The 487,587-nt window shown below is 44.3% G+C and overlaps 1 protein-coding gene and 1 non-coding gene across 7 annotated transcripts; one reads left to right on the top strand and one right to left on the bottom strand.

Moving 5' to 3' along the window:
• The first annotated feature begins 26,827 nt into the window (after window positions 1-26,827).
• LARGE1 (LARGE xylosyl- and glucuronyltransferase 1) lies at window positions 26,828-485,130 on the top strand. Of its 6 annotated transcripts, XM_055574698.1 has the most exons (18): window positions 26,828-27,111; window positions 29,644-29,866; window positions 30,411-30,583; window positions 31,405-31,592; window positions 154,808-155,109; window positions 169,778-169,860; window positions 188,832-188,955; window positions 232,897-233,068; window positions 351,033-351,137; window positions 393,463-393,575; window positions 394,971-395,054; window positions 395,406-395,531; window positions 425,703-425,858; window positions 444,144-444,307; window positions 454,498-454,776; window positions 477,453-477,599; window positions 482,949-483,144; window positions 484,091-485,130. In XM_055574698.1, exons 4-18 carry the CDS (start codon window positions 31,487-31,489, stop codon window positions 484,286-484,288), a joined length of 2,355 nt encoding a protein of 784 aa, XP_055430673.1. In that variant the 5' UTR covers window positions 26,828-27,111; window positions 29,644-29,866; window positions 30,411-30,583; window positions 31,405-31,486; the 3' UTR covers window positions 484,289-485,130. The 6 variants fall into 6 exon arrangements, with proteins under 6 accessions (XP_055430673.1, XP_055430676.1, XP_055430680.1 ...); XM_055574701.1 differs by lacking the exon at window positions 29,644-29,866; XM_055574708.1 differs by lacking the exon at window positions 394,971-395,054 and having other exon boundaries at window positions 26,830-27,111.
• Window positions 139,534-139,606, bottom strand: TRNAG-CCC (transfer RNA glycine (anticodon CCC)). Its single transcript has one exon. It is a non-coding gene; the product is annotated as a tRNA-Gly (tRNA).
• Window positions 485,131-487,587: the final 2,457 nt, after the last annotated feature.

Here is a 487,587-nt window from a genome sequence, read left to right on the forward strand (position 1 = left end):
CATGAACACACACACACATATTTGTATACCTCCATTTACATATGTCCATTAATCTGTCAGAATCAAATTGGTAACATCTATGTAAACAGAAATATAAGTAAGTAGCAGTGATTGTTATCGCTAAGAGTTCACCAAATATATACTGTACGCCAGGCATTCTGCTCGTTGCTTTACTTAAATTATTCCATGCTGAGCTTTCAGTAGTCTTACAGGTTGCTACTATTGTGTCATCCCACTTTTTAGATGAAGATACGTGAGGCTGAGAGATTCAGTCATGTCTGCTGGGTGACACAGTTGATAAAAATAGAACCAGAATCTCTTTAGGGATCAGTTCTCTTCAAACAGGACCCGCAGCAATGATGACCACTCACTGAGTCCTAGTCCATGCTTAGAGATGAGTAAGACCACTCATGGAGTCCTATTCTGTGCTAGGGACTAGGAAGACCACTCGCTGAGTCCTAGTCCATGCTAGAGATGAGGAAGCCACTCCTAACATCATCATATGTCCACCACCTTCTGGTATTTGGTTTCTGTGAATGGAGCTCCTTTTCACTCTGGAGATGGTCTCACTTTGGGTGATTGAGTCTGTCTGCTGCACAGATGAGGACACTTGAGTTTAGAGAACTTGTGCGAGTTGCCCATGGCTACATAGCAGTGAAAGGGCAAGTTGGCTTTGAAATATCTGCCCAAAGAGCCAAGAGGATCAGCTGTCATAGCCACTGGTTCCTGTGAGATCCGCTGCCTCCATGCTTCTCCTGAGAGCAGTATTGGCTGGAAAAGTTAGGTCTGTGGACAGATGCCCCATGCTCTAGCCCGAGTCTCCAAGGCCCCCTGGAACTACTGGTGCCTGAAATGCCACGGCTTCGGTCCCCTTCCCCTCTTTCACCCTCCTTTCCCTCCCTCCTTCCTTCCTTTCCACCAGATACCATCTTTTGTGGTCCACTATCTGGTAAAAAACACAGTGTCCTTCAGCATTTGCAAATTATCCACAAATTATATGCACAGATGCATGGGGTCCTGCCACCTACTTCACGGACTTGAATGCAGGTCTTGGGAAGATTGTGGATTTGGGAGTTTAGGAGAGTGAGCATCTCGTCAAGCATAGACCTATTATCTTCGTGCCTTTGGCCTTACAGTATCCACACCCAGGTTATTCTTTATTTTCCTTGCAATTGGAGGAGAGAGAGCCCCTACAGAAAACTTGGAAATTAAACACATTCTTTTGCAAAAAAAAAAAAAAAAAGAACAAACCCAAAATGCAGAAGAAAACAAAAGAAAAGCTACCTCTATCTGTTCTGTTTTTGTTAGTTTTTCTTTATTTTCAGATCTGTTTGCATGAAAGCAAGAAATTCCTTCACCTTTTTTTATGATTATAACAGAGAGGCAAGAAAAAGACAGATTTTTGAGGAAAAGAGGGGGCTGGCCTTATTTAAATAAGCAGAAGCCTGCCTGGAGGAGGAAGGAAGGCAAACCTCCCAGGTGGGTTAGGAGAGGAGCTAGGGAACATTCTCTGTAGGAGGAAGTTTCCCTGAGTTCTTGAGGGGTGGCAGGGGGCACTCGGAAATTGACAGCTGCTGTCCATATCTTTGTAGCTCAGATGGTAGAGAATCTGCCTGCAACATAGGAGATCCAGGTTTGATCCCTGGGTTGGGAAGATCCCCTGGAGAAGGAAACGGCAACCTACTCCAGTATTACCTGAAGAATCCCATGGACAGAGGATCCTGGCGGACTGCAGTCCATGGGGTCGCAAAGAGTCGGACACAACTGAGTGACTAACACTACTACTACTACATTTATATTCTGGAAGGAAAGTCTTGCTCCTGAGAGAAGGGGAATTCTTCTCTCCTTGCTCACAACCAGTGCTGGGTTTCAGGTTTGCAGGTGGGGACTGGGCAGTGGAGGCTTTCATTTCCTACAGTGAAATTGTAATAAAATGAAACCAAAGTCCTAATTCAAAAAAAGATGGGAGAGCTGTTGGGAGCAGCTGTTCCCTGGTTGGGAGGGTCCTTTCTGCTCAGTTGTGGGGATGCCAGGCAGGAGCTGAGATCTCTGGTGTTCTTCCTCCTCTAAAATTGGAGAAGGCCAGTGTCCCCTACCAGACACAGGGCAGTTGGCTGTTTACTTTCTTCCCCAGCTGTTGCAGTTTTGGAAATTGGCAGTCCTGGAGCAATCCAGAATGGTGAGAGAGTGAAATTTCAAACTTCTGGGACATGTTTCCAACTCTTTTTCAGATCACTAATGTGAGTGATGATGTCCCATGCAAAACCTGTCTTGGAGATGCCTTGGCAGTGCAGTGGGCATCTCCGAAATCAGGAAGGCATGGTTGTGTGATGGCCCAGCTAGTCACGGACCTCCCTTCTCTGAATGCACATGGGGGTCTTTGTTGTTTTTGTGAAAAATCATTCGTGGATGTTGAATAAAATAGTACTAGATGGTCAGTAATATGGTTCCTTCTGCCTCTCACCCTGTGTGGCCCCTGCCCTCCTTTTCTTTTCTTTTTTTTTTCAGGGGTGGTGTTTGGGGAAAACTCTTGGGCCCCTCAGAAAGGGAAGTCTGTGTTCCCCTGGGAGTCAGTCACGTTGGGTAGCAAAGGGAGTGAGGGAGACTGGTGTGAACAGTGGGGCAGGGGCTCTTCCTAAGGAGGGACAGTCTGGAAGCCTGTATTTTTGGTGTGAGTACTTTTTATAATTTTTATTGGAGGATAGTTGATTTGCAGTATTGTGCTATTTGTACACAGTACAGTTGATTCAGTTATACATAAACTCATACCCACTGTTTTTTCGATTCTGTTCCCATGTAAGTCATCACAGACTGAGCAGAGTTCCCTGTGCTTTACAGTAGGTCCTTATTTTTGTTGTTGTTCAGTTGCTCCAGAGAAGGCAATGGCAACCCACTCCAGTACTCTTGCCTGGAAAATCCCATGGATGGAGGAGCCTGGTAGGCTGCAGTCCATGGGGTCACTAAGAGTCAGACATGACTGAGTAACTTCACTTTCACTTTTCATTTTCATGCATTGGAGAAGGAAATGGCAACCCACTCCAGTGTTCTTGCCTGGAGAATCCCAGGGATGGGGGAGCCTGGTGGGCTGCCATCTATGGGGTCCCAGAGAGTCGGACACGACTGACGCGACTTAGCAGCAGTTGCTCAGTTGTGTCTGACTCTGCAGCCCCATGGACTGCAGCATACTAAACTTCTCTGCCCTCCCCTATCTCCCAGAGTTTGCTCAGACTCGTGTCCATTGAGTTGATGGATATCATCCAGCCATCTCGTCCTCTGTTGCCCCCTTCTCTTTCTGCCCTCATTCTTTCCCAGCATCAGGGTCTTTTGCAATGAGTTGGCTCTTCACATCAGTTTTATATATATATATATATACACACACACACACATACATGCATACATACACACTACTGTATGTGTTGATCCCAGTCTACCAATTTATCTTCCCCCACGTATCTCCTGGTAATTGTAAGTTTATTTTCTACATCTGTTACTCTGTTTCTTGGTGTGTGTGTGCTCTGCTTTTCATTTTCGAAGACGGGATGATGAGTCTAGTTTGTAATGCCACCCTTAGGGTGTAAAAGATGCTTCTCATTCCTTGCCGGTCCCCTACATCCTGCCCTCTTTGTGAGGATCCCTAATGTCAGGTTTTCCTGGTCATGTTCTTCTCCTCCTGATCTGTTTCATCCCATCAAGTCTGCAGTCCGAGTGTGTCCTGTCGCACAGAGTGGCAGTAACACTCGCCTTGAACTTGGTGTGTCTGAGCATGGACATTGGCCCTGTGCTGGTGGCAGGCGCCTCGATGTCCACTCAGTCTCTCTGACATTCTGTTCCTCAGATAGAAGAGGGGACAGATGATAAGAGTGTCCTTTACGCCTTAGGGCTGTTGTGGAGGATTGAGTGAGATGATATGATCCAGGGGCTCTCCATGCTCGGAGTAGGCGCCTAACAAATAAGATGTATGAAGGCTTCCTTTTCCCTTAGACAGAATAAGAGTTACAGTATTTTACTAGAAAGACGGCAGTAGTCGTTATTAGTGATGGTAGAGCTATAGTAGCGGTACTAGTGCTAGTATTAATATTTGGTTGGCCAAAGAGTTTGTTTGGGTTTGTCCATAACTTGAAGCACTGTGCCATACACCTGAACTAACACAACATTGCAAATCAACTCCACTCTCATCACAACTATTAAAAAAGCACACACACCAAAAGCACAAGCTTCTACAAACTGTCCCTCTATAGGAAACACAGACATTTTCCATAACACGGTATGGAAAAACCCAAACAAACTTTTTGGCCAACCCAATGGTAGCAGTAAACCTTTGGCTTAGCTTCCATAGGGAAGTCCATGAGGATTTCTATATAATGATCCACTGTATTATTATACTGAATATAACATGCTGCTGATAGTATTATTCACATATTAATACATAATAATGTAACATAATATTAATCATCAATAATATTATTAACAATGCAACTGAGCAGTAATATTCCTACAGAAATTTATCCATGAAATGCCCCAAAGCCTAATGATAAGGCATTATTAGTAATTAAGTATTCCATACACTTGAATTTCCAGATGAAGGAGCAGTTTGCCTTTTTTTGGCAGCGAAATTTTCCAAAACAAACCCCAAAATGCATAATGCTTTCCTGGAAGATGTTCTAAACTTGTATTTTTTTCCCTTCTCAAAAAGGCAAGTCTGAATCTTTTAAAACTCTTCCTTCTTGTGACTCATTTCGCCTTTGTACTGTACTGTAATCCAGGGGAATTACCCAGGTGTGAAGAACCATTTGCCCCAACAGTCAATGGCCCCAAACTAGCCTGCTTTTGTAGTTCTTGTGACCACTTTTTATTGTTCGTCTTTCTTTAGCGCTGCTGTCAGGCCATCCTCACCATGTCTCAATTACTTGGTAAAAATTTGAAAGTGGCTACAGCTTTTTCGGTATGGAGCTCATAGACATTTTAATTTGAATGATTTATCTCATCACTCATGGGCTTTTCTCATTTACTTCTAGGAAAGTGGATTCTTTCTTCATTTCAAGCCTCGTCTTTATAAGTAATATAAGTTATGAAGCAGAGCTCTTTATGTTCTTTTAAGAAAATTTTGTTTATGGTGCATGGAAAGAAAAGTTACCGCAGCTGTTTTTGGTCGAATTTTTACCTGAAGTTCACTTTGAAAGGACGTGTGCCTGTGGGCATTTAAAGCAAAAAAGAAAAAAAAAAAAAAAATAAGGATTGAAACTCCAGAAGTCATCTAAATAAATATTCTGGATATTTATTATGGAAAAAAATTCAAGTCAGCTTTTGGAAACACCTGTCAATTCTTATATCTTGCTGAATTTAGGAAGGTGGCATGTGAGACTTGTAGATCCTCTGGGTGTGGAGTTTTTCAGGATAAACCTAAACTTGGATCAACTTCCATGGACGGACAGTTGGCCTTTCATCATATCTTTGAAGGCAAAAGAATAGATGGAGATTACTGGGTGGTATGAATTCCAAGTATTTCTTTGGAGTTACAAATAACTAAAGGAAAAGAACTATTTTAATTTAATAAATAACAAATATTTATTGGCTTTTGAAGCAGTTTGGTATAGAGTTCCAAAGTTGAAAACGTTTGGGTCTTAGAGTAAGAAGAGTCTTAGAGTAAGAAGATGTGGTTGAAATTCCAGCTGTGTCCTTGCATGATTCAGCTGCATTCCTGAGTTTCAGGTTCCCTCCACAAATAGTTATTGAGTGGCTAGTTCATTCCAGGTACTATACCAAGTGCACAGACACAGCTGAGAACTAGCTGGACACTCTGTCCCTGGCCCCATGGAGTTTATAGTGGGGCAGGGCTTCATCCCAGGGGGCTCAGAAGTATAGAATCTGCCTGCAGTGCAGGAGGACACAGGCGATATGGGTTCGATCCCTGGGTGGGGAAGATCCCCTGGAGGAGGGCATAGCAACCCATTCCAGTATTCTTGCTGGGGTAATCCCATGGACAGAGGAACCTGGTGGGCTACTGTCCGTGAGGTCACAAGGAGTTGGTCAGACACAACTGAAGCAACTAAGCACAAGCAGGCACAGGGGCTTGTCAACTCTGTCATTACCATTTTCCTGTGCAGCGTTTGGTCACATCTTCTAAGACCTTATTATTTATATGAATGCTTTTATGGTAATAAGAATAAATCTCTCCATAAGCAGCAGATAACCAAAGGAACCATCCTGTGTTCAAGTCTGGCCAGGTGCCATTGTCAGCCAGAAGCTGCGCGGTAAGAATTCCCAATTCCCCTTGTCAAGTGTTGGAGGCTGTAAGGATATACTAGTGCCATATTGAGGGTTGAAAAGGGAGGAAGAAACCTTCTCACTGAGTCCTTTTAAACTGAAATAGGAAGATTTTTAAAATGGAGTTGAGTGAGTGATTTTCTCACTCAGATGGAGATGAGCTCTGCCTGATGGGGAAGGCTTCATGGAGGAGGAGATGGTTGGGTGGGGTCTGGAAAGACAATTAGGAGTTGACCTGGCAGATAACTGGGAATAAGCATATTTCAAAAGAATGGTCATCAAAATTGATTTTATTGGTTTTGAAATATATTTTATTTGTTGTGGTTGTTCAGTTGATAAGTTGTGCCCAACTGTCTGCAACCCCATGAACTGTAGCACGCCAAGCTTCCTTTTCCTTCACTATCTCCCAGAGTTTGCTCAAACTCATGTCCATTGAGTCTGTGACGCCATCCAACCAGCTCTTCTTCTTTTGCCCCCTTATATTTGGTATAAAATATAGAAGTCTGAAATTGTGGAAATTAAAAGACATTTCTCCTGTAATGAAGAATGTTGAGACTTTACCATGAAGACTTATTTTTAATAAGATCATAGGGGGAAATGTCCTGGTCAGTCCCCACCTGCTTTTACTTCCTGCTAAGGATGAAAACATCACCTCTTGGATTAAAGTCACTAGCCTGCCTCCTGGTCCTCAGGCCGTGAAACTTTACTCTCCAGCAATTTTTCAGAAGTTTGGATTAACCTGTAAGTCAGGGTGTTTCAAAGATCTTCAGAAATTTTCTGTTGTTCCTGTTTAAAATTGGGTGAAAAATAATATGAACAATTTTACTTGTATTTATTTTACTTAGAAAGAAGCCCTGAGGGAACTTATACTCTAGAGGGGAAGAAAGTAAAGAAATAAAATAACCTTGCAAATAAGTGTATTTTGTAAAGATGGTACATGCTTAGAAGGAGTGGTATTCCCTGAGCAAGTGAGAACTGAGACTTGTGTGGGATGTTAAGGGGGTAAAGGAGAAAAGGATCTGGAAGGTAAAGATGCTCAGAGACCCTCTGGAGAGAGTGGGCAGAGAACTGTCTGGGGAGTAGGGAGAGAACTGTGCCTCTGACCTCCCTCCATGGTGGCTTTATATAAGGTCAGGATGTTTCATACCATTTCCCAACTAATGGGAAAAAAAGAATCCGTCTTCTCCTACGCAACCTCTGCCAGCTCTGGAGAGTCTGAAATGGAATTCCAAGGGATGTAACTGTGACACGTGCTCTGCAGCATGCCAGCCTTCCCTGTCTTCCACTATCTCTGAGAATTTGCTCAAGTTCATGTCACTTGAGTCAATGATACCATACAACCATCTCATCCTCTGTCACCCCCTTCTCCTTTTGCCTTCAGTCTTTCCCATCATTAGGGTCTTTTCCAGTGAGTCAGCTCTTCACATCAGGTGGCCAAAGTATTGGAGCTTCAGCTTCAGCATCAGTCCTTCCAATGAATATTCAGGGTTAATTTCCTTTAGGATTGACTGGTTTGATCCCCTTGCTGTCCAAGGGACTCTCAAGAGTCTTCTCCTGCACCACAATTCCAAAGCGTCAATTCTTCAGCACTCAGCACTAGAAAAACCATGGCTTTGACTATATGAACCTTTGAATGTAACTAATTCCTCAAAGGAGGAGTGCCACTAGGGTATGGAATAGCAACATTGAATCTTACCTTGCCAGCTCATGATGGCACAATTGGGAAACAGATATTGGGGATGCTTTATTATTCTGATTCAGTCAGTTCAGTTCACTCAGTCATGTCCAACTCTTTGTGACCTCATGGACTGTAGACACCAGGCCTCCCTGTCCATCACCAACTCCCAGAGTTTACTCAAACTCATGTCCATTGAGTTGGTGATGCCATCCAACCATCTCATCCTCTGTCATCCCCTTCTCCTCCCACCTTCGATCTTTCCCAGCATCAGGGTCTTTTCAAATGAGTCAGTTCTTCACATCAGATGGCCAAAGTATTGGAGTTTCAGCTTATTCTGATTAATACACTTGTATAAGAACCTTGGTGTTCCTTTGCATTACAACATGCATGTCATATTAAAACATCAGTTTCCTCTATCAAGGGCCTTATTAGAATTTGGAAAGCCATCTTTCCATCTTCCCAGCATCTAAGCAGTGTGCCCTACTTACTTATGCCCTAGACTATAAGTTTCTTAAGGAATTCCTCATTTTCTCATGATTCCGAGTTTTATAATTTGAAACCATGTTTTTGCTACTTACAGGATTAAAAAAAAAAAGGCAGGCAGAGTTGGCTTCCAGGCGATTTAGAGCTGCCTATGGCTTGAGTGCCAAAGAATTGATGCTTTTGAATTGTGGTGTTGGAGAAGACTCTTGAGAGTCCCTTGGACAGCAAGGAGATCCACCTGGTCCATCCTAAAGGAAATCAGTCCTGAATATTCATTGGAAGGACTGATGCTGAAGCTGAAACTCCAATACTTTGGCCACCTGGTGTGCATAACTGATTCATTTGAAAAGACCCTGATGCTGGGAAAGACTGAAAGAAAGAGGAGATGGGGGTGACTGCCAGGAGCCAGTGTGAGGAACTCCGCCCATGGCAAAGGTCATGAGGAAGGAGGCTCAGCATATGCAAAGGCGGGATCCAGCCTCAGGAGTCCCCCTGGAAATTCTCGAGCATCTACCCCCAAAACCAGAATCTGCCTACTTTACTGATTTGTGCTCTCACCTACACCTCTGACTTTACGGGGGGCTGTCCCCCGCCACCATCTCTCTCTCTGAAAAAGAGTTCACTTACAGCTCCAGTTAATAAAGTTCCTGGGCGTGACAAGAGTGTTTCAACTCACAAACTCCTTTGGAAGTCCTCTAGCCTGCCTGAATAGGTTCTTCCGGCCACATGTGATTGTTCAGAGCCTCCCAACCATGAGAGGCATGAGATGTTCTAAACTGTCTAAATACAGATTCCTTTGAGCAGTTAAAAGATTAATTAGAAATTGTATTGGTGAAGGGTTTTTCACTTGTTGGTCCAATGTTTGCTGCTAAGTTTCCATATCCCTTACCTACTGTGTCCCTGGCAGTGTATTGATTAATATAATTGGTGTATAGGAATGTAAGTAGTAGCTTTAATGTTTGTAACCTTGGACCCTTGAGTTAATTCCTTTTCTTGTTATAGCCCACCACACCTTTGCCCTATAGGTATGAAACTTTATCTAATGCTTTTGGAGGGTGGTGCCTGACTAACCACCTTTAGAGAAAAATAAGTTTTCTGAAGAAAGGGTCTTAAAATGTTGACAGGCCTCCGGGCCAGAAGATGATGTAAATCACCTAAACTTTTGCATATGATAAGTTTGAAGGAAGAAAGCCTGGCTTACTGCTGACTCTACCCCTTCCCCCATTATCCTCTATGCATAACTTAAGGTATAAAAACTACTTTGGAAAATAAAGTGCAGGCCTTGTTCACCGAAACTTGGTCTCCCCATGTCGTTCTTTCTCTCACCTTCTGGCTGAATTCCCATCTGGAGCATGGAGGCTCGTCAAGCCTACTAATTTTGCCTAGGCTTCTAAGATCTGACCAGGGAGGCCTTAGTGTCGCCTATCTTTGGGGAGAACTGGAGGACGCCTGCGGCCTTCATGGGTGATGCAAATTCCTTGTCTGGAATTTTATTGGCTTTCCACATAAACCAAGTTATTCAGCCTCTTTTCTCTGCCGAATTTTCCTACTGAGCTATCCTTATTCTATTACTCTTTATGTCTCTAATTAATATTTAATTAAAGCTATTGTATCCAGTTCACCGATGCCATCCCTGCTTCGAATTCCCTGGATCCACTGGGGCTGGACCCCAGCAGGTGACAGAGGATGAGATGGTTGCATGGCATCACCAACTCAATGGACATGAATTTGAGTAGATTCCAGGTGTTGGTGATGGACAGGGAGGCCTGGTGTGCTGCAGTCCATAGGGTCAAAAAGAGTCAGACACAACTGAGTGACTGAACTGAACTGAACTGACTATGGCTTCCAACTCGGGGCATTTTAAACATTCTCTGTCTTTCTCCTTTCTTGTGTTTCTTCATCATCCTGCCCTGGTTGTGGAGACTTAATATCTCATGCCTGTAAATATCTACTCTTTGTTTGCACGAAAATAGTGCACAAAATGGATTAAATAGCATTTCCTTTGGAGAAGGAAATGGCAACCCACTCAAGTATTCTTGCCTGGAGAATCCCAGAAACAGAGGAGCCTGGTGGGCTGCTGTCCATAGGGTCTCACAGAGTCGGACACGACTGAAGCGACTTAGTGTGTGCGTGCATGCATTGGAGAAGGAAATGGCAACCCACTCCAGTATTCTTGCCTGGAGAATCCCAGGGACAGAGGACCCTGGTGGGCTGTCTATGGGGTTGCACAGAGTCAGACACGACTGAAGCGACCTAGCAGCAGCATTTCCTTTCTCTCCTGACAGCTTGGACTTTTTTTTTTTAAGTGTCTTTGACAAGAGTCAGCGCCAAATGGCACCCCACTCCAGTACTCTTGCCTGGAAAATCCCATGGACGGAGGAGCCTGGTAGGCTGCAGTCCATGGGGTCGCTAAGAGTCAGACACGACTGAGCGACTTCATTTTCACTTTTCACTTTCATGCATTGGAGAAGGAAATGACAACCCACTCCAGTGTTCTTGCCTGGAGAATCCCAGAGACGGGGGAGCCTGGTGGGCTGCTGTCTATGGGTCACACAGGGTCGGACACAACTGAAGTGACTTAGCAGCAGGGCCAAATTACTAAATCATCAGGGTGACCCTTTCTGTTCATCAGCTGGTAATGAGCTTAGGAAATTGGGATCTCATCTGGCAGACAGAATCATTTTGTTTGACAAACAGCTTAAAAGTATTTGTAAACAAGAACAAATTGGGATATGTCATTTCCACCCCCGCCCCCGCCACCGCCCAACAAACTGGGCCTATGATCAGGATTGCCTGGGTTTTAGAGGTTTCTTTTGTCTTTAAACTTTACAGAGAAACAAAGCACTGAATTTCTTCATATTTTAGTTACTACCATTGTGTTGTCAGCCTGGTGAATCCCGAATACAGCAGCCCTTCCAGAATTAATGAGTAGGGTGCATTAGACAGTGGTCCCCACACTTTCTGGCCCCAGAGGCTGGTTTTTTGGAAGATAATTTTTCTAGGAGGGGTGGGGGAAATGGTTTCAGGATGATTCAAGCACATTACATTTATTGTGCACTGTATTTCTGTTGTTATGTTAGCTCCACGTCAGAACATCAGGCATTAGATCCCAGAGGCTGGAGACCCCTGCAATTAGAAAGGATGCTAGAAGCTGTGCGAGTGGGATGTGGTTTGACCAGTTATGTGTTGATTTGATGATGATGATAAAACTGAAACAGCAGCTCAAGAAAACTAAAATTCAGAATCTAGACTTAATTCTGGTCTTATGCTCTCTAGATAACTTTGGACACGTCATTCCCTTGTCTGAGTCCCCGTTTCCTTATTCACATAATTTGTATTGGATTCAAGAAATGCTCCCTCTGCAACTTTTCTTTTAGATTTAAACGTGTTGATTTTTAAATCTGTACCTATATATATTGATTTGCCTTAAATATGCTTGTTAAAGTTTCTTTCTGCTTTTTCTTATCCACAAAGCTGAAATTACCTTCTTTATTTCAGTTTCAGTGTTCTAATAAATACAAAATAAGTAAATATACTATGTATTCCCATTTGTGTATGGGTGTACATTAAACAGTGGCTTTTTTTTCTTTCAGGCCCCTCTCCTCTGAGAACTAATGAGACAAGTCATGTAAATTACTTAGCACAGGGTTTGGCACATGGTAAGAACTAGATAAAAATTCTTTGCTAGGTAAATAATGGGTCACCCTGGGTAGACCAGTTGACCTTTACCCATGTGCGCTTGTTAAATTAATTGTCCCAGATGATCCCAATTGGAAGCTTCTTTGGTCTCAGGATGGGGCCTCTGCTATCTGCTCTCTTTCCCTCTCTTTGCCTTCACTGGTTTGTGGAATGTGTCAGTGTGAAATTATAGATTTGAAAAAAAAAAAAAAACAAATGTCATGAGAGGAGCAATTTACCTTATCCCTCTCTCTTCAAGTGGCATGGGAAATGAAAAACGTCCAAATGAAGACAAATTTATTGGATACCAAAACCACCAGGCTATTGATTCTTAAAGCCAGACAGCAAGGTTATGAATTGGGTGATAAAAATGGAAAGCACTTAGCTTGACTTCTAAGATGGGAACCGCGTTGTGTTATCACAGCTCTTGGGTGCTCCTGACAGCCCCACAACTAATGAACTCGCACTTCTTAACTAGACTGTTTACTTTATGTGCTGCATCTGTCTAATGTGCTGTGGGAGTGAGATATATCGGAACAATTTGATTTTTTTATAGAAGGCTGGATGCCTGCGATTTAATCTGATTTAATTTGAAAGTGGCAGAAATGTTAGCTGAAAGTTCTTACCTACAGCTAGAAAAGGAAAAGATTGTTAGAAAACCATGAATAGTTCTGCTGTCCTGCAGAGAAGGGATTTAAATCTCCCCATGGATTTTGGAACTGATAAGCAGATGTTGTGTTTTGGGTGTCAGAGATCAGTTATGGAACCTGTAATTATTGTAATTGGATGCTGAGGCCTCAAGAAAGTGAGGGTCCAGTTGGGTCATGAAGTCAGTTGCTAGAACTCAGTGTTCTAGAACTTGCCTTCATGCTGTTCCTTTGACACCATTTAAAGTATTGACCACCTGATGCGAAGGGCCAACTCACTGGAACAGACCCTAATGCTGAGAAAGATTGAGGGCCAGAGGAGAAGGGGGTGACAGGAAGTGAGATGATTAGATAGCATCAGTGATTCAAAGAACGTGAACTCCAGGAGATAGTGGAGGACAGGGAAGCCTGTCGTGCTGCAGTCCATGGGGCTGCAAAGAGTCAGATATGACTTAGTGACTGAGAAACAACAGAGTGTTGAGACCCGTGGTAGTTTTCAGGCCATCTCGTCCATCCTCCACTTGTCTTGAGTCAGCCCCACTCCTCTTTGACCTGTGGCCCCTGGGGACTGGGTATCCCTGACCCTATAGAACCAAACTACCTCTTCCTCATGTTGCTTTCTTTTCTTGACCTTTGTGTGATGGTGAAGGTAACTGTTATGGAATAAATCGTGTCCCCGCAAAATTTATATGCAGGAGTCTCAGCCCCCAGGACCTCCATATATGTTAAGATGTCATTGATGTATTTGTCAGTAGCTGGAATGAGATCATACTCGATGAGTGTGGGCCCCCATCCATGTAAAGGCCAGAGCTGTGCTACCCTAGCTGAGGAACCACCAGAAGCTCAGAGAGAGATCTGGAATGGGTCTTCCCCTAAGTGTCTTCAGAGAGAGCATACCCTACTCACACCAAGAGCTTGGATTTCTAGGCAAGTAATGTGAGCAGTGGGGAGCAGTAGATGAAACTTCACTCGCTTGCCTGGCACTCACCTCTTACTGTGCAGCCCAATTCTTAGCAGGCCGTGTGGACTGGTTCTGATTAGAATTTCAATATATTAAACCTCAGGGGATACATTCAGTTCATTGTACCCACATGTGGAGTATGTCCCCAAATCAAGGACATGGCTCTTGGCTTGGTCCCCAGCCATCAGGTTAGCCTCTGGGTTGCACTTTCTTCGGCACAAACCCTGTCCTGACACTACTTGCAGAGTTGATGGCTTCCTCAAGCACAGATACTTAGGAACCTCTCCAGGAGACATGGAATGAAGTTGATGTCTTCTTCACTTGCAAGTCAAGGCCATCTCAATCTTACTCCCTCTGCCCATCAGCCTTGTCATGTGATGGCTCTGTGTTCTGCTCACCCAAAGGAGTGATTGGCTGCCGTCCCCTACCCCAGGCATGCCCTTTCACTTTTCCTAGTGGTTCCCTCATCTTCTAGGATGACTGCTGTCTTCTCACCAGCCTTTTGACATTGTGGCATCCTCTTTGGCTCCAGTCAAATGTTTTCTCCTGAGAATCCTGCCTCCCCTGGCCCTGTGTGTGTTCATGTTCATGGCAACTGTGTCTGTCTGTATGCTGCATTCTCACAGGGGATCGTCAAGGCGGGGATGGGGTGGGGGGCGGCTGTCAGAGTCACTTCTGTATCCCTAGCCCCAAGCCCCAGGCCCAGAGTAGAGCATGGGCCCAGTAAACATGGCCTGTGTGCAATGGATGAATGGCAGAGAGTAGAGGAAAAGTAAAGAAATCACTGCCTTCATTTTCATTTGCCACAAGAGTTATTTGCATAAAATCTCCATCGGTCTCTGCACACGGAGGAAAAAATAGACTCGGCAAGTTAGACACATAATCCTCCAACAGTCGGGAAGACTAGAGTGCATTTTGCAGTATCGGCCCTTGTTAAATGCTTGTGAGTGTTTGCTTAAGCAGAATGAAAATGTGAGGCAGGCCTGCCTAAGTCATCCCTTTCCAGAATGGAAATCAAAGGAACGAAGACCAAAACACTCCGATGGGTGGCTTCGCGGGTAGCCTCGTGGATGTGATTAAGAGCTGATTTAACATTCAGAAGAAAAACATGAAAATCAGCCTTCATGGAGCTAGAGTCTGACCCCAGGAAAAGTGTATATCCTCAGGAAAGATCAATTTGCATTCAAGATCTCTTTGGCAATGCATTGTTCAAGGAGGTTAATATTGTAAGTGGAAATTTTTGATTGCTTCACAATTCTTTTCCCCCTTTCTGCTTCTCCACCTGTGTCACCCCAGAGAGAGCTCTGTGTTAGAAGTGATATTCACAATGCCTGCCTGTGGATGTCTCTATTAAACTTGAGTTCCTGTCCTTAAAAAGCAGAATTCAGGTTGGATGTTGTAATAGAAGGGGAGAGAATTAGGAAAAGTACCTGGAATGGAGATCAATGTATTTTGCTTTCCCAGGCCACAGGAGGTGACTGGAGGAGAAGATGACCACTGTGAATTTGTAGTTCTTCCTGGCAACTGCTCCCTGGAAACATGCACTGAGCCCTTTAATATGGGATGGACAGGTCCCCCCTAAAGAGGTGGTGCCTTCGACCTGGGTTTCCCAAAGGCAACAAAGGGTTTCAGCCCTTTGTTATTTTGGGCTTTATATCTGTTTGGGGGCTGTCCTGTGCTTTGTAAGATGCTTACTAGCATCCCTGACCTCTACCCACTAAATGGTACTAAAACAGGAGGGAAGGGGGCAGGACACACCCTTTAAAAGAATCGCATAGCCATAGGACATGACAAAGACTGGTTAGAATCAATGGGTCCAAGATGGTGGAAGATTTCACTTCCAGTAGACCTTGAGCCTCATTATATGCTCATGTTATACATTAGCAGCATCTAAATGACAAACTCACCAGTGCCAAGATAGTTCTGGGACTAGCCATAAAATGTAAAAATGTGGGTGGCCCAATTCCAGGAAATCCCTGTCCTTCCCCCAAATAATTGGAATAATCCTCCCACTCAGTAGCCTATGAAATTACCCAGCCGGTAAAAACTAACCAAGCCATATTTCAAGGCTCTCTCTATCCTTCTGAGATGGCCCACACTCTGTCTATGGAGTATGTTTCTCTCTAACAGATCCACTTCTTACCTATCACTTCATCTCCAAATTCAAATTCTTTCCTAATGAAAAAAGAACCTCAAATTCACTGGGAAGATTGGTACCCCATTCTCTCCTATCTTGATCAAAAGTGTCCCTTCAGTTCAGTTCAGTTCAGTTGCTCAGTCGTGTCCGACTCTTTGTGACCCCATGAATTGCAGCACGCCAGGCCTCCTTGTCTATCACCAACTCCCGGAGTTCACTCAAACTCACGTCCATTGAGTCAGTGATGCCATCCAGCCATCTCATCCTCTGTCGTCCCCTTCTCCTCCTGCCCCCAATCCCTCCCAGCATCAGGGTCTTTTTCCAATGAGTCAACTCTTTGCATGAGGTGGCCAAAGTACTGGAGTTTCAGCTTTAGCATCATTCCTTCCAAAGAACACCCAGGGCTTATCTCCTTCAGAATGGACTGGTTGGATCTCCTTGCAGTCCAAGGGACTCTCAAGAGTCTTCTCCATCACCACAGTTCAAAAGCATCAATTCTTCAGCACTCAGCTTTCTTCACAGTCCAACTCTCAGATCCATACATGACTACTGGAAAAACCATAGCCTTGACTAGATGGACCTTTGTTGGCAAAGAAAGTAGGGAAAACCACTAGACCATTCAGGTATGATGTAAATCAAATCCCTTATGATTATACAGTGGAAGTGAGAAATAGATTTAAGGGACTAGATCTGATAGATAGAGTGCCTGATGAACTATGGAAGGAGGTTTGTGACATTGTACAGGAGACAGGGATCAAGACCATCCCCATGGAAAAGAAATGCAAAAAGCAAAATGGCTGTCTGGGGAGGCCTTACAAATAGCTGTGAAAAGAAGAGAAGTGAAAAGCAAAGGAGAAAAGGAAAGATATAAATATCTGAATGCAGAGTTCCAAAGAATAGCAAGAAGAGATAAGAAAGCCTTCCTCAGCGATCAATGCAAAGAAATAGAGGAAAACAACAGAATGGGAAAGACTAGAGATCTCTTCAAGAAAATTAGAGATACCAAGGGAACATTTCATGCAAAGATGGGCTTGATTAAAGACAGAAATGGTATGGACCTAACAGAAGCAGAAGATATTAAGAAGAGATGGCAAGAATACACTGAAGAACTGTACAAAAAAAGATCTTCACAACCAAGATAATCACCATGGTGTGATCACTCACCTAGAGCCAGACATCCTGGAATGTGAAGTCAAGTGGGCCTTAGAAAGCATCACTACGAACAAAGTGTCCCTTAGACATTGCTAAATGTCCCTATGTATAGAGCAAAATCACCCCCAGTAGGGAACTACTTGTTTTAGAGGCTTACCATGTTGATAAGCAGGAGGTAGTCTAATAGGAACAGGAGGCAGCTGGTGGAAAGGCAGGGAAGTATGAAGGACATGGTGCCCCTCATTTACCTGGTGGGACTGTCCTGGAAGGTGTGATTATGGTGGACCTGGAGTGACTTAGTTGGCAGGAGTCAGACCTAAGAGGCCTTTAAAGTCATCCTGAGGAAGACACATTGAATCTGAAGTCAAAAGTCTTGGGGCAAACCCAGTGCCCCTCTTCCCAGCTGTGTGACCTGCGTTACTGGACCTTCTGAGCCCTGATGCCCTTATCTGTAATGGGGACTCTCACAGATTGATTGTGAAGCCTGAGTGAACCAAGGCTGTGGGGGAGTGTCAGTGGGGTACCTGGCATCCTAGTTGTGCAATGAACATTGTCTTCTTTCCCAAGCACTCCCACCTCAGTTAAATCCAGTTCTCTCTAATTCTGCCACCACCATTCAGACTACTGTTAATCGAACTGTATTACTACAGATTCACCTGGGCTGTCTGCCTCAAGTCCATTCTTAAGCCCACAGCCAAACTTACTTTCCTAAACAGGATGGTGTGAAGGCCTGGAAGATATTTAAACTTTGTACTGTCTAATATCATGACTCTCTAGCACCTGAAGTGTGGATAGTTCAGATGGAGATAGGCTGTTAATATAAGGAGCCCTTGAGGGACAGAGTGAAAAAGTTGGCTTAAAGCTCAACATTCAGAAAACAAAGATCATGGCATCTGGTCCCATCACTTCATGGGAAACAGATGGGGAAACAGTGGAAGCAGTGTCAAACTTTATTTTTTGAGGCTCCAAAATCACTGCAGATGGTGATTGCAGCAATGAAATTAAAAGATGCTTATTCCTTGGAAGGAAAGTTATGACCAACCTAGATAGCATATTCAAAAGCAGAGACATTACTTTGCCAACAAAGGTCCGTCTAGTCAAGGCTATGGTTTTTCCAGTAGTCATGTATGGATGTGAGAGTTGGACTGTGAAGAAAGCTGAACACCGAAGAAGTGATGCTTTTGAACTGTGGTGTTGGAGAAGACTCTTGAGAGTCCCTTGGACTGCAAGGAGATCCAACCAGTCCATCCCAAAGGAGATCAGTCCTGGGTGTTCTTTGGAAGGAACGATGCTAAAGCTGAAACTCCAGTACTTTGGCCACCTCTTGCGAAGAGTTGACTCATTGGAAAAGACCCTGATGCTGGGAGGGATTGGGGGCAGGAGGAGAAGGGGATGACAGAGGATGAGATGGCTGGATGGCATCACTGACTCGATGGACGTGAGTCTGAGTGAACTCTGGGAGTTGGTGATGGACAGGGAGGCCTGGCATGCTGTGATTCATGGGGTCACAAAGAGTCAGACACGACTGAGCAACTGAACTGAACTGAATGGAGAATAGAAGAGCAATCCACTCCAGTATTCATGCCCAGAAAATCCCGTGGACAGAGAAGCCTGGTGGACTACAGTCCATGGGGTTGCAAAGAGTTGGACACGACTGAGCAACTAACACTTCACTTCACTTAGACATGCTAAATTGAACAAAATATATTATTAAAACTAACTTCCCTTTTTAAAAATATTTATTTAATGTGGACCATTTTTAAGGTGTTTATTGAATTTGTTAAAATATTGCTTCCATTTTATGTTTTAGTTTTTTGGCCCCTTTGGGTTCCCAGGTAGCACTAGTGGTAAAGGATTTTCCTGCCAATGCAGGAGATGTAAGAGATGTGGGTTCGATCCCTGGGTTGGGAATATCCCCTGTAGGAGGACATGCAACCTGCTCCAGTATTCTTGGTTTAAAAATCCCATGGACAGAGGAGTATGGTGGGCTACAGTCCATGAGTTTTCAAAAAGTTGGGCACAATTGAGCCTCTGAGTCCAAACAAATGTGGGGTCTTAACTCCCCAAGCAGGACTTGAACCCACACCTCCTGTGCCAGAAGGCAACGTGTTAACAACTGACCTACCAGGGAAGTCCCTTAACTTATCTTATTTACTTCTGCCTTTCAAAAAGTAGCTATGGAAAATAGGATGAGTTTTATAAGAGCTGCTATTGTCTTGTCCGAGGAAGCATATTGGTTCCTCATAGGAGAATCATTTCCAGGTACTAAGTACTGAAATAGAATTTGTTTCATGAGGTAGTCCCTTTTTAAAGTACAGAAGTAGTCCCTTTATAAACAGCAGTGATGTATTGAATAATGTGGCTATTTAGCACAGTTTATTTTCTTCCCTCCTAGTGGATGTTAGGATGGGCTTCTCAGGTGATGCTAGTGATAAAGAACTCACCTGCCAACACAGGAGATGTAAGAGATGCTGATTCGATCCCTAGGTCGGGAAGATCCCCTGGAGGAGGGCTTAACAACCCACTCCAGTATTTTTGCCTGGAGAATCCCATGGACAGAGGAGCCTGGTGGGCTACAGTCCATGGGGTCACAGAGAGTCAGACATGACTGAAGCGACTTGGCACACACACACGTTAGGATGTTCTTTCCCTTGTATGGTACTCCCTCTTCTGATATGTGCCACCTTGAGGCAGAGCATGGCACAGTCTTGTTTATTCATCCTCTCTCCTTTGTATGGATTGAGTGTTTGTGTCCCCCTAAAACCTGTAGGTGGTGCAGTGGTAAAGAATCTGCCTGCCAATGCAGGAGATGCAAGAGATGAGGTTTTGACCCCTGGGTCAGGAAGATTCCCTGGAGAAGGAAATGGCAACCCACTCCAGTATTCTTGCTGGGAAATCCCATAAACAGAGGAGCCTGGCATGCTACAGTGCATGGAATTGCAGAGTCTGATGCGACTGAGTGACTGAGCACGTGCACGCACACGTGCACACACACACACACACACACACACATACAATCTGTGTGTTGAATCCTAATGCCTCAGTGTGATGGCTTTGGGAGGTGATTAGTCATGAGGGTAGAACTCCCATGAATGGGGTCAGTGTTCTTATAAAAGAGATCCCAGAGAACTCCCTCACCTTTTCCATTTGAGGGCACAAGGAGAAAGTGGCTACCTACAAACCAGGATGCACCAGACACCATCCTCACCAGACACTGAACCTACTCGTACCTTAATCTTGGGCTTCTTAGTCCCCAGAACTGTGAGAAATAAATGCTTGCTGTGTAAGTCACCCAGTGTATGATATTTTTGCTGTAGCAGCCCAGATGAACTCAGACACCCTTCTGCACACTTTGTGGATGTCACAGCAAGGAGGCAGTACTCTCTGCACTATCTTTAGAATTTGATCAAGCAGCTAAAAGTCAACTAATTCATTTTAATATTATTACTACTATTAATACATAGCATCTTATGTTGTTGTGTAAATGTATTTGGAATTCACTTGCTCTCCTTTGATCCTTGCATCAACCCTTAATACTTGATATTGCCATGGGTTTTCAGACAAAGAGATGGATGGTCTCAAGGTATTGAATGACTTTCTGAGATCCTGCAGCCAATGGGAAGAACCCAGGTCCTGACTCCCATTCCTCTGTAAATGCCATGAGGTCTGTATGAAATCATGCTGTGCCTGGGGGTTGTATTTTAACATAATTAGAAGCAAAATGGTCAAAACTCTCAGGCTGTAGGTAGCATGTCCTAACTGCAGAGTTTTGGAAAGATGGGTGGTTAAATACTGAGGTCATCACCCTAGGAAGGGCTCCACCCTTGATCTGGGCCATCGCAGTGGTTCCAAGGGCAGAAGAACCTATTTTCCCACAGCAGGAGAATTGACTCCACAGCAGGATCAAGACAGAGTAAGCTGGCGGGGATGGACCCTTTGAGACCTTAAATCACAGTGAACTCCACGTTGTCAGCGTTTGTTTCAAAGCATATTGCATGTGGCTGTTACTCTTGCAGTTCACATGACCAATCTTTACACAGTGCCTCCCAGGCCAAATGTCATTTTCTAAATGAAAAAAGAGATCAAGAGTGCCAGTTTGGTAGGCCAAAGGGTCACCTACAGGAGACTGAGGCTTTGGGGCCTGATACACAGAAAGGAGATGGAGGAGGAAAATGACTGCTGATAACCTTCAGGAGGGGGATGCTCTAGGCCCAGTGCCTCTTGTGTGTTCTTCCTCCGGGGGCAGAGAAAGAAGAGAAAGTTGCCAAAGTGAAGTTTGCAAGCAGCCACAGACATCACAAAGGATTTCTGAAGGGCACACCATGGCCGCAAGGACCTAATTGAGATACTGTGAGAATTTTGTTTCTCATATTACAGATGGCATATGGTCAGACCACTGACTGGCAGGCTTTTGTTTAAAAGGGATTTGGGAACAATACTAGAGTGACAGCAAGGTGCGTGCTCACCGAGGCTCTCCTAGCACCTTTGACCATTCATTCAAGGAATACCTCCTGGAATTTACCGTTCAGAAAAGAAGACATCTGGGGAGAAAAGGAATGTATAAATTAATTATCTCAAAGGATAGGATAGTTAAGGAGTCTGGGATGGACATGTACATACTACTATTTTTTTTAATGGATAACCAGTAGGAACCTATTGTATAGCACCTGGAACTCTGGATATAGCCTGGATGGGAGGGAAGTTTGGGGGAGAATGTATACATGGTATGTATGGATGAGTCCCTTTGCTGTTCACCTGAAACTATCACAACATTGTTAATTGGCTATCAGTCAGTTCAGTCGCTCAGTCTTGTCCAACTCTTCACTACCCCATGGGCTTCAGCATGCCAGGCTTCCCTGTCCATCACCAACTCCCGGAGCTTGCTTAAATGTATGTCCATCGAGTCAGTGATGCCATCCAACTATCTCATCCTCTGTCGTCCCCTTCTCCTCCTGCCTTCAATTTTTCCCAGCATCACAGTCTTTTCCATTGAGTGAGTTCTTTGCATCAGGTGGCCAAAGTATTGGAGCTTCAGCTTCAGCATCAGTCCTTCCAATTAATATTCAGAACTGATTTCCTTTAGGATTGACTGGCTTGATCTCCTTGCAGTCCAAGGGACTCTCAAGAGTCTTCTCCAATGCCACAGTTCAAAAGCATCAATTCTTTGGCGCTCAGCTTTCTTTATGGTCCAGCTCTCACATCCATACATGACTACTGGAAAAACCATAGCTTTGACTAGACAGACCTTTGTTGGCAAAGTAATGTCTCTTCTTTTTAATGTGCTGTCTAGGTTGGTCATAGCTTTTCTTCCAAGGAGAAGCGTGACTGCTGCTGCTGCTGCTAAGTCGCTTCAGTCGTGTCTGACTCTGTGCGACCCCATAGATGGCAGCCCATCAGGCTCCGCCATCCCTGGGATTCTCCAGGCAAGAACACTGGAGTGGATTGCCATTTCCTTCTCCAATGCATGAAAGTGAAAGGTGAAAGTGAAGTTGCTCAGTCGTGTCCGACTCTAGCGACCCCATGGACTGCAGCCTACCAGGCTCCTCCATCCATGGGATTTTCTAGGCAAGAGTACTGGAGAGAAGCGTGACTAGGACTTGCCAAATGACGACAAGGACAGAGAGAACCATGGGGTTCACCAAGGAACATTGATCTTCCTTCAAGGGAGGGGCAATAAGATTCTGTAGTGACAGCTGGAAACCAGGAGGGTGGAGACTGTGCACTAAAAATTAGTCACAACCTGAAATTAGAGAGTTATTTTATTTGGTGGGAATGTTAAGGACTTCAGGACCGGGAGACAGTATCTCAGTAGCTCTGAGAAAACTGCTCCAAGGAGGCAGGACAGGGAGTCAAGCTACATACTAGTTTCCATAAAGGGGGCAGGCAGTCTGAACATCAAAGATTTTTGTTAAGTAGTGAGGAAAACCAGATTCAAGCCACGGAATTTAGTGTTCTATGTATGGGAAAATGCAAGCCGCTGGGCTCACTGAATTCATTCCTTTCATATGCACCTGAGCTGTCTGGGGCCAAATCCTGTTTCCTGTCTCTGTAAGGGGTGACAGGTGTGGTGGATGGCTGCTTCTTGCTTCTCACCCCCACCCACCCCCACCTCCTCAGCAACCTCCATGGGGAAAGGGGTGGGGGCATCTGCTGGATTTCAGGCATTGTGTTCTCTTTTGGGAGCCCTCATTCACATTAGGAGACCAGAAATTGCTGATAGTTGTGACCTTTTTTTTTCTTCTTTTTTTGCCCACCTATATGGCAGGAAATATTTCATTTCACAAGACCAAATTCCTAGCCCTTAGGTATGTGGACTCAGAATGCCACCTGCCATATCAGTAAACTTAGAATGTTGGGGCCATCAAACCCTCAGCTACCTCAGCTACTGCAGCCGCCCCCAGCTGTGCACTCTGGGCAGGAATCTGTGCACTCTGCCCACAGATGGGCAGGAACAAGATCCTGGCCTCAGATAGCTAAGATGCTTATCAAAGGAATGATTTCAGTGAGCCCAAACCCTTGTATCTTCCCATACATAGAAAAGCACTATATTCATTAACTTGAGATGTCTGGTTTTCTTTAATTAACAGCAATCTTTTGATGTTCCAATTACCTGGTTTTTTTGTTGTTGTTGCTGTTGCAAAACTTCTATACATCCTGGCTCCTCCCTTACCTCTTCAAGAGCAGTCCCTCAGAGCCATCTGAGAGACTGCCTCCAGGGCCTGAAATATTCAGAAAGTCCACCAAATAAAACATAATTCTTAACTTTTAGGTTGTGCTTTTGTTTTTTCTCCCTAGTTGATGTGTATTTGCCTTGAAAGAGTAGGGGAAAGGCTTTTCTTCTGGGAAAGCAGTGGTCTAGGGGACAGCTGTTGCCTTCACTCAAGAGCTGAAGGTAGAATGAAGCAAGGGGAAGTTGAGGATAAAGCTGAATTTGTTGCTCACATAATAGGAGTTCTGCAGGATTCCATGTTGGATTGGGGAGGAAGGAGTGGGTTGGAGGTTGTGTGACAAGAGTCGTTTGTATGATAATGAACATCCAGGGAGGCTGCTGGCTGTGCCTGAGATATTCACGCCTTGACCCACTCAATACATATTTATTGATCACCTTTTTATATGCCAGATACAGTGCTGGCAACAAAGAAAACAGGAGTGACCAAGTGGACAAGGCGCTTGCCCCTTTGAGGTATCTGCTCTGACTGGGGAAAGACAGATTGGTCATCACTGGTGTGTCCTGTAGCAAAGAACTGATTTTCTGTTTTTCCAGAAAATACTAGAATTTGAGTTCCAGGGTTTCCAGTAACTAATTCAGCACCCTTAGCCTCTCTTAGTCTTCCCCTTCTGTGAGATGGCTGAAGTGATGCCTCTGTGGGTGATGTCGGCACTGTTCAGTCATTATTCAAATGTGTAAGAAGAGTTTTGATGGAAGGTCAGGATGGGTCCTGGTGGCATTAGTGGTAAAGAATCTACCTGCCAATGCCGGCAACTCAAGAGATGCAGGTTCGATCCCTGGGTCAGGTAGATGCCCTGGAGAAGGAAATGGCAACCCGCTCCAATTTTCTTGCCTGGAAAATACCATGGGCAGTGGAGCCTGGTGGGCTACAGTCCATAAGATCACAAGGAGTTGGACACAATTAAAGTGACTTCACACACACACACACAGGATGGGTCATCAGAGCTACCGTTAGTCCTTAAGATGCTTCTGTTTAGTTAGACACTTTTCCTTCTAGAAATCTGCTTCCAACTGCCAGAGAACTGTTGTAGTAAATATGCAGTCAAAGTCCAGGAAGTGAATGGTGCTCTCTTCTGCACTGGCTTGTCCCTGTAGAGTAAGGTTGGGGGTAAGAGAGAGATATGTACATGCTCAGTTGCATCAGACTCTTTGCAACTCCATGGACTATAACCTGCTAGGGTCCTCTGTCCATGAGATTTTTCTAGGCAACAATACTGGAGTGGGTTGCTATTTTGCCTTCTCTAGGTTAGGCGAGGTGGTGATGCTGAAAACCTGGCCTCTGTGCACTGGTGCTGAATCGAATCTCAGAGACAGAGTTTGGTGTCCCATGGAAAAGAATAGCTTTATTGCTTTAGCCAGCCAAAGGATGACACACAGCGGGCTCATGCATATCAAAACAGTGTGTCCCAAGCCAGAGGGATTTGGTGAGGAGTTCTACAGCAGTGGTTCAAAGGCAGAGTTGCTAATAAGGAGCAGAGTGTGTACAGGGCCTGCACTCCTTTAATCTGGCCTCACGTGGTCTCCTGATGAGTGTCTCTGGTTCACAGATGAAGAATGCCAATACCTACCATTGGCGCAGTGGTAAAGAATCCACCTGCCCATGCAAGAAATGTGGGTTTGATCTCTGGGTCGGGAAGATCCCCTGGAGAAGGAAAGGCCAATCCACTTCAGTATTCTTACCTGGACAATTCTATGGACAGAGGACCCTGGTGTGCTGCAGACCATGGGGTCACAAAGAGCTGGCACTATTGAGCATACGTGTATGATGACCTTTTTTGGGGAGTTTTGGTTCTGTAAAGAACTCAAAGATATAGTTATGTGTATCTCTTGAGGTGGAACCAGGACCCTGCCCCAAGGCTGCAGTCTTATTTCTTGACTGCTTCTTTCTTGTCTCCCTTCTGTGATTAGCAGTTGTTCAGATTTGCTCTTTGAAACTCAGGGAAGCTCATGGAGACTGGAATCTATTCCCTACAAGCAAGAAATGGGAGAAACGGAAAGGCTTCTGTGCCCAGGAGCCCCACAGAGTCCTGCTTGGTTTCAGTGGGAGGCCAGCTTTGGGTATTAACTAGTTATTTACTAAGTGCTTGAGTACAGGCATCTTAAACAGTAAGGTGGGCTTGAATCACCTGGGATCTTGTTAAAATGCAGATTCTGACTTAGTAGGGCTGGGATAGGGCCTGAGATTCTGCATTTCTACTGTTACTGCTGGTTCAGGAACCACACTTTGAGTTGAGATGGCTAAGTATAAACTTCTGTCTTAGTTACTGGTAGAAGACTGAGATTCTTTGCCCTTGGGGTTTTGATCTGATGCAGAGAGATTAATGCACAAGAAGTGACTAGAAAACAATTATGTGATCAGGAAATGTGCTTTTGACACCTATTGGGATTTAGGAAAAAAGGGAAGGAATGCCATCAAGCCTGGACTTGCTGGAGAGGTTCCAGAGAACAGCAATGACTTGAAATTCCTCCTGAGGTTCAGCAGAGGAGGAAGGACATTGCAGGTTCTGGGGCTGTGTATGAGAGGATGGCTTGGGTATAGACATGAGATGAGAGTGTCATACCAGCAATAGTATGAATAATGGTAATAGCCAAGCTAACATCAGTCGGCTGTCTGTGTGGGGGGTGGGGGGCGGTGTATGTGTGCTCAGTCACATCCAACTCTTTGCAAATCCATGGATTGTAGCCCTCTGTCTGTGGTATTTCCCAGGCAAGAATACTGGAATGGGTTGCCATTTCCTATTCCAGGGGGTCTTTCCGACCCAGAGATTGAACCTGCATCTCCTGCATTGGCAGATATATTCTATACCACTGAGCCACCTGGCTTCCTCTCTGCTATAGGACCTGTATTATAAGCTCACTGAAAGACAATTCTCTGCCTACTTACTATGGGGTGACAATGCTTGACTCTCAGGATTTGGTCAATCTTTTAGTGAGGCAAATTAGTGGCTCTTATCTGCTACATGTCTGTAGGATCAGTTTTTGGATCCTAAGTGATTCCTTTGGATTTTGACCATTGAATTCCTTAGATTTTTTTTTTTTTTTGAAGGTTACTTAGATTTTTATTCCCTCTTTATGTGCAGTGTTTCTGGAAAATCTGCACATCTTGAACACCCGTGAAGAATTATTTCTAACATCCTGATGCTAATTAAAGGACAGCCTCTGGTGCCGATGGGAGATGGCTGAACACAGCAGTGTTTGGAATGTAAGCCTCTGACTGGTCTTTTGAGTGGTAACCAGCCAACCATGGAGGGTATAGTCCCAATTGGCGTCCTACAGATGTTAACTGACTGCCCCTAGCATACAAAGAAAGAGTAACACATATATACTACACTGTCTGCACAGAGGTATTTTGAATCACAAGCAATACAACAAGAAGTCATGGTGAGTTAAGTTTTTGAATATTTTTAAATGATAAAAGCAATGCATGCTCCTTATATACTATTTAGGAAAAATATGTATTTGTATTTGTTGAAATTACCCATATGCTATACCCAGAAATAACTTTCGACACTACCTTTTTCATATGTATAGCTATGATAGTATTTATACATTTATAAACAGTTTATCACATTGGATGAAGGATACTTGCAATCACATTTAATGTTCAACTTTGAATCCTACTTTTGTGGTGTAAAGATCATGATCATTTTTCTGGCACATAGAGTGTATTTTGTAGATTTGAATTTAATTGGTTAAGATAGATGGGAGAAGACAAATGGAGTAGATACTTAGGAGGAGTGTTGGCCAAGGGATTGGATGTTGGATTTGAGAGAGGGGTATTTAAAGATGACTCTTAGACACCTGGGTTAATAAGTGAGGCCTTCTCCCTTCCCCCAGGCAAGAACAGTTTAGAGACTGGTTTTATAGTTAATACATGAACATTTGCATATGCTTGGGATGTAATTTGCAGCCCACCTCTGTTTTTTCCTTCTTTTCTTCTTCTTGTGTTGATTCCAGTATTAAATTCCTGGAGGAACCTCTGATATAAATTGAGATTTTTCTTTAAAATGTGTTTTTAGTGCACAGAGGTGTCATTTAAAAGTCAAATTCATGAAGGAATATTTTTTACCTGCTGGGTTTAATTTCAGATGCCAGTGTTATCATAAAATGCAAACCACCCTAGACTTGGTTTTAAAACTTTGTACAAATTGTGCCAGTTGAAATTAACTTCTGCAGATGGAGAGAGGAGAGGACGAAAATAAGTGTTATAAAGAGTCTTAAAAAATGTTATTTAAATATTAATGCCACTTGAGTTCCGCTCCATATATGTTCCATCTTTTCCCTAAGTATCAACTTTTCTATGGCTTTCCAATTATATTTTTGTCTATATAACCTTTTTGTGTGTGTGTGCAGTGGGAGCAAACAATGGTGATATGTTTGACCCTGGGAAAGAAAATAATCATAAGATTCAAGATGAAGGGTTTAGGTTTGATCAGAAAGAAAATGCCCCCCCGGCAGAGTTGATAGAATGAAGTATTTAAGGAGAGCAAAGCTTGAGGTGTCTCTGCCCCAGATGTGTGTAACCTTTGGCGAGTTAATTCATCTTTCTGGATTTTAGTATTCTCATCCATAAAATGGGGAGGAAAAATAGTATTAATACGTACCTCAGGTTATTTTGAGAGTTAAACAGGTAAAAAACATAGGAAAGTGTTTGACAGATAATAAGTGCTATTTACTGTTGGTTTTCTTTACCGTTAAGTGAACTGTAAAAAAAAGAAAAAAGTGATTTGAATATAATGGTATCACCTGAAGGGGACTTTCCTGGTGGCTCAGTGGTAAAGAATCCGCCTGCCGATGCAGGAGACGTGGGTTCGATCCCTGGGTCAGGAAGATCCCCTCGAGAAGGAAATGGCAACCCACTCCAGTATTCTTGCCAGAGAAATCCCATGGACAGAGGAGCCTGGCAGGCTGCAGTCCAGGGGGTCGCAAAAGAGTCGGACATGACTGAGCAACTAAACAAGACACCCACCTGAAGGAGAATTGAGTAGGCAGGTCTTTCAGGTTTAAAACACCCCTGTGGCGGATTCATTTCAATATATGGCAGAACCAATACAAAATTGTAAAATTTAAAAAAAAAAAAAAAAACACCCCTGTGGAATGTCAGGCAAGACCTACTGATTGAGATCTATTTTTTTTTAAACTAAGCTCTTTGGGGGTGGGGGAGAGTGGCCAGTGGAGGGATAATAATATAAGTAAGGCTGCTCTTTGGCATTTTGGAAGGGGGTTAGGGTCACCTCTGCCAGGTGCTTGATCACTTTGCTAGTCACTTATTCTAGAGCACTCTCATTTAAGACTCATAACCACCCTCCCCGACAGAAGACGTCACTTATCTTATAGACGAAAAAAATGAAGTGTCCCCAGAGAAGAGGGGCTTCCCCTCTTCCCCCGTGGCTCTAATGGTGAAGAATCCGCCTGCTAATTCAGGAGACATTAGAGACACAGGTTTGATCCCTGGGTCGGGAAGATCCCCTGGAGGAGGGCATGGCAACCCACTCCAGTATTCTTGCCTGGAGAATCAATCCCATGGCCAGAGGAGCCTGATGGCTAAAGTTCATAGGGTCAGAAAGAGTCGAACATGACTGAAGTGACTTAGCACACAATGCACAGAGAAGTGGGACTTGCTAAGGTCACAGCTCTTCAGGTGTGGCATCCAGATTTGCATCCAGATCTTTCTAACTGCACAGCCTCTGCCAACACTCCCTCTCCCTGAGAGATCCTCAGCATATCTGCCATCCTCCTTCTTAGTGACTAGCAGTCTGTATATAGGGTTTGTTTCCTGTGCTTCAGAATGTAAAACTTCCCTAAGAGGGACTTCTCAAGTCAACATTCTCCTTGTTTAAAGAGATTTTGCTTTTTCAGGCTTTACTTCCTCATCCACACCCTCTAGCCCTGTGGTCTTTGATCTGTTTCTAGAAAGAGCCATTCAGGAAATCCCATCAGAGTGGTTGCAGAAGAAAGCTTGTCCTTAATAGCTGAGATTGACTCCATCAGCCGTTCATTGCCAACAACTTGCCTAACACAGACTCCTGAAGCTTGAGAGGGTCGCCTTTGGTTAGGATCCAATTTTATTTGTTCAACAGACAATCAGCAAGCCCTGCAGGTGACAGGCAGTAGGCTAAGTCTTAGTGAATATGAGGTGAGTCAGAGGGGGCACATGCCTTCTGAAAGCACCAAGGGTGGTGGGGAAAGAGACACTTCAACCGGACCTTTGTCCCGTAGGGTTTAAGGGATACATCCAAGGGAACATTCAAATCAGCTCTTCCGTGGCCATCCCTTCTTTAGGAATCTGCAGGCTTTTGTACCTGTCCGCCCTGTGTCCATGTGGACTTTTCACTTTCAGCCAGTATGTGATGTCCGTGTTAGGACCTGGGAGGAGATGAGACTGTATGACCTGCTGGTTTTTACATTTTTTTTTAATAAATCATGTCCCTTCCTGGTCAAGTACTTGGGTGAAAGATCCTGGGCCCTCTAGTCTATCTGAATTGACCTTCTGCCTCTTCTTTGGTCCTCTCTCTACCGGCCTTCTGCGTGGTCTACAATTGTCCCTCTGCAGGCTGGTTGTAGGTTGTCTGTCTTCTCCTCTCCAGTCTGTTCCTGTTTGAATTGTTTCATGCTTTTCTGGACATCTTCCCTGTGAAAGGGGTAAAACTGTAAAGACAGCCTCTGTGCAATGTTTTTAGGTTTTCCACAGTGATTGAGGTGCAGCCTCCCGACCATGATCTTGGGGCCTCTCCAGTCTCCTTTCCCTTGAGGGTGTTGTTCATCAGCCTGATGGGCCTTCTGCATCTCTCTCTGCTGGAACATGGGGACTGTTCTGCCTTCTTGACCAAACATGGATGGATCAGCTTCACTGGTTTGTGAAAGAATGGCATTGAAACATGTATAATATCATATAAGAAACAAATCGCCAGTCCAGGTTTGATGCAGGATACAGGATGCTTGGGGCTGGTGCACTAGGATGACCCAGAGGGATGGTATGGGGAGGGAGGTGGGAGGGGGGGCTCAGGATTGGGAACATGTGTACACCTGTGGCGGATTCATGTTGATGTATGGCAAAACCAATACAATATTGTAAAGTAATTAGCCTCTAATTAAAATAAATAAATTTAAATTTAAAAAAAAATCCCAGTCATCACATTCTTGGGGTTCCTGATGTTGGTCTTTCTTGTTAGACTGTGCTTTTAGAGCCAGCCCTTGTTTTGGTCAATTTTGAAAACGCAGCCCTTGTTTAGTGCTTGGTACTTACAAGATGTTTACTAGGTACTCTTTTTAATAAGTGTTAGTCCAGGCTTCAAAACTCACCTGTGTACTTGTCTGTGTATATATGCATGAGAGAGAGAGAGAGAGAGAGACAAAGTGGGGGGGGTGTCTGTTACAGTTCATTTCATCCTGCATTTGTTTATTTTGTAAAGAACTCTTTTTGAGGTTTGACAGAAAACAAAAAAATTCTGTAAAGCAATTATCCTTCAATTAAAAATAAATTAATTAAAAACAACAAGAAAAAAAAAGAACTCTTGCAGTTTGGGTAGACTGCAAGACTACAGCATCATCTCTTGGGATGAAGTTGTAGATAAGCTGAACCACTCTCAGGATCTGCAGGATGTTTCTCTTCTGCAATTTGCATCCATCGACAATGCTAAGAACTCAGCCCTTCCTCTTTGTTCTTCCTTCCAGAAAGTATTATGAGGGAGGCTGAGGACGCCACGCTCGGGGCAGAGACACGGCGCTGGGATTAGGGACTGCCACTTCTGAGAGGATGCTGGGGGTCTGCAGAGGGAGACGGAAATTCCTGGCTGCTTCATTAACTCTGCTCTGCATCCCAGCCATCACCTGGCTTTACCTGTTTGCCGGGAGCTTTGAAGGTAAGAAGGAAGCTTTTCCACAGGGAGAGGGGTGGAGGGAAGAAGGAACACTGGCTGCCCTGGAGTCCTCGGAACAAGCTCCAAGTCTTCTAATCCCAACTTCTCATTCTGTAGAACAATGGAATATTGATGCCCCATCACAGGGAAAGATTTGTCTAGGTTTGGGTCTTCCCAGGTGGTGCTAGTGGAAAAGAACACATCTGCCAATGCAGGAGACATAAGAGACATGGCTTCGTTTTCCTGGGTTAGGAAGATCCCCTGGAGGAGGGCATGGCAACCCACTCTAGTATCCATGCCTGGAAAATCCCATGGACAGAGGAGCCTGGTGGGCTACAGTCCATAGGGTTGCAAAGAGTCAGACACGACTAAAGCTGCTTAGCATGCACATACACGGGAAACTGGAGGGAGTCAGTGATGGGAGGACAAAAAGGTAAATACAAAGATAAAAATAAGGTGCCTCTGGATGCAGCAGTACAGTGGAGGTTACACAAATGTCAGATACCAGCCTTGTAGGCTGATCGCTGTGTTGATAATGGGAAAAAGGTTGGGTCCTGCAGGGATTACTTCAGTTTATGGAGTCAAATGTTTCATGCATTCTTCCATCTATTCATTCACTTATCTGTTCAGCCAGCATTTGCAACATCTGTGCTAAACTAGGTGCTGGGAATCTGGTGATAACAGATTTGAACCTTCAGAGTGTCATGGAGGAGATAGGTTAACACGTGATTGCTATACATTGCTGTACCTAGTAACTCCTTAAGATGAGGCAAGCTCACAGGGCTGGGAGATAGGGTGGTCAGAGCTATCAGGTGGGCTGATTGTAGAAGATGAGTGGTGATGCTGATGGGCTGAGTACAGGGGTTCAGCAAAGGAGACGCCCTTCCTGAGCAAACAACAAACACTCCTCCCTGCCACTTTCCTGAAATCCATAGAAGAGATGCACGCACCATCCTTCTAGCCAGGAGTTTCTAATGTAGTGCGACGCTCTGCGTATCAGAGATGCTTTTCTAAGCTTCAGGGAGGGAAGAAATGGCAGTATTGAAGAGCCTACTTTCTTTATATTTACCCCCAAACTTGACTTAAAATACACACACACACACACACACACACACACACACACACACACACACACCTCCAGTGAAAATCTGTCTCCAGAAAGTCACTACAGTGTTTTTAAACATTTCCTTTATGCATAATTGTATTGACCGCTCAAGGCTACCTTTTAATTAGGAGTTGACTTCACTTTCTGAGATTTGCCCTGAATTTGCTTGGCTGAATATCAATGAGCTGAAACTCTTCCCTTCAGGTCAGGGAAGGGCCCAATACCACACCCCTGTCCCTTTCCTGTCCCCAGACCTCCTTGGAGTGGCAGATAGAGCTTTCACCTAAGCATCTAGATAGAGTGGATTATGCCATGGCTGTGGGTGATAGATTATGCCATGGCCGTGGATAGTTAAGTTTTGGTAAAGAGATCAGAGGGAGGATGGTGAGTTGGTATTGGCAGTAGAAAAAAGAAGAAGGAAGCATTCTCCAGGGATGATGGCAGAAACCCTGTGAAAGAAAGCCAAGAGCGTTAGTGCCGGTACAGGTTTAACACATTGAAACGTGGACTTTGACAGGATGACTAGATGGTATAAGAGCATAGCACTGGTGTAGCAGCAATAATGATAATGACAACAACATACACTGTAATATTCTGAGCATTTCTACATACCTGGCGTTGTTGTGAGGATTTAACGCATGTTAACTCCTCCTTCACAATAATCCTGTGTGGTGGGTTCCAATGAGGAGGTCTAGGAAGATCAGCTGTGGTGATATGCCCAGGGACCCAAAGCCAGTCAAGATGGGGCCTGGGCTGATTGGACTTAAGAGCAGGAGGTTTTAACTGCAGTTCCATGTTGTGGACTGGGCTTCAGTGAGGGGAGACTTTAGGTGGGAAAACAGGAACCTGCAAGGTGTCACATGACCTTTCTAGATGTGTGAGGGAAGCTGTACAATTTTGATTTCTGCTCATTGGTAGAAACCCAACTCCAGATGATTTTGGCAAAGAGGGAATTTGATGACTACTGAAACTAATAAGTTCAAAGGAAAAATTCGGCTTCAGGTAGGGTTGGATCCAGGGGCTCCAATGATATTTTTGTAGCTCTGTCTCCCTACTTTGTTTTGCTCTACTTTTCTCTGCTGTAGTTCTTTTCAGGATAGCTTTTCCTCTCCGGTGAAAACTTTGGCCAACAATTTATTCTCACCAGTCCCTTGTAGAAAGAGGGGGATTCCTCCCCCATAATTCTCCAGCATCACCTCTGGTTAGATTACCGCTGGTCCCTCTTGGTCTGGAGAGCAATTACTGTGGTTGGGGGAGGCGGATGAGGGCATCTCGGAGCTCTGTGGCTATTTCCAGACCAGAGTTCCTTGAAGCATGTGAAGTGAGACTGGGGAAAGGTGGTCCCTAAAGGTACATGGTGCAGTTCCTCAAAGAGGGGAAACTAGAAGTTGATCTGGGTTGTGGAGAACTCAGATCTAGCTGTGCTTAGTGATGGGTTGATATCAACTTGAAGGTCTCTTTCCAGCATCATGCTCTCTAGTCCAGCTCTGGCTGATGGAGTGACTGTGCCCATGGACTTTTATTAGACTGGCAGATAGATTGCATTAAATAGGGGTTGGATGATCCAGATACAAAAAAGATCTTCATGACCCAGATAATCACAATGGTGTGATCACTCACCTAGAGCCAGACCTCCTGGAATGTGAAGTCAAGTGGGCCTTAGAAAGCATTACTACAAACAAAGCTAGTGGAAATGTTGGACTTCCAGTTGAACTATTTCAAATCCTAAAAGATGATGCTGTGAAAGTCTTGCATTCAATATGCCAACAAATTTGGAAAACTCAGCAGTGGCCACAGGACTGGAAAAGGGCAGTTTTCATTCCAATCCCAAAGAAAGGCAATGCCAAAGAATGCTCAAACTATCACACAATTGCACTCATCTCACACGCTAGTAAAGTAATGCTCAAAATTCTCCAAGCCAGGCTTCAACAATACATGAACCATGAACTTCCAGATGTTCAAGCTGGTTTTAGAAAAGGCAGAGGAACCAGAGATCAAATTGCCAGCATCTGCTGGATCATCAAAAAAGCAAGAGAGTTCACTTCATGGCAAATAGATGGGGAAACAATGGAAACAGTGTCAGACTTTATTTGAGGGGGCCCCAAAATCACTGCAGATGGTGACTGCAGCCATGAAATTAAAAGATGCTTACTCCTTGGAAGGAAAGTTATGACCAACCTAGACAGCATATTAAAAAGCAGAGACATTACTTTGCCAGCAAAGGTCCGTCTAGTCAAGGCTATGATTTTTCCAGTCATCATGTATGGACGTGAGATTTGGACCATAAAGAAAGCTGAGCACTGAAGAATTGATGCTTTTGAACTGTGGTGTTGGAGAAGACTCTTGAGAGTCCCTTGGACTGCAAGGAGATCCAACCAATCCATCCTGAAGGAAATCAGGCCTGAATATTCATTGGAAGGACTGATGCTGAAGCTGAAACTCCAATACTTTGGCCACCTGATGCGAAGAGCTGACTCATTTGAAAAGACCCTGATGCTGGGAAATATTGAAGGCAGGAGAAAAAGGGGAAAACACAGGATGAGATGGTTGGATGGCATCACCAACTCAATGGACATGAGTTTGAGTAGGCTCTGGGAGTTGGTGATGGACAGGGAGGCCTGGCATGCTGCAGTCCATGGGGTTACAAAGAGTTGGACATGACTGAGCAACTGAACTGACTGATCCAGATACATTAACAGAAGCAAGACCTAGGTTTGATCCCTGAGTCGGGAATATCCCCTGGAGAAGGGAATGGCAATCCACTCCAGTACTCTTGCCTAGAGAATTCAATGGACAGAGGAGCCTGGCGGGTTATAGTTCATGGTGTCGCAAAGAGTCGGACATGATTGAACGACTGACACTTTCGCTTTCTAGCTAGGAGACTGAAGGTGACACATTTCTTTTACCAGGTATCAGTTAGTCCATAGCCGGGCCACTGCATTTATTTCTGGATGCTACACTTGGAGAGCAATCTAGATAAGTCAGCACATTTAGAAGACTCTAGGTGAATGACAGTGCCATTTTAAACTTTATTTTGTAGGAAATAGTGGAAAGAATGGGGCTGTTTACCCTGGAGAAACAGAGGCTCCAGGTGTACATGACCAGCTTCAGCAAACAATCAAATGGCCACCATCTGAAATAGAGATTGGGCTTACTCTGACAGCCCCTGAATCTATGGAGGGATGTGGCAGGGAGCCAGATATCAAGATCATCAAAATAAGGGTCATTCTGTCCAGTGCTGGGATGAGAGGGAGGGAGCCCTGGGAGGGAGGGATGAGAGGTGTGCAGACAGAAGGGTGATCATCAGGGCAGTTGCACAGAGGGAACTACCTGCCTGGCCCTAACCCAGAGATCCTGAGACTCTAGAAAAGCCTGAATGTTTATTCAGAAACAAAAATTTCCTCCTTGGAGTTCCTGCCAGTTGCTGCAGGCATCAGTAACTTCCAAAAGGGCCTGCAGAGACATTCTTTTCTCTGTAGTTAAACATAACAACTTTGCAATCCATTTATTGACACCCTTGAGTTTTCTGTCTCGAGGCAAGTGGAACCATAAATAAGGGACAGAGTTGCTGCCTGAATTTGGAGTTTATGTGGGTTTATTTATTTCTCAACCCTGTCTAATTTCGATGGATGATCTCCTGAGAGCAGAGCCTAGAACTCTTCCTGAGATGTGGATGCTTTTAGATAGAATATGATTTTGGAGTCAGATCACACACAACATCATGATATATTGAGAGAGCAAGGGAGGGAGTCAGGGTCTCAGACTATAAAGTCAACTCAGAGTAGCTGGTAATTTGGGGCATAATCATGCTACTGTTCTCCTTCTGCTTGAAATGATGTTATAAAAGTGAAGCTCCCCTATTGGGGCACAACATTTTACATGTCTATGATTCTAAGCATCAGATGTGAGTGAATGAGTTGGAAATGACCAGAATCTTCTCCAGTTAATGGGAAATAGGACAGGAGGAGGAAAAAGTCTTACTGTGATTTGCTCTGGAGTGTGGTGGCGCTAGTGGTACAGAACCTGCCTGCCAATGGAAGAGATCTAGAGACATGGTTTGATTCCTGAGTTGGGATGATCCCCTGGAGGAGGGCAAGGCAACCCACTCCAGTATTCTTGCCTGGAGAATCCCGTGGACAGAGGAGCCCGGCAAACGACTGTGCATAGGGTGGCAAAGAGTCAGACACAACCAAAGCAACTTAGCACACACACACATGTGGATCCAGGATCAGTGCCTAAAAGTTATGGGGAAGCAGGCATTTTCTTAATGTAAGAAAGAATACCTCTTCTAACTCCTTTGCCAGGTGTTAGAATTCACCATTTGGGAAAGCATTGAAATCTTCCTTCCTGGAGCTATTTGTCAAAAGCCAGGTGACCATTGGTTAAGAATGCCCATCAGGGGATGTTTCTGCTGATGCTTCAATCCCCAAATTCCTAAACACTACTGACTCCATGTCTTCCCACACCTTGTGTTCCTCTACCATCTCGGTTAACATCCCCAGCTACCCATGCTGCAGGCTCTAAGCTTTGGAGCCTTTGTTCTCTTCCTTTGTCGTTCCCTTGGTTGCCGTATCCTGTCACATCTGATCTTGGCCTCGTGCAGCTGTGTCTTTTGTTTCCCCCGCTTTCACCACCTCTGATGCACTGGCTCTGCTGTCCATGTTCATCCTTTGGGGTCAGGTCTGATGCAGCAGCTGGCTCTCCTACCCATCTCCTCCACCCTCAGTCACAGCACCTCTCTGCTCCTTGTCTGCCCTGCAGCCCCATGTCCTCACACCCTCCTTGCGTTCTTGTCCAGCCAAGCTATACTTCCCTCCATACTCTGTGTCCTCTGGGTTTTGGATATGCTGTTCCTTCCCCTCCCGTCTTTGCTTGGCCAACTTAGAATCTCCTGTCTCAGCATAAACATGAGAGCTCCTCACCCTTAACTAGGGTGCTCAACCTTAACTCTGGCTTCCTCTGCTCCAGCCCCCACCCCTATCTCCTTGTCCTTTTCCCTCCCTCATACTCAGGACACTTTGTTTTTCTTGTGTTTGGAATTGCTGTCTTCTCTACTGACTGTATTTCTCTATCGACTGTATTTTGTCATCTGATGACATTTTTGATTTATTTTAGTCATCTAATGTGAACAGACTACTCATTGGAAAAGTCCCTGATGCTGGGAAAGATTGAAGGCAGAAGGAGAAGAGGGCGTCAGAGAAGGAGATAGTTGATGGCAGCACCGATGCAATGAACATGAACTTGGCCAGACTCCGGGAGATGGTGTGGGACTGGGAGGTCTGGCGTGCTGCGGCCCATGAGGTCGCAAAGAGTCAGACACAACTGGGCAACTGAACAGCAACGACTAACTGTAAGCATCAGGAGGCAAGTGGTTTACCCTGTTCATTCTTCCGTCTCCAGCACCTACTGTGTGCCAGGAGAACTGTTTGCTGAATGTATGAATGAGCGAAGGAACGTGCAGTCTTCAGGCTTTGAGTGTTGCCAGCTCTCTTCATTGCCTCCTTATTAACAGCAGACTCCTTGTCATGGCGCTGGGGTCTTTCACAGGCTTTCTCTCTCAGTCTATAATTTCTGTCTTCACTCAGGTGAGGACGCCTCATCGAACATCCTGAGAAAACCCGTCTTCATTTTCACTCTTTGTTCTTTCTGCCCAGGATACAGTTCTCTTTTCCATAACCCTTCCTCCCAGCCTGCTCCTTTAGTGCCCATATTCAGCATCACTTTCTCCTAATGTCTGATCCTGTCTTAATACTTCTGTGACAAAACTCATCAAGGGATATTTTGCTTGCTTGGTGTCTTTCTAGGCACTTGTGTATAAGATTCTTGAGACAACAGACTGTTTACTGATCATCACATCCCCAAAGCCTGGGCATCACTCTGCTCGGTTCTTTGTAAATGTTGCCTGAAAACGATTCTGCTACTAAGGGCAGCAGGAGCCCATGTGGCTTCCCAGTTGGTGCTAGTGGTGAAGAACCTGCCTCCAGTGCGGGAAACATAATGAGGCATGGGTTTGATCCCTGGGTTGGGAAGATCCCCTCAAGAAGGAAATGGCAACCCACTCCAGTTTTCTTGCCTGGAGAAATTCCCTGGACAGATGAGCCTGGGAGGCTATAGTCCATAGGGTCATAAAGAGTCGGACATGACTGTATCAACTTAGCACGTACGCACGCACATAGGAGCCTGTGAAGACAAGGGCTTCTCCTGGTGCTCTGAGCATCTCTGATTTTGAGACCTCAGGATATGGCACTGGACACCTCACCTGCCTTCTGGTAGGGATGTTAATTCTGGAACTTGACTGGTTCTGCTTAAACAGATCTCTCTTTGAATTTAGATCCTGCCTATTATTTTCTGCCAGAATCGCCTTTTCTCATGGGCATGGGAGTGGTTCTTTCTTCTCTGACCATCAAGGAGATGGCGTTCAGCTGCTATTGAGTTATCAGCAGGTGGAGAAGGGTGCTTTTCAGCCACTCAGAAAATGGTTCACACATGGTGCCCTCCGAGCATTTATTACCAGCTCCGCACAGGCACTTCCTGTGGTCACAGGAGGCGGGCCAGTGAGGGTTGCGGGTGTTCTTTAAAAGCAGATGCTTTCAGCGATGTAGCATCTAGAACATTTAAAAGCAGTACCATGAACGGGCACAGGATATTAATTCCTGGCTGATTTCAGCTGGCACCCACGTTTGTCATTCCTGAAGCCTCCCCTCACTGTTCATGCGCTCTTTATCAACACAAGCTCCTCTTGAAATGAATGGTTTGCAAGTCGTTACTGTAAATTTCAACAGGAGAAAATGAGGTCCTGGCATGTGGCCGTTTTGAAGAGTTGCAGTGAGAACCAAGGAGTTGTAAGTTAAAGCGTTTTCCTTGTTTGTTCGTTATGGGGGACCATGGGGCACGTGAACAGTGGGGTAGGGGAGGTGGGGGCTTGTCCAAACATAACCGCTTGCCCAGCCCCACATTCCCTTGCCCCATCCTTCAGCCTGGACCTGATGCAGGAGGTTTGTGAATTTCAGACAAGGTGCTAGTGGGTAATTTGCTGAAGGTTTCATTAGCCCCCAAGGCTGGGCTGTGTGGCAGCTTTGATGGCAGCCAAACCATTTTGCCTTCCTGCCGATGGCCCCAATGTATCACTTAATAAGGATATTATGAGGTATAAGAACATAGGATGCTGAATGTGAAATGAAATGGGAAGTGTGATATAAGAGTTTTATTGATTTTTTAAAAATCAGAAATGAAGGGCTTTTCTAGCCAGGGCTTAATAGCATTAGTGCTGAGCTTAAGCAAAAGTCTGCAAAGGATGAGAATGTGCAAGTGAGAGGCTGCGAGTGGTGCCCTGGGCACAGGGCACAGTGGGGCTGTATGTGTCAGTGGTTCTCACCTTAGGCCAAAAAGCATCTCTTCAGGGTCTTGGTATCTGAAAGTGCAGCCCAAGTCTATCGAGGTCCACGATTTTATCTGGTTGTGAGATGGTTGCTAAGGCGACCTCTACTTTCCTTACACCCAGCTTTTAACCTTAAAACACTATCAGTGGTCCTGCTGGGGTGGAGACAATGACCCTGACGTGTCAGTTGGCTGCATCTCCTAGAAGAGCTCATAGCAAGAGCCTTGGGTGAGGCGTCAGGAAACCTGGTTTCCACGAGCCCCAGCAGCCCCCCGTATTGGTTTTTTGTGGTTACTGTAGTGTTACCACAAATGTAGTGGCTTCAAACACAGATTTGCTGTCTTAAGTTTCAGAGGTCAGAAATCCAAAATGAGTTTCGTTGGGCTGAAGCCAAGATGTTGCCAGGGCTGGCTCTTTCTGGAGGCCCCCGGAGAGAAACCGTTTCCTGGCCTCATTCGTCTTCCAGAGGCTGCCATTTTCTTTGGCTTGTGGTGTCTTCCTCCGTCTCCAAGGCCAGAGGGGTAGCATCTTCAGATTATTCTTTCTGACTGTGACCTCTGCTTCTGTGGTCACATCTCTTTCTCCAATTGTGACCCCCCTGCCTCCCTCTTAGAAGGACTGTTGTGATTATGTTGAGCCCATCTGGATAATCCAGGAAAATTGTCCCATCTTAGAATCCTTAATCTAATCACATCCACCAAGTCCTTGTTGCCATGTACAATAGCATAGTCACAGGTTGTGGGGATTAGGATGTGCACATAACTGGGGAACCATTATGTGGTCCTCCATACCCGTCCTGTGCAGTCCTCTACTCCTGCATCCCCTCCATCATCATCTTCTTTAGAGACAAAGCAAAGGGGGGGTGTACCATCTGCTTTCTCATAAAGACATCTTATCCTGCTCCAGGAGTTTTGACTTCAGTCATTTGGATACATGAATGTCTAGCAGGACTTAGCACTCATGAAAAAGGGCATTGTATTTAGACGTGTTTGCCTGTTCTATTTTGACCCTAATACTTTGTCTGTAATAGGTGCTTCATCAGTAACCAGTGATAGGTTAAGGTTTTCTGAAATGAAAGGCCCAGAACTTCTGCTCTTTGAGGATTCTTGTCTGAGAATGATTTATTTTTTAGTTTCAGATACCAGTTGAACAAAAGGAGGGGGGTTTCATCAACCTGTTGATGGTTGAGCACATCAGTTTTGAGTAAATGACAGCCACCTGTGTAACTATTTGGGCTGCTCTTCGTATCATCACCTAAACCTATCACCTACCTAAATCAGCCATCTACCAAAGAGAGATGTGTCTAGACCAGCACAAAAGATGAGTAGGAAGAGGTTTACATGGGTTTGTGTAAATGCTTGTCCACAGTAAAAATAAACACATCAATAGTGGCATATTTATATTGTGAAATATAGCAGAACAATTAAAATCTACTCACGGTGTTGAGCAAAAGAAGCCAGACACAAAAGAAGAAATGCTGTGTGATTTCAATTATATGGACAAACAGTCAACTTAGGGGTAGAGATGAGACTGGGGCAGGACTAAAAGACTGTGTGCTGGCAATAATTGAATTTACTTTTTAACCTCTGATTATACGATAATACAGGTGTGTTCACTTTGACAGTTCATCCAATTTTTCATTGATTTATTTTCCTGTGTGTTTTTTAATAAAAAAAACCTATGCAGGCTTTGTTAAATAAGTACCTGTACCTGAATTTGAAGAGATGGTGTAGAGCTTGCATTCTTTTCAGATGAGAGGGATTTTATTAACTTTTGCGATTTACGAATCTATATCACTGTTTAATTTTGAAATTCAAACGCTTTTCAAGCATGGGACTTTTCTTTGGGGATAGATGTTTAACATTTCTGTGCAACCACATTTCCATTTTTCCTTCATGCTATACCTCATCATTTGGACACATGTTCTCCCTGTGAGAGTCTGATCACAGCTCTAACTTCAAGTTCTGAAATTTGCTCATAAAACCCTAATTCTGTAAGTGTTTTTATCCATTTGCAACATGACCAGTATTCCTACCCAAATTCTGGCAATAACATAGCTCCAATTAATATTAAAATGGTATTATTTCATATCAAGGACACCAAACCACGTTGGATAAATGGTCCTATCTGCTTTAGTCAACAAAAATGCATCTTTATAAAGCCCTGGTGCCTGGAAAAGAAGACTTTTATTGTGTTACAGGGGATAGAAAACATGAAAAGGCTATGTACTATTTAAACTATAACTATAATGGAAGCAATAGCAATAGTTTCTGTTTGTGTGTTAGTTGCTCAGTCGTGTTAACTCTGTGTGACCCCCATGGACTGTAGCCCGCCAAGCTCTTCTATCCATGGAATTCTCCATGTAGGAACACTGTTTCTGTTTATCACTTGTTAAAACAAATTGGCTGCCTCTGGCCTGCAGGTATATTGGGTTTGGCTTGCTGAGAGCTTTTACCATTTTTGAATTTGTTACTAATAGTTAAATTTGGAGATGGCACTTAAAAATCATGATTTCTGGCTTAAGTAATAAAGTGGAAAGATCTTAGCAAATTGGACCCACATTGCACAGCGTCCGCTGACTGGAGCTTAGTGCTGCTCCTTTGCACAGTGCACGATGCTTCAGTTTGCCATGGTCCCCGCCCTCCCTGGTTGTCCCTGTGTCGTTCTATGCACAGAGCCAAACGGAGAAGAAAAAGCCCCTGGTCTTTGCTAATGTCACTAACTGACCCCCATCTGGCTCATATTAACTTTGGACTTTGGGCTTACTGTCTGCCATGTGCTGTGTTGGGTATTTTACATACATAATCTCATTTATTTCTCCAAACACTTTCCCATTTTATAGATGAGGAAACAGGCTTTGGGATGTTTAGTTCTTTGGCCAAGTTCACCTAGCCAGCAGGTAATGGAGGCAGCATTGGAACCAGGCCGTGCCTGTAAAGGCCCTGCACACTGCTCTCCCAGTAACTTGTAGATACAGAAATAACTGGTAGATGACATTTTAAAGTCAACATGCCCAAGTTCTAGACAAGGACAAGACAAACCCTGTGACGAGGGAACAGGGCCATCTTAGACTAGAAGGCAGACCATGTTCTGTGGCTGGCAAGATTATTATAAGCCAATAATAAACAGAAAATTCAATCAGACCTTCAGTGCAATTTGCATTTTGTCTCTGCCATAGGCTCATACAATTAAGAGCACAAAAGGACAGTAGGAATCATCTAATCAGGCTTACAACCCAAACAGATCAAGCCTTTGAAAACTGCCCAAGGACTTGAGAGCAAGGGCTGATGGTGGAGGGGAGGTGTCCATAAATGACAGGTGACACTTAAATCAGTGATGACAAATTGCTTAATATCACTGCTGGTCAGTTTCTCCTCCATGAGAAGGGGAATGTACTATGTAGCTCATACAGGTGTTAACAGGGTAAAGTTGAGTACATACTATTGAATGGCAGTGAGTATTTTCTCCCCTTCTCAAATTTTCTTAGAATGTTGGAAAGTCATTGTGCGTGCATGCTCAGGTGCTCAGTCTTGTCCAACTCTTTGCAGCCTCATGGACTGTAGCCCTCCAGGCTCCCCTGTCTGTGCGATTTCCCAGGCAAGAATACAAGAGTGGGTTGCCATTTCCTTCTCCAGGGTATCTTCCTGACCCAGGGATAAACCTGTGTCTCCTGCATTGGCAGGCGGATTCTTTACCACTGAACCACCTGGGAAGCCCCAAGGTCATTCTGGGAAAGATGCAGAAGATCACCCACCTGATATGAATAAGGCTCATTGAGGCACCTGAGGTCTAGAGCATGTGATCTAATGAACTAAACTCACAGCCTCGGTAGGTGGTATAATTGGAACCACCACTCAGGTGTGTTGCATTTGGCCTGCTGACTGCTTTTATATCATTTTGGAATTTGTTATTAGCAGTTAAAAAATTTGAAAATGACTCATAAAAAATCATGATTTCTGGCTTTCCTTAATAAAATGAAAAGACTTGATCTCACTGCTTGATATCCATGTCTTCATTAACATTTTTAGTGAAGGCAAGAGTGAATGTCCATTTATTTATGTCCTATCCATCTATATTTCCAGGCATTTTGCAGTTAGAAAGCAGCAGGTTAGGTGGGAGGGGACAGGGAGACTCTTGAGACATAGTATATGTGTGTGCTCAGTTGCTTCAGTTGTGTCTGACTCTTTTCGACCCTATGGACTGTAGCCTGCCAGGCTCAGCCATGGTCATAAACACACCAGCATCTCACTGTGGACCCAGCAGCCATGTTTGGAGAAAATTATTTCACACACATTTAAAGAGTCACAAAGAGGAAAGGACCATCCTCTGATGCAAAGTGAAATCACTTTTCTATCTGAAGATTTTTCTGAGGGGGCTGTAGCTGAATCATCACACTTTGAATTCCAAACCTCCCCTTAAATGCTGTGTGTCATTAATAGAGTGACTTAATCCCTCTGAACTCAAATGGTTTCCTCCAAAGTGGGAAGTACTGCTTCCTTTTGAATAGGGGTTTTCTATCCTGATCTTCCCTGTAGCTCAGATGGCAAAGAATTCCTTTTCTTTCTAGAGTGGGATGTTCAGACAGTGGGTATTTGTCATTTTTGCCCCAGCAGAGGGCACCGCATGCCCCGTCTCCTGTCCATCATGAATTCTCCTGTTGATACAGAGCCAGTGCTGGGGTTGAAGCTTGCACTGATGCCTCAGAAGGAAGTTGCTGCATTGAACCAATAGTAGCTATTTGGGGTAGGGATCAGGGTGGTGGTGAACCAGAGCTCTCCCATATACATTTAAATAACCCTCCCATTACCCCATCAGGGAATGGGGATCTTCCATTTCTGAGATGAGGTGATTGAACTTCAGAACCCTTAGGTGACTCCTCCAAGGTGGTTCATTCCTTCAGCTAACACCATCAGACACTATATTAGGATGTTAGGTACAGAGCTGTGAATTACACAAGCATGCCCCCTTTTCTCGTGCAGCTCACTATCTAGGGCAGAAAGAGAGATGATTCATAAATTCATAGTCTGCTGAGTGGTGGTCTGCACCACAGAAAGCAGGGGAGCTTTGGTGAAGAAGGTGTTTTTGATAAGATGGTCTGGACAGGGGCTCTCTAGTGATGTTTAAGCAGAGTCAAGCATAAATTGAGGGCTTCCCAGGAGGTGCTAGTGGTAAAGAACCCGCCTACCAGTGCAGGAGATGTAAGAAATGCAGGTTTGTTCCCTGGGTCGGGAACCCTGGAGGAGGGCATGGCAACCCACTCCAGTATTCTTTCCTAAAAGAATCTCATGGACAGAGGAACCTGGGGGACTGCAGTTCTATAGGAGTCAAACATGACTCAATCGACTTAGCACTCATGCATGCAGGCAGAGAAAAAGAGGCACAGCATTTCAGGCAGAAGGGGATAGCTGGATGTGTAGAGGGCTTGGTGCCTTTGCAGAAAAGCAGGGAGCAACCAGGGTTGCTGGAGGGAAGGGAGAGGATGGGGCAGGGTGGACAAAGCCAGGAAAGGTGGGAGGACCCACTTCACAGGCTTTGTGACCGGGTCTTAGGACCTGTGTTCTGACTTCTCTTTCTTCATCCTGTCTCCTCCTTGGGAAGCTTATTCCTTACGATCTGGACTTGCCTTTGGCTGCTCGCCTCGAAGGAACCTGAGAGTGTTTCCTCCTCTAGCCTGGAAGGAGGTCACCTGGCTCTCTGGTTCCAGAATTGCCAGATAAGAATCACCTGGACAGGACTTTCCTGATGGTGCAGTGGCTAAGAATCTGCCTGCCAGTGCAGGGGACACAGGCTCAAACCCTGGTCCAGGAAGATCCCACATGCCATGGGGAAACTAAGCCCGTGTGCCACAACTACTGAGCCCATGCTGCACGAGAGAAGCCACCGCGATGAGAAGCCCAAGCACCACAACTGGAGAGTTGTCCCGGCTCGCTGCAACCATTTATAGAGAAAGCCCATGCAGCAGCCAAGACCCGGCGTAGCCAAAAAGAAAGAAATTTAAAGAATCACCTAGGCATCTGTCAAACATGCAGTCAACTCAGCCCACCCTGGGGCAGTACTTAGGAAAAACACAGCGTCAGGGCCCTGTGCTAGGTCTGCTAAACCAGTCTGCAGGGGAGGTGCCCCGGTATCTGCATTTTTAGCAAGGACCCCAGGTGATCCTTACCTTCTGGCCCATTTGGGAAGTTTAACCTGGATCAGCTGAAACCCCTGGGTGGGTGATCTTTCTCCTCTCCTCAGGCCCCGGCCTCCAGGGCTTGGGCTTAAGAAGGTGGAATCAGGCTGGAGATGACAGCGCTGATGGAGGGCCTGCTGTTGTCTCACAAAGCAGCTTTGTCGCCTTCGACATTTAAGTCTTAGTCCTCACACCAGGCTCCTGAGGACGATATTATTATCCTCAGCCAATCTATCATTTGTGTCTCTGTTAATCCCTTGTGTTGAATTGCACCTCACTTACATAACTTACCTCCTAGGTCGTATAGACCTAATAGTGTGCATTACTTAGGAAAGTGCTTGGCGCGTAATGAACTCTGGATAAATTGTCATTAGTACTTCCTCTGATTTCTACACCTTCAGATGGCGAGGCCTCGCCTTTCTGTAGTCATCTCTGAATCCTTAGTCTTTGGCACAATACCTGGAATAAAGTAGATGCTTAATAGGCGTTGAAGTGCCAGAGATGAGGATAATATTAACTGCTCTTTATGGAGCATTTAATCTTTGACTTGTATTAACTCGTGTGTCCTTCAGAAGTGCCCTACATAAGGTAGATACTGCTAGTCCCATTTTGCAGATGAGGAAAATGAGGCACAGGAAAGTTCAATAATCAGCTCAAGTTTCCAGAGCTAGTAAGTGATAAGATTTAACCCGAGCATACCTAGAACAATCAAATTCATAGAGTCAGAAAGTACACTGGTACATGCCAGGGTCCCCAGGGATGGGGTGAGGAGAGGAACGGGGAGTTAGTGTTTAATGCGGACAGTTTCAGTTTAGAAGGTGAAAAATCCAATGATGTTCAGAGTTGCAAACAATGTGAATGTACTTAGTGCCGCTGAACTGTACGGTAAAATATGGTTGAAAAAGTATGTTTTATATTATGTGACTTTTACCACAATAGAAAAAAAAAAGCATTAAAAAAGAAAAATATTTAACCCCACAGCCGTGTTCACTGAGATCTCTCCAAGGTTTTGTTTACCTCTTAAATTGAGATAACTTGGAGTTTCAGTTTTAGCATCAGTCCTTCCAAAGAACACTCAGGACTGATCTCCTTTAGGATGGATTGCTTTGGCCACCTCATGCAAAGAGTTGACTCATTGGAAAAAACTCTGATGCTGGGAGGGATTGGGAGCAGGAGGAGAAGGGGACGACCGAGGATGAGATGGCTGGATGGCATCACCGACTTGATGAACGTGAGTGTGAGTGAACTCCGGGAGTTGGTGATGGACAAGGGGGGCCTGGCGTGCTGCGATTCATGGGGTCACAAAGAGTCGGACACAACTGAGTGACTGAACTGAACTGAACTACCACATAATGTGAGCCCTATGACCAAATTACCTTTCAGAACTTTAATAATTTCATCCTCTCACAAAGTACCCATCTCACTACACTCTTACTGACATTATTATTATTAATTATTGGTGAATCATTGTTTTAACTTGCTTTTCTTTGATAAAAAGTTGAGATTGAATATTAAAAAAATAACAAATAAATTGACATAACTTTTAAAAAAAAACAGGGTGTTTTTTTTTTTTTTTGGCTGCACTGGCCTTCACTGTTGTGCCTGGGCTTTCTCTGGTTGTGGCAAGCAGGGGCCACTGTCCAGTTGCGGTGCGTGGGCTCCTCATTGTGGAGGTTTCTCGTTGCAGAGCACAGGCTCCAGGTGCATGGGCTTCAGGAGTTGCAGCCTGCAGGCTCCATACTTGCAGCACTTGGTCTCTAGTAGCTGTGGCTCACAGGCTTAGTTGCCCCTTAGCACGTGGAATCTTCTAGGACCAGGGATCAAACCCGTGTCTCCTGAAATGGCAGGCAGATTCTTATCCACTGGTCCACCAGTGAAGTCCTTAAATTGACATTATTGATCTTCCTCTTTGCTAAGTAAAATTCTTTCCTCTTGCTGTGCTCTCCATGGAGATTGGGAAAAGTTGGTCATTTCCAAGTATAACCTTCACATATACTTGAAAAAGGTACTAGATTCAAACTTCTGCAAGCTCAGTGAGCTCAGTTGTGTTCACCTTTCTGACTTCTCAAAGCATGCCTTTTCCTTGCTTGCCTCTGACCGGGTGGCTGGTTAGACGCAGTCCTCGGGGACAAGTGAGGGTCAGCCGGTCCTGAGCAGTAAGGTAACTGGGCCCTCGCCTTCCCTTCCTAGGAGCTGTACCTGTGGTTTGTGGTCCCCAAGATGCTTGCCTGGCTTGCTCCAGAGAGACTTGGAGACAATCAGGGTTCCAGGACTCCTGGAGTCAGCAGTCCAGAAATGAACACAGACACCTTCATGCCTGGAGAGGGAGGGCACCCCCAGGGCTGGTTCCAGGGTGGCTGTGAGGGATACAGGTCGGCAGAGAGAGGAGCATCTCACGCACGACTTCCTCTCATGTTTTAGGTAAACACTGAGTGAGTGGCAAGAAGGGGCTGGTCAGTAAGCATCTCTGGGAGCGAGTATTCATGAAATTTTTCTGTTTCTCTCTCACCAGTCTCTCTTCATAGAGAGTCCTGCTCTGATGCCTGTCTGAGCAGAAAAGAGTCTGCTTTTCCCTTTGATCCACTTCTCTGCCCCCAATAATCTCTGCCTTGCTTTCCAGATCCTTCAGGGACATGTAGTAATCAGAAAGAGACCTTGGACTTGTGTATTTTCTCCATTTCCTCACTAGTTCCATTCCCAGGTGACGTTGCTGGTCTCTTCTTGGCTGTGAGGCAGTTCTTCCCCTCTTGTCCTTACTGTTCAGTTCAGTTGCTCAGTTGTGTCCAACTGTTTGTGACCCCATGGACTGCAGCACACTAGGCTTCCCTGTCCATCACCAACTCCTGGAGCTTGCTCAAACTCATGTCTATCAAGTCGGTGATGCCATCCAACTATCTCATCCTCTGTTGTCCCCTTCTCCTCCTGCCTTCAATCTTTCCCAGCATCAGGGTCTTTTTAAGTGAGTCAGTTCTTCGCATCAGGTGGCCAAAGTATTGGAACTTTAGCATCAGTCCATCCAATGAATATTCAGGACTGATTTCCTTTGGGATTGACTGGTTTGATCTCCTTGCTGTCCAAGGGATTCTCAAGAGTCTTCTCCAACACCACAGTTCAAAAGCATCAATTCTTCACCACTCAGCTTTCTTTATAGTCCAACTCTCACGTCCATACATAACTACTGGAAAAACCATAGCTTTGACTGGATGGACCTTTGTTGGCAAAGTAACATCTCTGCTTTTTAATATGGTGTCTAGGTTGGTCATAGCTTTTCTTCCAAGGAGTGAGCATCTTTTAATTTCATGGCTGCAGTCACCATCTGCAGTGATTTTGGAGGATCTTAACATTGGCCAGCGTCTGCTCTGAGCACTGTTCTCAGCCCCTGTCTCCATCATCCCCTTCTTGTAGATCACGTGCAGGAACCTCCCCTGGTCACAGAGCCAGTTCATGCAGACCCAGCTTGTCAGACTCGGAGCCCTGCTCTTAACTGCTGATGCTCAGCCTCCTGCTTCCCTCCCCGCCACCTTGTCCCCGTTCCTTTCTGTTCTGATCAGTAGCCTGCATGGAGTTCTTCTGTCTTCTGAGCACCATACCAGTCATTAGGTACCAGAAGTTAGAGATTTAGACACAGGAGTGAAACAGCCTGGGTGAAAGGGAAATTCAAAGGTGTCCCAAGTGTTCTGAGCTTCTCCAGTGCCTGTCAAAGAGGAGCATTACCTCCCAGGAGTGAGGATAGCAGGTCAGAATTGGGAAGGACTTGGCTTTGCAGCCAGAAAGCTTTGGGTTTCTGTGCCACACATGTAACAGCTGTGTGACCCCAGGTGCGTCTCTTCCCTTTTCTAAACCTCCGTTTTCTCACATACAGATGGAAACCACCCTATCTCCCATCCAGATTTATGTGAAGGTCTCATCATTGATTTAGGCAGGCAGCTGATGTATATTGGACTCTCCGTAAATTCCTACTCCTTTTTTTTTATTGCATTTATTTTTGATGAGGTCATTTATCGATGAACTTCAGATCTGTAATTGCAAATAAAATATAGCATAAGAAAAATCTCTTGGCACATGGTTGTTGGCCAATAAATATTAAGCAGAGGGTTCATCTGCATGCAGTCGGACTGGTTTCATGGCCACATAATGGAAAAAGCAAAATGAGAGCAGAGTGGGTAAGTGGACGGCTCTGGGTCACTCGGCTTGTAAGTGTCAGGGCTTTCTCATTAGTTCTGCAGCAGCTCTGGGTCAAGCGAGGATAGCATTGTCTTCCTCTTAGAGAAAATGTGGATCTGGGAAAGCTGAATACATCTCATCCAAGCTTTCAAGTCATTACTGCCTAGAATGGACTTCATCACCAAACGGCGATGTGGCACGACAAGGACTCGGTTTCCTCATCTGTAGGATGGGAGTGATACTGTCCACCCTGACCTCCTCTAAGAGTGGTTCTGGAGATGAGATGGACTATATCATGAAGGAAACTATGACATACAAAGGTGAGCTGGCCTGACACAGGGCAGAATTTTTTTCTTCTTTTATTTTTTATTTAAACGTTTTATTTTGTACAAGATTATAGCCAATTGACAGTGTTGTGATAGTTTCAGGTGGACAGCTGAGTGACCCAGCCATACGTATACATGGATCCATTCTCCCCCAAACTCCCCTCCCATCCAGGCTGCCCCATGACATTGAGCAGAGTTCCCAGGACAGGTGGAATTTCATTGCCAGATTGTAATTTCCCAGGGCTCCCCTATTGCGTCCATTTTCATTTTCTAGAAATGGGGAAAGCATTTGGAAATAAACTGTTTTTGGTCCACACGAGGAGCTAGGATAGAAGTTGAAAGATAAATGCCTCCTCCCTCTGAATATAGCTGAGGTCTGCGGGATAGATGGTGGAGGTATTTAGCGCCACAGGAGAATTTCTGAAATTACTACACGCCTCATTGCATCATTCGGAGAGTAGCTTCGGAACCTAAGCTCACACCTTCACTTTCCCAGCTCCAGCCCACCTTTCAAGGGCCAACTTCAAGCCACACTGCCCTCCCAGTGCTCTTCTGCAGGCCTTATTCTTCCCAACCCCCAATGATCACTCTTTCCTGTGCTATCCATCCACCTCCAGGCACTGAGAAGCAGGGTCTTCAGTCTTGTGTTGATTTCATAAGCTTCATGTACTTATTCACTCAAGAAAAATTCACTGAGGACCTGCTCAATGTAACTCAGGCACACTTGAGTACTTTGGAAATACTCCAGTTCCCATGGAGCTTATAAGTTAACTTATAGACAAGAAAACGACACCTGCATGCACCATTTTGGATGTTGTGATGAGGAAGGACTTGGACGAAGTAACATTTGCACTGATACCTGAAGTATGATTGCGAGCCACCTGTGTGGGGACAACACCCCAGCAAAGGGAGCAACCATAGTTTCTCAGAGGCTAGATGGGACTGGATGTTTATGGGAAAACCTGCTGGAGGTATCCACGTCTGTTGGATGAGCAGAAGGATACAGGGTCAGAGATGAGGTTGGGGACTTCGGCAGACACCTCGTGGACAGGCCACTGAGAGGAGTTCGGACACTTTTAAAGTCCACAGGTTGTCTGCCTGAGTCTAGGCTGAAGGCAAGGCTATGTGTATTAGTTTTCTGTGGCTGCTGTAACGTATGGTCACAACCAGACTCTCTTTCTGTTGAAACAACAGATTTATTCTTAGAGCTTGGAGATCAGTCGTCTCAAGTCAGTCTCACTGGGGTTACATCACTATGTCTGCGGCATTGATTTCCTCGAGGGCCTCTGTTTCCTTTCCTGCCTTTTCCAGTTTATAGAGGTGATCTGCATCCCTTGGCTCTTTGTCCCTTCCTCCACTTTCAGAGCCAGCAGTCACATCATCCCAACCTGTTTGCATCATGCCATCTCTCTGACTTGGACCCTCCTGCCTTCTCCTTATAAGGACTTTTATGATTACGTTATACCCACCTGGATAATTAGGGTAATCTTTGCATCTCAGGCTGTGCTTTAATTTAATCACACCTGCAAAATCCTGTAAGTCAACCTAGTCATAGCTTCAGAGCTTAGGACGTGGACAACCCTAGTGGTTATATCCAGCCAAACAAGCCTGGTGTGTGTTTCCAAACAGTTTTGTGTCTGTGGAGAATGACTGAGGGGCATAAGAATTTAGGCCAGGCCTCCAGCCAGCTGACTGCTGTACTCATCCAGGTGAGCGGTGAGGTGACCTGAACTCGGATGGTGGCAGTGGACATGAGGAGACAGGGTTTGGAGGCCAAGCCTCTGCATCCTGGGGGGGATGTTTGGGCTGTGAAGGTGAGAAATGGAATGAATCAAAGATGACTCCAGGTTTTGATGGGAGCAAGTGCGTTTCGGGTGGAGAGGCCTGGCAGGAAAACAGGGGTGGGACAGGTGATCATTTGCTGGTTTGGGACAGAAAGCAGAATAAATATCTGACAGTCAGCACCCCTACCCTGCTCCCACCTGGATGTTGGGACTCTTGAACTGGTGATGCCCAGCATGGAGGTGAGCTAGGACTCCAGGGTCAACCATCTTTCCTAGAAAAAAAAAAAAAGGTAAGATGGAAAAAAAATAAAAGATTTGGATGCCTTTTTTAATTTCAAAATGATGTATATACTGTACTACAGTTTTTATCATAAAAGTGTGGTTGAAGTAGCACTGGAGTGCCAGCCGTGACTTTGTCAGGTCATGCGATAGAGGTGTGTTAGGGTGGGTAGTGCATGGGATAGCACATAGGGTGGACAGTCTGATTCTGCCACTCGCTAGCTGCATGGTAGGAACCACCTTTGACCTTTCTGACCCTCCCACTCCTCATCACTGTTTGGGAAGTGGTTGTGATATTTAAATGAAATAATACGTGAGCCTTGCATGCGTGGTGCTAGGTGTATAGGGGTTGTTCTGCAAGTGTTCGCCTCCTTTAAGGGAGCAGTGATGGGAAAGAATGTAATTATCATCTGTAATAATAATAACCACTAATTTAGTGAACACTTACTATAACACACTTGCTGGATGCAGGTGTGTAATTTACGTAGATTCACTCATTCAATCCTTACAACCATTTTGAAGTCGTCCTATTTATATCCCCACTTGCAGGTAAGGACCCCGAAGCCCAGAGAGGTTACATTATTCTGTCCAAGGTCACTCAGCTTGGGTTCAGACTGGGGAGGCTGCCATCTGGCCCCCAGGGACCATTCTTGTAAATTGCTGAACTGTACAATCTCTACATGTAGGGAGGAACTGTGGTCACCCCCATCTTACAGGGGAGGAGACCGAGCCACTGAGACATTAAACACAGAAACTCAGCGGGTCGGTGGCAGTTGGCACATTTCTCACTGGTGGATGGATGTTCAGAGCTGAAGCCGATTCTGCTGGGACTCTGAGTCCAGGAGTTCTAGATCCTGAGCAGAAGTTCTGTCTGGAGGTTCTGCATGGATCCAGGCTCAGATGCTCTTGGCTCTCTCCTTCCAGCCCTGGGTCTTGGGAAGGCTGGATTTTTTTGCAAGGTTTTCCCAGTGCTGCTGCCCTTTTCTCCTTTCAGGGGCACTTGACTCAGCTGCCTCACTCAGCATCCTGGTGCCCTGTAGCCCCTCCCACTGGGTCTCCCCCGCCCCTGCCTGTGGCTTGGTGAGAAATTACAGTCTTGAGTGCTGGGGGCGTGTTGGTGCTTCAGCCATAATCCTGCCTCTCTGAGGACTCACAGCCCAGCTGGGTCAGGTGTAATTGCTGGCTCAGCATTTCTGCACTTGGCTCGGGCATACTTGGACATTTAGGAAAGTCTCCATTCCCCTAGAAATGCTTATAGCCAACCTTGGGTGAATCACATTTGATCTTCAGCTTCTGACTTTTCTGTGGATACATACATTCCTATCAGCCTGGAAATGCCTTGAAGGTTCAGACTAGCTCTGCTGCTGCTGCTGCTGCTAAGTTGCTTCAGTCATGTCCCACTCTGTGTGACCCTATAGACGGCAGCCCACCAGGCTCCCCCGTCCCTGGGATTCTCCAGGCAAGAACACTGGAGTGGGTTGCCATTTCCTTCTCCAATGCATGAAAATGAAAAGTGAAAGTGAAGTCACTCAGTCGTGCCCAACTCTTAGCGACCCCATGGACTGCAGCCCACCAGGCTCCTCAGTCCGTGGGATTTTCCAGGCAAGAGAACTGGAGTGGGGTTCCATTGCCTTCTCCGCAGACTGGCTCTGGGGCTCTTCAAATCCCTGTGGATTTGACAACTGTATGTTGTCCACAGTGGAACTGATTCAGTTGTGGAGGAGGTCCTGTATCAACCACTTTTTAAATTTCTTTTTAAACTTACTTGAGAGAGCCATGTCATTGCATGATGTATAAACTTTGGTTTTGTTTGTGTTTTTGGTATTGGTGAGCTACAGTGTTGTCAGGACTAATCTACAGGCAGACCTCATTCTATTGCACTTAGCTTTAACTGTGCTTTGCAGAGTACATTTTTTAAAAAAACAAATTGCAGGTTTGTGACAACCCTACGTCAAATCTATTGGCACTGTTTTCTCACAGCAGTTTCTCACTTTGTCTCTCACATTTTGGTACTTCTTGCAATATTTTGAACTTTTTCATTATTCTTCTTAGGTTGACCTGCGATCAGTGATCTCTTGTTTTAAATTGAAGTATAGTTGACTTATAATGTTAATTTGTGCAGTTCAGCAAAGTGATTCAGTTATATATATATATACACACACATTCTTTTTTATATTCTTTCCCATTATGGTTTATCACAGCATACTATGAATATGCTTCCTTGTGCTATACAGTAGGACCTTGTTGTTTATCCAGACTCTGTGTTTGCATCTGCTAATCCAAAACTCCTGCTCTGTCCCTCCCCAACTGCCTTGGCAACCACGTTTTCTGTCTGTGAGTCTGTTTCTATCTTGTAGATAAGTTTATTTGTGTCATATTTTAGATTTCATGTGTAAGTGATATCATTTATGTCTTTCTCTGACTTATTTCACTTAATATTATAATCTCTAGTTGCATCCATTTTGCTACGAATGGCATTATTTTGTTCTTCTTTATGGCTGAGTAGTATTCCTGTGTATGTGTGAGTGTGTGAGTGTGTGTACCGCATCATCTTTATTCCTCTGTTGATGGGCATTTAGGTTTCCATGTCTTGGCTATTGTGAATAGTGCTGCTATGAACAAAGGGTGCGTGTGTCTTTTATAATTATAGTTTTGTCTGGATATTTGCCCAGGAATGGGATTTCTGTGTGATCATTGATCTTTGATGTTATTACTGTAATTGTTTTGGGACACCATTAACCACACCCATTGAAGATGGAGAAATTAATCAGTTGTTGATAGGACAACAATGGATTCAGAATATTAAATAAATTTATTTGATAAAGCTAAGATTTTGAGAGGACTGACTTTAAAAGAGGCCCTACCATGGGTGAAATGTTATAAAACAGCATTGCATGCTACAGAGAAATCCTCCATGAGAGGAAGAGTCAATCAGTGTGGCAAACTTCACTGTGGCCCTATTTTAAGAAATTGCCAAAGTCATCCCAACCTTCACCCCAGCCTGATCAGTCACTCAACAGCCATCCACATTGAGGCAAGACCCTCAATCAGCAAAAAGATTACAACTCCATGAAGGCTCAGATAGTGGTTAGTATTTTTTAAGCATTATTTTTAAATCAATGAAGCATTATTTTAAATCAATGTTTTTAAATTATAGTATGTACATGATTTTCTTAGATGTAATGTTATTGTACACCTAAGTATACATAAACATAACATTCGTAAACACTGGCGAGCCAAAAAATTCATATGACTCACTTTATTGTGATATTTGCTTTGTTGTGTCTGGAACCCCACCTCCGGTATCTCCAGGCTATGCCTGTGATGAAAAGCTGGGGCAGAGAAGCCTCCATACTTCTCAGGCTGCCCCATTTATTCTGTGTCACGTGTACTTTGTGTTCCCACGAGCTGATGATTCTATACCTAACACAGATGCTATGTTCGTCAGGCACATTTTGGTGATGGCTTGTCCTTTTGAGTGAATCCCAGACTAGTCCCCCTTCACATTTGAAGTTTCATGCACTTAATGCAATGATTCCAATTCACTCTGAAATAAGAGGTTAATTTCTTCTGCAGGTGATCTGCCCTTCAGGGATTCTTCCCTTCTGAGCCCACATGTCCCAAGTCCTTAAGACCAGTTGTCCGCTGGGGTGGGATTTGGGGAACTGGGAATCCTGAGCTTATTTGAGATGAAAATTCACCCAGCATTTGAGTGCGGATTAGTAAAGAGTGTGGAGGAGATTGAAGGCAGAAGGAGAAGAGGGTGACAGAGGATGAGATGGTTGGATAACATCACTGATGCAATGGACATGAACTTGGGCAAACTCTGGGAGAGGGTGAGGGACAGGGAGGCCAAGCATGCTACAGGCCATGGGGTCGCAAAGAGTCAGACTTGATTGAGCAACTGAAGAACAAGTAGAGGAGATACTCCTTTTTGCTGTTGTTTGTTTGTTTTTTAATGACCACCTTTTGAGGAGTATCTTAATACTTTTGAACAGGTAAGAGCTGCGTTACCCCTGATTATTTGTACATTTCATCGTGATCCTGAGGTTTCCTCACCTGCATCCTTCTCAGTTTTGACGCCTCTATTTTCTACTCCTCTGTTCTGTTATTTAGATGGTGGGACAAATATTAGTATTAAAGCCAGTGTGTGGTTGGTACTGGACTACAGTCTGAGAAAGACACAAAGAACTTTGAGACATAGTCCTTGACCTTAAAAAGAAATTGTTCTCTTGGTGGTCTTGGGCGATAATGACCTTTCTCTGTGTGCTTATTCCTCAAAGATAGTGGATCCTTGGAGGAAAGCAGGAGATGAGGTGATAGAGATATTGTTTAGTGGATAAGGAAAGTTACAGGATGATAGGAAGCAAACATTCAAGTCTAAGAGTAGCAATCTCTTTTGGAGGATGGCTCCCAATTGCAATCCACAGGAATTACTGTAATAGAAGTATGTATATCTATCTCTGGGAGTCCAGAAGGAAGGACTCATAACTCTCTGGGGATGGATGTCCAGGAAAGCTTCATGAAGAAGGTGCCTCTTGAGCTTTGTTTTGGAACATGGCTTGGAGTCATCCATGGAGAGTGGAGCTGGAAGGCCGTACCCGAGCTAATAACCTTGTCTGGGGCCTTAAGATTGCAAGGGGGTGACAGTCTCTGCTGAGACCATCCAGTCTTTGAGATCAGCATGTTTAACCAAATTGATCCAGTCGTCTTAGTAGGAAAAGCGCCAAGTACACCTAATACTGTATGGTCTCGTGTGCTGACTCAGCCAGCAGGTTTCTGTTATAACTTTTGAACCTTGAGGAAATCCTGTCTTTGTGCATTCAGGGTGTCCCTTTCTGCTTTTGTATAGTATTAGCAAAGCATTCTCATCCCTTCCCCCACTTCCCTCCATGCCCCCATCCTTGGCCCTCAGTGATTCCGTATTAATAGAAGCGATTAAGCCCGCCTCATCTCATCAGGGAGGAGATATTAATCTTCATCAGGCCCAGGAAGGGGCTGCCTTTTTTCCCCCCTGCTCTTGCCTCCTCTCCCTGGGCTCCCTCCATGAGCTCAGAGACTGCTCCAGTGTCTGTGGGGAGCTCTCTAATCTGCTTCTGCAGATGCCTTTCAGGGGGTCACTTCCCTGCCCACCTCCCTTAGCATCCCTGTATCCAAGCATCACACACTGTAATTGAAGACCACTGTTGGAGGATGGAGGAAAGGGAAAAAATGTTCCCTCAAATGGAAACTCCCAGCTTCATTGTCCGCTGCTGCTAGGGAAATTAGAGCAGGGCAGTACCACAGCTGGAAGCTGTAGGCTCTTTTTGGTTTATGAAATCCTATTCAGCCCTTGGAGAAGTATGCTGGCACCTGGGTGCCTTTTTTTTATGCTCTGTTTCTGTGATTAGCAGTAAGCCGAGGACACTGGATGCCAGGGGGCAGGGCAGGAGGAAGGGAGGCTTGAGGATCACTCAGAGAATTAGGATGGAAAGGATTTTTTCCCCAAAGCTCAGTTTCCCAGCACTTCTGATCTGAACTTACTGCCGATAACAACTTCTCATGCCTTGAGGTTCTATTATGTGCTGGCACAAGGAAATTACATACATTGTCTTGTGGAATCCTCACAGACTTGCCAGATGTGTATTGTTGTTCCATTTTTCAGATGAAGAAACTGAGACTGGGAGTTTCAGAACCTCTGTTGGGGTGGCATGGGGAGCAGCGTGTATGCTAAGTCCCTTTATTCATGTCCGACTGTATGCGACCCTATGGACTGCAGCCCGCCAGTCTCCTCTATCCATGGGATTCTCCAGGCAAGAATACTGGAGTGGGTTGCCATGCCCTCCTCCAGGGGATCTTCCCGACCCAGGGATTGAACTTGTGTCTCTTACCTCTAACCTGAATTGGCAGGCCGGTTCCTTACCACTAGTGCTATGTGGTTGGCTTCCCTGGTGGCTCAGATGGGGAGCAGAGAGGGAACCACATTCTCTCCTTGGTTTCTTGACTCCTCCTTGGGAGAAAGCTCCTTTGCATCCTGATTCTCTGAGTGATCTTCAAGTCTTCCTTCCTCCTGCCCTTCCTTCTGGCATCTAGCATCCCTCAGCTCATCACTAATGTTGTGCCCACTGGACCTAGGAATGTGGTTACAATTTATTGTCCAAGCTGGAGTGCTTTAAAGGATGCTATAATTAGGCTGGGACAGCAGGCATAAATGGGGATGGTGCCTAGTCACTCAGTTGTGTCTGACCCTTTGGACTGTAGCCCACCAGGCTCCTCTGTTCATGGGATTTTTCAGGCAAGAATACTGCAGTAGGTTGCCATCCCCTCCTCCAGGGGATCTTCCAGACCCAGGGATCGAACCTGCGTCTCCTGTGTCTCCTGCTTCACAGGCGGATTCTCTACCCACTGAGCCATCGGGGAAGTCCATTAAATGGGGATTGGCTCAGGGTAAACTAAGACGCTTCTGCTATACCTGGGGGCAAGGGGATGCTTTCATGCTCCTTTCGGAAGCAGAGATGGCATAATGCACATTTCCCTCCCCTGTCTTCTGCAGTCCCCTCCTCTCACCGGGAGTCATCCGAGGTCCCTGAGAGCCCCACTGGCCTGCCACATGCCTGATGCCAGAGGGCATGATGAGTTTGATTCCACAACATCTCAAATAACCACTGCGCCTTCTGCTCAGCATGCAGCCTCCATGCCCAGATCACCTTGGAGGATCTGTTTAACTCCCTCTACCTGGAGGGACTGGCCTTCTCTGCAGCCTTTGAGCACACCTGGGTTGAGGAGATGATTCTTTTTCCCAGAATGGGCTCTATTTGCATTCCACCAGCAATCTTCTTACTCAGAGGGATTCCAGGGACATTAAATTAACAGAAAATGACATTAGCGCTAAGAACCAAACTCGATTATCTGAAATACAAGTATTTATTGTAAGGACTCAAACAACCTCATCTCTGCCTCTCCACGCCTCGATCTCATCCTCTCACAGTATTTCATTAACACCATTTTCCTTTTCGTTGGCAGTGTTTTGGGGGAGCGAGGCAGGTTGTCTCAAAGGCAGAGTCTGCTGCAGTGATACCAGCACAAGGGGAGTTTGTCTGTGGCTTTTCCCCATGTAACTCGCTGGCTCTCCAGGCAGTGGTCCCTGAGTATGAATTCTGATAAAAGCCACACCCTTCCCCTTTGCTTGCCTCATCTCCTTCCTCTGCTCACTTTTGCTCTAACTTGACAGATATTTGTGTGCCTTTATTTGTGCCCCTTCTGTTTTCTTCCCGGAGAAAAATTCCCATACCAGAGCGCAACCCCAAGTCCCCTTGTACATGGGGCTGTGTCCCCATCCACGTTGTGCTCCTGGTCCTTACTCGCACTTCTATTAGAGTGCCTAGTGTAGGATTGGCACTTCATATGCGCTGTAAACAGAAGACTGAGCCCTACGTCATAAAGTTAGAGTTATGAATGCATGTAGAGCACAAAGTACAGAACCAGGCATATAGTAATATTACAAATACAGTTGTTGTTGTTCAACGTTGCTGCTGCTGCTGCTGCTAAGTCGCGTCAGTCGTGTCCGACTCTGCGCGACCCCAGAGAAGGCAGCCCACCAGGTTCCCCCGTCCCTGGGATTCTCCAGGCAAGAACACTGGAGTGGGTTGCCATTTCCTTCTCCAATGCATGAAAGTAAGAAGTGAAAATGAAGTCACTCAGTCCTGTCCAACTCTTAGCAACCCCATGTAGCCTACCAGGCTCCTCCATCCATGGGATTTTCCAGGCAAGAGTACTGGAGTGGGGTGCCATTGCCTCTCCGATTATTCAACGTTGGGAAGGTGATAAAGTGCCAGGTCTTGGTGTAGGTCCCCCTCACTGAAGTGACAGCTCCTCCAGGGCAGGAGCTGTATCGTCTTGCTCAGTTTTGTATCCCCAGGGCTGAATACAGGTGTTGCTAAGTGTTCAATAAATTTAATTCTTATTGCAAGGTAACAGTCCACTTGGGAAAAATCCTTTTGATAAAGATCCTTTAGCCCCCTACATACCTGGGGGTCAGTGTGTGGCAGAGAGCAGGACACAGGGTCTGAGATTAATTAGGGTTCTGTGATAAGCAGATGACAGACATGGCATGTCTTGCAGGCACACAGGGTCATTTCAGGTCACTGCAGGGCTGAAGTAGTGTTTACATGGGGTGCCATGTGTTTACATGGGGTGCCACCACCTCTGTGGAGAGGGAGAGAGGACCCTTCTGACCCATACACTGTTGGAGATGTGGGTGCCTTGCAGGAGGTTTGTTCTTTAGTGTCCAGATGCTCCTCCTTTCTAGACGCTTTGCCATAAGGTGGCTTGGTGTTGGGAGAGTTAAATTTCATGTGGATTACCATCCCCTCAAAGGGTAAAAATGAGTGTCAACTCAAAATAGATCATAGACCTCATAGACATAATGAAAGCTGCAAGGAAGGAAGGAAACACAGGAGTAAATCTTTGGGACCTTGAATTAGGCAGTTGTACTTAAATATGACACCAAAGGCATGAGCCAAAAAAAAAAAAAAAATTGGACTTCATCAGAATTTAAATCTATGGTGTGAATACCATTAAGAAAGTGAAAAGACAGCCAAAAACATAGAAGAAAATATTTGCAATCATATATCTGATAAGGGACTCATATCCAGAATAGATGAAGAACGTTTGTAGTTCAACAAAGACAAATAACCCACTTTAAATAGGGCAAGGGACTTGAACAGACATTTCTCCAAAGAAGATTTACAAATAGCCAATAGGCACTTGATAAAGATGCTCAGCATCATTAGTCATTGGGGAATGCAAATCAGACCCACAGTTGGGTACCACTTCACACCCACTAGGGTGGTGATTATCAAAAAGATAGAAAAGAGCAAGTGTTGGATAGGATGTGGAAAAATTGGAACCCTTGGACCTTGCTGGAGGGAACGTGAAATGGCCCAGGCACTTTGGAAAACAGCTGGGCAGTTCCTCAAGGTTATACATAGTCTACAACCCAGCAATTCTACTCCTACGTAAATGCCTAAGAGGACTAAAAACAGATACTCAAACTTATACACAAATGTTCATAGCAACTTATTCATAATATTAGAAAAGAAACTACCCAAATGTCTATATATTGATTCTTAAAAATGTGATATAGCCATACAGCAGAATGTTATTCAGAACCCACTCCAGTATTCTTGCCTAGAGAATCCCTTAGAGGAGCCTGACGGGCTATGGTCCACAGGGTCACAAAGAGTCAGATACAACTGAAGCGACTTAGCACGCAGCCCGCAAAAAGGAATGACGTATTGATACCTGCTACAGTATGGCTGAACCTTGAAAATATAAGTGAAAGAAGCCAGCCACAAAAGGATGTACTTTTGATTCCATTCATATGAAATGTCAAAATAAGCCATTGCATAGAGACAGCAAGGGTTTCCCAGAGTCAGGGGAGGATAAAACGGGGTATGACAAGAAGTGGGTAGAGGGTTTGTTTTTTGGGTCATGAAGTCATTCTGGAATTGGATGGTGGTGATGGTTGCATAACTCTAGGGATATACTAAAAACCACTGAATTATGTACTTTAAAGGGGTAAATTTTATGATTTGTGAATTATAATGTCTCAATAAAGGTGTTATTTTAAAAAAGAAAACCAATAGATAAAAAGGGAGCTGTTTTGGGTAAGGCAGGACCAGGAGGCCTGGGTTGTCTCAGCTGTTCATTGTCTTGACCTCACCTTTCAAGGTGTTCCCCGAGATGCCATCACCTTTGCAAGGGGCAGAATCTGGAGGGCCTCTGTGTCCTCTGGCTTGGGTATCATCTGGTTCTAGGAAACTAACGTGAGGGATGTCAGGGCAGCAAGAGGAGGTGTGGAGATGGTTCCCTTTCTCTTTTAAAAAATATTTATCTTTATTCGGCTGCTTTGGGTCTTAGTCGCAGCACTAAGGATCTTGTTTGCATCATGCGGGATCTCTCATTGAGGTGCCCACCCTCTGCCATTGTGGTGTGCAGGCGCTAGAGCACTCAGGCTTTGGCAGCTGCTGTGTGTGGACTTAGTTGCTCCATGGCATGTGGGATCTTAATTTCCCGACCAAGGATCCAACCCACGTGCACTGCATTGCAAGGCAGATTCTTAACCCCTGGGCCACCAGGGAAGTCTTAAGACGTTTCCCTTTCCGTTTGGTTCTGACTCCCTGGCTGTGAAAGGGGTGTGCCCGCCAACCTCCCAGTCTAAATAGAAATAGGAGGTCACTGCGATGACTTGGCACTTGAAGTACAGGTCAGTTCTGTGCCAGAGGGGAAGCAAGGTTGTTAGGAAAGAGAAACTTGAACCCCAACTTCCCTCCCCCATTGTAATGTGAAGGTTGAATGAGACTTCCCTGCCAGTTCTTGGGACAAAGGCAGACAAAGGGACAAAGTAAAAAGTATGTTGCAAATGGCCACGAATATGTTGCAGAGCACTGTAGTGTTGTCGCAGTTCCGTGCTTCAAGCCCTTCCATGGTTTCTTGATTCTATTAGGATGCGAGCCATTGTCAAGGCCTTGAGTGACCTTATCTGATCTTCCATGCCCTGACCTGTGTCACCAGCCTGCTTGCTGGACAGTCCTACTCTCTCCTGGTCCTCCATTCCCTTGACCGTGCCTGTGATCTTCTGTCCTGTCGGTGAGCTTGTGTTTGTCTTTTAAAATCCAGCTTTTCACCATGTTATGGGTTGACTACTCTCCCTACCCTGCCACCTGCCACAAACAATATTGAAGTTACAATTCCCAGTGCCTGTAGATGTGACGTTACTTGGAAATAGAGCCTTTGTGGTGGGTCAGGTTAAGATGAAGTCATTAGGTGAGGTCTAATCCAACATGACCGGCATCCTTACAAGGGGAAATGTGGATGCAGACATGTACAAAGCAAGGACTCGAGGAAACCTAGACACAAGCCAAGGAGTGCCTGAGGCCACCAGCAGCCAGTAGAGAGGCCTGGGACCATTCTCCCTCAGGGCAGTCAAAGGAACCAACCCTGCTGGCATCTTAATCTTGGACTTCCAGCCTGCAGAAATGAGAGGGAAGGCATTTCTGTTGTCTGTGCCATCCTGTTTGTGGCACTTTCTTATAGCGGCCCCAGGAAATGGATGTGTACCATCTTCATGAATAGTTTTCTCCAACAAACCATTCGCTACTTCTAGCTCTTTATCATTTGGCTATTATACTTAACACATTACATTATATTTAATTCTGTGTGTGCCTCTGAATAGACTGTGATGGTAGGGATGACCTGTTTGAATTCCTAAGGCTTAATGGTATATATGTCATACAGGAAGGACGGATGGATGGATCAAAAAGTCAGCTAATCTTTCTTGATTCCAAAAGAGAAGAGCTAAGTTCTTTGTATCAAAGCTAAAAATGCAAATTAACATTTGAAAGATAGATGTGTCCCCTCTATTTGAGTCTCTCTTTGGCAAGCAGTCTTCGGGCATGCATATCCCAACATAAATAACTTTGGATGTGTTAAAGAGGTCACCAGTGTTTAAGTTCATTAAATTAATGTTGTCATTTGAGTTGCTGAGTGTGTTGCAGGTTGTAAACTATTCACTGCATTTCTGTGATTCTGCTGTAGAGTTACCTTCAGGAATATGGGGTGTATTAAAAATAGAGTTGCTTCATACTATAGAGTCCTAGACCAGGAATTAAACAATGCAGGTCTACTACTTAATGCTGTGTAGATTTTATTTGTTCATCCACTCAGGTGTTCAACCAAAATTTAAATGCAAACATTCTGCCAGGATCTCTAAATATCAGGGGTACAGAGATAAAAGCAGTAAGCTGTTCCCCTTTAGGGGCTTGTAGTCTGGATGGTGTGTGAGAGATGAATGAAGTGAAATTATTGTTGTTGTTCAGTCACTAAGTCATGTCAGACTCTTTGTGATCCCATGAATTGCAGCATGCCAGGCTTCTCTGTCCATCACTATCTCCCCGAGTTTGTTCAAACTCATGTCCATTGAATCAGTGATGCCATCCAACCATCTCATCCTCTGTCACTCCCTTCTCCACTTGCCCTCAATTTTTCCCAGCATCAGGATCTTTTCCAATGAGTCAGCTCTTCACATCAGGTGGCCAAGGTATTGGAGCTTCAGCTTCAGCATCAATCCTTCCAATGAATATTCAGGGTTGATTTCGTTAAAAGTGATATGATGGTGGTGAGGGTAGGGGAGCTGTGGGCATCGAACAGGATAGTCAGTCTCTAAAGGTAGTTGTCAGGAAAGGCTTGGTCACAGGTGATTTTCCTGGCCACAGGTAACAGGGAGGGTGGTGTTCTGGACTCAGAAAAGCATATGCAAAGGCACTGTGGCCAGTCCAAGGCCCCACAGGCAGATCCCTGAGAAAGGCCTGCAGGGACAGCCAGCAGTGGCTGCAGCGTGAGAGTAAGGAAAGTGGCCTCTGATTGTGAATCCTTTGGAAGTGACTGCAGTTGCTTGGGTACAGAGGTTCCAGGGTACTTTTCAGAAATTCAGTCACATTATTGTTTTTCTCATATGCAAATGATTTGCATACTTTTTACTTACCCACCACTCACCTGTCCATCCACTGGCAGAATGCGTATACTTGTGCACACACCTTGTGTCTGCAGGAACTGAACATTTCTGGCTCATTCCCAGGACCACTGCAGGCCTTGGGACAGCCTGGTCCCTCCTCTCACTAACCCTGGGCTGCTGACGTGCCTATCATTTCCCTGAATTCCACTCCTTTATTACTGTCTCCTCACATTATCTGATTGGAGTATGCCATCTTCCTGCCAGGAATTTGACAAGCTATTCCCTTTCCTGAAATACAGGTTCCCCCCCACCCTCAGATACCCAGCTTTTGCTGAAAGACCACCTGCTCCATAATTTCCTTCTGATCACTCAGTCTATTTATTGGATTGGCCGAAAGTTAATTAGGATAAAACCCTAATGAGCTTTTGGGCCAAAGCAAATAAAAATGCAAACCTGTCTCCCATGACTTATCTCTAGTTTCTACTTGATTTTTCTCTTTAGTATTTGTCACTTTTTGTGTGCTTTTTTGCTCAGTCATGTCCATCTCTTTGCGACCCCATGGACTGTAGCCTGCCAGGCTCCTCTGGTCCATGGGATTCTCCAGACAAGAATACTGGAGTGGGTTGCCATGCTCTCCTCTAGGGGATCTTCCCAGCTCAGGGATCGAACCCAGGTCTTCCACATTGCAGGTGGATTCCTTACTAACTGAACTACCAGGGAAGCTCTCACTCTTTAGTATGTTGCAGAAGGTGTATGTATGTGGTTTTTTGTTTTGTTTTGTTTTGTTTTAACTTGGATCTTCCCAGGACACATACACACAAATAAAACCTTCATGGGATGCTCAACATCACTCATTATCAGAGAAATGCAAATCAAAACCACAATGAGGTACCATTTCATGCCAATCAGAATGGCTGCTATCCAAAATTCTATAAGCAATAAATTCTGGAGAGGGTGTGGAGAAAAGGGAACCCTCTTACACTGTTGGTGGGAATGCAAACTAGTACAGCCACTATAGAGAACAGTGTGGAGATTCCTTAAAAAACTGGAAATAGAACTGCCATATGACCCAGCAATCCCACTGCTGGGTATATACACCAAGGAAACCAGAATTGAAAGAGACACGTGTACCCCAATGTTCATCGCAGCACTATTTATAATAGCCAGGATATGGAAGCAACCTAGATGTCCATCAGCAGATGAATGGATAAGAAAGCTGTGGTACATGTACACAATGAAATATTACTCAGCCATTAAAAAGAATACATTTGGATCAGTTCCAATGAGGTGGATGATACTGGAGCCTATTATACAGAGTGAAGTAACCCAGAAAGAAAAACACCAATACAGTATACTAACCCATATATATGGAATTTAGAAAGACGGTAACGATAACCCTGTATGCGAGACAGCAAAAGAGACACAGATGTATAGAACAGTCTTTTGGATTCTGTGGGAGAGGACGAGGGTGGGATGATTTGGGAGAATGGCATTGAAACATGTATATTATCAAATGTGAAACGAATCGCCAGTCCAGGTTCGATGCAGGATACAGGAAGCTTGGGGCTGGTGCACTGGGATGACCCAGAGGGATGGGATGGGGAGGGAGGTGGGAGGGGAATTCACGATGGGGAACACATGTGCACCCGTGGTGGATTCATGTTGGTGTATGGCAAAACCAATACAACATTGTAAAGTAATTAGCCTCCAATTAAATAAATTAAAAAAAAAAAAAACCCTTCATGGGACTAAGGATTTTTCTCTTTGTGGAATGGTGTTGTACCCCAACACTGAGAACTGTGCCTGGCGTGTTATAGGTCTCTGTAATTACATGCCAAAGGGATGCGAGGGGTAGGCAGTGTGTGTGTGTGCGTGCACGCGTGCATGCAGGTCCTCACACAGCTGTCTCTTCTGCTTCTCCTGACAGCCTTCTGCAGGAAGCTGAGAAATTGACATCTGATGTGTAGGAGGAGCCAGGGCCGGGGTTGTGTCCATCCTGCATTCTGACTATTGGCCTTCGTCATTGTTCTCAACATTGTCTGTTGCTTGAGAGTAAGCTCTGAAGGCATGTCTAAACAAGGGCAGTGCCACATTGGGGGTGATGGTGGCATTTTTTGCTGATTTTTAGTTGGAGTAAATGAAACGCCTCTTAAGATGCTGCTCTGGGGGAGACAGAAGTCAGTGGATGTGGGAGGCCTGGAGGGTTCCAGTCTGATTCATTGTGTTCTTAGCACATTGCTCTTTCATGCGTCCAAATAAGGATATCTTTGGTTCCTTATCTCTTAATACAATGCATTGAGGCTTGTATATGTCCCCCAAAAGCTGGCTTTTAGTGCTTTCCCCATTATATTGTTTATTGCCCCTGCCCTGGTCACATGAGAAGGACTTTCTTCAACTCATCTGCCTTTCCTGCCCTGACTGCCCCTTTCAATGGGAGGGTTGGTTGTAGTCACTGCCTTTGCTGGGACTCAGTGTGTGATTATCTCCTTTCCAACACCCTACCCCATCACGTATCTCCTCTTGCCAAATCTGCACTTGGAGTTCTTTATATATTGTGTTTAATCACCCATGATAAAATCAACCATGGCCACTTAATGAAAGCAAAGGGTTTGGAGCACTTCCGGGTGGGTGAACACTTGGAGGTGCTGGGAGGGTGGTGCGTCCGAATGGCATGGGTATGCTGTGCCCCTCTCTCCTATTTCCTCATTTGACTGTTTGTGAGCTGTATTCATTATAATAAACTAGTGGTTGTAGGTAAAGTGCTTTTCTGAGTCTTATGAGTCAGTTCAGCAAATCATAGAACCCAAAGAGGGGATCTTGGGAACTTCCAGACTTTAGAGCTGGTTGGTTCAGGAGGCCCTAACTTGTGGCTGGTGTCCAAAATGGGACACATTCTTGGGAGCTGAGCCTTTCACTTGTGATGTTTGCATTGACTCCAGGTAATGTCAGAATTGAATTGGATTCGAGGGCACTCAGATGTGCGAGGGGAAAAAAAACCCCACATATATTTGATGTCAGAAATGTTGAGTTCAGCCTGTTTGTTGCTTTTCACTGTTGTCATTGTGTAGTTCAGCATGGTGTTCACTGCACGCTCTTCGGGCAAGTTAATGGCCCAGTGGCTCAGCTTTCTCAAAGAGTATTAGGGGGATTAAATAATTTCTCAGCCTCAGCACTTAGACATTTGGGACCTGAAAATTCTTTGTATTTGAATGAAGTTTGGCAGTTTACCCAGCTTCTACCTGCCAGATGCCAGTGGCTCCCTGCTCCTGACACATGCATGTCCAGTTGTGATATCAAAAATGTCTCCAGTCATTGCCAAATGTCCCGGGGTGGGAGGCAGGGGTCCAGTACCCTCAGCTGAGAAGTACTGGCATAGAATAAGACTTCATTAAGTGTTGTTAAAAACATCGCCATTCTGATGATGATGATGATGGTGATAGAGATGTAATTCTTTAATTTATCTCCCAAGTATTTATATAGTGCTTACTGAGTACATTGCATGGCATGAGTTCAGAGAGATAAATTGATGTTATTTAGTTTGCTAAGTCATGTCTGACTCTTTGCAGCCCTATAGACTGCAGCATGCCAGGCTTCCCTGTCCTTCACTATCTCCCAGAATTTGCTCAGATTTATGTCCCTTGAGTCGATGATGCCATCAAACTATCTCATCCTCCGTTGCCCTCTTTTCCTATCCTCTGACTTTCCCCAAATCAGGGTCTTTTCCAAGGAGTTGGCTCTTCCCATCAGGTGGCCAAAGTATTGAAGCTTCAGCTTCAGCATCAGCCCTTCCAATGAATATTCAGGGTTGATTTCCCTTTAGGATTGACTGGTTTGATCTTGTAGTCCAAGGGACTCTCAAGAGTTCTCCAGCACCACAGTTCAAAAGTGTCAGTTCTTTGGCACTCAACCTTCTTTATGGTCCAGCTCTCACATCCATACATGACTATATGAACCTTTGTTGCCAAAGTGATGTCTCTGCTTTTTAATACACTGTCTAGGCTTGTCATAGCTTTTCTTCCCAGGAGCAACCATCTTTTAATTTCATGGCTGCAGTCACTAACTCCAGTGACTTTGGAGCCCAAGAAAATAAAATCTGTCACTGTTTTCTTTTTTCCCCATCTATTTGCCAGGAAGTGATGGGACCAGATGCCATGATCTTGGTTTTTTGAATGTTGAGTTTTAAGCCAGCTTTTTCACTGTCCACTTTCATGGAGACAAATAAATAATGTCAGCCTGTGGTTCTTGCCCTCAAGCAGGTTATGATGGGGTAGGAGAATCTTCCAATGTTGCCTGAAGTGTTTTGGCCTGACTTGATTACAGCAGAATGTTGATGATGAGGCAAGCTTACTGGCTATCAGGCTTCTTCCTGGTGGACGGATCCCCTCTTTTGATTTCCAGTGAACATGGCAATGCGGAGAGGAAACGCCCTTGTGGGTTGATCCCCTGGTTCCTGATGAAACCTGGCCTAGGAAGGGCTAACCCTGACCCAGAGCAGTGGCTCTTTGAAAGGGCAGCCATTGTCCATTGGGGCTGCTCTTTGATGCTTTCAGAATTCCTGCCAGGATCTGGTGGGGAGAGCACTGCCACCTCCTCAGTTTGTACCCCATAAAGCAGCAGAAGGGTCCTTTCCACCCACAGCACATTGCACAGCACCTCTGCTCCACAGTCTCCATCAAACCTGACCACTGGCCTTCTGGAATCTTCTGGAACTGCTTCACCCTGCTCCTCCCCCACCCTGACTCACTTCCACCAACTCCTCTCCTGTCCCTGCTCCTCCTTCTGCCTGTTCAGTTCGCCTGTTCCCACCACAGTTGCTCTCCTGGCTGCCTGTCTGGGAATGTTCTCCCCACCAAGATCCATCAGAGCTCATTCCTTAACTCCCGCTTCCCTTAGGGCCCTTTATGAAATAGCAAGCCTCCTCCTCCCCCTGCCTGTATCTCCTTGCCTTGTGTTCTTTACAGCTCCAATCACCACCTAACACAGCCACTGTGTCCTGCCATCGTTGAGGCTGTTGTGTGTCTGTGTTCTTCCTCTAGAAGGTGAATGTCCTGAGGACTGGCCATTTGTCCATCTTATTAGCCAGTGGATAATAAATGAATGAACAGATGAATAGACAGACAGATGGACGGGTTCTCGCTTGAGAAAGGAGATGTTAAGGTGATTCTATGTTAAGAAAGACAAATATCAGATGATATCTCTTGTCTGTGGAATCTAAAAAGATGATACAAGCGAACTTACAAAGCAAATAGACTCACAGACATTGTAAACAGCCTTAGGGTTACCAGAGGGGATAGTGGGGTTGGGGGATAAATTAGGAGTTTGGAATTAACAGATACACACTACTATATATAAAATAAACAGCAGGGACCTACTGTATGGCCCAGAAAACTATGCTCAATATCTTGTGATAATCTATAATAGAAAAAAATCTGAAAAATAATATATATATATACACGCGTGTATGTGTATATGTGTGTGACTGAATCATTTTGCTGTACACTTGAAACTAACACAACATTGTAAATTATACTTCACTTTAAAGAAAGACAGACTCTGTGTTAATACAAAGTTGTCAAGATTGTGCAGAACCTTTGTTCACCCTTTCCTGGGAGGGATGGGCTTCTCCTACCATGACTTGGGTGCTGGCAAAGTCAGTACCTATTTAAAACTCTCACTAAGGTCAAGTCCAGGGCTTCCCTTATAGCTCAGTTGGTAAAGAATCTGGCTACAGTGCAGGAGACCCTGGTTGGATTCCTGGGTCGGGGAGATCCACTGGAGAAGGGATAGGCTATCCTCTCCAGTATTCTTGGGCTTCCCCTGTGGCTCAGCTGGTTAAGAGTCAGCCTGCAATGTGGGAGACCTGGGTTCGATCCCTGGGTTGGGAAAATTCCCCTGGAGAAGGAAAAAACTACCCACTCTAGTATTCTGGCCTGGAGAATTCCATGGACTGTATAGTACAAGGGGTCATGAAGAGTCGGACATGACTGAGTGAGTTTGACTTTCACAAGGTCAAGTCCATGTTATGACAATCCTTCCCTCTCTATCTCGAGATAATTTTCTCCTGGTTAATGAGCCCACCTGGGCATACAGATGAGGGCATGAAGGGCAACCCTTGTAGAACTCTGTGTCTGACAGCCCCAGGGTCTCACCTCTGACCCACAGTATCATCAGTCTTGTCTTCATATTTTGGGTTCTTCGTCCCTGGACTTTTGCTGTGCTCTCTGCTTTGCTCATCCCTAACATGCAAGATGGAGAAGGCAATGGCACCCCACTCCAGTACTCTTGCCTGGAAAATCCCATGGACTGAGGAGCCTGGTGGGCTGCAGTCCATGGGGTCGCTAAGAGTCGGACATGACTGAGTGACTTGACTTTCACTTTTCACTTTCATGCATTGGAGAAGGAAATGGCAACCCACTCCAGTGTTCTTGCCTGGAGAATCCCAGAGACGGGGAAGCCTGGTGGGCTGCCGTCTATGGGGTCGCACAGAGTCGGACATGACTGAAGCGACTTAGCAGCAGCAGCAACATGCAAGAAGGATATTGCCATCCTTTTCATCTAATGCATGTGGAATTGTCAGGAGGAAATAAAAACATGCATTTTGTCGTTGTCACTCCTCCAACTGGTTGTCTTGCCCTCAGCATCCTGTGCAAATTTGCCCATCACCCTGGTGGGCTCCATCACCCGCACACCTCTGCTTCCCCAGCCTGTTTCCTTGTGCATGTCCCCTTCGCCGCCCTCTGTTGCTCTCGCTCACTATCCCTCCTGTTCCCCTCTGCCCCTACCCTGACCCTTGTCCACGCTTTTCTCTCCAGTAAGCCTCCTTTGACTCTTCTTCTCTTGGTATGTACAGCCTTCTTCACCTGATATATCAGAGTCACTCCATTTCTAAAGCAAGAAACTGTCTTGTTTGAATAAGCCTTTGTGACCTTTTATCTGACTTTGCCTTCTGCCTCCTTTTATTTTTTTATTTAAAATTTTTATTTTTTTGGCTACATCATGTGGTTAGTTCCCCAACCAGGAATCGAACCTGTGCCCCCTGCAGTGGAAGCGCAGTCTGAACTACTGGAATCACTTAAAAAAAGGGGGGGGGGGAATGGAGTTGGGGTTGTGCACAAGGCTTTTCTGTTCCCAGGTAGCAACAAGGAAAATAAGTGCTCAGACCAAGTCAGTGGTTGTTTGTGCAGAGGCAGTATGAATTCTAGGGCTTCTGTGAGAAGAGACGTTTGTTCTTAAGCCACTTGTAGTTTTACTACTGTGCCTTAGCCTGCGTTGACCAATCAATGTAGCAGGGGCACCGCTCATGTTTATTCTCTCTCTGCCCTAGTCTCATCTGTTGAGTTTTCACAGTGCCCTTCAACTGGGAGTCTAGATTTGACTTAAAAGATACCCCTTCAAGGCACTTCATGAAAATGCTTGAGTGCATTTCTTCTTTGTGCTCATGCCTTTGTAGCCTTTCTTACTGTTCGTCTCAATTCACCCGGACCTTTAAGTGAGGAACTTCTAAGTTTATGATCAACCTCCCGTAATTGTCGAGTATTGTATTGGGTTGGCCAAAAGGTTTGTTTGGGTGTGTGTAAGATGGTACAGGAAACCTGACCAACTTTTTGGCTAACTCAGTGCTTAGAAGCGACTCACCTATTCAGATTCTCGTGTAGTCTTCATAACAAAGCTGAGAAGACAGGTATTTCTGTCCACATTCTCTGAATGAGACAACTGAAATTCAGAAGGGATACACATTTTGTTGTTGTTCAGTGGCTTGCCCAAGGTCACAAACCTGGAGAACCAAGATTTCAATCTAGAGCCAGTGGCTCCAAGTTCAGCACTCTGTCTTACACCTGATTCCAAACTCAGTTTGACTTAAAAATCTGAATCATGCAAGTGGTTGCAAATAATAAACCCCAGTTATGTTGTTTAGTTGACACTGCACCACTGAATCCTACTTCCTTCTGCCTCTGGCTTTGGTTTTGTTTTCCATAATTTTTTTTTTCTTTTGCCCACACTGTGTGTCATGTGAAATCTTGATTCCCTGACCAGGGGCCAAACTCATGCCCCCTGAGTATTAACCACCAGACCTCCAGGAAAGTTTCTCCATCAAAATCTTCAAAATCTGACTTGCCTTTACTGCTTTGAACTTGTGGCTTCCTTCCAAGCCCTCAGGAATACCATAGGCACTAGGAACCCAGGAATTGCCCTCCCAGAGCTGAGCCAGGGCTCTGCATGGGTATGGCAGTCCTGGAGGAGCAAGCTCTGCTTCCGCCGGCCCTCTGGCTTCAGTCACTTCAGTTTTTATTAGCACCCATCTTCTACTGTGCAGCCAGACTTAACCTCCCACCACCCCGCCCCACAGTGGCATAAGACAGTGTAAATTTCTCGATCTGTTCAGAGTAGCCCCTGCCCACCTTGCGTCTCTGGCCATTTCCTTCTGTGACATCTTCCATGTCAACCTTGTATAACCATAGACTGTCCTCTCCAGCCCTGGGCCTCACATGTGCACTAGTATACCAATTCTCAGAAAAGAGGGATTTTTAAAAGGCTCTGACAGGTGGCATTTGCCCATTTCTGTAGTGTAAATTCTCCCACCAGTCAGGAGCCAGCTCTAGCACCCAGCTGGAGCCAGGCTGCCTGGAATGCCCTTCTCTCTCCTTGTTGATTCTTAGACATTGCTTCTTTCAGGGTGACTTTCTCAACCAACGCCCACCTGTCCCCTGCCTGGCAGAAGCTTTGTGTTTCTACATGCCCCCTTGCTAACACCGGTTATAAATAGCACTCACCAGACTGGCTCATAATTGTGTGTGCTTGGCCATCTCCCTTCTGTTTTCCACACTCTGTGGGTGGGTACCAGCTGTGTGTTGATTCATTTTTCTAACCCAATGCTACATACAAGGTCATAGACATACAAAGATGCTCAACCAAATGTTTGTTCGATGGAGGTGCGTTTTGACTTTAAAAGGACAGTAACCTTTGTACTTAGTTCAGGAAGAGGATTTCGTGTGGATGCAAGTTCTAATCTTCCATATTTTAGTTGCAAGACATACTGATCTGCTCGAAGAGGGGGATGGCTGTCTTATTTATGACACTTGGGTATGAGCCCAAACCCCCAGGAGTGGGAAGTACAGCTCAGTTTTTACCTGAAAATTTTGGAATCGAGGCTCTTTCTTCTAGGATGTGGGAGGGACTGTCTAGTTCTGTCTCTGTCTCTCCATCTTTTCCCTCTGATTCTCTTGTTCTCTTTCTCAGTCCTCCACCCCATGTGCTCTCCTTGGTTTCTTTGTCCACCAGCTGTGTTCTTTTCCCCTTCACCTGTCCAGCTCCCTCTGTTCTTTCATCTTTTGCGTGACCCAGGGTGGTCTTCCAGCCCCAGCTGTAAATGCCTGTCAGCTGAGACACTTACCATCCGTGAGAACTTGTTTTTGTGCCTTCTGTAAAATTTCCATGATAATAAATATGTTTGGCTCAGCACTGCTGGTTGAACCACCCTCCCCGCTGCCCAGTCACCATCTCGGCTCGGGCATCCCTGGCTGGTGTGATCAGCAGAGGGGAGAGTGGGGTTGGGGTGGGACACACAAACATGACAGACCTGCCCAGGCCTCTCAGAAGTAAAGATGTTTCCCTCTAAATGTGCAATCCCAGTCTGTCTGAAGCTAAAAATGATGGTAACTTGGAGTTGGTAGGGTGACCACTTCATTTCTCAGTAGAATAATCATGGATCAGAAAGGAGAGAACTCAGCCTATTGACCATGTGGCCAGGCAGCTCTTGTATTGACTTACGTTGCGTCCATCCAATAGGAACCTAAGTCTATTAAAATAATCATGGTTGCAGCCTCTGTGATTGCCTTGGGGAGTCCCAGGAACACATTAATTAATTATCCTCAGTGTGAGCAGATTTCCTCTTGAGAGCCTCTTGTCTGTTTTCTTAGCCTCGTTCTGTGCCTTCCAATTTTTCCACCTTGCTCCCTTCATAAATTATCCACTGTCTTCAATTTACCCCCAGCATCTGGTTTGGCTCTGCACAGCATGGTCTTGGTGAGCCAGCTGTGGTTCTGATGGACTACACTTAGCCTAGAATCCTTGAAGCAGAAAGGTGGGGATTTGTTATGGTCTGCCTCTTGATCAATACCTCAGGGTATTGACATCCTTGGACATTTGCTCTGTAGACACAGTCAATGTGCTAATAAGGGACTGTGAACTGATAAAGAATAGTAGCCCATTGGCTTGATTGAAAGAGAGGTAAAGACAGTACCTCAAGTTGTCAGCCGTGCAACAGAAATAGTTGTCTACACTGCAATATTGTGATGGAGCTTTTATTTTATTTTTTAATTTTATTTGTGGCTTTTATTTCAAAGTATTACAGGAACCTAGAGGCTAGAAAGAGAGAAGCTTTAGAGCTGAGATGGAAGGAATAAAAGCAGAGTGATGACAAATAGAAGGATGTCTCAGAGATGGAAAGTAATGGTGAAACGAGTGGGAAGGCCCAGCCCAGGAGGGCTGAAACAAGGACAGACAGCCTGACCCTTTGGGACAAAGCAACTTCAGAAGAGTATATTTGAAATGAAATTTTAGGATGTGGTCGGCTAAGTGGTTTCATGTATGGTTGTGGTAACCTTTATCCTTCATGCATGAAGTTTCCTTTGCCATTTGTTGCACCAGGGAGAGAAATAAGTGCCAGTTGGTTTCTTAAGCACAATCATTAGTGCTCGGGATTGTTTACAGAGGAAGAATCTGTTGGGTCAGCAGCCTTCTCAGATAACCTGTGGCTGGGAGCTCTCCTGCCCCACTGTGGGTATGGGAATGTCCTGGAGTGGATTTATTAGTGTTCTGGAATGGATCTACAGGGTTGTGATCTGACCTTAAGGAAGTATACTGAGTAGGTGAGGAGAGAGTCCAGGGATTATCAATCAGTTCAGTTCAGTTCAGTCACTCAGTCGTGTCTGACTCTTTGCGACCCCATGAATCGCAGCATGCCAGGCCTCCCTGTCCATCACCAACTCCCGGAGTTCACTCAAACTCATATCCATCAAGTCAGTGATGCCATCCATCCATCTCATCCTCTGTCATACCCTTCTCCTCTTGCCCCCAATCCCTCCCAGCATCAGAGTCTTTTCCAATGAGTCAACTCTTCGCATGAGGTGGCCAAAGGACTGGAGTTTCAGCTTTAGCATCATTCCTTCCAAAGAACACCCACGGCTGATCTCCTTCAGAATGGACTGGTTGGATCTCCTTGCAGTCCAAGGGACTCTCAAGAGTCTTCTCCAACACCACAGTTCAAAAGCATCAATTCTTCGGCGCTCAGCTTTCTTCACAGTCCAACTCTCGCATTCATACATGACCACTGGAAAAACCATAGCCTTGACTAGACGGACCTTTGTGGGCAAAGTAATGTCTCTGCTTTTCAATATGCTGCCTAGGTTGGTCATAACGTTTCTTCCAAGGAGTAAGCATCTTTTAATTTCATGGCTGCAGTCACCATCTGCAGTGATTTTGGAGCCCAAAAAAATAAAGTCTGACACTGTTTCCCCATCTATTTCCCATGAAGTGATGGGACCAGTTGCCATGATCTTTGTTTTCTGAATGTTGAGCTTTAAGCCAACTTTTTCACTCTCCTCTTTCACCTTCATCAAGAGGTTTTTGAGTTCCTCTTCACTTTCTGCCATAAGGGTGGTGTCATCAGCATATCTGAGGTTATTGATATTTCTCCCGGCAATCTTGATTCCAGCTTGTGCTTCTTCCAGCCCAGCGTTGCTCATGATGTACTCTGCATATAAGTTAAATAAGCAGGGTGACAATATACAGCCTTGATGTACTCCTTTTCCTCTTTGGAATCAGTCTGTTGTTCCATGTCCAGTTCTAACTGGTGCTTCCTGACCTGCATACAGGTTTCTCAAGAGGCAGGTCAGGTAGTCTGGTATTCCCATCTCTTTCAGAATTTTCCACAGTTTATTGTGATCCACACAGTCAAAGGCTTTGGCATAGTCAATAAAGAAGAAGTAGATGTTTTTCTGGAACTCTCTTGCTTTTTCCATGATCCAGCGGATGTTGGCAATTTGGTCTCTGGTTCCTCTGCCTTTTCTAAAACCAGCTGGAACATCAGGAAGTTCATGGTTCACATATTGCTGAAGCTTGGCTTGGAGAATTTTGAGCATTAGTTTACTAGCATGTGAGATGAGTGCAATTGTGCGGTAGTTTGAGCATTCTTTGGCATTGCTTTTCCTTGGGATTGGAATGAAAACTGACCTTTTCCAGTCCTGTGGCCACTGCTGAGTTTTCCAAATTTTCTGGCAAGTTGAGTGCAGCACTCTCACACCACCATCTTTCAGGATTTGGAATAGCTCAACTGGAATTCCATCACCTCCACTAGCTTTGTTCGTAGTGATGCTTTCTAAGGCCCACTTGACTTCACATTCCAGAAGGTCTGGCTCTAGGTCAGTGATCACACCATCGTGATTATCTGGATCATGAAGATCTTTTTTGTACAGTTCTTCTGTGTTTTCTTGCCACCTCTTCTTAATATCTTCTGCTTCTGTTAGGTTCATACCATTTCTGTCCTTTATCAAGCCCATCTTTGCATGAAATGTTCCCTTGGTATCTCTAATTTTGTACTAGAAGGAAAAAAATCTGGACTCTATGGCAGCCCCTGGGGGCAGATTTACAAAGTACTCTTTTAGAGAGGCTTTTGATGTAAACATTAGTGATTGACTCAGAGTCCATTAGAGGCACTTGTTGGGCTGTCTCCCCACAGCCCTAGAGCATTGCTCTGTTGGATGTTACAACTGAATAAAAAGACAGGATGATACACATTGTGTATCCCTGGTGGCTCAGATGATAAAGAATCCACCTACAATGCAGGAGACCTGGGTTCGATCCCAGGGTTGGGAAGATCCCCTGGAGGAGGGCATGGCAACCCACTCCAGTATTCTTGCCTGGAGAATCTCCATGGACGGAGGAGCCTGGCGGGCTGTATAGTCCATGGGGTCACAGAGAGTCAGACACGACTACACCACTGAGGGACTAGACACAGCACAGCACTCTGTGTGTAATGGGCGGGCAGGTAGGAGGACGAGTCATGAAAGGGAAGGAAAGAAGAGATCCAGCAATATGACTCTTCAGCAGAAACAATTTTTGGTCCACTTGGAGAGGTAGAAGATAACATACATAGCAAAGAGGAGTATCTTTTGTGTATCAATTGGGAATCATTTTGGTACTAGTAGCAGAAAACCCAACTAACAGTGTCTTAAGTAAGGGTATATTTGTCTCTTTCTTTAATTGGAGTGTAATTGCTTTACAGCATTGTTGGTTTCTGCTGTACAACTGAAGTGAATCAGCTATCTGTATACATAAATCCCTCCCTCTTATATCTCCCTCCCACTCCACTCCCGTCCCACGCTTCTAGGTCATCACGGAGCACCGAGCTGAGTTCCCTGTGCTGCACTGCAGGTTCCCACTAGCTACTTCTTTTACAAATGGCAGTGCATTTATGTCAAACGTAATCTCCCAGTTCATCACACTCTCCTCTTTAAAAAATGAAGGAAAAAATGTACATTATCCAGAAGAAGTGTATTTGTCTTGCTGTATAAGATCATGAGAGAGGTGGTTGTTGCCATCAGTGGCATGGCTCAATGATCTTGTTGCTCTGGGTGGGCTTTTCCGCTGACCTGTGGTCTCCTCATATTTTTGCAAGCTGGTAGCAGGAAATAGTCTCAGAAAATACTGAAAATTATCCCCGCCCTAACAAAGACTTTTTAAACATTTACCTTACACTCCTACCTATTTGTCTTGTAGCAAGTAACAAATCAGTTCAGCTCAGTCGCTCAGTCATGTTCAACTCTTCAACCTCAACAATCACAGCACACCAGGTCTCCCTGTCCATCACCAACTCCTGGAATTCACTCAAACTCACGTCCATCGAGTCAGTGATGCCATCCAGCCATCTCATCCTCTGTCATCCCCTTCTCCTCCTGCCCCCAATCCCTCCCAGCATCAGGGTATTTTCCAATGAGTCAACTCTTCGCATGAGGTGGCCAAAGTACTGGAGTTTCAGCTTTAGCATCATTCCTTCCAAAGAAATCCCAGGGCTGATCTCCTTCAGAATGGACTGGTTGGATCTCCTGGCAGTCCAAGGGACTCTCAAGAGTCTTCTCCAACACCACAGTTCAAAAGCATCAATTCTTCAGCGCTCAGCTTTCTTCATAGTCCAACTCACATCCATACATGACCACTGGAAAAACCATAGCCTTGACTAGACAGACTTTGTTGGCAAAGGAATGTCATTTCATGGCTGCAGTCACCATCTGCAGTGATTTTGGAGCCCCCCAAAATAAAGTCTGACACAGTTTCCACTGTTTCCCCATCTATCTCCCAATGAAGTGATGGGACCAGATGCCATGATCTTAGTTTTCTGAATGTTGAGCTTTAAGCCAACTTTTTCACTCTCCTCTTTCACTTTCATCAAGAGGCTCTTTAGTTCTTCTTTGCTTTCTGCCATAAGGGTGGTGTCATCTGCATATCTGAGGTTATTGATATTTCTCCCGGCAATCTTGATTCCAGCTTGTGCTTCACATAGTAGAGGTTTAATATTTATCTTTTGAATGAGTGCACAGGTATAGTAGCCGTCTCAGTTAAAATACAAGGGTCTTTATTTTTTTTTTAATTGGGGTATAATTGCTTTACAATGTTGTGTGTTAGTTCCTGCTGTACAACAATGTGAATTAGCTCTGTGTATACATCTGTCCCTCCTTCTTGAGATTCCCTTCTCTGCCCCCAGTCACACCCTTCTGTGTTATCACAGAGCACAAGCTGCTGCTGCTGTTCAGTCACCAAGCTGTATCTGACTCTCTGCGACCCCGTAGCCCAGGCTCCTCTGCCCATGGGATTTCCCAGGCAAGAACACTGGAGTGGGTTGACATTTTTTTCTCCAGGGAATCTTGCCGACCCAGGAATCAAACCTGTGTCTCCTGCATTGGCAGGTGGATTCTTTACCACGGAGCCACCCGGGAAGCCCACAGAGCACAAGAATCTTTATTAAATCTGAATTTCAGATAAATGTTTAACAATTTTTACTATAAGTACATCCCAGATGTTTCATGGGACATGCTTATATTTTTTTTTAAATCTTATATAGTTCATCTGAAATTCAAATCTAACTGGATATCCTGTTTTTTTTTCTTCTCAGTCTGGCAACCTAAGGGCATAGGAGTGACTTTATGGAAATAGATTTGAAGATTTACCTCTATTTTGCAAAGTGAGGGCTACCTGTCTGAATCATTCTTCAGCATATGGGATGAGGTAGAAATTTGGTCACAGATTGTGCAAAGGGTTGGAACAATTTATCTAGAGGGAAACATGAAATTGGAATTAGTAGTTAGTGATGGAGAATTAACTCAACATTAAATAAATTGTGGATGGTTTGTAACTCCTTAGAGAGGTTTTTTTTTTGTTTTTTTTTTTTTTTTTTAGTGTTGGTTTCAGAACAGTGAAAAGAAAGTTTCCTGCCAGCTGGGACCCATAGGATGTCAGTACGGGGTCCCTTGCTCAGTGACATTTGTCTGTGATCTCAGGAGAGGTCTGAGCTGTGTCTGAAATCAGAACAACTTTAGTCAGGTGTGTCTGATGCCATTGGCGTCGCAGATGGGGGCTCTGATTTGCGATTCTTGGCCACGTGTCACCGGATGGGGGAATTTGGCTGAGGGAATTTCTGAACCTACAACTTGTTTGAAATGCAAATTCTTGGACTCCACTCCAGACCTACTGCAACAGGTGCCTTGGTAGTGTGGGGCCCTGCATTCTTATATTTTAGCCAGACCTCAAGGTGACTGTGATGTCCACTGAAGTTTGGGAGCTACACTCTAGTTGGTAGAGGAGCCATGGAAGAGTGGTAGCTTTGCATTCCACCAAAGGGCCACTTGCAGTGTGGGGTCAGAACACAGCTGGCTTGGAGAGACCACTTGTGGACTAGGTAATCGCCTAGCTGTTACTGTGATATTGATATATATGCTTTAAGTGATTTCCCTGATATTGATTACCCTTTATGTGATTATTGATATACCCCTTAAGTGAACATTCACTTAAACAGATGGCAAAGGATCTGTGGCACTTCTGAAGGAGGAGTGGGGAGGGCTCTGTGGTTGGTGGAATGGCTCGTGTTGATGGAAAGATGTGGGTGATAGGTAGGTACCCTGGGTTCTAGTCCTCACCAGGCCAGGAACTTGCTGCCCAGTTCTTGCTTTTTCCTGGACTCCAGTTTCTGACTGTGTAAAATGAGGATCTCAGAGGAACAGCCCATTTCCAATTCTTTCTAGCCCAAAGTGAAAGTGTTAAACACTCAGTCGTGTCTGACTCTTTGAGACCCCATGGACTGTATACTGCCAGGCTTCTCTGTCCATGGCACTCTCCAGGCAATAATAGTAGAGTGGGTTGCCATTTCCTCCTCCAAGGGATCTTCCTGACCCAGGGATCAAATCCAGGTCTCCTTCACTGTAGGCAGATTCTTTACTGTCTGAGCCACCAGGGAAGCTCCAAGCTTATGGGAAACACGAAGAGAGTGGAAGGCAAGGGTTCCCCCCAGTTGAGCATGACTTTCAGGTCCCCCTGCTTCCGTCCAGGCTCCTTCTCTCTGTGCTGTGGACGTCATTTCTCCCACCACTGCTTGTATGCAAGCACTTCTGGCAGTGTGTCTCCTGAGGATGTAAGTTGGGGACAGCTTGTACTTGAATTCCAGAGGATGGCCTGGAGTGAGCCAGGGGGATCTTGGAGGACTTCAGAGCTAAGTTGACCTTACTAAACTGGGCAACAGACAAGAGGATGTTGGATGAATAAATTAATCTATCGAGCCTCACTTTTTCCATCTGAGTAATGGGCTAAGGAGCCCAGACTCAGCAGGGCACGGTGATGAGATGAGTGAGGCATTGAGAGGTTAATTCCCTCCCTCCATCCCCTTCCACCCTCCCTCCCCTTCTCCCCTCTGCTTGTTCTGATAGGATCATCTCAGGATATCTCCCTGGGATCACCTCTGCATATTCAGAGCCCAATGTTCAGGACACGTGAGATGGCCACCTTGAATCCTTCCAGAACCTGAGGTGGCTCACATAGGAATTCAGGGTGCCCCATTGGCAGCGTGAGGTTTAAATGGGTCAGAGAGCTGTGCTCGGTTGGCTGGTCTTAGAGGGGCCGGCGATGGGTACATGTGAGGCAGTATGGGTGGCAAGATTTTACCTGGACACTGCAGATTTTTTTTTTTTTTAATTCCTTTTGTTTTTCTTGTGATTGGTTTGTTACTCAGGTACATTTGTATTACAATGCTCAATTGAGCACTTACATGATCAAAGCAGTGCTTACTGTCTATATCTCCAATGTGGTGTCTTTAAAAAAAAAAAATTAATTGGAGGATAATTGCTTTACAGTATTGTATTGGTTTCTGCCATACGTCAGCATGAATCAGCCATAGGTATACATATATGCCCTCCCACTTGAACCTCTCTGCCACCTCACCCCCCACCCCGCCCGACCCCAGGTTGTTGCAGAGCGTGGGGTTGAGCTCCCTGCTTCATACAGCAGGTTCACACTGGCTATCTGTTTTACATATGGCAATGTATATGTTTCCATGCTGCTCTCTCAGTTCGTCCCACCCTCCTTCCCCCACTGTGTCCACAGTCTGTTCTTTATGTCTGCGTCTTCAGTGTGGTGTCTTTCATCTCAATTTTGACTTTGCCCATCTGATCCTATGAAGCAGGTGTAATTCCTTCCCCTGGTTTACAGGTGAGGCCACAGGCTTAATGAGGGAAGTGCTGTGCTCAAGAGTGCACAAAGAAGTCAAGATTTAAAGTGGTTTATCTGACCCCAGAGCAGACAATTGAATCTTTCCAGGCAAAGATCAACTTTTTCATTCCTCTGGAGTTACGTGGTCAAGGGGCAGAGTAGAAAGTCCACGTCTGGCCTGTCAGTCAGCACAGTGACATCATGACACCACTGTAGTGACCACTATCCTTCCAGCTGTCTTAGCCGACTTAGCAGAAAGGCAGGAAGCAGTCCCCAGTTGCCTGGACCAGTCTGCTAGATGGCCTGGTTTATCCTTACTGACTGGTGGGGGCTGATTTTTAACCCAGACTATTGAAGAAGACTAAATACAGGGATTCATCGTTTATAACTTAAGAAATCTATACCTGGGGTTGGGGGAGCCTAAAATGAAACCACCAACTAGATAATTAAGAAACTGTCAGATTAAGTAGAGTGTCAAAACCTGGTTTTCTGTGTCCAGCCATGTGTGTGCCAGCTGTTGTGTTTAAAAATAAACCACCAGTAACTACAATAAGGAGTGAACCCCGAACTGTAATTGATGTGCTTCCGAAAGCCAGAGATGATGCCCTGAATTTATATCCTTGAGGAGTAGCCAAGGTGGGAGGTTCTTAGCAAAAGGCTGTCTGGGGATACATTTTAATGTGGTTCCAGAAGGAAGTAGAGATAACCCTCTCTTTTTTCTTTATCCAATTCAGGGGAGGCGGGGGAGCTGGAATTTTTTTTAAAACCAACTCCATCCATTTCTTTAATGATCATCTGAACAGCAGAACCTCCTGGGACTCTCATGCATAATTGTTCTCTAAATTGTATCCATTTTCCTTGGTCTGTAGATATATATATATATCGCCTTCCTCCTCTTTAAATAAAACTGATTAACTATAAGAGATTGAAGCTCCAAGATTCACTGATCCCTTAAGTATATGTGATTTTGCTCTCAAGATGGAGAGGTTCATAAAGGGGAGATTTTTGAGGACAAACACAAAACAAAGCCATGGAGATAGGCAGCTTAGGTGGCTGTAAATTAGTAGCTGTCCTTGTCACCATTGCCAAATATTTATAACACACCTCTGTGAGGACTGCCACACATGGCAAATTCCTGAAGGCGCTAGAGTCTGTGCCATGGGAATATAATTTAAACTTGATTCTGGTTGAGGCTGTTGAAGGAAGTTGGGGGCCAAGGTCACTGGTCCTTCTTCCCCCTGTTGTTGCCTCTACTTCCTTTTAAAAAATAAAACTAGTATATTACTAGGTTTTGTTGCTGCCCTCATTAGGATGCATGATACCCACATGTGTATGCACACACATGCAACACACACACTCATTGTCTCTCCCTTCATCCTTCATCCCTGTCTCCATCCCTCCTCCCCTTTCTCCATCTCTTCATTCGCCTCTCCATTCTCCTCTCCCTTCATCCTTCCAGCTCTCAGTCCTCTTTCTCAGTTGCTATGACTCTAACTCCTCTTCACTTCCTCCAGTTCTCTAACTGTTCCCTTCTGTGTCTTAACTACCCTGAAGCCATTGAGATTTCCTGATGTTTTTCCATCAGTGATGGAATGGAGTGTGTGGCTTACCTAGTTGTCCAGTGGTTGGGCTTTCATTCTGCTGTGTCTCATAGCCAGTGAGTCCCTGGCCTTAGTGAACACTCCCCTTGAAGACCTCAGGTCCCATGAACCAACTGATCCTGCCTGCCTCGAGACAGCTTAGATGCTCAGGAAAGGACCATTTCTCCAACTGAAACTGACATCCTTCCTGGTACAAGGCCTGGCATCCAAGTTCCTGGCTTTCCTCCCAAGTAGTTCCAATTACCAAGGTGGCATCCACCATCTTGTTCTTCACCCCACAGGGCGATTACATTGGGTAGCAGGAGTGATTGAAGCTCTCTAGAGGCAAACTCGGAGAAGGCAATGGCACCCTACTCCAGTACTCTGGCCTCGAAAATCCCATGGACAGAGGAGCCTGGAAGGCTGCAGTCCATGGGGTCGCTGAGGGTCGGACATGACTGAGCGACTTCACTTTCACTTTTCACTTTCATGCATTGGAGAAGGAAATGGCAACCCACTCCAGTGTTCTTGCCTGGAGAATCCCAGGGACGGGGGAGCCTGGTGGGCTGCGGTCTATGGGGTCGCACAGAGTCGGACACGACTGAAGCGACTTAGCAGCAGCAGCAGCAACAGAGGCAAACTATATGGTTTGAGTCTTGGCATTAGCTTCTAATGGTTGGGTGATTGTGACAGGTTACTCTACTTCCCTGGGTCTCAATTTCCTCATCTATAAAATGGCACAGCACTAAATATGCAGCTAGCAGGAACTCTAACCTTCATTTTGTGAAATCTGGAATCAGCAACTTTTATTTAAACCCCACATTTCTCCTCGCTTTCCCCACCTCTGTGCTCTTTTCTGTCTGGGCTCGGGTATTTCTGCTCATATTGTTTGGCTGGAGGCAACGCATATTTTTTTCTGAATGGCACGTGCCATATGGATCAGTCTACTGTGGGCAACTTACCTTCCTTCTCTACAGTGAGATCATCAACCCTTTTCCTGGTTTCCAGAGCACTCCTCAGACTTCTATTCCATGTAGTATTTTAGGACACATTTAAATGCACGTGTGAAGAATTTGAATTGAGGCTGAGTATAGCCGAGTCTTACGTCACAATTAGAAGGCTTGACAGGGCTCAGTGCAGTCTGCTTTTGGAGTCGCAGTTTCCTCCTCTCTTGCAAAAGCTATGTTCTTCCGTCCCTCCTCCTCTCTGTCCTTCGTTTCTCCGTCCTCTGTCTCTCTGTCCCTTGGCCCCAGCGGTTGACAAATTTGCTGGCCCTGAGGCCACACTTTGTCCTTCTGCCTTAGCACAGACCCTTTTCTCTCTCCTGCCTTGGTTCCACTATTCACCGTGTGAAACTGCCACATCTCTGAGGAATAAAGCTGGAGTCGGGTGTTTCTCGGGCTTCCCTGGCAGTTCGGACAATAAAGAATCTGCCTGCAATGCAGGAGACCTGGGTTTGATCCCTAGGTCAGAAAGATCCCTTGGAGAAGGGAATGGCTACCTACTCCAGTATTCTTGCCTGAAAAATCGCATGGACAGAGGGGCCTGGTGGGCTACAGTCCATGGGGTTGCAAAGAGTCGGACAGGACTGAGTGACTAACACTGACTTTTTTGCTTCAGGTGTTTCTCATCCCCTTGCTGCTGCTGCTGCTAAGTCGCTTCAGTCGTGTCTGACTCTGTGCGACCCCATAGACGGAAGCCCCCAGGCTCCCCCGTCCCTGGGATTTTCCAGGCAAGAACACTGGAGTGGGTTGCCATTTCCTTCTCCAATGCATGAAAGTGAAAAGTGAAAGTGAAGTCGCTCGTCGTGTCCGACTCCCAGCGACCCCATGGACTGCAGCCTACCAGGCTCCTCCATCCATGGGATTTTCCAGGCAAAAGTACTGGAGTGGGGTGCCATTGCCTTCTCCTCTCATCCCCTTACTGCTCTTGTAATACCTGGCACACTCATGCCTGCTCCGTGCCTAGCATGGTGCCTCATACACAGTGTGGGTGCAATAAGTGATGAATGAATGACTCCCTAAAATAAGGGTTTGGAACAGTTTGCTCTTAGAGCTCTTTTTCCAGTCTGTGATTTGTTGCTTTGGAAATCTCTAAAATTTATAACTGGTCTTTTGAGAAAAACGTCATATAACACTTATATTCCACTTTAGTGCCCTATCATTGAAGGAATATCTTCCTGTTGAAACGTGTCCCTGGTTTTCAGGAACTTTGCTCTTTCTTTCTCTAATGCATGGGTCCTCCTCACTGCCCTCGAATCATCCTGTCTGCCATTGAGGGTCACCTCTTTGATTCATTCGACTCCAATCAAAGCAGTGCAGTTGGAATGCTGTCAATACCTCAGAAACCTCCTACATAATTTTGTTCCTCTGCTCAGGATAATGGAATGGCTTTCTGATGCCCATTATGTCCAGTCTAAATGCCTCAGTTGAAAGGATCACTTATGGCCCCCCAGGAACCTCCTACACCCTGTGGTTGTCAGCTCCATCTTCCTTCTCCAGACCACCCCACCTCCTTTTTGTCCCTTTTCCCATGGCATGTGTTATAGCTTCTGGGCCTTTAATTTAAGCCGCTGTTCTTTCTGACTTGTTTACCAGCCTGGTCAATCTATGCCCACAGTCATCCATCAGACCCAGACCTAGCTATTTCCTGTGGTCAAGGCCAAAGTTTCCAGTTTGAGTTTCCCATTTAATTCTTTGATCTACTGATTCACGGTCTCTTCTCTTCAAAAAGACTCTAAAATCCTAGCTATCCACTGGTCACTGAGTATTCTTCAAAAAATAAACATGTGTTAATATAATTTGCATTATATCATTCTGCATTCTTGTATTTTTTATTTCCTTTAATTACTTGTAAATGCCTTGAGTTATATCGTCTTTTGCTTCTTTGGTAAATGCTTTCTTTGGAAACTGCTCATGGTAACTCTTTGCTTATAGAATTACTCAAACACATTCCTTGAATGACAATGGCATTTTCCATAAAGGAGCATAGATCACAGGGACAGTGGAGTCAGATAATGACTGTGAAATTTTCCTTCTTTCTTTCTACTCAGTAAGGGTCTGGCAAGAGAAGAAAGAACATCAAGTTAGTGTTGGGATTAATTCTAAGGGAAAAGTTTCATTGGTCCCTGGACTCTCCATGCTGTACCTGGGTAAGGGCTGTTATCCTCAAGGGCACTTCCATTTCCATTGGTGATGCTGCCCTGACGTGCTGACTGGGTGGAGGAAGATACACAGTAGGAAGAAAAGGCACTGGTTTGGGTCTGATACAGTCCTCACCTATGAAGCAGCAATCAAGTGTCACGTCCTGTATCAGATCGTGGAATTTAAAACTGGTTGCCTTGACTACTCCTTCCATTCCTACGTACATTCATCCATTCAGCAAATATTTATCAGCTGTTTACTACATGTAAGGTTTTCTGCTGGGCACCATCACGAGGCTCTTAGGAAGCATGAAATCCAATTTAGAGAACAAGCATCAATCAAATGGGGACTTTCTGAGGGTTGTCATGATTCTACAGTTGAATGGCCTGCAATGAAGGTTTTTTTTTTTTTTTAAACATTTTTGCTGTGCTATGGAGAGTGTGTAGCTCTGCACATCATGGTGTCTAGACAACCCTGAATAGAGGAGAATGAGTCAGGATGATGGGCAGTTACTGGCTCAACAAAGAGCAGTTTTCATCTGAGTAGTCTTGGCATGTTCTGTGCAATTAACTACTGGGGATAAAATTAGCTAGACCCTGGATGCAAGTCCCAGTGGCACGCTTTTAAGATTCGTGGCTCTCTGGTAAGCTGCTTCACCTTCTTGAGCACTGGTTGGAGGCAGCTCTTCTGTTTGTTTGTTTGTTTGCTTTTTTTTAAATTTTATTTTATTTTTAAACTTTACATAATTGTATTAGTTTGCTTTTAATAGTTTATTTATTTTTGGCTGCACTGGGTCTTCGTTGCTGTGCATGGGCTTTCTCCAGTTGCTGTGTACAGGCTTCTCATCGTGGTGGCTTCTCTTGTTGCAGAGTCTGAGCTCTAGAGTGCAGGCTCAGTAGTTGTGGTGCATGGGCTTAGTTGCCCCCTGGCATGTGGGATCCTAGTTCCCAGCCCAGGGATAGAACTTGTGTCCCCTGCATTGGCAGGCAGATTCTTAACCACTGTACTACCAGGGAAGTCCATGGAGGCAACTCTTTTGGAGCAAAAGGATTGTGTTGTGTTTTTAGGGAATAGGAAAGATGGGTTTGAATCTTAGGTGGGCGTGGTGTGTCTTTTGAGAAGTCAATTGCCTCCTGTGTGCCTCATGTCCCTCAGTGGTGTATAGATGGTAATGACTTTGATGGGTTTACTTGTCCCCCTTAGCGTTCTTACGTTCAAATCCTAACCCTCAGTATCTCAGAACGTGACTGTGTTTGCAATTGGGACCTTGAAAGAGGTAATTAAGATCAAATGAGGTCATGTCTAGATGACTGTTGTCCAGTATTGACAGTGTGGCTGTCCTAATCCAGTGTGACTGTTGTCTTTATAAGAAGAGGAGAGTGGGACACAGAGAAGGACCGTGTGAAGGAACAGTGAGAACACGGCCATCTGCAGGCCAAGGAGAGAGGCCACGGAGGAAACCAACATTACCGACACCTTGATCTAGGACTTCCATACTCCCAGAACTATGAGAAAGTGAATTTCTGCCATTTAAGCCACCTGACCTGCCTCTTGAGAAATTTGTATGCAGGTCAGGAAGCAACAGTTAGAACTGGACATGGAACAACAGACTGATTCCAAATAGGAAAAGGAGTACGTCAAGGCTGTATACTGTCACCCTGCTTATTTAACTTATATGCAGAGTACATCATGAGGAACGCTGGTCTGTAAGAAGCACAAGCTGGAATCAAGATTGCCGGGAGAAATATCAATAACCTCAGATATGCAGATGACACCACCCTTATGGCAGAAAGTGAAGAGGAACTAAAAAGCCTCTTGATGAAGGTGAAAGAGGAGAGTGAAAAAGTTGGCTTAAAGCTCAACATTCAGAAAACGAAGATCATGGCATGTGGTCCCATCACTTCATTGGGAAATAGATGGGGAAACAGTGTCAGACTTTATTTTTGGGGGCTTCAAAATCACTGCAGATGGTGACTGCAGCCATGAAATTAAAAGATGCTTACTCCTTGGAAGAAAAGTTATGACCAACCTAGATAGCATATTCAAAAGCAGAGACATTACTTTGCCAACAAAGGTCTGTCTTGTCAAGGCTATGGTTTTTCCAGTGGTCATGTATGGATGTGAGAGTTGGACTGTGAAGAAGGCTGAGCACCGAAGAATTGATGCTTTTGAACTGTGGTGTTGGAGAAGACTCTTGAGAGTCCCTTGGACTGCAAGGAGATCCAACCAGTCCATTGTGAAGGAGATCAGCCCTGGGATTTCTTTGGAAGGAATGATGCTAAAGCTGAAACTCCAGTCCTTTGGCCACCTCATGCAAAGAGTTGACTCATTGGAAAAGACTCTGATGCTGGGAGGGATTGGAGGTAGCAGGAGAAGGGGACAACAGAGGATGAGATGGCTGGATGGCATCAGTCACTCGATGAACGTGAGTCTGAGTGAACTCCGGGAGTTGGTGATGGACAGGGAGGCCTGGAATGCTGCAATTCATGGGGTCGCAAAGAGTCGGACACGACTTAGCGACTGAACTAAACTGAAGCCACTTTTTGGCCTTGGTTATGGCAGCCCTACTACTGTGAGAGTCACCTGAAGAGATACAGTGACTCAGAAGGCATGCCATCGGATGTCTAGGCGAAGGTGCATGGCACATGGCAGGCATCCTGGCAAAGCCATGTGAAACAGGGTCAGGCTGGCCTCTCTGTGGACACGTTCACTACTGCTGCCACCTTCTGTGGCGCCCCTTCTGGTGGACAGACGCAGGGCCTGGCAGTACCAGCCTTTAACTAGATTCCTGTATTATTGGCAGCTCCTCTGCGTGTCAACAGCTTCCCTTCAATCTGGGGAGGCTGGTCGCATGGCAGTGCCAGGCTCCGTTGAAGGCATGTTTTCTCCTCCAGGCCATGTGGCTGATGAGTTGAGCTCTCCATCCTGGGAAATGGTCAAAGACCTTTTTCCTAAGGGTCCTGTCAGGTGTCATTTGGGCCACATCATTCTCAGCCCCTCAGACTTTGTCGGCCTGGTGGAGTGTTTCTACCTCTGAAAGACCTTGGCTCAGTCTGGCTGACACGTGTGCACAATGTCCTTCTGATGGGTCTCTGCTTGGCGATGCTGCAGACATTTTCAGAGCCAAGGACACATTGGTTCTCTCGTTTTTATCTCTCTGGCTTGCTCACATGTGCTTGCTGCTGTTGATTTTTATGGGGGTACTTGCCCAAGGCCTGCACAGTACTACTAAAATCACACCAGTGCCTTCAGCCTCTTGGGTGTGTGGGTAGCCAGTGGGAGGCAGCTCCATCTGGAAACTAAAAAGAGAAACAAAATCCTCTTCTTTTACTTCCCCCGGACTTTTCTGTGTTTTTACAGGTAGACAGGGCCAAGTAGGGAATTTACAAATTGACATCTTTTTTCCCCCAAGCAGCTTGATTTTTTTTTTCAAGTTCCTTTGATTCCAAAGAACTGGGAGCAGGGAGTCAGTTTGGCTGGGAAGCCAGAGCAATCGGAGAGAGATTGGGTTTGGGGATGCTGATGTATATATGCCCGGAGTCTTGTGTGCTCAGAAAATCTCGGTTGAACACTGTGCATATGGCTGTAAACCCCAGCAAGAGTAACCCACTAACCATTTCCAGCTGTTAACACCTGGAGACTTCCGAAGTTATGATGAAAAGAGCATCTCTGGCAAGCCAAACTTGACTTTATGAATTTTGTTATGTTGGCGTGAATACTTTTCCTTCTCACCTGGGCATTCTGTGTACTTTACTGATAGACACACAAGAAAAGCATTATGGTGCTGGAGACAGACAGCAGGGCTTTAGCCGTTGCGGGAGGATGGCAAGGATAAAGGCACATTCTGCTCATACTGGGGCAGTAGGCAGGGAAGTAGAGTGACGTTTCCCCCTTCTCCCTCCTATTTCTTCACTAGTCATAGCATTATTCATCTGGCATTGGCGTCCCTTGTGCTGATTCTGGATCTCTTGGAGATGATCAAATTCTTATTTGATGGAGGTAATGATTTATTTCTTAGACTGTTTTCAGTCTGCAGTATTACTACACTGTGAATTGGTGTAAGATCATGAAGATGCTGTGATGGTAGCTGCCTTAGGGCAGAAAGGGTCCAATGCATGGGTTTTTGCCTGTGCATTTTGAGGACGAGAACTTCTAAGATGATAGGTTACTTGTGCAAATGATCTAGGACCCAGGTATCTTGTCTTGATTTGCTGAATCCTTTCTTTAAGAATTTAAGTCATTCTTTACTAAGAATCAGCCCCAGTTCCTCCAGAGGGAAGTTCAGAATTACATCATGTTGTTTAATAACTGTGCTAGTGTCCACGAAGCCAAGACTGACTTGCTCCAGGTCACACTTTGGGTTGTGGGCAGGGCTGGAACTTGAACTTGTGACTTCTTTCCTAGCCTGATGCTGTTTCCCTTACACAAACCTGTTAGCTGCTTTCTACTCCTGCCTCTGCATTGCAGAGGGCGCCCCTGAGAGGGAGCCTTCCTGTATTCTTCCAGGCTCTGGTGACAAGGTCCCTCTTAGCCCTTGGAGGCTCGTGTCAGGATATGTACCAATCCTTGTGGCTTTCCTTTGCTATAATGGGAAGCAGCTCTCGGAAGAGAGAGAACGTGTTTATATGCAGCCAGCCGGATGGTGTTGAAATAAACGCTGCATGGATGAAACCACACACAGCGAGTGCATCGTGGGGAAGAGGAACCAAAATGGAATGCTGATTTTTCTCACTGTCTTCTTTAGAAACCCTCTTCCTCGCCACCCACCAGAGATGATGTTGGCTGTTGGGGCAGTCTAGCATTGCAACAAAATGATTAGGTTTGGGAGACAGCCTTGTGTTCAAATTCGTTTATCAATGGATGTGGTTTCCATTTATAATCTGTGGGTGCTCTTGAGGGAAGTTGCTTTTCTGAGCTTTACTCTTTCATCTATAAACCGGTCCTGTTAGAGACTCGCTCATAGGTGCTGAGAGTTAAAATAATCGATGAATGTAAAGGGCTTTGCACAATGCCTCACACATGTTAGCATTCAGAGCCGGTTGGTGCCAGCCTTATCAGAGGCAACATCATTGTTATGACTGCCTCATTGACTTGGATGGATGTGGGAGCGTACATAATAAAGTACCCATTCTAGAACCTGGACTACGGTTATCATTAATAAATGAAAGCTGTTGTCGTCATCGTGTGGAAAAGCTCAGAGATCCGAATCATTCAGCAGATACAACACAACTAGAGGATTCTGGGACTTAGATTCTTCTCCCAGTCCTGTCTCAAAAGAACTGTATTGCTCTGGGCCAATCATTTTATTACCTCACTTTCCACATCAACTGAATGGGGCTAACTGAGCTTTGTGGTTGCCAGGTGGCTCAGTGGTAAAGAATCTACCTGCCAAACAGGAGACTAGCATTCGATCCCTGGATTGGGAAGATCCCCTGGAGGCGGGCATGGCAACCCTCTCCAGTATTCTTGCCTGGAGAGTCCTATGGACAGAGGAGCCTGGTGGGCTATAGTCCACGGGGTCACTAAAGAACACGACTTAGTGACTACACAACAATTACTGACCTTTGTGGGCCACTGAAAAGAAGACAGAAGAGAGGTGCTTAATTTTGTGACAAAGCCAGGTCTCCATCGACGGCTGTCCAGTCTGGATTGCTGGTCACATCTGCATCGTTCTTTCTAGAGAGTAAACTGCTGGTTCATCCCAAGAACTATAAATTGTCCTTACCCTTTAACTCAGTGATTCTCTTTTTAGAGTGTAGTCTCCACATATGGATTCTTAAAGTTGGAGCTGGGTAGCATAGAGCCTGTCAGAGGGCTTTTGTAGCAGTGCTCTTTGCATGCGTGCATGCTAAGTCCCTTCAGTCATGTCCAACTCTTTGCGACCCTATGACTATAGCCTGCCAGACTCCTCTGTCCATGGGATTCTCCAGGCCAGAGTACTGGAGTGGATTGCCATATCCTCCTCCAGGGGATCTTCCCAACCCAGGGATCCAACCCACATCTCTTATGTCTCCTGCATTGGTAGGTGAGTTTTGTTTACAGCAGGTCAAATAGGAGACTCCACGTGTGCTCAAAGGTGTCAGGCATCTTGGGTGTTTTAATACCACAGAGCCCTCTGGGGCTGTGGGGAACATCAGAGCCTGGGAAGCATACGTGGCCTTCATGTTGTGGGGTATCCGTTTGGGAAGGAGCCAAGCGCTGCTCTGAAGGCAGTGACTTACTATTTTAATTGAGGTCCAAGAGGGCTAGTGATGTTTGAAATTTGTTCTTCAGTTAGTTGAACGCCGCTCCCCTGGGTCCCCTGCTTTGGCCATAGCCAGGGCAGTGCCTTGGAACTGGGCCTGTGCCATGGCCTCAGGGGTTGGGTGGTCATGCCAGAACAAAGCCAACTTGTTCAGATCCAGGGCTGCTTTGATGCCACCTTGGCAATGCCTTTGGAAGCAAGTGACATTCGGCCAAGGGCGTGGCTGGAAGAGGAGGGTGTTGGGGGAGGATGTGATGCACAGAGAGGGTCTCGGGGGCAAGGAGCCTGGTGGTGGCTGCACTTCTGTGTGTCAGGCCGTTCTGTGTGCAGACCCTGGGCAGAGGTTGGGGGGCACAGGATGGAGGGATAGTCTCCTGTGCCTGGTTTCTCTGGTGGGCTTTATGCTCGGGGAATGGAGCTCAGTCACACGAGACTCGCAGAGCCCCTGGCACCTGGTGTGTGCCCAGAAGGGTGACAATCGCCCATCCTCGGAATCCACCAAGGTGGTGTTCACATGCTTGTGGGCCTGAGTCAGCACTCAGCATGTAGGTTCCTTCCCCCTTCCTAGAGGTGGAGAAGGGGGCTGTTGATTGTTTGTGTGGCCTTTTTATTTTTTAATTTTTTAAATTTATTAACTCATTTATCTTTGGCTGCACTGAGTCTTTGTTGCTTTGCACGGACTTTCTCTTGTTGCGGCAAGTGGCCGCTACTCTTCATTGTGGTACATGGCTTCTCATTCTCGAGTTCTTCTCTTGTTGCAGAGCATGGGCTCTAGGGTGCTTGGGCTCAGTAGTTGTGATGCACGGGCTTAGTTGCTCTGCAGCATGTGAGACCTTCTGAGACCAGGGGTTAAATCTGTGTCCCCTGCATTGGTAGGCAGATTCTTAACCACTGGACCACCAGGAAAGTCCTTATGGCCTTTTAAGACATACAGTAATCATCTGGCCGGAATTTGGGGGGAAACTCCCAATTCTGGTGCAGTCCAGCTGCCTGCTCATGCACGCTCATCCTTGACTGCAGCTCTACAAATATAGCCATGCATGCGTCTTCAGAAACATTTGAATGGAATCAGGGGATTGGAAATAGTTACACCCACCAGTTGGTTATTCCTTCTTTTCCTAAATTCATTACAGCCCATGAGAAAAATGCAAGTCAATAAAGTGGGGAATTAGACATGTGGTAATTCCTAAGATGTAAGGTCTCCAAGTTTGAGGATTCAGAGCTTTAGCAATCTTATTCTGTCATCCCCCTACTTAATATCTGTTAGCAGCAGCTTCACGTGGAAGATAATTCAGCCTGTAACACAAAGCCTTTCATGCTTTGGCCCGTGGCTTGTGTCCCCAGCTGGTTTCATCTTTCTGACATATTTCTTTAACATTAGTGAAGATGCACCTTAAACGATGTATGTATGTTAATTTCTTGCTGCTCTAACAAATGACCACACACTTAACAACTTAAAATAATACAAATTTATTCTTTTATACTTCTAGAGATTTGAAGTCCAGCATCAGTCTTTCCTGGATAATGTCAAGGTGTCCATAGGGCTGGTTTCTTACGGAAGCTCTGGGGGGAGAATCCATTGCCTCGCTCTTTCTTAGCTTCATGTGATGGCCTGCATTTCTTGGCTTGTGGCCCCATCCTTCATCTGTGAAGTACATTTCTTCAATCCCTGCTTCCATTAGTACAGTGACTTTTTCTCTGATGCTGACTCTTTCTGCCTCTCAGTACAAGGATTTTGTGACTATATCAGATCCAGCCAGATACTCCGGGATAATTGCTTGTCACAATCTTAATCATACCTACAAAGTCTCTTTTGCCATGTAATTGACATCTACAAATTCCAGGCATTAGCACTTGGGCATCTTTGGGGACTGACTCAGCCTACCATAATGTGTCCCCAGTCTTTGTGCCTCATCTTTTTGCTGCCTCAAATGCATTTTCCTGCCTTCTTTGCCAGGCCAACTCCTGTTCACCCTTCAGAACCCAGCCTCAGGGTCGGTCTTGTAAGAAGACTTTCTTGAACATCTTTCCTCTCCTGTCTCACTGGTCGGGTAGTGTGCCTCTCCTTGCTTACCTAACATCTTGCGCCTGTACTCTTAGTATCATTATCTCATACCATACTATAGTTGTCAGTTTGTCTGTCTCAGTCACCCTTGCAGACAGGGACTGCACTGTAATCGCTTTCTCAGTCCTACCATGTAGACTCAGAGCTGCACTTCTTAGGCACTGGTTGATGCGTGTTCAGGGGACCAGGGTTAGGTGTACGACTCCCATCTTGAAGACATTCCCAAGGAGAAGCCTCTTGTCTTGATTTCTATTCCTTGTTGGCCTGGAATTGCATTTCCTCCCAGGACCTGAAGTCCTTTGGGCTTCAGTACGTCCAAGTCCCATGTTTTCCTGTCCCTTCTGCCGTTTGATTCCCTCTTTGTTGGGCTGCGGGAGAGCAGCCTAAGTTAGAGCAGAGAGACAATTTCTATTAACATTTATATTGCTTTGCTTTTCTATTTCTTGGCGAGGCTCTGAGGACTGGATGGCTGCAGAAAATGTTCTTTCATCTAAATAATGTCCCTGTAGGGGGTGGATTTGGGCTTTTTTCTCAGCTGTGGAGAAGAGCTGGTGTGATAGACTTATGAGCCCAGGAAAAATTGAGGCACAGACGTCAATGCAGAAATTGCAAGTTCAATTCAGTCAATGTTTATTGAGAACCCACTGTGTGTCTGCTTCCATGCTAGGGCTTGGTGTCCAGGATTAATGTCTAGCATTTATTAAGTGGTTATTATGGTAAAGAATCTGCCTGCAGTGCAGGAGATCCAGGTTCGATTCCTGGGTCAGGAAGATCCTTTGGAAAAGGGAATGGCAACCCACTCCAGTATTCTTGCCTGGAGAATTCTGTGGACGGAGGAGCCTGGTGGGCTACAGTCCACAGGGTCGCAAAGGGGCAGACATGACTGAGCAACTGACACTGGCTAGGTATCAAACATTGTTCCAAATGCTTTAATTCTCTCACCTCTTTGGATTCGTAGAACTACCCCGTGATACAGAGTCCCACTGTTGTCCGAGTCTTACAGGTAAAGAAACTGAGGCAGAGAGAAAATGCCTCAAATGTTTTAAGTTACATTCCAATAGGTGGCATGGGCTCCAGAGCCCACTGCTGTACCACCTTGCTGACGTGGAAGACTTGGTCTCTCTCCCCAAAACCCTCATGGAGGCGGCATCTGAACTGAGAGCACATTGAAAGGTGAATGAGGGGATCCACAGATTTTCAGAGGCTTCAGAGGGATCCCAGGCAGATGGAATTAGGGGGAAAAAAAGAAGGGCATGTAATTATTTTGTCCATGAAAGAGTGAGTAGCAATTCAGGGTGGTCTAGGTGGCATTTAGGGTTGTGGCAAAGATTGAGAAAGAGTGAGAGACCCAGGGGAGGGGAGAGGGTGTAGCCAGAGCCTGCATCTCCCAGTCTGTGGTCGGAGGTGAGCAACTGTAGGTGAAGATGATGGTGACAGTGACGTCTCTCAAGCTGTGATGGACATAGACGCATTTCCTGGGATTTTGTCAAAATGCAGGCTCTGAGTCATAAGCCTAGGGTAAGCCTGAGAGTCTGTTTTTCCGGCGAACTCCCAGGTGATGCTGTTGAAGTTGCTCCCTGGGGCATACTTTGAGCAGTGTAGTGGGGAATGCTACAGGGTTTGTGGGATGCCCTTATTTTGTTGTCAGCCTAAAGGGTTGGGTGGGTCTATGAGAATGTTCTCAAGAAGAACAACTGTGGATGGAGGGGAAGATGGGAAGTGGGAGCTGAGGTACTCAGCAAGAAGAACCTGGAGTTTTGCAGACCAGAAAGAGGCCGATGGAAAGAGAGCGACAGTGACAAAGAGAAAGACCAGTGACAATTTGGCTCCATAGCATATGACAGCAGGCCCCCTGTAACCGTGGTCTCACCAGAGGGAAGCTGGTTTCTCTCTCCCATCCAACAAGTCAGGGTGTTGGCAGTGTCGGGTGGCATGGTAGTGCCATAGTGTCATCAGATCCCAGCATGCTGTCTTGCAGTTTGGCCATCCTCAGCTCTGAGCCGAGGCATCTCAGTGTCCAGTGTGGCTCACGGGCATCAGTGTCCTTGCGGACCAGCAGCCAAGAAGAAGCAGGGAGAAGGCGAGGATGGGCACACATCTCAGCAGGCAAACTGCCTCCGAGTGGTCTTCCTGACCACTTGGTCTTCTGAGTTGCATGCCCTCACATGGTGCCTGGCATAGGATGCATTCTCAGAATGTTCTAATTAAATGTCAATGAGTAGTTGAACTTGAGTGATCAAGCTGCTGGTATATGGTGCTTGGTGATTTTCCTGAAATAGGGCCTGTTAATCTCTAAAGTGCATCAAAATCAACTGGAAAGCTGTTTATAATAACTCCCCTCCGGACAATTTCTGATTTAGGAGGACTTTGGAGGGCCTGGGGCTTCCCGGGTGGTGCTAGTGGTGAGGAAACCACCTGCCAATGCAGGAGACACAAGAGACGTGGGTTCGATCCCTGGGTTGGGAAGATCCCCTGGAGGAGAGCATGGCAACCCAGTCCAGTATTCTTGCCTGGAGAAACCCCATGGACAGAGGAGCCTGGTGGACTATGGTCCATGGGGTCATAGAGTCATACACGACTGAAGCAACTTAGCACGTGTGCATGGGAGGACCTAAGGGTGTGCATCTCTAAAAAATTGCCAGACGACACTGATCTTGCTAGCCCTAGGACAATCTTTCAACAGATCATTATCCTTGAGAAACACTCAGATTTGCTCCTTCCCCCCGAGGAAATAAATCAGGCCTGAAAATAGACACAGGGATTAAATACAAGAAAATTAAGTCAATGGATAAACCAGGAGAGACATACTTGGGGTCAAGAGTGCGTTAGAATTTCGTTGCCAATTTTTTTCTCAAACAAATTTCCTATATCGCCTAATCTTAGATATACTGCCAATTGTAACATGCACCATCATTTTATCTTAAGCCAAGAAATTTTAAAAGGCTTTTAATTAAGCTGTGACACAATGCTTTCTCATCTGTTTGAATCTTTTATATTTATTGAAAGAGCCCTTTTAGACCTAATCAGATGGGTTTTTATCATATTTTACTGCTCTGCCTACGTATGAAGGAAAATATGGGCAAACATGTTGGTTCACGTATTCTTACAGCTTCCTCACGTTGAGCCTCACTCTTTGGAATTCCTCCTCTTCTTAGTGTCATTGCCATCTGTGTTTTCTGCATCATACTGTCCTCCGCATTATTGTGAGTATCATGTTTCTTATAAGAATCCCACAAAAAAGGCCCTTATCCCCACTTTGTAGTCGAGCAAGCCTACTCTTGGCTCCTCTTTCGGGAATGTTGCAAACACATCTGACCCTCCATCTGCCCCTTCCCACAAGCATTTGGTGCACAGAGCTACAAGAGAGAACCCCCTTCGCCATCAACTGCCAGATGTTCCTGGGGCCCCTGACACCTGTTGTCCACCTATTTCTGAATGTGCAAGCTGTGTGGCTATGTTACCACTGCTGTGTGGTCTCCAGTTATTGCTGTTGGCTGCTTGATTTCAAAGGTGTTTTCAAATGTTAAAACCAGTTTGTTCTAGAATCAGTAAATTTTCAAAACTATCCGCCACATGTGTTTCACTGTTATGGCTTTTCATATAGCCCATTTCAGTATTTATGATGGTTGTTAAAAGTCAGCATTGTGACCTCAGGTTTAGAGGTGAGACCCTTGGGTCCCCTTTAAACATGCAGACAGGCAGCTTGAGTTCATTCCTCAGATTCATTGAGCTCCTACTATGTGCCAGTCATCATTCTAAGCACTGGGAATACTGACATAGAAAATAGCTACATCTGGCCATCTGTTACTGTGCACTCCACATCTCTGGATTCAACCAACCTTGGATCAAAGATATACTGGGAATAAAATTCCAGAAAATGCTAAAAATCTAGAACTTGGATTTTCCATAGGCCAGTAACTAATTAGCAATTCCATTGTATTAGATATAATAAGTGATATATTCTAAGGTATATAATCTAGAAGTGATTTTAAGTATAGAGAAGGATGTGTATAGGTTATATGCAAACACTACACCATTTTATATATGGGACTTGAGCATTTTGATATTCCTGGTATGGTGTGGGGGGAGTCCTGGAACCAATCCCCCATATATACCAAAGGAAGACTGGTCATAAGACTGAATCACATATGTGCTATAAGAAGAACAGTAAGTCAGGATATGCCAGGTATTCATTTTCTCATTTATGTTATGCTCAGTTGTGTCCAACTCTTTGTGACCCTTTGTACTGTAGCCCACCAGTCTCCTCTGTCCATGGGATTTCCCAGGCAAGAATACTGGAGTGGGTTGCCATTTACTCCTCCAGGGGATCTTCCTGACCCAAAGATGGAAGCCATATCTCCTATCACCTGCATTGCAGGCAGATTCTCTATCTGCTGAGCCATTGGGGAAGTCATGCCAGTTATTAGGGAAGGCTTTTTGAGTAAACACCAGAGTGAAATGCCGTACATGCCATACAGATCACAAGGATGCAGGCGCCAACTAGAGGAAATCGCAGGTGCAAAGGTCCCATGGCAGGAATCTGCTTGTCTTATTGGAGGAACAGCAAGTCAACACAATTTTTATCTACACTTCTGACATCACATACATGGGGGTTACTTCCCACACCAGTTTTCCAACTCCCTGCACTCCGGCTGTGTTCTGGCACTACTGATGCAGGGCCTCATTCCACAAGACTGTTCCCACTTCAGTACGTGTCTCAGGTTGGCACCTGTCCTTCTGACCAACTGGGTATAAATTCAGGGGGTTTCTACACCTCCCTCCCCTGGAACTCAGGAAAGAGCTCTACTTACTATCCTAGTTTACTGTTCAAGGATACAACTTAGGAACATGGTATGGTGGGGCAGGGGGTGCATACTCTTACATGCTCTCTAGGCATCCTTCTCTTAGGACCTCCTCTGTCAACCCAGAAGCTGTGTTGAACCCTGTCCTTTAGGGGAGTTATAGACAACTGAGCGACTGAACAATACAATACAATAATAGAGGTTCATTGTACAGCAATGATTGATTAAATCATTGGCCCCTGGTGCTTAACTCAGCCTCTAGCCCCTCAATGCTTCCTGACATTGGGGCCCTGATAGGGCTGAAAGTTGCAACTCTCTAATCTTAACGTACTCTTTTTTTTTCTTTTTTAAGAAACTTAAAGGTTATTTATTTGTTTAATTTGCACTCAAATGCAACCATACATTCACATTATTAGATTTTTAATGAATATTAATTTTTTTAAATTTTATTTTATTTTTAAACTTTACAATATTGTATTGGTTTTTCCAAATATCAAAATGGATCCGCCACAGGTATACATGTGTTCCCCATCCTGAACCCTCCTCCCTCCCCATACCATCCCTCTGGGTCGTCCCAGTGCACCAGCCCCAAGCATCCAGTATCATGCATCGAACCTGGACTGGCGACTTGTTTCTTACATGATAGTATACATGTTTCAATGCCTTTCTCCCAAATCTTCCCACCCTCTCCCTCTCCCACAGAGTCCATAAGACTGTTCTATACATCAGCGTCTCTTTTGCTGTCTCGTATACAGGGTTATCGTTACCATCTTTCTAAATTCCATATATATGTGTTAATATACTGTATTGGTGTTTTTCTTTCTGGCTTACTTCATTCTGTATAATAGGCTCCAATTTCATCCATCTCATTAGAACCGATTCAAATGAATTCTTTTTAATGGCTGAGTAATATTCCATTGTGTATATGTACCACAGCTTTCTTATCCATTCATCTGCTGATGGACATCTAGGTTGCTTCCATGTCCTGGCTATTATAAACAGTGCTGCGATGAACATTGGGGTACACGTGTGTCTTTCCCTTCTGGTTTCCTCAGTGTGTATGCCCAGCAGTGGGATTGCTGGATCATAAGGCAGTTCTATTTCCAGTTTTTTAAGGAATCGCCACACTGTTCTCTATAGTGGCTGTACTAGTTTGCATTCCCACCAACAGTGTAAGAGGGTTCCTTTTTCTCCACACCCCTTGGTGACTACACCCAATCTTCAAGCTACCTAGGGGTACCCAGCCACCAGTCAACTCATTAGCATATGTAAGACCCTCATCATCCCAGAACTCCAAAGGTTTAAGATGCAGTGTGTCAGGAACTGGGCACAGAGACCAAGTATGTTTATCACACCAAGGAAGCCAAAGGGGCTGGAGCAGTAGAAGCTCAGAAAAAAAAAAAAAAAAGGCTTGATCAGTAACCCAAGTTGGGACATAGCTGGACTGCAATTTTCAGATCTTTGAGTTCCAAGTTCAGGGTTTGTCCACATGCAGGTGAGTATGGGAAACCACTTTAGATTACATCCTTCTCTGTTTACTAGAGTGAGTTTAATCTTCAAAGAAACAAATGTCTTGATTAATTCAGATCCAGTAAGGCACAGCAGAAAAATGTCCCCGTGGCTGTCACCATTGTGCTATCTGGAAGTACCCACAATGTCTGGGTCCAACCCAGGTTAATGATGACGGCGGGTGTGGGAAAGTGGGCAAAGGAAATGGCATAGTAATACAAACATTTTATTCCCAGCGCATGTTCTCAAAATAGAGTATGGGACTTTCAACTCTTTCTCCTTTGAAGAACGTTGTCAAGAGAGAGACTCCAGCAGCGCATAGTAGAAGAAAGAACAGAGATCAGGTTTTGATCCCTGCTCTGCCAGTAATTAGTCATGGGACTCTGTCTATCAGAGTTCAGTTACAGACTAGAGAATGCATGAGTTTAAGCAGAAAAGGATTTACTGCCGTTATTAGGTGCCTTGCAGAATTCTAGGAGAGGCTGGAGGCACTGACTCTCAGCTGAGCTGCGAGCAGCAATTCTGGGAACCACCCAGAACCAGACCACTGGGGAAACTGTGGTTAAACCCTGGACCGCTCTTCCCATAAGGAGCACCTTGTTTGCAGACATCTGTGAGGGCAGTTCAGGCAGTGTGTTTTGGCTCTCGTGAAGCTCAGGACTGGACTTGGGGATCTAACTACAGATGGCTCTGAAAAAACCAAACAGGTTTCCTTGCCAGGAAAGACTCAAGGCAACGGAAGAGCTGCCCTACCTCCTGTTGTTCATTTTTGCATCTAATCTCACACAGGTGTGTCTGCTTTTGGAAACTAAGTTTCACAGTAGGTGTCCAAGATATAAAGGCATTTTGAAAATGTCTGATGTGGCTTTTGATGTATGTCGGGGAAATATTAAAACAGTTCAATTGTAAATGGGAGAGAATAAAGGGATGCAAAGAGAGGTAAGGTTTCTGCACTTTGCTCAAACTGGTAAAATGTCTGCCCCAGTAGGTGTTACTAAGTTTTGTGGGTATAATGCAATATTCAGAGCAACGACTTGAAAAGCCATATGAAGAGATACATTGAGAAACACCATAAGCAAATCAATGGAATTCTAGTCAAAGAAAAAGCTTGAGGACCCCACAAAAAGGCAGGAAAAACTGTGATGAGATGCTTCCACAAACCCACCGGAATGGCTAAAATTAAAAAGATTGACATCAAATATTGGTAAGGATGTGGCACAACTGTAACTCTCGTACTTTATTGGTAGGAGTATAAAATGGATCATCTATTTTGAAAACTGGCAGTTTCTTATAAAACTAAACAGACACCTGCCTTCTGACTCTTCAGTTTGAATTGTAATCATTGCCAGAACTGCAAACAGACCAGGTGCTCATCAATAAGAGAGTGATAGTGATTTGTTAATACAATGGTGTATCATTCATTGAGCAGTACAAAGAAACAGCCAATAAATGCAACAACATGGTTATATCGCATAAATGTTACACTCTGAAAAAGGCATACCCAAAAGATTATATACTTTGAATCCTAATGAATGAAGTTCTGGGATGGGAAAAACCAATTTATAATGGTAATAAACTTAAAAATGGTTGCATATGGGGAGTGTAGGCAGAGACTAAGTGGGAAGTGGGTTGAGTGAATTACATCATTACCCCAATATGGTCTGTATCTTAAAAGTGACTTGGGTTATATAGGTATAGACATTTGTCGAAACTCACCCAGTTGTTGGCCTGTGCATTTCGTTGTATGTAATTTTATCAAACCCTAGTCAATGCAATACATGCTAAAGTGGCTAGAGAGTAATACTGAGCTGATGACTAACATACTGTTTTGAAATGCATTTTAAAAATAGGTTGATGGATGGTGAGAAGAATGGATAGGTATGATATAGCAAGTATGATAAGATGTTAATAATGGTAGAATATACATGTGGGGATTTTCATATCCACTGTAAAATTCTTTTATCTTTACTGTATGTTTGAAAACTTTCATAAAATGTTAGGAGAAAAAAATCTGAAAAAAAAAAATCACAGAATGACTGGTTCTTTCCTGTCCTGCCTCAGGTAGCAGTTGGTTAAGGTCACTCCAGTTCTCTGACACTACTTTATTGGACGAAGTGATTTTTGCTGAACTGGCAAGCTGTTGTTCAGTCTCTCAGTCATGTCCAACTCTTTGTGACCCCATGGACGGCAGCACGCCAGGCTTCCCTGTCCTTCATCATCTCCCAGAGCTTGTTCAAACTCATGTCCATTAAGTTGGCAATGTCATCTGACCATCTTGTCCTCTGTCATCTCCTTCTCCTCCTGCCTTCAATCTTTCCCAACATCAGAGTCCTTTCTAATGATTCGGCTGTTTGCATCAGGTGGCCAAAGTATTGGAGTTTCAGCTTCAGCATCAGTCCTTCCAATGAATATTCAGAATTAATTTCTTTTAGGATCAACTGGTTTGATCTCCTTGTAGTCCAAGGGACTCTCAAGAGTCTTCTCCAATACCACAGTTCAAAAGCATCAATTCTACTGTGCTTAACTTTCTTTATAATCCAACTCTCACATCCCTACATGACTACTGGAAAAACCATAGCTTTGACTAGACAGACCTTTGTCGGCAAAGTAATGTCTCTGCTTTTGAATATGCTATCTAGGTTCGTCATAGCTTTTCTTCCAAGAAGCAAGCATCTTTTAATTTCATGGCTGCAGTCACCATCTGCAGGGATTTTGGAGCCCAAGAAAATAAAGTCTGTCACTGTTTCCATTGTTTCCCCATCTATTTGCCATAAAGTGATGGGACCAGACTCTATAATCTTAGTTTTTTGAGTGTTTAGTTTCAAACAAGATTGTTCACTCTCTTCTTTCACCTTCATCAAGAGGCTCTTTAGTTCTTCTTCACTTTCTGCCATAAGGGTGGTGTCTTTATGGGACAAAGTGATTTTTACTGAACTGGATGGAGACCACCGGAGGGGAAGAAAAAACTCTCAAAAATGTAGGTAACTAAAATAGTTGAAATTGAAGATCAAGCGTGGATAGAAAATCCATCCACAGATGATGGCCAGTAAGAAGCTAACTACTTCTCTTACTCTTGAATGATAATCCCAAACTCTGATTTCTCCCCCCCCCCACCCCTGATCCCAGTCTCTGCACCCTAGAGTCAGGGCCAGCCATGCAAAGACTACAACCAGCTATTTCAGAGATGAGGTTAATAGCTCAGATGGTAAAGAATCTGCCTGCAAGGCCGGGCCCCTGCATTGTAAGCCCAGAGACTGAACCTGAGTTGGAAAGGTCTCCTGGAGAAAGGAATGGCTATCAACTCCAGTATTCTTGGCTGGAGAACCCCATGGATAGAGGAGCCTGGTGGGCTACCCTCTATGTGGTCACAAAGAGTTGGACATGACTGAGTGACTAACTTTATAGTTGGAAGAGACCAAAGGACTACCTAATCCTATTTCTGTTTTACTGGGTCTTAGTTACAGCTCACAATATCTTCTATCTTTGTTTTGGCATGCCAAATCTTAGTTGTAGCATATGGGATCTAGTTCCCTTACCAGGGATCCAGCCCAGGCCCCCTGCTTTGGGAGCGTGGAGTCTTAGCCACTGGACCACCAGGGAAGTCCCCCTATTTCTTTGTGTGTGTGTGTGTGTGTGTGTGTGTGTGTGTGAATTTACCTAAATCAATTCAGTCATGCAAAAATCTTGAATGATTTTGTTTGGTAACACCAGTGGCCAAAAGGTTTGAGGTGAAAGAGGGTTAGCATCCCACTACACCCTCACTATATTCATTAGTCAAGAGTCCTCAGATGATTCTAGCAACCTCTCTGCCTTAGATCATTTCAGATGCTCTAGCCAGCGCCTCACAGACAGGATAACAAGAGGCAGGCATGGCGTTATTATAGGGTCCATAACTCTCACATTATTATTAATAGCTCGTGTTAGGCAAACAGAAAGAAGTCTTTCCAAATAGAGTCTGAAAACAAGACTGCTTAGCGATCACCCCTGGGATGACCTCACTAAGACTGCTCACTCTAGTCTCTCTAGATGTTCAGTCTGCTTATGAAAAGGAGAGAACCTCTAAAATATTTTATCCAGTTCACATTTCTTGAAAACCTTGTCTCACCAATGAGCCCTCTTTTCCAACAGTCCAAATGCCATTTAACAAGCTGCTCTGTCACCAAGAAAACTTCATTCCAAATTCACTAGATACAGATATTGATAACATACAACCTATAGCATGCTTCTGGGTTGAGGTTTTCCAAGTAGAGTACCTCTTATTTAATTGTCATAAAATGAAACATAGGGACTTCCCTGGCAGTCCAATGGTTAAAACTCCATGCTTCCACTACAGGGGGCATGAGTTACATCCCTGGTTGGGGAACTAAGCTCCTACATGCCTCTTGGGGTTGCAAAACCAAAACATATATATATATACACATACATAACATAAAATTTACCAGTTCAGTCATTAAGTGTGCACCTCCCTGGCATTAAGTACATTCACAGTGTTCTGTAACCATCGCCAGGTTTCATATCCAAAACTTTCATCACGGCAGTTTCTCATTCCCCTCCCCCGGCCCCTGGTAACCTCAGTTCTATTTTGGTTCCATCAGTTTGCCTAGTCCTAAGTTCCTCACATATGTGAAATCATGCATTATTTGTCCTTTCAAGTCTGGCTTATTTTACTTGGAAGAGTATCATTAAGGTTCCTCCACATTGTAGCACATATCAGAATTTCCTTTCTTTTCAAGGCTGAGTGATACTCCCTTGTATGTATGTACTGCATTTAGTTTATCCATTCATCTTTGGATAAATATTTGGATTCTTCTATCTTTTGTGGACTGCAGGTAATATTATTGCTCCCCTTCTTTTTTTTTTTTTTTTTAGTACTTTGTAGAAAGTACGTATCTTTTTGTGTGTGTGGAAAAATTTTTTATGAATGTTTTTCTCACCCTTTAATTTGGGTGATTAAACTTCAGGGAATTTTATTAAAAAACTGACATGAGAAATGAGCCTGGTGGCTAGATATGAAAATATGTGTCTACACTTCCTTTTTTTTTAATTAATTTTTATTGCATTAAATAGTTGCTTTACAATGGAAAGTACATATCTCAGTGTATCTGGGGGATGATATTTATATAGAGATAATTTTTATTTGCAAAATCAATATATTTTAAATAAAATAATACAATAAATAAGTCCTAGACCAGATACAGTTGGTAGAAAATTGGAATTGTCTACAGACACTCTGGAGCATCCCTGGTGGCTCTGTGGTAAAGAATCTGCCTGCCAACGCAGGAGATGTGAATTTGATCCCTGGGTTGGAAAGATCCCCTGGAGAAGGAAATGGCAACACTCTCCAGTATTCTTGCCTGGAAATTCCCTGGTCAGAGGAGCCTGGTGGGCTAGAGTCCATGGGGTCACCAAGAGTCAGACCACAACTGAGCACGCACGCATGCATATCCTAATAGACACTCTGAGACACCTCCAAGCCTGAACAAGCCAGGGATGTGCATGCTGCCGGCACTGAAAATGGCCAGGCGGCCTCACGCGCAACTGCAGGTTGACAGCAGCATGGAGACTGTTCTGATCAGGAAGCAGTGTTGTAAACATTTTACATCCTCACAGGAGAATTTGTCACTTCTGCACAGGTGTCTGATGTTTACGATGTCTTTATTTCATTTTAGGAAATTGGGAGGGGAGAGTTGGCGTCACATCGAATGCATTGTTAAGTTTCAATTACAATCTAAATTTATAATTTTAATTAGAACTTTTCCCATTGAAAATTATGGGAAATTGGTTCCCTGTTAGCTTTGTGACTCAGGACATTTTATTTAAAGGAATGAATTACTGGAATAAGGGAGATGCTTGTCTTTAAACATGTGTGACAGAAACTTAAGACACAGAAGAAGGGATGTGGGTGCAGAGGAAGGAAGAAGCCTGCTCCCTCAGAATTCTTGGTGCTACCTAGAGATGAACAGGGTGGGTCCCTCCTAGACCCTCTCTCTCCCTGGTTCCTTAAAGGCCTCCCATTGTGTCCATATCAGAACCATCAAGAGGCTGGCCCAGAGAGTTGGGCCAGGCTCACTGTTGAGAGGAGTCATGGCCTTTGCCCATGCTTGTTAGGAGTGGGCCAGGACACACTGGGAAGCTTAGGAGAGGTGACTGGGGGGCTTGCTCAGTTTTTGTGTCTGAGTGTGTATGGGCGATGGGTGGATGTGAGCCGAGAGGCATGGATTTTGCTTGCTGACTTGCCCACTCATGGCCTATGAAGGTCCATGATCCAGTCTTGGACTCGCAGGCTTTCTTACTGTACAATCAATATTTGTGGGTGAGAAATGAGTCCACTGGTACCTCCATGTCCAATACTCAGCCACTTGGATTCTCTCTGATCAATGTCGTGTGTGTGGCTTGCAGTGTTACAGCGACAACAAATCTATTTTTAATTCCCCCTTCCTCCCATCTTTTAGAAAGGTATGAAACCATTCTTCCTGACCAGCAACCTCATCTCCTCCCCTCCTCCCTGAAAATGTCAATTGAATTCAGATTTTGCAGTCAGGGCTGACTCCACATCTGCTTACAGCACGTGGCTGGACTTTGGAAAGCCTTTGCATGGAGTCCTTGTGGAGTTTCAGTATTTATTTTCTCTTGGTAACGTCCACAGCAAATTTACTCTGCTCTCGAGCCAAAGAGTGATGCGTGCAACTGCCAGGCTGCACAGTCGAGCTGGGTGCTCCCCAGGTGAGGGCTGTGGGGCCTGATGCTTAATCAGCTCTAATGCAACTTCTGGAACTAGGAAGGGATCCTCATGCTTTGAAGAGGTTCCGAGGCAGGGTCTGTGGGAGCCCCTGTTCTGTGCAGCAGCAGTGGCTTTGTGGTGCTGGATGAGTCCAGGAGAGTGTTGGATGCTCTATGGGAGGACCAGCCCAGTGTGACCCCTTCCCAGGGCTGGCCACATTGGCTACAGGGACCCAGTTGGCCGGATGGGGATGGTCCCTCAACTTGGTTACTTTTGTCAAGGTCGGGCTCTTTCTGCCCACTCTACCCCTTTGTTCTCTTCCCTCTTCTCTGGTTTCTTTGCCTTCTCAATGTCTTCCATTTCACCAAAAGAGAAAATGATGCTTCTACCTCTGTTTTTGGTTTTTTCTCTTTTACATGCTCTCCTTCCCTCCTTCCCCTCCCCTGTGGTCTGTAGTCTAAGGAGCTTGAAGTGTGTTTGAGTTCTATCTCCTGCTGCTTATTGGGTGTATTAACTGGGGTACCAGCATCTTCATGGGTTAACTGGGGATGTGGGTATCTCCATCTAGGGTTGTTGGGAGGATGAAGTGATCAGAGCAGTCGTGTAAACTTGGGTAGCTCTGATGATTATATGACACTTACTGGTTCTACATGTGTGCATTCAATCCTCAGGACCACCCATGGGCAAAACTGTTATCCTCAATGTAGATGAGGAAACAGAGCTGGAGAGGTCCGCCAACTTGCTGAGAGTCATAGAGCTATTACAGGATGAAGGCTGTGTTTGGTCCCAGCCTGCCTGGCTTCACCCCTCACACCATGACAGGATTACCCTGGAAGCATCTAGTGCTTGGGGCAGTGACATTTATTGAACATCTATGGGCAAAAGTTCTTTAAGATGCATTGTGAAAGATGTACATTATATGCGTTTAAAATATTTATTCTTATTTTCTCTCCATTTTAATTATCCTTTTTTTTTTTCTCTCTCTCTCTCTTTATGTTTCTGCTTATCCCTTCTCTTGGGGACTTGGTCCAGCCCTCCATCCTCTTTCCTTTGTCTCTTCTACTTTTTGGACTCCCCCAAATATGTTTCTCCTTCCCTTTTTGTTTGTTTTTCCCCAAAGATTTCCCCTTCCTTTTTGTCTCCCTAAATCTCTCCTCCTAGCCCTCTGCTCCATGCCTGTTTTTTTTTTTTTTTTTTTTTCTCCTTTCTTTCCCCCATCTCTGTCTCATCTCAGTGGTTTTTTCCTGTCTTGATATTTGCCAAACCAAATCCTGAAATTCCAGCAGGGTTTGAAGTCAGCCTCCAGATGCACAGCATGACATGAGCCCCAGGATCTGTGGGGCCTCCCACGGCATGATGGACAGGAGCAGAGGATGGAGCATGGCTGCTTGAGCGTCATCTGGGTTCACTCTGTATTTGCTCCCATTAGAGGAAATGGACCACATGCTGACGGCGGTTACTGCCGCATGACTGTGGCTGAGGATTTCATCTCCCCAAGTCAGAAAAGTTCCAGAATGAATTTTTGCATTCCTCATAACTTAACCAGGCACATGTGCATGCACTCACATATATAAAGGAGATATGTTGTCAGCCCATACAGTAATACACGGTTCTAAGTAGGAACACAGTAGGAAGAGAGATGGTTACTATGGGATCTGTAATTTTTAATTTACTGACTTGGAGGCTCTAAACCAGGGCCTGGTGCTTAATGTAGTGTTCTTACATTTGGATAGGAAAGGCATAAAATCTTGCAAAACTCAGACCAGTGTTGTGGGGGAAATCACTGGAGGGGGTTCAGGCTGTGGAGTGAGTGGTGGTTGAAGAATTTGGAAGATGAAATGGGGCCAAGTACTGTGCCTATATCAATCAGAGGGAAGAAGCAGACAGATCCCAGAGAGCCCAGCTCATCAGCTTGGGCACTTAATGACCAGCCACGGCCACTTCTGTCAACTTTTAGATGAGACCCAGGTCCAGAGAAAAGGGGTGATGTGCCTGGAGAAGGAGGAGGGTACCCAGAGGATATGTTCAAAACAATGCAAAATACGAGGAATTTGGACTCCAAACACCTGAGCTTAAAGAGATGCTGACCACTTAGGTTCTACTTGCTGTGTGCTGGGTGCTATTCTCAGCAGTGAAGACTCACACACTTAACTTTTGTTGCGTCTCTGAGAGGCAAGTACTACTCTTCTTGTAGTTGCTTTATAGATGGACGTTATGGTAGAGAGGGTGTTAGGCCTCGGTTTCATCTTACGCATCCCAGCTATCAAGTTCTTACGTTGAACATGTTATGTTTCACTGCATTTAAATCCTGACTTGGTTACTTCCTCTCTTTGTGGTCTTGCGTATGTTACCTAACCTTGCTGAGCCTGGGTGACAGAGGATGAGATGGTTGGATGGCATCACTAACTCAATGGATGTGAGTTTGAGCAAACTCCAGGAGATGGTGAAGGACAGGAAAGCCTGGCATGCTGCAGTCCAGGGATCACAGAGTCAGACACAACTTGGCTACTGAACAACAACAACAATAAAATGAGAATAGTCATAACTACCACGTGTGGTTGTGTGGAATCTCGGGGGAAAGCGAACATATGGAAGTTCTCTGCAGCCATGGTGTTTTATTGTTTACCATGCATAGGTAGAGAAGCTGATTGAGGGCCCTATTTTTTTTTTTTGTAAAAATTGGGGTATAGTTAATTTATAATGTTGTGTTTCAAGTGTAGGGCAAAGTGATTCAGTTTTACATACATATGTATATATTTTCTTCAAATTCTTCTCTTTTGTTGATTATTACAAGATACTGAATATAGTTCCCTGTGCTGTATTGTAGGTATTTGTTGATTATCTTTTTCATATATAGTAGTGTGTATCTGTTAATCGCAAACTCATTTACCCCTCCCCACGCCTTTCCACTTTGGTAACCCTAAGTTTTTCTATGTGAGAGCCCCTCTTTTTGAGGAAGAATAGGCCAAGGATTGGCATTGAGGTATCTTTGCTATTTAGGTAGACATCACGGTTGGCATCAGCCCTCCCTGACAAACAGGTCCCCTTGCTGCCTCCCAGCCCCCTCCTGCCCTGCCACACTTTCCCAGCATGAACTGTACCTGAGTTCATGTCCACTCCTGAACGGCCACCTGCCCATCCCCCACCTGCCAGGTGTTTCCGGCTCGCACAGCTTCTGTGGGGCTCTCATGAGTGGAGTGGAATGCAATGCCTTCTCCAACATTCCTTCACTCCACGATTATTTATTTTGTACCCACTATGCACCACCCATGTTCCTCAGCTCTGGAAGTACATTCATAACTAAGAGAGGCTTTGTCCTCATAAAACTTGCTTCCCAGTAAGGGCAATGATAAGAAATTCTGTCCACTAGCAATGAATATTGGAGAAGGCAATGGCACCCCACTCCAGTACTCTTGCCTGGAAAATTGCATGGACGGAGGAGCCTGGTAGGCTGCAATCCATGGGGTCGCAAAGAGTTAGACACGACTGAGCGACTTCACTTTCACTTTTCACTTTCCTGCACTGGAGAAGGAAATGGCAACCCACTCCAGTGTTCTTGCCTGGAGAATCCCAGGGACAGCAGAGCCTGGTGGGCTGCTGTCTATGGGGTCGCACAGAGTCGAACACGACTGAAGCGACTTAGCGGCAGCAGCAGCAAGGAATATTATAAAATAATAAGATAAAGAGCTAGACCCTGAGGGAGAATGTCTTTGAAGAGGCCGTCTTAGATTATAGTAAATTCCCTGCATAGGAACATTCAAGTTATGGTTTCAAAGATGCAAACATGCATCTGGTTCCTGCAAGGAACCTGTGCCATCAATGCTGGGTGTGATGAAATTGCAGCTTTCCTTCCATCTCCTATTGCTGAGGATCCTTCAGGTCTGCCATCTCCCACGTCCTCTCCCTCCTCCAGTCAGTAACTCTTCTTGACTGTTCACTTGATGCCAGCCCCTGTATGCCGGCTGTTGTCCTGTACTGCTGTACTTTTCATGTTACTGTGTGGTGGTGCTTCAGTCGCTATGTCGTGTCCGACTCTTTGCAACCCCATGGATTGCAGCACGCCACACTTCCCTCTCCTTCACTGTCTCCTGGAGTTGGCTGAAACTCATGTCCATTCGGAGAAGGCAATGGCACCCCACTCCAGTACTCTTGCCTGGAAAAATCCCATGGACGGAGGAGCCTGTTAGGCTGCAGTCCATGGGGTCGCTAAGAGTCGACTGAGCGACTTCACTTTCACTTTTCACTTTCATGCATTGGAGAAGGAAATGGCAATCCACTCCAGTGTTCTTGCCTGGAGAACCCCAGGGACAGGGGAGCCTGGTGGGCTGCCGTCTCTGGGGTTGCACAGAGTCGGACACGACTGAAGTGACTTAGCATAGCATAGCATAACATGTCCATTGAGTGGGTGATGCCATCCAACCATCTCATTTTCTGTCACCCCCTTATCCTCCTGCCCTCAATCTTTCCCAGCATCAGAGTCTTTTCCAATGAGCTGGCTCTTTGCATCAGATATTGGAGTATACATCAGGTATACTCTTTGCCAAAGTATTGGAGCTTCAACATCAGTTCTTTCAAGGAATATTCAGAGTTGATTTCCTTTAGGATTGACTGGTTTGATCTCCTTGCTGTTCAAGGGACTCTCAAGAGTCTTCTCCAGCCCCACAGTTCAAAAGTGTCAGTTCTTTGGTGTTCAGCCTTCTTTCTGGTCCAACTCTCACATGCCTACATGACTACTAGAGAAACCATAGCTTTGACTATGTGGAACTTTGTTGGCAAAATGATGTCTCCGATTTTTTATTACACTGTCTAGGATTGTCATAGCTTTTCTTCCAAGGAGCAAGCATCTTAATTCCATGGCTGCATGGTACTGTACTATAAGATTTAAAATGTTTTCATAGCAGATCCTCAAAAAAATTTGTTGTTGAGTGAATAGTGTGTGTTTGAATACAAAATTGTTATGCATATACAAATTTATTTTATGAGTAAATATCAACAAAAATTATTGAAAACAAAAAAATAAGTTTATAAATAGAAAATTTTTATTTTTGTGTTTATTCTTTGTGTGAAAAGTATTATAAACCCTATTATAGTGCAGTATTTTACAGCTGATTGTATTAGTTGGGTATCTAGGCTAATTTTGTTGGACTGACTTATGAACAAATCAGACTTACCAACGCACTCTTGGAGCAGAGCTCGTTCATGTGTAGAATACTTAACTGTTAAGGGCTGAATGGAGCCAGGGCTAGAACCAAGCAAAGATCTGAGAGAAGAACATCATAGATGGAGGGAATGACAAGTGTAGCCATCCTGAGGCTGCAAGATAGATGTGCTCAGGGAACAATGAGAGCAGGAGGTGAGAGCAGAGGGTGAGGCTGATGCCAGTGGTGTGAGGCTTGCAGATGCTAGTCCAGAGATTGGTTTTGATTCCAAGTGCAGCAGAAAGCCATTGATAAAAGTTGCCAGATAAAATACAGGACAGCCAGTTAAATTTGAATTGCAGATAAACCATGGTTAATTGTATAGTTTGGACATAACTGGGCATTCTGTATTTTTATTTGCTGAATGCTGGCAACCCTGCATTGATGGGCTCAGAGCAGGGGCCTGCTGTTTGGAGAGAGTGTCGGCTGGGAGCAATTTTGCAGTCAGGGGACCCAGAAGGAGGCATTGTCTTCCACAAGCTGGGGCTGGTCCAAGCCATGGTGGTCCCATGTGGAGGGGCTAAGAAGTATTTGGGTTGGACATGCTTTCGAACTTTGGTGCTGAGAAGACTCTTGAGAGTTCCTTGGACAGCAAGGAGATCAAACAAGTCCATCCTAAAGGAAATCAATCCTGAATATTCATTAGAAGGACTGATGCTGAAGCTGAAGCTCCAATACTTTGGCCACCTGACTTGAAGTGCCAGCTCATTGGAAAAGACCTTGATGCTGGGAAAGATTGAGGACAAGAGGAGAAGGGGATGACAGAGGATGAGATGGTTGGATGGCATCACTGACTCAATAGGTTTGAGCCAGCTCTAGGAGATGGTGAAGGAAAGGGAAGCCTGGCATGCTACAGTCATGGGGTTGCAGAGTTGGACACAACTGAGGAACTGAACAATAAGAACAAATATTGTGATACCTGTGGGACTTGGTGATGGATTGGATATGCCAGGGAAAGAGGGAGTCAGGCGGTCTTAAGCTGGTTCCTAAGCTCTGGTTCACAAAAGAAAGCATTGTTTCTCAGCCTGGTAAGCTGTAGGCTAGGTTGCCTGCTGTATCCCTGAGCTCTGATGGGTTAAAGGTTCAGATGTCCAAAAAGGAGGGCAATTTGCCATGTTTTGCTGCATCTGTTTGTATACTTGGTAAATTTATATGCAACCATATAGATGAATCGATAGATACTGTCATAGAAGAATATATCATCTTGTGAGCACTTAGGCTGTGCCAGACCCTCTGCTAATTGCTCTCCATGTCTGCCTCCTCTTGTCTGAGTCTTGCACAACCAGCTGGGATCATCCACATTTTACATCCGAGAAAGTCGAGGTGCCATGAGAACGTGACATGCATGTTCTTTGCTTTACTTATGTCAGGATTATTTCTCTGTTCTCTACAGGGTTGTGGGCATGTGAATACCAGTCCCACACTCAGCCCTCAGCAAGGACATTGCTTAGATGAGGGACATCTTCCAAAGATGTCCTCATCCTCAGGACCAGACTTAGAACCTAGTTCTGAGTCCCCAAATTTATATCGCTGTGTCCTCTGTCTTTAGTAGGAATAAAAACCACTGAGGGGGGTTGTTAAAAAAAAAAAACAGATTCCTGAAATCCTTGCCTGGGATTCTGATTTGATCAGAACAGGGTTATGGCCCAAGAACATGCATTTGGATAAACCTTACAGTTGATTCTGATGCCATTGTTTCTATAGCATGCCAAACATAGAAAACCTCTGCTCCCCGAGATGTCCCAGTAGGTATGCTTCGATTCCATAGTCTGGCTATTAGGAGTGCAATTTTGAATGCAGTTTAATAGCACATGTTCCTCATATTCATATTTTCAGGAATTTCCACACGTCTTCATAGATGCTTCCAGGAGGATCTGTTTTCAGCATTTCAGGCAGAGTCACTCTGGGTTTCTTTTGTGTATCAATGCCCTTGTGTTTTCTCAGCACTTACCTAGTACCAAGGGTTTCCCAGCCTTCATCATGCTGCTTTTGTCCTTCTTCCATCTCCAGGACCTGTGACAGCTGTCCCCACACCCCTTCCTGAGCCAGATGCTGTCTCCTCCCCTCCCTGGGTGCAGAGTTGAAAGACAGAGTTCAGTGGACTCTGTCTTGGTTACATACTCATTGCCAGGGAGATCTCTGCTGTCAGGAGTCTGGAGAAGCATGGTGGTTCCACTCTAGGAAGTCGTCAAAATGAAGACACAAGATGATGTGGACCCTCAGCAGAAGTCACAGGGCACCTTAAGGAAGGGAAGTAAAAAGCTCACACCTCGGCTGGGACAGTAGGAGGCCTGGAGGGAAGAAAGGGGAAGTGGCTGTGAGAAGCCAAATGGGACTGGAGAACCACCATGGCCAAATGTGCAGGGGATTGCAGGGAGGAGAGGGTAGCATTCTGTAGCCGGTTCTCTGCTTCTTAGCTACACTTTAGCAGGCTTGGCAACATTTTTCTCCATCCCTGGGTGCATGACTCATGATTAATGAGAAACATGTTGTGATATACACAGTGACCTCCAGTGCATTAGGTCCTGAAATTCCACAGTCCCGCACAGAGTTCTCTGCAGCCACGACTGTCCCTAAGTGAGCCACTCCCTTGCCAATAGGCAGTACTACTTAGGAAGCCAAAGAAACACAAGATTAATCCTCAAGGAAAACATTATCAAGGGGTCTCTTGCATCAATCCTGTTCCTTGAGGGTAGATTGCACCCTAGTTGCACCAGCGACATGAAGTTATAAAACACATGGATAGCCTGTGGCCAGTCTTTGCACTCTTACTGGTCTCTCTCACTGTGTCACGGTTCTCTCATATGTTTCCTGTAAGTTGTCATCTAGGTGCCATTGGTGGGGTGTTTGAGTAGAGAAAGGGAACAGATGCCAAAGAGAAGGGATTCCAGAGAGAAGGGTCTTATGAAGCTCCTTCCCCAGCCACATTCTGTGCTCACCGTGGGTACCACCCGAGATAATTTCTGGTGCTGCTGACTTAAGGGCAAACACATTTGGTACCAAATCTTGCTTCATATCTTATTAAAGAGCTTCTCACTGTAAAACTCTTATGTTAGTACCTCAGGATGATTTAGTGTCAACACCACCCTCACCTCCTGGCTTCCATGTTAGAGGGCAGCTTTCAGGCTCGAGCTGTCTTGTTACTATTACAACCAATGCTAGTAATGTGAAGATGCTGCGTGTCCTAGACTCTGGGTCAGGGTGGGGGTGGGGGGTTGGTATTTGTCTCCAGTAAGACATCTGTTCTAGTCTGGTAGTTCTGGACCCACACTTGAGCTTTCCACCAAGGGCTGCCAAAAGGGTTCCCCGGTATCCTGGTGGGGTACAGTCAGCCTGCTGGGAAGAGGCAGGTATGGTAGGTGGTTCAAATGCCGTTTCTGCCATTTAGTTGCTGTGGGCTTTGTGGTACCTTGCCTAATCATTCTTTTCCTCAGTTTCCTCTCCTCTAAAAATGGAAATAATAACAGCATACATCTTACAGTGTTGTAAGGCTAAAATTAAAATGCAAAGTGCCTAGCACAGTACTTGTTACATGGGAGGGTTGTAACGTGTTACCTACTGCTATTTCCATCATCGTTACTGTTTCCTCTTACATGGTAGGTTGAAGCCAGGAAACCTGGGATGAACTTCTCGCTCCGCTTCCTGCTCTTGGTGTCACTTTGGGCTAAGGATTGGCCTCCCAAGTCCCAGTGAAATCAAACCACATGTCTCTGGTGTTCCCTTGGGTTCAGATAACACAATGGCAAGCACCCAGAAGAGTGCCTGGCCCACAGTGGGTTATGCACTCAGAAGTGGATTTTCACCGAGCTTCTGCTCTATGGCACATTGTGCGTTAGTTGGGGTAAATCCGGTGATTCAGAGGCACGTGCTCTATGGTTTGCAGCAGCCTTCTGTTTTCTGAGAACACAGATGTGACCAAGAGAGGGTTTCATACAAAGAGATAGTTACTGAAGTGGAAGACTGCATGCAAAGTGGCAGAACCAATCGAAGAAGAACTAAATTCTGCCTGTGGGAGTTCTATGGATGGGTGTTAGGAAACTTGAGAGTTGTTTAAGAATTTTCCATTTGGAGGAAATAGTAGAGGCCTGGGTGATAGAGAATATAGCATGGGGTGCTCTGGTAAAAGATAAGGGGTGGGAGTGGGTACGCACCAGGGCCAGGTCACAGACCCTTTCATCTATCTCTCTTCAGGCTAAATTCTTCAACTTGAGTATCTTGCAGTCCCCTTCCCAAGCAACACAATTTTCACAGACATAAGTAACTTTCATGGTGTTACTTTCATGTGCAACTTTGTTGCAACTGCTGTGAAGAGACAGTTTGAATTAATTGGGATAGCGCAATACACAGATTTATATAATATTTCTAACAAAACTGCAGAGTCAACAAGAAGTTCACATTATCAACGTGATGTTAATACATCAGGTGATGCTGTGTTGGTCTCCCAGCATGAGTGTGGAAGGGAGCTTGGTAACAGAATTTGGGATGTCCCTGTGTCGTGTGATTGCTTGCTTTTCCTTGCTTTCCTCTCTTCTGCCCAAGAGTCTGGCCCTAAATCCCTTGCGCCTAAAAATTACAGACATGAATTGACCTTTCAACTCGTCTTTTAGTAGCTACCTACCCAAATAACTAATGACCCGTTTTTATCATTCTCTGAATGTGTTTAGTGGTTGATGACTTGTTAAAACTTAATATTCAGAGCCATGCTGCCCACCGCTATTTGACAATTTCAGATATAAATCTACCTTAAAGATGTACAAGTACAAATTATGCAATTTGATTTTCAAGTGCTTTTCCAGCAATATAAATAATGAAGGGTGTTGGAACTGGCAGGTATATACATTAAATTGAGTGCAATTAAAACACTGTGCTATTTTTAAATTAACAAGAAAAAATAAGTGGCAAAATTATAAAATCCGAATCTGTCTTTGCAGCCTCCTCCAGCTGATAGCAGGCTGGGTGACTGCAGAGGGTATTAGTAACATTTATGCTCTGGATTTCAAGTGAGATGATAGTCACATTTAACACAAAGAGCACTTTGATTTTGCTTCTGCGTAACAGGCAGATGACATTTCCAACAACATCATCTTTTCAGTTTTTTTGAAAGCAGATGACAAGGGGGTATTCTGGGAAGACATCTGAGTTGAAATAATGACTTGCCTTCTGGGTAGCGTCTCAATGAGACATCTGAAAGTCAGGATTCTCTTTGCTAAATGTGAGAAGAATCTGCATCTTCCACCCTCATGGGTGGGCTTCGCCCTTTCCAAAAGGCAAGAGTCTGTTCTTTGGGACCCAGGAGGATGGCGCAGCTGTTCAGATTGTTTTTCATGTGCCTCCCAAAAGCTTGTCAGGTGGGGCAAGAGCTGCTCCCAGCTAATCGTTACTGTAAAGCCTGGTGGATACATGTTTGTTTATCAAAGATCTCCTTTGGACTTCCTCTCAGTTCTGAAGCTGGGAAGATTCAGACAAGAGACTCCTGACTAATTTTGATGTAAACATGCCTGTACCTCTGAATTCATGTGAGGGTATTTGCCCCAGAAATGGTTATCTCATTTACCTGTCCACTTACTCCCAATGCTTATTTCCCTTTATCATTGCTCAGAGGCTCTGTGAAAGTGTTAGTTGCACAGTTGTATCTGACTTTTTGTGACCCCATGGACTATAGCCTGCGAGCTCCTCTGTCCATGGAATTCTCCAGGCAAGAATACTGGAGTGGGTACCCCTTCCATTCTCCAGGGGATCTTCCCAACCCAGGGACTGAACCTGAGCCTTCTGCATTGCAGGCAGATTATTTACCTTCTGAGCCACCAGAGAAACTCAATGTTCAGAGGCTCCATGGAAATCCCATTTTTTGACAGTGGCCTGGAGAATGTGGTTTTGGGTGGCCCAGCTGGGAACCGTGAATAGCTCCAGGCTGGAATGGAATATCCTTGGTTTGGAGTCCCTGTGTATTAGTCTGCTAGGGCTGCCATGATAAAGTGCCACAAACCAAGTGGCTCAAACAAACGAAATTTATTGTCTTAACATTTCTGGAGGCCAGAAGTCCAAAATCCAGATATGAGTAAGTCCGTGCTCCATCAAAGGTGCTAGTGAAGGTCTGTCTAGTGTCTCCCTCTGGTCATTCCTCAGCTTGTGGCTGCATCACTCTGGTCTTTTACAGCCTTCTCTTGCCTGCATGCTTCTTTGCAGATTTCCCATTTTCTAAGAACACCAGTCATACTGGAATAGGGCCCCACTCTGCTGCAGGGTGACCTCATCTTAGCTAGTTACCTGCAACTACCCTGTTTCCAAGGTTAGTGTGTCAAAGTACAAACTTGGGGGAAACATGGGCCAACCCATTACAGCCTATAATCAGCCTGTGGCTGGTACATGGATCGGTTCCTACATTCATTGTTCAGTCGGTGAAGACCTGAGAAATTTGTGCCAGGTGCTGGTCTAGACATTGGAGGTAACCAGTCAGCGAAACAGACTTCTTGATCTCAGGAAGTTTACTTCATGATGGGAAAGAGACTTCTAAAACAATATATTTATTTTTAGGGTCTTTAGTTGTGGCATGTGGGGTCTAGTTCCCTGACCAGGGCTGGAATCGTGGACCCTTGCATTGGGAGCACAGTCTCAGCAACTCGACCACCGGGGAAGTCCTGGGAAAGACAAATACTAAATTTTAAAAATATAATGGCAAATGGTGGTATGTTCTAAGGAAAAATAGGAAGGCAGATAACCAGTGGCACTTGGCATAGGAGGCTGTTTGAGATGGAGTGCTCAAGGCAGGTGTCTTGGACCTGCAGACATGTGGACCAAGTTTCACTGAAGTCAGGAGTAAGCCATGGAGAAATCTCGAGAAGGAGTGTCTTCGAGACAAGTGCTCATTGTACATTCATTAATAGTATATGTGTGTAGAGTCAGTTCAAGAAGGTATTTTGGGGTGAGGGGGTTATTTTTAAAGCACCTTTTGAGTATTTGGGAGTGAATTTTGATAAATAAGAAATGGGTAAGCATGTTAGGGGAAAGGGGAAAAGGGAAAAGCAACTTAGGTTTAATACATGGTAGAACTCCCAGAATCTTCTGTCACATCGAATCTGAACATTGGCCTGGAAAACCATTCCAGAGGCCACAGGGTGTCCTACCTTGTGTGAATCTTGGATTCATGGAGTTTCAGAGAAACTCCACATCCATTCAGCCCCTCCTCCCACCTGGTGCAGAGATGAGCCTCCTCTTCTGACATCTCCAGTGGGGCTCTGCCTTCAGCCCTCTCCTGAGCCACCTCTTAAGTGTGAACTCAGCTGCAGTACATAGCCCCTGCACAAGCAGCTCCAGACCTCACTTGCTGGCCCATAGAGATCTTTATGTTATGCTAAGTTGCTTCAGTCGTGTCCGACTCTGTGCGACCCCATGAACTGCAGTACACCAGGCCTCTCTGTCCATCACCAACTCCCAGAGTTTACTCAGACTCATGTACATTGAGTCGGTGATGCCATCCAACCATCTCATCCTCTGTCGTCCTCTTCTCCTCTCGCCTTCAATCTTTCCCAGCATCAGTCTTTTCAAATGAGTCAGCTCTTCGCATCAGGTGGCCAAAGTATTGGAGTTTCAGCTTCACCATCAGTCTTTCCAATGAACACCCAGGACTGATTTCCTTTAGGATGGACTGATTGGATCTCCTTGCAGTCCAAGGGACTCTCAAGAGTCTTCTCCAATACTACAGTTCAAAAGCATCAGTTCTTCGGTGTTCAGCTTTCTTCACAGTCCAACTCTCACATCCATACATGACTACTGGAAAAACCATAGCCTTGACTAGACGGACCTTTGTTGGCAAAGTAACACCTCTGCTTTTTAATATGCTAAGTCACTTCCTCATGTCCAATTCCTTGGGACCCTATGGACTATAGCCCACCAGGCTCCTCTGTCCTTGTGATTCTCCAGGCAGGAATACTGGAGTGGGTTGCCATGCCCTGCTTCAGGGGATCTTCCCTAACCCAGAAATCGAATCTAAGTCTCTCATATTGGCAGGTGATGGATAATTAATTCCTAGATCCATATTAAACTAAAAAACATAATGTGATACATGCTGAATTGGAGTGTTGTGGGTGGGTACCTGGCAAATTTTTTTTTCCTTTTTTTAATTTTATTTTATTTTTTAACTTTACAATATTGTATTGGTTTTGCCATATATCAACATATTTTTATTACAAAACTCTAAAGATAATTCTGCCAGTAAGATTCACGGCCTAAAGCCCTGAGACTATGTCCTCAGTGTGCAACTCTTTTACTAGCAGAACATCAAGAAAAAGAATTGGGGGGGAGGGGTCACTTGTGCCCCCACCATGATGTCTTGGCCATCGAGATGCAAAACTGCCTCAGATGCTCTTCTTCCTCATGGTGGTCATGAAGGGTTCCGTCCTGTAGCGGAACTCCGCTCAGAATTGTGGAGGATCAGCCACCTCGTGACCACACACTGTCCTCAGATCTCAGCATGTGTTTAAAGAACGCTGAGAGATCTGGGTCAGCTTGGAGAAGCAGAGAGCTGGTTCCAGTGCTTATGCTAAAAACAGAACTTGAGCAGAGATTTATTTTCTCATTGCCTAAGGTCCATTTGGACAGAGAAATCAAAGAAATTAATGAGTTTTCCTAGTCTAGCATCTCCATGTTGAATTCTGGTACAAAGTGAAGAATTGTTTGCAATGCTAGTTAACCTCCCCCTTCCCATGTTCTGTGTACACATTCAGGTTAACTTATACCTAGTTATTTAAGTCGATTCAGACACTGTGTTGTACCCATTCACAGCCTCTGTTGGAATTTACTATCAACTTCTTCATGTCAGATAGGTGCCCCTGCCTGGGTTCTTGTTCTCTGGTATTCTCCCCCTTATGGGGCTAAAAAGCAGCTGTATGCAACTGTTCAGTAGTACCCCTTTTTACATAAGATAAGAGCAGCCTTCGCCACAATTGTATTTTTATAGTTTTGCATACTGGATTTTTTCATCCATAGGACTATTTTTATCACTCTCATTTGGTCTCTCTCCAAGAATCTTCAGATTCTTCCCGAACTGAGTAAACACATCCCACTTCTTTTAAGTACTTTTTTGATTCCAGCTTGGCTTTGTGCTCCTCCAGCCTGTCTGCTATTGCTCTTGGATTGTAGATCCCAGTTACCCTTCCTCTCTTTCTGATGTTAGGCATGTTTGAGGTGAACGCCAGCCCCCTCAAAGAACTGGCTGTTGCCCATGGCTCCAGCAGGCATCCCTAAATGTGTCTGGCATCACAGGTCTGCTCCATCCTTGACCATGGCTGTTTGGGCTAAGAAAGAGCCTGTGACCCAGGCCTGGTTAATCCCTGAGTTTGTGACCAGTTGGATGCTCCATCCCAAAAATTTGGACAGAGAGACACTGGGCGGAAGCTGTGGGTCCAGAGCAGAAGGAGAGGTTGGCGTCAGGGAACTGGTGCCACTCTGGCAGGTGTACCCATTCTCACATCAGCTGGGGATGTGAAGGCAGGCACCCGAGAGTTAGCAGAGAACATTGGGTGGTAGAGCAGGGAGAATGTTGTGGACACCTAAGGAGAGCATCGCTGGGAGACTCTGGGACATTGGACAGAAAGGTAGGGAGGTTGGGAGGGAAGGAGAAGAGAGAGAAAGGGAAGGTGAGGGAGGGGAGGGATTGAGGGAGAGGTAGGGAGGGAGAACAAGGGAAGGATAGAGAAAGGGAGAGATAGGGAGGGTGGCGGGGGGGTGGAAGGCGGGAGGGTTGGTAAATTATGGACTGCAGGTCAAATCAGGCTCACCATAGGTTTCTGTAAAGAACATTTTCTTGGAGCACAGCTTTTTAAAATATACTGTCTGTGGCTACTTTGAGCTACAGGTGACCCAGCTGAGTCAAAAATATTTAGTATCTGGACCCTTATAGGAAAAGTTTTCCAACACCTTTTCAAGGATCTCAGAGTCTCCGTGGGAATTAATAAAATAGCATCTACTATTCCTTTTGTATATTATCTTAGACTTTAACTTTCACGTTTTATTGTTTAGCCCTATAGGTCTTTATGTATTTTGGCTTTTCACTTAAATTTGTCTAGTATACTTGATGCCATTCTTGGTTTTGTTTAACTGTCTTTAGAAAGCATTCTGAGATAGGTGGTAAAGAATCCACCTGCATGCAGGAGACACATGTTCCATCCCTACTGTGGGAAGATCCCCTAGAGAAGGAAGTGGCAACCCACTCCAGTATTCTTGCCTGGGAAAGCCCATTGACCAAGGAGCCTGGTGGGCTGTAGTCCATGGGGTTGCAAAGAGTCAGACACAACTGGGCAACAACAAATGTTTTTTTCTTCCCTTTGTATCTGTAACCATGTGATATTCCAGATGAACCCACCAGGCACACTGTCACATGCAAAGAACCGCTCGTGGCCACTGACATGGCTCGGAGGATTCTCCCGCCTGTAACTGACTGGCTCTTGCTCCTCTGGTTTCATTTCCAGAACCTGGCTTCTTTGGGGAAACTTAGAGCTGTGACATGAGTCTCCCAGCAAGTACAGTGAGCACTGAATCTGTATTAGCTACTTTTTTATATTTTCTGCAAAAAAAAAAAATCCTAATATCCTTTGTTACTAAAATATCACCTACAACCTGCATAGACTGCCGTATTGTCTGTGATGCCTCAAAATATAGAACTGTCTTTTGGAAGAATTTAAATAAGTATTAAAAAAAAAAACAAAAAAAAAAAAAAAACAAAAAAAAACAAAAAAAAAAAACTCCAGGCTTCAAAAGGACATGATTTGGTGAAAACTTCATGGATGTTGAAGACAAATCTTGTCCAGATCTCAGACTCTCACTTACCAGCAGAATGACCTTGGGCTAGTTACTTGTCTTTGCTTCAATTTACTATCCTGTAGATTGGAGAGGATTATTTACTTCAAAAAGGTGTTGGGAGGATTAATTGAGACAATGCATATAAGAAATTAGAGTTATTGCCCTGCCTACAATCCTTATGTGTGGGGTAAGGGTAGTCTTGGAGAGTTACTTAGAGACAGTTCTTTTGAAAAGCCCCTCAACAGTATAGTACTTTTTACACTAGAACTTGCTGGGATTGGAAGTCTTCAGAGATGATCAATTTGAAAGTGAAAAAGTGAAAGCGTCAGTTTCTCAGTTGTGTCTGACTCTTAGCAGCCCTGTGGACTATAGCCCGCCAGGCTCCTCTGTCCTTGGAATTCTGCAGGCAAGAAAACTGGAGTGGGTAGCCATTCCCTATTCCAGAGGATCTTCCTGACCTCGGGATCGAACTTGAGTCTCCTGCATTGCAGGCAGACTCTGCCACCTGAGCCATCGGGAAAGTCTGATTACCTCTTTGCTCAGGCCTTTAGGTCCTGTTGCTTGGGGCAGTCCATCACCTGGAACCCCCTCCCTATTCATGCTTCTCCCCCAACTCTGGTTTTTGCTTTGTGTTATGTAGTTTGTTTTCCAGTTTCCCGAGTCTACCAACCTCCTTCTCCCATGAGGACTTTGACTTCCTGCCCTTCTATTTTGGATCTACTATCTCTCCTGTGTTTGCTAATTCATTTTTTATCATTTTTTAGTTCTTGGATCAAATCTCCCTTTCTCAGGCATATGCCTTTCCTGAACCCATGCAAGGTAGGTTTTACTCTTGTGCTCATTTGTTCCCTAATGCTGGGTGCTGCAGAGAATGGAAATCAGGCACTTGTGAGCCAAGAACATTCTGCTAGGTGAGGGAAGCCAGCTGTCCAAAGACAGATCTTGTGTGATTCCTCTTATGGGAGGTACCTAGAGTAGTTAGATTCAGAGAGACAGAAAGTAGAATGGTTTTGCCAGGAGCTGAGGGGAAGTAGTATGGAGAATTCTTGTTTGATAGGTTTTGGAAATGGATGGTGGTGACCGTCAGAACAATAAGGATGTGCTTAGTGACACTTCCTTGTACATTTAAAGATGGTAAATTTCATGCTAGGTTTATTTTATCATATTAAAAACAACTTTAAAAAACAATGGATCCAAGCAGATCAATTGGGAGATGATTTGCAGCAGTCAGGGGAAGAGACCAACTGGGAAATTGATGTGTGGAGTTTCTGGTAGGGATGGAGAGAGTCTGATTTGCCTGCAAGGTGATGGGGAGATGAAGTAGCTAGGATTGAATGATGGATTAGCTCTGGTCCAGGAAGGGGGGCGGTGCAGAGAAGGCAATGGCAACCCTTCTTGCCTGGAGAATCCCAGGGACAGCGGAGCCTGGTGGGCTGCCGTCTGTGGGGTCGCACAGAATCGGACTGAGGCGACTTAGAAGCAGCAGCAGGAAAGAGGGTGGAATGTTGGTGTTGAGAGTGGTTCCTGAGTCTTAGGCTTGCCCATGTGGTGGAGACATTGACCACAATAGAGAATTTCTTTCTGTTTTGTTTTGTTTAACTTCTTATTTTGTATTGGGGTATAGCCGGTTAACGATGCTGTGATAGTTTCAGGACCAGCGAAGGGATTCAGCCATATGTACACATGTATCCATTTTCCCCCAAACCCCCCTGGCATCTAGGCTGCCACATAACGCTCAGCTGAGTTCCCTGTGCTATACAATAGGTCTTTGTTGGTTATCCATTTTAAATATAGCATTGTGTATATGTCCATCCCAAACTCCCTAACTTCCCCTCTCCTTCCCTCCTGCAACCATAAGTTTGTTCTCTAAGTCTGTGAGTCTCTTTCTGTTTTGTAAGTAAGTTCGTGTGTATCATTTCTTTTTAGATTCCTCATATAAGAAATGTCATATATTTCTTCTCTAAGACAGAGATTCTTGATGAGGTCTCTCTCACAGCACTTTGCACTTACCACAAATATGACTAAATAAGTAACTGTGGGGGCGTTGATTATACTCCTATTGAACTAAAAATAGCTCCCAAGGAAAAACCGTATCTGCCTTCTTCCCCAAGTGTCCCCATCATCTAAATAATGTCTTGAATACAATGGAGACTCCATATTACATTTGTGCTCAGTCGTGTCCGACTCTTTGCGACCTCATGGACTGTAGCCCACAAGGTTCCTCTGCCCATGGAATTCTCCAGACAAGAATACTGGAGTGGGTAGCCATTCCCTTCTCCAGGGGATCTATCTGACACAGGCATTGAACCTGTGTCTCCTGCATTGCAGGCAGATTTTTTACTGCTGAGCCATTGAGATGCAGATGATTTGTGATTTGTCCAATCTACCTTTCCACCAGCTGACTTGGTTCTTTACTTTCTTTATAGAGTTAAGGTTTTAAGGGTCAGTACATAGTACCCCTCCCTTCCATATCTGAGATGAGAACACATTGAGAGAGACACAGGACCAGGCAGAAGGAGATCAAGATACCACTGTTTTTGATGAAATCATTTGCAGAATGAATGTGTCTCCACAAGGTAGACTTATTTCCTCACCCAAATCAGACCATCTTAGCAGCAGAGCAAATCACATCAGGTCCTTTTCCTGGGGACTCGTGACACATGCTCCCTATAAGCATATGGAGCTTGAAAGAGTAGAGAAGCAGGGTCAAGGTGAGAGCTAATACATCCTTCACACACACTCCTGATGAGCTGTGTTGCTCCTCTTCCCTGGCGAGGGGTGAGTGAGAGCTGAGAGGACAGCCCAAGCTTGTTTGTGGCTCTGCAGGGCTCACTCTTCCTGGAACCCTGAACAGTGAGGTGGAAGGGTTAGTAAACATAGGATAGCTTTTCTAGATGCAGTTTTCAGAGCTAGTAGGTTTTTCTGCTGGAGATCTGGGGAATAGCCAACATCTCTGTCCCCTGACCATTCTCTGTCCTGTACAAGAGAAGGAGCTTGTGATACACACATGTTCCTCGCTCCTCTGCTAGGCTCTCACTCTTGGTCAGCCTTTAAGACATCCCCTCCTTCCATCTTTCAAAGACCCAGGGTGGCAAGGAAGACTTTTGTCTTCCTTTTACTGTAATGTTTTTTTTTCTAACTTATGGACATACCAGGGACTTGGGAGTGACAAAGTCAGTTTAGCTTTAGGCTGATAAAGCTTTTCTGTGACTGGTAAGAAGTTTTTCTTCAATATGACACTTTAAAGGATAAAAGAAACCTTCATGTAAAATGTTTTAGGAGATGGGTTTTCTGTATTTATTGTAAATCGTATCACACAGGCAGACAAGAAGAGTCAGCATTCTTAAAACTCTTAGATTACACTTGAGAGAAATGACAACATGCATTGTTTCAAATGCTTCTTCACAATGGGCTATTATTGAGCCATGAAACAGAATGAAATAATGCCATTTGCGGTTACATGGTTGGACCTAGAGATTATCATACTAAGCAAAGTAAGTCAGAAAGAGAAAGACAAGTACCATAGTTCAGTTCAGTCTCTCTGTCATGTCTGACTCTTTGTGACCCCATGGACTGCAGCATGCCAAGCTTCCCTGTCCTTCACCAACTCCCGGAGCTTACTCAAACTCATGTCCATCGAGTTGGTGATGCCATCCAACCATCTCATCCTTTGTTGTCCCCTTCTCCTCCTGCCTTCAATCTTTCCCAGCATCAGGATCTTTTCCAATGAGTCAGTTCTTTGCATTGGAGAAGGAAATGGCAACCCACTCCAGTACTCTTGCTTGGAAAATTCCATGGACTGAGGAGCCTGGTGGGCTACAGTCCCTGGGCTCACCAAGAGTCGGACACGACTGAGTGACTTCACTTTCCCTTTCACTTTGTCCTCCTGCCTTCAATCTTTCCCAGCATCAGGGTCTTTTCCAATGAGTCAACTCTTCGCATCAGGTGGCCAAAGTATTGGAGTTTCAGCTTCAGCATCAGTCCTTCCAATGAATATTCAGGACTGATTTCCTTTAGGATGGACTGGTTGGATCTCCATAGGATATCACTTATATGTGGGATTTAAAATATGACACAAATGCACTTATCTACCAAACAGAAACAGATTCACGGACATAGAGAACAAACTTGTGGTGCCTAGGAGGAGGAGTTTAGGGGAGGGATGGAGTGGGAGTTTGGGACTAGCAGATGCAAATTCTTACATACAGGATGGATAAAGAATAAGGTCCTACTGCACAGCACAGGGAACTATAGTCAGTATCCTGTGATAAACCATAGTGGAAAAGAAAAAGAAAAAAAAAAATATATATATATATATATAATCACTTTGCTATACAGCAGAAACTAATACAATGCTGTAAATCAACTATACTTCAATAAAAACAAACGACTCTTGAAGTTAAGCAGTCTGGAGAAGGGAATGACTACCCACTCCAGTATTCTTGCCTGGAGAAGTCCATGGACCGAGGAGCCTGTTGAAACACAACTGACTAACACTTTCAATAAAAACAAATGCCTCCTGAAGCTAAGCAGTCCAGAGTTCACCATATAGCTCTTTGTTGTTTTTCCAAAAGTTGTTTTAAGGATTAGAGGAATAACCATGCATGAGCTTTGGTGGTGATACAGAGTAAGGAAAGGAGATGTTAGCAACCCACCAAAGAAGGGGTCAAGGCAGGACTGATATTCACTCTTGGTTGGCTACTTTTAGAATATGCAGCTCACATATCGGAATGCTAGCTAGTGATAACTTTTGTTTGTAAAGCATTCTATAATTTACACTGTTTTTCCTTCAGTTCAGTTAAGTTCAGTCGCTCAGTCATGTCCAACTCTTTGCGACCCCATGAATCGAAGCACACCAGGCCTCCCTGTCCATCACCAACTCCCTGAGTTCACCCAGACTCACATCCATCGGGTCGGTGATGTCATCCAGCCATCTCACCCTCTGTCGTCCCCTTCTCCTCCTGCTCCCAATCCCTCCCAGCATCAGAGTGTTTTCCAATGAGTCAACTCTTCACATGAGGTGGCCAAAGTACTGGAGTTTCAGCTTTAGCATCATTCCTTCCAAAGAAATCCCAGGACTGATCTCCTTCAGAATGGACTGGTTGGATCTCCTTGCAGTCCAAGGGACTCGCAAGAGTCTTCTCCAACACCACAGTTCAAAAGCATCAATTCTTCCGCACTCAGCCTTCTTCATAGTCCAACTCTCACATCCATATATGACCACAGGAAAAACCATAGCCTTGATCAGACGGACCTTTGTTGGCACAGTAATGTCTCTGCTTTTCAATATTCTATCTAGATTGGTCATAACTTTCCTTCCAAGGAGTAAGCATCTTTTAATTTCATGGCTGCAGTCACCATCTGCAGTGGTTTTGGAGCCCAAAAAAATAAAGTTTGACACTGTTTCCACTGTTTCCCCATCTATTTCCCATGAAGTGATGGAACCAGATGCCGTGATCTTCGTTTTCTGAATGTTGAGTTTTAAGCCAACTTTTTCACTCTCCTCTTTCACCTTCATCAAGAGGCTTTTGAGTTCCTCTTCACTTTCTGCCATAAGGGTGGTGTCATCTACATATCTGAGGTTATTGATATTTCTCCTGGCAATCTTGATTCCAACTTGTGCTGCCTCCAGCCCAGCGTTTCTCATGATGTACTCTGCATAGAAGTTAAATAAGCAGGGTGAGAATATACAGCCTTGGCATACTCCTTTTCCTATTTGGAACCAGTCTGTTGTTCCATGTCCAATTCTAACTGTTGCTTCCTGACCTGCATACAAATTTCTTAGGTTCAGTGAATTAGGTGATGGTGCAAGCCATTCTGCAGAAGCCTCACAAGGGCTTCTGCCAGAACTGGTCTGGTTCTCACCTGTTCTCACCCATCTTTCTTCAAGTGGACTCCACAGTTCGGTATCCACATGGCTGAAATGCAGCCCTTCCAAGAACTGAGTAAAATCCAGTAAAAGTCGGGTAGTATTTTGTGCAGCAATGAAGTTTAAAACTCTCTTGTGGCTTCCCCTGGCCTCAGAGTGAAGGCCAAGTTCATACATGTGCTTGCAAGACTTTCTGGGATCTGCCCTGTCTACCTTTCCAGCATCATCTTTCAACAATCCAGTCCTCACCTTGTCCTCGGTGTCTTAGTTGGATGAAAGGATTTTCTATCTGCTCTAAGGATTGTCTCTCTGGACTCTAATCCAAAGGTTTCCCACATTTTCTCATTTCTTGGGACCCTTGGTGTAAAAATTTCAGTAATTTTTTCACCCCACTCATTGGCCAAATCAAAGACTTAGCTATTCCATTCATTAAGTGGTTATGTCCTAACGGTTTAGTAGTAGTTTGAAAAGAGAACATGCATAAACTGAAGGAAAAAGCATTTTTATTTCCCTCTTAAATAACCACAACCATTTACTTGTGGGATGTTTTAGTCAGTCAGTTCAGTCAGTCAGTCGTGTCCGACTCTTTGCGACCCCATGGACTGCATGCAGCATGCCGGGCCTCCCTGTCCATCACCAGCTTCTGGAGCTTACTCAAACTCATGTCCATTGAGTCAGTGATCCCATCCAATCATCTCATCCTCTGTCATCCCCTTCTTTGTTTACCTGTTGGGCAAACATCCACAGACCTTCTTGTCAGACCTTAGCATCAGACTGGACACCCATTGCACATTAATTTTCATGCACCTACTGCTTTTTATCACAGCAAATTCTGAAAACCCAGCTTTGCAAAAAATACAGGGTGTGGTATAATCTACTGTGGACACCTCGAACTACCTAGTCACACAGGAAGTGCCCAGAGATACTGAGAATTGCTTTACTTCTCAGGAGCTTTTTCAAAGTCCACAGTGCCCCTGGGGGTTTACTGTGGTACGCTGGGGCACCTGGGCAGACAGTATGGGAACTATGGTTCTGAGCCTTTGTGTTTGCTGTTAACTCTGCTTGAACGTGTCTCCTCGCATGCTTTAGCTCTCAGCATGGATGTGATGACTCCTAGAAGGTTCCCTGAACCTCTCAGACTAAGATTGGAGGTGCTCCTACATGTTCCCCTAGCACACACTGTCCTTAGTCCTATACGGAATCTCTTCGCACCGTCATTTTGACTTCTCTTTCCTTGCACTGGGTTTTCAGTTCCTTGAGGAGCTGCCCTCATGTTATCATATTGCATATGCTTTATAAAGGTGTAGACTGAATGAATGAATGAGTGAGTGAAAACCTATTGGTTTGGAATAAGCTTGTATATTGCAGGAAATAAAATAGTTCTCAACAGGTTGACATGTACATGGCTCTTTTCATTTGTATGAGGATGTCTTTTGAAATGGCCTGACCTTAAGGACATGCCATATCTATTTCTCTCCATGGCCTCATTTTCTCTCTGGCCACTTTCTACAGACCTCTCTGGGAACAAGCACACCATCCTCCTAAATTATAATACTGACCACAGTGGAAGGCAGTTTGATTCTTTTGCATTTATTCGTGTTGTGAGGCATTGACCCATACATACATCTCTTGGCTCAGAAACTGTAGATATAACCTGTTCAGATGTGTTTGTTGTTTCCTTGAGAAGGAAATATATTAAGTTGCCTGATGGCTCGGATTCCCAGGCCCCTGTAATATTCTAGAAAATACAGCTGTGCTTGCAGCTACTTAACTGAGAGGTGATGGCGACTTGGGGACTGTGGCACGGCTCCTCTCAGAGGGAGCAGGGCTTGAATTTTACACTAAAGCAGGTGGGCAAGGTCACTCCAGGCCTCGACTAGCAGATGGTGGCCAGTCAGGGGCCTGCTCACTGTCTTGTTTATTTTTCATGTCTGTTCCTGGAACTAATGTAACATCAGGAGCCTTCTGACATGATGAGTACCCTCCACCAGGTTGGAATGACTCACATGGCTTTTCAGAGCTCTATGAACATTGTCTTCAGTTTTGCCTTATCTTTATAAAATGAGGATGGTAATGCTTTCATGAGCACAGAGGGCTGTTTTTACTAGTAAATTAAACAACAGGCTCATCTGAATAGTAATACGGACTTAGTCCTATGTATCTTCACTTAGGAAGAACATTGTGTCCTATTTCCATAAGATTGCCTGTCCAATCTAGGCCTTTTCCATAGGCTGTCTTTTTAAAAAAAAAAACAAACAAAAAAACAACAACAAAAAAAACGTTTCCTAATGGCTCTGGAAAGTGACAGAAAAGTTTGTTCCTTGTTCATTGAGGCTTAGTGGTGTTCAGCGACTCACCCAAGGGCAGCACAGCTGGGAAACCCTCTGCTTTCTCCCCTGCGTTGACTCCCTCACTGCAGGCAAAGATTTTGCTCCCTTCTACTGCAACTGTGCAGTCCTTGAAGACTTTAGTTACACAGACTGAGGCTTCAGGACTGAAGGTCTGGCCAGTGTTTCATGTGGGAGGCCATGGAGGGCTGAGGGGTCTGCAGAGATGATTCCATCTACTCACTCCTGATGTTTTTGCAGAGGAATATGTGTTTCTATTCCCCTTTTCATGTCATTAAATAATAGCATCTTTATAACTTTAGAAGGAGTATAAGAAGCAGCATGATATGCAATAGAACAACTTCAGGAAATGTGAAATAGCATGAAGAGAATTCCTTTCACCTTCTGGTCCTGCTCCTAACATTCTCAGAGACGTTAGGCAAATGCCTGTTGTCCCTGGATCTCACTTGACTCATGGAGAAGTTATCGCTTCTCCACCTACATCACTTCACGTGAAGGAACAATGGACTAGCACATCCACAGATGCTCCAAATTGGTCTCCGGGTGTTCCACCAATGGGAAGGAGTATTATTTTTATCAGAAGCACATGGGAAGTGATTTCAACGCTAGCATCCATCGTTGACAGGAAAAGTGGCTTGACTGATGTAATGAGATAAATTACTACTAAGAAATTTTTACCAAGTCTTGATTTCATACCTATTATGGGAATCTAAATGCCTCTTGTGCATTATCTTATGTATTCATCCCAGCAGTGCCACCAGGTAGATACTCAGTGGAAGATTTCTTACTCTACATAAGAACACACCCAGTAACCTAGCATTCCTCCAGGCCCTTCTCAAGCACTGTTCACTGTCTAGGCCATGTGGAGTCTCTTGCTCTTGGCTGTTTTCTAATGCTGTTTGGCACTGCTGATTCCCCCTGCTTGAACTGTGTTCTTAGCTAAAGTCATTTTAATATATCATCAAGACTTTTGGGTGTACCTTTACCATATAATGAAATAATATAATTAATATAACTAAATTATAATTTAATTAATAACAGAATTTAATTATTACATAACAATGACGTAGTACAGGAAGAAGCATGTCAATAAACAACTAAGTTGTATATTTTGGAAAAACCTTGATTGCCATAAAAATTAAATATAAACAAGACAACTAAAAAAAAATGGAGGGAAAGATAAAAATGAGAAAGGAATGTTGTACTCTGATTAGTTCACAAATGTCTTTTTACATTTTCCCTACATCTTAAAGACATTTGGCAATTTCTTTGTGGTTTTAGCACATGAAACAGGAAGGCGATGTTTTAATAGAATTTCCTACCTGAGCATGTTCTTACAGAAGTCTTAGCTTCACATCAAAACATTGTCTAATGAAGGCATATTTATATATTTTATAGATCTTACATTAAAATGTGGTTGGCCTCATATAAGAATTCCTGCAGAATCTTTACTCCCATTTTCCAGATGGGGGAACTGAGGTGCCAAGAGGATCATGGACTTTAGCTCAGGATGGAAAGACCCAGAGTTGATCATTTATATTGTTTCTTCATCCTGTTGTCTGTTCCTGTCTTTAGAATGTCATGGGTATCATCTTAGATATCCTACACAATTTAGACAATCCTGGCAGCTTCCTTATTACAGTCATGTCCCAGCAAATGACATTGGTCTTTTGAAGTCCCTGATTTTTCAAGCCATGCTAAGGACAGTGTCCTCGCTATACTCCTGGGAATGAAGACTTTTTTCTGTGTGCCATCTTTTCCCGTGGGAGGAGAGACAAGCTCAGTAACTTCTTTCCTCCTCACAAGCCAAGATAAATGTCATAACAGAGATGAGCCATCAGATACTTGGAATTTGATACTGTTTGCGCTTCCTTCTTGCTTCTTTGGGGCTGAAGCTTCTTAATCGACAGGTGCCAAGATCGAAAAGTGTCAAATACGTGAGGAGGATAAAAACCTTCTTTTTGGAGAAACTAATAACCGCTCCATCATCCTGTACAGTAACCCAGGTGTGTGTGCGCCTGCCCACATGTACCAGATTGGGTAATCTCAGGCCTTACAGACACCTATCACAGTAGACTGCCTCCTCACCAGAGCTGAGAGGGAGGTCTCTTATCCGAGCTGGGGATTTTGACAAAGGCGCATTTTGAGATGTGGGGTTTATTTCTGCTGAGTATCTGGCTTGATGAGTAAGGAGAAGCACGTACAAAGCAGGCTGGAGCCCCGCCCGGCCTCAGCCTCCCCAGGGCTGCACAATCAGGAAGTGCTTCTCCCTCCCATTGTGGCTTCAGAGGGAAGTATGCTTTACATATGCAAATGCAAGCCCCCAGTTTCACTTAATAATTATCAGCTGGAGATTCTATTGATGAGCAGCTGAAGCTACTCATCAGGAGAGAAACTGTGAGTTAACCATTTCTAGGTCCCCCTGGAGACTGCTGTTTCCAACCAGCCTCTGAATACTCTGTTGATGGCAGACAAAGTTTCTGATTTCCCCCCATTCTTCCCTTCTCCTGTCTGGTGGGAGTCTGGCAGCTGAGCCTTCCTGACCCCTTTTATCATCGTGTGTGTATCTTTCCTCTGCCCCCACCTCCTCTCTGTTGCATAGACTACGGAAGGCAGAATAGGTCCATCTCTATTTGCAGCCTTGGGATTGCTTACAGCTTCACAAATAATGGTCTCATGTTAACTCCTACAGTAGCTCTCCAGCTTAGGTGACCAAAGGCTGGCATTCTTTCAAAAGGACCCAAGATGGGGAAGGGGATTGGGAAGAATGAACTGGGAGTTTGAGGTTAGTAGATGCAAACTATTACGTATAGAACCGATGGACAGCAAGGTCCTACTCAATAACACAGGGAACTATATTCAATGTCCTGGGATAAACCATAATGGAAAAGAACATTAAAAAGAGGAATTTCCCTGGTGATCCAATGGCTAAGACTCCAGGCTCCCAATGCAGGGGGCCTGGATTTGATCCCTGATCAGGGAACTAGATCCCACATGCTGCAACTAAGATCCAGCGTGGTCAAATAAATGTTTATTTTTTTAAATAAAAGAATGCAAATACATGTATACGTGAGTCACTTTGCTGTACAGTAGAAACTAACACAGCATTGTAAGTCAGCTGTTAGTCACTCAGTCATGTCTGACTCTTTGTGACCTCATGGACTGTAGCCCCCCTGCCTCCTCTTATCTTCCCAGGCAAGAATACTGGAATGGGTAACCATTCCCTTCTCCGTGGGATCTTCCCCACCCAGGGATCAAACCTGGGTCTCCTGCATTGCAGGCAGATTGTTTATTGTCTGAGCCACCAGGGAAGCCCCCAAGGTCAAATGTACTTAAATTTAAAATACAAAATTTGATGGTGAAATAACACAAGAGGACTTCACAGCAGGGCACCCAGGATGCTGAGATCAAGATCAGTCAGTCAGTTCAGCTACTCAGTCATGTCTGACTCTGAGACCCCATGGACTGCAGTACACCAGGCCTCCCTGTACATCACCAACTCCCGAGTTTACCAAAACTCATGTCCATTGAGTCGGTGATGCCATCCAACCATCTCATCCTCTGTCTTCCCCTTCTCCTCCTACTTTCAGTCTTTCCCAGCATCAGGGTCTTTTCCAATGAGTCAGTTCTTTGCATCAGGTGGCCAAAGTATTGGAGTTTCAGCTTCAGCATCAGTCCTTCCAATGAATATTCAGGACTGATTTCCTTTAGGATGGAATGGTTGTGTCAGGCGAGTGTATTCTCTTGGAGCGACAGACATTAAAGCCCTCAGCGCATCATAGCTCTTGGGTCTTGGACAAACCATGTTATAGCTCTTAGACAAATCAGTGTTACAGCTCTATTTTATTTAGAAGATAGCAGGAGAATCCATCCTCGAAGTGTGAGGGCATGCCAACCCAAAGACACGAAGAGAAGAGAGTGGAGGAGCACGCCACCGGGGGGTGGGGGGAGAGAGAAAGCGCTTTGGCTCCTCCTCTTATGTTTTTTTCCTCCCCTGGGCCTGCCCTATGTAAATTGGGCTTAGCCAGGATTGCTGTTTGTTCTTCCTGAGGTCTTCACTCCAGTCCTCGGACCTTCCTTTGACCTTCCTTTGTTCTATTTTCGTGGGCTTTTCCCTTCCTTGTCTTTTAGCCACCGCCATTTTAGACTCCTGTCTTCTATTCTAACTACCTAACAGTTGGATCTCCTTGCAGGCCAAGGGACCCTCAAGAGTCTTCTTCAACACCACAGTTCAAAAGCATCAATTCTTCAACGCTCAGCTTTCTTTATGGTCCAACTCTCACATCCATACATGACTACTGGAAAAACCATAGATTTGACTAGGTGGACCTTTGTCGGCAAAGTAATGTCTCTGCTTTTTAACATGCTGTCTAGGTTGTCATAGCATTTCTTCCAAGGAGCAAGCGTCTTTTAATTTCATGGCCACAGTCACCATCTGCAGTGATTTTGGAGCCTAAGAAAATAAAGTCTGTCACTGTTTCCATTGTTTCCCCATCTATTTGCCATGAAGTGATGGGACCAGATGCCATGATCTTAGTTTTCTGAATGTTTTAAGGCAACCTTTTCACTCTCCTCTTTCACTTTCATCAAGAGGCTCTTTAGTTCTTCACTTTCTGCCATAAGGGTGGTGTCATCTGCATATCTGAGATCAAGATACCAGGGATTTTCCTCTCTGCTTCCCCTTTTTTTTCTTCTGCATGTGCTTGTCCTTCAGGACATCTGATAGTGTAGTTGGGTTGCTCTGTCAGCCTCATGTGTTCTGGCTGTGTTTGAACAGAGTTCAGAGGGCTGTTAGAAATGGTTTTATGAGGATTTTCTTCATATCCATCTTTCTGCAGGAAGTTCTTTACTTTCTTGATCCCTATTGAAACTGTTCTGCTACTTGTCTCTCTTTTAAGTATACGCCATGCAGGGTGTCCCCACTTGTCACATGGGAATGCAACCTTATTTCCTGGAAAGAGCTATTTAGAGGCAGAAGGTGGAATGAAAACAGGGGTTTGGTGGGTGGCAGGGTGGTGTGGTGTCAATTCAACCTCATCCCTCTGCTTGCAGAAAGTCTTGGCAAGTTACTACAGCTCAGCGAGCCCTTGCTTTTTCCTTTTTAAAATGGAAACAAAACCCTCTTCAGAGATTCAGGACCTAAATAAGATAGTGTCTGAGACTCACTTAGCCAACATGCGTGGTCAGTAAGGGTGCTCAGAATTGTCATCCTCATTCGGAACCCAATCACTGTCATTGACCTGTTCTAGTAATTGTTTGTATTACTTGCCTTGGTCATTTAAGATCTTGATTGCAAGCCTATTACGTGCTTGGTTCTATAGACTCTGGAGGTATAATAGTGGCTGAGACAGATCCACAAAAGACCCTTCTACCACTGAACTTGTATTCTAGGGGTAGAGACAAGCCAACAAGAAGGAAACAAAGAAATGTCTACGTGGGGAGAATGCTGTGATATGTAGAGAAGAAGAGCTAGAGATGGAGTGAGAGAGACTGGGGCCGACAGATGGGCAGGGGTGGGGCTTCAGGAGCTGGCGCACAGATTCTTCTCTAAGAATTGGTAATGAAGCAGGCCCCCTAGTTCAGAGTGTGAAAGCCAACAGCGGGTGCAGAAGCCCCAGGGTGAGACAGCGTTTGGTACATTCGGAAACGCCTAGGCCAGTGAGGTGGCTGCAGAGGGAGTGGAGGAACTTTCTAAAGCCAGATAGATAACTGCGGTCAAGGTTTCATGGGACCGTGTAACCCACGGTGAAGTGTTTGGCTTTTGTCTCTGGTTTGATGGGAAGCCATATGAAGGGTGATTTGAGCAGGGTGCTAAGAGGGTCTGAGAACCATTTCTAAGTGTCCTCCAGCTGCTAAGTGGAGAGTGGACTGAAGCAGGGTGGCCGGGTAGGAGGCTGTTGCATGAATCCAGGTGGGAAATGGTGGGGCCTGGGACTTGTGTGGTGGTGGTGGTCAGATTGTGGATTCGGGGTGTACTTTGAAGGCAGAGTCAACATTCCGACACATTGCTCACACAGTGTGTGTGGAAAGTGAGGGAAGAAATTCAGGGATGAGCCCTGGGTTTTTGGCCTGTTGCACTGGGAACAGCAGTAATGCTGTTGACTGAAGTCGGGGGCAGAAGATTTAGGAAGGTCTCTAATCTGTTTTGCTGTTTCGTTTGGCTGCACCGGGTCTTAGTTATGGCACACGAGACCTTTAGTTGTGGCATGTAGGATCTAGTTCCCTGACCAGGGATCCAACCTGGGCCCCCTGCATTGGGAACACAGAGTCTTAACCACTGGACCACCAGGGAAGTCCCAGGAAAGGCTCTCTTTGGATGAGGGGACATCACTGCACTCCTCAGTCGTCGTCATCTTTCCGAAGTTGGGAGCAGGTAAGAATGCCTATCACTTACAGACACGGTGCTGGACATTCAGGAAACTAAAGTGGCGCAATGTCATCCCTGACTTCCCTGGCACAGCATCTGCCTTGAACAGGTGCTGAGGGGATGGGAGTCCCAGTGCCAAGCAGTTTGCACAGACAGCTGCTACAAATATAGTAAGACCCATCACCTTAGATCCATGGTAGGGGGTTCCAGGAAATCTAGTTACTGGGAGAGGAACAGAGCAGCCAGCCCACTCTGGGCAGATTGGATAAGGCTGCCTCGAAGGGACTTTTGAACCAGGTACTGGAGAGGCAATGGTAATTCACCAGGTGACAAGACCTGCATATGAAACAGCACAAACAATGCTCATTCCAGTTGCCAGTGGTGCCAGCCAGCGTCTTAGCACAGGGCTTCCACGTACGTGTAAGGGCTTTGGAGATAACTGGGTAGTGAAGATCCCTGGTTCTTGGAGGTACACTTCAGGCAGAAAATGGAGTCAGAAAGTGCAGGAGATTTCAAGAGCAGTTCCAGAAAGCCCGATGACTAAGGATTTCCTCTTGATAGATCCTCTCCAACTATCCCATCTTGACGTGGCTTCTGAGGTCAGCCTCAGGTGGGCCTCTGGCCTGCCAGGGGATCTTCTATCTGTGGCCAGGAATTACAGTCTGGTCCTGGAGCACCACCACCCAGGTATCCCTTGGGTCCTCTCTAGGTGCTCCCTGCACCCAAGCCCATGCTTCTTTGAACTTGCCAAGGAAACTCCTGGCCTTGCCTCCTAGTGGAGCTGAGTTTTCTTTTTGCCTCTGTGATAAGGTTGGAAGCACCTTCGAGAAAAATCTCCATTACCCCTGGAGTAGGACTTGGGAGAAAATAACAATCTGTCAAAAGTAGAGATGGCAGTTTTTTCTTAATAGGTATTAGCACGATATTTTACCCAAGCATCAATCTTGCTCTTGGTAATGTCTTATCTTTGCCAAGTGCCCATCCTGATAAAATACTATTTCTGTCAAACTGAACTCCTGATAAAAATCTTCTATCTATCCCTGCCCCCAATCTATGCTGATAAAACCTCATGCTTCATTTCTTATTTCCTCCCAAGGGATAGATTGGATTTGTCAGGAAAGGGTGAAAAAAGGATGATAAGGGTTTTTCTTCTTCTTTTTAAAAATTTTGTCTCCATATATTAATAGATGCTCATGGCAATTGAAGTATAACTTTAAGTCAAACTGATAAGGAGGGCATTGGAGACTGTGAAGAAAGGAAAAGGAGAGAGGGAAAAGCAGAGCAGTCATTTATAGGCAAAGGGATGCTCAGGCAGGCTTTTGCTTGCTTTCTCTTGTTTTTAATTTACAATTGAGCCGAGGCTGGTAACATTGATTTAGGTGACGTGGCAGTTTACAGGAAGGGGATGCTGTTGGAAGAATCAACAGCATTCACAAAAATACTCGCTTCCTCTGGTGTTTGAAATGTGTAGAAATAGTCTCTTTTATTATTGAAGTATAATTGCTTTACAGTTTCTGCTCTACAATGAAGTGAATCAGCTGTGTGTTTTATATCTATCCCCTCAGTCTTGAGCCTCCCTCTGCCTCCCTATCCCAACCACCTAGGTCATCAGAGTATACCAAGCTGAACTCCCTGTGCTAGACAGCAGGTTTCCACCAGCTGTTTTACACATGGTTTTGTGTATATGTCAACCCCAACCTCCCAGTTCATCCCGCCCCACCCTTTCCCCATGTCCACATGTCCACTTTCTATGTCTTCATCTCTACTCCTGCCCTGGAAATAGGTTCATCTGCAGCATTTTTATAAATTCCACACACATATATTAATATACAATATTTGTGTTTTTCTTTTTTTTTTCTCTTTCTGACTTCACTCTGCATGACAGATTCTAGGTCCATCCACAACTCTGCAAATGAGCCAGTTTTGTGCCTTTTTATGATTAATATTCCATTGTGTATATGTACCGCATCTTCTTTATCCATTCATCGGTTGATGGACATTTGGGTTGCTTCCTTGTCCTGGCTATTGTAAATAGTGCTGCACTGAACATCGGGGTACAATGTGTCATTATGAATTCTGTTTTTCTCAGGGTATATACCCAGAAGTAGGATTCCTGGGTCCTATGATAGTTCTAATTTTAGTTATTTAAGGAACCTCTGTGTTGTTCTCCATAGTAGCTATATCAATTTACATTCCCACTAACAGTGCAAGAGGGTTCCCTTTTCTCCACACCCTCTCCAGCATTTATTGTTTATAGATTTTTTGATGATGGCCATTTTGACCAGTGTGGGGGTGATACTTCAATTGTAGTAACAGTTTTGATTTGCATTTCTCTAATAATTAGTGTGGAGAAGGCAATGGCACCTCACTCCAGTACTCTTGCCTGGAGAGTCCCATGGATGGAGGAGCCTGGTGGGCCGCAGTCCATGGGGTCGCTAGGAGTCAGACACGACTGAGCGACTTCACTTTCACTTTTCAATTTCATGCATTGGAGAAGGAAATGGCAACCCACTCCAGTGTTCTTGCCTGGAGAATCTCAGGGACAGGGGAGCCTGGTGGCTGCCATCTATGGGGTCACACAGAGTCGGACACGACTGAAGTGACTTAGCATAGCATAGCATAGCAATAATTAGTGATGTTGAGCATCTTCTCATGTGCCTCTTGGTCATCTGTATGTCTTCTTTGGAGAGATGTAGGAATATTCTTTATGGCAACTACTGGTGCTGGTGGTGGGCTCCATAACCATTTCAGACTTTAACCATGCATGTCAAGAGTCCTGCTTGTCTTGGATAGCTTTCTGCTGATCTACTTCCCAACTCCTTTTTTTCGGTATCTCATCAGGTCTAACTATATCATGAACACTGCAGGCCAAGTTGGGTTCTCCTGAGGCAGTGCTTTCTGCATGAGGTTTGCATGAAGAGCAGTGGCTATGTCTCAAAGCCAGTTCAGTGTAGAGCAGATGAGGTGGGTCAGAGGGCCCAGAAAACGTGATGCAGATCAAGCCAGTCCTCACTGACACAAGACCTCCTGAAACACCAGAGGTGGGAGATGGGGTTTTTCCCCTCACTTACATGCAGCCCAGAGAAAGAGCCTTTGCTCAGATTGGCATATGCCTCATTTCAGATGCCGTGGCGGATAAGCACAGTGATCCCTGTCACTGACGTAGAGCTTGGAGAATACTGTCTCAACTTCTAGTCATGTTTTGCACTCAATTTTCCTTTTTCACTCCCAGAACATTCATGAGAATGTGCCAGCCTCCAAACGCAGGAGAATATCCAAGTCTAGCTGTGCTGTTTGTTTGTCCCCTTCTTCCCTAGGTGAGTGGAGCACCGTCCTTCAAGTCTGACACGGTCCAGTGAAAGATGCATGCATGCTAGAAGTCGATCATTCTTTTTAGTCCTTTTTACAAGAGTCCTTGACTCTTTTCCCTAGATCTGAATTCCTCTCGGACACTTCACCTCTAAAATGAGATAACCTAGGAGCCCTGTGGGTAGGGGGGTTTCGCTGGTGGCTCAGTGGTAAAGAATCCACCGGCTAATGCAAGAAACATGGGTTTGATCCCTGGATGGGGAAAAAGCCCTGAAGAAGGAAATGACAACCTGCTCCAGTATTCTTGCCTGGAAAATCCCATGGACAGAAGAGTCTGGCAGGCTACGGTCCATGGAGTGGCAAAAGAGTCGGACACGACTTAGCAACTAAACATCAACAGCAACAAAGAGCCCTGAGGAAGAGAAGGGAGCAGCATGGATGAGTGAGGGCTTTGCAGATTTGTCTTGAGTCCTGACTCAGCTGCTGCCTGCCACTGAAATCTTCTATCCCTCCATAATCCAAACCAGACATTCTTGTCAATGCTCCTCATTAAAATTATTTTTCAATGTTTTCTGATGAATAAAAATGGCCACCAAGAATGACAATGTGAGGCTTACGCCAAGTATGAGTTCACATTTTTAGAAAAGAATAGTTTTCAGTATCCTTAGTGTGATGGATATAAAATTTAAAACCTTGATGAAGAGTTCATCCCATGTAGCTTCCTTGATGTGAACAAGATTTTAGTTACCAAAAAAAAAAAAAAAAAAGTAAGCCTCATTAAGAATGGTTTACTATAAAATATGATCCTCTCCAATGTATATGATTTGCTACTCTTGGAACATATTAGTGGGATTTTATAAGGGCTATGAATATTTCATATAAAATAGCACATTTATTGCTAAGGTTAAAAAAAATAGATCAGTGGAAAAATATGAAGTCATTTATCTTGAGTGTTTCCAAGAAGGAAATTATAAGGAAGAATTCTAGAATATTTCTGAGTCTGATTATTTCATCAAAGGCCATGTTGGTTGGTAACTTGGGGTGGCATGTCCATTTCACACTTTGCAAAGGATAAAATCATTGTCCTCATTTTGCTTCTGGTTTTGAAGTCTCTCCTAATTAAGGGAACTTTTTCCAACTATTGCAAGTATATGAACTATGTCTCAAGGGACCATAGAACAGGAAACAGCCATTGAAGATCACCAGTAAAGCTAGGAGTCTTTGAGGCTACGCAAGAAACACATGATTGAAGTTAATGAACTAAATGGGGGCAGAGAGTGATCAAAGGTGAAGGGAATGTGAATTTATTTTGCTGTCACACACTGGTTGACTCTTGAGATTGGAATAAAGACCACATTTTCTGGGATGCACCGTATTGTTAACCTCCAATAGTTGTTTTCTAAACTACCTAAGTGGTCTAAGAACTCAACTCTGCTCCCCATGTCATTCAATTATATTAAAAATAGAGCTCTAAATACATTATAGTTTGTCTTGTTTGGTGACGATTTCAATGCTACCAACAAAGTCTTTCTGTTAATACTTAGATTCTTTGGACATCAAAGAGAAATAAGATTGGCCAGATTTAGAAGCGGAAAGATTCAGTTACCCTTCTATAAGAACAGTGGTTCAAAGACCGACTGTCTCTGACTTTCAGAACTTAGGATGTTTGGGGGAGAAAAAATTTGAAGCCTTGAAATCATTGATCCTGAAGTTTCAAGGGGCAAACCACTGACACTGTTGCTTATTAGGATACCTTTAAGCACTTCTAGCCAAAACCCAGCTAGGGAGACAGCAAATTGGTGCTAAAAATGTCTTCATTTTCTTGACTTAATGAAGCTGTTTAAGACAAGGTTCTGGAAAACAATTTCATGAAGGAAAAATCGATTACAATGAGATGCATCTAGGCCGCTTTTCCTGGCCTGCTGGTTGCAGTTCTTTTCTGCCTTTTTTTTTTTTTTTTTCTTTATAGTATATATATATATTTTTTTTTTTTTTTAATTAGAGGATAATTACTTTACAATATTGTAATGGTTTTTGCCGTACATCAACATGATTTGGCATTTGTTATATGTATGTCCCCTCCCTCTTGAACCCCAATCCCGCATCCGTCCCCATCCCACCCCTCTAGGTTGTCAAAGAGCACTGGCTTTGGGTTCCTTGTATCATACAACAAACTCCCACTGGATGTCTATTTTACATACAATAATGTATATGTTTCAATGCTGTTCTCTCATATCATCCCACCCTCTCCTTCCCCAATGTGTCCAAAATGTCTGTGTTTCCTTGGCTGCCCTTCAAGTAGAATCATCTGTGCTATCTTTCTAAATTCCATATATATATATATTAATATGATATTTGTCTTGCATTTTTTGACTTACTTCACAATAACAGGCTCTAGGTTCGTCCACCTCATTAAAACTGATTCAAATGTGTTCCTTTTTGTAGCTAAGTAATGTTCTATTGTATATATGTACCACAACTTCCTTATCAATTCATCCAGCGATAAACATCTAGGTTGCTTCCATGTCCTAGCTACTGTAAATAGTGCTGCAGTGAACATTGGGGTATATGTGTCTTTGTCAGTTCTGGTTTCTTGGGGTATATGCCTAGTAACGGAATGACTAGGTCATATAGTAGCTTTGTTCCTAGTTTTTAAGAAATCTCCATACTGCTCTCCATAGGGACTGTATCAATTTACATTCCACTAACAATCTAAGAGTGTTCCCTTTTCTCCATACCCTTTCTAGCATTTATTGTCTGTATACTTTTTGATGATAGCCATTCTGACTGGTGTGAGATGATAACTCATTGTAGTTTTTATTTGCGTTTCTCTAATAATGAGAAATGTTGAGCATCTTTTCGTGTGTTTATTAGCCACCTTCTTTGGAGAATGGCTTCTTTGTCGTCTTTGGAGAAATGTCTGTTTAGGTCTTCTGCCCACTTTTTGATCGGGTTGTTTGTTTTGCTGGTATTGAGCCACATGAGCTTCTTGTATATTTTGGAGATGGGAAAACTGGCCAACTAGGTGTAAAAGAATGGAATTAGAACACCTCCTAACACCATACACAAAAATAAACTCAAAATGGATTAAAGACCTAAATATAAGACCAGAAACTATAAAACTCTTAGAGGAAAACATAGGCAGAACACTCTCTGACATACACCACGGCAAGATCCTCTATGACCCACTTCCTAGAATAATGGCAATAAAAACAAAAATAAACAAATGGGACCTAATCAAACTTAAAAGCTTTTGCACACGGAGGAAACTATAAGCAAGGTGAAAACTCAGCCCTCAGAATAGGATAAATTATTAGCAAATGAAACAATTGATAAAGAATTAATTAATCTTCAAAATATACAAGCAGATTCTTTTTAGAAGCGTGTGGGGTGCTCTTTCCTTACTGTTGTGTTTGATCTTTGCCAGATGATCTTCAGGGTCTTTGCTGGAACTCAAGTTTGCTTTGGTTGCTGAACATGACTTCCAGAAAATGACTTTGGAGAATCTTGGGGTAAAACTATACCCTATTTATCCCTTGACAAGTAAGCAGCCTTTTCATGTCATCGCTCCCATTTTTCTTCTCTGGGTGAGTCGGATTCCACAGTTTCAGAACTTGGGAAAATGGCTCCACCCAGACCTGTGTCTTTCTCTGAAACTATCAACTACCAAGAATTAGTGATACCTGGACTTGGGACATATCAGTAGAATCAACTGTCATGTGGGGCTCCAGTGATTAAAATTTAACAACAGTTTTATCTGCCTGCACTGCGGGAGACTTGGGTTCTATCCCTGGGTTGGGAAGATCCCCTGGAGAAGGAAACAACTACCCACTCCAGCATTCTGGCCCAGAGAATTCCATGGACTGTATATTCCGTGGGGTCACAAAGAGTCGGACACAACTGAGTGACTTTCACTAAAACGTGCAACTTTCAAGGTTGGACTGAGATTTCTAAATTTTTCTAAAATGACTTTGGCCACAATGTCTAATTTATTTTGCAATTTCCAAATGCACTGAAGGAGAGTGTGAAGTTTTTGAGCTTCCCAAGTGACCCTAGTGGTAAAGAACCCACCTGCCTATCTAGGAAGACATAGGAGATGCAGATTCCATCCCTGAGTTGGGAAGTACCCCTGGAGGAGGGCATGGCATCCCACTCCAGTATTCTTGCTTGGAGAATCTCATGGACAGAGGAGCCTGGAGGGCTATAGTCCTTGCGGTTGCAAAGAGTCAGACAACTGAAGCGACTTAGCATGCACGCACGTGAAGTTTTTATGTTGATTGAAAGAAGTGCATTGTGTTTTGTAAAATTACAAAATGCGTCCCTAATGAGCAGAACCTTAGGTGGAAGGTGAAGAGTTGGACAGGTCATTGGAATGAAGTGACCTATTGGTCTTAGAGATGGGTGTCTGGGTGAACCAGGGAAGCTGGAAGTTCTGGCTGCTGCAGTCAGAGGGCCCTGCTTTGGGAAGAGCTCTCATCCAGGAAGGAAGGGGGATTGATAGCAGCAACAGCCCCAAGCTTGGAGGAGCTAGAACACCGGGTAGCCTAGGGTATAAAGGAAATTAAGTTTCCCTGGGTTACATAATGGGAGCTTCTAAGAATATAGTAGAGACTCAAACAAAGAATCTGGGCCCTGGGTTAGAGCAGCACCAGAATTAAGTGCAGCAGTTCTGCTAAAGACCTCTTTGTATCTAAGCCAGTTTCCTAAATTTGCTTTGAGGAGCAGACGGTGGTGGCTGGGGCTTGTGGTATCTCAGCCTGAGAACTGGGGGACATTCCTAAGCCAGCATTTCTCAATCTCAGCTACACAGGAGAACCAGGAGAGTGGTGCTTCTTAAAATTCTGATATCTAGACCTTAATCTCCAGAGATTCTGAGCTAATTAATATGGGAGTTTTTGTTGTTGTTTCTCAAGGGATTGTAATGGTAGCCAAGACTGAGAACCACTTGCCTAAGGGACCAAGAGATGAAGCAGAAGAAACAACAAACTAGATTGTACTTGTTTGGAGAGGGGCAAATAGGAAACATTATGGTTGGGGCAAATAGAGAAGTTGATCTGGAGCCAATGAACCTGGGTTCAAATTGCTCCCTTTGCTGTTTGTTGCTGGGATGACATCGAACAAGTTAAATCATGAGCCTGTTTCTTCTTCTTTTTCCCATTTGTCTAACACAGTGAGAACACCTACTTCATTTAAAGTGTTATATGAATTAAAATGAAATGACATGGCCTCTAAGCACTGGACATGTGCTCAATAGGAACTGACCAAGTGTTTGTTTGTTTGATGTTGAAGCAGACGGAGTGGCTTCTGTACATTTTTCAAACTGCGAAATGTGATGGGAATAGAGTTCTCATTAAGAACATGATCCCTGGCACCTGTGAGTAAGGCTGGCTGGAACAGACAGAGATTGGAAGTGGGGAGAAAAACTGAGGAGACCAATGTGCTAGAACAATGGCCCACAAGCTAGGGCTTGCAGGCCAAATCTGGCCCAGCACTTGTTGTTTTAAATAAAGTTTTGTTGGAACACAGCCATACTCATTAGGAATGAGTTAGGAATTTCTGTGTCTGCTTTTGTGCTGCCATGCCAGTTGAGTCCTTGCATTCGAGACTGCATGGCCTGCAGAATAAAACATATTTAGTCTCTGGGCCTTTATAGAAAAAGTTTGACCCCTGTTTTAGGATACCATTAAAAGGCTGGGTTTGAGATGGAATGTTTGAAATAGAATGAGAAACAAGTGCTTCAAACATCAGGAAGAGAAAATTGGCAGGACCTGGCAACAGATTGTACGTAGGGGGATTTTGCTGTATAAAGGTTAGGGATGCGGTGTCTTCATCATGGGTAGGATGATGTAGTTGGGGGAGGGTGGGGTGAGCAGGGACAGCCTTCATGAAATCTGAGGATGAGTGCAGGGACTCTGGTGTCCTTGCCTCAAAAGATCTAGGGGTGTCACCTCTGGAAGGGGCTGGTGTGAGCCCCCAGCATGGATGGCATCAGGGCTGAGGGGGGCCCTGCCTCCATTAATGAGCATCCAGTTCTATCTATCCATTTTCAATGATGGATATCACGGTGTGAAATGCCAGCACTCCAGAGAGATTTCAGCACACACAAATTGATTCAGATCATCACTTAGGAGGTTCTGGATGCCAAGTCCCTAATCTCTGTCACTGCGCTGCACGGAGGTTGATTTTCAATTTACCTTTTTTGTTCTGAATCTTAGATGTTTTGATTCTTAATTCAGAACATTCATCTCAAGTGGATTCAGAGATTCAAATCCAGTGATAAATTCATGTTTTTTAAGAAGTTTGGGAGGGAGGAGGAAGATGTTGTCAACTGAGATTTCAAATGATGTCTTGTTTGATGTTTTAAAAGTGGGCTGAACTGTAGAGCAAAACGTATAGGCATTATGTGATAAAGATGCTCTCTGTGTGCAAATTGAGTGTAGATCAAAAAAAAGAAAACTGGAAGGAAAGGTAACAGAAAAGCAAAGGTCAGGGGGGCTCAGAAATGAAGAGTCCTCTTCACCATGTCTTTGTGTCCTGCCTCCAGATTTGGTGGGGTGGGTGGAAAGAGGAAACTTGAGTGTCTACTCTGAATAGGCCTGATGCTGGGTAATATGCTTGACACACACACACACCACACACACCACACACACCACACACACACACACACACACACACACACACACACCATTTTACATATGGGGACAGGGAGTCACAGAAGGTAAGTACTTTGCCTGAAGGGAAACCCACTCCAGTACTCTTGCCTGGCAAAATCCCATGGACAGAGGTGCTGGGTGGACTGCAGTCCATGGCGTCACACAGAGTTAAACATGACTGAGTGACTAACACACAATTATAAACAGGTGGCAGTACCATAATACAGACTCAGCCTTATCTTATTCCAAATCCTATGCTCTTAGGAATAGATGTGATTTGTTTGCTTGTCTTGGCTATCTCTCCCACTTCCCCCAGCAATTCAGATTATAATGAGGTCACTTTGTAAATACAGTTGATCCTTGAATGACGCAGGTTTGAACTGCACTGACTCTCAACGTGCAGATTTTTTTCAACAAATATGTATCTCAGTTGGTTGACTCTGCAGGTGTGGAACCACAGGCACCAGTGGGCCTATCCTGGTGACTAGTGTATAGACTGCTTGGTTGAATTCAGGTGATGAGTTGCATGTGTGGCAGGCTACGTGCTCGGCATGTGTATTGGGCCAGAATTTTATCCAAGCTGGATTGGAGGGGAAAGCTTCACCACTGCCAGGATGACAAATAATTGCTGTGGGGACAGTAGTGTCCATAGGCCAAAAAGTCCCATGTGATGGGAGAGACCAGGGCCCAGAAAGCATCACAGAGATGTTCAAACCACTTCTAAGAGAGCAGAGCTTGCACTGTCCTAACTCTCTCCTCACCCCACCCCCAGAGGGCTAGGAGAAGCAGGAGCAAAAGGGGCAGGAGCCAGAGAGGAGAGTGGTCCAGGAACAAAAGCCAGAGTCAGGCTGAATAAAACTGGAATGAGCAGTGGCAGGGCAATGGGCCCCACTGTCTTGATTTCTGCCCATGCAGTGCTGGATGGGTCGCCCGGGTTAGAGACGGAGGGTCCATCTGCACTTGAGCTCCTGGGCAGTTAGAGCCGAGAAGGGCATTGGAGCACATCTCCGGGACACTCACTCCCTGTCAGAATGAAAAACCAGCTGAGGAAGATGAAGGGTCCTGCTCAAGGTGGTACACTGTTCAGACAAACACACAAACCAGCAATTCCAATTCCTTTTTTTTTAATTTATTTTTTAATTGAAAGATAATTGCTTTCCAGAATTTTGTTTTCTGTCAAACTTCAACATGAATCAGCCATCAGTTCAGTTCAGATCAGTTCAGTCGCTAGTCGTGTCCAACTCTTTGCGACCCCATGAATCGCAGCACGCCAGGCCTCCCTGTCCATCACCAACTCCTGGAGTTCACCCAGACTCACATCCATCGAGTCAGTGATGCCATCCAGCCATCTCATCCTCTGTCGTCCCCTTCTCCTCCTGCCCCCAATCCCTCCCAGCATCAGAGTCTTTTCCAGTGAGTCAACCCTTCGCATGAGGTGGCCAAAGGACTGGAGTTTCAGCTTTAGCATCATTCCTTCCAAAGAAATCCCAGGGCTGATCTCCTTCAGAATGGACTGGTTGGATCTCCTTGCAGTCCAAGGGACTCTCAAGAGTCTTCTCCAACACCACAGTTCAAAAGCATCAATTCTTCTGCACTCAGCCTTCTTCACAGTCCAAGTCTCACATCCATACATGACCACAGGAAAAACCATAGCCTTGACTAGACAGACCTTTGTTGGCAAAGTAATCAGCCATAGGTATACATACATCCCCTCCCATTTGAATCTCCCTCCCTTCTCCCTCCCTGCTGTTTACTGAGCCCTTCTTAGGTGCCAGGCACTGGGCACAGCCAAGCATGATGCTTTCTCCAACATCAGCTCCCCCCTCCTTGAGGCCTGGCTTTTATTACTTTATTATTTTTATGTGACTTCATCAATGACAAATTTATGGAATTTTATGGTAGAGAAAACACCTGCAAGTCTTTGAGAGCTTTGTTTGGTCAAAACCAGCTGGGATTTAAAGCAGGAAATGGACACAGGTTACTGAAAGCATTCTCACTACCCTGGATTTAGAATTGCTTCGAGATTACATAATTGTGTCTTTACAAGCACATAATCAAAGAATTAGAAATAACGCAAAATGCGGAGCTTTGGGGAGAGGAGCTAGAGGAAGTGACCGCGTCCCCATGGGAACCCTGTTTGCCTTTCTCTTTTGCCTCTGGATGAAATTTGACCTGCCTAAGGCTGAAGGGAAGAAGGTGCAGGGATGCCACATATCAAAGTAAGTGAAAGTTTGCTGGCCACTTGCTCCCAAGGACCACTCAGAGAACAGCCTGTATTCAGTAGATGGAGAGCCCTCAGCACCCTAATTTACAGCATCAGCTCATTTTGGCCATAACATCACATGCACCCCTTGGACAGGGGTTGCGGGAACTAATTGACACCAAATGCCTTCCAATGAGAGGCCAAATGGTTGGTATTTCAGTGTCTTACTTACACTTCCTATCACCCTTGCAGGGTGAGCGTTTCCACTCTCAGAGAACGGAAAATCAAAGTTGAGAGCATTTAATCCCTCTAAAGAACAAATTTATTAGAGTTTCCATTTGTTATATTTTTTTTCCAGAGCTTCTGGGATCCTGGTGGGCTTCCAGAGCCTCCTGGGTTCCTCCCCAAATATGCTAAGGTGCTTTCAGAAAATAGAAGACCCCTTAGACACCAGAACAACTATACCTCCAATTCAGGGCCTAAATGCAGGAGCTCGGCCACGTGCAGTCACAGAGACCTTGTTTCCTGTCACCACGAGGGGAACACGGCTTAAGCTTTTAGAGGCTCAGTTCCCTCATCTGTAATGGGGACACCAATTGCCACCTGCTTGTGCTGTGATAACCCAAGACATTACCAGTGTCAACTACCCAGCCCCACACAGAGCCATAGCAGGTATAAAGCCTAACTGTCCTGCCCACTGATGGAGCTAGGTGGTCATCTTCCTCACCCCTGCTGGAAGGGTCGATGTTGGCTGAGAAAACACAATTGCTGTTGCTACCTTTTCTTCTTCGTTTTCAGTGAAACTAATTTGGTTTTACCAAGCAAGGAGACAGGTTTCAAAAGCCTGGGTCGAGCTTGTAATCAGAGAGCTTGGTAACAATGCAGTCCTAATCAACCTGTGATTTCATGTCCCCACACACTCTGTCTCGGCCTTTGATCTGCGGTCCCGAGCAGTGGAATTCAGCAAGTCATATTTGCTGTGTGGATAGCAGAGGACCCGGAGCTCAGGTGTTTTACCCTGAGGTGATTAAGAGGGAAAAAAGGAGTTGTGTTTGTGCAAACCCACAGACACATCAAAAGGCCCTGGGCAGAGGCCGGCACGGCAAGGCAACACAGGTGAAACTCATAGGGTGTAATTCATCACAGTCTTTGATCCTCAAGTTTTGTGAGTCACACAGTCTCCCTGGGACAGTCTGCAAGCTCAGTGGAGTCTGGGCATGAAGGAGAAAAACTCCAAGTGGGGGGTGGGGGGGAGAGCTTTTTTTTTTTTTTTTTTTTTTAAGCAGGCGGCTAAGAGACGATAATTTTCTAGAGACGTGATTTTTGCTTGGTTGTCTCTGAGGCAGCTGTGTTATAGCTGGATCCCAGGATTTCTGCAGCATGGGATAGTTTGGGGTGTGTCTTGTGTCCCTGCGGCTCCTCAACAGTAAGATTGCATTGAGCACCTACTGTATACAAGGAGTTATGCTAAGTATCCTTAGAGAACGGGCTTTTGTATTCATTTTTAAATCCATGGCTCTTTACGTGGCCTTTTATGAAATTGCATCTAAGTGGAGAGTGCACAGGCTCTGAGACAAGAGTAACCTGGGTACAAATTCTGATCCCCCTGTGTTCCGTTTGTGTGACTTTGAGAGATGTAGCTGCCCTCTCTGTGCATGGTTTCTGACAGTGTATAGACTGTTTCTGGCATTCAGTTACATGATTATGCTCCTACTTCCTTCTTTGTTTTTGCGCTTAACTATTTTACTCTTGGCATGGACAGATGCATCCACCATGCCAGCATTTATCAGATATAATGTTACCACAAAGATAAGTAAGATCCAGTTTTTATCCTTATTAAGCTTTCAATCTTCAAAGGAAGCATTTAGTAAAACAATTTACCAAATCTGGTATGATAGATACATATTTGTCTTAGTGCTGTGTTGAAATATGCTGATAGATATTTTATCTGAAAACTGAAGAAGGCTTCCCTTGAGAGGTGATGCTTCTGAAACTGGGTTTTGAAGGATGAATAGGAGTTTACATAGGAAGAACTAAATAAACTTAGTAGTTAATATTTCTCCTTTTTATTTCTTCTCTTCCTTTTGCTCTTCTCCACTTCCTCCTACCCACCCCCATTCTTCTCCTTCCCTCCCACCGCCTCCTCCTTCATATTCATATTTTATTGCTAACGAGAATATCTACCTGGAAATGTGCCCAGTAGGGAAAAGAAGACAGTGGATTTAATTAGGAAAATTACAATTGTCTTCTCTAAACAGCCTGCTAGTTTTTCTTTTTTTAACTGAAGTATAGTTGATTTACAATATTGTGTTTCTGCTGTACAACAAAGTGAATCAATTATACATATATACATATTCTTTTTCATATTCTTTTCCATTATGATTTATTACAGGATTTTGTATATAGCTCCCCATGCCATACAGTAAGACCTTGTTTATTTTATATATCGTAGTTGGAATGTTCCAATCCCAAACTCCTAATTTACTCTCCATATCCCTTTTCATAACCAAAGTGTGTTTTCTAAGCCTCTTGAATCTCTTTGTGTTTCATAAATAAGTTCGTTTGTATCATATTTTAGGTTTCACATATAGCAGATATCATATGATATTTGCTTTTGACTTAGTATGATAATATCCAGGTCCATCCATGTTGCTGCAAATGGCATTATTTCTTTCTTTCTATGGCTGAGTAATGTTCCCAAGGGTATATACCACAGCTTTATCCTGTCAATGGACTCTTGGTCTTGGCGATTGTAAATAGTTAAGCAGCATGTTAGTTTTTTACCCTCATGGCAAGTCATTCTGTTCCCAGTTCACTCTGGATGCATACATGTGTAACTCACTTTCCACCTACTTCCCCTTCTCAGTGGGACTGTGAAAGGAATCTGGATGTCCCGGGCACGTGGAGGGGCTCACGTTGTTTTCCTCGACCTTAATTGTTCCCATCTCTCCATGCCCACAGATGGGAAGCCGGTGTCTCTGTCCCCGTTGGAGGCCCAGCCACACAGCCCCCGGTACACTGCGTCCAGCCAGCGGGAGCGGGAGAGCCTGGAAGTGCGCGTGCGTGAGGTGGAGGAGGAGAACCGTGCCCTCCGCCGCCAGCTCAGCTTGGCCCAGGGCCGCAGCCCATCCCACCGGCGTGGCAACCACTCTAAGACCTACTCCATGGAGGAGGGCACCGGCGACAGTGAGAATCTTCGCGCCGGCATCGTGGCGGGCAACAGCTCCGAGTGCGGGCAGCAGCCAGTCGTGGAGAAGTGCGAGGTAAAGAGCCCTGGGAACCTTCCAAGGACCCAGCCCCCCATTGCCCATCCTGGCCCCAGGCCAATGCCTCCTGGAAGCATGGCCAAGGGCCTGGAAAGAGCTGGCATCCTTGACCCAGGCCTGGGCATGAATCTGGCCTGGTTACTCACTTTGCCTGGCAGATTGTTTAAGCCTCAGCCTCAGTTTTCCTTATCTGAAAAGTGGGGATAAGAAAGCCTGCACCACTGAGGTATTAAGAGCAGCCAGTTGATGGAAACTGCTGCTTGTTTCTTTGCGGCTCATTTTGGCATGCTGAGAATGTCGAGCTGTCGTCCTGGGGGCCCTGTTTCTTAGCCTCCAGTGGCTGTGCTGTCCCTGGCCTGTGGCCCAGCTGGGCAGTTCCCCTGGACCTCATTCTCACTTTACACCCAGCTTCTGTAATTCAGAACCAGAGACTTGCTCATCTAAAGCAGTTTTTTGAACTTGGATAGCTTTCCTTCATTTCCCCCCTTTTAGGGTATGCTGGCTTTCTTAGCAACTCTTTGGTCATTTGAAAAACTTACCCACTGCCTCTCCTTGCTGCCCCTCAGCCCTCTCCTTCATACATCTATGCTGTTCTGTGCTCTGAATGTGCATGAGGATAGACACACACACTCATTTTATACTTCTTCTAGTCCTAGTGGAGGAAAATTAGAGCATCTCTGTTAAGTGTTAGTCACCCAGTCATGGCTGACTCTTTGAGACCCCATGGACTGTAGCCCTCCAGGCTTCTCTGTCCCTGGGATTCTCCAGCCAAGAATACTGGAGTGGGTTGCCATGCCCTTCTCCAGGGGATCTTCCCGACCCAGGGATCGAACCCGGGTCTCCTGCATTGCAGGCAGATTCTTTACCGTCTGAGCCACCAGAGAAGCCCCTCCTTGTTAAGAGCAAGACCTTTTGAGATAAAGAAGCCTGAGTTCACTGCCCAGCCCTGTTGGCTTTAGCTGTGAGTGCTTGAACAAGTTACCTAACCTCTCTGAACTTCAGATGTGCCTCCTCAATAAACTTTAGAAAATAACACCTGCTTCATGCAGTATTGTGAAAAGGAAGTGGGATGGCCAGAGAAAGCCACAAATACTGTCTGGTACAGACTGTGTTTTCAATTGTGGGTCATTTTTGTTATTTTTAGTTAGATACAGACATATATTACTTGGTGTTTGTTTATTCCATTTCCTGACCACATTCTCATAATGTTTAAACTTCGAACTCCCTGAAGAGAGAAGAATTTGCGAACTATAAGATGCTATTCACGTGAAGAAGGTTTTTAGTGATGTCAATGAGACACTGTAGTATGTCATAAGCAGATACAGGGCTTAGTTATGAAGTGCTGTAGACTCAGGTCTGTGCAAGGTCAGGGAGGGGATTGTAGACTGTAGTGGTCAGGGAGAGCCCCTGAGGACTGGAACATTTCTTGTGGATTCTCCACGCTGGTTGAAGTGTGGGCTGGTGGAGAGGTGGAGAAAGGTAGATGGGGGATGTCCTATGAGGACTGTGTGTGTGGGTAGGGAAAACGTGAAGCAAGACTCTGTCAAGCAAGAGAGGATTTAGGGCATCGTGAGATGGTTGGTCAGGTGAGCCCAGAGAACCCAGGCAGGGAAGTGGCTGCGGTATCATCATCATTCATCCAACGAGTATTTGTTGAGTCTCTGTTGTGGATCTCACACTGTTTTCTGTGCTAGGAAATAGCAGTGATGGGAAAAGAGACAAAATTCCCTTTCTTCTGGTTCTTACCTTCTGAGGTGGGAAGTCAGGAAGAGATGATGGATGAAAAGAGAAATTACATTTTTTCCCAAACTCAGGTTTGTCTGTTCACCATTCAAAAATCAATAATTTGAGAGGCAAGTATTAATAGAAAGGAAAGATGTTTTAATCCTAAATCTGGCAGTCTGGGGAGAAGATGGACTTGGGATCCGAGACAAACTCTGAAGATTGTGCTCTGCCATGATAGTTTTTTCCTTCATAAATTTCATTTTTGTTTCACTTTGAAAAGAAAATTTGTTCATTTATGTATTTATTTTTGGCTGTGCTGGGTCTTCATTGCTGCGTGCAGGTTTTCTCTAGTTGTGGCCAGAGGGACTACTTCTCCAGTTTATATGGGCTTCTCGTGGTGGTGGCTTCTCTTGTGGTGGGGCATGGGCTCTAAGTGAGTGGGCTCAGTAGCAGTGGCGCATGGGCTTAGTTGCCCCACAGTTTGTGGAATCTTCCTGGACCAGAGATAGAGCCCGTGTCCCCTGTATTGACAAGTGGTTTCTTCACTACTCGACCACCAGGGAAGTCCTACAGGTTTGAAAGGGGAAAGGGGAGAAGGGGAGAGTCTCATTGAGTCATCGAGGCAGGAAGTGGGGTTCTGCATCCTTCTCCATCGTGTGACTGACTCCTCCAAGTGTTATCTTGCCTGCATGGTCCACCTGCCAGGTTGCTTGGGGGCGCTGTTGGGGAGTAGAGAGCCAGCTAGTCATTTGTTAACTGCATAATTCTTCATTCTTCCTTCTATCTAGGAAAAGAATCAGTGGGTTAGGCAAGGCATGGTATGCATTCAGGAGAGCATAAGACAGGAATTATGTTAAATTGCCTGGTGATCTGCTTCCTATAAGTAGGTACTGACTGTATGCCAGGCCCAGTCTCATTTAATCGTCCACAACCATTGCCAGTGGCCTCTGTTATGGAAGATCTCTGTTTTACATCTTTGAAAGTGAGCATTTAGCAACTTTAACAGTTAAATGCTCATGATCTAGGTTGGTCTGGACTGGGCCCTAACTTGGGAATGGTCTTTCCCTGCCTGAGTGAAGGCTGGTTTGATTTCTTTCAGCTTCTCTACTCTCTGGTTATGGTCATGACATCAGTTTAGAATGTGGGCTGGCCCGGGGGAGGAAATGCTTTTCCTCGAGTGTGTTTACATTATTATGACTAAGACTGACTTAAACCACTGGGTAAGATTAAGGAGGTGAAAAATAGAAAAGGAAAAGGAAAAAAAATGGGAGGGTGCAAATGTAACAGAGGGCGAAAACAGAGGATTCCTCTTCCTGCTGTTGCCTGTGTGGCCAGTGGCTTCCTTCTCCTGCTCAGCTTTCTGAGATACACACATCCTATTTCTAAAGAGGGCTTCTGCCCCAAGTGTCCCACAAAACAGTGTGGGCAAAAGACCACTGGCTTTTTATTCCTGCCCTGCAAATAGGTTCATCTGTATCATCTTTCTAGATTCCACATACATGTGTTGATATATATTTGTTTTTCTCTTTCTGACTTCACTCTGTATGACAGACTCTAGGTCCAACCACATCTCTACAGATGACCCAATTTCATTCCTTTATATGGCTGAATAATATTTCAGTAATGTATATAACATCTTCTTTATCCATTTGTCTGTCAGTGGACATTCAGGTTGCTTTCATATCCTGACTGTTATAAACAGTGCTGTGATGAACATTGGGGTGCACAAGTTTTTGATGGATGGGAGGGAGATCCAAGAGGGAGGGGGTATATGTATACATGTAACTGGTTCACTTTGTCATACAGCAGAAACCAACACAACATTGTAAAACAGTTATACCCCCATTTTTTTTTTAAAAGGCTTTCAACGTGGGAGACAGGAGCCCAAATCTGGCTCCCTTCCTACCTTGATGGTGGTGAGGCTCTGAGCACTTTACATCACTCTTCTGAGTGTTGGTTTCTTTATTTGTATGTTATGGATTAAAATCAAGTTCTTGTCTCAAACTGTTTCAGTGGTAACAATGTAACAATACTAGAACTTTAGGCAAACCCTAGCATTATTAGTTGTGTTAGTAGTTGATTTCACTGTGATTTATCAAACAATTCCAAGTAACAGCTACTTTGCGCCTTGTTTCTGTTTACATGTAAGAAGTCTGGAGGCTGTCGGTGCAGGGATGTTCATATCTGGAATGCAGGCTTCCTGTATCTTGTCACCCAGCTGGCTTGACTGGCATTCTCAAGGTCATTGCATGGTCTTTAATGACTGTCAGAGCTTCAGTTCTGTCAGTCACATTCCAACTAGCAGGAAGGGTGAGTGTATCAGCTTGCTTTAAGAACATGTCTTAGAAAAACTTCACAGTCAGTCCCTTTTAGATCACATTGGCAGAACTTCATTTAGCTGGTACCTTTAGCTGCCACCTGGCTGCAAGGGAGCCTAGAAAACAGATTTTTCTTCAAGGAAGCCACATTCTCTGTTAACATTTTGGAGTTTGGCTACTAGAAAGTGAAAGTGTTAGTCACTCAGTTATGTCCAGCTCTGTGTGATCCCATGGACTGTAGTCTGCCAGGCTCCTCTGTCCATGGAATTCTCCAGACAAGAATACTGGAGTGGGTAGCCATTTCCTTCCCCATGGGATCTTCCAGACCCAGGTAACAAATCCAGGTTGCCTGCATTGCAGGCAGATTCTTTACTGTCTGAGCCATTGGGGAAGCCCTTGGCTACTAGAGAACCGATATTATGGTTACAGTGAACATTCTCTGTCAAATGAGTAGTTACCGAACTGGGTTGTACATTAGAATTACATAACCAAACATCCATATTCATGGAACCCATCCATCCTACTGATTGAGAATCCCTGAGAATAGGGCCCAAAATTTAGGTATTAAAATTTTGTATCCAAATGATTCTGAGATAGTAGAAACTGTTCGGAAACTACTGCTTTAAAGAACAACTAAAATAAATTGTGGGGTTCACTTTATCTCTATGCTCTTTGAAAGATAAAGATCTTGGGCTTGTTGCTACCATAACTCATTTTTTAGTCTTTTGCACCTGAGAATTAGGGTTTTGTACATTTATTTATTGAGTACACCCCATGGCATGTGGGACCTTAGTTCCTCGACCTGAACCCATCCCTGCTCAGAGTCTTAACCATTGGAGTGCTAGAGAAGTCCTTGTTCATTTATTATACTCTGTGTGTGTCTTGATAATGTTACTTCTTTTTATTTATTTATTTTTATTTATTTTTTTTTTTTGGTGGAATTCACCTGTGATGAACCCTGGATTCTGTTCAGAGGTTCCATAGATGAATTAGCAAGTTCTGGCCTGCTGGCATCTTATTTCAATGTTGTCTCCTCCAGGGGCACACATGCCCTGCGATGCTGGCTTTAGACCTATTAGCAATATGCTTCCTCTGTTTCCATCACTTGGCATCTTTAAAGATTTTAGGGAAAATTCCATAGAGGCAAACAAGAAATGTCAGTCAGCAGAGTCAAAATAGAATCCTCCTCCTTTGGCAGCGCTTATGGTTACGAGTGCTCAAGCTGGTCCTGACACCCTGTCAGCATTCAGGGCCTCATAACTAGGGATGTTGTCATCATCTCTGGTGGCACTGGAAGTTCTCTGGGCTATGACAAGTATTTCTGAAAACGCTTCTGTAATGACGCCTGGGCTGTCAGCTGAGATCGCTGGTGGCAGAAATCGAAGCCTTGTGCCCTCTTAGCGTTCCCTAATGATGTCCCCTTCAAATCGCTGCTGCCCATTTTCTTCCTGCATATTTCTGTTGTCAGGGCAATTCTGCTTCCATGAGGGACTGGTTTCTCTGTGCTTCTGGACTTGGAACAGAATGATCCTCTTTGATCTCCAGTTCTGCCTCTGTTTGTACAGATATGTGCATTTTTCTTGCATTTCTAGTTCTGGTCCATTCTGGGAGTCAGCCGTGGTTCAGCACAAAAACTGTAAACTGCAGTCAGAATGTCTAACCAGAAATCTTTACTTTGCCACTCACTAGCCATGTGACCCAGAGAAGGCAATGGCACCCCACTCCAGTACTCTTGTCTGGAAAATCCCATGAATGGAAGAGCCTGGTGGGCTGCAGTCCATGGGGTCACTGAGAGTCAGACATGACTGAGCGACTTCACTTTCACTTTTCACTCGTATGCATTGGAGAAGGAAATGGCAACCCACTCCAGTGTTCTTGCCTTGAGAATCCCAGAGACAGGGGAGCCTGGTGGGCTGCCGTCTATGGGATCGCACAGTATCTGACGCGACTGAAGCGACTTAGCAGCAGCAGCAGCCGCCATGTGACCTGGGGCAGTTCAGTTACTCTCTTGGAGTCTATTTTATTATTACGAAATGAGAATAATAATGTATTCTTCCCTGTGCGGATGAAATGAGATAGCAGGTGGGAAAGTAACCCTGGATAGGTGTCACATATGCTTATTATGAATCTTCCAGTTGCCAATTGCTGCCTAAGAGATCACCTAAAACATAATGGCTTAAAACAACACCAATCATTTTGTTAGCTCTCATGGTGTCTGTGGGTGAGGGATTTGAGAAGGGCTTAGCTGAGTGATCCTGGCGGGTAGAAGGGCTCGTGCAGTTAATTAGTGGCTGGAGCTGGAACAGCGAGGGTTGGAGCTGTGGGCATTGGCCTGGTGTCTTTCTTCACTGTTATAGATTTGGGACCTTCCATGTGGTCTCTCTCCATGGCTGGTTTGAGCTTCCTCCAACATGGCAGCTCCAGGATGGCCAGCTACTTCCATGGCAGCTGATGGCTTTAAGTACAAGTATTCCAGTGAGCAAGGCAGAACAGAAACACTTTAATGACCTGATCTCAAAAGTCACATGGTGTCACTTTTGTCCATAGTATAGTCTGTTGGTTGAAACAGTTACAAAATCCCACCCACTTTGAAGGGAGAAGGTCATACACCCCATCTCTGAATGGAGGGAATGTCAAAGAACTGAAACAGCAACAATTGATATTATTATTATGGAAAGTCAGGTGAATGGTAATGGCTGATGTCACACCACCCCTTGAGGAAGTATCTCTTTCCTTCTATCCCATGCTTTGAATGGTATTCAAAATTGTAATAGCAATGTAATAATAACAAAAGTGAACATGTATTGAGACCTGCAAATGTAGGAAACAGCATGCTAAAATTACATGAAGTATCTCATTTAATCTGCATAACATACGTTCTTCTTTTTATAGAGTAGAAAGCTACCACTGAGAAAAGTTAAATAATTATGGCAATGTCATACTGCCAGGAAGAGGTGGAGCTCACATTTAAACCTAGGCAGTTTGCTTCCTAGAGCCTGTGCTTTGAACCACTGTGCTGAACCCTGTGAGTTAGAGCTGCTGGGACCAGTGCTCCATCAGCTCAGAGCTGCAGTCCTTATTCTCTGCCTCGCAGGTGCCTCATCTCAGAAGGCTTCTGGGTGACAGGCATGAATGATGTGGGGGTCACCTTTCAGCTTGGGGGCTGTCGCAGCCCTATGGGGGTACTCATTCCTCTGTGGTCTAAGCAAAGACCTGACCGTTCTTTAAAAAGAAGTTGGGTTGTTTTACGGTGCCTGCCAGATTGTGATTGCATCTGTCAGCTCAGTAGGAGTTGAGCATTTTGCTTTAGGTTTTATGTTTATAAACCTTGACACCTCTTACCTGCATTTTCTGGGTCCCTAACAAACCCAACAGAATTTTGATCTGTCTTTTTGTTTTTACTTCATCTTCAGGGTCTTTCTATAATTACCCCACAGTGAAGGGGTTTGTCTGACATCTTTTCATACACCGTGTCACTATTGGAAGATACTTGTACAGCCTTTGGATTCACATTTCATCAGCTTCATATGTTGTCTTTGAGGCTCCTTCAAGGACATAAATCTGCTAAAATATTTTCCCCTGAATGTTGCACCCTTGAACTAGGGAACTTGTTCTAGAAGGTACCTCCATACGAAGCCGCTTCAGTCACGTCCCAATCTCTGCCACTCCATGGACTATACCCCACCAGGCTCCTCTATCCATAGGATTTACCAGGCAAGAATACTGGAATGGGTTGCCATTTCCTCCTCTAGGGGATCTTCCTGACTCAGGAATTGAACCCGAGTCTGGTGGATCTCCTGCATTGGCAGGCAGGTTCTTTATCACTAGCACCACCTGGGAAGCCCACTGGAATGGACCTAGTAGGACTTTTTTCTGTAGTGATTTTCAGGGACCCAAGCTCTAAGTGACGCACTCCAGTGTTCTTGCCTGGAGAATCCCAGGAACGGGGGAGCCTGGTAGGCTGCCGTCTATGGGGTCGCACAGAGTCAGACACGACTGAAGTGACTTAGCAGCAAGCTCTAAGTGTGGCCTTTCAGATGCCTCCCTTGAGTATCTTATTTATTGCTTCAGGGCAACTTATTCCCAAAACTTAACAGTTTCATGACACATGCATTTTATTATCTCATAGTTTCTGAAAAGTGGGAATCTGGGAGCAGCTTAGCTGGGGGTTATGGCTCAGGTCTCTCCTGAGGTTGCAGTTCAAGCATCTGCTGGGGCTGCCTCAGCCGAAGGCTTGATCAGGGCTGGGGCATCTGTTTCCGAGCTGGCACACTGGCCTGGCTGGGGGCCTCTGAATCCCTCTTTTTATAAAGGAGTCACTGAGGACCAGAGAGGTTAAGTCACTTGTCCAAGATCACCCAGCTGGCCAGAGGAAGAGCTAGGCCCACCGTCTGGCTCCTCTGACTTGCAGGGCTTTACTTTTGTGCAGGATAAGCCTGTGTTCCCTGTTCTCCTCCCTCTGCCTTTTCCTCACCCTGGAGGAGGCATCAGTACCAAGGCCATGGGAGACTGCGGTAGCTGTGGGCGGAGCTCTGCCTCTCCTTGTTCTGTAGAAGTGAGGGGGGTGGTCCTCCTCAGAGAAAGTCGGAAACAGATTCTGTGGACACCCCTCCTCTCCCAACAGAATCACAGCTGACGTCTTTGGAGTGTTTAACCAGAGACACTCCTCAGAGAGCTTTAGCTAGAGTGGTTCTTGAGGTGGGGTACCTAGACTGCCAGCATCAGCATCACCTGGTTGCTGGAAATCCTCGGGCTCCTGCAGAACCTCCTGAATAAGGAACTTGGGGGGAGGGACCCCACACTCTGTGTTAACACACCCTCCAGGGCTTCTGATGGATGTTAGAGTTTGAGGACCACTTATCCTCAACAACCCCTAGAGGGTAAGTAGAATCATGTCCCCATTTTACAGATGAGGACGTTAAAGCCAGGGGACAATGCCCAGCTTCTCTTTGTGCTGCGTATGCAGTCAGTGACATGAACAAGCATCAATTCAGTCATGCACTTATGTGTCTGATCCCCTCAGTTATCCAGTGGGGTATCCATTTTTATCTCCATTTTACAGGTGAGTCAATGAGGTCCAGGGATATAAAGCAGCTGTTCCAAGATCACACAGTGACTTGTGTTGACATTGCAGCTCAAACCAAAGTCTCTTCTACCTTTGTTGGGTTTTTCCGACTAACTGGGGAAACAGCCTCTGTGGCCCGCTGTGTGCCTCTTCCCAGCTGCGGCGACAGCATCTGTCCTCTGGGAGGTCCTGCCTCCCCACCCCTGTCCCCGGCAGCTGCAGTCCAGGATCTAGACCTAGCCTTGACTTTTCCCCTTGCATCACATGCCAGCATTTAAATAGGTTTCCCTCTCACTCCCACTCCCAAAGGCTCCCAGTGAGCAGAGGCTTTCGCTGCATTGTGCCCCCCGGGCAGGATGCCCTGAGGGGAGCACCTGAGCTTTTAGGTCTCTGCTAATGGTGTCAGTGGTGGAAGCAGGGTGAGCAGAGTGGTATTTACTTCTTCCTGGGCCACAGCTTGCCTGCCATCCCTTATTAGTTTGGCCCAAATTTCATTTGGGACAGCGGTTCTTCTGCATGCACGTATGAGCAAACAGCCCTATTGGACTCTCTCCTGTTGGAGGGCAGTTCTCTCTCAGGTTATGAGGAGGCTGACATAGCTATGAATCCGTGCTGACTCTGGAGACTGGAGTGAGTGTTGCCCCGGTCTAGTAACTGTCGTGTCTTCTGCTGGAAGTTCATGCTGCATCCGCTTGGTCTCAGTGCTACTGGCCGCTCTGGGGGGCAGGGACACTGAGCCTGTGGACATAGAAGCATCCTCAGTCTCTGATGGGATTGTCTGGTTGACTGTATTTCTCCCTCTCCCTTGACCTGGGGGACAAAGGCCGATTGACCTTTTGGTCCTTTGAGCCCAGGACAGCGCCTGGCACATCAGTCTCTCTAAAAGCACTCATGTCATGCCTGAATTCTTCCTGCAGGCCCCAGCAGTGAAGGCCACTTACTTGACCCCAGTGGTGTCAGGAACAAAGCCCAATTCACAGCTCTGGCACTCTTACCTGTGTCTCCAGGTGCAGCTTGCAGCAGCATATTGATGACTATAGGGAGAAAGCAGGACGCTTTCCTTATAAATCGTGTGGTCCCTGTGTCTGAGAATGTGTATAGTGCTTTAATATTTTTTTTTAATTAAAAAAAATTTTATTTTGGCCCCACTGCATGGCTTGTGGAATGTTAGTTCCCTAACCAAGGATCGAACCCAGCCCTCAGCAGTAAAAAGACCGCGTCCTAATCACTGGATCTCCAGAGAATGTCCCTTCCAATTTATACCTACCATTTATCCGTTCTCAGGTTTATTTGGATGCCCTTCTGCCTTGCTTTGCCTTAGGGATCAGTGATACATCTATGAATGCTCCAAAGTCATCAGAGGTCCCCTTCTAGCCCCCAGGATAAATGGGGTGCTGAGGAATAGTTACCAGAATTAGGTCCTGGCAAGAAACAGGGGGCACACTCACAAAAGGTGGGGAGAAGATTTAACATAGGGCCAGAGGCATGGGCAGGGTTCAGGGGAACCAGTGAGGGTTGTAAAGCTCGCAGGAGGGAGTCACCACAACCCCTGGGCCTGCGGGGCCAGGAGGAGTACTTGTGGAACCAGAACTAGAGGTAAAGAGGGAGAGGGTCTTTGTTCTCCCACTGAAGTCCCCCATTGACCAAACTCAGCCAGAAACCAGAGGCAGGAGGCACACAGTTTGTTATTGTTGTTGTTCAGTCGCTGAGTCGTGTCTGACTCTTTTCCACCCCATGGGCCACAGCAAGCCAGGCTTCCCTTTCCTTCACTATCTCCCAGACTTTGCTCAAACTCATGTCCATTGAGTCTGATGCCATCCAACTATCTCATCCTCTGTTGTCCCCTTCTCTTTTTGCCTTCAGTCTTTCCCAGCATCAGGGTCTTTTCCAGTGAGTCAGCTCTTCGCATCAGGTGGCCAAAGTATTGTAACATCAGCATCAGTCCTTCCAATGAATATTCAGGACTTATTTCCTGTAGGATCAACTGGTTAGATCTCCTTGTAGTCCAAGGGACTCTCAAGAGTCTTCTGCAGCACCACAGTTCAAAAACATCAATTCTTCTTTATGATCCAACTCTCACATCAGTATGTGACTACTGGAAAAACCATAGTTTTGACTAGATGGACCTTTGTCAGCAAAGTGATTTCTCTGCTTTTTGATACACTTTCTAGGTTTGTCATAGCTTACCTTCCAAGGAACAAGTATCTTTTTATTGTATGGCTGCCATCTGCAGTGATTTTGGAGCTCAAAAAAAATAAAATCTGTCACTGCTTCTACTTTTCCCCCTTCTGTTCACCATGAAGTGATGGGATGAGATTCCATGATCTTAGTTTTTTGAATGTTGAGTTTTAAGCCAGATTTTTCACTCTCCTCTTTCACCCTCATCAAGAGTTCCTCTTAGCTTTCTGCCATAAGGGTGATGTTACCTGCATATCTGAGGTTGTTTATATTTCTCCTGACAATCTTGACTCCAGCTTGTGCTTCATCTAGCCCAGCATTTTGCATGGTGTACTCTGTAGAAAAGTTAAACAAACAGGGTGACAAGAACCCAATTAATTTGGTCTAAAAAAGGTTCTCGGGGCACAAATCCAGTTGGAAAATGGCAGTGAGTCCATGATCACACTATATTCAGACTTTCTGACCAATAGAGGCAAGTATGATGTCTGCCAAGTATAGGGGAGGAATGGACAAGTGGTCACAGAATCTGATGCTAGACCCTTTCTTTTGAGAGGAGGAACATCCAGGTATCTGGGACCACCTTTAAGCCACCACATTGAGAAACTTGAAACCTGGACTTCATAGCTTCAGAATGGAAAATTCTCTTAGTGAGGCCATGTATGCACCCCTGGTCCTTCAAGGAACCTTCATCCCTGAACCCAGACTGTCCCCACTCCTGCCTTGAGCCTCGCCTCACTCCTGCCATTCTCTTCTGCACCCATAAAACTTGGGACCATCCCAAGCTCTTTCAGGTATGTGTTCATGACACTCCAATTTTCTGCCTTCCTGGGTAGCAGGGCTCTGCGGTGGCGGCTGCAGATGATGAATTTATTCATGGTGGCAGGTGTACGGGATGAAGCTAAAGAGATTGGGAAATTATGTAAAATGTTTGAGAACATGCGCGCTTGTGCTTACATTTAATGGGCCCATTTTAAAAAGTCCCTGAACCCTGAAGCCAAGACAAAGTTTGATATCTCGGAGGCCGGGTATTTAAATATTTGCGATTCCAAAGAGCCTGATTCAGCATGCATTTACCCATTCTTGTTCCCACCCTGGTTATACCTCCCATGGGCAGGCATTTTCCTATTCATCTCCTCCACTATTCAAACAGTGACAGTTGCATCTGCCTTACAGACTTTGATTCTGAGTCTTTGGGAGATATTTTCCAGAGATAAACGGGGCTGTCATCATTTTACAGGTGGGGAAGTTGAGATGTGCAGAAATGAGATTGAAAAGGTGGCTTTGGTGTCCTGTGGGATCTGAGCCTTTCTCACTGCCCCTCTCCTTCCTTAAAACAGGGTTTCCTAGAGACAGTGCTCTTGACCTTTTGCACATAGGGTGATTCTCTTGGGACCACCCTGTGCATTGTAGAATGCAGAGCAGCATCTCTGCCTCCATCCGTAGAATGCCACTCCTCGCATCCCCAGGAGTGACAACCCAAAATGACTTCAGACATCACCACATGTCATAGGGGAGGCAAAGGGGAGTGGATTACCCCCTATTGAGAACCACTGCCTTCTAGTAGAGTAGTTAAGGTCTTGGACATCTGAGAGTGTGAGTTAATTGGTATGAGACAGGGCTGGGGCACAGGGTACATTTTTGAGATCTTTTGGGTGTTTCTGACACACCACCAGCAGGGTGAAGAATCTCTTATGCAGAATTAAAATGCCATCTCTCTCAGCCTGTTTCCTGATCTCTAATACTGAAACAGTAACCCTGTACTTGTCTCATACAGCTTAAACCTGGCAATCTGTATAAAGTGCTAAATACTGTACCCAGTATGTACTAATTTGCTCAATAAATATTAGCTCTTAGTGTAGTGATTCTTCTCTTCTGTCTTCCCTCATCTTCCTTCTTGGTCCCTTGTATAAGTGTGGAGCAGGGATCCTGCTGCCCTGACTGTGGGTGCTGGCTTGTGTATTGCATGTGGGGCTGAACATTTCAGGGAGCCAAGGGCAGGGTAGATGGGTCAGATAACCAGGTAGGGCTTGATACACAGGGCGAAGTGAGGGGTCTCCATGAGGGGGAGGGGCAGCTACAGGGGTGAGAGGCTCTGAGAATCCTAGAGCTGTGGGTGAACCGATAATTTCTCAAAAGTGATGATCTGGAGGAAGCTGAGGTTCAGTAGCTGGCACTGAGAGTGAGTGGCCAGGGTGGAGTGAAGGTCATTGGAATTGAAAAGGTCTTGCAAGTGCATCCTAGACTCTCGGTTGGTTTATCCTGGATATGGTTACCCTTTCCTTGGTGATGTCAGGAGACATGGGCTGACATAGGTCTGGGGAAGCCTGTATGGAAGTGAGCAGGACATCAGAACTGCCCTGCAGCTGGAAGTGGCTGGTGAGCAGAACGGGGAGTCTGGGAGCTATGCGCTAGGAGGAAGGGCCATGCATGGTTCTGAAAATGAAGCAGTGCCTATCAAGACCCCTTCTTTGAATTTCAGTATTGGGTGCCCAGAGGAACATAAAAATTGCAGGCAGCAGAGGGCAGCCAAGCCTGAGGGGTAGCCCTGCCTGGTAGCCTGGAACTCTCACTTGAAGAGATGTGTTATCTTCATCACCTGTAATTCATTCATGGCACACCAAGATGGCAAATCACCCCCGTTTCGGAAGCTCAGTTCTCGAGGGCCTTTCTTCTGTGATCAGACTGCAGTGTGCCGCATCTCTGTACTTGACATAGTTCCCTTCCGTGACGTCCTGCGTGATGTGTGTCCTGACCATCATGTTACAGTGAGCCCCCTGATGCTGAAGCTCTCCTGGGTCACCAGGGGTTAATGGGCATGCCAGGGCCCATGCTCTCAAGTGCTTTGGTGAGATGATCCATCCATGTCCTATTGATTCTGCCAGCCTTCAGCTCCCTGAATGGTATCCCAGCTGGGCCCTTCGGTGTTTCTTGGTTCCCTTTGTCCTGTTATCAGATTGCCCCTGACCTGAGATGTCCTATGAGAACATTTCCTGAACTCTGAGCCACCACGTCTCCAACTGAGATCCTGGTTGTCAGTTCATACATTCAGGCGTATTTCTTTCTCCTCTCTTGTTACCGATTGTCATTGTCTCCAGGCTTGGGGGCACGGGATGCACTGTTTGCCTATTCAAGCCAATTGCCATTTCTCTCGTCCCCAAAATGTAATTGAAAAGAGCCTTAATGGTTTCTAAATGATGATAGCTCCATAAACCGATTAAAAAGGCCTTAATAAAACTGTCTGGAGTTATTCTTCACAGCTGTCGCCAATGTTCCTTGTGTCCCGACCATCCCAACAAGAAATAGGGCACTTTCTCATGCCGTCAGAAGCACCAGGAAAATCCTTCTCCTCCATCTAATTGCTCCTCTGTTCTCTTCCCAGACAATCCACGTTGCTATTGTCTGTGCCGGATACAACGCCAGCCGGGACGTAGTCACCTTGGTGAAGTCTGTCCTGTTTCACAGGTAAATGTGGGGTTGTCCTCTGCAGGTTCTCGTGTGTAGCCGCAGGCCCGCGCCTTTCCTCCAAGAAGGGTTAAAGTAAAGCAACATTTCTCATCCATCATTTAAGCTGCCATGAAAATGTAATTATTCTCTGAAGCCCTGCGGAGATTATTGTGTTAATAATGTTTAACAGCAGGGTTGAGGTGCCCTCTCGCAACGTTGAGAATCGTAGCTCTGAGACCTCAAGGGACCTTCAAGGACGCTCTGAATTTGTTACTTCAATTTCTTTATTGGTTTCCTCTGGTTGACAGTCATCAGACCTCTGTTTACACATCCCTGTTGACAGGTTGTGTTGTGGACTGAATTGTGATCCCTTAAAATCTATCCTTGGGAGTCCTAAACCCCAGTAACTCAAACTGAATTTGGAGTTAAGGTCTTTGAAGAGGTAATTCAATTAAAATGAGGTCCTATGGGTAGACCCTCATCCAGTGGGACTGGGATCCTTATAAGAAGAGACAGGACAGAGGCACAGTCATTTGCAAGCCAAGGAGAGAAACCTTAGAAGAAACCAACCCTGCTGACACTTCGACTTTGAATTTCTAGCCTTCAGAACTAGACAAAATGAATTCCTGTTATTTAAGGCACCCAGCTTGTGGCATTTTGTTGGGGCAGCTCTAGCAAATTTATACAGATGCTTACTCTGTGCCAATGTGGCCCACCCCACCTCCAGGTGTCTCTGACCCTTAGACAGTCGTGCTTCATGTCAAGCTGAACTTTTCCAATCTGTGGATGGTGTGATGATGTTCTCTGGCACTAGTATATCGCCATGGAGACAGTCCTATGAAAGATGGATTCCTCTTCCACCTGGAAGTGACCATCCTCTCCTGAGTCACCTCTTCTCCAAGTTAAACACCTGTCGTTTACTTTTCCTTTTTCATAGGACTTTTCTTCTGTCCCTTCACTGTTTTGATGTGTATCTAATTATATTCAGAGTATATCCAGAATAGGGTCTACAACTCCAGCTAAGGTCCTTGATTCTGCCTCTACCTTCTTACCAAGGGTTTGGATGAAGCTTATCCATAGCTACAGCCACCAGTGTGGAAATGTATCGGATATCCGTGCAGGATCCAGAAGGATCTTACCAGTAGGAACAGGCATGAAAATCTCCCAGAGTTTAACTGAACAGAGATCAAAGTTTTACACCTACATCTAACTGTCAAGAGCATAAACAGAGTTGGGAAAGATGGTGGACACCCAAGACCTACCCACCCTGCAGGAAACTGGGGTTCATCTTGTGTCTACCCTCTCTTGCAGTCCCCCAGCCAGCCTGTCCATTACCGATGCCTCCAGCTTCTCCCTCTTGAATAATTTTCAGTTCCACCTCTTCCTGTTCATCCCCACTGTGACTGGCATAGTTCATGTCTCCATGGACTCTCACCTGTCCTTTCTGTCTCCCTGACCCATCCTCTGTGATGCCATAATGATGTTTCAGAGATGCTGATCTGATTTCCTAAAACTTTTCAGTAGCTTCTCCTTGTCCAGGATAGAGCATTGAAGCTTTTGCCATGGCACATGGAGCATGCAGGGCCTGATGTCATTCTGAGCAGTGTTCCCATGCTGCTCCTCAGTCTCCAGCAGCGCTCGCCTGCTGGCAACTCCACACCCTGTCCGAGGCGCACCCTGCCTCTTGTTTCCTCTTGCTGCTCTACTGTGCCTTTCTCCCATCCTCCTCCACTCCAAGCTGGCAAACTCCCTGTCTTCTTTAAGCCTTGCCTAGGCATCATTTTTTTTTTTCCTGACTTTTTTCTTTTTTTTTTTTTGGCGCATAATTGCTTCGCAATGTTATGTTGGTTTCTACTATACAATGAAGTGGATCAACTGCATGTATACATATATCCCCTCCTTCTTGGACCTCCCTCCCAACCCCCCACCCCACCCCCAGGCCATCTCAGAGCACCGAGCTGAGCTTCCTGTGCTTTATAGCAGCTTCCCACTGGCTGTCTCGTTTACTCATGGTAGTGTATATATGTCCCTCCCAATTCATCCCATGCTCCCCATCCCCTACCATACCCCATGTCCACATGTCCATGCTCCGCATCTGCATCTCTGTTCCTGCCCTCGAACTAGGTTTGTCTGTATGATTCTTCTAGATTCCACATACATGCATTAATATACTATATTTGTTTTTCTCTTTCTGACTTATTTCACTCTATATGACAGACCCTAGGTCCATTCCCATGTCTACAAATGACACAATTTCATTCCTTTTTCTGGCTGAGTAATACTCCATTGCATATATGTATCACATCTTTATCCATTCACCTGTCTACGGACACTTAGGTTGTTTCCATGTCCTGGCTATTGTGGATAGTGCTGCAGTGAACAAAGGGGCATGTGTATGTTTTTGAACTATGGTTTTCTCAGGGTATGTGCCTAGTAATCAGAAGCCCACCTGTACCTCTCAGCCTGGGTCAGGCCTCCCCTTCTACCCGCCCATAAAGTCCTATGTATTTATTATTATCTTTATTACATTATATTTTGTTTATCTATACATGTTATATTTTCTAGTAGAATCTGGGCCTTCTGGAGATAGGACACTATGCCTTGATTTTCCTGTTTTCCCAGTATCTCAGCAAAGTACTATTTATATGCTCCATAAATGTTTCCTTGTTTAATAACTAAACCTGGGAGACTCTTGAGAGTCCCATGGACAGCAAAGAGATCCAACCAGTCCATCCTAAAGGAGATCAGTCCTGGGTGTTCATTGGAAGGACTGATGTTGACGCTGAAACTCCAATACTTTGGCCACCTGATGTGAAGAGCTGACTCATTGGAAAAGACCCTGATGCTGGGAGAGATTGAGGGCAGGAGGAGAAGGGGACGGCAGAGGATGAGATGGTTGGATGGCATCACTGACTCAATGGACATGGGTTTGAGTAGACTCTGGCAGTTGGTGATGGACAGGGAGGCCTGGTATGCTGTGGTTCATGGGGTTGCAGAGAGTCAGACACAACTGATCGACAGAACTGAACTGAGGAGCCTTTGTTAATAAATAACCTAAAGACATATTTATTCAACCAGTTACCTATTAGCCCAGACTTAATTTTATTTCACTTCACATTCAGGCCACTATACAGCTCAGTGATTTTCAGCAGGCCATTTCACTCTTTAGACTGGAGTTTTTTTAATCAGTTAGCTTTTATCAGTTAGTTAGGAATCAGTTCACCCCAAAACTTACTTGGTAAAAGACAGCATTTATTTCCTAGCTCGGCTATTTGTACTGATCTCACCCGGCTGGTTCTTGATGGACTGCCCTGTTCCTGCAGTCAGCCAGCAGGTTAACAAAACATCGCATTGGCTGCCTTCCTGGAGCAGGGAAGGGAGGTGGGAGCTACTAATGACAAATACATTACAGGGTCAGTTACTGCTGGGGCCGTGGGCCCTCCTGGTAGCTCTGTCCAGTTGCCACTGTGCTTTCAGTTGTACATCCAAGGAGAAAATGGGAATGTGGAATAAAGAGGAGCCTTTTCCCACAACCCTGGTTTCTGTGCAGTTTTGGGAACTCGTGGTTCTGCAGCCTTGATCTGCTGCTTGAAACCAGCCATCGTGTAGGCTAAGCATTGAAGTAGACAAGTGATTTTCAGCCTTTATGTATTGGGGTGGCCAAAAAGTTCATTTGGGTTTTTAAACTTTTTGGCCAACTCAATATTTATTCCTTGTCTGCACTAAAGAACTCATGGTTGGGAGAAAAAAAAAAAAAAAACACTCTAAAGAAGAGTATTTGCACAATTGGGCTTCCCAGGTGGTGCCGTGTAAAGAATTCAGCTGCCAGTACAGGAGACACAAGAGATGCGGGTCCAGTCCCTCGGTCAGGAATATCCCCTGGAATAGGAAATGGCTACTTGCTCCAGTATTCTTGCCTGGAAAATTCCATGGATAGAGGAGCCTGGCAGGCTTTAGTCCATGGGGTCGCAAAGAGTTGGACACTACTTAGCATGGCAGATATACATTGTATGATTACAGATAGTTATGCTCTTTCTCAATTATGGCACATTTTAAGATCATAAAAAGTTCTTATGGTAGTATTGGGTGTAAGTACTATTCCAGCTACAGTCATGTATATGTACAAACCTAAATAATTCCAGCAGTTGTTGAAATTGTAAAAATCCTATTGAGTATAAACTCTTCCTCCTACAGTAGCTGCAGCACAAAGATGTTCAATTTAGAAATAGCAGTAGTTTTATTATCAGCTGCCTGTGGCAGGCCATACTTTCATGGAGGCATGGAGATCTGAGAAGAAAGCAAATTCTCAACATGTGATGTGAAAATTCTGCACCCCACATCAGGGCCTGCTTTATCTCCCTGAACTGAGCAGCCGATTAAGTCCCTCCCATCCTTGGGATTCTACAGATAAGAATGATTCTGTGAATTGATATGCTGGTCATAATGATTTGAGATATCAAGACAAAAGGACTTTTGAAAGACATTCCATTCAGGAAGTCCAGCTATAAATAGCTTCATTGCTTCCAAAGCATGTTATAAGGATTAACTAATACATGATTATAAAATACTTTGACAAATGGAGTACCTTCCTAATGTTAATAATATAATAATAGTGGTGCCGGATGCTTCTTTTGGCTTTCACTGTTAATTACAGTAATTAGATTTATTTTCCGGACAAGATTTTTAGCAAAATTTCATTTAAGGTTTGCTTTGTTACATCAAATCCATTTTTCTGCAGCATGCCTAATGATAGTGGACACACTATATTTTAAAAGATAGGAAAGCAGTGCTATGGGCACAGTTCTTTTTTTTTTTTTTTAATTCTTTTTAATATTTATTTAGATGCATCAGGTCTTTGTTGTGGCGTATGGGATCCTTAGTGGCGCACAGGCTTAGCAGTTGCAGCCTGCGTCTTAGTTGCCCTGTAGCATGTGGGATCTAGTTCCCCGACCAGGGATTGAACCCATATCCCCTGCATTACTGCTAAGTTACTGCTAAGTGGCTTCAGTCGTGTCCGACTCTGTGCGACCCCATAGACGGCAGCCCACCAGGCTCCCCTGTCCCTGGGATTCTCCAGGCAAGAACACTGGAGTGAGTTGCCATTTCCTTCTCCAATGCATGAAAGTGAAAAGTGAAAGTGAAGTCGCTCAGTTGTATCCGACTCTAGTGACCCCACGGACTGCAGCCTACCAGGCTCCTCCGTCCATGGGATTTTCCAGGCAAGAGTACTAGAGTGGGGTGCCATTGCCTTCTCCGTCCCCTGCATTGGAAGGCATATTTTTAACCACTGGACAGACCACCAGGGAACTTCCTGTGAGCTCTCTTATATACTGATGCTGGCATTAAAAATTGCTATAACCTTTTAGAAAGTTCATAGTATTGTTGCCCAAGATGTTTACCCTATATGACTACATTAAGGGATTCTGCCTTAAAGGGATAATCCTAACAACAGAGGAAAATTTTTTGTGAAATACTGCTTATAATCCTAAAAATTCTATTAATACTTAAACAGTAAGTCTAAATTTAATACTTAAACAATAAGTCTAAATAATGGAATATTCCTCTTATAGTAAACCATATTCTTAATTGGTTATAAAAAGTATATTATAACATGGCTAAGTGATAGTTTATGATATAAAGTAAGTGACAAGACAGTTCAGAAACTCACACTTATCATCGTTCCACTATGTAAATACATGCACACATATGTGTCATGTATACACGTACACATCTACATGGTTGACATACAGGGGGTGAAAGAGTAGCCAAAAATACATGAAAAATGGAATTTTTGCATGTTGTGTTCAGAATGGAAAAAGTACAAATGATCTTGGTTTTGTTTTCTCTTTACATACATTTTTGGTCATCTCATTTTGCACCCTTTGTAATGAAGAAAAAAAGTGGATGAGAAAAAATAAATACACGGTATATGTGAGCAAAGGTTTACCTCATTGAAAATAAGACAGTATTGTGTCTTTGTCACTTGGGTGGGATACTATTTAAAGAAAAATTGGGGGAATGCCTGTAACTCCAATTCTAATTGCAAATAAACTGGGAGATATAGCTATTCTGTAAGGAAACTTAGTTTTTAGTGAGCAGAGAAAAAATTCTTACTTAGTCACTAAGTGCTTACCTCCTGGTCAGAAAGGTGGATCAGCTTGTAAAAAGTTAATATTTGTTTGCTAGGAAGATCTACTTACTCGCTCACTCCATCACCCTGTTGGCAGGAGGAGACTGGGTGGTTTGCCTTGCTTTTCATATCAAGCAACTTTTTTGTGTGTTTGTTTTTAAATCTGTGCCCCTCAAGAGCAAAAAGGATAAAACAGCATCTTCATGATCAGTATTTGCCTCTAATTGTCTTATTGCTTATTCAAGCTTAAACTTGTTATAGAAGCAGTTTCCAGATTCTGCAGGGAGGAACCTAGGATTGAATAAAACAAAGAACTAGAAGTAGGTTCTGATTCTGGTCTTTCTATCTGTGAGTGCTGACCCAGGGAGGTCACTCTCCTCCTTGGAGCTTTGTTTTGTTCCCTAGTCTCTCATAGAGCCCTGTTGTGAATATCAAAAGAGGTAGTCAATGCAAAATGCTTCTGTATTTTATTTATTTAACAAATAGAAGGGTAGTTCTCACTCTGTGTTAGGCTATGCTTTGAGTGTTTTTCAGATACCAACTCACTGAATGTTCTTCTAATTCCATGAGGGGGTCTACTGGTATCCCCATTTTACAGATGATGAAACTGAGGATCCATATGTGAAGTCATGACTCAGGGTCACAGAGAGGAAGGGCGGGGCTGGGTTTGGACCCAGACAGTCTAGCTTCAGAGTCCAAACTCTCAAAAAGTTACTGTTTTGAGTATGATGTTCTTATTTTCACTCATCATTTTGGGTGACCATGTAGACATTGTTACCATTCCTGTGATCCATTTCCATCTTTATCCCCCATGGAAATGGCAACCCACTCCAGTATTCTTGCCTGGAGAATTCCATGGACAGAGGAGCCTGGTAGGCTACAGTCCATGGGATCGCAAAGATTTGGACACGACTGAGCGACTTCACTTCAGGTTATGTATTTTTGAGGTATTAAGTATAAATAGTGGGGTTTCTTTTTTGGCTGCCCCATGAAGCATTTGGGATGTTAGTTCCCCAACAAGGGATCAAACTTGCGTACCCTGCATTGGAAAATGGAGTCAATCGCTAGACCACTGGGGAAGTCCCTGGACTGAACATTAGTGTTCTAGTAAGACTTAAGAAAATGCATGGGGAAATGAAAAGAAAATCTTCATAAGGCAAGAGATACATTAATTAGCTTGATTGCAATGACAATTTCACAATGTAGACATATATAAAAATATCACCTTAAATGCTTCATAGTATTTAATGTACTTTGGAAACACAAAGTATATAATACACTTTCAATATACAAATTTTTATTTATCAATTATACCTCAGTAAAGTTTGGGGGAAGAAAATAGCAAGGACATGTAATATCTTTGAACAGGTAAAAGATGCATGCTATGTAGTCATGCATGTAAAACCAAAAAGAATTAGTTAATATAGTTTATAGGTCCCAAGGATAGGTCATTGTATTTGACTTTCATCCCAGCCATGTACAAGTGCATACCCACAAATAGATGAGGAAACTGAGGCCCAGAGGTTAAATCCTGTGTTCAAGGTCACGAGTAAATAAGTGATGCTCCTGAGGTTCTACCCTTGGCTCTGGCCAACCTTGGAGTCCATGCTACTTTTACTAAAGCATGAGGTCTTTGATTTGCTCTGTTCTTCTCTGCTGGAGAGCTCTTCTGACATGATACTGAGGTGTCCTCGATTCTCTCCACATTATCAAGGCCACTTGTCCTCCCCCACACCAAGAGCTCACACCAAAAAACCCTCATTTGGGCTTCTGTGTTTTTCTGCAGTGAGTTCCATTAAATCTCTCAGTGTAACAGATTCACTGAGCATTCGAGTTGCTGTCACAGGCTCTTTCTTTTTCTAAAATTGCAATTCCATTGTAAACTTAATAATTAAGGATTATTCAACTCAGCTGTCCTTGTATATTTTAATAAAAAGCAGACCTTGGGTTGCCTTATAGGGACTGTGACACATTCCTGACAGAAGTAAGAAAGGAAAGGCAGGAAGAAAGCTGGAGTTTAATCATCTTTGCCTCTTTGTATTACCATATTTATTGCATCCCAGCCTGAACAGGGGAGCAGTTAAGGAAACCAGAGGCAGCAGGAGCATTGCTCATTATGAGCAAAATCTGCAGGCTCTGCTGAAGGTGAAGCATGCACTTGCTTCCTTCTTTGTTAGGAAAGCATGATCTGGTCTGAATTAGAAGAGACCTAATGTCTGGGTTGCTCGACCCCAATCAAGCTATGTGGGACCCATTGTATTTGAAGACGTGTACTCAAGCTGGCCCATTCAGGTAGAAGCCTTTTCCCATGGGCTTAAAGCATTGCTCCCAGAATGCATATGTAACTGGTGGACTGATATTAAAGGCTATTTTAGTTGTTTTATAGATACTGAATCATATTAAGAAAATCATTCCTTTTGTGATTCTTCTGAATGAGTTCTTATTATCTTCAGTTGATGAAACTCATTTTGGCATAAATATGTTCTTAACATCTGTCTAACTCTTGCTAATCTCCCTCCAAACAGCAGAGAATAGGATGGAGGCTCACGGCCTTTGGCTGGTTTGGGGATTTGCAAGCCTCTAGCATTAAAATGATTTTACCATCCTGAGTTAGGAACCAAATGCAAAATCAGCCTTGGGGATTGCACATTGGGAATGAAATTATCACCAGTATTGCTGTTTGTCCTGAATTGTGGAATGTTCTTTGAATTGAGGGCACTTTTTTGTCCTCATGAGTTGGGGTTACTTATAGTCTGAGCCAACCTGGACAATTGCTGGCTTTTCCTACCTAGGCAGATCTTTTCTTGTACAACACAGCTTATAAGACAGCTAAGTAGACCAGACCTCATTCCTGCTCCCAGACCCATAGGTTAGACTGTCATTCTCCATCTCAGGCCAGTGGAGAAGCATTGGGATGTAATTCACATACTATGAAATTCACTGTTTATAAGTGGACAGTTCAGTGGTTTTTGGAACATTCAGAATTGCGCAACTATCCCCACCATCTAATATTATCAATGGCCCATTTTCAGCATCTCATAAAGAAACACCCGTCCGCATGAACAATCACTCCCCACTTCCTCTCCCTCCATCCCCTGGCAACCACTAATCTTTCTGTTTATGTGGACTGTTCATTCTGAACATTTGCTATCAATGGGACCATATGCTGTTTTGTCTTCTTGTAACTGGTGTCTCCTATGTAGCATAATCTTTTCAAGGTTCATCCATGTTGTAGCATCTGCCAGTCCTTCATTCCTTTTCATTGCCTAATAATGTTCCATTGTATGGATTTACCTCATTTTGTTTATTCATCACTTGGTGACCATTTGGGTTGTTTCCACTTCTTGACTGTTATAAATAATGCCAGGGTGGATGTTTGTGTTAAAGTTCTTGAGGGAACACATTTTCATATATTATTTGTTGATATCGGATTGGCCACAGATTGTTTAGGTGTTTCCAAAACATGTTACAGAAAAATCCCAGTAAACTTTTTGGCCAACCCAATAGCTAGGAGTGGGATTTCTGGGTAAGTCAGCAATGGTAACTTTATGCTTCATGTTTTGAAAAGCCGCCAAACTGTGTTCCAGAGCAGCTACAGTCATTGTATAATCCCACAAGTAGCAGCTGAGGGTTCCAGTATCTCTACATCCTTAATGACACTTGTTATTGGCTGTTATTTTTACCTTAGTCATTTTAGTGGGTTTCAGAGTGGTATCCCAGTTCTGATTTGCATTTCCCTACTGACTAGTGATGTTGAGCATCTTTTCCTCTGCTTATTGGCCTTTTGTATGTCTTCTCTGAGAAATGACTGTTCAGATACTTCGCTCCATTTCTAATCTGCTTACTTGTGTTTGTATTGAGCTGTAAAATATTTTTATACTATGGTTACAAGTCCCTTACCAGGCATATCTATGCCTTGCAGATATTTTCTCTCATTTGGTGGCCCTCTTTTTCACTTTCTTGATGGTGCTTTTTGAAGTACAAAAGTTTTTAATCTTTTGTATTTTTCTTTTTCTTTTGAGCTTTAGATGTGTTATGTCAGAAACCATCACCTAACCCCAAATTAAAAGATAACGCTCTCACATTGTCTTCTAAGGGCCTCTGCGCCAGACTTGGCAAGTAATTGTGTCCACTATGAGGGAATTTGGATCTCTTTGGTAATTATTCATTTGTCCTTTTATTCTTTTTTTTGTTTTGATAGATTATTACTGGATGAGTATATCTATAAGGAATTGTTTTAAAAATCTGAGGAAAAGATTATTTTTAATAAAATTTATTTCATAGAACAGTTTTCGATTTACAAAGAAATTACAAAAGGAATAGCACAGATTTTCCAAAACCCTACAGCCCATTTCCCCTCTTATGACATCTCATGGTATATTTGTTATAATTAATGAGCCAGTCCCTAGTGGCTCAGCAGGTAAATAATCTGCCTGCAAGGCAGGAGACACAAGTTCGATCGTTGGGTTGGGGTGATCCCCTGGAGAAGGAAGTGGCAACTCACTCCAGTATTCTTGTCTGGAAAATTCCTTGGACAGGGAAACCTGGTGGGCTACAGTCCATGGGTCCTAAAAAGAGTTAGAGTTGCTGAACAACAGCAACAATTGTATCTTTCTTATATAATAATAAATGGTAGGCATCCAGACCACCAATGCTGGTTGAGTAGTTGTATTAGTGCTAACTTACAGACTTAGTTTCCTTTCCCTGGTGGCTCAAATGGTAAAGAATCTGTCTGCAATGCCGGAGACCCAGGTCCGATCTCTGGGTGGGGAAGATGCCCTGGGGAAGGGAACGGCAACCCACTCCAGTATTCTTGCCTGGGAAAATCCCATAGAGGAAGAAGCCTGGAAGGCTATAGACCATGGGGTCACAAAGAGTCGGACATGACTGAGCACATAAAACTCATTACTCATTGATATATTATTATAACTGAAGTCCTGTCCTTTGTTTCAGATTTCTTTAATTTTTGCCTAAGTTCTTTTTTCTGTTCCAGAATCCCATCCAGGATATGATACTGCATTTAATCATGTCTCCTTCAGCTCCTCTTTCTTGAGATAGCTGGGTGAAAGATTATTTACAAAATGTAGTTCCCAGGGCCAAGACTCCATCTAACAGGGAACAGTTGCAAAAGTGTAAGTTTTGAGCCCTGAATTCAGTGGGAGCCTCTGAGAAAGGGCATCTTGACACCATGGAATGTCTTCCTCGGAGCTGTGGTGTCTGAACTGAGATCCGGAGGCTGGAGCAGGAGATGTGGTCCCGTGCAGGCAGCTGTGGACACCACTCCAGTGTCAGCACAGCCTATGGGAAGGTGTGGCTAAGCCCTGACCTGACTCACGGCCAGACACTTTCTAGGCACCAGGGTTGTGGAGAGAGTAGACAAGAGAGTAGGTGCTTTGTGAAATAAGACAGTCTTTACCCTAGACAGCTCGCGTTCTACTGGAGGGTTGACATAGATCTGTAGATGTATGGGAAGATTTACAGCCCTGCTAGTCACTGCTGGAAAGAAACCAGTTGTGGCAGTCGGGTGAGGCGTGGTGGATAGGGAGAGGGGCTTTGGATGGAGTGGTCATGGCGGGCCTCTTTGAGGAGGTGAGATTTCAGTGTATTCCTGAAGGAGACTTTGGTTTATTCCTGAGGAAGAATGCAGAAGAGGGGGAAAGCCCCATAGAAATGCTGGCACCATCATCCTCTGAGAGCCTGTTCTTCTTACCCACACTGTCCATCTTCTGCTTGGTAACCAGATTAACCTTCTAAATTACAGCTTCTGTCTGCTGCCTGCCAAGCCCTATAAACCTTATCTGGCTGTCTTTCACTTGGAGAATTGAATACTGTTTTTAAGAATTCACACACCCTGGCCCATCCTGTTGTTAATACTCTCTCTCTTTTCTTTTCTTTCCTCCCCATTCCTGGCATACAGTGGACATTCAATAAACATTGTATGATCTGCTCTAATAAGACTGTAGTTCTTTCACAGACATACTATGAATTTCTCCACCTCTGTTCTTTTCCTAATTCTGTTACATACTGCAGGATACATTTCTCTCTCCTTCATCTTTTCTCATCCAAAGGTCCGGTTTACTTGCCACATTATCCGTGGAAACTTCCTAGATTCTCCACTGCTGAGAAGCCGTCTCTTTCGTTCTTATTCTCCGTGAACATGTGCGTTTGTCCTTGCGTAGCCGTTCTGTACGGTTGTTCAGGCTGTTCACCGTCCAACTCCAGGAATCCCTTTACTCACCATTCAGGTCAGTGTCTTCACATGGCTGCAGGGCAGCAGGGAGGGCCTGCTATTCCCAAACTTGCAGCTGTGTGTGCAGCCCAGTGTTACAGAGCCCTTATGTACTGACATTTATGTGGTTATTTGTATTCTTTCTCTGTCTCTGCTACATTGATTCCTGCCTGAAGAGAGGACTCAGCTCATTCATCGCCTAAATCCCTATTCTGCCTTATTTGATGCTTGATAACTCTTTGTTGGATGTTTATCCATTCAATGCATTTTTTTGGTCTATGAGTGGAAGAACTAATTGAAAATACTTTATTTGAAAAGTGATGTAAAAGCAGTAGAGAAAATAACGGTTTCATAAGTTCATGTTGATAACAGTTCTGGTCCATTCAGGCAGCTGTAACAAAATAGCAGACCAGGTGGCTCATAAACAACAGGAATTTATTTTTTCCTCTCAGTTCTGGAGGCTAGGAAGTCCAAGATCATGACACCAGCATGACCTGGCTCTGGCGGGGGCCAGCTTCCTGATCACAGACTGCAGACTTCCTTCTGTGTTGTCTTGTGTTAAAAAAGCTAAGGAGCCTCTTTTGTAAGGGCACTAACCCCTTTCAGGAGGACTCTGCCCAGGGACCTATTCACCTCCCAAAGGCCCCACCTCCTGGTACTCTCACCCGAGGGGTTAGGGTTCAACATAATGAATTTGGGGTGGGAGTCAATGAACATTCAGACCATACCAATTATTAACATGTATCGAAATATTACCCACATGCCAGGCATTTTGCTAAGCACTTTATATATATCACATGTCACAATTAGCCAATATATTGATACTACTGCTTACTTACCATTATTATTCCTGATTTGAAATGAAATTGAGGCCTAGAGATGAAGTCACATGCTTGTATTTACTTAGTCATTAATGCAGCCAGGGTTCCGACCCAAATGTTCTGGAGCAAAACGCCAGCCCTGAACCATTGATGTAAGCATGTCTTCAGCTGCTTCTACTTCTTATGGGGAATGTGAACAGTGATGGGGAAGCAGAGAGCACTGGCTTGCTTTTCCTGTTGTATGAGTGTTTCTTGAGCACACGTTACTTGCCAGCCTCTCTGCCCAGCGCTGGGGGTGGAAATGAAAAGATGGCTGCTGTCCTTGGAGGCCTCATGGTGGAGGGAAGGAGCCAGGTGTTTGAATTTTTTTTTTTGTTTGTTTGTTTTATTGAAGGATAATTGCTTTACAGAATTTGTTGTTTTTTGTAAAACCTCTGCATGAATCAGCCATAAGAAGGAAAGAATTATGACCAACCTAGATAGCATATTCAAAAGCAGAGACATTACTTTGCCAACAAAGGTTCATCTAGTCAAGGCTATGGTTTTTCCTGTGGTCATGTATGGATGGATGTGAGAGTTAGACTGTGAAGAAGGCTAAGCGCCGAAGAATTGATGCTTTTGAACTGTGGTGTTGGAGAAGACTCTTGAGAGTCCCTTGGACTGCAAGGAGATCCAATCAGTCCATTCTGAAGATTAGCCCTGGGATTTCTTTGGAAGGAATGATGCTAAAGCTGAAACTCCAGTACTCTGGCCACCTCATGCGAAGAGTTGATTCATTGGAAAAGACTCTGATGCTGGGAGGGATTGGGGGAAGGAGGAGAAGGGGATGACAGAGGATGAGATGGCTGGATGGCATCACTGACTCGAGGGACGTGAGTCTGGGTGAACTCTGGGAGTTGGTGATGGACAGAGAGGCCTGGCATGCTGTGATTCATGGGGTCGCAAAGAGTGGGACACGACTGAGCGACTGATCTGATCTGTCTGATACATCTGATCCCTCTCTTTTGAAACCTCCTCCCATCTCTCTCCCCACCCCACCCCTCTAGGTTGATACAGAGCCCCTGTTTGAGTTTCCTGAGCCATACAGCAAATTCCCATTGGCTATCTATTTTACATATGGTAATGTAAGTTTCCATGTTACTCTTTCCATACATCTCACGCTCTCTTCCTTTCTCCCCATGTCCATAAGTCCTCATGTCTCTATGTCTGTTTCTCCACTGCTGCCCTGTAAATAAATTCTTTAGTACCATTTTTCTAGATTCTGTATATATACATTAGAATACAATATTTATCTTTCTCTTTCTGACTTACTTCACTCTGTATAATAGGTTCTAGGTTCATCCACTTCATTAAAACTGACTCAAATGCATTCCTTTTTAAGGATGAGTAATATTCCATTGTGTATATGTACCACAACTTTATCCATTCGTCTGTCGATGGACATCTGGGTTGCTTCCATGTTCTAGCTATCATAAATAGTGCTGCAATGAACTCTTTTTCAATTTTTATTTCCTCAGGGTATATGCTTAGGAGTGGGATTTCTGGGTCATATGGTGGTTTTATTCCTAGTTTTTTAAGGAATCTCCATGCCGTCTTCCATAGTGGCTGTATCAATTTACATTCCCACCAACAGTGCAAGAGCATTCCCTTTTCTCCACACCCTCTCCAGCGTTTATTGTTTACAGACTTTTTGATGATGGCCATTCTGATCAGTGTGAGATGATATCTCATTGCAGTTTTTGATTTTCATTTCTCTAATAATGAGCGATGTTGAGCATCTTTCCATGTGTTTGTTAGTCATCAGTATGTCTTCTTTGGAGAAATGTCTGTTTAGGGCTTTTTCCCATTTTTTGATTAGGTTGTTTTTCAGGTATTGAGTTGTATGAGCTGCTTGTATATTTTGGAAATTAATCCTCTGTCTGTTGTTTCATCTGCTATTATTTTCTCCCATTCTGAGGGTTGTCTTTTCACCTTGCTTATAGTTTCCTTTGATGTGCAAAAGCTTTTAAGTTTAATCAGGTCCCACTTGTTTATTTTTGTTTTTATTTCCATTACTCTAGGAGGTGGGTCATAGAGGATCTTGCTTTGATTTATGTCATTGTTTGTTCTGTCCATGTTTTCCTCTAAGAGTTTTATAGTTTCTGGTCTTACATTTAGGTCTTTAATCCATTTTGAGTTTATCTTTGTGTATGGTGTTAGGAAGTGTTCTAATTTCATTCTTTCACATGTAGCTGTCCAGTTTTCCCAGCACCATTTATTGAAGAGGCGTCTTTGCCCCATTGTATATTCTTGCCTCCTTTGTCAAAAATAAGGTACCTGTAGGTGCATGGGTTTATTTCTGGGCTTTCTATCTTGTTCCATTGGTCTATATTTCTGTTTTTGTGTTGGTACCATAGTGCCTTGAATACAGGTGTTTGAATTTGATCTCACAGTGCTTTGCTATGAGTGCTCAATTAGCTTTTCATTGGAGGCATCCAGTTAGGAGGAAAAGGGAAGGATGAGGATCCGCTCACAGAGGAGGAGATCACTGACAGACAGTTGGAAGGGATGAACAGGAAATCACAGGCATTGGGAAGAATTCTGTGGGGAAGGAACAGCACAGGTAAAGATATAGATGTGTAGAAAATGTGATGTGTGGGAGCAAATATGTGTACCTTGGTTTGTTTGGTATTGTTATCCCCATGTCTAAAATTATGCCATCCCTCCACCGTGGATAAAAATGCAAGTTCACAATTATACAGCTTACATTTATCCATTCTTCATACGTAAGATTCCTTTGTGGTTCCCGTGGGAGAGGGAGGTGGTTGTGCCAATACTGAGGGCTAAAGGGACCCTCTGTCTTCCCAGGAGTGACAAGTTACCCCTGGCTTAGCATCCAGGTTAAGTCACTGGCCAGTGAACAAACATACCATCACTCCCTCATGCCTCTGGTCATCACTTAGGACCTCAGGAAGCAATGGCCGCTGGCAGCTTCTTATAGGGAAGCTTCTTATAGAGCTTCCAGGAAGGCTGTAGGGCAGGCACGCCACTTGCTTCTGAGCATACGTGGCTTAATCAGAGAGTTTGCAGTGTCCAGGCAGTGGGTACCGTGGAGAAGTTCAGTGGTGCTGATGGCTTCTTTGTCATTGATTCAGCTCAGCACCCTTGAGCACCTATTATGTGTTTGACAGATTGACCTTGGATAATAACTTTCTTCAGGTCTAGGCTCATCCTCCCAGCTCCACTTGGCTTTGCTTCCCTCACCTTCAACTTGCTACATCCAATAGCAAACCCATCATCTTCCTCCAGTGTGCCTTTCTTCCCGTATCCCCTGTCCTAGAAGCATCATCCCCAACCCAGGAAACCCCGTTGTATTCCTCTTCCCTGCTACTTTCCTCATATCCGTGATCTCTTCTGAAATCCTTCAAGATTTGACTTCTTTGTTCTTTGTTGCTCTTCTCCAGACGCGAAGTCAGGTTTTCATTTCACATTCGTTTTTTTTTAATCGAACTCTTACTGCATCCGAGGCATGGAGCTCCGTCCTGGGACTCTCCATTTCAGCATCATTGGCATTACCCTTCGTCTTTTTAAGCTCACAGTCAAGGAGGGATGCAGACAAGTAAGCAGACAGTTACAGCCTGAGGATGGCACAGATGCTGAGAGGACTGTGTGTTAGGAAGGGCCCCTAACCTCGTCACGGGTCATCAGGGACGGATTCCAGGAGCACCCGATGGCTGACCTCAAAAGTGAAGGCTGGGTGAGAGAGAACCAGACGCTGAATGGCGACTGTGAAAGGGAGGGAGGAGGAGGAAGGAGAGGACAGGACTGGAATACGTGAGAGCAAGGACAGTGAGTTACCACCATGTCCCCAGCATCCTGCTCATCGCTTGGTGGGTAGCAGGTGTTCAGAAAGTGTAGAATAAGCAAACGCATGAGGATTTCCTACCCAGTAAACCACATATGCAAAGGCCTAGGTGGAAAGGGTGCATGGAGGAAGGGAGAATTGAAAGACGTGTATGTGTCTGGAACTTAGAACAGTGCTGGGGAGCCACTGTACAGGGGTTGAGAGCTATGGGGCAGGTCGTGTGACTCCCCCTGCTGAGCTGATGAAGTACAGACTGTTTATTGCACTGCTTACTATGTACCTGCATCTCTCCCCTTCTCTGTTCCAACCCCCGAGTCCCTGCTAACCTTCCTGTCCCAACACACTCTCAACGCCTGCTGGGCTCCATTCAGTCTCTTATTATTCTCCCTGGATCATGTCCCCTCTTCCTTTGCTTCCTGTGCCAAGGATAAAGCATCCCCAATGCTTACAATCCTTCTGACCCAGTCCAGATTCACCTTTCGTTTTCTTTAGTCTTCTGGAGCCTTGTATTCTGTTGTAGCTGTTACCACATTCCACCTTCTGTTTATATTTAATTGTGTCTATATTTAACTATCTCTTCAAATAGAGCTTCTTGAGATTGGGGCAGGGGGTGAGGTCCTCCCCATCTTTAGATTTCTCAGCGGTGCCCCTTCATTACAATGCATGCTCTTATTATTACTGGCGCTGTGGTATCTATGGTAGTAGTTCTGCTGGGTTCAACTGCGGCTTTGTTCCTGGCAGTCCCTCAAGAAGGCATCTCCACTGTCTATTATTATCCCACCTCTGTTTGCTGTTGAGATGCAGCGAGTGTTGTACTGCTTATCTCATCTAATTGACCCAGTAGCCCCGAGGGGACTCTTCATTGTGCACAGTGAAGAAGCAGTGTAAGTGACACGTTCAAAGCCCCCTCCATAGATGCTAGGTCTGGGCTTCAGACCTATTTACATTTGAATCAGAAGCTTTGCCCTTGTGTGCTGCTGGTTTGTATTTTGGGTGCTGGCTCAGTATGACAGCCGGCCAACTGAGATGGAATGCTAAAGACTTTAGAAATATTACATATGAGGGTGAGCTGATACTCAGTAATGGGAGCCCCAGGTGATGCCATTGTGGCTCCCTGGGGGATGGGAATGGACATGGTGGGGGGAGCAAGCAGGAGACAGGATTTAGTGCTGTGCTATGAGAGAAGTACTTTCCAGCTCCATACAGCCAGTCTAAAGACCTTATCCTCTGTCCATGTGCTTCACTGAGGCCAGTACATCCAGGTGGTAAAGATAAAGCATTGACCAAATTGTACACATGCTATGATTTTTGGAGATACAGATGCCGTAATAGCAGGTATGGTGGTTGGCTTGCATTGAGTGTCACCACGGAGAAGGCAGTGGCACCCCACTCCAGTACTCCTGCCTGGAAAATCCCATGGACGGAGGAGCCTGGTAGGCTGCAGTCCATGGGGTCACTAGAGTCGGACACGACTGAAGTGACTTAGCAGCAGCAGCAGAGTGTCACCAATGATTTTACCCTCTCCAGTCCTTGGAGTTGCCACATCTCTGAAATCTTGAGGTTGGATTAGATATCCTCTCTCCTTGTCACCTCTGACATCCTCCCCAGCAGGCACTGGTTAGGCAACATGCCTGGTTGACCTTCCCCGTTGCTGTTACAAATTGGTTGTGTGTGTGTGCTCAGTCGCTTCAGTCGTGTCAACTCTTTATGACCCTGTGGGCTGTAGCCCTCTGGGCTCCTCTGTCCACCGGATTTCCCAGGCAAGAATACTGGAGTGGGTAGCCATTCCTTTCTCTAGGGGATCTTCCCAACCCAGGGATCGAACCCACATCTGCTTTGCAGGAGGATTCTTTACCACTGAGGACTGAGGAACCCAAATATTACCAGTTGGTAAGAATGGGGTTTTGTGGCTAGAATTCAAAGGTCTTGGTTCTCCCTTCTGACTCCTCCTCTCACTGCCCACAGGCGGAACCCCCTCCATTTCCACCTCATCGCCGACTCCATCGCCGAGCAGATCCTGGCAACACTCTTCCAGACCTGGATGGTACCTGCGGTGCGTGTAGACTTCTACAACGCTGATGAGCTCAAGGTACTGGCGGGAAGGGGGTCATGCTTTTCTTGTTTATGGTTTAGTAGACAGAAGCAAAGGCAGAAATCTCAACTCCCAACTGGAAATGTCCAGGTGTATCTGAGGGTTTTTGCCACTTGAAATTGATTTGATTATCTGAAGCGTTAACCACCTCTTTAGCACAGGATACATGTTGGTCTATGCAATTCTGACCACCAAGCGTTTCTGTGGAGGCTGGAGGCCTCTGGTCTGGTCCGTATCTAAAGGAGGCCCATGGTGGCTGATATCTGGAGAATTCGATTACCTGGTCAGATCACCACTGAACTCAGAGTGTGATGGGACTGGGTTTGAACTTGTGTATTGTCATTTACTGGTCATAAGACACAAAGTTATACCTTTGTTGGGTCTGATTTTTCATGAGTAGAAATGTGATTATAACAACAACCTCGTGGAGTAATGGCTCAAATGAGAGAATATATCTGAGTGCACTTTAAAAGACAATGCTGAATAGAGACTTCCCTAGCAGTCCGTTGGTTCAGACTCTGCACTTCCACTGCAGGGGCCACAGGTTCGATTCCTTGTTGAGGAACTAAGATCCTTCATGCCGTGTGACATGGCCAAATAACCCCCACAAGATTAGGCTGAATAAATATTAAGGATTATGTTGGGCCAGAAGGTTTCAACCAAATGAAGATCATTTGGCCATATTATTACCTTGCTGAAATCCTGCCGTGGTACCACGTGGTCTGCGTCAAGCTTGAGTTTCACAGTCTGATTAAAACACCCTTCATATTCTGGCTCTAGACTCTTCTTCCCAGTCTCGTCTCTGGCCGTTGCTGCAAATTCACCTATTACTTAGCTTTAAGAAACCACCTCTGGGCTCTCTTCCCTCCTTCCTGTGTTTGAGCCTTTCCTTTGATCCGACGTGCCCTTCCAGCTACTTTTGCACCACTCCACTCGTCCTTCAAGACTCAGCTCCATGGCCACCTCCTCTGAGATCTTTCTGTGACTCCCTCAGGGGAGAGGAAGATCTTTTCTGTTCACTTGTCCAACTACTGCTTTAGTTTAGAACCTTCTTAATGGGGGACGGGGCTGGGAACACATCTTGTTCTTTTCTGTGTTTCTGGTGCATTGCTTGTTACCCTGTGCTGCTAGTGGATTTTACAAATTGCTGTTATTAGTGGAACACGTAACTTTGCAGAAATTGTGGCTGCTCCATCTCCAGTCACCTTGGGAAGGACTAAACACCTAGGCATGAGGCTGATTTTAGCAAATGGCTTGTTCTAAACCTCATAAAGCCATTATCTTTTCATTTCAGAGCCATAACATTTTAAATAGATCACTCAGATGCTGGCCAGAGTTTCTGATTTTCCCATATTTTGGGCTCTGAGGTTGATCGAGATGTTGAGAATTTAGCATTTGGGGATTGTCGTGGCAATTTGTGTGCCATTCCAATCTATTCTGAGCTAAAATTGATTAACACTCTTAAAAAGGGAAAAACAAAATTTAGCAAATTGCTGCACTAATTAAGGTGAAAGCAAGCCACTCTGTCTCCCAGGGTCTGAGCACCAATTCCATGGGGAAGAGCTACGGGAGGGGAGGAGCTGTGTCTGGCACAGAAGGCCGCTTCTTCTGTCTTAGTGTGGTTCCAAGTCTGTGCTCTGTGTAAGCCTGGACCCCCCTGCTTTTTAAGAGAACAAGGAGTGGTTGAAAAAACCCCAACTTCATATCCCATCTTGCCACTAAAGTGCTGTCTGACTTGGGTTTGAGCCGTGAAAGTGAAAAGTAAAAGTGTTAGTCAATCAGTTGTGTCCAACTCTTTGCAACCCCGTGGACTAATATAACCCTGCCAGGCTCCTCTGTTCATGGAATTCTCCAGGCAAGAATACTGGAGTGGGCAGCCATTCCCTTCCTGATCCAAGGAATCTTGCTGACCCAAGGATCAAACCCTGGTCTCCAACATCACGGGCAGATTCTTTACCTCTGAGCCAAATGGGTAGGAGACTGCCAGACACAGAGGAAGATACTGGATTAAATAAGACAACTCACGTGAAGGCCCAGCCGTGCCTGAGATGCAGCAGGTTCTTGATAGTCCCTTATTGCCCTTTGTAGCCATGGCAATGTAGGATTAAAATGCTCTTAATTGTATGGCCTGCAGGGAAATCTCCGGGCCTTTGGGAGGTTGAAAGGTAAGGCACTGTGGCCTGTAACCTGCCCTTGGGAACCCCAAGACTTTCTTAGGGTCCTGGAAGAAAGGAGGCAGGTAAGATTGGGAAAGACTGGAGTTCTGACTCCATCATGCCCACATGAATCCAAGTATCCATTATTTTTTTTTAATTTTATTTTATTTTTAAACTTTACAAAATTGCATTAGTTTTGCCAGATATCAAAATGAATCCGCCACACCAATACAGTATACTAACACATATATATGGAATTTAGAAAGATGGTAACAATAACCCTGTGTATGAGACAGCAAAAGAGACACTGATGTATAGAACAGTCTTATGGACTCTGTGGGAGAGGGAAAAGGTGGGAAGATTTGGGAGAATGGCATTGAAACATGTATAATATCATGTATGAAACGAGTTGCCAGTCCAGGTTCGATGCATGATACTGGAAGATTCCACATGCCAAGGAGCAGCTAAGCCCTTGTGCCACAACTATGGAGCCCACACTTTAGAGTCCATGCTCCATAACAAGAGAAGCCACCGCAATGAGAAGCCCACGCACCCCAACGAAGAGTCGCCCCTGCTCACTGCAACTGGAGAAAGCAATGAAACAATGAAGACCCAGTGCGGCCAAAAGAAAAAAAAGTGTGTAAAAATAATGGATAATTTTTTTCTTCTGGCCGCACTGGGTCTTCATTGTTTCATTGCTTTCTCCAGTTGCAGCGAGCAGGGGCGACTCTTCGTTGGGGTGCGTGGGCTTCTCATTGCGGTGGCTTCTCTTGTTATGGAGCATGGACTCTAAAGTGTGGGCTCCATAGTTGTGGCACAAGGTCTTAGCTGTTCCTTGGCATGTGGAATCTTCCCGGCCTGGAGATCAAACCCATGTCCCCTACATTGGGAGGCAGATTCTTAACCACTAGACCACTAAGGAAGCCTGCACACTGAATTTTTATCCATTTGAAGACTGCATGGCTTAAAAAATAAGAAAAAGAAAATTGCCATGTGATGTATTCTGAAGGATATGGTCTCCGGAGTCCTGCCCTTGACCCTGCCTTCTACTGATGATTGCAACGCAAAGTCCCTCCCACCTGCATTTCATTTCCCTACCACTTAAACATCTATCACCCACAGTCCTGTATCCCATGAGGCAAGTTGTCAGAATCCGATAAGGACAATGAGTATGAGGCATTCTGTAAAATGTAATTTTTCCATAATTCATGAGAATGGTCATAATAATTTATGCATAATTCTGCTTGACAAAGCTAAATCATGATCTGCCCACTCTCCCGACCTGAGCCTTCCTCACATCTAGCACCACCGTCTACTTAGCTGCTCATCCAGAACTGAGAGTCTGCCTTCAACGGGTCCCTTTGCCTCTCTCTGTATCTGGCCATTCGAGGTCCAAGCTTGTCTCCATCTCCCCTGACACTATCATAATCTAAGCACGTGAGATTTTCCCCCAGACAAGTATCTTCCCTTCTTATCTGCCTATATCTCCTTTACTGAATCTATTCTTCATCAGTAACATAAATCAACTTTCCCACAGGAAAGCCCAACACACCATCGCTGTCCTCTGTGTAAAACCTTTGATGGTTTCCTGGTGCTTTTAGGATGGAGAGTACACTCCTTAACTGAGTTGTGTTTCTGGCTCCTGCCTCCTTCCAACTTCTAGTATTGTTAGCACTGCTGCTCACCTGCTAAATTTTCCAGGCTACTCTGCTCCTTCCCTTCTGCTGGGGGCCTTTGCACAAGTATTTCTTCTGTCTGTTGTATTAGGAGTCTGTTCTTTCCCCATCGCTAATTAATTCCCTATTATTTTGCTGAACCTTTATGTACTTGAGGAAGCCTTCTCTGCTTTCATCATCTCATAGGGGTTTCTTTGTTATATCTTCTTGGAGGATCACATACGTTTCTTCTGTAAACTCACCACTGAGTGTAAACTTTCCTGCCGTTGTGTGATGAGCAGGTAAATGTCTACCTTCCCTCAAGTGTAGGGTCCAAAAGAGCTAGGCTTCTGTTTTTTATTACTCTTGTTATCCCTACCACCTGGCATGATGCCTGGCCTATGAAAATATTTACTAAATGGATACACAGTAAATTCAATGCTGGGTGCCTAAGAGACAGACGCAAAGTCATTAGGAAAGGATTTCAGTTTGTTTGTTTGTTTTTTAATTGGAGTATAGTTGATTTGGAATGTTGTGTTAATTTCTGCTGTACAGCAAAGTAATTCAATTATGTATGTGTGTGTGTGTATGTGTGTGTGTATGAGTGTGTGTACTGAAGTAGGAAATGGCAACTCATTCCAGTATTCTTGCCTGGAAAATTACAGGACAGAGGAGCCTGGCAGGCTACAGATCTTGGATTTGCAAAGAGTCAGATGCAACTGAGCATATATTAATATATATATGCATTCTTTTTTATATTCTTTTCCATTATGGTTTATCATAGGATATTGAATATAGTTCCCTGTGGTTTACAGTAGGATCCTGTGATTTATCCATTCTCTATACATAAAATAGTTTGTATCTGATCCCAAACTCCCAATCCATCCCTCCCTCAACCCATTCCCCCTTAGCAACCAGTCTGTTCTCTATGTCCGTAATTCTATTTCTGTTTCATACATATGTTCATTTGTGTCATATTTTAGATTCCACATATAAGTGATATTTGATGCCTATTTGTCTGACTAACTTTACGTAGTGTGATAATCTCTAGTTGCTTTGATGTTGCTGCAAATGGAATCATCACCCTCTTTATGGCTGGGTAGTATTCCATTGTGTATATGTACCACATTTTTATCCATCTTTATCCATTCATCTGTCAATGGACATTAGATTGAGGAAAGAGTTCTGGAGCACCGTCAGGACTTTACCACATTCCTGAGGCCCATTGCACGTCAGGGCACTGGCAGACAGCCAGGTGTTTGTTTGACCCTGCAATAGTGTAGAGAAAACAGCTCCATCTGTACCAACCCACCTTAATCCCAAGAGCAGCCATGGGGCAGACATCTTTCCATGACAAGTAAACCAGGAAGGGGATGTATTGAAACACCATCTATCAGATGGTGTTAGAGGAGGGACAGATGATGTCGTGGAATCGTGCTGATTCTGCACTTGTATCCAGGAAACATATTGGATGGTACCCACAGCGGACGCATAAGACAGCCTCCCCCGATATGGCTGAGAAATCATTTTATATAGCTGTTGGAAATGACATTTTTCAGAAATACTCCTGTGGGGCCCTTATTCTGTCTCTTAGTGCTGGAGAATGGACAAATAGGGGAAAGGAAATTATGAAGGATCAGTGTGTGATTAAAAACAAGCTGTGAGAAATTTGCGCTGGACTGGTATGCTTCTCTCCGTAATGACCAGTTAGTGCGGATTTGCAAACAGTGATCGCTCAGCATGCTCGTCCCCGTGGCCTGTGAAACACTCATTGGTCTTTCTGATGTTTTTGTGGTTGGTTCATTTCCGGCTCTCTAGTTCCCAGATTCACAGGCTCCCAGGACTGAGTGCCTCCACATCCACTCAGGACACGAAGCCCCTGTCACCAGGGGAGGGAGCAGCAGGATGAGGACCATGACTTCTTTTTGCATGGAGCTTTGCAGGTGGTGGCATGCATTACTCACGCCTTGGGACAGCCCTGTGGAGTAGAAAGAGGAGCTTCATTGCCTCCATCTCACAGGCAATTTGTAAACTGAAGCCCAGACGTGAAGGATATTTCCCTGAGATTAGGCAGTGAATAAATGCCAAGACCGCTATTTGATTTTTCCTTTCCAAATGAAATGGTGTGAGATCTGGGGTCATGTAACTCAGCAGACACGGAGGTGGGATGAATCTGAAGAAAAGGAGGGGAATGTGGGCTGCCACCTGACTGGGGGATGAGGTTGCCACTGTTGACTTGCACTTGAACTCAGAATTCCGTTTTCATTGACTTTGAACCCCATATGCTATGGTATGTGTTAGTCACTCATTGATGTTCGACGCTTTGCGACCCCATAGACTGTAGCTTGCCAGGTTTCTCTGTCCATGGAATTCTCCAGGAAAGAATATTGGAGTGGGTAGGTAGCCATTCTCTTCTCCAGGAGATCTTCTCAACCCAGGGATTAAACCCACTTCTCCTGCATTGCAGGCAGATTCTTTACTGTCTGAGCCACCAGGGAAGCCCAGGCTACAGTATAAACCTCTGCTATATATGGAACAATTTCTTTCTTATGTTCCATGGTTTTCACATGGAATGCTCACCATAACTCTGTGGACTGATTCTATTATGATCCCCATTTTACAGATGAGGAAACTGAGGGTTAAGGAGATAAAATAACTAACCCCCAATCACATGCGTAGCTAGCGTTTGGCAGTTGTTGTTGTGTAGTTGCTGAGTCATATCCAACTCTTTTGTGACCCCATGGACTGTAGCCCACCAGGCTGCTCGGTCCAGGGGATTTCGGAGGCAAGAATACTGGAGTGGGTTGCCATTTTCTCCTCTAGCTGATATTCCCAACCCAGGGATAGAACCCACATCTCCTGCACTGGCAGATGGATTCTTTACCACTGAGCCACCTGGGAAGCCCAGTACATGGCAGAGCCAGGAATAAAACCCAGAACTGACTCCACAATCCATGTTGTCTCTCCTCTGTTCTGGTTCCTTCACTGTGGGCTATTTTTAAGCAAAGATACCACAACTGTGTCTAGACAAAGGTCCTCTGAGCTCTCGGTGCTGTTCTTTTTCTGGTTGTTCCTGAAGAACAAATGTATTAAACCTAACTCCTCCATTTAAAGGCCTGCAGGGAGCGGCCTTCCTGCTGTGGACGAAAGTGTGTCTTACTAATGATGCTGTTGAGAGCTGGGACAGCCCCATCCCTGCCATCCAAGGATCACTAAACTAAGCAGTCCTCACTCTGGACAGTTTGCCTTAAATCAGCAAGATATTTGCCAGTGTTCAGACGAGGCCCTGAATACCCTGCCTTTGATCTTGCCCCTGGTTGGCCCGGGAAGTCACCCCTGGCCCCCACTGGGGGATAATCCAGAGCTCAGGAAGGGAAGTGGCTGGGGCAGGGGCTGTTTCATGAGGCCCCTGTCTCACTGGGAGCCCTCATTTATCTCCTTTTCTCTTAGACCTGATGCCTGCTCGTTACCAGCATCAGAAAGATGATGAAGTAGGATTTAAGACCATGGTTACAGAAAGTGTTGATGGTTGACTCTAAAAATTAGCTTCCTACTCACATTCAATTGCCTTTGTGCTGGTCCCTATGGAGTATTGTAGAGGTTCTCTTTAGATAACCGCTGTCTTTCATCACCTGCTGTGCTCTGGGAGACAAACTTCTGTTGTTCCTCTTCCTGGGGCAGGTGGAGACACGACTGCCTGCCTCATCTGTTTCCTAGGAAGCTATGCCTCCTAAGTGATGGGCATGTTCACTCGGCAGGGATTGATAATGACATGAACTCATAGAGTCTCGGGGTTAAAAAGAAGCTCAATACTCGTAGCTATATTTTTGACAAATGAGGCCTCGTGGTGGAGGGTTAAGCAGATTGACCAGAATCTCACATAGGCTTCTTTCCAATCAGTCCTCTTCCTCAAATTGGATTCAGGTTGTATGATCTTGGGGCCTGGATTATAGCTCAGGGGGACCACACACTTGGCAGTGGCCAAGCTTCCAGTGCAGTGACAAAATACCCCCATGGGCAGGAGCAGTTCTGATTAGACTTAACCTGCAGAGGAAGGACCAACTCCCCCAGACGTGTCTTTCTCATGGAGGGTAAGGTATGTTCAGAGATGCCCTGCACAAGAATGAGAGATGAAGCAAGCGATATTTGGTCTTCAGAATTACCTTGTCCAGCATCACTAATTATATGGTAACAAGGAGAATGATCATCTTTCAAAGTTGGTGGCTCTAGGTCCCCTTTGTTGGTGAAGAAATGCAGTCAAATGAGGTCTTACAATGGAAAGCATGGTGCTTGACACATAGTAGGCCCTCAACCATCTCATCTCATCCTCTGCCGCCCTCTTCTCCTTGTGGACCATGGAGTTGCAAAGATTCAGACACGACTTAGGGACTGAACAGCAACAACAAAGGCCTTCAGCAGATTGTTTCCTTCCCTTCCTCTTTTGTGCATTTGAAGATGGCTGTGATTAACCTCTTAAATCTTCTCTTTTCCAAACCTACCCCATCAGCACACCTCTTCCCCTACATCGAAGAAACAGGTGACCGCTGACCGCTCCTTAGAGGGTGTGTGTTTTAGCTTGCTTTCCTAGAATAGTTTATGAATGTAGGCTCTTGTTCTTCCTCTGCTTGTAGGTCAAACATTATGCAGGAGGACTGGCTGAGGTTTCCAGGTCTGGAAAAGGTGGCATTTTCCCACTTGCTTTATTGTTTTATGGTTCGTAGATTATACACATGATTTGTGAGTGGGAGAGCTGGTTCTTTAAGGCCTGCGATGTACCTCGGGCTTTTGTGTCAGGCTTTTCTGATAGTGAGGATGAGGTCACAGAACAAGTGTGGATAAGTGACATGTGTAACATGCTCTTCTATATTCAGAAGACTGATCTTTGGCTTTTAAATATGAAACATGGAACCTTGTAGACAACCAACAGAAACTCATCTGTGTTAGAAAAGAAACTGTGTCAGTTGTACAATTCACTTTATGCTCAGGCAGATGTTTCTTTATGGAACATAGTGTCTTAATGAATGGGCCCTGTCCCCTTTTGAGAATCACAGAATCTTAATTAGGCAGGAACTTGGCATTCATCTGACATAACCTCCCATTTTCTTCTATAATATTCTATATAAATGGTCATTAATCTTCTCTTTTTGAGTCCTTCCAGAGATAAGAGATCATTACCTCCCAGAGGACCTTGTTCCATATTTAGAAACACAATTAGAAATGTTCACCTTGTGCTATGCTAAAATCCTCATCTTTTTTATCTCCCCCCTCCCCCACATCGGTCCTGAGTATTAAGAAAGGCCAAATGTCAGTGTATCTGTCATTGTCTGGTCACTCATCTGCCTTCCCCACCAGACTGGGAGAGGCTGGACTACAAGGCCTATACCGTTTATCTTTAGGCCCAGGGTTTAGGATAAAACCTGGCTTATGGTGGTTTCCAGAAATTGCATGAGTTCTGTCTTGGAGTAAGTCAGACAGGGGGTTGAGGACCCACTGTATTTACTGAGTCCACTTTTCATCATCCCTGTTCCCTCACCCATGATCAGAATGGCAGTGCAGGGAGCCTAGTTAACACTTAAATGTGTCCTCTGACCTGTTAACGTGATAAGTGGTTTCTGAGTTCTTATCTTCCATGAATGGGCTCACTTTTTTCTCTCTTTCATGTGTGCCATTCTCTGTGGTTCTTCAGCATACAGCAGTTGTTCCAGATGTGTGTATGTGACATACCCCAGCTGGAGCTGTAATTGGTCTGAGCGCAGACTTAAACTCATTTTTAAAGCAATTAAGCGTCCCCTGACTCACCCTTTCCCCATCTGGAACACTGATCCCTTTGCATTTTCATTGCTGTGGTTTTCTTGTCCATTCCTCTTGATAAAGAAGGAAATGCTTTCCTGTACCTGGTTTCATTGTGTGTTTTCAAGAATCCCATGTTATAGAAACATCATATGTTTTCTGTGGTTAATAAAAATTCATCAAAGGAATTAGCATCATGCTGCTAATCAGAGGTCTAAGTGATGCTAGAATCTAGTTCTCTTGGCCTTCAGTACAGTGTTGTTCTCCTGTACCACAGATCTTACCTGCTCAGAATTTGAGTTGAAAAACAACTTCAGTGATTCAAGAGAGTAGCTGTAATGAAGGATTTTGGGAATATGAGCTGCACCCCCCAAAATAAAAAAGACCAAAAAAGAGACCAAAGGTATTTATTTCATGGATAGTAAAAAGTGACAGCCAGAGCAAACAGGATTATGGTGTGGTTAGAAAATTTTTATAGTGAGAACAGGAGTTTCTGTCCAAATGCTTTGAAAGAATAAAAGGCTGGATTTGGGGAGTGAAACATTAGAGCTTCAGTGTTTCAGAGGAGGTACATTTTTGGCATGTTACCCTGGGATGGAGTGACTGAGTGTGAAAAGCTAATGAAAATTAAGGGCTGTAGGCTCATCACTTCAAAGTCAAGGTGTTAGATGGTTCTTCCAGAGTTTGATGAAATCTAAGAAAAATTTTCAGGAGCAGAAAACAATTCTATGCAGGTAGATCAAAAGGGGCCCCTACAATCTAGGTTAAATCAGTGGTAAGTTGCCTACATCAGGCTACACCCTGAAAACAAAATTTTTCAGTTTATTTTATTGAAGTATAGTTGATTTACAATGTTGCATCAATTTTCACTGTATAACAAAGAGATTCAGTATATATAATTCTTTTTCATCTCATTTGCCATGTGGTTTATTACAGGATATTGAATATACAGTACGACCTTGCTGTTTATCCACTCTATATATACTAGCTTGCATCTGCTAATCCCAAACTCCCAATTCATCCCTCCCCCGTGCCCTCTCCCCATTAGCAACCGAAAATCTGTTCTCTGTGCCTGTGAGTCTCTTTCTGTTTTGTAGATAAGTTCAGCTGGGTCATATTTTAGATTCTACATATAAGGGATAGCATATGGTATTTGTCTTTCTCTTTCTGATTTGCTTCCCTCAGTATGACAACCTCTAGATCCATCCATGTTGTTGCAAAGGGCATTATTTCCTTCTTTTTTGTGGCTGAGAGGTATTCCGTTGTGTATATATACCACATCTTCTTTACCCATTTATCTGGTAATGGACATTTAGATCGCATCCATGTCTTGGCTATTATTAGTAGTTCTGCTGTGAACATTAGGGTGCATGTATCTCTTTGAATTATAGTTTTGCCTGGATACATGCCCAGGAATGGGATTGTTGGATCACATGACTACTCTATTTTTAATGTTTTGAAGAACCTCCATGCTATTCTCCATTGTGGTTATACCAACTTACTTTCTCACTGATAGTGTAGGAAGATTCTCTTTACACCCTCTCCAGCATATGTTATTTGTAGACTTTTTAATGATGGCTCTTCTGACCAGTGTGAGGTAGTACCTCATTGTAGTTTTGGTTTGCATTTCTGTAATAATTAGCTATGTTGAACATCTTTTCATTTACCTGCTGCCCTCCTATATGTCTTCTTTGGGAAAATGTCTATTTAGATTTCCTGCTCATTTTTCATTTGGGTTGTTTGTTGTTGTCTTGTTGAGTTGTATAAGCTATTTGTATGGTTTGGAAATAAAGCCCTTGTTAGTTGCCTCATTTGTAAATATTTTCTCCCAGTCTGTTAGAAAAATAAATTATAAAGAAAAAAATTCTTCCTTTAAGAATAATTCTCATTAAAAAAAGAATAATTCTCATTAATAAGAATTGATTATGTGCCAACTTAATAGCTTCACATGCATAATCTTATTTTATTTCCTTAATAATCCTTGAGGTGAGTATAACTGTTTTCACCCATTTCCAGGTGAGGGAATAGAAGCTTATAAAAGAGACTTGTGGAAATTACTCAATACTATGGAACCAAAATAGGAGTCTGAGTAGTCTGTCTCTTGAACATTGCCTTCGACTTCACTTTCACTTTTCACTTTCATGCATTGGAGAAGGAAATGGCAACCCACTCCAGTGCTCTTGCCTGGAGAATCCCAGGGACGGGGGAGCCTGGTGGGCTGCTGTCTATGGGGTCGCACAGAGTCGAGCACGACTGAAGTGACTTAGCAGCAGAGCTGTAATGGTGAATCACACGTAATCAAAAGTTCCCTTGTTACCATTGTTGTTCAGTTGCTAAGTCACGTCCAACTCTTTGCAACCTCGTGGACTGCAGCACACCACGTTCCTCTGTCCTCCACTATCTCCTGGAGTTTGCTCAAATTCATGTCCATTGAGTTGGTGATGCTATCTAACCATCTCATCCTCTTTCACCCCCTTTCTCCTTTTGCCTTCAATGTGTCCCAGCATCAGGGTCTTTTCCAATGAGTTGGCTCTTTGCATCAGGTAGCCAAAGTATTGGAGCTTCAGCATCAGTCCCTCCAATGAACAGTCAGGGTTGATTTCCTTAAGGATGGACTGATTTGATCTCCTTGCAGTCCAAGGGACTATCAAGAGTCTTTTCTAGCACCACAGTTCAAAGGCATCAATTCTTCGGTGGTCAGCCTTCTTTATGGTCCAACAAACTGAAACAATTGAAGTGAATTTTAATACTACATTTTATTTAATCCTGTATATCTAAAATATCATCTGTCAACATGGGATCAGTATTTTTTAAATTACTAATGAGATATCTTGCATACCTTTTTCCTACATGAAGTCTTTGAAGTCCAGCATATATTTTATTTTCTCAACTTCAACAGGCTACATTTCACAGGCTTAGTAGCCACATATGGTTGGGACCATGGGCAAAGGGTAGAGCTTGCTATCTAAGCCTACCTCATAAGGCAAAGGCAAGTGGAGAAAACCCTCCTGTGTTTGAAGAACCAAATTTTTCACTATAATAATAAACACCCTACTACAATGTCTATAGAGTTTTGAGCAAGACAGAGACCCAAGAATACCAGTCAAGTTCTCTTATGTAAAAGACAACAGAAAAATAAAAAAGAAATGCTCTGCAAGTGCTGACAGAATATGCGCTAGTATATAGTTCTTGAAGAAAGTATCAAAAGTTATTTGCCAGCCAACCAAAAAAGCAATCAAAATGAATATTCATGATTGAAGAGGTCTTGTTTTAAAGGGACAGGCATTATATACTGGAAGAAGTTACACATGGAATTATCTGTAAACAATTATTTTGAGTCAGTTTCTAAGCTGAATGCAGATGTCAAAAGTTGCTCTTGTAAACATACAAGGAACCAGCTGATCACAGGCATTTTAAAGCAGCTTTGGAATTATGGCTTTGAAACCTGCTTTGCTTCAGGCATTGTGTGGGGTAGCTCAGATGGTATTTAACCCTTCATTCTGATTATCAGGAAAAAATAGATGTTTCTGAATAGCTTAAAAGAGACCACTGGTAAAGTTATGTTGTTGTTCAGTCGCTAAGTCATGTCAGACTCTTTGCAACCGCATGGACTGCAGCACACTAGGCTTCCCTGTCCTTCACTATTTCCCGGAGTTTGCTCAAACTCATGTCCATTGAATCAGTGATGCCATCCAACAATCTCATCCTCTGTTGTCCCCTTCTCCTCTTGCCCTCAATCATTCCCAGCATAAGTGTTTTTTCAGTGAGTCAACCCTTTGCATCAAGTAGCCAAAGTATTGGAGCTTAAGGATCAGTCCTTCCAAAGAATATTCAGGGTTGATTTCCTTTAGGATTGATTGGTTTGATCTCCTTGCTATCCAAGGGACTCTCAAGAGCCTTCTCCAGCACCACAGTTTAATAGATTTAAAACTAAATTATTGGAGATGATTACTACGAAGGAAACAGACACTATATAAAATATGTAGGAAGCAAAGAAAATGAGAAAAAAAATAATGATGCTGCAGTATTAAATAGCCATATGAGAAAAAATGAATTTGACCTTCACTATATACTATATGCAAAAAATAACTTGAAATGAATCTTATACCTCAGTGTAAGAGCTCAGATGGTAAAGAATCCACCTGCAATGAGGGAGACCTGGGTTCAGTCCCTGAGTTGGGAAGATCCCCCGGAGGAGGGCATAGCAACCCACTCCAGTATTCTTGCCTGGAGAATCCCTGTGAACAGAGGAGCCTGGTGGGCTACAGTTGCAAAGAGTCAGGCAAGACTGAGTGACTAAGCACTCCACAGCACATATAGCATATACAAAAATTAACTTGAACTGAATCTTACACCTCAATGTAAGAGCCACAAATGTAAAACTGGTAGAAGAAAACAGGGGTGAAAATCTTAGTTAGGTAAAGATTTTGTCAATAGGATATGAAAAACACAAATTAAAATAGAATGATATTGATAAATTGGACTTCACCTAAGACTGCTGGATTTTGTTTTTTCAAAGACATTAAGAAAATAAAATGACAAGCCACAGTCTGGAAGACGATGCTTGCAAAGCATATATCTGATGAAAGATTTGTATCTGGAATGTGTATAGAGAACTCTTATAACAAGAGCATAAATGACTCAATTTGAAAATGGGCAATCATATTGTGAGATGTATCACTGGACAGGCCATAAAGATAGCCTACAAATGAAATCCCTGAAAACTGTTCAACATTGTTAGTCATCAGGGAAATGCAAATTAAGATTATCATCTTCACACTCACTACAATGACTAAGGTCAAACAGTCTGATTGTAACGAGTGTTGGTGGGAATGGGGAACAGCCAGAACTCTCGTACATTGTTGGTGGAAGTATAAAGTGGTACAGCCACTTTGGAAAACAATTCCTCAGTTTCTCAAAAAAAAAAAACAAAAAAAAAAAAAACAAGAAAACCTGTACTCACAATATGGCCCAATGATTCCACTCCTGGTTATTCATTCAAGAGAAATAAAAATGTACATGCACACAAAAATTTGTGTGTGAATATACATAACTTTATTCATAGAACTCTAGAGTCTCTCCATTGGAGAAGACAATTGTGGTATATCCATTCAGTGGAATGTTACTCAGCAATGAAATACATGATGCCTGTAACAGTATGAATGACTCAAAGTGGTATGCTAAGTGACAAAAGCCAGGCACAAAAGACTGACTGTTACATCATTTCATTTATATGGAATTTCTGAAAGCAGGTTGGAAGTTACTAGGGATCAAATGGCAGTGTGATAGGGATTGCCTTCAAAGGAGCATGAAGAAACTTTGGGGCCTGATGGAATTGTTCTAGAAAGTGCTCGCAGTGGCAGTTTTAGACTATGCTTTCAATGAATTGTACATTTTAAAGGGTTCTTTGTAATGTACTTAAATTTTTTTCTCAAAGCTCAAAAATAATTTTTACTCAAAGCATAAAAGTACTATTCCAGAAATAAAAGCAACATTTGTTTTAATAAATATAAATGCTTTAAACTCTTCTATTGTTGGACAAAACTCTGGTGCCTGATTAAATAGTGGTGTCTTAGCTGTGTGCTTACTATGCTTAGAAAGTACACCTAATATAAATTATAAAGTTTAAAAATAAAATATATATTATGTTTCAGACTTACAAAGACAAATACAGCACAGATATGTTAATTGCAGATGAATACAAATATAATTAAATATATTTAATTGGATAAAATGAATAATTTCATCAGTTCAAAATTATTAATTTTATCCAATTAAATGAACTTGATTTAATTACCTTTGAAGGAGTGTGGTTTTCACAAGGGGATATAATAGCCAACCTGTTTTCCAAGTAGAAATCTTCCAAATATATAAAGCAAATGCTGATAGAAATAGAAGATGTATTGGGAGAATTTCAGCCACTGAGAATGCAAATTGTATTCTTAAAAACATAGTTTTAAAACTATTCCATATCAATAGGTATCGAATTTCATATCCATAACATGGAATGAAAATGGATTTTCAAATGGAATAAAAATGGATTTTCAAGTGTTCATGAAAAAATTACATAAATTTAAGGCCAAAGAAAACCTTCTTAAAATTCAAATCATAAAAACTTTTGGCCACAATGTAGTAAAACTGCATGTCAGAAACAAACTTTTAAGTCTAATCTCTGTGTCTGTGAGTCTGTTTCTGTTTGTAGATGGGTTCATTTGTGCCAAAGGGAGGGGGTTGAGGGGGGAGAACTGGGAATTGGGGATTAGCAGATGTAAACTGTTATGTATAGGATGGGTAAACAAGGTCCTACTCTGTAGCACAGGGAACCATATTCAATCTCCTGTGATAAACCATAGTGGAAAAGAATATTAAAAAAGTATTTCTCCATGTGTATAACTGAGTCACTTTGCTATACATCAGAGATTGGCACAACTTTATAAATCAACTATACTTCAGTTTCAAAAAAATTTTAAAGGAAAAACAAATTTTTAAATGGGTGGTTCAAAATACTTTGGAAATTAGGAGAGGGTGAAGAATTTTTCTAAATGCTTATTTAATCGAAAAGGAAATAAAAATTAAAATGATTGCCTATTCAGGAAACAGCAAAAGAACATTTCACAATAAAGTTTATGGCATGTGCCCAAAGCTGTCACTGGAGATGTTTTAATATCCTTCAATGCTTTCATTACTCAAAGATGATGATCAATGAATCTCACATTCCAATTGGTAATTGAGATAAGAACAGTGGTATGGACCTGAGGAAAGCAGAAGGGAAATAAAGTTAACAGCACAAGTCCATGAAGTAAGAAAAATTTAAAAAAAAAAAAAAAAACAGAAAACTATTAAAATTTTCAAAGCTGCTTCTGTGTATAGAAAATGACAGACATCTGGCAATCTAATAATGAACAATGGAGAAATTATTAAGCTAAAGAATAAAGAAGATAGTATACAATGATACACATAAAAAATGATAACAAATACATTAATAGCCAATAATTTATTTGGTATTTATCACATACCAGATATAGTCATAAGCATTTAATGTAGATTATCTCATTTATTTCTCACAACAACCCATTATAATCAGTGCTATTATGATCCCATTTTGCAGATGTGAAACCTGAGATGACAGACTGAGACAAGAGACAATTTGGCCAGAACCTCTGGGTTAGAAAGGGGTGGAAACAGGAAGGAAGCCCCTCAGCCTCGCCCTCGGTCTGGGTTTTAACCAACACATAGCACTGTGTAAAACCCTTTGCTGATTGGTGAAATCGGTGGGGTGTAACCCTCTGTTGGCCTGAAATAGTGTTTGCATTTATTGCTGCCAGTTGCCTCAGGCACTGTCAGTCCTGATTACTTTGAATTAAATTCTCCATTTGATGTTTATTGGAGTAACAGGTAGCCTGAGTATGGGAGAGCTTACAGAATGGATGCTCATTCTCAAGGCTCCCTGCCTGCGTCCAGCCACAGTCCCCCGCCAGGTTTAAGGACCAGGTGTTTCCTGTCTTTTCTCTCCCAGATGGTGGAGTTTATTTCTAGATCACCTTTATGCAAGGAGTAGTCTTTCGGGTCCTAGCTTTATACAGTGCCCTCTCTCCTTATCAGGGCAGACCATGATCCCTGCCGTCTCTCTTCTGCACCCCAGCCACGGCAATGAAAGCAGAGTTCAAGGGCTGCTTCCCTCAGGGCAACACTTGGTTTCAGGAATTACTTATAGTCTAATTGTCCAACTTTGCTTTGCTCTTAATGTTTGTGGTTTTTCCCAATTATGTTTTATATATATATAATATATATGGTATAAATATATATAATTATATGTACATAATAATGACTTATGCATAACTATTATATAATATATATCTTAATATATATGGTATGCATGTGTGCTCAGTCGTGCCTGACTCTTGGCCCACCAAAGAATGGGCAAAAGACTGTAGCCCACCGGGCTCCTCTGTCCAGGGGATTTTCCAGGCAAGAATACTGGAATGGGTTGCCATTTTCTCCTCCAGGGCATCTTCCTTACCCAGGGATCAAACTGATTATCTCCTGCATCCCCTTCATTGGCAGGCAGATTCTTTACCACTGAGCCATCTGAGCAGTCCAATATTACTGTGTATATATAAGGTATATAATATGCACAGAATATGTATATATTATTCCTATATTGAATATATCATATGTGAATATATATGCATATAAAATTATATATATATATATGTATATATGGTGAGGGATAGGGAGGCCTGGCGTGCTGCAGTCCACGAGGTCGCAAAGAGTCAGACATGACTGGGTGACTGAACAACAATATATATATATGTCCCAGAGAGAGTGGTTTGGGGTTATCTAGCTCATGATGTTACCTGAAGCAGGCATCTATTTTTTAGACCTCTGGTTAATCTCAAGGCCACTGCTCTTGGCCCTCCATTCTATTGCTATTTGGGTCCTCCTCTTAAGGATTCTCATGCCACTCTGTGCTTTCTTTGTCATACACTTGTCATTGTATAATTATTTGTTCAGTATCTTCCTTGTATAATTGTTAAGTATCTTCAAAGTCTGAAGTTCTTGGTTATAAGTCTGACTCATCTAGTACAAAGTAAAATCCACTGGATGGTCTTAACCACCCCATCCCTGTTGGCATATTGCTTTCCCATAATTGACTCTAAGTAAACAATTGAATGAAGTCTTGGTAAGGATGCTGAAGTTTTTTCCTCCATTCAGCAAGGAAAAGTCCCAGGAGCAGTTATTTCTCTCAGCTGTGAATATGAAAAAGAGCAAGAGAGATACCTTATGTTCTAGGTATTTGTCACCCCTTTCTTTTTTTTAATATAAATTTATTTATTTTAATTGGAGGCTAATTACTTTACAATATTGTAGTGTTTTTGCCATACATTGACATGAATCTGACACCCCTTTCTTAAGGAAGAGTTAGCAACCTATAGAGAAAGAGTGGATTATGTAGCAAAAAGCATTATTATAAAGATTAAGGATTTGGGGGAAAAGTCAAATAGAAAATCATCAGATGCAAAAGATAAATTTTGGGTTGATTAAAGAGTTAAGTTTAAAACATAGCTGGAAGAAAATATGAACATTAAACATATTAAACAAAGTTGGAAGAAAAATACGAACGTTTTCATCCAAGGGTAAGTAAAATTTGCATATGGCCAAGGGAGACAGAAAAAATTGTCAAAGGAAAAGTCTCTTAGATGTGATTAATTAAAATGGAAAAAAAAAGGAAATTTTTGAATGTCAGTCAGCAACTGAACCAAATTAAACGGCAAATGATAAATTGGAAAAATCATACTTTAAACAAACATAGCAGATAACATATAAAGGACTTTTACAAATCAATAGGAAAAATAAATAGACCAGTGAAAAATGAGTAATGGATAAGAATAAAGGAATTCACACAATAAGATAAGCAAATGGTTTAAAATATACGTATATAGAGAGAAACATAACAATATTACTATTTAATGAAATAGGAAATAAGATTTTTATATCTAAATGGCAGATCCAATTGCTACCTTTTGTTGGATCCTAGAGAAAGCAAGGGAATTCCAGAAAAATATCTACTTCTTCCTTGACTATACAAAAGACTTTGTGTGGATCACAACAAACTGTAGAAAATTCTTAAAGAGATGGAATACCAGACCACCTTACCTGTCTCTTGGGGAACCTGTATATGTATCAAGAAGTTAGAACCTTACATGGAACAATGGACCATTTCAAAATTGGGGAAGGAGTATATTGTCAACCTGCTTATTTATCTTATATGCAGAGTACATCATGCTAAATGCAAAGCTAGATGACTCACCAGCTGGAATCAAGATGCAGGGAGAAATTTCAACAAGCTCAGATGTGCAGATGATACCACTCTAATGGCAGAAAGTGAATAGGAACTAAAGAGCCTCTTGATTGAGGGTGAAAGATGAGAGTGAAAAAGCTGGCTTAAACTCACCATTCAGAAAACTACGATTATGGCATCTGGTCCCACCACTTCATGGCAAATAAAAGGGGGAAAAGTAGAAGCAGTGACAGGTTTTATTTTCTTGGGCTCCAAAATCACTGCAGATGATGACTGCAGTCATGAAAATAAAAGATGCTCCTTGCCAGCAAAACTATGACAAAACTAGACAGTGTATTAAAAAGCAGAGACATCACTTTGCCATCAGAGGTCCATATAGTCAAAACTATAGTTTTTCCAGTAGTCATGTATGGGTGGTGAGAGCTGGACCATAAAGAAGGCTGAGCGCTGAAGAATTGATGCTTTCGAACTGTGGTGCTGGAGAAGACTCTTGAGAGTCCCTTGGACTGCAAGGAGACCAAATCAGTCAATCCTAAAGGAAATCAGCCCTGAATATTCACTGGAAAGACTATGCTGAAGTTGAAACTCCAGTACTGTGGCCACATGATGTGAAGAGTCAACTCACTGGAAAAGACCCTGATGCTGGGAAAGATCTAAAGCAAAAGGATAAGAAGGCAGCAGAGGATGAGATGGTTAGATAGCATCATGACTCAATGGACATGAATCTGAGCAAACTGTGGGAGTATAGGGGAAGCCTGGTGTGCTGCAGTCCACGGGGTCACAGTGTCAGGCATGACTTAGCGACTGAAAAACAATAATATAAATGGCAAAAGCTTTAAGCGTGTATAACCTAATATTGGTGAATATCTAGCAGGACTAACTCTCATGAAAGTGTCTGTTATAAGCGAATATCAGAGTAACCTTTCTTTTTAATAGTTTGGAAGTACTTATCAAGATTCTTTAAAATGATATACAAGCTAGATGATACAAAAATGTGTGGTCAAACAGAGTCTCATTGTGGTAATGTTTGCTTAGCAGCAGCAAACGTTAGACACAGTTTACAGCTCTACAGTGGTGAAGGGGTAGCTACACTATAGTACATCCTTACAATGACACACCTGAAGCTTCTCAAAAATCGCTCTTTTTAACAAGATTTAATGGTAAAGAACCCAACTGCCAATGCAGGAGACCTAGGAGACATGAGTTCAATCCCTGGGTTAGGAAGATCTCCTGGAGGGAGGGCATGGCAACCCACTCCAGTATTCTTGCCTGGAGAATCCCATGGACAGAGGAGCCTAATGGCCTACAGTCCATGGGGTCACAGAGAGTCAGACACGACTGAAGTGACTTAACACACGCACACATGTTGATTTAATAACATAAAGTTGAGCGTCACTTGAATAAATGAAAAATACTTACAATGTAATACTAAGTTTAATAAAAAGACAATGCTACTTCTCCTATACCTTGAAGTCATTGATTCAGTAATTATTGCAAAAGGAATAGTAGGTCCCCTCTGGGTACTAGAAATCTAGTTCTCTTTGTTGATCCATTTTACAAAATTTCTATAGTACCACAGTTTTTAAGAAGTATGATTTTCTTTCTGAAAGAAGTGAGGGAAAGAGGGAGAAAAGGAAAGAGAAGATAGTGACATGAAACATATAGGTAACCAAAAGAAGAGCCTTTTCTCCCAGTGTGGAGGGCAGCACGGCTTGCTCACGGGTATCAGATTGCACATGCTGTGGGTCCAACCTGCCTGAATACGCATCGTGGCTGTCAGGGGTGTGATTATTTATGTATGAGGGGCTTGCTAGCGAGAAGCTGGTTGGAGGGGCCTCTAAGAATTTCTCAGGGCTTTTTGTCCTTTGGAGAACCCATCCTTTTCACTTAGATCAGGGGTCCCACAACCTCTGGGATCTAATGCCTGATTATCTGAGGTGGAGCTGATGTAATAATAATAGAAAATAAAGTGCACAGCAAATGTCGTGTACTTGAATCATTTGGAAACCATCCCCCCTGCCCTGGTCAGTGGAAATAGTATTTTCTATGAAATCGATCCCTGGGGCCAAAAAAGTTGGGTAGTCCTGACTCAGATCATATCTGCGGTGTGTTTGTGGAATAGATAACGGGGCCTAATGTGGGCAGAGAGCATTAGGAATTTGCTTCACACCCTTTTGTCAGCCCCAGAGACGCCTGCTCTATCTGTGTGGTCAGAATATTATTGGTTCATCTATTCCAGACTTAACCATTCTGGACTACAACAGTTCTCAGGAGAATTTCCGAAAGTGTTTTGATTAAAACAAAAGTGTTTTGCTTCCTAGTCTTTAACATGATGATCTTATATAAAATAGATTGCTTTTGGTGCAAGTGGAGGTGGGGGAAGACCCCAGTAAAGACGACTTAAACAACTTAGTTATTTTTTCTCACATAGCAAGAAGCCCAAAGTTTGGCAGTTTTATATGAGACTGGTAGTCTTCCTGGGGATTCTCTTGGCTTCCTCATGGTCACTGTGGTCATTGCAAATCCAGCAGTCATCTCCTCGCAGGACAGGGGAGGGAAAAAGAGAACCTTAATTCCTCTCTACCAAGGAAGGACTGTTTCTCCCCAAATCTCCCAGCTGACTTCTCCTCAGCTGCATTGGCCATGATTGTGTCCTCTGTCCACTCATATCTACAGAGGAGACTGGGCAAGTGTGTATGTTGAGGGGGGGAAGGGGGAAGGTTGCAGTCTTTACAGTTGAGAATGAGCAGAGTGGCTTAGGGTGGGCAAACAGTCTCTCACACTACGCTCGATAGGTTTACTGTGAGAAGAAAATGCGTGCTTAGGAAGCAAGAATGATCACTGTAAGTGTTTCCATCCCCATCTCTTTCTCTCTCTCATCTGAGACTTCTGAGTTAACTAGTTTGGAGCTTGGGTTGTCTGGCTTTGTTGGGATTTCCTGAGGCACTTAGTCTGTACAAGAGAAGGTGCTCATGCGCCCCCAGTAAGACCAAGGTGAATGGACTGCCAGCAGTTGCCATTCTCTCAGCAACGCAGGGCAGCTGGCTGGCTTGGGAAAGCTGATACTGACTAATTAATAGGTAGCTGAATTCTCTCCTAATTAAGAGGAAACAACTCAGGTCGGTGCCTGGGTGCCAATCAATCAGGAGATAAGGATGGGCTGAATGTACACTGTGGAGAATGCAGATGCAGGAAATTTAATGTCTTTTCCAAGGATTTAATTGGAAACCAGAGAAATAGGGAGGGACTTTCCAGGTGGTACAGCGGTAAAGACTACACCTGCCAGTGCAGGAGACGCAAGAGACACAGGTTCGACCCCTGGTCGAGAAGATCCTCTGGAGTAGGAAATGGAAACCCACTGCAGTATTCTTGCTTGGAAAATTCCATGGTCGGAAGAGCATGGTGGGCTACAGTCCATGGGGTCACAAAGAGTTGGACATGACTTGAGCGACTGAGCACAGCACAGAGAAATAGGAAACAGAGCCGTACCACTCTGTTAGCGGCTGGATAGTCAGGAAAGGCTTCCGGGAGAGATGGGACTTGGAGCTGGGCCTGGGGGCAGTGTGAGATCCGGAAGGGACAGAATCATTCCCCATGCTAGGTGCATCACTACCAGGAACAGGTGGAGAGCTTTTTATCTTGCTCTATGAATTAACGATAGGCTTTCATTGCCTGAAGAAGAGAGTAGCTTTCCCCAAGCGGAACTCCTCTGCCTGCTTATGATCTGCTGAGCTTAGCTATAAAACTTAATACCCTTATCATTGCACTTTTTCTGTCAGAAAAGAAAGAAAGCATTTCTTTTATGTGCCCGGCACTTCTTTCTATTTTTCACTTATGAAGGCTACAACTTTCCATAGAGGAAGCACCTAATAAACTAGATTACAAAAAGTATCTCCCAGCACTGCTGAGGATGCCTGTAGATGGGGAAATTGGATCATTTTACCTCTGGTCTTCACTGTCCAAGTAGTCATTGTATCCACATTTGAACGAAAAACAAATGGAATGTCTTTATTTGCAAAATGTCTTGGAAAGCACTAAGGGAGTTTCCAAGGTAAAAATTGTGAGTCTTCCACAAAGGATAAAAAGGATGCTTGTATGGGGAGATAATTAATAGATACACGAATGCTGGAGTGTGTTACCTGTGGAGTAAATAAGGTGGAGAGAAGCGTGCTTAGAAGCAGATGAGCGTGGACCTATTTGGCCTCACACTGGTGAACTGAACTTTCATTTTACGTTCAGAGTTCATTTTAAAACCTGACCTGTTCAGTGGGTTTGAGGGCAAAAGAAACAGCTGGATGGGATAGGCATTGTTAAACTCCTGCCTGAAGTTCTTTATCTCTTATTTATTAGATAATGTGCAACAGAAAGCCAGGTCTTTGCCCTAGGAGCATTGCTAAAATGAACCAGTGAGTCCAAGATACCAAGCCTAAGGTTCTCAGGTCTAGAGACCTGGTGACAATGTGGTCAGACGTCATGGGAGATGAGTAGAACATCAGGAAAGAATAGAATTGACTCCTCTGCTCCAGATCTACCATTGTATGCCATGATATTTCCCAAAGAGAAAGCTCATAAGTGTTTTTGTTAAAAACTGCCTCTGGAGGCTGCCTTCATCCTCTCCAGGTGACTGCCTTGAAAGGCAGGTAGGTGCTAACAGCAGGTGTGACAGGATTTGGACCTGCTGGATGTAGGGAGAGAGGGATCAAGTTCAACTCCTAGAATTCTGGTACAAGCTGGTGGGTGCCCGGTGCTATTAGCAAAGGTTGGGAAAACTGAGGAAGAGACAGGCCTTAGTGGGAGAAGCAGGGGTTCTGTCTGCTAGAGTTAGGGTTATCAACATTGTTCAGTTGATAAGTCATGTCTTTTGCAACCCCATGGACTGCCACATGCCAGGCTCCCTCTGTCCTTCACCGTCTCCCAGAGCTTGCTCAAGCTCATGTCCATTGACTCAGTGATGCCATCCAACCACCTCATCCTCCGTCACCTGCTTCTCCTCGTGTCCTCAATCTTTCCCAGCCTCAGGGTCTTTTCCGGTGAGTCAGCTTTTCACATCAGGTGGCCAGAGTACTAGAGCTTCAGTTTCAGCATCCTTGGTTCAGTGTGACATTGAGTTTAAGGTGAGGCTTACCTGGTTGGCAGAGGAGACATTCAGCCACATGGAAACATGGAATCCCTCTTGTGGAGGGTTCATTGCTCCAATTCAAGTCTCTTTCTTGAATCTGCCCCTGGACATTCTTCTTTGTCTCAAGTTTGTATTCTTTCATTTGTAAAGCCTCATTTAATTATCTTTCTTACTTGTGGAGGGTTGTGGACTTGTCACTTTTTCTTTAATTCAAGATGCTGAGGAGGTTAAAGCCTTAACCTCTTTTCTCAGAAGCAGTTCCTTAACTCTGGATAATGTAGAATTTTCGAGTAGGTCAAAATTGAGCAAAACGTGTACTCTCGTACCAGGACCAAATTAAGAACCTGCTGTTCATCCACACGATTTTCTGAGTCTTCACTAAAACTTCCCATCAAGGGGCCTCAACTCTTGATGTTCTGGGCCTGATATGTCTTTGTCATGGGGGCCATCCTGTCTGATGCTGTTTGACAGTCTCTCTAGCTTCTACCCACTAGGTACCAATAGCATTCTTTCCCTCATGTCGCAACAGCCAAAATGTCTCCAAGCATTGCCAAATGCCCTTTAGGGGGGGAATTTACCCCTGGTTGAGAAGCACTGCATTAGAATCTGAAAAAATTAAGAGTGACTCCGCTGTTTGGGCAAGCCCTGACCAACCTGTGGTACTTCGGATGGCAATGGGATAGAAAATTAAGTCCCTGTGTCAGAGACCAGCCAGATGGATTTATGTCTTTTTATTCCCAGTCACATCAAATGTAAGTAGATGTTCGTTACTAGATGCCTGACCTGAGAACCCCATGGTGATATTCATCCATAATTCTGACCTCATTTGGGACGCCAAGGAGCCAGATCCTCTTTGGTCCCTAATTGATATATGTAAAGCACTCCAGGATTATTGCAAAACAAGGATAACATTGAATAGGAAACTTAGAAACATTTCAAGTTTTCACACCGTGTTGTACCATATCACCAACTGGATTTTGGCAAAAGGTGCCAAAATGTGAGTTTTGTTTAAGAACAATAGACAGGACTTCACAGTCTGTAAATTCTGTCTGGTCCCCATGATCAAATCAAAGTATCACATAGAGGCATCAGAAGGCCCTAGACTTAATAAAAGTGATTTTCCTGAAGGTCAGAAGAAGAGGGTTTCAACCTTACCATTTACTAACTATGGGATTTTGAACAATGATGCTTTTGTTTGTTTTTAATTTTATATGGAGTCTAACTGATGAACAGTTTTGTGATAGTTTCAGGTGAATAGCAGGAGTGACTCAGCCATACATATACATGTATCGATCTGTGTGTGCTGAGTCGCTTCAGTCTTGTGCAACCGGGTTGCTCTTTGGGACCCTTTGGACTGTGGTCCACCAGACTTCTCTGTCCATGGGATTCTCCAGGCAAGAATACTGGAGTGCGTATGTTTCTGATCCAGGGATCGAACCCATGTCTTCTGCATTGGCAGGTGGGTTTTTTACCATTAGTTCCACCTGGGAAGCCCATACATGAATCCATTCTCCCCTAAACTCCCTTCCTGTCTAGGCTGCCACGTAACATTGAGCAGAGTTCTCTGTGCTATTTAGTAGGTCCTTGTGGATGATGATGTTTTGAAGTTTCAGTTTCCTGTATGTAAAATGGACATACAAATTCCTTCCTTGCTTAATTCACAGAATGTTTTCAAGAATCAAATGAAAGAGATATAAAACTGCATTGCAAACCTAGCCAATGCCCTGAATCCATGATTGTTATCATGAATACCATCATTATTCCTATTGTTTTTGAAAGATGGACATCTTTAGAAACTGACCTGTTAAATATCCTTTTATATACTCAACTCCCTTGGCTAAAAACTTATCTAACTAGGATGTTTTCATTGGATTTAACCACTCAGTCAGGCTGAATTCAAGAACCCCAGTGGGTTTTAAATATGCTCACTACTGGCTAAATAATATGTTTGAAGAGAAAATAGCAAGCAGTGATCAACATCTTATTCACAGGCATAATAGTGCTGCTGAAACTCCCCTTTCTCATCCCCTGTTGTTATTAATATGCTGCTATTACTTAATGTACATTGTGTCCCCGAGTGTGCTTGTTGCCTTTACATTTATATACATAATACATAAGCCCTCCCCTCCACAACCAGCCATTATAAAGAAGCGAGGGGAATCACGGGCGCTGGCAGCTGTGGTGAGGCACTGGCATTCTGAACTCCCTCCCTGTGATCAGACCTTTATTCTACTTGTCAAGCAATGAAATATTCCTTATTCTGGATTCAGAATTAACTAGCAGCTCCTGAACGCAGACCCTGTCAGACCCTCTGCTAGCTGCTTCTGTGTACATCATCCCATCCTCAGTCTCCCAGAACCAATGTCAATGGCTTTGTCTCTGTTTTTCAGAAGTTGAATCTGAGAGACAGAGCCAAGGATGGACCAGACTCCAGCTTGTGCTTTCCAACTGAGTCCAGGCTCCTTTCATTATTCCAAGTTGCTTTCAGATCAAGAAGGCTTAAGTATTCCCACACCAGAGAGTAAAAAACAAACATCTATAGTTAGGGACTTGCTCATATCTGTGCAGGTAGCAACGGCACACTGAAGGTACAAAGCTGTGCCGTTAATCTGAGTGTTGATGGTCCCAGCCGGAAGTTAGCATGGATTGGTTGGTTCATTTCCCCAGTTGTTGGGTACCTAAGGCTTGATTGCACAAAGGAATCACTTGATAGCTTTTTTAATGCCAAACAATACCCAAAAAACAATTCCAGCCCTTCCCATTAATTGTATGTTAGCATCACTCCTGTGTGATCTTTATGAAACCAAAACAAGCAGTGATGCCAGGCCCCATCACTAGATACCCCAAGTTAGTTTTTCTGGAACAGGCCTGGGAGTGTGCCCAGGTGATTCTCATCTGGGTTGTGACTGCAGCTGATCTTCATCCACTTTCTGGAGAAGGGCACCCAGCCTCCAGAGGGCTTTTGCTCTGGGCCCTCTGAGCATTGCTATGAGCGTTGCTCATATAAAAGGCTGAGCATCAGAGGCCAAGATTTTCTCTGGCTCCCTCTTGAGGTGCTAAGGATTAACAGATACACAGAGACATGCCGACAGAGGTCCATATAACCAAAGCTAAGGTTTTTCTAGTAGTCATGAATGGATGTGACAGTTGGATCATAAAGAAGGCTGAGCGCCAAAGAATTGATGCTTTCAAACTGTGGTGCTGGAGAAGACTCTTGAGAGTCCCTTGGCAAGCCAGGAGATCAAACCAATCAAGCCTAAAGGAAATCAACCTTGAATATTCATTGGACTGATGCTGAAGCTCCAATACTTTGGCTACATGATGCAAAGAGCCAACTCATTGGAAAAGACCCTGATGCTAGGAAAGATTGAGGGCAGGAGGAGAAGTGGGTGACAGAAGATGAGATGGTTTGATGGCATCACCAACTCAATGAACATGAACTTGAGCAAACTCCAGGGGATTGTGAGGTACAGGGAAGCCTGGCATGCCACTGTCCATAGGGTTATGAAGAGTTGGACATGACTGAGTGAGTGAACAACAACTACTATATATAAACAGATAACCAACAAGGACCTACTGTATAGCACAGGGACTGTTATGGGGGGTGAATGCCAATATATATCCAGTCTAAGTCATCTTGAAACAAGGCTTTTGGAATCTAGACTTACTTTTCAAGCTTTTCTTTCTGCGTTTTTATTTGATGTTATTGACAGATTGCCTAGTAGAATGTTACTGGCCACTTGGAAAGCTACAGAGGTTGTACATTTGTGCTGAGAAGGTTGGTGACTCTTTGTTAGTTGCGTTGACTGTCTCTGTGTTGCAGGGTTCGTTTGTGTTGCAAGTATGAGCTCAGTATAGTGGTCACCTTCTCCTTTTCTGATTTCACTTCCTACTTCCAGGTGCAGTTGGTGCTCTATCTCAGGAATTCTAATAAGACTTTATATTTAGCTTTCACTGCCTAATGATCATTTGAATATCTTCTTTGAGTCAGTTTCCACAATGATTAAGACTTTTGGAACGAAGCAAATCAGATTTTCTGCCCCAGCTCCTATAGTTCTTTAGGATTATGTGACTTCCTTGAAGTCTACTTTATTAGGGTTATTGTGTAACGTAAAAGATAATATTTGTAAATTTCTTATAGTGTCTGTTACAAAGTGAGTATTCAACAAATGTGTTATTGTAATTATCATAAATATAATACTCTTTTCCTTTAACTGTGATCTCCTAGGAAATCGGAATGTTCCACATTTGTGTTTGTTTTTTTTTTCCCTATAACATCTAGTACAGAATCTGGCACACACAAAGAATGTTTAGATAAATGAGTCATTTTCAGAATTAGGTGATTTTTTTTTTTGAAGGGGGTTTTAACACATTAGGAATTCCTTTGATCAGTAACCAAATCCCCAAGTGGAACCAAAGGCTTAAATGGTATTATCTTGTACTATGCACCATCATCTGTAGTACTTTCTAAGGGTGACATTCTGTTCCATTCTGCATTCTCACATATGATAAATTGTAAATCTAGACAAGTGAGGCAGCTATCCTCAACACCTGGTTTCCTTGACAACCCTTCATATAAATAGTAATGGCCCGTTATGGGGGGTGGATGCCAATATATCTCCGGTCTAAGTCATCTTGAAACAAGGCTTTCAAGGTCAAGGTTAAAATATTTGAAATGATAATAAGACCTTTGGTTAATGTTTCCTAGATGCATTATAAGAGTTGAGTAAAGGCATCATCTCTTCAGGGGTGACTAGTGAAGAGGGTCATCTCTGGCTGTGAGCCAGGAGACATTGTGACTGTCATTGATGAGATTCTCCTTTGGATCTTTTTACAACACCAGGAGAGTTTTGCCTTCCATGTTTCATTAAAAGAAAACAGTTTTCAAACCAACCAGAAATTAATTAAGTGGCACCTCTGGTTCATCCTCCTTAACCCTCCTTCCCTGCTTGGCATTGCCCTCCCCTGCGTTTAGAGTAAAGCTGACCTGCAGGGCGGATCTCAGAAGCCGGGAACAGAGAGTGTCACAGGCAAAGGCTTTACCTCCAAAGGATGACAGAGCCCTCTGAAAGGGGAAAAGCTGCTCATTAATGCAGAGCAGCATGGGGCCTCATTAATTGCAGCCTCTGAGGCTGCCCTTTAGATGGTTCTCTGTGAGGGAGGTGGTGAGCCTGGAGGAGGAGGAATGGGGGTGAGAGGATGAGAATGGATAAAGTATCCTCCACTCTCCAGGTGAACTTGAGAACAGATCGCTGGCATGTTTTGTGATTAAACTGCCTTCTGATTAAACTCAGGAAGGCAGCAAGAACCGCTCAGCTCAGCACATGCAAGTGTCTGGATTCAGGTTTGGGTTTACTTTTCTGTTTTCACACACTTTTCTGTTTTGTAGCTAGTTTGGTGTCATATCCTACAGAGTAAAGTTTTTCAACTTTTTTGAAAAATGTGTTATCACCCACCCCTCCCCAGGAGCCTTTTAATATATTTTTAATTGTCCCCCCCAGTAGATTTTAATAACATATCATAGTAATATCCAAGATTTTTTCATCCCACAAGAAGCAATTTTTGCTTTCTTGCAAGAAGCAAAATGTTTGCATTTTTAAAGAATGAATGCTAAAGAGTAATTTATGGTAAGGAAAGAAGTTTTCTTTTTTCTTCACATTTACTAGCAAAGTGATTGTCCGCATTCTTACCAGGAGCTGAGTGTGCATGTGAATGTATGAGTATATTTGTACACATTTGTGACTTTTAGATGGGTCCCCTTAATTGCTAGGTTCACTCCAGGTTACATTCTTCCCCCTTGGTCCTTTGTGATGTCTTTCTGTACACACAGGCATATACAAATGGTTGAAGACTGCAGACTAATAGATTATGACCTATACCAATAAAACACCACTCTATCTAACTTAGAACTAGAACAGTATCACCAGATATACCTGGATGCCTTCCTATTCCATCACCCTACCTTCTCCAACCCCAATCAAGATAAACCTCTAATTTGAATGCTGTAATAACGCTTTTTGAAATTGTTTTTGTGTCTTCTCAACTGTACTGTAATCTCCGAGCATTCATCTAATCTTTGAAGGAAAGAATGATGAACGAATGAATGAAGCAGGTTTACCAATGTATCCCCATCAAAGGAATGGTTCTCAATAAGCATTGCTTGTTTACATGTGTTGTTCCAGTTTTTCAAAGCTATTCATTGATTTGCCTCTGTGTGTCAGGCACTGTGCTAAGTAGACATACATAAATATGTACCATGGACTGTAATAAGAAGAATTGCAGCTTCTAAAAATATTAAGTCCAGGCTATGCAGGAGCTAATGCAATTTTCTCCTCAGTGCATTGAAAAATCTATTAGTTAAGAAGGCAGCAATATTTCAGGAAATTAAACCACTGTAACAGTCCAGTTCACAAATCAGAACTCCCAGTGCTTTGAAACGCTCCATTTCATAACATAAAGTACTCAGAGGTTCAGACGATCCATGAATGCTCCAGTGACCAATCCCCCCAAGCTTCACAGAGCTAAATAGAGGATGCTTCTTGCCAGGCATGAGCGAGGAAGGGGTCTTGTTGCCACTGCTACTGGGAGGAATGTGTTTACAGACCTGTGATCACATTCCTCTTGATTCACTGTGCCTTTGTCATCATCCTCGAATTAATTATGCTTGTGGAAGATGGCTGCTCAGGCGATTTCTGAATAATGAGCATTTCAGGTGAAAGCTAGATAACTCATTTTGGGCTGGGGTTATATTTTCTGAATAAATGTTCATTGATGCCTCATAGTGAGCTGGGGTTATATTTTCTGAATAAATATTCACTGACACCTCATAAGGTCGCTGTCACCCATAAAGACTAATTTGGGGGCTCTTACAAGGTTTCCTGCAAGACCCCATTGTGGGAAGATGGGAACTGTTTCACTTAGCTCTCCTGTTGGTACTAGTCACTTAGAATTTCACAGGAGGTGACCTAGAGATGCTTTTATTGAAATGGGATTTCTGAGTTTAGAAGTAGAATAGCCAGGAAGCCTCCATGCCATGTGACATAGAGTTATCTAAAGGACCCCTGATCTTCCGTCAACACTTTCTTTTGTTAGTCCTCGAAAAGGGTCCTCTCTCCCTATACATCCAACCCTGTCAAGTTCAGAGCTATCTTTAAAGACTTTTTTTTTTAATGTGGGCCGTCTTTATTGAATGTGTTACAATATTGCTTCTGCTTTATGTTTTGTTTTATTGGGCAGGAGGGATGTGGAATCTTAGTTTCCCAACCAGGGATCAAACCTGCACCTTTTGCATTGGAAAGTGAAGTCTTAACCACTCTACTACCAGGGAAGTCCCAGGGCTATCTTATATCTTGTTTCTGAGCAGTAAGCTACCTGGTGATCCAGTGTAAATGACTCCACCAACAACGCCTAAAGAAATAAATGCTTCCTATTTCTCCAAGTTAGTGTTTCTTAGGGTGTATTCTGGAACACCTGCTTTAGGGTTCATGGGTCTCTGGTTAACAATTTAGATTTCTGGGCTCTACTCTGGACCTGATAAATCATCACTTCTGAGTATGATCCTGGCAATCTGCATTTTCTTTCTTTTCCATGGTTTGCTAGAGTATATTTCAAAATTACAATTGAGATTTTGTGTCTTTGCTAGTGAAAACCTTTTGTTTCTTCCGCTGGGCCCGAGGATATGATCCAGAATTCTTTAGCGTGGTATCCAGAGCACTCCAACATTTGTCTGTCTCCTCCTCCCCAAGGCCTTTTCCATCACTTCCGGCTTCAAGCTTTACCTAGATATATCAGATTATACTTATTTTGTACACACAAACACACATGACTATTTATAACTCCATGCCTCACTGATGCAGACACCTCTCCCAACCTGCTTTTCTCACGATATTTGAAAAACTCAGCTCATTTTGTCCAGATCAAATTGAAGACTCATCTTTTCCAGACATCTGCTATTATTCTCCCTTCTTTTCAGCCACCCTCCTTTGACTGTCCTTCTTATAGGCTGCTGCTGTGCATACACCTGGAGTTTATCATACTCCATTTATTACCATCTTAGTATTGGAATTGTGGAAGCCAGTTTCTAAAATAGCCCTCAATGACGGCATCTCCTGGTACTCACACTTTCGTCTGATCCGTTCCCACGTCGCCCAAGGCTAACCTGTGTAATCAATAAGATGTTGCAAAAATGACACCATGCAACTTCTGAGTCCAAGTCATAAAAGACATCCTAGCTTCTTTCTTGTTCTCTGTTGGATCTCTTACTCTGGGAGAAGCCAGCTGCTACATTGTAAAGGCATCCAGACAGACCTATGGGGTGGTCCATCTGGTGAAGAACTGAAGTTTCCTACCAACAGCCCTGGTGGGCTTCACTGGTGGTGCAGACTGTAAAGAATCTGCCTGTAATGCAGGAGACCCGGGTCCATCCCTGGATCGGGAAGATCCCCTGAAGAAGGAAGTGACGTCCCACTCCAGTATTCTTGCCTGGAGAATTCCATGGACAGAGGAGCCTGTGGGGCTATAATCTATAGGGTCACAAAGAGTCAGACACGACTGAACAACTAACACACAACCAACAGCAAGCGTCAATTCCCAGGCATGTAGTAGGAGTGAACCGTCTTGAAGCAGATCCCATTGCATTCAGATGTCTATAAGGTCAACCAAGGTCTTGACTACAACCTTATGAGGAATCCTGAGCCAGAGCCACCCAGAAAGTGGGCTCCCAAATTCCTAACAGAAACTGTGTGAGATAATAAACAATTATTGCGGTTTTAAGCTTCTGTGTCTTGAGGTAACTTGTTATGCAGCAAAGGATAATGAATATCCATTAGACCATAAACTCTTCAAGCATCAGCCATGTTTTATTCATTGTGGACTCTAGTCCCTAGCCCCTTCTCAGTACCTGACCCATATTAAGTGTTCCGTCAATGCTGATTTAAATGATTCCAACTGAGCTAAACTGGAGCATTTTTTTTGCTGGCAAGAGTAAATACAAATGGAGATGACTTTATCTTGTAGGTAAGAATCTCATCTTTCCTATTCTTCTAAATATCATCGGTAATACTAACAATTAAAAATAATAGTCAATACCTATATACAGCATCAGAATTCTCACAAGCCTGTTGAGTATGTTCTGTGTGGATGCCCATTTTGCAGATGAGAAAACAGAGGTACATGGAACAGTGTTTAATTACTTGGCCAAAGTGACCCAGCCTGGTGAGTGATGGATCCAGGATTCAAAGCCAGGCAGTCAGACTCCAGAGTGCGAGCTGCTAGCCAATTGAAAAGCTTATGTTGAACGCTTGCAGTATAGCACACACTGTACCAGACCCTTTCATTCTCTTGCCTCATTTAGTGCTTTTGCAAACCTCATGGGATACATATTTATTTCCCCTCTTTTATGGGTGAGCAGATTGAGGATGAGAGCAGTGAGCTCGCCAGTGGGAATCTGGCCGTTCAGACTCCCGAGCTTATGTTCAGTTCACAATCCTCCACGGCACGGCCCAGGGTCCCCCACCCACCCACCCACCCGAGTTTCTTATCCTCCATTTCTTAGCAATTATGTTCTGAACATACAGGTTGGTTGCCAAGACAACCACTCAGAAACAACATGAAAGGCAAATGACTTTTCAGACATTCTGCAGCCAGGATGGTTTCTTCTTTAACTTTTAAAAATGAGTCAAGGTGATTTGTAATCCACAGGAAAAAGTGGATAGGTAAAAGAAATGTATTATTTTTTCCTTTTTGAAAAAAAAAATGTATTGGAATATAGCTGCTTTACAGTGTTGTGTTTCTGCTGTACAGCAAAGTGAATCAGCTATATGTACACATATGTCCCCTCTTTTTTAGGTCCTTCCCATTTAGGTCACCACAGAGCCCTGAGTAGAGTTCCCTGTGCTATACAGTAGGTTCCCGTTAGTTATCAATTTTATACACAGTATCAATAGTGTATATATGTCAATCCCAATCTCCCAGTACATCCGATGCCCTTCCTCCCCACTTTGGTGTCCATACATCTGTTTTCTATATCTGTGCCTCTGTTTCTGCTTTGCAAATAGGTTCATCTGTACCATTTTTCTAAATTCCACATATATGCATTAATAGACGATATTTTTTTTTCTCTTTTTGACTTAGGTCACTCTGTATGACAGTCTCCAAGTCCACCCATGTCTCTATAAGTAACTCAATTTCATTCTTTTTAATTATTGTTGTTGCTAAGTTGTGTCTGACTCCTTGTGACCCCATGAACTGCAGCATGCCAGGCTTCCCTGTCCTTCACTATCTCCCAGAACTTGCTCAAACTCATGTCCATTGACTTGGTGATGCCATCCAACCATCTCATCCTCTGTCACCCTCTTCTCCTCCTGCCTTCAATCTTTCCCAGCATCAGGGTCTTTTCTAGTGAGTCAGCTCTTCTCATCAGGTGGCCAAATTATTGGCGATTCCGCATCAGTCCTTCCAATGAATATTCCAGGTCGATTTCCTTTAGGATTGTCTGAGTCTTCCATTGTATATATGTACTATATCTTCTTTATCCATTTCTCTGTCGGACATTTAGTTTGCTTCCATGTCCTAGCTGAAGAAATTTATTTTGAGCAGAAAATATTTCTAGGATGATGAGGAAAGATTCCAGATTAGAAATAGAGCAATTCCCTAGGAAGGGAGCAAAATATACTACTCTTACTCCTGTTTTTTCACATGAAAAAATTAATCTCCACAGAGATATTCAATTCAGGAATACCCAACTCCAACGCCTTTGTATCTAATTGCCTTAAAAAAAGCTGCTTCTTGGTGAACATGGATTTTACTGATGAAGGCAGGGACGTGGCTACGACCCTACAGTTACTAGCCCTGAGGAGTGGAGGACAGCTCTGAATAGACCAATAACTATGGGAAGGGTAAAGAAGAAAGAAACACTGCATCATTTCAGAGTAGAGTATCTAAGACTGGGGGGCTGAAATTTGAGGAAGGGGAAAGGACTCGGTCCTCTCCCCGCACAGTTCATATACTGGGATATTAAGACCTGACCTTTAGTCTAGTTGGAAGTAATGTAAATAAGATAGCACATAGAAAGCTCTCCCCACAGTGCCTGCATGCTTGCGTGCTCAGTCACTAAGTCATGTCTGACTCTCTGCAACCCTATGGACTGTAGCCCACCAGGCTCCTCTGTCCATGGGATTCTCCAGGCAAGAATACTGGAATGGGTTGCCATTTCCTTCTCCAGGGGATCTTCCCAATCCAGGGATCGAAGTTGCATCTGTCTCTTGCATTGGCAGGTGGGTTCTTTACTACTAGCACTACCTAGGAAGCCCCCCAGGGAGCTCCCTGATGGCCAGTAAACAGCTCAAGCCCCAGCAAAGGCTAGATAATATTATCATTATGGGGGCATCCCAGTGTCCCCATAAGAATTGCTTATGCTCCTTTATGTAAGTGCATTCAGTGGTATTCTTAAGCTCAGTTGCATTTTTGCTAATTAAATCTTAGAGCATGTCTGCTTAGAATTATTAACAGCCATTGCAAGGATAATAATCTGTCCATTAACATAAACCTAGCTTTCATTCTTATTATTATTTTAATTACATGAACCCTTTGGTGTGTTCAGTGATGAAGAACATGCTAGGATATTGCTCAGCTAGGTGGTGGTGGTTCTACAGGGTACTCTGGGGGTCGGTCTGCATGACACCTTCCAGGTCTCTGTAACTTGCCTCTGAAGATAGTCTGCTCCACATTGATTCCCTGGTGGCTCACATGGTCAGGAATCTGGCTGCAATGCAGGATACCTGGGTTCGATTCCTGGTCAGGACAATCCCCTGGAGAAGGGAATGGCTACCCATTTCTAGTATTCTTGCCTGGAGAATTCCATGGACAGAGGAGCCTGGCGGGCTGCAGTCCATGGGGTTGCAAAGAGTTGGACACTACCGGACGACTAACACTTTTACTTTCTTTCTGTTGATTCCAAGAATTTAATATCCTCAGTTGGACTGGAGTTTACTGTATGTAGGCTGGAAGTGAGATCAGTAGCAGTGTGGATTGTACAAGGAGACTCCCCCTAAAGGTTATATGGGCGACCACTCACACCCATTTCCACCCCCGCCCCTAAAACCCAGGAGTATGGTCCAATTTGGAGATTCACTAGAGAGGGCTTCACATTTCCCCATAGATCCCAGTTTGTGATTTATTAATCTTATATATAGAAATATAGGGAAAAGATATGGGTGATTTATTTTCCCTGTTAGAACTATCTCTGTTCCCTGTTTCCTTTTTATTGTCAAAGTTATTAATACCATGGGCTTTCCTGATAGCTCAGTTGGTAAAGGATCCACCTGCAAAGCAGGAGACCCTGGTTCAGTTCCTAGGTCAGGAAGATCCGCTGAAGAAGGGATATGCTATCCACTCCAGTATTCTTGGGCTTCCCTTGTGGCTCAGCTGGTAAAGAATCCACCTGCAATGCAGGAGACCTGGGTTCAGTCCCTGGGTTTAATGTCTTGTCTTTATCAAACTCCAAATCATGTATCATCTGAATCTGGGTAGCGCTGACACACACTCATTTGGAGAAGGGAAATGGGCTTTACTTCCCTCCTCTTTTTTAAAAAAATAATTTTATTTATTTATATGTATATTTTGACTGTGCTGGGTCTTGGTTGCTGTGTGGGCTTTTCTCTAGTTTCGGCGAGTTGGGGCTACTCTCTAGTTGTGGTGCCTGGATCTCTCATTCTGGTTTCTCTTGTTGCTGAGCATAGACTCTAGGGCACATGTGCTTTAGTGGTTTCAATAGAGCACAGGCTCAGTAGTTGGGGCACACGGGCTTAGTTTATCCAAGGCATGAGGATCTTCCCGGACCAGGGATTAAACCCATGTCCCCTGCTTTGGCAGGCAGCTTCTTTACCATAGACCCACCAGGGAAGCCCATTTACTTCCCTTCTCTTAATAAATAGATGCTCTGTAATCCTCACAGCAATACTGTGAAGTGAGCGTTTGAAGTTCCCATTTTACAGATGAGAAAACTGAGGCTTATGGTGGTTAAGTGACTTGCCTTGAGTCACATAGCTTATAAGCTTATTAGAACTGGTGCTAAAAATCAGGCTCTGGGGCTCAACAGGCTGTGCCTTTTTCAGTGTATGGTACCGATCTGGACCCAAGCAATTACACATGCCTCTTCTCCTAATTGGCAAAAATATCACAGGTGGCATTTGAACTGAGGCCTGGTTAAGTTTGAAGTCATACACATGATCAAATGACTGTGTTGTTACCATAATATGAATGACATCATGCCTACCTCAAGGATTTCTAGTCCAGAGCTGGAAAGAGACATGGAAAATTAGACAGTGTGATGGCGTGCTGTGCCGAAGGAAAGGAAACAGCTCGATTTGGGAGCCCTCACCCAGCCTTGGGCAGCAGGGAGGGGGGCCGGAGGCTGGTGCCTTCTAAGTTGGGACTTGAAGGAAGAGCAAGATTTGGACAGAGGCAGAGAGCACAGGTTCCATGCTGCTGCTGAGAGAAGGAGCCATTTGTAACAAATACATCTGCTTCTCACCACACGTTCTTCCCCCCTCTAGATTCCTTAGTTTTCTTTCTGGGATTTTCTTTCTGAATACAAACCCATTCGAATGCTTCCTCTACCGCTAATTGAACACTCTAACTTAATTGATTATGTATTAAGTTGGGGACTTGGGGCGACGTTCAGGCCTGGGCTCACGTTGAGATTAATTTATTCCTGTAGTCCTACTGTTCTGTGATGCATCCGAGTGCCTCGCCTGCGTGTGAAAAACAAAGCCGGGAGTTGGAGCCGTCGAATTAGACGGCTTAACCCAACGTCTCCGCCAAGCTCTCTTGCTTTGATGGTAACCAAAATAGATGAATAAGTTAATCAAAGGTCTGATTAAATAGCACAACTCTGCGGCATGGGCCCGTGACTGCCAAGCTTCAGTTCAGGCAAATTCTCAGGGGAGTGAGGAAACCAAGCTGAGTTCCAAAGGCCCAGGCTTACACGAGGAAGAGTTTTATAAAACCCACGGGAGGGAATTATTCAGAGTCCTCAGGCGTCAGATCTTAAGGTGACGGCTGGCCTGGAAGCTGACTTCAAAGGAAGACTATGGTTTGGGAAAGGAACACAAACATTTCGCCTGACAGATTCCGGCTATAGCTTTGCATCTTGCTTGGTGAGGATTTGCGACTAATCAGTCACCTTCCTGTGCCATCCATCTGTCCGTCCATCTATCCATCTGTCTTCCCATGCAGCCTTCCGTCTCCCCAGCCATCCTGCAGATGTGTGTTATGTCTGTGATGTGTGAGGCTTGGTGCTTTGATCTTGCCATCATTTGTTTAAATTAATGGCCATTCTATTCTGTTAGGTTTGTCCCTCTGGATTCTTTCTCGTCTTTCTTCACTCTTCCCCTTGGGCTGATGCCTAAGGGCTGCATCCCCAAGCTTACTTTCTCACTGGATTCTGTTTGGGTTTGCTCAGTGGGCTACCCTGGCAGGAGTTGTAGGGGCAGGACGAGAGGGGGAGCTGAGATCTCTCTCCCTGATCCATCCTGAGGGATTGTTGCAGCAAAGTCATGTCTCTCTTCTGAAGGTCACTGCTCCTGCTAAGGGGCTTATTCATCTGACTCCCTTCTTTGGACACTAGCAGCAGCTGGCATTGGCCCTTCATGCGTTGAGTGGTAACGGCCCCCAACTCTTCCCCTCACCAAGTCTGCCCAGTGCCTTGTTTCTGCCCTTAAATTCTGCATTCATCCACACCCTGACCGATAATGATACACTGGAAGTGACTCCCTTTTATAAACGGCAGAGACTCCCCTCGCAGATTTGGCCAAGTTGACGTGGTGATTAATTGACAGTGTCAGAATATGAACGCAGGTGTATCTGACTCCAGGACCCAAGGTTCAGTTCTGTACTAGATCCCAGAGATGGCCCCAGACTTCAGTATTAAGTATTGAAGAGGCATATGCGTGCGCGTGTGTGTTAGTTGCTCAGTTCAGTTCAGTCGCTCAGTTGTGTCCGATTCTTCGCTGACTCCATGGACTGCAGCACACCAAGCCTCCCTGTCCATAACCAACTCCCAGAGTTTACTCAAACTCATCTCCATTGAGTCGGTGATGCCATCCAACCATCTCATCCTCTGTCATCCCCTTCTTCTCCTGCCTTCAGTCTTTCCCAGTATCAGAGTCTTTTCAAATGAGTCAGTTCTTCTCGTCAGGTGGCCAAAGTATTGGAGTTTCAGCTTCAGCATCAGTCCTTCCAATGAACACTCAGAACTGATCTCCTTTTAGGATGGACTGATTGGATCTCCTTGCAGTCCAAGGGACTCTCAAGAGTATTCTCCAACACCACGGTTCAAAAGCATCATTTCTTCATTAGTTGTTCAGCCACGTCCAAGTCTTTGCAACCCCATGGACTCCTCTGTCCATGGAATTTTCCAGGTAAGAATACTGGAGTGGGTTGCTGTTCCCTTCTCCAGGGGATCTTCCTCACCCAGAGATCAAACCCAAGCATAGCTATGTACATACTGGAAATGGGGAGAGAGAATCAGGATGAAGGGTGGGACCACATTTGCTGAGGATCTTTTGTGTACCAAGCAGTTGAGTCCTTTAAACTCCTTCAGTTTTTACATTAGCCATCTATTTGCTATTAAGTGATGGGACTGGATGCCATGATCTTAGTTTTCTGAATGTTGAGCTTTAAGCTTTAATTTAAGCTTATTCACTGTCCTCTTTCACGTTCATCAAGAGGCTCTTTAGTTCTTCTTCGCTTTCTGCCATAAGGGTGGTGTCATCTGCATATCTGAGGTTATTGATATTTCTCCCAGAAATCTTGATTCCAGGTTGTGCTTCATCCAGCCCAGCATTTCTCATGATGTACTCTGCATATAAGTTATATAAGTTAAATAGCATGGTGACTATATACAGCCTTGATGTACTCCTTTTCCTATTTGGAACCAGTCTGTTGTTACATGTCCAGGCAGATAGATGGGGAAACACTGGAAACAGTGACTGACTTTGTTTTTCTGGCCTTCAAAATCACTGCAGATGGTGATTGCAGCCATGAAATTAAAAGATGCTTACTCCTTGGAAGGAAAGTTATGACCAACCTAGACAGCATATTGAAAAGCAGAGACATTACTTTGTCAACAAAGGTCCATCTAGTCAAGGCTATGATTTTCCCAGTGGTCATGTATGGATGTGAGAGTTGGATTATAAAGAAAGCTGAGTGCTGAAGAATTGATGCTTTTGAACTGTGGTGCTGGAGAAGACTCTTGAGAGTCCCTTGGACTGCAAGGAGATCCAACCAGTCCATCCTAAAAGAGATCAGTCCTGGGTATTCATTAGTAGGACTGATGTTGAAGCTGAAACTCCAATACTTTGGCCACCTGATGCGAAGAGCTGACTCATTTGAAAAGACCCTGATGCTGGGAAAGATTGAAGGCAGGAGGAGAAGGGGACGACAGAGGATGAGATGATTGGATGACATCACCGACTCAATGGACATGGGTTTAGGTGAACTCCGGGAGTTGGTGATGGACAGGGAGGCCTGGCATACTGCCGTTCATGGGATTGCAAAGAGTCGAACACAGCTGAGCAACTGAACTGAACTGTGATGTAGCAGCAGCTCCATTTTTACAGATAAAGAAACCAAGGCTTAGGGAGATCAACCCTTCCTGTGGGGCTAGAGTCCAGATTTGAACTTTTGTTTCTTTTTTCCCTCCTCCATGCTACCCAGAAACAAGGTGACAGGTTGCAGGCAGTCAATGGTTCTTTCTCTTGAAATTGACACATGGTGAAGAGTTCAGTTTATGTTTTCTTTTTTTCTGCTCAAAATTGTACTCACTTAATGCAAAGAGCCATTGCAAAACTGAGAATAAGGAATAGCTAAAATTGTATTTTGAGACAAATTGGAGATGAAAACATAGCATGGAGTAGGTGTGAGAAATGGAATGGGTCATATGGGTTATCAGAGAAGGTCCTTTCTGATAGCTTTCTTAAACTGACTTCCTACACTCCGGTTTCCCATCACTGGATCCTTATATGTTTAAAATGAAGACTGTCACGCTTAGTTTTTCTTTACAACATTAGTAGTTGATAATTTTTAAAGTTGGCAAGTATAGATTAAATGTGTGTATGTAACCTGAATATATATATATATATATATATATATATATATGAATGTATGTATATCTGTATCTGGGGCTTCCCTGGTGGCTCAGATAGTAAAGAATCTGCCTACAATGCAGGAGACCCTGGTTCAGTCCCTGGATTGGGAAGATCCCCTGGAGAAGAGAATGGCTACCCATTCCAGTATTCTTGCCTGGTGAATTCTGTGGACAGAGGAGCCTGGCAAGCTACAGTCCATGGGGTCCCAAAGAGTCAGACACGACTGAGCACTAACACTTTTTCATATCTATATCTATCTATAGAGAGAGACAGTACTCCTATCATCCCCCAAATGATTGATGCCAGTGGTTTGATGCTGTGCTTCCATTTCTTTTTTCTCTGCATTAATCTGAGTGGATATGTTTTCGTATTATTTGATTATATATAGTGGTTAATAAGCAAAAGCAATTTTTAGGCTTCCTTTTTTCTTTTTACTTTTAACATGTCAGTTTCTTTTCATTTCATCTTAGTCTATATTGTTTGTAACAACTGCACAGTGTGCTGTCCATGTTTTTTGTCTGCATCAGTTTTTAGTTGTGACATGCAGGGTTTTTTTTTTTTTTTTTTTTTCCTTTAGCCGCAGCATGAGGTCTCTTTGTTGAGAAGGAAATGGAATGGCAACCCACTCCAGTAATCTTGCCTGGAAAATCTCATGGACAGAGGGACCTTGTGGGCTACAGTCCATGGGGTCACAAAGAGTTGGACACGATTTAGCAACTAAACAACAAATATCGGCTCTTACCTATGGCATGTGGGATCTTAGGGTATATGGGTTCTAGTTCCCTGACCAGGGATCGAACCTGGGGTCCCCTGCATTGGGAGTGTGGAGTCTTAACCACTGTACCACTGGGAAAGTCCCTTATCAAATGTTTTAAATACTATGTTTATATTAACTGTTTAATTTTTCGGCATTTGGATTGTTGCTATTTATTTACTTTTATGACATGGTGATGAACTTCAGGAATAAAACTTTGATCTCGTTCTTAAGTGTGACTTAAAAAAAAAAAGTGTGTCCTCAAATGGAATTATAAGGACCAAAAGGAAGAATATTTTTTGGAATTTTTATGATGCGACCACATTTTCCATTAAAGGGTTCCATTCCAAATGTTCATTTCTTGAAAACAATTGTACTTTGACTTCCACGGAGATTCCCGTGGCAGCTGAGAGGAGACCCTGCCCATAAGGTCTTCATAAATGACCTGTGTTTCTGGAAGCTTTCATCACACTGGTGTTCAGTATTATTGTTAGCCTTCATTATCATTATTATTAGTCGTAGTACCAGTAGTATCATTAGTAGTAGCATCAAATGGTACTAAGGTGTGTGACTCGCTGATGTTCCCACCACCTGAGGGACATTGGTGGTTCCTTTGTTTACTCTTGTATGTTCTCAGTTGCTCAGTCATGTCTGACTCTTTGGGACCCCATGGACTGTAGCTTGCCAGGCTCCTCTGTCCATGGAATTTTCCAGGCAAGAATACTGGAGTGGGTTGCCTTTTCCTACTCCATGGGATATTCCTGACCCAGGGATTGAACCAGCCTCTCCTGCACTGGCAGGCGGGTTCTTTGCCACTAAGCCACCTGTCATTCCTTAATAGCAGATGAGGATTTCAGTGTAGCCCTCCATGGGTCACCCTTCTGTGTGTACATCCTGTCTTGCTACCCAGTGAAGAGTGGCATATAAATCATTACCAGGTCCTTCCTGTGTCTTTATCTGAGAGTAAAAAGAATGGAGCAACAATAACCTGCTCCATTGTAGCTTTAAAAAAAATAGATAAGTGTACGCCTTAATGATATCATTAAGTAGTCATTTTTAATGACACAGAAATGGAATAAGACTTTAAGAAATATATCTATCCAGGAATAATTAGACATCGGTTGCAAAAATATATACAGTGATTCAATTTTTGAAACTTTTATTCTTTTTGTGAATTTTCTCCAATGAGCCTATATAATATAATTTCTATAATAACAGAAATCTTATTTTAAAATACCTGAGTGAAGTATTTGCATGGGGTAGTTATTTCAAAAACATTACTCTCCTTCTCCCTTGATTCAGATAAATTTTCTTCCAAAAGAACTTCACAAGCCAAACTGTAAATTACATGAACAAATCTTTAAGAAAATATTCATTCATTTACTCAACAATTTTTATCGGAACCTTTTTATGTACCAGGCACTATTTATAATGCTTGTACAAAAAATTAAATGTAGTGATTTTTTTTTTTTTTTTTTGCTTTCTCCTACTCTTTCTCTTCACTTCCCTGTCTAGTCTGAAGTTTCCTGGATCCCCAACAAACACTACTCTGGGATTTATGGTCTGATGAAGCTTGTCCTTACCAAGACTCTTCCTGCCAACCTGGAGAGGGTCATCGTCCTTGACACAGACATCACCTTTGCAACAGACATTGCCGAGCTCTGGGCTGTGTTCCACAAGTTCAAAGGTAATTGTAGCTCTTCCCCCCGCCCCCCCCCCCCGATATCTGAAGGTGTCAAATGACATAACAAGAATAGCAATTGTATTTTTTTTTAATGTGAGGGCAACTCTTAATGAGGTCATGCTAATTAAATAGACAAGGAATTATAAATAGAGGTGAGCATCAGTTCTACTCTCATTTGGTACTTGTTAGAGGAAAACAGGGATTGGCTTGTATGTCTTTAATAATTGAAAAAGTAAGATCTGTGTTCATAGGAAGAACCCAATTGAGGGTTGTTGAATTGCTTTGTAAGAGACAGATATCAAATGTGTGTATTTTGTGTGCCCATAATTGAGTGTTGGCTTCTTTGTGTGGAGACGCGCATTTATCGGTTTTCCCTTTTTATCAAATGATACTTTGATTGCTGAGAAAGCCTGTGAGATGGTGGTGATGGGTATTCATTATAGAGTGTTTGAAAATGTTCTTATGACTTTTTGTTTCATTAAAAAGTTGATGGTTTATCATTTTAAAGAAGTATGTAAGTTTGGCTTTCTAAGAGGTTCTTTCTAGTCAGTTTCTTCTTAGTTTTTATTGTTAACTCTTGTCACTGCCCCAAGGTATGTGTGAGTATCAGGTGGGAAATTGTGAGGACAATCAGTGTTTATAACTGGTGTGGATTCATGAGAGAAGTGGCAGGCACAAACCCTACTATTATTTTAATACCCTTCTCCCAGGTGTCATCCTTTAAATTACGATATTAGTTTTATATTCTCAATATTAGACAAATACATTGAGAGATAAACCTAGCAGTGAGTTTTGTTTTTGTTTTTGTTTTTTTCTGACTTCTCCACTCTGGCTTCTGTGTTTAAAATCCCTCCTGCCTCTTCTCTATAGCTCCTTATCCTCTGAAGGTAAAATATTGCTTAGTGATTTTAAATCACAGCATTCTCAAGAATCACAGGCTATTCCAGTTGGTTTTAGTTTCCATTCACTGACAGAAGAGTAAATTCCTCACCCACTCCAGTCTCTGCCTGCTTCCTTCTGGGAGCCTCCCAGCTTTGGGATAATTGAAAAAAGTCCTCAGCACACCATGGGGGCAAAACACTCTGACCCTTGGCTTGGACTCTTTTCCTTGTCAGGATCAAAACTTTCCTTATTCATGTCAATAATGACACTAATAGACTGTTGAAACAGAGCATGTCTCAGCTTTCCGATCTCTTCTTCATAGAATGTTTGGATCTGTCGTTGTAGTTCACAAATAAAGGAACAGAAGCTTGGTGGGATGCAAGGTTCCACTTGGAGCTGAGACCACAGTGCATGGGTGTGTTGTCTTCCCTGAGCATCTCTTTTCAAGTCCCCCATCACATGTATTTGTTTTTGTTTTTTCCTGATTACACTGCACTCATTAGGGACTTTTTTTTTCTATAGTTATGTGGCATTTTACTCCTATTTTAGTGCTGACCTTCAGTATTCAGTGATGCATTTATGCAGCAGGCATTTGTTGCATCCCCGCCGGGGGTCACCAGCTATAAGGAGTCATCCACTGGGCCCTGGCTGTATGATGAGAAGTGAAGGGGAGAGAGAGTCACCACCTCCCATGGACGGAGGGACCTCCACCTCCAGCTGGGACCATGTGACTGTAGAGGTGATGATCGTGTCCGTCTTACAGGATGAGAGTAGTGATTGTGTGTGGTGGACACTCACATTCCCCTTTGGGAGGAAAGGCTCATTCCTCCAGCTGCTGGAAGACTGCCTGCAGGTGGGCTCTGCTCTCAGCCCTCTTTGGGGAGTGGTCTCAGGTGAAGAGAGTCACCTTGCCCGGGGCCACACCCCACACCATGGACTGACTAATGCATGTGATATCTTGCAGGATCCACTGGCATCTGCCTGGCAGCCCCATTTCTCCCTGTGCCCAGTCCTGCTGGCACGCCACCCCTTTCATAGACGTTGTCCTGAGAATTCTCCCTAAGTTAACCCCCAGCGTGCTCACTCCCATTCCCGCGTCTACTTCCCGAGAAACTCAGCCTGCCATATGCATTCAGAGCTGCAAGTCTCTCCTGGATGAGTGTAACCCAGCAAGATCCCAGGGACAGGTGGTCCCTAAAGGTAACCTGTCACTGGGTCACATCTATTCTGTCCCAGCAAGGACCTGCCACAGCGCTGGTAGGGTTCTGTCACCACTCACAACCACAGTAATAATCTGGTGTTAAGCCCGCCCACCCCCATATCCCTGTGGATGGGAAGGCATCCAAGGCTCTTGGTGCTCCTGGAGATGACCCAAGGACGTGGATTTGGAGGGCTCAGAGACTCAAGGCAGCTCCTGGGGCAGAGCAGAGTATATGGGCCAAGGTCCGGGCCGGGGAAGTTTGACTGCAAGGAGTTCAGTTAATGGGCTGCATTTTATTTGCTCATCCTCTCGTTGGTTCATTTCGAGCATTAGTCAGGCCCCCACAGTGCAGAGGAATCTATTAGATGCTGTTGTTAGAACAGGGCACCTGCCTTCAAGGAGCTCACAAACAAGGGGTACTGTGTCTGTGTTTACCTATCGCCAGCAAAGTCGTGTAACAAGCGTCTGAGGTTTTCCCATGCCCGCCCTAACTTTTCTGGGGAAATAAGGAAATGAAAAGAAAGTAAGTAAGCTCTTCTCTTTTCCATATGGCGCTCTTTAGTATAGGGGTGTGTGTGTGATTATTTTTTCTAAACGGAATGATTAGAAGCCAGTTCATGGAATAGGAAGGAAGTCCCTTAGGACAGACCCATAAATGTGGAACACTCTGATCCAGGAGGGAAGGTTCCCCCCTCATAAAGGTAATCGCAGTTGGTATGTTTCACTATAAACCTTTTGGGTGACACTGATGCCATTTGGCCTTGCTGGGTTTTCTCTGGTCTGGAACACCTGGTTTATCTGGGCTGAGTGACTCTGGTGTTCAGTCTCGTACAGACTTGACTCCTTAAGGATGCTGTGAAATCCCCCTTGCCTAAACTCATTACATAGAGAACCTAGTAAAGGGCTTTTTAGTAAGGACGTAGACCAGCCTCAGTCTCTGCTGTGGTCATCGCCTCTGTGGCATTTGCCTGTCTCTGCATCCTGATCAAGTCTACTCCAACTGGCATGGGGGCAGAATCAAAGGCATAAGGAAGTGTGATTTTCCCCAGATTTGAGAAATAAAACCTCCATCTGCAGAATACTGGCCCAGCTTGTGAAGTTCCAGGACAGCCTTTTTAAAGTAGTTGTGAGCCCTAGGAAGTCTCTGCATGTCTTCATCACGGTCCAGTAGAATAAGCCAGAACTGGAGCCCCTCTGGAGACTCTGTGACCACAGGCAGGCTACTTGACTCCTCTGGGCCTCAGTGAGCCAAGAACAATGCCAGCAGGGTCCTTGCAGGAAATGCACAGATAGTTTGCATTATTCTTCCGATGTTCCATTTTCTCTAAGGACTCTTGCCAGCAGGTGTGGGGTAACAGCAGATACCATTAACGGGTGTCTGCCCCATTACCTTGCAACTTTGCCCACAAAGCCATGGAGCAGCTGTAAAGTGTACAATAATGTAAAAAGGCCAAATATGAAGAACTTTGGAAGTATTGTTTTTAAAAAGACGTTTAAGAACTTCTGTAGTTTTAATCACTTACCTTGAAGGGGTTTTTGGACTCTCTAGGACCTTTGTGTGGGACCTTCCCGCATCCCTTCTTCCCTGCTTCCCTGTTCCTCCAACCCCACCTTCCACATCTATTTGGTCACTCATTCATTAATTCATTATCTTTTGAGCCCTTGGACCTGTCCCTGGGCCCTGGGGGTAAGTCACACAGACCCAGACCTGCCCCCGTGTTGCTAATTCCTATCAGCTGTTTTTTTCTGTGTCGGGAGCCAGACTATCTTGTTTCCCCCTCAAAAGTCTCTAAGTGTCTTGCCTGAGACCCTACAGCCTGCACGAGGCCGTGGTGGAGCCTGGATGGAAGCCAGGCCGATCCCAGGCTGACCTCAGAGCCTACTAGGTGTTTAACCACTAGATTCTAGATCCAACTGAACTCACAGTTACGTTAAAGTGTGGAAAGTACCTTGAAAGGCAGAATTCACGGTGAAGTAGAATCACATTTGAGGGGAAGCAGCCTTGGCAATGGCACCCCACTCCAGTACTCTTGCCTGGAAAATCCCATGGATGGAGGAGCCTGGCGGGCTGCAATCCATGGGGTCACTAAGAGTCAGACATGACTTCACTTTCACTTTTCACTTTTATGCATTGGAGAAGGAAATGGCAATCCACTCCAGTGTTCTTGCTTGGAGAATCCCAGGGATGGGGGAGCCTGGTGGGCTGCCGTCTATGGGGTCGCACAGAGTCGGACACAACTGAAGTGACTTAGCAGCAGCAGCCTTGGCCAAGGGGCTTCCCTGATGGTTCAAACAGTAAAGAATCTGCCTGCAATGCAGGAGACCCAGGTTCGATCCCTGGGTCAGGAAGGGCCCCTGGAGAAGGGAATGGCAACCCACTCCAGTAACTCTTGCCTGGAGAATTCCATGGACAGAGGAGCCTGGTGGGCTATAGTCCAAAGGGTTGCAAAGAGTCAGACATGACTGAAGCGACAAAGCAGCAGCAGCAGTCCTGGCCAGGAAGGCTTGTAAAGGGAAGAAGCAATGGCAACATTAGCCTGATGGCCCCACTTAGAAGGGATGCAGTATCCAGAGGCCAGAGGTCCGGAGAGAGAGCCATGCAGACACTGAAACACACTGCAGTCTGTTCCTCAAACAGACCAGGCGGGCCCTGCCTTGGTCATTTGCTCTGATGTCCCCGTGCTGGGAATGCTAGTCCCCCAGGTCCCTCCCTGTCTTGCTGCCAGAACTCCCTTTAAGGTTTTGCTCAAAGCTCAGCTTCTCTCAAGATTTCTGCCAACTGGCCCCTTTAATCCTGCAACCTGGGGATACCATCCCATCCCTCTCACACTGTTCTTTCCTATTTTTTACTGCATCCATCATCTTCTAATCTAGTCCATAATTGCTTATTAAGATTGTTCTGCTCCATCCAGGCAGCCACACAGACTCCCAGATACTGAGGACCTGGCTGGCTTAACCTGATTATTGTGTGTCTTTCCAGCTAATACATATGTACCTTGAGGGAAGGGGTCTTTGTCTTCTTCCTGACACTTTCCCAGCACGTAGAACAATACCTGGCAGGTGCTCCTTAAATAAATGAACAGATAAAACGTGATTCCAGGTTTGCAGAGTAGGAAATAAGGCAAGAGAACCACAAAAGGTTTTGTCAAGTGCAGCTTTGGTTTTTATCTAAAGGTAACTGAAAACCAGTTGAGAGTTTTAGGTACAGAAAAGGATGCTAAGATTTTCAGATTTGAAAAGGCTCCTTTGGCTGCAGCGTGGGGTTGTTCTATAAGATGAACCAGGAAACCAGTGCCTTGAAAGAAAGTTTTGGCAGCAGGTGGGAGGTTGTCTACTGCTGTGGTCCAAGCAAGATATGACAGTGGCCTTACAACAGGATGTTGCCCTTGGGGGCAGCAGGTGATGTCGAAGAGAGACGAAGGCAGGAGTGGAGTGGATGGCCCCAGGTGATGGGTTCTGTGTTAGGCGTGTGCAGATGGAATGAATAGGTCTGGATCTTACAAAAGAGTCTGGGCTGGAGGTATCTTTAGGTGATTCATTTTTGGAATGAAAACAAAGCTATTTTATTAAAGTGTTCCCGTTGGGCTATGATAGTTTCCTTTTCTGATTTCCAGGTATAGAATCCAGGGGTGCCGATGCTGTGGTTCCCAGCCCTGAAGGGAGGGTGGCTGGCTGGATCTGCTGTTTATCCAATGGGAGGTTCATTGGGTGATGGCAGGTAGGGGTCAGCACATCCAAAGGCTGGGCAAGGTGTGATTGGCAGGCTGGGATTAGCAAGAACAGGGAGCAGACTTCTCGGGAGAAAAGGTCATGGAGTACACCCTGATTGTGTCAGGAGACCCTGACGGTGCAGCTCACACCCAGTGAGCAATGTCAGTTCCTGCCTCTAGTTACCACTGTGTCACCAAGCCAACCACGTCCTGATTGCCCTGTCTGCGTGATTCATGGGATGGGACAGGGCAACCACGCCCATGCTCCCCAGGGTCCCCCGATGGGGCAAAGGGACCTCTGTCGGCTGTGTGAATTTCCTTCATGCACAGGGATGCAGGTTCTCTGTGAAGTGAGCTAGAGAGACACTATGAGTCCCCTAGGGAAGAGACGGAAAGAGAAGTTTCTAGAGTCCTGTGAGGTATGTCTTTCACCTCATCCTCGTTCAGCTCAAGGGTCCACTCCCGGAGTTGCTGGACATAGATGTCCAGGGCCTTTCCTAAGGCTGCCTCCCATCCATTCCCTCACCGTCATTCTAACCTTGGCACTACTCACGTCTCTGGACCTCTGTTTCTTACTGGCAGAGTGGGGATGATGACGTGGTGAGGGTGATGTGAAATGAGACGTAAAAAGGTCGCAGAACGGTGCCTGAGGCAGAGGAAGGACCAGCAGTGTGTCATTGCTGCTGTTTCGAATATATGAGGGTCATTTTACTGTCGTCACACCGTAAGACAGCGGTCTGCCTACCTAAGAGAGTCAAGATGGGAGAATCTTCATCTTAGAGGGATGGTGTTAGTCCTCTACAAGTAAGAAAATTTCCCCAGATATCCTCGATCAAGATGAGGATGGGGCGGGGGGGGGGGGGGTACAATTATACAATGGAATATTGCTCAGCCATTAAAAAGAAGGAAATAATGCCATATGCAGCAACATGGTTAGACCTAGAGATGGTCATCCTGAGTGAAATAAGTCAGAGCAGGAGAAAGTAAGTCAGAGAAGGAATGTCAAAAATAAGTTTGACATCCCTTATATGTGAAATCTAAAATGAAATGATACACTTGAACTTAGAAAACAGAAAAACACTTACAAACTTAGAGAACAAACTTCTGGTTGCCTGCACATACTGCTGTGTTTAAAACGGATAACCAACAAGGATATACTGTAGAGCACAGGGAACTCTGCTCAATGTTATGTGACAGCCGGGGTAAGAGGGGAGTTTGGGGGAGAATGGGTATGTGTATATGAATGGCTGAGTCCCCTTGCTGTCCACCTGAAACTATCACAACATTGTTAATCGGCTATACTCCAATACAAAATAAAAAGTTGTGTTTTTTTTTAAAAAGCTGAATGATAAAAAAAATTTTTTTAATGAGGATGGGAGCTTGGGAGGAAGGTCATGTAAGAAGAAGAATCAGGATTTTGTCCTGATGGGAGTCACCAACTGTGTGTCTCAGTGGGGAGAGCAGAGACCATGGAGTGTGAGGTTCGAGGACCTGAGTGGAGGCCTGGCTCTCCCCTGCAATTTACACTTCAGTTTTAATAGGAATAATATTTCAGAAGCAAAATATGTAACTCACCTAGTCCTTTGCAGAGATCTGTTAAATTATCTCAGGTTTTGATGCAGACTTTTTCACATTTTACAGTTTCTGAAACTGAGATGTGACTTAACAAAGCCCCTTGACTGTTGATCTTTTTCTCCTAGAAAATGTTTTGCTATATCAGTGTCCCCTTAGAATCTAGAAAATATGCCGCTGCTATTTTTATCAGTATTGATTCTCCAGGTTTTCCTTTTATCTTAGAGTGCTGGAGGGAAAATGGAGGGTGGGTTGAGTTCTGGGCTAGACAAGGAAGAACTGAATTGGGAGGCTGATTAGAATCAGTGAGAGAGAAGGATCTTAGGGTCTCAGATCTTAGGGTCCCCTTGAGGACCTTTTAGTGTGTGACCATAGGGCCCTGGAACCTTGTGCTGTTGCCATTTTTGGTAAATACCCTGAGTCTCACGGTTAGAATGGTTACCACCTCCTGACAGGTCCATGGGATTTTTTTTAAATTTCAGGGAGAAATAATGATAAGTTTAAAGATTAAAACTTTAGGGAGTTCCTCTGCCCAAAGGTATTTTCTTGCTCATTCAGACACTCGATAAATGTTTACTGAACACCTACTTGGTACTGGTTGCACAAGTTATGCAATCTAAGGCCTGATGCAGTAGAAATTCATGTGACTAATTCATCCTTATTTGAAAAATATCAGACACTTCCGGGGACCATTTTGGGGTTACCTGCCATTAATGTGAATTACTCACTTCAGTTGCTTTTCTAATATTTTTCTGATATCAGCTACCTTGAGTGAAGGAAATTTTGATCGTGAATGTAGCCCCTGTGGGTGCCTGGATGCGTGGGCTGTCCTAGGTCATTCTGGGGGAATTAAGAGATGAGAAGGTGGGGCAGGGTCAAATAAAGGTACTAGAGACTTAGTGGGGGTGACTGTGAGAGACAGATGCAGCCCAAGTAGCAGGAAGAGGCAAGAAGCAAATACTTACTGAATCGGTTTATGAAGGGACCTCCCTGGCAGTCCAGTGGTTAGGACTCCACCTTCCAACGCAGGGAGTGCCAGTTTGATCCCTAGTCAGGGAGCTTAGGTCCCACATGCCTCATAGCCAAATAATCCAAACAAGAACAGAAGCAATATTGTAACATGCCATAAAGACTTTAAAAGTGGTCCACATCAAAAAAAAAAAACTTTAAAAAATAAATTTATGGAGTTAGAGACAACGCCCATCTTGAGAATCACGTGCTCAGGAAAGGTTTTTTGTTCTTTTTGTTCTATAAATATCTGGGCCAAAGGGGTCTTCCCTAAGGGTTAGCTCTGTTTCAAGTCTATATTAGTGAAATACCAAATCAGATTAACAGGCATATGCTAGTCAAGCAGCTAATGGTCATTTGCAATTGTGTTCTCTGATCAGTAATTCTGAATTGCAGGGTGGAGGCTTTCAGTATCAGAATTAATTACCTGTGGTGTCTTTGCAAACTGTACAACTCCAAGGCCCCTCCCGTCTCCTGCCAGCAGTCTGGACAGCACCAATGCTTTGGCTACCATTGCTTTCATGCATTCAGAGAAGGCGATGGCACCCCACTCCAGTACTCTTGCCTGGAAAATCCCACTGATGAAGGAGCCTGGTAGGCTGCAGTCCATGGGGTCGCAAAGAGTTGGACACGACTGAGTGACTTCACTTTCACTTTTCACTTTCATGCATTGGAGAAGGAAATGGCAACCCACTCCAGTGTTCTTGCCTGGAGAATCCCAGGGACGGGGGAGCCTGGTGGGCTGCCATCTATGGGGTTGCACAGAGTCGGACACGACTGAAGCGCCTTAGCAGCAGCAGCAGCTTTCACGCAAGGTTTCTCCACCTCAGTGCTCTTGACATTTGGGGTTGGGTAATTCATCATTATGGGGGGCTGTCCTGTCATCCCTAGCCTCTACTCACTAGATGCCAGTTGCACCCCCTTCCCCAGTTGTGACAAGCAAACATATCTCCAGGCATCTGCAAGTGTCCCCTGAAGGACAGTCTTTCTCTGTTGTGAACCACTTCCTTAGTGGTTCCATTACTGATTTTTGAAAAAGGTATAGGATGTCCAGTGCTGGTGGTGCTGCTTTACATGGTTAATAATGGCCAGTGGCAAAGAAGAAATGAAATCTGAACTTTCTGCTGCTTGTTTATTGGTTCACATCTTGGAGACCCCCTTACCACGTGCCCTTAATGAATGACTTTCGGAGTCAACCCTATGCTCAAGCTTCTACTGTGTGCACTCCAGACTTCCTGTCCCCCTTTTTTATGCTCAACGCTAGCTTCCAAGATGCTTGATCTGTGAATTTTTTCCTCTCTTAGGGCTACAGATAGTTGAATAGCCACTAGTGAATTTCGTCCTTCAGAAGATGAATTTGTTGTTGTAAGTAGCTAAGTCGTATCTGACTCTTTGTGACCCCATGAACTGCAGTACACCAGGCTCCTCTGTTCTCCACTGCCTCCCAGAGTTTGCTCAAATTCATGTTCATTGAATTGGTGATGCTATCCAACAGTCTTGTCCTCTCCTGCCCCCTTCTCCTTCTGCCTTCAATCCTTCCCAGCATCAGGGTGTTTTCCAATGAGTTGGCGCTTTGCATCAGGTGGCTGAAGTACTGGAGTTTCAGCATCAGTCCTTACAATGAATATTCAGGATTGATTTTCTCTAGGATTGACTGGTTTGATCTCCTTGCTGTCCAAGAGACTCTCAAGAGTCTTCTCCAGCCCCACAGTTCAAAAGCATCAATTCTTTAGTGCTCAGCCTTCTTTATAATGCCTTCATTCCCTTGTACCTGGAAGGAAACTCGATACCAAGGAAGACATGATTGAATTGACCTGACTCAAATGCATTCTTAGCCATAAATTTGGGTAGGACCCTCTGGAGTTGATGATTTTTCCCTCAAAATCAAAAGAAGAGCCAACATGCTGCTCATCTCCATACTTGTGAAGAGAGGAAATCATGTCATTCTGTGACTATCGCAAGGACACATTTTTTTTTTCTTCTAAACACGTACACATAGATTATTAGCAGCATCTAATATGTGACAAGGACGGACGTGGCCTGTCAGGGAAGACAAATGGCTGTTCTCTTCTCCGTGCGGTGCACTGGGCTTGCGCATCTGGAGAGTGTAGTGGGCAGGGTTGTGTGTGCTGAGTCCTTATTGAGATGGATGGAGGGGCCATTGAAGGGAACACTGTCAGCCAGCACAGGATGGAGTGAAATCACCAGCTTCCCGAGAAGCAGAAGGACATTTTTTTCATTATCCACCATCTCCATTTGACCAGGAAGCTTGGGTTTCTGTTTTCTTGTTTGCCTTTTGATGGGTCTCAGGACAGAGAAGGTGTGGCAATTTTGAGGCTTCTCTTCTTTATGGCTTAGATATCAAAAGATCATATCCCATGATGGCAAAAATGCTTAAAAGATTAAAAAAGAATTTCTCAAATCTACCCAATAATCCATTTTCTGGGGCAGGGAGGAGAATGATGTGATACTAGAATATTAAAAAAAAAAGAGGCATCCTTTGAAGGATTTTTGGAAAGAAGGAAGGGAGGGGAGGGTTGGTTGGCAGAGATGGAACTTGCTTTTTTCTTATTTAAGTGAACTTTAAAAATCTTTGGAACAGTTTATTATTTACAGAAAAAATATGAAGTTAGTACAGAGTCCCCATATACCTTGCACCCAGTTTCCCTTATTATTATTAATATCTTGAAGAGTTTGGTACATTTGGGGGGATACCTTGCTTTGATGAGATGCCTGATGCAGTCCCGATTCTGCATGCACCTGGATGTTCCATATACATTAGGTCCTTTCATCCTCACAACAGTCCTGACAGATGACTAGTCCAATCTGCATCTTACAAGAGGGAGAGCTAATGCTTACAAAAGTTAAACAACACACCCGAATCATCTGCCGGGTAAGTGGGAGAGCCACAGCCTCAGCCCTCAGCCTGTCTTTTTCATTTGTGGATTTAGTCCTTAGGTTTTTAAGCAGTGCTCCTTGTCCTTCTCAAAGTCAGTGCTGAGCTGTAAGGATGGGTAAGATGATACACCAGCCTTCATGAAGGTGAACTCTAGTTGATAATTCAGAAGGGCAAATAAATACTAAGAAAGGGTTATAGTGAGAGATAGGGGCATGTACCAAGCACAATGCTGCCATCATGGGAGGAGAGATTAACTCTGGGAGCTGGGAAAGTCATCACTCACAACACAAGAAAAAATGGGTCTTGTGGGTTGGCTGGAGATCTCCACATGGGAAAGTGGGACCAAGGAGAACAAAATGGACCAAAATCATGACGTGAAACAGGACAGCATGTTGTCTGAACTTCAGGGCACTCCTACTGCTGGAATTTTTTTTGTGCAAAGAATTGAGTATGGGCGGATGGATTGGGAACCTGAGGGAAGATTGCCAAGTAGGCGGGAGCTAGATCACGGAAGGTGTGGCGTGGCGTGCCACACCAGGGAATTTGGGTTTTTCTAGGAGATGGTGAGAATCCATTGACAGTCTCTAAGGCAAAGAGTGACCTAATCAGGCCGGTATGTCCTCAGGACAGAAAGGTAACTGGGCTACAGTGGGTGGGATGGGCTGGATGGCACAAAACCAAAAGCAGAGTCCAGTCAGTTGGCCATGTCAGTAATCCAAGAAACCAGTGATCATTGCCTGAGCTAAGGTGGGGGTAAGATGGAACAACATAATCATTTAAAGATGGGTGTCCCAGTAAGATGTGGTACACTAGAGAAAAGATTCATCCCTACTTTCCCCGTTTAGACGATTAGGTGGGAAACAAGGAGAAAGCATATATTTAGGGCAAGAAAGTTCAGCTCTGTTGGCTCTGTGATTCTGTGCTGCTGCTGCTGGTGAATGTTTATGTAACAAATGCTTCCTCATAATGCACCCCATTTGTGCTCCACTGTGGTAAAAGTTCTGTCTTAGCTGCTCAGCATCCGTGCCCTGCTTCCACCAGCATCAGCAGGATGTCTCTCCTTGTCGTGATTGGTTTTTGGTGTGTGTAACGGTTGGTGATCCTATCCCTGGTTGCAGGGATAAGGGCATGACCCCGTCCTGCCTAGCAGTGGGACAACAGTCATCTCTCAGGCTCTGGTGACTGGTCCACAGTGGTGGTATGCCTGAAGCTGAATCCATCGCAACTAATGAGGATAAGCCTAGAACTTTTATTGGAACTTTTGGGAAAGATTTTCTATTACAGTTGCTGTTACTATGAAAAGATAAGACCGGAACTTTTGTTGGTCATTTTGCCACTTGTCAGGGGTCCCCAAGACCACCCCTAGATTCAGTGTTCTGTTAGGAGGACTCGTGGGAGTCAACATGAGTGGATTTCATGGCTGTGACTTATTACAGCAAAGGACATAAAGTAAAATCAGCAAAGACAAAGGTGCATGGGGTGAAGTCTAGGGGAAACAAGGCTGAGGCTTCCAGAATCTTCTCCCAATGGAGTCACATGGGACACACTCGATTCCTCCGGCAGTTTGTGAAATGCGGTCCACCAGAGAAGCTCATTAGAAACTCAGCACCCAAGACCTTTATTCGGGGCTGGTCATGTAGGCACCTCTCTTGTTGTTGTTTAGTCATTAAGTCTCTCTGACTCTCTTGTAGCCCGCCTGATTCCTCTGTCCATGGGATTTCCTAGGCAAGAATACTGGAGTGGGTTGCCATTTCCTCCTCTAGGGAATCTTCCTGACCTGGGGATCGAACCCATGTCTCCTGCATTGGCAAGCAGATTCTTTATTACCTAGCTACCTGGGAAGCCCCAGGCATCCTCTAGCACATAGCAAAATCCCAGACTCCCAAAAGGAAAGCAGGTGTTCATCATAAACTATAATATTTGCATAAGCAATTTTAAACACATTGGGCCATTCTTACCAGGGAATAATATTAATAGCAACCTTCCTGGAACCCACATTCACACATGCCAGCCAAGGGCCAGCTTTGCAAACAGGTCTTTCTAAGGATGGCCACCTCAGGCTGGGTGTGTAACCTCTTTCCTGCACAGCCACTGGGTCTGAGAGTGAAAGCAGCTCTGATATCCTGAGAAGAGAGACAAATTCCATGTTATGCTGTGTTGCAGTCTCTAGTTGCAGCCATGCCGGGAGCAAAATATCTTTCTTTTTTTTAATTTCTTAAAGTCAGTTTAAATTTCTGTCACTTGCAGCCTTAAGGAGCACACTGGCTAATAGAACCCATTCTACATACAGTGTTCTTTTTTTATTCCCTTCCCACACACCCCCATCACCACTTCCTGTCTCAGACAGATAGGGTCCTCCTCAGTGACCATAACAAGTAATAGACATTTGCACATTTGTGATACATGAAGAGATTTTTCTTTAGCATTTTAGAGTGCTGTTATGTCTAGATGGAGAAGGTAGATTTTGGAACCTACTGGCCCACAGATGTGGCCTAAACTGAAAGTTTAACATACCTGAATATCTCCTTGATCTTCCCTTTTGCAAATTGCTCTGCTCTGAGAAATTGTACGCTGCTCATGGTAAGTAGTACCTGCAGCTGGGGCTCCGTCCTGGGCTTTCTTCCTTGTTTGGTCTAATTAATTGTGTCATCATTCAAGCAGATGAGGTGTGTGCCTTCCTGGGACATCAATTACAAAATAAATCAGTGTTTGTCAGAGTGAAAAGGTGACATGTTGAAAGATAAATTTTCTTTCCGGTCTTGTACAGAAACAACAGGAAACAAGGGAAGTTGTAGCGTGGCTTTGCTGGCATGTACACAAATAGAAAACAGGATTGAAAGGAATCTTAGGGATTGGGAACTAGTGCACCGCTTTTTGTTGCAAAGGCAAGGAAGATCCAGAAGGTCTTTCATTTGTGTGATGCAGTTGCAAGAGTACTTAACTTGGATGTGGGTCTGTGTTCTACCGTCACTAGCCTCAGGCAAGTCACTCTCCCTTTCTGATCCAAGGATATCTGTTCAATAAGTATTTGTTGAATGACTGGTAAAGAGATGAATGAGTCTGTAAAATAGGTTTGACTGGGATCTCAGGGCTCCTTTCAGGTCCGTGAATCTTATACAAATTCACACTGGCAGAAGCAGAGCCAGAACCATATAAGGTCTGAGTACCTTTGATATCTTTCTTGCCCTCATGCTCTGCATTTATCTGTTGGCTCAGCCTTCAAGGTCTGTCCCAGTCTGAGCCTGGCTGATGCTAAAAAAATTAGTTCCTATAATCCTCCCTTATCTGCAAGTGGATGCCTAAAACTGGATAGGACCAAAGGTTTTATAGGCTATGTCTTTTCCTACATTACTTTGGCAACAAAGGCCCATCTAGTTAAGGCTGTGGTTTTTCCAGGAGTCATGTATGGATGTGAGAGTTGGACTATAAAGAAAGCTGAGAGCCAAAGAATTGATGCTTTTGAACTGTGGTGTTGGAGAAGACTCTTGAGAGTCCCTTGGACTGCAAGGAGATCCAGCCAGTCCATCCTAAAGGAGATCAGTCCTGAGTGTTCATTGGAAGTACTGATGATGAAGTTGAAACTCCAATACTTTGGCCACCTGATGTGAAGAGCTGACTCATTGGATAAAACCCTGATGCTGGGAAAGATTGAGGGGGATTGGGAAAGGAGGAGAAGGGGATGACAGAGGATGAGATGGTTGGATGGCATCACCAACTCAATGGACATGAGTTTGGGTAAACTCTGGGAGTTGGTGATGGACAGGGAGGCCGGTGTGCTGCGGTCCATGGGGTTGCAGAGTCGGACATGACTGAGTGACTGAACTGAACTGATACATACCTTGGACTGCAAGGAGATCCAACCAGTCAATCCTGAAGGAAATCAATCCTGAATATTCATTGGAAGGACTGATGAAGAGCTGAAGCTCCAATACTTCGGCCACCTTATGCAAAGAACTGACTTACTGGAAAAGACCCTGACGCTGGGAAAGGTTGAAGGCAGGAGAAGGGCATGAAATGGTTGGATGGCATCACCAACTCAATGGACATGAGTTTGAGCAAGCTCCAGGAGTTGCTAATGGACAGGGAAGCCTGGTGTGCTGCAGTCCATGGGGTCACAAAGAGTCAAACACAACTGAGTGACTGAACTGAACTGATATGTACCTACCTAGGATAAAGTTTAATTTATAAATTAGGCACAGTAAGAGAGTATCCACGTTGTTAACATCAGTACTCTTGGCTTTGGGCCATTGTTAAGTAAAACAAGGATTCCTTGAACATGAGCATCACAATACCTCAACATCCCATCTAATAATCAAGGCAGCTATTAATACTAAATGACTCGTTAGTGGGCTTGTTTTCAGTCGCTAAGTTGCATCTGACTCTGAAGTCCCATGGACTGCAGCATGCCAGACTTCCCTGTCCTTCAGTATCTCCTGGAGTGCATTCAAACTCAGGTCCATTAAGTTGATGATGTCATCCAACCATCTCTTCCTCTTTACTCTTTTCTCCTCCTACCCTCAACCATTCCCAGCATCAGGGTCTTTTCCAATAAGTCTGTTCTTTGCATCAGGTAGCCAAAGTATTGGAGCTTCAGCATCAGTCCTTCCAATGAAAGACATTAGAAATCAAATTCAGGATTGATTTCTTTAGGACTGATTGCATTGATCTTCTTGCTGACCAAGGGACTCTCAAGAGTCTTCTCTAGCACCACACACAGTTTGAAAGCATCAATTCTTTGGCACTCAGCCTTCTTTATGGTCCAACTCTCACATCCATATATGACTACTGGAAAAACCATAGCTTTGACTATCTGGACCTTTGTCAGCAAAGTCAAGTCTCTGATTTTTTAATACACTGTCTAGGTTTGTCAGAGCTTTCCCTTCAAGGAGCAAGAATCTTTTAATTTCATGGCTGCAGTCACCATCCACAGTGATTTTGGAGCCCAAGAAAATAAAATCTGCCACTGTTTCCACTTTTTCCCCTTCTATTTGCCATGAAGTGATGGGACCAGATGCCATGATCTCATTTTTTTTTGAATGTTGGGTTTTAAGCCAACTTTTTCACTCTCCTCTTTCACCCTTTTCAGGAGGCTCTTTAGCTCCTCTTTGCTTTCTGCCATTAGTATAGTATCATCTGCATATCTGAGGTTGTTGGTATTTCTCCCAGCATCTTGATTCCAGTTTGTGATTCATCCAGCCCAGCATTCTGCATGATGTACTCTGCATATAAGTTAAGTAAGCAGGATGACAATATACAGCCCTGTCTTGAATGAGAAAAATTAGCTTTTCAGTTTCTGTGGCTCTTTGGGTTCTACAACATTCTTTTTTTTCCCTTTCTGCTCCTGTGAAGTGGCAAACCACAGACGCCCTGGAGTCACCCTCGGGGCTTGCGCCACCAAGTTCCTACACTGGCAAAAAAACAACAACAACACTATGTAAGGTAGAAACAGAGACACAGAGTACAGGGGAGTGATGATGTCAGGCCCCAAACAGTTCCTAGAGAAGTTAGATCTCCCAAGAGTGAGTGGTGACATGTTGGCTCAGCCTAGTGAGAATCTCAGAACAGATATCTGGCTTCCAAACCCATACTAGGTTCTAGTCTCTATCTCTGGAGACAGTCTTGGAAGCCACTATGGTGGGAGGTGGGGTTTTGAATACTCCTGGAAGCTGTTCATAGCAGCATAAAGTAGGTGCTCTTCCCCAAATGCTTGTTTCTCTTAGGACTTTAGAGATGCACTGACGGCATATGACATCACCTCCCCCTCCCCTCGCCCCACATATATATACATATATATATATATATATAGAGAGAGAGAGAGAGAGAGTATATTTATTATACAATATATATTATATATAGTTTTTGCTTATTTTTTGGTCATACCATGTGGCATATGGTATCCTAGTTCCCTGACCAGGGATCAAACCCATGCCCCTGCTTTGAAAGCTTGAAGTCTTAACCACTTGACCTCCAGGGAGGTCCATATTATATATATCATATATGTACACATATGTGTGTGTGTATATATACATATTAGTTTCAAGGAAAATATGCATTCTTTGTAGAACCATAAGATCAGAATTCCAGACAGGACAGGCTGACTGCAGCATAAAGTGTCCCCAGGCATTACGGTAATACTGAACGGCCTTCACTTCAGAGGCAGGAACAAGTATTTCCTGGACCCTTTCAAAAGTAGACTCTTCTGTCGCAGGCATCATTAAGGTTCAGTATGTGGATCTCCTTGATATGTGTGTGTCATGAATAAAACAGTGCCTCTCCATAACACACAATGAAGAAAATACAATTCCTCCTGTGTTTCCACTACCTAGAGTTAAGTATCATTAACGTTTTAGGGTAAAATGTTAGTTACTTGTTATTTAAGTGTTGTTATAGTTATGTTGGCTTCCCTGATAGCTCAGTTGGTAAAGAATCCTCCTGCAATGCAGGAGACCCCGGTTCAATTCCTGGGTTGGGAAGGTCCACTGGAGAACGGATAGGCTACCCACTCCAGTATTCTTGGGCTTCGCTTGTGGCTCATCTGGTAAAGAATCCACCTGCAATGCAGGAGACCTGGGTTCTATCCCTGAGCTGGTAAGATCCCCTGGAGAAGGGAAGAGCTACCCACTCCAGTATTCTGTCCTGGAGAATTCCATGGACTGTGTAGTCCATGGAGTCACAGAGTTGACACAGCTGAGCAACTTCCACTTTCATAGTTGTTAGTTATTTTCTTTCAGGCACTTTTCTGTTTTTCTAATACATCAATTGGGATCATATTATAGTAATGTTTATATTCTAGTATTTTTTTCTTTACCTCCATATTATAACCATTTCCCCACCTTATGCATCAGGTCATTTGTTATGCTTCCTGGTATTCCATGATTATTATATATCTGTTCAAGCCTTGGATTCTCAGTCTGTTTCCAGTTGCTTTGGGTCTTCTAAAAAGAGCAAAATGCTAGTCCTCTCTTGAACTTTAGAAGACTATAACCTGAGGCTGCTCACATACAGATGTCTATAGATGCTCTGAGCTCAACAGTGCAAAGTCATGGCTACAGAAAGAGTCAGACAGCCCTGCGTCCAAGTGCCAAGTGGCTATGTGATCTTGGGATAAGCCAGTTAACCTCTCTCTGCTGTATATTCCTGGTATGAAACTGAGCACTTTCACCACCAGTTCACAGAGGCTGGCCGGAGTACTGGACCAGATCATCCACCTCTCCGTTCCCTTCACTTCTCCCAAACACAGTTATATTTCACACTGGCTGCAGGTTAGAATCATGGCTGGGGGTGGGGATTGCACCTTAAGAAGAATGATGCCCAAGTCTGCCCTTTGCCAACCAAGCCAGAATGTCTAGTCTGGGACCCTCAACAGCCATACTTTCCAGGCTCCTTGTCTAAGGCTTAAGTGCAGATGGGTCCATGCTCACTGCACAAAAGTTACTGGCCCAGGATCTGCTGTCGACTGCAACAAAAGAGACATTGTGTCTTGGCCGTTTTGTCACTGGGGCAGGGTAGCATTTGGGAGAAGTGTTTGGAGACCAGGATTAAAATCCTGGCACTTGTACCTCCCAGGGAAGTATGCCAACCTGTTTACTTTGTGTCGAGAGCTCAAACAGTGATCAAAATCCGATCCGACATCATAAATACCATAAAAGGTCAGGGTTGGGCTGGTTATGGGATCAGGCGCACACAGCCGCACTGGGGCTGGCACTGGGTCAGCTCCAGACTTTCAGCTGGGGGCAAGGGGACTCAGCCAGACCCAGGCACACAGCACCCCCAGCCAAAGAACGGGGATTCACATGGCTCTGTTGCTTTTACTGAAGGAGGAGAAATGCCATTTTCTCAGCAGTGGTTCTTCTTGACTCATTAGTGAAGTTGGCATGTGGTTATTTTGTAACTTCTCTGCAAACATTCATAGAAAGAGAAGGGAAGCAGAAGGCCGGAGGTATGAATGTTTACTGAGCTCCTCTTCTGTGCCAGCCTTCCCAGGGGTTGACAGGACGTCTCCCTTACCCCAGCCCGTGCCCGCAGTGCAGCTAAGGGTCCCGAGTCAGTCACGTGGCCACCAAGTGGCAGAGATGGGGATTTTGTCCCAGGTCAGCAGAACTTTAAAGCCTGCCTTTTATTTTTTCTCCTCAAGGCTACACATCAGAATAGTTAGGGGGATTTAATTAGGCCATTTCTAGATAATCAGATCTTGATTGTGACAATGAGAAGGAAATCCCATTGAAGGCTGTTTAAAAGAACTTTCCATGTACATTTTTAAAGCCAGTGGAGATAATGGAACAAAATGATCAGGTCCTTTACCCCTTGGGCCTCAGATGGGAACCCCACTGGCTCCTTTAATAAAAGAGCATCCCAATCCTCAGGGATGGCAACAGAGGGGGTGTGAAATACAGATACCCGTGGGCTTGGGGAGCTTGCCTGCTTTTTATTAAAAGAGCTGGTGGGAAAGATGCCCAATAAAATGCATTACTGGTGGAAAAAAATTACGAGCTGGTGGAGTCCATTGCCAGGCTTTGCTTTTTCTTTGTAACCAGGTGGAGATATTGGCCCATCTGTACTTCTCATAGCTTATTGACTTATTGTATCCCACAGTAGGAAATACATTTCGCATCACAATCCAAAAAATACATGTGTGTGTGTTATACACCTCTATACATATATGTGTGTGTCAGTCACTCAGTCGTGTCTGACTCTTTGCAATCCCATGGACTGTAGCCCACCAGGCTCCTCTGTCCATGGAATTCTCCAGGCAAGATGACTGGAGTGAGTATCCATTCCCTTCCCCAGAGGATCTTCCCGACCCAGGGATCAAATTCAGGTCTCCTGCATTAGCAGGCAGATTGTTTACCGTCTGAGCCACCAGGGAAGCCCACATATGTATATACAGACACATTATGTAGATGTACAACCTAAATTTTTCTTTCATAAAACGATACTTCATCTTACTGTGTTCAATGGAGTTTATATGTTCAGCTTATTTGGTGTTTTAATTGTTAAAATGCTTGTCAAATCCACTCAATTATTTTCACATCCCTGTAGTGTGTGGCAAACTCTAGTTGCAAAATATTGGACCAGAAGGTCTCTTAAGGTGCCTTTTAACTCCGTGTTAAGTATTCTGAAGTTCAGCAGAGCCGCCTATAATCATGGAAGAGATCATGAACTCATTTTCTAAAATCCATGTGCTGGCAGGGGGCACGGGGATCTCATTGGGGCTGCTTCCCTCTTCCCTGGCAGACCTCCGCTGAGGTCCTTTAAATGAGCTAACGTGTGGGGGTGTCATGCACAGTGGCGGGCACATAGCAGAGGACTCAGTGTATCTCATTTTCCTTTCCTCCCAGGCAGGTGTCATGTTTTATTCATCTCTGTGTTGCCAACAGCTGGTATAATGCACAGCACTGGGCTCAGTAAATTGACGGAGGGGAAATGAAAAAAAAAGTCTCAATTCTCTTTTACTTAGTCTTTGGGGAAGGCTACACAGTCTGCCTTTTATCATGCAGTTCCTTTCTTTTTTTTAAACTAGTTTCAGTTTAATTCAGGAACATGTAATGAATGCTCTGCTAGGTGCCAGGTAGTGTTGGGCATGGAAGACACTAAACAATCCATGTAGAAAGGGATTCCTGTATAAACAGGAAAAAGGAGAGAAAAGGTAGAAATAACTGCCAAGTTATGTGACTGTTGCTTGTACAGACAAGTTACCAAAGTTCTGCAGGGGCATTGAAGATGGAGAGCCAGTCCTGCTCAGGAGTGGTAGGAAAAAGATACTGAGGAGAAGCACTTGAGCTGGGCCTTGAAGTTTCAGTAGGAGTTTGTGAGGCACCAAGTAAAGGGAACTTTTAGGCAAAAGAAACACCTTGGAAAAGACATGGAGGAATGGCCTTGTAAAGGTGTGGGGCACTGTGATCATGGGTGTGGCTAAAGCTCAAGGTTCAAGGGGGAAGTGGGTGTGCAGGGTAGTTGAATATTTGGTCTTTGGGCACAAGATTCTGGTCTGAACGCCAGGCTTTCCTCTTTCTGTGGGCATGCGTGATAAGTCACTTCAGTTGTGTCCGACTATGTGCGACCCCATGGACTGTAGCCTGCCAGGATCCTCTGTCCATGGGATTCTCCAGGCAAGAATACTGGAGTGGGTTGCTGTGCTCTCCTCCAGGGGATCTTCCTGACCCAGGGATCGAACCCGAGTCTCACATCTCCTGCAATGGCAGGCAGATTCTTTACCGTTAGCACCACCAGGGAAGCCTTGTAGAAGAACATCTTCATCCGAATTGCTGGAACCTATGAAAGTTAACATATAAGGTAAAAGGGACCTTGCAGGTATGATTGAGTTAAGGTTCTCGAGGTGGGAAGATCGTCCTGGACCGTAAGTATCGGCCCTAAATGTGTCCGTGATATAATAAAAAATATGTAATTGGTCTTTGTCCCAGATTCCTCACACGAGAGTTCCTAAACTCTTTGGAATTTTCCAAAGGAAAATAGGAGCATCTTTTATTCTATTAAGGCCACTCCTGGTCCCTCAATAACTTTAGGATGGGGCTGGTTGCTGGAAAGACCAGGGCATGATTAGAGGTTAGGAAATTTTAGCCACACCACCTCAAGGCAGAGGAGAGGAGCTGGAGATTGAAGTAGTCACCACTGGCCAGTGATTTGATCAATCCTTCTATGGCCTGAAACCTCTGATAGAAACCCTTAAATGATGGGATTCAGTGACCTTCCAGGTTGGTGAATACAAGGAGGTGCCGGGAGGGTGGGCCACCCAGAGAGAACCTGGATGCTCTGTGCCCCTTACCTGCCCCATGCATCTCTTCCATATGGATGTTCCCAAAATGAATCTTTTATAGTAAATGAGTCACAGTGTGTAAAGTGCTTTCCTGAGTTCTCTGAGTCTAGCAAATTATCAAACCTGAAAGGCAAGGGTTGAGGGCACACCTGACTTTCTAGCCAAGTTGGACAGAAGTGTGGGTACCCTGGAGACCCAACACTGGCACCTGGCATCTGAAGTGAGGGCATTGTTTAAGACTGAGCCCTTCAACTGCTAGGGTCTGTGCCAATTCTATAAGCATGAGAAATAAATTGGGTTGAAAGACACCCAGGTGGTGTCCAGATTGTTGGGGATTGACTGGTGTGAGGAAAACGCCTATACATTTGATGTCCCAGGTGTTATGAGTAAAAGCAGTTCCGAGTATCTTCAGAGAAGGGGGAGAGGGAGATTTGACTTCAGGGAGAAGCCACATGATAACAAAAGCAGTGGCTGGAGCGATGTGCTCTGAGGAAGGACCATGAGCCGGAAGATGCAGGCAGCACCAGAAACTGCAAAGGGCGCGGGAGTCAGTCTCCCTCAGAGCCTCCAGAGGGACGCAGCCCTGCTGACACCTTGACTCTAGCCTCATAGGGTTTGTATTGATCTCCAGAACCATGAGATAATAAATGTGTGTCATTTTAAGCCACTGAGTTTGTGGTATCTTGTGACAGCAAGGAAGACACTAACACGATGCCAAAACAGCCTTTGAAAATGACCTCTTTTCTTAAGCGCAGGGATAAATGAGAATAATCGTAGTGGAGGAACAGCCTCATAGGGTTCTAGTGAGGATTGCATATGTAAACTTTACGTGAGGCTTGGCTGAGGATCTGGCACCAAGTAAGGCTAGGAAGCAGATAAAGATGAGCTAAGAGAAGCAATCACAGATGGGCTTTACATCTTACTGGGAGTGCATGTTGACATGTCTTTGTTTCTGGTGAAATACGATGGGAAGGGACCACACCTATCCAGTCATCGCTGTCTCCTAGTATATAGTCGGGTCCCAGCCTGTTTCACCTTCTGCAGTTAACTGGTGAACGACTGAACACAGGCACCGTTGTATTTAAAGGTCCTGAATCAGAGCAGAGAAATGAACAGCACAGAAGCTGTTTATAGAGGGAGGGGTCCCAGGTAAGTGTGGTCAGCACACTGATGCAGAGGAAAGATGCCTTTTCTTCATATCTGTTTAAAATTCCTTTATTGTTGCTCTTTCATGCTCGGGACCTGTCATTCCGTTCTCAGAGCAAGAGAAGAGCTGCCAACTGTCCTCCAACCATCTCTCCTATACCGTTAATTTGTTCTTCCACCTTCTCTTTCCAAGCAAAATGACCCAAATTATTTTGGCTTTCCCTTACACAGGGTATAGTATTACAGTGCCTGGCGATGTCCCAGAGGAGGAGTCTGACTTGCACATGCGTTTTAAGTGACCCACACATTGTTTTTTAAAAATGTGGTTTATACAAGATGGCAGATTGAACATAGAAGCTTATTGTTATACTTTCCCAAAGTCCACTAGAGTGGAGAGAAAGAATAAAGAACAGACATAATTCACAAGGGCAAAGATAATAGAAAAAGAGAAGAGCAGACAAGTCTGGGAGCCAGAATGTAGATGGAAGGGCAGGGTGTGGCATCTCAGAGCATCTATCTGATTGGGTCACAGGACAGCAGATGAGTGCTTGGCTCCACTGATCTCAGACAAGGCTCAGCCAGGAGAGGCTGCAGGTATCCCAGATGCAGCATGAAATGAGTACAAAGACAGCTGGGACTCCAGCCTTCCTCAATGCAGCCAGGCAGCCATTCACCCCTCTCCCCCAAGGTGCTGGAGCTTTTCTCTTGGGACACACCACACCCTCATGGCTCAGGACACAGCTCACCATGCACAGATAGAGCTGGACAAGGTGCTAGAGTAAAAGTCTGCATCCAGAAAGAAAAGACCCCTCAGCCCCTTCCTCTACTCAGAACTTAAGAGGTCAGAGGCTGGTACTGTATTCTGCAGATAAGAAATTGTGTGATGTCTTCTGGGAAAAAACCCAGCCAAAGAATCTGGTACTAATGTTTGGGATACCCACACCCCACTGTGCTCACTTAAGGTAATTTTAAGTTATTAGTCTCAGTTTCAAACCCAGCCTTCTGGACTGAGCTCTAGGCAGGGACCCGGCTAATATTTCGGTGTTGCCAGGGGCTTCTAGGAAGGTCGGCTTCGGGGAAAGAGGGAAACTGAGGCTGGAGAGAATGAAGGGTTCTGCTTCTGCTTGTCCACTTTATATCTTGGGGAGCACCATCCCGGCGGGGCTTCCTCATCTGGTTGTGCAGTTCCTTCTGGTCTGCAGCCCTGCATTTAGATTCCCCCTTCTCCGAGGCTGGGTCCTTGTGCTGTGGTCCCCTTCCCAAGCTCCAAAAGCCTAGGAATCCTGACTCCTTCCTGTCACTGACCCAGCCCTAGGAATGGCAGCTGCCACTTTTAGGTGCTATTTATAGGCTGTCTTTGTATTCCCCTTTTGCTTTTACGGTCCATTGTACCTGGTGTGCAGGTCTTTATTAACATTTCTCTGTGAGGGCTTCCTGTTTCTTGAATGGACCCTGATGGATGGACCCAATAAAAGCCCATGGTTTGCTTTATTACCCTTTAGTGAAGGCCAACCACCAAGAAGCCCACCCCCATGAGATGTCAAAAGGTACAAACTTCCACCTGCAAGATTAGCAATTTGGGGACCCACTGTGCAGCAGGGTGATGATGGCTAATAATGCTGCATCTTATATACTTAACCAACACGGAGAGAATAGATTGTACATGTTCTTACTACTGAAAAGAAATGCAACTGTGATGGGACTGAGGGGCTACCTAACACTGCAGTGGTGATCATTTTGCAATTTGTAAATGTATTCAATCAGTATGTTGTACACCTTAACCTACAGAATGGTATGTGTCATATCGCAACAAAGATGGTATCGCAACAAAGCTGAGGGTAGGAAAGAAGCTTACCCACAGACTCAAAGCTACCAAGCCATCTCTAGGGCCTTACCCATCTGTACTGTGAAGAGTCAGCAGATACTGGAGGGAAAAGAAATGGAAAAGTCAAGGGTCTGTTTTGACAAATTAAAAAAGGAGTAGGTAAGAAACAAAGATATGGCAGAGGGGAGCAGGAAACTTCAAAGAAAAGCTAAGGTTGGTGCCCTCAGAGAGAAGAAAACGGCTATTTCAGTCATAAGATATGAGCAGATCCTATGCTTAAGCAAACAAAAAAAAGGATTATTCAGAACACAGTCACTGTAAAAAATGAAATCTGAGAGCTGATAAGTTATAGAATGTTTAAAAGTTAGAAGACAAGGTTGAACAGTTCTTGAAACAACACAAAGAGACAGATCTAGAAAAGAGGAGATAGAAGATAATTAGAGGATCAATTTGTGTGGGGGGAGATTTCTACATCTAATCAGTAGGAGATGAAGATGAGGAAAACTTTTTTCTTGTTTTAAATTTTTATTGAAATATAGTTGATTTACAGTGCTATGTTAGTTTCAGGTGTTCAGTTATGTGTGTGTGTGTATATATGTATTTTACATTCTCTTACATTCTCCATTATAGATTATTGCAAGACACAGAGTATAGTTCCCTGTGCTATACAATAGGTCTTTGTTGCTTATTTTATATTTTTTAAAGCCTGCATTTCCAGATTGAATGGGCTCACCAAATGCTCAGCACAGTGAATAATTAAGAAACATCAAGGCATATCCTTGGGTAGGAATTTCTGACCCTGACACTTAATAACTTTTGGTCTTAAGAAAGATACTAAGTAGTTCTGGACTTCTATTTTCTTGTAAATAAAATGGGGATGACAGTACTTAGTCCCTCATAGAACTTTTGTGAGTGTATATCATAATATACAGAGGTCTAGCAAAGCTCTTGACACAATATTGCATAAACATTTTAATAATACTGATAAGTAATAATAAATAATAAGGATTGTTTAGCTTCATATCTGCTTAGCAGGGGAGCCTTACCTTCAAGATTCTTTCACATGTCTTTAAGCACATGAGAGAGAAACACAAACTAACATTTATTGAATACCAAGTGCCAGATCACTGGGCTCACTTTTCTTCCCTTTCATTATCCCATTGATTACTGGTGAAAAATCCACAAAGTTGAGAGTTTTACCTGTGCTGCATTGAGAAATTGATGCTCAGAGATCACTGCCTGATTCACAGCTCCTGTTAAAAATCCTCTGTGCCTCTGAGAAGGGGAGCTGCCTGAGAAGAGACAGCATGCCACAAAGTTTCTGAGGGGCCATATGGACAGACAGCCTCTTCGTTGTCTAGTTAATTTAAAAACAGGAAGGTGTTCCAAATAGGACTCAGCTGATAGGAATAGTCCCAAGTGAAGTCTTGTTCTTTCAGGCATGGATGGGGCCACCCGGCAGCTGACAGCATTAATAAAATTGTCAGGCAGCTATTAGAATAGCTTAAAATTATCCAAATTTGTATAGATACCTGAGGAGTTCGAATAGCTCTTGCCTTTGCTCATAAAATGAACATCTGTTAGCTCCTGAAAGACTGATATCTGCGCTTTGTGGCTGAACCTTAGTGGCTCACTCCTTCTAGGATGCTCACTGATACATCAGGTTTTTACCCCCTTCTCTAAAGTGGTCCTTACAGTAAGTGCATCTGTTTGATGTTTCTTTGTTCTAAATATTTTTTACCTTTTTTTCTTTTAAATGACCCCCACTGAAAGACCTTGAAGTCAAGAATTCAGATTCAACAAGCATACCTCCCATGTGTCTTGCTCTGTGCTGGCATTTGGTACTTTAGTTTACCATCTCTGTGGCCATTTCTCATGAATCAGTTCAGTTCCGTCATCACTCAGTCGTGTCCGACTCTTTGCAACTCCATGGATTGCAGCATGCCAGGCTTCCCTGTCCATCACCAACTCCCAGAGCTTGCTCAAACTCATGTCCATCTAGTCTGTGATGCCATCCTAACTGGAGATTATCTCGCAGCCATTGCCAGCCCAGTTGTGCTTAAACACTGTGTTTGGCAATCAGGGAGGAATGAACACAAACTTGTATATATAAAGGAAAGGGGTCATAAGACTGAATACTTTCATCCTGGTACATCAGCACAATCTGAATGTTATGTCTTAGAAATACCAGGAGGAAGTAGCCTATAACTTAAGCAACTATTAATAATGGTGATGATGCCGATCCTTTGCAGACAAGAGCTATGATCACCTGTTAGTTGTCTACTCTTGAATCAAGGACAGTCATGCCCTCTTAGCTTCAGTTTTTATATCTGTAAATTAGAGTGGTAGTATCTCAATTATTTGAGATAATCCACATGAAAGGCACAAATTGGCACCTGCACAGGAGTAGGGCTCAATAAATAGGTGTTCGACGTTGTTGTTGTCCAGCCGCTAAGTCATGTCCTACTCTGCGATTCCATGGACTGCAGCACGCCAGACTTCCCTGTCCTTCACCATCTCCCGGAGCTTGCGCATACTCACGTCCTTTGAGTCAGTGATGCCATCCAATCACGTCATCCTCTGTCGCCCCCTTCTCCTCCTGCCCTCAATCTTTCCCAGTATCAGGGTCTTTTCCAATGAGTTGGCTCTTCGCATCAGGTGGCCAAAGTATTGCAGCTTCAGCATCAGTCCTTCTAATGAATATTCAGGGTTGATTTCCCTTAGGATTGACTGGCTTGATCTCCTTGCTGTGCTCTATAATCTCCCTCTTTTTAGGACTTGCACATCTGTGCATTCACCTGTTACAGGCACAGATGCATCTTCCATCCCTGTGGGAACAGAAACAAGCATTACTGGTGTTATAGGTGGGGGAAAAAATGGGACATTGAAAGATTAACAAGACCATGGCTCTCATTGTACAAGAAAAGAAGGATTTATAGAGTTTAATACCATTAGCACATGATGGAGATAAAATAAGGGAAATACCTGGTCCTCTTCATCCCTGTTCTATTCAGTTCACTTGTTTAGCAAATATGTGTCACACATAGAGTTGTACCATTATAGCATCTAAGTTCATTTAAAAATTGTGCTTAAACAGGCTTCTGAATCTTCTTGGTGCTCCTGAGGCGTCAAGCCCTTGCTTATAAAACCCTACCTTGCAAGTGTGCAGCTGGTGGCTCAGATGGTAAAGCATCTGTCTACAATGCAGGAGACCCGGGTTTGATCCCTGGGTTGGGAAGATCCCCTGGAGAAGGAAATGGCAATCCACTCCAGGACTATTGCCTGGAAAATCCCACAGACAGAGGAGCCTGGTAGGCTACAGTCCATGGGGTCGCAGAGTCAGACACGACTGAGCAACTTCACTCACTCACTCACTCGTATATATACCTTGGAAGGAAGCTCATCTGGCAAGACAGTCTTCTCTGTTTCTGGGCATCTGGAATAAACTTGGTATGAGCCTGAACCAAGGCTCTGTTACTTCCTCTCTCTGGTGTGAGTTCTGTCCTTGAGACCATACGGCCAAGGTTGGTTAATCCTCTTCTGACTGTCCTTCTAGTCACTGAAGGCTGTTTCTGCACTGCCTGGGAGTTTCTCTACTCCAGCCAAATACTCTGAATTACCCTAGGAAAAGGCTCCCAAGTTCACAGGACCCCTGGCTGGGACAGCAGCGCAAAATCACAGGGTAGGAGCTGTGTCCTGTTACGCTCTGCCGTTTTCCAGCTGTGTGACTTTGAGGTAGTGAATCAGTCAGTCTGCATTAGGGCCCCTCAAAGGAAGTGGAGGTCACAGTGGTGTCCAGCCCCTGGGTCATGGGAGGTTAATTGATGTAATTTTACAGACGAGTGTTGTACTTGGGAGTGGGGGTCCCAGTTGTCCACAAGTGCAGAGCTACTGGTCTCAGGTCATCAGTGAGGAAGCTGCAATATGATAAGGACAGGCCAGTCTCCCAGAGTGGCTCATCTGATGAGAGTGAAAGAGGAGATTGGAAAAGCTGACTTAAAACTCAACATTCAAAAAAAACTAAGATCATGGCACCTGGTCCCATCTCTTCATGGCAAATAGAAGGGAAAACGTGGAAACAATGGCAGATTTGATTTTATTGGGCTCCAAAATTATAGATGGGAAACAATGGAACCTGAGAGACTTAATTTTGGGGAGCTCCAAAATCACTGCAGATGATGACTGCAGCCATGAAATTAAAAGATCCTTGCTCCTTGGAAGGAAAACTCTGACCAACCTAGACAGTGTGTTAAAAAGCAGAGACATTGCTTTGCTGACAAAGGTCCGGATAGTCAAAGCTATGGTTTTTCCAGTAGTCATGTATGGATGTGAAAGTTGGACCATAAAGAAGGCTGAGTGCCAAAGAATTGATGCTTTCGAACTGTTTGCTAGAGAAGACTCTTGAGAGTCCCTTGGACAGGAAGGAGATCAAAGCAGTCAATCCTAAAGGAAATCAACCCTGAATTTGATTTGTAATGTCAGTGATGGTTAACACTGGCACTCACTTTTGAGGGGGCTTCTGAACCGCCACTCCAGAACCACCAACCACGAGTCTTGTGAAGATTGACCTCCACTGTGAGGATAAATCTCACCGCCCTTGCTCTTGCACCCACTGCACACCCACCTGGCCCTTTGGGGCCCCTGCTACATGACAGTATCGTTGTCCCTGCACCTGTGTTTCTCAAGGTTGTTCTCAGGACCACGGGCCAGAAGCGTGTGGGGCATCCTTGGGAAAGCAGATTTCCATGTTTGGCTCCCCAGACCCACTAGGATTCATCCTTGGCGATAAGTATTTTTAACCCTCCCACAGTGGTGGGACTGCAGTCTTTGGGCCATGCTTTGCAAAACTGCTTGAGCTGCATGGGAGCAATTCTGTGCCCCTGTCTTTGCATTCCCAGCACCTTGCCTGGTGTAATTGTTTTTAATTGAATGGTGAGTTAATTGAGTTACTCGATTAATTAGGATACAAAGAGAATAGAAGGTATTCCAGGAAATGGAAAGTTGTAGTTTCCTAAGAGTAAAGCAAAACAGAATTAATCAAAGTTGCCCTGAAAGACCAGAATGGCCTTTATGATTTAAGGACTTGTGTTTGACTTCTCCTTGTGAGCTTTCCTCGGGGCTGCACTCAATGCAGGTGCTGTCCTGAGTCGTATACAGTGAGACTGCAGGCTCTGGATCTTGTACTCTGCAGAATATAATCTCAAGCCAGACCCTCAGTCAGAGAACGTCACTGAAATATAAACAGATGCCTGTACTAGATGGATTCACCTGATCACTGCCTCCCAAGGCCCCAGTCTGGTGTGAGCATCACCTCCTCTCTCAAGTGGATTCTTCTCTCCCCAAGCCAGACGAGGTCCATCTCTGCTTTATATAAGCACTGCCTGTTTCTAGAACAGACCTCTTTAAAAGCTTTGCATTGTAGTTATTGAATATGTTCATATGTGTATCTCCATCATTAGACTAGAAGCTCTTGAAGTCAGAACTGCCAGTGCTGTGTACATAGTTGGCATATAAATCTTTCTGAAATGGATAAATGGTTAATGGAGTGACCATGGTTAATGGTTAATGGTTGAGTGATGCTAGTTATGCTTCTTCAGAACTAGCTGACTTCATCCCCCTGCTTCTGATTTTCTTGAATCTTAGAAAATGAATGATTAAGCAGTGGATCAGGCTATGAATGGAGGAAGATGCTAAGAGGTGGGCTACAGGCTCTTTATTATCCTTTTATAACATGTAGCATAGAGACCAATTACTTTAACTCATCTTCCAAAGTTATAAGGATACTAGTTAACTTGGCTTTGATTTTTTTTTTCCCCCTAGTACTAATTTTTTAGCAGGCATTCATTTACTGGGTCTTCAAGTATTTTATTGGGTAAGCCCAATTCTTTCTTTTTTAAATAGCAGCTTTATTGAGATATAATTCTTACAATTCACCCTTTTAAAGTATGTGGTTCGGTAATTTTTTAGTATATTTGAGTATTCAAAGAGCTGTGCAGTCATCACGGCTTTCTAATTCAGAACATTTTAATCACCCAGAAATAGATACCTCTTTCCTGTCAGCAGTCATTCACCATCATTCTTTCCTCTACGAGTCCCTGGTAACCAGTAATCTGTCTCTAGAATTTGCCTGTTCTGGATGTTTCATATACATAGACTCAAACAGTTTGTGATCTTTTGTGACTTGCTTCTTTCGCCTAGTATCATGTTTTCAAGGCCCATCCGTGTTGCAGCATGTAACTGTGCTTCTTTATCTTTTAAGGTCAAATCATATTCCATTGTATGGATGTACCACAGGTTTTACATGCATTCATTCACTGATAGACATTGTTTCCACTTTCGGCCAATATGAATAATGCCGCTATAAATATTCACATACTTAGTTTTTGTGTGGATATAGTTTCAGTTCTCTCGGGAATAGACTTAGAAGTGGAATCCCTTAAGTGTCATCCCTAAGCAAGGTGACTCCTGTTTAATATTTTGAGGAACTGCCAGATTGTTTGTGCCCAAACAACTAGACCATTTGCAAACCTCTATCTTGGACTTAGCTGTTCATGTGCTAAGAATACCAATGCTCTGTATCTTTGTTGTGCGCCAGCTAATCAGACAGGTAGAGCAGGTGATGAATGTAGAGTGGAGAACTGCAGAATCTTCTCATCCCTGCAGCCACGCTGGGCACCAGTTCAAACCCAATGAGTCGGTCCAGAGCACTGGGTTCAAACACAGAGGATCCTGGGTATAAGGGTCACCAGGGAACAGATGAAGTTGTTTAACCATGAACTAAAGGCATGATGCTATTTAATAGATTCCCATGTCTGAGCCTATATCCTATTTACATATCATATATCACTTGCATTTGTTTGTCTTTAATTTCAGTGACATGTAACAAAATTATGTGAAAATCTATTCTTTTGCAGCTTCTCCACTTGCTTAGATCTCTTTTTTCCTTTGCACAATAGTCACAATCAAGATTCTTAATCCCTCCAATCTCTAATTGGAGGTTACATACTCTAAGCTGCAAATTGTGCTCATATTGTGGCCCTGGGATGTTGGTGGAAGTTGCACAGGACACGGTTTCATTGAAGACATCTTTTCTCTGGGCCAAGAGAAAGAATGGAGCTGAGCATATTCTTGCCAGATGGCCCAGGGATCCCTCTGATCCTGATAGCAGAGCATGTAATGGGACTTTTCTGAACAGAGTCAGGGTTGACCCTTGTCCTCCATCCTCCCTGCCCTGATTATGTATCTCAACTGAGATGGAACTTCCATGTTTATGACAATATCTGCCTGACAGAAAGATCCAAAACCAAAATTAAACATGTAAATGCTTCCTAAACCACAAGAGCTTTGTACTAAATTAATAAATGCTTATCCATCTCAGCGGTAGCAACCCTGCTCTATTTCAGGCAGATTCTCTGGAGTCCTTCTTGCTGTGCCAACCTGAGACAAAGTTAGTAGATATGCATGGAGAAGAAAAGGCTCCTGTGCTGTGCCTTCTCCCACTCTGCTGCTGCTAAGTCGCTTTAGTCGTGTCCAACTCATGGACTGTAGCCCACCAGGCTCCTCTGTCCATGGGATTCTCCAGGCAAGAATACTGGAGTGGATTGCCATTTTCTTCTCCGGGGGATCTCCCCAGCCCAGGGATCAAACCCGCGTCTCCTGCATTGGCAGGTGGATTCTTTACCTCTGTGCCACCAAGGGATCTTTTTTTAAAAATCTCTACCTTGTGAATTTTGGTAGGCCTGTGACTTCAGCTAGCCAGAAAAAGAGAAGGAGCCTTTTCAGACCTCCAGGTGCACCTTATTCCCTTTTCCTCACACCCACATTGGAATGAGAAGAGAGATGGGCTGCTCCTAAGATCTCCGGACTGGGAGACAGTTGTCTGGTACCTGTGATAATTCTAGAAAAGGGGTGGTTATAGAGAATGGGAGAGTTCAGGAAAATGACAGCAAGTGAGATGGTATGTGACCCCAGGACCAGTCAGAAGTCTGCTCTGCTCAAGTGAACAAGTTTTATATCTAATCCTATACCTGGAGCACTAGAGAAGATTTTATAAGTTGATGAGAGTATGAAGAAACAATCAATATATTAGAAAGGAAATAATATTAGCAGTGGCCAGGAGTTAGGGGTGATGGGGGAGGGGAGAGTGCAAGGGGATAGCTGTGATTTTTAAAGGGTTAAATTAGGGAGATCTTGGTGGTGATGAAACAGTTCTGTGTCTTGACTGCTGTGTTGGTTTAATGAATCTCCAGCTATGATAAAGTGGTATATACACATGATACTAATGTCAGTTTCCCAGTTTGGTTGCCGTAGCCGTCTAAGGCGATGGTACTTGAGACCTCTTTGCGCTGTGTTGTAACTTTCTGTGCATTTATAATGATTTCAGAAATTTAAAAAAAATGTTTAACCTGGAGGTAAAAAAAGGAAAATAGTAATGCAAACAAAAAAAGTAAATGATATGATAGACAGTGAAAATAATGGCATAGCCTCTAGGTAGGTGTGACCTCTATTAGGCTTCTGACAAATGGTGACATTTAAAACAGAAAGATGGCCACACTGTGACTGATGTAGTGGCTGTCATTAAGATTTCCCAAAATGCCTGTGACTCATGTCACACACAGTGGGCTAATCTCAAAATTACATACAAAGAACTTCTAGAAATGAATATGGAAAAGGCCAGTAACCATGGTCAAAGAATATGAATATATAGTTCATAGAGGAGGAAATACAGATTTTTTTATACTTTTTATTTTTATCTCTTTGGTCATCCTGTGAGCCTTGTGGGATCTTAGTTCCCTGACCAGAGATTGAACCTCCGACCCCTGCAGTAGAGGCATGGAGTCCTAATGACTGGGCTACCAGGGAAGTCCTGGTGGTCTTCCAGGACTGGTTCTTAAACTCAACTTTACCACTATCAAAAAAATTTTTTAAACAGTAAAGCAAATTTAAAGATACTAAGATGCCACTTTTTAAACTCCTAGTTTACTGAAAAATCTAAAAATTTGGTAATACATTCTGCTGGTAATGCTGAGGCCCTCTCAGGCTTTACTGGTGGCAGCCCAGATGGATACAGCCCCCTACAGACACCTACTTGGCAGTCTTGACTCAATTCCTGGAACAGAAATGGCTAAGTGTTCACCAAGATTCATTTTTCCCTTCCATAGTAATACAGATGCAACTGGAAAGTGGCTAGGCAGATATAGAAAGCACTTTCCAGCTCCCCTCCCAGACACATTGCACATTCTTTCCAGTGGGATATGAGTAGAAAAGTAGCGTGTGCATATGCTTGTGCATGTGTGTGTGCCTGTTTGCAAAGGTAGCCAAAAATTCTTCCCCTCCCTGTGCCTGGGTCATGACTTGGCAGCCCCTCCCAGGAAGAGAAGTCCGTCTTAACTTCCTGAATCTGGCCTGCCCTTATTGCTTACTGCCAGTGCAACAGTGAGAGACGTGCTAGGAGCAGAGACCTGAAAGCGCTTGCATTGGAGCTCACTCTCCTGCTGCTGTTGGAAGACTGCTGCTGTGATAGGAACAAGCCTGGGCCAGCCCGTCAAAGGATGGAGGACCATGCAGAGAGAAGCCCCGGTCATCTGAGCTGTCAGGACTGGCATGTAGTAGCTTTGCCACCTGGTCCACAGGTGCTGAACAAGAACAGCCAAGAGATCAGCCATACCGGGTCAGATCCAGACCAGCCCGACTGAGTCAGGCCAGATTGCCCACCTGCACCTATAAGCCACTATATTTGGAGTGATTTGTTACACAGCAGTGCTGACTGATACAATGTCCTACTTCCACGACAAGGTTTCTCAGAACTGCGTATACAGATGTGGACCTGGGAAGCAGTGGTGGAACGGACCTTGGTTCAGAACTGACCTAACTCCCAGAACGGTAGTGAGGGCATGTGCTAGAGATGTGTGTTAAAGAGGACCTTGTTCTGTGTTTGGCAGAGAGAGGTCTGTTACCCGCAATGCTTGTTGGAAACAGAAGCCTGGAGGGTTCTTTCTGCCCAGCTGTGGGCTCCAAGAAAGGACATTTTATGAACTCCCACACATGTATCTCAGACCCACAGCAGCTTAAGAACCACAGGAACAGACCGACAGTCTCTTAGCCTACCAGAGGAGGCCAGATGGAGAAACTTTTTAACCCCAAAGAGAAGAAAATGCTCCTCAAATGAATAACTGATCCCCCTTTCCTTGAGAACATGACTTGGTCATCTTCTCTTTTATGCCTCAAAGTAAAAACAGACTGTAGGCTGGTGATGTAGTCCTCCAGATCAGATCTCTGAGCAATTGGCTTTCCTTTACTTTCTTTTTTTTTTTTTTTCCCCTCTCCTTTTAAAATACTAAGTTGTTTCTTTTGTTAAGTAACAGACTTTCTTCAGTAGAGGATGTAGAAAGGGCAATGATTTAGATGAAATCTGAGAAGGAATCTATCAATTTTTAAAAAATATTTAGGAGATTAACTGCTTAGGGGCAGGAGATGGGGAGCCTAGTGTCTGATCTGGGACCTGAATGGCAGTTTCTGAAGGGTCTGCTTGATTATTAGCAGCTCAGGTAAGTAGCCTCAAGACCTGTATCTTAAGGTGGGTTTTAGAGGTAACAGTGCCCCCTTCTGGTGTGAATGGGGTTTTAAAGTATAATGTGCAAATCTGAGCCCACTGGCAGCTTTCGTCTCCTGAGAGGTGGAATCCTTGCCTTAGCAGATCTTCTAAGGGATAAACCTCTCTCTGGGATGTCTCTGTCTTCCCCCACATGGGCAGCTCAGGGGCCTTTGAGTTTTTCCAGAGATCACTGCATTCCCTGGTGGCTGAGACAGTAAAGAATCTGCCTGCAATGCAGGAGACCCAGGTTTGATCCCTGGGTCGGGAAGATCCCCTGGAGAAGGGAGTAGCTACCCACTCTAGTATTCTTGCCTGGAGAGTCCCATGGACAGAGGAGCCTGGCAGGCTACAGTTCATGGGGTCGCAAAGAGTCAGACATGACTGAGCAACTAACATTTTCACTTTCTTTTTTTTTTCCCCCCCACTGTGCAGAGTGAGGAGTTCTTCACTTGCTTTTCGAAGTCATCTAGGGTTCGCTTTCCCATGGCTCAGGTTGTAGGGCCTCCAGATGATCAGCCAGGACTTATTCACAGTTAAGGAGTATATACAGAAAAGAAAGGCACAATTGCCTTCTGGAGCTGGCATTCTCATCAGCTCGTCTGAATTACTCACACTCCTCACTCTCTTTATTGTTGTAGATAAGAGTTGGCTGCAGTTTGGAATCCAAGGACCCAACACAAGAGTGTTTACATTATTGATTTATTTTAAGGCTGTAGTAAACATTTATATAAATGATGATGCTGTCCTTGTGGGCTTTGCTGTGGGAGTCTTGTCATCACTCTCTAGTAAATGAGAGACAGGTGCTTAAATAGGAGAAAATTGGGGTGCTCACCCTGGTTAATGCAGGCGTTGTTCTCTAGGGTGCTCTTGGTCAGTCCTCCACCAATGGAGTGGTAGGAAGCAGGACCAACTTTGTAATCTGTGGGGTCCAGTGCAAAATTAAACTCGGGGCCCTTTTAGAGTGATAGTTACGAATTCCAAAATGGTGACACAGCAGAGCTTCAAACCAAGCGGACTCCTTCTCAGCACAGGGCCCTGTGTGACAGTGCAGGTCACAGGACCCCGAAACCAGCCATAGCTGGGATGCTAGCATGTGGGGCTCCTTCCCTAGCCCCACTGCCCTTCAGTCTTGCTCCCTGCTGTGCCTTCATCCTGCTGATCACACGCCTGCCTCATAGCTTCATGCTTGCTGTTCTGTTCCTCTAGATTTCTGCTCAGATGTCATTTAGTGGTGACACCTGAGTCTGTCTTCATAGTCTCCCTGCATCCTTTGCAATAAAGATATGACTCATTATGTATTTCCTTGTTTATCATTTATCAGTGCTCTTACCCCAGCAAAGCGTGAGCTCCTGGAAGACTGGTGCTTGTTTGGCACTGTTCCCCAACATCATCTTTAGGGCTAGTGCAGTGCTGGGCACACAGGTGTGTGTGGAGTGCACAAGTCGGGGTGCTTGGGCCAGCTGATGAAGGCAAGCCAAGAGTTAAGAGTTCAAAGAAATGGTGAAGGTTTGCCTCTGACTCTTGGCCCACTTATCACTGATCTTCTCAAGTAGAAACTCTTTCTTCCTCCTGATCTCCATCCCTCTGGGTGCCATTTGTAAGATTCAGGACCCTGACCATGAAACAGAGAAACTGCCTTGATGTGACAGAGGCCGAATTTGTCACTGATTTTTGAGAATCTGCTAAAACATACTCCTTTCCAAGGCGTGTTAAGGGCTGTGGTATAGGAGGGCTCTGAAGGAGTATGAGACAAGGTCACCTGATGCTTGACTGCAGGATGCTCAGAGCCCTTTGTTCACTGATACACATTCCTTTTCACCAACTTACTAGGCCACAGGAAGCTATAATTCATCAAGCATCACAGGGCACCAGTGATCTCTGAAGTATGTTCATACCTGCTAAGTCTCTTCAGTCGTGTCCAACTCTTTGTGATCCTATGGACTGTAGCCCACCAGACTCCTCTATCCATGGGATTCTCCAGGCAGGACTACTGGAGTGGGTTGCCAAGCCCTCCACCAGGGGATATTCCTGACCCAGGGATCAAACCCGCATCTCCTGCGGCTCCTGCATTGCAGGTGGATTCTTTACCGCTGAGCCACTGGGGGAGCCCAATCTATGAAGTATACATGGTTATATATTCACCGTGGCGTGGCGGCCTGCACATCAGGAGACTAAATCCCATCCACCCTCAGCTCTACCTTCTAGTCAGATTAAGTCAAAGCACCACCACCCCTCTCCTGGGTTCTTGAGTCTGTAAAAGGAAGACTTTTCTGCATTTTACTATTGAATATGTTCTGGTTGATCCCAGAGTTCCTGTCCAGCTCCAACATTCTAGAAAAGACAATCTTGGCTGCTGCTTCTCTGATCCCTGTCAAAATTCATTTATTCAACAACAGTGTGTTCAGTGCTTAACATATGCCAGGGATTCTTCTAGCCCTTCAAAAAATAGCAGTGAAAATCAACACACCAAACCTCTGCCCTCTGGAGCTCGTTTTCACAGATGTCCGGGATGCACAGGCTGGTGGTGAAGGGTTTGCTGTCTGCCAAGGTCTGAGTGGATCAGTCAGCATTGACAAAATGCATCATCACACTGTAAAGAAAACAGCATTGTGACCCAAGTCTAGAGACCCAGCTTAAAGTCTAGCCCTCGCCACCATCAGGAGTGACTTTGAGATCAAGAGCTTGCGCTGTCAAGTCTCTCCATGCAGGTCCTGTCTTGGCTCTCCTGCTTGCTGAGACCATGAGCTCATAACTTCTGAGGATCAGTTTGGGTTTGTTTTTGTCTTCCTCTGGAGGATGGGGTCGGAGCACCTTCCATCACCTTGGAGACGCTGCCCACGAGGCACTGAGTCCAGGTCCTGGTTCCTGCTGTCCTGTGGTGATGCTGTTCACAGTTCCTTTCTGTTGTCACACCCTCAGCATACTTAGACATGTCAGCCTATTTTGACCTTGCTGTCTTCTCCTATAAGATGAAGTGCGTGTCTGAGCTCCATGTGAGTCTGCATTTCAGACTCAGTTTGAGTAGTGTTGGAACTCGGATGACTGTCTCTCCTCCGCACGTAGGCCAGTCGGCTGGAATGTGGCTGTGTGTGACGTCTTCATCTCTGTGTAGGTTCAGGCATACCTCGGAGATATGGCAGTTGAGTTCCAGACCGCTGCAAGTAAGGTAAAGGTTGAAAAAGGCAAGACACTTGGATTTTTGGTCTCCCAGTGCATGTACAAGTTATGCTTTGCTGCTGTTGTTCAGTTGCTCAGTCGCATCTGACTATTTGTGACCCATGGACTGTAGCACACCGGGCTTCCCTATCCTTCACCATCTCCTGGAGCTTGCTCAAACTCATCTCCTTTGAGTCAGTGATGCCATCCAACCATCTCATCCTCTGTCGTCCCCTACTCCTGCCTTCAATCTTTCCCAGCATCAGGGTCTTTTCCAGTGAGTCAGCTCCACTGCGGTCTACTAAGTGTGTAATAGAATTATGTCCAAAAAACCCAATGTACATGCCTTAATTAAAAATATTAGTAAAAAATGCTAACCATCATCAGAGTTTTCACTGAGTTGCAGTAGTAACGTCAGAGATCGCAGATCACCGTAATAAATTTAGTAATAATGAGAAAGTTCAAAATATTGTGAGAATTACTAAAATGTGACACAGAGACATGAAGTGAGCAAATAGTCTTGGAAAAATAACACTAATAGACTTGCTAGACACACAGTTGTCACAAGCCTTCATTTTGTTAAAAAAAAAAAAAAAGTTTAAAAAACACAGTATCTGTGAAGTCCAATAAAACTGAATGTGTCTGTATAAATATATATGTGTACATGTTGCTGCTACTGCTAAATCGCTTCAGTCGTGTCCGACTCGGTGCAACCCCATAGACGGCAGCCCACCAGGCTCCGCCATCCCTGGGATTCTCTAGGCAAGATCACTGGAGTGGGTTGCCATTTCCTTCTCCTATGTGTACAAAAGTCTCCGCATATATATACCTGTGCTATGTGTATGTATGCGTCATCACTGGTGTGTGTTTGCACGCACATACACACGTGCACACACACACACCTCAGTTTCCAAGCCTCCAAAGCTTTCTGCACTGCACCACAACCTTTCAGCCAGCCTTCTGGCCTCTGAGACCTGCTGCTTTTGCACTTGCAGGTAGGCTCCAGGGTCAGAAAAATGAATTCCTGACCCTTCCAATGCAAGAATTCTATCATTCCTGTTGTAATCCAGGGAGATCTCACTTCCTCTTTTGCATATGTCTTAGTTTTTTTTTTTGTTTTTTTGTTTTTTGTTTTTTTTGTTTTTTTTTTTTGGCAAGTTAACTCTTCCTCCCTCCTGGGTCTCTACCCATCAACCTGCTTACCACTTTCAGATTTCCTGGGGCAGAAGCATGTTTTTGCTGCTGGTCCACATCCATCTGCCATTTGTAAGATTCAGGACCCCAGCCTTATAACAGTCTGGAATTGGAACCAAAAAGTGCTTGAATGGATCCATGCTCAATAATATTCAGATTTCACAAGAGTTAGCCCATTTAGCACACAAAGGAGGCTCAGCCAAAATTTAGACATGGGTAGCTTTTCCTATTACCTTGAAATTAGTCTCGATTACCCTTAAATTATTGAAGATTGACCGCCATGCAAAATGGTTTCTCCTTTCATTAATCTTACTTACCGGCTGCATTTGTTACAAATCTTTTTTTTCCTAGCCAGCACATGGTTCCTTTTCTGCAGAAAGCCTTCTCTCCTGCAGTGCCTTTCTTTTGCATGACTTACTTTTATTTGAGCATTTGATTAATGGTCACACCAGAGCACATCCTGACAGCCTGTTTCTACCTGTGTTTCGCCAACAATGGCATCTGGATGCAGTGTTTGCATCGTCTGGGATCCTCGGGTACTAAGGACTTCTTTTTGCAAAAACTTTGGTCTGAGTGATGCAACACATCTGGCTCAGGCATTTAAAAAATGATGTAAAAACTAAGTAACAGTGAATATGCTTCTTTGTTATAGAATAAAGCATTTACATCACAGAATATGTTGGAGACTAGAGAAAATCAGGAGGGAGGAGAGAGAAATCATGTATTGCCTACCTAGAAATTGCCGTTATTTGATTAGTTACTTCCAATTTCTTTTTCTGCATATTTTTAAATATAGTTGTCTTCCTTCTGTGCACAGTTCTGGCTCCTGCTTTGTATTTTCACGTAACATTGTTGATCTTCATAATCGCTTTCACTGGCTGGGTTATGTTCCATCTAGTGACTTGTCATCATTATTACTTTTAAGACAGTCTCTTATTTGGGACCAGTTAGGATGTTTCTGAATTTTTGTAGATTTAATGAAGACTTTGTTGAATTTCTTTAGCGTATAGCGTTCGTTCTTTTGGTTCATCACTGAGTATAAATGAGCAGAATGTGATTTCTGAGTCAAAGGACTTGAATTTTCCTAAGGTTCTTAATCTACAGTGTTGATTTTCTTCTTAAAAGGCATGTGCTGCTTTATAGTGAAAAAAAAAAAAGATGTCAGAGAGAACCCTAGCAGAGGTAAAATTTAATGTTTAATGCAGTTATGCCCATGACTTTGATTTTTCTTTAAGAGGATGGTTTTGATTAAAAAAAAAAAAAAGGTGGAGGGGATTAGTGGCTTTCAGAAAAATCATTTTAATTGTATGCCCACCATCTGACAAAAAGACTGTTCCATTTTCTGGACTTTAGTTTTCCTCCCTGTAAAATGAAGAGATCAGATGAGATGTTACACCCTGGTCCCTTCTTGCCTGGGGGTGGCCATTACAGGTAGACAGTTAGACAGAAGCATCTCTTCTGTGGAGTAGAAGGAAGAAAGGCTGGCCGCAAAGTAGAAAAATGGCATTTGGTTTCATGGGGAAAAAACAACTTTGACATCACTCAGATTTGTCTCACCAAGATGGAATAGGCAGAAAGGGCCTCGAGATAGAAACAGGATGCCATGGAGGCAGTTAGATGTGAGAAGACATGCTCTGTGTAAACATATTTCTTCTCGTTCTCCTGAAGCATGCCATCCCTGCCATAGGGGCTTGCAAACGTCATTCTCTAGTCCAGAGTCATCCTGTCTTTATGGGATTAATCTCAGTGGTGAAACTGCTTAGTTCACCTAAATCCTTAGAATATTCGGGAACTTATGATAACAGAGCCGAAAAGGCTCTGGGGTTTATGATGCAAAGCTGATTCCTGCTTTGCTCTCTGTAGTAGCAACATGGATAACATGTAGAAAACCTCCTTAAATGCCAGGAAAATACCACCCGTGCTGTCTGTGTCAAAGCCTTCAAGCCTCCTTAACAGTGTAAAGGAGACGCAAATATTACCACGTAAAGTATTTAGCTTCCAGATCTCTCCACGTAAAGGCATAAGGAAGTGAAGACACAGGTACCACTCACGTGGGTGGTACCAGCGGCATGAGGAAGAGGCAGCAGTAAAAGCTGTGTGTGAAGATACCCAAGTGCAGCTGCCACATGTGGAAACATCTGGCCAAATGGGAGCAAAATCTGGCTCCCCCAGATTGGTGTCATTAGTCATTTAATAGCCCATCAGTAGAAGAGGAAGAGAGTCGCTTTGTGTGTGATGGATGGCTTAACACTATAGCACCACCATGGCACTCTCCACCTTAAAACCTGTACATTTATGAGCCTGCCACTTTCAAGAACAGGAACTATGTATCTGTCATCAGAAAGCCCTGGGCATATAGCACAGACTTCAGAATCAAAAGCTAAGTCAGTTTCTAACTTTGCAGGTTGCAGTTTTCTTACCCACTGAAAGCTGAGCAATATCACTCACCAGCAGCTTAGTCCTTAGTCAGTAGGACCCTCTGGAGCCAGTTAATGTGGGCACACATTTTACCTCCACCTTTTATTAGCAGCATGGCTTTAGCCAAGTGACTTAACCTCTCTGTGGCTCAGTTTCCTCATCTGTGAAGTTCCTAGCACATAGAGTTGTCTGGTGCTGAAATAAATAAGCAGATACGTGCACAGCACTCAGAGGGAGTGTGGGACCCAGCAGGCACTGTGTGCACATTCCCTGGCATCAGCGGTCCTGCCTCATTCTTTCAGGGGGGCTGCAGGGACAGAGACTCATACCCTGCTACTGCTTGGGGCACACAGCAGGCTTCATAACTGGTTGTTACAATGACCACGCTTATACTCTGAGGCCAGTGATTCTCAACAGACCGCCTGGGACCTGCAGCATCAGCACCACTTGGGAACATTTGAGATGTTCACATTCTTGGTCTCCCACCCCAGACCTACTGAATCAGAATTTCTGGGGGGTGGGGCCCAGTGGTCTGTGCTTTCATAACCCTCCTAGTGATTCTGCTACATGGGAAAGTTTGAGGGCCACTGGGTTAGGCTGAACATTTCAGGTAGGTGATCCCTTTGATAAGACCAGCCTAAGGCCTGGTATACCTGTTCTTTTTCCTCACTCCCCAAGCAAATATATACCTGTGACCACACAATCAGAGCGGTAAATTGAAGCCAATTAGCAGCTAAGTAACTGCCAGCACTTGTCACCAGGGTAGTTGTTAGTAATTAGCACTAATGACTCTAGAGAGGAAAGCAGTTGTGGTTCAAAGACATCCCCACCATTTGAATTCGCTCAGAGTTTTCTTCAATATCCGCCTGCCATGTTTGTCTTTTACATGCAAACACCATCTCAGTAGGATGGATGCTTCTCTTGAGGCAAGAGCACATGAAGCAGTAACACATGGTGGTGTTTTTTAATGAATGCCAGGATGAGCCGATTCAGTTGGGGTGTGCTCCAAAGTTGTGAATCAACCTTTGGGATGCACCCTGCATAGTAACTATAGAGATGTCAGGATATACATTGTAACTTTCCCCAGGAAGCGAAAAGTGATTTATCGGCATGACAGAAGTTGATGGATGAGCTCACCAAATGACAGTTCTTTCTGAATTGTGTGAGAATAGACCCAAAGGGAAGGAAGAGAAGCCAAGAAAGGATAATTTTCAAATAGGAAATCAAATATATGAACTTTGGTGTAGAGTTACCAAATGCAGGTTTTTAATTAATGCATCATTGATTTATAATGTTGTGTTAGTTTCAGGTGTACAGAAAACTGATTCTTTATGAATATACATACATATATATATTCTTTCTGAGTTTCTTTTTCATTATAGGTTATTGTAGAATATTGAATATAGTTCCCTGTGCTATACAGTAGGTCCTTGCTTATTATCTCCCCTACTTTCCTCTTTGGACACCATAAGTTTGTTTTCTATGTCTGTGGGGTTTTTTTTAAGTTCATTTGTATATTTTTTTATTCCACATATAAGTGATATATGATATTTGCCTTTCCCTTTCTAACTTGCTTCACTTAATATGATAATCTCTATTACATCTATGTTGCTTCAGACTGCATTATTTTGTAACTTTTTATGGCTGAGTAGTATTCTGTTGTGTATGTACACCACATCTTCTTTATCCATTCATCTATCAATGGATATTTAGATTGCTTCCATGTTGGCTATTATAAACAGTGCTGCAGTAAACATTGAGAAACCTATATGCAGGTCAGGAAACAACAGTTAGAACTGAACATGGAACAACAGACTGGTTCCAAATAGGAAAATAAGTACGTCAAGGCTGTATATTGTCACCCTGCTTATTTAACTTATATGCAGAGTACATCATGAGAAACGCTGGGCTGGAAGAAGCACAAGCTGGAATCAAGATTGCTGGGAGAAATATCAATAATCTCAGATATGCAGATGACACCACCCTTATGGCAGAAAGTGAAGAGGAACTAAAAAGCCTCTTGATGAAAGTGAAAGAGGAGAGTGAAAAAGTTAGCTTAAAGCTCAACATTCAGAAAACGAAGATCACGGCATCTGGTCCCATCACTTCATGGGAAATAGATGGGGAAACAGTGGAAACAGTGTCAGACTTTATTTTTTGGGAGGGGGGCTCCAAAATCACTGCAGATGATGACTGCAGCCATGAAATTAAAAGACGCTTACTCCTTGGAAGAAAAGTTATGACCAACCTAGACAGCATATTAAAAAGCAGAGACATTACTTTGCCAACAAATGTCCGTCTAGTCAAGGCTATGGTTTTTCCAGTGGTCATGTATGGATGTGAGAGTTGGACTGTGAAGAAAGCTGAGCACCGAAGAATTGATGCTTTTGAACTGTGATGTTGGAGAAGACTCTTGAGAGTCCCTTGGACTGCAAGGAGATCCAACCAGTCCATTCTAAAGGAGATTAGTCCTGGGTATTCATTGGAAAGAATGATGCTAAAGCTGAAACTCCAGTACTTTGGGCACCTCATGCAAAGAGTTGACTCATTGGAAAAGACTGATGCTGGGAGGGATTGGGGGCAGGAGGAGAAGGGAATGACAGAGGATGAGATGGCTGGATGGCATCACCGACTCAACGGACATGAGTTTGGGTAAACTCCAGGAGTTGCTGATGGACAGGGAGGCCTGGCATGCTGCAATTCATGGGGTCGCAAAGAGTCGGACACGACTGAGCGACTGAACCGAACTGAAACATTGGGGTGCATGTGTCTTTTTGACTTATGGTTTTCTTCAGATATACCCCAGGAGTGGGATTGCAGGATCATATGATGGCTCCATTTTTATAAGAAGCTAAAAATAGAGCTACCAAATGCAGGTTTTAGAAAATTCTTCCAAGAAATAGTGAGGGATAGGATTATTGTGATTCCCCAATCCACTTGTCCATGAACGTGGGGCATGTTGGAACAGGGGAAGGGCTACCTTGGAACCCATGGTGCTCCTTCCAGTTGGCAGTGACTGTATGTTCCTTACCCGGGATTGACTTTCCCAACGGTCTTCAGGAGGTTGGATTAAGTCGAGTGGCGTTGGAGTGAATGGTCTGATTTGGGCTTTGTGAAACTCTCCTGTTCAGAGCAGATGCTGTGTGCTCTACTGTGATCAAAGCTCATCACTGTGAAAGTTTTTGAAATTGGCAGATGTTTAGTTGTGCAGGGTCTTGTTAATTAGAAGAAGGAGCAAGTTATCAAAGGGAAGCCTGGCTGTCTCAGCTGTCTTCTTCCTTCCCTCAACCCAAAGGTATAAAATTAGGGGCATTTGTTAAAAAAAAAAAAAAAAACTTGGGGAGGAGGGGAAACTTGTGTGATTGGAAGTTTCACCTCTTTCAGGAGGTGACAGCTACTTAAAACTGCTCAATTATTTGTAAAGAGTGAGCCTGAGACAGTTCCCACGAGTATATGATTCCCATATTGCATCAGCGCAAAACAGCCTGAGATTTCTGAATTTCTACAGATTAGAGAAGGGTGGTCCTAAACATGTGTTTACCAGCACACAATCCTTCCTGGGTGCATTCTTTTTTTAAAAAGAGAATTATGGTGGTAAATATACATAAAAGAAATCAGCATTTTAACCATTTAAGTGTACAGTGGCATTAAGTACACTCACACTACAGGCAGCCATCACTCCATCCACTAATCTTCCCAAACTGAACTTCTGTATCCATTTAACACTGACTTCTCATCCCTCCCATCCCCCTGCCTGGCAATTACCGTTGTACTTTTCATCTGTATGAATTTGACTGCTCTAAGTACCTCCTATGAATGGAATCATTGGGTGTTTGTTCTTTCTGTGACTGGCTCTTTTCATAAAGCCTTCGGGGTCCATCCATGCAGTAGCCTGTGTCAGTTTCATTTCTCTGGGCATGTACTTAAGGACCATCGGCATCCTTAGCTATATGTTCAGGGTTCCTCTCTAGGTTTCCCTTCCAGCCCCAGGCGTCCACACAGATCCTTTATTTCAGCCATACTGAACTCTTTGTGGTTCATTAGACTCACAAGCTCTCAGGTCTTTGTGCCTTAGCAAAAGCTCATATCTGTGCTCCAAGGCTCATCTCATCAACCTGCTAAGTTCCAACTCATCCTTAAGGCTTCTCTCAGGTGTCACCACGGGCTGGGTACTCAGATCCCTCTATTTACATGGCTCACACCTGTGACACTCTCATAATTGGCAATTCTCTGCCCCTATTATAATTGTTCCCTATCTCTTCACGATGCTTCGCTCCTGGTCCCTTCAGCCTGTGAGGACCCTGAAAGCAGAGACTCTTGCCCTGAGGTCTCCCAAATATCTGGCACAAAGCCCTGTAGTCTGTGCTCGTAACCTCCGTTGTTCAGATGATTCCGAGCAGCTTGCTAATCTTAAGCAAGAAAGCCCAAAAATTCACTAGAATTTTTACGAATGAAGGGGATCCATTCGGGACCAGATTCTTTAGCTCTATTATACCATTTCACCTCCTTCCTGGGTGGAATTATGCAAGTGGTGTCCAGCCGAGGCAAAGAAGAAGTCTTCCCCATAGGACACGTCAGCAGTCGTACACCCCTCATGTTGAATCCTTGCTCCAGGGGAGTCAATTTCTGGCCCCTGGAGCTGTGTGGTTTCTGTGCCTGGTCCACAATTGTCACTTACTGCTGGGTTTAAATGGAAGATTGTTCCAGAAGTAGCAGCTGCCTCCCTAGCCCTGAGTAAGAAGAATATCTCCTTCTCTGATTAAAACATTATATAGATTTTATGTAGCAATACTATGTTCAAGGGTTTTCCAGGTGGTACTAGTGGTAAGGAACCCACCTGCCAGTGCAGGAGACATGAGGGATGTAGGTTTGATCCCTGGGTTGGAAAGATGCCTTGGAAGAGGGCATGGCCACCACTCCAGTATTCTTGCTTGGAGAATCCCATGGACAGAGGAGCCTGGCAGGCTGCAGCAGTCCATAGGGTCGCAGAGTCAGACACGACTGAAGCGACATAGCATGCAGCATGCACCGTGTTCAAGGCATCTTGTGAGGCCCAGAGGCTTGCAAGGAGACGCATTCTCCCTTCGGGGTAGATGTAACCTCAGAGAAGAGTCAGGCAGGTGTCGGGGAGAATGCATTGCCGTGAGTCTTAAAACTGAGTGAGAACATTTTGTAATTGTAAAGCATAGTGGATGCTGCTGCCACTCTGACTTGGACTTTCAGCTCTGACTGTGCCTTAGGGCCCCAGAGCATCTGGGACTAGAGGCACCCCTGGCCAGGCTGGCAGCACAGCACCATCATTATATCCAGTATGAAGTGGCCCGGGCTTTGTCGAGCAGAGGACAGGTTGCCCTGGAGAACAGTTGTCGTCAGATTCTTCTTTTTCTTAAGCATTGATAAGTGAGGGAAGACAAGGGAAATTGATTCCAAATGACAGGAAGTGAGAGATAACACCAAAAATGACCTACTCTCAGCAGGACAAGGAATCCTGAAAGCCTGGGATGCCTGCTTGTCTTGCCTAAATCATCATCGGCCTGTGCGCACACACACAAACACACCCCAATGACAGGGAACTCACTACCTCTCGCTGCAGCCCACCACACCTGCTCCAAAGAGCTCTTGACCTTTGAAAATTCTTCCTCTTGAGTCCCAGATCTCCTCCTGTAAGTTACACATGGGCTCTTGAAGTCATGTGCCTGCTCGGTTTTGGCCAGACTGACAAGCAGAGACTCTTCAGGAAGACCCTATGTTCTGAGCGTTTTCAACTTTGAATATTGAGCTGTTAGAAATGGAGCAGCTTTTTCTGCCAGTCTGGCAGTCAACCCTTCATTGCCTGCTCACCCCTGATGCCTTCAGCCACTGCCTCCCTTTGGACCTGGGCTGGCCACCTGAGTCCTGTCTCCACATCCAGACTAGGACAGTGAACACATGAGTAACGCAGCACTTGCCTGAAAATGTGATTTACTGTGCTCCTGAATTCCATTTGTTGTTTCAGTAATCACAGCATCTAGCTATGGGATTTAATTTTGTTAACTGCTCTATTCCCTTTGAGATGCGGGTGTCTTATGGGAAATAGGGTGCTTAGACTTCAGGTGAAATATTTCATTTCGGAGCGGCAGCAGCCCCATGAGTTGATTTATGCATCTTGCACAGATGTGGAAACGAAAGCTTGGCGAGAAAAAGAATTCACCTGCCCTATTTCACATGGCTTAGCGATTAGTAGAACTGGGACTCAAAATCCCATTAGACTCTAGTATTTGAACTCTTACTTACTGTTCTTTTTTAAGACATAGTTCAGAGGTAAAAATCCACCCGTTTATAGAGTACAGTTCAGTGGTTGTAGTGTGCTTGCAGAGTTGTGTGACCATCACCACAATCTAATTTTAGAACTTTTTCAAAAGGAAACCTGTCCCCATGAGCAATCATTCCTCATTCCTTCATCCTTTCAGCTCTAGGTAACTGCTAATCTACATTCTCTCTCCATGGATTTGCCTGTTCTGAACATTTTATATCAATTGATTTATACAACATATGGCCTATTGTGACTGGCTTCTTTGGCTTAGCATAATGTTTTCAAGATTCATTCATATTACTGCAAGGAGCAGGGTTACGTTTCTGTATGTAATATAGATGCATGAATATACTACATTTTTTTTATCCATTCATCAATTGATGGACATTTAGGTTATTTCCACTGTTTAATTTTTATGACTAGTGCTACCATGAATATTTGTGTACAGATTTTTGCATGGATGTATGTCTTCATTTGGTGTGTACTTAGAATTTCTGGGTCATGTAGTAGGTCCATATGTAACATTTTGAGCAACTGCCACCCCGCTTTCCATGGTGACTGCACCATCTCCTAGTCACTGTTGTTGACTGCTTTTCTGAGAGCAGGAATTGTGTCTAAGGTATTCTGGGCAAACTTTCCCCACCTCATTATTCTAGTTCAGTAACTCACCTGGTGATTCTTCACTCCACTGCACAAAACGGGAAACTTTCTGAAGCATACTGGATTGGGGTCTCACCCTTGGGATATACCACTTCCATAACTCTGGGTTTATCAAGTCTCTGTAAGATGAGTTGATTTGATGAGAATCAGTGTGGGACAGGATATAAAAGCTTGGCACAGAGCCTAGCGCATAGTAAGTACTCTTTCATTCACTTGGTATTTCTACTTGAACTCCTTCTATGCACTATCAAAGTACATAGCAGGAGCTGGAGGGGTAAGCAGTGGACAACACAGACAAAAGTCCACACCAGGCTGCTTTCAGCTCTGCCTGTCCACACCTCCCTCTTGCCAGCTGACTCCAAAAAAACTGGTGTTCTGTGTTTCTGGAGTGAAACTCCTTCCCTCCTCAGGGTCTTTCCACGTGTTACTCCCTCATGGTGGAGCTGTCTTCCCTGTGTTCAGATCAGTTCCTCCTATTTTACCTCTACATAAACATCATGTGTTTCCCCCTGTAGCACTTATCTTGGCTGTCATTTTATGTTCATCTGTGTTTGCATGATTCTCTGATTAATGTCTGTGTCCCCCATTAGACTGTAAGCCCCAGGAGTGCAGGACCTGGGCTGCCATTGTTCATCGATGTATCCCCAGCACCTGACATGCCATAGTAAATGCTCAACTAACATCTAATGAGGGGACGAATACCCATGCCTCTCCCTGTCTTTACACACTGTCCAGCGTAACTTGGTTTAAGCTGGAAGGCAGCAGCATCCACATCATGCCTGGGTGAGTGAACAAGCCGCCTTGTTGTGCAAGCTGCCTGCCACCCCATCTGGACCACTGTGTCTATTTAGAACATGAGATGGTGGACAGCCAGGTGTTCACCAAGGCTGAGACTAAGAAAGACTTGGAGCACTTCCTACCAGATCCAGGAAAGGACCCCAGAGCACATGAGACCAGAACTGAGGGCTGTCAGAAGGCAACTTCAGGGCAGCCAGCCCATCTCCCACCCCACAATAAAGTTCATTAATCGTCCCTCTGATCCACTGTCCTCCCCCACCCCTGTAACCACTGCCAGCTCCTGATCACCAAAGGTGCATGCATCCAGACCCATGCCCCCTGGAGCTGGGCTCTTTTTGCAGCAGGGACCCAGGGGCGACCTCCCACGCTCTCTCCAAGGCAGCATGTTCTGTTTCCTGCTCCTCTTCGGAGGAACAGTGCCTCTCCCCAGCCCCTCTGCTGCTCACTGCCTTTGAAGTGTAAGTAATAAACTTTTACAGATGGTGACAAGAAAAGCCTCATTAGCTCCATCCCTGACTTGGAGAGTGGCTCTAATCCACTCGCCTTCTCAGTCCAACTCTTTAATGTATCATTTCCAATCCCGTACTTCTCACATTCAGCCCAGCAGCTCCTTTAAAGTGTCTCAACACCTCCCCCCACCCTCCTGCACTGCGCTGTCACTCTCTTGGTTCCTCTTTATGTTCCAAGCCTGTCCATGGAGGGGCCTGGGCTGGGCCTCCCATAGGACCTCCAGAAGCTTGCATCCTTTCACTGGTCCGGAGATGGAGGTCTGCCCCTCTCCACTGCACTCACATCTGAGCTGAGGGCGCGTGATCCTCCTCCCGTCCTTCTGGGGATGGCGACTCTTCCTTTAACTGCTCAGTGAATCTCCATTAGGTCATTTGCTTGGACTGGCCTCTGTGTTAGCAAGTACTAAAGTCATAACAATGATAATACTAGTAATGCCAGCAGTAATAATAAGACATTCCATTTATTGATAAAGCTGATCATTAGACTAATGGCTTCATACATATTGCATTATTTAATCTCCCAACAATCATCGAAAGAAAAGTGGTTTTTTTTTTTAAGCACCATTTATGGATGAGGACACACAGATTTAGGGAGGTTAAGTAGTCAACAGAGAGAGGCTCTGCACTTAGAATCGGACAGAATGGTGCAAGCACATACACTAAGCACCTTATAAACCAGAAGGTGTTTATGGGTGTTTTTCTTCCAATACAATATACCTTATAAACCAGAAGGTGTTGATGGGACGTGTTTTTCTTCCAATACAATATTGTAAAGTAAAATTAATAATAATAATAATGAAAAAGAAAAAAAGAAAAACGCACTAGAATTTGTATATCTGAGTAGTCTCCCTTGGGAGATTCGGCACTTTAAATAATACTTTCCCTTGCGTTAATTGTCAACATCATGGTTTTCAAATGGTATTTGTTCCTATAATTGGACAGGTGAGATTAGGAATTTGGGGGAGATTGAGATGAAGTAACTATCTTGCTAATTCCTTCATTGCCTAAAGATGTTCCAAAGCTTAAATGTAATGGTCTTATTTTTTTTTTAATTGGAATATAGTTGCTTTACAGTGTTGTGTTACTTTCTGCTGTACAATGAAGTGAATCAACTATATGTATACATATATCCCCTCCCTCTTGGATGCCCCTCCTACCCCCACCCCCATCCCACTCATCTAGGTCATCAGAGAGCAGTAAACTGAAATCTCTGTGCTATGTGGCAGGTTCCCACTAGCTATCTGTGTTATACATGGCAGTGTATATGTCAATTCTAATCTCCGCTTGTCCCACCCACCCCTTCCCCGACTCCCATCCACACATCCATTCTCTACATCTGCATCTGTATTCTTGCCCTGCAGATAGGTTCTTCTGTACCATTTTTCTAGATTCGACATGTATGCTTTAATGTATGATATTTGTTTTTCTCTTTCTGACTTACTTCACTTTGTATGACAGACTCTACGTCCATCCACATCTCTATAAATGACCCAGTAGCATTCCTTTTTATGGCTGAGTAATATTCCATTACAATAAGCCTGGCATGCTGCAGTTCATGGAGTCTCAAAGAGTCGAGCATGACTTAGTGACTGAACAATATTCCACTGTGTGTGTGTGTGTGTGTGTGTGTGTGTGTGTGTGTGTGTATATACATATACACACACATATATATATATATACCACAGTTGATGGGGATGTAAATTGATATAGCCACTATGAAGAACAGTATGGAGATTCCTTAAAAAAACTAAAAATAGAACTAACATATGATCCAGCCATCCCACTACTGGGCATACACCCTGAAAAAACTATAATTGAAAAAGATACATGCACCCCAGTGTTATCGCAGCGCTATTTACAATAGCCACGACATGAAAGCCACCAAAATGCCCATTAACAGATGTGATGGTCTTTTGAGAGAATCCTCTCCCACTTAGCACCTCACTGTGTGCTAAGCACCAGGGATTCAAAGTGAATTAAACCCATTTTCTACTTTGAGAAGCTTACACAAAGAAGAAAAGAGAAACGTATAAGCAGAGCTACATATTATCTCATGTATACATATGTACATATGTGTTTTAATGTATACATAATATATTTATGATATAAAATTTTGACTCTGCATTCACATATCTAATAATTATTGTAAGGCCTGATGACATAAGATGCTATGGAAACAGGGTATTAGGAAAAAGGTCAGAAGTAACTAATAATATATTACATTGATGCTTATGCCTCGCACTAGAAGTGTTGCTCTTACTTATTCAATAGTTTCTGGACACTGTATGTTTTATCACATTGAGAAAGTGACATGAATATAGCCCTGTGCTTCTGGCAATAATCTTCCATGAGTCATCTCCACTGAAGTACAGGACTCTTTTTAAAACTGTGCAGAATAATGACTATAGCTGGCACTTACATAGCCCTCTTGGCCAGTCACCACGAGGCAGGCATTTTATTATGGTCCTTAGTGTCTATTGAGTATACTGAAGCATAGACTGTTTATTTCCCTTAATTAAAAAAATAGCAAACATAGGGTCTGAACATGACAGTCTGGATCTTGAGCCTAGGATTTGGGTCCTTCTCCAAGTATCTCAGAATGCTCTAAGAAAGAGCCCAGTTTTTGTTGATAGAAGCAAAAAACAAAAATCAACAGATATAAAAACATACAAACAATAAAAAGAAACAAAACAAAGTTGAATATATTACTTCCTTGTCAGGTCAGGGAACACACACCAATGGGGAAAAATTACTGAATAGATGGAAGAGAGAAAAGTTGAGAGTTTTTAAGTGCAAAAAGGGGAAGGTCAGCTAGGAGATGGAGTCTGAAGACTGTTCTGCATAGGAAGGAATAAATTCATAGGTTTGCACAAAGTTGTTCATTGACTAGAAAAGAGGAGAAAACATCACATTGGACCAAGTCCGAGCTTGCCATGATGCCAGTCTATTGAAATACAAACTCCCCCAGGCAGGTACTGGTGAGGGCATGAATCTTTCTTTTCCTGCTAAATTCCAAGACCTGCATGAAGTGAACAATGCAGGCACCGGGCTTGTAGATTTCTAGTTAGGGGAAACAGACCGTAAAGAAGGGAGTTATCTCAGATGGGAGTCAGTGCTGTGAGAAGTGCAAGAAGGAGCAACATAATAGATTGAGGAGTGGGAGTTGAAGGCTGTAGGAGGCTACTGTTTAAAGTCGCAAAACATGAGGGACTTCCCTGGCGGTTCAGTAGTTAAGACTCCAGTCTTCCAAGACAGGGGGCATGGGTCCCATCCCTGGTTGGGGAACTAGGATCCCACATGCCATGCAACACTGCCAATAAGTTTAAAAAATTAAGTCACAAAAGATGAGAAGGTTCAGCCGAGAGAAGATACCATCACCTGCAGTAGGAGGAGTGTTCTATGCAGACAAGAGTGTGTGCAGAAGCAGGAGTGAGTTTGCGATGTTTGATGAAGAGAAAGGAAACCAGGGTCACTGAAGGGAAGCAAATGGAGGAGCAGGAGTCAGAGACTAGTTCCTGAAGGACTTCCTGATGAACTGCAGGCAGGAGGCAGAGAGAAGAGAGGAAGTCCTTAACTCATCCTGGACTTGGGGCTTGGATGGCATCTGTGAATGGAGTTTGGCGCTCGCTCTGAACCGCAGGATGCAGCCATCTGCCTGAAGGCAGCACAGGAAGAGGACAGAGACTTCAGGACAGTTTCCTGCCTTCTCATGGGCTTGCTATGTGGTCCTGGAGAAGTCGATGAGCTCTCTTGGCTGTGATTCTGCAGGACCTGCAGGTTTTTTCTAAAAGCAGTGGCAGATTAAAAAGGAGAATCCAGTTCCTGGTCTTAGCCACATGATATTCATTAACCTAGTACCTTGAAGTCAGTTCTTTAATCTCACATTTCTCATCTGCAAAATGAGTATTATATTAGTTGAGCTACCTACCTGCAAGGGGAGTTGTGATTCTCCACTGGAAAAACTAGTGGGAAAGCAGTTGGAGACAGTTGAAAAGATACAAATTCACAAGGCATTAATGTTGAGCTGACCAATTCAAAGTATAAATGGCAACACAGTTTCTAATATTTTGACGCAGTTATTATCATCATCAGCTACCACTTACTGAATGCTCACTACGTGGTAGGCACTGTGCTGAACACTTTCATGGGCAGTAATCTGTGTTGGATTTTAGCAGCAGCTCAGCCATTCCAGTCATTTATATAAGCCATCACGTGGCACTTACCTAGGGAAGCTCATCTCCATCGCTTTTTACAAGAGCACCAAGAGACAAGCACTGCTATCTGCATTTTACAGGTGGGGGAAACAGAGATGTTGGTTAGATTCAGTGCTCAGAAGCTCACAGCCCGTAAGTGGAAAAATTCCAGATGTACACTCAGGGCTGTTTGTCTCCAAAGCTGATCATCTGACCACAATGTACTGCCTCCTCTCAGCAAAGTTTTCTATCAGATCAGATCAGATCAGTCGCTCAGTCATGTCCGACTCTTTGCGACCCCATGAATCGCAGCACACCAGGCCTCCCTGTCCATCACCAACTCCCGGAGTTCACTGAGACTCACGTCCATCGAGTCAGCGATGCCATCCAGCCATCTCATCCTCTGTCGTCCCCTTCTCCTCTTGCCCCCAATCCCTCCCAGCATCAGAATCTTTTCCAATGAGTCAACTCTTCGCATGAGGTGGCCAAAGTACTGGAGTTTCAGCTTTAGCATCATTCCTTCCAAAGAAATCCCAGGGCTGATCTTCAGAATGGACTGGTTGGATCTCCTTGCAGTCCAAGGGACTCTCAGGGGTCTTCTCCAACACCACAGTTCAAAAGCATTGATTCTTCGGCACTCAGCTATCTTCACAGTCCAACTCTCACATCCATACATGACCACAGGAAAAACCATAGCCTGGACTAGACGGACCTTTGTTGGCAAAGTAATGTCTCTGCTTTTGAATATGCTATCTAGGTTGGTCATAAAGCATTGCTGATATCTACAAATTGCCTAATACTCAGACTCAGCTCTTTGGCTGAAGAGATTCAAAAGCAAATGTCTCTTGGGCATTTACCCTTGTACCATGTTAAACTTAGGATGGGCATCACCATGCTTGAAGTAACACCTTTGAGATGAGGACCTATAGAAGGGATTGAACGACTGCTTTGCAAAAAGAAGGTGCCTCATGAGTGCTACTGTCAGAAGACAGAGGATCCAACAAATATGTTAGCAGAGCTTCATAATTGTGTCAAGAGAATGGATGCTGATATATACTGGCTTTGTATGATGCATATGTGGACCAAGGAGATAAGCTGCCTGGGACCACTGGGTAAAATGAATGCTCTTGAGTCCAATTACACAGCTGTGAATCCCAGTCCCAGGATGTCCTAGCTTGGGTCCTCTCCTGGGGCAGTGGCTCAACCACTGTGTCCTCAGTTCTCTCATCTGCAAAACGTGTATGACTGTGCTGCCCACCTCGTAGGGTTGTTGAGCAGATCTCATGTAATAGGTAATTGGGCAGATCTCATGTAAAGCCCTTTGGCCAATAGACTGGACCAGCACTCAGAGTTAATCTTTCATTTCCGTTAGACTGAAAAATTGTATTACTTCCACAAAAGGTGCTTATAGAGGTAAGCATGTAAAAACAAAAAAACAACAACAAAAGCACACCATGCTGGTAGGGACATCCACTTGGACAGAGATGAATTTTACCAAGAAAGTAGCAGAGATAGGTTCTTTCTCAGTTCAAGAGAGTACACACATTTTACTTGCCTGAGCCCAACTACCCTCCTCACCAACCCAGCCATTAAACATAACTTTGATGGGGTATGCTGCTGTTTCCTATTTGGCCTTAGAAATGAAATGTTAGCAGGCAGGATGGTAGAATACATTGCCTTCAAGACAGAGTGCTCATCATCCCGCATTGCCCTCCCAAGGGGACTCACTATCATGGTTGATACTGTTCTAAACCCCAGGACAAGGTCAATAGGCCCTTCCATATAGTTGTCGTCATTGTTCAGCCACTCAGTCACATCTGACTCTTTGCAACCCCATGGACTGCAGCACGCCAGGCTTCCCTCTCCTTCACTGTCTCCTGGAGTTTGTTTAAACTCGTGTCTGTTGAGTCGGTGATGCCCTCCAGCCATCTCATCCTCTGTGGCCCCCTTCTCCTCCTGACTCATTTGAGCATATATTCATTCCTAAGGACTCTTAGAGATTATGTTAGTGATAGGACACGCAGAGCTCTGGGAGCGCACGATCTGTGCCTTTGGACAGATCAGCCTGAGTCTGTACTTGCTTCCCACTTGCTGTGCAACCGGTGTTGCTCAGAGCTTCAGTTTCCTCTGCTGTAGAATTAAGATAATATTGCTTTCCACTTGGGTGGATTTGGGGCAGCATCAAAAGAGATGACCCGCATCCAGATAGAGCACAGTGCCCATCAGGTGGCTGACACCCAGTTCATCACCCACCCTCCTTCAGCTTCGCTTTGGCCTTGGGGAATCAAGGTGGGCTCTGTTGCTGGCCTTACAGTCCGCAGCCCGAACTGCTAGCCCTCTGTTCCTCCCCACTACAGAAGCTTCATCTGGAGCCCAGAGCATCTCAATGCCTTTCTCACATCTCCCTTGGTGACACATTGTCTCCTCTGTACCTGCCAGTGGACAACCAGTCTCCATCAGTCTTGCTGTTACCTATTCATCTACTTTTCTTTTTTCTCTCATCACCCCATTAGTACTTCAGCACTTTCCTGGCACCCACTCTGTGCAGATAGAACACAGCAACTTTTGCGTCTTTCTGGTTCTCTAATATTTGGTGAAACTCTTGTCATCTGTCTAGTCCCACAGCCCCTTCAGTGGGTTGGTCCCCATCTCAGCAAAAACTTTGCTTTATGGCTGCCTCTGGAATGCTTTTTTTTTTTTAACCCCTGACCATGTCTGCATTTTATAGTAGTTCAGCTACATCTTGGATTCCTCTTCTTTTCTGTGTCAGTTGGACAGTTTTGCTTAGTTTCAGCTACGCAGGCAGCAGTAGTCAAAAAGACAGACGGATCCATGCTATCCAAAAGCTTTTCAAACCTACCCAGTCCTGGGCACAGAATGGAGTTGTAAAGCCAGTGATAGACTTCCAGCTTCAGATTAAGTGGCTTATTGTCTAGGCAGAGCCTTCTGTGACTTCTTCATCATAAACAAAGAGCTATAAGCTCAGGGGAAATGCAGCCAACCAACACTTTAATTAAAAGGAAGTTTTGAGAAGATTCTTTCATCTTCAGAATTTCCTCTCACCTTGAAATGAGTGCCTGGCATTGTCTTTTAAATTACTGAGTCCTGACTGGTTGTGATGCACAGTGGAGAATATGCATTCATCTTCTTAACTACTTTTATCAGCACTTCTGTCTGACCTGCCTCTGACACAGGTCTAGTGACCTCAGTCTCTTCCTAGCTCTATATAAAGACATAGTTCCTGCTTGAGCCTAATTAATAATTCTTGAGCTGCATCTTACATAACCACATCAAGTAGATGGCCAGCTATTCAGCGAGAATGTTTTTGTGTCCTCAAGCTTTCGGAAGTCCCTGAGCTTGGAAATAGGCACAGAACAGCCATGGCGCTAATAACAATTCAACTATTTAAAAGCCAGTGTTGGGTCTTCCCTAGCAGTTTAGTGGCTAAGACTCTGCGCTCCCAATGCAGGGTGCCTGGGTTTAATCCCTGGTTGAGGAACTAGATCTCACAGGCTACAACTAAGACCCAGTTCAGCCAAAATAAAAGCAAACAAAAAGCCAGTGTTGTCCCCACTTTACAAGAACATTCTGAGACCGAGACATATCTTCCCAAGTTGGTCTCACACACTTAAGTGGGACAGGCAGGTGCCACACTCAGTTTTGTCTGGGTGAGCTGCTGAGGTTGTTTGTGGCTTCTAAAGGACGATCTATGGGCAACATAAAAGAGGAGAAATAGGGGGCTAAGAGGGAAGAATCCCCTGGGAGTTGGCAGCAGTGGTGGGAGGAGGCAAACAGTAGAGAAAGTTTATGAAGTGAGGGCTGCTCTGCAGCTCAGGCTCGGGAGCAAAGGGCCACCAAAGAGTCAGCACTGTAGGCTTTGAAGACAAAGAGTCTTTCCACCATGTCTAAATATGGAGAGTGTTGAAAGTGACATAGGTCACCTCTGACTCAGCTCATATTTGAAGACATTGCACCATGTCATTAGTGAGCAGACAAGCTGTACAGAATTCCCAGGAACTGTAGCACCCACTGCAGGGCTACTCTGGTCAGAGACTAAAATCAGAAATGTATCAATAGTATACTAGGTAACAGAACATGTTATTATAGTGGATCTCCAAAAATTGATATAGGTTAGTAATAATCTAAATTGCCCATAAGTCCTGAGCAGTTTGCACATTCTGGTACTGTTGTAGACACCTTCCATCTATTATATCATTTAAATAGCACATGAGTCCTTTGTTACAGATGAGTGCAGTAGAAAGAAAGGCAGTCTTTCAAGCAGGGACAAAATGTCAGGGCTTCCTCTTTTATTCTCTACAATAGGGAAGCTGGGCAGGCTTTGCCGTGGGTGTTCCATGAAAGTTTCTAGAGTGAATAAGTGAGGATGAATAAGACACAGTCCTTGTCCTTCAGGAGTTTGAGCCCAGCAGAACTAACAGAAACCTAAACACAAAAGCATAATGTAATATCATGTGATACTATGTAAATCAGGGTATTTGCAATGTACAGGGAGGACCCAGTTGAGAGAGGATCCAAAAAGCTCCAAGGAAGCACCATTGCAGTCAGGGCTTGAAGGAGCAGGTGGCCCCATGTGCACCGTGGGGAAAGCACATTCCAGCAACTGTAAGCCATGCGCGTATGTAATCTGCATGTGCCGGTGTAGTGACCTTCTCTATGGGTGGGAACACCATCTACGCCAGCCCCATCTGTGTACTCCCATCTTCCTTCACCTGCTTTATCTGCCTTGCCTTCATCTGAGCTTTTACAGTATCATCCTGTTTACTGTCTCTCCCTGCCACTAGAATGTAAGCTCCCTCAGTTGAGTTCAATTCAGTCGCTCAGTTGCATCTGACTCGTTGCCACCCCATGGACTGCAGCAAGCCAGTGTTCACTGTCCATCGCCAACTCCCAGAGTTTACTCAAACTCGTGTCCATGGAGTCAGTGATGCCATCCAACCATCTCATCCTCTGTTGTCCCCTTCTCCTCCTGCCTTCAATCTTTCCCAGCATCAGGGTCTGTTCTCATGAGTCAGTTCTTGGCATCAGGTGACCAACATATTGGAGCTTCAGCTTCAGCATCAGTCCTTCCTATGAATATTCAGGACTGATTTCCTTTAGGATTGGTAGGCTCCCTCAGGGCAGAGCTTTTGTCTTTTCTGTTCATTGGTCTAATCCCAGCACACATAGCATCTCTCAGCACATACTAAGGGTTCAGCAAAATCTCATTGAGTGAATGAATGAACAAATACAGCTTCAAAGGCTTTAAGAAAATAATGTAATGTCTAAATATAAAAAACTTCCCCACCATCACCCATTTTTTGGCCTCTGTAGCACCATCACTATTTGGCATCCTATCAATATATATCTTAAACATGTTTATTTCTCTATTGTCTGTCCTCTCCTATTACAATGGAAGCTCCATGAGTGTAGGAATCTAATCTTGTTTTCTGTTGTCTCCACTACTACATTTCTAGTGCCTAGAGTAGTATCTGGCACACAGCAGTGCTGGATTAGTATTGTGGAAGGAATGAGTGACTGAATGAGGCAGCCGCTGGAGGGTTGGGTGGAGAAGAGGCAGTGAGGGCAAGGGCGGGGTGAAGGAGTGATGGAGAGAGATGTGACAAATTGCATAGTCCATTTGTGAAGGGGATCCTGCAACAGCCCAAGGGCTTCTGATGGGTACTCTGGGAAGTGGAGTGCTTTAAGGGAATTTTGAAGCTGGGTGATGTGATCACATTCGCATTTTACAAGGAGCATTGAGTGTGACCTGAGACAGGCTAGGAGCACTAGTACATGGTAGGTTAAACTAGGCTTACCACCGCTCCTTGTATTTGGGAAGTGGCCCCTTAGGGACAGATTGTCAGAATTAACATTGTCAGGGCAAATGGTAGGAGTGGATTCTGTATGCCTTTTTAAAAAATGTCTTTATTTTTGCTAATTAGTAAAAGATCTGAAAATGCAATACTATTGAATGATGCTGAACTGTTGCTAACCATAGCTATTAAAGCTGCCTTATAGAGCCATTGTTCTACGTGCTCTGCTGCTGCTAAGTCGCTTCAGTCGTGTCCGACTCTGTGCGACCCCATAAACAGCAGCCCACCAGGCTCCTCCATCCCTGGGATTTTCCAGGCAAGAGCACTGGAGTGGGTTTCCATTGCCTTCTCCAACGTGCTCAGTCGTGTCCGACTCTTTGCCACCCCATGGACTGTAGCTCACCAGGCTCCTCTATCCATGGCTTTTCCAGGCAAGAATACTGAGAGTGGGTTGCCATTTCCTCTTCCAGGGGATCTTCCTGACCCAGGAGAAGGTAAACCTGCATCTCCTGTGTCTCCTGCATTGGCAGGCGGATTCTTTACTGAGGGGGTCGGGGGGTGGGGGGTAGTGGTAAAGAAAAGCCCTATAAAGCCATTAAATATCCTGAAAGCACTTTTTTAGGACAGTCCACCAATGAGAACACTGTTGGTCCCCACAAATGTTTGAAACCATATAAAAATTGCATGAGCCTCTGTGGAATTGACCCTCAGGCCCTCCTGTTTACTTTTCTGTTTCTCCTGTTATAACTCATTTTCCATCTCCCAAGTCTATCCAACAGAACCTTCTGCAATGATGGAAATGATTTATATCTGCACTGTTCAATAAGGTAGTTGCTAACCACATTGGTCATTAAGCATTTGAGATGTGGCAGTTGTAACTAGGAGAGTTAAATTTTAATTTGATCTAATTTCAATTAATGTAAAATTGAGTATCTACATGTGGCTGGTAGCTATCATATCAGTACAGCTGTAGACGTTTGGATCAACTCTGTCTGAGATTTCACCAAATTTTGTGTGCACCATTGATTTAAGCCTGAAACTATCTTGGTTGCTCCAGGAAAACATTCTTCCTGGCAAACAGAAATGGCAAATCCTTCACCAAGGCTAGCATGAGTTCGAACAACTGAGATTAAATAAGATTCTATTTGTGAAAATGCTTCACGTGCTGCCTGACTCATTGTAAATGCTCAATAAAGGTAGAATTAACTTAATCCTCACAGTAACCCTGAGACGAGATCTCTTTATCTCCATTTTACAAATAGGGAAACTGAAACACATTTTTTTTATTACGGTATAGTCATGTATGGATGTGAGAGTTGGACTATAAAGAAAGCTGAACACCGAAGAATTGATGCTTTTGAACTGTGGTGTTGGAGAAGACTCCTGAGAGTCCCTTGGACTGCAAGGAGATCCAGCCAGTCCATCCTAAAGGAGATCAGTCCTGAATATTCATTGGAAGGGCCGACGCTGAAGCTGAAATTCCAATACTTTGGCCACCTGATGCGAAGAACTGACTCATTTGAAAAGACCCTGGTGCTGGGAAAGATTGAAGGTGGGAGGAGAAAGGGATGTCAGAGGATGAGATGGTTGGATGGCATCACCAACTCAATGGACGTGAGTTTGAGTAAATTCCAGGAGTTGGTGATGGACAGGGAGGCCTGGCGTGCTGCAGTCTGTGGGGTCACAAAGAGTCAGACACGACTGATCGACTGAACTGAACTGATAGTTGTTTTACAGTGTTGTGTTAGCTCCTACTGTACAGTAAAGTGAATTAGCTATGTGCACATACAGCTCCTCTCTTTTGGATCTCCTTCCCATGTAGGTCACCGCAGAGCACTGAGGAGAGTTCCCTGTGCTATACCGTAGTTTCTCATTAGTTATCCATTTTATACACACTGTCACTAGTGTGTATATGTCAGTCCCAATCTCCCAATTCATCTCATCCCTCTTCTTTCCCCCTTGGTGTCCGTACGTTTGTTCTCTACATCTGTCTCTATTTCTGCTTTGCAAATAAGATCATCTGTACCATTTTTTTTCAGATTCCACAAATATGTGTTAATAGATGATATTTGTTCTTCTCTTTCTAACATACTTCACTTTGTATGACAGGCTCCAGGTCCATCCATGTCTCTTTTTTAAATCAGCACCCGAGATGGTCCTGAAGCCAGTGAGTAGCAGAAGAGAAATTCCTTACCCAGGTCTGTTTGTGCTTTCCTGGATAGCAGGCCAAAAAGCAAACTTGTTTTCCAGATTTCAGTGCATTTTATCACCTTCTTCTGCTAAACGAGGTCAGTGACCTCTGCACACCACCAGTACATACACTGTCTTTTGCAGCTCGTTTGCCCGTCTCCTTTATTCAGTCCATATGCTGACTTTGAGAGATGGATGGATAGGTGCTTTCTCTGAGTACCCAGCTAGGTAAGGCCTTTAAAAACCAAGTGCTTTCCAAAGGTCCTGACTCTGGTAACTCACGAGCCAGAAAAGCTGCCAGGGAGGTGTGTACTGGGGACAAGGACTTGGAAGGAAAAAGGAAGAACATACGCTGCCACAGAGAAACCCCCAGACTGATGTAAGTCAGAGCAGGAGGTCTCCATCTCCAGGTGGGAGCAGGGTCCAGGGATTCAGCAGACCTGCAATGAGGACAGGAGACTGCTTTCTAACTGCTGGCTCTGGTGACTGGTATCTTTTTCTCCAAGTTTGAATGACATTCTTTATCCCCCTTGCCTGGATCAGTGACTTGTTGATAGGAGATGTTCAATAACTATTTGGTGAATGGATGAACAGGTGAACAAATAAATCACTTGATGAGTATAAATTTGCTGTTGTCCTGAAGCACTCTTCCTTAAAAAAAAAAAATGGTATTTGCTCTTGCAAGCTTACAGCAATCCAGAAAGACTGGAGAATAAACTTGGACTGCAATCACTCATCTGGAGAGAATGTGAAAAGGAATATTTGTGTCGGCAATTCAGATCTAGCCTTTTGATAAAAGTCACAGAATCACAATAAGATAGTTATATAATGCAGTAAACAGATTTGATAGGAATCTGGATATATTCTCCTAAATGAGTTATGGGAGATTTAGCAGCAGCTTTCGGAGGATGCCGCAACCCTTCCTAGTTTCCTGCTCCCCCTCTGAGGGGTGGAGGAGGAGGCGCCAGGTTCAGATTGGCACCTGTTTGGGTAATCCCCGTGGAATTAGTGCAGTGTGACAATTGCATAAGGAGGACTTAAATAAGATTTGGGTGTATTGTGTGAAAATTAGCTCCCCTGCCTTTTTGGGGGCTCTTCTTCTCCTTTTCTCTGAAGTTAGCATTTAATCTGATGGATGGAGTTTCTCCATCTTTCTCACCTGCCTCTCCCTGTCTCTTCTGTTTAGTCCTGCTCAGTCAGGGTGTCTTGGGTGCCCTCCATGCTTCTGTTTGAGAATCTCAAACTGGTTAGCCAGTAGGTGAATTCATGAGATGGGCTTCCCTGTTGCTTAGCAGTAAAGAATCCACCTGCAGTGCAGGAGACATGGGTTTGATCCATGGGTCAGGAAGATCCCCTGGAGAAGGAAATGGCAACCCACTGCTGTAAACTTGCCTGGGAAATCCTATGGACAGAGGAGCCTGGTGGGCTATAGTCCATGGGGTTGCAAAAGAGTCAGACATGACTTAGCAACTAAACAACAACAAATTAATGAGATAATTGAAATGAAATCACTTAGAGAACTGTCCATTGCTGTGCCAGTGGAAGGAGGTGGACTGCATGGAGAGGTCGTGGTTAGACACACACCCTGCTTTCTCTGGGTTCATGTTGTTCTCCAAAGAGTCTGTATAGTATTGAAGAGCAAGGCAATGGAAGAGCCTGTAGGCATTAGGCCCTCTCATTTGCGTTAGCCAGGAGACTGGGTCTCAGGGTGGACAAGCCATGTGCTCAAATTCAACCCAGAAATTAGCAACGGAGCCCACCCTGGCCACAGGTCTCCTGTTCTCTTCCTGTCTCTCCCTCCCTTCCCTCTGCTGGCAGAAGTGCCAAGAAGCAAGCAAACCTGCAAAGGCCATCGTTTGTTCCTAACAGCTCTTGCTTCTCTTGGCAAAGAGAAGCATTCTTGGTTTTCTGGATAATCTGGGCTTATTCTTCAGCATCCTTTGCCCTTGAGCACTGGGGATATGGCCACAAACAAACAAAATCCATGTCCTCATGGAGCTCATATTCTCCCTTGGGAAACTGTGTCAATATATACGTACTAGATAGTATTATCTGCCTTGATGTAAAGCAAGCCAGAGTTAGGGGGACTGGGAACTCCAGGGTTCCCGGAAAGGGGGTCTCTGTGGTAAATGGCAGGTGTGGGTCAGCAAGGTCTTGCCGATAACGTGATACTTAGACTAATTGTTGAATTTGGACAGGGGTTGAACATAATTTATTGACCAGAGACATATTAGTACATCTTCTGTTGCTGCTGCTAAGTCACTTCAGTCATGTCCAATTCTGTGCGACCCCATAGATGTCAGCCCACCAGGCTCCCCCGTCCCTCGGTGTTTCAGTATTCGTTCACATAAAAAGTTGTTGGCTGCAGACATTAGTTTCTTCAAACCACTCCCCCCTAGTCAGTAACATGTTAAAATCCAAATTCAAAGTAAGAATTTGGTAGAAAGTAGTTCAAGATTTTTTTTAAGGCAAAATTGATGAGGTCACTGAATATCCACCAAAATGTTCACAGTGCCAATCTCTAATTCATGGGACTACAATTATTTTGAATTTGTGGGGGGGGGGGGGTTTGCCACATAGTATGTGGGATCTTAGTTCCCTGACCAGGGATCAAACCCATGCCCCTCGCATTGGAAGCGTGGCATCTCAACCACTGGATGGCCAAGGAATTCCTTGTTTTGTCTTTTTTTTTTTTTTTTTTTTTTAACTTTCTGAATTTTCTACAAGGAATACATATTCCTTAAGTAATTTTAAAAGCAAACAAAAAACCCCCAAAGACTCATTGATTACGTTGGATGCGGGGATTTTGCTGTAGTGTGGTGGCAGCAAGCCAGTGTGGGAGGGAGAGAGAGGTGCGGGGGGAGAGAGATTGAACTGAAGTACCAGATGAGCACAGGGCTTTAGTTCTGGCTCAGCATCTGTTGGCAGGTTTAACTAAAAGAATTTGGGAGAAGGAAAGAAAGAGCAGCCATTATGATTGACCCTTAAAGTCAGCAGGAGAATACCTCCTCAGCCTCTCCAATATCTGTGTTTCTCCAGTTTGAAGCTCCTCCAGAGCCTTCCTGCATGCCTGTCCCTCCTCAATTTAAGACATGAGAGTCCTCAAGCTCATTAGCATTGCTCCCACCTTCAGATGCAGAAACTCCAAGAAGATGGGAAAGAGGAATTTATCATCCTTTAACATTTGTTTTCCAGAAGCATTATTCCCTTTCCAAGTATGATTCATAATAAGATTTATTAAGTCCTGTTCCTGCATTTAAATCATGATGACATTGAGTTTTGGTTGGGGGGGAGACTCTTAGATAGTCATTAAGTTGAATCTCTTCAAGGTTAGAGACTGTGGCTCATTTTTCTTTGTATCACCTGTAGCACCTAGCCCCATAAATATTTATTGATTTTATCTGAAAAGAGTGTTTGAGAAAGTGAAAGGAACCATGGAAGTGTAGCTAACTAGTTTTTTAAACATAGGGACATCAGAATCTCCCCCAAGTTGTCCGTTATCCCAGTTTCTTTGTTTATTTAGTGAAGAGTGTCTTTGAGAATTTGGTCATCTTCAGGAGTGTCTTTGGAGAGAAAAGTGTATATGTGGGGAGGAGGCAGTGGTCATCAGCCTAGATCACTGCTTTCTGCTCCTTACAGTCAACTGTCTTCTCAGATGTGCTTGAGGATTAACAGAAAATCTAAAAACTTCACAACTGTCTTGGCATGGGTCTCCCCTTGCCAAACCACCATGATGACTGCACCCATCACGAGGAGATGCCCGGCAGCAGACTGAAATTCACAAGGAATGGGAAGTGCCTGCTAACAGGTGCACCTCCCCTGCCCATCCAAGTGTGTTACCCCTTTGAGATCTCCAGCCCTCTGGTGTGTCATCCCTGTTTCTGAAGAGGATTCTAAAAGCCAGGGGCCCACTGCCCTGCCTCCATCAGTTTAACTGGCTGAAGATAATTTAATTGTTCCTTAACAAGGCAGGATCCGCAGTGCCTCTGGTTATAATTAAGAGCATCAGCGATCGTTATAAGCATCTATTATTCTGGTGTGGTCTCCTCCTCTTTAGTTCCCTGTAGTTACTCCTCTGCCCACCCTTGCTTACCTCCCTCTGAGTTTAAGTGCCCTGAGCTTCCATCTCACAATTTCTAACCTGCTTCTTCACTGTCCTTACCTGCTTACCATCCATCCTTTCCTCCCCAAACTTTGCTGGACTACTGGTCATATGGGAGAGCATTTCCATTAATACATACTAAATAAGTATATTAATATTGATAATAATTAATTCAATGATTAAAAGTAAAAATGCCATCTTTTCTAAGAAGAGTTTGGTGCCCTCTAAATCTGTCATGGACTACAAGTCAGTTGACACATGTGAAAATTTCTATGGCACAAGTAATCAAAAAAGGAAAGATAGAACAGGGATTAAGCACTGGCAGTAATTTATATACACAGTTTCAGTGATAGTAAAGATTTAAAAAATGTAGACCCTTCTTGCTGGAGATACTATAAATTACAAAAGCATTTTTGTAGGACAGTTTGACAAAATGTACCTAATTTTTAAAACACTATATATATATATATATATATATATATTTATATATGTGTGTGTGTGTATGTAACATAGCAGTTTTTAAAAATTTGTTTGGAGTATAATTGTTATAGTTTCTACTGTACAGCAAAGTGAATCAGGACATAGCACATTCAATTTCTAGAAAATCATAGCAGAAGAAAACAGGGAGATCTTATCATTATTTATGATAAGAAAAAATTTCAGATGAACCCAACTTCTAAAAACAAAGGCTTGTTAAATTTTGGTGTGTTCATATAACAGAATAACATGAAACTAATAAATAAGATGTAGAATTGACATATTGCTGCTGTTGTTGTTCAGCCACTCAGTCCTCTCTGACTCTTTGAGACCCTACGGACTGCAGCATGCCAGACCTCCCTGTCCTTCACTATCTCCCAGAGTTTACTCAAACTCATGTCCATTGAGTTGGTGATACCATACAACCATCTCATCCTGCCGTCCCCTTCTCCCACCTTCAGTCTTTCCAGTCATTCATAGATAAGCTGTAAAAGTGGGTTACATAATATTTCTACCGTTACCCTATTTTTGTCAAGACATGTGTCTGTATATCCAAACATGTTATAAAAGTCTTATTACGGTCTAATATTATCTCAAGGTGGTAAGATTGCAAGTAGTTTTTGTTTTTGTGTCTATGCTTTTTCTGCTTTGCACGTTTCATGCAAGGAACACTTTTTGGTTTTGTCCTCAGAAATATAGGTAATATACATGTAAAGTTATTGGAAACATGAGATTTGATTTACTGGGATTCCATCTATGGAATCACCTTTGGAGAACGTGTTTATTGTTGAAAGCGAAGCCCATGACTCTACAATTAGAATAAGGGTTTCTTCCTGGAAAATATGCCCAGGGATGACAGGACAGTCTGCTCTAGGGCACTGGAGGCTCACCTTTCCTCCCTGGGCGGGGGGAGGGACAGAGAACCAGAGAAACGAGCAAGAGATTTATACCCACTTGACTTCCTGTTCTTATCCCTTTTGATTAAAAAATATGTCAAGACATGAAACGGATGGAAAAACCCATAAAAATTGTTTTACTGCATCATAAAAGGCTTACATTTCTGACACTGGGATCACAGAGGGATTAATTGATGCCGTCAGTCTCTGCCTTGCTATCAGAGCACACTCCAGTTGGGATGGGTGTCCCTTCTCAGCAATCCTAGAAGCCGAGGGTGGTGTTCCTTCTCCCTGAGCTGCTGTCACCCTGGACTGCTGTTCAGTCCAGGCAGGGTTCTGGATCTTCGTGCTCTTGGAGGGCAGTGACCTTGTCTTCTTGCATCCCCTGAATTTTGTTTGTGGCTTAGAGCACAGGAGACACTCATTTTTCTTACTGGCCCTCATTTTGGATTATATAAAGATTAAAATACCTGAATAATTTGGGAGAATAAACAGACCAGAAAGCAATCTGAGAGCAGTTTCATCTGTCAGTGAATAAGTATCCTTCAGAGCCAGTTTTCCCAGTGGTGGCTTGGCTTATTTTTCAGTCATGCATCTCTTCATTCAACAAATAGTTTCTACCAGTGCCAGGCGATGTCCTAGTCCCATTGGATACATGAGAGCTAACAAGGGACAAAGGTGTTGTTTTTAGGGAGTTTATATTCCAGGAGCATTGAGGTTAGTTCCTTTCTTTACTCCTTCTTTTCTTTCCTATCCTCCTTCCTTCTTTTTGTCCATCTACCATTTATTGAGTGTTCTTCAGGTGCCAGGTGCTGTGCTGGGCATTGGCGGACACCAGTAAACGAAACCCCATCCTTATTCTGAAGGTCATAGAGTTTAATGGAGGAAATGAGACGAGGTCCGGAGCGTCCACAAGACCTATGCCAGACATAACTCCAGGGTGCCAAGGTGGGCATATGGGCCCACCCCCTACCAGCGGCAGCTCACCTCGGTTCCTACCACAGAGGTACCTGCCATGATCTAGTTCCTGCCACTGTGGTTCATCTGTTCTGGTAGAAGAGGGGGCCTCAGGAACTGGGCATCAAGAAGTCAAGAGATGTTGCCATTTTTCCAAAATCACACTGGTGGATAGTACAGCTTCTTGAGGAGGTAGCTGCTGACACATGCATTACAGAATGCAAATAATAAGGCTCCTTGAGGAAACCGGTAAAATCCTCGATGTCAACCACGCATTGAGCTGCCTCCTGCATTTTGGGATTCAGTGAAAGTGTAAGTCTTGGGAGACCCAAGGTCTAATCCCCAAGGAGCATTCTGAGAAGAGAGCTCGTAGTACTCACCTACACCTTTAAATGCCAAGTCAGTGACTCAGACTGTCCCTAGGAAAGGAATTCCATGAACTAAGAGGAACAAGTGCCAAAGAATTGATACTTTCAAATTGTGGTGCTAGAGGAGGCTCTTGAGAGTCCTTTGGACAGCAAGGAGATCAATCCAGTCAATCCTAAAGGAAATCAACCCTGAATATTCACTGGAAGGACTGATGCTGAAGCGCCAATACTTTCAGTCACTGATGTGAAGAGCCAACTCAGGAAAAAACTCTGATACTGGAAAAGACTGAGAGCAGGAGGAGAAGGGGGCAACAGAGGATGAGGTAGTTGGATGATATCACTGACTCAATGGACGTGAGTTTGAGCAAACTCCGGGAGATAGTGAAGGACAGGGAAGCCTGGCATGCTGCAATCCATGCGGTTGCAAAGAATCAGACATGACTTGACTACTGAACAGCCAGAGGGACAAGAAACAAAGTCCTATCCATCACCTGTTAGATTTCTCCCAGGCATTGTATCGGATGCCTCCATGTGCTATCTCATTCAATTTTCACAGAAATCCTGTGACAAACAGTTCATTATGTTTTCACAGATGATGAAATAGTAGTTCAGAGAGGTTAATTGACTTGGCCAAGGTCACAGGTATCTAACTGCTAAACTCAGTTCCCAAACAGAACTGTTGCACCGCTCCCTCCTTCTGCAATTAGGAAAACCATGTGGAGGACAGTGTACCCTCTGGCACTTTATTTGAAGTTCTCTCCCAGCAGTTATTTCATCCTACTTTCTAAAGCAATGCTATGTCCCAGACTGTTTTGTAGAAGACCAGATGCCAGTATGTGTTTGTGGTTAAATACATTGAGGAGATACTGAGTTAAATAAGTTTAGGAGGGAACTCTTGCATGCCTTCAGTGTACCCCCAAGTATTGTTAAACTCAAGGAGAAATTGCAGTAGGTGTAGACAAACACTGGAGAAGGCAATGGCACCCCACTCCAGGACTCTTGCCTGGAGAATCCCATGGACGGGGGAGCCTGGTGGGCTGCAGTCCATGGGGTCTCGAAGAGTCGGACATGACTGAGTGACTTCACTTTCACTTTTCACTTTCATGCATTGGAGAAGGAAATGGCAACTCACTCCAGTGTTCTTGCCTGGAGAATCCCAGGGACGGGGGAGCCTGGTGGGCTGCCGTCTATGGGGTCGCACAGAGTCGGACACGACTGAAGCGACTTAGCAGTAGCAGTAGCAGTAGATGACCAAACAGTGCCTCAGGGCACTGATGTCCTGTGGAAGCCAGTTTGGGAAGTATTGTTCATTTAACAAGCATCTGATGAGCTGCTGCTCTGAGAATGGCCTGTGGTCCATGCTCTTGCCTCCCTCTGAATATAAACAGAGACTGTGTTGTGTTCCTCTCACCAGTGCCCACTGACTTGTGGTTAGAACTTAATTAGTGTCTGAGGAAAGGAGTGAAATGGGCTTTGATCTTGACCCTGAAGGAGGTCATAGAAATAGTTGTAGATTGAGAAGTGGGCTTCCAGGAAAAAGTCATAGGGACTGACAAGTAAATTCTTTCTCAGAAGAGACCCATTGGTCATGCCTCCCTTTTGCTTGTGTTGTAATGACAGTCTGCTGAGCTCCTCCCGATTCATATAAGAAGGGAGAATCTATACACTCAAGTGTCAGGATTTCTCCAGCCCCAGGTGGGACTTTTTCTAAGAGCATTCCTAACAGTCCGCTTGTCACCAGTGGCACTTTAAAAATTGTAAGTCACAGCGAAGCTCTTAGCACTTCTTCTTCATCTCTTTGAAAACTTTTTCCAAGGAAGTTATTTCTGCATGACCTGAGAAAGGAGAGCTTGTGACAGGCTCGTGAGGCAGCCTCCTACAAGAAGTTTCTTTGTGTCCTGGGCAACGCTGTGCCTCCCCACTGCCCTTCATTTCAAGCAGGCTAGACTGAGGAGTAGCCAGTGTATTAATCTGCTCAGGCTGCCGTCACACAACACCATAGACCAAGTGGCTTGGACATTTATTTTCTCAGAGTTCTAGAGGCTGGGAATGCACATACATTCATACTCAGTCGCTCAGTCATGTCTGACTCTTTGCGACCCCATGGACTGTAGCCCACAGGCTCCTCTGTCCATTGGATTCTCTAGGCAAGAATACTGGGGTGGGTTGCCATTACCTACTCTGGGATCTTTTGGGATCTTCCTGACCCAGGGATCGAATCTATGTCTCTTGTATCCCCTGGGACTCTGCATTGGCAGGCAGATTCTTGCCAATCTGAGCTACCTGGGAAGCACAGAGGCTAGTAAGTCCAAGATCAAAGTGCTAGCGAGGTAGGTTTCATTAGGAGGCCTCTTCCCTTGGTGTTATAGGTGGCTGCCATCTCACTCTGGGTTCACACAGCCTCTTCTCTGTGTCCATGGAGCAGTGGAGTGTGGGGCGGGAAGCATGTGCTCTCTGATGTCTCTTCTTAAAAAGTTATTATAAGGGCACTAACCCCATCAGACCCAGACCTGCCATCATGACCTCCTCTAACCTGAATTACCTCCCAAAGTCCCCCTCTATAAATCCCATCTCTTTGAGTTACAGGCTTCACTAAAAGAATCTTGGAAGGATGTAAACTTTCAGTTCCTAACAGCAAGATATCACATTGCATTTCTGAGTCATGTCACTGAATTTTGTTGTGCATCAATAAAGAAAAACCCTATGTTATCCACACCCCAATGCAGCCATTCTGGTCTTTGATTCTTCTCGTTTTTGTTCGTGACCTTGCCATGCATTTAGGGCCTGCATAATGAATACTCAGTTATTCCCTGAGGTGTAGGTATGGAACAGAATAGGAATGAAATGTTACTTTGTTTAAATGACAGCCTTCTCTAATTGTTCCTATTCAAGCTATGGTTTCTGACCAGTGTGTTGGTGGTGGTAATATGATTTAAAAGAATGCCTACTTGTTCCGTGCATTAATTATATCTTAAACTGTAAATAAAAGATAAATAATGGATAACTGATATTGAATATCCAGAATGAAGCAGGAACTGGACGGAACATTTTCTCTGCATATTCTCCTTCAGTTTTCTTCAGAACAACTTCTGTGGTGTAAATTCTGTTATTAAAGAAATCAACCCTGAATATTCATTGGAAGGATTGATGCTGAAGCTCCAATACTTTAGCCACCTGATGCGAAGAGCTGACTCATTAGAAAAGACCCTAATGCTGGGAAAGATTGAGGGCACGAGGAAAAGGGGAAAACCAAGGACAAGATGGTTGGTTGGCATCACAGACTCAATGGACATGAGTCTGAGCGAGCTCCGGGAGATAGTGAAGGGCAGGGAAGCTTGGCATGCTACAGTCCATGGGGTCACAAAGAGTTGGACGTGACTGAGTGACTGAACAACAACAAATCATCCTTACCAAACAAGTAAGGCAGCCAATTCATTATTAGTCAACTTGGCTTTGACTGATAGGGTTATGGAAGAAGGAAAGGATTAAATCAGAATTTGAACCCTAGTGGTCCAACTCCAGAACCCACATTCGATTTTGGATCAGGCAAGATTTTGGAGGAAAAAAAAAAAAAAAAAACTTATTCTAAATGTACTGTTTTACATCCCAAAGCTCTATGCCAGTGAGTTGACTCCCTATCCCCTTTCCAAAATTCAGGTCTTCTGTCTGTGCCTTGTTGCCAGGGTCCAGCCCCGGTGGATCCAGGTAATTCGAAGGGGAGACGGCTTCGGCGATCAGGATACGATAGAATTAAAGATAAAAGAGTGGTTAAATAAGTATAGCTCAGTGAGAAAATACAGTGGAGAAAAGAGGCTGAATAACTTGGCTTACGTGAAAAGCTAATAAAATTCCAAAATAAGGAATTTGCATCACCTACATAGGCCGCAGGCGTCCTCCCGTTCTCCCGAAGGAGAGGAGACACTAAGGCCTCCCCAGTCAGATCTTAGAAGCCCAGGCATAGTTAGCAGGCTTGACGAGCCTCCATGCTCCAATTCAGCCAGAAGGTGAGAGAAAGAACGACATGGGGAGACCAAGTTTCGGTGAACAAGGCCCGCACTTTATTTTCCAAAGTAGTTTTTATACCTTAAGTTGTGCATAGAGGATAATGGGGAAGGGGTAGAGTCAGCAGTAAGCCAGGCTTTCTTCCTGCAAACTTATTATATGCAAAAGTTTAGGTGATTTACATCATCTTCTGGCCAAGAGGCCTGTTAACATTTTAAGATCCTTTCTTCAGAAAACTTATTTTTCTCTAAAGGAGATTATTCTAAAGTCAGGCACCACCCTCCAAAAGCATTAGATAAAGTTGCATTCCTATAGGGCAAAGGTGTGGTGGGCTATAACAAGAAAAGAATTAACTCAAGGGCCCAAGGTTACAAACATTAAAGCTACTACTTACATTCCTATACACCAATTATATTAATCAATACACTGCCAGGGACACAGTAGGTAAGGGATATGGAAACTTAGCAGCAAACATTGGCCCAACAAGTGAAAAACCCTTCACCAATACAATTTCTAATCAATCTTTTAACTGCTCAAAGGAATCTGTATTTAGACAGTTTAGAACATCTCATGCCTCTCACAGTTGGGAGGCTCTGAACAATTACGTGTGGCCGGAAGAACCTATTCAGGCAAGCTAGAGGACTTCCAAAGGAGTTTGTAGGTTGAAACACTCTTGTCACACCCAGGAACTTTATCAACTGGAGCTGTAAGTTAACACTTTTTCAGAGAGAGGTGGTGGGGGACAGCCCCCCATAAAGTCAGAGGTGTAGGTGAGAGCACAAAGCAGAAAGTAGGCAGACTCTGGTTTTGGGGGTAGATGCTCGAGAACTTCCAGGGGGACTCCTGAGCCTCGATCCTGCCTTTGCGTATGCCGAGCCTCCTTCCTCATGACCTTTGCCACAGGTGAAGTTCCTCACACTGGCTCCCAGCACCTTGTCATACTGCTTATAGGGTTCCCAAAGATGGTTGCGTATAGAGGTGTGGCTCAATCTAAGAGGCCATGCTGCTAAGTCACTTCAGTCGTGTCTGACTCTGTGCCACCCCATAGATGGCAGCCCACCAGGCTCCCGAGTCCCTGGGATTCTCCAGGCAAGAACACTGGAGTGGGTTGCCATTTCCTTCTCCAAAGCATGAAAGTGAAGTCTCTCAGTCGTGTCTGACTCTTAGCAACCCCATGGACTGCAGCCCACCAGGCTTCTCCATCCATGGGATTTTCCAGGCAAGAGTACTGGAGTGGGTTGCCATTAAGAGGCCATACTGCTGCTGCTACTAAGTCGCTTCAGTCATGTCCGACTCTGTGCGACCCCAGAGATGGCAGGCTACCAGGCACCCCCGTCCCTAGGATTCTCCAGGCAAGAACACTGGAGTGGGTTGCCATTTCCTTCTCCAATGCGTGAAAGTGAAGTTGCTCAGTCATGTCCGACTCCTAGCGACCCCATGGACTACAGCCATGAGGTCTTGTTAAATCCTGACATTTCAGAAGCAGATGCTCTTGGCTTCTCACTTCCATTCGTCTGTCTTCTTTTGCAAACAATTCTCCCTTAAACAAAATTGCTTCAAGATTGCAGATGAGCAGCTGTGCTTTGGGTATAGGCACTTTCACATTTTGCTGACAGCTGAGTTTCCTCTGGGGACATCAGCCCACCAACAGCACCCTGCTCCTGTTCTGCCTGCCTTTATTTTCCTGAGAGCTTTGGTCGGCTTCTTCTTGGGACCACAGCTTAATTTCACAGAGAACTGTTTTTTAGTTAATGCTCATTATCTCAAAGCAGATGTTCAAGGTGAGACTCAAGATCACATATCCAAAATATAGAAGGTATTTGTGTTTCCAAGTCACAGAGCATGCACTCAGACCTATATGTATGCAGGCAGAAGGGAGGTCATGTCAGTGCACAGAGCTTTCCAAATGCAGGTTGGGAGGCATTCTGTCTCAGGAATCATAACTGAGTGTGTCACCTGTCGAGTTATATTGCCTCTTAAAGGGCAGGCTAAACACAGGGGCCACAAATACATGTCTGAGACCCTTTGAGTGAAAAAGATTCTTCCGTTTGAATGATTTTGAGGTTCTAGTGAAAGTCCATGATCCTGTGATGATAAGATTTCTTTGTGGAAGTTGAGTCAACCTATTTGCCACTGAAAAAAATGTGTTGGGGAGCAACTTTGCATTCAGCTGTAAGACTGTGTATGAGATGTCATCACATTACAGGGTGGTCAGAAGGTGCGCCTTCATATAAGCCACACATTTCTAGAAAGGAGCATGAATGGGGGTAAAATTTGTGTAACTGAAAAAATCCCTCCTCTCTCTGTTTTTTTTTTTTTTTTCTCTCATCTCCCATTCATTTAATAATATTTTTTCAGAACTTTCCATGTGCAGGTACTAGGGGAAACATGGAAACAGTAAGAGAGACTTAATTTTTTTTTGGGGGGGGGGGGTCTCCAAAATCACTGCTGATGGTGACTGCAGCCATGAAATTAAAACACGCTTGTGCCTTGGAATAAAAGCTATGACCAACCTAGACAGCATATTAAAAAGCAGAGACATTACTTTGCCAACAAAGATCCATCTAGTTAAATCCTCTATGTATGGAGGGTATAAAGGAAAAGAGGTGATATGATTTTGAAAGTACAGTGTATTTTGGGGGGAGGGGGGCTTTGTTTTTCTTTGGTGGGTTTTTTTTTCCCTTTGGCCACATCACATGGCATGTGACTTCTTAGTTCCATGAATCAAGGCAAATTGGAAGTGGTCAAACAAGAGATGGCAAGAGTGAATGTCAACATTCTAGGAATCAGCGAACTAAAATGGACTAGAATGGGTGAATTTAACTCAGATGACCATTATATCGACTACTGCGGGCAGGAATCCCTCAGAAGAAATGGAGTAGCCATCATGGTCAACAAGAGAGTCCAAAATGCAGTACTTGGATGCAATCTCAAAAACGACAGAATGATCTCTGTTCGTTTCCAAGGCAAACTATTCAATATCACAGTAATCCAAGTCTATGCCCCAACCAGTAATGCTGAAGAAGCTGAAGTTGAACGGTTCTATGAAGACCTACAAGACCTTTTAGAACTAACACCCCCCAAAAATGTCCTTTTCTTCATAGGGGACTGGAATGCAAAAGTAGGAAGTCAAGAAACACCTGGAGTAACAGGCAAATTTGGCCTTGAAACATGGAATGAAGCAGGGCAAAGACTAATAGAGTTTTGCCAAGAGAATGCACTGGTCATAGCAAACACCCTCTTCCAACAACACAAGAGAAGACTCTACACATGGACATCACCAGATGGTCAACACCGAAATCAGATTGATTATATTATTTGCAGCCAAATATGGAAAAGCTCTATACAGTCAACAAAAAAAAAGACCAGGAGCTGACTGTGGCTCAGATCATGAGCTCCTTATTGCCAAATTCAGACTTAAATTGAAGAAAGTAGGGAAAACTACTAGACCATTCAGGTATGACCTAAATCAAATCCCTTATGATTATACAGTGGAAGTGAGAAATAGATTTAAGGGCCTAGATCTGATAGATAGAGTGCCTGATGAACTATGGAATGAGGTTCGTGACACTGTACAGGAGACAGGGATCAAGACCATCCCCATGGAAAAGAAATGCAAAAAAGCAAAATGGCTGTCTGGGGAGGCCTTACAAATAGCTGTGAAAAGAAGAGAAGCAAAAAGCAAAAGAGAAAAGGAAAGATATAAGCATCTGAATGCAGAGTTCCAAAGAAGAGCAAGAAGAGACAAGAAAGCCTTCTTCAGCAATCAATGCAAAGAAATAGAGGAAAACAACAGAATGGGAAAGACTAGAGATCTCTTCAAGAAAATCAGAGATACCAAAGGAACATTTTATGCAAAGATGGGCTCGATAAAGGACAGAAATGGTATGGACCTAACAGAAGCAGAAGATACTAAGACGTGGCAAGAATACACAGAAGAACTGTACAAAAAAAGATCTTCACGACCCAGATAATCACGATGGTGTGATCACTGACCTAGAGCCAGACATCCTGGAATGTGAAGTCAAGTAGGCCTTAGAAAACATCACTACCAACAAAGCTAGTGGAGGTGATAGAATTCCAGTTGAGCTATTTCAAATCCTAAAAGATGATGTCGTGAAAGTGCTGCACTCAATATGCCAGCAAATTTGGAAAACTCAGCAGTGACCACAGGACTGGAAAAGGGCAGTTTTCATTCCAATCCCAAAGAAAAGCAATGCCAAAGAATGCCCAAACCACCGCACAATTGCACTCATCTCACATGCTAGTAAAGTAATGCTCAAAATTCTCCAAGCCAGGCTTCAGCAATATGTGAACCGTGAACTTCCTGATGTTCAAGCTGGTTTTAGAAAAGGCAGAGGAACCAGAGATCAAATTGCCAACATCCTCTGGATCATGGAAAAAGCAATAGAGTTCCAGAAAAACATCTATTTCTGCTTTATTGACTATGCCAAAGCCTTTGACTGTGTGGATCACAATAAACTGTGGGAAATTCTGAAAGTGATGGGAATACCAGACCACCTGACCTGCCTCTTGAGAAATCTGTATGCAGGTCAGGAAGCAACAGTTAGAACTGAACATGGAACAACAGACTGGTTTCAAATAGGAAAAGGAGTACATCAAGGCTGTATATTATCACCCTGCTTATTTAACTTATATGCAGAGTACATCATGAGAAATGCTGGACTGGAAGAAACATAAGCTGGAATCAAGATTGCCAGGAGAAATATCAATAACCTCAGATATGCAGATGACACCACCCTTATGGCAGAACGTAAAGAGGAACTAAAAAGCCTCTTGATGAAAGTGAAAGAGGAGAGGGAAAAAGTTAGCTTAAAGCTCAACATTCAGAAAATGAAGATCATGGCATCCGGTCCCAACACTTCATGGGAAATAGATGGGGAAACAATGGGAACAGTGTCAGACTTTATTTTGGGGGGCTCCAAAATCACTGCAGATGATGACTGCAGCCATGAAATTAAAAGACGCTTACTCCTTGGGAGGAAAGTGATGACCAACCTAGATAGCATATTCAAAAGCAGAGACATTACTTTGCCAACAAAGGTCCATCTAGTCAAGGCTATGGTTTTTCCTGTGGTCATGTATGGATGTGAGAGTTGGACTGTGAAGAAAGCTGAGCACCGAAGAATTGATGCTTTTGAACTGTGGTGTTGGAGAAGAGTCTTGAGAGTCCCTTGGACTGCAAGGAGATCCAACCAGTCCATTTTGAAGGAGATCAGTCCTGGGATTTCTTTGGAGGGAATGATGCTAAAGCTGAAACTCCAATACTTTGGCCACCTCATGTGAAGAGCTGGCTCATTGGAAAAGACTCTGATGCTGGGAGGGATTGGGGGCAGGAGGAGAAGGGGATGACAGAGGATGAGATGGCTGGATGGCATCACTGACTCGATGCACGTGAGTCTGAGTGAACTCCAGGAGTTGGTGATGGACAGGTAGGCCTCTCGTGCTGAGATTCATGGGGTCACGAAGAGTCGGACACGACTGAGTGACTGAACTGAACTGAACCAGGGATTGAACCCACAACCCCTGCGTTGGCAGTTCAGAGTCTTAATCACCCAGTTAGTCTGGACCACCCAGCGTATTTTTAAATGTTCCTGTTAATAGGCTGTCCAGCTCATCCCACTTTGCCTGAAACTTTCCTGATTTAGCATGAGAAGTCCTACATCCAGGAACCCCATCAGGACAATTAGTCACCCTAACGCTCAGAGTGACCACTCGAGAAGAAATGCTGGGGGTGTCACAGGCAAGCATCGACATGTAGCATTCCTGTGCATGTGACAGCCATACATGCAGAAGGTGCGAGGGTGGCTGTGTTGCTGACTCAGGGACTCCAACCAACACTGCTGTTGTTGCCATTATTTTACAAACAGATGAATAACTCTTGGTAAAATTCCAAACAAAACAGAGTCAGGCTTCCCTCAATTTCCACAGCTGTACATTGCTAGAAAATCCAGCATATATCAACAGGTGCATAAACCCTGGGATAGCATCAACAACTCAATGGGCATGAATCTGAGCAAACTCCGGGAAATAGTGAAGGACAGGGAAGCCAGGCATGCTCTAACCATGGGGTCACAAAGAGTCAGACATGACTTAGTAACTGAACGATGACAAAACTCTCGAAGCTTGAGTGTAAAATATGACTTAGATTTTATACACAGATGATTATTGACATCTTTTTCACTTAAATGAATATCTTTTGAAAGCCATGAGAAGCAAGGGACAATTCTTTGTTGTGTGGAATTGTCCCATATATTGCAGAATATTGATATCCCTTGATTTTGTTTCTCCATTTGGCCAATGGCATCCTTCAGTCAAAGCAACAACAAACCATATGCTTCGACTTCCGAAATATCCGCTGAACAGCAGTCTTTTTTCCTTGGAAACCACTCTACTAGATATTTGAGAAGAAATAAGTATTTAAGAAAAGATGAAGTATTAGCTGAATCCTTCAACTGTCCTTTTCTCTTTATTCTTTTTCCCCCTCCTTCATCAACTATAAACTGTTCAAATTTTCTTTATGTACAACATCTTGCAAAGTGCTTCCTGGAAAGTCTACAGATAGGTATCATCTTTGTCCACAAATGGCTTAAAAGTATGCTTGGACATACAAGCAATCTGAATGTCCATCAGCAGATGAATAAATAAAGAAGACGTGATATCTATAGACAAGAGACTATTCACTTCAGTTCAGTCACTCAGTCGTGTCAGACTCTTTGCAACCCCATGAATTACAACACACCAGGCCTCCCTGTCCATCACCAACTCCTGGAGTTCATTCAGACTCACATCCATCAAGTTGGTGATGCCATCCAGCCATCTCATCCTCTGTCGTCCCCTTCTCCTCCTGCCCCCAATTCCTCCCAGCATCAGAGTCTTTTCCAATGAGTCAACTCTTCGCATGAGGTGGCCAAAGTACTGGAGTTTCAGCTTTAGCATCAGTCCTTCCAAAGAACACCCAGGACTGATCTCCTTTAGAATAGACTGGTTGGATCTCCTTGCAGTCCAAGGGACTCTCAAGAGTCTTCTCCAACACCACAGTTTAAAAGCATCAATTCTTCGGCACTCAGCTTTCTTCACAGTCCAATTCTCACACCCATACATGACCACTGGAAAAACCATAGCCTTGACTAGATGGACCTTTGTTGGCAAAGTAATGTCTCTGCTTTTGAATATGCTATCTAGGTTGGTCATAACTTTCCTTCCAAGGAGTAAGTGTCTTTTAATTTCATGGCTGTAATCACCATCTGCAGTAATTTTTGGAGCCCAAAAAAATAAAGTCTGACACTGTTTCCACTGTTTCCCCATCTATTTCCCATGAAGTGATTACTCAATCATAAAAAGTATGAAATAATGCCATTTGCAGCACCATGGATTGACCTAGAGATTATCATACTAAGTATGTAAAACAGGCAATTATCATATATCACTTGTATGTGGGATCTAAAATATGATAGATGAATGTATTTACAAAACAGAAACAGACTCATATAGAAAACAAATTTATCATTACCAAAGGGGAAAGAGGAGGCATAAATTAGGAGTTTGAGATTAGCAGACAGATACAAACTATGTAAAATAGATAAACAGCAAGGTCCTACTGTGTAACATAGGGAACTATATTCAATATCTTATAATAAATTATAACAGAAAAGAATATGTGTATAACTGAATCACTTTGCTATATAGCAGAAACTGACGTAAATTAACTGCACTCTGCTGTGCTTGGTGCTGTGCTTGTGTCTGACTCTTTGCAACCCCATGGACTGTAGCCCGCCAGGCTCCTCTGTCCATGGGGATTCTCCAGGCAAGAATACTGGAGTGGGTTGCCATGCCCTTCTCCAGGGCATCTTCCCAACCCAGGGATCGACCCAGGTCTCCTGCACTGCAGGCAGGTTCTTTACTGTCTGAGCCAGCAGGGAAGCCCAAAATTTCCATTTAAAAAAATAAGTAAATAAAAACAAACAAAAGTTGGATCATCTGTAAGATGACGCACAGCACTAACTCAGGGATATCTGCTCACCTCCAACTGCGGCTAGTAGACTGGAGGGTGGGCTTTCCATCCCTTCCCTGACTTTCATCCAAGTCTCCACTTCTCTTCTGTTCTTGTTTTCAGTCGCTAAGTTGTATCTGACTCTTTGCAACCCCATGGACTGCAGCACGCCAGACTTCCCTGTCCTTCACTATCTCCCAGAGTTTGCTCAAATTCATGCCCATTGAGTCGATGATGCCATCCAACCATTGTATCCTCTGTAGCCCTCTTGTCCTCTTGCCCTCAATCTTTCCCAGCATTAGGGTCTATTCCAATGAGTTGGCTCTTCACATCAGGTGGCTGAAGTATTGGAGCTTCAACTTCCGATCCACTTCTCTCTTATGGATCATAAAATCAGCCCAGTGTCTCCAGCCTCTTTTTGTCTCCTAGCTTGGCAGTGGGAGGGAAGGACGGAGCAATGACACATACCTGCTAGAGTAGAATATCCTGGATGGTCTTGTATTTGCTCTAAACCAGTTATTTAACATATTACATATTGGCATTTTTTCAAGTGGGGTGAGGTTCAGTGGTGAGAAATAAGATGGATAAGACATACAAAATTAGAGATGAATGAGAAAAGAGACCTGAAAGAAATTAGAGAAGCACGTTGAGAATGTGAGCAGATGTTTCCTACTGCTAGAGAAGCAGCAGTAATAACAGCAATAATAAGTAGAACAATAAAAATATAATGATTGTTTTCATACTTCATGGGGTTCTTTTGGACTTTTCCAAAATCCACATTCAGGGCTAGAAGAACAACTCAGATGTTGAATCTCACTGCATTTATAAGTCACTTTTAGAAACATTATCATATAAACAGTCATCCCTTGGTATCCATAGGGATTGGTTCCAAGACTCCCTGCAGATACCAAAATCTGCAGATGCTCGCCTCCCTTCTATAAAATGATGCAGTATTTGCATGTAACCTACGCATCCTCTGTATACTTTAAACCATCTCTAGATTACTTATAATACCTAAAACAATATAAATGCCATGTAAATAGTTGTAAATGCAATGTAAATGTTATGTAAATAGTTCCCTGGGCATGGAAAATTCCAATTTTGCTTTTCAGAACTTTCTGGAATTTTTTTCCAAATAGTTTCCATCCAACATTGGTTGAATCCACAGAGGCAAGCCATCTGGGCTCAGGAGAACCTACTTCCTGTCCCCAGTTTACAGAAGTGTAACCTGAGGCTCAGTGAGAATGGGTGATTTGGCGAAGGTCTCACAACCAGAAAGCAATTGGCTCCTATCCACTGGCGTGGTTTCCATAACACCACACTGGTCTTTACACAATGGGTGTTTGTGGAACAAATTTACATGAAGCATGAGATGTGTGGGCTATACAAGAGGGATGGCAGGGCCTGCTCTCCCTAATGGAAGAACTGAAATTCAAACTAGGTCTAGAAATGGGGGGAAGATTTCTGAAGGGAGTGAGGGGCTCTTCCTGGGAGATGAGGGAGAGGGGCGTGCCTGCAAGAGAGCCCAGAGTGCTTCATAGTGAAACCAGGATTATTGGGCCAGTAGGCACTTGTGTGTGTTTTGATAGGGAGGGGAATGTGGAACAAAAGGAACAGATTTTGAGGTCTTTAAGGCCCAAGTCTCCCTATTCATGTTTATCTCCCCAGGCTACGAAATATAGTTGCCTGAAACAGAAGTCGCTGCCTAAAAAATGTGCACTTGAAGGTTGTGTGGGCAGGTTGAAGTCAAGCCAAGGAGTTTTTGGGGTTTTTTTGTTTTGTTTTGTTTTTGAGATTTCTTACATATTAGGACAGACTTTTTTATTTGATTTTTTTTATTGAAGGATAACTGCTTTACAATATTATATTGGTTTCTACCACACATCAACATGAATCAGTCACAGGTGTACATACGTCCCTTCCCTCCTGAACCCCACTCCCAACTCCCTCCCCCTCCCAGGGCTCTGGGTTGTCACAGAGCACTGGGTGGCGCTCCCTGTGTCACACAGCAAATGCCCACTTTCTGTCTCTCTTTCATATGGCAGTGCTTATGTTCTCATACTATTCTCTCAATTCGCCCCACCCTTGGCTTTACCCACCATGCCCACAAGTCCATTCTCTGTGTCTGCGTCTCCATTGCTACCTGCAAATAGGTTCATCGATACCATTTTTTAATGTGGACTGTTTTTTGAAGTCTTTATTTAAAATGTTACAATATTGCTTCTGTTTTATGTTTTGTTTTTGACCATAAGGCACATGGGATCTTAGTTCCCTGCAAGGATCAGATCTTCACCCCCTACATAGAAAGGTGAAGTCTTCACCACTGGACCACCAGAGAAGTCCCCAACCAAGGCGTTTAGACTTAAAGATGTCAGCAAGAGAGAACCTGTCTCCAGCAAGAGAGAACCTATCAGTCCATTAATAATATTGTGGTTTCTAATTACTAATGAAACTCATAGCTCCCAGGTAATGATTAATGGTGGACATGGTGTTATAGGAAGAGTAATCTGGTGGTGTGAAATGGAGGAAGATTCGGATAGAGGTCTGGGCTCATGAGCAATCCAGATGGGAAGAGCTGAGAGGCTATGAGACCCTCCAGGAGATAGGCCTGGGTAATTGAAAGAACAAAGTTTTGTGGTCTCACAACCGTGAGTTTGAATCCTGGCTCTGCCAGTGTCTAACCATCTGCCCCAGACAGGAAGCTTCAGACATCGACCTCAGTTTCCTCATCTATAAAAAATGAGATACATGCCTCAGAAAGCTACTGGGAAAAAATAAAGCAGAGAGTACTTGTGAAGTTCCTGTGCATAGGAAATAATCAACAAATGTTGTGCCTTTTTGTCTTTGTTTTTTTTCCCAAAGGAATGATTGATCAGAAGTTGATAACCAGTTGAGTTCAAGGCCCCAGATGTGTTGCCTAAAAAAATACTGACCATGTTAGAAAATGTAGGAGTTTGAGTTTTTGATGTATGGAATTTGAGTGAGAGCCTAGGTGGATGTCTGGTGTGGTGTTGGTGACATGAAACTCAGAAGAGATTTGATAAGAGTGAGTAGCTCTGGGAATGTTGATGTGGAATGAAAAGTGAAAATGTTAGTCATCAGTCATGTCTAATGCTTTGTGACCCCTGGCCTGTAGCCCACCAGGCTTCTCTCTCCGTAGAATTCTCCAGGCAAGAATACTGGAGTGGGTAGTCCTTAGCAAATAGGTCCTTCCTGCTGAGAGGGTGACAGGATCAGAGTAGAGACTGGGGTCTTTGTGTTCAGTAGCATCACCATGTTTTAGAAAACAGGCTGCTTAATTCCATTCAACAGGATACTTCTCAGATGTTACTGTCAGATTCCTCATGGGGCCACCCCTCAGAGCCCCATCACGATAGGAGAGAAACTCAAGCTGGAACTTCGTAGCATTCTGGAGAGGCTGAGCTCTGCCCATCCCCACAGACGAGTGAACTAATGAGCAAGGCTTCAGGTGGCTTGGGACTCAACCAAAGCCACTCCAGATGTTAGAATCAGAGCACCCTGCTCTGTTGCTTTCCTCCCGTGTAGCATTGAAATTATCCAGAACGCAAGTGCCAAGTAATGAAGTCTGGGTCATTCCCCGTCTGTCTCAGTAAATGCCACTTGGAGCCAGAGCCTTCTCATTTGACAATAAAATCAATGAATGAGATATTGCAGGGTTGCAAGCAATGCTGTGCAGAATTCATTACGGGCGGTGCTGTGTTCAGGGAATGGAAAGGCTTGGCCCACTGTACTTTACTTTCCGGAAACATCAACACATCTACTTAATGAAACTTGAACCTTCTGTTAATCCTTCACCTTATTTGCTTTTTAAACTTGACTCCTTTGAACAAAACTCACAAGTCCTTCTCTTTGGATTCTGCCTCTTTATGAATGAGCTATAATGAAAAAAATGGAATATTCATCAGTTAAGGCAAAAAGGGACTAGTTAATTAGGAAAATGGTTGATGAGATTAGAGGGCTTTTTCTGGTAATCACCAGGTCCCCTGTGCATGAACACTATTTCCTTTTGAATTGTTCTTTCCTTCCAGGGATCATCTCAATACTGAGCACACTGAACTGAGTATTAGGATTTGTATAGATTCAGAGATAGCCATGGGGTCAGTGGGCAAAGAAGGATGACCAAGGGAAGGGAGGGTTTCTCTAGGCTTTTCTTTGGAGTTGGCCCTGCCCCTTGGAGAGTATAAGAGACTATTGAAACAATAATATCATTCCTTCAGAAGTGATGAGAAGATAGGATTAAGGTGGGAAAACAACCTCTTAAGCTGTGTATGTGGCAGAGTGGGGATAACAGGAAATCAGGGAAAAGTGAAGCAAGGGCTGGTTGTTCTGCTGCCTTTTTGTTACAAGGAAGTGTTCTTTCCTTAAGAAAGCAGGTGTTAAGTGAGGGATCAGGAAAGAGGAAGAACATCTGGGATCACAGTTAATGGCTCATCTAAGGAGTACCTTCAATTTTAATCCAGGCTACCACTTTTTTTTCCCCCTTCAACAGATAGTGGACTTTCCTGGTGAGTCAGTGGTTAGGAATCCACCTGCCAATGCGGGGGACATGGGTTCATCCCTGCTCTGGGAAGATTTCATATGCCGTGGGGCAACTAAGCCCATGCTCCGCAACAAGAGAAGCCACCACAATAAGAAGCCCTTGCACGGCAACTAGAGAGTAGACCCTGCTTGCCAAACCTAGAGAAAGCCCACACATAGCAACGAAGACCTAGCACAGCCAAAAAATTAAAATTAAGAAAAAAAAATTATTGAGCACTTACTATATTCCAGACCCTACTAGGCTCTAGATATTTATATATAATAGCAACAACTCATAGCCTTTACTAAGAGGCTCACGTTCAAGTATGGAAGAGAGGCAAGAGAAATGTATCAGTGGGAGCTATGAAGGAAAGTAAGAGATTGAGAATTAGAGAATAAGGGCCTAGGAGCTACTTTGGAGATAGGGTTGTGAAGGAAGGCCTCAGAGTTGCTGATACTGAAGAGGGGAGAAAGTGGAGGAGAGCATTCCAGCTTGTGTGGAGCCTGGGGTAGGAAAGAGCTGATAGCCTTGGAGGAACAGGAAGTCCCCAGTAGCTGGACGAGTGAGTGGCAGGCAGTGTTGGGAGGGACAGAGATGGACAGGGGCTTGTTCCTAAAGGGACCCGGAGGCCATGATAGTGAGTTTGCTTTTTATGTTTATAAATAGAGTTTTGTAGTGGGGGGCTAAGAGCTATAGTGATATGTGATTTGCATTCCAAAAGCCCTGCTGGTGTGCAGTGGATAATGAATTGGAGGAGATAAGCATGCAAGCAGGCTGACCGGTACATAGCAGCATTTGCAGAGAGGAGATTGGACCTTGCATGCATTTGAGATGTGCTATTTTGGGATGCTAGGATGTGGTTGATGAGGGAGGGGGAGGAATCAGGGTTGACTTTCAGCTTTCTGGCTTAAGCAACAGAAGGAGGATGTGGTCACCACAAATGCTGGTGGCCCGTTAACAACGTGCTCTGTACCTCCCCAGCCAGGGCTAAGGAAATGGACTCGAGTGGACTACAGGCCCTGCCCTCTCTGGGTTCACAGTTGAAACAGAAAGACACTTAATAGAATGTAATAGAACCTGTAGGTACAAACTTGCAGCTGGAGGTTTTGTTAGAGTCCCCCTGTTCATTTGTTCTCCCCACTCTGGTTTATATTTATTTTGTAACAATTGTCATTTTTGGTCTTGCTTAGATATTTAAAATATATATTGGGGGAGCATGGATACATGTATAGGTATGGCTGAGTCCCTTCACTGTTTACCTGAAACTATCACAACATTGTCCATCAGCTGTACCCCAATACAAAATAAAAAGGTTAAAAAAAATTATAACAAATGCCTATGAATATAATGAGTAATTAGGAACAACTCAAATTCCTCCAGATAGGAGCAACAGTAAAAATGAAATAAACGCTGTGTTTCACAATTCCTCCTAGGTGGTCAGCGTTTACAGTGAATGTGCCAGGCAGCAGTAGAGCCATGTGGAATGCTTTACATGCATTAAAATGAAGCCAAGGAGAGGATGGAAATATAAGTAACTGTAGCTTTGGGCTTATTTTCAGTTTTTATGTGCATTTCCTAAATGTTGCCTAAAAACTATCATCTAAAAATAAGTACATCAACATCATTGTAATACGTGAGAAAGTGCTAATTACCTTAAAATGTTCAAGATTAAAGAATAAGGACATTGTAGTCTATATAGCTGGAAAAAATTTCCTTCTAACCTGTGATTTTGGAATAAAAACAATTAGTGTTTCAACAAAAAATAAAATGTATGATACATACTCTACATGGATAGGAATATATATTTACGTTTTGTTTAAGTAATAAGAACTCCAACATCCATATATCTACCACCAAGCCAAACAAGTCAACCTTCATCAAACCCTTTGAAGCCCTATGTACACTATGACTCAGAGTTAAACATTATTCTGTATTTTGGATTTATCAATTCCATGATCTTCTTGGTAGTCAAATTCCCATGTTCCCAAACAGTATTTGCCTGTTTTAACTGCATGTAAATGGGAGCATTCTACATACACACTTCTATGACTTCCTTTTTTGGCTCATTGTTGTAACATGTTAATCGAGCTCATTCATTTTCATGCCATGTATGAATAAGTCACAGTATATCAATTCTTTTGTCACAGATCACTTAGACTATTCACAATAATACTTCTATGAATGTTATTTTAAAATCTGCTGGAGTTTTCCTGGGAACTTTGGGTTATAAAGTATATATGCTCAACTTTGTTCATAATTGTCAATGGTTTTGCAAAGTGGTAATTACAACTTACATTCCCATCCTAGTGATGAACAGTTCCCACAGCTACCCATCTTCAGCAGTATTTGCTCATTACTTTCCCTTTTTAATCTTTACCAACCTAGTAGATGAAGTATTATTTGTTAATGGCATATTAGTTCACATTTTTATTACTAATGAGGTTGTACATTTTTAATATGTTTATTGGCTGGTTGAATTTTCTATTCTAGAAGTATTTGTCCATGTCTTTTGCACATTTTTAGTTGAGTTGCTCATCTTTCCCTTATTGATTTGTGGCCACTCCTTATACGTTCTGGATGCCAAGCCTTTGCCAATTTTATATGCTGCAATTATCATCTCTGGGTTTACTGTGTGTCTTTCCACTTTTTTATGGGGTCAATTTCAGTTGATATACTGAAGTTCTTAATTGTAGTGTAGTTGAATTTATCAGGTTTTCCTTTATGGATAGCATGTTTTTCTATTTCGTTTTAAAAAATAACTGATATTCTGAGGTTGTGAAAATATTTTCCTTAGAGTTTTGCTTTCCATTTAATTCTTTCATTCATGTGGGAGTGATTCCTATCTGAAGTATGGATTAAGTTTTTTGTTTATTTTTTGTGTAGTAACCATTTGTTCCAAGATAATTTTTCAGATAACCTCTCCCTCATTTATCTGCCATAGATCAAGTTCCTACATATGCATTATTTTGTTGCATTGCATATCCCTATGTCAATATCATATTATCTTTATAAATTATACCTTTATAATAAATCTTAACATCTGGTAGCTCTAGTCCCCTCACTTGTTCTCCTTCCTTTTTAAAAACTTTAAAAAATTGAACTGTAACAAAAATACTGTGTTTACATATTAATAAGTATGTAGCATAATGAATTATCACAGTCTTGGCTAATCTCAAATATACATGTTTTAGAATAGATTTGTCAAGTTCTGTGCATGTACATACATACACACACATATAGACATACAATGGAATTTTGATTGAAATTTTATTGACTCTGTATCCATAAATTACTTTGAGAATTGTTATCTTTATGGTAATGAGTCTTCCTGTCTATAAAATTGATTTGTTATTCTTTTGGTTTGTTCTTCTTTCATATCTTCCAATAACATTTTACAGTGTTCCCCATACAAGTTTCACTCATCTCTTGGTAGTGGTATTTCTGGATATCTAATATAGTTTGTTGACATTGCCAGTGATATTTTAGTGTATTTTTTTACCTATTGCTAGTATATGAAAAGGCAATTAATGTGTGTTATTCAGAACCTACTAAACTCTCTTGCTGATTCCAATAATTTATCAACAGAGTTCAAGTTTTCTATAATGTAAACACATCCTGTAATAATGTCTTATTATTAATAGCCATATTTCATATTTGCCTTTTGGATATTTTTTCATCTCTTTATGTTCAGTTTCTTTGTTTTCAATGATATAAAGCTGCAGTTTTAAAAACTTTGTGTAAGTACCTTTCTCCCAGGAAGTTTAGTTTATTTAGCCAGGTAGCTGTTACCAATATGGTTGCTGTTGTTTCTGCCATTTGATTTTTTGCTTCCTGTTTGTCTCATATTTCTTCATTTCTCCTTTCTTACCTTCTGAGAACTGATTATGGATTTTTATTACTCATTCAAAATTTAACATCTACTAGTTGAAAGTTACACAGCAGGGATCTTAACATGAATACTTAATGTTTGAAATTAGTATCTTCCCTTTTCTAAACAATGTGAGAACTTTAGAATACTTTGTCTATAATTACCTCCTCCTGAATTATATGCCTGTTATTTAAAGTATGCTTATTTATTTTCTGGTTGTTCCCATTTCTTTCATTACATGGTATTGTTGATTTTCACTTGGTGCCTAAGTGCATGCTCAGTCACTCAGTTTTGTCCAACTCTTTGCAACTCCACAAAATGTTGCCCACCAGGCTCCTCTGTCCATGGAATTCTCCAGACAAGAATACTGGAGTGCGTTGCCATTTCACTTTGTACATTTTAAGAATTTTATCTATAACTTGGCTGTTTTCTTTTTTCACTCTCCTTTCTCACATTTTAGACTTCCTTCTGGAATCATTTTTCTTCCTCCTGAAATATATCTTTTAAAATTTCCCGTAGTGAGTGTCTGCTACGAGTAAAATCTGTTTTTGATTCTCTGAGAAAAAACTCTTTATTTTGCCATCCTGAAGGATGTTTTCACTGGATCTATAATTCTTGGTTGACAGTTATTCCTCTTGGCACACCAAAGATGTTATTCCACTCTCCTGGGCTTACATTGTTGCTGTTGATAAGTCAGCTGTCAGTTATTTTTCATTTCTATATCTTTTACTTGGTTCATTTTCAAATATGCTGGGTCATTTTTTGACAGTTTTCTTGTTCTTTCTTGTACTTTTTATAGTCTGTATAGTTGTCTATTCATGTATAACAAGTTACAATAAAACGTAGTAAGTTCAAACAAGTTGCTTTATTAGGTTGTATGGTTTCTGTTAGAAATTCAGCAATGTCTCAGCTAGGCGCCTCTCTTTTGGCAGCTCTCTTGCAGTTATAGTCATGTGTCAGCTTGGGCTGGATAATTGACTTTTTTTAATTAAAAAATGATATTGTGTTATGGTGTTTGTATTTTGGGCTTTGTTTGTTTTGTTTTTGATTTTATTGAGATATGATTGGCTTATTGTATATATATTAAAGTCTACACTTCATTGATTTGATACACTTAAACACTGCAAAATGATTACCACCGTAGTGATAGGTAATAATCTCCATTATGTCATATTACCACTTCTTTTCTTGGTGATAAGAACATTTAAGATCTAGTCTCTTAACAACTTTCAAGTATATAATATGCTATTATTAACTGTAATCACCATGTTCTGTATTATTTCCTCAGAACTTAACTCATAACTGGAAATGTATACCTTTAACCAACATTTCCCAAATTCCCTCACTTTCCAGCTACTGGCAGCCACCTTTTTCGTCTCTGTTTTCTAGGAGTTTGACTTTCATATTTCATTGATAAGTGAGATCATACAGCATATATTTTTCTTTTTCTGATTTATTTCATTTAGCATAATGCCCTCATGGTCCATCTGTACTGACCCAAATGACAATATATCCGTGTTTTTATGGCTGAATAGTACACCCTTTGGCAGGGGACATTTTCCTTATCCATTTATCCATAGATATACACTGAGGCTTTTCATCTCTTGGCTATTGTGAATAATGCTACAATAAATGTGAGTGTGCAGAGATCTCTTTGAGATCTGTTTTCAGTTCTTCTGGATATGCACCAAGAGGCGGGATTACTGGATCATGTGATGGTCTGTTGTTGGTTTTTAAGGAGCCTCCAAACTGCTTTCCATAGTGGCTGCACCAATTTCCATTCGCACTAACAGTGCACGAGTGTTCCCACTTCTCTGCATTCCTGCTGATGCTTATTATCGCTTATCTTTTTGATCATAGCCATTCTTTTTCTTAAATTGGAGTACTGCCACCCCGTTCTAACTAGACGGGAAGTGATGTCTCAGGGTGGTTTTCATTTGCATTTTCCTGATGATTCATGATGATAAGATACTTTTTGTGTATCTTATATATCTTTGAAAAAATGTCTTTTCAGTCCTCTGCTCATTTTTTTTTTATCAGGCTTGACTTTTTTGCTATGGAACTGTTAAGAATTCTTTTGGACATTAACCCTTATCATATATACTATTGGCAATATTTCTCCCATTTCATAGGTTTTGTTTTCATTTTGTTGATTATTTCCCTGTGCAGAAACTCTTTTACTTGACAATCCCACTGATTAATTTTTGCTTTTGATTCCTACGTTTCTTTTAATTTAATTGGAAAAGAATTGCTTTACAATGTTGCGTTGGTTTCTGCTGTATAATAGCATGAATCAGCCATAAGTACACATATGCCCCCTCCCTCTTGAATTTCCCTCCCTCCCACCTCTCTAGGTTGTCCTGTTTTTTGTGTCATATCTAAAGTATATTTGCCAAGATCAGTGTCAAAGAGCTTTTTCACTGTTTTCTTCTAGATGTTTTATAGTTTCAGTTATCTTTAAGTTTGTAATCTATTTTGAATTAATTTTTGTGACTGGTATAAGATAGGGGTCTAATTTCATTCTCCTACATGTGGTTATCCAACTTTTCCAATATCATTTATTGAAGAGGCTAGATAATTGACTTAAGATACACTGACATAGCTGGCAGATTGATGACCGCTATAGGCCAGGGGCTTTCTTTTCCTTCCTTGGGAGCCTCTTCACAGTACATCCTGAGTATCCCATGACATGGAGACTGACCTCTCTCAAAGTGAGTAAACGGCGAGAGAGAGAAAGACAGAGAGAATAAGAATAAACAGGCAGATAGATAAGGAGGGTGAGGCAACAGAGGCAGTATCCTTTTCATCACCTGAATTCAAGGGTCACATATAGTATCATATATATCATATATAGTCATATATAGTATCACATCTGTCACATTCTGTTCATCAGAAAAGAGTCACTGAAATGAAGCATTTAATGGGAAGGGGTTTTGTTGTTGTTCAGTCTCTCAGTTGTGTCTGACTCTTTGTGACCCTATGGCCAGGTTTCCCTGTCCTTCACCATGTCCCAGAGGTTGCTCAAACTCAAGTCCATCGAGTCAGTGATGCCATCCAACCAATCTAGTCTTCTGTCATCCCCTTTTCCTCCTACCGTCAATCTTTCCTAGCATCAGGGTCTTTTCCAATTAGTTCTTCACATCAGGTGGCCAAAGTATTGGCACTTCAGCATCAGTGCTTCCAATGAATATTCAGGATTGATTTCCTTTAGGATTGACTGATTTGATCTCCTTGCAGTTCAAGGGACTCTCAAGAGTCTTTTCCAACACCACAGTTCAAAAGCATCCATTCTTCGGAACTCAGCCTTCTGTATGGTCCAACTCTCACATCCATACCCGACTACTGGTGAAAACATAGCTTTGACTGTTCAAAACTACTTTGTTGGCAAGGTAATGTCTCTCCTTTTTAATATGCTGTCTAGATTTGTCATAGCTTTTCTTCCAAGGAGCAAACATCTTTTAATTCTATAAGACCAAGGAGGGGGTTTAGGCTCTGTCTTTTCATGCAAAAAGAATGAAAGAATCTGGCTATATATTGTAAAACCACCACCTATTTCTTGTTACTTCTTTAAATATACTAAACAGATCTGCCTTGTCTTCTACATATATTAATTTCAATCAGTCTTTTGGAGTTAAATTCACTGTTACGTCTGCAGCATTTGTTTCCTGATAGATTTTGTGTGTGTGTTTGTGTGTCAGTTCATTTTCCTCGAATATTTATCTGTGAAAATTGAGACCAGGTTTTAAAATACAGTCCTCTAGAGAGAACCTATATTTACTTCCCCCAAACAATAGTTTGCACCATGACCGTGAGACTAAAAAGATAGCTATGAGTTCTGGCCCTCAAACTACCTAACTCTGGGCCTAGAGTTAAGCATTCTCAGTAGTGACCCCTTTATCATTGCCTTTTACCCAGATCCAAGACTAAGACAAGTTTTTTCCCCTCTTCTTCCATGGTGCTGGCTCTCTACCACTTCACCCTCCGAGGGTCTGACTTTTGGGAGACTGGGTTTATACCTTGTTCTCCAGGCTGCTTTCACACAGAGCTATGTTTGGCTCATTTAAAATAGTGCTTCATGATGCCAGGGATGGGCAGGTTCTCCAGCTTACATCCTGCCTTCAGCCTGCTTCCCTGTCTGAACTATGCTCTCTTATAATTTTCATTACTGAATCTGAAGAATTACCTTATTTTCTTGCCTATTCATTTTTTTTCTTACATTCACATGTGCATTAATACATACATATATTACGTTTTATTGATTCAGCATTTTTAGATTGTTCTCTACCATGGTTTTATTTTTCAGGATATATTGCCTTCCATGGTATTGGATACTCATGGACCTAGAAAGCACTTTAAAAATACAAATTCCCTGGCCCAACCCAGACTTAGCAAATTAGAATCTCCTGAGATGGAGCCAAGTGCATATATATATTTTTAAAAAGTCTCCCCAGAGGAACCTGATGCCCACTACTGCTAAGAGATAATTATTCTAGTGAAGACATGGTCCAGAAGCAACAGAAGTGCAGCAGGAGAGCTAAATTTGGCCCACAAAGTTGGGGAAGGTTTTATAGAGGAGGAAATTGCTTTTTTTCTAAACACTCTCTTTTATCCTTTAACTGCTGCAGTTAGCTTTATGGTGTGTGAGCACCCCCACATCAGCAGCACTCCATGTATCTGAATACCCCTGGGGGATGTCCCCAGGCAGCTATCTTCTCACTGTGTGTGTATCAGGATCACGTGACCTGACCTACGTTGTGGTATAAGGCTCCCAGTACTTGCTAATGCCCATCCACATGTCTGCCCATTGCATGGGCTCAGAGCTACCATGAGTCCAGCTTACAGAGCAGGAACCCACTGGCATTGCTCTCTGGTCCAACTGAGGGTATGCAGTGGGCTTTCTGAATTGACAGGTAGAGCATGAAAGTCAAAGAATTTCAACTATATTGCCTGGGCAAGGAGGATTCTGCCAAGAAGACAACTCTCAGAAGGTCAGATCCCATTCTTACACGATCCTGAGCTGTACCAAACCCTATGATGTCAATAGAGCTTTGTTTAACCTTACTCTTCACTATCGTGTAAAGGCTTTCACACCTAGTCGATCTAGTGAACCATACCCCTAGATCCACTTTGAAAGGAGATGCTGAACAGTTCAAGAGGTTTCCATATTTAGGGTCAGGAAGACCTAGTTTTGAAACCCAGCTCTACAACTTACTAGCAGCATAACCAGAGGCAGAGGACTTCAGTCTTTCTGAGCTTCAGAATTTTTCCATTTCTGTTACATGGAAGATAATGATATCTGTCTTATAAGGTTGTCAGAAAACTTAAGTACCCCGTATAGTGGGTACTAGTTGCTTCTGTTTGTTATTTTTGCTGTTGCTCTTACAATTCTTAAAAACCCTGAGAGATAAATAGGACAAGGATTATTTTCATGTTCTTCTCCTATTTAGAAAATTGAATATGCACTTTTCTCTCCAAAGAGGTTGAGACCAGCCTTCTGTCTTCACATGCTGACTGTAGTCTGCTAAAATTTCCCAACTTCAGTGTGCAAGTAAAAGAAATTCCCTCTGCCCGAGTCGCATATGATGTGGAAATGGTGGCTGGATCGAATCTCCTGTTCCCAGTCCTCGTCTTTCTCTCCGGCCCCCTTTGGCGTCTCAGTTCTCACCTGGCATGGTATTCCAAGTCTGCAGAAGGTGACTGGACAGCGTGTCCAGTTCTCTCCGATCAGAGCTGCAGCTGCCACCATGTACAGGCTCTCTAAAGTGGTTCACCGTGACGAGCCTTACACCCGAGTTCCTGGGTCAGCATCAGTCAAAAATTGCATAAATGGAGTGGAATTAGAATCTCTCCAGGGCTAAGAGGTTGCATTTATAACAGGTTCTTCCATTTCTCTGATGTCTTTCATTCAATGACATCTCAGTGGAAAGTTAATTGAAATGGAAAACATTAAGCACAAAGGCAAAAAGGACTTTATAAGATGTTCAGGATTAGCCTACACTTTGATTTAGGTACAGATGCAAAAGTCACAGGCAAGCCGAAAACTTTGTTTGAAAACTGTTAAGACAGTGATATTTCCAAAATCTTCCTTTCTCTAAGATTCAAAACACCCAAAATGGGGAGTACTGAGTCAGCAAATAATGTAAGTTGGGGTTCTTAGATCATATGGGAGATTTTTTGGTATAGATGGACTAGTGATTGGGTCTAGATCTTAAACAGCCATGGAATAATTGACAGCCATAGCATCCTAGACTATGAGAACTCAGCAGAGCCTTTGGGGTTATTTTTTGGAAATCTTTCACAAAAGTGGAGGTCAAGGTCTCAGAACAGTTGGGCCTGGCCTAGAACTCAAGGTCTCTTGTTGCTTTTTTCTAATACTAACTGTAGCAATGACTCAGACTATCACAAAGCTGGGAACATAGGAAGAAAATGTACAAACAAATCATCACCGTGTGATAGGAGAATTGCTCCAGGTGAAGGTGATTTTACAGCCACAGATATTTCTTTGAGTTAGAGTCCATTTATTAGACTTTTGTGGCATTTTTCTTACATAGCCTATACCTGTAATGTTATTTCCAATTCCAGTTATTTAAAGCAGAGTTAATATTTAAAGGCATACTTCAAGCACTGAAATCCAGAATCCAGCTAGATTCTTACTACCTTTCTGAGTTGTCTAGTACAATAGTATTTTTTTAAGCACTCATCCTTATCAAATCTTTTTCAAGAATTCAGTTTAGTTTTCAGAGAAACAACTCTCTTTTCACACTTGTAATTAATCCATTTACATAATATTTACTTAGCATACTTAATTGCAACAATAAGAACTGATATAAACAGGTTTGAGAACAACCACAACTCACTGTTGGTAAACACACAACCCGATGGGTGTGGGGACAGGGACAGGTCCACGTGCTGAGAGCTGCTCCCAGGGAGCTTTGTTCTGTGTGCCGTGTGCTCCCATCCGCATAAAAATACTCCTGGGAAAGAAGGAAAGGGCTGGTAGCAGGCCCTCAGTGTTTTGCAACCCAGTCCCTCCCTTTATTGGAGAAGACAATAGCAACCCATTCCAATATTCTTGCCTGGGCAATCTCATGGACAGAGGAGCCTGGTGGGCTACATACAGTCCATGGGGTCACAAGAATCGGACATGACTTGGCAATTAAACCACCACCCCTCCCTTTATGGACCTAGGAAAGAAAGAAAGAAAGGTGACTTGGTACATATCAGCATGTCAATGATGGCACTTCCATCACTCACTCGTAGCACTTATTGGGTGGGAATTCTTACCTATCATCTCTTTATCTGTCTCTTTATCTCTATCTCTCTACCTCTCTGGTAGCTGTACCAGGTCTTATTTGTGGCACACAGAATCTCTAGCTGCAGCATATGAGCTCTTAGTTGCAGCATGGCAGATCTAGTTCCCTGACCAGGGATCAAACCTGGGCCCCCTACATTGGGAGTGTGGAGTCTTAGCTGCTGGGCCACCAGGGAAGTTGCTGGGAGGGAGTTCTTATCTGTGGGTCTCTTCTAGCAGCCTGTACTAGGATTAATATGTGTGTTAGTCTCTTTGGACTGTGGTAACAGCATACCATAGACTACAGGACTTAGAAACAACACACATTCATCCTCAGGGTTCTGGAGGCTGGGAAGTTCAAGATCAAGTCACCAACAGATCCACAGTCTGGTGAGAACCTCCATCCTGATTCACAAATGGCCATCTCGCTGTGTCCTCAAGTGGAGAAAGGGGCAGGGGATCTCTCTGGGGATCCTTTCTAAGAAAACTTATCCCTTTTAGGAGAGCTTTACCTTTATCACATAATAATCTGCAAAAGGCCCCTCCTCCACAGAGCACATTGGGGGTGAGATTTTGACATGTGAATTTTGGAGTACATAAATAGTCTGTATGTGTGCTCAGTAGCGTCTGACTCTTGTGACCCCATGGACTGTAGCCCTCCAGACTCCTCTGTCTATGGAATTTTCCAGGCAAGAATACTGGAGTGGGTTGCCATGCCCTCCTCCAGGGGATCTTCCCGACCCAGGGACTGAACCTGCGTCTCATGTCTCCTGCATTGGCAGGTGGATTCTTTACCACTGACACCACCTGGGAAGCCCATTCAGTCTGTAGCGTATGGTAAACAAAGCCAATCAGTGGATTTATGGAACAGGACTCCATGGACAATAGCACATAAACGGTGTAACTGTTGGAATATAAAATAGGGATGTTTCATGGCTGACATGTTCCCTTGGTGTAAGTGATGGCAGGATACATAACACAGCTCAGAGATTCATATGTTTCATCTGGGCCAGAGCACTTGCCAGTGAGGAGAGGAATCAGGGCGGACACTGGCCGTCCTGGCTTCTCTCTGCCTGGCTCGTGCCTCGGGATTACTTGATTTTAGGAAGGAGCTCCGACCATTGTAGATCGGACCCTCAATGTCATTTCAGTTGCTTCATCCAGTACGTAGATTAAATGTGCTTCAGTGAAGAGCACCTCTGATGTATGTTCAAAATGTTCTGGGTAAAGGATAAAATGAGGGGTTTTCCCATTTTTCACTTTCTGAGAAAACTTTGAGAGAACCCAGGCAAGTAGTGGAAACCACAGGAAGTAAAACAATCATAGGAACTGGAGATCAGAGCAGAGTTACTACTGTGTGAATTTAGCCAGAACCAATTATTTTAAAAAAAGAAAAACAGAATCCAGGAGAGGGAGGGAGACAGAGTCAGATGGAGTCAGAATGAGGAGGAACTGGCCCCAGGCAGCTGTTGGCTGTGCTCCAGGTCAAGGTTCGTGTTCAGGGCCAGGTCCCTTGGTGACATGGGTGAACCTCTCTCTCCTTGACTGTAACTGACTCTCTGTGCATAAGATGTAGCTTGTAAACCCCACCCACTGCGGGTGGGACGAGTGGCTTGCTCTGTGGGATACTAGACTGCGTGTATGGAGTTGTCCACGTTTGGAAGCCAGCGAAAGGACAGCATCTCAAAGTCTTAGCTCTAAGACAGTCCTAAGTTTTTATATGGTGACAATGAAGTCAGCTCGTCCCTGGCCCACCATTAGAAACTGGGAAAATGGGAAACAGGTTTTGAAAACTCACGTACAGCAAGTCACAGAGACCATGGAAGACGTTTAAACAAACAGGAATCTAACAGGCACTGTGTTTGTGCAAATGTTCTGTTTTATTTATTACTCATTTATAGCCTGCTTTCTTTTACAAAAGGTTTTAGGCAACTTGGAAGAAGAGACACAGGAATTTATGGACAAGCATCATTGTGTGTGCTAAGTTGGTTCAGTTGTGTCTGACTCTTTGCGACCCTAGGGACTGTAGCCCACCAGGCTCCTCTGTCTGTGGGATTCTCCAAACAAGAATAATGGAGTGGGTTGCCATGTCCTTCTCCAGGGGATCATTCCAACTGAGGGACTGACCTCGCATCTCTAAATCTCCTGCACAGACAGGCGGGTTCTTTACCACTAGCGCCACCTGGCTATATCTGACTCTATTTTGAAAGTTGAACTCTGAGCCTCTTGGCAGTCTGCTCAGTCAGTTAGAGGATTCTTGCTCCAAAAGAATATATATCATTTGTTGTCGTGGATTTGAGTTAACCCCATTGTTTAGTTTTGAAAGGAATTTCTTACCTTGGATTTCCCAAAAGGAAATCCTACCTAGAATCATGGTAGACAGTGTCCTCAATAGTATCCCTGCCATAAATGCAACAGAAAGTTTTATAAAGCCCTTCTGTTCTGTGTTCAGCATCCCATTTTCCCCTAAGGGCACTAGCCTTCTGTGCAGACCCTGGCAGTGTGGGTCAGGCATGCAGGATTCTACAATTCCACTACTGGCCTTCAGAGAGTCAACCACTGTGCCTTCTCTCTGCTGGGCCTTTGGCAGACCTACATAGCAGATTATCCAGTATTAATTTCTGGCACAGAAAAAAAAAAAACAGACCATTTTGTAAACTATAATGTAAATTAATTGAAGTAGTCCTCATTTTGGCTTAGGAAAGAGGATGGGGAAACTGCAACCATCTGCAAGGGAGTCACACTAGAACTTCTAAACCTGTGGGCTGAAGGGAGTGTGTCATTTTTCTGCAGTTTTCAGTCTTTACCCAAGTTGGGCATCCTCCCCTCCTTAGATGGCTCTGGAGTGTTATTCTGACATATCCACCATGCAGCCAGATCCCTTGCTGACCTATTCATTGTCAAACACTCCTGAGTCCTAAATAAGGAACAAATGTCATCCCAGGCCTATTTTCACCTGCCACTTGCTACGAAGTCAGTGACCTTTTCCAAATCGAGCCTGTGACAACAGCTTTTTACGCAGTCAACTCACCTGGGACAGATACGTGGGAGCTGCCCCCAGCGTGCCTTTTCTGGAGGCCTCAGCACTGGAGCCTCCCTGTTCACCTGCAGCTCTTTCTGCTTCCCCTGGCAATGCTCTGAGCAGGGAACATGTCCTTTCTCCTCAAATATCAGCTCAGCTCTGCTTTCAACCCTGCCCTCTGTCTTCTCTAGCAGATATCCCTCCCCCGTCACTCTCCATTCCTTCATCTATGTTACTTTCATAGTATCTCTTAGCATCACTCGGAGTTGTATCATATATCTATTTGTCCAGCTTCCCTGCTGCAATGAACATACCCAAGAGACAGAGACCTTGGGATTCGGGCTTTGTTTTTGTTGTTGTTTATGACTCAGAGCCCAGAACAGTGCCTGGCACATAATTGGCACTTGGATGGAGGATGGATGGATGGACAGATGGATGGGTGGGTGGACAGACAGATGGATAGGTGGATGGATGAGTGGGTGAGCAGGCGAACTTGGATTGAAGTGCAGTCTCTGGCTCCTTATTCAAAGTGACTGCTTAGTGCTCATCGCAGGCATCCTCCCCTCTTGCTCTCCCAGCCACTGCCCAACCATGGCTGTGACTTTACCAGACAAAAATGTTCTACCCTGAACTTGGAAGCCTGCACTTAGTTTCTATCAGAAAGGATTTCAGAACTATGAAGGGCAAGGTTCTGCTCCTTGTTATTGTTGGTGATTCGGTGCCATTCCAGGGGAAGGCCATTAGCTCACTCCTCTAGGCGTGTTGCCCTTGGCTTGCTAAGAGGACTCTCTCCCAGAAGGGCAGCAAGGCGCAGGCTTATAGAGGGGCCCTTCTCTAGCTGAATCCCCAGGGGGTCATGTGGCATGCTTGCTGCTCAGCATTCAGGGATGTTGGGTGGGAATAGTCTGTGTCAGGGCCTGAAGGAAGCTATGCTTCATCTATGCACCCAGTTCTAGCTGTTCATTTCAGCAGCCTTCATTTCCAAGTTGATATGAAGTGGCTGAGAGGCTCAGTTTTGTTAAGAAACAAGGGTTCTGGTCCCTACTCAGCTGTGTGATCTTGAGAATATCATTTCCCCTGGCTACAACTCAATTTCATCTGGTATACTGTGGAAAAAGTTAGACTACATGATTACTAAGGTTTTTGCCAGGTGTAATGTTTTTAATTATGTTAAGATCTCCTATTTGTATGGTCTTCAAATTTCCTCTTAAAGTCTGCCTTTTGTTAGCATATCTCCATAACACATATTAATAGTTCAGTCTGTCTGGTCATGTGTGCTTTGTCCCACAGCCTTTTCAAGGGGGAGAACCTCATCTTATCTACAGACTTGGCACCCAGAGACTGACACAGTGCCCCAGTACTCGTGCATTCAGTGAACAGTACAACCCACCTCTTCCTTCTGCATTTGCATACTCATTGGTTGAGTTATAAATGTGCAGTGAAGCATCCCCAAAGACAGGTAACTTGTGCAGAATTCATAAACCATCCATGCATAGGTTCTCAGAATCTTATCACCCATGCATGCCCTCTCTGACACCTCTTGGATACGGAAACTTCTTTCTAATCCTTCTCCTCCAACTTCATCCCAGTGAAACAACACCAAGGCTTTGGGATCACACTCAGACCCCAGCTCCATCATTTACTACCTAGTTGCATGAAACTGTGCTTGTTACTTTGCATCTTTGAGCATCAGGTTTCTTCATTGTAAATGAGGATAATAATACTAACCTTGCAGGGTTGGTTGCAGGATCAAAGTAGCCTCTAGCACAGTACCTAAGAGGTACTCAGTGATTTTAGTTGTTCCCTCCTGGGTTTAGTGCAAGACACCCTTTCCCCTCAGCTTTCCCAGCCAACCCTTGGCAGTTGTTCTCTAGGCGTCTTAATCTATGACACCTTTATTGTTATCTGTCTTGAAACATCTGAACTGACTTCTGAAAAAGGACTGTAGGGTGCTAAGAGTCAGGGCACACCGTGGTACCTACGGAAGTGTTTCCTCCTTTCATAGCCCAGTGTCCTGAAAACAACGGGTGCTCAGTTCATGTTGCTCGATGGCAAAGGCGACAGCACAGGGTGCAGGAGCGGAGCATCTTCACCATGTGGCCTTGCTCAGGTCGCGGGCCCTCTTTCTGCTTTAGTTCTCATCATTCAAAAGAAAAGTTTGGATCAAAATATTCCCCAGGCCCTTGCAGTTTTGATATCCTGTGCTGTGATGCTGTATCAGGTTTTAACAAAAGTACAAAAACCTCCTCTTGGATGCAGGAGTTTCCCTCGACACAGAGAGGCCTCGCTGCACTTGGGAGGCACATACTTCTTGCGTGAGCAGCTGCCCTCAGGTCGTTGACAAAGATAAATGGGTTTGGGGCTCAGCTTTCCTTCAGAAGTAGGCTGGCTTGGCCATCCCATTGTTCTAGGGGGAAGGACCAGCACTGGTTTCTCTCCTGGAAGAATGTGCATCATGACACATGGGTACCAGGTATTTCTAGCTGAAGCAGAAGAGAGAAAGAGACCTTGATGCTTATTACAGATCTCAGGATCTCACAGAGCATCTTGTGAAGGAAAGGTGGGGGCAGCTATAATTAAATGGTGGTAAATATGAGTTTTGGGGTCAAAACTGCTTGTTGGCAGATTTCAGATCTAGAAAGATCTAACACAGGGGCTGTCTAGAATCTCGACCCTTAGATCCCCATTGGCTCCTCTTGACACAACACCGCGTGGAGGCCTTCTGCTGTTTACTAGGGGAGGAGGGGGACATGCACGACCTCTTTTAGGAAGACTTCTTTTCTGGCTTCTCTTCCTCTTTTGCTCAACAGCAGCTAAGCTTTGGGGGGGGAGGGGTAGCCCTCCACCTTGGTCGTCTTTTCCACTAACCTCTCCTATACATGAGCTTATGTTTTTAAATATCATTTAAGGTCAAAATCTGCAGTTTGGATCTCAGGCATAACTTAGGAAAAACAGAACTCCTGATTCCACCCAAATGGTCTGTCGCCATACTTGGGAAGACCACTCAGTAATGAAAAGGAATGTGATAATAATACAAGTGACAACTTGGGTGAATTTCAAAAACATTATGCTGAGTACAGGGAGTCAATCACACAAAACTGCACACTCTGTGATTTTGTGATTCTTTTTTATGTGCAATTCTAGGAAAGGTTAAACTGTGGTAACAGGAAGGAGATCAGGGGTTACCTGGAGCTGAGTTTCAGGGAAGTGGATTAATTGCAAAAGGGCCATAAAAAAAAAACTTAGGCTGCTGGAATAGTTCTGTATCCTGATGGTGATGATGGTTACGTAACTGTACACAACTGCCACCGTTTGTCAAAGTTGCACTTACTTAACATGGATGAACTTACTGAGTTTTATTGTACTTCAGTAAAGCTTAGGGGAAAAGAATGACTCCATAGTTTCTGGCCTAAGCAACTGGGCAGCTGGAGAGAGTGAGCAGCTCTTTCCTGACCTGGGTGACACTGGTTAGAGCAAGTGCAGAGGAGAAAAGTCAAGATTTCAATTTGGGATTTTAAATCTGAGATGCCTTTTAGCTGTCCAGAGTAGAGGCATCAGGTGGGCAGTTGAATTTATGATTCTGGAACTCAGTATAGAGGTCAGACTAGAGACATAAATTTTGAAGTTATCGACATATAGGTGGTATTTGAAGCAGTGGCCTGGAGGAGATGACCCAGGGTGCAGGGCGGGAATGGAAAAGAGAAGAGCTTGGGGAGATGGGGCTTGGGGTCAGGAGTGAGGGCGTCCCAGGCACACCAGCCTTTGTAGTGAAGATTCAACAGGATAAACTGTGTAAAAGTACTATTGGCCTACTGCAGTTGTTCCTGCCATGCTAGCTCTATCATCCTCATTTTTTTTTATTAAGTTGAAATTCACAAGATTTCCTATAAATAGCCATTTTTTAAATGTGCCGTTCAGTGTTGCTTAGTTACTTACAGCATTATGAGGTGATCTCCTCTGTCTAGTTTCAGGACTTTTTCATCACCCCAGATAAGCACTGTGTACTCATCAAATAATCACTCCACATCCCCTCTCCCCTGTCCTCTGCTAACCACTGATCTGCTATCTTTATGGATCTGCCTCTTCTGGATACATCCTAAAAGAGGAATCATAGACTATATGGCCTTTTGTGTCTGGCTGCTTTCATTGAGCGTAATGTGTCTGAGGTTCGTCCAAGGTGCAGCATGTATCAGTACTTTGTTCCTTTTTATGGCTGATTACATTATTTTATTTTATTATTATTCTACTTCTATCCCCACACTGACTCCTGAGGATGCATGCGTGATTGAGTGTTCTTGCCCGAAAACTTTTCTCCAGTTCTCTGAAAACTCAAGTGGGTGTCCTACAGTTTATTTCAATTCTGGTAGTGGTGTGAGCAACAGATCTCATGGGTTTAGGGCTCAGACCCACAAGACTGCCTATACTTCAGATACCAGTCGTAAGTATCAAGTCCCTGGGTTACCCCCATGTCTGTCAAATTTGGCTCCAAAGTCAGGGGGTTTCCAAAGCTGCCTCTCCTCAGTTAAGTTTGCTAATTTTCTAGAATGACTCACAGAACTCAGGAAAGAGTTTATATACACTGTGGCCTGTGTGCTCCGTTATCTCACTCTCTGTGACCCCATAGACCATAGCCCGCAGACTCCTCTGTCCATGGATTTCTCAGACAAGAATACTGGAGTGGGTTGACATTTCCTTCTCCGGGGGATCTTCCCGACCCAGGGATCGAACCCCCATCTCCTGCCTGGGCAGGCAGATTCTTTATCACTAGTGCACCTGGGAAACAATGTTACTATTATTTACTGTTACTGGTTAACTATAAAGGATGCAACTCAGAGATAGCCACGTGGAAGACACGCACAAGGCAAGGTATGGGGGGCAGGGTGCATCCCCTCTGTGGGCCCACTACCCTCTCAGAACCTTCATGTGATCACCAACTCAGAAGCTCTCTGCAGCCTGTCATTTAGGGGCATGTATGAAGGTTCTATCCAGCAAGCATGAGTGATGATCATTGACCATCAGTGATTTTTAAAATTAATTAATTTACTTATTTGGCTACACTTGGTCTTAGTTGTGGCAAGGGGGATCTAGTTCCCTGGGCAGGAATGGAACCTGGGCCCCCTGCATTAGGAATGCAGAGTCTGAGCCACAGGACCAGCGGGGAAGTCCCTGGCCATTGGCGATTAACTCATTCTCTACCCTACCTACCTTTCACCCAGAGATGGGAGAGTGGAGCTGAATGTTCTAAGCTTCTAATCAAGGCATGGCTTTTCTGGCAAGCAGCCCCCATTCCAAAGCTGCTGAGGGTTTCTTCATTAGAACAAAAGATGTTCTTATCACTCAGGAAATTCCAAGGATTGTAGGAGCTCTGTGCCAGGAGCCAAGGACAAACACCAAACATCTTTCTGGGGCACCACAGCCCTCATCCCGGCCAAGCTTCCTCCTGCAAGGTCTTAGAGCACACTGTTCCTCTTGTCTTTACACTCTGAACATCCTCCTTCAGATCTCAGTTTAATCCTTATTTCTTCAGGTGATTTCCTGACTGGCATCCCCTCTTCCAGACCCTAGACATTACTCTGGACTGCTCCCTCACATCCCTTTCAGGGTCAGAGTTCCGCCTTTGTAGCTGTGAATGTTAAGGGACGTTGATCTATGGAATGGCTGAATTATGTCCCTCAAAGTTGACTTGTTTAAACCCTAACCCCCAGTGTCTCAGGATGTGACTGTATTTGAACTTAGGGTTTTGAGAGAAGTCAGTAGGTGAAATGAGGTCATTAGGGTGGGTCCTGATCTAATCTGATTAGTGTTCTTATAAGAGGGGATGAGGACATAGACCCACAGAGGAATGACCACACGAGGACCCAGGGAGAAGATGACCCTTTTGTGGGCCCAGGAGAGAGACCTCAGAAGAAACAACTTGTCAAAACCTCAATCTCAAACTTCTAGCCTCCAGAACTGTGAAGGTGTTAGTCACTCAGTATGGTCCAACTCTTTGCGGCCCCATGGACTGAAGCCAGCTGGGCTGTTCATTTCATGGTATTCTCCAGGCAAGAATACTGAAGTGGGTAGCCATTCCCTTCTCCATGGGATCTTCCTGACCCAGGGATCGAACCCAGGTCTTCCTCATTGCAGGCAGATTCTTTACCATCTGAGCCTTAATTATCCACTGTTTAAGCTACCCAGTCTCTGGTACTTTGTTACAGCAGCCTAATACACACTATAAGGATGTAAGCTCCACCAAGGGGAGGAACCATCTCAGGGTCCACCCATCTTTGCATCCACGCAACTCAGCTTGACTCTGATGTGTATTCATTAACTGTTTGGTGAATGTATGAATTACTTACCTCAAGGTGAAGACAGAGATCTTTGAAATATGGATATTCCATTAACCCTGTACAGAGTGGTCCATGGGCAATGCTCCTTTATCCTTTCAGTTTCTCTGTTTTGAATTTCCTGCCTGTCCTTCTTCACAGAAGGAGCATAACTACAGCTTGATAATCTGCCCAAGGACCAGCCTTAAGAATATAGAGAGATTTTTGTGCTCAAGCTTCCTGAGTGCTTCTCAGACACACAGGGGCCTCTCTGGATAACTCCCACCTGCTAGGCTGTGTGTCAAAGAATAAAGTTTGCTCAGTATCTGTATTTTGCAGAAATAGAATACCAGTGAATAATGATGTTATAATTTCAGAAACACTGCTATCGAGGAAAAAAAATCAGGTAATAGCTACATAAGATTCAGAAAGGCTTGGTCATAATGATAAGACTTAAAGTTGAGCAGTATTTTGTAGTTTACAACCTTTCATTTCACCCTTAAAACAACCTTATGAAGGCATAAAGGTGAATTTTATCATCATCCATTTTGTAAAATGAAAATAATAACAAAATGATAAAAATTAAAGCTCAAAAGTGGAGTCGTTTGGGCCCAGGTTGTGTACAGTAAGTAACTGGAAAAGCCAGAACTTTAAATGTTGCCCTTTGAATCCTGCAAGCAAGTACTTCTTATGGAACCCCAATGGGGAAAGTTAGAGGGTTTCTCCTAGGCCCTTTTATTAGTGATTCAAGGAGTGTCTGTGAGTGAAGGATCTGAAAGATGCCAACCCACTGTGTTTTTAAAGAGAGACTGACCCAAGGAGTTCACGGATGGAAGTGGTAGCTGGACTCAGGCCAGCTCTGTGCCCCAGCTGAGGCCCCGTCTGAGAGGTGACAGCAGCCGAGTGTCCTGGGAGTCGGTGTGATAAAAGCAGCCTTGGAAGAGAGCCCAGTGGCTGGCTCCACGTCCCTTTTTCATTTTTCCCGTTTCCAAAGACCAGAGATCACGGAAGGAAGAAGAGAGAGATCATTATTTGAGATCGAGCAGGAGTTTTCAAACCATAAATTAAGTTAAAGTGGGCTCACTTGGGACTGACTCGAGGGAGGGGAACTTGTCCTTGTAACTTGGCAGACGAAATCGTCATCTGGACCTTTATTGGATTGCAGGCTCTTCTCTGTGTCTCAGCCCTGCCTTTTTTATTCTCCCTAGATGCTCCTGGGTAGGATGTGCTCTTAGCTCAGCACCCTGGGATTACCGATAAAAGAGATTAGACTCAGAGTGCCCTGATGGGGACCAAAGGACTCTTTAGAGTCCCCTAACCCTAACCTCTGCCTGTAGTCCCAGGAGGTACCATGGGCAGAAACAGTGGGCTTATCACATATTCCTTGACCAGCCTTTTCTCCCATCTTCTCTAGGTCCTTTGGAGCTTTTTGCCCACAGCTGTGCCAGCTGCAGCCCTTCCCCTGGGAAGAGGAATACCTTACAGCTGGTTCCCAACCATGAGTGTAGCTATAAAACATGGGTTTTTTGCAACAAGGAGACCTGAACACAAGCCCCAGCTCTCTGGTCCTTAGTCAACACGTCTTTGACACATGACTTTCCCTCTCAGTCTCAATTTCCCTTCTGTGCTCACCTCACTGGCTTATTGTAAGGCACTCTGAAATGATGCAAGACAAGCACATTGTCTGGTGCCTGGGCGAAGTGCTAATGGAGCAGGGACTGCCCTGGGAACACAGCCTTCAGCTGTGCATACACGCACAGGAAGAACGTGTCGGAGGACAGTCCAGCATGAGGAGAAAGGCTTTGCTTGCCTAGAATAAAGAGATCTCACGGCCAGGTTGGAAGGGAGCTTCGAGGTCCTCAAATCTAGTGTTCTGCTTAATGTAGGTGAGCCCTCTCCCACCTCCTGCCTGCTGGGTGACCTCCCACTCCCAAAGGTCCCCAGGCCCGCTTTGCATCAGAATTCATGCCGCTGTCCTTTGCAGAGAAACTCCTTGGCCTCACCCTGGGAGAATCTGCTTCAGTAAGATTTGGGCAGGGCCTGGCAGACCACAGCCAAAAGGCTTGAGAAGCTTTTTGTAGAGATCACATAACCCAGCAGGTTATGTTCCACTGTGTCTACAGCAGTTGGCAGGGTCCCTGGTGCACAGTAGGGATGTGATGAACACCTGCAAGGTAGGTGTTCAATCATGCAGCCTCATCTAGAACTGTCCCAGTGCCCAGAAGCTTCTCCCTGAAAATGCAGCTCACTTCTGTTTGGGCGAACTCCAGTGGTACTTACAGTCTGGCCTATAAGAAGCAAAATCTATCTTCCTTCAATCTTAACTCATGCAGCCTAATTCTACCTTCTAGAGTGACACTGATTCTAATTGCTCTTAGAAGGGATTATCCCTCAGCTATAGAGGTCAGTAAGGGTGAAGTATTTTTGTCCAAATGAAATCAGGGTTTGCTGAACCAAAGTATAAACTGGAGCCAGGGGTGCTTCAACAAGCAGCCCAAAGGAAACAAAAGGATGGACGATGGGACCTTTTTAATTAGAGCATGTGGACTCCATCTCAAGGACATAAACGTGGGGTATAGAAACCCGGTTAAGGATCTCAGTGCACCCTCGTGAAATAGAATCCTTTGCCATTTTAGAGAGGCAGAACCTGAGAAGCTAAGAATTTGCCCAGGATTACCATTCAGGCATAGAAGAGCTAGAAATTTGAACCAGATGAGAATTATAATTCAAGGAAAGAAGAGGAGGCCAAGTTGGAGAAGCTTAAACATAGGGAAAAAACAAACCATGTGGTGTAGAGTTGGTGGTGGAGTCCCAGCTCTTGTGTTGATGGCGTAACATCTCCCTCCCTTTCTGTGGGCTTCATCTGTCAGAGCAGGCGATTCAAGGGGAATTACTAAGCCCTCCTCAGCCCCTGTGAACCTCTGTGATCTAAGAGTGCATTTAGCTGAAGCTGAACGGAAGAAGTTGGAGCTGTGAAACCTGCAAGTTCAGAAACAGTCCTTTCAACCCTTTCAGGGTTGTTTAAATCCCCTTTTGTGTCGTGTCTTCTCAGGAGATGTTTTATTGTTCAGCACCCACTAGTAGTGGGGGGGGGGGGTACACCTGTGGCTGTGAAGGATTCTTTCAGATATTTAATAAATGACAATGTGATACTCTTGTATTTTCCTTATTACAGCCATCCTGCACTCAGACATGCATGGAATGGTGCTATTAAAGCCTTTCTCTTTTAAAATAGCTTAGTAGAATACGTAAGAGGTTGGAAGTGCATTGTTAACTTTCTCTGCTGATACTCAGGACAGTTTTCATATTCACCTGCTGCCTTAAGCACAGCTGGTTTGGTGTGCAGCAGTGATTGGCAGACTCCCTCTGTGTACCCAGGAGCTTCCCAGGGGGTGAGGAAAGAGAGCCCTGGAAGCATCCATGATCAGGACGAGAGCTACTGCTCCTGGTGTTTACCTGGAGAGGTTAACTAGTGCCCACCTAATTCCATTCCATTCACATAGAGCCCACCAGTTCCAGGCTAGGATTATGGGTAACAGATAGCATTTACTTTTCATTTATCCATTCATCTGTCCATCCACACTATACTAGGCCCCAGGAGCATTAACTTTTTCAGTCAAGAAAGCAAAATCATTAAATTTGACTTCTAAATATTTCTGTGGCCAAGTAAAGCAAAATATTTGGTTGACCCAAAAGTTCGTTTGAGTTTTTCCATAACAGCATACTAAAACCCGAACAAACTTTTTGGCCAACCCAATAGAGTAGCAAGGGGCTTCCCTGAGGGAAAGGCGACCAAGTATGAATCTGCTAAGGTGTCAGGGAAACAGAGGTGATGAGGATGGAGCCAGGAAGGGGATGAGTTTGAAAAATAAAAGATAAAACCTGTAGGAGCTGGTTATAGCAGTGATGTGAGAGGTGAGGGGGGCAGGGTGTCTTGGTTGACTCAAAGGTCCTGGCTTTGGTGACAAGTTGGGTCTTGATGCTACCAACCAACAGAATAGGCAGGAGTCAGGCTGTTGTTTATGAAGAGAAAATTATGGATCTGATTTTGATCAGTTTGAGTTGAAGGTCTCTGTGAAAGAGCCAAATGAAGCCATGAGCAGGTAGTTGGATTTAAGAGTAAGAAGCTCTGGAAAGCAGTCTGAGATGGAGATGGGTAACTATCTTCCTCTTGGTAGTATTTGAAGCCATTGGAGTAGATTCCATCACCCAGGGATAAAATGTAGAGCAAAGAGAGGGGCCGAGGATGGGCATTGGGGAGCCCAGCTTTGAAGGGGAGGCAGAGGGAGGGGAGCCCCTGAAGGAGGCAGGGAAGGAGCGTTCAGAGGGAAGAAAACAGCCCGGAGACTAGTGTCACAGAAGTTAAAGGCTTCAGTGGGGCGGGGAAGAGGCCAGTAGGGCGGCAGGTAGGGGAGCAGTTGGCCAAATTTCCTAGAGTCCTGCCTATGCAGCTAGTGTCAGTGCTCCAAACAGAAAACCTAGACTTCATGAACAATGACGATCACAAAAGAGAAGTCGAAAAATGCCTTTAGTTGAGCACCTGCCAAGGGCCGGGTGCTTTATTTATGCATATTATTTATCTGCACATTTATTTTTGGAGGCAAGTGGGGGAATTCTATTCTTGTCCTTTTACTGATAAGGAACTTGAGGCTCAGAGAAATTATGCCTTGGTCAGGCCATAGAGAACTGGAACTAGAACTCTGTTTTGCCTCGTTCTAAAACCCTTTGTCTTTCTAATTTATGTCTGGTGGGTGAATGCCCCACCTGTCCTTGCCACATCCAGTGTGCCACCTGGAAGCATCACCGTGCCCTGCTCCCTTGGGCCCTCACCTCCTGAATGGCAGGAGCCTTGCCTGGAGCCACAAGCTGTGGAAGGAGGGAGCCAGGGGAGTTCCCAGTCTGGAGCCATTCGTCTGCTGGCTGGCGACACCAACACCAGGGCCCCACCAGAATAGCAAGCTTGTTTGCTCTTGTCCGGCTGTTCATGGTGATGTATGAATAAGCAAAGAAGACAGCTTCATTTTCATAAGTTAACTTGTGCCTGGAGTAAGGAAGACGGGAAACAGTGCACTTAATCATAACCACAGGGCCGGCACAGAAAACAATGACAAAGCCTTTTCTGTTTGCCATGGTGTTTTATGATAATAACTCCTAAGGAGAGGAGACAGGCGGTGTGGGATGCTGAGGGAGGCGGCATACCAGCCACCCGAGTCATCTTCCCGAGAGGATTCCCTGGGATTTTTCCTCTTAATGGAATGGCAAGCCCAGGATGTGTTTGCATCATCAAGATTAAGGCTTTAGACCTTGACCTCCAGAGACCAGACCCTGACTGCAGATGCTGCCTGGCTGGTGGGCTGGGATTGGCGAAGCTGTGAAAGATAATCTGTCTCACATGTGCTGTCACTGGGGACCTGGGGGGACCTGATGTCTAGGAGGGTGTGACAGGACAGCGATGTCATCCAAAAAGCTTTGGGGGAAGCCCGGGAGCTTGGAGGTTGGGTGGAAGGGGCAAGTATGGCTGCGGTTCGGCAGGGGCTGTGGTAGATGCTCCAGGGGAGATGGGAAGTAGACTTCACCCACCCTGCCCATAGAATCCACTACTCCCTGCCCTCCACTCCTCTGACTTATCAGCATTTCTGTCATTGCAAGCATCTCGCTAAGTCATAATTGTTTATCTTTCTCCTTCTAACTGCCTCTAGGGTGCAGACTGTATTTCATTTGTCTTTGATTCCTTAGTACTTTGTGTGGTATCTGACACAAAGCAAACCCTCAGTCAGTATTAAACTTAACCAAAGCCTAGGCAGAGTAAGGGTGGTGTCAGCTAAGGAAGAGAGGAAATGGCTGAGACCACAGATGCCTGAATCCAGGTAGAGGGGGAAGAGTATAGGGCTGGGGGACTCTGGGTATAATGTTAAGTGTAGATACCTACTGAACATTTTACTGTTTTCTGGACATTGTTTACTGGCGATCTGTGAATAAGCAAAGAACACAGCTTCATTTTCACAAATTAACTTGTGCCTGTGTGTGTGCACTTAGTCGTGTCTGACTCTTTGCAACCCCAAGGACTGTAGCCCACCAGGCTCCTCTGTCCATGAGATTTCCCAGATGAGAATAGTGGAGCGTGTTGCCATTCCCTTCTCCAGGGGATCTTCCCTACCCAGGGATCGAACCCACGTCTCTCGAGTCTGCTGCATTGGCAGTCAGGTTCTTTACCACTAGTGCCACCTGGAAAGCCCTAACTTGTACCTAGAGAAAAGAAAATGTTTAAAGTATGTACTTTTTGTCCACACTGTGTTATAAATGAATGGGAAAAAAAAAAAACAGGCACAGAGAGATTAAGTAACTTGTCAAAGGTCACACAGCTATCAGCTGGGCAAGGAGCCAGGATTGGAGCCCAGGCAGTCTGGCTCTGTCATTCACTTTCATCACCACTTTACTGCACTCAGGAAGTGCAGCACTAGAGGAGGCCGCTGGACTCTGCTGGTCGATGAACTGGATTTATGCACCACATGAGTTGATTGTATGCTAGCGGCCCTTCAGGGGAACCTTGCCATTGACTAAAGCAGAAACAGAGCCCCCAGACCTTGATGAATAATTCTCAAATTTTAATATATATCCAAATTACCTGGGGAATTTTTGAATGCATATTACCAGACTCAATGGCCAGAATTCTTATTTAGATGAGTGTCCGGTGACAAGGTAATTAATATGTAATATTATACCCACATTCCCAGACCTTAGAGATAAAATAGAAAAATGAGAACAAAATGTCACCTGATTTTGCTGATAACAGTAAGTTTGGAGGATTTAACTTAATGTGCATCTACAGTGGATATTCACTTTGCAGATAAACGTCCGTATAGTCAAAGTTATGGTTTTTCCAGTAGTCATGTAAGGACGTGAGATTTGGACCATAAAGAAAACTGAGAACCAAAGAATTGATGCTTTTGAACTGTGGTGCTGAGAAGACTCTTGAGAGTCCCTTGGGCAGCAAAGAGATCAAATTAGTCATTCCTAAAGGAAATCAACCCTGAATATTCATTGGAAGGACTAATGCTGAAGTTGAAGCTCCAGTACTTTGGCCACCTAATGCAAAGAGCCAACTCATTGGAAAAGACACTGATGCTGGGAAAGACTGAGGGCAGAAGGGCCATCAGAGGATGAGATGGGTTGGATGGCATCATCAACTCAGTGGACATGAATTTGAGCAAACTCCGGGAGATAGTGAAGGACAGGGAAGCCTGGCGTGCTGCAGTCCATGGGGTCACAAAGAGTCGGATATATCTGAGTGAGTGAACGACAACAGCAGTGGATATTCAGAATACCAACCCCAGAGCTGGAATGGCCCAGCTTGTCACAGGAAGCATGCGGCGACTGCAGCCTGGTTCAGAGGGGGCCTGCCCTGTGAGACTCATCCAAGGCTACACTCTGCTGGCAGGCTGGCTCCTGGGAGCTAGGAGGAGGGAGGGCGGGGCTGAGCTACCTGAACTCAGTTCTCTCTGAAACTCATGGGAGCAGGTAATTCCTTCCACATGCCCTTAATGAGAAATGGGAAGCAGCCTTCCAGTCACAATGAATTTCACAGCTGAGGCCCAGAAATCTGTTTTAACAAGAAGCTCTGGTGTTTCTTGATCTTCCCAACCCAGGGATTGAACCCAGGTTTCCTGCATTGCAGGCAGATTCTTTACCATCTGAGCCACCAGGGAAGCCCTAATTGGTCCTCAGACCACACTTAAAGAAAGAAAGTTCTAGGGACTTTCCTGGCAGTCCAGTGGCTAAGACTTTGCCTTCCAATGCAGGGGGTGTGGGTTCAGTCCCTTTTTGGGGAGCTAAGATCCCGGATGCCTCATGGCCAAAAAGTCAGAAATAAACAACAGAAGCAATATTGTAACAAAGTCAACAAAGACTTGAAAAATGGTCCATGTCAAAAAAAAAAAAATCTTAAAAAAATAATATTCTTGAAAGACTTTGTTCTAGAGACAAAGTGCTAGCTGACTTCCAAAAAGAAAACCATGTGGATGGGCTTGCTGTCTTTCAGAAGCTGACAGATGAGCTTGAATGATGGTATTTCAAAAGAGCTGTTACATTACTTACATGGTGTTTCACATGGCCCAGCCCCTGTGGTTAGCCCTTAACCTATGTGAAGTCATTTAAACCCGTGAAGTCACAATAGTTAGATATTAGGGCAGAGAGAGGTTAAGTAATTTTCTCCAAGCTGCACAGCTGAAACGTGGCAGGGCTAGAAATTGGAACCAGGATGCCTGGCTCCAGTCTTGCCCTCTGGCTACACTGCTACAGGTGATTCCGTATCCACTGACACAGATTTCTGCAGGGGTGAAGGCACCAAGCAGTCCGCCCAGGGTGTTCCCAAACCCACTGGCAAAGCCCAGCTATCAATTTACTCATTGACAGAGCAGCTAATGAATTCATCTAAAAAAGCAAAATGAAGTCTTAGTAGCTGTTTATTATTTTGCCTTCCCAACCAGTGGATATTAAAATTCTAACGATCATGTTGCTAATTAAGGATTTTGTTTTCTCCACCTTGAAGAGGACTGGCGTAACGTGAAAGGGCTGTATGCCACCATGATAAGAAATGCAGCCCAGGTGCAAAGCGATAGAAGGAGCACTTGGATGTTATTCTTTGAGATCACATGTTTTAAGGTTAACAATGCAAATTACTCCTTCTCTGGAGATGAAGACCTTCAGTTGAAGACTCCAGTAGAGCAACTCATATAAAAAATGCTTCAGGAGCTGTCACCCCATGTTGGCAGTTTTCCACGCAGCTAAGGATAACGCCAGGGTTCCCAGAGCCGAGTGGGAGAATGTGTTGATTTTGGCAAATGGAGAAAGGATGAAATGCTTTGCAGTGTCAGAAATGTGGGGACGCTAATATACTAACATAAGTGGTCTCCAATCAGGAGAGATTTATGTATCAGACATCATTTATTTAGCAGACATTTATTAATGCGTTAGTGTGTTAGCTATTACACAGTCCTTGCCCTTGGTCAAATGGAGAGATGGACATTTACAGATGAGATGTGTATGTGAATATCATCCACTGTGTCCTTGGCAGGACGTAAGTCAGCAGATGGCAGAAATACCCAGAAGTGTTAGGTAGAAATGTCCCCCATCACAGGCATCTTCTTGCTAGAGATGAGCCTGAAAGGAATACTGTTGGGGGTTGGCAGGTGGGCTATTAGAGAATTCACCTGCAGAAGTAGATTGAGGCAGAATACAGTTCATGGAATTCCAGAAAGTGGAATTTGGACTTTCAGATAGCTGAAGATTGTCTTTTGTGAAATTCAGATGGCCATCCTAGATTCAATGAAACCTCATTCCCTTTTTGTCATTTCTGAGCAGGTGACACTCTTCCTTCATCGTACCAAAAAAGCCATGATGGTGCCTACTAGGGTCATTAGTAATGATGAACAAGCTCCCCCAAGGACCCCATATCCCCTTTGCATTCTGACCTCAGAGCGAGGTTATTTAGTAGGCTCTCTAACAAGGTCACAGCGTCGGGACTCGGCACGCAGCTTGCTTAACTGAGGGCACCGCGCCTTTCAGTTCTGTTTTACACAAACGTCCCAAGCTTGTTGCGTGTGAAATTGATTGGCTCTTGCACTCGCTGAATCGGTGATCTGTTTTTCTGAGGGATTCTACACGTATTGGATATGATCATATACAATGACAAAGTGGGTGGTAGTATTTTTCCTATGCCTCTAATTTATGTATTTGTGCTGGGGTGATGATTTAGATGGGAGCTCGATAAATTGATCAAGTAAATTACACCAAACCCACACACCATCATTTCAAGGAGCTGTCATCACACCAAGGAGGTTTTATTTCACCCAGCATGGTATTCTCAGAGAACCACTGTGTTTTCTTCACATGCTGCTGGGCTTTCATTTGGTCAGAAACGGCTTTATTTCTCAGACTGGCCAACAATATAAGAATTTTAGCTCCAGAAGGCATTGGTTAGCTGTGACAGACAGTGCCTGTTCATCTCCTGTGACCTTTAGCAAGTTATTTAAACTTTCTGAGTCTCAGTTTCTCATCCTATAGAATGTAGATTCATCATTTCTACCTCAAACATTTGTCCTAAAGGTAAGCGAGAATGCACTGACAGTGGAAAGAATCCGGATGTCAGACGACTATGGATGCATATCTTGGCTCCGCTGCTACTTGTGCAAATCATGATCCCATGTGAGCCCACAGTTTCTTAGTCTATAAAAGCTGTTGATCATAGTTGCATGGAGGAATGGCTTCTGCACGTGGCAGGATAGGGTTGTCTCAGAGAAGACAGTTGATTCTGATGCCTACCTGCCCCACCTAGAAGACCTGAGTCCAGAAACATTAACACACAAGGAAGTTGGGGTGAGTGGCGGACTCACCTGAGGTGCTAAAGCTGCTAAGAAATTGCCTGAGAGACATGACTCACCTTTGATCCTATGTGATTCTCATTATACTCACAAGCAACGCCAACATCAGAGCCAAGCTCTGGGGACAGAGAAGCAGTTGTTCCTCTAGAAAACACTCCTGCCTTGCTGACACAAGACAAACTGGATGTGATAGTCAAAATGCTGTGAGAGGGAGGCTCTTCTCTGGGATATCCTTTCTCATTAGCCAAGCGTCCTTTCTTCCTTTCTGAGTGAGAAAATCATGCCCTGAAAGCCAGTACATTAATATACCTTGAGAAAGAACTGGAACATTTAAAGAAGAGTATAGCAGTAAATAATACATGTTGCATGAGTTAAGGGATGGATGGATGGATGGATGGATGGATGAATGATTGGGGATTCTGGCTTTATCACAGACTAACTGAATGACCTTGCATACTGTCAGTTCAGTCCTGTCCGACTCTTTTCGACCCCATGGACTGTACCCTGCCAGGCTCCTCTGTCCATGGGATTCTCCAGGCAAGAATACTGGAGTGGGTTGCTGTGCACTCCTGCAGGGGATCTTCCTGACCCAGGGAGCAAACCCACATCTCCTGCATTGGCAGGCAAATTCTTTGCTGCTAGTGGCACCTGGGAAACCATGAATGACCTTGGGCAAGTTAATTAGCTATTGTGGGTGACCTCCATTTCTTTTCTATAAAATAGGGATGATGAAAATGGCTAGGCTGCCTAAGTGTGAGAATTAAATACATTAATAGAAGTTAAGCACTTACATCAGGTCTCGGTACCTCATAAACGAAAGCTGCATTACAATGATTTGCTGCCGTTCCCTGTTCTGTACTCACGTGGCTCGGCTTCTTTTATGACTTTTGCATTCTCTGTACTTTGCAGGTCAGCAGGTCCTGGGCCTGGTAGAGAACCAGAGTGATTGGTACCTTGGAAACCTGTGGAAAAATCACCGTCCTTGGCCTGCCCTTGGAAGAGGCTACAACACAGGTAAACTCGGGAGGGTGGCATGCTGGGCACTGGAGGGTGGGGTGCGATGTGATGTGAGGACTTTCTCAGGAAGGAGGTAAGTCAAAGCATGGAGAAGCCACCTGGTTGCCTGAGTTCGGCGGTGGACTGCACTCGAGTTGGCCCTCTGGTTCTTGCTTAGGGCTGCAGCCACAGACAGTGTCGCTCCTGGGCCGTGGCAGTCGGTGGCATTCTCTCCTGACCTCCAGTCCCTGATCCAGCTGGCATCTTTATGAGTGTCACCTGTAGGATTCATTGTCTTTGTATGGGGATGAAAGTAGCTGATTTTTTTTTTTTTTTTTTTTGGCTACAACATGTCATAGTTGCAGCATGTAGGATCTAGTTCCCTGTGTGTGTGTGGGCTCTAAGTCACTTCAGTCACGTCTGACTCTTTGCAACCCCATGGACTGTAGCCCACCAGGCTCCTCTGTCCATGGAATTTTCCAGGCAAGAATACTGGAGTGGGGTGCCATTTCCTCCTCCAGGGGATCTTCCCAACCCAGGGATCGAACCCACATCTCTTACATCTCCTGAATTGGCAGGAGAGTTCTTTACCACTAGCGCCACCTGGGAAGGCCTTAATTCCCTGACTAGGAATCAAAAACAAGCACCCTGCATTGGGAGTGTAGAGTCTTAGTCACTGTACCCCTGGGGAAGTCCCCTGATGTCTTACTGACTCTTAAAGTTTCTGATTAAAAGTGACGTAATTTTTTTTTGCAATTTTTTTTAACTCGAAGTATAGTTGATTTATAATGTGTTAGTTTCAGATGTATGGCAGTGATTCAGCTATAATACATTTTTTTTTCAGATTCTTTTCCCTTATAGGTTTTTACAAAATATTGAATATAGTTCCCTGTGCTATACAGTAGGTCCTTGCTGGCTATATATTTTTTATATAGTAGTATGTATATGCTAATCTCAAACTCCTAATTTATCCCTCCCCCTTTCCACCTTGGTAACCATCAGTTTGTTTTCTATGTCTATGTGTCTATTTCTGCTTTGTATATAAGTTCATTTGTACCTTTTTCTTTCAGATTCCACATATAAGTGATGCATATGATGCTTGTCTTTCTCTGAATGGCTTCCTTCACTTAGTATGATCATCTCTAGTTGCATTCATGTTGCTACAAGTGGTATTATTTCATCCTTTTGTGGCTGAGTAATATTCCATCATGTGTATATACCACATCTTCTTTATCCTTTCATCTAACAAGGAACTTTCACGTTGCTTTCATGTTTTGGCTATTGTAAATAATGCTGCAGCGAACACTGAGGTGCATGTGTCTTTTCCAAGAAGTGACATTTCCAACAACATTAAATTGGCTAAAGGATGCCATGTGGTTGTGCCCACCTTCAATGGGTGTGGCCAAGTGTAACACAGCCGTGTGCCTGGAAGGAGAAAAGGCAGATATATTTGGTAATTGGTACTTAAAAGGAGCATAGCCCCTAAACACCCTGTGTCAGAAATCAAATCCATTTTCTGTCTTGCTGCTAACCCCACACGTGGGTCTCGTCTCTTCTTTGTCTCTATTAGTAATGTCATTCATTCATTCATTCTTTGTTCCCCTCCTGTCTGTCTAACACTTACTGTGTGCTGGGCCCTGTGCAAGTGTACCAGACATAGCCCATGACCTTGTGGAGCTTATTAAGAAGGAAACTAGAGTAACCTCCCCTCTTTAGGCTCTGGTCCTGCCACTGTCTACCTTCAGAATGCCTCCGGAGATCCTCTTTGCTTTGACACCCAGTTCTCAAGGGTGAAGACCTGTGTTGTGGGTCAGGATGAGAACTTGGAGCTCAGGGAGAGCAGTAAGATAGGTCAGACCAAGAAGGGCTGGGACTCAGAACCTAGACCAGCTCTACTGAGTTAGGGCAGGGGTCTGGAGGTGGTGCCCCCTGAAGGTGATATGTGGTAGATGATCCTGGAGACTCAGGTGAGTCTGTAGTGGGAAGAGTCAGTCAGCTTTGAGTGCTGAGGGTCAGATGCAAATATGAGACCCCAGTGGCCACAGGATGAAGGATGAGAGTTGAGCATCCAGATGTGCACATTCAGAGATCGGGTCAGAGTGGGGTCAAAGCTGGAATAAGACAAGGAAAGAAAGGTCCAGGCTGAATGTCCTGGGCAGCCAGAGGTCAGGGATGCCTGTATTGAAGGCCGCCCTGAGTGGGGAGACATTCCTTAGCTGACATTTGCCAGAAGATCCAGGTGTGCCTCACAGGATGTCGTTTTCCTCTGTAACACCTACCAGGCATCACAACCTGCAGGGGTTGCAGTTGAAGAATTTTAACCTCCAGCACTTCCCTGCTGTACAGGGCATTAACCCTTGAGTCACGGAATGGTGGGGGATTTTGGCCATCCCCGAGAGAGGCCAGGTTCAGGGTGGTTGTTGTTCGGTCGCTCAGTTGTGTCCGACTCTTTGCAATCCCATGGACTGCAGCACTCCAGGCTTCCCTGTCCTTCACCATCTCCCGGAGTTTGCTCAAACTCATGTCCATTGAGTCAGTGATGCCATCCAGCCATCTTGTCCTCTGTCATCCTCTTCTCCTCCTGTCTTTAATCCTTCCCAGCATCAGAGTCTTTTTCTAGTAAGTTGGCGCTTCACATCAGGTGGCCAAAGTATTGAAGCTTCAGCTTCAGCATCAGTCCTTCCAATGAATGTTCAAGTTTGATTTCTTTTAGAATTGACTGGTTTGATCTCCTTGCTGTCCAAAGGACTCTCAGGAGTCTTTTCCAACACCATAGTTCAAAAGCATCAATTCTTCAGGTTCAGGGAGGGGGCCCCAAAATGGGCTCAAATCAGCAGCTCTGATTAGCTGGTGTGGAGGTGTTTCTGTTATGGTAATGGGCAAGGCGATGTCTCTGCATCCCAGCTAAGTACTGGCCAAGTGCTGTGCCCAGTGTGTTCTAGGTGTTACTCTCATCTGATCCTCACACTAACCTCATGGGGCAGGAACTATTCTCATCTCTATTTTATAACTAGGAAACTCAAGCTTAGAGAGTTAAAGGTTGGAGTCTGATAAGTAAGGAGCCTGTTGTTAACCACTAACCTTCCTAGCTTGAATTTTAGTGGCCTCAGAATCAAGAATCCTTTTTTAAAAGGTAACCCTGTCTCAGTAAATCACTTTCAGTTGGGACTGTCCGCTGGTCACCTGGCTCTGTGTCAAAGATCTGGGGACAGGTGAGATTTGACTACTTAAATCTATGAGCATATTAGATCATTTTAGCTGCTAGAAAGTTCTGAACGAAGTGACTTTGGTCTTTGTAAAGCACCTTTTTATGTGAAATTTCTGGACCATGCAGGTTATACAAAGTGAGGAAAGAGAACTGCAAAATTGTTTAAATCATTTCTCTACCTTAACTACAAAGTTAGCAATGCATGGAGAGAAATTTGATCTGATCAAGAAGAGAAAGCATGAAAATAATTTCTTTCTGTGACTTTGGAATCATTGCAATATTTTAGGCAAACAATAATGTAAGAACTCTTGATGCTTTTGTTATCTTATTCAACAAATCACAAAATACAACAGAATAATACTGTTTTTAAAAAATGTGGGATCTAGACTCTATACCTTGAAAGGTCTGGAGGAGCCCAGGGTTCTACCTTATACAAAGTCTCCAAGATGTTTCTGGAGCAGAAGGTGCAAGGATCTGCGCTGATTAAACATGATACCTTGTTTCCCCTTCCCCTCCAAGGGACGATTTTCTCAGTGCATTTGAGGCTGGACCCTTTAGAGACCCACAGTGGGCCAGTGAGAGAGGGCTTCCCCTGCTTTTTTTGCTCAGAGAATGATCACCTCATGTTGATCTCCTGTGCCTGGATTTCAACACCTTCACTCCAGGCTTTCTTAAAGCTGGAGACACCCATGCTTCTCTGAAGGGTGAAGGGGCATCGCAGGTAAACCCCGGTGTGTGTTTAGTCCCTGCCTTCCACAGCATGGAATAATAGAAAATGTCACATGGAGATAAACTATAGTGCCTCCAGGGCACAGGATCAGGGCCGTGATTATCCGCATCAAACAAAAACCACCGGTCATCAATCTGGGTTTGCAAGGGGAAAGAAAAATGTAGCACACTGGGGAATTTATTATGACCAAAATGGCATGTCCCCTCCTGCTCCTCCCGGTCTATCTCTGCCTGTGAGGCTCGGAGACAGACAGGTACCTAAACCCTCTCCAGCTCCTACTTGGTATGCCAAGACAGTGAGTTCCTTCCCTTCTTGCTGCTTTTGAAAGGGCAGAGCAGATGGGGAAAAACCCTGTTAGAAGTGATGTGTCCATTTAAATCAGCCAGTGACATCAAGTGATCATTAGAAAAGGATTTATGGGACATCAAAATGCATTGACTTTCATGACGGGGATTTGTTATTTTAAGACTGAGGATTGTGCCACACATCAGTGGATGAGTCATCCAGGCCAGTCATTTAGATTCTCTTGGAAACTGTGAGGACTCCACTCGAGGGAACCTGTCTCCCTGAATCCAAGTGCATCTCAGGCAGCCAGACAGGGTGTCTTCAGCCAAGCCCCGTGCTGAGCCTTCAGCTTGGTGCTGGGAAACTGAGGCAGGTTCGGGTTAGGCTGGAATTCAGCTGCTTAGTCTCTGGGAGCCTAGCCAAGTTGCCTCCTTAAACCTTAGTTCTCTCCCTGGTAAAATAGGATAAATAACAACAGTACCTAGTGTGTGAATATTAATGAGGTTAGTTGTCTAATCAGCTTTTAGTCTGTGGCCTGTTGTATTTTTCTACCACTTATTCCATTAGAGAATGAGATCCACCTGCTTTGTTTTTTTTTTTTTAACATCTTTTTTTAAAAGATTTTATTTACTTATTTTTGGCTGCACTGGGTCTTTGTTGCTGCACGTGAGCTTTCTGTAGTTTTGGTAAACAGGAGCTGCTTTCTAGTTGCCATGTGCAGGCTTCTTACTGTGGTGGCTTCTCTTGTTGCAAAGCACAGGCTCGAGGTGTGCAGGCTCAGTAGTTGTGGCACGGGGGCTTAGTTACCTCGAGGCATGTGGGAACCTCCCAGTTCAGTTCAGTCACTCAGTCGTGTCCGACTCTTTGTGGCCCCATGAACCGCAGCACGCCAGGCCTCCCTGTCCATCACCAACTCCTGGAGTTCACTCAGACTCACTTCCATCAAGCCAGTGATGCCATCCAGCCATCTCATCCTCTGTCGTCCCCTTCTCCTCCTGCCCCCAATCCCTCCCAGCATCAGAGTCTTTTCCAATGAGTCAGCTCTTCGCATGAGGTGGCCAAAGTACTGGAGTTTCAGCTTTAGCATCATTCCTTCCAAAGAAATCCCAGGGCTGATCTCCTTCAGAATGGACTGGTTGGATCTCCTTGCAGTCCAAGGGACTCTCAAGAGTCTCTTCTCCAACACCACAGTTCAAAAGCATCAATTCTTCGGCACTCAGCCTTCTTCACAGTCCAACTCTCACATCCATACATGACCACAGGAAAAACCATAGCCTTGACTAGATGGACCTTCGTTGGCAGAGTAATGTCTCTGCTTTTGAATATGCTATCTAGGTTGGTCATAACTTTCCTTCCAAGGAGTAAGCGTCTTTTAATTTCATGGCTGCAGTCACCATCTGCAGTGATTTTGGAGCCCAGAAAAATAAAGTCTGATACTGTTTCCACTGTTTCTCCATCTATTTCCCATGAAGTGATGGGACCTGATGCCATGGTCAAACCTATGTCCCCTGTATTAACAGGTGAATTCTTAACCACTTTACCACCAGGGAAGCCACCACTTGCTTTAAAAATGGGGATTAACTGATTACCTAGGGTTTGCTAAGGTCTCCTAAGCCCTTGGGTCAGAAAAAGTCCTTTTTTTGCCTTTCCCCAAGTATGACATAGTCACCTTGCAGGTTTTAATCTCTCCACTGCCTAGAAAAGGTTAACTTTTTCATATTATTTTAGAAGAAAATGACAATTTTTATGTATCAGCTGTGTTCTGCTTGGAAAATCCCCAGAAAATGCATGAAATGTTAGAGTTTGAAGATGGGCCTTCAAGACTTGACCTTGTTTGCTTTGTGCCTTTGGAAAGCTGCTCAGGTTCGATCCCTGGGTTGGGAAGATCCCTTGGAGAAGGGAATGGCTACCCACTCCAGTATTCTGGCCTGGAGTATTCCATGGGGTCGCAAAGAGTCGGACAGGACTAAGTGACTTCCACTTTCACTTTCAGGCTCTCCAAGCCTTGAGATCCTTGTCAGTGATCTGAGAATGATAGTCCTACCCAGAGCCATCAGAGAGGCTCTGAGGTGATGATATAGCTCCAGGCAGGGCTGGCAAATCCAAGTGATTTTGGAACTTGGTTGTTTTTCTTTCTCTTCTTGACTGTAGCCTAGCCGAGTACCTGTTTTCAAGGAATTCAGGGTTCAGCCATGTTGATCAGATTCAGCTGTGTTCACCAGGCATCCTACAGAGCACCATTACCATGTGTTGTCTTTGTTAGTTCCTAGAATTATCTTCTATGGTAGACATTCACCTTCGAAGAGCCAGCCAGATCCCCTTCCTCTTTGTTTCCCTTTCCCAGTCAGCTGCACAGAACCCACAGGCCCCTAAAATAGGAGGGAAGCTCTGCCTACCTCTCCCATTTGGCCCCCTCCCTCATTATTGAAGCGATTTATGATTTAACCCATTACTGACCAGGGGATTTTTGTAGACACTAATGACTATGGCTGGCAGTTTTTCTTTTGGCTGCCCCAAAACTAATTAATTCTGGTATTTCACTAACAATGGGTTATAATAGTCAATAGTTGCACTTGACATACCTATAAAGTCTTCTAACTTTCGTGAAATGTCTTCAACCCACTCTTTTATAGAAGCTAAGAAGCGTTCTCCAGCACCCTGAGTTTCATGTTCACTTAATGTATCAGAATCAATCACTAAAGTTGTTGGTCTTATTGTTGATCCAATATTCACGTCTTCTGAATCAGAACTATATTCTGAAGAGCTATCATCTTCTGAGACACTAGTATATGTGTTGCTCAGATAATAAGAGAAAATGTCTGCATAAAATTCACCTAAAACTTCCTCTTCACTCGAAATTTCATGATGGACCATTTTTTAAAATTTTGCATTTATAATATATGCAAGATTGGAACAAAAACATAATGGAGCAAAATGTGAATGATAACAATCCTAAGCTGTATAATGAACTCTTGATCAACTTTAAGTTCTAACAACTTCCCATGGTGATGTTTATTGCATCACTCTCTAAAAATGTATTGCTAAGTCTCCAGTCAATAACGTTCAGGTAACAAAGATGTATTAATATGTCTCTGGTGATGACAATATGTCATGACCAAATGTCTGTAGTCAATAATGTGTTAATTCTGTATTAAGGGAGCCCCTAAACCATAGCAGCTGTGGATGACAAGATAGACACCAGCACAGGGTCCTTGCCGCAGCTGCCCAGGTGGAATAAAGGGGAACTCCCACATCCTTGCACAGAGATGTTTTCACTCCCAACTGTTCTATCTATCCATCATCTCTTCTGTGCAAGCAGCTGTCATTCACCCAGCACTCAGCTGTCTGCAGAACTTTAAAAACAAATAAAACTAAGATGATGATAGTCTCATAAAGATTCAACCCACTTCAGTTCATATGCTGTTAGTGAGTATCTTAAAAACAAACACCAGCAAAAAAGAGAAGGGGAAGACAACTCAAAGTAGCAGGTGATTGGAGAAGGAGTGGGGGAAGGTAGGCCAGCTGAGAGAAAATGGCAAGTTTATAGGAGGCTTGTTTGCACAGGATCCCAGACATTGCTTACAGAGAGGACGTGTCCTTCTGTATTAAGGGCATAACATTAACCAGAAGATGTGCTTTAAGGAACAATTTAAAAGTAAACTGCATCCTGTTCCTTTCAGTCTCCAAATTAGGCCAGAGACAGGCAGATGGAGACCTGGCTCTCTAGGGAGAGAGGAAGAATTTCTCTAGGAATCCTTATCTGCAGAACAACAAAATTGGGATATTCAAGGACTGACTCACCTCTGATTTTGGATCAAACTGGGTCATGAACAAGTAAGGGAAAGGTAATTGATGGCAAAGTTGGACACCGTGGTAAATTTCATGGTGGTGATTAAGGAAACCAACATTTGACAACTTGCTAAATAACCGTGAAAGAGATACTTTGAGTGGGATGACTGGCAGTATGAGATGTAGGTCAACCCTCTGCTCTGGCCTCTGATACAGGGCATTCTACAACCCTAGGCAAGTCTTCATTTCCCTGAGCCTTCCTTGGGTCAGGAACCAAGATCTCTTCATACTGGAAAGCAATATTGTGATTGGATGATTTCTGTCTATAATAATTCCATCCAAAGAAACCAGATTTAAATGTAGCTTGTTCATTCAGCACATGCTGAATGCCTGTTATTTGAGACAGAAAATTATTTTTTAAGTGTGATACCAAGAGCCTTCCTTCAAGAAAATGATTGTCTAGTAGAGGAGAGTTTGCATATCTACAAATAAATTCAGTGTGACTTGAGCCTGTAGCCTGGTTGAGATTCAGATTTGAACATCAGCCCTGCAGTAACCCTGGACTGGCATTTTCTAGACTAATTCTGGGAGATATTGCAGGAGACGGTAATATGTGCTCAGAAACTGTGGACGGAGAGGTTGAGAAATCCGCATATTCTACCCCTCCCTTGGACATTCAGATTACATGCTGGCATATTAGAAACGCTGGGAAGTCCAGAAGTAAAGCTGTTAAACCCACTAGCATTCCCCACTCCTACTTGATCCTAAAAACATGGAAACAGGTTTGGGAAAAACCACCTTTACATGAACTCAGGACAGAGATGATCACTTTTTGAGCTCTGTATCCCAAGTCCTTGGCATACAAGTATTTAAATGGAGTGTGTAGAATAGTCCCTATGAAAGATGCTTGCTGTTCTAGGAACCATTCATCTGATACCACACTTAGTAGAAATGTCTATTCTCTTTCATACTATAGGATCTCATTCATTTTCCTACTGTAAGGACATAGACACCATTATTACACCTTTTCTTATGAATTTTTATTGAAGAATAGTTGATTTACAATGTTGTGCTGTTTTCTACTACATAGCAAAGTGAATCATATGCATATATCCCCTATTTTTTTAATTTTCTTCCCCTTTTAGATCACCACACAACACTGAGTAGAATTCCCTGAGCTGTATAGTAGGTTCTCATTGGTTATCTATTTTATACATAGTATCAATAGTGTATACATTGCACCTTCTTAACAACATGTGTGCAGTTGCATATCTGAAATAGTCATCAGACAACAGCCCTCTAGAACTTTCCATTTGAAAGAATGGGGTGTGAGAGGGCTTTAATCTTGATTGGTAGGTCACCTCTCCATAGCCCGATTTCTCTGCTTGAGGGTGACATTCTAATTCTGATGGCATGTTCTGGCTCTTATCAGACTATCGGAGGCTCACAGCTCCACCTGTACACTTTCGCACACTTTTCTGAATCATTTAACATGCCTGTTTAAGGTGTCACTTTTTAGGCCCTAACCTGGAGAAACTGATAAGAACTTAAATCCTTGTGTTTTTTATTTGGCTTCATTTTAGTTCTTAACTTAGGGTCCATCAAAAAAATAATGAAAATGGCTTCTTTTCATTCAGCCCATGGTCTTGCCCTGTTTTTGTGACACATATTTTGAGCACCTCTTTTACAATCCTGGAATAAAATTCAAAGATTGCCTATATTACACTGTCTACAAGTGTAATTTCAATAAAATCAATACAATGCCCTAGCTATGATATAAAGACAAAAAGGAAATTAATTTACTATAAAATAATATTGACTGCAACGTGTAATTGTTCAGGCTTGGCTACAAAGTACATAATGAAGTACTAAATGCTTCTACATTTGGAATAGAGTTGTCTTCAGCATGACTGCAAAGCAAGATGGTTCTAATGGGAGACTGGTGATCCAGGTTCCTTGAGTGGGGTTTGCCATTTGTGACAAGTTTTCCAAAGTATCAAATGACTCTTCAGAGAGCAGGAAGTACCATATTTTCTTGATTTGTATTCCAAGTTCAGTGTCTATTAAATGATGCGCCCCCCACCCCCCCCCCCAAAAAAAAAACACTGTGTTTTGTAAGTAGTAGTATTAACAGTTTCAGGCTCAGATAGTTACAGCGATTATACACAAGTGTAACATAAATGTCCAGTGGGGCCCAAGTGGGATGCAGATATACTCTTCATTGCGCCAGCCTGTCTTGGAAAGGAGTTCTCTGTCACCATTGAGGATCATGAATCCAAGATCTTACAGGCTGGTTCATGAAGCTGTGATGCGCCCAAGATCCTCCTGGACATTGACGTCAATGAGTAAGAGAGCTCCTGCCTGGAGTGGTGGTGGGGAATGAATTGGAAATTTGGGATTAGTAGACACTAATTTGGAGAAGGCAATGGCAACCCACTCCAGTGTTCTTGCCTGGAGAATCCCAGGGACAGGGGAGCCTGGTGGGCTGCCGTCTATGGGGTCGCATAGAGTCAGACACGACTGAAGCGACTTAGCGGCAGCAGCAGGCGCTAATTTACTGGAAAGGACCCTGATGCTGGGAAAGATTGAGGAGGAGATGGGGGTGACAGAGGATAAGATGGTTGGATAGCATCAGTGACTCAATGAACATGAGTTTGAACAAACTCTGGGAGATAGTGAAGCCCAATGTGCTGTAGTCCAAGGGGACACAAAGAGTTGGACATGATTTAGCAACTAAACAACAACAAGATGGGTAATAGCATGAATGAACAGCAAGGTCCTACTCTACAGCACAAGGGACTATATTCAGTATCCTGTGATAAACCATAATGGAAAAGAATATGAAGAATATATATGTATAGTATGTATGTATAACTGGGCTTCCCTGGTGGCTCAGATGGTAAAGCATCAGCCTGCAATGCGGGAGACCCGGGTTAAATCCCTGGGTTGGGAAGATCCCCTGGAGAAGGAAATGGCAACCCACTCCAGTACCCTTGCCTGGAAAATCCCATGGACGGAGGAGCCTGGTAGGCTACAGTCCATAGGGTCACAAAGAGTCATACACGACTGAGCAACTTAACTTCATGTATAACTGAATCATTTTGCTGTACAGTAGAAATGAGCACAACATTGCAAATAAACTATACTTAAATAAAATACATTTTTTAAAAGAGTGCTCACAGAGAGGGTTCAATCCACCAGAAATCTACTCAGCAGATATTCCATCCAAGCTACTTTTCTGCACTTAACTTTTTTCTAAGGTTTGGTGATTTTACCTGAGGCATGTCCTAAACCAAAATCTCCTTTGGCCTTAGTGCTGCCTTGTGGATTCACACAGGATAAATCTGTTCCCTCGTCTACCTGATGACCCCATAAGTATTTGGGGGAGAGAAGATGAACAACACATCGTAGTCTCCTCTTCTGGGGACTCACCACCCCTGGTTCCCTGCAGGTACTGATTCTCTGAGCCCCAGTTTATTCGGAGTAAGATGCACATGGCTGGTCCTTCTACCTCACAGAGGATTGTTGTAGGCAAGTGAGATCACAGAGTACATTTAAGATGATAAGGCAAGATGGGCTTATCAGGGCTAATTAAGTCAAGGCTCAGTAAATGTATGTTGCATGTTGTCATCAGTTACAAGGTAGAAAAAGAGACTGCAGGATGTCTGACCTCTAACCGTGTTGATCTCCCTATGCTTCTCGAGCTCCTATTTCATTTTTCCTATTAAAAGATAGTATTGCTTATGTCCTGGAGATGAACTATCCTGAGTTAGTCTTTGCCTCCATAATTTGGGGCAATGACCAGTTTCTTTCTTTAGTTATCATATCAGGACAAGAAGAGTTCCCACCTAACAAGGCTGCTTTGAGGAGGAAATGAGATCATATTTGAAAAGTGCTTGGGACGATGTTTGGATCAATAAATTGTCAGATATTAGTATTACTTGCCCCTTCCTTTTCTATTTGAGATTCACAGGCAGGACATACAAGTGTGACTCTTCAGTATCTTTTGATATTAGCTCTGTCTTTTGTCCAGTGAAGACACCTGGGGCTTAGCTCTCCCTCCCCAGAGATGACCATCCATGTGTCCATTCATTAGAAACATTCATCAGGCACCTTTCAAGGCCCTGGAGATGCCACTGACTGAGACAAACAGGAGCCCTATTCATAGGAGGTCTCTTGTCATCGTGGGAGAGATGCAGTCTTCCCCTGGTGTCCGTTGATGTTGTCGTCTCCTGGGCTCCCACACCCACCCAACTCCAGCCCTTCTGCCTTTCCTGCTGTCCCTTGAACACCCCTATTTAACCCTGTGAGCCTCTCCATCCACCTCCAGACTGCAGCCTCACTCTAACCCTTGCCTGCCCCATTCTTCTCCATAGTGTTCATTGCCATCTGGTCTGTGATCATTTTGTCAATTTTCTTCATATTTATCTGTCTCTTTCTATGAGGATGTAAGCTCCTAAGGGTTGTAATTTTGTCTGTTAACTTCACTACTTTATCTCCTGTCCCTAGAATTATACCTGGCATATAATATACTACTTACATATTGAGTAAGTTTTTGTTGTTGAATGAAATAATTTTGGAAGATGGTGTTTTGAAGACTTAACATATAACAGTGGTCATCAGAGGATGTTGATGGCACATTTGATGTCCTAGGGAACACTGAAAATGTCCAGAGACATTTCTAGTTATCACAACTGGGGAGATGCTGATGACGTTTAGTGGATAAAGGCCAAGGAGGCTGCCACACATCTTGCAGTAAACAGGAGGGTCTCCTACAATAAAGAGTTAACCAACTTAAAAAGTCATAGTTCTGAGTCTGGAAAACCCTGACATAGTGTGATGGCTTAGGAGCATGGGAAGGAATTGGATTCTTCTAGAAAGAACCTTCTTTTACAGAAGGGTTCTCTGAGAGAGTAATATTTGAGCTAAAGATCTGAGGAAGGGAAGTTGGCAGAGATCTAGAATAGTAATATTCTAGGCAGAGGCCTCTCTTGATGGCAGAGACCTCTGAGTGGAAGTGGACCTGGATGTATCTGTTTCTTTCACATCATCATGCCTCACACCCCCTGGTCAGAGACATCAAGCAGGCAGGATTTCACCAGGCTCCAGATGAGTAGCCCATGTCCAGGCCATTCCTGTCCCCCTCGCCTACACTCTAGTGATGCTCTAGTGAATCAGATTCTGCAAGTTCTCAGACTGAGAATGCTGTCAATTCTTCCGTCCATGCTCTTTGAGCTCCCTGAATTGATTAATATGCTTTAGAGCTGTGCATTTGATCCTGTTTTCCTGCCTTAGCTTTAGAGTTTGTAAAGAACACCAGCAGCCCAGAGTGAATTGTGTCAAAGCCCAGCATCTGGGCAAGGGTCTTCCTGGGCTGGTCTTGGCTAGCTCTCCAGACACATGGCCTCTGCTCTTCCCTGGGCACTCCTGTTGAGCTCTGCTGGCCTCTGATTGTTGCCCAAATGCATTCCCATCCCAGGCCTCAGCCCTCTGCCTGGACTGTTGTTCCACCAGCCCCCCACACTCCCACTCACCCCATTACTTCCTTCGGTCCTCTTGGATGTCATCTCCTCATGGTGGGCCTCCCTGTCTTATCCAAAGTATCAATAGCACCTCCAGTGCCCTCACTCAGATTTATTCTACATTGCACTTTCCAGCAACATTATAAAATATATAAATCAAATAAAAATATCAACTACAAAAATCAAATAACATTTTGATTATTCCCCTGCTGCCGCTTTGGTAGGCAGAATGCCTACCCACCCAAAGATGTCCATGCCCTAATCCCTGGACCTGTGGTTGTTATGTTACATGGCAAAAGAGACTTTGCAGCTGTAATTATGGAGCTTAAAATAGGGAGATTATCCTGGATTATCCGAGAGGCCCAGTCTAATCATGGGAGTCCTTAAAAGCAGAAAACTTCCTCCACCTGGAAGCAGAACAGATGTTGCAGAAGGGAATTCAGATTTGAACCACAAGTAAGACTCATTGTGCCTTAACTAGTTTGAAGATAGAGGGGACAAAGTGACAAGGAATATAAGTAACCTTTAGGAGCCAATAAAGTGTCCCAGCTCACAGTCAGCAAGCAATAGGGAAGCTCAGTCCTACAACCATAAGAAACTGAATTCTGCCAACGACCTGATTAGCTTGGAATAGACTTTCTCCCAGAGCCTCCAGGTAAGATTCAGCTGGCTAACACATTGATTGTGACTTTGTGGGAGTTCAAGGGAAGAACCCAGCCCAGGCCCTAGATTTCTAACCTATACAACTGTGAAATAACAAACTGATATGTTTGAAGTCACTAAGATTCTTTGTCATGGCAGCAAGAGGAAACTCATGTCCCTGACTTTGCTTGTAAAAATGAAAGTTCCTTGAGAGAAAGGATCTTGTTTTGTTTACTCCTGTTTCCCTATCTGGAACATGAAAAGCTGTCAATAAATACTTGTTGAATGAAGAAACGAATTCTGGCTTTCTGTACTCATCGCTTTCTGGTCATGGGAGAGAGCATGGAAAACTGTTGATGGGAAACATTCTGTATTCCCAGGTCTTACCATGTTGCCCATTCAATAGGCAGAGCCCTCAGCAGGTACTGGCTACCTGGCATTGGATCTTCCACCAGGAGTTGAAATTAGAAATAAGATAATAGTCTTCACAAAGAGGACTGAGCACCAAAGAATTGATGCTTTTGAATTGTGGTGCTAGAGAAGATTCTTGGAGTCCTTTGGACTGCAAGATCAAACCAGTCAGTCCTAAAGAAAATAAACCCTGAATGTTCATCAGAAGGACTGACATTGAAGTTGAAGCTCTAATATTTTGGTCACCTAATGCAAAGAGCCTATTCATTGAGAAAGACCCTGATGCTGGGAGAGATTGAAGGCAAAAGGATAAGTGGGCAGCAGAGGATGAGATGGTTAAATAACATCACCGACTCAATGGACATGACATTGAGCAAACTCTGGGAGACAGTGGAGGACAGGGAAGCCTGGCATGCTGCAGTCCGCAGAGTCACAAAGTCAGATACGACTTAGCAACTGAACAATAACAGAGTCTCTGCTTGCACCGTCATGACCCCCTGCCCCCTACAGTTGGTCCACCATATAATTAAAGGTCAGCAGGTTAAGGACAGCTAAATGCCATGTGGTTGGGTGCTGTGATGGAGGAGCACATCCATGGTATAAAGAACTAGGTTGGAGGTGGGCTTGACTACATTGAGAAGGGTGTCAGAGCCAGGAGGGCTGTAGGTGGAGAAGATGGAGTAGAGGTTCCAGGCCAACAGAAGAGGAAGTGTGGAAATACTTGGCAGGGTTAGGGAACAACACATAGTTTGTCTATTTAATCACTTGTGTAATCTGCCCAGTACACAGGATATGCTGAAGTGCCCAAACTCTGTCTCCATCCTTATTAGTAGAACAACCTTGGGTACATTCCTTCATCTTTTTTTGTCTTGGGTTTTGTTTGTTGGTCAGACTTTTCTCATCTGTATAGTAAGGGTATCGGTACAGACTCATAGGATTGCTGGAAAGGTGTTTTTAAATTTTTATTTTATTTGTTTTATTTAAATACACTGCTCTGCATTTGGCATCTTAGTTCCCTGACCAGGGATTGAACCTGTGCCCCCTGTAGTGGAAACACAGAGTCTAAACCACTGGACCACCAGGGAAGTGCCACGGGAAAGATGAAGTGAATGGAAATACCTAGCAAAGAGGAAGCACTCTAAACAGGATTACTGAAACTCCTAGTCCCACCATAGAGCTAGATGGGAAGTGCAGGCAGGGTAGGCAGGGAGGCTGGGAGCTGGGTGGGTCAAAGGTCTGAATGCTAAAGAGGCAGTTCAGCTTTATCCACTGGCTGCAGGAAGGGCGTCAGTTAAACAACGCAGTTTCACTCCAGGCCCCAGGGAGAAACCACCCTCACCCACTATCCTCTTCTCTTTATATGGTCTCCATTTATGTATTATCCCTGAGCCGAGTTTTCATCTCCTAACCCAGGGGCTCAGCCTGTTCAAACACTATGCAAAAGTTCCCATCAGCAAGCCCCGGGCACTTAACCCACTGCATCGCCTTCAGTGGCGCTGGGTCCTCTGAAGTACCCTCTGGAGGCAGCCAAGTGGGAGCGCCGCCCCCCCCCCCTTATTGGGCTTGGTGGGGGGCCTCTTATTAAGCTGAACTGCTGAAGAGTTCTCCCAGCTGCATCCTGGAAAGATGGGAAGATTTCCCATCACCCGCCCTCCTGAGCCAAAGCCACTGTTATAGAAGAGTTACTCTGCCATTGCTTCCCACTTCCGGCTGCACAGCCTCTTGGCTGGGATAGAATGTGTATTTAATTTGAGGCTTCCAGAATCTGACCTTAAGTGCAAGAAGACTGCCCCAACTTCTCCTCTCCCTCTATCAAACCTTTTCGCCTGAACTATTTTCCTTATAAATGATTCTATTTCCTGAGTGGTTCTGACGGTATGGTTTTCCTCCCTCTTTGCTAAGTAAATCGCAAGGCTTCTGCATGCTGGATAATGAGAAACAAAACAAAAAGAAACCAAAACCTTTCCACTAAACTGGGCCTCACCTGCCATTGTCCACATGAGCTAGAAGGGCTGCATCTGTCAGGCTGTAGAACTGGACATAGGGCGCTCCCTCCTGGGGTTGTAACTTACTGCTTATGCTTCTGAACTTAAGGCGTCTCCAAGCCCCAGTGTCCTCTTCTGTGAATTGAGACTAATGATGCTCTCTTAATCTTTTCAGGCTTCTGTAGCAGAATACCATAAGCTGGGGGCTTATAAATGACAGATGTTTATTCTTCCTGGTTTTGGGGACCTGGAGGTCCAAAATCAAGGCAGCTGGTAGATTCTGTGACTGGCGAGAGCTCACTTCCTGGTTCATAGTCAGCTGCCTTCCTAGTGGAAGGGGTGAGGGAGTTTTGTGGGGTCTCTTCCATAAGGGCACTAATTCCATCCCTGAGGGCTCCAACCCAATGACCTTTTGTTGTTGTTTACTCGCTAAGTCTTGTTCGATTCTTTGCAACCCCATGGACAGCAGCACACCAGGCGTCCCTGTCCTTCACCATCTCCTGGAGTTCACTCAAACTCATGTCCATTGAGTAAATGATGCCTCATCCTCTGTTGCCCCCTTCTCCTCCTGCCTTCAATCTTTCCCACCATCAGGGTCTTTTCCAATGAGTCGGCTGTTTGCATCAGGTGGCCAAAGTATTGGAGCTTCAGCATCAGTCCTCCCAGTGAATATTCAGGGTTAATTTCCCTTAGGATTAACTGGTTTGATCTCCTTGCGGTCCAAGGGACACTCAAGAGTCTTCTCCAGCACCGTAATTCAAAAGCATCAATTATTCAGCACTCAGCCTTCTTTATGGTCCAAATGCTCAAAACTCTTTACTTTCTAATCATTTTACTGTTACCTAGGCTCTGACACCCCACTCCAGTACTCTTGCCTGGCAAATCCCATGGATGGAGGAGCCTGGTAGTCTGCAGTCCATGGGGTCGCAAAGAGTTGGACACCACCGTCGGACACGACTGAGCTACTTCACTTTCACGTTTCACTTTCATGCATTGGAGAAGGAAATGGCAACGCACTCCAGTGTTCTTGCCTGGAGAATCCCAGGGTCGGGGGAGCCTGGTGGGCTGCTATCTATGGGGTCACACAGAGTCAGACATGACTGAAGTGACTTAGCAGCAGGCTCTTAAAGTTATTTACATCTGCTCTGTCTATATGGTATTAATAGAAACACTGCATGTCCTACTGCACATAGCTTCCCAGTTCTGGTTAGTAGCCTGAAATCTGCCATGGCAGGAGTATTTACACCATAGGAATGAGCAAACAGTACAAATAAGGGCTTTTCTTTCTGTCTGTCTGTCTGTCTCTCTATCTCTCTCCCCCCTCCCTCCCTCCCTTTCCTCTTCCCCTCCTCTCTTCCTCCCTCCCCTCCTCCCTCCCTTCCCTCCCTTCCTTCCTCACTTCCTCCCTTCTTGTCAAACCTTTACCAACTGCCAATGAAATAGATGAATATATGAAATCCCCTCTCCTCCTCATGTTCTCTAGAATTAAACACTGTTAGAAGTTTGCAATATATTCTTCTCTTTCCACTTGTGTAATTATCTATTTCTCTCTGTATATGCATTTCCTTTTTAATAATTAAATGCTCAATTTACTTAAAAACAAAATGCTGGTTATCTTTCTAAATTGATACTTAAAGTATTTTTTTTTTTGAGAACAGCATAGTTTTTCCATTTGATGAATGTACCATAATTTATCTCATTTCCTCTTAATTGGTATTTTAGTTCCTAGATTCTCCATGCCCCCAGTTATAAGCAGCAGCACACACAAACATCCTTTATATTCATCTTTGTTTGCTGATACAGTGGATTCTCTGAAATGGTACTGCTGTAGTATAGATATTTTAAATCTTTATGCTTTGTAAAATGTCAAATGTGTCAGAGGTCAGATAGGTAAAAATAAAAGTAATATTTGTAAGTAAACCATTTTAAAATTAAACAAATGTGTGTCTGTGTGTGTGTGTGTGTGTTTGTCTTTTGCTTGTTTGGTTTCTGTGCTGGGAATACAGTGTGTTGTAGAAGAATTGGTATTTTGCAGAGTAGCTGCTTTAGAAGAACCTGCTTTGGACTGAATTGTGTCCCCCACCCAAAATTTATGTGTTGAAGCCTTAAACCCCAATGTAAGTTATTTGAAAATAGAGTCTTTGGGAGGTAATTAGGTTCAGATAAAGTCAAGAGGGTGGGGCCGTCAGGGTGGAATTAGTGCCCTTTTAAGAGGAGACCAGAGAGCTTGCTTTCTCTGTCGTCTGATCACACAGTGAAACAGTTCTCTTCTGCAAGCCATGAGGAGAACCCTCATTGTACCAGCACCTGGATCTGAGACTTCCAGCCTCCAGAACTCTGAGAAAATTCTGTTGCATAAGCTACAGAGTCCATGGTATTTTGCTGCAGCATCTCAAGTCACCCAACAGAGAACCTAATTTCAGCTTTTGTCAACATGGGCAATGGTCTCTTAACTAAAAGGGTCAGCCAGGCTTTTGAAGCCATAAATGATGGATGTTTCCTTGCTGTGGATAACTTTACCTGGCTCTGGTATTTCAGTAAATTGTTCTGGCCTGTGAGTGGACACAGACAGTTGCCATTTCCTGAAAGTGTTTCTGCCCTGCTCTGCTGACCCATGCAAGGTCAGTGGTTGTGTGTCACTCACTCAGGTCTTGGCATAGTAAGCACTAACAGGAGCTGTGACCCAGCCACCCTGACGCTGTGTTATTCAGTTTGCAGTGCAAGGGAGAGAAGGGAAGATGTGATCCTGAATCCTCCTGCCATAAAGAAAGTAATTGTGTGTTTATTCAGTGCACAGTTTCCATGAAGGCATATTTATGATGAGAAAAGGCATCTGATTTCCTGGAGGTCTCTTGAGTTCACAGTCCCCAGCTCTTCGATTTGACTCATACATTCATGTGCATTAGCTCATGTAATCCCCATTACAGAGGAGCCAGGGGAGCTGCAGAGAGACTAATCCACTCCACAAGTTGGCAGCTAGTAGACCACAGAGCCCAGTGCCTCAGCCTACCTTCCAGTCTTCTTGGTGCTTCAGTACTTCAGGTTGGTGGAGCATTTGCTCAGAAGAGACCCTTCCTCAATACATAGGACTAGACAGCTGAGAACCATCTTGTAAACCTGGTGCCATCCTTTAATTGAGAACCCATATATATATATACACACACACACATATTCATATCACCAACTAACATTCACTGAGCATTGACTTTGTGCCAAGTCTATGCTAAGTGCTTTTCATGCTTTATTTCATTCAGTTCTCAGTATATTCTTTGCAAGGTTTACATGCTTATTCAAAAGTCATTCTTTAGAACATCCTTCAGAATCATGGCTATACATGGAAATCACCTGAGGAAATTTTAAAAAGCTCTGAATCCAAGGCTCTCCTTAAATCATCAGGACCTCTGATATGGGACCCCTCCATTAGTAGTTTCTAAAACCATGCAGTTTTTTGTTGTTGTTGTTTAATCTCTAAGTCATATCTGACTCTTCATGAGTCCATGGGCTGAGCCCACCAGGCTCCTCTGTCCATGGGATTCTCCAGGCAAGAATACTGGAGTGGGTTGCCATTTCCTTCTCTAGAGGATCTTCCCAACCCAGGGATGAAACCCACATCTCCTGCATTGCAGGCGAATTCTTTACCCCTGAGTCTGTGGGAAACCCAAAACCATGCAGGTATACATCAATAACTAATATAATACTCTAAGTCAATTATACTTCAACAAAAAAAGTAAAACCATGCAGGTGATTCCTATCTACTAGATAGAAATGCTTGCTTATCTTTGCAAATATTGCATTAGAAAAACACATTAGTACCATTTTTTTGTAACTTTCTTTCCCTCTTCTTTATTCTGTTTGTCCTGTTTTCCTAACCATCACCAGACCCTGGGACTCCATAGCTGTTTGAATTTCTGTATATTCATTCAGGAGAGATATTTTGAGTATTAGCTATGAATAATACCATTCCCCCAACTAGGCTATGGGGATGCTTAAGTGACACCAGAATCCTGACCTTGAAAGGCTACTGTCAGGAAGGATGTAGGACAATGAAATGCCCTTCGGATTCATCCCTGGTATTACAAATAGCAGGATTGCTTTTTTTTTTTTTTTAAGGCTAAGTAATTTTCCGGTGTTTGTGTGTGTGTATGTGCATGTGTACACATTGTTTATACCCACACTGAGTAAGCATTTCATTTTTAATCTTTATATATATATATATATATACACACACACACACACACATATATGTTTTTTTTTTTTCTTTATCCATTCATCCTCGAGGGACGTGTATGTTTTTCCATATCTTGGCTATAATGTTGCAGTGAAATGGTGTGTGGATATCTTTTCAAGATACTGATTTCAGTTCCTTTGGAGAGTTACCTGTGTGAGGTGATGGATGTGCTAATTATCTTGATGATCATTCTGCAGTATATACCATATCATCATGATGGACACTTTAAACATACACAGCTATGGGTCAGTTATTCCTCAATAATATTGAAAACCAAAGGAAGACTTAGAAATTACAAGAGATCATCATGCATAAATGCCCAGATGGAGAAAGCCCTTGGGCTACTTGTAGAGAAAAGGGGGTGCAGGAATGCCCCTTCCAGGGGTTGATCTGCACCTGGTTCTTGTCTGGATTACGATCCTGTGCTTTCTCTGGGACTGATGGAACCTGGCAAAAAATGTGAGTGACAGTAGAAAGGGAGAGAGCAGCCTGCTGGTCGTTTTCAGCAACCTTTACACTTGAGCATCCCCATTGCCCCACCCCTGCCCTGTCCCCCGAGCCCTCGGTTACTGAATCTCCGTTTAGATCATAGGTGACTTTTTGCCCCAGCAGGTCAGATGTATTTGAATCAGAATGACATGGTTGATCCTGAATTGGTTACTGGAGCCTTGTGGAACCTGCCACAAGTAAGGGAATCTCAGCTCAAACAATTATCCAAGAGAAATGGCCCATCTCTGGGCCCCTGACGCTGCTCTTTCCAGGCAAGCTTTGCTGACTAGACCCACATGTGTTCATTCAGGCTAGACTGTGTACCCAGCATGGTGCAGAGGCTCCTTATCATCTCTGTTCAACGTGAAAGTGTTAGTCTCTCAGTCATGTCCACCTCTTTTCGACCCCATGGACTATAGCCTGCCAGGCTCCTCTGTCCTCTGGATTTCTCCAGGCAAAAATACTGGAATGGGTTGCCATTTCCTCCTCCAGGCAATCTTCCTGACTGAGAGATCAAGCCTGGGTGTCCTGCATTGCAGGCAGATTCTTTACTGTGTGAGCCATCAGGGAAGCTTGTTCAAGGGAGACAAGAAAAAAAGTAGAAAACATGGCTCTTGGTTCAAAAAATTTAAAAACCCTAACATCAAGTTGGAGTAGCAGGCAAATATACTAGGAAACATGTAACTCTTAATCTTACTCAGAGTCAATTTAATATCTTCCTGAGGAATGCTTAACTGTTTACAGCAGGGGTTGGTTCATGCCAGATTTACCTGCTTTTGTCTGTCTCAAGCGAGGAATGGTTTTCACATTTTTAATAATTGAGGGAAAAATCAAAAGACAAGTTATGTTTTGTGGCACATTAAAAAAATACATAAAATTCAAATTTCTGTGTCCAGTAATTACGATTGAGTGATAACACAGCCACACCGTTCATTTTTGTGTTGTCTGTGGCTGTTTGGGGTTGAAATGGCAGAAGTTGGGCTGTTGCTGCAGAGACTTTTTGGCTCACAATGCCAAATATATATATATATATATATATATATTTAGAGAGAGAGAGAGAGAGAGAGAGAGCCTGGCCCTTTAAGAAAAAGATGACCAGGGAAAGCTTGTAGCTTAGCAGAAAGAGCATAATTTAGGGAATTCAGGCTTGGATCAAGATGTTACCTCTGCCACTCAGTTTTCCACATCAGGAAAATGGGAATAGGAAGATGTCTTTAGTAGGCTATTGTGATGATTAAATAAGCCATTGTAAACATAGCACAGAATCCAATGATCTAGAACTAGTGTGTGTGTGTGTGTGTGTGTGTGTGTGTGCGTGCGCGCGCATGCACACATGCCTGCTTTGTAGCTTCAGTCATGTCCAACAAAGAGTTGTAGCCTACCAGGCATGTCCATGGGATTCTCCAGGCATGAATAGTGAAGTGGATTGCCATGCCCTTCTCCAGGAGATCTTCCTGACCCATGGATTGAACCAAGTCTCTTGCATTAGCAGGCAGGTGATAACTAGTGTAGATGCTCCATCAATATTGGTTATCTCCTCCTACCTTAATTGTTGTTCAGGTATGATTTCATTTCTAGGCACCGAAAGAAGGACAGAATTGCTTGAGATTTAGTCCTACACTTAACTGGAGAGTTCAGTTCAGTTCAGTCACTCAGTGGTTTCCAATTCTTTGCGACCCCATGGACTGCAGCACACCACAGGCTTCCCTGTCCATCACCAACTCTCAGAGCTTGCTCAAACTGATGTCTATTGAGTTGGTGATGCCATCCAACCATCTTATCCTCTGTCGCCCTCTTCTCCTCCTGCCTTCAATCTTTCCCAGCATCAGGGTCTTTTCCAGTGAGTCAGTTCTTTGCATCAGGTGGCCAAAGTATTGGAGTTTCAGCTTCAGCATCAGTCCTGCCAGTGAATATTCAGGACTGGAGAGAGATGTCCCCAAAGATAAAGAGGAAAGGAATGGGACTCATGTATGTATGTGATCTGTTGAAATCTTCACTCCCCACCTATAAGGAAGAGACAGAGGGAGGGAAGAAAGACAGGAGTTATAGGTTGTGATTACTCCCTGAAGTAATGAACCAGGACTCTGTGGGTGAGGATATCAGGACAGACTTCTCCTGAGGGATGGTGTTTGAGCTGAGACCTGAAGGGAGCACTGGAGCCGACCATGGGCCAATCTGGAAACAAGAGCACGACAGCCCTGATGGGAGGTACGCCCTTGTCTTGTTCTGGAATTGACTGCAGGGTGAGGGGTAGGAGAAGCTGGAGGTGAGGCTGGGAGTCACACAAGAGCCTCCTGGGCTGTGATGAGATGCTTTGGAGTGTGGATTTTATTCTCTAACACGGTGATAAAGAAGCCTCTAGCTGAGAACATCAGTGATCTTTTGTCCATTAGTAATTAGTAATAATGACTATTGTAAAATCAATTCCCATTTATCATTACTCATTCAATGCTGATTTTACAGGATATGCCCCCACTTGCATCTCAGTAAGCTGTTTATCAGTGTGCTTTGCTTTGCCCACCGTATCTGGTACTCTCTCCAAATGTTCATACGATTGTAGGACATTGAGGGAGACATTCCCAATTCTTGGTCCCAGCTGTGACTTAAATGACTGGGGTGAAAGGCACTCTCAGTAGCCTTCACTCGCCCTTCAGTGTTTCTTAGCCAGATATTTGCATCATCTCCCCACCTCTGGCCTCCTGTGGCTCCTTCCAGCACTCAGGTGAGGTACTCCAGATGGCTCTGGACTGTGGAGCATGGCCATTCCAGCACCTTCTACTGCTTTATCTTACCATCCTCTTCCCCCGTTGCCTCCCTTCTTTGGAATTATCACCAACAGGTATGTTAAAATCTTTGTATAACTGAAGTATAAGTATTGTATTTGAAGGACGGAGCCACAGAAGTAACTGCTCACAGGGTAGAATATCCCCAGAGAGAATCTTACCTCTGGAGAAAAGAGCTGTATTTGCTGTCCCCATTTCACAGGTGAGAACAGAGACGTTAAGTGACTGTCCCAGCGTCACACAACCAGGGAGCATCAGAGACCAGGTTCAGACCCAGGTCTGTCTGACTTCCAACCCTAGCTCTTTCCAAAACCCTCTGCTTTGGCCCAGAGTTAGCAAGTGGGCTAAGGAGAGGGCCTGAGGAGCTTTCTGATGCAAAGTTGTGACACCTTTCACTATGACTGAGAGATAGACAGTCATTTAATACAGGAGCAGTCTTCTGACTTCTTGGTCTGATTTGTCCTGGCCACCCTACCAGGACACGCTTACTATGCTCCACAGGGCTTCTCAGATCTCTGTCTTTAACCAGTTTATTTGCGTGTCTCGAAACCCTCTTTACCATTAACCATTCAGTAGATATTAACTGAACTTCTGTTGGGTACCTCTGGGCAGGTTCTCTATCTTATTTCTGAGCTCATTCATTTGTTTATCAGCTCAGTCATAAGTGTTCTCTGGCTCTGTCTGCCGGGTCTGCCATAGGGACGGGTTCTCCCTGCCTCAGAGAACTCATCGTCTATAGGGGACCCCAAGAAGTAAGGTGAGTAGCGTAAGGGACTAGCTTATGGGCAGAGAGGTGTGCAGCCAGCTGTGCTGCAGGGTCCAGGAAGGCATTCAAAGAGCAGGCTGGGAAGGGCAAGAAGCAGAGAGAGAAGCGGGAAAAGGAAGACAAGAGGGAAAAGAGCTCAGAATTTCATGATGTTTTTTCTTCCAGTATTATTGACATATAATTGACATACAGCCCTGTATAAGTTTTAAGGTGTACAGCATAATTATTTGACTTACATATGTCATGAAATGATCACAGTAAGTTCAGTGAACATCCATTGTCTCATATGGATACAAAATAGAAAGGAAAAAACAACATTTTCCTTGTGATGAGAATTCCTAGAATTTGTTTTGTTAACATTTTGTTTAATTTTATTTTGTTCACATGTAACATATAGCAGTGTTAGTGGTACTTGCATACTATATCACTAGTACTTATTCTTCTTAAAACAGGAAGTTTGTACCTTCTGATCACCTTAATCCAATTCACCCCACCACACCTGCCACCTCTGTTAACCACAAATATGATCTCGTTTTCCATGAGGTTAGTTGGTTGGTTTTTAAAGTATAGTTCCGTGATTTTAAAGCGATTCATCATTTTCTTGAAGAGACCAATTATAAGAGACCTGGGAGGGTTGAGGGTAGAAAGTAAGCATAGCTTAGGATAACTGCATGCCCTTAAAAGCAAACATCAGGAGGCCAGCAAATGCCTTTATCTTCTGATCCCCAGCCTCCCAATACAGAGTTCATCCATCTGGTATCCCCTTTGGTTACATCATTCCTGAGAATCCCCCTGAACAATTGCTGACTGGTTCAGCTCTTACCACATGCTTCCCCTCCCCCATTTAAAAGAAGCAGAAATTAGTTTTCAGGGTAAAAATCTCACCCTGCATTAAAGAGCTCCTTAAAAGGATGAAGGACTTGGCTCCACCATCTCCCACCTCTTCTTCCTCCTTTCTGTGTTATTGAATGCTAGAAAAATTATCAAGGGAAGGACATTGATCACTCTTGCCCAAAAGCTTGAACCAGGGATCATTTTGCACATTCTTTAAAATCATTGACACCACACGACACCACAACAAAGCTGGGTTTATTATTAGTTCTTCCTTCTTTTTCCCCAGCACTCAATGCATGCCCTGCTAATCCAGTTTACAGGAAATCCTCTCCCAGGAACTGGACAGCCCATGGGTTTGCCACATCAGGCTGGCAGAGAGCACATAGCCCATTCATTAGTGAAAGTCCAGACCCCAAAGGATGACCATGGCCTCTTCACCTACCAGAGTCACTTTCCAGTAAATTGGGGCCCTTATGTGCCTACAGGAGTAACATTAATAGTCCTAGCTAACATTTATTGAGCACTTGTTATGAATGTGATATTTTAAATGGATTATTATCTTGTTTAACCTTCACAGCACCCGGGAGGCAGGCACTCCTCATTGTTGCTGCAGTCAGTCAGTTCGCTCAGGGCCTTTGCACTTGTCACTGATTCTGCCTGAGTTCTTGCCTTGTATCAGCATGGCATGTTCCCTCGCCTCCTGCAGTTCTTTGCCTGAATCATATCCCTTCTCAGAGAAGCCTTTGCCAACCACCCATTGAAAATCTCAATAGTTCCCCCACCTGAGTCCCCTTGGCTTTCCCTACTCTGTCATTATCATATGTCATCCTGTATGTTTAACCTACTTACCTTGTTTAATGTCTGTTCTCTATTTGCCTGAAGCCTCCATGAGGATAAGTATTTCTATCTGAAGAATGGGTTCCAATATATCTGAGTCTCTCAGAAGGTATCCATGGAGTGAAAAAAAATAAATGCAGTATCACCATAACCATTTTACAGGTTAGGTAAGAGAAGTTTACCTAACATTCAAAAAACTAAAATCATGGCATCTGGTCCCATTAGTTCATGGCAAATAGATGGGGAAACAATGGAAACAGTAACAGACTTTATTTTCCTGGGCTCCAAAATCACTGCAGATGGTGACTATAGTCATGAAATTAAAAGAGGCTTGCTCCTTGAAAGAAAAGCTATGACAAAGCTACACAGCATATTGAAAAACAGAGATATCGCTTTACCAACAAAGGTCAGCATAGTGAAAGCTATGGTTTTCCCAGTGGTCATGTGTGGATGTGACAGCTGGACTATAAGGAAAGCTGAGCACTGAAGAATTGATGCTTTTGAACTGTGGTGTTGGAGAAGACTCTCGAGAGTCCCTTGGACTGCAAGGAGATTCAACCAGTCCATCTGAAAGGAAATCAGTCCTGAATATTCATTGGAAGGACTGATGCTGAAGCTGAAACTCCAGTACTTTGGCCACCTAATGAAAAGAGCTGACTCATTAAAAAAGACCCTGATGCTGGGAAAGATTGAAGGCAGGAGGAGAAGGAGACAACAGAGGACGAGATGGTTGGATGGCATCACCGACTCAATAGACAAGAGTTTGAGCAAGCTCCAGGAGATGGTGATGGACAGGGAAGCCTGGCGTGCTGCAGTCCATGAAGTCGCAAGAGTCAGACACGACTGAGCAACTGATCAGCAACAACAAAGAGAAGTTTACAGACATTCACCCACAGTCCCCAGGTTCTATGGAAAACAAGTGATGGATCCAGAATTAACCTGCATCTCTGGCTTCTTAAGTCTTTTTGACACTACAGAGCCAGCATTCAGCCAAATCTAAAGCCTTCTCTAGAACTGTGGTTGTGCTGGGAAACAAGGGGACAGAACTACCTGTTCACCGATTGAAATGTCCCATTGAAGTCAGCTTTAGGGATTTACCTTAATAGAAGAACCATCTCAACCCCTCCTCTGCTCTGGGCACTTGCTTATTGAGATCCAACTCCCTGGAGAGTATTCAGTTCCATTCAACACCAGTGCAGGTCATTACGCTTGAATAAGCAGACTGACTGTGTGCTGTAGATAGTGTTGGAAGCTGTGGGTACAAAGTCAGTGAGATGCATGACTGCCTGTATGTATCTACACTCACTGTGCATTTTAATGTCACATGTAGACTGGTCACATAGTGCTTTTCTGCCTCTAGTTTCCTATACTAGTCACATCCTACTTCATCTTATGGGCTTCCCTGGTGGCTCACATGGCAAAGAATCTGCCTACAATGTGGGAGACCCAGGTTCAATCCCTGGGTCAGGAAGAACCCCTGGAAAAGGGAATAGTTACCCACTCTGGTATTCTTGCCTGAAGAATTGCGTGGACTGATGAGCCTGGTGGGCTACAGCCCACAGGGTTGCAAAGAGTTGGGCACGATTGAGCGACTAACACTTTCATTTTCATTTTATCTTATCAAGAGTGGTATTAGAAAATGCATGGGCTTGGGAGCCAGAGGAAATGATGTATGAATCTGGGTTCTTCCTTATTAGCCTCTTACTTAGTGAGTATTTCTGGGAGGTTATGAGGAGGAGGGGTGATGCCTGGGGCCTGGCGGGCACCAAGCAGTGGTGTGCTGCCAGCTTTGTTAGCTGTCAGTGCCATCATTGATTTTTGGTCAGCTTATGAGTGGTGGCTTTGGTGCCTACAAGAGAATAGGAACTTATTTTGAGTTTTTTAAAAATCTGCCCCAGGTAATAACAATAGCTCTTATTTAATTGAGACTAGCCTTTGTGTTGGGCTTCCCTGATGGCTCAGTGATAAACAATCCACCTGCCAGTGCAGAAGACTAGGGTTCAATACCTGGGTTGGAAAGATCCCCTGGAGAAGGAAATGGCAACCCACTCCAGTATTCTTGCCTTGGGAAATCCTGTGGACAGAGGAACCTAATGGGCTACAGTTCATGGGATCAAAAAACACTCAGACATGATTTAGCAGCTGAACAGCAACAAAGCCTTTGTATTAGTCACTGGGCTGAGTGGTCTCTTTTATCTTCTTTAATCCTTACCACACTCCTATGCGTTTGGAGTCTACAGGTGAATAAGAGCTTAATTTGGGTCTTAAAAAAATCTTCCCCAGGCAGTACCAGTGGCTCTTATTTAATTGAGACTACCCTTTGTATTGGGCTTCCCTGGTGGCTTAGATGGCAAAGAATCTGCCTGCAATGCAGGAGACCTGGGTTTGGTCCCTGGGTCAGTAAGATCCCCTGGAGAAGGAAATGGCAACCCCCTCCAGTATTCTTGCCTGGAAAATCCAATGGACACAGGAGCCTGGTGAGCTACAGTCCATGGGATTGCAAAGGAGACCAACATGATTTAGCAACTAAACAACCACAAAGCCTTTGTATTAGTCACTATGCTAAATGGTCTGTTTTATTTAAACCTTGCCACAGTCCTATGAGTCATTATTTATACCTATTTTACAGAGGAGTACATAGAGCAGTAATTAGGGCACATCAGATCAGATCAGATCAGTCGCTCAGTCGTGTCCGACTCTTTGCGACCCCATGAATCGCAGCACGCCAGGCCTCCCTGTCCATCACCAACTCCCGGAGTTCACTGAGGCTCACATCCAAGATCATAAGGCTGGTAAACTGGGAGCTGACATGTGGATGGATGCTGGGACCTTACTCTAATCTTTGTGTCAATTCCCCCAGGTGATCCAAATGTGGGACTTGAGAGGGGACTCTCCTCTTGCCATCTTTCTCAAACTAGTCAGGAAAGCAACAAAAAGTACTGAAACTGGAGTCAGAAGACTTACACTCAAATCCTGATTCTGCCACTTGTGTAAGCATCCTGGCTTTAGGACATTGAGCTCACTTCTCTGAGTTTTGATTTCTCTATTTATGGCAAATTAAGAGATTGCCCTTGATGATGTCTGTGAGTCCTTCCTACTCGATGGACTTCTTTATTCAAACTGAGACAGGCTGAAGAATCTTTAATAACTACCTTAACTACAGTAGGTTTGAACTCAACAAAAATGCATACCTATGACACCAAAAGACATGTTCAAGAATATTATATCAGCTTTCAAAATTGGAAACCACCCACATATCCATTAGCAAAGTAATGTATAACTAGGGTGAGATATATTCATAGCGTGGGTAACAATACAGCATTATTGGCCTTTGATTCATGCCTGTTTGTTCAGCATGCTGCAGGCCTGCAGAGCCAGTCAGCCACACTGCCATTGGGGTCAGGAAGACCTCAGTGGAAATACCAGCTCTGCCACTCATGAGCCGTATGACCTCTCTGAGCCTCAATTTCCTTATCCATAAAATAAGCATTGTTGTTGTTCTTTAGTCAGTAAGCCATGGCAAACTCTTTGCATGGGTTGTAGCCTGCCGGGCTCCTTTGTCCCTGGGCTTTCCCAGGCAAGAATACTTGAGTTTCCATTTCCTTCTCCAGGGGATCTTCATGACCCAGGGATCAAACTCATATCTCCTGCTTTGGCAGGCAGATTCTTTACCACTGAACCACCAGGGAAGCCCAGAATATGCATGATCATTCCAGTTTCCATGGGGGCAGTCCAGGGAATTAAATAAAATAATATATGTGTAATAGGAGCCCATCATCTTATCAGATTAATTCCAGTTCTTTTAATGAAAGAACTGTTTATGGAGTGGACAGAGAGCATTGATGTGTCAGCAAGCAGGCTGAGGCCCCGGAGACCAGCAGAAGTGGTCAATGTTACCAGCTCTGGGCCAAGAGATATGTGTTAGTTTCCTGAGGCCACTGTAACTAAGGACCACGGACTGGGCGGCTTAGCAGAATTTATTTTCTTACAGTTCTGGAGGCTGAAAGTCCAAGATCAGGGGTTGGTTCTCTCTGAGGCCTCCAGCCTTTACTCACAAGATGGCTGTCTTCTCCTAGTGTGTTCATGTGGTCCCCTCTCTGCCTGTCTATCCAGATGTCCTCCTCTCATAAGAATAACTGTTCCTTCTGGGTTAGGGCCCGCACTCATGACTTTAACACTTGTTTGAAGACCCTCCCTCTGAAAATAATCACATCCTGAGGTCCTGGGTGGGGGGTAGGACTCCAGCATATGAATTAGGGGGAGGACATAGTTCAGCCCATAACAAGATGTGAAGGAGGTGATGTTGTCAGACACCAGTTGAGACTTTGAGCTGTGAAGGGTAGCTGCCTGGCAGAAGCTGCAGGGGATGGGAGACAGGCCCTGCTGGAAGCACTGCCCAGACCCAAGAGTGTGCCAAGAGGACCGCCCCCTCCTGCCTCCCTCCCTCTGGTCTGTTGCAATGTTTCCAGTGGGAAACCAGCCACCAGGGATCCCAGGCGATTCCGTCTGAAGGCCATGAGCTCTACGTTCTTCACCAGCTGTTCTTTCAGCGCCTACTTTTCCTTCAAGTGTGTGAGCAAGTGAGCGATGAAGATACATAGGGTGCCCTTCCGTGTGGGTTGACTTTGTTTAAGTTGGAAGTTGCAGAAATGCTCCTTGCCTTTCTGCTGTCCATTAGCACTGTGTTCAGTCAGACTCGCATGCACGTTTGGCTGGTCCACACCGCTCGGCCTCCCGAGCCATATCGCCCTTCTTGGTGAGCAAATGAGACATCATCTTGTGCAGTGAAGCATCTAGCCAGACTGGTAGGGAGATGCAAGCTCATTCTTTGTTAAAAATTAAAATCTGCATTCCGACAAGCCGGGCAGCAGATCTGACTTCTCTTCATAGAGTAGTTATTTTTCGGTTCCTGATAGAAAGTCTGTGGGCCTTAGGACCCCTAGGCAGGCTCGGCACTGTCCTCGGCTTTTGCACCCACACCTGACTTTTCTAAGCATCATAACATGTCCCGTTTTGTTCAGTGGTCATTTTAAGATCAAAATCTTGGACACTCTGTATTTTTCCCCTATACAAATCCAAAAAACACTTCCTTCAAACTGAAAGAGACAGGCTGAAGTCTTTAATAACTACCTTAAGTACAGCAGGTTTGCACTCAACAGAAATGTATACCTGTGACACCCAGAGACACGTTCCAGAATGTTATATCAGCTTTCAGAACTGAAAACAAGCTACATGTCTGTCAGCAATGTAGTGGAGAAGCAGGGTGAGATATGTTCATAGTGTAGGTAACAATGCAGCGTTAAGTGAACAGACTACAATGATGTGCAGTAATATGAATGGGTTTCACAGAAGTAATATTGAGCCAAAAGGCCAGGCATAAAAGGAGTCCATACTGTATGATTCAATTTATGTATAATTCAGAACCTGATGAGGTATCCCAGGTGGCACAGTTGGTAAAGAATCCACTTGTCAATGCAGAAGACACAAGAAACACAGGTTCAATCCCTGCGTCCAGAAGATCCCCTGGAGTAGGAAATGGCAACCTGCCCCAGTATTCCTGGCCTAGAAAATTCCGAAGACAGAGGAGTCTGGAGGGAGCTCAGTCCATGGGGATGCAGAGAGTTGGACATGACTGAGCATGCACTGCTAGCTGGCAGAACCTGATGAAACTGAACTACCGTGTGAGAATTCAGGATCACAGCAGGGCTGTGTGTATGTATATGACTTTGAGCCCACAGTAAGAGAGATTCTGGTCTGTCTGTGATGTTCTGTTTCTTAGTCCAAGTTCCAGTTAAAACAGTAATTTCACTTTGTGAAAATTCATCACACTATGTATTTAAGATCTATATACTTTTTTGAGTGTATATATTAATAATACTTCAATATAAGTTCACTTATAAAAGGAGTGGTTAAAAGGTATTTGCCAGCCACACCATCCCCATGGAAAAGAAATGCAAAAAAGCAAAATGGCTGTCTGGGGAAGCCTTACAAATAGCTGTGAAAAGAAAAGAAGTGAAAAGCAAAGGACAAAAGGAAAGATATAAGCATCTGAATGCAGAGTTCCAAAGAATAGCAAGGAGAGACAAGAAAGCCTTCCTCAGTGACCAATGCAAAGAAATAGAGGAAAACAACAGAATGGGAAAGACTAGAGATCTCTTCAAGAAAATTAGAGATACCAAGGGAACATTTCATGCAAAGATGGGCACAATTAAAGGACAGAAATGGTATGGACCTAACAGAAGCAGAAGATATTAAGAAGAGATGGCAAAAATGCACAGAAGAACTGTACAAAAAAGATCTTCACAACCCAGATAATTACGATGATGTGATCACTGACCTAGAGCCAGACATCCTGGAATGTCAAGTCAAGTGGGCCTTAGAAAGCATCACTATGAACAAAGCTAGTGGAGTTGATGGAATTCCAGTTGAGCTATTTCAAATCCTGAAAGATGATGCCGTGTAAGTGCTGCACTCAGTATGTGAGCAAATTTGGAAAACTCAGCAGTGGCCACAGGACTGGAAAAGGTCAGTTTTCATTCCAATTCCAAAGAAAGGCAATGCCAAAGAATGCTCAAACTACTGCACAATTGCACTCATCTCACACGCTAGTAAAGTAATACTCAAAATTCTCCAAGCCAGGCTTCAGCAATACGTGAACCGTGAACTTCCTGATGTTCAAGCTGGTTTTAGAAAAGGCAGAGGAACCAGAGATCAAATTGCCAACATCCACTGGATCATGGAAAAAGCAAGAGAGTTCCAGAAAAACATGTATTTCTGCTTTATTGACTGTGCCAAAGCCTTTGACAGTGTGGATCACAATAAACTGTGGAAAATTCTGAAAGAGATGGGAATGACCAACCTAGATAGCATATTCAAAAGCAGAGACATTACTTTGCCAACAAAGGTTCGTCTAGTCAAGGCTGTGGTTTTTCCTGTGGTCATGTATGGATGTGAGAGTTGGACTATGAAGAAGGCTGAGTGCCAAAGAATTGATGCTTTTGAACTGTGATGTTGGAGAAGACTCTTGAAAGTCCTTTGGACTGCAAGGAGATCCAACCAGTCCATTCTGAAGGAGATCAGCCCTGGGATTTCTTTGGAAGGAATGATGCTAAAGCTGAAACTCCAGTACTTTGGCCACCTCATGTGAAGAGTTGACTCATTGGAAAAGACTCTGATGCTGGGAGGGATTGGGGGCAGGAGGAGAAGGGGACGACAGAGGATGAGATGGCTGGATGACATCACTGACTCAATGGACGTGAGTCTGAGTGAACTCCGGGAGTTGGTGATGGACAGGGAGGCCTGGCGTGCTGCGATTCATGGGGTCGCAAAAAGTCGGACACACTGAGCGACTGAACTGAACTGAACTGAAACCCTTTATGTTCTTCCTCCTATCACAGCTCTGTTCAGTGAGAAGAAGAGATTATGGTAACATTGTATGCTCTTAAAGGACCACTCCCTATGATGTGAGATCTGAACTCACCTCTTTTTGAACCAACCTTGCTTGCCCTAAACATACCTTTCTTATTTCAGTGCCCCAAACACCTCCAGGCTCTTGAGAGCGGGGACTACTGTGTTGTTCATCTTTGTATACCTAGTGCCTAGCATGTAAAAGTCACTTGATAGACATTTATTGAATGAACGAATGAGTAAGTGGGTGAGTGAATGACCACCAGCCTTTTATAAGATTGAGCTGCTTTTTATACTTCATCCATTCACACTTTCAGAAACCCCAGCAAAGTCAGGGAACGCTTTAGGAGAAAGGATTTCCATATTCTCTGTCTCTGATAAAGAATTTTTGAGAAGGAAAACACTTAAAAAGCGAAAAGCAGAACCTTTTAATTTATATGATCAAAAGTAAGTCCTAGGTAAAATCAGCAGGGGATTTTAAATTAAGTGAATTTTAATAAATTCACTTTCCATTGGGTCATCATGCATAAGAAGAGAACTCTAGTGCTTCAAAGCAGAAGAGAGGAAAGTCAGAATTATGTGGGACATTGTCATAAACATTTCTAGGATGAGAGCCGGCATCTTCCCCAGAGGCTCCTGCGTAGACAACCAGTCCATCTCCACTTAAAGTTTTGTTTCTTTGATTGAAGCCAGCAAAGCTATAGGAAGGACTAAAGGAAGGACCAAGGGATAGACTTCCATTTTCATATATCAGCCCTTGAAGTGCAGGCAGAAAGTTGAGAAAATGCAGACAGAAGCCAGAGAGGACTCAGGCAAAGGGAAAAAGCAATATTCTACCAGTTTCCTGGGGGAGAGGTCCTGGTAAATAAATCTAGAAAGTGTCAGATGCAGTAACCACCTTTGAGATTCACCAGGCACATTGATAAAACCACCACAGTTTAACTGTATTTAACCCCCTATCTCCTAAACTTATTTAACATAGCAGACCCTGCTTCCCGTAATGTCTGTTAGCATCCTGCAGCAGGCCATGGAACATACTGTGGGAAACACTGCCTCTGGGAATAAAAGGTTTAATCTGAAATTCGTTCTCTACTGGTCGAAGGCATCAGGTAGCCACTTTGTACCTCAGTTTCTTCTTCTGATTTAAGGAAGCACGTAATTGGAATTGACCTATAGTTAGTCTGTCCCAGCTGTATTCTTTAGCTTGGCTGAAGCGTGAAAGCAGACTGCATGGATGGAAAGAAAGAAAGAAAACAGAGGCAAAACCTCCTCATTTTTTACTTTTTTTAAAAAAAAGTATTTATTTGACTGTGCCAGGTCTTAGTTGTAGCACAAAGGATCTTTGATCTTCGTTGCAGCATGCATTCTCAGTTGGCCAACCCTTTTCGGTCCTATGGACTATAGTCTGCCAGGCTCCTGTGTCCTTGAGATTTCCCAGATGAGAATACTGGAGTTAGTTGCCATTTCCTCCTTTAGGGGGTCTTCCCAACCCAGAGATAGAACCTGTGTCTCTTGCATCTCCTGCATTACAGGAAGATTCTTTAGCACTGAGTCACGGTGACCTTTTTAGCCGTGGTATGCAATCTTTAGCCGTGGCATGTGGGATCCAGTTCCCTGGCTAAGGATCAAACCCAGACTCCTTGGAGCATGGAGTCTTAACCAGTGAAACACCAGGAAAATCCCAGAACCTCCTCTTAAACAGCAGATTTTCTTTAATACGAGCTTGAGGTCTTCCCTTTGCTGGAAGGGTTTTAAGGGATTCTCCTGGCCTGCAGGAGGTGGTACAGCACAGGCTAAGAGGTTAGTTGTGGACTCAGATACAGAAAGAAGAGAATGTCTGTGCCATGTGGGAGGGGAATTGACATGTTAGCTATAGAACAGCACACTGTTTTAAATTATTCTTGGCTGCAACCCCTGGTCCCTTACACAGGTTCAGACTCCACCTACATGAGCAGCCTCAGTCACACAGGGCTCCCTGCCTCTCCTGTCTTTGTATGCTTGGTTTCCTCCAGGTTCTGACACAAGCAATCTGATTTTGGCCTGTGGTCTTCGCAGAATCCTCCAAACATTCCCTAACTGTTTCTCTAGGAGCTCCCTGGCTTGTTTTGGCTTCAGGTCACAGATTCAGCAAAGTCTCACCATATTTACTATGGTCATGTACACAGACGCACACTACCACAGGGTGGTCTAGTGGAGCTCAAAAGGCCACAGGGCTAAGAGTGAGAAGAATTTGGTCACCTACCAGCTAGACAAGAGCCTTAGTTTCTTCGTCTCAAAAGTGGAAATAATTCCATGAACCTAGCTGGCCCATCATAAGAGTCAGAGGTTATCTAGGTCATGCACCTTGTCTTTCGGATACAGCAGTTGCTTAATAAATGACAGGTGACACTCATCAGCTTGTCACCATTTTTATTCTGCTTCCCTCTTGTAGTTGCAGTGGTTAAAAAAAAAAATCAGTATCTGGCTCATTTTTTTTTAAAAGTGTTATATTCTGTCTCCGCATTCACATCCAGCCTCCTCTCCCTGCCATATTGGCTACCAAGCTGTTACTACATATTCAGTTTGGGAAAAAGAAACATTGTCCTCTGATCCAGAGATGAAACGCCCCACCACTGGACCAGATGTTCACAGGAAAAGCCTTTGATTTTTCATTTATTTATTCATTTATTTATTTAGTGTTAGTCTCTTAAGCTCCCAGCACAGCAGCAGAAGGTAAGGCTGTGCAAGCCCCACGCATACCAGCCAGCTCCATTGGGAGGGCCTTTCAAATTCCAGGCATGCTGCCTCCGTGCAGAGCTCTGGCCTCTGGGGCCAAGGGCTCGCTCTTCGCTCCCAGACCCCAACGGCAAGAATAGAAATGGCAGATCACGTAGCAGCAAATGCCAGGCAAAGGCCAGAGTCAAGCTTTTTGGCACCTCTGTCCCCCTGACAGCAGGAAGCAGTGTCAGTCTCTGTCCTGGGGCCCATATTCCAAAGCCAAAGCTGTGTTGTTTCAGCTTGAAAGGGTCCAATTGCAGAAGGAGCCATTTTCATCATTTTTAACTAGGGTTCACTGAAAAAGCTTCCTCCCACATTGCGTGCATGCCCATTAATTTGCGTTAATTCGAGTGGGAATCAAGCAAGTTCAATGAGTGATAATTAGGTACCTTAATGAAGAAATGTATAGTTTCTGTAACTGTTATTTACAAGCTTTTATGTACCACTTCATATTTCCAGAGGCCTTCACAATCATTCATCAGGCCTCAGTACCGTAGGAGTGAGGTCAATAAGTACTGAGAGTTGTGGTTCCCTTGGAAATGTTGTCTTTCAGCTCTTGTATAATCTAGGTACAAATTCCCCACCTTTGACAAGACAGGAAGATTATCTTACAAGTACATACCCATGTGATTATATTTAACAGCCTAATAGGCTCCTTAGCTGCTTGAAGACACAATTATGTACATGATTGTAAATACTTAGAGTGTATTTTCTTTTTCTTAAATCATTAATTTTTGTTTTTTTTTACTGCGCTGGGTCTTCACTGCTGAGCAGACTTTTCTCTAGTTGTGGCAAGTTGGATCTACTCTCTAGCTGCGATATGTGAGCTCATTGTTGAGATGGCTTCTGTTGCGGCTCTAGGGTGCGCGGGCTTCTGTAGTTGTGGCTTCCGGGCTCCAGAGCACAGGCTCTCGTGGTGCACTGGCTTAGTTGCCCTGCGGCATGTGGGATCTTTCCTGACCAGGAATCAAACTCGTGTCTCCTGCATTGGCAGGTGGATTCTTTACCACTGAGCCATCACGAAGCCCTGGAGTGTATTTTCTTTCCTTCAGTCTTCTTTTTTTCATTTTCTGTGGGTTGTATGCCTTGGCAACTGCTTGCAATATCCCGAAGGGAGATCCTAGTCACAAAAGTGCTTAAGTGACGAGCCCCTAAGCTGTTACTGTTCAGTAGGTCAGTCGAGTCCGACTCTTTGTGACCCTGTGGACTGCAGCACACCAGGCTTCCCTGTCCTTCACCATCTCCTGGAGTTTGCTCAAACTCATGTCCATTGAGTCAGTGATGCCATCCAACCATCTCATCCTATTCTCCTCCTGCCCCCAATCCCTCCCAGCATCAAGGTCCTTTCCAATGAGTCAGTTCTTCGCATTAGGTAGCCAAAGTATTGGAGCTTCAACTTCAGCATCAGTCCTTCCAATGAATATTCAGGACTGATTTCTTTTAGGATTGACTGGTTTGACCTCCTTGTAGTCCAAGGGACTCTCAAGAGTCTTAAGCTACCTATTGACAAAAGACTAAGAAGCAATATGGACCTGGCAATATCTCACAGTTTTTAAGTGTCCAGTGCATTCTACCTGCACAAGGGGATTTTTAGAAAGACCAAATAATTTAGGTTCATAAATAAATGAGTGCGTATAGACATTTATTATCAATATTTCTCAAGTCAGCAGTATTGAGAACAGTTTCTACTGTACTCAGTAACTTTTTTAATGTCATGGAATCTTTATTTCAAGGTAGGAAATCATAAATCATGGCTTATACCAGACACTTTTAAAGTTTTAGAGCTTCAGCGTCAGTCCTTCCCATGAATATTCAGAGTAAATTTCCTATAGGATTGACTGGTTTGATCTCCTTGTCCAGGAGACTCTCGAGAGTCTTCTCCAGCACCACAGTTTGAAAGCATCATTTGGTGCTCAGCCTTGCAGCCTTCTTTATGGTCCAACTCGCATATCTGTACATGACTACTGGAAAATCCATAGCTTTCACTATACGGACTTCTGTCACCAACGTGATACCTCTGCTTTTTAATACTCTATCTAGGTTTGTCATAGCTTTTCTTCCAAAGAGCAAGTGTCTTTTAATTTCATGGCTGCAGTCACCATCCACAGTGATTTTGGAGCCCAAGAAAATAAAATATGTCACTATTTCCACTTTTTCCCATCTATTTGCCATGAAGTGATGGGACTGGATGCCATGATCTTAGTTTTTTGAATGTTGAGTTTTAAGCCAGCTTTTTCACCCTCCTCTTTAACCCTCATCAAGAAGCACTTTAGTTCCTCTTCGCTTTCTGCCATTAGAGTGGTATCATTCACATATCTGAGGTTGTTTATATTTCTCCTGGCAATCTTGATTCCCACTTGTGATTCATCCAGCCCAACATTTCACATGATGTACTCTGCATATAAGTTAAGTAAGCAGGGTGACAATATACAGTCTTGATGTACTCTTTTCCTAATTTAGAACCAGTCAGTTGTTCCATGTCTGGGTTCTAACTGTTGCTTCTTGACCTTCATACAGATTTCTCAGGAGGCAGGACAGGTAGTCTGGTATTCCCATCTCTTTAAGAATTTTCCACAGTTTGTTGTGATCCACACAGTCAAAGGCTTTAGCATAGTCAATGGAGCTGAAGTAGGTCGTTTTCTGAAATTCTCTTGCTTTATCTGTGATCCAACGGATGTTGGCAATTTGATCTCTGGCTCCTATGCCTTTTCTAACCCAACTTGTACATCTGGACGTTCTCAGTTCACATACTGCTGAAGCCTAGCTTGAAGGATTTTGAGTATTACCTTGCTAGCATATGAAATGAACACAGTTGTATGGGAATTTGAACATTCTTTGGCATTGCCCTTCTTTGGGATTGGAGTAAAAACTGACCTTTCACAGTCCTGTGGCCACTGCTGAGTTTTCCAAATTTGCTGGCATATTGAGTGCAGCACTTTCACAGCATCATCTTTTGAGGTTTGAAATAGCTCAGCTGGAATTCCATCACCTCCTCTAGCTTTTTTCATAGTAATGTTTCCTAAGGCCCATTTGACTTCACATTCTAGGGTGTCTGGCTCTAGGTGAGTGACCACATCATCATGGTTATCCAGGTCATTAAGACTTTTTTGTATACTTTTCCTGTGTATTCTTGCCACTTTTTCTAAATCTCTTCTGTTACGTCCATATGATTTCTGTCCTTTATTGTGCTGATCTTTGCATGAAATCTTCCCTTGGTTCTCTAATTTTCCTGAAGAGATCTCTAGTCTTTCCCATTCTGTTGTTTTCCTCTGTTTCTTTGCATTGTTTACTTATGAAGGCTTTCTTCTCTCTCCTTGCTGTTTTCTGGAACTCTGCAGCATTCTGTTGGGTATATGTTTCCCTTTCTCCTTTGCCTTTCCCTTCTCTCCTTTTCTCAGCTATTTGTAAGACCTCCTCAGACAACCACTTAACCTTCTTGGCATTTTTTGCAATGCTCATGGTTAAAAATTTACCAGCCTACCACTAGGGGCACGCGGCAGTTTTCTGAGTTTGCAAAGGCAAGTAGCCCTGGTGGCTCAATGGTAAAGAATCAGCCTGCAATGCAGAAGACATGGGAGTTCAATCCCTGGGTCAGGAAGGTCCCCTGGAGAAGGAAATGGCAACCCACTCCAGCCTGGAAAATCCCATGGACAGAGGAGCCTGACAGGCTACAGTCCATGGGGTTGAAAAAGAGTTGGACACAACTTAGCAACTAAACTACAACAACCCAGGTAGAAACCAAAAGTCAGAAAAAGAACAAGTCTTGGTCTGAGTCACAGAACTCCACAGAGGCATTGCTGGGACTCTGGTCTGTGTGGTGTCGCTGAAGAAGCTCTGGCTTTGGAGTCAGGCAGATCTGACTTTGGATCTCATAGAACTGCTCTTACACAGTAAACTGTTTAAGTGTCTGACCCAGCGTCCACCCCACTCAGCCTCCCCACCTGCAAAATAAGGGTGACAATATCTAGGTTATCCGTGTGCCAAAAAAACCTAACAAAGCACCAGGGAGATGTGCAATAGGTATGATTTGCCCTTTTGACTTACAAGTTCAGATCTCTGTGTATTACCCCATTCTTGCCATAACCATATATATGTATTTTTTTTATTTCAACCCTACCCAATGGACCAAACACCTTTCACAAAATAGTAAATATACTTTTTTCTCCAAATATGTTCCACTGGAATAAGTTTTTTAAAAAAAGTCTCAGTGCTGACATTTATGTGTGATTTGGGGAATCAGTTTCTTTCCAACAATCTTAGAAATGTATGTACTAGGTATCAAGTAAGATCATTTTTCAGCCGCCCGGAGTTTTCTCCACTGACTGTTCTGCTGAGCTAAGCTTCCTGAGGAGGATTGATTTGGGAGCCCATGGGTGCCACGGTTCCATCCACCAAATTAACTGCAGTAGCCTGCAGGGGCGTCCTTTTCGCTGTTTGTGTTCTGTGCCGTGTGCGTTCTCTGCATATGCTCACCAACCAGTTAGTAGACACTCGCTCCTAAGCTATCCAGCTAAGCCAAGAATGTACTTTTCTTTTTAGACTTTTACTAATTTATTTTTACCCGAATAATACATTTAGTTGTTTTTAACATTTTTAAAAATACAAAGGTGTATAAAATGACAATTGCCCTTCCTGTGTGGTAGAGTGTGCTCTGTTCAACTCTTTGCAAACCCATGAACTGTAGCCTGCCAGGCTCCTCTGTCCATGGGATTTCCCCTAGACAAGAATACTGGAGTGGGTTGCCATCTCCTTCTCCAGGGGATCTTTCTGACCCAGGGATCAAACCCGTGTCTCCTGCACTGGCATGTAGATTCTTTACCACTGAGCCACCAGGAAATCCCTTCCCTTCCTATACAATCCCCCATTCACTCAAGTCTCTCCCATAAACCGCCCCCCACACTAAAAAGAGGGTAGGGAGGAGGAGGAAGCAACCTCTGACAACTAGTTTCTTATGAACTTGAAGGCTCTTGGGGCCCCATCTGAACACCCAGCGTCAGCACAGCCTTCACCTTAGTTTCTACCTGTGTCTAATGCATTGGGCCAAAGAAAGCTATTAAAACCAGCAATACTGCAATGAGCTCATATGGCTTGTCAGGAGGTATAAAGCAAATTGGCAAAGACATACCCATAATAAAGTCGGAGAGGATCTGCTTTGTTTCTGTAAAGATAAATGACACAGGTTGTACAAACACCATCTATCAGCTAACCCTCGGTAGGTTGTCATTTATCTGGGGAAAAACAGGAGAGAATCTGTGTTTACAGGGTGTGTTCCATGTGTCAGGTGTGCAGTGCTAGGCTCTTTTTTTCTTTTTTCTGGTGGTAAAATACACAAAACATAAAAATGCCGTTTTAACCGTCTTTAAGTGTACAGTTCAATGGCATTAGGTACATTCACAGTGTTGTACGACCATCACCACCATCCGTCTCCAGGGCGTGCTGGGCTCCTTTGCCTGTCTCACCTGGTCCCTGCAGCAGCTTCTGAAATCTGTGTTAATATCCTCCATACAGTGCGGATATTTCAGAGAGGCTATTTAACGTCTCATACCAAGTACCTGGCAGAGCCTGGGGTGAACCCAGGCATGTTCGTCTCCAAAACACATGGTCAGGCGTGCCTGGCTCGCTCTCTTATCTGTGGTTTTTTCCTCTGTTTCATCCTATACTGTTGTCCAGGGGTGATCCTGCTGCTTCTAGATAAGCTGCGGAAGATGAAGTGGGAGCAGATGTGGAGGCTGACCGCAGAGAGGGAGCTGATGGGCATGCTCTCTACGTCCTTAGCTGACCAGGTGAGTCACCAGCCTAGAAGGTATGGTTATTCCCAGCCCCCTAATGTGCTGCTTCTCAAACTTGCATGGGGCTGGGTCTACATTATTTTTCCAGCTCTTGCATGACTTCACACTTAGATAAATCTGCTTCATTCTTGCCAGCTGAAGACCACAGCCCTCTCCTTAGTTCATTCCCCTTGTTCATCCGTGTTTATCACACTTTTTCCTGCACACTGTGCATGCCAGGAACTATGTTCAGAAACAGGATTACAGGGATAAACGAAGGACAGAATCCTTGGCCTCAGAAAGTCCATAGTTTATTGATGTAGACTCTCAAGTAAGTGATAGTTTGGTGTGTTAAGAGGAGGTCACGGTCTTCACCTCAATGCAGAATGCACAGTGCCTGCCCCCTGAGATTCTGAAATGCCAAGGCATATTTCCTGGACAAGATTTCATTTGTCTTTTTGGCAAATAGAATCAAACTTTTAAAGCCACGCCTTTTGCTTAGCTCCTGTACTGTGACCCCCATCCTCAAGGGGAATGGATTTAAATAGAAGGGACAAACCTCCTTGGCTGGTGAAATCAGCTTTTAATCCAGGCAGTCTGAAAAAGTCCATGAACTCCAGCAAGCAACTAACATAAATTCCTAAAACCCCCATTTCTCATTTCTGCTGAGCCTTTGACTTTGAATCTACTAGGGTCACACATCTTGATTCTGAGATCCCCATGTTATATGTGGCCATCTCAAAATGTAAAGATATCTCTGAGTTCGCTGCATGTTATTCTTTCCTGTTCAACCAAAGAGCAAGCCCACTCTCCTTGTTTTTGTTCATCATTCAGCTGCCTGATTCATTGAATTCTTGCAGAGTTTTCTAGTATGAAGGAAAACAAGAAACTCTGTAGGGTTACTTTATTATTTTTTTTTTTTTAGCATTGTTATTATTCAGTATTTCCCAAGCAGCCAGAAACTAATTTCCTTTTTCATACAGGAGATATGGTATAATGAATGAGTTAAAAATTACCCAGGTAGCTGTTTTAAACCTGAGGGGAAAATTGTCCTCCATCATCATATTTCAAGTCGGGTCACAATGACTTGAGTGTGTCCCCAAAAGCTAGCAATTGCATGTCCATGTCCAGAGAGGATAGTTTATTCAGCCATCTCCTTCTGTGAAGGCCCATAATTCACCTTCCGGCTCCACTTGTCAGCAGCTAGTTAATAAGCATGGCCTGGTGGTGCAGGAGCTTGGAGAAGAGCTGGAAAGAAGGAAAGCCCCATAGAAAAGTCAGAGTTGAATTTGGAGATGGGGAGCACAGATACAGGCACCCTGGCCCATAGGAATCCCAGGCACATCCATCATCAAGTCTGCCCAGAGCCCCAGGAAATGCGGCTGAAGCAGGATGTATCATTTGTCTCAGCCCCTGAATCAGCGGAGCAACTTGTCATCACACAGTTTCCTCTCCAGGAGGCTCAGGATGGATGACATGGGGTTCCTCTGTGAGGTAAGAAGCGGGCCAGAAAAGCGGCTTCATTTATTATATACCAGCTCGAGTGGAAAAGATGCTCTGTGTCTGCTCCCATGTCCCTTTGCTGGAAGGGGATCACTGAGATCAGCAGGACCCGTGAACATCAAGTCAGCATGGGGCATTCCCCCCAGTGTAGGGGGATCTATCCAAACAGGATTGCTTGGTTTCTAGAGATAAAAGGCACGGGAAATGCCCAGCAGGGCAAGCCAGCCTGTCCTCCAAGCAGGAGGCTCATGAGAGATTGCACAGGAGATGTCATGCCTCGAGAGCCAGCATCACAAGCTGAGCCCATTTGACTGACAGTTGTCTCTGGCTTTTATCCCCCAGGACATTTTCAACGCTGTCATCAAACAAAACCCCTTCCTCGTGTATCAGCTGCCCTGCTTCTGGAATGTGCAGCTGTCAGACCACACCCGCTCCGAGCAGTGCTACAGAGACGTGTCTGATCTAAAGGTAGGATAAGGAAAGCCCTGGTGGGCATCAGCTCACCCCCCGGGTAAAGTGAGGTGCCCAGCAGTGGCAGAGGGAACCCGGATGGGGCATGAGTGGCTCGGAGCCTGTGTGCAGTGTGGGGAAAGAGAGAAGGGTGCAGGAGAGCAGAATGAATGTGCTTTTCTTCTTTGTTTGGTTCCCCACCCGTCTTGTTTGGGCTTTCTGGAAAGCATAAGGCCTCCCAGCACAAGAACCAGCTTGTGTGGTTATGCTTCCTGCCACCTGCTGCTGGCTGTTTGGGTTCATGTCAGCTCCCCAAATCCAATCATTTAATTCAAACAAAGCATTTAGGGAGGGTCTACTCTGTAGATGTTATACAGCCAGATGCTGTAGATATGGATATGAACAATTTATTTTCTACTTTCAAATCAGTCTTGGCAGAGAGGAACAGAGAAACAAGTAAAGAAATAAATGTTAAAAAAAAAAACTGACAGATGCTATGATAGCTATCCATGAGGTGAGCTGTTGAATAGTTATATGGATAGCTAGGGCTTCCCTGGTAGCTCAGATGGTAAAGAGTCTGCCGGCAATGCAGGAGACCCAGGTTCGATCCCAGAGTCAGGAACATCCCCTGAAGAAGGGTCTTGGAGAAGGAAATGACAACCCACTACAGTATTCTTGCCTGGGAAATCCCATGGGCAGAGGGACCTGGTGGGCTATACCCTATGGGGTTGCAAAGAGTCAGTCATGATTGAGCAACTAACACACATATATGGATAGCTATTTATGATAGCATAAATTTCTCATTCAACCCCAGGGAGAAGGAACAGTGCCAGAAAAGCCTTCACTGTAGTGTCTCCAAACACACCCAGTAGGGCCTAGCATTAGATAAAGAAGAAGGGATGTATCAATTACCTACTGCCATAGATAATGCTGCATAACAAGCTGTTCTAATAAGGGCTTAAATCATTGATTTAATCATCAATTAAATCATTAATTGTAGACAATTTAGTTGATCAGTCTAAAAGTTGGCTGGATGATTGTCTGACAGTGGCTTAGCCAAATGTCTGTGGTCAGCTTCAGACCAGGAGTCTGGCGGCTAGCGCAACTTGCTTCTCTAGTACCTACTGTGTCCCATCACCTGGCCAGTCTAGCTTGTTCCCACAGCAAAGCAGAGGTAGAAAAGGAAGCCCTCGGGCACATAAGGAAACCTGAATCCTTTTTGCTGGCATCCTATGTACCAAAGGAACTGTGGGACTGAGCCCAGAGTTAAGCGGTGTGTCAGAATTCCTTGCTGTGGAACATATACACAATGGAGTATTACTCAGCCATTAAAAAGAATACATTTGAATCAGTTCTAATGAGGTGGATGAAACTGGAGCCTTTTATACAGAGTGAAGTAAGCCAGAAAGAAAAACACCAATACAGTATACTAACGCATATATATGGAATTTAGAAAAATGGTAACGATAACCCTGTATGCGAGACAGCAAAAGAGACCCAGATGTATAGAACAGTCTTTTGGACTCCGTGGGAGAGGGAAAGGGTGGGATGATTTGGGAGAATGGCATTGAAACATGTATAATATCATATGTGAAACAAATCACCAGTCCAGGTTTGATGCAGGATACAGGATGCTCGGGGCTGGTTTACTGGGATGACCCAGAGGGATGGTATGGGGAGGGAGGTGGGAGGGGGCTTCAGGATGGGGAACATGTGTACACCCGTGGTGGATTCATGCTGATGTATGGCAAAACCAATACAATATTATAAAGTAATTAGCCTCTAATTAAAATAAATACATTTATATATTAAAAAAAAGAATTCCTTACCTATCATTGTGAAAGAATGAAAGAGTGAAGAGCTGACTTCAGCTATTAAATGACTGCTTAACAATTTAACCTAGGCCTGTCTGACACCAAGTGTGTTTGCCCTCTGGCTGTGACAAAGAGGAACAAGATACGTGTATCCATAGAGAGTTTATTTCATTAAAAATTTATACCCATCGCCCAGATGACAATGTGGTAACAATAATTGCAAGTTATCAAAGGAAAAGGGGACCAAACCTTACTTTTCTAATAAGTCAGCCTTTTCTTACTGACTTTTGGTCCGTGTCTACATTATATGTGTGGTCCATGTCTACATCGTGTGCATGTTATGTCTTATTTATGGTCACAATATACATGGAATTTTATACTTTTCCATTACATCGCCATAACTGATACCTTAGTTGTTTCCAAATTTTCGCAAATATAAATATGTTAAAATCAACAGCTCAAAGTTCATACCTTCTCAGGAGTAAGATCACAGAGTCAAAAAGAAAGAACTGTTTTTTTAAACACAGTTGAAGTTCATTGCAAAATATTTAAAACAGAAGTACTTGCATTATTCATTCTTTCAATCAGCATTTATGCAATTCGTTCAATAGGCCATGTACTTCATAGACATAAGGAAAACAGATGAAATGCACATTTTCTAAGAAAATCATGAACAAAAAGTTCAAAGGGGAGGAAAGTAAAAACAGCCTTATAAAGAACACCTAAATATGCTGCATAAAATTTTTTTAATGTTTTGAAGGCATAGTTGATCAGTTCATATGGTAAATGAAGTAAGCAGAGTCCAGAAAACAATGATAACGTGTAACTCCAGACTGATAAAAAGCAGCTGCATGTGCTACTTGCTGGGTATTTGCTGATTCTTGGTGGCTGGGAGCCTGGTGTCAAGGTAGATAACTGTATAATTATTTGTTCAAACAAGGGAATGCTATCATGAGTTGCATGGAATAATAGTTGTCTTTCACCATCTCCCAGAGTTTGCTGAAACTTATGTCCATTGAGTTGATGATGCCATCCAACCATCTCATCCTCTGTTGCCCCTTCTTCCTTGCCCTCAATCTCTCCCAGCATCAGGGTCTTTTCTAATGAGTCGGCTCTTTGCATCACGTGGCCAAAGTATTGGAGCTTTAGCTTCAAAATCAGTCCTTCCAGTGAATATTCAGAACTGATTTCCTTTAGGATTGACTGGTTTGATCTCCTGGCCGGAGATCCCTTGGACTCTCAAGAGTCTTCTCCAGCACTGCAGTTTGAAAGCATCAATTCTTCAGCACTCAGCCTTCCTTATGATCCAATTCTCACATCCATACATGACTATTGGAAAACCATAGCTTTGACTATACGGATCTTTGTGGGCAGTGATGTCTCTGCTTTTTAATATGTTACCTAGGTTTGTCATAGCTTTTCTTCCAAGGAGCAAGCGTCTTTTAATTTCATGGTTGCAATCACCATCTGCAGTGATTTTGAAGCTCAAGATAATAAAGTCTGTCACTGTTTCCATTGTTTCCCCATCTATTTGCCATGAAGTGATTGGACTGGATGCCATACTCTTAGTTTTCTGAATGTTGAGTTTTAAGCCAACTTTTTCACTCTCCTCTTTCACTTTCATCAAGAGGCTCTTTGGTTCCTCTTCACTTTCTGGTATCCTCTGCATATCTGAGGTTATTAATATTTTTCCTGACAGTTGACTCCAGCTTGTGATTCATCCAGCCCAGCATTTGCATGATGTAGTCTGCATATGAGTTAAATAAGCAGGGTAACTATACACAGCCTTGCCATACTCCTTTCCCAATTTTGTTGTTCTGTGTCCAGTTCTAACTGTTGCTTCTTGAACTGCATACAGGTTTCTTAGGAGGCTGGTAAGGTGGTTTGGTATTCCCATCTCTTTAAGAATTTTTCACAGTTTGTTGTGATCCACACAGTCAAAGGCTTTAGTGTAGTCAGTGAAGCAGAAGTAGACGTTTTTTCCAGAATTCCCTTGCTTTCCCTTGTATGATATAAGAAATTTAAAAAAATAATAATATTGAAAGTAGGTTAGAAGAACAAGAGGTTACCAAAGATGAATAGGCCTATTTAGACCAACTAGAACTTTTAGAAGTGAAAAATATAAATATTGACATTATAAATTAAATGCATATGTTAAGCAGTAGATTAGTGCCAGCTGAAGAGAGATTTATGAACAGGAAGAAATATCTGAGGAAATTACCCAACACAGCGCACTGGGAAAAAAAGATAGAAGAACAGAGGGAAGATAAGATACTGGGATGTGTCTAATTAGATTATAGGAAAGAAATAAAGAGAAAAATTGGAAGTGAGGCACCACTGGATGGGATGGTGACTGGGAATTTTTCAACTGTTAAATTGTGTCCATATGTTTTCCTAACAGTTTAAAGAGAAAGGATTGTGTTTGCAAAACAGTTTAAATAAAGAGAAAGCCATGTTTAGACTTACAACAGTGAAATTTCACCAAGGTAAAGAAAAGTGGTTTTAACAATAGCCAGAGTGAAAAGACAGATTCTCTACACAGCAGTTCCATGTGGGATGAGAGTTCCAACAGCAATGGATGTCCGAAAAGAGTAAAAAGAATACCTTCGACGTGCTGAGAGACAATAACAATACATTGTATACCCATGAAAACAATCTTTCAAGCATGAGAGAGGAATATCCAGATGAGTAAAAACGAAGAGGATTTACCATCAACATACATATGCAAAGCAACTCCCAAAGGGTATGTTTTGGAGTCTGTTGGAAAATGGTTCCACATTCAAGAAGGAATGTTGAACAAGCAAGTTAGAAATGTATCAGAACTCTAAATAGAGTTTCTAAATGATAGCAATAATAGTAATAATGATGCTATGGCATGTTGGTTTAAAAACATTATACCTAAATTATCAGAAAACGACAGTGTGTAATCAGGAGGGAAATGATGAGAATTAAAGTACTCTGAAATTATTGCTTTGTTGAAGAGGGTATGGGATAAGTTAGACCTGTATGTGTGAGCTTCCCTGGTGGCTCAGATGGTAAGGAATCTGCCTGCAGTGCAGGATACCTCGGTTTGATCCCTGGGTCAGGAAGACTACCTGGAAAAGGAAATGGCTACCCACCCCAGTATTCTTGACTGGAGAATCCCATGGACAGAGGAGCCTGGCAGACTGCAGTCCATGGGGTTGCAGAATTGGACACGACTGAGCGACTAGCACTTTCACTTCACACTTTGCACTTAGCACTAGCCTATGCATGCTAACATTTCGCGATTAAGCTCTCATAGAATTGAAAAAGGAGGTGAGATGGTAAGGAATAAGAAAAACCAAACAACCAAACAAAACACCTCAATTATCTAAAAGAAAAATTAGATTGCAAGGAAAAAAAAAATAAGTGAAAGTAAAACTAGGGAGAAGTAGAAAACAAAAAATCAAGATGATATAAATAAGTCCAGATATATTGATAATCAAATAAACTAATTTTGCCAGTAAGAAGATAGGTTGTCATATTGAATAGGAAACAATATCCAACATATGCCATTTACAAAAGATATGCCTAATACAAAACAACTCATTAAGTTTGACAGTAAAAATTTTGGAAAGACTATCAAGCAGAAATTATCCCAAAGGAAACTAGGTAACTATCTTGACATCAGACAAAACATTGGTAGGTACAGAGATTGTCACAACATAAAAACATAAAGTACATCAAGAAGATATAAGAATTCTAAACTTGTGTGCCTGTCATGCTGTAGCATATCTGTATGCAAACCTGAATAGAACTCCAGAGAGAAACTGACAAGTCTGCTATCATAGTAGAATATTTTAACATACCCTTTTCAAATTGAAAGATCAGACATGAAAAAATGACATATATTCTTCTCCAACTTACATAGGACATTTATTAAAGAGTAACCACATATTAGACCATAAAACAAATCTCAGCACATTTCAAAGAATCATACTAAATCATACGTTCTAAACAGAAATCATAATTGAAACTGAAAAGTACTTAGAACTGAATGAAAATAAAAAATAGTACATGCCAAAACCAGTGGAATTAAATAGACATACAGGGAAACTTATAGCCTTAAATGCTTATAATAAAAGAAAAGCCTGAAAATTAAGCCAAGTATACAACTTAAGATGATATATGGAAAATATTAGGATAAACTCCAAGTTAAAAAAGGACCAGAAATTGATCAACAAAATCTTCAACAAATTCAAAGTTGGTTCTTTGAAAGACACCAATAAAATAGATAAAGCCATGGCAGGATTCATTGAGGAAAAACTAGAGAACTCACCAATAAATCAATCAGTAGGCACACATGCAATTTCATTAATTCATTCATTCTCCAAATGTTTTTGAGCCCAGTGAATCTTCTGAGTTTTAGGAATACAACAAAGATTAAAGCATACAAAAGCCTCGCACTTATGGGGCTTTCCAGTCTAGGAGATAAAGCAGAGTTATAGGGGATAATATGAGAATACTGCGAACAAAATTATGTCAATAAATTTGAAAATTGTGAAAGGAACATATTCCTAGAAATGTATAATTTGCTAAAACTGACTTAAGGAAAAATAAAAAGTCTGGATTATTTTTTAGTCATTAAGCTTCCTTACAAAGATAGTAGCAGCCCTAGATAGTGAAAAGAAGTTGTTCTACCAATTTTTTAATCAAAATATATTTCCAGTTTTAAGTCAACTTTTCCAGGGAATAGGAAAAGAGGACACTTTTTAATTCATCCAGTGAGGCCAGGCTATCCTTGATACCAAAACCAGTCAAGGAGATTACAAAAAAAGGAAAATTGCAGGCCTATCTCATTCATGAATATTGATGTAAAAATCTTAAGCAAAATATTAGCAGACTATATCCAGCCATGTATAAAACAGATCATACATCATGGCCAAGTTGGGTTTATTCCAGGAAATCCAAAAGTGATCTAACACTGAAAAAATTCACAGCAGTCATTTAGCATGTTAATAGGTTAAAGGAGAAACACTGTCTGGTTATCTAAATAGATGCAGGAAAATTATTTGATAAAATTAAATATTTGTTTGTGACAAAACCTCTTATGAATCATATCTACTGAAAACCTACAGCAAGCTTTTGCTAAAGAGCTGTGCTAAAAAATGAAAAGAAAACAATAGGAAGCCCAGAAACACCCACACGTTTATGAAAATTTGATATATGACATTATATGAGACAGATATATGAGATGGCACTGCTGGCCATTGGAGAGAAGGTGTAATCTTCCATAAATGGTGTTGAGACACTTGATTATGTATGAGAATCAAGAAAAAATGAAAATCGGTCCCTGTCTCACACCATACACAGAACTTATTCTGATAGAGACTTAAAGGCCAGAGGGCTTCCCTGGCAGTCCAGTGGTTAAGATTCCACGCTTTCACTGCAGGGGGCACAGGTTCAATCCCTGGCCAGGAGACTAAGATCCCACATGCCAAATAGCACAAACAAACAAATAAAAAGTGAAAGGCCAAATTAAACATTTATTTTTAAAAAACTAGGAAACTAGCCTATAACCTTAGAATAGGAAAGAATTTACTCAGTAAGACACCAAAAGTGATAGTTGCTCAGTTGTGTCCAGCTCTCTGCGACCCCATAAACTGTAGCCTGCCAAGGCTCCTCTTGCCATGGAAGTCTCCAGGCAAGAGAATATTTTAGCACTATCCACTGGAGTGAGTAGCCTTTCCCTTCTCCAGGGGATCTTCCCGATCCAGAGATCAAATCCAGATCTCCTGCATTGCAGGCAGATTCCTTACCGTCTGAGCCACCAAGAAAGCCCAAGACACCAGAAGCATATATATCAAAATGAAAACATCAGTGAGTTCAACCACATTGAAATTAATAACTCATCAAGTGGTATCAAAAAGAGAAAACAAATAGTTGCAACATGTAGCACTAACAGTTCAATTCAGTTGCTCAGTCGTGTCCGACTCTTTGCAACGGAGCATGCCAGGCCTCCCTGTCCATCACCAACTTCTGGAGTTCACTCAAACTCACGTCCATTGATTCGGTGACACCATCCAGCCATCTCATCCTCTGTCGTCCCTTTCTCCTCCTGCCCCGAATCCCTCCCAGCATCAGAGTCCTTTCCAATGAGTCAACTCTTCGCATGAGGTGGCCAAAGTACTGGAGCTTCAGCTTTAGCATCATTCCCTCCAAAGAAATCCCAGAGTTGATCTCCTTTAGAATGGACTGGGTGGACCTCCTTGCAGTCCAAGGGACTCTCAGGAGTCTTCTCCAACACCACAGTTTAAAAGCATCAATTCTTCAGTGCTCAGCCTTCTTCACAGTCCAACTCTCACATCCATACATGACCACTGGAAAAAACCATAGCCTTGACTAGACAGACCTTTGTTGGCAAAGTAATGTCTCCGCTTTTGAATATGCTATCTAAGTTGGTCATAACTTTTCTTCCAAGGAGTAAGCGTCTTTTCATTTCATGGCTGCAGTCACCATCTGCAGTGATTTTGAAACCCAAAAAAATAAAGTCTGACACTGTTTCCACTGTTTCCCCATCTTTTTCCCATGAAGTGGTGGGACCAGATGCCATGATCTTCATTTTCTGAATGTTGAGTTTTAAGACAACTTTTCACTCTCCACTTTCACTTTCATCAAGAGGCTTTTGAGTTCCTCTTCACTTTCTGCCATAAGGGTGGTGTCATCTGCATATCTGAGGTTATTGATATTTCTCCCGGCAATCTTGATTCCAGCTTGTGCTTCTTCCAGCCCAGCATTTCTCATGACGTATTCTGCATAGAAATTAAACAAAGGACTAGTAAACAAAGTATGGAAAAAGTTTTAATTTTTAAGAAAAACATGTGAAAGCTATAGAATCATTTCACAGAATTGCAAAGAAAATGGCCAATAAACACTTGAAAGGATGGACAACCTTTATGTTAATCAGGGAAGTGGAAATTAAGACCACAGATAATTGGAAGAGTGATAGTAATACAGTCTCATTTATCAGTAGGAACACTTCTATACTGTACTTTTTGTTATTTTAGTTTCTTATTTCTAGTGCTTACCTTGACTGTTCCTAAGTTTCACTGGTGATGAAGAATGAAATAAGTACTCTTTTTTTTTTTTTAAACATTTATTTATTTATTTCACGTGGGACCTTAGTTCCCCAACCAGGGATCAAATCCAGGTGTCTATATTGGAAGGTGGAGTCTTAACCACTGGACCACCAGGGAAGTCCCTCTCCTATAGTGTTGATGCAAGTTTCAGTTCAGTTAAGTTCAGTCACTCAGTCATGTCTGACTCTTTGCGAGCCCATGGACTGTGGCACACCAGGCTTCCCTGTCCATCAGCAACTCCTGGAGTGTACTCAAACTCATGTCCATCAAGTCAGTGATGCCATCCAACCATCTCATCCTCTGTCGTCCCCTTCTCCTCCCGCCTTCAATCTTTCCCAGCATCAGGGTCTTTTCTAATGAGTCAATTCTTCACATCAGGTGGCCAAAGTATTGGAGTTTCAGCTTCAGCATCAGTCCTTCCAATGAATATTCAAGACTGATTTCCTTTAGGATGGACTGATTGGATCTCCTTGCAGTCCAAGGGACTCTCAAGAGTCTTCTCCAACACCACAATTCAAAAGCATCAATTCTTCGGCACTCAGCTTTCTTTCTAGTCCAACTCTCACATCCGTACATGACTACTGGAAACACCATAGCTTTGACTAGATGGACCTTTGTTAACAAAGTAATGTCTCTGCTTTTTAAATATACTGTCTAGGCTCACATAGCTTTTCTTCCAAGGAGCAAGCGTTTTTTAATTTCATGGCTACAGCCACCATCTGCAGTGATTTTGGAGCCCCAAAAAATAAAGTCGGTCACTGTTTCCATTGTTTCTCCATCTATTTGCCATGAAGTGATTGGATCGGATGCCATGATCTTAGTTGTCTGAATGTTGAGTTTTAAGCCAACTCTTTCATTCTCCTCTTTCACTTTCATCAAGAGGCTCTTTAGCTCTTCTTTGCTTTCTGCCATAAGGGTGGTGTCATCTGCATATCTGAGGTTATTGATATTTCTCCTGGCAATCTTGATTCCAGCTTGTGCTTTATCCAGCCCGGCATTTCACATGATGTCCTCTGCATATATGTTAAATAAGCAAATAAGCAGGGTGACAATATACAGCCTTGACATACTCCTTTTCCTATTTGGAACCAGTCTGTTTTCCATGTCCAGTTCTAACTGTTGCTTCCTGACCTGCATACAGGTTTCTCAGGAGGCAAGTCAGGTGGTCTGGTATTCCGAACTCTTTCAGAATTTTCCACAGTTTCTTGTGATCCACACAGTCAAAGGCTTTGGCATAGTCAATAAAGCAGAAATAGATGTTTTTCTGGAATTCTCTTGCTTTTTTGATGATCCAACTTTTGATGATCCAGATGTTGGCAATTTGATCTCTGGTTCCTCTGCCTTTTCTAAATCCAGCTTGAACATCTGGAAGTTCACAGTTCACGTACTGTTGAAACCTGGCTTGGAGAATTTCGAGCATTACTTTGCTAGTGTATGATATGAGTGCAATTGTGCAGTAGTTTGAGCATTCTTTGGCATTGCCTTTCTTTGGGATTGGAATGAAAACTGACCTTTTCCAGTCCTGTGGCCACTGCTGAGTTTTCCAAATTTGCTTGCATATTGAGGGCAGCACTTTCACAGCAACATCTTTTAGGATTTGAAATAACTCAGCTGGAATTGCATCACCTCCACTAGCTTTGTTATGGTGATGCTTCCCTAAGATCCACTTGACTTCTCATTCCAGGATGTCTGGCTCTAGGTGAGTGGTCACACCATCATGTTTATCTAGGTCATGAAGATCTTTTTTGTATAGTTCTTCTGTGTATTCTTGCCACCTTTTCTTAATATCTTCTGCTTCTGTTAGGTCCATACCATTTCTGTCCTTTAATTGTGCCCATCTTTGCATGAAATGTTCCCTTGGTATCTCTAATTTTCCTTGAAGAGATCTCTAGTCTTTCCCATTCTATTGTTTTCCTCTATTTCTTTGCATTGATCACTGAGGAAGGCTTTCTCATCTCTCCTTGCTCTTCTTTGGAACTCTGCATTCAGACGGGTATATCTTTCCTTTTCCCCTTTGCCTTTGGCTTCTATTCTTTTCTCAGCTATTTGTAAGGCCTCCTCAGACAACCATTTTGCCTTTTTGCATTTCTTTTTCTTGTGATGGTCTTGATCACTGCCTCCTGTACAATGTCATGATCCTCTATCTATAGTTCTTCAGGCACTCTGTCTATCAGATCTGGTCCCTTAAATCTATTTCTCACTTCCACTGTATAATCATAAGGGATTTGACTTAGGTCATATCTGAATGTCTAGTGGTTTTCCCTACTTTCTTCAGTTTAAGTCTGATGGAAGTGTAAGTGGATACAATCCAATTGAATAAACACTTTGGCACCATCTTGTAAAATTGGAGTTGTGCTGTTTTACAACCTAAGGCTTGGCTGTAATTGGTCAAAAATTGAGATGTGGATGACTTCCTGCAGAAAGGAAATGGAGACAGATGGAAATCAGGTCCCCGCGTCCTCATAGTAAATGACATTGTTTGAGTAGGAGAGGATGTGGTGGACTTAAACCCTCAAATCGTATTTACGTATCAAAAAGAAAAACATGAAACTTCCACTAAAATCGGTGCAACTAAAAACCTTGGCAGACCTTAAAAAAGAAGGAAATTATGACACAGGCTTTAGCATTGATGACCTTTGAAGATGTACTCAGTGACATACTCCAAACACAAGGCAAATATTGTATGAGTCCACTTATGTGAGATACCTAGAATAGTCAAATTCACAGATACAGAAAGTAGAATAAGGTTCCCAGGGGCTGGGATGAGGGGAGAATGTGGAGTTAATGGGTGCAGCGTTTGAGTCTGGGATGCTGAGAAAGTTCTGGAGACGGACAGTGCTGGTGGTTGCACCACTATGTGAATGCGTGAAGGGCCCTGAACTGTCCACTTAGAAACGCTTAAAGTGGTAGCTTTTATGTATATTTTACCACAGTAAAAAAAAAAAATTATAGAGGTGGAAGGAACTTGGCAAGTATCCTATGAAATTGGTTGTTCCTAGAAGGATTAGTATGAGCTTCATTAAAGAAACCAGTCCTAAGCCAGTATATTTGGCGTGATTTCTGAATAGCTCTATATCGGCAGCCAGTTGTGAACTTTCAGTTTTGACATTTTATAGATGCCAGCAAAGCTTGGTCTCCAAGTGTGTTTCCTGTCTTCCCACCACGCATGTACCAGTGTGCTCATGTTCCAGTCTTTACTGAGTGGTACTATACGCCAGGTACTGTTACAGGTCCTCATAATGCTGCAGACAAAGCCACTGGCCACATCCAGCTTAGGCAATGATGCAGCAAATTTGATTTTGCTTAGTGGTTGCTTCATTATTTCATTTGATGGGTTCAAAGTGACAAATGATTTGTGAACCCTCTTTGGCCGCCTCTTCTGTATGTAAGTAGAGGAATTTCCATGATATGACAAAACCACAAGAAGGATTTAAACCAAGTTTATTCATCCATATCTTTTTAGATAAACCTAGAAAAGAAGTCATTTTATCCACTTATAGCTTATCTCACAAAGGCTGCTGCTGCTGCTGCTGCTAAGTCGCTTCAGTCGTGTCCAACTCTGTGCAACCCCATAGACAGCAGCCCACCAGGCTCCCCCGTACCTGGGATTCTCCAGGCAAGAACACTGGAGTGGGTTGCCATGTCCTTCTCCAATGCATTAAAGGGAAAAGTGAAAGTGAAGTCGCTCAATCGTGTCCGACTCTTAGCAACCCCATGGACTACAGCCCACTAGGCTCCTCCATCCATGGGATTTTCCTGAACCCTGAAATACAGGTCATAAAAAAGAAGAGGAACTGCCCTGGAGTGGGGGGAGATAATTAAGGGATGAGGGAGAGAGATTGGAAGGTCTGAGCCCCACCTTCGGGGTCTTATCAGAGTTTGAACATTGATTAGGAGCCTAAAGAGCTGGTCCAAGAACCCAGCATGTCTGTAGGTCCTTCCAGGCCAAGCTGGGCCTCAGATTCCAGTTAAAGGTGCAACTTTGATGTTTTCTTTCTTTTTCCTCCCACCCTCTTCATTCATTCATTCATTCATTGTGTTCAACATCTATAAAGAAGCTCCTGTTTGCTAATTATTATGTCACTTCCTGGGGAGTATCCAGGGTACCCTGAGCTCTGCTCTCTATCAGCTCACACTCTGTTCCCCAAAAGGGTAGCCAACCTGAGAAGCCCACCTGTGGGACCCACAGGCTCCTGAGCAGGGTCAGCTGATGGCAAATGTCAGCTTAAGCAAGAATCATAAAAATATGTCAACCTGCCTGTCCTTTAGGGCAAACCAGGGCCGGGTCTTTTTGTGGCAGATTGTGCAGTACGACACTCACGTGACTCTCCTCCTGGTCCTCTGTGGTTCTCATGGTTCCTTCAAGTTAAGCAAGAACTTAAGGACCTTCACAAATCAACTGAAGAAGAGTCCTGGATTTTTGCATTCCCTCCACTCTTTTACGCTCATCTCACCCACACCTCATCTGACATCTTTTTTTTTTTTTTTGTCATTTCTTTTTATTGAGTTGTTCCAGAATGTTTAACTTGCCTTTCATGGAAATAGTGACTCTCACTTAATTCAAAGAATGTTAATTGCATTTCCAATCACATTTGAAGTAGAAGTAGCATAGAAACACATTTGGTAACAAATGCGGCTTCCTCCTGGTAGCACGGAGCTCAAGTGTAGGAGCTGACAGGCTCCCACCTCCTGCTAGAGCAGGGTTTACCAGCCTTGGCATCTAGCCTGCCCCAGATGTCAGCTGACAACTTTGTGCTAAGTATAGGTTGGTTAAGAGAAGGTCTAAGGGGAGAAATGGTTTCATTGAGGAGGCAGAAGTAGATAGGCTTTTGGAGCTAAGCAGTCTTGTAAATTCTAATGACAGTTCTGCCTCTTACCAGTTCTGTCTCTGAAGGACTTGAATAAGTCACTTCACCTCTCAGGCTCAGTTACAAGATTCTCAATAAATTGGAGGCCATTATTCTCGGCCCCATTCTCAGCCAGGCCCCTTGAGTGCTCCATTGAAATGCACTTGACTTTACCTCAGCCTTTTGTGTTTCAAAGACCTTCATTTTTATCTCTTCCATCCTAAAGCTTGATGACTCAGCCTTCCCTGGCTGAGTCTTAAAAGAGAAGGACCCAGGGGAGCAACTTTTTATTCCTTCACCAGGAGTGCAGACTCAGGAGACCAGCAAAGAAGCTATGGGCTGGCTTAAAGGAGGGAGATAGGAAGATATTCTAGGAAACTGTCTGGTCTTTGAGTCTTGAATAGACTGTTTATTAGGTGAGGAAGCCCTAGTCAGAAATAATGGGCAAAGCCAGGAAGTGGCAAGCAGAGGGTCTAGTCCTCGGGTCTAAAGAACCCAAGGTTGAGTAAGCCATGATTCCTGCCCTTGGGAAGGTCACAGACCAGGATTAACCAGAAAGGAAACAGAAAATCCCAGTGCAGCCTGCTTAGTGCTGTGAAAAGGGAAGAAGTGATAGCGTTAGTCACTCAGTCGTGTCTGACTCTTTGCGACCCCACATAGCCTGCCAGGCTCCTCTGTCCATGGGATTCTCCAGGTGAGAATACTGAAGTGGGTAGCCATTCCCTTCTCCAGGGGGATCTTCCCGACCCAGGGATCAAACCCACATCTCTCAACATCTCCTGCATCTGCAGGCAAGTTATTTATCACTAGTGTCACCTGAGAAGCTCAAATTCTTGTGAACCCTTTTTAAATTAAGTGGATTTTTGAGAGCTAACCCTAGAACCGAGACCCTTAGTATAACATTCTCTCCTTGAAAGAACATTTGAATTTGAAGCAGCAGGCACAGATGCTGAATTTTTGAATTGGGAACTGCATGTACTTAAACAGAAAAACCCTAAAGGAGAGGAGAAAAACCAAGAGAAAACATGCCATCCGTATGGGGAAATGATCTATGTTCCTAGAGGCAATCTGTAGCATTTGCATAAGAGGAGTAGCACATAACTCAAGTTTTAAAACATTTTATAATACTTAGAGAGGTGTCAGATTTCACATCTTTTGAGGAAGATAAGGGACCGCCATGGATTAGCATCCTGAGCTTGCCTTAGCTAAGCAGACTGCAGTGAAAAATGAAGCAGGGGAAGCCTGAGAGAGGGTAATAAGAATGATGAATGGTGAGGTTGATTTTGGAAGATTGGGATGGATCGAGGAAGAAAAAACAGTTGCGTTGGGGGAGAAGATCTAAAATCTAGAATTACCACCTTCCATCCAGCCCGCTCTTTCCTTCAGGCCAGCGCCTGTTTGATTTCATTGCATGACCCACATTCGAGGACTCGAGTGTTTTATTGTCTCTCTGCACTGCCGTGGCTGGTAAACCCGAGGAGTTCTGGGATTAAATATGAGGCAGCTGGCCCCTATCCAAGGAGCCTGTCTTTTGGCACCATCACCCGTGGCTCATACCTGGGAATCACCCATTCACCCAGCAAACTGGGGAGCACCCACTGTGGGCCAGACTCCAGGCTGTTATTGGGCTATTTAACCTCGCTGTACCTTGTCCTCATCTGAGAAATTAGGGAAGTAATAATTCTACAGAGGAGATGGAAAGATTAAAAGAAGTGGTACATTGATATGAGACGTAGTAAGCCTAGCATTCTTTCTTTTTTGCCTTTTGTATTTTTTAAAATTGAAGTATAGTTGATTTACAATGTTGTGTTAGTTTCAGGTGTATAGCACAATGATTCACTTATATATGTATGTGTGCGTATATACATATATATGTTTATGTATATATACACACATATGTATTTTTTCAGATTCTTTTTCATTATAGGTAATTACAAGACACTGAATATAATTCCCTGTGCTATATAGTAGGTCTTGTTGTTTATCTGTTTTATATATAGTAGTATGTATCTCTTATACCTAGTATACCTGTGGCAGATTCATTTTGATATTTGGCAAAAATAATACAATTATGTAAAGTTTAAAAATAAAATAAAATAAAAGAAACTGCCAATTTCTTAATTCCATTTGTTTTCAAAGAGAAGGATGGTTTTTCACGTGGCAGCACTAAGGAGCCCCAGCCCATAAAAAGATATTTTCCTATAGCACATCTCAGTTGTGGTCTTTTGTTTTCTTGTCTTTTTGTTTGTCTATTTCTGGACTGTTATTTGACGTGAAAAGGTGCATGCCTGCTGTATTTCCATTATGAGTTGTACTCCAGTCCATTAAAGATAGGTCCTTTGTTTTAGTTTTCTTTTGATATCTGAATTTTTGTTTATTTTTAATTGGAGTATAGTTGCTTTACAATGCCATGTTAGTTTCTGTTGTACAACACTGTGAATCAGCTATATGTATACATATATTGCCTCCTTCCCAATGCCTTCCCCATCCCACCCCTCTGGGTCATCACAGAACACTGAGCTGAGCTAGGATTCTTATTACTAACAACCTGTGAGTATTGTTTGCACTCTCTCTTGGGGTAATATTCAGTCAGACTAGTAGGCAAAACTAGGTGTCTTCTTCCTCATCAATTCCAATGCTTACATTTCACAGACTGGAATCAGGGACCCACAGAGGGGAAGAGGCTCACCCCAGGTTAAGCACTAATGGGTGGCCCATCACCTGATGTCTTGACATTGTGCTAGAGAATGGCTTACTCAGTGGAAAGGACTTAAGGTGCTTTTAGCCTTAGTCTTTCGTCTTTCCTCAATACTCACCCATTCTTGGCTCGTTGGGTAATTTTTAAAACTTAACTCCTTTGATTGTTATTAAGTTATCCATCGCTGGCTTGGTTACACAAAGCTGATGAAGTTCAGATGCATTTATTCCTGGAAACATCAACCCTAGAAGCCAGGTGATGACCCTTGGAGAGTTTGCCTTGCTATACAGCACTTTGTGGAGCATGTGGCCAAACGGTTCTGAGAACCATTAATGGGTTTTCTTTAAGACAGAGGAGACCTGGGGAGGGGGGATTTCTGTATACTATGTACTGTTCTGAATGACATATTGTAAAATCCTGCACCAGGGAAATCTGACCAATTTTATGGATCCCCCACCCTTTTCCCCCACATATTCTGTGTCAACACACAGAACTGTGACTGTGGAACGCCTTTCAGACAGGTTCCTGAGAAGCCCACCATAAGAAACACTTCCCCAGATACACTGGGCTCTATTTAGAAGGAGAAGGATTTGTGAGAGAGTGGAGCACCAACTAAGCAGTATTTGTTAATTATGGACATGAGTCACTGAAGTTTTTAAGAATGGAGAAATGATGAGTTTGATAGGGAACAACATTTTTACCTAAAAATCCCTATATAAAGAGGGAAACAATTTCAAATATTTATTTCTAAAAGCTTCATCTATGTTACAGATTCTTTATAAAAGGAGTTTCTTTTACATTCATCACATTTACATTGAAGGTCAGATTCAGGGGTGTATTTTTTTTTTTCCAAAAGCATGAGACAGCATAACACCAACAACCATTTTTTCATAAAAGCAGAAATGCATGAATCATCTTTACATATGCCATCTATTATACTTCCTTTGCCATGAGTTAACTAGTGAAGCTCTATGTTGGCCAGAGGGTTTCATTCTCATTCACATGTCATTAGAATGTATTGGAAAAAGTCGGTGATATCTTCAGCCTTTATAGTTACCCAAATCGACGCCATCTATTAATAATAGTACCAAAGTACTGATGCACACGGGCTTCCAGTGTTTTGTTACAAACTTGCCCATCAGTGGTGCGGTATAGGAATTCAGTAAGGGGCACTCCATCTGTAACTTTTCTTAGACTCCTTTTGTTATTCCAGTTAAAGCAACTGTACCTTCGGTGATTCCACACATGCACTCTCCATAAAATATTATCGTCATTGAAGTAGGAATTCACTGCACAGAATAATGTCCTCAGGACATCTTTCCTGTAGCACTCACTGGGGAGTTGCTTTTTGTGTATTTCATTTTCTAAACAGAAGCTTGCAAATAACGTAAGATGATGCACGTTGGACTCCTCTGTACTTTGATTTAACTCTATAGCGAATCTCCCATGTAATTTGTTCTAATACTAGTTTCTTCACGCTTTCATCATCTGTTTTCTAGGACTCTTCCTACAATATTTGCTGACCAAAGAATTTACTTCGTTTGTTAACAGATTATCTTCAGTGTATTTTTCCAGCCCTTTTTGCCAAGGCAGGAAAAACAAGTGTTTTCCTTATTGGATTTTATTATCTTTCATTTTGATGTATGAAATCTCCAAAGAGACTGCAGAACCCTTTTCATGGGGTTTTAGTGAACGTTGCAAAGTTCAAGACTGGCTATCAGAAGACTTAAAACATCATCAAAAATTTATAGAGGCTCATCTTCATATTCTGGATGCTTTGTTTTTAAATGTCTTGCTAATCATGCATCTCTGTACTAATGTTAAGTAATATCTCAAGGCATAATACACACTTGGGGTGAAGTTCTTCCTTAATGATCATGATTGTAAATTGTTTTTGAAGTAGTCTTGAGGATTTAATTTTTCTTTAACCAATTTCTTGTCAGATCTAATTAGATAAACATTGCTGTACTTGAAGATGTAGCTAAGAAAGAGCTTGTGTTGGGAACAGAAGTATCAGCTCAGCTGTTTTCTTGCTGGTCACATGCTTGTGTTCTTAGTATGCTCAATCTATCGTCCCTTTGTAGAGCTCTTTTTTTGTTTTTAATATATACTTTTATTTGGAAGAATTTTAGACTTGAAGAAAAAATGTGAAAGTAGCAGGCAGAGTCCAGTTTTCCCTGATGTTCACATCTTGTGTGTGTGTGTGTGTGTGTGTTCCATTGTGTGTGACTCTGCTGACCTTTAGGCTGTAGCCCTCCAGGCTCCTCTGTCCATGGAGTTTCCCAGGCAAGAATACTGGAGTGGGTTGCCATTTCCTTTTCCAGGGGATCTTCCTGACCCAGAGAAAGAACCCGCATCTGCTGTGTCTCTTGCATTGCAGGCAGATTCTTTACCTGCTGAGCCACTGGGGATGCCAACATCTTATGTAACAACTGCCAACTTGTCAAAACTGACATACCAACATGGGTGCATTGCTGTTACTAAACATCAGGCTTTAGCTTCATTTCACCAGTTCTACCGTTTATGTCCATAGTCTCCTTTAGTCTTGGACAGTTTCTCAGTCTTTTTTTGTTTTTCTTTCATGATTGACCTTGATACTTTGGAGGTGTGAACTGATAAGGTAGTTTATAAATATCCCTCAAAGGTGTATTCTCTCGTGATCAGACTGAGGTTATATAAGTCTTTGGCAAGACTGTCTCAGAAGTGAAATGCCCTCCTCATGACATTCTGTCTGGAGGAATCTCATCTCTACCTGTGGCACCACTAAGGTTGATAACCACCTTTTCCTTTTTTTTTTCTTTTTGAATATTTTATTTTATTATTTGTTTTGGTTTTGTTGTTGTTTTTGTTGTTGTGCTGGGTCTTTGTTGTGGCATACGAGATCTTTAATTGCAGCATATGGGATCTAGTTCCTTGACCAAGGATCGAACCCAAGCCCCCTGCAGTCTTAGCCACCGGACCACCTTGCCAGGCTTCTGTGCTGTAAATTACTGTTTCCCTTTCCTTCTTCCTGTTTTGGAAGTGAGTCATGATACCTACCCCATACTGGAAGTAAGAAAATTGATCTCCGCTTCCTGGGGAGGGGGTGGAATCTACGTATATCATTGGGGTTCTTCTCCAAGGAGTTTTGTCTCTTTCCCGCGTTTATACTTATTTCTTAGATCATGAAGTCATATCCCCATGGGCTCATATAGATTTATTTTGTACTTTGGGTTATAATGCAGGACTCTTTTTAAGTCCTTTGTTCATTTTGTGACAGTTGTTTTAGCTAAATATTATTGTTATTATCAAGTAATATTCATAAATGCACTGAAAGAGATATTAGTATGATTGGTAATACACTTAGCCAGGCATATTTGTTCCCCAGTACATCTCAACATGAGAGTTCAGGACCCTGACCTCTGCATTGACACAGTGAGACATGGACGCTCCAGTGACAGAGCCCTCCCTGCCTCTCCTCCTCTCTCTGTTTCTTGCTCTCTCTGCCTCCTCTGTCCTGGCAGGGTGACTTCCGGCAGCCTCCTCAGTTAGTATGTAGAGCTTCGTCATTCAACAAATACGGATCGCACACGTGCTGTGGGCCAGACACTGTTCTGAGCACTGATCATACATGGTTAACCAGACAGTGGGGACTCTGCTCTCCGAAGCTTATATTCCAGTGCAGAATACAGATATCAACTAAGAAAACAAATGATCAAACTGGTCCTTTCAGGCAGGAAAACACTGTGAAGAAATCCAAGCAAGGGAATGTAAAAATGACTAGTACTCAGGATCTCAAATTGAAGAGAGAGACCCCTCTCTCCCTCAGTGCCCCTGCAGGGGAACTCTGTTGACCCTTTCTGGGAATCATGCCCGCGAATGGTCTGGAATGTCTCATTGGTTATGCCCTTTGAGTTGCATGCCCTTGCTCTGGCAGGTCAAGCCTGACCAGTAGCCCTGTTATAATCATCGGAAGAAAGCAAGGTCTGGTTCTGTGAAGGAAAGCTCAGAGCACACAGAAAAGCGACAGCCAGGCCCACTGGGATCCTGAAGCCAGCTCTGCCTTCTCGGAGTCTCCAAGCAATGGCTCAGGGGGCGTTACTAACATTCTACCAAACTGGCTTCTCAACCAGCCTTGATAGCATCCCTCACCTGAAGACTTCATACCTCTCTCTGGAGGTGGAACCTACTTCCTTCTGTCCTCCTGTCCTCAAATCAACAGAGACACCCTGGAGGGCCCTGTGCGGATTCTTTGAAAGTGAGTACAGTAAGTCCTCTACATACGAACCTTCGAGTTGTAAACTTTCAACAAAGTGAACATGCATTTGCATGTCCAGTCTTGTAAGTTAGTTCATGTGTCTGGTGTACATTGTTACATGTGTGCATCCTCTACAAGTGGCTGTGCTTTTGTGTCCTGAACAGCACTGTATGCAGTACACTGTATACAGTACTGTACAGCAGAAGATATTAAGAAGAGGTGGCAACAATACACAGAAGAACTGTACAAAAAAGATCTCCACGACCCAGATAATCACGATGGTGTGATCACTCACCTAGAGCCAGACATCCTGGAATACGAAGTCAAGTGGGCCTTAGGAAGCATCACTACGCACAAAGCTAGTGGAGGTGATAGCATTCCAGCTGAGCTATTTCAAATCCTAAAAGATGATGCTTTGAAAGTGCTGCACTCAATATGTCAGCAAATTTGAAAAACACAGCAGTGGCCACAGGACTAGAAAAGGTCAGTTTTCATTCCAATCCCAAAGAATGCTCAAACTACCGCACAATTGCACTCATCTCACATGCTAGTAATGTAATGCTCAAAATTCTTCAAGCCAGGCTTCAGCAATACGTGAACCATGAACTTCCTGATGTTCAAGCTGGTGTTAGAAAAGGCAGAGGAACCAGAGATCAAATTGCCAACATCTGCTGGATCATTGAATATGCAAGAGAGTTCCAGAAAAACATCTATTTATGCTTTATTGACTATGCCAAAGCCTTTGAATGTGTGGATCACAATAAACTGTGGAAAATTCTGAAAGAGATGGGAATGCCAGATCACCTGACCTGCCTCTTGAGAAACCTGTATGCAGGTCAGGAAGCAACAGTTAGAACTGGACATGGAACAACAGACTGCTTCCAAATAGGAAAAGGAGTACGTCAAGGCTGTATATTATCACCCTGCTTGTTTAACTTCTATGCAGAGTACATCATGAGAAGTGCTGGACTGGAAGAAACACAAGCTGGAATCAAGATTGCCGGGAGAAATATCAATCACCTCAGATATGCAGATGACACCACCCTTATGGCAGAAAGTGAAGAGGAACTCAAAAGCCTCTTGATGAAAGTGAAAGAGGAGAGTGAAAAAGTTGGCTTAAAGCTCAACATTCAGAAAACTAAGATCATGGCATCCGGTCCCATCACTTCATGGCGAATAGATGGAGAAACAGTGGAAACAGTGGCTGACTTTATTTTGGGGGGCTCCAAAATCACTGCAGATGGTGATTGCAGCCATGAAATTAGAAGACGCTTACTCCTTGGAAGGAAAGTTATGACCAACCTAGACAGCATATTAAAAAGCAGAGACATTACTTTGTCAACAAAGGTCTGTCTAGTCAAGGCTATGGTTTTTCCAATAGTCATGTATGGATGTGAGAGTTGGACTATAAGGAAAGCTGAGCACCGAAGAATTGATGCTTTTGAACTGTGGTGTTGGAGAAGACTCTTGAGAGTCCCTTGGACTGCAAGGAGATCCAACCAGTCCATCCAAAAGGAGATCAGTCCCAGGTGTTCATCGGAAGGACTGATGTTGAAGCTGAAGCTTCATTACTTTGGCCACCTGATGTGAAGAACTGACTCATCGGAAAAGACCCTGATGCTGGGAAAGATTGAGGGCTGGAGGAGAAGGGGACGACAGAGGATGAAATGGTTGGATGGCATTACCAACTCCATGGAGATGAGTTTGGATGAACTCCAGGAGTTGGTGATGGACAGGGAGGTCTGGCGTGCTATGGTTCATGGGGTCGCAAAGAGTCAGACACGACTGAGTGACTACTGACTGACTGACAGCACTGTAGAGTACAATAGTTTAGTATCTTTATTTCAAGCCCAGGATGTCCAGAAGTAAGCATTAACAGCAGCAGTGATGTCGTTGGCACTGCTATACTTTTCAAGGTACTGTAATATGAAAAATGTTTTATTTTTTGTGTTTGTTTTTTATGTATTATTTGTGTGGAAAGTATTATAATCCTATTCAGTACTATATAGCCAGTTGTGTTAGTTGGGTGCCTAGGCTAACTTGGTTGGACTTACGCACATGCTCTCGTTCATATGTTTGGATATAGGGGACTTAGTGTAAAGTTTTAGTAATTAATTCCCTCTGCAGGGAACACATAGGGCTGGTCCCCATCCACAGGTCGAGTCACTGCAGAGAAGCCATGTTAGGCAACGTCATAGAAGATCCTTGTGCTGAGTGCATCACTTTCCCACTTCTGGCTCTCAGAGGTCCATCTGGAATTCTTCAGATAGACCAGACAGAATCCAGTTCAAGTTGATTGGTATTCCCATTTTTATAGCAAACAAAACAAAACATTGAACATGATGAATGTTAGACAACATAACTGAATCTTCTTAGAGTTACGACCCTCCCAGCCCTGAGTATTTTCAAAGCTATCCGGCTTTCCTGGTTTGTTTGTTTGTTTTTTTTGCCTCTTCTCAACCTCTACCACCTCAGGCAGGGAAAAATGAGAAATGTTACAGATGACAGACTAGACATGATCAGCTGTAAGACAGGCCTCAGGTGCATGCCCTGGCCTAAGTGTCTACATTTTCCAGATGAGGGAGCTAAATAATCACTAGTTTGGTCTTTCTTCCCCTTTCCTGAGTAATGGTGCATTTTTGTCTGGGAAGAATTTTTTTCTGGGACTTGTGAAAACCAAGAAGCAACAGGAACCTTTGTAAAAGGAGGAGGAGAGTCATAGAGGATCTGTGGCTTGTAGTCTTGAGTATCAAGGAGACAGTTTTTATTTAATAGCAGCTACCTGGCACTTGTCAGGAATGAGAAAAGAGAAGGGAGAGAACTGGAATAGAATCTTTAGCAGTTGATGGTTGGGGAGCAGGAAATCGAAGTGGATTCCATGGCAGTCAGGAAACACTGACCAAACACTGTCACTGTGTGTGTGGAGACGGGCAAACGCAGGTCTTGCATTCACAGAACCAACGGTCTAGGTTTAAGTACAGCCTGAGGGTCAGCATCACTTTAAAGACAATCCCATGGGGACAGATCACATATATTCCTGAGACTTCTGCACACTGAGTGCTGGTCTGTTTCAGGCTCCACAGCGGACATCTTTCCATTTCTTGTCTCACTGGTCCTCTGAAGCATGTATTGTTATTGATAATTCTTTTAACAGATTGGAAAATAGAGGTGCAGATACGTTAAGTTGTTTGGATGACAGAGTTGGGAAAAGCAAAGGTAACATTTGCCTCTCTCCCCTGCCTTTCAGCACTCTCCAGTCTCTGCCCAAGGAGTTAAATCCACCTGAGTGTCTGCCTTCCTGCGTAACCCCTTCTTGAGGTTCTACTAGGAGGACCCTCCTCTGGGCTGTGTTGTCTGCATGCATCCTACCGTTCTGCCCCTGGCTCCCTCAACCTGCAGTTTATCCTCTCAAGTCTTATTGCTGATTCCTCTCTGCTTTCCTGTTTTCATCCAGCCTTCCTAGTTGATAAGGTGGCTGTTTCATGAAGTCTATAACCAGGTTTATTTTGTAATTTAATAAACACAAGTGAAATGCCTTCATGCCCATCAATCCCTCAGCCCTGGTCTTGACCACACACTGAAAGGCAGTTGCTCTTAGTCCCTTTTATAGATGAGGGACTATCTTCATGATACTAGGCAGCCATGTCCAAGCCACCTTGCAGATAAGAGCTGGAGCTGGGACTCGGATAAGGTGTGTGTCTTGTTCTTTTCTAGCATGCATCATAATCCTCAAGATGACAAGGAAAGGAACTTGTGAGACCATTGTCCTTCTTGAAATACCAGACAAGGGAAGAACAGAGGAGTTTAAACTCCTTCAAGAGAAAACGGCAAGCTGTTTGGTCCTTAGACGAAGAAAAGGGGATTGTGTTTCTCCATCCTAAAGCCCACATGAATAGGGCTTTTATAACTGATTTGCTGTAGACAGACAGAAAATGAGGATTATTGAGAATGTCATCATCATGATTTCCATTCTTGAATGAGATTGCAACTACTGAATACTAACTACCTGGCAGGCTGTATGGCACTCAGAAAGAATAATAAGTCATGGTCCCTGCTGGTTCAGAAATTCCTATGCCAATGCTGCCAGGTGCAAGAATGTAAATAAATAATTACAAGAGCATGCAATGAGTTCTCTAATAGAATTAAATATAAGAGCATTAAGGAAGGACCCAACAACTGCCTTGGGTGTTATATTATGAATGCTCACAATGAAAATCAGAAAACCCAATTTGTAGTGGCTAAAAATAAAATAGGGGGTTTGAATTTCTTTCCTGAGAGTTCTGGTGTAAGCACCTATAGAATTGGTTTGTAGATTAGCAGTGTGTTGACCTCACAGTCACAGAATGGCTGTCATGGTGCCAATCTTCACATCTCTATTCACAACAGAAAGGTGAGCAGGTGGGAGAATGATATCTGAACCTTATGACTAAGAAATCAAATATATGCTTTGCCATCTCATTTTGAGCAATCCTGGGCCACATGGCCTCCCCTAGCAGCAAGGGAGTCTGGGAAATCAGAGTAGAATCATCATGATTAGCTGGATCTTGAATGAATTGTGAGCCACACACGGGGGCTAGGGACATTGCAATTACAACAAAATCAATGTTAGGAATGAAAAATAGGGAAGAGAGAAAGCCTGCTCAGAGGCAACCTTCTGACATGAGTCATCAAGGAGAGAATTACAGAAAGTCATCAAAGAGAGAATTACATGAGCTCATCCATGAAGGATAAGCAGGCTTGTGTATGTAGAGAAGACATAAGGATATTCTGGGGGCAGGGGCGACATATGCAAAGGCACTGAGTCATGGAAGACATGTTCAAGAAATACCAGAAAGTTCTTTTCTCCTGGAGTTAGAGTTTGAATTGTTAAGTGGAACAGGTTTCACTGCCGATCTAAAGAGGATAGTTGTTATTCTGTAAACCAAGAAAGTCAGTGGAGGTTTTCAGACAGAGACCCATTTTCCAAATACTCTTTATCTCAGTAATTTGGAACACATTAGCCCTGTGTTCTTATTTACCTGTCATTTGGACACAGATTCTGATTTCTTAGCAGTTTTGTACCATCTATTATTTTTATGAGCCCTGTGGGTTCCAGAGGGCTTCCCTGGTGCCTCAGATGGTAAAGGATCCACCTGAAATGCAGGAGACCCAGGTTTGATCCCTCGGTCAGGAAGATCCCTCAAAGGAGGGCATGGCAACCCACTCCAGTATTATTGCCTGAAGAATCCCATGGACAGAGGAGCCTGGCAGGCTGTAGTCCACGTGCACCACAGAGTCAGACACAGCTGAGTGACTAACGCTTTCACTTGTGTGTTCCAAGGACTTCAGAAGTCAAAGTATTGGCTACACTCTTCCCGTAGCCTTATCCTTGTACCAGGGTCTTGTTTCAGTCTTTGAAATGCTTTTTCCTGCACCCTTGATGAGTGACAGTTTGTTTCTCCTTTAATCACGTTGACTTCCGCTGTCTTCGCAGATAATGTTTAAGTTTCCTGGACAGTAGTCAATTTCCATCAACTTCTCAGGCTTATCTCAGGCTGATTCTAAGGCTGCACATATTTTCAGCCTTTACAGACTTTTCAGATCCAATCAGATCACACCCCTGGGGCCTCCAATGCCTGGCAGCTTCTGCAGCCCACCTGCCATGCATTGTGGATGCCACCCCTCAACTTCCCTCTCAGTTGGAGGTTCAGCTTGTGTATCTGAGAAGCGCTAAGTCATCCTGCAGTCTTTGTATTCCAGGTTTGGGTGCAGTCTCTACATTCAGGAGGGGAGAGCAGGTATCATTTCTCATCCTGTAATCTGAAAATCTCATGTTCATTGCTGTAATCAGTCATTTGATGATTGCATGGGACAAATAAGAGAGAGAGAGAGAGATTCTTAATGTCTCTACCTCTTTGGGTTCGAATCCTGCATCTCCCACTTTCTAGCTATGTGGCTTGGGGAGATTTGCTGAACTTCCCTTACCTGTAAGATGGGATTGTGAGAATATCACTTGTAGTATTAAGTAAAGGACCAATGAGGTATGAAAAGTGAAGTGTCCAGAGCAGTGCTTGGCACATAGCAAGCATCCAATATATGTTAGCTGCTAATATTAGTAATATTTTTATTACTGTGCTAATGTGTCCCAGCAAGCAGAATAAGTTAAGATCGGTTTTCAGAGACTCAGAAGTACTTACCGACTTCTTGTAAAAATGTTTTTGGGGCACATTCCCAGCGTCAGTTTCTATCATAGGTGAAAGCTCGTCGGTGTGTACCATCTACACCACCAACTTGCTGCCCCTGAGCCAGCGATGATAGGTGATTCTGCCCCTCAAGGGACCAGGAAATGACATTTCTCAGTAGTCAGACATGTGCTGATCAGAATTATCAGAAATCCTCATCCTGAGTCGGAGTTTCAGAAGCAGGCTGATGACTAGTGGCAGGAGCAGCGGCCTGGGAGGCAGAGCTGGGCCCCGCTTCTCCCTCTGCTGTGACTCTGGGCAAGTCCCTTTCTCCCTCTGTGTCTTAGTTTCTCTAAACTTGCAGTGACCCAGCCCAAAAATGACCACCAACAGCCTCTCTTTACCATCTCTTTAAAAAGCACACGTCATACTTAATGGATGGTTATGTAATATCTGCCTCTTCCCCTCAGTTGTAAATTCCAGAAATAGAACTTTGATCTTTTGAGTACATCACTGCAGCCAATGCAGGAGACCTAAGAAACATGAGTTCTCTCCCTGGGTTGGGAAGATTCCCCTGGAGGAGGGCATGTCAACCCACTCCAGTATTCTTGCCTGGAGAATCCCATGGAGTCCGGAGGGCCACAGTCCATGGGGTCACAAAGAGTCAGACATGACTGAAGCGACTTAGCACATGCACGCACTACAATCAGAGACCCTGTCAGTACCTGACACAGAGTTATTGCTCATTCTAATATTTTTTTGAATGAATGAATGATGTGGTAGAAAGAAAAAGATTTGGGAGTAAGACCCAATTTAGAATTAGGATTTGCTGCTTACTGAGAGACTCTCAGGATGATTGCCTGTAAAATACGAATGATAACAGAAAAAAATTGTCAGGTTGTTTTGAGGACTGAATGTGAAAGTTTACACACACACACACACACACACACCAGCAGCCCTGGCCTATGCCTAGCATATAATCAGTGTTAGGTAAACAATAGATATTTTACTTACTTCTCTAGAGCCTAGCAAAGGGGAATGGAGTGTTCTGTGTTCTGATGATTAAATCCTAGGTGGCAAAGGTAAATCTGAATATATACTAATAGACTTTGAGTGCACTTACCTATCACAGGGCAGCCTGGTTCATGCGTGCTTAGTCGTTCAGTCACATCCAACTCTTTGGGACCCCATGGACTACAACCCACTAGGCTCCATTGTCCATGGGATTCTCCAAGCAAGAATACTGGAGTGGGTAGCCATTCCCTTCTCCAGGGGATCTTCCTGACCCAGAGATTGAACCCAGATCTCCTGCACTGCAGGCGGATTCTTTACCATCTGAGCCACTAGTGAAGCCAAGTTCCTAGGGTTTTATAAAGCCCCCTTGGCCTGCTAGTGACCCACCATCTTCTCCCCCTACCTCCCTTTAACTTTTGCTGCTTTTTATATAACCTCATATTTTGCCTCAGATGATACACAAATCTAGATCCCTGGGCAGACATAGCAGAATGAGGCATAATGGGATGCGAGATGGATGGGAGTAAGTGGAGGATGGGAGGCAGTGGGGGAGCACCAGGAGGCCCGTATCCTCTTTGCAGCCCTGGCCTGGTCCAAACTCACCACGTGATTGTGAGCGAACCATCTCCTCTGCAGGTTTCCCTCTCCACACCTGTAGAACTCTCAGCCACTGACACAGACCACGACAGCACTCAGAAACCTGGGGTCTGGGGTTCAGAGCTGGGTTTGTGTCTCAGCTCTGCACCCTGACTGCTGTGAACTATGGGCAGGTCAAAGTACCATCTTTGTACAATGGACAGTGGGATTCAGATGGGCTCGTTTAGAGCGTTTAAGGACACGGTGTCTCCAGAGTTTCCGGCAGGCTTGTGAATGCGAAGTTACAATTTGTTTGTTGGGAGGCTCACAGGCCGGCCCTGACTTCCCCCTTAGTTAAAGTTTCTCCCTGATGAAGAAGCTCAGGTTTCCTGAGTCAGATGCACATCCATCAGCCTTCCTGCTGGCTCAGCACTTGGCAAGCACCAGCATCTTTCACAGCAAAGACATGATCCCCACTGGGTGTGAGTGTCACCAGCTCGCATGCAATTATTTTAATGTCTGGCCCGGGACCACCTCCTGCCCCGATTGGGCATATCTCAGAAGAGTCTCCCCTCTTCCACCCTTCAAGCCCCAGCTGGTGGCAAGGGCTAAGTCTCCTTCTAAGAGATGCTTCTCTGAGCTTCCAGAGATGCCATTTCTTCTTGATCCTCCCTCCATGATTGCCTCCTATTAGATGTCTGGGGACCCATCTCCCCAGCAGGCCACAGACGGGCACTGCCAACAGGGGCCTCTGCCATCTCCCAACTCTGTATACTGTAGGCACCTAATAGTCAGAGCCCGCATGTACCGAGCACTCGTCCTACACCAGGCAGTACTTCCATGCTTTACATGTATTAATGAGTTGATTTTTCCCAGCAGCTCTGGAAGACAGTGCATCCGTCAGTCCTGGCTGGAGGCAAAAACCATACCAATTATTTGAACAGAGAATTTAATCTTTAAAAATGATAACTAGATGTAAAGAGTTCACTTGGTAACTATAAAAGCAAAAATAGAAAATTGCAGAAAGCAGTTCCCACCCCTGGAGCTGAAGGAACAGAGGGAAGAGGTGGAAATTAGTCCAGCTCGGGCCTGGAAGGCACACTCTGAGGTGGGGTCTGCAGGCAACTCCTGAGCCAGCAGCACCAGGCGGGGACAAAGGACCATGAAGCGGGGTCTGAGTTTTGGAAAAACTGCAGAGTGGGTTTAGCTGCTGCTGAAGGAAGGAAGTGCCACAGCTGGTATGGAGAAAGGACATAGGGACAGGAAGCAAAAGGAACGGGCAAGTCTTTCTTTCTCCCCCTCCTGACTGTCTCCCTCTCATGAATAGGAAGTGGCTGGCAGAGCAGAAGTAGGGTTTGCAGAGCCCTGGCTTCAGCATCACAGAACAGGTTTGGAGCTGAGAGGCAAAAGCTTAAAAGACTGATCTCAGCTGGAGCTGTCACTATTCAGTTTCACAGATGAGGAAACGGAGGCACAGAGAGATTCAGCAATCTGCCCAAGATTAAACCACTACCTAGAGCAGAGCCAGGATTTGACTCCAGGCAGTCTGGCTTCAACACCCTGGCTCTTAACCCCTGGACCATAAATGCTGAATGATGAATGGATGGATGAATGAATGGGCAGGTGGATGGATGGGTGGATGGATGGATGGGAAGGCCCCAAGATAGTGCTTAGACCAGTGCCCAGCCATGCTTCCCACAAGCACAGGTCCTCCTGGCCTGACTATCTTTGTTGCCCACCAGGTCATTCACTGGAACTCCCCCAAGAAGCTGCGGGTGAAGAACAAGCACGTGGAGTTTTTCCGCAACCTCTACCTGACCTTCCTGGAGTATGATGGGAACCTCCTGCGACGGGAGTTGTTTGGCTGCCCCAGTGAGGCTGACGTCAACAGTGAAAACGTGAGTGGCCCCAGGGCTTGGCCACACAGGCAGGGGTGGCCTCTCTGCTGGTCTGCCAAGCACTGCCAGTGCTTGGCTCTGTGCCAGGCTCAGGGCACGCCCAGGAGGAACCAGGCGCCATCCCCCCCTTGGAGTGGGGAACAGGGCGGTGGAGCGGGGGTGGGGACACATCAGTAGGTCACTTCCACGCTATCTCTGTGGATGCAGAGGGGATACGCGTGCCCAGACCAGGTGAAGTCAGAAGGGAGCTGCCAAGCAGAGGGATCAGTGTGAGAAAAAACTCAGTGAAACAACAAGCAAAGGGTCTCTCCATACCTGGGGACTCTGAGGGCTTTGTGGACAAGACACCCACATAGGAGACCCAGGATTCAGGGTCAGTACCTGGGGTGGCACAAAATATCTTCATAGCTAGATCACAGACATAGCTGGCATCTACTGTATTATCCTGTTTCTTCACTGTTTATAATTTCTTTGTATATCTTATTTGATGCTCATAGAAACCTTTTTTTTTTCCCCCAATTAGAGTTGAAGACATTTTAGACACAGAGAGGTTTTGCAGTTTGCTCATGGTCCCACAGCACGTACAAGCAAAGTTGAGACTGATTTGACGCTCTGAGGAGCAGGATGTGGGGAAGCAGCTTACTATAGTGGAAAAGGCAGGGTGTTTGGGGTCAGCTTGGCCTGGTTGGGCTTTAATCCCTTCTGATTTCCACTTCTGTGATCTCAGGCAAGTTACTCAATCTCTCTGTGCTTCAGTTTCCTCATCTGTCACATAGAGATAAGAAAAACTGTCACAGGGCTATTCTGAGACTGAGAGACTATGTGTAATCCATCTCCGTCAGCATCTGCACTATGTTGCTGCTGTTGTTGTTGTTGAGTTGCTATGTCGTGCCCAACTCTTTGGACCCCATGGACTGCAGCATGCCAGGCTTCCCTGTCCTTCACCATCTCCAGGAATTTGCTCAAACTCATGTCCATTGAGTCCTTGATGCCATCCAACCATCTCATCCTCTGTCATCCCCTTCTCCTCCTGCCTTCAATCTTTGCCCTATGTTAGATGCTTGATAAATATTTGCTCCCTGTCCTTTGCTTGACCCTTAGTATTAAACACATGAGTAACTGGTTCATTCAGTCAGTCAACAAATATTTATTGAAGGCCTTCTTATTCTGAGCACTGAGGATTCATTCACAGGACAATGATCCCTGCTCTCATAGTGCTGATATTAATATTTTAGTAGGGAAGACACAATGACTAGATAAGCTATCAGGAAAAATTATCAGCCAGTGGCACATGTTACATAATGACATATGAAGTCAAGGAGGACTTCTGAGGAGGTGACATTTTATCTGAGACTCAAATTCAAGAAAGAGACAGCTGTGGAAGAGCACAGGATCAGGGGAATACAAGTCAGAGTCACACGAGGAGGCGGCACCTCCTCACACCTGTCAGGAAGGCTGGTAACAAAAGATAATAAGAGTTGGCAAAGACGCAGAGAGGTTGAAACCTTGTCCACTGTCGGTAGAATGTAAAATGGTGTAGCTGCTATGGAAAACAGTATGGAGGGTCCTCAAAACAAAATAGTAATAATAATAGTAGTAGAACTGTCGTACGACCCAGCAGTCCTACTTCTGGGCATATGCCCTAAAGTGAATTGAAATCAGGTTCCTGGAGCAGTATCTTCATTTCCATGTTCAATGTAGCAGTATTCTTAATAACCAAGCTATGGAAGTAACCTAAGTATCCATTGACAGGTGAATGGATAAGGAAAAGGCAGGATGTACATACACAATGAATATTGTTCCACTTTAAAAATGAGGCCAGTCTTATCATTTGTGACAACATGGATGAACCTGGAAGACATTGTGCTAATGAAATGACTCAGTCACAGAAGGACAAATATTGCACAAGTTCTCAATATGAGGCTTCTGAACTAGCCCCATGTATTGATGCTGACAACAGAATGGTGGCTACCAGGAGCTGGGGAGAGGGAGTCATGAGGAGTTGATGTTCAGGGGCTATAAAGGTGCAGTTAGTTCCAGAGATGCCCTCTACAAATATATTTAAGAGTGTAGATTTCATGTTAAGGGATCTTACCACACACACACACAAAGGAAAAACCAAGAAAGTTTTGGAGGCGATGGTTATCTTTAATACCTTAAACGTGGTCATAGTAGCATGGGTATATAAATATAGCCAAACTCACTAGATTGTTTTAATTATGTGTCATTTTTTGTATACTAACTATACTGCAGTAAGCCTTCCCTGATGGCTCAGTGGGTAAAGAATCCACCTGCAATGCAGGAGACACAGGAGATGTGGGTTTGATCCCTGGGTCAGAAAGATACCCTGGATGAGGAAAGAGCAGCCCACTTCAGTATTCTTGCCTGGAAAACCCCATGGACAGGAGCCCGGCAGGCTATAGTTCAAAGGTCACAAAGAGTCGGACATGACTGAGTGACTAAACATACACATACTGCAGTAAAGCTGGAAAGGGGAAAAGAACAGCAAAGGAAGCGTATTCCAGGTGGATGAAGATGCTGGCACAGATGTCCTGAGGCTGGGCAGGTTGCTGTGAGGACCGGAAGGATGGACCGTTTGCCCAGGGGCTGATAGGAAAGGTGGAGAGCAGGAGATGCCGAGCAGCAGGGAAGCAGGAGGCAGGCTGGAAGGATGCTGGAAGTGTTGTTTGTATTCTTGGATGTCAGGAGGATTCTTTTAGGCTCTAGTGTGGGTGGGGGCAGGGGGCGGGGCGGAGCGGGAAGCTCTGCCAACATACACCTACGTGGCCCTTTATCAGGATGACCAGTAGCACGGCCACCCTTGCTCTCTGTCACTTACCCCCAGATCACAGCATCATCCCCTCAATCTCCAGCCTTTCTCTAGTCACCCTCCGTGCCTTCCTCAGCATCTGCCCTTCTTTTCCATTCACCAGAGAGGAAACAAACCCATTAAGCTCTTGACCTCCATCTCAGACTCGGGGACGCCCTTAGAGGTCTCCACAGACACTGTGTTATTCTGGGTTTTCCTTCTGTTCTTTTCACTCAAGTCAGAATTTGTTATCATCATCAATATTTGAGTGCCCATTCAGCACTTTTCCCCCAAACATTAAATATAAACTGTTCTCCTGCTCCCTTTTTTTTTTCCTCCACGGAAGCAGCTCAAATACAAAGCCTTGCAGGGTGATGTCATCCGTTAATCTCTGTAGGGGTGAGTTCCCGTGGTGTGCTGCTCAATGCCTTACGAAGTGGAACTGCCTTTAACAGTGACTCACCAGCCCTTCCTACACCAGTCTCCCCTGGTGGATCATCAGAGGGGAGAAATCTTCCATGGTCCTTCTTGGAATCTGTGGCTGCATTTACTTGGTGAATAAGCACTTACAAGAGCTGGCCACCTGCCAGGTGCCTGCAGGGCACCACGGTTGAAATTAGAGGCTGCTCCAGGCCCTGGAGATGGAGCTCACCATGTGACAGTGTCAGAGATGGCGAGAGGACAGTCTGCCCGGGTGCGGGGAGAGCGGCCTTCTCTAAGGCTCACCCCACCTGTCCCCCCCAAAACTGTCCCCTTGACACTGAGCCCACACCCACCACCTTTGTGTTCCTTCCACCATCCCAGGCTCCCCCACCCTCCTCAGGGCCTTTGCACTTGCTTCTCAATTCCTGGCACACCCGGCCTGTCCCAGCCTCAGGTAACCCTTTACCTCACTCTCTGTGAGGTGCCCTATTTTCTTTTCATCGGCACATACATGCTGTCCACAATTACTTTATTCATGTCATTTTTTCCCTATTTTTCCCCCAAGTATAAGACTGTTAGACACTCTACCTGTACCATTCACCCCTAGCAGAGCAGCAAGCACATAATGAACACTCAATAAATATTTACAAAAAGAGCAGAATGAAGGACCAGACCTGAAGAGCCAAGTAGAGAGTTCACAAAGGACATGCTGGTGGTTTCTCTACTGCAGCAGAGGCGAATCGGGAGAAGGGCAGAGAATGAAGCTGACCCTTGCGGGGCCTTGGCTATGCTTGGGCATTTAAATTGAATCCTGTTGGCCGTGAAGAGTCCCCAGAGGGTTTCAAACATGGTCAGGTTTACATTTGAGAAAAGTTTCTCTGGGTGGAGAATAGAATGGAAGGGTCTAGACTAGAAGCAGGGAGCCTAGGTAGAGGCCATTGCTGCATTCCAGGCAAAAAAGGTGGTGGTGGGGCTCTGAGCAGAGGCAGCAGCAGTAAGGACAAAGACAGCTGGAGTGTTTTCTGGGCACCGAGAACAGGGGAGCAAGTGCAGCCAGTACCCATAAACCGAGGTGGCAGGTCCCTGGGCCCTGTTGCAGTCAGCCGCCTCTGGCCCGGCCAGCCCAAAGTGAGAGGGGCTAGAGCAGGAGTCTGTAACATACAGCCTGGAAACACATCTCTGCACCCCTGGTCCCTTGCCGCCTGCCCAGTGTTATCTGCAAACACTGCCAGAGGGAAAGGGTAAGACCTTGGATCTGGCCCAAAGCCGACTGCTCTCAGTTCTGGGAAGAGGTCGTTGGAGCCGTGAGAAGCGTACTGATCATGGTCCTCTTAAAGAGAGGAAGTCAGGGACCTCTCCATTGGACTGCGGGTCCCAGGTGGGAAAGGGCTCCAGTGGCAGGCATCAAGTCTCAAGACACGTTCATCCACTCGGCAGATAGTCATTCAAATAGTCACCAGCCACAGGGCCAGTGATCTGGGGCAGCAGTGCAGATTGAAGCCTGACTCTCACAGTGCTTGTCTATTGAGGGGTGCGGACAGGCAGGAGGTTGTCATCAGTGTGAGAAGTACCTGGACGGTGTGGTGCTTTGAGAGCGCACAAGAAGAGGAGAGAAGGTGCGTCAGGGAAGACTTCCTGGAAGAGGTGGGATTCAAGGGATGAATAAGGAGGAGTGAGAAGGTGTGGAGGGAACAGCATGGTCAGTAGGGACCAGAGGTGAACAGGAGCATGGCATTCTGCCTCTAGCAAAGCCAGCATGAGCACACAGGGCACTGCGCAAGTTCATTTTGTGTCATTATTGTTCCTTCATGGAGAAGGTGATGATGATAAGCTTCCTGGTCATTCCAGGCTGCTCATTCAATAGACACAGGAACCTTGGAGAGGTTACATGGATGCTCTAAGCCTCGGGTTCATCATCTGATAAGTAACTGCAGGCAGTGATGCCTTTGTCATAGTGTCTCACAGATAATTTATGTTAAATCACCAAAAATAGGGCTTAGCACCCAGAACACAATATTCATTGAGATGGGGTTTTTTACAAACCACCTGCCTGATCATAATCTGTTGTTATACAAATGGGTTTGGGATCTTTAAGATTTTTTTTTTCTAGGAAGACCTAGTAGAGAGTTGAACCTATATCTCTGTGTATAAAGCATGGGCGGGGACTGTCACATTTGCTCTGGTTCAAACAATCCCAGGTAGATTTCCCTGCAATTAAGAGAATTTGGGTAGGAAGGAAGAGGCCATTTGGTTGGTCTCGGTGCCAGAAAGAGGGAAAGAGAAAGGAAAAAGGAGAAGTAGGAGGGAAGGAGCATAAATTCAGGAAGTTGGGGATTCAACCCTTCAGTAAGCAGCAGACCCCATCTTCCAGCCTCTGAGGTACAAAGCAAGATGATATTGTTTGGAAGAGCTCGGGCTCCTCATGTGGTGTAGAATGACACAGCTAATGGGACACAGTCACTCCTGTCCCGTAGTTTGTCTGGGCATCTCTTCCTGGAACCAGTAAATTAATCTGTGTAATGCAATAAGCATTCACTTGGCCTTAGTTACTATAATTTGACTGAAGTTGCAATGGAGGCTAGAATTTTATATATTAGCATTTCTCTCCCCTTTCCTCAGCAACCCAGCCCCTCAAGCATAGCCAAGAAACCCTGGGACTCCTCAGAACACAGCTGGATAATCATGGATATTCTCCACCCCCTAATCCATGCAAAAATCCTTCTACAGCATCCCTAACAGGCTCGCATCTGGCTTCTGCTGGAATCTTCCCAAAGACAGGGAGCCCACCATCTCCAACAGCTTACTGCACTGTTAGAAGGCTCCAGATGCTAACCCATTCTTCCTCATGTTGAGTTGAAATCCCCGCTTCTGGAAATAATCCATTAATCTGAGTGCTGTCCTTTGGAGCAGTGAAAAATAAGGACACCCCCTGTGGTCCCCAACAGTGGGGCAGATAGTGTCGCTTCCATACAATGTGTTATCCAGAAACATGTAGCTCTCCCCCAGGCACTGTATTTATAGCAGGCTGCTTTTATCATCAAGAGTGCCTTGCTCCACCTCAGGGATTTTTTTCCAGATAAAAGAAACTCACCTTTTTAAATGCAAGGCCATTAAAATATATATTGTTATAGATATTTTATACTTTCCAATTTGGATGGGAAGTACATGCCCTTCCTCAGTAACCAAAGTGTACCAAACTCAATTTACAATTTTCAGTGACTAAGGTTGCACTGAGTGGGCTGAAGGGGCAGGAATTGGCCAGAGGAGGGAAGATGCTGTTTATCCTGGCAGGAAACGGCCTCGGACTGTTTGCTGTTTATTCTGCAGATTTCATTCTGACAGCTGTCACTTTCAGTTCATCAGCTTCAGAATAGCCCTTTCTGGGCTCACCACCCTGTGCATCCTTCCTCTAGCAGCCAAAAAAAAAAAAAAGGGAATCCAATGGTCAAAGTCCAATGGTAAAATAATTATCCACTGTCATGTTAGAAGTTAAATTATGAAACATAACATCCAAGGCGTGGGAAAAAAAACAAGACCGGACATCACTGAGTTTTCACATTTATATGTAATTGTAAGTCAATAGACAGTGTCAGCAAACAGAGTTTTCTTTCATTTCTGTCTTTATTTTGGCTTTGCTGGGGGTTCACTGCTGCTTGGACTTTCCTCTGGTTGCCCTGAGTGGGGGCTACTCTCTAGTTGCGGTGTGCAGGCTTCCCATCGCAATGGCTTTTCTTGTTGTGGAGCTCAGGCTCTAGGCCACGCGGGCTTCAGTAGTTGTGGCACATGGGCTCTGTAGTTTCGGCTCCCAGGCTCTAGAGTACGGGCTCAATAGTTGTACACAGGCTTAGTTGCTCCATGGCACGTGGGATCTTCCCTGACTGGGGATCAAACCTGTGTCTCCTGCATTAGCAGGCAGATTCTTTACTACTGAGCCACTAGGGAAGCCCCCAGCTTAGAACTGTCTTATCCCATACCCACAGCAGACGTCACTAATTGATGACCTCACTCAGCCATCTGGGGTCAGCCCCAGACTCAGAATCCTCCCCAAGACAGCATGCCAGAGAACACGAGATGCCGAAGCCTACTGGGGCATCCACGCCCTATGCCTTAGTCACTGTGTTCTCTCCTGCCTTGGAAGAGCTCTCTGTGCTGCTCAAAGAGCTTTCTCTGTTTCTTCTGGCCTTTGACAATTAGAGATTTCCTGCAGAGAAAGTAAAGAGGAAATGCAACTTTCTTCTTCACCACAATCAAGGGAGGGAGGCATTAACAAGTCACATTTCACAGATAAGAAAGCTCAGAGATGAGTTACGTGCTCAAAGTCAAGCAACTCCTACATGGTGGGGCCGTTATTGGAAACCAGGTTGCCTGACTTTGAAGCCATGCTTCTCAAGTGAATGTAGATCCCTATTTAAAATTAACAGAAGATGGACTGCCCTGGTGGTCCAGTGGTTAAGACTCCATGCTTCCACTGCAGAAGACATGGGTTCAATCCCTGTTTGGGGAAGTTCCGCATGCTACATGACATGGCCAAAAAAATATATTGTTGTTGTTTAGTCACGAAGTCATATCAGACTCTTGCAGCCCTGTGGACTGTAGCCTGCCAGGCTCCTCTGCTCATAAAATTTCCCAGGCAAGAATACTGTAGTGGGCTGGTTGCCCTTTCCTTCTCCAGGGGATCTTTCTGACTCAGGGATCAAACCTGCAACTCCTGCTTGGCAGGCAGGTTCTTTACCACCTAGCCTCCAGGGAAGCCCCAGAAAGACATACATAATTAACATAAGAGGAACTACAAGTCATTCAGTGATTCTCCTAGTGGCTTTTAGTGTGTATCATTTTTCTTACTCTTTTATGAGCCTGCAAGGTGGTTATTATTAGCATTACTTTTTAGAGGAGGAAAAGGAGGCTCAGAGAATGGAATTCAGAAGATAGGTTGGCAGCAGCTCTGGAACTGGTGTCAAGCTGAGTGGTCATTTTTCAACGACTGAAAACACTCCCCAATCTAAAGTTGTCATACCTTCCCCAACCCCCGCTCCCCGTCTCCCAGAGCTCTTGCTTCTCATTTTCTCTGCAGCTCTTATCACCAATCAATGATTATATTCTGGACTTATTTATTTTTTTGGTTATATCTCTCCAACTAGAACGTAAGCTCGGGGATCGTGGGGCTGTTTATCTTTCATTCATCAGTATATCTTTATGCCTGTAAAAAACTGCCTGGTATGTGCTCGATAAATTTTGTCAAACAAATTAACTATTACAAATCCTTGTCTTAAAGTATTTGTGGTGCTCTGGAAAGATCCCTGTACTTAAAAATGAGAAAACCTGGCCCTAGGACTAGATCTGCACCTTCAAATGTAACTCTTACCTCCCATGAGCTTCAGTTTTCTCACTTATAAAATGGTCAGTAAACAAACCGAGCCCAGGCTGGGATGAGGGCTCAGGGGGGTAAGGTGTGAGCAGGGCTGCAGGGTGCAGGAGGTCTCGTTACTAGTGTTGACCAGAAATCTCATTCTGGACACCTTCCCGTCCAGCTGCTCTGAGATCTCTGCCTCATCGCTGAAATGAGGGCTTCCAAGTTCAATGCCCTTGTGCTACAAGGGTGATGGGCTGCCTGCAGGGTCACATACCCAGATGCTGAGCTCACTAAGAAGGAAAGAAAATGGCAACACCATGTTTTAATGAGAAGTTAAAAATAAGACACATATAAACAGATCCTACAAACCCTTTACAGCATCACTGCACGGCAGTTCCAGGGAACAGATGGCTCTGTAGAAACAGCTGTATCCCCGAGAAACCCCAGAGAAACCCCGGAGTGCATCATTGCTCTCACATGCGAGCCGCGTGTCACCAGCTCCTTCATCACGCAGTGGGCAGAGGAACCCAGAGTGGATGGCACTCAGAGTCCCATGACAGGTTGCTCAAGGCTGGCCTCCAGTGACCCTCCTTGGCATGTTAAATCTCAGAGCTGAAGCATCCCAGTGTTTGCCTGGGTGGCCAGGAGAGGGGATGAAGAAGGAGCTCAGGGTCCAGAGACTCACAGGGCTACGGGCACACACCCCTCCTTCACACCCCTAGGCTCTGATCTATCCAAACATCATCTGTCCAAACCTGCCAAGTGCTTGACTCTCCCACATCTTTGTCACAGTCCTCTGCCTACTTTTACTTTTGCCCTAACTGGTTCTTTACATGAAACATAAGAGGAAAGCTCTGAAGCAACATTGCCTCATGTAAAATGGTAGGAATACTCCCTACGGGATTTCAGGCCACTCAAACTCTGTGCCTCAGTTTTCTTATCTGTAAAATGGGAATCAGGTAGGACTGTTCCTACCTGGTAGGCTTGATGAGGGCTAAATACAGAAAGATAAGTCAGGAGCTTAGGTCAGTGTAGCACATAGCACACCACCACCCTTCCCTGCCCAGCTCCCCGTCATTTATTTGTATTATGAATACACAGTTTTTACAGTTGCTAATTCGCTTCTTTATTCCCCCAACCAGACGGTATAAACAATTTAAATGCAGACACTTGGGTTCATTCCGCATTCCTAGCATGGGGCTTGGCATAAAATAAGGGCCTATTAATTGTGTGGGATGTTCACATTAATACTGATACCTGGGAGGTAGCAGACCATGCCATTTTCTTCTTTATTTTCTCAGAGCCTCGATCAGTGCTGGGCAGACGTCTCTGAACCTTCACTGAATGGTCCTGAGCCCATGCCTCTCCCTTCCCATGAAAGAATGAAAGTGGCCCATGGTTTGGTTTCCTTGGAAGACGGTGTTTTGGGTTCCTGGAACTTTGATCATTAGTACACACAGCAGGCAACCAGTGAACTGGTAATCTTTTTCTGCCTGTCCATGTGGTTTAATAAAATTTAACTGCTTCATGGAAACCACGGGGAAGAACCATGAATGAGGTTCCAAGAGATGTGTTAGGGCCCCAGCTCTTCTGAGCACATCCCTGGTGCCTCAGTTTCCTCATCCTCATCAACTGGGGGCAAGAGGGTAGCCCTCCTGGTCTCATACACTTACTGGGAGGGACAGATGAAGAAATGGATATCAAGGCTGCTGAAAGCGAAAGGTGCTGAAAGTGTAAAGCAACACTCCTGAGTGTTATTTTATCCCCATGTTTCTCCCCATTGCCTAAGGCATCAGAAGGACACGTGTCACAAGAAGGGGTGGCCTGAGAGACTTCTGAATTGGTCTGTTGTGGTCTTCATCACTTCCTCACTCAAAGAGTTCAAGTAAGCATGTCAGTTAAGGGAACACAACTACTTATAAAATGGGCTTGGCAGGCTGGAAGTTTATGACTCACAGGAAGTCCAAGTGGGTGTTCCTAATTGGCAGGTGGCTCTTCTCCATGTTCAGGGTCCAGACTACTTCCATCCTGTGGCTCTGCCCTCCATGGAGCATCTTCCACTAGGCGCTCTTGCTTTTGCATGAGACAGTCTTAAAAATGGAGCCTGTAGTAGCCAGAATCTACCCACGTTCTACTGACCTGAACTTGGCCACTTCTCTCAGCCTGAGCACCAAAGATCTCTGTCACCAAGGGGGACACATGATTCAGAACTCTACAGTCACTGAACCATCTAGCATTAGACCCAGAGGTTGATGAACAAGGCATTGCAGTGACTTTATTACGTACAAGAACTTGGAGGAAATACCGCTAGTTGTGAATCTCAGCTGCTCTGTTCATTTACTGTGACCTTGACCAAGTGGCCAAACCTTTCAGATGATGATCATCTTCGTCTGTAAAACAGGACTGCTGGTGGTCTCTGACCCATGTGAGTATTAATGAGGAAGTGCCTGCAGCGCTCTCAGCACTCACCTGGCCTGGTGAGCACATGATCCTTGCAACCCAAAGTCTTTGTCCTGCTCTCGAGAGAAGTGACTTGCTCCAGGTCACATAGCAAATGAGGGTCAGAGAAGTCAGGCCTCATTGCCCACTGATCCCCATAATATCTCCTTGTAGTTTGTCCTGACTTTGAGCAGAAGTTCAGAGGCCAGAGCCCCAGGACACAGTTCCTATCCCTCTAGAGTCCGCAGGCATGGCAGCCATCATCTCTGGCAGCTCAGGGGTCAGTCTAGGCCACTGTCCTTAAGGATGGAAAGAAATAAATGCAAATGGCTTAAAGGCCATTTTCCTTTGAGTCCAAATTTCCCTGTACCTCAGCTGGCTGCCCAAAGAAGCAATTTAGCAAATGCATTTTATCTCAGGAGGGATCTGTCTTTTGTTTCTGCAACTTGCTGGTTGGGAAACCCCCTGCTCCCCGCATGACTGGAGTGTGGAGTGGGGGTAGCATTCAGACCCTGTTAACAAAAGCCACACCACCCTTGCCCTCCAGCTCCGCATCTCCCTGGAGATATTACCTGGATGTGAAGGAGACAGGTTTCAAGCTGCTCGAGTCTTCTCCTTGGGATCAGCCTGAAATCCCATCAGCCATGCAGTCAGCAGTGAGCAGTTCTAGATTAGAATTTGAAAAGGAACATAATGCAATCATAATATTTCTGAGGTGTGTGTAGCACTCTACAGTTTACAAAGCACTTGTACACGCATTAGCTCATTTGAGAAAATTGCAGGGAATTACTTAAGTACAAAAAGTATAACAAGGCCAATAAAATTCATCTGTGAATCCTCCACTCAGAAAAGAGCTTGGTTAACATTGCAGTGAATTCCCTTTGGTCTGTTTCCGCCTGGTCTGTCTCTTCGCTGTGTTGTGATCATACTGCAAATGCATTTTTGTGGCCTGCTTTGTTCACACTGCATGGTATCTTCCACCAGCACATCTGACCTTCACATCCATCCCCCAGGAGAGAAGTAATTGTGTCGTGAGATGTCCTTGGTGTGAAAGGTCCGAGGGCTGGATTCACAGTCCAGACTTCTGCTCTCTAGCTGTAATTGGCAAGTGACAGGCACTTTCTGGGCTTCAGTTTCCTCCTTTGTAAAACAGAGATCTGTGCTGAAAACAAAGCAGTGCGTCTGATTTAGCACTGCACCTGGCACACCGGAGGCGCTCAGTCCACGTTAGGACAGAGGTGCGAAGCACCGTGTTGATAATTAATATTAAAACTCAGGGAAGGCACTGGTTGGTACAGAGTCCCAGACTCTATGTCTGATGTCATATCCGCTGGTCTCTCCGCAGCCCGTTGTGTGGCTGGTAAACAACAATGTTATAGATCCTAGCCTTTAAGCATTGTGATGGTTAGGGGTGACCTTGGGAAGCGGCTGCCACTGAACCACATCGGTTCCATGCAGTTCCTAGATGGAGGCTACTTATCCCCCAGGACTGCTGGTAGACACTCTTAGAAAGTGACTCTAGAAGCACTTTCATTGGCCACTGTTCCCTTTCTTAACATGCTATGAGTGGCTATGAGTATATCCACTAGAGGCTTGCTGGGCATGCAAGGATCAGGGAGGAGTCCTGTAGGCCAGGAGACACTCAACTTAATCCTACAGTCAGAAGGGGTGACCTGGCTCCTAGGGCCTTAGGCGGAGGGAGAATTCTAGTTTCCAGCCTTATATCAGTTAGCTACCCTGTTGGCATAGGGGGAACTTTCAAATAGGCAAGGACATCAAATTGGTCTTGAGAAGCTGAGGAATATCCCTGACTGCATCCTTTCTAAAGGTTAAAAATGTTCAAGATAGCTGAGCATATCTCAAAAATCACTGGATCACAACTGATTACCCAAGTGGCCTTTGGGAATGTATGGGAGCATTTGGAGTTATACTCAGTCATCTGGAGAATGCTACGATCATATATTGGGCTGGGGCCCAGGAGGCTAGCAACCCTGTGTTGTGTGGGACAGACTCAGGTGATGAAAGTGACACTATCTGTCGCCTAGTGCTCAAAACCCGTAAAACCTCAGTGGTGTACAGAGAGAAGCATGAACAGTGAGAAGTGCTCGTGGAGGCAGCTGACCTTGGCCGGGCTCACTCACGTGATGGGCAGCCGGGGAGACTCCACTCTGTGCCATCTGTCTCACCTCCCAGCAGGCCAGTCCAGGCACTTTCCCAAGAAGCATGCACTTCCTCTTGAACCTGTTCCCTCATGGTTGGGACATCACTGCTTCCCCTCCATTCTGTTTGCCAAACCAAGTCACAAGTCCAGCCAAGGAGGTTCAAGGATTGGGGCAATAATCTTTGCCTCTGTAGTAGGCAGCACCAAGAGCCACATGACAATGAGCAAGGATATGGGGAAGGGGAAGTGAAGAAATCGGACCATTTAATGCAGTCAGCTGTCAGAGTACACATCTTGAGAAATAATATCATAGTTTAACCCAGCGGTTCCCAACCTTTTTGGCACCAGGGACTGGTTTTGTGGAAGACAATTTTCCCATGGACCAAGCAGGGGTGGGGCAATGGTTTCAGGATGGTTCACACATTACATTCACTGTGTACTTTATTTCTAGTAGTATTATATTGTGATAGATAATGAAACAATTACACAGCTCACCATACCATAGCATCAGTGGGAGCCTTGGGCTTGTTTTCCTGCAACTAGATAGTCCCATTTGGAGGTGATGGGAGAGTGATGGGAGCCGCTGTAAATATAAATGAAGCTTTGGTCAGTAGGTGCCCAATATGCTACTAATGATCAGTGGAGAAATAACTCCAGAAAGAATGAAGGGATGGAGCCAAAGCAAAAAGAATACCCAGCTGTGGATGTGACTGGTGATAGAAGCAAGGTCCGATGCTGTAAAGAGCAAAATTGCATAGGAACCTGGAATGCCAGGTCCATGAATCAAGGCAAATTGGAAGTGGTCAAACAAGAGATGGCAAGAGTAAATGTCGACATTCTAGGAATCAGTGAACTGAAATGGACTGGAATGGGTGAATTTAACTCAGATGACCATTATATCTACTACTGCGGGCAGGAATCCCTCAGAAGAAATGGAGTGGCCATCATGGTCAACAAAAGAGTCCAAAATGCAGTACTTGGATGCAATCTCAAAAATGACAGAATGATCTCTGTTCGTTTCCAAGACAAACCATTCAATATCACAGTAATCCAAGTCTATGCCCCAACCAGTAACGCTGAAGAAGCTGAAGTTTAATGGTTCTATGAAGACCTAAAGACCTTTTAGAACTAACACCCAAAAAAGATGTCCTTTTCATTATAGGGGACTGGAATGCAAAAGTAGGAAGTCAAGAAACACCTGGAGTAACAGGCAAATTTGGCCTTGGAATACGGAATGAAGCAGGGCAAAGACTAATAGAGTTTTGCCAAGAGAATGCACTGGTCATAACAAACACCCTCTTCCAACAACACAAGAGAAGACTCTATACATGGACATCACCAGATGGTCAACACCGAAATCAGATTGATTATATTCTTTGCAGCCGAAGATGGAGAAGCTCTATACAGTCAGCAAAAACAAGACCAGGAGCTGACTGTGGCTCAGACCATGAATTCCTTATTGCCAAATTCAGACTTAAATTGAAGAAAGTAGGGAAAACCGTTAGACCATTCAGGTATGACCTAAATCAAATCCCTTATGATTATACAGTGGAAGTGAGAAATAGGTTTAAGGGCCTAGATCTGATAGATAGAGTGCCTGATGAACTATGGACTGAGGTTCATGACATTGTACAGGAGACAGGGATCAAGACCATCCCCATGGAAAACAAATGCAAAAAAGCAAAATGGCTGTCTGAGGAGGCCTTACAAATAGCTGTGAAAAGAAGAGAAGTGAAAAGCAAAGGAGCAAAGGAAAGATATAAACATCTGAATGCAGAGTTCCAAAGAATAGCAAGAAGAGATAAGAAAGCCTTCTTCAGCGATCAATGAAAAGCGATCAAAGCAAAGAAATAGAGGAAAACAACAGAATGGGAAAGACTAGGGATCTCTTCAAGAAAATCAGAGATACCAAAGGAACATTTCATGCAAAGTTGGGCTCGATAAAGGACAGAAATGGTATGGACCTAACAGAAGCAGAAGATATTAAAAAGAGATGGCAAGAATACACAGAAGAACTGTACAAAAAAGATCTTCACGACCCAGATAATCACGATGGTGTGATCACTGACCTAGAGCCAGACATCCTGGAATGTCAAGTCAAGTGGGCCTTAGAAAGCATCACTACAAACAAAGCTAGTGGAGGTGATGGAATTCCAGTGGAGCTATTCCAAATCCTGAAAGATGATGCTGTGAAAGTGCTACACTCAATATGCCAGCAAATTTGGAAAACTCGGCAGTGGCCACAGGACTGGCAAAGGTCAGTTTTCATTCCAATCCCAAAGAAAGGCAATGCTAAAGGATGCTCAAACTACCACACAATTGCACTCATCTCACACGCTAGTAAAGTAATGCTCAAAATTCTCCAAGCCAGGCGTCAGCAATATGTGAACCGTGAACTTCCTGATGTTCAAGCTGGTTTTAGAAAAGGCAGAGGAACCAGAGATCAAATTGCCAACATCCTCTGGATCATGGAAAAAGCAAGAGAGTTCCAGAAAAACATCTACTTCTTCTTTATTGACTATGCCAAAGCCTTTGACTGTGTGGATCACAATAAACTGTGGAAAATTCTGAAAGAGATGGGAATACCAGACCACCTGATCTGCCTCTTGAGAAATTTGTACGCAGGGCAGGAAGCAACAGTTAGAACTGGACACGGAACAATAGACTGGTTCCAAATAGGAAAAGGAGTTCGTCAAGGCTGTATATTGTCACCCTGTTTATGTAACTTATATGCAGAGTACATCATGAGAAACTCTGGAATAAACACAAGCTGGAATCAAGATTGCCGGGAGAAATATCAATAACCTCAGATATGCAGATGACACCACCCTTATGGCAGAAAGTGAAGAGGAACTAAAAAGCCTATTGATGAAAGTGAAAGTGGAGAGTGAAAAAGTTGGCTTAAAGCTCAACATTCAGAAAACGAAGATCATGGCATCCGGTCCCATCACTTCATGGGAAATAGATGGGGAAACAGTGGAAACAGTGTCAGACTTTATTTTTCGGGGCTCCAAAATCACTGCAGATGGTGATTGCAGCCATGAAATTAAAAGACGCTTACTCCTTGGAAGGAAAGTTATGACCAACCTAGATAGCATATTCAAAAGCAGAGACATTACTTTGCCAACAAAGGTTCGTCTAGTCAAGGCTATGGTTTTTCCTGTGGTCATGTATGGATGTGAGAGTTGGACTGTGAAGAAGGCTGAGCACCGAAGAACTGATGCTTTTGAACTGTGGTGTTGGAGAAGACTCTTGAGAGTCCCTTGGACTGCAAGGAGATCCAACCAGTCCATTCTGACAGAGATCAGCCCTGGGATTTCTTTTAAGGACTGATGCTAAAGCTGAAACTCCAGTACTTTGGGCACCTCATGCAAAGAGTTGACTCATTGGAAAAGACTCTGATGCTGGTAGGGATTGGGGGCAAGAGGAGAAGGGGATGACAGAGGATGGGATGGCTGGATGGCATCACTGACTCGATGGAAGTGAGTCTCAGTGAACTCCAGGAGTTGGTGATGGACAGGGAGGCCTGGGCATGCTGCGATTCATGGGGTCTCAAAGAGTCGGACACGACTGAGCAACTGATCTGATCTGATCTGATCTTGGTTGCTTGCCAACTGCTCTACCCTCACTGTGCAGCCTGGTTCCTAACAGGCCACAGACCAATACTAGTCCAGGGCTTGAGGACCCCTGGTTTAACCTATCAAGGCAATGGTCTTAACTGATAGAATTCATATGAAAGTCCTATGAAGCCATAGAAGTCATATGAAGGTCATAGAGAAGTGAGTGAATGTATTTTTTTATTGATTACTACACTGTTGGTTTGGCGATTTAAAAAAAATATTTATATATATACACCTTCTTGGAAAAATGTTCTATTGTATTCAGCTATTAATCTTAATAACTCTAGCCATGTAAACTTTCATCCATATTCAACTATGTATCATCATATAATGGACAAGGCTCATGTAACAGAAAAAATATTGGAAGCAACCATGTGACCTTTGGCAAATTATTGTTTTCTTTCAATAAATTTTATTGAAATACGATTTGCATATATGCTAAATCCCCCCATTCTAAGTGTACATGTATTTTCACAAATGTGTGCTCCCATATAACCATCACCCTGATTGCAACATAAAACATCCCCATCACCCAAAGAGCTTCTCTCCTGTCTCTTCCCAGCCCTTTCATTCTGCTACTGCATATCCACTGGTCTGATTTCTAGTGGATATCGAAGTTTTCATATCCAGTGAATATGAACTTTTCTATCGAAGTTCATTAAAAAGCTGGAGTCTCCCCAGCTCCCCAGCTTTTTCTTTGCAATTCTTCACCTGTAGAACAGGTATAGTCACCTCTGCTGGGAAGGATACTGTGTATCGAACATCTGTGTATCAGCAGATCTGGAAACCTGCAGATCTGCGTGTGTTTATGTTGGATGCTAAGTTCCTCCTTTCCTGTTAGTGGGACAGCTCACTCTTTCACTAGTTGGTTAGGAAGGAGGATAGAAGAGCTAGGTGAAGGAGTCCTAGTGGCAGATTAATGAAGTCAAGGATCTCAGAGTACCAGAATAGGAGAAAGAGAGAAGAGCAGGAACTGAGACTGATTGAACTTGGATGAAATTAGAGGAGATTTTTTATTTATGGGATTGCTTTTCCTTTCCAGTACATGGTATAGAGTTTTAAGTCTGTAGCTCTAGGGAGAGAAAAGCATCAGGTCACACAAAGGTACTGTTCAATTTGGTTTTCATTACTCTGTTCTTTGCCAGTTACCACCTGTTGTTTGAAATTGTGCTGGGTCATCACGGAAAATGTTTTTTGTTTTGTATAAGGAGTTTGTGGTTGCTTATCCATTTGTCAGTGCTGCCAGCATCATCCTCAGCTCAGAGGGTCTCATTCCTCAGATGATGAGGCAGCTGCCCTCTATCACCACCTCTTTGAAATCAGATCATATTGCAAAAGAAAATGAAGACAGGATCCTGTCCTTCTCTGACTGGCCGATCAACAAGGTCCAGTGGATAAGAAACTCAGGGAAGGACAGGGCACAACAGGCCGACCCCCTTGGGGATTTCCTTCTTGTTCCCATGCCTTCTTTCCTATCTTTCAGCTCCAGAAACAGCTCTCAGAACTGGACGAGGATGACTTGTGTTATGAGTTCCGGAGAGAGCGGTTCACCGTCCACCGAACCCACCTGTACTTCCTGCACTATGAGTATGAGCCCGCTTCAGACAACACAGACGTCACCCTGGTGGCTCAGCTCTCCATGGACAGGTAGGCAGATGGACCCCGCCGCCCACACAGTCTCCTCACAGCTGCCCTTCACCTGGAGAAGGCAGAAATGGCCCCACCAGCTTGGAACATGGAAGCCTGCTAACATAGGGCCTAGTCTTATCCCTTCTCCAGCACTGAAAACCAAGGGCTCCTGTATTTTGATGATGCTGGTTGTTTTTGAGGATGGAGGAAGAACTGATTCTAAAAAATAGAGCTCTAGTCAAATTATCTCAAGGAAAAGGGGAGGTGTATCATAAGGAAACACCTGGACTGGACCCACAGTTGATGTTGGAAAGCAACTGCTATTTCTTTTCTTATACATGTGTTGATGCAGGGATCATTCTTGGAGCCTTTATCAGGAAGTACTGATGTGGTCCCTACCCTCATGTGGCTTACAGTCTATTGCACTGATTCTCAGCCTTAACTGGGGACAAATCAAATTACCAAAGGAGCTTTAGAAAAGAAAATTCATGGTCCGGCTCCATTGCAAACTAGTTCAGTAAGCATCTTTGTGAAGACCTTGCATCATTTTAGGTTTGCCATGTGCATCCAGTATTGCTAATATGGGGCTAGTAAATAGTTATGTCAAATAACTAACATTGTGATAAGTGCTTTGAAGGAACAGTGATCGATATTAACAGTGTCAAGTGAGGGACCTTCTTTAGGTGGTAGGATCAGCGGGAGGTCTTTCAAAGAGGGAGACATTTCTGCAGAGACTTGAGGATAAGAAAAGGAGTCAAGCATAGTGGGGGAGTGTGAAAGTATTAGTTGCTCAGTCATGTCTGACTCTTTGTGACCCCATGGACTGTAGCCTGCCAGGCTCCTCTGTCCATGGAATTCTTCAGGCAAGGATACTGAAGTGGGTAGCCATTCCCTTCTCCAGGATATCTTCCCAACCCAGGGATAGAACCTGGGTTTCCTGCATTGCAGGCAGATTCTTTACTGTGTGAGCCACCAGGGAAGCATGTGCGTTGCCAAAAAAAAGAAAAAGTTTTCCAGGCAGATAAAATAGCAAGTGCAAAGGCCCTGTGGTTGGAAGAGCCTTGTGCGTTCAGATACCCTGATAGAAGACCTGTGTGGCTGAAGCATCACTTGAGAGGGACTTGAGATGGAAGCTACATGAGGTTAAGATTATAAACACTAGAAACTCATAAAATATTTGCATTTTATTCTAAACATGATGGGAATTTATTGTAGACATTTACACAGAGTTTTGCTTTGGTTTATGTTTTTGAAAACATCTCTGGCTGCCAGGAGGTGAGTGGATTCAAAGCCTTTCAGGGTTATGCAGTTTTTCTATTTCTGGCCACCCTGAGTGCTTCCTGCCCACCTCTGCTAGCCAGCTTCCTCTCCAGTTGACACATGGTGTGCAAGTGGCTGCCCTGGCCCCAGCTTTCTCCATGTCATTCCCTCTCGACTCCCATAGTTAGGAAGGGAGTTTGATGGCCTCATTCTGTCTTTGAGCCACTTTGGAGATGCCTGTGGATTTCATTTCATGGGGTGGTTTTAGGAGGAAATAAGTTCATGCCTTTAAAGTGCTGAGGACAGTACCTGGCACACTTAGTAAGTGTTCAATAAATGTCACTTGTGATTAGTCACGAGTTATTGGAGAATGAGCAAAATGAAGAAACAAGCACTGGGGCACAAAATGGTTCACAGATAGTAAGCAGCCTGAGAGTCCCAGAGAATGAGGGGGGACCTGGCCTCCGGAGGTATCTGGGAATGATGCGTGTTGACAGTAGCTGTGGAGGCGGTGAGTCCCACTGCTTCTTAGCAAATGACAGCTCATGGAATTAAATCGCTTCATGGCTAGCGTCCTGGAGATTCACAGACTCCAGAACACCTGTGCAGAACTTGCTGGCCATCGTTCAGTTTCTAAGTTGTGTCCGATTCTTTGCAATCCCATGGATTGCAGCACACCGGGCTTCCCTGTCTCCCAGTTTGCTTAAACTCACGTCCATTGAGTTGGGGGTATTCTCTAACCATTTCACCCTCTGCCACCTTTTTCTCCTTTTGACTTCAGTCTTTCCAAGCATCAGGGTCTTTTCCAGTGAATCGGCTCTTTGCATCAGGTGGCCAAAGTATTGGAGCTGCAGCATCAGTCCTTCCAATGAATATTCAGGGTTGATTTCCTTTAAGATTGACTGGTTTGATCTCCTTACAGTCCAAGGGACTCGCAAGAGTCTTCTCCAACACCACAATTTGAAGGCATCAGTTCTTCAGTGCTCAGCCTTCTTTATGGTCCAACTCTCATATCTGTACATGACTACTGGAAAAATCATAGCTTTGACTATACAGACCTTTGTCGACAAAGTGATGTCTCTGCTTTTTAGTATGCTGTCTGGGTTTGTCATGGCTTTCCAAGGAGCAGGCATCTTTTAATTTCATGGTTGCTGTCACTGTCCACAGTGATTTCATAACAGGTAACAACAAAGACCAAATGGGACGAAAAGGACAAGTACAGAGGTTCTGGCACCAGCTAGGTCCTTGTCCTGCTGAGTCCTCTCAGGAAAGGTCTTTCCCTTCTCATGACCCCAGTTTTCTCATCCCCAAAATTCACGTGACCTCTCAGCAGATACTATGTAAGCATCTATTACTGTGTTGTGGCCGACTCTTGTGGGGCTGGGAATATATAAGACCCTATCCCACCCTCACAGAATATGTAGTGAACTCAGGACTCAGATCATGTATTTGTTTTCTGTTGTGGTTTAATCAGTCACCACAGATCTTGCAGCTTTAGAAACACACTTTTTTTCTTTTCTGACTTGTCATGGATCAGAAGTCTGGATACATGTTAGCAGGTTCTCTGCTTGGGGTCTCAGGCCTGAACTCCAGGTGTTGACTGGACTGTAGCCTTACCTGGGAGTCAGGGTGCACTTCTAAGCTCATCCAGATTTTGGCAGAACTCAACTCTAGGACCAAGGTCCCCATTTCCTTGCTGGCTGTTAGTTGGGATCCTTCTGGGCTGCTAGAGGTCACCCTTAGGTCTTAGCTGTGTGGAGCAGCTTGCTTCTTTGAAGCCAGTAGGAGAATCTCTCCAGTCTGTTATGTGACATAATCACAGCCGTACTAGTCTATCGTATAGAATAGTACCAGGTCCTGCTCACACTCAAGGGAGGGGTGATCCAGGACCATACACCAGGAGCTGGGGCAAGAGTCTTGAGGCCAACTGAGAATTCAGGCTGCCACAGGCAGGGAACAGGTTTGACAACAGACAGGTGCTATGAGAACCCATGGGAGGAGCCCCTGTCCTGGCTGGGGCAGAGAATGGAAGAAATGGCGAATACCCCCAAGAGGGGTTCTGCCTACATTGAGCTGGAGGCTGAGTGGACTGACAATAGAAGGCTTGTAGGGAGAGAAGGAGCCCCCTGCAAGGAAGGAGAGGACACCAGGCCTGCTGGGATGCACAGTTAGGGCTTAAATGCTAGGGTGAGGAAGGAGAGAGTAAATGATGTCAGCCAGGTAGGCAGGGCTTGGGGAAACCAGGGTAGGTGGCCAGCCCTTCCAGCTCAAACCTGCGAGGCTGCCAGTGAGGCTGCATGAGGGACTGACCTAGACCCATGTCCCAAGTCATCCCTACCCTTCCTCACCAGCCTGGGTGCACACGCCCTCTCCCACCAAGCACAACAGCAGGCCTCCCACCAGAACAGTCCACTCTTTGTGTTTTATTTTTCCTTCTTCTCTGTGCCATTTAAAATGAAGACAAAACCTAATCCTTGATCCTTGTGCTGAACGATGGTCAGGCTTGGTTTTCTGTTCTCCAGGCAGCATAAGTATATCTCAGTCCCCCCAGAGGAGGCACATGAAGCTCAGATACTATGATCTGCCCAGGTGACTGAGTTCCAGGCGATTCCAGTTTCCCATCTTTCAGAGCATCCTGATTTTCCTTGGTCACATTCACACCTTCTATTTGTATATTCAGTTTATCGCCAAGATATTCTCCATCAAGATCAGTAGCCAGTGGCCACCTGTGAACTCAGGAGAAAAATGTGAGACTCTCTGGGAAAGCCCTGGGACATAATGATGTTCAGTTAATGCTTGCTGGATCCAGAGACTCTGACCACAGCATCTGCACAGGGTAGGTATTTAGGAGAGGGAAAATGAAGTAGGGCGATAAAGGAGAGGAAGACTTGGGTTCAAAGTCAAGTTGCACTACAAACTAACCATATGAATTTAGACAAGTTATTTAGGCTGTTAGAGCCTCACTCTACTTACCTATACCCCACTCCAGTACTCTTGCCTGCAAAATCCCATGGACGGAGGAGCCTGGTAGGCTGCAGTCCATGGGGTCACTAAGAGTCAGACACGACTGAGCGACTTCACTTTCACTTTTCACTTTCATGCATTGGAGAAGGAAATGGCAACCCACTCCAGTGTTCTTGCCTGGAGAATCCCAGGGACAGGGAAGCCTGGCGGGCTGCTGTCTATGGGGTCGCACAGAGTCAGACACGACTGAAGCGACTTAGCAGCAGCAGCAGCAGCTACTTACCTATGAAGTGACAATAATACCGTCAAGCTCATAGGTTACCATCTATGCTTTATAAAGTAAGAGACTGGAAAGTGCCCAGTGATTAGCAAATGTACCACAAACACTAGCACAGTTCTCTCAATGGTTTTTACCTTTATGCTGACTATGGCATTTGCAACCTGGGGTTCACAATTAGAAGGAAAGGACTTCAGAGGTGGTCTAGTGGTGAAGAATCTGCACTTCCACTGCAGGGGGCACTGGTTCAATCCCTGGTTGGGGAACTAAGATCCTACATACATCTAAGTGCCCCCCCCCCCCAAAAAAAAAGGAAAAAAATTAAATTATTAACAACCCAAATCCATCCTTATGTGTATACTTGTTATCAATGAAATACAGACAGAACAGAGCCCCTCCTTCTGCAGCTAGCCCTGAGCATCCTCCTGGCCTGGGCTGCAGGAGACCTGGCACCTACCCTCACCACCCCTTTAAAGACAGGCCAGGCACCTCTCACATCAGCTGCAAATACCAACCGCAGATGCCTTCCCTTCAACGCACACACATCCTCCAGCATGGCAGACATGTGATCCCCACAAACGCATTGTGACAAGTACTGCCATCCAGACAATACCTCAGAGAACTCAAGGAATTCTACACCCAAGCAAGAGACACTTAGCGGGACATAATCAGAAATTATAAAGCAGTAGCACACAAGCTGATGAAGACGGCAGAAATGCCTCCTTCCACTCCATCCCACGCATCCAATTACGATGCAGCGGGCTGACTGGTGCCTCTTGGATTGATTTTTAATTGAAGAAACATTTCGGGTATGTTTGTAAACCTTTGAGTCAGAAGTAGGCCCTACGTGAGTGCCACAATGAATTAGGGGAGCCGGCATGCGGGCTCCTGTGCTCAGCTCCCTCTAGAATTCCATTCAGAAAGAATGAATGTCGCCTGCTGCAGTGGTGGACCCGGCAGGGCTGCTCCTTGCCTGGCCACTCACTCTGGAGGATGATCGAAAGGACAGAGGCAGCTGGCCAGGAGGGATCCTGATTACAGCATCCCTGCTACCTGGCCAGGAGACGCTTGCTCTTCCCTGCTTCTTGAATGAAGCCTTTGAAGTGCCATCTGCAGTTCCAGGGACTCATGTGGCTGATGGGCCTGCTCTTTGTTTTCTGCAAGTGAGGGAAAGAGAACATGAACTGAGCTAACAGGGTCCCATTCTTAGGTCCCATCGCAGCACAGCATCTCTTGGGACCTTGTTAGAGCACAGCTACATGGATCTCACCGCAGATCTGCCCAACAGGGATCTCTGCAGTGGGGCCCAGGAATCTGTGTTGTAATAAGCCTCCCAGGTGACCCTGAGCCTGCGGAAGCTTGGAAAGCATCATTCTAGAGAGTGAAAAGTACTCCTTTCACCTTGTGACAGCCAGGGCGATCTTTATACATACAGTAGGTCACATCATTAGAACTCTCTGATGCATTCTTATCTCCTTAAGAATAGTCTTAGAGCTGCCCACAAGACCTTGATGTCCCTGTATGACCTGATCCCTCACCATCCCCGAACACCTCTCTCCTTCTGCCCCTTGCTTGTCCATATGCCGTCCATGCTGGTCCTGTTTCTTCTTACTTGAGAACACACTAAACTCTGTATCCCAAGGGCTCCTCCCTCTTCTTGGAAAACGTTTTTCCCAGGCTTTCTCAAGATCAAGACCAGTCTTTCTCCTTGTCCAGGGCTCACACTGACCTTTCCACTTGCCCTCACCCTTATTCTTCATCCCGTTTCCTCTTCTGTGGCCCCTCTATCCCTCAGTTCACTCTGATCTTATCTTGGTCTGCTTATTGTGTCTTATCTCCAGAAGTGCATTTGAAAACCTTGTTTTTCTCATTCATTCTGGGGCCCAGCACAATACCTGCATGTTGTAGATGCTCAGTAGATATTTGCTGGAGGTGTGTGTATTTGAAAGGCAGGAATCACAGGTGTCAAGTACCGAGTGTGGACGTGTGCTGTCGCTTCAGTCGTGTCCGACTCTTTGCAACCCTGTGGACTGTAGCCCGCCAGGCTCCTCTGTCCATGGAATTCTCCAGGCAAGAAGACTGGAGTGGGTTGCCATGCCATCCTCCAGGGGATCTTCCCAACCCAAGGATCGAACCCACATCTCCTGCAGCTCCCCCATTGCAGGCGAATTCTTTACCACTAAGCCACCAGGGAAGCCCCCAGGTACCGAGTGCCTGCTGCATATCCAGTTCTGTGACAGACACTTGATGGTCATGACTAAGGCTGTTCACAGGGCAGCGGTCACAAGGTTCCAGGAGCAGCTCTGGGCAAGCCCCACCAAACAACCACTTTTCAAGTTCTCTGTTTGTGTCATTTGTTAATGTCCCATTGACCAAAGCACGTCCCATGCCCAGCCCAGAATCAGTGAGGGGGGAGGGTAATAGTGAAGCATGTAGATAGAGGGGAAGAGTTTACAGCCAATTTGTCATTGACTAAGGTATTATTGTCCCCTATATGCATGTGCGGAAATGGAAGCACGAACAACTATGGTCACTTGCCCAGAGATACTGACACAGGTCAGAGTTCAGACCTAGTTCTGCCTGAGCCCAGAACCCTCAGTTACCCCCTGGACCCCTCAGCCTGCCTTGCTCAGGGTACCAGATGGGAGTCATCTGCCTTGTAGGGAGTGGGTTCCCCATTCCAGCAGAGGCTGAGTGGCCACCTGCCTGGCTGCTTGGAATGACTGACATTCTAGAATTCCTTCCAAGCCCAGTCTTCTAGATTTTGGACTCTTCCATCTCCCTGCCTGCTCCCTGAGACCTCCACAGACTATCTGGGGCTCCCTTCCTCAGTAGGACCCCCTTGGGGAAGCCCTGCCTCTTTCAGACATCTGAAAGCGGAAGGCCTTCCTGACATCTCTAGGCATTCCTGAGCCTTTGCCCTCCTCTTCCCGGCTCTGACAGGGAGGGGAGAGCAGGGGACAGAGCATCAGGATGGCTCCTGGTGTCAGCATTTCCTCTCCTACACTGTGTGCTCTTCAGCAAGTTAAGACCCTCCCTGAGGCTGAGCCCTTTCATCATCATGATGGTGTAATCAGACTGAAAATCTCAGAGATTCTTTCTAAATGGATGATACTGCAGCTGCAGAATTAATCTTTGTCTCTCGAAACCCTCTCCATTGGTCCAGGTCCTTGATATGCCAGATCGTTATCTTCCTACCTAAGAAAGACTCAGCACAAAACTCGGTCTCAACAAGAACTACACAGGGATAGACCTTAGGGAACAAGTGTGTTTGGGGGGAAAACAACCAGGAGAAGAATGAAGAGGATGGGGGACCTCTGACCCCAAGAGAGACCAAGGAGGAAGAGGAGGAGGAGGGAATAAAGGGAAGCTGATGCCAAGCTTAGACCAGGTTCCTGTTTGGGGAGACAGGTGATGGGGACATCTTTCTCAGCCAAACCCAGTTCATGTTGAATAGTGGTCTGGATCCCGGGCACTGGAGTCAGACCTGGCTGTGTGGATCCATCCTGTCTACCTTGTGACTTCAAAGAAGTCACTTCACCTCCTGGAGCATCCTCCCCTGTAACACAGTGATGAGAATCTGCACTGTATTTAGAGCATTACTGTGAGTCTTAAAAGTGCTACCAGCCCAAATGTGGCTGGCATGCCATAAACAACAGGTATGTGGTAGAGATTTATTGTATCATGATCACATTCTCTCTATTATCATTATGATGAACCTCGGTTTGTCTGTCTGCCTGTTGCTCAGATCCTGGCAGAGAGCTTTGTTTTAAGGGACAAGAGAGATCGGAGCCGGTGGCAGAGAGACAGGAAGTGGTTGTGGAATCACTCGTTTTCACTCACTGAGGTTTTTTGGAACCTCTGGCGCTGTTTCCTGTAGAGTCCACGTGGATGTGACGTTTGTCACATTACCAGCACCTTTCTCCCGAAAATCCTAAGTATTTTGTGTCTCTGTCCTCACTCTAAAATCTTTGCTGAGGGGGGAAGACGAGCTGGATTAGGCAGGGCTTGCTCCCTGCTTAGAAAACTCCTCAGACACAGAGTCCAAAAGCTTGTCAGTGGGAGAGTCCACAGCCAAAGCTGTCCTCCCTTCACACTCAGTCATGCCTCCTGCATCCCATCCCCTCTAGCAGTTCTGACATACACATGGATGCAGAAATTATCCTTGCTCTTTACTCCCCAAATTTCAAAGGCTTTGTATAAACAGCTCTCTCATCCAATTGCTGAGTCCTTCCATTTTGCAGACAGAGACTGAGATGCAAGTGGGATCATTCAAAATCCCAGGTTCTCAGAGCCCAGCAGAAACCAGGGGCCTTGTAGCAGAGGCCGAACACAAATTTCAGTGAAATCAAGCATTGTGGAGAATATAGTGCCTCTTTCAAAACTGGCTGTGGTCAATTTGATTAACAAGTGCTATAAAGTATGAGAAATGGAGGGCATTTTACCCCGATGAATACCTTAATCCTCCTTAGTGAAAGAGGAAGCAAATCCAGGCAATACCAATTCACAGAATTACTGAGAGGAAACTGAAAGTCCATCAGGAAAACCATTGACACAAGATAGGTGTGCCCATTTTCTTTTGTTTAGAAGCATGGAATCTATTTCCTGGTAATTGTCCAAATAAAGTGAGCATTCTGATTCTGTACCTCTTGCTGGGTAGGGGAAAAAAAAAATTGAAATAGTCTTTTGCTGTTTTTTTAACCATAGATTTTATATAGTAGGCACTTCTAATGCTTCTGGGGGAAAAAATATTTTTTTTTCTAGATCTCTCTCCAAACATTTTTGCAGAGCCCTCTTGGTTGGGAGTACCTTTTGTTTTTTATCTGTGCTCCATTCCCCCACCCCCCACCATCCCACCCCACCACTCTGCATGGCCCAGTGTCTCCCAGGTAGCCTTCCAAAATTGCAAGGTGCCCTGGAGCTGTAAGGGCTCTGAAAAATGAAGACAGCATCACCCCAGGCTCACTTTTGTTTCCAGCATTCACGTATTTTGTTTTTTTTTTCCTTCCCTTTGCCAGTGTTTTCTTTTCACTGTCTTCAAAGTCCTGTCCAGATACCTGTCCACACAGTCCAAGCTCAAGAACTAAAGCTGACTGGATGCCTGGAGCCTCAATCCCTTCATCAGGAGAATGGGGGAAATGACAGATGGGGGTCACAGGGTTTGGGAAGTGTCTGGTGCATAGTAATGAGTCAATAATTGTGGTTATTATTACTCTTATTTTTACAGCTTGTTTTCATGCTCCTTGTAACTCATGGCCTCCCTTTGGCTAAGCCTCCTATGCTGGTCCCTGCTTCAGGAGAGTAGTAACACTGCTGTCTACCTTTCCTGACCGAGACGGGGAGGTGGGGGAGTTTTAAGCTGGAAAGGGATCTTTACATCATTTCATGTACATTTCCCCACCCACTGTTGAAAAGAGGAGCCTGAAAAGGCTTATAGTGAAATGTGACTCCATGTCACCTGTCTGATTGCAAACATTCAAAGGCTAGAAGCAAAAGGTGAGTGTTTTGTGCCCATTTTATAGATAAAGGAACTGAGATTTGGTGATTGGCCCCCATCACAAAGTGTTTAATTAAGGCTTAGCGCAGGGGTTTGGATTTGGCGCCAGTCCCAGGCTGGCGGAAGATGCGCAGATGCACAGATAATGGTTGGTTACGCGGGTGCGGCCTGCGCATGCACAGGTGCGTCAGGTGGCCTTTCTCCTCGCAGGCTCCAGATGCTGGAGGCCATCTGCAAGCACTGGGAGGGGCCTGTCAGCCTGGCACTCTACCTGTCGGACGCCGAGGCCCAGCAGTTCCTCCGCTACGCACAGGGCTCCGAGGTGCTCATGGGCCGCCACAACGTGGCCTACCACATCGTGTACAAGGAGGGCCAGTTCTACCCTGTGAACCTGCTGCGCAACGTGGCCATGAAGCACGTGGGCACGCCCTACATGTTCCTGTCCGACATCGACTTCCTGCCCATGTACGGACTCTATGAGTACCTCAGGTGAGGATGCGCGGGGTGCAGGCTCCAACGCCCCTCTGAATGGGGCAGCTGGAACACAGAAGGGGATGGGAACTACCTAAATCCACCCCAGGGATACGGCCTCTGACCGCCTGACTATTGGCTTGAAATCCCAGGTTACCTCATGAAATGTTCGAGGCAGAGCTTGGTCTAGAAAGCATCTCTTGTCTCCCAGTCTAATGCTCTGTCTATAGCTTTCATGAAAACATCCCTCTTCTAATTTTGGATCAGACAGCCTTCATCTAAGCATTCTAGTAAGATCACTGCCTATTCTGTAAAACAAATCAAAGTGGTAGTGTTGGCTAACATGTATTGAAGTGCTCGCTGAGTGCCTGGCACAGTTCTGAATGCCTGACAAGTGGGATTTCATTCCCTCCCCTTGCAATCCTTGCCACAGGTACCATTATTAATCTTTGTTTTCCCAGTGGGAGACTGAGGGACTGAGATGGTATGTGGGGCTGCATACCTACGAAAGTGGGAGCTGAGGGCAGCTGGCCTGACCCCAGGGTCATGTACTGATCATTGCTGCTGCCTTGGTAGCTGTGACTCCCTTCCAGCCCTCCCAACGTGGAGGGCAGGTGTCCAGCAGCTGGAGAAAGCTCTCGGCTTGTGAGAGGCATAGATGGCTGTGTGGGGAGTGGCATTTGTTACGGAATAACAAACCATCTGAAGTGGAAGGGACTGTAGAATCCACCTAGCCTGAAAGTCCCTAAGCAAGCAAACTGAAGTCACAACATATAACTGGTCAAAGTTTGTTTTAACCCTTTATCCCTGTCACATGTCAGCATGAGTTACCTCTGTTCCTGAGTGCCTTCCTGATCCAGGTACCATGAGGGGTGGTTTGCATATATTGTCCTGCTAGATCCATACATCAAGTTTAAAAGGCAGATGTGGTTACACTCTCCCTGTTATTGTGGTGAACAGGGAGGCTCAGAAAGTCAAGGTAACCTGCTCAGGTACACGTGGGCTGCTTCAGGATTTGAACCAACATCTTTCAGACCCCAGCTCTACAGCCTGCCCACTTCATACTTGTCTGGCTGCTCTGTGGCTTATGACTGTGCCTAATGGAGCAGGATCAGAATTCTTTCTCGCCTGGACTCTGGCCCTCTCTACTTCCCTCCATCATGTGTACCTGTCTGTCTCTCAGTCTTACAGTCTTAAAAGAACTCTCACAAGAGTCTTTAAACCTTTGGTCCTGAAGCCAGAGTATGTGTTTGATGTGAGCACATCCGTTCCCCACCCCCCAACCCCCACCCTGCTCTCGAGAGCAGGGGAAGGCAGCCGGTGTTCTCTGTCCACTTTCTGAATTGAGTTTCCATCCAGGCTTATCTTGGGATGTTTCTCCCCTCTGAGCAGGTGGAGTCCCTTCCAGCCTGTCTTGGTTAAGAATCACAGATGAGTGACCTCAAGGCAACACCCCTCAGTCAGGCAGGGTGGGAGGTGTCTTCCCAGAACACGTGGGCAGTGGCACTGAGCACCATGAACCCACGACCCTGCAGGGGCTTCAGGAATGGAGCTGTCCTCCGGTTCCCGCTGGGCCTTGGGATCTCTGTGGGTGGAGTGAGGGCGCCCCCGCGTGGCAAGACCATGCTTTCAGCCCCTGATTCTTGTGAATCCTGAGACCTCACCTGCTTGCAGGTTGGTGACAGACTCTGGGTGCATTGGGTAGGGTTTGCAAGCGAACAGGTGCTGGTGGGGAGAGCTGAGCTCCACCTGCCAGAGAGAGGCTTTGGGACTGGGCCACAGCCCACCCTGCACCCTCTGAGGCTCTTGTTCAGGAGCACCTGTGGAGACTGCCTTCCAGCTAGTTGAAAGGTAAACTGGCCCCATCTTAAAAGTCTGATCTCTGCTCTCCCATCCAAAGACTGTTTTATTATTTTGCCTCATGGTCCTCGTGATTTGAAAAACATTACACATGAACAGACTGTTCAGAATGTGTTTTATCTACCTGTGTTTTATTGATCAAAGATGTCAATAATTGCTAATCATGACCTTACCCAATGTGATATAACTGGAATTGCCCATTAATTAGCACTTTCTTACTGCAGAGTGACCTGAAGTTTCTGTTGGCCTGTAGACACATCAGAGGAACATGTGTGGTTTCCCTTGTGCATTTTGAAATATTGCGGATTGCCCCTAAAAGCCCATTCCTTTCTTCACAGGCCAAGACCCTGAGCCGAGAATAACTGCTCCTATCCAGTGCTTTTTTAATTATTTTTAATTGGAGAATAATTGCTTTACAATGTTGTGTTGGTTTCTGCCATACAGTAACATGAAGCAGCCTTAAGTATTCATGTCTCCTCCCTCTTGAACCTTCTCCCCACCCCATCCCACCACTCTAGGTTGTCACAGAGCACAGCATTAATTTCCCTGTGTTATACAGCAGCTTCCCACCAGCTATCTGTTTTACATGATAATGTATATATTTCAATGCTACTTTCTCAATTCGTCCCACCCTCTTTTTCCCCCACTGTGTCTGCATGTCTGTTCTCTGTTTGTATCTGTATTCCTGCCTTGCAGATAGGTTTATCAGTACCATTTTCCTAGATTCCATATATATGTATTAATATACGATATTTGTTTTTCTCTTTCTGACTTACTTCACTCTGTCTAAAGGCTCTGGGTTTATCCACCTCACTGGAACTGACTCAAATGTGTCCCTTTTTATGGCTGAGTAATATTCTGTTGTATATAGGTACCACAACTTCTTTATCCGTTCATCTGTCAATTCGTCCAGCCTCTTTTCATGCACATGTGAAGAGAGACCAGAGAAGCGAAGTGACTTCCCATCTAGGGTGAAAAGATAGTGGGACTTCCTTGACTTTTCTTCTCCTCCATCCAGAGTCTCCATTCATTTAGTGAGTAACCATGACAAGGTACCTTAGGGCCCCCATATTTGTGACCCACACAGATAGGATCTGTGAATCCCATAGCTTTAGACCAACAGGAATGACGGTTGATTAAAGACAGACTCTTTAGGTACCCTGATGGGTGTGTCCTGTCCCAGGGTTGTCAGCGACCTGGGGTGGAGGCAGGATAGGACGGATGTCCTACTGAGTTCAACCTAAATGAAGGCTTGAAGACTGAGCTGGAGTTCACCACGAGAGGGGTGATGTTCCAGGTGGAGAGAGAGAGAGATCCATTCTGGAGAGGCAGGGTGGCCAGAGCCCTGATGGGGAGAACAGCAAGAGCTGATGTGGCCAGAAATGTAAGCCAGGGTGGGTCCTGCAGGACTTCTGAAAATATGCTAAGGAGTTTATGAGCAGGGGTGGAGGGACAATGGAAAAACACTGAGAGCATGGCATGACTAGATGTCCATTTAAGGAAGATCATTTTCATTGCATCAGGAAAGGATCACAGTCAGTAGGGCAAGAGAAGATAAGTTAAGGGACGACTGCATTCATTCTGGTGAGAGATGAAGGCCAGCAAAGGGATCGGAAGTAGCAGCAGAGTCAGGTAGATGGACCAGAGAGCAATTCTGCAGCTGAAATCAAGAGCTGTCTGCAAAGGTGGCTGGGCTTTAGAAGGCAAGACAGGGAACCTCTTTCAAATGTTGCCACCCAAGACTTCCTCTGCAAAAGTCTGTACCTGGAAGTCCTGCCTGCTTTGGCCTGTTTCTCGTACTGGCCCCCTCTTGATCTGCTGTGCCTATGTCCTTCTTAGGCTGAGCAGGATGTCATTGAATTTGAGTGTTACAGTGGATGAGGCCTGCGCGGTGACCCTGGCTCCAGCTTGCACCCTGTGCCATAAGTAACTATGTGACTTGCAACAGTTCAGTTTTTTTCAGCCTGTTTCCTCATTGTGAAATGAAGAAACAGACATATCAGGAGTCGCAAATACAGATGCCCTCTGGGGCCAGGACCTTGGCCTAAAGGAACCAAGGGTGGTGAGCATGATTCATTGCAAGGGAGACAGGAGTCCCCATCTCAGGCAGCTGCCATCTGTGCACTCCAATGTGGAATTTACTGGTGAGGGTAGAGGTCAAGCATAAGGTCTTTATATTTTGCAAGAGGAATGAGAAATCTGGATTTTCATGTTTTAATTTCTAGCGTTGACAACTAATTTTAAAAAAAAAAAAAAAACTGAAACACTGTTGAGTCAGACCAAACATGTCTTCAGGATGAATAGAACCTTCTTACCCCCAAAGACCACCAGTTTGTGACCTCTGACCTTTTAAAAAAACTTTTATTGAAGCATAGTTGATTTACATTGTTGTGCTAGTTTCTGCTATACAGCAAAATGATTCAGTTATATTTCTTTTTTAGAGTCTTTTCTCATATAGGTTATTACAGTATATTGGGCAGAGTGCCGGTCATCTATCTTAGACATAGTAGTGTACATGTGTTCAACCCAGGCTCCTGATTTACACCTCCCCACCCATGTCTCCCCTTCAGTAACCATAAGTTTGTTTTCAATATAAGTCTGCTTCTGTTTTGTAAGTAAGTTTATCTGTATCTTTTTTAACAATTAGATTCCGCATATGACTGATATATATTTGTCTTTCTCTTTCTGACTTGATTCACTTACTATGTAATCTCTAGGTCAAGCCATGTTGCTGCAAATGGCATTATTTCATCCTTTTTATAGCTGAGTAATACTCCATTGTATATATGTGTGTACCACACCTTCTTTAGCCATTCCTTTCTTGATGGACACTTAGGTTGTTCCCACATCTTGGCTGCTGTTAATAGTGCCGCTGTGAGCATAGGGGTGCATGTATCCTTTAGGATTATGTTTTTTCCCAGATGTATGCCCCAGAGTGGGATTCTGGATCATATGTAAGTCTACTCTAAGGTTTTTAAGGAGCCTCCATACTGTTCTCCATTAGTAGTTGTACCAATTTACATTCCCACCAGCAGTGTAGGGGGGCTCCCTTTTCTCCACACACTCTCCAGCATTCATTGTTTGTAGATTTTTTGATGATGGCCGTTCTGACCATTGTGAGGTGATACCTGATGGTAGTTTTGATTTGCATTTCTCTGGTAATTAATGATGTTGAGCATCTTTTCCTGTTCTTTTTTGGCCATCCTTATGTCTTCTTTGGAGAATGTCTTTCGATCTACCCATTTTTTTTTTTATTCCATTGGGTTTTTATTTTGTTTTTTACATAGAGCTGCATGAGCTATTTGTAAATTTTGGTGATTAATCCCTTGTCACTGTGACCTCTGATCTTGATCATCCCTAGGAATTAAAATTTTGAGAAATGGTAAGGAATATGATTGTATCAGAATAAGTCCCAAATCAGCACGCAGTCCTTTTCATGTGAAGATAACCATATTGACTTGCCGTAGGCTTAAGGAAAATTTTTTCCAGTGAGTGGGATAGACTTGTTCCTGATCCAAACACTAAAAGTGGATATGTTCGTGACCAGCATTATATAGCATTGGTTTGGGATGAGGTTCAGGGCACAGTTTGCCATGACAGCTGTGAGCCCCAACAACACCCCCAAAGATTGACTTCTTCAACGTGGATATCCAACAAAATACTCTACCCAAGCCTTGTTAAAGCATTACTGCTAAAAATGATGATAGTTGCCACTTACTGAACCCTTACCAGCTACCAGCATCCCTGCCAGCTGCTTTGTATAAATTTCCTCTACTCTTCAACACTTCTTTATGAGGTAAGTGTTATAACAGGTGACCAAAATGATGCCCATGGAGGTTAACTCTTACTGTCCAAGGAGAAAGGTAGATAGCCCTACACTAGGCTGCTCGGTAAATGGAAGCAGCTATATTCCCCCTTGAAACTCAGTATACCAGAGCAGTCTGATTGGCAGTCTTTTGATCAGACCCCCAAATACTTACCCATATCCCCTTTTTTGGTGGGGAGGGGGGTTATTTGATTACCAAAAAAAGGTCAGCATCCTAGCTCTCCAGCAGTTGCTTAGTAACCAGCTAACATTACAGCAAAAACAAACAGATCAATTGGGAAATAATGAAATGGGCTCTATGCATAGACATAGCTGCAGAGTTTCACTGAAATCTCTCTCCCACCCCCTCCACCTGTTTCTTCTAAAAATCGAGCATGGAGATGTGTAGCTTTCACTCCTGATTTCAGAAATGTCAAGTGAAATTCCGCAGGCATGGTGAAAGTCACGCAGACCTGCCTTGGAACCCAGGTTCTGCTGTGCTCATCAAGCATGTGCCTCGGGGCTGCTTGTTTCATCTCCCCGATCCCATTTCCTCAGTTAGTAAAGGGGCTAATAATAGCTTTGTGGGGGCTCTAGTAGGCGTTCAACAGGAGTTAATTGTCTGTGTTTTGGCCCATTCTCAGCACACGGAACTGAATGTCTCTGCCAGGCCCCCACCCAAATCCCCACTCTTGCAAACTCTGCTGCCTTCAGTACAGCCTGGCAACTTAGTGTAACGATCTTGTTTTTTAAGAAATGAGAAACTATGTGCTCATACCCATTCACTCTTAAAACTATTGAGTGAGCACCTACTGTACACTCGGCGGCAGGCAGCACTGTGGCTGTGCTGTCCCTGGAGTCACTCAGACCTGCATTTCGACACTGAGCACATTCTACCCTACATTCACGGGACCTTCCGAAAGGTACCTAACCCCTCAAGCTTTCTGTGAGTGGGGACCATAAGATTTCTTCACACTTAAGGTTCTGGGAGGATTAAGTGGAGTAATAGTTGGGAAGCACATGGCTGAAATGTTCTATACTGCACAGGTGTGGTGGTGCATCCGCATGGCCAGGCCCTGTTCTAGGCACTCGGACTGTCGCAGTGCATGGGACAGGCCAGGTTCCTATCCATGCAGGGGCTACGCTCTAGAGGGCGCTCCAGCTGTGGGCACTGCCACTACTCCTAGCAACACAGGTACAGAGATATATATACAGGTGCTGAGACCCACAAGAAGATGACCCAGTGTGGGTGGGTAAGGCGGCCTTGAAAATAGTTCAGGCATGAAGGACTAGTTGGTAAACAGGCATGGAATGTCTTGGCATGTTTGAGGAATGTTGCAGAATGGCCGGAGCTCAGACAGCTCTATCAGCTGGCACTTCCCATGTCCATAAGACTGGGGCAGGTTTCTCACCTCTTTCCCTCACCCAGCAGAATCCTCATCTTTTTTCAGTGCTTGTAGCTTTAAACCTCTCTGCTGTGCTTTTTTGCCAATGTTGCCTTGCTCCCTAGGGGACAGACCTGCCCCATTGGTCGAGACTATATATCCTGGCTGTACAGGAGTGACAAATTCCACTTTTATTGTGTCCTCTGCAGGGTGGTGTCTCACCATCCTCCCCCATCACGAGTCCCCTGGCCCGTGATGGCTGCTCTGTCAGCACCGGTTGAATGAGGGAAGACAGGTGAACAAGGGCCAGGAACAGGTGGTACCACACAAGGCCAACTGGCTACTTGATGAGGGACATGACCAGGTGGCATTTCCTTGTGTTCGTCATTGTTTCTGCAGCAGGGAACATTTGTTGAGCACGTAGTATAGGCCAAGCACCGTGGCAAGCACTTCTGCGTGTGTTTGGTCATTTAACCTCATCACAGTTCATTTAACAGATGAAGACACCTGGGTGAAATCACACACCCACAGGCACAGCACTACGAAGAAGAAAACTCACTTAGCCTGGGTTAATCCAAAGGCATTTTGTGCTTAACCTGCTTTTTTTTTTTTTTTAATTGAAGTATAGTTTATTTACAATGTTGTGTTAATTTCTGCTCTATGGCAGTGATTCGGCTATACATATATATACAATATGTATCCTCTTCAGTTTTGGTTTATCTTAGGATATTGCATATAGCTCCCTGTGCTTACAGTAGGACCGTGTTGTTTATCCATTCTGTGTGTTAATATAATAATTTGCATCTGCTAATGCCAAACTCCCACTCCATCCCTCCCCAGCCCCTTGACAACCACAACTCTGTTTTCTATGTCTGTGAGATTGTCTTGCAATAAATTCATCTGTGGCATATTTTAGATTCCACATATAAGTGATGAAAGTGTTAGCTGCTCAGTCGTGTCTGACTCTTTACACCCCCGTGGACTGTAGCCTGCCAGACTCCTCTAATGCATGGACTTCTCCGGGCAATCTTCCCGACCCTGGGATCGAACCCAGGTCTCCTGCATTGCAGGCAGATCCCTTGCCGTGTGAGCCACTAGGGAAGCCCAATGTAAGTGATACCATATGGTATTTGTCTTTCTCTTGCTGGCTTACTTAATATGATAATCTCTAGGTCCACCCATGTTGCTGTAAATGGCATTATTTCATTTTTTAATGGCTAATCCATTGTCTATATCACATCTTCTTCATCCACTCATCTGTCAGTGCACATTTAGGTTGTTTCCATGTCTCGGCTGCAGTTAACATAGGGTTGCCTGTACCCTTTTTGAGTTTTGTCTGGATATATGCCCAGGAGTAGGATTGTCAGATCATGTGGCAAGTCTATTTTTAGTATTTTTGAGGAGCCTCTATACCTTTTTCCATAATGGCTGCATCCACTTACATTCCCACCAACAGTGTAGGAGAGTTCCCTTTTCTCCACACCTTCTCCAGTATTTATGGTTTGTAGACTTTGATGATGGCCATTCTGACTGGTGTGAAGTGATACCCCATTATAGTTTTGATTTGCATTTCTCTAATAATTAGAAATATTGAGCATCTTTCCATGTGCCTGTTGGCCATCTGTATGTCTTCTTTGGAGAAATGTCTGATGAGTATTTCTGTCCACTTTTTGATTGGATTGTTTGCATATTTTGGAAATTAAGCTCTTGTAGGTTGTATTGTTTACAAATGCTTTCTCTCCATAGTTGTTTTTTCATTTTGCTTTTGCTTTCCTTTACTGTTGTGCTTAACCTGTTTGTGGGTCCAAATGCCTGATGGGCCCATCTCTGCCATCGTGACAGCCATGATCACCCTCCCAGCCTGTAGTTATCAAGTGCCTTCTATGCATTGAAGAAATGTCTCTGCTTCTACATGAGATGATCCATTTAATCTGTAGAGAACTCCCCTGCCCAGGTCCTGATACTAGCCCCAGCTCAGAGAGGATAAAACAGTGGCACAAAGATGTAAGGAGAGTAAGAGCAGGTGAGTGTCCACGTAGGGCCTGAATCTGCGCAGGCTGCCCTCCAAACTTTGAAGCTCTTGACAGCCCCCCCAGTGACCTCTGGCTCACAGCTAACCCAGGACAGCACACAGAAAGCACCCTTGTTCCTTCAGCCATAATTGCTAACAGGTAGGAATGAATAAGGATGTTGAGCCAGACATGAGACGCTGACTAGAGTCCCTGGCAGAGATCTGGGTTTTCTTTCTTTTCTGCCCCTCCCTCCCTGATATAACTTCACCTGGATATGTTAACACTGCCAATTCAGAAACCGCCCAGTCTTGCTGCCCCCTATCCCAGCCTTCAGAGGGCTCTGCCATCTCTGCCTGTGTTCCTGATGTGCCTTACGGCTCCATTCCCTGTAGTCAGTCTTGCCTCCCTCGTTTGCAAGGCCTTGCTGTTGTCCCCACATACCTCCTGGAAGCCTGTCTACTGGGAACTTATTTCCTAGGCAACTGGAATAGAATCTGAGGAAAACCATATTACCTGGCTGCCCGAGCAGGGGTGTGAAGCAAGGCCTGGGGCGGGCTGTGCCCAGGTCGGCCTCCGTAGTTATCACGCCGATGAGCAGCACACCCAGCCCAGAGGTAGGCTGCTAAGTCCTACCTGAGAGGTGTTATTCAGATGATCTCTCGTTGCTCTAGTGGAGGCCAGGCTTCTTTCGGGTCCTCTTGAAGCTAGGCAGTGTGAGGGGTGTGGGGCAGCTGGAGACATGGGGGCTTCTCAGAGCTACACACACGCTTTTCTGTGGCCATGTTAACCCTGCTGCTTCTCACCATCTGCCAGCTTGCTCGCTAGTTCGTTTGCACTGTACCCACACAGTTCCAGGAATAAGCAGAAATCAGAGAAGTACGGGGGCATTTCAGACACATGTCTCAGCCTCCTCTTCAAGTAGGGATCACCCCAGCTGTGCCCATCAACTCCTCGTGAGCCTCCCAGGAGGATATACAAGCACCCTCCATGCACCAGGAGTTGTGCTAGGTGCTTGACAAATGTGATTGTTTTTATCACAAACATTACCATTTTTTAAATGCAGAAGATAAACTTGATCAAAAGCCCCAAGTGGCAGAACTACAATTGCCATCCAGCCCTGTCCTGTCCAAGGGTCTTCTTCACAGTACTACTATCTGTTCTGTCACGTTAGATAACCGCAGATTGATTCCTTCACCCCTGCATATTTATTTAATGCCTGCTGTGTGCCTGGCACGGTGCTGGAGCAAGAAACATAACCGTGAGCAAGGCTCATCCCTGACCTCAAATGTAGCAGAGCTGATGGGTACATGAGCAGGCAGTCCTGTGTGTGACTAACGCTGCCGCCACTCACCATCCCTGGTGAGCAAAAAAGTCCAGGATGATGCTCAACATTGCTACTTATTAGAAAAATGCAAATCAAAGCTACAGTGAGGTATCACCTCACACAAGTCAAAATGGACATCATCAGAAGTCTACAAACAATGCTGGAAATGATGGAGAGAAAATGGAACCCTCTTAAGTTGTTGGTAGGAATGTAAGTTGGTACAACCATTATGGAGAACAGTATGGGGGTTCCTTGAAAAACTAGAAATAGAATCCTCATATGATCCTTCAATCCCAGTCCTGGGCGTATATCCAGAGAAAACCGTAATTTGAGAAGGTACATGTACCCCAGTGTTCATGTTGGCACTATTTACAATATCCAAGACATGGAAGCAACCTAAATGTCCACCAACAGAGGAATGGATAAAGATGTGGTACAAATATACAGTAGAATTCTACTCAGCCATTACAAGGAATGAACTACCATTTGCAGCAACATGGATAGACCTAGAGATTATCATCCTAAGTGAAGTACAAAGACAAATGTCATATGATATCACTTATATCTGAAAACTAAAAATGCTACAAATGAACTTATTTACAATATACAAATAGGCTCAGACTTCAAAAACAAACTTATGATTCCAAAGGTGGGGAGGGATAAATTAGGAGTTTAGGATTAACATATACACACTTGTTGTTTAGTTGCTAAATTGTGTCCAGCTCTTTGTGTGACCCCATGGACTATAGCCCACATTGCTCCTCTGTCCCTAGGATTTCCCAGGCAAGAATACTGGAGTGGGTTGCCATTTCCTTCTCCAGGGGATCTTCCCAACCCAGGGATCACACCAGAGTCTTCTGCATTGGCAGGAAAATAAGATAATCCATAAGGACCTACAGTATAGCACAGGGAACTCAGTATTCTATGAAAATCTATATAGGAAAAGAATCTGAAAAAGAATGGATATGTGTATAATGGAAGCACTCTGCCATACACCTGACACTAACAACACTGTAAATCAGCTATACTGCAATATGAATTTAAGTCCAGAATGAACCAGTCCATAGAAGATGTAGCTCCCCATCAAGCAGGACACATCAAGACCAACAGAGGTGGTCAGGGGAGGTACAGGGAAGCAAGTTCCTCTAACTGGCTGCTCACAAAGCCTTAAGAGAGTGATGCTGTTCTGGTTTTGGAAGCGGAGGCACACTCCAGCACAAATTTCTTTCCTGCCTCCTGTTCCTTTTACTATATAACTTTCCTGTGAGTGAGTCCTGGGAACTTGTCTAAGCATTGCTTAGATTCCTTACAACTCAGGTTTCATTAAAAAGCAGGCTCTCTAACATTTGATGCTCTGGGTATCCAACCTCTGAGAGCTGACGTCTCGTTCTGTCCTGGCAGCCTGACAGCAGCCCCCATACCTTCAGCCCCATGGTTCCCAGCAGTTTGTCACTTGTCAGCATCAGCCTCAGCCATTCATTGCACCAACACAAAGAAATCAGCACAGCCACTTCTTTTAATGGAATGGAAGCTTTCATGACCAGAGAGTGAGGATTTTCACCCCTATCCAGGGAGCAGGGGCAGCAAGAGCTGTCCAGATGACAACGAGCATCAAGAGGGCTCATGCACAAAGCAGCGAGAGTGGGAGAGAGAGTGGGAGATGGCGTTCTCAAGCTAAGGGCAGAGGGATTGGTCTTCAGCATCAAGTGCAAAGGAAAGGCAAGAAAATGAGAACAGCAAAATCTGTTGGATTTGACAGTGAGGGGCCATTTCTGATCTTGGCCTGATCCAAGGAGTCAAAAGTAGACTGTAGTAGTTAAACTCATGGATGGTAAAGAAACGAAAAATCACCAGTGTAGGAAGCTCAGTAAGCCAGGAGGTCTGTGCATGCCTCTGTATCTCCAAACGCTGCCTGCATCCTGGCCTCTGCTCAGTTAGCTGCTACAAGGTGGGATCCCCCTGTGGGGATGCTGTGTAAGGAGCATCAGCATGCAGGCTCCAGCCTCTTGCCATCTCCCTCCATCCCTTTCCTAACCTCTCCCACCAGCTGCCTTGATCCATGAACTCCCATGAGGCTCATTGCTCTAGCTGCCAAGTCACCACATTAACAGACCTGGTCCATACAGATCCTGTGATTGTTAATCTTTCCAGGTTATTTCTACACTGGTGTAGCCTTGATTCATACAGTACTGATTTCAGTGTCTTCATCCTTTGTTAATGATGGTGGTGACCACTAGCTGTGCTTTAAGGCAAATTACTTAGCCTCTCTGAGACTGAATGTCCTCTTTGGTAAACTCGGAACACTAGTACATATGTCACAGGTTGCAGTGATTCAAGGAGTAATGTCTATATAAAGTGCCTGGCACGGGGCTTGATACTGAATACATTGAAGAAATACAGGTAATTCTGATTACTGTGTATTCACCACCTACAATATATCAGGTGCATTATAAGAAATTCAGTTCCCCTGGGTCTTTTATCCTTCCTTATTTCCAAACTTTGCAGATACCTTGAACCCCCTTATCCTCCTAACTGGCTAACTCCTGCTTCTTAGAACACAGCTTGCTGCTGCTAAGTCAGTTTAGTTGTGTCCGACTCTGTGTGACCCCATAGACAGCAGCCCACCAGGCTCCCCCTTCCCTGGGATTCTCCAGGCAAGAACACTGGAGTGGGTTGCCATTTCCTTCTCCAATGCATGAAAGTGAAAAGTGAAAGTGAAGTTGCTCAGTCGTATCTGACTCTCAGCGACCCCATGGACTGCAGCCTACTAGGCTCCTCTGTCCATGGGATTTTCCAGGCAAGAGTACTGGAGTGGGGTGGATGCCATTGCTTTCTCTGATGGTATTTTTCACAGAATTAGAACAAAAATATCTTAAAATTTATAAGGAAACACAAATGACCCCAAATAGCCAAAGCAGTCCTTACAGAGACAAATGAAGCTAGAGGAATCAGACTCCCAGATTCAGTCTATACAATGAAGCTACAGTAATCAAGACAGTATGGTAGTGACCGAGAAAATAGAAATATAGATCAAGAAAAGGATAGAGAACCCAGAAATAAATCCACACACTTATGGTCAATTAATCTGCAACAAAGGAGGCAAGAATGCACAATGAAGAAGAGAGAGTCTCTCCAATAAGTGATGCTGGGAAAACTAGACAGCCACCCGTAAAAGAATGAAACTAGAACATTCTCTAACACCATACACAAAAATAAACTCAAAATGAATCAAAGACCTAAATGTAAGGCCAGACACTATGAAACATAGGCAGAACACACTTTGACATAAATTGCAGCAGTATCTTTTTAAATCTACTTTCTAGAGTAACAAAAATGAAAATGAAAATAAATGGGACCTAATTAAACTTAAAAGCTTCTGCACAGCAAAGGAAACCATAAACAAAACCAAAAGACAACCCACAGAATGGCAGAAAATATTTGCAAACAAAGTAACCTACAAAGGATTAATCTCCAAAATATACAAACAGCTCATGCAGCTCTGTGTCAAAAAAAAAAAAAAAAAAAAAAGCCAATTGAAAAATAAGAAGAACTAAACTGACATTTCTCCAAAGAAGACATACAGATGGCCAACAGGTACATTAAAAGATACTCAACTTCACTAATTACTGGAGAAATAAATGTAGTTTATTATCTATAAATGCCAATCAGGTATCACCTCAAACCCAAAATGGCCATCAGCAGAAAGTCTACAAACAATAAATGCTGGAGAGGGTATGGAGAAAAGGGAACCCTCCTACACTGTTGGTGGGAAGGTAAATTGTTACAACCACTATAGAGAACAGTATAGAGATTCCTTTAAAATCTAAAATAGAGTGACCATATGATCCAGGAATCCCACTCTGGGACATATATCTTGAGAAAACAATAACTCAAAAAGATATGTGCACCCCAGTGTTCACTGAAGCACTATTCACAATAGCAGATGACTGGATTAAGATGTGGTGCATATACACATTGGAAGAGTACTCAGCTCTAAAAATGAATGCAGCAATGCCATCTGCAACATGGATGGACCTAGAGATTATCATACTAAGTGAAGTCAGTCAAAGACAAATGTTATCAGTCATATGTGGACTCTAATGTTTTCAAAAAGAGATACAAATGAACTTACAGAACAGAAATAGACTTAAAATTATCGAAAACAAACCTGTGATTACCAAAGGGAAAGGTGGTGGGGAGGGATAAATCAGGAGCTTGGAATGAACACACAGACACACACACTACTATGTATTATTAATAACAGATAACCAACTCAATATTCCATGATACTCTATGTGAGAAAAAATGATGAATATTGAACATATGTATAATTGAATCACTTTGCTATATACCTGAAACATTAAAAAATAACTATACTCCAATAAAATTACAATTTTTAACAATGCATCATCCTAACCCATCTGTACATCTTTTAAGTGTAGAGTTTGGTGGCATTCAGTCTCATTGTTCTGCAACCATCACCATTATCCATCTCCAGAACTATTTGTACCTTCAGAACTGAAACTCTGTAACCAAACAGTAACTCCCCACTCCCTCTCCCTTAAGTACCTAATAATCTTTAATATAGTGATACTTTGTCTCTCTAGGAAAAAAAAAGAACCCAGCTCAGTGATGAGAGACTCCACACCAGAGACCCTACATTTCTGTGTCCCTCACTCCCTGCTCTTTGGGCTCTGTCACGACAGAGATTATCATCAGTTTGCTCAGTTCTGGACTCTCTATCTCTTCCTGGCTTCATAAATACTAATTAATGAATATATTATCTTAGCTTTCTTAATAACTCAGCCTGTGAAGTAATTATTATTATCAAGATAAGGAAACAAAAGCCCAGAGTTAATAAAATTGCCTGTGATTACACAATTAGTGATGTTGAGATAGAATCTGCATCATCCGATATAGAAGATGATGCTTTTTCTCACTGCTAAGTCTCTTTTCAAATTGGCATCCCCTGAGAGACACCCAGCCCTCACATGTATTGAAGATCACTTTAGTTGGCTCCTCTTGAAACATCAGAATATCTGGCCATCCTATGTGGCACCACCTATATTATGTCAAGGGCTTTGTGATTGATCTCCTGGGAGACACTACAGTCAACTCTCAGCAGCAGAATGATTTTTTTAATACAGAAAACTGATCCTCTCACCCCTCAGCTCAGAGTTCCCCAGTGGCTTATCTCACTGAGTAAAACCCAAGACCTTTGTATTAGTTTCCTATGGCTGCTGTAAGGATTCTGAGAAGGGCCAGGGTGTCTGCAGGGCTGCACACTCTCTGGGGGCCCTAGAGGAAAAGCTGTTTTCTTGCTCCCTGGAGGCATACCCACATTCTTTGACTTGTGTCCGCATCACTTCAGCCTCTGCTTCCATCATCCTGCCTCCTTTTCTGACTCTCGTGTGTGTGTGCATTATTTGCTCAGTTGTGTCTGACTCTTTGTGACCCCATGGACTGTAGCCTGCCAGGCTCGTCTGTCCATGGGATTCTCCAGGCAGGAATACTGGAGTGGGTTGCCATTTCCTTTTCTTACCTCCCTCTTACAAGGATCCTCACTGTTACAATGAACCCACCTGAATAATCCAGGATAACCTTCCTATCTCAGTATCCTTAATCACATTTGCAGCATTGCTTTTACCCTGGAAGGTCACATATCTGCAGGTTCCTGGGATTAGGAGGTGGATGGCTTTGGGGGCAGGGGGTTCGTTTGCCCACCACACCCTCATCTGTGAACCCTGTATAACCTGCAGGAGCCTCTCCAGTCCCCTTTCTGGGTCCTCTCTCTGCTCCTTACTGTGCTTTTGTCAGGTGGGCCTTTGCACTGGCTGTTTCCTTAACCCAGAAAACTCTTACCCCAGATCACCATGCGGCGTGCTCCCTCACCTACTCCAGCCTTTTGTTTAAATATCCCCTTCTCTGTGAGGCCTGCCTGGACCACCTTATTTAAAGTCACAACCCATTATCCACCTCTGGCATTCCTAACATGCCTCACCCAGCGCCCTTCTCTCTCAGCAGTTCTCACTTTACAACATACCATGCTGTTTGCTCTTTGTTCTTCTCACCTGTCCCCAGACCACAAAATGTCAACTCCTGGAGGGCAGGGATGTCTGCCTGTTCTGTTTACCAGTGTAGTCCAAGTGTTTCAGCAGCGCCTGGTACAGGGTGCAATGAGCCAGTAAATGAACCAATGACAGCAAAATGGGAAGATCCAGGGTGGGTGCCAGGCTGTGGGCAGGCCAGCATAAAAAGAGGGACAGGTGCCCATGTTGATGAGCAGTGCACACCACAGCTTGTCATCTGCCAGGCACAGGCTGAGCACTCGATGCTCACCAGCTCAGTCCTCACCAGCACCCTCTGAGATCAACGTTGGGATCACCATCCCCATCTTACAGACAGAAACCGCAGGACAAAGAGGTTAAGTAATCAGCTGGGATGCAAACCTAACCCCCAGCCTCAGAGCCCTCATCTTTGCTGCATTAGAACTCACAATGTATCCTTGTTTTTTATTTCTCTGAGACTCTTTCCCATCATCTCCTTGTGTCAGAAACCTGAGCTGTTTCCTGATGACAAAGGCCTGCCTCTAGGACGGAGGATGGGGTTATAAAGAGAAGGGCTGTGGGTGTGGCAGCAGAGGGGTGGGGGGCAGGGGGGCAGAATATACACGCAGTCAACCACCAGGATCAGTTTTGGAATTTGGTCATTTTAAGCACCAGGAAGCCCATCTACCTACAGTAGAAAGTCTACCCTTTTGTGCTATTATTTGACTTAATGCTAAGCCCCATGAAAGCCTACATTCTCTACCCACCTCCACCCCCTCAACTGGCTTAGGAAACCTTGCTACTCTCACATTCCCTCCTCATCCCCACGAGTCACCAGTTTTAGCAAGTGGGAGCAAAACAGTCTGTGAACAGTTTGCATACTGAGTAAACTAACACAAGAGGCTGAGGGGAAAAGACGCACAGGTGAGGAGACGGGGCTTGGAAGACGGTGCTGGCTCACAGCCTCCTAGCAGGTCAGCTGGGCCAGGCTGGATGGGGTGATCGGACCCTGTCGGGAACACTTGAATTGTTTGTGACGCGAAAGAGGGCTCAGGGAGCTGGCTCGAGACCGAAATCAAATCAACTCTGTTTCCATAGACAGGCAGGCTGGCAAGCCAGAAAATGACCCTGGTTTAAGCAGTTGGTGGCCTTTACTGAGCCCTCTGCCCTCACCCTCTCACTTGCTCTGACCCACCAGGAAGCTGAACCTGAAGAGAGAACGCTAGCTCATTTGTTACTCAGTTATTCTAGAATGTCTCTAGAGCGATGGTTTCACTTCATCCTCATAGCAGTTCCGATTGATAAGATCATGTCCATTTTACAGACGGGAAGGCTGTGACTACAAGGTCCCCAAGGTCACAGGAGGGTGACAGGAAGACCTGAACCTGGTGCCAGCTGCTTCCAAGTCACTGTGTTTGCCGGGCGCTCTGTTACCAAAGATTCTGAATTACTGCTGTAGATAACTAAGCTGCCTTTTAAGAGTTCTGCATGCCCGAAACATTCTAGTAGGCTTGTGAATATTTTTGAAGGGGTCGTGGACAAAGGCAAGTGGGACAGTCAGGATTTTGCAGAGAAACAGAACCACAGGATGATTAGATGGCTGGATAGTGACCTTAAGGAACTGTGATGGTAGCAAGTCTGAAATTCATAGAGCAGACCAGCAGGCTGGAAACACAGGCAGGATTCCTGTGGTACAGTGTGGGGGTCGAATTCCTTCTTTCCCAGTAAAGCTTAATTTTTGCTCTTAAGGCCTTCAACTGATTGGACGAGGCCCACCCACATTATCAAGGGTACGGGTTTTTACTTGATCCTAAATGTTAATCACATCCATGAGATACCTTCACAGCAACATCTGGCAGATTATTTGACCAACCAGCTGGGCACCACAGCCCAGCCTAACTGACACATAAACAAACCATCAGGAGCGGCCACCATCAAGTGGTCAGTGCCTAGTGCATACCAGGCACTGCACCAAGCATTTCTGTATGCAACGCGTAGCTTTTCTCATCAGAATGTTTTACATGTGCGTGAACCCTGAGACTCAGAAGGGTCCAGGTGACTTGCCCAAGAGGATTGATGGAGGCAGGGCCAGAAACCAAGTTGCCTAGTTACTACCGTACCAGACTGCCTTCCAAAATCTTCAGCTGAGGGGCTTCCCTCGGTGGTCCAGTGGCTAGGACTCCATGCTCCCGGTACAGAAGGTCCAGGTTTGATCCCTGGTCAGGGAACTGAATCCCACATGCTGCAACTAAAGATTCCACATGCCACAAGAAAACCACAGAGCTTGTGTGTGCCACAGCTAAAACCCGGTGAAGCCAAATAAGTAAAAATATTGTTTTTAAAAAACCTTCAGTGTGAATACTCTAGATTAACTAGTCTCAGAGAGAGGAATGACAGGCTGCAGAGCTGTTCAGCCTGTCAGAGCTGGCTCCAGGGTGCAGGTCTCTTGGCCCCTGGGCCGGCCTTCCCACTTCACCATCCTCCCTCTGCTCCTGGAAGAACCTGCACTGGAGACATTATGTCCCCTCCTGGACTCACTTTCTAGTAAAAGTGGCCATAGACCATGCCACTCAAGGTGGTCAGCAGGCCAGCCAAGGTGGGAGGTGCTGGCTGGACACACTAGTGCAGGAAAGCCCAGGCTGCCGTTTCCAGCTCAGGGAACAGATGTTCTCAGAGTCAGTGCCCTGAAACCACTTTGTTGCTGAAACAACTTCTTAATAAGAACCATTCAGGACATCGATATCAAAGCCTCCTTGAACTGAGGTTGAAACGAACCTGTCTAGTGACAAATCCGTCTCCGTGGCACTTTGTGTCTCAGCAAGATTAAATGGAATTTACAGAAAGCACTCCAGAATCTCATGCTCTCTGTGCAGAGGGAAATAAGGTTTCCTTGCTGTTGCTGCTGCTGCTGCTGCTAAGTCGCTTCAGTCGTGTCCAACTCTGTGCGACCCCATAGACAGCATCCCACCAGGCTCCCCCGTCCCTGGGATTCTCCAGGCAAGAACACTGGAGTGAGTTGCCATTTCCTTCTCCAATGCATGAAAGTGAAAAGTGAAAGTGAAGTCGCTCAGTTGTGTCCTACTCTTAGCAACCCCATGGACTGCAGCCTACCAGGCTTCTCCGTCCATGGGATTTTCCATGAGTACTGGAGTGGGGTGCCATTGCCTTCTCCAAAGGTTTCCTTAGGACTCAGTTTTAGGCGCAATGCTGCTGACTGGGTCTGCTTACTCTGGACCTTGCAGTGTACTGGTGGTTTGGTCACAAGCAACAGAAACCAATGCTGGACACTTAATTAAAATGAAAAGAAATCAAAGGGGAAGCATAACTGCTGAGTGGTTTATCTTATGGAATCAAAGTAGGATTCAGAAAACTAGTACTTGAGACCATAAGTAACCCGTGGCAGCTCTGGGCCCCTGTGCAGCAGAAATTCAGAAACCTCTGGAGTGCTGCCTGGTGTTAGCACAGGTGAGCTCTGTGGTCTCCAGCCTCTGCATCTGTTCAGATTTCCAAAAGTGAGAAACTGATTTAAAGCCTTAGTGTCTTCCCCGAACACCTGGTCAGGGCTTCACGTAGGGCAGCACAGCTCAGGGCTGCCCCTGTGTACAGGGACCATGAGAAGGGGAATTAGCTTCTATTCCAACAAGTGGCTTCTAGAGACTTCCCTGGTGGCCCAGTGGCTAAAGCTCCATGCTCCCAGTGCTGAGAGTCCGGGTTCGATCCCTGGTCAGGGAACTAGATCTCACATGCAGCAACAAAGATCAAAGATCCTGCATGCCTCCACTAAGACCCAGCACAGTCAGATAAATAAAATGTTTTTAAAAAAATTTTAAAGAAGTGGTTTCTATAATAACCTTGATTGTAACAGCAATTTGAGGTTTATGTAGAGATACCCACATTCATAGATCTCTATAACTGTTGTGTACGTGTGTACACTTCGCCATTCCCTTTGTTGTTCAGCCCTCCCAGCCTCCCACTCCATTTCCACAGCAATCATATCTTCACATAATTAGCTGCAAATGCAATCTTGAGTCCTAGTTTAGCAGTCCTTGCCCTTGGGCTTTTAGCATCCTGAAACATTTTAGATAAGAATGTCAGCATCAGGCAGGAAGAGACTTTGGAAGTGGTGTTCTGTATTTCCAAGCAGAGTGCCTGGCACATAGTAAATGCATGGTGACTGTTGAAGGAATAACGACCACCCATCAGTGCTGGGATATCTTCCCTCTATCCAGGGGCTTTGCTATTTTGATCCCGGGATATTCTTTAGACCCATATGTCCCATCCCTAACACCCATGTCAATAAATAAGATGCATGTCTTTCCTGGGTCTCCTAGTTGCTCAGTGGTAAAGAATCCATCTGCCAAGCAGGAGATGGGCATTCGATTCCTGGGTAGGGAGGATCCCCTGGAGAAGGAAATGGCAACCCACTCCAGTATTCTTGCTTGGGAAATCCCATGGACAGAGGAGCCTGGTGTGCTGCAGTCTATGGGGTCACAAAGAGTCAGACACAACTTAGCAATTCAACAACAACAACATACCTTTCCTGGAGGAAAGGTAACAAGCCCCTGGTCTGCCAATGTCCAGCATAAGGTTGATATGAAAGAGAATGTCTGGCCATAGGCCAGGGAACCTTAGGTGTTTGTATAAAGGCATTGCTTAGAGAAAGACAAGGAATGCAGGCCAGAACAGGCTGACTCAGACCTCTGATCCTCCAACCGGCCAAGGGTAGCTCACCCAGACTCTTATCTTGGTGTCATCCTTTACAAATCTGTCTTGAAATAGTGATGTGAGGGTCATATATCATTTGGTATATACTTAACTGAAGCGTAATTATAGAGTGAACTGCAAGTGATACCTGAAGAACTCGCATGTCAACTTCCAGTTCATCTCAACCACCCTCTTGCACTGGAAGCTGGTGAGACCCCTTCACCAAGAGTGGTTCCAAGAAACCCCTCCTTATCTCGAGCTGGTCCAGATTCCCCCTCATCTGTGGCTACCGAACCCTGCTGCTATTCTGTTTTGGATTGCTTCTCTGTTCGTGTCCCACGCTGGCCTGGGCTCACAAGTTACTTCCTTGCACAAGTTACTGCTCCTTGCAGACCAACCTGGCCTGTACACACAGGCTCAGAGTTCTATTGAGTAAAGTTACTTTAAAGTAAGAAGCAGTTGTATTGTGCTGGATGACTGCTCCTTACAGCATTTTTGCAAAATATGTGTTACTCCAAGGGAGAATTCTTTCTTTGTCTCAGAGATAACGAGCATCTCAGGCTGGCCTGAGACCCGAGGGTCAGTAATCTGAGCAGGAAGCCAGCATGAAGTATCACAGCCATGGCCAAAGAGATGCCTGGGAATAGGCCGGCACTGCAGTATGATGGGGACTGTTTGCCATGTGCCCGGTACGTCTGGCAGTATTAGTATTTCAGGTACCTTGTCCAGTTTCCACAGCAGCTCAGCAGGGAGATATTATTGCCCCATTTTGAGGAGGAACCTGAGGTCATGAGAAACCGAATTACTTGTAAAATATAGCAAGACACCCAAAGTGAAGAGCCAGTCCTATCTGTGGTTCTATCTTTTTAAGTCCTATCTGTGGTTCATTACCAGCCTCATGTGCCGTGACCTTTCTCTCTTTCAAATGATGGCCTCAGAGCTGGCCCCAGGCAGACAAATCCAGAAGACAGGAGCTGGGTCTCGGAGATGCAGAAGGCAAGAGAGAGAGAAAGGATGGCGGGGTCCAGAGCTCCGGCATGTTGGGTGCTGACTCTGTGGGGTGTGTCAGGCAAGTTTGAAGGTTTAGCATCGGAAGGAGTCCAAGGAGTGAAGAGTTCCAGAGATGGGACCACAGATGCCCAGGTTGGCAATCATCTCATTAGCATTATGTCCAGCTCTCCTTGTGGCCAGTGATGCATCAGGCATGCGGCCAGCCCAGGGGACCCAGCAAGCAGGCTGGTCTCCACATCTTTGAATCCTGGCCTCTTGGCTTTTGCACTTGGCTCTGACAGGGGCACACATTGTGAATGTACAACCCCTCCACTCCCTCTCCAGAAAGATTCTGCCTTCTGGCCCAGAGACAGCCAGGCTCCTGAGTGCTGCTGGACAAGCTTCCAGGCCTCCCTCAGGTCTTGGATTCCCTTGTGTTTAAACTGAGAGGCTTCCCCTGGCTTTCTCTCTGACCCCTCCTTGTGCCAGCCAGCTCCACGCCCTCGCATGGGGCAGCCTCTACCTGGCATTACAGGGGCCCTGTCTCTCTGCCTGCCCTCTCTCCAGGAAGTCTGTCATCCAGCTGGACCTCGCCAACACCAAGAAGGCCATGATCGTCCCTGCGTTTGAGACACTGCGCTACCGGCTCTCCTTCCCCAAGTCAAAGGCAGAGCTGCTCTCGATGCTAGACATGGGGACCCTCTTCACATTCAGGTGAGTGGCCCTCACTGCCACCCGCCGGGAGAGGGGGAGACCAAAGTCCTTCTTGCTCCTGGGAAACCAGAAGCCAGAAGAGCTGCTGGCCCTGACAGTTGTCATTGGCATTAGACCATTTTAAGGCCATAGAAGCACTGCTGGCCCAAACTGTGTGCTTGGAATAATTCTTTGTCTTCCCACGTGCCGTGTGCTTTTTGTGTGACTGACCTGTAGGGCTTCCCTGGTGGCTCAGTGGTAAAGAATCACCTGCCAATGCCTGAGACCCGGGTTCGATCCCTGGGTGGGAAGATGCCCTGGAGGAGGAAATGGTAACCCACACCAGTATTCTTGCCTGGGAAATCCCATGGACAGAGGAGCCTGGCAGGCTACGGTCCATAGGGTCATGAAAGAGTCGGACACAACTTAGCAATGTTAGAGAGAGAGTTTGCCCTGTGTACCCAGATGGAAAGGATGGGAAGGCTGGGTACGGTGGTCAGCTTCTTTCTTTTCCACTTTAATCAGTTGATGTTCTGCCCCTGTCTGCTGACTCTGACTTCTCCTTTTGGTTTGCTCATCCATTCACTTGTTTGATCAGTGGGTTTCATCGCATTAGGGCCATGGTGTCCATCTCTCGTTTTCTTTTCTTGAGCGGTCTGTTCTCTGAGGTCCTCAGGCCTGGGATGGGCAGCAGTAGCTTCAACAGCTGAAGGCATCCACGTGACTCCAAAATTGGATACAGCAGTGTGGCAGCTGTCTGTCCTGTTGCCCGAGTGACAATTTCGAACAAATCCCTCATTTCCCTGACTTCCCAGACCCCTCAGTCCTGCAGAAGCATAGCAGAGGAGCTACCCATCCCCCTGTCCAAAGGGCCAGGGAGTCTGCACGATGGCACAGATGCAGATGGCTTCTGTCCCCAGGGACAGACTGCAGCATTAAGGGGAGCACCCCTGGGTGAGTAGGAATCCTGCTCGGTCTCCTGATTGTAAGAGAAAACCGTGCTCGCCTTCTACTCCCATTTTAAAGAAAGGCCTCCCTTTTAAACAGTATAAACACTTCCTTTGAACTAAAAACAAACAAACGAACCAAAAAAAAAACCCACGTGCGTGCTCAGTCACTTCAGTCGTGTCCGACTCTTTGCGACTATATGGACTGTAGCCTGCCAGGCTCCTCTGTCCATGGTAATTCTCCAGGAAAAAATACTGGAGTGGGGAAAAAAAAATACTGGAGTAGTTTGCCATGCTTTCCTCCAGGGGATCTTCCCAACCCAGGGATCGAACCCACGCCTCTTATGTCTCCCACATTGGCAGGTGGGTTCTTTACCACTGGCATGACCTGGGAAGCCCCCCCCAAAACATACATTTCTATGCAATCTGAATTTTGCTGAAAAGATCCTAATAATAACTTAGGTTTTTATACCACTGTTAAGTTACTAGAAGTTTCTAGAAGGTTCTCTCAAGCAAACATTATTTTGTGAAGATAACTTTATGAGATAGGTTATTCATGCAAAAATTCAGAGGTGCTCCCTTTTCACCTCTCATACAGATAAAGGAATTGAGGAGTGGAGTGAAGGATGGGGAAGCCTGGTGTGCTGCAGTCTATGGGGGTCACAAAGAGTCAGACACAACTTAGCAGCTGAACAAACCATGAGCTGGGCACTGGGATCAGCTCATTTAATCCTCACAACAAATCCATGAGGCAGATATGCTGTCCCCATTTTACAGATAAAGAAACTTGAGGCTCTGAGAGGCTACATAACTAGCCCAAGCCACACAGCCAGTACATGACAGAGCCTGGATTCAGCCTAGGTCTAAAAACCACAGAGCCTAGGCTCTTAACCAAAATACCATGAGACCACTGGTCAAGTCCTGAATTTACTTACCAGCATCTGAAAATGCAGGCAAAAGTGGAGACTTTGGACTCCGTAGCCTACTGGCTGTGTGTGCACTCACTCACTCAGTGGTGCCTGACTCTGAGACCCATGGACTGTGGTCCTCCAGGTTCCTCTGTCCATGGGATTTTTCAGGCAAGAGTACAGAAGTAGGTTGCCATTTCCTACTCCAGGTGATCTTCCCAAAGGCTGATCACCTGGCAAGTCTCCAAAGCACCCTTCCTTCCAAATCCCCAGGTTATTTAAGAACTCACTTCAAGGCCAAGTCCAAGGGCTTGAGAGCTGGGAGAGCTGGGGGTTGGCCTGCTGTGTCCAAGATTGCTGCTCTGGCCAAGAGCTTGCAAGCCATCACACCAAGTGCTGAATTACAAACCTTCCTTCCAAGAAACTGCTTTGTCACCTTCCCTCCAAATGATGAGCTCTTAAACCTCCTAGCAGCTGAAATCTACTCCCAACAGCACCTGAACTAATAAATCATGCTCAGGTCTACCCGTCCTCCAGGGCAGCGGTTCTGAGCGTGGTCCCTGGACCAGAGGCATCAGCACCCCCGGGAACTTGTTAGAAGCACCAAGTCTCAAGCCCCACCCCGGCCCTACTGGATCAGAAACTCTGGGGGTGGAATCCAGCAATCTGACTGTTAAGTAGTCCCCCAGGGGATTCTGATACACATGCCAGCTGGAGAACCTCTGCACAACGCAGAGCGCCCCGAGTTTCTTCTAAGCAGCATCCCACAAGGTGGACCCAGGAAATGTCTCTCATCACTGTTTTGTTTGTTTGTTTGTTTGTTTGTTTTTTGGAGGGTAATGTTGATTTTCTCGGAAAGCAGGTTCTGGAGACCACTGTGTGACAATAGGTTTCTTGGGGCATTTTCTGAAGCTTTTCTTTCTAGAATTTTCTTTTTCTTGAACCCCATCTGCTGCTTCACTAGCTCTCAGCCCCCATCTCTTTTAGCATCCAGAGACATATTCCTGCCCCACTAACTGGCTTCTGTCTTAGGTGCCTCTCAGGTTTTTAGATTTCTTTCATTCATTCAACTTAGTGTATAGGCCCCATTGACTACTTGTTCTAGATACAGGCCAGAGAGTGTGGGGACAGTGACATATAAAAAGAGGTAATCAGCATAGTTAACTTAAACCTTAACCTGATTAAATGTCCTATCCCTTGAACCAGGCTGCCTAGGTATGACTCCCTGATCTACCTATTGCTATTTGTACTTGATATTGGGTATATCATGAGAACTTACAATTAAGGGTAGTACAATATAACCAGTTTAGAGTTAAGTGCTTACTAGAGCTTATCATCATCATTATTGTTGTTCAGTTGCTAAGCCATGTCCAACTCTTTGTGACCTTATGGACCATAGGCTTCCAGGCTCCTCTGTCCATGGGATTCTCTAGGCAAGAATACTGGAGTGTGGTGCCATTTCCTCCCCCAGGGGATCTTCCCGACCTAGGGACTGAACCTGCATCTCTTATGTCTCCTGCATTGGCAGGTGGGTTCTTTACCACTAGCACCACCCATAGTTATATTCATTTCTATTGCTATATAACAAATTACCACAAATTTAGAAGCCCAAAACAATACAAATTTATTATCTCACAGTCATTTTCTAAGCGTCAGAGGTCCAAGCATGCAATGACTGGATTCTCTGCTTATGGTTCTCATTTGGCTGAAATCCGTGTGGGCAAGGCTGCAGTTGCCCCTAGAGTGTGTGGTTCTCCTCCAGGCACTCTGGTTGCTGACAGGATTCCTTTCCTTGTGATTGGAGGACTGAGGTCACCATTTACCCACAGGCTTTTTGCCACATGACCCCCACAGGCAGCTCACACATGGCTTTTTGCTTTCTTCCAAACCCAGATCTAAAGGTTCATATGATTAGGTCAGGCTTACCCCAGTAGTCTCAAGTCAACTGATTAGTAACCATAACTGCATCTACAAAAATCCTTTTTGCCATATAATGTAACATAACTGCAGGGGTGATATCATGCTCATAGGTCCTGCCTCAAGAGGAAGGACATTATACTAGGGCAGGGTCACCAAAAGTCATCCCAGACTTCTGCCTTCCACTTCCTGTTACAGACTAACCTGCTGTTCCATATAAATGACAGACAGCAATCCAGAAAGTCATGTACCTTTTCATAGCGATAGCCTCTTCATTAGTGAAGGATGTACTGGATTGGTCAAAAAGTTCATTCAGGGTTTTCCTTAAGATGTTATGGAAAGCCCTGAACACACTTTTTGGCCAACCCAAGGGGCTTCCCCAGTGGCACAGCAGTAAAGAATCTGTGTGCAATGCAAGAGACACCGGAGACACAGGTTTGATCCTTGTGTCAGGAATATTTGCTGGAAAAGGAAATAGCAACCCACTCCACCATTCCTGCCTGGAAAATCCCAAGGATGGGGAGCCGGGCGGACTACAGTCCATGGGATCTCAAAGAGTCAGACACGACTGAGCACATGAGCACAAGGGTAGAAGAAAACAAAAAAAACAACTAGGAATTCAGGAAAAATAAATTTCAACATTAATTACTTGGTCTTGGTCAAGCTGCTCAACCACTCTAATGCTAAAAAAAAAATGTAAGAGGCTGTCTCTGTTGCTATAGGGCTTCCCTGGTAGCTCAACTGGTAAAGAATCTGCCTGCGATGCAGGAGACCCTGATTCGATTCCTGGGTCAGGAAGATCCACTGGAGAATGGATAGGCTACCCACTCCAGTATTCTTGTGCTTCCCTGGTGGCTCAGTTGGTAAAGAATCTGCCTGCAGTGTAGGAGACCTGGGTTCAATCCCTGGGTTGAGAAGATCCCTGGAGAAGGGAACAGCTGCCCACTCCAGTATTCTGGCCTGGAGAATTCCATAGACTGTGTAGTCCATGGGGTCGCAGAGAGTCGGACACGACGGAGCGACTTTCACTTTTATTGGTAGAGCAAAGTACCACAAACTGGGTGGCTTAAAATGACGGAAACTTATCCTCACCGCTCTGCAACCACAAGTCCAAGATCAAGGTGCTGGTGGTAGTTGCTTGCTTCCTCCAAAGGCTCAAGGGCAGATTTCTTTCTTGCCTCTTTCTAGCTTCTGGTGGTTGCCAGCAATCCTTGGCATTCCTTGGCTTGGAGGTGTCTCACTTCGTCTCTGCCCACGTCTTCACATAGAGCTCCTCCTGCATATCTCTGTGTCCAAAATTTCCTCATTTTATAAGGACTTTGGATTAGAGACCACAACAAACCACTGTGACCTCCTCTTAACTTGATTACATCTGCAAAGATCTTCTCTCCAAATAGGTTGCATTCATGGATACTAGGGGTCAAGACTTGAACACAGCTTTTGCCAGGGCCAGGGTGGAGGGGTAGGGGAGGAATGGGGACAAAAATTCAACCCACAACAAAGACTATATCAGCATATACCTCTTCATCCTCCAGACCAGCATTTGGAAACCTCTGCTTCCCTCCCCTCCACCAATGGCTTTTCTGCTTGTGTCCCAGGTACCATGTCTGGACGAAAGGCCACGCACCCACAAACTTTGCCAAGTGGCGGACTGCCACCACGCCTTACCGGGTTGAGTGGGAGGCTGATTTCGAGCCATATGTTGTTGTGAGACGGGACTGCCCTGAGTACGACCGGAGGTTTGTGGGCTTTGGCTGGAACAAGGTGGCTCACATCATGGAATTAGATGCCCAGGTGAGAACAGTAGAATGTTATGGCCTCAGTACTGTGAGGGGGGGGGGGGGCGCGGTGGGGGGGGAGGAGGCCTGGACCTCAGAGCTGAAAGGGCCTTGGAGATAAGAAGGCAGGGACTCAAGAAGGAACAATATGTGTTCACGGTCCTAGAGTAAGAATGTGACAGACCTTGTTCTCAGCTCTGTTGATTCCTAATCCATTTTTCTTTCTCCTCCCTTGGGTGAGAGTTGGGTTCCCAGCCAGGTCCCCAGCACATCTGAGTGTCCTAGAACAAACCAGTTCACCCCCTCATCCTCATTCAACCGAGTGATGAAGATGAGTAAATGATGACCATTCATCACTCAGCCTGTCTGACACAAAGCATTCTAGGAATTCCACATAAATGACACAAAACATGCAGATAAGGTGCAGCTATTCTATCCTGTAACTAAAGGAGTGATTTTCAGGCTGTGTTTAATCATGAAACCCTTTCATTCATTCAGCTAATACTTATTGAGCACCTGCCTCAAAAGAAACTACAGAATTCTAATAGATTAAACCAGAGGTCTGCAAAGCTTTTCTCCAAAGGACCAGATAGTAAATTTAGGGGGATTTGTGGGGCTGGTAAGTTTCTTCTTGAGCTCCTCAATTCTGCCTTCGTAGTTCAGTTATAGACTGTATACTATAGGTGTGACCGTGGTAGTAGTCTCAAGGTAGTAGAATTACTTTCACTTTATAGATGAGAAAACTAAGGCTCAGAGAAGCCAGGTAATGTACCCATGGCCATGGAGACAACCTTGAACTAACTGCCCTCATCCACGTGGTGGTGCTGTCCGTGGTGCTGCCCTGGTACTGGTGTCATACACGACTTCATTCCTTTGTTTAGTCAAGTAGCTGTTTGCTTGGGTGCTCATTATACATCACTGGGGGACTCTGCAGGTCTCAGTCTGCTCTTGTCTGCTTCCAGGAGTATGAATTCATCGTGCTGCCCAATGCATACATGATCCACATGCCTCATGCCCCCAGCTTCGACATCACCAAGTTCCGGTCCAACAAGCAATACCGCATCTGTCTCAAAACCCTGAAGGAAGAGTTTCAGCAGGACATGTCCCGCCGCTACGGCTTTGCTGCCCTCAAATATCTCACGGCCGAGAACAACAGCTAGCACCAGGAAGCCCACCACAAACGACGGACGTTCTGCAGAGGGGGGAGAGCCACTTGCTGTTTGGGGCCCAGCCTTCAAACTCAAATTGAGCATCACTGTTTTGGTTTGTTTTTATTTGTCTCTTTGGCCCAACTAAGCTGCCCTCATTATGGAGAGCCAGGGCAAGGATCCGGCCAACCCCGCTCTGGCCAATGATCCGTCATTCCCAAAGCAGGGGAAATCGCCCGTCTACACAGTCTCTCCAAGAATGGGACACGGAGGGTGAGAGGGAGCAAAGGGATTATCCTTCCACAAAGCCACACAGCCAGGTCTTTGGGATGTTTTCATTGTTTTTTTTTTTTCCTTTTTCTTTTTTTTTAAGGGAAGGCAGGGTTCTGGGGGTTATCCATCCCAGGAAATAAAAGCAAAAATGTCTCTTTATCAGAGAAAACTTTCTTCTTCGCCCTACAGTTTAACCATGTATCCAAAAGGAGGGCATGCCAATGATCGAACTATTGTACTTGACATTGTACTTGACAGGTCCTGGAGGTAGGATTGATTGGCTCCTATCCTCAAGGTCACTCTTGTTTTGTTCCGGGGGGTTTTGTTTGTTTGTTTTGAGTCTGGGAATCCCAAATATAAAACCTGATCTTTTAAGGCTCCTAAGGAAAACCAGCTGCCTCAGCTAACATCCCTTGATCAGCAGTGGCTCAACCAAGAAGATAAGAGTCTTCAACCAGTATTTAAACATGGGTAGCCTTCTTCAGGATGGTCCTCAAGGCCCCATGACCTTAAATTTCCAACTGTTCAGAATCCAGGGGCTACAGAGGACTGTGGAAGTGCAAAGACCAGCTGTTGTGCAGCTGGTCACGTATTTTTTGGGCAGTGACTGAGTCATGGGGACAGGGCTTTAAATGGATGGTTTCTGTGCACGTGAAAGGTATGAACCTCTCAGGCCTTTAGAAGAACTTTTTCAGTCCTGAAGATTCATGAGCCCGTTGGGAGAACTTTGGGAAGAATGTATGGGGCTCCTCTGTGTTCATGTCTGCTCTGCTGCGGCTGGGCCAAGGTCATGACCGCAGGCTCCCTTGGGGACCCATCCAAGGGTAGGCCAGCACCTTCACCATCACACAGACTGAGGGGACACTGGACTTTTTACCCATTTTCTTGAATCTTCAATATTAATGTTGTGTTTACATTGATGAGAACAAGAGTCAGGGCCCCACTCTCTGCTGGGCTGTTCGTATCGAGTTGCAGTGTGACCAGCAGGCGCCGCATCAGTAAATGCAAGTACAGACTGTTTCTTCCTCACTCCCCTCCCACTCTCTCAAGGACCTGCTGGAAACACTTCAGTGTAGAAAGCAAAGTCGATAAACAGCAACTTTACACTTCTGTCCCCCCGGTGTGTTCGCTCGTCATTTGAACTTGAACTTCTTTTTCTCCCTACCTGAGGTTAGATCTCATTTCACACTCGCGACCTCAGAGCAGTTTCCCACTGTCCGTTTAGCTTCCATCACAACATAGAAGCCAGGGATTTTAGGTACCAGATGTGCGCTAGCAAGGCAAATCATGGCAGCTTATGACAATTATGAAATTATGAAATCCTGCGACAGCCGGATTTATGAAAGCCCCTCAGTGTGTTACACACTCAAGTGCATTTACTCAAATTTACTAAAAACTTTAGGAAGACTGTTAAGACTAACTCTCACACAGATATGTTGGGTTGACCAAAAAAATTGTTCAGGTTTTTGGTACGATCTTATAGAAAGACCCAAATTTTTTTAGCCAACCCAATATGTAAGTTCATGTGTGTATTTATGTCTGAGTGTGTGTTTGTATGTATATGTATATACATATCATGTACATATACTACATATATGCAGGATTTGTTAAGTTATACATGAATATTGTAAAAAGTGAAACATCACAGAAGTATTCAAAGTTCATGTTAAATCCCCATTTTCCATTAGTGCGTGGGAGCCAGCTCATACCAGCTCACGAGAACTTACTGCGCACATCTCTTTCTTACTCCTGTGTTCAGTAACATCACATTTGTAGCATGAAATCACCCGTGATCATAGTATTTACACCATGGAAATCAGGAAACACCACAAATCAGGGCACCAACACCCTGAGAGCCAGTTATTAAACATCCACTGGCACACCACCTTTTCCTTTCCCTGTGTACACACACACACACAGTCTCTTTCAAACTTTCATATGCTGGTAGCTCTAATTCCTTGCTTTCACTCGCATTTCTATGAGTATGGTTGTGTCTACATAATTTGTTATCCGAAGTGGGTCACCTCTGAGAATGAAAGAAGGTGCTAATTACTTAGACACAGTAGGTATAAATTGGGGGATGGTATTGCTTCACATACACTGAATTTATTAAAGCCGGAATCTGACACTCCATACCAATAAGAGAAAAATCCTGTTTTCCCCCAAGACAGGTGCCTGACACTTTGAAGCCAATCTCACTTAAGGCTAGAGCTCAGATGTTGGCTGATGCCCAAGTTCAACAGAGAGACTGCCAACCCAGTGGAGACTGAAGTCTGTAGAGCCAACGGCGTGAATTCCCAGAACTTACGTTGAGAGCAGCAGCCATTGCCAGCCCCAGCTCCTGTGTGGGGAGCTGCAGCCACTTGGGCAGAAGCAATTGCTACAGATGTCGATTCCTTCATATCAGTTTCCTAGGGTAAAACAAGCTTATGAATGGGGCATACTGATGTTTTCATGCTTAAATAAGCCAATACCGTCTTGGCTTTCAGCTGGGAGGAAGGAAAGGATTGTCTCATTCAGCCCCCATAATACTCAGTGTACAAGAGAGCTGAGATTTATTGAGTAACCACTGTGCAAGGACCTTTAGCATGTATGAGCTCACTGAAGCCTTGCAGCAAAACAGCAAAGTGATATTACTGTTTATTGATGGGGACCTTGAGCTCTGGGAAATTAAGTAACTTTCCCAAATTCACATAGTCCGTATATCGCAGAATCAAAATTTAAAACCCAAGCCTACCTGTTTAAATCCAAAGCCATGTAACCTGCAATGATGCTCTCTTCCCCAATAAAAAAAAAAAAGAAACATACTAAATATTGCCAGAGGGCATTCCCTGGTGGTCCAGGGGTTAAGAATCTACCTTCCAATGCAGGGGATGTGGGTTCAATCCCTGGTTGGGGAACTGAGATCCCACATGCCATGGGGCAACTAAGTCCAAGTGCCACAAACTAGAGAGTCCACACGCCACAACTAGAGAGAAGCCCCCGCACCACAGTGAAGAATCCATGGGCCACAACTTACTGACACAGCCATAAACAAA

The sequence above is a fragment of the Bubalus kerabau genome, chromosome 1, assembly GCF_029407905.1.
Source record: "Bubalus kerabau isolate K-KA32 ecotype Philippines breed swamp buffalo chromosome 1, PCC_UOA_SB_1v2, whole genome shotgun sequence".
NCBI classification, from domain to species: domain Eukaryota; kingdom Metazoa; phylum Chordata; class Mammalia; order Artiodactyla; family Bovidae; genus Bubalus; species Bubalus kerabau.

Coding starts and splice junctions, on each gene's coding strand:
- LARGE1 (XM_055574698.1), top strand. CDS start 31,487: ATGCTGGGGGTCTGCAGAGGGAGACGGAAATTCCTGGCTGCTTCATTA. Junction 393,576..394,970: donor CTACGTCCTTAGCTGACCAG/GTGAGTCACCAG, acceptor CATTTGTCTCAG/CCCCTGAATCAGCGGAGCAA. Junction 444,308..454,497: donor GCTCAGCTCTCCATGGACAG/GTAGGCAGATGG, acceptor TTCTCCTCGCAG/GCTCCAGATGCTGGAGGCCA.